A 576,716-nucleotide genomic window follows, 5' to 3' on the forward strand; every position below is an offset into this window, starting at 1 on the left:
GAGGTGACTTAAGGGGAAAAAAGGCTTTAGTTTTTGTCTCTGTTTATGAAGGAGCACAGCGCACAATGAAGGCGAAGGTACAGCGGCAGGAGTATGAGGCTGGCCACTCTGCCATTAGGGAAGACAGGGACTAGCGTCATGTCGTAAAACCTCAAGACCAGCTTGTAGGGATTTCCTTCCTCCAGCGAGTGTCTACCTAATGTTCTTCTGCCTTCGAAAACAATGCCACTAGCTGAGACCAAGTGTTCAAACTCATGGACCTTTGGGAGATTTCACTTTCAAACCTCAGTAGCAAGGCTGTGGTCCCGCCTCCTTCTGCAGTTGCCTGTGATGCTGTGTAGATTGGGAGCAGGGGAGAAATAGGAGAGTTCTTCAAACTTGCTTTGCCCTTTCCCAAGTTATAATTCAGCTCCCGTGTCATCAGGGTTCTTTAGTCTTACGTTATTATTTTTCCCATCTCTTTATCTATCATCTCTTGGGTTTTGTGGATTTGTTTTTTCACCCATAGGGGAGATGGCTTCATTAAGCTAATTAAAAGGTCACTAGGGAAAAGTGTGGCAAAAAGGAAAGTCAATTGATCTTTTCTGAGTGGCTTGGGCTCTGGCACTTTGTTCTTCCTGTCTTCTGAGCTGCCCCTGGTCCATGCCTGTGGAGCAGTGGATTCAGGATGGAGAAGCAGCAACTAGATGCTGGTGCAAAGAAGCACAAACCTTCCTCCAGGGGCTGAGCCCAAGCTCAGAAAGCAAATCCCTAAGGCATCCTGCATATCCATCTTCCTTGAACTCCCAGCCCCATCCTCTGATATGCTGCAAGGATTACCATCCAAAGACTGTTGGTAGGTCTCAAAATGAACATGTTCTTGGCAATCTGCTGCTTGAGGACCTTGAGGACCAAGGTGCCACAGATTCCTTAGAAGGTGTCAGAACAGATCTCGCTTATGCCTAGCTCACATTCTTCTGTTACTGTTCACATATCTCTTGGTAGGGAAGATTGGGGCAGGTATTTGAGAACATGGAAAGTACTCTGGCTTCATAACAACTCAAGAGAGACTCTCCAACATAAGACCTTGCTTGTTGGATTCTTGATATGATGCTGAGCTAGTTCCAGCTGATTGTGAGTTGCATCATAGCATTTGAGAGGTTCTCAACTTAGAGCAGTTTGTAGTGTGACCTTATGCAAATAGACTCCTTTCCTGGATCTGCACAGAGGAAGGAGGTACAGTCTTTGCTGGAACGGAGGAGGAAGTGCAGTCTTTGCCCTGAGATAGCCAGAGGTATGTAGGGTAGGCAGAGGTTGCCCTGTGGTAGCATGAATGTTTTTCTTTCTTGCCTTGCTGAGGCTCCTCCTGGGAGCCAATGCCTACTCTTAGTCTTCCAATCTTTCTCAATTCCCTGTCCTTGGAGTACCAACTATCCAGCTTCTGAGGAGGGCGTTGTTGGAGTGCTTTTCCATGGGACAGACCAAGCCTGCCCTTTGTCTTTGCCAGGCTGCTGAAACAGCACTCCTCCCAGTTCTTTCTTTCTTTCTTTCTTTCTTTCTTTCTCTCTCTCTCTCTCTCTCTCTCTCTCTCTCTCTCTCTTTCCCCTCTTGTTTTTTTTTTCTTTCTTCAAGATAGGGTTTCTCTGTGTAACAGCTCTGGCTCTCCTGGAACTAACTCTTTAGACCAAGCTGTGCCAAACAAGATCCGCCTGCCTCTGCTTTCTGTGCCACCACCGCCTGACATTAATTTCTTAGAAGGTGAAATTCTAGGTCCTTGGCCTCACTTGGTAGTGTCTTTTTGAATTAGGAAGAATGGGAAAGGAGAGGGAAAGAGGCAAAGAGGAAAGGAGGGAGGAAGGAGAGAGTGAAGGGAAACAGGGAGAGGAAAAGACTTGAGTTGTAACTGTAAATTTCTGTGAGCCTTTAAAACAAGGATCCTAGACACTGGGCAGTACACTAGAATTGCTTTATTTTGGAGATTTAAGAGTCTCTTATTATGGATATTTAAAATTATACATAGAAGTTGAAAATCATTGCAATCAGCACCTCTATACTCACTAACCAGGTTCTGCCATCATTATCCTAGCATGTAATCATGCTAGGGCCTCTTCAACTGTCTGATCACACACCAAATCGACTTGGCCCTCACCCCAGACCACAGACCACAGACCACAGACCTGATAAATGGAAACTCTGGAGGCATACCCAAATCAACATTTTAACATACCCCCCAGCTGATTTCATTCCCCATTCAAATGCAAGTCACTCGAATGTTTTGGTGTGTTTCATGATAAGCTGGAGAAACTGGTATATTTCCATCTAAATACATCATTCAATAAATATTTATTGGCCACTTACCAGGTCTTGTATTTGTCAACAGGAATGAAGGCCAGAGGGAGGATGGAAGGTGAAAGAGGAGTGTTCCTGAGTTATTGTTCATGCACATGGTTAGAAGGGAACAAATGACACAGTGCAATTTTGACTATTATCAAGAGATTTCACACGTTTAGTCTAGTAGATTCATGAATGTGACAATTCAGAGACTGCTGGGTCTCTCATTCTTCCTGCTTTTCACTGAGAAGTAGCTTCATTGTTCTATCAAGGCAGGACTAGCACCGCAGAGTGATGTCCATGGTGCTGAATCCAGTGCCCGGTCAAATCCCTGCAATGGACACCCCAGCACAATACGATCCTAATTATTGGGTACACATTTGGGGTATCCAGGTAAGTTTTTATAAATAACCTTGTAATTTAAAAGTACACTTCTCTCAAGAGTCTATCTATCAACACAGATGGGGAGAGAGAGAGAGAGAGAGAGAGAGACTGCATTACCATCACCATGAGTCTGTTTATAAATTCAAATTTTTATCTCCTACCTCAGACCAACTGAATCAAAACCTCTGAAGCCTCAGCAGATGCCCTGGGTGATCTGGGTACTCAGTGTGGGAAACTGCATTGAGAGCCGTGGCTCTCTGTGATGCCTACACCCCTGAGTTACCTGGAGCCTTTGAAAATATTGAAACTTGGTCCCACCCGAGTCCTATATTTGAGGGAGAAGCTGTGGGAATGATAACAAGGCTTTGAGATGTTTCAAATATTTCAGAAATGATTCTAATGTCCAATACAATGCATAGGACCATGCCTGGGCACTGAAGCCTCTTAGAGATTCTACAGAAACTGATTGTGGGGGTGATCACCACACCCCCACAAGGATATTGCAAGGATGTGAAGTGTGAGTATTTGTGCAGTGACATAAACCAGTGGGGTGTTGTCATGATGAATTGCGTCTAATTAGATTAGTATCATCATATTACAACTCCCTGAGGAGGTCACAACATTTTTGGTTATCTTTATTTTTCCTCAATATATTCCTTTATTATGGAAGGGAAAATGCAGCTATGTGGAGCACAGGTTGGTTTGAATATGAACAGTGTGGGAGCTTCTCTAAGACATCTTGTAGAGGGATGGTGGAAAGCTGGTAACGTGCATCACCCCTGATCTCTGTGATTTAGAACATGTACAATCAGGGAGTTGGGGAGATGGCTCAGTCGGTAAAAATCCTGCTGTGCAAGCATAAGCATCTGAGTTCAGATCCCTAGCACCCATGTAGGAAAGCTGGGTCTGGTGGTGTGTTCCTATAACTCTAGTGCAAGGAAGCAGAGACAGGAGGATCCCTGGAGCTTGCTGACCAGCCAGTCGAGCTGAGTGGGAAAGAAACCAAGTTCACTGAGAGACAATGGACACATGCTGGAGGAAGATACCCAGCCCTGGCTTCTGGCTTCCACACATGGACGGTTACACATGTGTGTGGATGTGTGGCATGCCCCTCTTCTAGCTCACATTCCTTACTGTGTAAAATTAGATCTTCAGTGGGTCAAGCTAAAAGACATACAGATAACAAACATAAAATTACTGAACCCAAGGGTAGCTTTTCCTCTATGTATTAGTGATGCAGGTCGGCACACTGTAGCAGGCTGGTTTGGTTCTAGACAAACCCAAATGCCATGTGTCAACTAAGCATCCTAGTAGTGCTTCCAATAAACAAGTGTTCCTGGGAGTTGTAAATTCATTCGAGATTGTAGCATCTAAGGCCAGCCAGTGCATCATTTCCTAGTCCCTTCTCTGGGCTTTAAAAATGACCTAGATCAGAGGTCCTTTAGGTCATTTCAGATTATGTCTGTTTTAAATGACATTTTAGAAAGAGCTTGGATAGGAGGGGCCTATTGCTGGGAAGGCACAGGGGTGAAATGCTGTCCATTCATCTCATCTCTTTTCTCCTTCCATCCCAGAGATGCTTTAGAAAGTGCTTTAGAAAGTGGATGTCATTTAAAGAAGCTGAGACTTCAATCATAGCAGGGAGAGTGTTGGAAATTTTTTAAATAAACTCTTCTCATTTCTCTTTGAATAGATGCCAAAATATGACTCTTCATCCCAGTACAAAACTATCCTAGAGACATTTAGAACTCTTCCCTTCTGACATCTCTTCTAGAACCTGCACAAATAATGCTTCCTGCATTATTTACCACATTGAGTACCTAGAATAGCATCAGCTTGACAAATACAGGGTGCAGGGTGGGAGCCAGGGTGGAGGGGTGATTATCGACCACCATGGAATGGAAGCTCTTTCTTGAGGTGCTGTTCAAATGGGAAGGGATTTCACACCATTTCATGTTGGAGACTCTGGGTCAAGAGAGAAGAAGTTAGAGCCCCACCTTTGGTAAATGAAATATAATGGGGAGGAAAGAGGCAGAGGTAGCATAGTTAATGCACAAGGCTGGCTCCAAGCATCACTGTGAAAAAGAGAAAAAAATTCCAATTATCTTTCTCTCCATCCTTTGCTTTTATGACTCCTCTCCTCCAGGGTCAACACTGGGCTCTAGGTTTAAAAGAAAATTCAGGTGGCAGGACTCTTAGGTTTGTGTAATTTGTGTAAGTGGTGATTCTATATTTGCATGAACCCGAGAGTCAGTGCTTTCTTAAAATTTAAACTCTAAGTACCTTGCTCCTTATCTTACTCTAGTCCTGGCCCTGTTCCACCCATTCTAAATAGCTAATGTTTATACACTAGTGTCCAGCTAATGCCCTTTTGTTTCTTCCCTACCTTGTTACCAGGGAAACCATCTGATACATCAATCCATGCCAGTATTTGAGAGCATACTGTTCACTCTCAGGAATACCTGTGTGTTCAAACAGAATCTCTGGAAAGGCAGTACCTGCTCAAAACCAGCCCATTTTACCCTTGGTGATCTCTCCTTGCTCTACTAACCAGATGTGCTGCGTATGAAGAATTAACTAGGATGTCCTCAGGGAAGCCACAGGCTCCATCGGGTATACATCTGGATACCCCATAGTTTCTGCTTGGTTTATGCTCACTAAGAATTATTATGCTGAGAAGCCAAGTGGTGAAATTCAGGTGTGAATAATGCTGTACTGGGAGAACTGGTCTTTCTTGAGTTAGGGTGTGTGTAGGTATAAGCACAGCTCAAGACAGGAAAAGGGACTGTCAGAGATGCACCGTGGACAAGAGTAGAACATCCTTGTGAAAGATCACAGAACTTTCGCTGCAGATCGTGGGCTGCAGAGATGAGGGTATATGCATTCCAGCTAGATGGAAGAGAGTACATAGAGATGTGGACTAATAAGAGGTCGTAATTCACTATCAGAAAACTGAGTGGAATTAGTGAAAAGCAACACCAGAGAGAAATGCTAGATCAAATCACAAATGGTTCTGTGCCAGGCTCTGAATAACACTTAAGGACTTTTGCTATCTATGTGAGGCATGTTAGCATGCCTTAGCCCCAGCACTCAGGAGTCAGAAGCAGGTGGATATCTGTGAGTCTGAGACAAACCTGGTTTACACAGTGAGTTCCAAGCCAGACAGATTTATATAGTGAGACCTTGTTTCAAAAAAACAAAGAACACACAGATTTCATGAAGCAGAGGCTGATATGACTGGGCGGAGAATGTTTGAGGACACTGGAAAATGTTTACTTTACTATGTTTCTTTGAGTCCATTAGAGATCATTTTGCATTTCTGGGAGGAATGAATGCATCTTGAGTATCAGGCTCGAGAGAGCACAGCTCCTAAACAAAAGGATTGACTCACACTTTAGGATAAAATGGTAAAATGCTTAATTTCCTTCTAATAGCATAAAAATTAGGCTTTTGGGCTGTATTTATAAAAGGAGGTGCTGTTCACAGAATGAAGGCTTTTAAAGTTTTTCTTTTGAGACTTTATTTTTACATGTATTTCTGATTTGCCCACATGTATGTCTGCATTGCATGTATGCAGAGCCCTCTGAAACCCAAAGATGGCGTCAGATTCCTCTGGGATTGGATCTACAGGTGGTAGTGAGCCACCATGTGGGTGCTGGGAATTGAACCTGAGTTCTCTAGAAGAGCAGTGTTCTTAACCTCTGAGCATCGCTCCAACCCTGAAGGAAGGCCTTGATATTGTTGTCTAGTGTGGTACTTGGAACAATAGACTAAGACCCAGAAGAAGACCATAGGACAGGGGAAGCTGTGGATAATATCTATTATTAATGTTTGCTAATAAAGAATCTAAGAAGCCAGTTGACATTTTATCTTCATTCACAACAGCTCTCAGGGCAGTGGTTCTCAACCTTTCTAATGCTGTGACCCTTTAATACAGTTCCTCATCTTGTCATGATCATAGCTACTTTTCATTGCTACTTGATAACTGTAATTTTGTTACTATTATGAATCATAATCTAAGTATCTGTGTTTTCCAGTGGTCTTAGGCAATCCTTGTAAAAGGGTCAAGGGTCACAACCCATGAGTTGAGAACCAATGTCTTAGGAGAAAATGAGGCTAAGAACTTCCTCACCAAAGGTCAGCGAGCAGACTTCAGATTTAAGCTCAGTCTTTGAGGTCCTAAATAGCTATTTTCACAATTCTGAAAAATTCATGCATTTCCACTTCCTCCACCAAAGGTCAGCTCCTCTAGGATTTAAGCCTTGAGTTATTTCATGATGCTCTCATCTATCTGAGGCTGTAACTCCCAAAACCATCCAATTCACAATTCTCTGCCAAAATCAAGAGACCTACTTACCCATTCTTAATTCTGGGTCTCCCGTCTTTGAGCATCTGTTTATTTCCTGCTTGTCCCTCATTTTCATAATAAATGGGACAGAAGGAAGGGGCCCAGGTGTGTACAGAGAATGACCAGGAGTTGTTATATTTGGTGTTACAAATACTGCCTAGACATGCCGTGAGTAACAGCAAGGCAAGGAGTCCGAGCCCTACCATTGCTAGAATCCGTGTGTGGTTATTAATACTGCATGACTGGTACACTCATTACCTCAAAGTCTGAAGGATCTTGTTTCCAGGCAAGCCTCTGCTTTGCTCTTCTCCCCACGGAGACTTTTGCTTCCTGTGTCTGGAGGCTGCAGCTGGGAACGGAGGCTTGAGGCTTCATGGCAGCCCCATGGGATGTGTCTGGAAGCTTGCAGTTGGTGTGTCAGGGAAGAAAAGTCCTTTGTTAAGCTCATCCTGGCACTCGAGAGGCAGAGAGGAAGGCATCTGCCAAAACAGAGAATAACAATGACTCATTTCTGCAGTGACATGGCTGTCAAGAGTGTGTGCACCGAGCTCATTTCCTCAAGTCTTCATGGCACCCTGAGGATCGGGCAGAGCAGAGGGCACCTTGAGGAAACTGAGGCTGACCTCAGCAAAATGCCCTTCCAAGGCTGTATGAAAGATGTTGAGCCTGGGATAAAAACTCAGAGTCCTTACCACACAATCTGTGCATTTCTTGCCACATTGTCTCTAGAGAAGTCGCTACTGCCCTGTGTCTCTTAGAGAAGTCATAAGCGCCAACAGTTCTCACTCAACAGCAGAAGTCTTTTGGACTTGAAGAATATTGTTGTAGAGTCTCAACTATAAATGGCCATTTCTTTTCAAACATGGACCAGGTATACCTTGGTGCTAAGCTTTGCGATCTGGCTCTTGTGTCACTTCCTTCATGACACATTCTTTCTTGACCTTTATCTCCTCACTGTATTTGGTGGCTCCTTCACCCTTTGGTTCCCACAACATTCTCCCCATTGTACCACTTCCAACTTGTTTGTGTACTTGGTGCTTGTTTTCTGGGATACAACCACTAAACCACCAGCTCCTCTAGGTAGAGTCACAGTTGGTGTTTCTCCTCAGTGTCCCAAACAGTGCTGCGAACATGGTTGGTGGACAGTGCCATTGGGACAGAATGAAATTTAGCTGAATAGTAAAAATGACCCTACTCCTCAGGAGTCCTTGTCTCTGCTTGGAGTCAGTTCCGCTCACTCCTGCGAGACACTTTTGTGCCACCCACTCTCCACTCAAAAGGTTGGCTGCTTTTCAAGATCCTTCCCTGGTTCATTTGCATGTCAATCAGTGGGCACTGCCAATGTAGAATTCCCAACATGGAGAACCCTGTTGATATGGTGGTGAGGTGTGTTAATGAAGGAAGATGGGCAGTCCCACAGTTCATCCATTGCAATGCCGTGCAGGCAGCCGAAAGGTGGGTGGTGCCCTTGAGGTTAATCTCTCACCAGCAGGCACACGCATGGTGCTTCTATCAGAACAGGGTGTGTGTGTGTGTGTGTGTGTGTGTGTGTGTGTGTGTGTTTGTGTGCTTACACGTCTATGTCCTGAAATCCTGGAGCTTCTAGAATGAGAAGAAAACAGAGAAAGTAGGCTGAACCACACACGCTCTATTTACCCCCAGGGCCAGGGCATGAGAGGAAAGGTTGGAGAGGGGAAAAATCTAATATGCTGAAGTTGAAGCAAGTCTCCCTGGGCACCCACTCCTCTCTCTTCTTCAAGCCACAGCTGTGAAGACACTAGCGCTTTGGCCTGTTTGGAATTGAGTAAATGACCAGGTCAAATCACCATCAGGCTCCTGATTGAGACCAGTAGACATCTCCAGTGCACCCAGAATCACTGCCAAAGAGCAAGCTGGAGTGAATAGATTGAACAGACAAGCAAGGGCCGAAAAGAAACCCAGCCTTCCATTCAGCCCATGTATGTAGCATTCCAGACAGCTCTGAATTTCATCTCATCCTTTCTTACTCAGAGAGCAATGCAGATTAATGATAGTAGTAGGTTCTGCTCATTGACCACTCACTCTGTGATAGACAAAACGCCTTTGCCTGTTCTTTAAAACCCAATGCTCACCGCAAGTCACTGGTTATGGCGTTATTTTCCTATGTTAGAAATGAGGAACCAGTCTAAGAGAGATGAGGTCAGTGGCTGACATGTTGGGGTTTGAGTACCATCTGTTTAGCAACAGAAGATGGGCTTTGAATCTTTGCCTGAGACGTGAATGGTCTCTGGGGACGTCCCACCTCGGATTCCTGTCTCAGTACTTGCTAGCCGTGCAATTTGAAATCCCTTCTCCCTACCCTACACCACTCCACCCCCAAGTTCCATCTTCCTGATTTACAGAGCAGAAATTATAACCACTATTTTGAAAGATTGTTGGGAGTTGTGGTGGCTCGTTTTAACTGTCATCTTGATGTAATCTAGAGTCACCTGGAAGGAGTCTCAGTGAAGGGTTGTCTTGGTCAGGTTGGCCAGAGGGCGTGTCTGTGAGGATTGTCTTGGTTGTATTAACTGAGGTGGCAAGAACTGCTTACTCACCGTGGAGAGCACAGTTCCCTAGGCAGGAGGATCCTGAACTGTAGAGTGGAGGAAGTGACCTGATTACAAACGTGTGTGCAGCCCTTGCTCTCCGCTTCCCCAATACAGGTGTAATGTAGCAGTTGTCATGGGCTCCAATGCCATGACTCCCCACAATACTGGACTGGAACTGAAGGCTGTGGGTTAAAAAAAAAAATCCTTTCTTAAGTTGCTTTTTTTCCCCAGGGTATTTTATCACAGTAACCGGAACAAAAAGGGAGACAGAGATATTAAATGAGATACCTATGTATGCATGTATATGACAACTATATAGTAGATCTCAATGTGTGCTAAGAAAAACCAGGTGGCCTAAGGAGCTGATGGCTCAGTGAGTAAAGGGGGCTTATTGTATAAGTTTGAGACCTGATATCCAATGTCCAGAACTTAGGTAAAGCTGGTGGGGTAGCATTCGTCTATAACCCCAATGTTCCCATGGGGATGACCCTGAAGTTCATAGGTCAGCTAGTCTGACATATGCCGAGGTGACCAACAACAAAAAGAAAGGCCCTGTCTCAGATTGGGTAAAAGGTAGAGACCAATACCTGAGGTTATCCTTGGACTGTGCTACACACACACACACACACAAATGTGTGCATTGACATACATGGATACACACAATGCACACACACACACACACACACACACACACACACACACACAGAGACATAGAGAGAAACTACTCACAATTAAAATCCGGCAACTTTTAAAAAGTGGGCCAGCGAATAACCCACTTGCTTTCCTAAGCTGCTCTTGGGTCACCATTCTCTGCCCCTGGCCAGGTTCTGTAGCTTTTCCAGTCACTCTCAGATATTAGAAGTTTTACTTACAGGTATTAAAAAGGCCAGATGGATCTAAATCAATACTTTCATTTCACATCCAATTTAAGCTTTTCTCTTTCTTCCCAACTCAGATCCTACTGGTGCTCAGTTGCTGCTGTGGGGTGAACATGGTTGTTAATTTCTTTAAGCTCCCTTTCCATCCCATCTTGGCTACTGGCAAGTGCCCAGAGCTCCTGCAGGGCTGAGGTGGGAAAGAAACAAGTTCTCACCAGATGCCGAATTGCTGCCTTTTCTTCATGAACTGCTTTTGTGGGCTTTTAAAAGTTCTTCCTCATGTATTTCCAACACTGGGTCTCCGTATGACTTCTGATAATGGTCCCTGACTTTCCTCTTCAAGACTTCATCCCCAGCTTCTTTGATGATGTCACCTCACTCTCTTGGGCAGTCCTCAAGATAACATCCATGCAGCTCCCCCTCTGAAACCTGTTTATCCCAGGGAAAGAGATGGAGACACTTGGGGGCTGTGATCAGCCACAGCCTTCTGTTCTTCTGGTCCCGTGACCTCTCACTTCCTAGGCATGGCACACCTCCCGTGACTCTGTCTCTGCTTTGCTCCAATGCTGTAGAAAATGTCCTGCCTTCTTTACATCAATGTGCACTTTCTCTAAGACCAAAATAAGGACAGTGACCAGGACTTCTTAATGAGTGAACAAACCCCAGTGCTTCCCACTATGGAGCACAGGTTTGGTTAATCTCTGGCCCTTCTTTACAAGTGGGATCAAGGTGGCTACCAAGGTTAGGGTTGTGCATTGAATTTCCTTGTTTTCTACTATACCCTTCATATGGTGTACTTCTAAGCATACTTCTAAGCACCCTCTCTTTAAGTGTGGGTGCTTAGTCATTATTTTTCTCAGCTCAAATTGTGAAACAATAAAGATGTTCCGGTTTGGAGACATTACAGTAAGTACCCCTACCCCTCTGACCACAGTGACAGTGCACACAGTTTTAAAATCAAATCCTTGAGGGGCTGTAGAGATGGTTCAGTGGTTAAGAGTAGGTACTGCTCTTGCAGAGGACTGGAGTTCAGTTCCCAGGACCCACATCTGTGGCTCACAATCCCTGAAACTCCAGCTCCAGGAGATCCAGCACCTTCTGGGCTCTGTGGGAAACGGCATGTATGTGCACATACATACACACAGGCACACAGGAACATTTTTTTAATCTTTAAGAAAATAAAATGGACAAAATAGCATAATAGAAAGTAGGATTTATAATAAATAAACAAATATAGAGAGAGCAGCAAAGGCGACCTCAACTCACGTTGGATCTATGCATGATTTTCCATAAGCCACCATTTTCTAACCCTTTCCATGGTTTATCTGACCATTCCTTCCTACTTTCTAAATAGTTTACATGCATGATATTAAATTCTAAAATGTTGGCTCTTGGCTGTTTGTCTTCCTAATGGAGAAGAGGAATACTTAGATCCTTTGATGTCTTCTCTCCATCTTCCCCACCAGAAATATTACCTTTTTTCCTAGTCTATCTATTATTGTTACTATGTGAATGTTAACAGTTCAGCTACATTCCTCAAGGATTATTTTTTTTTCTTAAATGTCTTTTCTTTTCCTTTGGATCTATCTTTTCTGGTTTTGATTGTTTGTTTAGTGTGTAACATACAAACAGTTCATCTTCAGACTCCTCAACCAAACTATACAACTGTTCTCAGGAAAGATGCACACCTAAGACAGTGTCTGTCTTAGTAAGCTATTTCTAGGACAGGTTTTTACAAGATCCCTTATTCACTTTGTGTTCCTTGAACTCTTCTCTCTTGAGCCCAATACATGGACTTGACCTGTCTTCCCCTTATTATCACCCCAAGAAATCATATCTTCCAGCTATGTTAAATTTTTGTTTCTTAGATTGACAACTTTTCCTTTTTAGATTTATATTTTTATTATGCATTAATATTTTTTTTTACTTTGGTGGAACTTCTTATGAGGAGTTGGTGGTTGATGGATATTTAGATCTCACTGAAAATGTCAGAGTGTGAGAAAGTTTGGTTGTGTATTGAATTCTAAGTTCAGAGTAAATTCGTCCTCTCAGAGATTTAGTGGCATTGGTCTATTGTCTTTTAGCTCTGATAGTTCTGATCCAAATGTAATGTCATTTTGATATCTGATATTTAATGTATTTTCTCTTCTTTATTCATGTTCAAAACTTTACAATCATATCTTGATATGGGTTTTTATAAATAATTCAAACCAGAAAGATAACTCCACAGATAAAGGTATATACTATCCAACATGACAACCCAACTTTGACCCCTGAGACCTACAAGTTATCCTCTGATTTGAACACACATACTCTGGTTTGTGTATGTTTACCCACCCCCTGCAAAAGTAAATAAATAAATGTAAAACCATCACAGTGGACATACTTTGTGTTCCCTCATTTTTCCTTTGGAAATTTCCTTAGCTGGATACAGGACCCATAAATAACTTCTTTGATCAAAAAAAAAAAAAGATCTCATTACATTGTCTTCTTGTTACTATGTGATTTATTTCTCTTTTCCCTTCAATATTTTAAAATTTGTGCTTCTGTCATATTTCAACTTATATAAACATTCTTCTGTGCTACTTAACATTTTCATACTAGCCTTCTGTTTTGGAAAATTTTAGGTGTTTTTTTTTTTTCTGTTTTCTGCACTGTCCGTGTTTCCTTTAAGCTAATTGTCGGTGCTTATTTGACTCTATTTCCCATTGTCTAAAATCTTAGCTAACCTCAGTGTTTTAGTGAGGTGACTGAGTCCTGCTCTCAATTATGCCTAATGTTCCTAGACTCAAAAATCTTAAAGTTGTACTGAGAATGAACTTTACTCAAGACATGGGCAGAGTAGTGGAGGTAAAATTTCATGGTGTCAGAGACTGGACGTGGAGATGGGCTGTTGGGTTTCTTAGTCAGATTTTAAACTATCCCTCGGAAGCCTCTGGGAACCATCTTTTCTTTATTCTTTCTGTGAGTATGTGATGATGTCTTCAGAAAATACTGCCCTTTTGAACGGATCTAAATAACGTCAGGAAGCAGGAGTAAGGAAAATCCTATGCTCTGGGGGTAAGCCAGGGCTGGAGTGAGCCAGCAGCTTCTGAACCTCTGATCCTGAGTCTTGTCCGACTGATTTTCAGATACAAATATCTGTACTTGGGTATGTTTGACATGAGCACAAAAAACAGGAAGAAGTTAACGTCTACTTGCTCCCACTGATCACAGTTTTGCCCTGGAGAGAGCTGACTTGAATTGCTCAGGGACTGATGGGCACCGAGCAAGTCCCATAGTGTTGCTTCCCACGCCCGCCCCAGGGAAGCTATCGGGCAGTGATACAGACCCGAGGGGAGGTGCTGTGGTCTCGTGACTGCACAGACTTGTTTGGATCTCAGACCCAGTAAGCCAGGGCATTATGGGTGGTGATGAAGTGGTAAAAGGCCACTAAGTGGATCTGAAGTGATGCAGGGATAGGCCCTTAATGTAGGTGGAATCAGCTTGCCCCTCGTTTGCTTCCTTACCCAGCTAAGACTGAGATATGCCGTCTACATTCCAGGTTCTAAAATTTTGTGAATTTTTAGTTTGTTATGATCTTTGCTTTCGTGTTTGATTTCTTTTCTTTGTATGGGTGAATAAACGTGTGTGTGTGTGTGCGCACACACGTGTGCATGTATACATGTGTGTATATATTTGAATGCATGAGTGTCGGCACATGCTTGCTACAGTGTGTATGTGGAAATCCGATGATACCCTTAAGTGTGTGCCTTGCCTCCCACTACATTAGAGTCAGGATCTCTTGTTTCTTATTGTATGTGCCAGCCAGGCTAGTTGGCCCATGCGCTTCTGGGGATTCTCTTGTTTCAGCCTGCGGTCTCACTGTAGGAGTGCTGGGATGATGCAGGGATGCTCACTATCACATCCAAGCTTTATCTGGGCTCTGGGGACCCAAACTCAAGTCATTGTGCTTACACCACTAACACCGTACATCAGTCCTTTTTCTTCACCCTGGACTTCTATTTTAAAATTAATTTTCAGGGGACTTGAGGGAAGGTTCAAAGGTTAAAAGCACTGACTGCTCTTCCAAAGGTCCTGAGTTGAAGTCCCAGCAACCACATGGTGGTTGATAACCATCTATAATGAGATCTGGCACCCTCTACTGATGTGCAGGAAAACATGCAGGTAGAACATTGTATATATAATAAATAAATAAATAGTTAAAAAATTTTTCAGTCATTTTCGACATTTAAAAGTTTTTAGAGGAGGTGGATATAAGCTTATTCTTTCATGAAAGCCTATGTGGACATGTGCAATTTGAAAGTGTCTTATTATTGTATGCCAATTATGCATAATAGTCATTTTTATTATGATACTTCCACACATGTATATAATGCATTTCCATCATGCCACCCTTCTTGCCCTCTCCCCCTTTCCCCTATTGCTAACCCTCTTCCTGTTCTCATGTCTCAACTGTGTGTCACTGTGTCTAAAATCCTCAGGAAGAAGGTAGGGCTTGGTGAGGTCCTCCCTCTCTATGACAGGATGCTGACAGACACCATCTTGTATGGGTGATGATTTTTATGAGAACCATGGTTTTCTAAGTCCAACCTTCCATTAATTTTCATACCAAACATTTCATAGGTGTTGTGGCCTGAAAGGAGTCCCGTTTATCTATAGATGAATTTTTTTGTGACCTGTTCTGACAGAGACGACAAATGCTATTTCCTGTGTGGGGTGTAGGGGTCTAGAAGACATTCTGAGGTAGTGGCATCTTAGCTGGGACTCAAATTTACCAGCCATATCAGAGAAATGAGATGTGGAGCCAGACAAGGCTTCCCAGGAATAAGGTCCATGAGTAAAGACAGAGAAGAAGAGAGAACCAGTGTCTGTTCGAGACTGGTGAATAGCTGTGGTTGGATGGCATTGGGTGGGTGGGTGGGACATATGAAGCTCGAAAGATTATTCGAGGAGGCCTGGCAAAGCAGGGATGGCAATTGAGACTTAGTTTTCTACAAGGCAGTTATGAGAGCGAGCAGTGAGTGCAGCAGGTCCTCAGCACAGGTCCACATGTCAAAGGAGCTAATTCTGAAAGCTGAGAGCAACTTGAAGAATGTGGTAAGATATTGGAAAAAGAGTCAAGGAGCAGCTGGTTGGCAAGCCCAGATGGTCAGCTTCATATAGCTACCTTTCTTCTTGTCTTTCCAGCTCCACGGTAGAGGGGACTCTCAGTTGCTTGTGTCCAGGGCCCCGCCTCCCTGCTGCCATGATTCCTGGGTCTGGATCTACTACAATACCCCTTATAATATACTCTAAGTTTGAAGTTTGAAAGCTCCCTGTGTGCAGAGCATCTGTTTTATTAAACTCTGAGTCCCCTGAGGTCAGCACAGAGTCTCACCCATGGTAAATGCTTAATAACTGTTGAATGAATGGGCAAGTAAGCCTGGGGATTTAAGTGTGTTTGCTGACTCCCTGGTGACGCTCAACAGCCTGTGAGCAGGGGCAGGGCAAGCAGTCAGAGATGCTCCCCTCAGGAGTCACCAGAGTGGTTCCAAGTAGACCTGGTCTTAGGGGTCTAGTGTATCAACAGTGGCAGCATGGAAATAGATGCCATGGGACTGAGGCCAGCTCGGTGGAAACCCCTTTCGGACACAGACACTAGCTATAAGTATGTACCAGTGGCCTGTATGCCTCCCAAGAGGGTATTCATGTTCCTTGTATCACAAAGCTCATGACAACTATGGCAGAATGAAAGGACTATCTTGCCATACCCATGTTGTAGGAGAAATTGGGACTCTGGTCACACAAAATACTAAACCTAGACTCACAAACCTATAATCCAGCTTCATATTCAAGGCTGTTTCAATCTCATCACACGTATGCCCTCCAGATAAACATACATGCTCAGATGAGCACAGATGGGTCTTCACACACAGAAGTGCAAACAGACACATAAACCCCCAGACTGGAAACTTTAACAATTTATTTTATGCAGGTCTTCTAAAAAACCCATCTCTTAGGCTGTCAGAATACATGAGCTGCTGCAGGAGGAGGGACAGAACCAAAGAGTCTTCTTGACAGCTCCTATTAACTGAAATACGAGGCAAAAGAGAATGAAATAAAATTGGGAATGAGATGACAGGGTTTTCTATCTGACAGAAATGTTTGCCAGCCGTTGGCCCAATTGCTGCACATTCGTCACCCGCTGAGGCCAGCACAGCCCCTCTCTGGGTCCCTTCCTCACAGTCACTGAGGACACAATCTTTTCCGGAAGCAGATGTCCCTGCTTGGCCCTTCAGACCCACAGCTGTGCTGTGGATGAACTTGGGGCTCCAGATGTGTGTCTCCCAGCTCTTCACACTGAATTCCATTCCAGGGTGGTCTCCTTCCCAGGTCCTACTTCCTACTCAGCTTCACCTTCTATGTTCCGGGGCTTAGTTTCACATTTCCAGCAAGTTCTTCCATTCCAGAAAGTTCAATATTCAACGATGCCCTCTGCCAATCACCTGCACTTCCAAACTATCCCATATTACAGGCTCATCTCCTCTCCCATCAGGCCAGTTTCCAAGACTCACTTCCGAGAGATTTACACAAGTGTTCTTTGTCCTTCCCGTGCTTTGCTTCTCCTGCGCCCAACCCTAGCTTGTATGAAGTTTTCTGGGTTTTGTTAGCTTCCTTATCCCAAACCTATCTCTTTCCTTTCCCATAATCCTCTACCCACATGTGAGGGAAAGGCAGAAGTTTGCGAGGCCTGGGGTGTGAGGAGATGGAAGATCACTGAGAATGAGGACAGAGCCGAGGAAGTCAGCTCCTGCCTTGCAGGCATTTCTTTAGTTCCTTCAAACATCATTTCAGCCTGAGCAAATATGCCCAGTCCTCCCTTCTTCATCCCTAGCTGCTGAAGGAAGAGCCAAGAGATGCTGCCATTTCTTGCAGAATTGAGCTACGGGGATAGGGTTTCCCATATCTAGCTTCCCTCTCTAACTCACGCGCCCCCTTGACTTCTTATCCTCCTTCTTGGGTGACACTTCCATTCTGTGAGTTACCGACTTGACCATTGCATCCTTCATCTTCTTCTGTGTGTGAAAACACCGCTCTTTTCTCTTCTCCTCGCTCTCCTGCACACAACACTGGAAGGATTAGCTGTCGTGGAGTTGCTCTGTGACCTTGGGAAAGCCTAAGCCTCTGTGTTCTCAGCTAACCGGACAAGTGATTGTTGGCTGTGAGAGTCATTATGAAGGTAAGCCGAGAGAATGTGTGCAGTCCTCAGTGCATTGTACTGGGAGTAGCGGTCTGTCTTCATCTCATCCTCTGGGCTCCATGTTATCCCTGCCATGGCTAGCTCTGTACCTCAAGCCTAATTATGGTGACAGGAAGGATATGTGGCCATATCGTCAGCTATGGAGCATAGAAGGAAGTCTTTCTCTACTATGTGGCCCATACTGCCTTCCCTTTTTGGTTCTTCTCTGCCACCTCCATTGTCCCATCCAGGCTACCTTTCCTCACGCAAGCTGCATGTGGCAGAAATGGCTCCCAGTACATCTTCCCATTCTCCCGCAGTGCTGATACTGAAAGCCAGCTGATGCTCACTCTGGGTCTAACCTGAAGCCTGAGGCAGAGATGATCTGATTGGCATCTCATGGCCAGCCATCACTGACAGTCATTTGAAGATTGTCCATACTTCATGCTTTTATTCCACACAATATCCCAAATGGTTCCTCCATTTCCACTATTTTAGGGACCATATTAATGACTACTGAAAACAGTCCAGCTCAAGAGTTATAAACCTAATGGTTTATTCATGAATTCGTTGCCTTTGATCATAGAGACACAATTGTCTATGTCCATACAAAGCACATGATCTTCCTCTCACCTTTACCTCCAGTCACGTCTAGTCAGCTGGCATTCCTGTGCTCTGCACAGCAGGCTGAGTGCTCCGCTATCGTCCCTCATATCTCCCCCACTTCAGTCTCTATATCTAGTCCATTATCAAATATATGGATTTTCTTTCCTAAATCTCTCAGAATCATTCTTCTCTTCTTTATCTTCCTAAAACACCCCCACCCCAGTTAAAACTATTATCTTTCCTGGCTTATGATGGAGCTACTTAACCTGTCTGTTAAAAGACATGTTTGCCCTGTCTCTAACATTCTGGTCATTTTTACCCTCCCCCCACCCCTGCCCATTGGTTCAGGAGAAAACTTTTTTTTAAAAAAACTCACAACAACAAACACATTAAAATAACACAGCTGATAAAGCCATGTCATTGCCTAAAATTCCTTAATGAATTCCCCTTAAGTTAATGGAGTTCGAGATTCTTCCCGTCCTTCTTCACTAGCTAGCCTGCCTGTCCTTCTGGCCTCATCTTCTGGCACGCCTTTCCTTTCCCCACTCTGTCACGCTGCCTTGAGTCAAAGTCACATAGGACAGACTCAGCTGAAAGAAAGGTCAGGTCACGCACTCATGAAGTGTGCTACCAGGTTGCCAAGGGTTGGTGACATGCTGGTGATATGTGCTGGCTTTTCTCTGGCTGCCTTGCCTTCATATTCTTACCAGCAAGAAACTTCAAGTGTGAGGTCTCCAGAAAGGAAGAAACCCTTGCCCTTCCACCCCACCATCTCCACGCTCAGCTTGTCCTACTGATCCCAGGTGAAGTACCACGTTTTCAAGGGAAGATTTCTTTGTCAGGTCAACTTCATTAAGTACTCATCATCCCGTCATCCAGAAGACTCAATTGCCAGAGCTGAATTTTATCATTTTATCAAAATCTAATGAATGTCATTCTCTGAATACAGGATGTAGTTAGATGAAAAGTGATTGTATCTATTATTTTTTTATTGTATTCTCACTGGTTAGCGCTATGATTTGTATTACTAAGAGTTCAATAAATATTTGTTGTATGCATGACTGGTCCAGCCTGGATTAAATCCATGCCTGGTTCATCACCTGAGGCTATCGAGGTTAGGAACTAAAGGCAGGGGGTGGAGCCTACTCACTTTTCAGGGGCAACAGATACTGCCAAGAGCTGACCAACTATGTTGTAAATCAGACATGTGAGGGGCTTTGTATTTGTGACTCTGTGGATTCAGATGCACAAAGCAGCAAGTGTGGGGATACAGAGGATAGGATAAAGATTATACCATCAGAAGATGTTGGTCACACTTTAGTTCCCCTGATACAAAGAGGATGTATATATTCATTAAGCATATTTTTAATTTGTGGGCAGATCACAGTAGAAGTTGACAGTACCAGGATCACACAGGAGTTTGTTTGTTTGTTTTTTTTTTTTTTTTTTTTTTTTTTGGTATGTTCCACATCTGTCTCAGTTCAGGTTCTATTGCTGTGAGTGAAAAGTCACTATGACCACAGCAACTCTTATAAGAGGAAACATTTAATTGGACTGACTTATAGTTCAAAGGTTCAACCCATTGTCATCATGGCAGAGAGCATGAAGGCAGCAGATAGACATGGTGCTGGCTACATCTTGATCAGAAGGCAACAGGAAATGGATTGAAGCACTGGTGTGACTTGGGCATATATGAGACCTCAAACCCACTCCGACAGTGACATACTTTCTCCAACAAGGCCATACCTACTCCGACAAAACCACACCTCCTAATACTGTTATTACTCCCTGTGAGCTTATGGGAGCCAATTACATTCAAACTCCACAACATCTGACAGTTAAGGATATCTTCTTACTGTGGTCATCAACTCATTTTTTTCTTGGTTCTGAGAACCACCTATCTCTACCCAAAAACCTTCTCAATGAATGGAGTCCTATTGTCCTGCTAGGCCCCTCTTCTGAATCATGGAGACCAAGGTAAAATTGGTCCTGACTTCACCATCAGTCTGAAAGTCAGTGCTGCCGGAGCCTTGGCTGGCAGATTCTTCAGTAATCTGGGTAGAGGATGCTTTCCATTGGGGCCACCAACCAAAACTTGAAGTCTTCAGGAGGCAAGCAGGCAGGACTGATGAAGTGAGTTGGATAGGAATAGAGGAAGATGCAAAGGCAGGAAGGAGGAAGGAAATGGAAAGGTGTATTTATATCAAAGATCTGAGAGCAAGGTGCACTGATTCACACTCTCACTGACTGCTGGCCAAAGTGAATGTTTGGTTGGATAATTGATCTGCAGGTAAAAGAGGCTACCAGGTGAACATCATGGACCATAATGGTTTTACTTTTTGAGGCTACCTGGATCTTGATACCTTTGTGTGTGTGTGTGTGTGTGTGTGTGTGTGTGTGTGTGTGTGTGTGTGTGTGTGTTATTTGGAAATATTTTCCAAGTGTCTTCTCATTTAGAGCATACAGGAACCCGGAATCCACTCCTTTACCATTTTGCTCTTGGAAAGTGTTTCTTGGCCTGCTGCACTAAATATCTGAATGGGAATATCCTAAAGAGGGGTGGAGAGATGTCTAGAGACCCCTGTTCTCTGAGTTAACACAATTTCTAGGTAATTCTGTTGCACCCACGTTGACAGCCACAGAGACGGAACACTGATTGCCGGAGCATGCAGTGGTGTCCTCCGTAGGTTTAGGGGAGTTGGTCCGTCTGACATTTGGGGCTGAAGAGCTTTGTTCTAACGTACACTGAACACTGTGGGATGTTTATCAGGGTCCTTTATCATTGCCCACTGGGTGCTGGTCACGACCCTTGCCGTAGAATTACCAACATAGTTTGCAGAGCCTATCAGGCCCTGCAGGGCAAGCAAAGTCACCCAGAATGTAAGCCAACTAATGGAGAGGGTGCCATAGAGAAACCATAGCCAGGTAGAATAAGATTCATACCCAGGATAGCCCCCGGCTAACCAGGAAACTTTGGGGAAGCTACCGAGGCTTCCTGAGTTCAGATCCTCATCTGTCATTTGAAGAGAATGATAACACTGGCCCCAGTATGACTCCTGGGATTGCCTAAGGCCAGCATCCAGCAAGCACAATCATCGTCTTACCTCTTACGCTGGATAGTGCTCTGAAACAGTTGGATGGATGGAGACAGGGTTGACTGATGAAACGTCTTTTTAGGGGCAAAGTGAAGTCAAGACTTAATGGACGGAGTGTAGAGGCATCTGTGGCTTCACAGGGGACAATGGAGGCCAGAGTAAGGAGGCAAAGTTTAAGGAGGCCTCCCGTGTCCAACCTTCTTGTGTCTTCCTTCTGTCTATCCACATGGGTAGTCATGAGAAGCTCACTGCTTGTGTGTGCTCTGTAGACCCAGCACAGACCCAGCTTCTGGGACCAGCTCTCCCTCTCAGTGCTATCTAAGTTACTGGTAGGCCTGCTACCCTGAGCGCCCACCTGTGAGTTTCCTCTGTTCTATACTGCCCACCTGGAACCACACAGCTGTGGATCCCAGGGTTCCTAAAGCCTCTGGTCTCTCCTACCTTCAGCCTGTGGGACACAGGAAGGCTATTTTGGCCAAAGGATATTTTTAGCTGCTCCAGCCTCCTGAGGCCTATTTTTAGCATCCAGCTGAAGGCCAGGCAGCTTCTCTATGATCAGTGGGGAGGGGGTGATTGGATCCTGACTGGCACATTGTTGTGCCAGCCCAGCCAAGCTGGCACAGCGTCAGGCAGGATAATTACAGTAGTAAAATCTGCATCTCACAGCCTGAGCTTCACCAAGGCTATGGGGAGTCACCACTCGCAGGAGTTGATTTTCTCTGCTTGGGATTTAAAAGCTCTCTGGTTCCACAGTGTGCCATGGTATAGGGAATGAGGTATGGCTCTCAGACAATAGGAAATAGCCAAGGAGTGCATCAGGGAGACATAGAACCTGACAAAGAGTCCCAGGGAGCCCTGAGAAAGAAGCAAAAGCCCAGACAGCAGGAAGGGAGGCACAGCTAGGCACCAGATTGGAGGGGAGCCTGCGGGGACATGTGCAGACCAAAAGAGAACCGAGTCAGAGGACTGGCAAAGGGTGGAAAAAGATAACCCAGCCTGGCAACTAAGTTTAGGGAAGGCTTCCAGTATGTGGGACAAGACCCTGAATTTTTTCTGGAAATTGTCTTAAGGTTTCTTGTTTGCTTGTTTGTTTGTTCTTCAGCAGCTAGACTTGGTTGGTTCCCATTTTTAGAAAGTCAAAGTGAACACTGAGTAACTAGCCCAGGGTCCAAGGCCACTTCAGTGGTGGAGGATTCAGGCCACATCCAACCTCAGAGGCTGCACTCAGCCAACATGCTCAATGGGGTGGAACAGTGGCACACAAAAACCAGCAGAAGCAGGAAGCAGGACAATGGACGAGACACATCATAGCCACAGAGTCTGGGGGTGGGTCATTTGAGGCCAATACGCTCTCTCTTTCCCAGGGAAGACAGCTTAGAAATGGGGACCATTGATTGAGGTGTCAGTCCCGAATTATAGCATTTCCCCCAAACGTGTGTCATGCTGATAGGGTCCCTGTGTCACTGCAGAGGCGGCCTGACATGCTTCACGCTAGCAAGTCGAGTGATTGCAGCCCAGCTGTTTCTACTGTTTGGAAATACCATCTTCCACCATGTCATTAAGCTAATTGAACAGGCCAACTTAGGAAGGCAGGGGGACAGGGGGGCAGGTGATAATAGCTTTGGATTTGCTCACTGTCATTCACAGCCTGACCTAATTCTGCCCACTGCTCCTCTCTGGAACTGAGATGCAACCAACCCCAGCCAAGGCCACGGATGATAAACGCTCAGCAGGGGGAGGAATTGTTCTTGCTAATGGTTTTCACCTCTGAAGACCTCAGCCCCTGCTGGAGCTCCCAGTTCATCTCTCCACATTTGTTGAGGTTTCCACCAACACGGACAACACGAAAGCCATTTCCAACAACAAGGGTCTGTCTGTGTTGACAGTGAAGTGATCGTAAGTCATCTCTTGCTCCTAGTTCTGGTTCCTCTTGCTCCATGTAGCCATCTGTCTCTGTAAATCTCCCACAGGGGCCATGACTGCCTCAGCTGTGGGCACCCCTTGATTCTCTCTAGCATTCAGGAGAGGACTGTGGGATTTTATCACATGGTATCACCCACCTGAGCCAGAAGATATTGAAGGTTGGACAGGCAGAGAATGGAGTCGAGACTCTCTTTCAGTCTGGGCGTGTGTTGGGGGAGGGAAAATTGGCATTCAGTGCTGTCTCCTGGGACTCTTTGCCAACTCGCTTTTCCTTTTGAAAGGGTCAGATGCCTTCTAGGACACCTGTCCTTGGAGAGGTGACAGGGCCTGTGGGAAGGCAGGACAGAGAAGTCAGGGAAGTGTGTAGCTGTAACAATCTGGCTGTTGGGATGCTAAACCATTGTTGAAATAGGAGCGGCGGGGCTGCGTCCCTGGCACCCGGCCGCCCACATGGCTAGCTTAGCTTATGCCCCGAAATAATTACACGGAAACTGTAGTCTTTTAAACACCGCTTGGCCCATTATATCTAGCCTTTTTTCGGCTAACTCTCACACCTGGACTAGCCCATTTCTAATAATCTATGTAGCCCAAGAGCTGGCTTCCCAGGAATGATCTTAACCTGTGTCTGCCTGGAGTGGAAGAATCATGGCAACTCCCTGACTCAGCTTCTTTCTCCCAGCCTTTTGTTCTGTTTACTCCACCCACCTATGTTTTAACCTATGAGGGCCAAGCAGTTTCTTTATTGCTTAACCAATGAAATGAACAGATTGATATATGACACTCCCACATCAAGCCATGTCCATACTATCTGGGAAATAGATCATAAACCAGCTGATGGCACTGAGAGATGATGCCGGTGCTCAGCAATTAGGTCTGGGAACAGTGAAAAGCAGCTGAGGTTCCCAGCAGCTGCTGAGCAAGCCTTGTCTCTTTTCTCCAAAGCGGTCTAGCCTTGAAGGGGCACTGAAGCAGGTGCGGGATGGGGATACTGTCAGAGGGACCTACGACTAGTGGTCATCTTCAGGGAGGGTGGGGAGCACGGGTATGTGTCGTGTGTCTCACTGCGGAACAACTTGTGCACACAGCTCCCAACGCGGAGGCTCTTCTGGCTAGGAACTGATTTGGCAGTGACTGAGAGGGGTTGATTCTGGTTCCTGTGGTAAGACCTTTACTCGGTGACACCTGTGTCAGACAAAAGATCACACCAACAATTCTGAAAAATCAACCAATGAATAGGATGAGATTGAATTGATCTGATAGACGACTTACAGGATGAGCAGCCTTAGTTCAGGAATGAAAAGAAATGGGATTTCACATTGTTCAGAGACTGACTCACGTGTAGAGTTATAGCACTGGCTGGGAAATGTTTTGACTATTTCCTTTGCCCAATCATACACCCAAAGACTAGAAAGAGTTTCAAGGTCAAACTAGCAGACTGGTGGAGGGGTCTGTGAGGAACAGTGTGGACATAGAGAAAGGGGTGAGGCTCTAGGACAGCAAGGACATCATGGCCTGCCAAGGAGACTGCGGAGGGAGCAGACACTCAACACAGGTACCTCCTCTGCTTGCAGAGGGCAGAGCTGGACTGTTGGGACCCATGGATCTGTCAGTGATGGCAGCAGATAGTTGACCCCCAAGAACACTCTGAAATCTGGGAAAGAAAAGTTGCCTTTGCATCATGAAGAGCTTGGAACAATTAGAATGTTCCTGCCACAGTGAAGGAGGAAATGTGGAGAGGAGATAGTGGGAGAGTCTTAATTAATAGTTTCTTGTGGCTTATTCCTGCTTTGATCATGAGGCTGATATTTCCGCAGCCTATTACAAACTTCATTAAGTTTATTTGCCTGCCTGGCGCCTGCCCTTTCTCCTGTCCTGTCCTGTCAAAGATAATTGACTACAGAGCCTTGGCTAGTCCCTTATGAGCCCCCACCTGGAGCGTGGGCTGGTGGAGGACACCTGAAGGGAATCTGCAGTGCAGACCCAGGGGAAGTCAGATGGCAAGATAGTGCCCACTACCAGGACACCCACACAATAGAGCAGCACTTGCATACACCTGGAAGGGTTTCCCCAAAGTGAACCAGCAACCGCTGGGCAATGTGGGCATGAGGCTGCGCTCAGGCCAGTGAGGGCGATGGCATACACAGGTCATGACAATCACAGACTCCGCCATCCAAGGCATCAGGCATCCTCCCGCCACCTACCTGGAGCTCAAGTCCCTTCTGCACAGGCCAATGCTAGGATAATGCTTGCATTCCTCCTGAGATGGGGATCTCATTACTCCAGAGGCACGTTCTCCCACCCTTAGCTCTGACTGGGTGTCAAATCTGTTCCTTTTCACTTCTACCATATGGCCCGGTGCTCACACTCAAATCAGTAAGTTGAAAAAGAAAAACAATTTGCCTTTTGCAATCGTTGTCGTACATGTTAAGAAGGATTGTTTGCTACTAGTTTTCCCTTAAGTCTGGCAAACACACACACACACACACACTCACACACACACACACACACACACCCCTTGAATTCTTCTTCAGTCCTCCACTTAATATAACTTATAACTCTTTAAATGACAAACTATTCAAGTACGACTGGACCAGAGCGAGGTAGGGCTCCCATTTTTTTTTTTGTCTTAGACATTATGCTTCTAGTAATGCAGCCCAAATCACATCTGTTTTTGTGCCAGCCACGTTACTCTATTAACAAAACTTCTGAGATTTAAACATAGGCCAATAATAACCCTCTCCAAGGTGTGCTCATTCATAGAGTTATTGTAAGCAGTTCAATGGAATGGGTAATGACAGTATCGCCTAGGTGCTCCTAATGCATAAAGTAGAAGCTGATCAATTTAACTAAGGAATTGTGTCCACAAGATCTGTGTTTTTTTTCCAATAGTTTGAAATTATTTTAATTGGCCCTTAGTTATGTCCAAAAGAACTCTTTCAGAAATGGTCTAGATACGCTCAAACCAAGCACGTTTACAGGTAACTTGTTTACTGTTAAGACAACTACCCAAATAATAAGCTATTAAATGCTCATTAACATATAGTAATTGTGTAAAGAATAACTAAGTAATTAATTAACATTTAACGTAATTCATAGCAAATTAGATAGCAAGACATATTAAATGTCAATTAGCCATATTAGTTACTGACACCTAAGTGATTCAATATGCTAATGCTAATTAATGTCTTATTTCTTACAAGCTTAATGATGTAATGGAACTTATTTACATACTTAGAGAGTCTTAAAGTCACCAGACGGCCTGATCTAAGAGTGGCTGTCAGGATAGTGGTTTGGGAAAAGCCGTCAGGGGAAATTGATTAGTGTTTTCCTTGCAACCTTACAGCATTCGTCCTTACTGTAGAGGTAAGGGCTGGACACATGTCACATCTGAGCTGCACCCCACAGGAACTTGCCAAGAAAGGCAAAGGGACCACTCAGAAGACAGTATGGACCTCAGAAAACCTTAAAAAGTTTTACAGTGGGGACTGGTGGCTTGTGGTGTCCCAACGTAGCTAACCTCCTCCTTCTAGCTTCTCAGTTGTAATGGGACAGGAGAGGGCAGGTATGCCACACTCAATGAGAGTACCTACTTGCATTCTGTCCATACTGAGCCCCAGAAATATATAACTGATAAATGCTTTTGACTCTTGGCTCTGGGAAATAAAGTGCCTTACAGAGTAAGAAAAGCTTCTCAGTGAGCCAAGAGAGCAGTGTAGAATCTAAGAACATCACGCTTCACTGCTTTCACCACAATGGAAGTTATGTGGGCTGGTTTCTTCACTGACAGGTGGAAGTCTATCATAATCCCTACAGTGAGTGTGTGTGTTACTATCACCAATTACAGATAGTGGCACCGTCAGTCTTCGATTTGATAAAGTGTCCAAGGTTGTGAGTGAAGGAGGCTACCCTCAAAGAACTAAGATCTCACCGGCCTCAAAACACATATTCATTCATCCACCCATCCATCCATCAGTGCTTTGTACCAGCTACTAGTTATGCCCAGAGACACAATACAAACACAACCCCATTCCTTCCTTTACAGGGTCAAGGGATATCCTAACTGGAAGAAGAGTGCTTAGCTTTTGCTAGACAAAGGTCAATGCATGCACACGGGAGGAATGTTCCTCCCTGCCAAAGGTCAGGGGCCATTGAGGAATAATGGCGTGCAAGTTCTGAGCTGAACAGATATCAAGGAGGCAAAGAAAATATCGTTAATGTATTTTAGACAGAAGTACGAATCTGTACAACCGTTTAGTTGGGAGAACAAACAAGCGGTGATGTGGGCCGTGAAAGGTGAGGTTGGGAGGCGGGTGGGGACTTGGTTCTGAGCGGCATTGAAGGTCTCAATGAGAAGATCCTCTGTTAATGCCACCTGCCACAGTGTCCTTCAGCTTCTTGACTTGGGGCATAGGTGGTCAGGGTTATGGGAATTGATACAACAAACAGAAGAATTATCCCTGAGCTGTGAACTCTTCCTGTGGGGAAATGCCTTTAAGAAGCCTATTCATTGCAGCTGCCTAACACCATCACAGGGAAAGTGTAGGAAAAGACCAAAGGTATGGTGTACAAGAGCAGCAACCTAGCTTTGCCATCTTTGAACTATGGCACTGACCAAATTGCTTAGGCTCTTGCTTAACTGGAGAGGATACGGCAGGGTATTATAAAAGCAGGGCTGGTAAGATGGCTCAGTGGGTAAAGGCATTTACCTTGAAAGCAGAACTCAATCTTCAGACCCCACATAAAGGTGGAAGGAGAGAAACTACTGCATAAAGTCCTCTGACCTCCACATTTCCACCGTGACACATAGCCCCTCACTCTCCATTCTCTCCCTCATACACAAACATAATGGTGATAACGATGATTGATGGAGATGATGACGACTTTGGGAAGCATTAGAGCAGATGCATATGAGGGGCCAGGCACACACCAGTATATTGAGTCAATTTTCTTCTCACTGACTCTGAGAAATCACAACACATCAGCACTAGTGATGTCCACCAACTTAGCAGGAAAGCTACGCATCTGCATAGTCAAGTATTTAGAAGCAATAATAAATTTTCTACCAAACGGTTACTTGTATCCCATTCTTCAGGTGATCTGCCTTCTAGACACTAATGGTGCTGAAAGTGACCTCTAAATCATCTCTATCGGCAGTTGCTTCTTTCAAAGTTCCCTGGTTGAAATTGGACCAGGAGTCTGGGTGTGATCTGGGTAGTGGAGAGTACGCTGGGCCATCACACTCTTGGCTCTGACTCCATCATCTCATCAGGGCAGCCTCACCTTATTTCCCTTCTGATCAGCTGTGCTAACAGAGGGACATGTGGCATTGGCAGTCAGTAAGAACCTCCTCCCACCAGCCCAGCCTCTATGCCAGGCAAAAACTACCTAGTAAGCTGCTGATAGTGAGGAAAGAGCCGATGAGTACGGCTATAGCTATACCTCACAACAAGGTGCATTATTGGAAATGTGTGTGTATGTGTGTAATACAGGTTCATGTCTGTGTGTATGTGTGTAATACAGGTTCATGTCTGTGTGTATGTGTAGTATACAAGCACATGGATGACAGAGTATGACTTCAGGTGTCACACGGCAAGAGCCACTTTTTTTCTGAGATAGGGTATCCTGCTATGACCTAGGGACTAGATGAAACCAAATTGACTGATAAGTGGTCCCGAGGGGTTCTCTTGTCTCCTCCCCAGCACCAAGATTACAAGTATATGTCATCACACACAGGTTTATGTGGGTGCTGGAGATCCAACTCAGGTCCTCATGCTTGTGAGGTGGGCATTTTACAGACTGAACCATCTCCTCAGTCCATATTGTTGGGATTATACGCAAACATGGAGTCAGTACGGAGTGTGGAAAGAGAGCCAGTTGGATTCAGATGCTCTAAGATCTACTAGCAACCAAGCCACAGGAAATTCAATTAACATCGTTAATCCTTAAATGTGTCATCTATAAGATGGTTATAATAGGTTTGTTGTAAGAATTAAACAGTCTATAGATGGAAACAGTTGCCTATGTGGGTCCTCAAAAAATCCTTTGGTGCTAGGTGTGGTTGGACACACTGGTAATCCCAAATCTGTGTAGGGTAAGCTGGAAGATAAAATGTCTGAGGATAGCCTAGGTCATACGATGAGCTCTATCTTTCCCTGGACTTGACTTAGACTCCTGGGATATACAGATAAGACTTATTTTCTTCCAAAAAAAAAAAGGCTGATCATGTAAGAAAAGAAGCAGACTTAGTTTTAATGAAATCTACCCTATGTGGTGACAGAAGTGAGCATAGAAAACTGGGAACTTGGCTTCTAGTAGGTTCTCAGCAAGCATCTTATGAGTGCATGATTATTTTTCCATCAAGCCAGATATCCCAAAGCTAGTCCTTACGCATTTGACTTGGGAGAAATCTGATAGCGGGGCTTAACATTAATTTGGTTAAATTCACTTGTTTGGTTTTTACTACTATTCTATGCTCTCAGAATATTTTCAGGGTCTTTAGTCTATCAAATAACACGTTAGCTCTGTGTTTACTATTGAGTTCTTATGTCTATTCGTATTGTTAACTATGTAGTGCAGGGGACAGTTGTGGTAGCACATCCAACACATCCCTTTGGGGTGATCCTCTGTGCCTTTATTATCTGAGAATAAAGAAGGCATTGAAAAACTTTCCATTGGTCATGCCAGAAGCCCTTTAAGGAGCCCCAGCCTAGTGTGGGTCAGGCAGCCATGATGATGATGGCTCAGTCAGCATCCTAGTAGGCAGATGGGTCAGTAAAGCTAGACACACCACTGGAGATACACTACAGTCACCTGACAGGGCGTGTCTGCTCTCTGTCTCTTCCTGATCCACCTGCTACACTACTCAGAGGGATCAGTAATCAAGATGAACATTTCACTCACACAGTGCCTTTCTGGGGTGATTTTTTTTTGTGAAATATAAACCCAGGTTCATCTCCTTTGCTCAAAGCTGCACTGAAGATGGGCTCAAATGGCCCTCTGTGCTCACCTGAGTATAATGTACATTGTAATCCTTGTGTATCAGTGTTCTGCATTGATCCTACTGAGTTCAAAGGGTCTTGCAGAGGTCTAAGTTCAAGTAATTTGAGAATTTCCAGTTACTATCTTTGGGTTGCTCCACGGTCACTGAACAGTAAATGGTAGTGAAAATGTGTGTTTTTTTTCTTTCTCAGAGCACTCATGGTAAGTTTGGATGATTTTTCCTGTGAATTAGAATAGAGACTATGGGGGGGGGTGCTGAGGTCCAGACAAGATGACAAGTGGCTTTTTAAAACTCTCTCAGCTAAGAATAGATCTAACTCCTACCCAAGAGTTCCCATCTTTTGCAACTGGCTTTCAGTGTGCCATATATTCATAACGTGGGCTCACCTGGAAATGCTCAGGGGCTATTTTGGAGAGAGGTGGATGACACTGGGATATAAATGACGGGTCAGGGTATTTATTTATGGTCAAGGCATTTTCTGCTGTAGAACAATCCTCCTGTATATTGTGAATATATGTTGCTGTGCTTGGTTTACTAAACAAGATGGCTGGCAAATAGATGAACAGGATTAAGTTAGGTGGGCAAGGCAAACTGAGAATGGTGGGATGAAGAAGGGCAGAATCAGGGGATGCCAGCCAGCCACCCAGGATGCAGGACATGTAGAAAATGAGGTAACAAGCTACGAGTCACATAGCAAAGCATAGATAAGAAATATGGGCTAATTTAAGTGTAAGAGTTAGCTTAGCAACAAGCCCGAGTTATCGGCTGAGCATTTATAATTAATAGAAGCCCCTGAATGATTACTTGGGAGCAGGCAGTCAGGACAGGGAAACTTCACCTACAATTTTGAAAAGTAGAACTCCTGGAGAAATGTTACCACATGGGAATACATCTTTGTTTGTAAGATTTCAGACACTGTGCCAATTACTACTGGAAGTGCTACCAAGAAATGAATGCTTTACTGGCTGTAAAACCTCGCAGCACAGGGAACTGTCTTCTTCGGTTACCTGGAAGGCCAGTTCAAGATGTGGTAAATTCTAGGAAGTCCTGAAGAAATAGCCACAGGCAAGGTCTAGAGAACACCTTGGGAGATCAAGGATGCGGGGAAAGACATGTTTAGGAGGGATGGAGACCACCTACTGTGTGGTCTTCAAGAGGAATCACAGGTCACATCAGTTTTTAGCAAATATAAGCTAAACATGTCAACCTGTTCCATCTAGCTGTGATTCAGACATTTTAAGTAAGCCAGACATAAATAAATGATCCCTCTAAAGAACAGCAATTTTTGTAGTCTCTGTCTCATAATAGGAGGCCCCTTTTGGATCTTGAAGGCAGGCTTAGAGCTCAGTTTCTCTCCCACGGTAAAATATTATTACAGCCCAGGGATACTTCCAGTTTTGTGCCTGGAAACTGCTTTCATCCTATTTGTCCCATGGCTTCAATGTTAACAGTCACAGGGGGCAACTCTGGGGCAACTTGATATCACCTTCATCTAAGAAGCCCGAGTTCAGAGTCCATAAGCCCCAGACCAAGAGTGTTCAAAAGTTCAGACCCATTTGGAGGTTGCTCAGCAAAAATGGAACATGAAGAGAGAATGGGGGTAAAAAGAGCACAGGACAGAGCCCATGTCAATCCTTTAGAGCCAAGGGAATTAAATGGGGCATTATTTTCATATCTTCAGCCTGGTGAAAGCACCACAGGGACTCAGCTGAGGACAGATCGCTTGGAAACAGTTTCCCCTCTTTCCACCCCTCACACCTAAGAATCTCAACGATAGCTCTGGTTCCCTGAGAGGTGAGTCACTTCATATCATAATTCAACTGTTGATCTCCACATCATGTAGCTGACTTTCTCCCAGCAGGAATGTTTCTCACACCTTACAAATCATGCTTTTGGTGCACAGAGAAGCGGCTAAAGAGCACGAGCTTGTGTGTTCCCAGGCTTAAGCTTGCCTCTCGCATTTTTGCTGACTGGTGGAGACTGCGTCTTGCCCACCTTCCCCTCAATTTTCTAGCTCAGCTCTCCTGACTGCCTTGATGTGTGCGTTCGTTTCCCCATCACCTTCTGAAGAGTCCAAAATCACTGGGTGTTCCTGGTCAGCACCTCGGAGAGTTCCAAACCCATTAAAGCTTTTTAGATATCATCCACTTCTGGCTGGGTGGGTGTTCCTGCTTGAGGGTCAAGACTGGAATTTTTCTTGCTCTCCACCCACTTAGTCTATGGGACTCAGAAAGTACCATGATTTTAGGATTAAGGAAAGAATTTTCCTCCTGTTTTTCTTTTCTTTTCCTCTTCTCTCATGTTTGCTCTTACAGCTTTGCCTGCTTCAGTTTCTCTGATAAGTATGCAACTAGCTTCTCATGGGCCTTCACGCTTTGGATTAAACATTGTATATAAAATTCACTTGTTGTTGTTTTAAAGGAGATGGGGAATGTAGAAGGTGCAGTCGTGTCTTGAAATGAGAAAGCTCTCTCCAGGGATGGGACACACAGATGACTGACTCAGATTTATTACTTAAGGGCTCATTTGATCATATAGAAATGGTGCTCATAGTGCAGATGAAAATATGTAGGGCCTCCCAAATTGGGAATACATGCATGGGGTTATAAAGATGGCAAGACAGGAGGAGAGAACTCGCATGTGTGAAAGGCTGACTTCCAGGATCAGAACTGGTCCACTGCAAATGCCTTTGGGATGCAGGATAAGTAAAAAGGGATGGTGGGGAGGAAGGAAGTTGAGTGTGTGTTTGAACCCTGGAACCTGATGAAAAACTTGCTTAACCTGGCCTTCTACATATGCTCTTGACTTGCTATTCCCCCTATTCCTTCACAAAGACAATCTGAGAAAGATGTCATCCAACAGTTACTGACCAGTGAGTAGAGACAGATGAGGGATGGTTTTAGGATACATCAACCAAATGATGAGGATTCTTTTACTTTCATACATTGCAGTTTAGAAAACACTTTTGTGTTTGTTTTTGAGGCCTAGGATATATGTGACAGTCAGGGAAGTAACATGCATTCCCATTTCATGCATTAAAGCATGTGGTTCTTGACTGCTCACTACACCCAGGAGTCAGGGCTAGTGTTACTTTCCACAGAGCATGAAGGGTGACTCCTATAATAAAGGCTTATGAATATAGTATCCAGAAAAAGACTAAAAGTTGAAATTAAAAAATAAGAATGGAAACACAAAAAGATTTCTCATGTTCTTGTCATTAGTCTATCCTACTTAATGTCCTGCTTCCCACACTATCTGGTAGACTCACATCCCACACAGCATGCAGACTCAGGAAGATAGAGGGGTTTACCAAAAGGCACATGGCTAGCAGTGGCCTGGCGAGGCAGGATCTTTGTGCAATGGGTTTTCCACCCAACTATACCATTTCCTAAACAGTTAGGGACCACGTAGGACACAAGTCTGAATTCTGGCCAACTCTAGCTAGTGTGTCCATTCTTCATTCCTTCTTCTCTTGTCCACTGCTACCGCTGACCCAGTTGTCCATGGGTTTTGTGATGCTTTGAGCCCTTCCTAAGCTGCCCCAACTGGCCTCTCACCAGACTCTGGACCTGGTCCTGGCTCTCAGAGAACTCAGATCCGGGTGCTGGGATTAGGGCTTAGCCAGATGGCAGCCAGAGTCAGTGTTGAAATCTAAGTTTGGGTCTCAATAGGAATGCACTTCTGCCAACCCTGCCTCTCCTTCCACTGCAATTAAGCAGAAGGCCTCTTGCTTTCAGGACTCTACAGACACACAGCAGCCATCGCCAGAGATTTCTAAAGGGTTTTTATTTTGTTTATTTGTTTCTGATTGCCATTAGTGGGTTTTAAGACTCCAGATGTCTTTGGGGCTCAACCCTTGATTGCAAGTAGGAGCTAAGTAAAGGAGGCTGACTGCTTGGTAGGACAGGTGGCAATTAAGGATTAAGATGAGTAAATGGGAAGACAGACATCTCTTCTTGCCGGGACTAAATTAAACAGCTGCCTTGCCTAACAGCTCCTGTAGCATCCCAGAGAAGTCTGGGAGGAGTGGGGTAGATGGTGCTTTCTTAGTAGAACTTTAAAAAAGCAATTTCTAGCTAATCTCCAGATTTTCTAGGGAGGCAAGAATGATACACAGAGGTTGTAATTATTGTGTTCTTGTTTTCAATATTTTTTACTTTGACAGGTTATGTAAACATCTGGAACCGTATTCCCTCTCCTGAAAACTTGATATAATGATGATATGATCTCACAGAATGAAACTGTAAATTAAGCAAATGCTGCAAAGGTCTTGGAGCAGTGTCTGGAACACAGTAAATGCACAACAAAACTTCAGTCATTCTCATTATTATTTGCATATCTTGCCTTATTTACTTAGCTAGGGCTTTCAGAGCAGTAATTGGTGATGCAGATCACTTCAGAGATCCTTATATTATTTCTAAACAAATGGAGCTATGTGTATGGCATCAGCACCAAGTAAAAATGTAGAATGCACCAAGTATGATGTTAGCTATTATGTGAGACAAAAATTCATGTATTAAGAAAATATCCTGGACCAGGACTGAATGAGCATGTGATCAAACCGGACTCTGAAAGTGGCTGACAATGGGGGCTGACTGAGAAGCCATTGATAATGGAACTGGGACTTGTTTCTACTGCATGTACTGGCTTTTTGGGACCCTAGTCTATTTGGGTGTAAAGCTTCCTAGGCCTGGATGTAGGGGGGAGGGCCTTGGACTTCCCATAGGGCAGGGTTCCCTGCTCTCTCTTAAGGAGGGAAGAGGAGGAAGGAGGGGGAGTGGGGGAGCAGGAGGGGAATGGATGGAGGGGAAGAAGTGTAAATTTTTGAATGGAAAAAAAATTAAAAAAGAAAATATCCTCCTCTAAATGTTTTCTCAGAAGTTTAATATATATATATATATATATATACACATTATATATACATATGTATATATACCCCAAAAGAGATCTTGACTTATGGGTATCTATTAGGAACTGTCTTCTGATTGATCTATCAATGAATCATTCATGCTGTAAATTATCATAATGTAATTTTCAATATGCAACTCTACTTACATTTTTAAAGCAAGATTTGTTTTAGTCAAAATTTATCTAAAAACAATGTGATTCTAAATTTTATTGGTTTGCATTGTGTCTAGGAATTTTACTACTGTAGAATCACAGGTGGTGCCTGGCTGAGCTTTCCTCTGCGCTCATTATGGTTTGAAGGTGAAATGTCCCTCACAGGCTCATGGGTTCAATGCTCGGTCCTGACTAGTGTTTTTTTGGAACTCACTGGGGATATGCCATTGAAGGTTAAAGTTGATCCTGTCTGTGTTGAAACAGTTTCCTCTGCAAGCTCCTGTCTCCATGACCCCCTTTCTCATAACAGACTGAGAATCAATAAAAGCAAGGTCGGCAGGCTGGAAATTCTGAAACTGGGAGGCAAAGAGCCCCTTCTCTAGCTAGTTTCTTGCTGGTATTTAGTCACAGGAATAAGGGAAGTCATGCTTTCATCACTTTTCCTGCTGCTGTGCTAAATACCATGGCAAAACCAGCATAAGGAAGAGAGGTTTTGTCACCACAGGGGAGTCAAGGCAGCAGGAGCTTGGAGCAGCTGGTCACATGGCCTCTGCAGCCATGCAGAAGAACGCTGTGAGCATTTGTGCTCAGATGGTTCTTACTCGGTATAGGAAGAGAAGAAGAGAGGAAGGAAGGAAGGGAAGGAGGAGGAGAGGAGGAGAGGAGAAGAGAGGAGAGAGAGAATTGTGTTCTTTTTTAATTACAGTATTTGACCATACATTTAATTACAGTATTTGGTCGTACATTCTTGTACTTGTAAGCAATAAGAAGAGCTCATATTGGCTGCTTCTCTGTTTTTGCTGCTAGGACCCCTGAGTTCTATTACTCAGCTTCACAAATCTCTACAGGTCAGGTTCCCTTGGAACCAATCATTATGGAAATAGAAAGTTTCTGGCTTCTGGTGATTGAATGTTAGAATACAGATACTCTTTCTTCATGTAGGGGCATTTAGGTCATTGTCCACATTGATAATCAGCCAAGCTCTGTGACCATCACCAGCATCCTGGGCTGTAGATGGCAGTCACAAGTGATGCAGGTATCTATCTTACTAGGGCACTGCTGGTGACCCTTGCCTTTCCAAGTGATGTAAGTCATTAAGTGACTTCTGCAAAAATTTTCCTCTATCTTCTACATGCATGCCATAGTTCTCCCCCATCAACATACTAAGTAGAGATAATAAACTTACCTATGGAATGTGCTGGGGTAGGTGGCCTAGAGATTGAGGGAGTGGCCAACCAATGACTGGTCAATCCTAAAGCCCATGCCAGGAGAGTAAGCCAACTCCTGGAGACAGAGAACAGTTTCAGTGGCCATGATTTCCATGGGTGCTCTGTCCTGCTTTGGTGGTTTAGGGGCAGGGTAACTTGCTCAGTGATATGCTATAGTCAGACTTTCTTTGGACCCCAAGCTCCCTAATAACAACATGAAAACTTCTTATTAATTGTGAAAGCTTAGCCTTACCTTAGGCTTGTTCCCAACTAGCTCTTAAAACTTAAATTAACCAGTTTATATCAGTCTACATCCTGCTAAGTAACTTGTTACTTTTCCTCTGTACTATACTGGTGTGGGAAGTCATTCTATATATATGTTGCTTTTATTGGTTAATGAATAAAGCTGTTTTGGCCAGTGGTTTAGCAGAATAGAGCAAGGCAGGAATTTCAAGCAGATAGAGGAGAGAGTAGGCAGAGTCAGTGAGATGCCATGTAGTCGCCAGAGGAGAAAGACACAAGCTGCTAGCTGGAACCTTGATAGCAGGCCACGAGTCTCGTGGTAAAGTAAAAAATAATAGGAATGGGTTAATTTAAGATGTAAGAGCTAGCTAGAAATACGCTTAAGCTATTGGTCAAACAGTATTGCAATTAATATAGTTTCCGTGTGACTATTTTGGGTCTGAGCAGCCGGGAACGAGCTAACAGCCTTTATCAACACTGTATGTCCAACTTCCTCACAGTCTCACTGGCAAATTCCCACTTCTCTAATTCTTCCCCGAGTCTCTCTCACTCCCCGGAAGTCTGACCTATCCTCTCCTGCCTAGCTATTGGCTATTCAGCTCTCTATTAAATCAATCAGAAGGTGTTTTAGGCAGGTGAGATAAAGCATAGACATCCTCACACAGTGTGATCAAATATCCCACAACCATATGCAGTGAAGGCACACAGAGTTTATAATGCCCCACTGCATACCAAGGCAGAAGAGAAGCAGCAGCAACCAGATGAGGCCCCTCTGCCTCCCCTTTTAAGTTTATTCTTCTTTCATGCAATACATCCCTACTGAAGCCCCCCTTTCCTCCACTCCTCCCAGTTGCCTCCCACAACTCCCCTCTCCTCCAGATTCACTGCTCCTCCATTTCTCTTCAGAAAAGAACAGGCCTCCCAGGGACATCAACCAAACTGGGTATAACAAGATGCAATAAGATTAGCCACAAACCATGGCTATCATGGCTAGGTAGTCAACCCAGTAGCAGGGAAAGGGTCCCAAGCAGCTCTGGCCCTTTAGGTGGCAGTGGTCTTTCTTTCTTAATTCAGACTTACTGTGTAGTTGAGGATGACCTCGAACTCCCGATCTTCCTTTCTTTGTCTCCACAGACTGGCAGTATAGGCAGGCACTGCTGATCCTGGCTGTGGCTGTATTTTTGACACTATATTGATTTTTTCATTGTCCTGGATGGCTAGACAACTCTCTCCTGCCCTGTGTTTCACAGATTTGACTGTTGATAGACTGAGACTGGGAAATCTCAGTGTGTCCTCTGCTTCTGTAGCTCTCCAGAAAGACCTATGAGGAAGACAGTCTGGGCCCTGGATGGATGACCCCTAAAGGATCTGATTGCCCTTGCTTTGCTCTTGATGAAGAGAGATAATGTGTGTTAGCTGCACTGAACGACCATAATATTTGACTTCATTAGAATCTTACCACAAATTCGCCTCCATCCTGGGGTTCTAATGATGGGGAAGAGCCATTGCCAACCTGGAACCAATGTGAACTATTTTGATTCTCATTGAAGATGAGGCAAGCGGCTGGTGTCAGCGGAGTGGCCTCACAGAAAGTCCAGTCTCATAAACAAAGTCTCTACAATTCAGTCTCATGATCTCATGGTGTCTTACCGCATCAGCCAGATGCAAAAGTTGACTTGCTCCTGAGAATTACTCACCTCCCTCCTGAGAACCCCAATAAAAGGAAGTCACTTTGTTTTCCATATGCTGTCTCTTTTCTTGAGAGGTGATTTCCTGATTAGAGGATTCTTTCCTTCTACACCCTTGAGGACTCAGAGCCCAAGAAGGGATACAGTAGCAGGAAAGAGCTTGCAGGTCAACCTGAGTGAGTGGCCCAGGGATCTGCATGGGGTGGAGTGGGTTTGTCCTTCTCAATCCCAGATCTAAGAGAGACCTAATGGGAGACGGAATTTTGGATGCTCTCTTTCAAGTGGTACTCTCTCCAAAATGATGGGAACCTAGCTTTAGCCTCAACAGACATCAAAGACAGAAATCAAATGAGTTGTGTGTTGTTTCCATAATGACATTAGCATCTAAGCTGTACACTAGGAGCTGAGGAGACACTGATGTCCCCGAGATATGCTGCCAGGTTCAGAACTGAACAAACAGAAGCATGCTGATGGGTTAGGCCAAGTTTAGCTGAATAGATCTTAATGAGAAAACCCTGCAATTGTGACTAAACAGTGCTGAGTGGGTTCCCTGTCTGCTCTTCTTACGCTGGGAGGCCTCAGACCGGATCCCAAGCTCTAATACATTCAGTTTCTTTATCTGCAAAATGGGGGGAACTCTGCTTGCCTCACAGGGTTGTGAAAGTAAAATGAGATGGGCTTTGTGAGCAGGCCTCTGCAAATGCTAACACTTCACAAATAGAAGCTATTTTTGGTTAAAAAGAAATATTAGACTGTAGCTTTGTTTGCTGGATTTCTCGCACTTCTTCTGATCCCAGTGACTTAGGGCAAATCTCTCAGCCCTAACGTCAAATGTCAGAAAAGGTCCCCACTGTGCTTTGTGAATTGCAAAACAAATCCTTCTTCAAGTGAAAGAGTCTCTCTCTCTCTTTCCACACACATGCACGCACGCGCGCACACACACAGAAAGAGAGTGAGCAGTGATAGCTACAATTGATATGTATACAATGATTTTTGAAGTTTGATTGTACAGATGGTTACACAACCATGTGAACAAGATGAAAAACTAGTGGAGTGGAATGTGCACATTAAATGAGTAAAATCTGTGTTGTGCAAACTGTGTCTCAGTACAGCTGTTCATTTAAATGAGTGAATTAGGAAATATTAAAATCTACTTTCTGTATGCGCCCTTTCATGCATCTCCCCAGATCCTGAGGGATGCTCCTAGCTAGATACATGTTTCTTCAGGTAAAGAAAATAGAGCCCGGATTCTCCAAAGATATATATCAATGGAAGAGATTATATATATTTATGCATATATAAATATATAATATATAGTGACACCATATTATATACTACCTATATCACATAGCAAACATTTTTATTTTATTTTTATTAAGAATTTAATACATGTATACAATAAAATTTGATCATATCATAACTGCCTCCGGTTTCCCTCTTCCAACTATTCCTGTATTTCTCCAACTTATTTCCCTCCGAACTTCACAGTCTTTTTTTTTGTGTGTGTATTTTGTTTTGTTTTTTTGTAGCCCACTAAGTCCAATTAGTGCTGCCCATATGTGCACAGTTGTGAGGCCATCCCCTGGAGCATGGCAAACCTACCCATGGGAATACCTTCAAGAAAGAATGGTTCTCAATCCCCTAAAAGCTTTCAACTGCCAAGGTGTAGGGCCTGGAGATCATCTCCTCCATCTGTACCAGGAGTTTGATTGTCTCGATCATGTGCAGGTCTGATGTAGGTAACCACGGCTACCGTGAGTTCATGCCCATGACAGCTGTGTCATGCTCAGCAGACAGCATTTCAGAGCAATCTTCCCCATCCGCTGGCTCGCACATCCTTTTTGTTTCCTTTTCCCAGATGTTCCCCTTGGCTGGGAACGACTGATAAAGATACTCTATTTAGGGCTTTGCACTCTTTTTTTTTTTTTTTTTTTGCAGAAAAATACTCTCTTTTTGCAGAACTTTGGCCAATTACGCATCTCTGTATTGACTACTGCTCACTGTAAAACAAGACAAAACAAAACAAAAGCTGCTATAAATTGTGGCTGAGAAGAGCCCAGGTCTATGCATACAGACATAAATATTTAGAAAACGATTTGATGGTTAATCCTGATTGTTAGCTTGTTCTGTGAGATGCTCAGGATGTTAGTGAAACACACTGCTGGATGTGTTTGCAAAGGGCATCTCCAGAGGTGACTGGAATGGGGGACAGGAACCAAAAAGGAAGGCTTACCCTGCAAGGTGGCACTGTCAAATGGATTAGAGACCTAAAGAGACCTATAGCAGTGAAGGGAAGCCAGTCAGCATGTGCTAGTTCTTCCTGGACAAATGTGTCTATGGCTCCTGCCATCACTGATAGGCATCAGCCTCCAGCCTCTGCACCTGAACTCGCACAGATGATTCTCCAAGGAAGAATCAGAGACCTTTGGCCTTAGACAAGGACTACACCATTGTCCTTCATTGTTCTGAGAATTCTAGCTCATTTGACTTCAAATACATACGTATGCATGCATACGTAAGGAGACAGACACATTCTGAGGAATTGGCTCATGCAGCTGTGAGGGTCCCACTGTGTTAGGGAAGCCTCGCATCCCAGAAGGTAGTGTTTTTACTACCTCGAGTCATAGTTGAGCACTAACGTAGACGACCCTCGGGAAACTCATGACACAGAGCAAGTCTTAGTCCCCAGAGGCCTCCTCTGGGATGGCTTGTTCCTATTGGTGGTGGTCGTCAGAGGGTGGCATATGGGGCTGAATAAATCCAGGAAACTTCCTGGAGAAAGTGGCCTTTGAAACTTACGAAGAGTAGGTAGATTAGGTGGTAAGGACTCTACTTCACGGCAGCTATGATTCAGAGATCAGGACTGGGAGAGGAGCCAAGAAATCACTTGTTTACCCCTCTACTGCTTATGGATTCTTCTGTTCCATTATATGTATAACATAAACTTGAAATAGATCAAATAGTTAGAAGCTGGTATTTACATCCCAAGCTGTTACATAATAGGCTTCCAAAGTACTTTGATATCCTGTATTTTAGAAAAATCCAATCCTCACAGCAACGTTTTCAAGTGGCGTCTTCGCTTGCGTCTCCCAGGAAGCTGAGTCTAAGGTAATCGCTTATGCAATGTTAATTTATTAGGGCATGCGAGCCCAAGGAACAGAGGTAAGGGGAGATGGGAGGAAGCCAAGGCTCCAATATATGGATGAATTATCGCGTTGACTGCTGCTGTATGACTGATTGCTTGATTTCCTCGTGTCAACCTCTAAGAGGCTATATAAATTACCTCTCATAACGGTCCATCCGAGAGGAAACAAGAAATGATTTATCCACAGCCAAATGTTGGCCCTTTAGAATGTTGACACCCTCACATCTGGGGGATTACAAACGTGTGGATATGAAGCAGGAAATCCACACCCAGACCCCAGCACCGTTGCCTAGGGGACAACAGGGAAACTGTTGAAAGGCAGGGTGATCTGGGCACAGGAACAAATCAAGGCTCTGTAAGACTGTCTGCTGCTACAATCAAAGTCACCCCGAGCTCAGACACGGTTGTTGAATAGGATATCTAAAGCTGAGACAGGAATCAGACCCAAGAGCACCCCAGTAGAGAATGAAAGGTATCTGGAACAGTTCACCCTTGTAGTCTTGTGCTCCTGATGACATCTGACACCTAGTTTCCATTTGAAGCCTCCATGTGTGTGAGAACAAAATGAGCTCAACCCCCGTCCCCCTCCTGCAGAGGAATGAGGTACCAGTTCAGTCGCAGAGTGTTTTTCAAGATGCTTGCCAGGAGCAAGCTCTGCAGAGTGATAGTTGGGGAGATAAACTGTATTCCCCATTGTTAGTTACAGCCCCAAACCACAACAGACATGCATGAGGTCCCTTTGGTGTCTGTTCTTTCTGGACTCCTCTCACAACTTGGCCAACTCTTTAGCTGGTCTGGACTGCTTGACAGTTGGGACACCCAATTTTGTCCCCAAGAAGTCTTAGCTATGGCTTCTACAAATTTTCCACTATTACTAACCACAGAAACACCTGCAATCTTCTAGTAAAAGATCCCGGGGTTTCAATGTCTCTCCCACACCAGTTTCAAGTTTGGTGTGGAATTTGCAATATTTTCCTTTTTTGGTTCTTTTTATTGAGCTATATAATTTTCTCTACTTCCTTCTCTTCCTCTCCCCTCCCCTTCTACCCTCTCCCATGATTCCCAAGCTCCCAATTTACTCAGGAGATCTTGTCTTTTTCTGCTTTTCGTGTAGATTAGATCCATGTATGTCTCTCTTAGGGTCCTCTTTGTTGTGTAGGTTCTCTGGGATTGTGAATTGTAGGCTGGTTTTTCTTTGCTTTGTGTCTAAAACCCACTTATGAGTGAGTACATATGATAGTTGTCTTTTTGGGTCAGGGTTACCTCACTCAATATGATGTTTTCTAGATCCCATCCATTTGCCTGACATTTCAAGATGTCATTATTTTTTTCCCGCTGTGCAGTACTCCATTGTGTAAATGTACCACATTTTTCTTATCCATTCTTCAGTCAAGGGGCATTTAGGTTCTGGCTATGACAAACAATGGTGCTATGAACAAATTACTAAAGGTGTATACGAGTTGTAGGAGTTCCTTGGTAGAATTTTTGGGGTCACTTATGGGGATCTACAATATTTTAAGAAAGAAACACTACATGTTACTTAATAGGACTTCTGACAAAGCTGAACAGACTCAGAGAAGGACACTGGAGTGAGAAAGGTCCCGTCCTGCTTATGTTTCCAAATGTTCTGGCTCCTGGGCCACAGCACTGGGCAATGACTTCTGCTTCATTCTTTTGAAGAGGTTACTCTGAGCTCTGCAATGTTGCCCCCAGACTAGAATTGTAGATGGGGTTTTAGCACCTTATTCCTTCAGTCTATTAGACCAGCAGTTTGCCAGGTGGGATAATGACACTCATAATAAGAATAAGGAATCCCGTGCCTATGTGTCCATTGTCACATCCCCTTGCCGAAAAAGAAGTCATCTGATCTTGTGTGGGTTACCAGATTGGTAAATGAAGCCAGCCCTGGATCAGGACGAACTGATGGAAATAAAGGATTTCTGGCCTCCTGTTGAGTCTCTTTGATGCACAAAACCATGAGCAAGAGAGAGCACACGGAAGCCTGCTTCTAAGTTTGATGGGTGGGCATCTTTCTTTCATCCATGACTTCATTCATGCTCCCATGTTCGTGTTCTTCATGGGCTCATTGTGCTAGGACAGGAGTGACCCAAGAGAGGCTCAGGAGCACCCCAGGATGAGGGACTTTTACTGCAACACATAGAGCGTTCTCACCCCCTCGGCTTCTGTCCTCCAACTTTTCAGTCATACTCCCTTCAACCCCAGACTACTCAGCTGGGCCACCCACCAATCCTAAGGAGCTCTGTGCTGTACCCACAAAAGCTCAGTCCCAAGGTGCTGTTTTAGTTTATTGGTAATCCAAAGTCCCGAGCACTAAGAGTCTGAATTCTGGGAGAGAGAGTTTGTCGTAGACACGTGAAATGGGTGGCTGGGTTACATGTGACATGGGATTCATTTGTGTATTGTGAGCTAACGTGGGCCTGACTCTAAAACTATGGCTTCTCGTCAGTAGTCGGTTGTTGCTGTGCTCATCAGACTTTAGGATTTGCTGGGTCTGGTAGTAATCAGGTAGGGGCAGCTCAGGTGACATTAATCATTTGTTCTCTGTGCTCAGACATATCTGGCTCCTACTAGGGAACCAAGTAGCAGATCCAGGAACTATTTTCAAAAGGAAATGACTTCTCTCTTACAAAAAGTTCTATCCCCTTTCCAGAACCTTGGGTTCTGCACTTCAACTCAACAATTAAGATTTCCAATAGGAGCAACCTTACCCACTGGGTCATCTCAAACACCTCCAGATGCTGAGTCACGCATCCCCAGCAGCAGGTAGGTGCTAGTGCAGAGTTCCTTATTGCTCATAGCCCTATTTGAAGTTGGCTATGAGTCATTCAATTTTTTTTGGCATATTAATATGCCTTAGTGAGATATAGTCTACACCAAAGTCCCAAATCTGCCATCACTATGTAGTAGCAGGTTCACACAGCAATTTGTCCTTTACATTAAAGATAGTATCTAGTAAACATCAAACCATAGAACCCCTAAAATGTCACCAGTGTGTGAGATTCCTGGATCTGTTTATGCCTCCTCTCTCACACTGTAGCATGCAAATGTTTTCAGGGCATCTAGATTGCTTGTCACCCTCTGTGTACTGAGTGCAGTCATGGTCTCTGCTGGTTGGTTTGCAGATGGTACAAACTAGAGACACCTGGGAAGAGGACACCTCAATGGAGGAATTGCCTCCATCAGATTGGCCTATGAGCATGTTTGTAAAGACGTTTTCTTGATTGATGATTGATATGGGAGGGCCCAGACCACCATGTGTGGTGTCATCCCTGGGCAGATCATCCTGGCTTATATAAGAAGGCAGGTGAGTAAGCTAACATATGAGCAAGCAGCATCCCCCTGTGGTTTTCACTTCAATTCCTGCCTCCCCGTTCCAGCCCTGAGTTCCTGCCTTGAATTTCCTCCAGGATGGACTGTAACCTGTACGGCATAAACCCTTTTCTTCCCCAAGTTGCTTTTGGTCCATGCTTTCTTACAACAACAGAAAGGTAACTAGAATGGTGAGATCTCACTTGTAGTACATAATGGTATTCTGCAGAAATCTAATATGGTAAAGGTCTCCATATTATGATGAAGAAGAAGGAAGTTAGCATTTCCCTGGAGAATGACAATGAACGTATATTGCTGTCTCTGCCATATTCAGGTAACTACATTGATCTTATTGATGGGGGTTGAGAGCTATGTCCTCAAAAGCTGAATAGTGACATCTCAAATGTCATTAATTTATCTTCATTAAGATATCATATCCACCACAACTATAATTAGGACTACTTCCTTAAATTTATGGTAGGCTAGATATAGTGCCTAAATGCATTTTTGTTTATTCTATTTAAATGAAATGAAGATGAGAACATTTAACTGAATAAGACTTTGACAGTTGTACTAACCTTTGATCTTTCCCAGACTGTGTTTCTGATTCCTACTTTGGTAAGTGTAGAGAGTAGGAAGTTGATCAATTTCAGAGTCTTCCACTTGGCTATTACTAGCTTTGTGACCCTTATTTCACAGGTCAGAGAACCAAAGTGAGAATTCTGCTAACTACATCTGTCTGAATTACATATACTTGGAGACCAGGGCTGTGATGATGGATCATGCCTGCAGAGTCAATGGACTAACTGCGGATGGGCTAGGGGCAGGATTCTACTCATAAACATAAAGTAATTCTCTAACCTATGATGGCATTGTAGGACGTGAGTGAGAACTCATGTCACGCTGTCAGAACCTGTGCCCAGTAGTTACTGAAAAGTCAAGGTATCCTACTGACTAGACAGTGGCAAACGGTCATGTGCTCCTATTGGGAAGGACCAGAAGAATGTTTGGCATGTGTCATTGCTGTAATATTTTGGGTCTTTCCTGGAGACCCAGTTTTCTCTTAAGCTGGTGGCCTCTGGAACTATTTGATCCCTGAGATTAGTGAAATAAATGAGTGACTGACTAAATAAAAAATATACACTTTAACAGATAAATAGCTCTATATGTGCATGAATTTTATACATGTATATGTATATAAATCTGAGAAGCACACACTATCTATGGTAAATAACTGTGTATAAGTATATGTATATAAAGGTGAGGAACAGCAGATGATTCTAGGGTCATCATGGGATGTTAGCCGCTATCCAGGGTGCTGACAATGCACATCCTCCCCACATCTACATTCAGTAGAGTCAGACTGGTAGCTGGAAAACGGCTATGGTGGAGGTACTTATATTGTGGGGATTGGAAAATGTCCATAAAGAAGGATTGTCTTTTCACTTGAGGATGGTTGTTAATCACTTACCAGCATGTTACCACAGAGAACCCTCGTATGCAAGACACATTGGATTCTACCCTTGCTCTACGTCACAGTGACCATAACTGCCATGTTTCTGCTAAGTAAGTGCAGGCCCCAAGTGCTGCCTTTCTTCAGTCTTATCAAAGTCACTGCTGCCAGGAATGCTAATCCCACAAACAGTTTCAACTTAAGGAGGAAAGCCATCATTTAGCTTCTCAAGGTGACTAGCGCTTCCCTTATCTAGATGTCCCTCAGTGCTCCATTGCAGAAAATCCTGGAAGATCTGGGTGGTTAATGAGCTCTCAGATCTCACCTCGCACATCATGCTAACATTCTTGCTTTCTTGAGCCTTCTGATTTCTTCTCTGATACCAAAAGGAGTCCCCCAAGTCTTCATTCTCTTTCCTAGGGCCAATGCCCTGACACGCTCTAATGACATTGTATGTTCTCTTGTAAGAATATAGGTGAAATCACCTACATTAAGCAGTATTTCTTATCTGGGTTTCAATTTGACTCCTACTCCGCCAAAGACTCACTACTTAGGTTACTCTAGTTCTTGAGCACAGAGAATCTACAAATCATTCAGCACGCAACTTTTTTTCCTGAACCAAGAACTACATTTCCATGTTTGTGGTAGACTGAGATCTTATGAACTTATGGAGGCATAATGAATGGCAGCCGATATTGAAGAGAACAGTCATTATTTTGTTAGAAACCTGCCTCACTTGCAGTTTACATAGCTCTCAGGCAAGAGGAAATATTTTCTACCAACAAGAGGAAATAATTTTTTTCCAACTTGCAGATAAACCTAAGAGTTCTAAATTCGTAGGCTTATCCACCCGAATGCTCCCACTCTGGGTTTCATAATTCCTGTCTTTTCCTAGCTGAGCTTCAACTCAAATGTATGACAGTAGGGGTTGTGGACAGCATCTTCTTGGCAGATAGAGCATCCTTGTGATTAGATTCTGGGCTTGATTTTCAGCACCGTGTGTCCTGCAGCTTTCGGAAATAAAAGTCTCTGTAAAGCTCCCATAGAGAGTCTCTAACATTTACATTTTTCTTTGGTTTGGCAGATAACTTTCCTAAGCCTTTAGTTAAGGCTTCCGATGTGGCTAACAAACTCCAACTCATTCCCTATTATCACCGATACCACAATACTTCTCAAGTATCATAGCTATTGCATATTCCAATACGTCTTCCTGTACTTCATTTCAAGTCACCAGGTATTTATATGTTCAGACTTTAGACCTGAGATGTATATGCTACAGACTGTCACTACCCTCCTCATGGTTATCAATGGAGTCCTTATTGCTCCCAGAGAATAAATACTCCACTTCAAAATCTCATCCGAAAGTCTACCTTCTCGGTCACTCCTGAGATAACTGTGTTGATCTGTGTTCCTAACAGAACAGACTGATAAAAAGATGCACAAGCTTTTAATTTAGTTTAGTTTTTTTTAAAATTCATCCCCAGGACCAAAATGATCAAGAGGGAAGCAGGGAAGAACAGCGAGCTCCTCTACTGTGAGGATGTGTTATGAACTGGTAGCTGGCAAAATGTGACGGATTACCTAGATTCTCAAGACGATCTTTAAGAAGCCATGCAAACTGTAATTAGCAAACTCCACCCAGGAAATGAACTACTGAAGAATTATCTATGGATTTTGTTTTGTGGTGGTCAAAGTTTTGCCCCAAGGACTATTACCTCCATTACATTTTGGGGTTGTCTTTGCGTAAACAAGGACCAGAAAGATGTCCCATCCTCCCCATCAACAAGTAACCCTTGAGCTAGGAGACAGGAGTTGTACAACAGAGTTAAGAGAAAATGCACTGTTATCATAATGTCACTATGCAACATTTAGAGCCTACATAAACCCGAAAGCTTCAATGACAAATGGGATACGAGACAAGTGAAATCATAGGACCCAAAGGGGCACATGAATATCTGATACAAGGACACAGAACTATAAGATCCTCAGGGGGAAGAAGCCATGTCTTACTCATTTTAGGAGCCCTGCCATTATTCTTAGTACATAGCTGTACAATCAGTAAGTCTGTAAGTATCAATTGAATGAGCCACATTATTTTACCCACTTTAGAGATGCAGGGGGAAAACGTCATTGATTGTACCAATGACATCTAAATGCAACACCCTCAGTAAGTAGAAGACCAGAAGCTGGGACTCCTGTTAGCTATGCTGAAGATTACTAACTCTCAGTCACTTTCTTGATACATACAGCCGTGTGTGTGTGTGTGTGTGTGTGTGTGTGTGTGTGTGTGTGCGTGTGTGTGTTTGGGGATGTGAGTTAAAATCTATGTGGTCTTCTTCCAGAACTTGGTTTAGAAAGCAATAGAAGGTCAGTAGGCAACCACACCTTGTTCCACATATTTTTCTGAATACCAGACTGTCCCAAACAAAGGGACTGATAATGAACATCACCTGAGTCTCTGTATGCCAACAAAATCCTTGATCTGGCTGTGTCTCCTTCAAACAGGATAGAATACAGAGTTCCTGAGGGCTGACTCTGCACTTCTTGTACCCTTCAAATACCTATTTGGCCTCTTTTTCCTCGCTGTAAGAGGGCAGAAGCACAGGCTCCTCCCCCTTTCTGCTTCCTAGCCTTGGGAACATTAATCATCAACCTTTCTCGAGACCTGGCAGCGAAGACGCAGCGTCTAACTTCTTAATAAACTCATACTGTCATTGAAGATGACAGATGAGTCTGGCAAAGCTTGGAGCATCCCAACTTCCCAGCTCACCAAGAGCAGGGAAGAATCCAGCAAGGAATAAGAGGAGGAATTACCCTCTGGGCCAAGACCCCATGGGTGGGGCAGGAGAGTCAGCTGCCTTCTCTACTCCTCTCCTCCTATCTGCTCTCTCCATGACGTCTTCACCATGTTTACTGCAGAGCCAGATGGTTCAGCTGTCCTTTCTCCTAACAATGCAATTTGGTGTGTGGAATGTGGTGTCTAACACTTTCCTTATAGTGAGTGACAGGTAGGCAGTGCTTTCTGAGTTAGATGCTACAGCCCCATAGGTGGAAACAAAGTTTTCATATCTTTACCCCTCTTCCCTCCTGAGCTAGGAGGATGGACAGGCTCCTGCTCAGATACCTGCAAACTCTTTGGGTGCAGCTTTCCTGCATGTTTGCCCACTCCCTGGCCTTTCCTGTCATCAGGGTCTTACTCTGCTCTCCTGCTGGCTCCATGGTCTTTGTTTTCTCCAGAGAAAGAATTCGGACAAGAGACGCAGAGCACAGCATAGAAGACAGGGTGGCTTTATTACGGAGGAAAGAGAAGTGATCATGGCCAATGGCTAAAGGAACCACTGCTTCAACTCCATCTTAAACAGGTTTTAGGCTGTTCCTGAAGTTTGTAGAACAGACATATTCCCTTAAAGTGTGTTTTCCTGCCCAGTTGATTGACAGGCCCAAACCCATTGGGTTACTATAAAGGAAGGGGGCAATGGCATATCTTTTTTCTCAACCAGGGAATCTTCAGCCAGGCTGTCATCTTATTGTCTTCTTGGTAGTTGAAAATGTCATGTCTCCACCCAGAACCAGCATGCATTTCAGATCCTGTTTTGTAGACCAGTACTTCAAGCCCTGGAGTTTCCTCCCTCTCCTTCCACAGGGCTGATTAACAGGGAGGGGTCCGTTCCCAGTGCTTTTTAAACCTGATCAATCTCTCTTGACAGCCAGGCTAGTTACACTTTGGGCTTTCACTCGAAAGATCACGTTGAGCCACTGGGAGTCTGTACCTGTCACTACTGAATTACCTGGGAAGCCAACTGCTGTTTATAGCACCCAACCCCCAAATCCCTGCCAGCAAGTAACTAGTCTTAACTTCTGTCCACAGACAATTTCAAAGGGCACAGCATTGGGCTGAGCGCTTTGTGGAAATCATCTCCCTTCACCAGTCCCAGCAGTCTTATCAGATAGGTTGTTTCTGGCGGTCACTAGCAGAATCTGTAGCCCAGGTTGTTTCTAGCGGTCACTGGTGGAGTCTGCAGCCAGGAGAAGCTGAATGATTTGTTCAGCAACACAATGAGTGACTTCCAGGCAAAGTCAAACTCAACTACACGTCTGCAGATTCTAAACCCCACTCTCATCATTTAATGCAAACAAGTGAATGATGGGCTCTGTGCTAGGAAATTCCACATCTGTGCAACACACATCCTAATTCAAGGAAAGAAAAGGGAAATCCTGACCTGTCAGCAATGGGCAGACCTGAGATTTAAACTTATTTGACTGTCAAATCCTTCTGTCTTTCCTCCTTTCCTTCTCTCCCTCCCATCCTTCCTTCTCCACTCCGTTTCTCAGTCTGTCTGTCTGTCTCTGTTTCTTTCCCAATTCATCCTGCACTTTTTTCAGCCAAGGTTAGACTTTTATCTTAGTGTTCCTAACAGATAATTTATGCAGTGTGTCTAGCTCGGTATTTGGCACTTGGAAGGGAATTGGATCACGTGACTCCCCACTCCCTTCAGCCTCAAGACAAGCTTCTTGTTTTTTTTTTATTTTTTATTTTTATTTTGATCCTTGCTTTCCTGGTAGGAATAAAAGGGACAGCTTTTATTTTTCCAGCCACACGGTGGAAAGAGGTGTTGTCTCTTAAAGATGGTGACATTTCCCCTGTTTGGAGAGCTGTGCCCTATAGAGGGTCTCGCCGTCCCCTTGAGGGCTGCTGGGGTGGGGGGGAAGGTTTGCAGACACCACGTCAGTGGGCTGGCTCCTTTCTGGCAGAAGTAATGAAAGCAAAAATTTGCAAGATCTCCTCATACAGGCTTTGTTTTTCCCCTTTTTTCTTGTTTTGCAAAGAAAGGTCCCTGCTGGCCTTTTAAGTCCAAGGAAAACTTAACAAACACTTTCTGCAAAACCCCCTTGCTTTTTACTTTGCATCAAATAACCTCCGCAACTCAGGAGCTTTGCGCTCCAATCCTTGCAAAGGAGGAGCGAAGAAGCAGGATATTGAGTCTCATTAAGTTTCTTTGCTATGTCAGTCCTTCTTCCCAGAGGGGGATGTAATGCTCACTTCATAAATACTCAGCCCGTGCACAAGTTGGCAGCTCCTTGCTCTCAACTTTACATTCTTGGCTAAGAGTGTGTTCCTGGGGATTTTGAGAAAGCCTCCCCAAATACCTGCTTTCTGACTTTCTCGGAGCTTTGCTAGAGATAGGGTGAGGTTGTGGCTGCTCTGAAGTCAACTTCTCCTTGCTAATGAAGCTCCTAGCTTAGTGCTCTTCCCTAGCTCTCTTGAGGGGGTGGCCAGCTCCCAGCTTTGCATCACCTCCTTTCTCCTGAGCTTATTCTCCTTTTCTGTAGGACTTTGCCCCTGCGAGGAATGATGGTAACTGACCTTGGCCTTGGTCCTTTTTGGGTCTCCTGCCCAGTGCAGGCTAACAGAGTTTTTCTCTTTGTGTGTGTGTGTATGTGTGCACGTGTGCGCGCGCGCACCACACACACATGACCAAAAGTCAACCTCAGATGTCTTTCCTTATGTACTTACTGTTCACCTGGTTTGCTTGTTTTCTTTTATTGTTTTGAGATTATAATACAAACACACCATTTTCCCTTTGCTTCTCTCATGGCCCGGAGCTTGCCAAATAGGCGAGGCTGTCTAGCCAGTGAGTCAAAGGGCTCTGCTTGTTTCTGTCCCGCTGAGTTCTCTGATGCTTTATGTAGATTCTGGGGATTCAACTTAGGCCTTCATTCTTGCACAGCAAGAACTTTACCAACCCAGCTTCAGAAGATCTGAACTTGCTGTCTAACTGACTATGTCATCTCCCCGGATCTGCCCTGAGAAACTTTATTGAGCACAGACGGAAGTCTTTTCTAGGGTGGGCCTCTTGAGTTTTGATATTGATCTGTTTTGGTGAATTTTATGACACAGAGTGTTGAAACCTGATGATGGGGGGGGGTCCTCTCTAGAATAATCAACTAAATACCTTGTATAATTTAGCTACCATTCTAAGTGATTTTCTTATTTGATGCTATAATAAGCCCAGGTGTGAGAACAGCCCCCGTTAGGACAAGGAGACTGAGGCTTGGAAGTCAGATCACTTTCCCAGCAAGTGGGAAAACAAGAAGTGGTAGAGCCAGGACTGTACGCCTCTCTCTCACACCCTGACTTTCAAGTTCTCTGGGATTATGTTGAACCCGGGCTCAGAGGAAGACATAACTAGTGTACTTTGCCTGGCATTTAGGTACTTGTGTAAGTGCTTGTCCACTCCTTTCTTAGCAACCTCAGTTCCTCACTCCCCATTGTGAAGATTCTCTTCTGTATTCTCCATCCTAAGTTCACTGGACAGCTGGAGCTGCCAGAGTCAAACCCTAGTATCTGAGCTTGGCCACGCATCTCAACAAGCCAATTAAACAGGCAAGCAAGAGCACATGGCAGAGAAAAGGGATTTATTTCATGTGACGACACTGGGAAGAGGAACGAAGAGGTTTAGTGACCCCCCCCCCCCAGGCTGTCTTTTGGATCCTGACATAGGTTTAGGTTTCAGCAGAGGCAAACAGTATTAATAATCAAACAGTCCTGGTCAAGGTCTGGTCCTCCTCATCACTGAAATATCATTGACTCAGGCCCTAATTCTCATCTGTGCTGTGAATTGATTTGCTGTGAATTTTTTATCTAGAGGCAAGCTTCCTCTCTGACTGGTGCCAGGGCTCCAGCATTTCCTTGTTTAGCATGGGATTTCTGGGGAGAGTTTCTTTGTGGTCTCTCAGCTCAACTGTCTGATAGACAAAGGGATGGATGCAAGTATCTATGTGAGGACATCTTTGCTCCTGCAAGAACAATGACTATACCGTTCCCCTGTGTCGTTCATAGTCATGTGTCCGCTGCCTCTTTCCTTGACTGCCTGCTCCTCTTCATCTGTTCTCATTGAAACATCACCTCACTTTTCCCCAAAAACAGGTCCCAATTTATCTACCCCAAGACAATTTTCTGCTCATCCTTTCCTGCTTATTTTCCTCACTCAGATTTATCTGTGACTGATTTGGGAAGCGGATAGCAAGGTGGATGGGAAAGCAACAGAAATTCTGGTCCTGAAGATCATCCTCCAGAGAGACTCTTGACCCAGGGTGGCGCATCCCCTCTAAAGTCCCAGGCATTTTTCCTCTACTACTTCATTCACTTATTTTATGAGTATGATCCATCCTCATGTGTAACACTGAATTAAGATTGCAGAAGTCCTAGTTGATATGACATAACACTTTCTCTTGACATACTTGCAGAAGTTGGTCTGGTGGTACCCACACATCCCAGAGACAGGAAGCAAGTTGCATCATCTTAGTGCTTAACATGTTGCTATAGGAGACATTGCCTTGGTTAGTAACAGGGAAACCAGGTCAAATGTCAGAGGTCACATTTGAGTCTGACTCTGAAGGGTGTTTTTATTTTGAAGATAAGCTTTCCAAAACCTGAAAATGACAGCATAGAAGAAATAGTTCTGATTATATAAAACAACCTGGGGGAGGTGAACCTGAGAAATAGGATATAAATATAAACTGAGGTCAACACAGAAAACCAATTTCATATTAGAGAGAACACTTAAAAATGAATCGTAAGGGCTCAGTGGTACAGTACTTACTTAGCATGCGCAAGACCCTACATCTGATTTCCAGCTTGTCTCTTTGTTACCCCACCCCCCACATAAAGAAATCATAATATTAGAGAGTAGCTCATCTAAATTCTATAGTGTATGTGATTAATCATTTGAAGGTTCTTAAGGTGGAGAAAGAAATTACCAAAAGAAACTGAAATAGTCAGGCAAAGAAGTTGGGTAACTTCTCCACAGGGCAACATGCTTAGGAAGAACTGTAAGGTACGGAATAGGGTCCAAACAAAGACCATGGCAGTGGTAATGGACAGGGAAGCACAGCCATGAAAAACACTTCGTTGGCAAGTTAAATGGGACTTGTCATTTGACTGTGTATAACGAGAGGGAGGGAGGATAAAGCTAGGGCATCATACATAGGGAAGTCAGAGGAAATGGAGGTCTTGGTAGAATGGAGGGTGGTAGAAAGAAGAGATGACAAGGGCAGTCGGGACCTGCAGGGTCTGAAACGCTTAAAGAGCCTCCAGCAGATTTGTTGATAGTTTTTAATTGCTGGATTTGAAATCTGTGATTTTTCACATTCTGGGCAAGCACTGAGCTGCATTGTCAGCCTATATTACTTTTTATACTGTTACTCACAGTGTTCCCAAAGATTCAGAAAGAAAATCCTTCCAAGCTTCTCTCTACCCTTTCATTAATTAAATCCCAAGTTCCTGCTCCTTCTCCAGAAAAGTTTAGACCTGGGAGCATCTGTTTGCCTTCCTATTGATACTGATGACCTTGATCTTAACATGAATGAGAGCACTGCTTTCTTCTCTGAGTTGTTGTCCTTTATTAAAGTCAGCAAGGTATTGATTTTCTGAGCATGCTCGGTTGGGAATTCCTCTCTAACAAATGTTCATCCTTGCCCAGCATCACTCACTCCAAGATGGTTCCTACATGTGGAGGCCCTCTATGCTTTGGGCACATTGAGAAGCGTGTCAGTGATTCATCAAGGAATTGAAGACAACCAAGATTGGAAGGGGAAGGCTAAGAGAGGAAAACCTGCTGATTTTCCTTCTCAACAGTAATGACGAACAGTCCAGAGATACTCATCATTTACCAAGAATACTCACTTGATTCTCACTCTAGGAGGGGAAAAACCAGTTTGGTACAAAAGCATTTACTGAGCATTTTCTAGGGGCCAGACAGAGGTTTGGGGGATATGGAGATTAATAAAACAAAGCCCTGATCTCTAAAGACAAATAATGCAACAAAAACGTAGGCCCCTAGGAAATACATAACATAGTCCAAATATGTGTAAGGCTTAGGACTTGAGCGAAGCCTCCTCTCTGACACAAGAAGAGAGTCCACAGAGTATGGGCTGCTCTGTAGAATTTGGAAAAAAATGAAATGGAAATGAGATGGAGGCCATTCTAAGCAGAGGATGCATGGGGCGGGGGGGAACTTAAGTATGATGCCTTCATGGGATACAAGAAGTCCTGTTGGCCAAAGAGGAGTGGAGGTAGGTACTTTAGGCTGGGGAGAAGGTTCTGGTGATCTCTGGAAGAGATAGGCAGGGGCTATCCGTGATTCCACCAAAGATCATGTTGGTCACACTAAATGACTTTCTCCTTTATTTGGTAGGTTTAGGACATCCAACAAAAAATCCTATAGAAAGAATTTAACTTTTATAGGAAAAAAAAAGGCACAAGTTTAGTTTTGGAAATTGTAACCTTAAACTTCCAGGTACACCTAGCTTTTTGAGACTGAAACATGATACTGTCATCTACAAAATTTACATTTGAAGACCATGCAATTGAGTTTTTTAAAAAATTGTGTAATGTTTTAAGTATGATTTTGTTTCATGCTGTATTCATAGCTACCCTTGACCACAAAGGGCTGCATGTGATTACAGACCACAGACTGGACATGCTTGATTGTAGATATGCCCAAATTCAACTCTTCAAAATAGATATATGAGATTGGAACTTGGGGAAGGTTTGGGGAGGAGAGACACAGGCAAGAACCATCACTTGGTGGTAGTGGTTGAACCAAAATAAAGGACAACACCCACCACCCCAAGGCAATGTGTAGAGTCAGTGACAGAGCTCTAGACAACAACTTAGGGACCATCAACATTCACTGGGTGAGGAGAAAAAGGGAAGCTCAGGTGAGAGATAGACAAGGAATGTCCAGAATATTCCAGAGTCTATATTCCAGGGTCTATAGCACGAATAATAAGAACCCAGAGACAGATACTGGGGTTTAACCTGAAGATCAGAAAAGCAAAGCAGCCAGCCACTGGCTCTTATCTCTTTCTCAGACCAAAAATGGGTGAGATACTGTCTCCATGAATCCTGAAGACTCCACCCTCCACCCTCCACTTCCTGTCTCTTCTCACTTATATTCCTCTCTCTGCCCCACCATATCACTCCTATCCCCACCTCCCTAGAGCTGGGATTAAAGGTGTGTGATCCCACGTGTTGGGATCACTTTTGTGTGAAATCTATTTCTCTTTTGGGCAGATTCAGTCTTGTGTAACCCAGGTTAGACTGGAAATAAATAGGGAAGACAGAGGAAATGGAGGTCTTGGTAGAATGGAGGGTGGGAGAAAGAAGAGATGACAAGGGCAGTCGGGACCTGCAGGGTCTGAAACGCTTAAAGAGCCTCCAGCAGATTTGTTGATAGTTTTTTAATTGCTGGATTTGAAATCTGTGACTTTTCACATTCTGGGCAAGCACTGAGCTGCATTGTCAGCCTACATTACTTTTTATACTGTTACTCACAGTGTTCCCAAAGATTCAGAAAGAAAATCCTTTCCAAGCTTCTCTCTACCCTTTCATTAATTAAATCCCAAGTTCCTGCTCCTTCTCCCGAGATTAAAGGTGTATGCCACCACTCCCTGACCTGTATGGCTGACTAGTATAGCTGCTTTGTTCTCTGATCTTCATGCAAGCTTTATTTATAAAAACAGAAATATTATCCCACTATAAGGGTCAAAAGAGTGAAGGTACATTTTCAGGAGACGTGGTCATTAAAGCCAAATGTAGGGGAGACAAGTAAACTTATGGATTGGAAAGGGTCCTGTAGCCTAAGCAAATAGAAGAATCTATTATTACAGGTGACATAAGAAGGAGGAATGTCTGGTCCCTGAGGAGGTGAGAGGGTGTAGGTGAGGTTAGCCTTGGGTAGGAGAGGGAGTAGGTGAGGTTAGCTTTGGGTAGGAGAGGGAGTAGGTGAGGGTAGCCTTAGGTAGGAGAAAGGCAGCTTTTCTTCCAAGGGAGTAGAGAAAGGGCAAGACCACTGACAGGGCAACCATTATGAGCGTGGGGGAAGGAGGAGGGAAGGAAATGAAATCGATCTGAGGCTAACATGAGTTAATTGTGGGAAATCACATTATAGCGCTTTGACCCAGCATTATTGTGATGGATATTGCTATATACAACAAAAGCATTCCAAACCCTGGCTGGGGGCCCACATCTATGACAATGCCAAATTCTGTGGTCAAAGACTGGATAATTCTTGGAGGTGGTGTGAGGAGTCACTGCCAGTAATGGAAAGTGCTTCAGAAGGGAAGCACAAATGGCTTTGGAACGGAAGCTGGTGTTGTAATTGCCATGTTGAGAGTGTTCCCTAACTCATATGCCCGATTGTCCTCCCATCTCCTGCCCAGCTTGCTTAAAAATAAACACCGGTTAAATGCACAACTGGAAAGGCAAATTTGGCAAACTGGCATTTCATGGCTGGATAATTGAAAGTGTACCATGCATGCGGCATAGTTAAACCCTGGTTTTAATAGTTCTGTTCTTAGTGGGAGCCCTGCGTGTAGATCAAGTCTAGGGTTGAAAACTGAGGAATGAATTAGAAGAAACACTGAAGGGTTTTTCAGAGCCTGTCAGTTTCCCACCCAGAGTTAGAAGGTTTCTGTGTCCTTTTGCAAAACACACCAGTTCTGCGCAGACGCCGTTAGATTAACTCCACCACCCTCACCCTTCCTTTATGTTTTCCTCCTTTCTTGGCAGCTAGATCTTTTTTTCTTCTTTGTACACATCACCTCTTGATCTCTATCCTTCACCTGCTATGAAAACTTGCCATCAGCACAGGAACACAATTTATATTAGTCCCCTACCCCTTAATGTAAATCTAAGAAATGCTGTTTACTTCTCAAGGGTTACACAAAGATTTTCCCTTTGAATTCCCTTAGAGGCTTTGCTCCCTTTGGAAAGGGGTTGGGCATTAAGAAGCAGGAGTGAGCCAGTCTGAGAGACTGATACTCTTCTTAGTACACAGGAATGTCCTCTGAGAAGGGTGGTGCCTGGCTTCTGCTGGAACTGTGGCTTTTGTCTGTGATGGGACAAATGAGGCTCACTGGAGTCACTACTGTCCCAGGCATAAGTGATGAACACCCAGCCTCTAGGAATGCAGGTCCATCTTCCATACAGCTCTCTTCCTAACCACTATTGTCTGCTGAAAGCAAACATCAAGGCATTGCAGTGACATCCCAGAGACAGCCTTTGAGAAGCTCCCTCTTTTGCATTTTGCTAGTTTTCTATTTTTTATGTCTTTGCTTGTATAAATTGAATAGAAACAGTATAAACACTTGGATAAAGAAAATTGTGAGTAGGAATGCAGTCTTATTTTATTGCCTTCTTCCAAACCCTAGTGGTTTTCCTTACTCCTTCATTGAGGCCAGTGGCTGTGGCTCTTTAATTGAACATGAACATAGCTAGATGCTTGCAGCTGAGGGCTTGAGTCAGTGGTTTTGTGCAAACTATTTCATTTAAGCCTCATCTTCAGGCAAACAACTGCATTTTGGGAAAGTCCTGTTTCTCTAACCTTGTTCTAAGCATTCTTCTATGTCCAAGGATGAAAAATCTAATCTGACAGTATGTGGATTATTTATACGGATAAAATCCCACCAGGCTTCTCATGATGTACTACAAGCACTTGCTATTCTGCTCCTCTAGTCCCAGGAAAACCAATTGGAGCTGACATAGTAATCAGTTCCCCCTGGGAACATGGCTCCTTTAAAAACGTTCAGTTTCCAGTAGAAAAGACCATGGAGCCACAGATCCATCATCTGAGAAGCTGTGACTCCGCAGGCCTAGGTCAAATATCAAAATAAGTCTCTGTCACAGACCACGGCTAGACTGGAGCTGTAGTCCACTCTCAAGTCGTATGTCTGCCTTTGTCTTTGGAGGGAACATTAGCATCAAGGAAGCCAAGAATGATGGAGAGCCTGTACCCAAAAGTGGGCCTTGGGGGAAAAAAACCTCATATAGAAAGCAAAATTTTTGGAATATTTTTCCTGATTATGAAAGTAATATAAATCCACTGAGGAAATTTGAAAAATAAAAGCTTAGAGAAGAAAATTAAAATTACTCATCATTTCATCTAGCCCTGTCATTTTTTTAGTTCTTTGCATATTATTTTACAAACTGTAATTATAGCACATATGCAATTTTGTGTCTTGAGTTTTGTACTTTATGTTGCATTATGAATGTAACAAGTTTGACTAAATGACACAAACACATTGGGGTAGAGACATTCACTTTTACAATGATTGTGGATATTGTCATTGCCTTGCTTCTTGCTATGGCAAATGTCTGACAAGAGTGACCTAAGGGAGGAAGGATTCATTTTGGCTCACAGATTCAGGGGTTTAACCCATGGTTGTCTGGTCCCATGCACTTGGGCAGAATGTCACAGCAGTGGAAACACAGCAAAGGATCTTCTCAATCCACATGGCAGACAGGAAGCAGGGAGATAGGGTACAGGATGGGACCAGGGCATGATAGAGCTGCAAAGATGAGCCTCCAGCTAAGACCCTCCCCCTTTCCACCACCTCCCAATAAGGGTATCATACTCTGACTCTCTCAAGGGATTGATCCATCCATTAGGTCTGAACCCTCATGATCTACTCATCTCTGGAAACATCTTTGCACCTGTGCTCTGCTAATCTCCTCGCCTTGCCTTAGTCCAATCAAGCTGACAGTTGAGAAGGCCCACTGAATGTGTCAGATCTTCTCTCACTGGGGAAAAGACATTCCTGAGGATGTCTCAGTCTGCTTCTTTATCTTCCCAGTCTCATCAGGCTGAATGTTTATTAAATGCCATATTTAAAAAAATTAATCTTATGTGTAATTGACTTAAAGATTTCCTACACCAATGGGAGTGGCTTGACTCGCATCTCAAAATGGAAAATAAATATGAGTCAGAGGCATCGTCCACCATCTCTCTTCCTCACATAGCCCCTGCCTCTTAATTGTCCTCATCCCCCAAAAAGGGAAAAAAAGATAACAAACACCACCACCAAAACCCTACTGAATGCAGCAATCTAGCTCTTAGTCATAGGGTCTGTACCAATGGGTAAGGGACCAAACAAATCTTGCTGATGAAGGGACCAGACCAATCCTTTCCTGTTTGTATCCAGTTTCAGCATCCCTGCCATGCTCGTATTCCCTCCATGATTTTCCTGTGTCAGCAGCGAACGCAGGAAATATCTCACGGTACTCAGAGAAGTTCTCCTTTGGTTAGGCCACAATACCCCCTGCCACAGATATGATTCACTTCCTCAAGTTCTTCCTCCATAGAAAGGAATAGAGTAGATAAACTTCCTTCACAAATACTATTTTCCCTTTAAAAGAAGGGTCGCTTTGTTTTTCTCTTTTTTATATATCTGTAATAAAGAACTAACAAGTCAATTCGACTTTTGCCAACTCCATTAGTATTATGAAGTCCCAAGATTAGGTATCTTATCGCCTTTAAACCTAACCACTGAGATATTTAATCCCTTAGTCTCGGCAGCTCCGTGTCTCTGATGTAATATGTACTGCTTCCCAAGGACAAAAGTCCCAATCACAAAGGCACTGCATAATGATCTTCGCATGATTCATTCACTAAACAACCATTTTGAGCTCCTTGTAGTATGTGTCAGAAGGCCTTCTTCAACCAATGAATTTTTTGGTCATGGTGGAAAGCAGTGACTTCTGAGACTTGCTGTGTACCCACAGTGGCCCAGTGAAAACAAAGAGGGTTAGCTTCCAACATAAGGGAATAAGTCTTTTAGATACCAGCATTTGCTGCCCCAGGTCCCAGGGATAGAGTTACCACAAGGTGCACTGGGGAAATTCCAGGGCTTCTAGCATTATCTCTGTGTCTTTCCGTCAGAAAGCAGTGCCCTCTCCAAGGTGCTGAAAAAGCCGACCTCTTTTTGCACGGAGCCTGGATTTGGTCATCTCTGGATCTTCTGAACCATCAACCGTACAGAGCTGTCCTCTTCTGATCGTCACTTAATTAACAAGTAGAGCTGGGTCCACATATCTCTTACTCTCGTCCTGCCTCCAGAATAAAGTGGCATTTAGCTGGAGAATAGCCTTCATGTTATCTGCTAAGTTGTTGGCCTTCCTGAGGGTAGGGAAGTGGGAAAAGCCTTTGAGATCTAAATCTTTGAAATCGCTGATTGAAATTGAATATGGTACTCATGTGGCAGGGGTGGAATTTGTTTTATCTGCTCTAGGTAATCTTTTCCTCATATTTATCCAACGTTTACTGGCAAACAGCCAGGTTTGGGCAAGCATCAGATACTACAGTAGTTAAAAACTAGAATCTGTAATCCAATAGCCTCGGGTTCACATTTTTTTATCCGCCATGAGTTTATTTAATGGAATTGCTGTCCTGGCATCCATTTTGAGGATGTACATAAGTTATCTGAAACAAATAACACCCTGTCACCATTGGCCTAGTTAAAACTTTCCTCTCTGTGTGATTGTTTGCTGTATGGCCTATTTATATCTTCAGTTCAATGGCTCCAAATTCAACAGTGCTACCAGTATGCTTCTTAGCAGGCAACCTAATGGTCAAAATGCAATCTAATGGCCAAAACCAGAATCATAGGTCCCCGCCTGTGTGTCTGTGCACGTGTGTTAGTTCACACATATGCATGCATGTACTTGTGTGCCTGTCTGTATTTTCAATTAGATGATTTACAACCCCCATGGATAATAAAATAATAAAAATCTGAGGTAATACCATGGTCCCCTGTCTTTCTCATTCTGTCACTTCTGACATTCCATCACCACCAACTTTGCCAGTTAGCAACTTTAATCCCGGGAACCTTTCTTCTGTTTCTTACACAATAGTTCTTTGTCCTCCTTGAGCCTTGGAGAGGCTTGAGTGAGATAAACATTATGTTCATGTATGTATGACAGGCTTCCCTGATGATCAGCTACATCAGTTCTTTGTCATAGAAACTTGAAGAACAAATTTTAAAAAAGAAACCATAACAATAAAAATCAAATACTATCACTCTGTGTATCACACAGGATTAGATGTATCTCCAAGCAAACGTAAAACAAACTTTCATGAGCAAACAGAGGCTAATCATTCCTCATATAAATGAGGCAACAGAAGGCTGTTGTGCCTCAACTGAGAACCTCTGCTCCTTCATCTTCCTAGGTTGCTTTTCTATTATGTAGAGTTTTCCCTTCTGGGTTCCAAAATCAACACTGGAGGTCCAGGCTTCATGAATATGTTTCAGTTGAAGAAGAACAGCCAGGAGCATGGTAGATGAATCTGTACTTTAAAAATCAACCAACCAACCAACCAATCAATCAATCAAAAAAAAAAAAAACTCAACAGTGTTCAAGGAGATTCCCAAGAAACGTCAACTCATGTCTTACTAAGTTACATCATGTTGTCAAAATGGTATGAAAGGCTATTTTTAGTTTTATAATCTCTAGTAAGGGAGAGACTAATTGTAAACCTTGCATTATCTACATGACTTGACCTAAAGAAACATTCCTTTTCATGCATCTGTAAAATGGGGATGTTGATGCAAAGATTAATTGAGATGATGTGTAATAGCTACTTATTACAGTGCCTCACAAGCTTTTTAAAAATCAGGAGCTTGGAGAAGTAGAAAAAGACAAGATCTCCTGAGTAAATTGGGAGCATGGGGACCTTAGGAGAGGGCTGAAAGGGAGAGGAGAGGCAGAGAGGGGAGCAGAGAAAAATGTAGAACTTAATAAAAATCAATTTTAAAAAAATCAGGAGCTGGAAAGACTGCTCTGAGGTTAGGAATGCTTATAGCTCTTGTAGAGGAAGTGTTTGGTTCCTAGCATCCTAATGATGGCTCACAACCATCTATAACTCTCTTTCCAAGGGATCCAATACCCTCTTCTGGCCTCTGTGGACACCAGGCATAGACACAGTATGCATACACACATGGAGTCAAACATTCATACATGTAAAATTAAAAGAAATAAACCTTAAAAGAAAATCAGTGTGTGAGGCCAACTTACATAGCTATGGAGGGAAAGATAGATGATTTAGAACAGGGCTAAGGACTCATAGTTGCTCATATATTGGGTTATGGTGAGGTTGAAACTAAGCTCTTCACCTAAGAGATCATAGAATACCAGCTATTGGGCAATGTGTCTAGCATGGTCATCAGCTCTTCACCTAAGAGATCATAGACTACCAGCTATTGGGCAATGTGTCTAACATGGTCATCAGCTCTTCACCTAAGAGATCATAGACTACCAGCTATTGGGCAATGTGTCTAACATGGTCATCAGCTCTTCACCTAAGAGATCATAGACTACCAGCTATTGGGCAATGTGTCTAGCATGGTCATCAGCTCTTCACCTAAGAGATCATAGACTACCAGCTATTGGGCAATGTGTCTAACATGGTCATCAGCTCTTCACCTAAGAGATCATAGACTACCAGCTATTGGGCAATGTGTCTAGCATGGTCATCAGCTCTTCACCTAAGAGATCATAGACTACCAGCTATTGGGTAATGTGTCTAACATGGTCACCTAGGAGTTAGGACAGCAGTGTGACTTGCTTGGCTCAACTGGTGATATCACCTGGGCTGAGGTTGCCTTCCAGATTCCAGTATAGCCAAAGTAATCATTTCCCCAGTGTGAGCTATGCATCCTGCTATATTTTAAGCTTTGGGTGAGGGATGTGAGTGGGTTTTCAGGGCCACAAAGCCCCTCACCCACCGCAGATACCTGGAGGCCTTGCGGCAGGTGGCAGGGAAGTTCTTATGGGACTGAATATTGACAGAGACTCTTCTGCCCTCTTTGAAGATGCATCTCCTCAGAGAGAGCCTTGCCTGAGCTTCCAGTGAAGATGAGGTTGGGGGAGAGGGGGAAGAAATGAAAAGCGAGGGAGAGAGCGAAGCCCGGCAAGGAGAAAAATCGATGGCTCATTGCAGACAGGTGGGAGCTGTGGTTGTGATGAATATTTACCGTGCAGCGGTCTAATGATTTTAGAAATGGTTTTTTTTTTGACTGTACTGAGCGCTTGTGGGATTGTTTTTCAAGAAATAAAATACATTAAAGCTCAGTCATTAAGAGCTTAAAGGAGGAGGGAGTGCAGGCTCCAAGCCCATTAGCACACCCTGTAGTTAAGTAAGGGCCTCGTTCCTAATGCATTTTTAATTTATTCTGTTTTGTAAAATAAAACTTTAAATGGCTTCTTGTACCATCACATTTGCAGGCAGCTCCCCGGCCTGTCCCCAGTCACTGAGTACTGCTGGTTTGCAAGGTGGTCCCAGCAGACGCGTGGTTCAAGTGCTCTCCCGCTTTGGCCTCCTGGCCACTCTTCCCTATGTGACTGTTTATAGAAACAGAGTGAGGTTAGCAGGGGCAGCCTCATCACTGCTGGGATTGTCCTTGAGTGGGAAGGGAAGGGTTTTAAAGCACAGGATTTACCTTATCAATACCCGGGAGACTCGGGTGGGGCTGTGTGGCTTCTGGCAACAGGTACATTCGCTCCTCCAACGCCCTCCTCAGCCACCGAAGAAAGCTCTGGGTTTTAAATTATTACCATACAATGAGAGTTTGGGCTTGGGAAGGCTAAGTGCACTGGTCAAACACAAATAACAAGTAAGAGCTCACCTGGGTCATCTGATTCCAGAGCTAGGCTATGCTGAGGCAGCAGAAGGGTTAATAAGTTTACCATCAAAGGATGCTTCTGAGGTGGGTTTGAGAGGAGACCTAAGGCTTGCATTGACCCCTGCGGGAGACAAGGAAGCTACTTCTCCAACATGATTCTTTCTAAGAGGACATGGGCCTTTCTCTCTCTCCTTCATTCCTTCTATGCATCTACTCTTTCTTCCTTCAAATCTCTGCCCACCTATCTCTTACCCAGAGAGGTCTTCCCCAGCCAGCCTGCAAAGGATCCTCCTCCCACTCCAGCACAAGGAGATGGTAGCCCCGCCCTGTTTCTGTTTCTTGCACAATGTGTCCCTGGGAGATCTGCTGTTTACCTCTTCCCTCATTTCTTTTTGCTGCCCCTCACTGGACTGTAGAGTCTGTAAGCAAGTCTGTCTAAGTGAGTGTCCAGACTATGTAAATGCTCACTTAACAACTGTTGAGTGAATAAGAGAGCTTCTAACTCGGGGGCCCATCTCTCACAATTAGCTTCTGGCCATTTGTGGGTGAGAATGAATAAATCATTGCCACCTTAAGGTTTCCTAAGAGTGAACCCCTTTAAACAGATTCATAGATTCTCTCAATCTGCAAGATGCCTCCGAGATTAGCCAACACTAGTGCAACACATTAAAAATAATTAAGAAACCCAGAGTGATTTTTTTATCTCAAAGACACAAAACTTATCAGCGAAACACCCCCTTATAGTCTGGTTCTCCTGCAAGGTGTCACTGGGGGTGGCTGCTGAATCTCTGGGGGCATGTGGACCACTCTCAGAGATCTGTACACCCTCTGCTCCTTAAGGAAAGCCTGTGTCAGGTTGACAGTTATTGGGGGGGGGGCAGTGAGGGGCTAAGATCCTGCTGAAGCTGGCAGAGATACCAGCAGTACGTTCTTATCCTCTGTCTTTGCTTGCCCACACCATCCAACAGCCTCGATGCCTGGTTCTAGCTGTGAGGAAGCTGCTCTCTTGGTATGATTTCTGGGGCTCTGGGAAGGAAGGGTCCCTTCTATCATACTGATTTTATCCCCCCGGGAAATCCAAAGTTCCTCTAATAGAACGTGACGCCTGCCCCAAACATTGAGAGAGAGAGAGGATTGTGTGTGTGTGTGTGTGTGTGTGTGTGTGTGTGTGTGTGTGTAAATACAGGATAAATGGCTAGCCATGGATCCTGTAGGGCTCCTTAGGCTAGATGAGCATGTTTGTATATTTGTGGTGAAGGCAGAAGAAACATCTCTCCCTACAACCTCAGCTCATGACAGCTCTCCAGCACTTCCTCTTCCACAGTTAGAATCTGCTGCCGTATTCAGGTGCCACTTAGGGGCACACAAGAGACATCTGACTGTCCCCAGAGAAGCCACTTCCCCGCAAAAAGACTCCTAGACTTACAGTGAACTCAGAGGAAGAAATGCATGCATATTTGTTAAGTACCAAACATTGTATTGGCTACTTTCTCATATGTCTTCAGCCACAAAAAAAAAAAAACAAACAAAAACAAAAACAAAATGAAACAAAACAAAAAAAAAACAGAGGAGATTATTCTAATGAGAAGATGAGAGGTTCTAGGCATTGACTAGCACATGTGATAGTGGGGTACACAGACTCAGCCAGTCAGGCCCCTCTGACTCTCAGGCACGGGGTTCCGGCTGCTTCTTTAATCAGACTGACCCTGAAGACTGAACAAGCGATGCTGAGGCCAAGCCAGGCACGATGACTTCATCAGAGGCTTTGCCTCTAAGGAGGCGGCTCCCCCTATAGAAGACTCTCTGGAAGTCACCCCAGGGTGCAGTCCTCAAAGAGCCCATCTGTGGGTCATAAGGAGGAACACCCACAAGAAAATGCTGAGAGTCAAAAGTCATGAGCATCCTGGGTCTGTTGCTGTCACAGTGATCCATGAGGCCAGCTCTGGACACAGCATCCTGCCTCCTGCTCTGGGAAGATGCATAGTAATTGGTCAGAGTACCAGCCTAACTTAATTGCTGGTTTTAATCTTCTTTACTGGGGGGAAAACAGTGTGCAGACTCTCTGAGTTTCTTGGCTCCACACCAGGGTATAAATATTGGTCTTAACTGGGACCTGGGAGCTTTCTCTTCTTCCACGGCCACCTAGAATTTCTCCAGGGCTAATGTAAGAAGTGTCCCTCTCACCTTTCCTAAAGAAATCTTTTCTATCCCTCTCCGTTGGCCTCTCCCTCCCCTCCTCTGGTATTTTTCAGCTTGGATCACACTTTATTTTCAAGATACCAATGCCAACAGTCAGTTTTCTATTTCCATGGCAACTTGCTGCATACAAGTTTGTTGATAAAATAACTTACAAGTGCCTGATGTTGATGGGATCTGGGCTGGGAATTGGCTCGACTAGCAGTGAGCTGGGAGCACAGACTCAGGAGGCTAGCCTGTGGCTTCAGTTGTTTTGCAAGAAGTGGAAAAACCACACATTTGAGAAAACAAAGGTTATAGAGGAGACAACTGTAGTAAGTAAAGGGTGCTGGATATCGGTGAGTAAGAAATGGTCGGAGGCAGGCGTAATGAGAAGACAGGACTTGGTTGAATCAAAAGGAAGGTCCTGAGTGAGCCCAGCCCCAGTTGGGAACTCACATCAGGTGAATCAGCTGGCCCGAGTATCTGCCTCTGAGGAGCCTCACCTGTCACTCAGCAGTTAGCCAAGATCGCCCGAGGGAGCGCTGGGGAGAGAGGTCTTGGGATCACAAGAAGTGAGTTGCTCTAGTGACCTCCCTTTTCAGTGTGAGAGAACAAAGACCCATCAAGAAGTGATTTGTATTCATAGAACTACACAGTGGCCAAGATGGAGCCTGGGTTTCTGAACTTTAAATTTAGTATTCTTCCATTTATTGAAGCTATTTATCCATCTTTCTACTCACCCATGCATCCATCCACCTAGCATCCATTATCCTTTCCCTGAGATTAAAGAATTTGAGCCTAATACACTTTCTAGATGATGGTGATTATTATTTTCAGGAGTGGTGGGTGGTGGTGGTGGTCTGTGTGCCTCTCTGTGTGTTTCTGTGTGTATATGTCAACACACTTGGACACCAGAGGTCAGCATCAAGTGTCTTTCTCTATTTCTCTCTCTCTCTCTCTCTCTCTCTCTTTTCGTGGACAGGGTCTCTCATTGAACTTGAAGTCCATTATTTTGGCTGGTCTGACTAGATAGTGAGCTCGAAGGATGTGTCTACCTCCTCAAACCCAGCATTGAGGTTACAGATGTATGTCACGGTGCCCTACTTTTGTGTAGGGGCTAGGCAGACGTCTGAACTCTGGTCCTCAGGCTTGCATGTCAAGCACTTTATTGACTGTGCCATCTCCTCTGCCCCAAATTACTTTTGTAATCTCGACTGTTATCTGATACAGTCCCAGAGCGCCTCCCAAAGACCTTCTTTCCATCAGTTGACAAACAGATAAACAAAACAAAACATGGTAAACATAAAATGAAGTAGCAATTTTATCAAGGGATAAAATAAAAATGCATGTTATAGTGTAGGTGAATCTTGAAAACAGACAAAGTGAAAGAAGGGAACATAAAACATCACAAACTGTATGATTTCATGATATATGTGAACTGTTTAGAACAGGTAGACCCAGAGAAGGAAAACAGATTAGTGGATCCCCAGGGATGCAGGAGGGAGTGGGGAGAAACCGTTCAGTGGGTACAGAGTTTATTTTGGGGATAATGGAAGATGTTTTGGAACTTGACATAGACCGTGCTGCATATAACATTCATCCTTCGAAAATAGGGTTTTCGATTAACACGGACTAGGCTGGAATAATCCCACCATGCACCAGTCTACAGCCGAGAGCTTCTGTGGGACGCCTCCAGACCCAAAAAAAGCAGTTCCAGGACAGGCTCCCTATAGAAAGGTCACCCTGCCACCAAGAGGGCCTGTCCCTGAAGATCCAGGGCCCCAGATTCCTAGAGGACAGGGTGTGGTGGACTCCTCCCTGTGAGCTCAGAGCCTCCTACACAGCTTTTCCAGGGGTGAGGCTCCAGTAAGTTCTCAAGGAGAGGAGAGGCTACAGGCCTTGCATTCCAGCAGAAATCTGAATGTTAAAGCTCTCCACAGCTTCGCTTGCCGTCACTGTTTTTAATAGATTTTTATCCCTTTGCATTCAATTATTATCATTGTCACCAGCACATGGGGGAAGCTTCAACGTGCTTGTGAAAAATGTCAAGTATATTAGACACTCACCCGAAGCTTAGTTAATCCTGTTGTTTTGTTTTCTACTCCCCCTTACACACACACACACACACACACACACACACACACACACACACACTCACGCGTTTGTCTTATTTAATTTTTTGGTGACGTGTTCATGGCTAGCCTCAACATATTGGATCATTTTTCTCCCCCTGGTTTTAAAATACTTAAATGAATTCTACAGAGACTCATAGTTGGGGTGAGTGCAAGAGAGGGCGATGGTCCCCTGAAGTTGGAGGAGATGGGGTGCCTGCTGGTTCTCACAGGCTACCATCTGCTGGGCCTGCCCCTGGGGAAAACACGTCTCTTCACTTAATCAATATGAACGGCAGGGATCCTGGCTTTAGAACTTGGATTTCCATTTTCTTTTTGTTGGTGTGGTGGGGGACGATTGCTTTTCTCTCTGACAAACAGGTTTCCTCTGGAGAGTTCCAGTATGCATTATTTTGGCCTCCAAAGAGGCTCCGTGCTTGCATTCCCTTTGTGTGGTAGCTTCTTCACTGTGCTTGTCTCTCCAGTAGATGTTTGTTTGTTTGTTTAAAGTCCCATCAAGAGTCAAGAGACTCAAAGAATGCTGTCTTCCTGCTTTGACTCAGCTGTCAGAGGGAGCATCCAATACTCCTGCCTCTTGGTATTATCTTTTTCTCATGTTTTCAAGTTTTTACTTGCAATTTTTGCTCTCACATTATAAAATCCATTTGGTTGGATTAAAGTAAAATCTAGCCTGAATTTTTTTTTACTGTGACTGCAGATATTTTTATATTAATATTTTTCTTCCTGTTTAATGAACAGTCATTCTTTAGGCTCGTTGGTGACTGTCCCTTATCACTTCATCCCCAGTCTCGGAAGATGATTTCACGGGGAACGGAAGTCAAGTCCTTCTCCTGGTACACTGATGGTATCATTCCATTATTTTTTGGCTTCCTTTACTGCTGCTGAAAAGCCGGTTGTTGGCCTAATTACCACTCCTTTGAATATAATCTGTCATTTCGCTCTGTATTTAAGAGAATGTTTCTTATGTCCGTGCATGTGAGTCAGACTAGGATTTTTACAAAATGAAAACCGGTGTCATTGTCATCAAGATTCTTTAAAATAAAAGTGAAGGCCCCTCCTTCATCACCACGCACTCCTCCAAAGGCAAGGCCTATTTTTATATTTGTCTTTACAGAAGAGTTTTACCATTTCCAACCTAGTAGGATGGATTTTTGTTGTCCTTTGTTTCTTTTTTCTTTTCTTTCTTTCTTTTTTTATTTTGTCTTTTCACTTTGTAGATCTGCTCTGCTCTCTCTAGGTGGGGAATTCACTTCACAATACCCTGCCCAGCATTGCACGCGACTCCAGAAAATGAACTGGATGTCCATTCACAGCGGTGAGAAATTCTCAAGCCATGCCTTGTTTCTTCTTTTCTCATCATTCCAATTGTTAAATTTTCTTACCACATCCTTACAGTTCCTCCTTTATTCTATACTGTTTATCTTTTCCCCTTGGTCATATTTTGGAATTTTCTTTCAAATCAGGTTCTTCCTTCTGCTGTATTAACTCGCCTGTTTACCCATTTATTGGCTCATCAGCTACTTTCCTCACTGAAGTTCTATTTATTTGGTAATTTTGTAGTCTTTTTTTCTCCACTCACTATTGTGAAGTTCTTTGTTATGTGTGGAAGCATCTAAACACTCATGTTCTGTGTCTGAAATGTTTGGGCTCTGATTTTGCTACCTTTTATTTTTGCTGAATTTCACTTACAACAGGTTGGCACCTTATATGCCTTGAGACTTTCCATGATAATTTCATGCTCTTTGAAATTTCATCTAAGGAAATCAGCAGAGGCCTCCGGAGAAACTGCATTTCTTTTCCAGAGAAAATTTGTATCGGTTTCTGCCAGGTGTTTGGAAGTTATAGCAATCCAAGGCCATGTGCAATTAAACTGTTTGCCTGATGATTTAGGCCACAGACTCAAAACAGTTAGGAATCTTAGTGAAAAATATTGCTGTCTTTCCAACACCGAGCTAAGATTTACAACTTTCCTATTGTCCCCTTCTGTACGGATTTGTTTTTTAATACAAATTTAATCTTTTAGATTTTAAATTTAATGGAAGTTTAAAGATGAGATCAGACTCTTCTATACCCCCCACTTAGTTCCTCTCTTCCTAACATCTTACATCCGTTTGAGACCTTTGTCACAATTAAGGACCACTATGATAGATTAGTATTACCTAATGCCTATAATTTACTCTGATTTCTTCAATTTATACTGGTCATTGCACATGTGTATGTAGGAGCATATGAAGTAGTAAGGGCAGCGGGGCTGCGTCCCCAACACCCCAGCCGCCTGCCCGGCTAGCTTATGCCCCAAAATAATTACACAGACACTGTATTCTTTTAAGCACTGCTTGGCCCATTCTCTTCTAGGCTAATTCTCACATATTAATTTAGCCCATTTCTAATCATCTGTGTGTAGCACCCCAAGGTGCGCTTACCGGGAAGATTCTAGCCTATGTCCATCCTGGGTCGGAGCTTCATCCCGGGAGCAGGGCATGGCGTCTCTCTCAGGCGTATGCTCCCGAGAGGAGAGCTGTGGCATCTCTGACCTCACTTCCTCTTCCTCCCAGCGTTCTGTCCTGTTTTCTCCTCCCACCTATCCTCTAACCAATAAAATGGGCCAGGGCAGTTCCTTTATTAGCCAATGACCTTCCTCCATCATTTCCCCTTTTTCGGTTTAAACAAAAAAAAAAGGCTTTAACTTTAACATAGCAAAATTACATATAACAAAACAGTTATCAAGTAAAAGTTACAATAATCTTTATCATAACTAAGGAAAACTATAACTATAACTAACTATTCTTAACTCCATCAAAGACTCCAGAAAGATATATTACCTAAGTAAACAAGAACTAAGAAACTTCAAACTCTAGAAATGACAAAGACATCTCGCTGCCTGGACAGTCACCCAAAGTTCTTTTGTACCGTTGGGGCATCCATCTTCAGCCTTCAGGCCCATGGTATCCAGCAGACATTTCCATAAAGCAGGAAAATTCTCAGTCAGTTCAGTCACTTTCTGCTGTGTCCTGCAGAATGTCTCGCAGACTCTTTCATGAATCAGGAACCCCGAAAGATCATCTCACCTTAGGCAAGTTCAGTAGTCCTCTCTCTGCGGGTTCTCTGTGTCCAGTTTATGCAGTAGTCCAGGCAAGAGCAGTTTCTTGCCCAAATGCCTATCAAACTCCATCAGGTGCCTCTTCGATGCCCATCTTCCTCTTGAAGTAGATTGGTGCTGCCAGGAGCAGAGTGTCTCATTGTCATGAAAAGTCCTCAGTTATTAAAACATTAAATGTCCTATTCTGTAATCTTTGAAAGACATGAAGAATGTCTATCTAAAATATATCTCTATATATCTAGAAAATCTAACTAACATGACTACAATGATTATCCATTAACAACCTATATTTCTTAATTATACAGTACATATTTAAATGAACTACACAATCACAATACCTTAACCAAAATCAGAAACACTTATATATATAACAAAATTGACCTTAAATCTCTATCAATAAAGCAAAATCTATACTAATGCAAATTATTCATACCTATATCAAGCATACACATGTTTGCCATTGGTATCACTCACAGTGCGGCAGACAGAACCAAGGGCCATGCTAGGCAAACACTCTACCACCGAGTCACACCGCTAGTCCTACCGTAATCATCTGGAAGGATATTGGTGAGATATTTCATAGTGTTCCTTTAGTGGGATTCACCCTACATTTTCCTCGTGAGTAAACTGGAATGGGTTTGGGAATGAGAGCACAGACAACCATGTTTTGAATCCAGTCTTTCACTGAGCTATGGCTCCTTCATTTCCTCAGCTTTATGCAATGTGTAGTATTGACTTCCTCACGATGAGTGAACTGAGACTGTATTTCCTGGTTTGAACTGCTACCCAGCAAGATAGGAGCTTCCAGACCCCGGGTCTCACAGACCTGCCAAGGGCCAAAGCTGACTGAGGGTCTCATCTCCCTCCCAGGTTTGGCTTCCTCTTTGTGTTTGGTCTTTAGGACCCTTGCTTACTTCCTCACTCAGCGATATATACAGGAAGGTGTTCTTGTATAATTCATCCACCTTTCTGTGTTGTTTTCATGAGGATGGTTATTCAGGGGAGCCTACTGCAGAAAAGAGAGCTCTGGGAGGGGTTCTGGCCTCTCTCAAAACTGCAGCCCTTGCTTCACGATGTTTGTTCTGTGAATTGTGTGGAGCACTTATGAAACTGAGCATTTGTTAGGCACTCAGGGAACACGTGCTTTGCTGTCTTTGTGCCTTTAGCTTGCAGAGACTAGCAGGGAAACCGCGTGCTCTGGAACTGCTCAGCAGGGAGGCTGAAGGACAGTGTGGCTGGGGCCTGAGAGTGGGGCAGAGAATACTGAGTGCTGACTCCAGAGCAGAGACAGGGATCAAGCCAGGGCTGCCTGGAGGTTACAGTAAAAACGGTGCAATTTCATCCTAAGAGCACCGAGGGCCACTGAAAGTCTCTTTTGAATCAGAAGTATGGAGGTAATTTATGGGTTTTTTAAAAGGTTCCCTGCAGGTGTTAGCAAGAATACGTTGGAGCTGGGGTTGAAAGACACATACGCAGGCTGCTGCCACAGTTGGGTTGGTAAGCAGAGATGGGAAGCAGCGAGAAATAGGGAGGAGGCAGATGGACAGGAGAGGGTGATGCTTTGGATGTGGGGAATGCAGGATGGAGTTGGATATGGTACCCATCTCTGGAGGGAACAACTGAAGGAAGAGTAAATAGTGCCTCCGAATGGAACCTGAAAGAGAGGTCACGGGGCTGTAGTGGAAGGCCATGAGTTAAGCTTATACAACCATTTAAAGACTTCTCTGAGGTACGCCAAAGGTACTGTCATGAAGGCCGGAGTCCCGAGCTCAAAGATGAGGGCTTAACTGCAGACATGGACATTTCCTTAGACAGAGAGAGAAATGGGGAGATGGGCTTGTGTGTATAAGAAACAGGCACGGGAGAGGCGAGGTTATTCCTCACCCAAGAGGGGTCATTGTGTGACTCCTTTTGTGATCCCTCCAAAAGAAAGTGTTTTAGGGCCTGGAATGTCTTAACACGGGTCTCAGCAGGACTTACAAAGCCCTTTCTGGGAAATGTTATTATTGGAAGCTGGCCTTTTCCTGCCTGCTCAACAGCACTCCCCACCTGACTCTCTGCTGCTTTCACAATATTCCTGTTGCTCACCATAACCATTCTAAGAGTGCCTTAGAACCCGCGCCTTCTGGAATTAAGTCCTCAGCAGAGTACACAATTTTCTCAGACAGGGTCATGAAACCAGAATCCAAGGCCAAACCTTGTGGCCTCTCTCCAGTACCTCAGAGCACCCAGGCATTTGTTTCAGTAGTAAGGCAAGTGCTGGTTGCTGAGTTCAGATACCTGGTTCTCCTAGGGAACTCTGGAGAATTGCTGCGGAGTGGGTAGGATGGCACCTGACATTGCCAACATCTGAGTAAGGTAGGCTACGAGGAAGACACCCTGGGCTGAGCCTAGGAAGGAAGGGTTTGTATCTGTAGGACATGAACAATGGGGATGGAGAGGAAGTGGGATGGGATGGGGGGTGCACAGATCGGCTTCTGAGTCACCAAACCTCCATTAGAGTAGCTGACAATCTCAGACTTTTACTCAATGTGCTCCCTTTGTCTTTTATGTGGGATCAGGAAGTCTTTTAGATGACTGTTTAATCTTGGAAAGTAGCTGAAATCGTTTCATGTGTTGTCTCTTCCAAGGGTAGTTGCATTTAAGAGAGTGACTTGCCTGGGGTGAACGCTGGGTGGGTTTTAAAGACATTCGTACCGGAAGATGAAAGGGGACAGAAAGGCCAGCAGGGTCTCCTTAACATGTTCTGGCTTGATATTTCTTATGCCCCAAAAGGGGTTGCAGGGGTTTCAGGGTGTCCTGCCCTCTGATCAATAGCTCCTCATTTAGGCAGACTTCTTACCTAAGACAGTCATAGAATAAGTTTCACAAGCCTCCTGCTACAGGAAGAGCTGACCACGGTGCTAGACACTCTGCTCTGAAATCTAGAGCCATCTCTCATGTAGGGTGTGCACTCCATAGGCTGCCCCTGCTTTATGACTGAGCACAGCAGGGGTTCAGCACCTGCGACCCCCTTATCAACCAGTGTGGCTCAAGCGTTCCTCAGTACCTTTGTCAAGCCTCCAGTGCTTGACAATCTAGGATAAATTCCACCCACCCTTCTCCCTCTCTCACTTGGTATTAGATTTCTGTCATGGTCTGACAGCTCTCAAAGCCTCCTTAACTCCTCTAACCATAACTACCATTTTCCTTTTGCATAACCATTTCCCCTGACAAATGCCTTCACATTTAACCCACACTTCTATGTCCCTTTGCTGTTACTATTGTATGCTTAAATCTACCTTCTTTGGCTGTGCTTGGGCATCACCCTTTAACATCTGGACCTAAGGAAGGGTCTGGCCAAGGATAAGAATGTTTTCTCGTGTGTTGGTAGGACTCTTCGGGGAAGGAAAGACCCAGCAGAAAAAAAGCTTGTCTAGCTCATCCAGACCTCCACTCACTGCCATTGATGCCACTGATGGACATTTTAATTTAAGTAGCTAAGAAATACTTGAAGGAGGAGGGGGAGAAAGAGGAAATGAGCAAGAAAGCAGGAAGGAAAAATGAAGGAAGGAAGGAAGGAAGGAAGGAAGGAAGGAAGGAGAGAAAGGATAAGATAGACAAGCCTGGGCCTGGAGAGGTAGCTCACTGGTTAAGAGCACTGACTGTTCTTTTAAAGGATCCAGGTTCAATTCCCAGCACCCACATGGCAGCTCATAACTGTCTGTAATTCCAGTTTCATGAGACTTGACACTGATGTCAAAACACCAATGTAAATAAAATAATAAATAAATTGGGGGGGGGGAGACAGGCAAGCATTGTGGTTTGTGCTTGTAATCCTAACACTCAGGAGACTGAGATGGGAGAGTAATGTCTGAGACGCCTGGACTGTATCATGAGTTCCAGACTGAGGCTTGGCTTCAGGGAGACCTGTCTCAGATGAGGAGGCGGAGGAAGAGGAGGAAGAGAAAGTGGAGGACAAGGAGGAGGAAAGAAACACAAACTTTTATTATAGCACAAAATACCCTCAAAACCCAAAGATAAACCAAGCATAGTTTTGGCTGGCTAGGTAAGGTATTTAAGACATGATGGGAAGGGCGATAAGGAAGAAAGTAATTCTAAGAATTGTGTGCGTTAAAAGCCCTCCGTGTGACACCAATATATCTTATAGTTGGCAGTCATGTGAGAACTATCCTGTTTTTACTTCTCAGTCTTTCCAGAGAAGCCTGTTCTGATTCTGGGGAAGCCTAAGGTGAGTCTTGAAGCTGTCAGAAGCTGGGTGCACGGGAGACACAAGGCCTTCTGGAAAGGAAGCCAGGGCACAGCGAGCTTGTGAGCCTGGGGCAGCCCTGAACGCAGTCAGCAGCACCAGCAGCCAGCCTCGGTCTCCTGTGTTGTGTGGAGCAGTAGCCCCAGCGTGAGATGCAAGGACTCAGCCAGAAGCTTTCTGCTGCTCAAGGTCTCCGGGATCTTCTAACTCAGAATAGTCCAGGCTGCCTCCAACAGTCCTGATCTGCGCTGTGTGCAACATGGCAAGCTCCCACTTGGAAATCTGGGCCACATCTGGTCCTTCACTTAGGATCAGCACAACAATTCCTGTGGGGTGACCCACAGCAGAGGAAGTGAGAGGGACAGATAGAAGCCTGCCACCCAAAATCTCCCTGCAAGGTCTCTGTGGATTCACGTCTGCTGGAACGCCTCTTCATTCCAAATTTCCAAAAGCAAGAAAACTCAACTAGTTTATTAACTGGGTTTCCTTTCTTCCTTTCAGCTTTGCACTGTAATTAATTGTCTGGTGGGTCCTTGGATGGGAATGACATTCAGATCCATTAAACTAATGAATTGTTGTTTGCAAGCGATACAGTTGCCTCTAACGAGTGGCTCCTAATAGTCTCTTACAATGGACATTTGAGTCTTCGGCAGGGAAGGCAATGCTGACAGCCTTCCTTTTCTGTTTTGTTTTGTTTCTAGAATCTCCCTGGCTCTGGACCAAAGCTCAGGAAGCTGCTGACAGTCTGGCAATGGGCAACTGTTTGAAAGTCTGCCCTTCAGCTAGCGCCATGAACTCAGGCCGGAGGACTCGGGGAAGCACAGCCCACCCTTACCCGAAGCACCATGGAGGTGCAGAGGGTGCTTACTGCTTGTGCTTCTAAATGTGGAAATTTCATCAAGACTTAAGGACAAGAACCAATTACTTTACAAAATCAGACTGCTCTACAAAGTCACACAGAAACCTGATTGTGTTCAGGGGGAGAGAAAGGCAGATTCTGTCAAATTGGATTTAAAATATATTAGACGTGCTAAGTATTTGAGGGAACCCTAGGGCGATTGCTGAGTGGGAATCTTACAGAGAGAAAAATGCCTGCCTGAAAATTCTGCTCGGTTCATACATCCATTCCCTTCATCAGAAAGCAGAGGCATTGTGTGCCCAGCAGTGCTCCCGTGATGAGTGATAAGAAGACAAACAGCAGGCAAGACTCTCCTCTCTCTCTCTCCTCTCCCCTCCCCCACCCCCGCTGTGCATGTATGTATGTGTGTAGCTAGGGATCCAACTCTGTGAGAAGCAAGCATTTCGTCCCTGCACTACAACTCCAGCGCAGAGACAAAGAAACAAGCCACCTGCTGTGCTTTTTGTAGGTAGGGACTGTGCTAAGAACTAGGCAGGGCCTGACCTGGATGCCTGCATTCATACCAGGCATCTGCGCCTACCAGAAGTGAGAAGAGCCACTCCTTCAAGCTCACCCAGTCCTGTCCAATATGACGATAATAATTTCCTCACCTCTCAGGGCCTGCTGCTGAGCTGCGTCTCTCTCATTCCGCTGACATCCTTCCCACCCTACCCCTTCACCCTGCCGCACCTTCCTGATAACAATGGTGGAGACCACTCACAGAGAGGGGGGACTGGGAAGGCCCTGGTGGAAGAGTAGAGACCACTTTGGTAATGTGGAATGGAAAGCTATTCTAAGCGCAGGGAGCAGGAAGAGCTAGGCCCCCTTTCATCCCTAGAGGAGACGAGTGTTTACTGTCCTCATCTGCTTCTTATGCCCTTCTTCCTGTAGCTTCCAACCTGTGGCTCCAGGGACGTCATGTGTCTCTAAGGCCGATTGTCCATGGCCGTGGAGGAAGCATGCAAAGCTGAATTACAGCTGGTGCAGGAGAGGCGGCCGCTTTGCATATGTCAGCCTTACATGCCCGGGGAGGTGGCGATGTTAAGCTGTAACAACAGCGCTCCATGCCACCAGGCAGCAAATGGATTTGGGTTCCGCTTTAATTTCCAGCAAACGGCCATGCCTACGCCGCATCCATCAGCAGGAACCGATTCAGCTGCTGAATTAACAGCCTCCGTTAATGGCTGCCTCGCTGCTTATCACACCTCGCTTTGATTAAATTGTTATATAAAGAGATGTTTTGGTAATAAATATCTGCCGGGAAATTCAATCATGTCCTGGGACCACCACGGCTGAATCATGATTCTTTTCAACAAATGAAAGTTTCATAGGCACCGGCAAGGCAGACTTGGGGGCAGAAGGAGAAAGAGTAGCAATGGAAATAGCAACAATAGACAGGAGGCTCCAGGCCTAGAGGACGGGTGTTGCTTTGAATGAGGATGGCCCCCATGGGCTCTGAAGCGGAATGGTAGGATCTGAAGATGTGGTCTTCCTTGCTGGAGGAAGTGTGTCTGTCACTGGTGGCTGTCTTTGAGGTTTCAAAAACTACAAACTATTCCCAGTTTGCTCTCCGTGTCCCCATCGTGTTTTGAGACGTGAGCTCTGAGCTGTTTCTTCCACCATAATTTCTTGCCATGATGAACTATCCACCTGGAACCATAGGCCTAACATGGTCCGTCTTCTATAAGTTGCCTTGGTCATGGTGTTTTATCACAGCAATAGAAAAGTAAGACACCAAGGTACAAGTCAGAGAGCCCACCATGGTTTCAGGGCCTCATTCCTGGGTCTTTAGGGAAGGCATCCTCTCTTTTGGGAAGAGAGAAAGACCAGAACCTCTAACCCTGTGCTCTCTTCACCTTGGCCAAGCAGCTCTGGGATATCCAGAAGGAAGGAATGTAGTACTAATTGCTTGTGGGGTTTTAAGAGCTCTCCACGCACATACTGCTCCCCTGCTCCAGATCATCTTCTAGGTACTTTCTGTATCTTGAGCCACGCGATTCACACAAAAGAACCGGTGAGGTTGCCACTGTCATCTCTGTTTTAGACACGTGCAAAGAGGGCAGCAGACAGAAGTGAAGTAGGTTGACCAATTGACACGGCTAAGAGAGTGGCAAAGCCAGGGTTTGCCTCTAGGGTTTGGCTTCAGAGTCCTTCTCAGAACCTCCGCCTGACAGCACCAAGCTTAGGAGCTGGCAAACACTTCCCATCAACTGCCTACTCCACCGTGAGCTAAATCTGTTACAGAGTATTGGAACTGGAAGATAATTAGATGTGGGGCTTGCCTCAAAGGAAATTGTGATATAATTGGGGCAAGAGAAACACCTGCAAAATGGCTCAAAAGTAATAAAAACGGGCCACAAACAAAGCAACTATATATATATTGCCTTTGATCTCAGCAAACAGAGCTACCGTTCCCTCTACCCTTGGCCTTAATGACTAAGCAGAACAACTTTGTGGTTAGAACTGAAAGGTGGGGGTAGGTGAATGTCACATCAACTGTGATCAGAACAGAGGCGCAGCTAATCCAGGGTGGCTTCCTGGGAGCGGTGACTTTGTCAAACCCTGAAGACAGAACCTATTTGATAGGAAGCAGAGGAAGGGAAGACAGGTCATTGTCACAGCCCGGTCTTTCTAGGAGCCATGGGGAGGGAGCTAGAGATCAGGCACCCTGAGGTGATCCCTGGCGTGGCGGAGGCTCCACTGACAGAGTGTGACAAGGCTAGAGAAGGGACCTCCACAAACTGCTCTTTGGAACTGGCTGTAATAGAGCATCAAGTTGGTATGTGCACATGTGGACTCGAAGCTGAATAGCTCTTTGACTCAGTGTGAATAGCTCTTTGCCTTCAGAATGGGGAGAGGAAGAGATGAATAAACCTTCCAAGAAACTAATTAACCCACAGACAGTTTATGCTGTTGTTCTAATACAGACAGAACTCGATAATGGACACAAGGTTCAGAGACAGCGCATCAGGATACAAAGTAGACCAGGTTAATCAGTTTTCTCTGGTATATAATGAAGCTGTTTCATTTTATTTTGGTTTATATCATATGGGGCTCCCAAGGCTCAGTGAGTACAAGGATGGCATCTTGCCAGAGAGAGAGAGAGAGAGCTGGAAACAAGAGTCTTGCCCCCACACCTTGTCTTCATTACAGCCCATAGTAAAACATGTGTCATGGGAAAGGGGGAGTGGGGTGGGCTTACATTGCCTTCAAAGGGCAACGAGAACCTCAGGCTGAAGCAGAATCTATGGCCTTGCATACCAATCAGCAGGGAAGACGAGGATTTGCTTTGTCATTAAATCATAACCTTGCTGCACATAGTGTCCCCCTCAGATGCCCTGACTCAAACACCAAGGCCATTGTGGATTCTCGGAGCTTGCAAACAGACATGATTTTCCTTCAGGATAGACTGTTGAGGTCCAGAGCTTGGAGTCATGCTGCTGTCTCCCGTCCATGGCTCTCGTGTTGGGCCAGCTCCATATATCCACTCTCTGCTCCATCCCTACTGTGCATCTCAACAAGCCTTCCTGGGCCTGCCCCTCCTAGCCTGCTGCCACCTTATGGCGCCTGTCAACTCCCTGGATGCAAGCCTCAGTTTCCTTGTTTAGCAAATGCAGAAAGTCCTGCTTCCCAGGTTGTTGAAGAAGACCATTGGAGAAAGCGTAGCGAGCTTTATAGGGAATACATGGGAGTACTCAGGAAAGATCTAAGAATTGAGATAATGACCATGTCACTCCTAGATAGATCCTACAGATCCACCGAGGCCAGCTGCCTAACTGTTTTTCCAAACGCCCACTTATCTTGTTCATGCCTAACTAGTCACATCCCTTTCTTTTCTTTTAAAAAATATTTTATTTATTTTTATGTGCATTGGTATTTTGCCTACACGTATGTCAGGGTGAGGGTACCAGATTCCTTGGAACTAGAGTCACAGGCTCTGTGAACTGCCATGTGGGTATTGGTACTTGAACCCAGGTCCTCTGGAAGAGCAGCCAGTGAATGCTCTTAAACACTGAGCCATCTTTCCAGCCTTCACCTGTCTTTCTGCATGCTTGTTGAAACAAGTCCAGAGTCCCCAGTCTGGAACTCAAAACCCCCTTCTAAGGAAATAAACCTTATTTCCTCTTACTATTTGGATTTGGAATGTTCCCCAAAGATTCACATATTGAATATTTGGTCCTCGGTGTAATAATGTTAGGAGATGAGGCTTTTGGAAGAAGAGTGTGGATCCCAAGGATTCTGACATCTTTAGCGGATTAACCCATGCACGGATTCATAGTCGGATGGACTATTCCAAGGTGATGGGAACTTAGAAGGCAAGACCTAGTTGAAAGAAATGGGTCCTTGGGGCCATGCTCTGGTGACTCCATCTTCTCCTGGCTCTTTCTTCCCTCTCTTTCTTTGCTTCCTAGAGGTCATGAAGGAGCAGTCTCGTGGATTCATATTGTCATCACCATGGTATGCTGCCTTTCCTCAGGCCCTAAGCAACAGTGCCAACAAACCACAGGCTTTTGAAAGCTCTGAAACAATGCAACAGAACAAGCCATTGTTTCTATAAGTTGGTTTTCTTTCCTTACTTTCTTCTTTATTTAGAAAACGGACTAACATCTGACAGCCTCATCTGTCATGACCAAAAGTTGAGGCTGCTGTACCTATCTGTCTGACCATTTTGCTAGTATCTCTTCTGCCAACATATTCTTACATCATAAAAGAGGTAGTCACCATGTAGACACTTGATCTTTGTTGACAATTATAATGACAAAAATAGAAAACGGTTGACTTTTGCATTTGACAGAAACGTCCTTAAATGTGTGACCTACCTGAAGCTGGTTTCAGGATGACATTGAATACCTACTAATCTATACTCAAAAGGTTCTGGGCTTTGGGACAGGCCTGTAAAAAAGATGTTTTGGGGTTGGTAGCCCTTCCCCTGTATTTCACTACATTTTCAAAGCAGGGAACCATCTACTGGTCCCTTGGGTTTGGCTCGTCCTGCTTGCTCACACAAAACACAGATGCCAAGACACAAATGGTTGCACAAAGGGTCCAAGTGCACACAGTTAATGTGGCATAAATTGCTCCATGGAGATATGTAGATTTTGTGTGGCCTGTCCTATCAGGCAGGATTACAACTCCTTGAAGCTTTGAATCTATTCCCCTTCACAGGCCACTGGACAGCTTGCAATGAAACACACGGTTGCCTTTTGTTTGCCTTGATGCCTTGGCCCTTATCCCCAGTGTGGCCATTCGAGCTGTGTTCCTTTCAGCTCAGACCCCTCCCTTTGTCCTCTTTTCCAGTCTCTTTCCCCCAGGTCTCTAGCTGCTTCATTCTGTCACCACCAGTATTCAGGGTCATGAAGGATCAGGGACTGGCACACTCCTAGCCTTTCTAGCTCTACCTGACAGTACTAATTCAGTAACAAGGGAATTGCCCATGGGACAGCTACACCTTTGGTAATCCAGGGAGAAGGTGCTAGAATGAAGGGCAGCAGTCTGGTCCTAAGGTGACTGGTCTCCACTCACTTTTTAACTTGCCAGTGGGAGACACAGGGTCCTGAAGGGAGCAGCCCAGTAGTAGTGCCCTGCTGGGTCCCCGTAGCACCTTGAAAACAGCCCAGCATGGTGTCTCCTATATGGAACACAGCCAAGATGACAAGGTGGTGCCTGCCCTAGCCAAACAGATGGGGGTGACCTTAGGCCCACTTCTCTGAATGTAAAGTTGAGAGTATCACTTCTCAAGGCCACTACGAGGAAAGGCATGTGAAGAACTAGCATCTGAACCCAGTCAGCACCCAGAACTGTTTGCTCCTACCTCCCACGGTCCTTGCCTTGCCCCTGCCATTGGATTGTTGTGAGGATCAAACAGGCATTCTCCAAACTACAAGGGATATGTAAGTGGTCATTGTTCCATTAGAACAGCAGTTGCGCATTTGCTGTGAAAGCCTAGAAACCTGCAAACAAGGGTTTTCTTGAAAGGTCAAGAACTATGGGCTCTAGAGACCGAGGAATGCAGGCTAAGGCTAGGGTGCTTGGGTAGTGTGGATGAGAGCCCCAGCATAGACGAACAAGCCACAGCTGGCTCTGCTGTAACAAGCAGGATATGGGCTGAAGAAAACCCATCTGAAATGTGCACAACACGGCAGATTTAAAGAAACAAACGACTCAAGGCTTGTTCCGAGGGGTGAGGATGTTGCTGAGTGGTAGATGGTTTACCACCATGCTCGAGGCCCTAGGTTTGGTCCCTAGTACTAGAGGAAGAACAAAATATTTCCTGAGAACACAGGGTCATGCAAGAAAAGATTTCTGCAGAAGCAGCCTGGGGAATTTTCTGAGGAGCCTTTCTTAACCTCAGTTCTACTGACATTAGGAACTCTCTCATTCCTTGTCAGGGAGTCCTGGGTATTGTAAGATGTTCAGCAGGATGCCCCACTTCTACTCACTACAGCCAGCAGTACCACCCCAGATAGCGGCATCATCCCAAAGCCTGTCCAGACGTTGCCTTGAGGTGCACAATCTCCTATTGCATTAATCCCTCCAGAGACAGAGAAGAGAGGCCAGAAGAGGATGCCTCTGGATGCAGACCCATCTCTGGATGCAGAGATAGTGCTTCAGCAGCCATTAGCAGGCAAAATGCTTTTAAATAAGCAAATTTTAATTTAGACCTAAATCTCCATTATTGCCTGAGGCTGGAGGAAAATTGGTGACCATTTAAAATTATTAATTGGAGCCTGCTGCAAATCAGTGGAGGGTGAAAAGCAGAAAGCGCCTGGATGATGAACACAGGGCAAGATGAGGGAGGGGGAGAGGGCAGGGAAACAGCTGGTACAAACGGACTGAGGAGAGACCTCCTGGCTGGGAACAGGGAGTCCTGCCAGGGGACCTGGAGGTCATGTCACTGGGGGAGAGCCTGGTAGCATACGGCCTGCAAAAGAAACTGAGATCCCAGGGTTTGGAAACAAAGCCTAGCAATCGGGAGCTGAACTGAAACTCAGTTCCATGGGGGAACATGAGATGTCAGATGAGGTGAGCTCCCCAGAAAGGAAGGGGTGAGTCCCAAGTCCAGCAGGTGTATTCCTAAAGCACCAAACAGCTGCCTGCTGTACTTCTCCAAGGCAGTTTTGGTGCACGAACCCATTCTTCCCTCTTAGGCTGAGTAAAAGGTAATAGTGTAGGTTGAAGGTCTGCATTGCCTTCAAGGTAAGCTCTGGCAGCGGCCTTAGTAGCTTGTCGGATGTGGAGGAAGCCAGTGGGGACTTGAGAGAGAGGCTCTGACAGAGGTGGCAATGGGCTTTGGAGATAGCAGCGGGGCTACATCTGAGAAAGAAGAGGCTGAGTAGGCTCTTCTGGATAAATGGTATGAGTTGAGGTGAACCCAGAGTGGAGAGGCAGGACTCTGGGGGCCTGCACGGAGGGTATCATAGGCACTTGAGGAAGGCATCATTGTTGGGAGGGACTGTGGTCTCAGGTTTGCTGTGTGCCCACCACTGGATTGCTAATAAATCAGTTTCTCTTTTTTTAGAGTTTCTTTCAGGGACACTTGGGGTCAAGAACAGACAGTTTAATTGGCCAAGCTACAACACAACACACCCTCCATCCCCTGCTCCACTCGTTGGCCCTGGCCTCTGACCCCTGAATGCCTGGAAAGGGAGGAAAGGGGGAGCAGTGTGAACCCTGTTTTCTGGGCTTCAGGAGAGGGAGACAAAAGCTCACCTTCCATCCCTCAGGCAGGGTGGTTATAACAGCATCCGAAACAGAGCAGGCTCAGGTAGGCATTCAAGGGTCCCAACCCCGCACCAAGGGTGGCTGGCACAATGCACGTTGCTCTGTGAATGCAAAGTTAAATGGGGATTATCACTGGGTATAGCTTGGGCTGGACGGAGGACCCCCAAGGACTTCCTGAGGCCTGTCAGGAAGAGGATCATTGCTGCGAGCCTCACCACCATCCCATTGCAGCCTCTACCATACTCTCTCTGACCTTATTTCCCTTTGACAAGGCGTGCACGGTCTTCAATAATGCAGGCCCCACCTAACACAGAAGAGGCCTGTCGCCCAAAAATAACTTGAAAAGCAGACAGAGGGAAGCAGATAAGCATTCAAAATCATTTATTTATAGCACAGAACACAAAGCGTCAAAGAGACTACAGGCAAGCCACAGTCACAGCACCCTTCGGGGGGCAGTGGGGAGCCCCTCCCACCTGCCGAGCTGTCTCAATAGTGTGCTTCCAGATATGACCTGCCCAGGGTGGGCCTACAGAGAAGGAGGGGATGTGGCAAGGCGCAAGGGAAAGAGAGGTCAAGAAGGGGAAAAGGGCCAAGATCTCAGTTGAGTATTAGATTTAAAAGCTTTAGCAAGGGTTTGGGAGACTAAAGACTTCTTCACTGAAAGGGTTACACAGTAGCTGGGGACCCTGTAGGACATACTGCTAGAATGCTTGCACGGGCTTGGAGGTGTGGGCGGGTCAGCATTTTCCACTCCTAGTTATTGCTAAGAAAAATCAATCACACTGACTTGTGTCCCATTCCTTCTGGGGGAAAGACAGGAGCCCTGTCTCTGCCTTCTTCCTCCTTAGCAGCTCCTGTCCTGCCCATGGTCGAGAAGTCTGTCCACAGCTAGATAGAACACTGTGCACCAGAAAACTTCTAAATCCCCTGCCAGCCTGAGATTCCAGAATCTTCTAGCACTAGATCTAACCTTTAGAGAAAAACAAAACAAAAAGATCAAAAAGTGTGTTGCATAAACAATTATTTTCTGAAGAACAAAAGGGATGATGAGAAGTCAGAGAATTTCAGGCTTTTAGAGAGAAATTACTTCTGCAAAAATTGCAACAATAAAAGTACTTTTAAAACTCTGTGTGTTTTGTTACTGAAAGCCAAAAATAATATTCTGGCTGATCAAAACTGACAACACCAACCTCAAACATCACTGAATACTGAAAACATGTACAGCCAGATCCAAATTAACAAGATTCTATCTAGACCATCAAAGTATATGGCAGCTTGGCTCCTAGTCACAGATGGTCAGTTGCAAGGCCAGTAAATCCTCAGCCAGCCAAGGCAGAAGAGGCATGCCCTTCGGCACCGATGCCATCCCTTATCCAGTACAATCGACCCTGACGGCAGCTGAGGTGATGAAACCAATGGTGGTTTGTAGAGGCAAATTGTAATTCCTAGTTGACCAACCATGTGACATGCAGGACAGTGCATGAACACAGGCAAAATGGGAGGCCCTGGAATCTGCAAGGGTAAACACGAAACATTTGTGCCATCGTTTGCCTGCTGCCAATTCTGTGCAAGTGCTTGTGTGCTTTGGTCTTAGCCAGGAAAACAAACTGAGCAGACGACAGAACCTTATTCTCTGGCAGCTCACCAGATCTGGTAGTACATACTTGTAATCCTGGCATTTGGAAGGTTGAGGCAGGAGGATTGAGAGTAGGACACTAACCTCGGCTACACAGTGAGATGTTATCTCCAAAAAAAATTTATTTGTTTTTAAAATGGAGCACCAATTCCCCTGAGAAAGAGAGTTGTTTTCTTTCCATAAGATTTGTAAAAAACCAGTTTGTTTTGCAATAAGATGAATGCCCTGCAGAGTTATCAGAATGAAGAATCCCTGTGCCACACTCCCCCACCCAGACATCCTGACTGTTGAGTCACTGTGTTTGCTCTGAGGATCAGCAGTCTCTTTCCGAGGCACTCGAAACTGAGCTGCAGGCTTCAGGTCCTCCATGTTTGCCCAGAACAAGAGGCTTCTGCACATCACCGCCCTATGTCGGTAGCCTTCAGAAAGGGAGCGCTGGTCCAGTAGCATTGCAGCATCCATTTTCAGCTGGTGACAACCACAGAAGGGAGACGTTTACAAATGAGGTTTGCTTTGGCTCAGAACTTCAGTGGAAGGTCAGTGGACTACATCTGGAGATGGCCTGTTTTCTGGCAGAGGCAGGAGGCCATGCAGAGAATTTCATGGTGAGATGCAAAGTCTGGAAATGTAAATTATTCCTGGCCTTTCTCTTTTCTTATATAGCTAGTAATACTCAATTATGGGGTCCTTATTGAATTCTAATCACCTGCTCAAAGCCTCACACCTAAAATACCACCATCATATTAAGTCTCTACCCTCTCCATACCTCATAATGGAGATTATGTATCAGGACATGGACCCTTAAGGGACAAGCATGAACCATGTCCAACCTCCACGCAATCCCATAAACTCCCTTCATAACTGACTCTCTCCCTTGGGACCCAAGATGCCATCAGGGATGCTTTCCCCTGGGTATGATGTCACTGGAGCCTCCCCTATCAGAAGGTTTCCCAGTCATCTTCACGTAATCACCATTCTCAAGAACACAGGCCCTACCTTCTCTGTGGTGCCCCTCCACGTAGGTGGGCTGATAGAGACAGATTAGAGTTTCTTGGCAGAAACCTGGGTGATTCCCCGGTCACATTACTAAGTTCTCTAGCAGGAAGTCACCCCATTAGTATTATATGATGCTTAGCCTCCATGGCTGATTCTTTTCTGGATCAGATATTCCCATGATGGTACTAACTCATGAGTCTCTATTTCCAGGATCCTATCCTTATTTATTTGGTGTCATGCTCCAACATTTGAAATTATTTGATTTTAATTTGTGTGTGTGTGCACACATACACACATATGCGCGTGTGTGTTGGGAGTGAGTGTGCTTGTACATATGAGTGTAGCCTGTTCAAGTGGAGAACGCTGACCACCCTGGAGCTAGAATTGTAAGCAGCTATGAACCATTCAACACAGGTACTGGGAACTGAACCACAGCAACCATGAAAGACTAATAGATGCTCTTAACTGCTGAGCCATCTTCCCAGCCCCTGATGTCATATTTTGAAAGAGCTCTCTCAAATTTAATATTCTTATCAGTGTGAGGCCCCGAGATTCCTATTTTGTTCACCAAGTTGTATCTGATACTATTATTATTTATTTTCATGCTCAGATAATCTTTCATCTTCCCCATCCCAGCCTGAAATCAATCTTTTCTGTAAGGAGTACCGGCTTCTTCTAATGATGAGTGAACTTTGAAAAGCGCATCTGAACTATGATGTACTCATGGTTGCTGTGGTGTCATGCTATGCTGGTTACTTTAATCTGGGAAGAGAGAGCTTCAACTGAGCAATTGTCTCTCTCAAATTGACCTTTAGGAAACTCTTTGGGTGACATTTTCATTACTAATGACTGATGGGGAAGACCCAGCCCAGAGGGTGGGTGATACTTTAGGTTGTATAATAAAGCAAAATGAGTAACCCTGGAAGCAAGTCAGTAAACATGATTTCTGCTTTGGTTCTTACCCTACTTGTGTTCCTGCCTTGGTTCCTTCAGTGCCAGTCTGTGGCTGGGACATGGAAGTCAAATAAGCCCTTTCTTCCACTAGGTTGGTTTAGTCTGTGTTCTATCCCAGCAATAGAAACCTAACTAAGATACATGGCATCTAGACACATTCAGTAGGTAGAGCTAGGAAGCATATGTATGTATATATGTACATACACATTCATACTATTTATGTGTGTGTGTGGGGGGGGGGGAATCACAATGATTCCTTAAATTGCAATCCTATATTTTTGAGACTCTCCTCTTGTTGGGATCCTCTCCGAAAGTGAGGAAGTTGATTCTCACATGAAGAAGGACGCTTAAAAGAAATCCCACCCCCACTCAGAATTGAGAATAATAGAGGGTTGTTTATTTAGGGATAGACTCTGCTGGAACAGGGAACAGCAACCGAATCCCTCAGCTGGAAAAGAGTCCAGACACGCACTTTACGTCGGCATATATAGTATAAGAGGCCACACCCAAGTGGGCGGGTAACTTAAAGGGTACTGGCAGTAGGAATCCCTACAGCACTCACTATCATGAATAAATATACTTGTTTGCCCAATTCATTTACTCATCCCATCTCTCAAGCATGGTGACCTCTGCTTCTATCCTTACCTTACACTTTGGGTACCAGAGGGGCTCTGCCTAGCCTGTCTTTTGTGCTCTTGTCTCCTTGTTTCCCTGCTATTAACTGTTCTGGTCTGAGAAAGGAAGATGGGGATTAAGTTTACTCCCAAGCCTTATGTCCTTTCCTGTTTCCAGTGCCCCTTTGTACATGTTATACCGTCTACTCATACTGCAGAGATGAGGACAGACAAAGGGGGAAATCACGAAAATGAAATGGTTCACTTAGTGTTACACAAAACAGGACCTCTGATTTGCAAACTAAGACTCATTGCACAACAGCATAGCAGAGCATTCTGCACCATGGGGCACAGCCTGTGTGCCCTCTTGTTCTAGTGCACGTGACAAAGATTGGTATCTTCCACTTCTTTCTTCCATACGACCTGTCCATTGTGGGTCATCTAGAATACTGAGGTCGTACAGTGTGCACAAGCATAACAATCAGAAGGGAAAGGAGAGCTCATCACGATGAAACACTCTAAGATGGCCCTCAATGAATTATGCATTTGCCTAAACACCTCGCCTTGAAAGCAAGCGAGACCTACGATTTGCTCCTATCCAACAGGAAGCGGCAAATAATGGATGTCATTCCCATAATAGCTTCACCATGTGATGTGAAATTGGAATAGCAAACTGGAGCGAGCCTACAGCTCTTCCCGAGGAAGGAAGCTGCCCTCTTCTAAGAACCTGGAACCCATGGGGCATATGGCAGGGAAGTGAGACTGCCACAGGTAGGCATAGCAGGACGATGAGAGTGGAAGGGCTTTGGTATTACATTCGTGGGACGTGAAATCTGCTACGTGAGCTTGGAAGACGAGCCTGGTCTCTGGGAGGAACACAGCCCCACCAGACACTTCACTGAAAGCCAGAGACTCTAAGCAGAGGGTCCACTTACCAGGGTCTGGGTTCTCTACCAAAGACACTGAGCTCATAAGCGAGCACTTGCCACGCCATTAGGGTTGACACCATTTGAGGCCACTTATCATGCACAACCACTTCTTTTTGGGTACTAAAGATAAGATGCAATCACCTGTTGAGGTTATGTAGATGTATGTGTGCGTTGTAGAAATATGTTTCAAATGTATCTGCTAAATGAGAATATTCATTCATTGATGATGCGTGTCAATAAAGCGCTAGGAAACAAAAACATCTAGATTTTATAGTACAGTCATTCACTAGTGCTTGTCACAGGTAGCCCCTCCATTAAAGGGGTAGAATGGTGTAATAGTTCAGAGGATGGATTGTGGGGATGGATGCCCAGGTTTAAATCCCCACTCAACTACTTTTTGATTGTATTACAGTTATCTATTGTAACACAGAAAGTTATCCTAAGACATAATGGCACTGAATACTTTTTAACAAGGTTGCTATTCTGCTCAGGCAGGTGTTGGTCCAGGTCACCCAGGCACCTCAGCGCTCTTTCACACGCTGTCTTCCTCTTGACACGTGATATGCTTGGGCTCCGCACAGTGTGGTGGTCTCCAAGGGGGTTAGGATTCTAACATGGCAGCTGGCTTCTGCGAGGGAAGACAGATTGCGTAGCATCTCCTACAACTCATGCAATTCATCAAAGCCAATTAGGAGTGCGGCAGGATAGCCTCCGCTCATTTCCACTGAGTGAGTGGTAAAAGGCGCAGCGCCATCTTTAACCCGCCACGGTTTGGTTAAACAAGTTATTTCCGAGAACTAATGGCACTTTCGACTTCGCGGAGTCGTTGTGATGATTACATGACTGCATGTGAGAAAGCTGCTTATTATGGTGCCTGAACACAGTCGCCATTATGTAAGTACTTATTATGTCACTAGACTTAAATGAAAGTGTTATTCCCACTCTGAGCTGTCAGCTCCTGGGGAGCATGTATTATGCTTAATACATCTTTGTCCTTCACAATTCTGACACTTCAGATATGTGAGCTTAAGTGATATGAAATTGGACAATATTTGACCCTTTTTTTTGTCACAAAAAGATTGCTACTTCATGTGGCTCAACCTAATAGAATGTGTTTAATGGGTGCTTATTGTACACATGCTAACAACTTGATTTTTATTTAAAATTTTTGCATAAGCAACTGAGTTAACCAACAGCAGCCTTTGGAAAGACAGCCTCATGCAGCCAACAGTCTCCTTTTTGAGAGATGATAGACAGTCCAAGCTCAGTGTGTTCAAAATGTAACTCTCAGCACCAGTCACTATCACATGCTCCCTTTTCGCCTAATTTTCATCAATTCATGAAAAGGCATCCTTATTAAGGTTTTGAAAAGTGGAGATATTCCATGAGTTTCCACTTCCTCCCAGGAAATACACAATTAAGTCTCCTTGGGCTTCACTAGAGGGATTCTTCCAATAAGCTTCCACAGGTCCACTCTGATCCCATCTCTTACCTCATCTCCTTAATGCTCTCCCAGTTCCATGTCTGCCACCAAACTCTAGCCTCTAGTCTTCAGTCAAGTTATTGAGAAAGTGAGAATCGGGTCTTGGCAGTCTCTCTAGGGACATGGTGCCCCTGCTTCTTCGAGCTCACGGCCTACCTTCTCCTCTCATCTGCTCTTCCACCACTCTGACGCCTTGCTATTCCATAACTAAGCTCCAGTGTTTCCTAGAATACTCTTTTAGCTACAGGGACTATGAAGAAAATAACAATAACAAGAAGAGCAAAAGGGAAGGCAGCATTCGATGCAAAGCTAAGCAAATTCACGGTTCCCCTTGTACTGTTATGAGAAAGCCAATATCCTAGACTCAGTTGGTTTTAGGAAGATGTATTTGCAAAAGCACTGTTTGGTCTATCCTTCCTCCCAATTTAAACATTTCCTCTGGGAGGGGAGAGGAAAGCTTAAGAGGCCCAAGACACTTATAGCCTCAGTGGTTCTTTATCCATTCTTTGGTTGGGGGACATCTAGGTTGTTTCCAGGTTCCAGCTATTACAAATATTGCTGCTAAACATAGTTGAACAAATGTCCTAGTAGTATGATTGGGCATCCTTTGGGTATATGCCCAAGAGTGGTATTGCTGGGTCCTGAGGTAGGATGTTCCCAGTTTTCTGAGAAACCACCATACTGATTTCCAGAGGTTGTACAAGTTTGCATTCCCACCAGCAATGGAGGAGTATTCCCCTCACTCCACATCCTCCCAGCATAAGCTATCATTGGTGTTTTTGATCTTAATCATTCTGACAGGAGTAAGATGGTATCTCAGAGTTGTTTTGATTTGCAGTTCCATGATGGCTAAGGATGTAGAACATTTCCTTAAGTGTCTTTTGGCCATTTGAGATTCTTCTGTTGAGAATTTTCTGTTTAGTTCTATACCCCGTTTTTAAATTAGATTATTTGGAATTTTAATGTCTAATTTCTTGAGTTCTTTATATATTTTGCCGATCAGTCCTCTGTCTTATGTGGAGTTGGTGAAGATCTTTTCCCATTCAGTAGGCTGCCTTTTTGTCTTATTGACTGTGTCCTTTGCTTTACAGAAGCTTCTCAGTTTCATGAGGTCCCATTTATTTATTGTTGCTCTCAGTGTCAGTGCTACTGGTATTATATTTAGGAAGTGGTCTCCTGTGCCCATGCATTGAAGGCTACTTGCCACTTTCTCTTCTATCCAATTCAGTGTGATCAGATTTATATTGAGGTCTTTAATCCATTTGGACATGAGTTTTGTGCATAGGGATAAATATAGATCTATTTGCATTCTTCTACATATTGATATCCAGTTATGCCAGCACCATTTGTTGAATTTGCTTTCTTTTGTTCCATTGTATAATTTTAGCTTCTTTGTCAAAAATCAGGTGTTCATAGGTATGTGGATTAATATTCAGGTCTTCAGTTTGATTCCATTGATCAACCTGTCTGTTTTTATGCCAATACCAAGCTGTTTTCATTACTGTAGTTCTATAATAGAGCTTGATGTCAGGTATGGTGAGGCCTCCAGAAGTTCCTTTATTGTACAGGACTGTTCTGGCTATCTTGGGTTTTTTGTTTTTCCATATAAAGTTGAGTATTGTTCTTTCAAGGTCTGTGAAGAATTGTATTGAGATTTTGATGGGGATTGCATTGAATCTGCAGATTGCTTTTGATAGGATTGCCATTTTTATTATGTTGTTCCTACCTATCTAAGAGCATGGGAGATCCTTCCATTTTCTGGCATCGTCTTCAATTTCTTTCTTCAAAGACTTAAAGTTCTCATCATGCAAGTTTTCACTTGTTTGGTTAGAGTTATCCCAAGGTATTTTATGTTATTTGTGGCTATTGTGAAGGGTGATGTTTCTCTCATTTCTTTCTCAGTTTCTTTTAGAAGATATTTTTTTAGTTGATCTTGTATCCCGCCATATTACTGAAGGTACTTATCAGAAAATGTGGTACATTTACACAATGGAGTACTACTCAGCAGTAAAAAGTAATGACATCTTGAAATTTGCATGCAAGTGAATGGAACTTAAAAGAATCTTGAGTTTGATGAATTTGGTATGTATTCAGTCATAAGTGGATACTAGCTGTAAAGCAAAGGATAATGAGCCTATAGTCCATGACCCTAGAGAAGCTAAGGAACAAGGTGAACCCTAAGTAAAACATATATAGAACCACCTGAAAGGAAGACACAAACAAGACCGCCTGACAAAATTGGGAGCATGGGGGTGGGAGGAGAAAGGAGGGCAGTAGGGGAAGAGGAGGGAGAGGAGAACTTGAGGGAATGGGATAGTCAAGATGGAGGAAGGACAGAAATGAGAGCAAGGAAAGAGATGTCTTATTAAGGGCACCATACGGGACTAGAAAAAAACCTGACACTAGAGAAATTCCCAGGATTCCACAAGGATGACCCCAGCTAAGATGCTAAGCAATAGAGGAGAAGGTGCCTGAACTGGCCTTGCCCTGTAGTCAGATTGATGAATATCTTAAATGTCACCATAGAACCTTCATCTAGCAACTGATGGAAACAGAGGCAGAGACCCGCAGCGGAGCACTGGGCTGAGCTTCCAAAGTCCAGTTGAAGAGTGGGATAAGTAAGAATATGAGCAAAGAGGCCAAGACCATGATGTGGGCACCCACTGAAACAGTTTACCTGAGCTAATGAGAGCTCACCAACTCCAGCCGGACAAGGAAGGTACCAACATAAGACCAAACTAGACCCTCTAAATGTGGGTGATGTAGGACCCAGCCATGACAAGCTCAATAGAGGCCTGGGTCTCAGTAGTTTTCCCTAAGGCAATACCTGGTTGCAAGAAAGACCATAAACTGAGACTACCCAGGCACCATCCAGAAATAGATCATCCAAAGGAGATTACTAACCTTCCAACCATTGTAGATTAGATCACCTGCCAGCACACACCCATCACTTTTCACCAGGACACTCCTAGACAAATGTCAGCCAATCAAGGGTTCTAAACCTTAGCAATCCCTTCCCCACCTTTGCTACTATAAAAACCCAACTCAGTCCAGGAGTTGGAGTTCAAGTCTCCAATATGTTGGCTACATGGAGAAACCGAGTTTGCAAACTTGTGTAAGAAAAAAGGCTCTTTGCTTTTACATACAGAACTTGGTCTCCTGGTTGGTTTTGGGGGAGACTCCATGATCTGGGCATAACAGGTGACAGTTGTATGGCTGGGACAGAGTGAGGGGCCACTGGCAGCGGCACCAGGATTTATCCCTACTGCTTGTACTGGCTTTTGGGGAACCTATTCTCTTAGGATGGATACCTTGTTCAGCCTAGATATAGTAGGAAGGGCCTTGGACCTTCCTTCCCCCAAAGCAATGTGCCTTACCTTCTCTGTGGATGGGGGTAGGGGAGGAAGGTGGAGAAAATGGGAGGGGGAGGGAGTGGGAAATGAGATTGGTATGTAAAATGAAATAAATTAAAAAAAAAAACTCAGTGGTTCGCAAAGCTTACAAGACTCATGAGGCCCCTCCATGAGCTTGTGTGGCTACTAAACACATTTTGAGGGAAGGACTCTTGAGTGCTGTGACTGCACAGAAGCTGCAAGGGGACTCCAGGGAAGCAGCTTCTGGGAGACACAACTCCTGCTGGGCCGGGTCTTTCAGGGAGGCACCTGCCTAAGAACCATTCATGCAAGTAGCTTCAATAAACTCACCAAGATGGATGGAATTGTTTCTTTGGTCTGTTTTCCTCCTGCATCTGGAGTAAATAAGCATTTCTGTGTCTCCCAGGGAAAGTAATGTAATAAACAGTGTGCAGACCTGACTAGAGCAAGGGACTTTGGGAAAATATTGCTTAGGGATATAGAGATAGTCATTTCTATAAAAGCATTATACATGAATCTATACATGCCGGTGTATCCAATGCTGCTCTGACCATTTTCGCATCTGTGGACATCTAAGAGGATATTTGGTGTACGTGTTTAGAGAACTGAAGCCAAGCATGTTGTTGTATGCCTGTAATCCCAGCAGTCGGGAGCCTGAAGGAGGGGAATCGTGAGTTCCAGGCCAGCCTAGGCTACTCAGTGAGGAGGGAGAGAGAGAGAGAGAGAGAGAGAGAGAGAGAGAGAGAGAGAGGGAGGGAGGGGGAGGAGAGGGAGAGGGAGAGAGGGATAGAGAGAGACAGAGAGAGAGAAAGAGAGACAGAGAGAGAGACAGAGAGAGAGACAGAGAGAGAGAGAGAGAGAGAGAGAGAGAGGGAGAGGGAGGGGGAAGAAAACTATTGTAAATAAAAAGCAAAAGTCTTCCTTCTTCTGTCCTTGGGACCTTCTGTGGCCGTGGTCAATATTTTGTTGCAATAACTAGTACATGAGAGGGTGAAAGTTGCCCTGCAGTTTCCTTCTTGGTTACTTAGAGATTATGATCCCATCATCAGAGATTCTTCTCCAATACTTTGCTCAGCCTTCCTTCCCTCCTTCTGCAGATTCTCACCCTATAGAACTCTCCCATGTGCAGAAAAGTCCATGGTCCATCCCCCAACCTACCCTACCCTACACTGTACTTCTTGAGCTGAAGTGGCTCTGAGTCTGGAGACTAGCAAGCCATTGAGGGGTGTCCCACACCGGAGGCCATGCCCTATGGTTGTAAGGCAGCTGTGGTGAGCAGAAAGGCGCCAGGAACATGGATGGCAATTCTGCCTTCTGTCTAAGGAGCCTTTCTCTAAAGAATGTCTTTCAAGTCAGAAGAGTGATGCCCCCTGTCAGGCTGGCAACATCCTTGTCTTCTCACCCACAGAACAACAAATTAAACACACCCAAGCATGCTCCTGTACAATTATATAATACTAGAGAAAACAGAGAACACAAGACATTCTATTAAAAACCCTTGGTTTTGCTGACTGTTCTATGTTCTCTGTTCTATTAGGGACAGGAAGAGAGGGAAGCTGTTGCAGTCCCTTGGACTCACACTGAGTCTCACTGCACAGGCAGCATTCATTCACCCACAGAGATAAGGCGACTTCTCCGGCTGCTGGGTCCAGAAGAGCGAAGAAGGCCAGACTGCCTGGAAATAGGCATGCTTGGGGAGAATGATAATAGTTGTAATGACAGTGTTTATTGAGCTTCTAAAATGTCCCAGGCATACGAATATCAATGTGCTTTGCTTGTGTAAAGCCATTTAGTCTTCAAAATGACATAATAAAAAGTAGATGCTTCTTTCCCATTTTGCAGATGAGAAGACTGAGAAACTGGGGCTATAGCAAACTTGACTCCATGACACTTCCTCTTCCCCAGTGGATAAAAATGGAAAACAAAGGTGGGCTTGACTAGAACACCAAAATTGGCTTTACTCAGACAGGCAAGGGGAATCCAAGGAGTAGAGAAGATTGCTCAGGCCCCAAGGACTTTCTTCCAGGACTTTCTTTTCCCTGATTCTTCTAACAAGGCAAATACATACTTGCCATGATCGCGGGTGATGGCCCGCTATGTGGGATTCATTTTCTGACTCTGTAGTTCTGAATTATCCTTTTGAAAAACTACCCATTCTTTCTTAAAGAAGAAACACATTTGCTCAGTTTTATTCCCTGTCTTTGGATAGCACACAGAAGCCACTTAGAGCTTAATATTAACACTGTACATCAATGTCTGCTGGGCTCTAAGTGGCGCGTGTCACACTGCAGCCATCTGAAAACTGAATAAATGAGCCCAGCTCCTTTAAGCAGCGGAGTGGGAAAGCTCAGAGACAAGTCCTGTTCTGCACAGAATCCCTGTGGGAGGTCAAGTCTCACAATGGTCTATTCATAGGGATGGCAGAGACCCACCCCTGGCACCTCTGCAGTTTGGCAAAAACCGTTCTGTGTCTCAGTTAATACCAAATATATGCTAATGACCCCCAACACTTACCCTGAACACCAAAGGGAGGTTTCATGAATCTTTAAGTCAACTCAGGTCCTAGACCATGAAGCCATCTGCCCCAGACCATGTCCTTTTCTTGCTCATTGCATCAGCTCCCCTCCTTCCCCTCTTCCTCTTTCTCTTCCTTTCTTTTCTCTCTTTCCTGTGCCTGGATTCCCAAGACTCCTTCTCGCTTATCTGCCTAGCTCTTCCCTCACGGCCCCTCAATTCCTGCTCATCTGTCACTCTCCTCAGAGGATGGCCTTGCGTGGATGTCCTCTTCTTTCTCCTTCTGGGGCCACTTTTTTTGTTGCTTCTCTCGTGTGCTTCCAGGAATTCTCTGATCTCCATCTCCCACCTCCTCATGGAAGCACTGGGATTACTGATGCACATGCCACATCTGATCTTCACGTGGGCTCTGGGAATTCAAACTCGGATCTTCACAGTTGGACAGCAAGCTCTTTCACCCACCCAGCCATCTCCTAGTGCATCTGTCCTTTACATGAAAATCAGGACTCACCAGATGCCTCAGCTGGAAATAAAGACAAGGGTTGTTTGGTCCAACCTGTGTCACTTTGACCTTGGGGACTTTGTCACCCAAGTTGTTAAACAGTGCTGACCTCAAGGGAGTATCTCTCTGGGGGATCAGCACAGTTGCTGTTGGACCACCCCCACAGTGATCAACACACCAGCTGGAAACTCATTTCTCCATGCTCCCGAGCCCTGCAGTTCCTCTTACAAGGGCTTCGCAGAGAAAGGTTCAAGTGCAGACAAGGAGCTGTAACTTCATACCATTTGAGACAATAGCCTTCCACTGTTCCTCTAACAAAAGCCCTACAGAGATGTCTACAAACCTCCCAGAGTTGTCCTGACATCTTCACTCAGCATAGGTTTGAACAGGTGGCAAAGGAGGAGCTAGCTGGACCGGAGGAGCAGAATGTAGAGGCAACTTTATAGAGAGAGAAAGAGGCATCTCCTGACATCCACCGCAAACTCCTCAGTCTTCCCAAGTGGGCCCTTCCCTCAGCTCCCTGTAGACCTGGGTAGACCTCCAGACTCAATGATTGTTGAGTTCAGGCTGTGTCCTGCTTTAGGTTACTCTATATTCTATATATTGGTTTCTCAGGCTGGGCATTGACTTGATTAGCTGCAGCTTACGACCCCATTGGCAGGGGCAGGGGATTCTGTCCCTAGGCACCATCTCTCTGACATCACCCATGCAGTGCAGATTGATAAGTGACTTATTTCTGAAAGTAGGAAGTGTGCCACCCTATAAATTTAGTGGGGCAAATTGAAACTATAGGGTCACATGAGCATATTAAAATCAAATCAGGAAGCCAGACTCAAGAATGTATTAAACGTGGCAGACCATAGAAAGGCTGTGACTCTCACTTAGGTTTATAAAGCACAGCAGCTGGGACAGGCCTACAACAGCCTATCGTCTGATACTGGTATGAGCAGAAAGGACCAACAGGCAAAGAACCCTCAGATGTCCCTAGGGCTTCGGCTTGGCTCAGTCCCCTGCTGTTGAGATAGCCTAGTCAGATACCACTGCCTCACCTACTTGCCCGCCTGGACCTGAACCAGCTGTCTCCTCCTCCAATCTGTTTTTGCTCTCTTGTCTCTGCAGCTGGCAGGATCTTTGCTCTCAACTTTGACTTTCCTGAAGCTTGATCTCTACAGCGATAGCTTCTTCTCTGTGGCTGCTTTGGGTTTCCCTGTTTCATCAATACAGATCCTCATTTGCCTTAGCCAGATTACCAATAAAAGAGAGATTATCTGGCAAATGGATGTTGTTTAAATGACTATACCATGTGAATTTATCGTTATTCAGTAAAATCCGATGTTGTGGAAAGATACAGCATGCTCGTTGAGTCAAAGAACCTAAGAACCCTTCAAGCTCATCTTGGGGGTCCTGGCGTGAGGTTATGTTTAAATAGAAGGCAAGATGCATGCATAACTGGTCCCAACCATCAACATTGTTTTGGCCCCAGTCTCTCCTGCAAGGTACTCCCTAATCTGTGACAGCTCTCCAAAACACCTTCCCTGCTCCATCTTGAAAAAGGTCATTTAGGGCAAAACCTGGAAATTTGGGCCTGGGTTCTATCATCTTTTTGTCATGGAACCAAAGACAGCAAAACTTGTCCAGCTATTTCATGTTACATTCCCATGGAGTTTATCTCAGGATCTAGTTGGGCACTCATGACCTAAAAGAAAGATGCCTGCATGTGAGGCAGCACCTAAGTAAACACACAAAATATACAGACTGTTTGCCAAAGATTCTGTAGGTAGTTGGAAGGTGAAGGAAGAGGGACATGACAGTAGCAAGGCACTAGAGAAGCCAGGGGAGAGGGACTCACCTCATCTCACTCCACACTGCCAGATGGGGACCAAAAACAGTTTCTGCACACCCACCCCTCCCCACCATGCTGTCTGTGAAAGGGAGATAGCTGGATTAGCCTTGAGTTTTCATCCAGTCCCTCACTTGAATGTCAAGGAAGGAGGGCAAGCTATCCCTTTGAGACCTGGCTCTTGTATAAGCTAGGGTACATGTTAACAGGAGACTAAAGATCTAATTAGATCCAAGTTGTAGCTTATCATTCTTTTCATTTTTGATTTTACCTCTATTTAAGTGTGGTCTGCATGCACATGTTTGCACACGCATACATGTGCCCACAGAGGGCAGAAGAGAACATCAGATGTATTGGAGCTGGAGTCAAAGGCGGTTGTAAGTGACTGATACGTGTTCTGAAACTCTGCTGCTCTATGTGTTGTGTGGGAGGTCCTTCTGTCTATGTGTTGCTTTTATTGGTTAATGAATAAAGAAACTGCTTTGTCCTATAGCAAGCAGAACTTAGCTAAGTAGGGAAAACTAAACTGAATGCTGGGAGAAAGAAGGCAGAGTGAGAGAGAAGCCATGTAGCCCTGCCAGAGATAGATGCCGGAGGGAACTTTATCTGGTAAGCCACAGTCACATGACAATACACAGATTAAGATTAATAGAAATGGTTTAAATTAAGATATATGAGTTAGCCAGAAATTTGCTTAAGCTATTGAACAAACAGTATTGCAAATAATATGGTTCCTGTGTGATTATTTTGGGACTGAGCAGCTGGGAACAAACAAGTGGCCTCCTACTACATATGTGAGCAGCAAGTACTTTTAAAAAAAAATAAAGGAAGAATATCCTTTGTAAGTCTTTTTTCTTAAAGTTCCTTCTGTTTTAATATTTATTTTTTCTGATTTTTAATTGTTTTTTATTGAGCTATACATTTTTGTCTGATCCCTTCCCTTTCTCTCCTTCTACATTCTCCTGTGATCCCCGCTGCTCCAAACTTACACAGGAGATCTTGTCTTTTACTCTTTCCTATGCAGATCTATACATGTCTCTCTTAGGATCCTCTTTGTTGCATAGGTTCTCTGTGATTGTGATTTGTAGGTTGGTTTTTCTTTGCTTTATGTCTAAAGGCCACTTATGAATGAGTATAAATTATATTTGACTTTCGGGTACTGGGTTACCTCACTCATTATGGTACTTTCTAGATTCATCCATTTGCCTGCAAGTTTCAAGATGTCATTATTTTTTACTGCTGAGAAGTACTCCGTTGTGTAAATGTACTTTTTCATTATCCATTCTTCAGTCAGGGAGCATCTAGGTTGTTTCCAGGTTCTGGCTATTACAAATAATGCTGCTATGAACATAGTTGAGCACATGTCCTTGTGGTATGATTGAGCATCCTTTGGGTATATACCCCAATGTGATACTGCTGGGTCTTGCAGTAGATTGTTTCCTAATTTTCTGAGAAATTGCTATACTGATTTCCAAGGCATCTGTACAAGTTTGCACTCTTACTAGCATTGGAGGCATGTTCTCCTTACTCTACATTCTCCCCAGTATAAGCTGTCATCAGTGTTTTTGATCTTGGCTATTCTTACAGGTGTAAGACGAAATCTCAGAGTTGTTTTGATATGTATTTCTCTGATGACTAAGGGTGTCGAGCATTTCCTTAAGTGTCTTTTAGTCATTTGAAATTCATCTGTCAAGAATTCTCTGTTTAGGTCCGTACCCCATTTTTTAAATTGGATTATTTGTTCTTTTGATGTCAAGTTTCTTGAGTTTTTTATATTTGGAGATCAGTCCTCTGTCTAATGTAGGTTGGTGATGATCTTTTCCCATTCTGTAGGCTGCCATTTTGACTTGTTGACCATGTCCTTTGCTTTACAGAAGCTTCTCAGTTTCAGGAGGTCCCATTTGTTAATTGTTGCTCTCAGTGTCTGTGCTACTGGGGTTATATTTAGGAAGTGGTCTCCTGTGACAATGCATTCAAGTTTACTTCCCACTTTCTCTTTACTGTGACTGATTTTATGTTGAGGTCTTTGATCCATTTGGAGTTGAGTTTTGTGCATGGGGATAGGTATGGTTCTATTTGCATTCTTCTACATGTTGATATCCAGTTATGCCAGCACCATTTGTTGAATATATTTTCTTTTTCAATTTTATGTCTTTAGCATTTTGTCAAAAATCAGGTGTATGGGTTGATACTTGGGTCTTTGATTTGATTCCCTTGGGCCTTGTGTTTGTTTTTATGCCAATACCAGGCTGTTTTCATTCCTGCAGCTCTATAGTAGAGTTTGAAGTGAGGGATGGTGATCCTTCAGAAGTTCCTTTATTGTACAAGATTATTTTGGCTTTCCTGGGTTTTTTATTTTTTCTGTATGAAGTTGAGTATTGTTCTTTCCATGTCTGTGAAGAATTTTGCTGGAATTTTGATGGGCATTCCATTGAATATGTAGATTGCTTTTGGTAAGATTGTCTTTTTACTATGTTAATTCTACCTACCCAAGAGCATGGAAGGTCTTTCCAATTTTTGGTGTCTTCTTCAATTCTTTCTTCAAGATTTAAAGTTCTTGTTATACAGGTCTTTCACTTGTTTTGGGTTAGAGTTACCCCAAGATACTTTATGTTATTTCTGGGTATTGTGAAGGATGATGCTTCTCTGATTTTTTCCCTCATCCCATTTATCTTCTGTATAAAGAAGGGCTATCAATTATTTTTTTTAGTTAATCATTTATATGGCCACATTACTGAAGGTGTTTGTGAGTTTGAGGAGTTCCCTGGTAGAGTTTTGCGGTCACTTATGTATACTATTATATCTTCAGCAAATACTGAAAGTTTGATTTTTTTCCAATGTGTATCTCCTTGATCTCCTTTTCTTGTCTTATTGCTCTAGTGAGAACTTCAAGTACTAAATTGAATAGTATGGAGAGAGTGTGTAAGCAGAGATTGCTTGTTCATTTCCTGGCCACTCATATCTGAATAATCAGACAGAAACTATATTAATTACAAAACTGTTTGGCCCAATGTCTCAGACATATTCCTAGCTAAATTTTATATCTTAAATTAACACATTTTTATTAATCTATATATTGCCATGAGGCTGTGGCTTACCAGTAAACGTTCTGGGGTGTCTGTCTCCTTCGGCACCTACATGGCATCTCCTTGACTCTGCTTACTCTCTCCCTATATCTCTGTTCAGATTTCCTGCCTTGTTTTATTCTGCCCTTTATAGGCTGAAGCAGCTTTATTCATCAATCAATAAAGCAACACATATACAGAAGGTCATCCCACATCATTAGTGGACAACCTTGTCTTGTTCCTGATTTCAGTGGGATAGCTTTGAGTTTGTCTCCGTTTAGTTTGATGTTGGCTGTTGACTTGCGAACATAAATCACTTTTATCACTTGAACCATCTCTCTATCCCCTCTTTAGTGTTTTGGTGCTTATTTAAGTGGTCTCTCTCTCTCTCTCTCTCTCTCTCTCTCTCTCTGTGTGTGTGTGTGTCTGTGTGTCTGTGTGTCTGTGTGTAATATTTGTGGAGACTAACCTCTCATGCAGGTATATCAGGATGACTTAAGCTGTTCCAGGAATACAAATGTTTACCATGTAACCCTGACAGTCTAGTCTGGTCTCCTCATCTGCTGGAGTCCAACCCCAAGACAGCCTCTGCTTTAATCCTGCAGAGGTCTATGGCTTCACAGGTCTACAGCTGCATGGGTCTATGTGCTGCATAGATATACACAGGTCTATGTGCTTCACAGATCTATGAATGCACAGGTCTATGGCTGCACAGGTCTATGGCTTCACAGGTCTATGAATGCACAGGTCTATGGCTGCACAGGTCTATGCACTGCATGGGTCTATGTGCTGCATAACTCTATGGATGCACAAGTTATGGTTGCACATATCTATGTCTTCACAGGTTTATGTGCTGCATGGGTCTATGTGCTGCACAGGTCAATGGCTGCACAGGTCTATTCACTGCACAGGTCTATTCACTGCACAGGTCTATGTGCCCCCTGCCTGCAGTCTTCCCCTTAGTACATCATCCGACCCACTCCTCTGAAGGTTCTAAGGTGAACTAGGATCTGGAGAGTAACAGGGAGACTCCCCAGGGCATTTGTGAATGCAGATTTAGAGAGAGATCAGGTATGCCACAGAAGGAGACAGGAGGAAGATGGCCGAGAGCTCCTATGCTGGGCTTTGCCCTTTCCTTATCAGCTTTGAAGGGAGAAGAAGAAAAGAGGATTTTCTCCGCCCTCCTTTTTTCCAATAAGCACTGGAAGAATGACGACTTTGAGAATAATCCTTATTGACTCCATCTGTCAGAGAGAGAGAGAGAGAGAGAGAGAGAGAGAGAGAGAGAGAGAGAGAGATCTCAGAGCCTTGGCTCTCCAGTCCTCTTAGAACCAGTGGGTCTTCCCTTCCAGCTAATCTTGCAGAAACCATGGCCTCCACACTACCAGGCCTCTAAGTTACAGGAAGGACTGGAGCCATCATGCAGGGCCAGGCTAAGGGCAGTGAGTTGGAGGGATGCCCAGGGCCCTTTTGTCTTCTTTCCATCTTGGCTGGAGGCCAGCGATGAGGCTAGTGAAGATGAGAACTTGAAAGAAAGCCTTGGAGCCTGAGCGCTTCAAACAATCGCTGAAAAAGGAAAGCACAGCTTTCATTTTTCCTCCAAATTAGGGGGTTTCTTTGTACTTTTGCATCTATTCTTAGCTCTAGAAACCTAAAATAATTTTGGACAAGATGCAGAAGTGAGCATGAGCTCTTCTGAAACCAAGAGGACAAACACCTCCAGAGGCAGAGCCACCCTGCCCCAAGGTCATGCTCAGTTGCGAGGTCCCATTCTGATGAACTGTGGAGGCACGAAAGAGTACCACACCCCAGACACCGCAACTCTACATCGGTTCTTTCTCCCCAGAGCCTCCAGTGGCTCATGCAAGGTTGCCAGCAATACTGTATGGAAGATGAACTTCCCTCTCCCTTACTATAACCCATTATCCTGCCTCCTTCCCCTCCCTTCCACCTGTGTGGCTTCTAAGAGTCCTCTTCAGCACACCCCGCTTCTTGACACTATCTCAGACTTAGCTTTCCTGAGAGCTTCTCCACTCACCCGAGAGAGAGTCAGGATTTGCAGAACTCAAAGAAGGAATGAAACAACACTGTGCGACCTCTAGGGACCACAGCAAGAAGAGAAGGAGTATTGTGGGGTCATATGTGGGGTGGTTATGGCATTCTCTAAGTGGTAGTGGGGGGACAGAGCCAAACTCTGCCATCCACAGCCTGGGGAGTTTCCGTTCACCTGAGAGACTTCACCCTGAAGAATTATCTTTTACTGGAGGGACTTCCTCTCAGATAAAACTAAACCCTTGATCCAGAAGAATTTCTCTGTCATAGAAGAATTTCAGTCAAAGTCAGGGGAAAGCAAAGTTAGAGAGTTTATGAAATATTTAGACTCATATATGAAAAGTGTAGTACAAGGCAATGTGAGCTTTTGAGTCAGAGGGGCACGTGGGTGTCTTCACAGATATAAGTATGTGTGTATGCACACACACACACATATCCTGTGACTTTCCAAGGTTTATTTCTCAAAGAATGCAATTCATAATAAGACTTAAAGATTAAGTACAGCTTAAAACTGAAATACAGTTTGTAAGTTAAGTAGAAATACGTGAGCTGGTTTACCTATTTTTCTTATCTTAAGGAGTTTCTTTTCTCTATGAATCTGTAAAGTGCATTTGTGAGGTACACTGTTTAAACTGAAGGGTAAGAGAAGAGGGCTGTCATGAATAGACTCACGGCTACTTCTTGGTTCCAAGCAACTGAGGCTCACGTGTTTGTCAGCATCTTTGTTTAAGATGGCCGTAGGAGAACATGAGTTCTCTCTGTAGGCAAGTCTGGCTCTTTCAGTTGTGTTAAAATTTCTTGACTCACACTCAGCAAGGAAGGCACACTGGATTCTTGTGTTGAGGTGATCCTTCTCCTTTTCATATCCTTTACTCTGCCTTTCTACTCTGCTTTCCAGGAAGTCGAAACAGTGAAAAGATATTAAAGGGTCTGAAACCCTCATGGTGTTCATCTAAAGTGAATGTAAGCACAGATGTAACGTTGAAGGTTCTCCCAGCAGAGATAATCTTTGAATACAGATCTAAAAATGAATTGGTTATTTCTAAGAAGAAATGTAGAGGTGGGAGACTCCTAGTCCAAGAAGAGACAAAGTTCTGAAGTGACAAAGGATCCATTGCAGCTCAGGGGTGGGTTTCATCTAAGAGAATGCAAAAGCACAAAGTAAGTTGCAACCAAGACTCCTGGCTCTTGCTGCTGCTGCTGCTGCTGCTGCTGCAGCCGCTGGTGGTAGTGATAGTGGTGGTGGTGTGTGTGTTTTCTGAGAGGAAAACTCAAGATCAGTGTTGGAATGGGTTTGAACAGAAGACTACTTGGAGGATCCAGCAGGAGCCTGAGAGAATTATACAAGATGAGACTGTACAACAGCAAGCAAGCATAGCAACAAACAATGACAAGGGGCCTGCACAGTGAGCCAGCTTGAAGAATATTTTGCAGAACTTGAAAAGAAACTGGCTGGCTGGGACTGAAGATAGAAATGAAAACGAATGTCCTTTTTCCTCCTGGTTTGTATAACTTGTTGGCTAATGATACCAAAGAGAGGCACAGAAAGGGAAGTAAGTTTGTGTGTTAAAGGGGAAGAAAGAGAAGATGGCTCCCTGTTGTGGCAGTGAGAGGGGATTCAGAATGGAAGGGATGGGTGGAAATAAAGATATGATGCTCCTTCTTTTATTGGTGGTCCATGAGGTCAGGAGAGCAAGGGGGACAGCTCAGGATAGAAGCCAGTGTCTGCTGAAGATGGATGGGTCTACAGAGCCACCAAAGAAAAAGGAATGGCCATTAGAAGTACTGCTGCTCAGAGAAGCTGGGGTAGTGGGTGGGGGCACCTGGAAAAAGGAAACATGAAGAGTCAAGCTCAGTTGTCACAGTTGAGAGTAGAACACGGAAGGCAAGATGCTGAGATAGTCAGAGTGTGTAGGAGTCTGTGGTGGTTGATGACTTTGGCCTAGGCAGCTGCAGTGTCTGGGAGATGGGGAGGTAAAAAATGATTGAGGGCTGAAAAGAAGGTAGGAAGTGGAAGAAGCTAGATAAATTAATCCTCTGATTTAACATTTGCTAAATCATGTCCTGTATGTTGGCTATTTTCACCCTTATAAACTCACAATAACTGAATTCTCACAATAACTGTAAAGCTGGTGGGAAGCTCACCAAAACGACCTCCACTCCCGCTTCAGGTCAGAGAGGGGAAGGATCTTGTTTTGTGTCTCTGAGTTTTAATGTCGCTGTAGAGCTGAGATTCAAATATCTGAAGTCCTGGCTCTCAATCCCGTGCTCTTTTCACCTTCCCATGCCCCCTTTGTTTTGAAAACCAAATGACTCTTTTGAAACAAAGGAGAAGAAACAAGAGAAGAAGGAGATGAGTTGGTGGTCTAAGAGGAAAGCTAGGTCAAAAAACATTTTATCTCCAGAGCTTCCTGTGAGGACAACCAAAGCTGTTAGGGATAATATAAGAAGATTGACTTCCTCTCTCCCCCCTCCTCCCTCTACCTACTGCTGCCTTCCTCTCCTCCCTTCCATTCCTGTGTATTATAATACATATTCTACTACTTAAACTTTTTGCAGCTAATTCTGATTGTTAGGATATTTAACATGTCTACAGGCTTTTGGGATAGGGGTGGGGAAAAGGCAAATGTGAGTGACAGCTCCAGAGGCTGGAGGAAGGGGAGTCAAGTACATGGGGATGAACAGAGAAGAAAGTCAGGACCAACGTTTCTCTCACCTGGTAGTAGGGAGAGATAGTGAGGAATGCAGAAATGTGCTTGGAGGCCTTGGTCTCAAAAGCAGGAGGCAAAATCTCCTGCAGAGTCTTAGCAAATATGTTTGTTTGGAAGGGAAGTCTCAGCCGGAGTTTCCTGGAAGATAAATGTACTCCATCTCTCCTGCTCCTTGCACGCCTGCCATTAGCTTCGTCTGTTCATCTGTAATCGTTTAGCTCCAAGTTCAATATGAATTCATAGGGCCCTCTGTCTCCCAGTTCTTAAATTTCAGAAGAAATTTAATGGAATCTAATTGGTTCCCAGTTTGAGACAGATACCATTTCTGGTCTGATCAGCTATGGCCAGGTTTGGGCTAGGCAAAATCCAAGAAAAGTGCTGAGTTCAAGGTGATGGAGGATAGCCATGGCAATAAAAGATTTCGAGCCAGAAAAGAGTGTCAAAAGAGAAAATGTGGAAGATTTGAAAGTCTCCAAAAGTAGTGTTAAGCCGCCAAGAGCCGCAGAAAAGACTTTATTCACACCCAACTCATCAGCCTGGATGTGGGGTTGCCTCTCTAGCAACTTTCAAAAGAGCGAGGGCAGAAGTCTTTGTTTTTTATTTTTCCATGCTCAGTGAAAATGAGAATGATGATTGGAATGCCGTAGGAAGGCAGGGAAAGTCAGCGGCAGGGTACCTGGAGTGGACTGTGTGTCATGCATGGCTGGGTAGGAAGGGATGAAGGATGGATGAACTGAGGCACTAGGGAGGAGTCCGTTCACATCACTGAGAGTAAAGAACAGGCCTGAGGAGCATGGGGAGAGGGTCATGAGGCCACCCCGCCTTTGCTTGCCCTCAGGGATCCTGTGGCGGCTCCATGCAGTCATCCTTCATCACAGGGTCTCTCCATGATAGACAAGAGGCCGGTTTGCTGGGTCTTCCTCCTCCCTTGACTAGTACAATTGACTCAACACATGAAGGCTTCCTGCAGACCTTGATAACCACGAGCACAAGGAGTGAGAAACAAGATCATTATTGCATCGCAATACCGTGACAAGAGCTTGAGACAATCCGTCACCCAGAATCAGCCCTTTCCCTGCCCTCATCAGCTCAGGGGACATTTACACATTTTCATGTTTGATGTCCCAGCTGTCTTAAGAAGCCAATCTCCTCCTCACATTCTCCATTCAGCTGATGCTGATGGCTCAGGCAGTCCCTCAGAGGCTTAGAGGTGGGTGAGCAGGAGTTCCATCCCAGTTGGAGGGTGGGTTTTTAAAGCAGAAGGAATCCTGGATTGGGGTTCCCTGCGACTTCTTACTGGCCTTTGAGAGGCCAGGCTGAGTTGCATGACCAATTGTGCAACTTAGTTCTCTGGCGATGGGGATCGGAAAGGTCGATATTCTCCCCTCGAAGACTCCAAGAACCCTGACGGGAGCCTGTGTCTGGTGCCTTCTCCTACATCTTCAGAGGGGGGCTTGGTGTGACTGTTGAACTCATATAAAAGCATGGCACCTTGGACTAGGAACAATCTACGCCGAAGCACAGGAACAGACTGAAGGAGAATCCCTGTGTTCCCTCTGTCTCTTGATGTCAGGCCGAGGAATCTGCTAGAAGCTGCTTCAAAGAGGAAGGAGCCTGCTTTCAGACTAGGACTGAGGGGCAGTGCATAGTTGTAAACTCCTTGTCACTGGTCCTTAAGACCCTCTGTGCCTCAGCCTAGTCAGTTCTTTCTTAGAAGTTATACTTTCATAAGAAGTATTATTTCAGCGGGCTGTGATGGCACATGCCATTCATCCCAGCACTCAGGAGGCAGAGAAAGGCAGATCTCCGTGAGTTCAAAGCCAGCCTGGTCTAAAAACTGAGTTTCAGGACAGCCAAGGCTGTTATATAGAGAAACTCTGTCCCATAAAAAGAGAAAAAAAATATTATTTCTTAGAGTTAAATATGGGGGAATGGCCCTCTTTGGGAAGACTGTTTCTTATAGGTCCTCTAGCTTTCTCCATCCACTCATTCACTCAGTACCATGACTGGGAACATTGTCTGTGCTAAGCACTGTTCAGAACCTTAAGAAAGCAGCCAGGAACAAAGGAAAAAGGAGTGTTGTCTGCATGGAATTCTCAGTAAGAACTTGACTATTGTTTAACTACAGAATTAGAAACTCACTCAATACTTGATAAAATAATAGCGACAGTTTGGTTGGAGTGTGGCAGGCATAACTTTCAGTGGCCAAGGACAAGAAATACCAGCTGGGCGGTGGTGGCACACACCTTTAATCCCAGCACTCCAGAGGCAGAGGCAAGCAGATCTTTGTGAGTTCAAGGCCAGCCTGGTCTACAAGAGCTAGTTCCAGGACAGGCTCCAAAACTACATAATCCCCAGAAATGGCTAACACAGGGCCTGCATGCTCACACCACAAGGTTTCTCTCGAGTTCCACAGGGGTGGATGATGTCTCCCCTCATCTCTCTGCGGAACCTCCACATGGTCCCTTCTCTCTGTAGAACTCATGCTCTTCTCCTAACCTGGTCTTGCTGGGTCCGTGGTTCTAGAAGCCCAAACAAACCCCTGTAGGATCTGTCTTGTCTTGATATTCAGTTCCTTGTATCCAACTGTCCATCCTGGTGAAATATGACCTAAGGCAGTGGTTCTCAATTCTTTAATAAGTTCCTCATGTTGTGGTAGCCACCCAACCATAAAATTATTTTTGTTACTATTTCATAACTGTAATTTTACTACTGTATTGTAAGGCAAATATCTGTGTTTTCTAGTAGTCTTAGGTGACCCCTGTGAAAGGGTCATTCAGGCCCCAAAGAGATCTCAACCCATGGGTTGAGAAACACTGGTAAGGCATCACAGCCTAGTGATGGCAAGGGATTCTGGAGCAATAAGGTAGCAGTAGAAGATGGGGGAAATGATTAGCAGTTTCTCTCCATCTCTCCACTTGAGGATGGGTAGCAATCATGAAGGGCTCTCTGGAGACCCATTCTCTCCTCTTGCCCCACAGAGGGAAGTTGCATTGATAAGGAAACCTGCTGAGGCAGGGCCAGGACTGATCCTCATGCCTCATTTTAGCACAGGAATTGTTCCCTGGTTGAGGAGAAGCACTGATGAATGCGGAGTGAGGATGCTCTCATCCTTCATTCTATTGCTGCTGAATTAGCAGCAGAAGACATCATGTTTTATTATAACTTCATAATAATTACAGTTATTACTGAATTCATGTATATAGAAAAGGCAGAAATCCCATCACTGGATTAATGTGTGAGACCCTTCAATGGGATTTATTGAGTAATAAGTGAACTGCAAGCACTTGGCATGTGGCAGAAGCCTTTACCCAACACAAGCCTCAAGGAGCTATTGTGAACGGCAAATAACTCAGTTCTGGAGGGAGCACATCTTCTCTTAAACTTTCTCTTCCTCCAGGCGGTCTGCCCCACTTCAGAGGTTGTGTTCACAACTTTCCTCTTCCCTTCAGACCAGAGCTCACACCCGCACGCTCCTAGTGTGTAGCAGAGGTCACAAATGTCTCCCAGAATGTTGAGATAAATCTTTCCCGTTTGCATGGAGCTTTATGGTTTTCCAAACATGATTACAAACACGACCTTTCTGTTTGAAAGGTCAAGCAGAAAAAACTTATAAAATAGAGATATATGAGCATTAGGGCCATCAAGAGACTTAGAGTCTCTCTCTCTCTCTCTCTCTCTCTCTCTTTCGTGTGTGTGTGTGTGTGTGTGTGTGTGTGTGTGTGTGTGTGTACTCATGTGTTGGGGCATGTAGTAAACCAATGCAATGCAAAAGTTCAGGCATTTCCCAGAAGTTAATGAATCATCTGTTACCTATAGTCACATGCAGCTGAATCCTGTCTATTGGTGTCCGCTGGCCGTGGATCTAGAAATGAGTGGCAAAGGATGGGCAAAGTGGAGTGAAGTGGGAGAACAGATAGAAGATTATGGAAGACAGCCCCCCTCAGTGGGTTCAGGACACTAACGCTGAGATCCTGAATATCCAAATATGTGTGTTCCAGGTTAGTGTGAAACTCATTGATAAGGGGATCCCAACAAAGAGAGAAAGCCAATTCCTCTTCCAAAGAGTGTGACTTTTCTCCTCAGTACCTTTGGGGATCTGACCTGTGTGCCAGCCCTTTCAGGACCAGAACTCAGCTTCTCCATGGGAGCCCACATAGTTTGGCATCTCTCTTGGTAGAAATACCCCTTCTTACCTCAAACTTTCTTCCACGTGGATTCTTTTTTCATTGGGTTTCAAATCCTCAAAGCCTTCTGAATTCAAAAGATTGGCTAGACTCTGTTGGTGTAACTTTGGTCTCAGAATTCCTTTTTAGTGCTGGAGAGATGGCTTCACAGTAAAAAGGGCTTGCTAGTGTTGTATTCCCAGCACCCAAGTTGGGGAGCTCACAACCATAACTTTAACTCCAGTTATAGAGGATCTGATGCCCTCTTCTGTTGTCTTCGGATACTGCATCTGCATGTGTAAGCACACACTCAGACACACGTGTATATACACACTGTGAAAAATATGAATAAAAATAAAATATCCAAAAATGGAGCTTCTTTTCTGATTTACCATTCCAGATGGACAAAGAGAATGCTTCACATCACATGAGCTGGAGCATCCCATCTCTTCAGAGTTCAGGGCACCAGACAGTGGCAGAAGGAAGCCACAGAACCTGTTCTGTCACCACCATGTTCATTGTGGCAACTGGGATTCATGGTATTGACTGGAAGATAATTTCTATTATAGTCATCTCATTTCTGGGATCTAAGTTATTAGAAGGTGAATGAGGGAAGGATTCCATGACTACAGTATACAGACAGAAATCATGCAATGGCCTCTAGCTCCTTCCAGGTCACTCTTCTAGAGCGCTGGGAGGCAGCCAAGAGTGTCTGGTTTTTACTGAGAGACCCAACTCTCATTGATCTACAATACTTTAATCCACTGGGATCAACTCAGAAAAGCACTGCATGGTAGATGTTTATAAAGCCTGTTGCTGGGAGTGTCAATAGCTTTGTTTGAGGAGGGACTTATTGTTGTGGTTATCGTATATGTCCACACAGCTAGATTAAAGGATACCCTGATATTAAATTAGCACTTAGTTATGTCTCTGAGGGTGTTGGGGGTGAGATAAATATTCAAACGGGTGGGCTGAATAAAATAAACTTTTCTTCCCAAGGTTGAGTGAGCCTCATCCAATTCATTGGAAGTCCAAAGTCAGTAAAAAAGGAGGAACAATAGGGGTGCTGTGGGAAGTGGTCTATACTCTGTCATTTGTATTATTTTAATAAAACGCTGATTGACTAGTAGCCAGGTGAGAAGTCGAGGTGGAGTGATGAGAATAGGAGAATTCTGGGAAGAGGAAATAGTCAGTCTGCAGTCATCACCCCGACACAGAGGAAGCCAGATAAAAGGTACCAAGCCATGTGGCTAACACAGGTAAGAATTATAGGTTAAGATATAAGAATTAATTAATAAGAATAGGTCAACCAGTTTATAATTAATGTAGACCTCTGTGTATTTCTTTTGGACTGAAGGTCTGTGGAAACCGGGTGGGACAGAAACCTCTGGCAGCATAGGGGAAATTGTTTGTTTGTTGCTTATTGTCAGTTGTGATATTGGTCTTCTCTGGTACTCAGCCTGGAAATCTGATCACATAATCAGATCTTCTGGTTGTCAAGCCTTGAGACTGGGATGAAGCTATGCCTCCAGCACTTCTGATTCTCCAACCAGTTGCTAGAAGGCAGTAGCACTTCTCAAGCTCCAGAACCACAGGAGCCCAGACTTTGATTCTCTTTTCAGAGATGTTCTGTTGGTTCTGGACCTCAGGAGACTCCCAAGGCTGCTGTGGTGATGGTAGAATTGTAGAAACACTTACTAGGTGTCTGCTTCTACCAAGCACTCTACTAAACATGGCATGAAAGTTGCTTTAACTGCAGGGGACCAAAGCAAGAGTCTTCAGAGTTCTGGTATTGTTTCTTTCTTATTCTGGTTGCTGGTTGAGGACAGCATTCAATTTGTGAAAATTAATTCAACACTTCTTAGGACATGAGGCTTTTCTCACTGCATATATTATTTTGGAAAAAAAAGTTTGGAGAAAGTTACCTTATGTAATCCTCACCAGCATTCACAAGGCAGATTCGCTGTCTTCATTTTACAAATGATGACAGCGATGTACAGAAAGGTTAATGAACTTGGCCCAAGCCACGTAGTTACAGAGACCCAGCACAGCAACGTTAGGCTCCAGCTGAGTTTTTCCTGGCTGGAAAGCAGTTCTTCTCTCCACATTCATGCCCTCTCTCCCCACCCCCACCACTACACAGGAACCGTGGCCTTCAGACACCCTCTTGTCCTCAGCCTCCCCAGGCCTGATGCATGGTCCAGGAGTATGAAAACCCAAGTTCTGTCTCGGAACCCACACAAAAAGTTAGGCTTGGTGGTTAGCACTTGCAATTCAAATGTTGGGGAGGTTGAGGTAGGTAAGTCCCTGGGGTTCACTGGCTAGTCAGCTTAGCCTACTTAGTGAGTCCTCAAACCAACTAGAGATGGTCTCTCTTAAAAAGAATAAAGATAGATGGCTTCTGGAGAACAACAGTTGAAGCTCACCTCCACCCTTCATACAAGTGTGCATACATATGTGCACACTCACACAAACACACACTCACACACGCACACATGTATAAGTACGTACACATACAACCACTCCCAAACTGGAAGACATAGAGGGAGTGAGAAGGGAAGACAGAGTAGCTACAATGGTTAAGAAGCTCTGACCTGTGCTCAAAAAAGCATTCGGTCTGCCGGGAAAGGTAGTCACAGAGCAGTAACAGGAGACTGCATGCTATGTGGGTTAGCACAGACACCAGCAGGCAAGGTTTCCCTTGGTCTCTGAGTATGAGGCTGCTATGAAGAGGAACTGCTTTGCATGCCCTCTAGTGGATGGAGGTCAAATCTGGGGCTAGGTATCTTTTTAACTACTTCCTGGGGGTTATGAAAGGGCTGGCGCCAAGGTGGTGGATGGGCTCCGTATCCCCAATGACATCGGAGGGTGGTGTGACCAGATTAATTAGGTTTTATTAATAGGCAAGCACTTCATGAATTGTAATTAAGTAGATGTGCATCTGGTGGCCCTGATGACCAAGGGTGGGAAGAGGGCTCTGGCGAGCCCTGGAGCCTCATTCAATGTGAATGCCTTGGCACAGGTCACAGAGCAAACTCGTCCACATGCCGTTGTTAAGTAGCCTGCCCGAGCATCAAGGGGTCTAAAGCCCTGATTTATTCAGGAAATAAGCCTGGAGCCTACTAGATACTGTGTTCTGTGGGTGGAACACAATTGTGGGTGAAGATGTAGAGGGCAGGAGGAGTTCAGTATCCAGATCTTTCCAGAAACAAGAAGGCCATGAGGTACCGCGGTCCAGACAGAGACTTGGCAGAGACCAGCAGATGTAAAACTCCTCTCTCCCTCCCTTTCTCCCTCCCTCCCTCCCTCCCTCCCTCCCTCCCTCCCTCCTCCTCCTCTCTCTCTCTCTGTCTCTCTCTCCCTCCCTCCCTCTCTCTCTCTCTCTCTCTCTCACCTCTTCCTTCCTCCCTCCCTCTCTCTCTGTCTCTCTCTATCTCTCTCTCTGTCTCTCTCTTTCTCTCGTCTCTCCCTCCCTCCTTCCCTCCTCTCTCTCTCTCTCTCTCTCTCTCTCTCTCTCTCTCGTCTCTGTCTCTCCTTTTGAACAAGGCAAAAGTCTTTGTGTACCAAGAGGCCACAGGCGCTGCCCTGGCATGCAGCCGAGGAGGCAAGAACAGACTTGGCTGGAGCTGGGCCCAAACCCCACACAGGGTGCAGCCTGGGAGATGGAGAAGACAGGTCGCTCGGCTGGGAGGGAGCCTGGAAGCAAGTGTTTAGACAAGAGGAGAAGGCATATTTAGCTTATGGAAAAACAGAGTGCAGAATGATAAAGTGGATGATGGAAAAAGAGGTCTGAACAATGACATCGGCCCCCGTTGCTTGCATTTCTGAGAGCATGAGGGATTCGAAGGATAAACTTCCATCTAAACCCATCCTGACTTTCCATTTGATCTCTGGGAAATATCCCAGAAACACGTTTTGCATTTTAGAATCTTAGATTGTTTTAAGTTTGCCCTCATGCTGCCTTGCAACTGCGTGTTCCTGTGTATCCTACGACACAGCCTGCCAGAGGACACTGGAATGTTCTATGTATCTTCTCTAGCGTTTTATTATGAAAAGCCCTTTCACCTCTCCGTCAATGCAGCCTGCTCATCCCCTAACCTCAGTTTTCATGAAAGCCCCTCAGGGAAGCCTTCCTGGCACCAGACAGAACCATCCATAGCATAGTTTCTGCGTTTGGGGTTGTAATGGGGAAGTAGAGTCAAAGGCCCCAGCCAGGGTCTCTCTGGGCAGAAAGTCTAACAAAGGCTCTCAACCTCAGTTTTCTTGACTTCAGGATAGGGAAGAAGACAGCTCCTTCTTCAAAGAGTTGTGAACTGTAAGGTCCATGTCCACTACAAGCCTGTTGAGGACTCTATATTCCTTGATTATAAGTCCTGATGTGACAGGAGGTGGCAGGTGCGGTTGGTGGCCCTCGCTGCTTAGCAGGGTGAATTGGTGAATGAACAAGGCAGACGAGGGATGCTTTGACTCAGCTGGTTACACTGGCAGTTTATTTTCTTTCACGGGATCTCAGGGGCTCGTGTCTTGGCCAAGTAGTCACCCCGGGTACAGAGAAAGTGAAATGAAATATTTGGGGTGGCATAGTCATGTATGCCAACCTCAAAGGCCTGTGTGTTTTAATTAGTTTAATTAATGACGGCACCAACTGGCTCATTACCTGGTGGAATTAATGGGGATCATTTGTCTCCCCAAAGCAGCCGCTTGGTGCCACAGAGGCTGCTGTGGAGAGGAGAAGAGAGGGCACGTTCCCTGCCCTCGCTCGTTTCTTGACTCCCAGCCTGATCCACGGGCTCCCCAGACAGCTCCCTCCTGCCTCTTCCTCCCTACAGCTTCCTCCCAAGTCGCAGCTTTTGCTTCAGTTCAGAGCTCAGTTTCACTTGCTTTGCTTCGGGCCAAACATTTCATACCTAAGTACAAATGTGCGCAAGCATTTTAATAAACAACAGATACAACTCCAGGCAGAGTGGGGTGTGCCTGTAATCTGTAATCTCAGCACTTGGGAGGCAGAGGCTTGAGGAGCGAGAGGTCAAGGTCATCGTTCGTTACACAGCCAGTGTAGCAAGTTCAAGGCTAACCTGAGACAACAGGAGATCCTATCTCAAAGAAAAATGCCCCACATGATGATGGTGACGGCAGCAGCTGCTGCAGAACCCTCCATCTGTCCTTTGAATATTCTCCTCCCCTGATATGTGACCAAGTCCACACCAGCCTCATCCTCATCTTGTGCCATCAGAGCCTTACAGCCCTCTGGGAGCTCTCTGGAAACTGTCTTAAGAGGAGCCAGTCTCTTGCCTCAAAGGCCAATTTAGGGATAAGTTTGAGGCAAAGCGATTAAGCTGTGAAGTCAGATTCCACTTTGAGACACAGGGGCTGTCTCTTTCCCTCCATCTGATGCCTCGGTGCCAAGCTCTTCTCCCTGTCAGCTGGGAAGAATCGCCTTCTGTGGCCAACGCTGAATCCTCCCTTCCTTATCTGGGAGCAGAATCAGAGCATGCTCAGGAAGGACCCGTGTCCTTTCTGAGAATCCCAGAACACACATTCTGGGTGAAAGAAAATTCTGCCTGGAATCCTTAGGCCCCTGGAGCTCACAGCTGTGTGCAGCCGTTTGTGGGAAGACACTGAAACTCTCGACCCCCCTTAAGGGAATGTGATGGCCAGATAGGAGCAAGGACTCCTGTGGGAGGGAATCAGACCTAAATCTCCCCACAGAAATCCTCCACTGGCCCTGCATACTTCCAGCAGTGAATGGCTGGCCACCCAGAAGGCAATGCCTACCACAGAGCGTGAATGAGCCAGAAGCTGTGATGATATAATGATGGGATATACTGTCTGACATATTCTAGTCACATTTACAGCCTGCTGGTGTTGCTTGTGTTGCTTTATGGGTGGGTTCCTTTGTGTGTGTGTGTTTGTGTGTGTGTGTGTGTGTATTGTGGATTTACTCATGAATATATGTTTTATGGCATAAAGGCATGGCTCTGTTTCTATGTCCCAGTGTGTCTCTGCCCAGGACTGGGTGTCTCTGGGAATGGGTGAGTGCCCATGGCTACTATAAACCTCTCCCTGTGGGTGGTTGCCTTGATCTCTGGGTAGAAGTGTGACGATTTTGATTAATCACTCCACGTATGAGAGACTGTAAGGAAACAAAATACCTCATGAGTTCAGAATAGATCTCCCACTCTCCTTCAGTGAGAGCTTGAACACTCACTGTCTAGTCCACAATCACTCCACAGAGCCGTGGTTCAAGAGCGGGGCCCATCACAAGCAATGTCGTGAGGGAACCACCAGGCCATGAGTGTGCGTGCTTATGATGGGTTCTGCAAAGGTACACTGTGGTGCTTATTAGAGCAGAAGCTGTCCCCATGGACAGTTTTATGCATGAGTGACAGTGGAAAGCCTGGGGCCTATAAGGTCCAGAAGCAGCTTTGAGAAAAGGAAGAGGCAAGGGGTGTGTGTGTGTGTGTGTGTGTGAGAGAGAGAGAGAGAGAGAGAGAGAGATAGAGAGAGAGAGAGAGAGAACACTCATTGCCCAACTCCCAACTCTAAGGACCCAATTTTCTGTTTCTTCCAAGACATCCCAGTGGGCCACGCACATGGAATCCAATGGGGGATTTGTCCTGCAGATGGGTTACAAAGACAGTGGTAGACACCAGGCCTGTTTTCCGTCCTTGCTTGCCAACAGCCCAGCTCCCGTGCTGAGCCAGTGTTGCAACAGCAGGTTCTTTGTTAGTACATTTCTCTGACTGGAGGCTTGGGCTTCATTCCCAGTGGCTCTGGTCTCCAGGGATGGAAGCACAGCTAGAAGCAAGCCTTTTCCCCTTGCAAGGTTACAGCGACTCGTTAGGAAAAAGTTCAGCCACTGGATGGGAAAAGAAATCGAATGGAAAGGAAGACGAAAACAAAACAAAGAAGAAAAATCAAAACTGACTTTCGCTTTGGAAAGGCCAGCTGTTTCACCACGCGAAGCCGGTACTCATGCTCAGCAGTCTCTCTCTCGATCAATTGGACACTGATCGCCTCATAAAGCGGTGTTGAGGCAGCAGGGGCCAGCGGAGAAGCCGCTGGAGGGAGCTTTGCCTACCACACCAGTGCAGATCTCTGCAGGACACAGCTGCTAGCTGAGTCTCACACTGCCTGCCTCTGCCTGTTACACTGTTCTCTCATTGCCTCAGGAACCAGAGGATACCAGCTCCTCACTCCAGGGGATGCAACCTAGAGATAATGTGATATCCTCACCATAGGCAGTATGTGCCCTTGCTGTCAAATGCCCACCCCAGTCTTCCAAGGCCACTATACGTCAGTGACACAATTGGTTCCCAGAAAGAGTTGAAATTCCAGAGAGAAAACCGGGGTATCTTATCAATTGGAGTCTCTTGCAGAGCTGAGGGAGGGAGAAGTTGGAGAGTAGGGGGAGGGAGCACTGACCTTCCTTCCAGAACCCTCTGTGCACATGCTCAGCCTGCAAGGGATTCATCTGGTATCCTCAGATGAACAACTCTGACATTTGCTGCCAGCATGAGCCATAAGGCATGGGGCAGAACGGTCCACAGGCTCTGGGGTATGAGGGCCAGGAAAGGGGGATGGCGACACCTTCAAAGAGTGGAAGATGCTGTTAGCACGTCAGTCCAATTATGGTAATGTGCTGGAGTAATTGGCCCTCCAAGGGCGCAGGGGCTGCACATGAGTACAGTAATTGCAGGTTCACTTGGCTCTGCATTCTTTATCCCACTTTGGTGACTAATTATTAGTATTTAGCAAGTGGATATTGTCATCTTTGGAGCAGGTGCAGCTGTGGCACAGGCACTAGAGCTGGGGCCAGCTAAAGGTCAGCTTCTGCTTGGGGATAATTAATTTTTCTTTTGCAGATCTCAAATTCACCGCAAGCTTGTCTCTGCTGTTTTGCTTCTAAGCCAACAAACAAACAAACCCAAGGCAGGGGAATGAACCTTGCAGTTTATTTCGATGCCCTTTCCATTAAAAGGCCAGAATCAACAAATAGCTGGAAACAACTGGAGGGGGACCATTTGTGTACCTCTATTCTTTCTAAGGAGAGAGTCAGAGCTGATTCTAGAAAGATATACATGAACAGGGAAGTTAAATGGCCAGGGGTCACCATCAACAGATGAGTAATTTCCTTGAGCTCATGACATCTTATTTAGTTATTATAACTCTCTATCAGGCACCAGGACATCCTGTTTATGAAAAGGACTATTGGGGATTGGATAACGGATCCGTGAGCAAAGTGTTTGCTGGACAAGCATGAGGACTTGAGTGCATATCCGCAGCACCCATATATAAAGGGCTGAGCTCACCAATGTGTGCCCGTGACCCCACCGACTACTGGGAAAGTAGAGAGAGAAGGATCCAGGGGATCACTGGCCAATCAGGTTAGCCAATCCATGGACTTCAAGTTTGGTGAGACACCCTGTTCCAAAGATAAGGTGGAGAGTAATAGAGCAAGATACCCTATGTAGACCTCTGGCCTCCACATGCAAACCCCGGTGGGTGCACCTGCACATGCACATACATGCACACACACGTATGCAACACAGTCACACTTGTACACACACATATACACCCCATACATGCATACTATAATAAAATAGGATTAATGTTGGGGGGACTGGCGACAGCAAATTGCTACTGAATTACTACTGTATATCAGATCCTGTGTTGACGAACACCCCTACTTCACCCATACAGTAGCTCTAAACCATAGGTTATTTTATTATTCTTATTTCATAGTTGAGAAGTGGAGGCTCTAAGAATTTAAATGTCTCTTAAACCTCACCCCTGGGCTAGAAGATGTCCACCAGCACCCCTTATTCAACTGTCATGTTATACTTAGCCTCTAACCTGCTGGGGAGGCTGTTACTAACTTTCCTTTATAGAAGATCTTTATCTACACCAGCAGAGCCTTCTGGTATACCTCAGGAAGCTCAGAGTCTAAGAATGTAAGCATCATCCTAAGGGCATGATGCCTGACAGAATTAATCAGTATGGAAATAGGAAAAGAAATTGCTATAATTCGATCTGAAGCATTCCCCAACAGCCAATGTGTTAAAAGTGAAGTCCCCAACTTGGCACTGTTGAGAGTGGTAGGACCTGTAGAAGATGGGACCTAATAGGAGGCATGGCCATTAGGATGTCTTTGGAATGGTTTAAGAACCTTTACTCCTTCATTTCCTGGTAGCTATCAGGTAAGAAGCTGCATTCTATGTGTGCGTCTATCATTTGACGTGGTTGTCCCAGCTACAGGCCCCAAAGCAGTGAGACCGACTTAGCATGGATGGAAACCTCCCAACCATGAGCCCAAACAAAACTTTGCTCTTTTTAGTTGTCTTAAGTATTTTGTTATAGTAATCAAAAACTTACTTAGCAAACATGGTAATGGTGTAGGAGTTCCTTCTGTTTGTTTGTTGCTTTCATTGGTTAATGAATAAAGAAACTGCCTTGGCCTTTTGATAGGGCAGAACTTAGGTAGGCTGGGAAAACAGAACTGAATGCTAGGAGGAAGAAGGGCAGAGTCAGAGAAGCCATGGATCCTCTGACTGAGACAGATGCTGGTTAGAATCTTTTCCAGTAAGCCACTGCCACGTGGCGATATACAAATTAATAAAAATGGGTTAAATCAATATGTGAGAGTTAGCCAATAAGAGACAAGAGCAAATGGGCCAAGAAGTGTTTTAATTAATATGGCTTCTGTGTGCTTATTTCGGGGCTAAGCTAGCTGGGTGGCCGGGACCAAGAAGCTGGTCCTCCACCCTACAACACATGGCCCTGCCTCTTTACAGAAGCTCTTTCCTTGTCTCAGTTGCCTCACAGCCTGTTGGTACTCAGCTGGAGTCCCACTCGTCTTTATGAACTTTCTTGCATTTTTCTCTGTTTATATCTATTTGACTCACCAACAAAGAGCCAACCATACTTAAGTCACTGAGATAGCTACATGTGCTTTTAGCTCTGCCCCAATGACTCCCAGTTGAAACAAAGCCGGGGGGTGGTAGTGATGGGATGGGCAAGGCTCTCCCTTTTTTAGTTGGGTTGGCACAGGAAGGTCCCTGCTTTCAGGTTAGCTAAGTAAACAGAGGATATTTTTGGAAAGTTTCCTACGATCCACCTGCCTTGTTAAATGGAATCTATCATGGCGTATCATTTTGGAGGATGGTTGATGAGACAAAAGAGAGAAGTGAGTAGGCAGGACTGGAAGGTGGGTGGTCTTTTCAGAGTTCAGATCTGTGTCCAGGGCTTATTGTTATGGTGGGGCCACAATATTTCCTTCTGAGACTCCTGCTGCAGCCTACATATTGATGTAGCCAAACGAATTTCCCTCTTTGCAACCTGACCTCCTTCTTACTATGAAATGATCTCATTTCAAGGCTAACCACAAGAGGCTTGGCTGGGCACCGGGCATGCCGTATGCCTGGCATTTGCAAATCTTCATGCAAAGTGCAAGTTTTTTTTTTTTAAGACAGTAAATAATCCTGCCCAGAGAAAGCTTGGAAAGGTCTGCTCTGAGCCATAAGGTGAACAGAGAAGCAATCTCTCTGCCTACCCTCACAACCATTATCTGCTGCTCTTCTCCAAAGCAAAGGCTTAAGTCGCTTTTAATTTTAGATCAGGAACAATCTGATTTGGGGCCAAGGTCTTTCTTCACTGTCCTTCAAAATGTATTAAGCTGTGGTGTTTTTCCACCTCCAGTCGGCTCTGTTTTGGTTTCTTGAATGCCAATAGCTGAAGATCCACCAAGAATTCTGCCTACTGCCAGGATATGCAGTACGATTACACTTCAGTAAAGATTTAACCCCTCCCTCCTCCCCCGCCACAGGAGCAGCAGGAGTGGGAGTTGTGTATGACCTTCCTGGGATCCAGGATTAGCGTACTTCTAACCTCCTTGAGATAAGGTACTGAAGCCTATGTGGCTGCCCCTATGAATGACCAGAGACTAAGCCAATAGACAAAGCTTTCAGAGTTCAAGCCACTACTCCCCATGTCTTTTAGCTTCCCCTCTGGCTTTCCTCCCTAATCCCTGTTACACAGAAAACAGCTAGCCCCCTGTAGATCACGCAGCCCATGATTAGCATAAACACATTTCCAGGCTCCTGCAGCATCAGCAGACCCCCAAAGCATGTATATAACTCCTCCCAGGCAAAAGGACTAGATTGTGGGACAGATGTCCAACATGACTTCATTTCTGATTCTGTAGGATTTTGTAGACAGGAGCCTGGCTGTTCTCTCGGCTTTATTTGTAACACTCCAACTGGGTACCCTGGGATTTATTCCTCTCTGGAAGCTCTACTGGGATAGATGTGCAAACACACCGGGAGTGAGCCCAGGAGAACGCCTGTGACTAAGCAGGCTCTACCTTGCTATACACAACATCGAGGCTCTGGTCTGATTCCTTCCAAATCTTCCCCATCCTGGGAACCAATCTGAGTCTTGGCTTTGGCTTACTTTAGACTCCTGTTGAACGCTGTACTTCCTAGGTCTGGTTCCATCTGTGACCATGGCATCCTGTGTCACATGACCTGGGAATCCTTGTGGCCTTCTCACACTGGATGTAGTCCTCTGATAAAAAACCTTTTTGGAATAAGATGCCTCAAGATGGGAGCAACTTCAGAAAATGTCCTGTTTCTGACTCCCCACCAGCCTCTCCCCCCAGGCTCCTGACAACCAAGAACAGGATAGGGGAGTGGACATGAACTGGAGGGTAGAGATGGAAAGGCCTTAACTCTGTGCAGTGCAGTCCCTTTGGGATTCCAGGCCCTGAAAAAGAGCCTAAAAAATGTAACAAAACATTTATGTTTTTCCCTTCCTTCAGACACAGCCTTTCTTGAGAACATCTGACAAGGTTGCCGGTGAACATGCATACCCAGTGAGCAGCCTACCGGGCTGGCATAGTGCCCAGAAGAGCAACGGTGGCAGCATCAGCCATGGAGGGTACAGCCTTCCTTTACGGAAGCAAGGCGCTGCTCCTTCACTATGCAGCCCACTGGAGGGACAAGAAAGAAATGTCATGAATCCGTCTGAGTGTCGTAGGTGCCACGTTTGCCTTGCTGAACTCGGTCCAGATAGGAGAGCAGCTTCGCAAAACATCTGACTATGTTTCAAGCTTGAGTCAGTGTAACTGCGTCTTGGAGGGAGGGATGTAGTAACCCACATGATTCAAAGAAACAGCATAAGATTTGGACCAGAGGACATCTCCATGGCAGTCTTGGTACCAGCCTCTCCCCCGAGGGAGACACTGTTGGGGGAGAGACAAGGTACTGTTTTCTCAGTCCTGATGCTCATTTGAACTGACACGTCATCCCACATACGGCCCTGCCTCTTTTCCCTCATCAGACTTCATTAGACTCAACACGGAGGAGTGGAAAGGGCACTGGGACAAACACACACACACACACACACACACACACACACACACACACACGGTAGGAAGTCTGTACTCCATCCCTAAACAGCTGTCTGTGGCCGATGTGATGCACTCCTCGGCTCCCCTGGACTAGAGAGCCTGTTCTTTATATGGTTCTGTGCCTTATATGCTCTTTATACAGCCCTTGTGCCCAACTCCTAGCTTCTAAGTTGCCTCTCAAGAATTCTCAACTTCTCTGAAATATCTTTTCTGTCTAGAATCTTGGTTAGGGTATTCAATTACTCTTTTTGTTTTTGTAGGTGGGGGGGATAGGACAGGCTCATGTAGACCCAGGCAGGCCCTTCTAAACTTGCTATGTAGCTTGAATTCTTTATCCTCCTGCCTCCACCTCCCACGTGCTGGGACTATAGGTGTACACTGTCGTGCCTGGCTTAGGTGACCGAGAATTAAACTCTGGGTTTGTGTGCACTAGGCTGACACGCTGCCATCTTAGCTGCAGCCCACTTCTGTGTTAGGGTACTTTCCAGAAAGTATTTATTGCTTGTGTGTGTGTGTGTGTGTGTGTGTGTGTGTGTGACACACGTGTGCATATGCCCAAGAAGGCCAGAGTGGTTACAGGTGAGGACTATGAATTCAATTCAACTCAGGTCCTCTGGAAGAGCAGCAAGTGCTCTTAGCCGCTGAGCCATCTCTCCAGCCCCAAGTAGGACATTTAAATGTCAGTTCTCTCCCAACCACATAGCACTTTCTTGACATTTGTGAAGGATTTTAGTCCATTCCTTTTCTTCTTGGGTATGAGCTTCCAAAGTCCCATGACACACTTTTACACTCTCTACCTTTGCCTCCTCTTGTTACTGGGTGTTGGCCCTCAGGCCTCACACAAGGTGAGCATTCTGCCTCTGAGCCAGGTGCCCACCTGGAAGTTACCTTTGAACTCAGTCTTCCTGCCTCAGTCTCCTGAGGAACTAGGTTTACGGATCCATATTTTTCCTCTCTCTCTCTCTCTCTCTCTCTCTCTCTCTCTCTCTCTCTCTCTCTTTATTTGGTGTATTAAGTTTTTGTTATATAGCCCAGGCTGACCTCAAGATCACCTCTTCCTTTTGCCATACCTTCTTACCTTCCTCCGGCACTGGGATTACCAACACATACCAGTGAAGTCAGAACCCTCTCTACTTCTTTTATTTTCTTGGACCAAAATTCATTCACTCACCAAATATTTAGTGTGCTTTTTAGTGGCTGCCCGTGTAGTAGTCAGCTATTTTTGTAACAATGCTCCATAAGAAACTACCCCCAAATTAACAGTGTGCATCAACAGCAAATGTTTGTTTTTATTGCCCAGAAAGTAACAGGCTGGCTGCATTGGAGCTTCTCCAACTTCCATGACTGGGCTTAAGTCTGCTTCTCAGTTCTTCACTGTGGTCCCAGGAAGTAGAAACTAGCCATGCAGGAGGTTCTTGTAATGGAGAGAAGCAGGATCGAGAAATCCCATGAAGCCATGCAAGTCTGAAAGCCTGGGGTCAAATGCAGTAATTCCACTTATACTAACTAACATCTTAGTCAAAGCAAGCCATAGGGCAGGGCAGAAAAGCAGCGAGGCCACAGCACTGGCCTCACCAGGAAGCCGTGCCGCCCTGGAAGTAAAGAGGGTGGCGAATCAGAAGCGATGCTGAGCGGTTTCTACCAAACTGCAAATAAGCATGCAAACAAGCAACCCGCTCCCGTGACAAGCTGGGGAAAGAAATATAAAGGAAACCAAGAACACGAGGGATCCATGTTAGAGTGGATGTCCTGAGTGGTCCTTTATCCAAAGTAGTACCTCTTCAGCTGGGATTTGAGGGATAAAAAATGGAGCCAGGTATACAGATAAAGGGCCAAGTGTTTTCCAGCTAGTGGGGGTGGTTTGTCCCAAGGCCCTGAGGAAATAACAAGCCTGATGAGACTGGATTGATCCAGTGTGCCTAGAGAGCAGAAAGAAGGATGAAGCAGAAGATGGCCACAGGGGTCCAGTCTTACAGGACCCCAATTTGCTACTGTCCTTCAGATTTACCAACTTTTTCAATTATGTTCAAACTTTGCCCCCACACATACGCACTTCCTTCTTGAAGCCTCTTTACGCTAATGTGTTGTAGCCACTTATATATTGCTAAACAAGCATAAAGAGGGAGGGGGAAAGAGAAACGGAGAAGGAAGAAGTTTGAGAGGAGGGGGAGGGAGGGAGGCAAACCGAGAGGAGGGAGAGAGGGAGGAAGGAGATTGAGAGGAGGGGGAAAGGGAGGAAGGGAGAGAGAGACTGAGACTCTAGGCCAGGATTCTTCAGCCTGGGGAGCTGAGAGGTTTCTGCCCTGATCAAACAATAGTGGTTTTCTTTTCTTTTTTTTTTTCATTATTTTTATTTATTTATTTATTTGTTTATTTATTTATTAAAGATTTCTGCCTGCTCCCCGCCACCGCCTCCCATTTCCCTCCCCCTCCCCCGATCAAGTCCCCCTCCCTCAGCAGCTCGAAGAGCAATCAGGGTTCCCTAAGGCCAGCTGGCCTGGGTCTAAAAAAGCATGGGATAAAACCAGACTTGCTGAACATAGCGGACAATGAGGACTACTGAGAACTCAAGAACAATGGCAATGGGTTTTTGATCCTACTGCACGTACTGGCTTTGGGAGAGCCTAGGCATTTGGATGCTTACCTTACTAAACCTGGATGGAGGTGGGTGGTCCTTGGACAACAGTGGTTTTCTGTTGGGAATCAGCCTAAAACATAGACCTGCACCTGATCAGGTTCGGAGCAGGCAGTTTTGCATGTGTGTGGAGGTGGGTGGAGTGTATGCACACATTGTCTAAATTCTGTTACTCTAGAAAACCCCGACTAAGACAGGGAGAATTGCATCACAGCAACGGGAAAGGACTCTAAGACAGGAACAGCAGCTCTCCTTTCTCTATAGCCAGGGCTAGTGGGAAAATGGGTTCAGGTGACCAGATTGATTGCCCTTGAGGTCTTCTTACACCTTACTGCCCTCAAGGAAGAAGCCAGCTGCTGTGAGGGTCTTCAGCAACAGGAGGGGAAAAGAGGCCACAGCGGGTCTGGACTTCCAGGTGGAGCTGAGAGCCACTCTGTGAATGAGAACCGTGGGAATGAGAGGTCTTGTTTCCATGGATGTAAAAAGCTCGGGGGGCCTCGAACTGCATCCGTATTTTAAAAGTCAAGCTCCAGGGTAAGCGTGCGTGTTCTTTTATCTCCCAGTACCACAGGAAGGCGTGCTCGTATCTCGTCAACCGTTGGTTGGCCCTTGTGCTTCTGTTTTCACGCAGTATGAGGGTTACATTTAGGGATGTCGTTTTCATTCAAGGGACTTGCAATATTTTCTTATTCTGTTTATTTCCCCTTCCCATAACTTCTCAGACTAGCAGAGTAGAGTAATTTGCAACAAAAGTAGCTGGTATCTCAAGTCTTGTATTTCAAACCACACATTCCTTCCCCTTTTCCTTGAGGCGCCTCCTCCTCCCACTGACCTTAGATAAACAGGCTTCATCTGACTGACAATTGCTTTGGAAAGGAGCAGTTTATACCTAAAAGAAAGAGCTTAGTAATTGCTGTCTGCTAAAGGAGTAAATACATCTACAAAACTTGAGCTTGTACACAAAGGTAGAACTCAGGGCATTTCAGCTACTCAACACTATGATGGCTTTAGTAATTGAACAGTTCGGTTTACTAGACATTTCTCAAGTGTGTGATTGTTCTATGCCCGGAACAGTTGTAGGTGCTTGGGAACAAAACATAGAAAATTAGTCCTTAACCTTAAAGGTTAATTTAGCATCCTTGCAGGTAAAGACAGTTGTAGTGGTCATAGACTCATGTGTTTGAATCCTTGGTTCTCAGTAGGTGGAACTGTTTGGGAAGGATTAGGAGGTGTGGCCTCGTTGGAGGAGGCATGTTATGAGAGTGGGTTTCAAAAGCCTCCTGCCATCTGCAATGTGCCCTCTGCTTCCCACTTGCCAACCAAAATGGGAGCCCTCAGCCGTTCCTGCTGCTGTGTTTTTTGCTGCGACGTCATGGGCTCTAACCCTCTGAAACTGCAAAGCCAACCGAATAGTTTCCTTTATGAGTTGCCTTGGTCACAGCATTTTATCACAGCAACAGAAAGGTAAGCAATGTCAGAGAGACAGGTGAGCTGCGTAGAATGCTGGGAGATGGTGAGTGCAGAGGGTGAAGAAAAGAGAAAAACAGCTAGTAATATAATAACCAGACTATTCCTGGGTCAGACCCCAAGGAAAAGGTGTGATTTGAAAGGGGTAGCTGCCAGTGTAGTGGCAATAGAAAGGACCTATGTGGCATGTAGTTCACTAAGAATGGTATCTTAGTCTATTTGGGCTGCTAGAACAGCTAGTCATAGTCTGAGAGGCTTATAGCAGTAGAAATTCATTTGTCATAGCTCTGGAAAACTCAAGATCAAAGCCCCAGCAGTGCCAGTGTCTGGTTGAGGATCCACTTCCTGATATCCAGACGTTATCTTTTGGCCCTATCATGACCAAAGATGATTTCTGGGACTTTATGTGTAAGGACATTAATTCCATTGACAAGGGCTGTATGCTCATGACCTTTTCACCTCCTCAACCTCTACGTTCAAATAGCATCACAGTAAGGACTACATTTCAACATGAGTTTTTAGGGGGCACACAGACATTCCAGCTATGGCAAAAGGGCTGGTGTGGAGGAAGTAGAGAAGGTGAGGCAGGAGAAGACACATCCTTCAGCATCTCTGGAGGATTGCTTCCAAGAACCCCCATGGTGTCCAAACCACTTGGTGTTCAAGACTCTTAGAGAATGGGACTAAGATATCCTATCTAGGTTATTTTCATACCTGTTGCAATGCAAATGCTGTGTAAATAATTGCTATGCTGTACAGTTCAGGAGAAAGTGGTAAGGAGAAGTCTGTACAGGTTCACAACAGGTGTAGCTTCTTTTTTTTCATTCAAATATTTTCTAACCATGCTTTATTAATCAGAAGGTAGGCTGCAGTGGGTCACAGACAAGAAGATCTAAGGATTAACAAAAAGCCAGGAGCAGGGATAAATGCCTGGTTTAGGAACAGGAGTAAATGCCCAATTATGGAGGGTCTTCCTCTGCAGGCCTTCCTTAGAAATGCAAGCTAATCATTTGGTTGGTATTCACACTCAAGTTTGAGGTGCAGCTCGAAGAGAGGGTCATAGGTTATAATATTTGTTACAGTCACAGTCACAGTAAAGCTCAGGCAACCCTGACTGAAAGTGTGGGAGAAACAGGTGGAAAAAGGAAGTCAATGATTCTCAGAGGAACTTAAGTATCAGGAAAGAGAAATAACAGGTTCACACCTTCAAAAAATGGAGAGAAGGCAGGGGATAGTTAGCTCAGGCTGGCCTCAAACTTACTACACAGTTGAGGGTAATAATGAACGTCTTATCCTCCAATTTCCTCTTCCCAAGTGCTGGGTTTACAGGCATGTGCTGCTTCTACCCACCCACAATCCAGATTTAACTGGTGCTGGGGATTGAGCTCAGAGCTCCATGCATGCTAGATAAGCATTCTACCAACTGAGCTTTGTCCCTAGCTCAGAACTTTGATTTTAGAATAGCAAATCTGAGAACAGAAATAAAGGGAAAACAAGTTAAAGATAATAAATCAAGGGGCTGGAGAGATGGCTCAGTGGTTAAGAGTCCTGACTGTTCTTCTAAAGGGCCTGGGTTCAATTCTGGGTATCCATGTGGCAGCTTACAACTGTCTGTAATCTACCTCTGGGGGATCTGACACCCTCATACAGACAAACATGCCAGCAGAACAAAGTAAAAATAAATAAATCATTTAAAAAACATAATAAATCCATGCAGATGGCATTTCAAAGTTTATTGTTAATTATTAGTGTGTGTGTTAGATTGAACCCAGGGCTACGTGCAAGCTAAGTAGATGCTTTGATGGCAAGCTGCATCCCCAGACCCTGCCCCACCTTGCTTGCTACCTCTCCCCCCCCCCTTTTTGATCTTTACTTTGAAATAAGCTATCACTAAGTTGCTCAGGCTGGCCTCAAACACTCTATGTAGTCTGGTCTGGCCTTGAACTTGAGACTTTCTTGCCTTAGCCTCCTTACTATATGAGATTACAGATGGCAACTAACATATTCAACTTAAAGTTTAATTTCTTAAAGAAGTCTCTTTCATATCTCAACATCATGTTTAGTATTCTATCAATTATTGAACTTTTATTTAAGGAGGAAAAGAAAATAATGTAGGCACAGCATCAAGAGCACACACCAGACTTCTGGACTCTTACCTATACTTTAGGCCCCTTGGGGAAGGTTCTGGAGTGTCTGGGTCTCAGTGTTCTTCTCTGTGAAATGAAAGAAAACCAGAGGACAGGGTTACAAGTTCTCTTTTGGATTTTGGAGTTTGTGTGGCATTTCAGTGAGTAGTTCCTTCTCCCAGAGGACACGTAAAGTCAAGATGGAGAACATGAGCAAGCTGCTCATCAAGCCATCCATGGCTCCTGATGGTGAGTGGAGTTGGGGACCCTCGAGAACGCGACTCTCAACCTGAGTTTGTTTCATGACAAGGAACAGCCCACTCAGAGGACAAAGGGGATCAGACCCAGACCCTGTCAAGCTCTATTTTTTCCTTGGTCTGACATCTCTGTGACACCATGTAGAGGTCTTGTCATGTCATTCAGCTTCCCTTGAACATTTTCGATCCCGTGTCCTTTCAGCTGTTCCTGGCCATGTCCTGGGGTTGCGGGTGGTGGTGGTACAGATGAGAACAGAATCCAAGGCGGTGTCTGCCTGGTGACATTCACAGTCTAATGGGGAAAATAGGCATTAAACAACAGCTATGAATGATTTATTATAAAGCCGTGAGCATGCCAAGTGCTGCGGAAAGAAATACCAAGGACTGCCGTGACGCTTACCAGAGGAGCTTAATTTAGTCCCTCAGACTGAAGAAGTGATATTTCAACTGACCCCTCAAAGAGGAGTTACAGTGAGATGGAGAGAGACGAACATTCTGGATCAGGATGCAGCTAGGGGAGGGCCTCCTCTCGGATCCGTCCTTTCCCTGTGCTGCCACACTGCCGGAGACTTCAGATGGCAAGTGGCATTTAGGGCGTGGTGTTCAGCTGTTCCTAGTTAACAGACACTGGTTATATTCAAATGGCACAGTAAATAACCACATCCTCTCATCCACTATGTGTGTCTGCCCTAAGAGAACTTGGTTTCCAGCAGAAGGTATGGGCACACACACACACATGCACACATGCATGCATGCGCACGCACGCACACACACACACACATGAGAAGTATGACATGATAAAGATGGAAAAGGAAAGGCAGGAAATGGGTATAAGAACCTGCAAAGGAAAGTGTCAAAAGAAACCACCACCAAGGAGACCTTAATGTCTCAAACTTTATTCTTAATAAGCCCTTTCCCTCTCCTCTCAGCTCCATGCCAGCATCCTCTACATCTGACATCTGACTCACACGCATGTCCCGCCATGGCCATGTGCACTCCGTGCTATCGCCCAATTCCTTTGTGCTCTGTATCCAGAGCAGAACTGGGATCGTGCAAAGCCCCTTCCTAGCCATGCTGAGGGCTTAGACAGAGCCCGGGGAGACTATCTCCCTGGCGATCAGCACCCTGCAATGTTGTTTTCATATCCCTTTCCTATTGTTGATTCTACTGATCACTGATAACACAGCTATGCTCATGGGGGAATTACAGAGCAGAGATTTCCTGGACGGATTCACAACAATGTGAACTTGAAACCTAGCATGTGACTTCGAATACCAGAAAAACTACAAAAACCTCACATGAAAAGAATTAGACCTCTCCTTCATCCTCCTGCTCTGAAAATACCTAGATCTGTCCCAGGTGAGCAGAATGCGCTCTCTATGCTGTTCCTGGGCTCTCAAGCAGGGTTATGGCGGGAGATCTCTCGTGGCCATGACTGTGTGCAGACATCCATCAGCTATGGGGACTGTGTACGCAGGCATCCATCAGCTATAGGGACTGTGTACGCAGGCATCCATCAGCTATAGGGACTGTGTATGCAGGCATCCATCAATGCATTGGCTGCAACTATGAGCACCTTTGCTCTTGATCAGTCTTGTTTTGTTTTAATCTTCCAGTATGGTTTTCTTGCTAGAGAGGTAAGGTCAGTCCTTTGCCATACACCCAAAGAAACAGCCATTTGATCATCCTGTGACCTCTTGGGCATGTTGCCCAAGGTGTAGTTGTACACTGACCTGTTCATCTGGGTCTCAGCACTCCAATAGCAAACAAAGTAGGCTAGTTAAAGAGCTACTGGTTTGCTGACACAGAGAGGGCCACTCAGGGTCACAGTCATTGGCGGAGTCATTCCTGAGAGGTGATGGAAGGGTGTCAGAGTGAGCCCACCCACTCTGCAGGGAAGCCATTAATACCTGGGCCACAGATGGAGCCCAGAGCAGAGGCAAGGAATTTCAATAGTCTGCTCTTCGATTTAAATCAAAGAGAACAAAAATTAGCAGCTTGGGAGCCTAGGGTGGCTACGTGGTCTCCTCCTTCCTGTGCTCCGTAAGAGCCCCCATTTTGGGTAACCACAGAATGCCTATGAAACAGGGGTTTGGGAAGGAGAGAGCAGCTGCCAGAGGTGTCAATAAGCCAATTTGTGGCTTGTTAGAGTGTTACACTTGTTTATCGGCTTTTAACGAGACAAGACATTGATGTTAACACAGTGGGAGGGAAGTGGTCTGGACCAATAGTATCTCTCGCTGAAAATTAATTTAGACCCTCTTCTCTTTGTGTCAGAAATGGTAGAGCTAATTCATTACCAAAGTGTTGAAATGCCACTGAAAATGAGCTTGGGTAATAGGGGCAAGTCATCAGCAACTGAACAAAATCCCAATTTAGCTTTCTTTTGGTAACCTCTAGCAAATGAGACACTGTGAAATGATATGCTTCATGGCAGGGAAAAGAGCATCAAGGATTTGTTTAATCTGGGGGATGGGAGGATTGCAGGGTTGGGAATGGGGCAGGGTCATGTGCAGATCTTTGGAAACCCTCAGAGCTGCTGCTGATAGCCCATTGCTGGTAGCCCAGTTCTCAGCCATGCCCACTGATGGAATTCAACAACTTGTGCTCAGAACCTGTTAGCCGGAAGTGTCCGGGGGCCTGGTAAGGCCTCGCTCTTTTATTAGAATTCTGTGAAATCTCGGTCTGGATCATTTACAAGAGATCTCGGCTCCATGCGCTGGTCTTGAGTTGGGGTTGGGCATGCCATTACTCATCTCTCTGCTTCATGCCTCTCATTTAGCAGTAATGCGGGTCACGTGACCCCCGAGTTGTAGCGTCTGTCTCCTATTTATTTGCTCTATGCTGTGTGCTCCTCTGGCTGCTCTGTTTTCCCCGGGAAATTTCAGACATGGAAACCACAGCTTCTGAGGACCCAACTTTAACAAAATGGAAAGAATCATTCAGCTCAGTGCAGACTCTGCCTTGCTGTTCGCTGTGGAGGCATGTGCTGCAGGAAGGACGGGTCGGAGTCATGAGGTCAGCTTAGCCTGGACGACTGAGTCTCTTTTGGAGGGCCCTGTATATTTCCTCCATCCCAATGAGGGGTTTTAAGAGCTCTGTTAAAGCCTCAGGGGAGGGGGGCATGACCGTGACAGCGTTCTGAATGTCGAGTCTGTGTCATTAGCTCACGACTCTTCTACCCTCTCTCTGCGCCACTTGCTGCAGCTGTTTCCACTCAATTGCAGCGTTCCCTCTAGGTGATTGCGGGTGAGGCTCGTGAGATTCACAGGGAACTTCACAGTCTCACAAGGCTAGGGAAACTTGCATGACTTTCAGGCTTCCCCCTGGGATTAGGGGTCCCTACCCCAGGCTTTGAAAGAAGAATGAAGTTTCTTGGCAGGGGAGACTCTTTGGTTGTGTAGCTGCTTGGAAGTTGCATGAGGAAGGTCAGGAATGCAGAATTCCTGAGCTGTTAGCCACGCTGGGGTAAAACCCCAGGATTTTCAGGGATGCAGCTGCTGGGGTCATTCGGGCTTCTGTCACTAAACCCAACAAGCCTATTGGTTTGCCACATTGGACTTAGGTTGAACAGTTACTTTGGTTGGTCATTGTCTTCTTCATCTGGAGTCGATAGAATTAGACTCCTCAGAAGGTCACTCCATACGTTCAGGTCTTCCCATAAATGAATGGAGTACCCCTCTCCACTCCTTAGCTTAGTTTGGGGTCACGTGGAAGTGCAGTAGTTCTGAGCCTAGGTTGTAAGAGGCACTGCATGCTTCTGCTCACCAGCAGGTCGGGACAGGAGGGACATGGCGCAGAAGCTGGCCAAGCTCCATTGACCGCAGGTGACCCTCAGAGCTGCAAGCTGAATAAAGGCTTTCCCTGTATGCCGCTGACCTCTGGGGTGGTCTGAGTTGCAGCAAAAGCAAATGATAAAGTTTCCTTCGCACAAGGGAAGAGATTCTTACACGCAAGTAGATCAATTGGAAGGAATTATCTAACAATAAGAGTCAGGTATGTTTTCTGGCTGGGGCTGCCCTCTTACAGTAACCTGGGTGGCTGCTGTGTTACCAAGGCCTCTTTCTCTGCTCGGCCACAAAGGCTGCTGGTTAAATCTGTTTCACACACACAGATGGCCTGGTAGAACATTCCCCTCCCCTTCTGAAGTCTAGCCTCATTTGTCTTCATTCTCTTATGACCTCAAAAAAAAAAAAAAAAACTTGACCTCATATCTGTTAGAGACTCCTCCTAGATTAAAAAAATAATAATAACAATTACATATAGCACACGTGAGTGCAGATGCCCATGGAAGCCAGAAGAGGGTGTTGAATCCATGGAGCTGGAGCTATAGGTCCCTTGTGCTGCATGACAGAATGCAGGGAATCAAACTCTGGTCTGCAGCAAGAGCAGTGGGTACCCTTAACCACTAAGCTGTCTCTCCTGTCCCCAGGGATTTGTTCTGAACAACAGTTTCCAAACATCTGTAAGATTTTTTTTCCCACTCATGATAGAAAGACGGGCTTCCAAATTAAAAGTTACAAGATCCAAAAGGAGGAGCATGGGAGAATCTTTGTGAATGGGCGGCCAGCAGTTTCAGACATCCTCCCCTCCCACACCTTCCAGCCACCAGACAGGACTGAGAACCCAGGCAGCATCCCCTTGGCCCGGAAGGGTGATATGTCTTTGACAAAGCTTTCATAATGTGAGCACAGGTCCGCACAGTTTGAATGTGAGCTGCTTGGGATAAATGCCTCCATTATTCACCTTCCTGCTCGTGAAAGGCAGCCATGCCTACGTTTTCAATAAGCACCGTTGGCATGCAGCACGCAGCCCCCTCTTTCCTGCCGCTTGTGGAAGCGGCCTCTCCCTGGCCAGGCTCCCTGCTGCCAATGTGTGATTACAGGATTAGAAAGGTGATGGAAATAGTAATCATGCCTGTTTTCAGACAGAGCTTTCCCTCGAGGGACCTCGAATGGCTGTGTTCTTATTCATACCTGCGAGGAAAGAAAACCTAGGGGGCACTGCCATAGATGGGCAAATAAGGCTGCAGAAAGGGCGACAGAGCCAGCTGCTGCTGACCCTCCAAAAGACTGTGTCAAGGCAGAGTTTAGGGCCTACAAACAGTCAATGCTCCAGGCTATACAAACTGGGCTTGGGGTTGAGACATTACCCATTGTGATGGGGGAGCAGCTTTGGGGCAAAGTCAGCAGCAGTGTGCATCTGAGCAGGCAAATGAACTGGCGAACAAACTACAGGAGGTGGACAGCCATCCTGTCTTGCAGTTGACATTCAAAGAGGTCCAACAGAAGATCTCTAGATGTTGAGCGGAACAGAGAAAGGGAGACCTAGAAATAAACAGAGCACAATGGCTCAGGAAGGAGAGGTTTTGGCTAGGACTGGAATCCTCAGAAAGTAAGGACTCTGAAAAACAAGGTAGGTCCAGGCTCAGACAAGCCAAGAGGTAAGGAGGGTAATCAAGGGAGTCCAGCATGCTCACCGAACCAGGAAAATGTCCTACTGGAGCTTCATTAAAGGCCAGAGCAGGTCCTGATCAATTGAGTCACCAAAACTAGACTAGCCTGATTCTATGGAAACTAGTCTCATTCTATGGAAAGAAAGGCTGCTTCCAGCATCAAGAGAAAGGCCTATTATTCTGCTGGGGAATGGTGAGGGAGGAGAAGTAGCAGCACAAAGGCCATCTAAGTGTAGGCTTTTGGAGGTCATGGGGACTTCACATTAGTCCCAGCTAGAACGATGCCTTCTATGCAAAACATCAGATATCAGGGCTGTAGTCTTGGATCCAGTCCACCCTGTTTCACCATGGATCTTAAGCTAGAAGCCTACATTGGTTGCGCCTCAGTTGCGCCTCAGTTCCTTCATCCCCAGAAGAGACTAGAAACCACCTAACTACTTCCTTCCCTTCATTGCTATGGGGACAACATGAAATAACACACTCAGTCACTTCAGAAAAAGAGAACTACAACGCTTAGCCACTATTACTCGTGTGCTACAGCAGCATGTCTCTACAGTAGTTTCCCAAGGCTGGCTAGCTTAAGGATCATCTAGCCCTTGTTCCTGAGGCCCTTATACTACCCTCCTAGTAAGGACCTCTGTGATATCAGAAAGAGACATATAGACAGAGCAGTATGTTTTTGTTGTTATTGTTTTACTCTTTGCTTTTTTAAGGGTCCACTACCCAGCTCCCAAATTAATACATAGGGACTTATTCTTACTTATGAATGCCCAGCCTTAGCTTGTCTTGTTTCTAGCCAGCTGTTCTTAAATTATCCTGTCTGCCTTTTGCCTCTGGGCTTTTACCTTTCTCTAGTCTATATATCTTCTTTTACTTCTTACTCTGTTGCTGGCTGTATGGCTGGGTGGCTGGGCCCCTGGTGTCCTCCTCTCCTTCTCCTTTTTTTACTCCTCCCTCTTTTCTTCTATTTATTGTCTCTGCCTGGCAGCCCCACCTATCCTTTCTCCTGCCTTGCTATTGGCTGTTCAGCTCTTTATTAGACCAATCAGGTGTTATAGACAGTCAAAGTAGCACAGCTTCACAGAGTTAAACAAATGCAACATAAAAGAATGCAGCAAATCTTTGCATCATTACGCAAAAGAGCCACCGCATAAACACACATAACACATCTTAAAATAATATTGCACATCACAGAGCCATGCCTGTGGAACTGGTGAGGAGCTGTAGTCATCTGCTCACTATTCTTATGTTAGCTGTGGACAACAATGTACATGTGATGTGATCCGTCTGTCGTCATACTGCTAGTTAATCGCAGATCCAGAAAACTGTGTCAGGTACACAAGAACTCAGTACACCATTACGGTGCTTACCACCTCCCCCCACCAACACCATTGTCCAGCTCCGATGTACTTCCACTGAGTAATTCAATTTTCTACCTATGAAGAATGTTTTGAAATGGGAAATAGTGAGAGGGAAGTCATGGGTAATATTTAAAAGGGCATTTTTTTAGATGATCTAATGACACTTAAATCCCTCTTCCTTTGGGAGCCTCTGCTAAGTACCCATCCCAGACTGCCATTGTACCTCATCTCTCATCCAAATTCCACCATGTTATGAGTAAATTGCTTCCTTCCTTGCCTCTCTCATCTTCCAGAATACAGGTTTGCTTTCATGTAAGGGAATATGTTTATTTTTCAAAATTCAGTTCACATTGCAAAACATTGTATGTGAAGCCATACATTTTCTTATAATCTAGAAGTCTAGCCCAGATTGCTTTGAGCCCATTTCTTAGAAATTGTTAAACAAACAAACAAACAAAACCATTGATTCTAGCTAGGCATGGTGGTGTACCTTTAATACCAGTACTTGGGAAGCAGAAGCAGAGGCAGGTGGATCTCTGTGAGTTTGAAGCCATCCTGATATAGATATTGAATTTTAGGTCAGTCAGAAATACATAGTAAGACACCGTCTAAAACAAAACAACAAAAGCACTAATTCTTATACCGGTTGTGTTTTGGATTTTGTTTTGCTTTGTTAGATATAGGAACTCACTTTGTAGCCCAGGTTGTTCTTGAACTCATGGCAATCCTGCTGGGTCAGGAGTCTCTGAAGTGTTGGGATTATAGCTGTGAACCACTATGCTGTAGATGGAAACTGCACTTTTGTTTCCAGTCATCCAGATCCAAATAATCACACAAAACTATATTAATTATAACACTGGCTAATGGCTCAGGCATATTTCTACCTAGCTCTTATATATTCAAATAACCTATTTCCATTAATCTGTGTATTGTCATGAGGCTGTAGCTCACCAGTAAGATTCCAATGTCTTTCTCTTAGGGCAGCTACATGGCTTCTCTCTAACTCTACCTTCTTTCCTCCTATTTCTCTGCTTGGATTTTCTGCTTTGCTATATTCTGCCCTGCCATAGGCCAAAGCAGTTTCTTTATTAACCGATGGTAATAAAACATATTCACAGCATCCAGAGGGGATCCCACGTCACTATGCTCAGCTCCAGGTATTTTATTTAGGGTCTACACAACTGGTCAAGTTGCTTGCCCTCTTGCAGTTTCAGATTTACCAATTCTAAAAAGTGGGAGGGGCTACCTGTGAGACACTGGTTTTCGATAGTTAATAAAATTCCCTGTGGAAAAACCATTGACCAAACAATTCCTCTTGTAGAGAGTCATTTTGTGATGCACTCACAAATAACCTGTAGCTATTCATAATGGCTTTATTTGTGAAAGCTAATGATTGGAAACATTGTAAGTAAGCTTGTTAAATAAACTGCTTTTTATAACGCAATCTAAGGCATCCACCAAAGCAATAGTGTAAGTACATGTATTCTGAAACAGCGCAAACACCAAAATATATTAAGTGGGAAAAAAGTACAAGGTGTGTAATACTGGATAAAGCAAGCTTTCTCTCCATGTCAGCAATGGAGAATGTATGTGTGTGTTTACATAAGATAACTCCAGTTCACTCTGGGAGTTGGTGACATTTGATTGAGCCATGTGCAAATAAAGGATATATTTTCAAAGACTGCCAAAGCAAAGGAGGGAGAATTGAAACACCGCCCACCCACTTGTGTTCTGTAAGAAGCATCTGGGATTATCCCTGTGGTCAGTAGCATGGGCGGTACCAGTGGGGGCTACTGCAGCTCTCAGGTCTTCATTTGCTTCTTCTTCTGAGCTGGAACGGAGTAACTTGGCTATCTATTGAGATTTGGTCTTGATCATCCATAGCAAATTCATATCCCGGCTGTCCAGCAATGTTTGAATAAAGTATTTCCACTCTCCATTACCAGAGCTCTCTAATGAGGTGTGGAAGAGAGCAACGCTCTGCCCATGAGAGCCTGGCACTTGAGTCTAGAAGGATCCTCATTGTGCCTGGGCTCAGTTCCACCTCCTGCAGAGTTCAGTCTCCCTGTCTACTAGTGGACAGCCCACTTGACTTTAGAGCCTCAGTCTTTCCAATGATTGTGATGACTAGGGGCCCAGGTAGAACCCAGGAAGTACTGCTTCTAAAGCAGGAAATACGGTCTCCAGAGCTGGCAGTTTCCTCTGTATCCTTTACTGCTTTGCTGGTTCTTTCTAACATTTTATTGCTTTTGTTACAGTTAAGGAGGAGATTCAGCCCCAGGGAAAAGAACAACGAGCTACTGACCAGGACATCAGAGCTAGCTATGTTACTAGGAACTGACCACCAGATTAAACAGAAAGCAAAGTGGGAAAAACTGTTGATTGGAAATCGCTGCCCCATAGATGCTGAAATCATACCGTTAGTTATATAAGTTTTAAGCATGGTTATCAACATGTAGGTCATCTCTTTAAATTGAAAAACCTTTGGAATAAGAAGCCTAAAAGACCATTTATTCATCTGTTCAAGATTATTGAATGTTTATTCACTCCAAACACTTTACCTAGTATCTAAGCATACAAGCAAATAAGATTATCACTGATTTTAATAGGAAATAGTAAGCATAGTAATATATTTAATAGCAAATACAGCAACAGCAGTGGCTAGCACTAGATGTTTATTTATGTGGTAGGAAGATTTCTAAGCGTTTTGTGTGCCTCTTCATTGAATTAATTTAATAACTATGTGACGGATGTCATCTCTATTTTTTGGAATGAGGCAACAGGCACAGCGATGGTAGGAAATTCACCCAAGGTCTCATAGCAGGCAAGCAGGTTAGCTGAAATGTAAACTTCACATCCAAACAGACATTTTTCTAAGAAGTAGCAGTAGCCAGGGGTTGTGATACTAGATGCTGGCTCTCTGTGGGTGTAGAGAGAAGATAAATGGTTTGGTGGTCCTTCAGGATAATTCTTCTCTAGGTTACATTGGGAAGAGCTCATATCTGCATAAGAATTTGAAGAAACAAAAGATATCGATCAATTGAAGGGGAAATTGCTGGGGGATCAATAAGGGTGGCTGGGGTAACCATGAAACAGAAAGGTCAAGCCAGGACAAGGACCTGGTGGTCGGTGCTATGAAGAAAGAAAATTTTATCCAAAAATAACATGCTGGGTCTCAGACATTCCAGCTACCTGGGGAAACTAAAGAACTGAATCTGTCATTCGCAGCAGTGGAACAAATTAACAAGGAAGGACAGAGTGACAGAAAGAATCCAACTACACGAGTTGTCAGCCAAGGAGAGCCTTCAAATACTGAATCACACTTCTACGTCAAGCGCAGCCAAGCTGGGTGGAACTGACCTGAGAACATGTGGCATAGAGCTTGGCTGAGTGTCCCGAAACTCAGCCTAAGTAGCTTGGAGATGGGTTCACTTGTAGACAGCCCAACACATGAATTCAGGCTGGTCAGGGGGCACTTTGCAAAGTCAGTGGCCCTCGTTTGAGGAGTATGAAAGGAGGAGGACGGGATGGGCTTTAGTCTGCTCTAGAAGAAAATGAAGTCTGTTTTTTCCTTCCTGATTAGCATTTTTATTGCATCCTTCCTATTTGTTCTGCCTGCTCATAATTAAATACTGCCCATGGTGTCTCGTCTATTTTGGTAATGTGCTCTTGGACACCAATGGATTGGATTTAGATTTGTTTTATGGGCTTCCTCCACTGGTACAGAGTAAACTTAGGGTCTCCATGGCAAGGTGGGCTGGATAGGAAAGGGAGACTAGCACTGGGATCAGGAGCCTCCTTACCCTACTGCTGGGGTCCGAACTGGTAGCTTGGATGAAAAATAGAAAAAGTGTGTGTTCTTCCTGTCTCCAGAGCAACTTCTATTCGTGATGGTATGAAGGCACAAGGTAGCTCCCTCTGTGCTGAGGGTAAGGTTGAGGCCCAGAGGCTAACAGTGACCCTCAAAGGTTGAAAGACAGAGCTGAGGAAAAGTGACGAGATTCTTCTGGATGAAGACACCAGACATTGGCCAAACAAAGTCTGATGCTTGTTCCAGTCGCCATACTTTTTGCCCTCTACACGTAACCTAAAGTCACTTCTATGTAGTCAAGGCCACCTGCCTTGGGCCATCATATTCCTTTGCCCTTCCATTCCCGTGCCAAGCCTCCAGCATCTTCTCTCTTCCTCTTCCTCCTGTTCTTGGTAGCACCCATTCTATTTCCAGGGAGTCGGCTCACATACTCCACCTCTATTCTTTACACAAAGCCCATCTTCCTCCTCTCATCAGGTCAAACTTGAGTCATGATAAGAAGGGATGCATTAGATAGCTGGACCTTATTGAGTATAGGTTTGGCCATCTAGATCAGCAGCTCACAAAGTATGATTCCTACAACCTCCGCAGCAACTTGGCATTTGCTAGACATGCAAATTCCTGGGCTCTACGTAGTGGGGACAGGGTCCTGCCATTCGGTCTTAACCAGGCACCAGGGTTTCTAGGCACTCTCACTTCTGAGAGCCACCTCTTCTTACCGTTTTCCCACAACCTTCCCTCCGTAGCATCTTTACTGAAATCACATCCCCTGTGGACCAGTCTTCTCCCACTGACCCCAGACTCCAGGCTGCTCCACCGTCTGCTGGAAAGACCACTGTCTGAAGAGCTGTCTTTGTCTACTCTGGCATCTGTGACCCTTCTTCCTGGGAGTGCGGCTGTCTCCCACAGTTCCAGCTCTCGCCTCTATTCTGATGATCTCCGTGTGTTTAATCCCTGTCCCCAGTTCTATAAATTCACTCTGACTGCCTATCAGGTACTTGACTTTGAATATTCTAGACAGCTCATCCACATTTTCCAAACAGAACTCCCCAAGTTCACGTCTGAGGTTCCTAATTTCACTTCATTTCCCATTCTGCTTTGCACGGTTCCTCCTCCTGTGTGGTCCAGTGACCACAGTTTCTGCTGCTACCCATCCTTAGGTGGGCTTCCTTCCTCGGTGGCTCGGCAGCTCCAGCTTAGGCTGCGCATCCCTTACTTCTACCCTCTCTGCTCAGCACTGCCAGCATTGTTGTACAAATGCACAGTTCTTTCACAGAAGGGTCTCTGGCCTCTTGCAGTACAGACCCCCAAAGAACTTCCCACCATTTGCTTCCCTGACTGGCTGGCTCCTGTCACTCTCCTTGCTCAGTCTTCTCTATCTCCGCCGGTCATGGTCACACTTCTGAGTACTCGTTGACATCCTTGTCTGCACAAAATGACTTTGGTCTCAGAGTGCCTCCCCACATCACCCGTCTAAGTCAGCAAGTCTTGCCTTATGTGCATCCTCCCCTGATGTCTCTCCCCTCTTCCCCCGGTGCTGGGTTTCCAGAGCACATGGCCCTTGCCAGAGTTCTAGTATGCATCTCTTTGTACCAGTCATTTGCCATCCTCCTCAACTGTGGCTTCTCAGCCCTTAGTGTGACTGCTGACACATGGCTGGAGCTACATACACGCTTGGTTGCTGGTTTCATTCGGTGATGACACAAGGCTCAGCTCTTGCACCGCTGCAAGGCTGGTGAAAGAATCCGCCCATCGCAAGCCCTCAGGCTCCACGACTTTGTCTCCCACCCTTGCTGCTAGTCTTTGTGTGTTGGTTTCACCTGCTCTAGTGTTGACAGTAGAAGGAACGACTCGGAGTCACTACTCAAGACCCTGGACTGACAGCCCAGCCCACCGCTTAGATTTGAGACTCTCTGCTCCTTCTTTCAGGTTTTCAGCAGCCGGGGTTTCCTGATAAATCTCCCTTATGCAGAGAAAATGGGGAAAGGCAGTGCCCCACAACCCCTAGCCTCCTTATCCGTTCCTGCCTCTGGCTGGTCATTCTCTTGAATCTCAGAGCAGTAGCCACATGGCAATACAGGATTTGGGAGTGCTTCCTGCAGTTCTGGATGCTGAGGTATGAAACCTCCGCAGCCAGCGACAAGCAGCCGTGCCTGAATAGCTCTCAGGGAGTGTTTGGTGACCAACAGAATGTAAGATGCTCTCAAAGTGTTTTCCACTGTTGCTGGCCATGCTTTTCTACACAGAAAGGAATGAAGCACAGCAGAAAGGAACATGGAGAGACATGGAAAGAACATTTCTCCACAATTTTCTGTTCACCTCCAAGAAGGACCTCTAGATCAGAAAAAAAAACACAGGGGTCCCCAAAGTGCCAATTCCTCCTGTGTCTTGCTATTAGCCCTAGGCTGTACCCTTCCAAGTTGCAGGCAGACAGAGGTAGACAAACTAGCTTAGAGACACCTCTAAGTGAATTCAATTACCATAGCAACCAAAACTACCAGCATGGAGATTCGGCTCTAGACAGCAGCAATCCTGGCATCCCAAAGAAGCAGTCAGTCAAAGGCCACTGCTGGGAGACCAGGGGGTAAGGGAGGGCAGAGGCACCTCCTAATTCACTTAGGATTGAGGGGTTGTGCAGAGCTCTTATTAGCCAGAGAGAGCATCTGCTTTCCCTACCCTACGTGGACCTAGAGCAACGAGCACATGCTGGCCTCTTGTTTCCAGGTGTCCTTCCGAGGGTGGGCAGGAGATCAGCCTTCCTACTGCACTTCTCTGAAGTGTAGAACTTCAGAGTCAGAGCTCCCTGACTGGGAGATGGCTCAGCTGGCAAACGTGCTTGTTGCCAAGCCTGCCAGACTGAGTTTGATCTCCAGAACCATTGTGGTGGAAGGAGAGCACCCAGACAGAGAGGAGAGAAGGCGGAGGAGAGGAAGACAGAGACCCGGGCAGAGTGGTGACGGTCAGGGTAGGGTCTGCCAATCTCACACATCCTCAGGCTCTGTGACTTTGACTTTCACCCTTGCTGTTCATCTTACACATCTACTTCCCTACAAGTGGTCTTCTAACCATCACACATGTGCAATAGTGCGTGCGCACACACACACACACACACACACACACACACACACACACACACACACACCCCAAATAAATACTTTTAAAGTAATTGAAAAAATGAACAGGAGCAGGCACTCAGAAATCAGATTCCAGCGTTTTAAGCCCAGCCCTTGTAAGGGGTCATGCGCAAACCGCTCAGCCCTTCTGCATCTGCTTGGCTCATCTGATTTATGGGCACGACTGCACCTGCTTCATAGAAGTGTTGGCACAACTGAGAAACCTAGAACGCAGAGAAAAGACCTTAGTGCTGTGTGGTTCATGACGAACAGCAGCTAAGAGTTTGTCATTGCACCCGTCATTGCTATTGTTAATGTCCCCACAGGGATGATGATTCCAGGCTCTAGGTCCTCCTGTCCCACAGATGCTTCCCAGAGATGGCAAGTTGGTTCACAGCAGGTAATTCCTTCCTTCCCTGGAAGCCAGCTAGAAACCAGAGGGCTGCAAAGGACTCTCTGGAGGCCTGATCTGAGTGTGTCACCTATGGTCACTCTGAGAAGTTTCTGTGAGGGCAGATCCCAGAAGATTGGAGGCTTCATTCATTTGCTTCTGTCTCCATAAATGTGTTAAACAAGTGCTGGACTCTAAGGCCATTGGGTTAGGGTAGTGGTTCTCAACCTATGGGTCACCTAAGATCCTGGAAAGCACAGATATTTACATTATGATTCATAACAGCAGGAAAATTACAGTTATGAAGTAGCAAACAAAAGGATTTTGTGGATGGGGGGGGTGGGGTCACTACAACATGAGAAACTACATTAAAGGGTTGTAGCATCAGGAAGGTTGAGAACCATTGGGCTAGAGGCTTGGTCCCCAGCAAGCCCGTTTAAGGGTGTGATGGGACCTTAAAGGGGCAAGTTCTAGAGGGGGGAGGTCTGGTTTACAGAAGTACACCCTTGAAGGTGGGAGTGGGACCGCCCCTTCCTTTGTTGACTGACCATGAAATAAGCAGGTTTTTCTCTGGCACAGCGTGCTGCCTCTCCAGAGGTCCAAACACAGCTGGACCAGCCATCTGCAACTGTGAGCCGAAGGAAGCGTTTCCTCATTCTAAGTTAATCGTCCCGAGCCCTTGCTATGTAATGGAAAGCTGACTGGCACGAGCCTGTGGTCACTACAGTACGAAGGAGCTGCTGCGTTTGACGAAAGCCAACGCTTCCTCAGTAAAGAGGAAAGCTAATAAAGAGCAGTCTCGGAGAAACAAAGGCCTGCTCATGAGAATGGAAGGTGAAGGTGGGTGCCACCTTTGTGCCCTTGTCTCCCGTGTGCCCCAATTTTATTTCCCATGTGGTGTGCGAACATCAGGAGGGCAAAGGTGATTCTCTTCAATAAAGCAACGGCCGTTGATGGTGTCTTGTGTCCTCCTCTGGGACATGTGCTCTTTCATTCCCTCAACAATTTTCTTTTAATCGTGGCGATGAACCAGACCTTCTGTCAGCTGCTGAGAACTGCAAGACAAATACAATTTGGGGAGTTCAGCCCGGCAGCCAAGAAGACCTCAGACTCTGAGTTCTCAGAGAAACCTGATGTGGTACCATTTGGTAGGGGAGAGTGTAGTCAAGTTGAATGAGGGCAGAACAATTAATTCCATACTGGGCAATGGGGCCAGGCATCCTATGTCTGGCTCTGGAATATAGTTCTGCCCACCGGAGAACTGAGATGGGGGAGTGCAGGCGAGAACAGCAGGTACAAAGAGAAAGTGTGAAAGGCCTGTTGTGCAGAATAAGAAGAGGTGTCTAGGGAGGGAAAGGAATAGGCGTGCGCATTGCGTATGTGTGTGTACCCGCGTGCAAGTGCATTTGAGGGGATACTGGAGAGGATAGAAGACGGGCAAGGGATGAGATCCAAGAGTTAATCTCTCTTTTTATCTCTCAAGCAATCAGCAGTTCTCTAAGCCCTAGATAGTATGGCCGGCATTGCTGGGATTTGTACAGCTTTATTTTAAAAAATTCTGTCTCCTGAAAGCAAGAGAGCTGTTGGGCTTGTTTTGGGTTAAGCCCGGCCCTTTTCTGAAGGTTTGCTTCGCTCTTGGGGCTTAACTGTCCCCAGCTGACGGCTTTTTCTAGCCCAGCTTTAATAATCCTGCTGGACAGCACTTAAGAGAGAGCTCCGACCTCCTTCCTCCCTAAAGGGTCCCTAACTACTCCACCCGTCTACACTCTCCCCACTCCCACCTTGCCAGCCCTCATGCCTGAGACCAGCAGCAGCATCTTCCCAGACAGCAGAGGCCCGACCTGGGCCCTTCTGTGCTCTTCCACATCCAGCCAATCAGAGTCCTGATTTCTTTTACCGCTAACCTATTTCTTGCATGCTTCACTTGTCCGTCCACACTAGTCGAGGCCCTTACCAGTGCTCCTCTGCAATGCTGCAAGTCTGCTAATTGGTCCCCCTGCTTCCTATCTAGTCCTCCTCAAATCCACCCTCCACACTACTGTGTCAGAGTGGGCTTGCAATCACAGATCTAATTGTATTATGCATTTGCCCTAAGCCCAGGGTAGTTCCCTGTGACCGGCAGGATGGCATCCAGTTCTTCCATTTGTCACCAGAGATCTTCGTTGACGGACTGACCGTCTTGCTAGTCTTTGCCATATTGTGCCCTGCTTCATTCCTCGGTGTCTGCTCTGCTAGTGTTCACATCATCCCAAGTACCACCCCCTTTCCGGACTCAGCTAAAGTGTCATCTCTTCCAGGGTAGCTTTCACTCAGGGTGGGCCACAAGCTGCCCTGGAGTCTAGGCTTACCGTAGAGCACACGTACTAGCTCTGTTACTACTACCAACATTCCTGTGTGAGGCTTATTTCTGGTTCCTCCTACGAATAAGTGTACTCCATTCGATTGTTTCAACTATTTGTAAAGCAGGGGCTGGAAGTTGGTAAAGTGCATAAGGACATGAGTTTGAATCCACAGCACCCACATAAAAGTTGGGCACAAGGGTGCACATTTGTATCACCAGTGCTGGGGGACAGAGGGCAAAGACAGGGCAAAAAAAATGTATTGGCCAGCCAACCTAGTCAAACTGATGAGCTCAAAGTTGAGTGAGAAACCCTGTCTCAAGGTGGAAACTGATCCAAGAATATACATTAAATCAGCCTCTGGCCTCCACACATGTGCAGACACACACACACATGCATGCACACACACCCAAATATGCATACACACACCTAGCTTCTCTACACCCTCAATCTTCACTGACCTTCCAGTGAGGTTTTTGGTAAACCTGCACATTAGATCAGAGTGCAGACTTACACCCGACTCTCTTTTTGCCATGAGTTTTGTTCCAACAGGGCAGATCCTCCTGGTTCCCTCACTAGCATACTCCTAGCAGTTAGGAGACATTCAATAAGGAAATGTTAGATAAATGGATGAATTGTTCAGTTTTTAACCTTTAGTTATTTTGAGGGGGCACATACCACAGCGAGCATGTGGAGGTCAGGGGAGAGTTTTGTGGAGTAAATTCTCTCCTACCAATTGTGTTTCCTGTTTTTGAGCTCAGGTAGCCATACACTTGGCAGCAAGTGTCTTTACCCACTGAGCCTTCTTACTGGCCTCAATTATTTATTTATTATTATTTTTTATTGTGTTTTTTTTTGAGACAGAATTTCTCTGTGTAGCTTTGGAGCCTGTACTGGAACTCACATTGTAGACCAGGCTGGCCTTGAACTCACAGAGATCTGCCTATTTCACAAGTGCTGGGATTAAATGCGAGCGCCACTACTACTCCGCTGGCCTCAATTATTTAATAAGTGCTTTTCTGAACTAATACGAATGAACAAAGACTCATTAGGTATTCCTTCACATTAAATATGTATTGCGTTCCAGGTTTATTAGTTAAGGATCCCTAGATTATATTATATATAAAGGGGATTTATAAAGATGGCTTACAGGCCAGGTCCAGCTAGTCTAACAATGGCTGTCTACCAACAGAAGGTCCAAGAATCCAGCAGTTGTTCATCCCATGAGGCTGGAAGTCTCAGCTGGTCCTGAGTACATGATGAAATCCCAAAGCAGGCGCCAATGAAGGAAATGATTTTCCACTGAGATCAAGAGAAAGCAGGCAGAGAGCCAACTTCCTTCTCCCATGTCCTTAAACAGGCTTCCAGCAGAAAGTGTGACCCAGATTAAAGGGGGATCTTGCCAACTCAAAAAATCTGGATTAAAAGTGGGTCTTCTCACACGGAACGATTTCATTAAGAACAATCCTTCACAGGTGTACCCAGCCACTTGGGTTTTAGTTCATTTCAAATGTGGTCAGGTTGGTAACCAAGAAGAGCCATGACAACAGGCCTCCTGACAGAGCACCCGTGGCACCTGCAGGGTGACATGGGAAGGGAAAGAAAGCTTCCAGGATAATGGCACCCAGTGGGACTTCCCATGCTCCCTTCCTCATCATCATCCCACTCGGCTGCCATTCACCAATGAGGATGCCAGATATTTCATTTTTTGCCCACATCTGGAACACATGGGAACCAGTGCACAGTGAACCCATGTTTGCAAAATGGACTTGAGCATTGCTTGAGAAGCCAGGAGCTTCGGGGACAGCAGCCTGCCTGGGAGGGAAGGGAAGAGGCTCCAGGGATCCTCCAGGGATCTTCACCCTCATAATACAGGGCAGCAATGTTCTGTCTAGCCACTTTGAGCTTGCGGCTGCTTGCTGTTGTTTTCCTTACACCAAGGCAGGCCATCTCCTTTCTTTATGACTCCGAGTTTGATTTAGCACACACACTTAAAAAGTGGAAGAACAACTTCTTAAATTTGCAGTAAATGTATTGTTCAATAGATTTGATTTATTAGTTGGGAGCCATAGAAGAGCAGCCGTTGGCGATTTATTGTGTTGTCTCAGGAACCGGAGTAGCTGTCTGGATCTGCTTAGGTTCCCATGAAAAACACCCATGAAAGAAAAGACTCTCAGATCATTGGCACCAGTGGGATTGTAACTGCCTTACTTTATTCTGTATGCCATGTGTTGGCAATGGAAGGAGATAGGAAGATTGAAGCCCATGGTAAAATGATTCTTGTTTCTACATGGTTGGTTGGTTGGGGCCAAGAAACAGAGTGGTTTCCAGTCATCCCAACTTGTAAGAGATAGATTCCACTTGTCTCTGTAGTGACTCTGCAGAGAAATTAAGTAGATGGAGTGTGTGTGTGTGTGTGTGTGTGTGTGTGTGTGTAGTGATGGGAGGGTGAATCAAGGCTTATACTTTAGGAGGATTCAAAAGGACCTTCTACAAGACAGTTTTCTTTCCATTCCTGCCCTGAGTACACTGTTCTTCTCTCTGGATGATTGGAAAGTATGGAGAAGTTCTTTGCAGGGAGGAGTGGGGAAGTCTGCAAATGACCTCCATTTAAGTGTTAGATAAGCGGGGGAGGGGGGGGTGGAGGAGGGGAAGAAGGGCAAAATTGCTCCAGAGGGAAGAGCCTGCATGAACCCCCAACAGCTGAAGTGAGAAAAAAAGTGATGTTTAGCACCTGTATGGGGCAAAGGCGGATGTCTTAGTTCGACTTTCTATTGCTGAGAAGAAATACCATGACCATGGCAATTCTTATATGGAAAACATTTAATTCATTCTGGCTTAGTTTCAAAGGTTTAGTCCATTATCTTCATGGCAACATGCAGACAGACGTGGTACTGGAGAAGGAGCTGAAAGTCCTATATCTTGATCTGCACACAGCAGGAAGTGAACTGAGTGCCACACTGTGGATAGCTTGAGCATAGGAGACCTCAAAGCCCCCCTCCACAGTGACACACTTCCTCCAAAATACCACACCTCCCAATAGTGTCACCCTTTATGGGGACCATTTTCTTTCAAACCACCACAGTGGGAACGAGGTACTTGCCCTGCTCCCAGAAGACACCATCCACGCCATGTGGGCTGTCTAGGACTCACTCTGCTTGAGGGAGTTGTATCTAAAGTTTGTTACTGGTTAATTCGGAAAACACAAGCCTATAGCCAGAAGAGTCACTGGGAAAGGTGAGAACAAAGGCCCAAGAGGCAGAGGAGAGGGCTTTACACATGAGATGACCTCACTAAGGGCTTTGGAGAGCAGAGACCATGGCTTCTCCCAGCGTTTCCGTGGGTTCTTGGGAAGGGAAGAGGGTGGATGCGGGTCTTCATAAAACAGCACTGCCTAGGTTAACATTCTATGGTGGTGGAAAAGTTTCTATCTGCTCTATCCAGTGCAGTAACCATGAACTCCACTTGGTGATTTAATACTTGAAGCATGACTCGAACAGTTAAAAAACAAGGCATTTAATTTAAAAATTAATTCAAATAGTCCCATCATACCAGGAAACACAAATATAAGATGTGAGATTCTTGAACGAGGTTCCACCAGATGCTGAGGATGTAGCAGAGTCTTAGAAGAGATTCATATTTGTTGTGCCTAAAAGCAGTGACGTGCAGGGAAGTCTAGGCAGAGGCATAATCAGACTTAGGGCTTATAGCTTCTGTAGAGCACTGTACTGATAAGGGTAGACATGTTATTCCAATGTGCAGCACCCACATTCCAACAGTTCCCATGACAGTTTATGTTGTTGCTCATTTCACAGGCCACAGAAGGCTAGGAAGGGTCTCTCTATGTTCCACACAGTCACCTAGGAATCCAAGCTCCTTTCCTCTTGTGGCTGGGCCTTCATTACATCCTCTGAAACCCTGTTTAGCCACTGGATCAAGATAAAGATAGAGTGTACACAGGGTCACCCTGGGAGTTTTGTGGAGACTGGCCAGTGTTACCTTGACCAAAACTTGGTCACATGGCCAAAACTGACTTCAAAGGACCCTGGAAATGAAACAATCCATCAGTGTCTATTGAAAATAAACAGTTTAATTGGCAGCTGCTACAGATATTCTGTGTGGCTTCTTGTCTCAGTTTTCTGTGAAATAGAAGTAAAGTTAGATTTGAAAAAAGCTAAGGGAAGTAACACATCTGAAATATAAAGAGCTGTTTTGGTTGATTTTTGTTTCTGTTTTGTCTCTTTGCTTTGTTTTGTCAACTTGACAAAAGAGTTGTTAAAAGAGTTATCTGAGAAGAGGGAATCTCAACTGAGAAAATGCCTCCATAAGATTGGCCTCTATGGAAGCCTGTAGGACCTTTGACTGATGTAGGAGGGCCCAGTCTATTATGAATAATGCTATTCCTGGGCTGGTGGTCCTAGGGTCTACAAGAAAGCAGGCTGAGCAAGTTATGGTGAGCAAGTCAGTACGCAGCACCCCTCCATGGCCTCTGCTTCAGTTCCTGCCTCCAGGTTCCTGTCTTGAGTTCCATGCTAACTTTGCTCTGCAATGGTGGGACCTGAGAGCTGTAAGCTGGAACAAACCCTTTCCTCTCTGAGATGTTTTTGGTCCTGGTGTGCTTCACAGTAATAGGCGTCCTAACCAAGACGGGAGCCCCGCTGTGCTCTGAACTGACTCCAGCCTCTTAGCTTGGGCCTCATCACAGCACACCTACTGATGCCAAGATGCTTACACATGGAGATATCATTGGCAAGCATAAGTGTGTGTCCCTTTCACCCAAAGGACAGAAGAGAACTTTAGACATAATGCAGGAAATTTCAGAGCTTTCCCAAGACCATATCTGGTACACAAAGATACAAGTATCAGGTGTTCTCAGTTTCACGGAAAAGAGGCAAGAAGGATGTCTCCTCTGAAAAGGTGGCTTTTGTTGACCATGATATCATATGACACCTGGAATGTGCCTTGAAATTGTGGAATAGAGGTTTTAGGACACAGATGAGCATGCTGGGTCATGAGTTGCTAATGTTCAATGCTAAAATGAGGGGTCATGGAGTGGATCATACAATTTTATCATATATAAAGATTCAAAATGTTTTGAAAAGTTTTGAGAACCCATCTTAACAACGGTTTTGCAGAGAATTAAAAGCCTAAGACCTTGGAGTATAGACATGGGAGCTGGCCTGTCTCTGTTTACACAAGAGCAATGAATGAGTTTGTAGCCGAGTCTCCGACAAACTCATGGAGGCAGCCAACTCAGGCTTTAAGCTCTGGAGAGCAAACATTTAGTTGTAAGTATCACAGATGTGTAGACGGGAAGGGGTTGGATTCTTATGAAATGTGTCTGTTTGTGTGCCAAAGGAAGTAGGTGGATAAAAATGGTGAACAAATCCCTTTAGAGAAACAGCCCACCTCATGATATATAATCACATCATTTGGTTCAGTGAACAGAAATCTGTGGAGTTAAGAAACAGCTCCTGGGCTCCTCAAGTTTTCTTTCATTACTTTGGTGAATGCTAGAAATCTCATTGACTCTCCTTGATTGCCTTGGCTCATGCTCTGTCCCATTTACACGTGAAAACTGTTTCACTGGACACGGCAGTCACTTGTATGTTAGTCTAAATGATTTATCAGTTCTTACTGGCGAGGAGGGGGTGGGTAGAAATGGAGCCCTTGAAGAGCTGGATAAATGACTCAGTTGGTAAGAGCATTCATTGCACAATCATAATCATGCACAACCTGAATTCAGACCGCAGAATGCACGTAGAAAGTGGGGTGTGTCTGTGCCAGTCAGTAACCCTAGTGTGGTAGAGATGGAGATAGGAGGACCGCTGGTACTTGCTGGTTGCCAGCTCCAGGTTCAGTAAGACCCTATCTCAGAGGAATAGGCAGACAGCGATAGAGCAGAACATCCCACATCCTTCTCTGGCCAAACACACATGCATGCATAGGTGCACACATCCACACATGTGCACAGATATACATACACACACACACACACACACACACACACACACACACACACACACGGAAAATAAAAGGAAAGATAGCCAATGGGATAGCTCAACAGATAAAGGTACTTGTCACCAAGTCTGGTGACCTGAGTTCAGTCCTGCAGTCCCACATAGTGGAAGGAGAGATCCACTTCCCTCAAGCTGTCCTCTAACCTTGAGTATGTTCACACACACATAAACTATATAAATTGTAAATAAATAATTATAATAAATTTTTAAAAAAGAAAACAGCCCTTAAAGTGTACGGTTGCAGAAACAGGGTACCAGAGAATAGAAAGAGGTGGCAATGGCAGAAATGTCTAGGGGGTAGACTCTGATTTCACACATCCTGAGGTGCAGGTGCACACTCATCAAAGAGCTTGGTGACCTGCCTGAGTTCATACACACTGTCTGGGGAGCTCTACCGAATATTTTAAGGATCTGGTTTTGGACTCATCTAGACTCAGCGACAATGCCCTAACAGTTAACATTTTTATTTGTAATTGAATGTGAGGCATGTTTTCATAATTTGACACCATCCTTATGGGCCCTGTGGAATAATGCCATCATCAGAACCCTTTCGGGCAAGGGGGGTAATCCTTAGAGAAGTGAAGTGGCTTGCCTAAAGTCACCCAGCCAGTAAATGTCAGAGTCAAACTTTGAAACCAGGTCCGTCCAGGGAGACTGCTCTCCCCACTAAGCTTCCACTATCGGGACTTGTTGCTATGGTTCTCGCATAAGGCTATACTGCAAATCCAGCAGCCTTTGGTCTTGGCGTCTTTAAGCCATGCTTGTCTTTATGGCCGCAGCTGCAAATAATCAGGGACATTGCAATTGGCTGTGTCCTGGCTGTTCCCAAGGAGGTGATGTTCTAAGGATGTGATTCACTTCTTGCCAGGGTGGGAAGAAAGGAGCCCCCACACACCAATCTGGCTGAACACTGGCCTGTCTGCACAGGCAGAACCAGTTGACTCTCATGTTGTAGCCTTTCCCTGGAAGGGGGTACCATGGGGCTCTTTTTATCTAGGATTGGCCCAAAAATATTACCCTTGTTCTTTTTCTCTGCCCACTCCCATTATGTCCTCCTCGTGTTCTTGATTGAGATCTATCAGAAAGGGACCAGGAGACTGACCAGATGGCAAACTTGTGCCATTTTCCATCACTATAATCAAGGGAACCACAGGACTCACTGTTAGAACAAACCATAATCCAGATGCACTGAGTAGCTCCCTAGAGCCACACAGTGTCAGGAATCAGTTGGCTGACACATAGTCCCTGCCTTCCAGCACACAAAGGCTAGAACGAGACACCTCTGTGCAGACAGCTAAGCCCACACAGGTAGAAAGAACCATGGTTGGGGTACACCCTAAGGGGGAATAGTTAGTTTATCTGGGATACAGGAAAGATTTTTTACCAAAACTTAGCACATGAACCTTGTGCTGGGTATTTAAGGTTTGAGTCTGCTAAGAAGAGAGTGATCGGTAGCTACTCCCTCGGAATTGAGACCAAGATTCTCTCCTGGAAGGAAAAGAGAGACTCCTAGGAATAAGCAAGTTAATGAGCTTAAAAATGTGGAAAACACAGAGACTTGCAGAGTCGCAATCATATATACCCTGAATCCCACCACACCCCATCAACCCCAAGGTTGCAAAAGCAGTAAATGCTTCCTCAGAGAGGAAGTTGTCTGGTAGAGCTGGCTTCAAGTTGGGCAAAGACCTCTAAGGATGCAGGGTTCCCAAGTCCTCTCCCCGCCAGCTGGGTTAGCCTTCCTGGCAATCAGCTCCTTTGCATTACCCATGCTCCTGTATATAATGGCAATAAACTCACCGCTTTGCCAACTGCACTTGAGTGGAATCAATCGTTGGTCAGTCACCAGTCCCCTGGCTGGGGTGAATGAACATTTGGTCACTTCTCCCCTCAATGTGAGAACAGACAGAAAACAGTGGTGGGCATTTCTGGAGGATGTGGCAGCATGTACAAGGGCTTGAAGGTGTGACGGGACAAGATGCCATCAGAAAGATGGCATAAGAACAGTGTAAGTGGAGGTCAGGAAGGACTGGAAGTGAGAGAGAGGGCACTGATGGTGACAGTCCAACAGGAGAGGGTAGTGAGATGTAGCAAAGAGGCAGGGTGGTCAAGGATGGAACCAGGGTGAGCTTGGAAAGGATCCTCGGCATGAGAATGAACTTAAACAAGTCTGTATAAACGCTCCCTGGAAAAGGACAGACAGAGAACCAAGGAAGAGTAAGAAATCATCCTGGAGACATGCAGGAGGAGGCACCTGGAGCAAAGAACAGCTCGGTTGGTAAGGTGCTTGCCACACAAGCATGAGGACCTGAGTTTACTATCTGATGCCCCCATAAAAAGCCAGGTGCAGTAGTGTGTGCTTACCATCCCCTCTGGGGAGGTGAAGATAGGAGGATCCCTGGGGCTTGTTGACCAAACATCCTAGCCTAATTGGTGAGCCCCAAGTTCTAATTATGAGGCCTGTCTCAAAGAATGAGGTGACTGCTATAGAAGCCCCTCCCGCCCATCATCTTCCTTCATGCATCTATCAGTGGTGATGTCTACCATGAGGGCATAGAAGACACAGCCAGTAGCCAGTATGGGGCCGTTCCCCAGATCAAAGTTGACATGCAGAGCTAGATGCAGTGGTCTAAGTGAAAATACTCACCAATAGACATATATGTTTGCATACTTGGTCCCCAGTTGGTGAAACTATTTGGGAAGAATTAGGAAATGTGGTCTTGTTACAGGTGTGTCCTGGGGAGGGGTAGGTTTGGAGATTTCAAAAGTCCGCATGATTCCCAGCTCTCCCCCTGCCCCCAACGCCACCACCCTGCTTTGTGCTTGTGGATCAAATGTAAACCCTCAGTTTCTGCTCTAGCACCACGCTTACCTGTCTGCTGCCATGCTCCCCACCATGGTAGCCATGGACCATAACCCTCTGAAACCATGAGCCCCAAAGTAAATGTTTTCTTCGCTAAGTTGCCTTGATCATGGTGTTTTATCACAGCATTAGAAAGGTAACTAAGACACCGCATATACTCCAAGATTTGCAGGGTAGTACTGGATCCCTCAGAGAGCCTATGTTGCTTACAGCCCCTCTTCCTGCTTATGGTCTACTGTGTCCCTCCTCGTATGCTCATATTCTTTTGAACTGAGAGAAACGGACTCCAAGAGTTAATTCATCAGTTCCTCTGCCCAGTGGTGAGATGGGCGTGGGGGTGAGAGGCAGGGATAGGACCAAAGAAAGTGACACCAAGAACTAGGGGCTACCCGTTGAGCACTCCCTTTGCAGTTTCATTCCATGGAACGCAGCTGTACATATGGGTAAGGCAGGGAGGTGGGAGCATGTGGACAAACGGGTCTTGGAACTCCTTCTTCCTGCATAAAACTGGCCCCTAGGACACTGGCCTGGCAATCCTCTTTCTTTTCCCTGTCCGTCCAACCCTGCCTCTGTTCTTTTATGGTCTTCTGGAGATTAGGGACTCAGCTATGCCAGTGAGGTAAATTTGACACAGTCGGCTGTGGCCTGAAATCTGTATTGTCATGTGCACATTGACTTAATGTATATGCACGCACACCCGCACACGCACACAATCTGGCAGTTATAACTCCTTCCCTAGACAGATTTCTCTGTACTTCCTATCTTGAACAACCACCAACTGCCCAAATTTCATGCATTGTTCTAAGTATGTTCGCTATGATATTTACTGAAGTGCCACAATTCTATCATTAGACATTGTAGAATCGAGAAAAAAAAAAAACCCAAGGCACAGAGAGGTCAAGCATGCTCCCTAGGGTCCCACGGCTAGGTAACAACAGAGGCAGGTTCAAACCTAATCACCATGACCTCAAAGTCTATTTTCTTTTTCCTTCAAGGCTCACCGCACTCTGACAGGTATAAAGGTTGCAACCCTCAGAAGAGTCCCAACTCCAAAATGCTTGCCCAGCATGGGACAAACAGCCAAAGTAGGACAGGAACAAGGAGTGGGGGGGGGGGGGGTGAGAGTGACCCTTCAGGAAGCTCACGCAAGCTTCAAAGAGCAAGTTTGAGTACAAAGTGCTGCACAGACAATAACAGCCTGGCATGTCAGCAAAGACAAAGCTGACTTTGAGCAATGCTGCTCCTTCCTCTAACAGACCCCAGGATGACAAGCTCTGCAAACAGTGGCCAGAGCCTCGGGACTAGTGAAGAATCCTCCTGTGTGCAGGAAAGGATACAGACACACACACACATACGTGCACGTGTGTGCACGCACACACACACACTCAGAGTCTTCTATAGGAACACTATCCTTAAATAGAAAGGATAACCTGAAATACACCCTGAGCTTGCAGGGCATTCACACACACACACACACACACACACGCACGCACGCACGCACGCACACACACACGCACATGCACACGCACACTCACTGGGGCCAGAGTGACTGAACCAACACTTCAGCAGAGCCAGTGGTGAGAGGAGGAAACCTAGTGCCCTGGCAGCTCCTGACTTTCAGTTCCTATTTAAAATGTCTGAATTGGGAGCATCGACAAGCTCCCAAATTAGCTTTTTAAATAGAAGCCGAGAGTTAAAGGAAAAGCGGCCGTGTCATGGGGGAAAAGCAAATGAAAAATCCCGGCCAGGCTGGGCCAGAGGCAGAGGGGGGAAGGAACCAACAGACATGGCTGAGGAGATTCCAGTAAGAGATGGAGGGCGGGTACCCAAAGTCTCCTGGACAATGTCTCTTCCGTCAGTGTCTCAGATCCAGCACCTCCTTTCTCCTCTACTTGTTCCATTTTCCTCAGCATCTGTAAACAAAACCCACACTGGCTTGAACTAGAAATCCAAGCCTCCCTTACTTTTTTGCCAGTTATTGGTGACAAAAAGAGCAGTTCACAGACACTTCTTAGACTACCAGGTAGGAGCATCTGAGAGACAGGATTGGAGAAGGTGGGGCAGGGTGTCCAGTGAGTGTCCTGGCTTCAATTAGGGTTTCCAAAACCCCGGAGGGCACATGTTGTCTCATTAATAGATCACTCCAAGAGTCTACTGCTGTTCCTAGGTAACCATTTGTTCCCTGACAGTTTGGAAGACTTGACTCCAAAACTACCTTCCCACTGCAGAACAACTGCAGGAATGTAAAGGAAATCCTAACCTAGGCAGAAATAAAATTTTGAATTTCCACTGTCGGGCAGAAGGTGGAAAACCAAAGGAAAGTGTGCCTGTTGGACCAGACCATTTCAGGGACAAAGTACATTCCCTCAGGGGTCACAGCAACTATTAAAAAATAACAAATTAAAAAAGCAAAAACAAAACCCAACATCAAAACCTCTTCCCCAAGGAGAAGAGGGAGGGAGAATCCCTGCCAGGGCCTTCCCTGAATTCTTCCTGGGTTGGCCAGGGAGTGGCACTGTTGTTAATCATTATTACTGTATGCAAATTAGTATGCAAATCCCCCAGGGTTCTAGGACTCTTGGCAAATGCTAATGGGGTCCACGCCCACCTCCTGAAGGGCCAATTGTGCACCTTTCAGACTGACAACTTGAGGAAGCTTTGGTTAGAGTAAATGAGCCTATGAGAAGCTCCGAGCTACCAGAGGCCCAGAGTAGCTGACACCTCAAAAACTACTCTTCACCCTGTACTTCTGGAGCGGGCTCGGTTTGCCACAAGTCAGAACCGCTACTCTGGACTCAGGAAGGTCTTTTTCCAGCCACAGTGAAAGGCATGCCCTGCCAAGTCCACTGTCACCCTCGCCGCGCATTTCGCATTTCTCTCCATTTGTGTCTCAGCATACACCTCTCCACACTTCAGAACTGCGATCCCCCAAGCCAGAGCGTTCCGGTCCCTGCAGAGGCACAAAGCTGCCTGCTTCGCGATCTCCAGGCCCGGAATTCCCAGCACCCAGGCCAGAGACACCCGGAAAGCCAGTTGGCTCAGCTGCCGGGGCAGCACTACAGCCGTACCGCCCCGGTGACCAGGGGACTACTGGCTGGACACTACGCCCCATGGGCGACCGTCAGTCTCCCACTCCCCATCCTGGGTCGAAGTATTAAGCAATAGGGATCTTTGGGTTTCTGGAAAGGTCCGAAGGCCTGGGCCCGTACTGGGAAGATAGGGAAGTGAGAGTTAACATTCCCAAATCCTCGATCTTAATTCTGAACAACCGTGGTGAAGGACTGGAGCAAATCCGGACCATGACCTCTCACTCCTGTAGGAAAGCGGCTCAGGCAGTTAGACACCCCTGAGACCTTTCCAGCTTTGGCACAAGCAGCTGACAGTTCAGGGTCAGCTTGGAAGCTTGCGCGGAGACAGGCAGAGCCTCACTAGATGACCAAGGAGAGGAGTTGCTCTGCCGCGTGGACAGTGAATGGGAAACGGACATCCAGTTAAGTGTACACACCCCATGCGCACACATGCCGGTGCTCCCTACCTCTTTCCAAGTCCCCAGCCACACACGCCCCCGAACTCATGATCACGCCGCGCCCGGCTCCTCCCCCACTCCCAAGCCAAGCTCACCTTGCCACGCTCGCCCCATGCCCACCCTCGCCGGCACACGCGCTCACACCCGAGTCGGCGGCACACTCCACCACCACCTCCAGGCACACCCTAAGATTCCTCCACTCTCCTGAGAAGACGCACCAGGCTCTGCCTAGTCTCCCCGCCCCCCCTCCCTCTACACCCCCCACTCACGCGCGCGCCCCTCTACACACACACACACACACACACACACACACACACACCCTCGCGCAGAGTCACTCCCCCTCGCACGCCCTCGCCCTGGGCACCCTCCCGCGACGAGGCTCCCGCGTCCTCCTCCTCGCTCCCTGCGCTGCCTGGTGGCTCTGCGCTCTCGGGCCCGGCCTGGGGCCGCTCGACCCGTGGGGGATCGGTGGGGAGCGGAGGGCGCAGCCTCGCCGCCTCCCCCGGACTCTCCTCTCCGCCCCGCCCGCGCCGCGCCCCCCACCGCCTCCTCGGGAGAGGGACCTCGGGAGAGGCAGCCCCGTGGCCGGCCCGGCTCCTCTCCGCGCGGCACCGGCAGCAGCAGCGGCGGGGGCAGGGAACAAGCGAACCGGAGCTCACGAGCCCGAGAGCGGAGCGGCTAGGCGGGGAGGGGACGCGCTGCCGAGCTGGGGCTGGAGCGGCGGTGGCGGCGGCGACAGCGGGGGAAGGACGGCCCCCCGGACGGACCGACACACGAACCGACCGAGTGAGGGAGGAACGTGCGAGACTTCGCCGGCGAGGAGGAGCCGCCCGAGCGGCGGCTGCTGGGCGCTTCCCCGCGCTGCTGGGCGCTCTGTGCCTCGGCGGCCCCCGGCCGCAGCTTCCTCGCGCGCGCGGGGCGCGGGGCCTGGGGCTGGCTTTGGCGAAGGTAAGAGGGAAGCGACCGAGCCTTCTGGAGCCAGCAAGTGCGAGGAGCGCTGCTCCCACGCCTGTTGCTCCAGCTGCCCACGCGGCACCCTCCCACTCCCGCGCCCGGGTGGGTGGGCGCTGGGTCTCCGGAAGGATTGGGGGTGGGGCCGTGGCCGTGGGGGAGCAGGCAGCGAGCCTGGGGGCGTCGGTTCCCTTGGCTGCGGAGCCACCTCTGGGCACCCAGGCTCTGAGAGGTTTGGGGGTGGGAGTGTGAACCTCTGCCCTCTTGCCATTGGCCTGCCTTCCCTTGCCGGGTGCCAGAAGCAGCGCCCCGGGATCTGTCTGCAGGTGGCGACGGTTTGCTCCGTCCCTGCTCTTTGTGAGCCAAGGAGAGAAATGGCTGAGAGTGGAAGCTGGGAGCCGTTTGGGGCGCTTCGCAAAGTTCGCCAGCCCAGCGAGTCTGTGGTGCGCCTGCCAGAGGCTGGGGGCTGGTCCAGCTGGTCGTGCCTGTCACATCTTCCACCCTGTGGGCCCTAGGAAAGGTCTCTGAAGTGTTATGAACGGCCCCAGAGAAGGGGTTTCAAAGACTCTTTTGCTTTACAAGGTGTTTACACAGGGGATGGGCAGAGAAGTTACCTAGAATCAACTAAATTCCTGCACTTGCTTAGTGCTGGCATTTTATTCGGCCTACGGTATTCTTCTTTCATTCAGGGCAGCCTTGATAAGACAGCAACAGGCTGAGGTTCCAGACCTGAAATCAAGGCAAAGAGAAGTCTCCGTGTATTTGACGTGCCTCTGAACTTTCACAGGGGGATAGACACAATGCAATCCGTAATCAGGTTTTACAGAGTGGCCATGCATGTATGAATCGATGCATTACTTACTCTTACTTCAAGGGAGCCTGAATGTTTATCTCGGGGAAAGGGGCTTCTGGGTGTTCGTTCAGTGCAAAGCATGTGTAAGGCCCATGTGGACACATACTGGCCCGCAGAAAGGAGTTGATGTGTTTATTTTTTCCGTGGTGCGTCTTGAATGCTACAAGACTCCAGAGGAGGAAGGATTAGCAGCTTGCTCCCTTTTGCTGTTGAGAAGGCTGAAAACCAAAAGAGTTCAGGGGAAACTGCCCTGACCATCCTAGGAGTGGCACTGTGGAGAAGGCTATCTGTGTGTCCCAGGCCTGTGCCGCAAGGATCTCCAGCTTGGTTCCCCCACCCATTTCATACCTAACAAAATCCCACCAACAGACGCAGGGCAGACTCCCTGGGAGCGTCAACCGGTCCCTCAGACCAGCTCCAGTTTCTGGAGGCTCTCTCCTGAGGTCATTGAAGGGCAGATCTTGGTGGTGTGACATTTTTGCCATTTTTTTATCTGTGCTCAGACCCCAGGAAGAGAGGTCTGTCCCCTTTTGATTCTCTGCCTCCAAAACCAAAGCTGTTTATCAGGGCAGCTGACTTTTTAAAGCAAGAGAAAGTGGTTTCTTTTTCCAAGATTTTCCCGCGATCGTCATTTCTGAGTTTTCCTGGTTGTAATCTCCCTCCTGCATTTCTCCCTTACCCCACTGCTGAGTCTTTCCCACTGTCAAACTCTTTTGCCACAAACAAAAATAGCTTCAGAGTTTTTATTTGTAAGGCATCCACGTCCTAGTAAAACGGTGGTATGGGAGGTGTGTGCAGTGCCATTGGCTGGAAATGGGGCCGCACTGTAGTGCCTGTTGCAGGGTCCATATCCAGGCAAGCTCCAAGTGGCGCTGGCACTGTTAGCGGTGAGTGTTGCATCGACAGCCTTCAGAAGTCCTGTTTGAGCCAGGTCATCCCTACAGGGTTGTGTGGTGGGTGTGGCTGGTATGGGCTTGGGCATGGTGTCTGGTGGGATGATTGTCCTCTTCCAGACTCAGACGTGTACCGTATATGACCATGCGCACGCACATATGAAGGCACATAGAAAGTGGCAAAAGGGTAATTGCTATTTTCTTGGTACTTTTAACCAGAAGGATGGGTTCTGAGTCTCTGGAGACAGTCTGGCACTTGCATGACCTTCTTGAGAAAGGTGGTTCTGGATTATTATACAGGGTAAAAGTTCACCCTTGGGACAAGAGACTTTAGGATAGATAGGGAGGGGATTAGCGTTGCCTTTCTCTGAGCTTTCGGTTATCCATCAGAAAGCAGTTTGTGTATTACTCATGGCCTTGGAAAAGAAGAGTTGACTCAGTGAAGAGGGTGAGGGGAAGGAGCTCAGCTCACAGAAGCAGGCAGCTGGTACTGGGACTCCAGAATCCCAGGGGCAGCACTGTGAGACTAGAAGGAGGGGTCATTGTCCTTTCAGGGCCATGTGTCTGGCTAACAAGATTCTCCAGGGTACCTCCTGAATCAGCAATCTCTTAATCTTTGCCATTTGAAACCCTGCCAGGGCCCATCTCTTTGATAAGGCAGGGATGTTAGGGGTCATGAGTCAAGGGGCCAGCAAGAACCTGAAGCCTTAGCCCTCTTTCCTTCCGAGGAGGGTGAGGGGATTTCTGTGGGCAGACTAGGCCTTGGATTGCCTTGGGTTCCAAGTGATGCAGGTTGTGTGTCCTGTTCTGGGCATCAGCCTCATCAGGAATTCCCAGAACTCCCTCTGCTGAGATGAGGCTCAGGCTAATTGCATCCCCACAGCAACCAAGCCAGATGCTCTACTTCCCGCTCTGCATGGGCAGCCATCATGAGGCAGGCTCAGAGAGACAGGAGATGGAGCGTCTGTGTCCTGGATCCAGGAGAGTCATTTGAATCAAAAGGTCCTCCTTCATTTTCTCTTTAGGCTCTCGTGTTACAGACGAAGATTCTGCAACCCAGAAAGTTAACGGTGGCTTGCTTTCAAAAGTTAAGGGTAGTACTAAAACAGACGGAAAGGTCCCTTGGAGCCTGCGCTCTCAGCTGCCTGCTTCTTCTAAGGGAGCATTAGGATCGGGCTGTACCTAGTTCAGGGAATCCATTTGACAGGGAGCCAGACAATGGTCTGGTTTGAAAACCGTCCAACCCTATATATATTAACTTAACCACTTGGAAGGAAACTTCTGAGGCTTTGACATTTTTTTTTCCTGTCACCAATAGGCAAAAACATCATGGGGTTTTTGTGGGAGTAAACTAAACGTTGTATGATGTGGAAAGGTGCCTTGGATAGTGCCCAGAACTTTGCTGGTGCTCAGGAAACTTGACCTGAGTCAGAATCAGAACTATCTATAACTAATGTTTAGCTTATGTTCGTTTCCCAGGCCCTCACCCCTTGGAAACCTAGCTAAGTATACACTGGGGAGGGGGGGCAGGGGTCTCTCCTGGTCCAAAGAAAACACAGTTCATTGTTAGGGTGAATGCTTTGAAGACAACTATGCAATGCAGAGTGTGTTTCTGAATCGTCTCTCAGTGGTGTGTGGATTACCTGCTGTCACGGATGAATGACCTCCTCTCTCCTCCGTTCTCTCAGTTCCTATAATCAAGGGCTCATCAGGACCGTGCTGTTTTTCTATCCTCTAAGCAGTGACATCTATAGGAAACAGCATTGTCATTCTCTTTGTCTTCTGCAGCATCTAAACAACCTTTCAGGAAGAGAGGCACTTACGAAGATCCCCCTTCCCTTAGCATGTAGGTGGGGAAACTGAGGCAGAAATCAACTCCTCAAGGACACTTATCTAACCTACAGTGAGTCTGCAGACACTTAATTCTCAGGATTTCAATTCGGCTCTGTCTTCAGAGTTTACTGTTTAGAAAGAGAACAGCCACCCTTGACAGCCTCAGGAAACAGCAGCAAGGCATAGAGTTAAACAGAGAGCGCAAGCAGCATCTGCCAAATAGCGGTCCTGGCTCGGGTACCTGCTCAAGCACTGCATGCACTATTGCCACTTGCTGGGCTAGATGGAAAGCCTTTGCCCTGAAAGATCTTTGTGGGTCCCAGGGAATGTCCTGCCTAGAGTGACTCCCAACCAGTTCTGACTATTTATTAATCATTTAGGAAGTCACAGTCACTCCTTAGCTCTCATTTCCCTTATGTGTAAGATGAGGACTACAGGGGTTGTTTTGGTGACTTGATGGAAACCGTCTATGGATGCATAAGGTACGGAGCCTGGTGTGGTCAGTGCTCAGTCATCCATTCAAGGTCAAATCCTGGACCTGTGTTTCAGGGTTGTCAGAATGCTAGGTATCAATAGGCCTTAGATTTTCTTATTCATGAAATGCTAGACACCATAGACTCTTCTGACTGGGGTTGCTTTGAGGATGAAATGAGATGGCATGGGAGACAGTGCAATACCTTGCATCGAGTATCTGGCCATTTCTTACTGTTGATGCCACTACTGTTAATGAAAGGATATAAAGCACCTGAAATCCAAGCTTGGCGTGGCAGGTGCTTGAGCAGAGAGGCAGAGTGCAGAGAGCCTAAAGGAAGGAGAGTCTTGGGAGAAGAGGAAGCATCACCAAGAAGGAGAACAGGTAGGATTTTAATGAGCAAGGCAAGTGGAGGGACAGGGGAGATACTCCAGAGACAGACATCCAGTGTTTGTTTGTGAGCCCGTCTCTGCTCTTGTTGTTGGAGGCTAGGGAGGTACCTGGACTGCCTAGCTGATATGTTAAGCTGGGTCCCTGTATGAAGATGCTGGAATGTCAGGCCAAGGAGTTAGAGTTTTATTTCACAGGCTACAGAGTGAAGCCCAATCAGAAACTTGCTTTAAGGAGATTGCTCTGAGTAGAATGAATTCCAAGGAAAAGGGGGGAATCTAGGAATGGGGAGAGTGAGACCAGAATGCCAGCAGCAGGGAGGACCCAGGGAGCCAGTCTTTCATGGTGTTTCATTATTTGGCAATCCTTGGAATGGAGTACAAAAAACATGGTCAGGTGGTGGCTGGTGGTGGCACACGCCTTTAATCCCAGCACTCAGGAGGCAGAGGCAGGTGGATCTCTGTAAGTTCAAGGCCAGCCTTGTCTACAGAGCGAGTTCCAGGACAGCCAGGGTTCCACAGAGAAACCTTGTCTTGAAAAACAAAAACTAAAACAAACCATGGCCAGGGTAAGTGGCCTAGGGTGAGGGATGCTGTGGGCAGGAGGTGAAAAGCAGCATTCAGGATGGAGAGAGTATAAGCTTTTCTGTCTCAGAGGCATCTGGGTAGGAAAGACCAGTAGCAGCTCAGGAGCAAAAGCACCATTAGAGCCTGGAGAAGCCGGCGAAGTGGCATTCCTGGAGAGAGGAAGGCCAAAGTTCATCACCAGTCTGTGTAATAAGTCACCCAACTCCAAAACCAGGCCCACAAACAACGCCACAGACTCCCAAAGTCACCTCTACCTCATTTATTTCAATACAGAAATAAACCAAGTGCGTTCTGGAGAATCCAAATAACTGAGCTAGGATTTGGCTCTGCGCGGTGCGTGGTGCGATCAGTTTAGGATTAGTGGAGTTGAGTGTGCCAACCCCAAACAATTTCCCGTCACTGTTACGTGTGTTTCTGTGTCACCACATGGCTTCCCACAGATGGTATACATTTGGGGATTGCAGAGTCATTTCACTATCATCTTTAAAAAGCCAAATCTGGGAAGGTAAATCTGCTTCCCCAAGCCGAATATAGTTCTCCGTGCCATTGTTCCCTCCATCCTCACAGGTGATGGGGAATGTGGTGCAGAGAGCTGCGCATGAAGGGCAAGGGTGCCCAGCCCTGAAGACGCTCGGAAGGGTGCGGTAGAGGACAGGTGAGAGAGCCTGGCATGGGATGGTGTGTTGTTATATAATGGGGAACTCTGGGTTCTGGGCAGATGGAGACAGGAGGCGAGGGAGCTAGGGAAGGCAGTGAGCGTGGCTCAGCTTGCTTTGGGGTGGGAGAGGGACAGTGTGGAAGTCAGGTGGACCAAGAACCCAAGAATGCCTTCATTTGGTTGAGAGAGAGAGAGAGACCCCGTACAACCTCACAACCGTTCTCTGTCTGTTCATCATGCTTCTGGCGGCTGCAATTGGACAGTAGGTTGCTAGGGCAAGGATCCAGGCCAAGCATCCTCAAGAGTAAGTAGCAATTTGCCAGTGAAAGCTTTCTCCAAGGGAGTCAGGGGGGAGAACTTCACTGGGCTCTTGGCTTGCTGGGGTCTCCCACCTTGACAGAATTTTCTAAACCCAGCCTCAGTCTCCTTCCCACCAGGGAGAAATAGAAAGGATGTGTTTACTTGATCTCCTTCATTGGCACCCCGATTTCTGATTACCCCGGTGGATGAAGAGTGAAATAAAAATTAGCATGTTTATCCCACTTTTAAATTCGTTTAATGAGAACTCATTTACCCTCTCCCAATTTAAATTCGCAATAACACCCATAACCTTTCAGAGCTAATTATTACCCATCTTCCCAGATCTTCCTGTTCAAGGCTTTCCTTCCCAGTACTCCTGGAGCCCCCCAGCCCAGCTTGACACTTTATCAGTCAGCTGCCTCTGATGAACTGGCCCTTTGCACAGCCCCTGTGAGGTACTATCCTTGCATCACTATCAGAGCTCCCTATTTGGGTGCTTTCAGTTTTATCTTGCCTTGGAGACTTGCTGTTTCACTCAGTGACCCTCCCCTTGTCGCATCCTCCAACAATCAAAGGAGACTCAGCCGTTTCTCTGATCTTTCCTATCCCCCAGGGGTCACGGAACTAACTTCAAGCTGGTGTGCACAGTGTCTGAGCAGCTACCAGCCCAAAAGCTGGAGTCACCATGGCGGCGGGAGTTGCAGCCTGGCTGCCTTTTGCCCGGGCTGCAGCCATTGGGTGGATGCCAGTGGCCAATTGCCCCATGCCCCTCGCTCCAGCAGACAAGAACAAGCGGCAAGACGAGCTAATCGTCCTCAACGTGAGCGGAAGACGGTTCCAGACCTGGAGGACCACTCTGGAGCGCTACCCCGACACCCTGCTGGGTAGCACAGAGAAAGAGTTCTTCTTCAATGAGGACACCAAGGAGTACTTCTTTGACCGCGACCCGGAAGTGTTCCGCTGCGTGCTCAACTTCTACCGCACTGGGAAACTGCACTACCCGCGCTACGAGTGTATCTCTGCCTACGACGATGAGTTGGCCTTCTATGGCATCCTCCCTGAGATCATTGGAGACTGCTGCTACGAGGAGTACAAAGACCGCAAGCGGGAGAACGCGGAGCGGCTCATGGACGACAATGACTCTGAGAATAACCAGGAGTCCATGCCCTCGCTCAGCTTCCGCCAGACCATGTGGCGGGCATTCGAGAACCCACACACCAGCACCCTGGCCCTGGTCTTCTACTACGTGACTGGTTTCTTCATTGCCGTCTCAGTCATCACCAACGTGGTGGAGACGGTGCCGTGTGGCACGGTGCCAGGGAGCAAGGAGCTGCCATGTGGAGAGCGCTACTCGGTAGCCTTCTTCTGCCTGGACACTGCCTGCGTCATGATCTTCACCGTGGAGTACCTCCTCCGGCTTTTCGCGGCGCCCAGTCGATACCGTTTCATTCGCAGTGTGATGAGCATCATCGACGTGGTGGCCATCATGCCCTATTACATCGGCCTGGTCATGACCGACAATGAGGATGTATCCGGGGCCTTCGTCACGCTCCGGGTCTTCCGTGTCTTCAGGATCTTCAAGTTCTCCCGACACTCCCAGGGCCTACGGATCCTGGGCTACACCCTGAAGAGCTGTGCCTCGGAACTGGGCTTTCTCCTCTTCTCCCTCACCATGGCCATAATCATCTTTGCCACTGTGATGTTTTATGCCGAGAAGGGCTCCTCTGCCAGCAAATTCACAAGTATCCCTGCATCTTTCTGGTACACCATCGTCACCATGACTACACTGGGGTAAGTCGGTGTCACTGGCCTGGATCAGGTGTCACTTCACCTGGCTAGGGTGAAGTTGGATTGGTTTGATCACAAAGCTTTAGGTGGTGTATTACGATTGAGGGGAGGAGGTTTGGAGACAAAAGTCCTTCACTCAACTCTTGGAAGCCAAGGGAGTGGAACAGTCAGAAAAGAAACGAGTGATTTGTTTGTGGGTAGTAACTTGCTCTGAATTGATTCTCTTGGGGCAGGGGTGAGGCATGTGTTTTATAAAACATGGGAAATTAAGTCACTATATCTTTCCTCAAGCAGTGTGGTGTGTGTGATGGCAGGGTGGAGTGTCTCGAAGAACTGTGCAGGGAAGGAAGACAGAGCAAGCGGGTGGTGGGGCAGAAGGCTGGGAGAAGTTGGGTGAATGGTACGCAATCTGCACATGCAGATCCCTTCCTGCATTTCTCCTTGGTAGCGTAGTTGCAAGCCGCTTTCTCTTCTTTCTGCTGCCACAGACACTCATGGGTTCGGTCGCTCTTATTAAAATTTCTCCCCATGACCCTGATTTGGGTATTTTTTTGCAGAGCAAGGCACCACTTTCTTTTTTTTTTTCTCACTAACGGAGGAGCAGGCTTGTTTTATCAACTGGAGTCAGAGGGGGAATGACCCCGCCTACTTGTGTGCCTGTGAAACAGTCTCAATGGGTCACGTGGCCAGGCAGCACTATCTTCAGAGGGAGAGACAAGTGCTCGGTGCAGTGCCATCTCAGGCGACATTTCCCTTCCAGATCTCTGAGCCCTCCACTCCACTGAGGTCACAAAAATACATTTATGGTGCTGGTGTGTGAAGCTTTCCATTAGACAAAGGGGTCCCAGGAAGGAGATTAAAGCCTTCATCCTAACAGGATTAGAGAAAAATAAAGGCAGCTTTATGGAGACATAGATTTCAGAGGGGTTCTGCCTCAGCCTCGGAGACTAATAAAAAATCCCTCCACAATTCATACACTGGCTCTAGATTTGCTTAGAAAAGGAAGCATTATATTGCTGGTGGAGAATTCATGAAGCTTTTTATTTGGTCTTTGACAATTCAGTTGGTGGCATTCTGGTAATTCAATTTTTTCCCCCTAGCTGAAACCCTGTTGTGGTGGCATAGGTTTATTCCATAGTGCTGCATGTGCTCATTGGGACCAGCTGAGCAGGTGATTGGACCTTCTAAAGTGATTGCATTTGTCGTCCTGCCACAGGAGAGGAGCAGGGAGGAGCGAGGGATGTCACCGTCCATTTGTGAATGCCATGTTTGATCCAGGCATTCATTCCCTTACCTCTGTCTGTCAAAAGAAAACTATACAGCCATTCTTCTCAACACCACACACACACACACACACACACACACACAAACAACACTCACACCGTACATCATACATACACAGGTGAACACCTGCCCACAAATGTGCTCATCAAATAACTAGCTGCCCACCAGAGTGAATGTCTGACTCAGACTGTACCTTTCTTGGATCAAATGGCAGATGTGAGCTTTGGGCACCATGAGGTATTCGGGATAAAGTGACCTGGGGACTTGGCTTCATGTTTGTCTCTTCTAGGCAGACCCTAGCCATCCTTCACCTTCCTAAAGAAACCCAGGTATCTCATCCCAACCCTCAAGCATGATCCTGATGGGGATCCGTGACTCCCCAGTTGCCTCTTGATGGGACTCGTGACCCCAAAGGGAGGAACTTGTATTGCGATACATACCAGGCAGATTGATGGGTGTCAGAATTAAAATGGGATCAATAGGAGCGCCACTGGCCATCTGCCCATTACTTTTTATTAGTAGTATAATAGCATCTGGGTGTCTACTGCGTGTCAGCAGTGTGCCGAGCTCTTCGCATATATTATCTTTAAGTTCTCTCAGCAGCCTTGCAAAGTAGGAGAAGTTCTGTACTCTTTAAAGATACAGAAGGTGAGGCTCAGAGGGATTCAGTAAATTTCCCAGAGTCACAGCTGAACTTCAAATACCGCAATACACCTTCAACGTCCTTTCTCCTTGTCCCACGTCCCACTGCCCCCACTCTGTCGTGGCCTCCAGTAGAAGCCAGACCTGGGGCTTATTACTTTTTTAGATGACCTTCGAATGTGATATTCCCTTCTGTCACGTGACTGGTCAAGAAAGCATCCTCTTGGTGAGTATTATGTGTCAGGCACTATCCTGGGCACGCAGAGACTTTACACATCACACATTTCCTTCTAGACTGACCAGAAGACTGCATCAGAGATCAATGGCTGTTTTCATAGCTAAACTTGGGATTTTACTGCTAGTTTTACTGTGCGGTAGAGCAGGGTGCGGGAAGACTGCAGGAGAAGGCACGTGAGGAGGAAAAGACTCTGCCCACACTGGGCACAGGTGTGGCTCCCTTGCGGGCCCTGAACCTCCTCACTCCACCCCCAGTGATGAACAGGCTTGGCTCTCGGTCCCAATACATTGAAATGTCTAGCTTCCGAAAGGCGACTAAACGGGCCAGAAAGGAAGCCTTTAGTCTTCTCTTTCTTCTATGCAGACAAGATACAAGACAGCAGTCTCGTTTCCTTCCTTCCACTCTGACCGTAGCTCTGTGCTAGATCAAGCTACTTGACCTGACCTGACTTTGACCTGAGCTGGCAGTTGGCACCAATACCTGGCTCGTTTGTTTAGCTCTACATAGCAGGTGCTTGGCAAAATGCATTTTAATGGAGGGGTCAGTGTAAATGGGGCACCTTCCTCATTTACTTGGCCTGATATTGTTCTCAGTCTCTTCTAGATGTATCTGTCCTTTCTTGAGGGTAAATTGAAGGTTTGAGCCTGCAGCCTTGCAGCAACTCCAGCCCTGGATGCTGTGTCTCAGCTCTGCTGCTCCGGGAGAGAGGAGAGCAGACTTGACTGATCTGTCCACTGAGATGCTACAGGACCACATGGAGCTTCTTGCCCTTACTAGGGGACTTTCTGGCTCAACGCTGGAAAGTTTCCCCTCTCTCCTGGCTGGCTTCCTTCCAAACCACATTCACTGGCTAGTTTTAGTCCTGATCGACCATTGAAGGAAGTTTTTTTTTTCCTCTATGTTGAATTTGAGCTCCATGTGACCAGGAAGGATGAAGGACCAGCTCTGCAGTGGTCCAGTTGCTTCCAGGAGCTCCCAGCACATACCCACCACGCCTGTGGCTCCCCTTGCCCTTCACCTCCCTGAGCTCCCATCTCTAATCAACGATACTATCTTCAGCTCCTTCTCAAATCAGTGCCAGCCAACATGCTGAGCACCAATACAAGCGAAAGTATCTGCTTTGCCAGGCTCCGGTTGCCGTCCCTGCCTGCTTCCCACTACCTCTCTCAGGTATCAGTAGACGTCCCCCAGGGAAGGATCTCCTGAAGCCAATTATCACCATTTATTTAATATTTCAAAATACTTTATGCACACAAGAACAAATGACAGCCCAAATTATCACCCAGGCTTGAAGATGTCTTTCCTTGGCAGGCTCCTGTGCCGGTAGGAAAGACCCCTGAGCTGTGCCCAGGTTTCCCTTCTGCTCCCTTGACAGTTGAGATCCCAAATGCACCATTCAAGGATTAATTTCCGTGTTCATAATTGATGCTATAAATAAAACAAATCCCCAATTATCTCAGTTAATAGAGGAAAGGGATAACGTGGAACTCCCAATATTAAATAAGACCAACATAACTAGTTTGGGAATGTATTATATGAGGTGAGTTATGTCAAAGCAAATTTCCCTTCTTAATTTCGCTTGGCTTTGCTTAGCACTGTGGCTGACCTGGAGCAAGTCCTGAGTAGGTCCTTGAGGCAGCTCAGGTTAGGATGTGGGGAAAAAGAGAAGCTGGGAGCCTTTTGGGTGTGCATTCTCAAAAGCTGGGGGTGGTGCTGACTTCAGGACATCTGGAGTGGACTGCTCTTGGACTTCTTAAAGAGGGGAATTGGGCCTGGGGAAGGTGGGGGAAGGTATGCAGCAGCCTGCTCCTGACTTACATAATTGTCATCGGCAACCTGTCTGTCACCCCGTGCTCTGAGATGAGAGCATTTCTGACAGTGTCCAAAAATCACTTTAACAAAAGCAGAATTGATTGTTTTTTGTTTTGTTTTGTTTTGTTTTTACTTCTTCCAATCGTGAAGCAGTCTCCAGGTGATTTGTGGTTCCCTTTAAAACCTTATCCTGGAGGGCGGCTGTCTGAGGTCCCAGGAGGCAGGAAGACTCGGGAAGTCAGGGATGGAGAGAGAACACTGTGGGTAGGGGTTCTGGGTCAGGCTCTCCAGTGCCAGAAATGGAGCTTGTCTGAGATGTGTTTTTATGAACTCTTCCATTTTCAGTGTTCTGTCTGTACTTCCACAGGGACCATCATACCTCAGTCTAGATACTGTGTGGGGTGGAGCCCTGACCCCAGGACTGCTCACAGAACATTCTGAGAATGAGTGACCTTTGGGTTGTTTGTTTGTTTTTGTTTCTTGGCATTTCTTAACTGATAGTTCCCTGGTGCTGAAACTCCCAAGAGAGGATACAAACTTACATCTCAACAAGGAGTCTTTGGTTCTTTCCATGTCTGTGGATGCTTCCTGTGCGTTGCCAACTCTGAGAATACACAACAAGCGCTATGATTGCATTCCATCCCAGTGTGAATGTGCAAGATAAATCAAACAAGATGCATCTCTCTTCTTCAGGACAATCTTCCAAAAGTAAAGCTCCACTGTTTTCTCTAAGAAGCCTTCCTAGCTATTGAAGATCTGGGGTTCCTCTTGCCTCCTGTGACAGTCCCAGTGTCCTACCCTCTGCCACCACCTCCTGGTGTCCTACCCTGTCACCTCCTCCCCTCACAGCCCTGGTGTCCTGGTGTCCTACCCTGTCACCTCCTCCCATCACAGCCCTGGTGTCCTACCCTGTCACCTCCTCCTCCCCTCACAGTCCTGGTGTCCTACCCTGTCACCTCCTCCTCCCCTCACAGCCCTGGTGTCCTGCCCTGTCACCTCCTCCCCTCACAGCCCTGGTGTCCTACCCTGTCACCTCCTCCTCCTCCCCTCACAGCCCTGGTGTCCTACCCTGTCACCTCCTCCTCCCCTCACAGCCCTGGTGTCCTACCCTGTCACCTCCTCCTCCCCTCACAGCCCTGGTGTCCTACCCTGTCACCTCCTCCTCCTCCCCTCACAGCCCTGGTGTCCTACCCTGTCACCTCCTCCTCATCCCATCTCAGCCCTGGTGCCCTACCCTGTCACCTCCTCCTCCTCCCATCTCAGCCCTGGTGTCCTACCCTGTCACCTCCTCCTCCCCTCACAGCCCTGGTGTCCTACCCTGTCACCTGCTCCTCCCCTCACAGCCCTGGTGTCCTACCCTGTCACCTCCTCCTCCCCTCACAGCCCTGGTGTCCTACCCTGTCACCTCCTCCCCTCACAGCCCTGGTGTCCTACCCTGTCACCTCCTCCTCCTCCCATCTCAGCCCTGGTGTCCTACCCTGTCACCTCCTCCCCTCACAGCCCTGGTCTCCTACCCTGTCACCTCCTCCTCCTCCCATCTCAGCCCTGGTGTCCTACCCTGTCACCTCCTCCTCCCCTCACAGCCCTGGTGTCCTACCCTGTCACCTCCTCCTCCCCTCACAGCCCTGGTGTCCTACCCTGTCACCTCCTCCCCTCACAGCCCTGGTGTCCTACCCTGTCACCTCCTCCCCTCACAGCCCTGGTGTCCTACCCTGTCACCTCCTCCCCTCACAGCCCTGGTGTCCTACCCTGTCACCTCCTCCCCTCACAGCCCTGGTGTCCTACCCTGTCACCTCCTCCTCCTCCCCTCACAGCCCTGGTGTCCTACCCTGTCACCTCCTCCCCTCACAGCCCTGGTGTCCTACCCTGTCACCTCCTCCCCTCACAGCCCTGGTGTCCTACCCTGTCACCTCCTCCTCCTCCCCTCACAGCCCTGGTGTCCTACCCTGTCACCTCCTCCTCCCCTCACAGCCCTGGTGCCCTACCCTGTCACCTCCTCCTCCTCCCCTCACAGCCCTGGTGTCCTACCCTGTCACCTCCTCCTCCTCCCCTCACAGCCCTGGTGTCCTACCCTGTCACCTCCTCCTCCCCTCACAGCCCTGGTGTCCTACCCTGTCACCTCCTCCCCTCACAGCCCTGGTGTCCTACCCTGTCACCTCCTCCTCCTCCCCTCACAGCCCTGGTGTCCTACCCTGTCACCTCCTCCCCTCACAGCCCTGGTGCCCTACCCTGTCACCTCCTCCTCCTCCCATCTCAGCCCTGGTGCCCTACCCTGTCACCTCCTCCTCCTCCCCTCACAGCCCTGGTGTCCTGCCCTGTCACCTCCTCCCCTCACAGCCCTGGTGTCCTACCCTGTCACCTCCTCCCCTCACAGCCCTGGTGTCCTACCCTGCCATCATTTTCTTGACTTTGTTTCTGCCTTTCCCCCCTAGATTGTGAAGTCTTGAAGTGCATATCTTCAAAGATCACAGGGCGTGATAGTGTAGTGAGCATCCATCCCGATCGTTTGACTAGACAGATTTGTGCTTTGGCTTCCCCAGCTTCAACTTCCCCATTGACAAACCACTTCTGGCCATGTGAGAACCAAACACAGGCCTCTCCAGATATCACCCATGCTGTCACGTCAGGCAGGATGTTTGTGGGCAGAGCAGACAGAGAGAACAAACACTCAATGAAACTTCAGCTTTGGGAGGGCTGAGACTTCTTGCAAAGAGTGTTTGCCGTGAGCCCTTAAATAATATTTGGCTACTTAACTATGGTCACCTTGAGACACCGCAGGGCTAGGGAGGAACATAAAGGGAACCCTAGGTAAGTTCCTACCCAACACTGTTCCCATCATGCCTCTGTTTATTCCCCCAAATACTTATTAAGTTCTAGGCACTAGAATTCAACAGTAAAGAAACCATTCTGTGCAGCTTGCATTCTAATGGGAAGGGCAATACAGTAAGTAGATAAACAAACAAACGCACACTATTAGGATCCACAGAAGAATAAAACATGGCAGGACACGTAGGGAGTGCTGGGTGGACTTACTCTCCAGCAGCCAGATCCCTGGGAAACTGAGCAGAGGCTTAAAATGCTTGAGGGACTTCCTGTTCAGAGCCATGGTGGTATGGTGGTCACATGCAGCATGCTTGAAGGATTCTCCCATTAACTTTCTGATCTCCTGCCCCCCTCCCTGCAGAAGCTCTATTAGGAATTTCCTTGCTATCCCAGGAATAGCATATTAATGACCCTTCTACCTGACGACTTTTGCATGTATTGTTCCTTCTGACTGGAACGCTCTTCTCTATATTGTCCATATCCCTTCAGGTCTCTGCTCAGCATCTGTGAGGCCTTCTTGATCCCTTAACATAAAATAGCATGGGAATAATCCAGGCCACGGATGGTGGTGGCATCATGGGTGAATGCAGCAGAGATCAAGGACTGAAAGATCCTTGTCTATTTAGAGGCGGAGGGCCGGAACATTAGCTCACTGGCTGCTGTGCAACCATGGAGCTTGAGTTCAGAGCCCCAGAACCTGCGTAAAAACTAGGCACAGTGGCACACTTATGCCCCAGCACGGAGCGGGAGGGGAGTGTGAAGACAGGTAGATCCCTGTAAACTCATTGGACAGTCAACAGAGTTGGGTTGAGGCACTTGAGGTAAGAAACTCCATCTTAAAAAGTAAAGATGGAGGGAGATCGAGGAAAGGTCCTGAAGTTGACCGCTGTTTTCTACTCTCTCTTACACACACACACACACACACACACACACACACACACACGCATGCACGTGTGTGTGTGTGTATCTACTTATATGCACTAACAAGTAGACTGCCCCCCCCCCACAAGCACACTTTAAAAGTAGAAACATCAGGAAGTTTCTCAGGAAGTATTCAATAGCCCTTTTCCCATTAAGCCAGCTGAAAAGTTACAGCAGATTAAGCCATGAAGATCTTCCATACCCTTGGGGGAAGCATTTGGCAAGAAGAGGCTTGTAGGGAGATTCAAAGCCCGGGGCAGCTAAGACATCAGCTGGGAACCAGCAAGCCTAGAGCGCCAACTTGGAGTCGCAACATCAGAAAGAGGTATAGTGCAGGCTGGCGGCAGGGTGGAAAACTGGATGGAGCTCACCCTTTCTCCTGCTCAGGCTATAGTGTGAAGTGTGTGATCAGCTGGCCTGTGCTTACACCATCATGAGGGGCCAGCCATGGCTCTGACATGGAGGCCTTTATGAGACTGAACTGCAGAAAAGGTTGACGCGCAGGGATGATGCTTGAGTCACTCAGGTGCCTCATACGGTGGGGGGTGTGGTGGAGAGGTCTTGCCCCGCCTTTGCTTTCTGAGCTGGCAATTCAGATCACCTCAGTTTTTGGAAAAGAGTTTCCACGCTGGTGTTCATTTCACAGCCTCCCTTCCGGGATGTCTGGAAATCAATCCCAACCTCTCTCTGCTCAGCTTTGTTTGTGCTTCTTTCTTTAAACACACCAGTAAACACTAACTAACATGATTCTTTCCAAGGAACCACAATTATTCTGCCTTGAAATACTGTAAACAAAAAGCAGAGGGCCCTCCTGCTCCCTCCTCAGCCAGGGGAGAGCCCCTCATCGGCGGCCTGAATGTGTTCAGTTCTCACACCCAGGAAGGTGTCCTGGGGTGTGCACGGCTCCAGACCACACCCCACAAGGGCTGGGTGTTCTGAGTCAAGGACTCAAGTAAAATAACCTTCCGCCATCTTTGGGCACATGAGCCTGCATACAACTAGCCATTTCTAGGACCCTAACACTGGAATACCCGTTCACAAAGATTCTTCTTTCGGTGATGTTCAAGTCCCAGTTTTTCTTCCGGGAAGTAGCAGACCCCCAGAGATCTCCTTTGGAAAGAGTGCGTACTGTTGACCTCAGACTAGCTTCTAGAAAAGATTCGTTTTGAGAAAGGAGTTCCTCCTATGTTTGGGGGTATCCGCTCTACTGACTCCATGTTTGGTTTCCTGTTTGTCCGTCCTGCTTCCTTCAGAGCACACCAATCCAAATGGCAGGCGTGTGGGAAGGTGGGACTGCGTGGGAAGAAAGCCCAGCCTTGGCAGACCATGACTGGGCACAAGAAGATTGCACTTAACTCATGTAATCATATTCTGGGTGCCAGGACTTGAATGAGTGTCATTAAACTGAATCAGAAAAATCGTTTTAATATAAGTGCCACCTCACATGCAAGCTAGTTGATGGAGAGATGGATGAGGCCGGGGACGCCTCCTTTGTAATGTGATGCTGTAAAACCCATCACCTTCATTACTTCCCACCAAACCAACGCATCATAATGCCCGTGAGTGGCAGAACAGCTTGAATTTAATATACAGAAAGTCCAATCAAACAATGAATGGATGGAACTATATAAAGAAACCATTTTCTGGGAGGCTGGCTCCATTCTCTGGGATTCAGCTCTCTGACACATGAAATGCGCATCAATTTTCACCAACTAATGCAGCTGCCGAAATCGCCACATGCGATATTTGTTTGCTTCAGAAGTGGCAAAGGGGACCTTTCCCTCCTACGTTAACTGGCTATCGATGCAAAATTGCAAATCTCATTTTCTTGGATTTGCATCCAGTGGCTCCTAGTGGCACAGCAAGGTGCCTTGCAATGGCAGTAAAAGTAGAAGCACGATCCTGCCTCCATCCGGGAACCTTATCACCCTCAGTAGCACCTCATCATTTTTGAACGATTGGACAGTCACCAGAGTGAGCATGGTAAGAGGCTAGGTAGGAGTCTATCCGTTTAGCAGTCATTGTAGAGAAAGGGGCACATCTTTCATATCTTTGAGGCATGTTGCCACACTGTGAATATCTGTGACATTGCTGTGATGGCCACAGTTGTTTGGACAAATGTTTTATTCTCCATTGGGTTTCTCCTCCCACCATGGCCCTGCGCTTTGTCTTCCATCCTCTCTCCCAACCAGTTATTGAGCGATTACAAACAGAAATATCAATAGATCAGTCAAACAGAAGAAATGAAAACTGGCTGCACAACAATCATACAATACTGTCAAAGGCTGCTAGAAAATAATTTTTTTTTCCTTCTGGCATGAGATCCTTTTCAAAGTTCTTTTTCCAATGACGTGAATGGCAGAGAGCAAACCATAATGATAGGCTTATGGCCTCTAAGCATCATCATGAGTTTACTTTCACTACTCTCTGGACATGTGTATGTTGGCAGTGGGAGAATCATAGAAGAGTTAAACTAACCAGTATCAAAACCGTACATATCATAAATCTCATTTGATTCAGTAAGCATTATTGAATACCCAGTATTTGCAAGGTAAAGTATCAGGAAATATTGGAGATATAAAAATAAACAAGAGAGCTCAGAGGTACAGTGTTCACCTAGTATGTGCAAGGTCCATGGTTCAGTTCCCAGTACTGCTAAATTGAATGGGATAGGAGAGAGGGAAAAGGGAGGAAGGGAGAGAGGAAAGGAGAGAGAGGAAGGGAGGGAGAGAGAGAAGGAAGGAAAGGGAGGAGAGAGGAGAGGAGAGGAGAGAGATCTTGAGAAGTCTATGATATTGCAGGGGATGTGAGTATGTTCACAAGAGTGTACAGGGAAGAAAGCCATGATCTGAAAAGACCTGGTGTGTATTGGAGAATAAATATTTAATATTTGCTGAGAAATGAATGTTTGGCCTCACAGAAGAGGTGACATTTTTAGCCGGACCAACAACGGCAAATAGGATTTTAATAAGTGTGAATGGGAGACCCAAGTAAATCATGAAAGGGCATGTGCATGGGAACAAACTACTGTTTGTTGGTGTTTAGGATAGACAAACAGGAAAATGCTTTACAATAGGTAGGAACAAAAGGTTTGTTAGAGACTCAGAGGACCCAAAATAGGAGGGCAAGGAGCTCATTTGGTAGGCATTAGGAGCCACGCAGGATGTTCTGGGCACATTGATGAAGCAGTGCCGGTTCCTGGATGAATGTTAGAAGACATCTTAGATGCAAGATGGCCATCCGTGGAGCGATCAAGTGAGAGATAAAGGAGGCCTGACCTGCGACAGCTACAGAAGAACTAGAGGATCAGATGGAAACACTGCCAGGAGCGGTCTGAAGGATCTCTGGACGCAAGACTGGCTAATAACAAACATGAAGCTGCAGATAGTAGAGAAGGAACAGGTTGGTGAGAACTCACGAGGGACGAACCATGGCCTTGGTTTTGGATCTGTGTTGCTTGCTAATAAGTCCCGAAGGTCTCTGGATAGAAATGGCTCTAGGGAGAACAAAGGCTGAGAGTAGTTTTTCAAATCCTTAGTTGAAGTGAGAAAACTGGAAGAGACGATTGAAGGGGAAATGAAGGCTGAGCCAAGGAAGGAACCTTGAGGAATTCTTCTTGTCCTGTGTCTTACTTGGGTGCTCAGTCCCATCAGGTACATTATCACCATTTGTAAATAACTTTGTTAAAGCTTCTGTCTAGTCTGTCTTCCTGGCCTAAGAAAGTTCACTTTCATACTGTGTTTCTGCTGTAACTAAAAGGGAAGACTGGTTCGCTGAGTAAAACAAAGTTTTATTTTTTAGTGTCCTACAATGATAAGTAAAAAACAGCACCCACCAGGGAAATGTTTGTTTATGGGTTTTGCAATAGCAAATAAATGTCTGCCCTTATGTTGCCATGTGGATAGGAGATAGGATTGAAATGGTCACAGAGAGAACAAGACCATCTCCGCCGGGCTCAGGGTGATGCTGATGTAGAGTGGCCCAGCTTTCCTGGTCTTCTGCAGTGTCAGACTCAGCAACCAAGTTTCAAGAATTTGAGACATCTCTTCTCCCACTTGATTTATTCTTCCCCTTGGGAGAAAATGTTACCTGCACCTACTGTGTCACTAGAGCTATCCTCTGACATGACCGTAGTTTGGGCCTTTGGAAAGCGACTAGGGAACACGATGCTTTGATTATTCAGTAAACATCCCTCATAGCAAACAAGACACAACTCAAGTCGTATTAGGAACTTCAAAGAGAGAGGAGAAGTACGGCTCAAACGCCTGTGAGGTGGGTGTTTGGTCACACGAGAAGGCCATGACAGTGTGCCCAAGCTCCCACACTGCAGCCACACTGAGGGTTTTTGGTGCCATTTGAGTTCACTGGGCTTCTAATGACCTACGGCCCAGTAACAGATATCTGTGCTCACAGAGCTGTATTCCAGGCCTTGGAAAGGCAAGGGACATGAGTGAGAGGAAGGGGACAGTGAAGGTAGCATGTTAATGGGGACTCTGGAGAGGCTATGGCATTTCAGCTAGACCTTGAAAAACACTGGTGTAAGATGAAATACGTTGGTTTGACCATTTATATAACAGCTATAGTGAGACTGCCATGCATCCTACCTGGAAGTGAGGAAGAATTTGTAGACAGAACAGAAAAATCCTTAGAATTGGCATCCTAGTAGGAACTAATAATAAACAAATAAATGTTCAAAATAAGAATGAAATATTGAAGTAAAAGCTATAAAGACACTGAACCTCATAGAAGAAAAAGTGGAAAGTACACTTGAAAGCATTGGCATAGGAGACCACTTCCTCAATATAACCCTAGTTAGCATAGACACTGAGAGCAACAATTAATAAATGGGACCTCCTGAAACTGAGAAGCTTCTGTAAAGCAGACAACATGGTCAACAAGACAAAAAGACAGACTACAGAATGTGAAAAGATCTTCACCAACCCCACATCAGACAGAGGTCTGATCTCCAAAATGTATAAAGAACTCAAGAAATTGGTCATAAAAAACTCCCAAATAATCCAATAAAAAATGGGGCACAGACCTAAACAGAGAACTCTCAACAGAGGAATCTAAAATGGCTGAAAGACACCTAAGGAAATGTTCAACATCATTAGTCGTCAAAGACATGCAAATCATTCCATTTTACACCTGTAAGAATGGCCAACATCAAAAACACTGATGAGGATGTAGGGTAAAGGGAACACTCCTCCGTTGCTGGTGGGAGTGCAAACTGGTACAGCCCCTTTGGATATCTGTATGGTGATTTCTCAGAAAATTAGGAAACAACCTTCCTCAAGACCCAGCAATACCACTTTTGGGTATATATCCAAAGGATGCTCCATCATACAACAAGGACATGTGCTCAACTATGTTCATAGCAGCATTATTTGTCATAAGCAGAACCTGGAAACAACCTGAATGCCCCTTGACGGAAGAATGGATAAGGGAAATGTGGTACATTTATACAATGGAGTACTACACAGCAGAAAAAAATCTCGAAATTTGAGGGCCAATGGATCCATCTAGGAAAAAAACCATCCTCAGTGAGGTGACCTAGACTCAGAAAGACAAATATAATATATACTCAGTCATAAGTGGCTTTTAGACATAAAGCAAAGAAAAATCAGCCTACAATTCACAATCCCAGAGAACCTAGACAACAAAGAGAAGCCTAAGAGAGACATACGTGGATCTAATCTACATGGGAAGTAGAAAAAGACAAGATCTCCTGAGTAAATTGGGAGCATGGGGATCATGGGAGAGGATAGAAGAGGAGGGGGAGGAAAGGAGGGGAGTGGAGAAAAATATATAGCTCAATGAAAACAATTTAAAAGGCTATAAAAAAGGATAAAGCTGGGAAGGAAGAGAGAGGGGAGGCCTGCTGTGCAGGGAAGCCTGAGAGGTCTCAGAACAGAGAGGCAAAGGGGACAGCAGCTGCTCCTGGTTTCCTGGGTGAAGGCCCCCACTCGGGTCCTTCAGCTGGTTAGGAGTCCAGCAGTTGGTTAGGACTCGGAGAGTGGCGGTGTCCAGGGTGCAGCGATGACTGAAGAGCTGTGATTGAGCCTATTTAGGGCCATAATTCAACAGCGCAGAAGTGACTGTTTGCCATCTGTGCTGAAGACTGAATGAGTCGAAATAGGTTCACCCTGACGGTGAGGGATGACTGTCATTACCCTTAACAACAGTAGCTGATGACGCTCAGCTTCAACAATGGCCTAGGCCTAAGCTCAGTGCAGGCTGTTTAAATCCTCCCATTTGCCTGAGGAAAGAGGTTTCACGATTGCACCTGGCTTGTAGTTAAGTCTTGAGGACAGAGTTGAAGAGTTCAGGTTTCGTGTACAAAAGATGAGAGGGAGGGATGAGCACAGAGTGTAGCAAAGGAAATGTCCAAGGTCGGGGGAGCATGCCAATGGCCCTAGGCATGTGGGAGTTAGGCTTGCCGGGGCTCATGGAGACACGGACACTGGTGGCAAATGGGTGGCAAAGGAAGGAATACAGCGAAGACAGAGGTGGGAGCTTTCAAAATATTGCAAACTCTCCCTTCCCCCAAAACAAATATGAGAGGAATATCCGTACTACGCAAATATCTTTGATAATAACTTTGTCAAGATCTCAGACTATTTCCTTCCCTGGGGAATTTCTGATCCCATGTTGCCTTGTTGTTTGGTACCCCTTACCGTTCCAAAGGCCTTCTAGCTGGCCCACCCAGTCCACTGAAGGCGTCATAGCTCTGCTTAGTTTTGAATTGTGGGACACTGGCACATTAGATAAGACACTGTGCTCTTAACTGGCCCTAGGTCTAGGTTTTCCACACCCCTTAGGAACTGGCCCTTTGTAGTGATCCTTGGCTACTTTTACTTCCAGAAAGATGGGGCTGGGGAGTAGAGGAGCCCCCTGGGGGATGTAACTCCTGAGGTGTCACGGCCAACGCTGGACCCTCCTTGAGGAAGCCTTGTGCCTAGTGCGGATGGATCTTTCTTCAGGATAGCCTCGTTCCCACTCGGCTGTTGTCTTCAGCAGTGTGGCTAGCCATATGCCTCTTCTGTGCCATTCCTCCATAGAAAGATGAGAAAGGTCAATACACAGTATGTGAGCCTAGGGTGTTTCTAACTTCCTTCTCAGCCCCCCTCTCTTCTTCCTGCAAAAACTACTAGGAGTTCCCCAAGATTTCTGACCCAGAGAAAATGTGTGTGCTTGTCTTCTGAGCTATAGCTCTCTTGGTTTTACCTCCAGCCCCGTCTCCCCCTTCAGCAGAAATTTGTTTCAAGCGAGCAAAGGCTGTGGTGTCAGTTAATAAAATATTCTCCTGCAGCTGGACTGGCACGTTCAGAGCTTGGGCAGAGTTTAGAGAGAGATTAAGAAGCTAAATGCCCACTCCCCTTTCCCCACCCCACACCGTGCCTGACTTCCGAATATCTCCATGTAAGGGCAACTTCTCATCTGAGGAGGAGAGGCGGCAGAGTCCACACTCAACCTGAGCTGGCTTATGTGGATTGGCCAAGTCCTGTAGCTGGGGTGGGGCTCTAAGGGACTGTGGAAAGGCCCCCAGATTAGAAACCAGGGGAGGTGGGTGTAGGACTAGCTTTGGGGAGTCGTGTGACCTTGGGAAGGTTAGCTCTCCTCTCCGGTCAGTAGTGTCTTCTTCTGAACGGTGAGAGGTTTGCACTGGGTGAGTTCTCAGTTTCTAGCCAGCTACTAGAAAGCCCTGAGCCTTTTCTGCATCCAAGGAAAAAGGCTCGTTAGCCGGGTAGCCTGGGTTCTCCACAGCTGGAAGCACTGGCCTTTAAATGGTCAGGTGCTTGGCAACCTTCCCATTTCCATTTCTTTTTCTCTAAAAAGGCAGAAGTTAAGAGTCCTTGACCAAAGTGCCCATAAGCAATGCAAGTCCACAGGGAGGCCTGGCAGGCCTTGCTTGGAGATCCCCATGCTAGGAAGGCGTCAGGAACTTGGTGCTAAGCAGGTAGGTTACAGTCAAGGTCAATGGCTATTGATGCCCCAGGGCAGAGGACCTACTGGGGAAAAAAGCAAGGAGTTGCAAATCCAGCTCCATGGGATGACCGATATGACCAAGTGAGTGGCAGCATCAAATATCAACCCCGGGAGCAAGGGCCTTTTAAAGGGTGAGGTCGGATAGGCATTCAAGCCTATGAATATTAAACTCAGAGAGTCTAGCTCACTATCTCTCTTCAGCACTGAACTCATCCACCCCAGCAGATGGCATCAGGTCTGCCTACATGGTTCTGGGCATGGGAAGCTGCCCCTGTTTGCTGTAACCCATTTCTTTGGAGGGAGAGTCAGTGATTACAGGCCTTTTTATATAGAACCGGTTCTCCTCCTTTAATCCAGAAGGACAAGGGCTTTGGGGAGCCAGAAAATAGTTCTGGAAGGCAGGGATAATTCTGATCACAGAAGTCACTTGGAGACTCAGAGATCTGTTCTGGGACAGACTTAGTGTGACTGGGTCCCACTGGGGAGTGTGTGGAGGCTTCTAGGGTGAACTTTCACCCGGGATCCTTGCTAGATATATGGGATAAGCAATCAAGAACCTGTGTGCTATGGCTGGCTGACTTCTGAGGGTGACTAGATGCACCCACTTCCACAGTCTTCCACTACTCACTCTATAAACACCTCTATCTCTTCCATGCCCTACCCTCATCACCAACTTATTTTTTGCATACTGTTATCCTGATGATCTGTGAATGGCCCTTCCTTTTTGTGCTTCCCTTATTTCATTACAAGAGCTTCCCACAGGAGCTCGGGGGAATCTATAGGATGCTATATGCATCTATATATAGCGTAAGCAGCATGACTTAAACCTTAGTTTAAGTAGTTTGAATGAAACCAACCATTAAATGATCACAGAGGACTGGGGAGACAGCAATCTTGTAGTCTCCCTTGGGGCTGTAAGCATCCCATTGACTTTCTTTTCAGTACAGGGAGATGATGAAAGCCAAATTGGCCAAGGTGGTGACAGTGAAGGGGAAACATGGTAGACATGGGTCTCTCTCTCTCTCTCTCTCTCTCTCTCTCTCTCTCTCTCTCTGATCCAAAAACCTGAATTAAGCAGTTCCTGCTTTCAAGCAGCTCTGACTCCTCAGCCTGAGAGGCTCTGGTCCTGCACCCCAGTTGTCTTTTTGGATGGGAGCAGGTTCTCTGTGCTGCTTTGGAGCCTATCCTGAAACTAGCAATTGTAGACCAGGCTGGCCTCGAACTCAGACATCCATCTGCCTCTGCCTCCTGAGTGCTGAGATTAAAGGCGTGCGCCGCCACCACCACCCTGCACTCCAACTCTAAGCAGAGCTCCCAGCATGTGTAAGGAGCTCAGTGGATAGCCACTGACTCACTGTAGCCTCATTGTAACCACGTGATCAGCAATGGTCTGATAAACACACTGAGCATAGAACTTTAAGCCAAGCAAGATCAGACAGTGAACCCAAGTTCAGGGGCTGTGCATTTTTCAGAGCGTGAAGTCGAGGAGGAGCTGCGCATCCAGACAGGGTGATGCCAAGGGATCTTTAGATTCACTCCACTCTGAGGAATCACAAAGAGATAGAGAGAGCCCATGAATTTGGCTGGAAAGGTGGTTTTGTAGAGCTGAAAAGGAATGGTAATCCAGGCAGAAAGTGAAAACTGGATGGGAGAGAGAAATGGGTACCATGTTTACAGGTGTGTGTGTGTGTGTGTGTGTGTGCGCGCACACACACACACACGTGCATGTACACGAGAAGGCCTCCCAGCTATGAGGGTGCCAGATAAGGTAGAGAAAATTCTTGGGTAACCTGGGCTATCATCCAAAGTGGACATTGTTTTCTTTTTGCCATCAGGAGTCCCTCTGTTCTTGGGACTTCAAAGAGGTGACCCTTTTCCTGTTCCTCACCCAGGGCTTCATCCTCTGGTTCTTAGATGAAATGAACCCCCATATACCTCCTTTTGTCACAGCGTGGCTCTGTGCCTGGAGAATCCAGAAAAGATTGTCGGGTGGCAAGAGAGATTGACTGTTTCTTGAATTTTCAGTCCTATTTATGAAAACCCCGAGTGCTAGGCTGGGTAGGCTGGGGCAACAGTCTCCAACCGCTGCTGGAGCTCCAGTGTGCTCTGGTGACAAATACTTCTGCCATGTGGCTGTGCATTCTGAGCTTACACAGTGATGAACAGCTCTCAGGTCTGGTCACCAGGCACAGAAGATGACCAAGATGACCTGGAGAAAACGTCACGTCGGCCAAGGAAGGAGGTGCAAAGCAAGGAAACAGCTAGCCCCCCAATACTCGAGTACCACAGGAGTCCTTTCTCCCGATGGAGCCTGCCTTGGTTAGAAGGCTGATGCCCCTCCTTCCCTAATTTCCAAAGAGCCATCGTCAGTCCTGGCTCCATCCTTATCCCTGCATCTCCCTCTTAGAAACAGCAAGCATTCTGAAAATATCACTTTAATTCTGCTTAAAAACCCACCCACCCCCAATTTGTGTCACCTTCTCAAATCAACTTTAGTGGAATTTTCCCCATAGAACCGTGTTTCCCAGTATGGTTACCTGGCTTTGCCTTCAATCTTGCTCTTAACCTGAGGCCACCCAGGCCTTTGAGGCAGGAAGGCACTGTCAAGGGCTATGTTTTCACCCCCTTGGCCACCTTGGAAGCTGAGAGGTCCTGTGTCTCTCCCATACCTGTATCTCTATCCCTACTGTGTGTTGTGGCCCACAAGTTGGGCGTTGCTTCCGTATACTGAGCTTTGTCTGTCTGAGGGATCATTTCACCCACCTGCTCTCAGGGTCCCAACTGGGAGATCCACAGTGAAAATCTGCTTTGGCGCAGCCCTGTGTGCAAGGCAGGCAGGTCCCGGAGCCTAATCCTGTGACCCAAGAGGATTCTTGGCCCCTCTCCCCTCCCTGCTGGGCCCTGGCTAGTATCCCAGGCATCTCTATTGGTGTGTAAGTGTTCATTTCTCTCCTGAACAGCAATAGAGTTATAACCAGAGGCAGTTTAAAGATACCGACTGTGGGTAGCATTAGGAATATCCAGGATAGGGTCACATTCTCTCTCTTTTTCCTGTGAGCACTGAGATGGTGATTCTAGGAGGATAACAAGCTTATTCCAAGAGCAGCCAAGGCTACGCATTGGTAGTAAATCTTTCAAAGAAGAATAAACCATATGTGTGTGATGCTTCCACAGTGGGCGAGCAAAGCCACCCGCCTGGGCTCATCTCAGCCCCGGAAAGCTGCCTAGAAGATATTTGCAATGATTACTGTTGGTTGTTACCTTGACAGGGTCTAGCATGCCCTAGACGACAAATCTCTGAGCACATCTAGGAGGGAGTTTCTAAATTGGGTTGAAACTGCACTAAATGTGGTTGGTTCCATTCTATAGAGGTGGTGGTGTACCATATCCTATGGAGGTGGTGGTGGTATACCAGATTGTATAGAAGGAGAAAGAAAGCTTAACACCAGCGGTCATTTTTTTCTGCTTCTTGACTGCAGATGCAATGTGACCAGCCATATCATGCTCATGCTTCCCTGCCATGATAGACTCTTGAACTGTGAGCCAAAATAATCCTTTCCTCCGTTTAGTTTCTTCCTGTCAGGGATTTGGACATAGCAGAGAAAAAAGTAGCAGATATAATCATTCACAACTTTTGTTTGTGGAGCTCCCGTCTCTGTCAGAGCAGCTCCCCTGATCTCCAGCTTCCGTCTTTCATGACAGCACCGTTTCTGTGCCTCTTCAACCCTACCGGAGCTGGTGATGTGACAGCCAGCGTGCTTCCTCTGCATGTGAACTCCCCGGCAGTTGGCAATAGTAGGGCTGTTTGTCGGAGTAGTAATAGGAAAACCCCTATATGGCAGACCTCGCAGTGTTCACTATTAACTCACTGTCATGCAGCCCCATCAAGAGGCATTGCTGTCTCTGCCTTATGGCTGAAAAGACTGGGGCACGGAGAGATTAAGTGACTTCTCTGAGATCACACAAGTTCTCAGTGGTGAGGCAAGGTTTGAAACTCGGGCTTTCTGCCTTTGTGGCCTTGGGACCACTACACCAGACTGCACTCCCATGGTCACAGTACCATAAAGGAGAGCAGAGCTTCTTTTCTGGCACCTTCATCCGCTCCGTTGTGAGAACCTGAATCAGCTAGCTCTTACCTCACAGGTCATCGCCCTTAGTATGCAGTGACTTCAACTTTAAACACTGATTGCTTCTCATGATTCTATGATTTGAGTGAACAGCATAGTTGCCCTGTGGTGTCCTAAGGATGGTCCAGCATAGGCTTACTCACAGTTCTGGCAACAGATGAGTGAGCACCTGAGGCATCTGGGATGGATGGCTTAGCTCTGGTCCTGTATCACCCAGGAGAGCTGAGAAGGGTAGAGCCCTCCATTGATGGTCGTGGCAAAGTTCCCCGTCACTGCACCAAAGGTCTAACTCTTGGTGCACAAGTTCTTTTCAAGCTTCTACTCTATCGATTTCGCTAACGTGTAGTGGCCAAGTCTCCATTCAAAGGACAGAGAAATCAATCACACCTTTTGACAGAAGGAGGTGTGATGTCACATCGCACAGGGGTGAGGAATGTTGGTGGCCATTTTTGTGACCTGTCACAGCTGATAAAGGCTTCCCATGAACCTCATGGATTGAATTTCATAGTGGGAAACAGCAGGGAGGAATGACAGGATCGGGGGGGGGTCTACATGGGAAAAGGCCAAGTGTTTCCACCGAGGCCCACAAGCCCACATACATGTGGTATTTCCATCCCTAAATGTGAATATATATCAGCCATGATGTGACTCCTTTGGTTGGGACTGGGAATACAGTGAATGTCCAGAGAACAGATTCTCCTCTCTGCCCTAAGCCAGGGGGTGAGGAGCCATGGATTTACCTGATACTGATTTTATGATTGTACCTCAACCATACCTTATGTTTCTAGCTGGCCTAGCTTCTCACAAGGGGCCTTAGTTACTGGCAAGGGCAGATTGGTAAGACATGCCTGAGGGCCACCACAGCTCTGCTCTGTCACCTTTCTACTGTGTGACCAGGCAGAAATCAATGTGGGAACCTCATTTTGTTTTTCCCTCTAACAAATGAAGATTGTCATTGGGATTAAAATAATGATGTTTATTAAGTGCCTAATCTGGAGACCGGCAGTAGTATGTGCTCAACATCAGCCATCCCTGGGGCTTGGGTAAGCTCTGCTGCCCTTGTCCATGGGTGGCAATGGCCAGATGAACAGAGTTGTCACTGGTAAATAACTCTTGGCTCACCCAGAATGCCAGATGGCATGCCAGCAACTCGGGCCAAGGAAACACACACAGGGCAAAAGCTATGGGGAGAAGAGAAATGGCACCAGAGCCACCCAAAGGCTCTACGGGCATCGTTCTCACAGCCTGGTGAGATCTGGTTGGGTCCCGTCATACACGTGAAGAAGGTGAGGGGTAGCCGTCAGAAAGCACCCCAATCAGACTAGACCCCAGAACAATCCACTTCATGGAGGATGACCTTAACATCCTCTTTTCCCACATCCATCCTCTCTCAGGTTCCCAGCCTGTTCCTATACCACATACACATCTTCAGCACAGGGAGAAGGAGAGATTTAGACAGTAGGAAGGGAGGCAAAAAGGGAAGGCATTTAGTAAATGCTGGCAGCTGCCAGGGATGTGATAGGACTCACAGAACAGCCTGTGCCCCTTCACTAAACAGGGGTCACTTAGCCTTCAGACACCAGGGAACCAAAGAAAGGACCAGTCCTTATCAGACAGGTCTCCATCCTTCCCTTGAGTAGAGCTGCCTAGAATAAGCAAGGAAACAATTATTTATCGGGGATGAGTTGGGCAGGGAACTAGACATACTCAACAAAGACCAGGAAGCATTATGCCAACTAGGTCTGTTGAGGGTGACGGGGCTTCTCAGAGCACAATAGCCTTGCTGGCGCCAATGCTTGCTTTGTGAGGGACGACCGAAGACACACACTGCATTTCTGATGAGCACAGGTGGACAGGCCCTCTCTAGACAGCCAGAATCCTGGCCTTCAGCCCCTGGTGGCTGACCAGGAAAAAGCAAAGGAGGCCAGACTATAGCCCAGGTTCCTGAATAGAGAGAACTTTGCCCCTGAACTGTACCGCCAAAACTCTTTCCAAGGTGTGAGGTTAGCAAGGCTGCCCCTAACCAGGTCCACCGCCTACTGTGTAGTCTAGGAGAGGAGAAGGGGTAAGGCTGCCCTTGAAAAGAGGGGGCTTCCCTGGAGAGGGAATCTGGCATTTGAATGGGGTTCCCCCACCACTTGCTAACCTCACTCACTGCCAAGGCCCCAGGCTCCCCTTGGGCTTCTAATTAAGAACTAGAAAGAGGAGTGCTGAAGAAAGTGCTCTGGAAACAGTCTGTTCTGTTCTCTCTCCATCCCTGGGGACTCATACTCATTCCCATCGTAATAGGAGGGTGGAGGTTGGGAGAATGAGTCTCTAAAATCAAAGTAATGTCTAGAGCTCATCCGACTTCCCCCCTCTCAGCCTGTATTCCCATGTTCTCCATCCACCTCACCACTGTCCCAGACTTCCGAAGAATGGCCCAAGTGTTCTGCTCTTGCCTACTTCCTAGCTCGAAGAGAGCTTCACAGGCCATGCTCCTAGTGACCCTTGACTTGAGGCTATTGTGGAGAAAGAGGCAGAGGGCATTTGACCTTATCTGGTCTTTTATTTATATAGTGCCTCTACCCTCGGATGGACTCTGCGTCTGGAGGGTGACTAAGGGCTATGACATGTCCTCAGGGTTGCTCCGTGGGGCTTTATCCTGCAGTCTGAGACTGGTGATTAGCTCTCTTAATGAGAAAGGATCATCAGCTCTAGACCATATTCTCTGGCCTTGAAATTTCAAGCCCCAAGTATTTAGCAGGGCCCTGGAGGGCTTATCCGGGGTCTTCTGTAAAGCCAGCTCAGACAGACACAAAGTGTCTGGCTATGGAGTGCTTGAAGTAGAAAAAGGAGAAATTACTAGGGCTTTGAGATCATTTGTGAAGCTTTTATGCCTCGGGCATCTGAGGAAGGTCTTGTGCCATCAATCTACTGCGTACCTACTGTGTGCCTCTCTGCACCCAGCATGGACAGCCCAATGTGTCTGTTGGTACAGTTGCTGGTCTCTTGAGTTCCATCTCCCTCCCAGAAGTAGGCAGGAAGAGAATGCCATGTCTGATCTCTGCTGGCTTTTGGAAGCAGGAGCCAATGAGCCCTGCCAGTGTCTTCAGCTGAGATCATAGGAACCTTTGGGAGCTTCCCACTCCTGGAACTCCTGAGAGAGGCCCTTGCCTATCTGAGAGTGGGAAGTGATGGGGGGTGAGATGCCTGGGGCAACAGGGAGCAGCAAGACCCCAGTTAATGAGCAGGGGAGCTTTGGCCTCAGGGTACCCAGTGTGGAGCATTTAAACAACAGAAGAAACGACTGCCTGCTTCGCTGTTTGTAGTCTTTATTCATCCTTGGAAGGAAATATCCATCTTTGAGTAATTACAGCAAGAATGCTGAGGATTTTATGTAGAGTTTAGAGGGAGCTGATAGGTGTGGGAAAGTGCTTCTGGAGGTATGGGGCACTCTGTCCACTCAAATGCACACTCAGTAACCACAGCTTGAACACTACTGGACATTCTCTCTCTCTCTCTCTCTCTCTCTCTCTCTCTCTCTCTCTCTCTCTCTCTGTGTGTGTGTGTGTGTGTGTGTGTGTGTGTGTTTTCTTTCTCCTGTATGCATCTGTCATTGAGTGATAAAATAGAACATGATGAGTGTCATTCTAAAGCAATTACAAGCAAGATACGTAATGGCAGAGCTGGAGAACACGGCATATGGCCTCCGGCAGCCTCTGTGTAAAAACTGATTGGGAGGTTTTGTTTCCCTACTTCTACCCCAGAAAACCAGATCGGCTTCAAACTGAGGGAAAGAAGACCACCAGATCCCAACACACCCACTGGGCGGGTGTTGAGGACTCCTGGGCTGTTGGACACTATTGTCAACCAGGATGGATGCCAGGTGCAGGGTCTTACCAGCTACAGAGGGGTGAAAGATGGGGAGCAATAGGCATACCCATGAAGAAACAAAGCTAGGTAGTTCAAGTCAAGCATTTGGGGGTCTTTGGGGATCACAGAGAATGGAGGCTAAATGCTATGTGCTTTTATTTCATCCATTTTGATTCTACTTAATGTCTCCATTTCCTCCCTCTGGCTCCAGACACTTCCTCCCCCCTCCCTAGTTCTCTGGCAGTTTCTCTGCTCTTTTCATATATCAAAGAGCTAAGGGAAGCTCTCAGTCTGTTGATGACCAACTTTTCCTCCTCTTGCTGGGGAATGGCCCCGTTTCTGAGAGCCTGTAAATGGGACCAGAGTGATATCTTAGTTGAACTTTATCTCAGGGCTTCACCGAGGACTGGGAACGTTTCCTGAGCAGATCAGCCACGGGTGTGGCAAGGGTGGGCACAGCTGGTCAGGGAGGCTGCCCTTTATACACTAAGTTAGGATCTTTACTCTGTTCCAGGTTTCCTCAGCCCATTTCACTCCACCACCCCCATGCCTGCAGTGTGTGGGTATGTGGACATGCACACCTGTATCTTTCTATGCATACATGCTCGTGGTCTGGGGACAGCGTATCTTCAGGTTGCCAAGCCAATGGCAAGAGTCCATAGAGGATCAAGGTTCCTTTACTGTATCTTCTGGAAGGATACTTTGATTTGCAAGACAGTGGAGAATTGAAGTCTTCTCTGCTGGGAGCTCCCCAAGTCTGACCTCAACTATGAGAACTCTCTTCTGCCCCTTTCTCTACTTCAACATGTCCTAAGAGAGGCTTGCAAACTCCTATTGGGAAGAGTCAAAGCGTAAATCTTTTTAGGCTCCGTGGGTTCGGTATTCTTTTCCAACTACTTGGGCTTTGCTGTGGTGGGTACAAAAGCAGCCACAGACGCCAGGAGAAGGAACAAGCATGGGTATTTTCAGAGGGAGCAGATTTGGCCATGGTTTGCCCTCTAGAGAAGAGAGCTAGTACCTGGCTTCATGCTGCTGTGTGGTGACAGGGGTTGGATCGTGAGAAGCCCGGCAGCTCCAGAGCAGATCCCAGATGGCTGCCCTACAACTGCTTCATCACAGCCCTAGGATGGAGCGGACAAAGCAGAGCCAAGAGAATCGTCTGGGCTAAGCAGCACCTTGTGTGTGTTTGGTGGCTATTAGTAGAGATGGCATTGCACGGAATTGGGAAGTAGCCTCGAGGCAAAAACCACGTTGCCTTCTGGGGAGCAACTGCATGGTGTCTAGTAGAGGAGAAGGGAGCTATTCCACCTGGTGCTTTTAAAAGCTGAGTTTGTAACTGTGCTGCACAGAGGAGTCATAATCAATGTGCTTTGCTGTGGTTGCTTCCTCTTATCCATTATGGCGACCACAGGCCTTAAGGGCCCCAGGTCCCTCCTGTCCTATCCTATTACAGTACGGCTAAACTATATTGGTTATACTTCTGTTAAGGATGAGGAAGAGAAGAAGACAACCCTAGTTGTGAGTTAGTTTCCTCTCTAGAGACTTGTAAGCAGGAGCTTCACCTATTTGGGCCTCAGTTTCCCTATAGCAAGGTGCCTGAGCACAGTAGAGAGAGGCAGGGATGTTTTCAGAGAAGGGGGCAGATTGATCCTGGGATGGGTTAGTTGGAAGGAATGTGCTGACCTCAAGCCTGGTCTTGGGCTAGACCTGCCCTTGAAACCAGGAATGCTGCACGGCGGGAGGAGAAAAGTAGGACTCGTGAGCTCAGGCCAGGTTGGAAAGGCTCCCAGTGGGGGCTGAGCTCACAGCCCAGACCCTCCAATCAATAGGGCATGGCTATTTATAGCATCAGCCTGAGAGAAACTTAATTATGATCAAAAGGAGCTATTTAATACCGTGCTTGCCGAAGACGCAACCTCTTGTCAGAGGAAATTAATCAGCACCAGCCGCTGCTGTGGGCTCCTGCCCCCTCAGGTTCCGAACTCGGGAGGCACCTGACAGATCACTATGACGTCATCCACACTCCAGCAAAGTCATCTCACACCCGTGGTCCCCCCGGGACTCCAGACATCTGGGGATGATGGAGACAAAGTGAGGGTCGGGGAGTGGGGAGATCTTCCTTCATTTCAAGGCCTGCCCCTTTCCTAGCTGTTCCCAGATATGCACCCTCTTTCCCTCCATTCTCTTCTCTCCTTTCCTGAGGGGTTAGGGACCCACCCTACAAGTTTGGTGCCCTGGCTCAGCTCTGTGAGACACTCCTGGCTAGGTAGGTTTACACTGCAGTCTCCTCATCTGCAGGTCAGAGATAATAATAGCACCTTTCCTGTTGGGTGGTGATGAGTTATCATAGTTGCTGTGTGAACTGTATCTGACACATACTAAACATTTTAAACCACCAGAAAACTCTGGCTGATATTCTCACCACATTACTTCAGCTGTCTGGGTGTCTGCTACCTCTGCCGCCTCAGCCAGATCATGAGCCTCGAGGAAGTAGGGACAGGGCCCATCTCAATGCCTACTGTAGTGTTGGTCATGTAGAGGGTATTTAAGATGTGTTGGCTGCTCAGTTCATTTCATTTAAAGTAAAGGTCGTCCCTATCTTATCGATTCAACTCATTAATTTATTATAGGAACTGTTTTTGAATCCTCAAAACCTTTGCACTAGACATTAAAGATATTAAAACCATTAAGTACAGATGAGCCTTGTATTCAAAGCTGCATGGCACTCACTGAGCCCAACATGTGTGTAAATGGATCATTATAGGGCAATAATAGGACCGTGGCCAACCTCTAGCAGAAACATAGGGGTCACAGAAAGCCTCTTGGTGTCGACGCCCCAGGATAGACTTGAATAATTATAAGTGATAGTGGGGAACATGGAGGCAGAAGAAAAAGTGTGTGCAAAGAAAGGCCTAGATTAATGGAGGCTGGTCCATAAATTATTGGTGATCATTTTGGCTAGACTCTTAGAACAGCGCCAAGGTCAGCATGAGACAACTCTGGCTGGGCTGTCATCAAAGGCAAACTTGGGGGTACAAAGCAGTGAGAGAGAAGGGGGATCCCTGTTACTGTCACTCTGCATAAGTGCTTGGCTCCAAGAACATGAACCAATATCCTCCCTAGAGACACTAAAGGAATTTCCCCAAATGACAGACTTGGATTTTGGAAACCCAGTGGAGAGAGGCAGCATTCTGATCAGAGACTTCTGCAGGAGCCAGGTGTCTGTTTGCCGTAAGCACGGACAGCAAATCTCACTTGTGGAATAACTGACCTGTGAGAAACCACACAGAAACAACTAGAACACAGCCTGGAGCAGGAACCCGAGTTTGACACACAGGCCGAACTAAACAGGCATGATGACCCAGGACATCAGAGAGCATCTTCATTTTTATCTCCCACGGGCTCCAAGCCAAGTTTGCTGCCCTGGAGGAAATCTGAGCCAATCTCATGGCTCTTCTGGACACGTATAGGCAGCCCAGGCAATCTCAGCTCTGTGCATCAAGCTCCGAAACCACAGCTTTAACCACCACTTAATGGGACCTACTGCCCGTTCCCCAGTTCTGCTTAGGGTGGGCCAAAAATGCCTCCCTTTTTTCTTCCCCCGGGTGTTGGTTCAGATCCCACAGGGAAGCAGCTGGAAGCTAGGTCCTTAGGGGGGGGGCAATTTGCAAAGAACTAGAACCTACAAAAGAGAACTACATGAATGAGCCACCTGAGGGAGCTGCCATCTCTGGGAGAGAGACACAGAAACCCACGGTGACCCACTGGGTCCTGGGCAGAGAGAATGCTTCTGTCTCTTTGTCCACGGTACCTTGTTGGAGGGCAAAGGAGCCCCTATGTGCTATGGGCATGGCAGAAAGTGATGGTGGAGAGGTGAGCTGGAGGGCCAGAAGATTCTCCACTGCAGCTCTTCGCCTCTCTCGCTTGCATGACTTCCCCATGAGCCACCACCCAGCCCTCAAACTTGCTCCTTCCCCAAGACACACGTTCAGTTCTTTGGAGACCCTTGTCCATGTTTTCACCTTGAGGCTTTGTCATCTTTTCCACGTGAGTGTTCAGCCTGCATCTCTGCCCTAAGCCTTGGGGTTTCCTTCCAGACATGCACCTCTGAGATGGGACCTCACTCAGTTCCATAGGCAGCACTCCCTCTGCCTGGAAACATGGAGTATTTGCATGCCCCTTTCCCCTGCTGACTTAGTGGCCTGTGAGCACAGCTTTCCCGTCTGTATCTGGGCACGAGGAAGGTCCCACCAGCTTTCCGTTTCTCCCCATGCAGTCCCAGAGGCTTTTTCAGCCCCCAATTCTTGCCTTAATTGGCAGTCACGGTAACTCCTCCAACTAACTTCTTTCAACCTCCGGCAACCTTTTTGTTCATTGGTCCCTCAGTGGACTGGAGTGAGCAGACAGCTCAGATCATCTGAAGTTGAAGAAGGTGGTTTGTAGTTCTTGATGCACGGCCTTGTCTGAAACCCAGGTTTTAAAATCCTGGCATAAATTTGTGGTGCTGAGTAACTTTAAATTTTTTTCATTTTCTCTATTACTACGGGAAGTAGCATGTGTGTGTGTGTGTCATAGCACACGTGTGAAGGTCAGACGACAGCTCTGAGAAGTCACCTCTCTGCTCCTACTGTGGGTCCCTCAAATCAAACTCAGGCTTTCAAGTTTGTGCAGTTTACGCCTTCACGTCTCAATGGCATCTCCTCGGCTTTTGCAAAGATTTAGTGAATTTGTTCATTGAAAACATTTAGAATCGTGATGAGAATATATTGCGGTAAATGTCCAGCAAAATGCAGTTGATAGCACTGTTGTGTTCTTTTTCATCTGATTGAGAAAAGCTTGTGGGGAGGGTCGCCTGCAAAGTGAAGATGTGGGAAAGGGAAGAAGAGTCCCCACACCCACCCCGTCTCTCTGGCTTTAAAAATCCAGTGTGGGTAGCTAGGCTGTGCTGGCTGGTCCCTTTGTCAAGAGAAGGTAGAAGTTTCTGGGTTTCTCATACTTAGGATTGCACTCCCCTTTATATGTCAGTGGGAGGAGCCAAGAGGGCACACCCTCCTTTTCCAGTAGCCTCTTCCCCTCATCCAGGTATCAACTCTGGGCACCTGAGCAGGATAAGATGGGTCCATATCGGGGTTGCCCTGCTTCAATCTCAAGAGTCCTTTCTACCTTCTCAGACTCTGCCCAGGAGTGAGACTGCAGAACCCACCTGTGTGGAGAGAATGGAATAAATGAGAACCCTTTTGAAGACAACTCTCCCAACCCCTACAGCCATGCTCAGTACCTCTGCAGGGTCCAGGGACTACAGGGTCTAGGCTGAGAGCAATTCTTATCTCACTGAGATGCTAGAGCCCAGCAGCGGACTCTAGACCTTTTGCAAGGAGGTTGTGTCCTGTCAGTGGGTCAGACTAGTCCCTAGGCTAAGATGCAGGTGTGTTTGGCTGATTGCAGCCCCTGCTGAGTGGCGCTTTGTCAGAGATATCCTCCAGGACCCTTCTGGCTCCTTGCTTTTATTCTGTTCCTGGACCTGGCTCCTTGCTGTCTTTCTGGAGGGACTTTGCTCTTGACCAGCATTTCTTTCACTCTCCTTATTGTGCTTCTTTTGCTTGCCCACCTTTGTGGTCCCTGGAGCTTCAGATGCCTTCTCCTAGAGAGGCCTTCCTTTCTACCCATCTATAGCCATTCAGCCCTAGCCCTGTTCTCCTCTCCACACGTGCTGCCACTGCCTCCTGACCCGTTCCTTGCCTCCTCCCTCCCTTTTTGAGAATGGGATCTTTGCAAGTGCAAGCGACCTTGTTTTGCTCAACGGTCTGTCTCCTTCAGCACCATGGCCAGTTCCTGCCACATAAAAGATGCTCAGCAAATGTTTGGTGAATGTTCTGTGTCTCCTTCCTTCTAGGTACCCACACTTGAGGTGTTCAACACAGGTGCTAACTTTGGCTTACCCATCCAACCCCCACATACATATGTCTCCCCACCTGGTGATGTAAGTTCCCAACTCTAGGTAAATTCATATGCAGATGTCCGGAGAGCGCAGAGTGAGCTGGCATAGGGGCAGGGTGGTAGAGAGAATGTATATGTGTATATAGTGTAGACTCAGGCCCATCTGACCCTGGTTCACTTTGGGCCACTCACCAGCTGTGACCTTAAGCCTGTGGGTGCAGACAAGAGATGTATGCAAAAATCCAATGCACCAACCCTGGAACCAGATCAACCATTCGCCCCTTTGGGATGAGGGTCTGTGAGTTATCAGTGCACCTCCCCTACCAGGCTAGACACCCAGATAGAAACCAAGAGGTACTTGCTGTGGTTTTCTAGCGATGTTGGAATGTCAGCTTAGGCTCCATGGAAAGGATCCCAGTGATAGCAAAGGCTTTACTTCTTTCTTCGGTCTTCACTGTGTATGACTGCCCTCTCACCTCTGCTCTTGCTCTTCCTCCTATTCTTGCTTTTCCTTTCCCTTCTCATCGGATACCCCTCTCATTTCTTCCCCCATTTCCCTTTCCTTCTTCACACTCCCATGGCCCCTCACTGCCTTTCTGTGCTGCACATAGTCAGTTGCTCACTGCTGTGGACAGAAGGTATCAACCAGGTGTGGTCAGGAAACTTTACTCAGGCACCATCTGCAGATGGGCTGAGCCAGGCCCCAGAGAGGAGCAGCAGAGCTCCTGACCAAGAAAGGAGGAATAGAATGCATATGTTCCGTGAGTCAGTTTGGCCCTCTAGGGAGACAATCTGGACAGCTGGCATAGAAACTCCCTCTAGGCCTGGGGCAGGGTGGGAAGATAGAAGCAGAAGGGCCCCAGAAGGTTCTGAAGTAGGGAGGAGATAAATGCTGCCCTTAAGTGTGGACAGAGTCCTGAGCGCCTCCAGACAAGTCCCCAGGCTTCTGCTTCCCTGTGTACCTCAGGAGGCTGGCTCCCTGCCCTGTGAGTCACAGGCTCAGCGGGGAGTGATCTATTTGCTGCTAAGCACTCAGCTGTGGCTGCTTTTCCAGGAGCTAGAGCCATTTACAGATGGGAACAGCGCTCATCTCTGGCAGGGGAGTCCCAAGCCCAGCACCAGCTCAGTGCCTTGAAATAGAGCTTCCTGTAGGGGCCAGGCAGACATGGAGCCCAGCTGAGACCTTCCACATGATCGCAGCCAGCCGGTTCTGTTTTTCCGGTGGGCCTGGTGAGGGAAGTTGCCCAAAGCACCAGGTGAGTAAATCATCTTGCTTTGGTCACTTTGTGCTTCAGGGCACACTGGGAACCCACCAAGCATCTGTGAGAGGCACAAGTCGTGTCTGAACTGGTTCTTAGAGATCAAGCCATCACCTTCTGCCATTCCTTACATCTTCCTGTCTCCTGATTCCCTTTCAGCATGCATAAACATAGTGTTCCCAGTGAAGAAATATCATTGCACCCCACACAAGGGTCACACAGCAAAACAAAATAACATAACAAATAAAGAAGCAATCCCATAATTATCATATGAACATAAGATTTTGTGTTCTTTTGATGATTCTTAAGCGCCCGGCCTACCAAGTTATTTGTTAGCACAAGAATATATAAAGCCCCTCCCACCTCAGCATCTTCTTGGAGGAAGAAAAGTCCCCATGATGAGTGTCTTACTCCTGTCAGCTCCTCAGATCGGCAGCTGTTCTGCTTCAAAAATACAGGCTCTTCTATGTCTGAAAAATGCCTGTTAGTCTCCGGTCTCAGGAGTACTAGTGGTGTGATGTAGGAGAAGTCATTTAATCTAAGTCTGAATTTCTTCATTCATAATACAGGAAAAGAACAGAAACAGTTGTCATGGGACCTCAGTGAACGTTCATTGAGATAATGTTTGAAAAAGTATAATATGAACTTCGAAGTGCTGTGCAGATATTTTATTTAATTATTTAACTCACTTCTGAGAAGTCCTTGCCCTAAGTACTTTGAATGCAAGTGGATTAAACTCTCCAATCAAAAGCCATAGAGTGGGCTAGTAGATACTGAAAGCAAAACCCAACTGTGCGCTGCCTACAAGACTCACTTTACCTTAAAGGAACTGAAAGCGATACTCCACACAGCCAGAAACTGACATAGAGAATGGTCCTGATGCTCCCACCGTGACTTGCTTAGCCCAGCTGAGCTTATGACCCACACTGTCCTTCCTTGCATATTTGTTATGCCTTGTTCATTGGGGGAATGCGTGAGTCTGAGTGAGAACGGAATAGCTGTCTCCTTGACCTGCTCCAGTGCAATCTGTGGTAGGGTGGCGTGTGAGGACAAGAAACATCTCTGGCTGGATATAGCAAAGCCCTTTGCAAACACAAAGAGCAACATAACCTTCAGAGTTATTATGGCTGGATATTTAATAATAATCTGCCTGTCTCTGGGGGAGTATTTCAAATAGGATGTGCTGTCTCCATACAATGAGGTTAAAGGAAACAGGAATGTACCACCCGTGGGGGTGTGGAGGCTTGGGGAAGGTCCATCAGGTCCTGAGGCCTGGAGACCCTGAACTGTCTTCCCCAAAAGCCTAGCTCGCTACCTTGCTGCTACCTGTAGCCCAGACCGCATCTTCCCTATCATGACCACTTAATAAGTACCATTCCAGGCACCATTTTGTTCCCAGCTTTTGCTCAGTGCCGGATCACTGCTCCGTTCAGTTCCCGTCTAAAGCACATCTCCTCTCTGTACACACACACACACACACACACACACACACACACACACGGCAGTGGAAACTGTATCCCCTGGTGAATCCACTACACTGAGAGCATAGGTCTGCCACAGCCTGTATCACAGTCTGCTCTTCGTACATCATACATGACTTTATGTGAGCTAACAGAAATAACAGCTCTAGTTTCTTGAGTTTCACCAGATGCTGGGCTGGAGGGCTGTGTGCATAGAAACACATTCGATCCCAAGAGCCCCAGTGAGTGGGTAATGTTCTCTTTTCTCAGCCCAAACTGTCCGTGGTCACAAAGTGACGTAGTGGAACCAGGGCCAGAACCCAGCCCATTAGGTACCAAAGCCCAGGTTCCTTATACCACGTGTTCAATGTAGAGAGAGGCTGAAGTGGGTTTGATGCACAGTGCTTGGGAAGACCTCCTTGCTGTAGGTATGAGTCAGTGGCATGGTTTCCTTGCCTGGGTCATGGCCCAGGACCTTATTCTAGGTTCTTTCTTGGTAGTTTCTGGTACCTCTTGAGCTCCTAAGCTAAAGTAAGATCCCTGGAACCTCATAGCTCTGAGAAGTGGAAACGGACAAAGTTGAGAGACTTGACCAAGACCTGAATCTGTTATTTCCATATAAATGGCTGCCCTTGGTAGCCCAGAGCACCCGTGCTTTGTATGATTATTATTTTCCTTCCACAGGGGTGTGCAGGGTCAGTCTCTGGGTGGGCTGTTGTGGCTCTAAAGTTAGTAACCCCACCTAGCTTTCTTCTTTCGACTAATGCCAATGGAGACCTAGTGCGTGCCACGCACTATTCTTCTAACCCTGGGACCCAGCCCAGGTACCCCGGGTACACAGTGTTGAGTAGCGGAGTTGAACACGTAGAGGGTGACGGCCAGGGCTGCCGAGGTTGGCACTGCCAGTCAAGCCCAGCTTCTGCCGTGGTAACGGCTGAAATACCCATATTTCTTTTCCCTCCCTCCCCTCCCACTGTAATCATCCCCAGGGAACGTATTCACATGCTTGAGAAGGAACATTTACTGGCTTCCCTGTATATGCCAGGCACCATGGGGGACGCACAAACAGCAACGAGCCCACGTCGTGGCAATAGGGGATTGTGGGACACTGTAAGCTGATCCTCTGTCATCAGATCCACTTTGGATAGACGCACACACACACATGCACACGCAAGCACACACGCTGGCCAGAAGGCTAAGCCTAGAAGGGAATGCTGAGGCTCTCTCCAGGCCCAGGCAGAGTCATCTGGCTCTATCTTCACAAAGCCTCTGTTGTTTCGCTGAAGAGTGTCGGGGCCCCTGAGAAAGGGCCTACTAAGCCATGTTCCCACGGTAGCAACCAAGAGCACCCTTTGACTGTATGATTGCGCCCGATGTTTTCACTAACTCAGAGCAGGTCTGCAAGCTGAGCGTTGTGCAGCCCCGGCTAGCTCCGTACACTTCTGAGTGTTCCTTCTGCCACTCTGGAGGCTCCCACTCTGTTGCTCTTCCTCTGTCAGGTGGAATGCTAAGAGTGACCCAGGGATCCAACCTCCTTCCTCCTCCCCTGTGATCTCCCTGCCATTGCCCCTGCTTGATTGGATTTTTTTTTAAATGTAGCTTCCCCTCCTCTTTTGTATTTACATAATAATAAGTCTAATAAATAGTTGTCCAGAAGATGGATGAGGTGCTGTCTCTCTGTTTTCCTGACAGATTGAGCCCCTTATGAAACTCTCCAAAGCAGAGGCTTTGCTGCGCTAATGGAAGGTAATCACTGAGAAACCTAGCTGCCTGGTTCTTGGCGTGACTGCAAGGAGCACGCAGCTTGCTCCTGGATTTGGGTTCTAGTCACACCGTTCTTGAGCTTCAGTTTGTTCCTCTGGGAAGTGGGTCGAATGATGGCTGCCCACCAGCATCAAGAGTTTGGGGAGCCTGCAAGAAAATGCTTTGTCAGCTAATTGCAGTGAGGACATGTGGAAGACCCCTGCTTTCCTCAGAGTCTTCCCAAATATTGCCCTGTCTGGGTAACGCATGGGAGGCATGAGCAGGCAACAGGCTGTAGGCTATAACTCCTCTCCAGGGAGACAGCAGGTCTTCCGGAAGCACCAAGAAACGCAAGTTCTAGCCTCCCCTTGGCTCCTTGCTTGCCCTTTGTGGGCCTACGACTTTCCCTATAAAATGAGAACATGCCATAAGCCACTGCCTTAGTGTTCTCCACTCTGATGGATAAGACAGATGTATTGGTGTCAAGATTGTCATCCGTGGCCAGTTCAAGCTGTGCAGGGTGCTCACAGTAGACAGAACTAGGTGGGAACATGAAAGCTGAAAGGCCTTTGCTCTGTAACTTGTTTTGCTTGCAGGGTCCCCTGGCTGCCTCTGAGCTCACGCTAAAGCATAGATTTTTTAAAAAAAATATTCCCTTCTAAGGAACAGTTTTCCTTCAGTCTTCCTGAAATGTCACCTGCTCTGGCCAGACACTCACATCCACACCTGGTACCTCTGCTTCCCTGCTCATAACTCACTCCTCCGGAAGTCCTGTACTCGTGGGTTGTGGTACCAGTTCTTCAGTCGGGTGCAAGGTCAGTGGTTAAGTTCCTTTGCCAGCATGGTGCCATAAAGAAGGCAGGAAATTCCAAGTTCTGTCCCTTCCTACCTAGCTTTGACCAAGCCATTTAATCAGGGTCAGCACAGGAGATCAATTTCTTCCTGATTTTTAATACAGCCTCCTCCTTCCTTCTGCTACACATGTATCACCTTGCATCTTAGTTTTGGGTTCTCTGAAAACAGAACCAAGAGCAGTATGGGTAGTTCCCCACAGCAGGCACCAGACTGGCAGGGATAAAGGTGGAGGTCATGATAGTTTAGTGAGCTATTCGTCTTGCCAGGTAGAGTGGATCAACCCCATGGGCACCTCTGAGAAACCATGTTGCATGAACCAAAGCGTATGGAACTTAGAGCATTGGACTCCTATCTCCGTTGGCTGTCCATAGTGTATGAGGAAGCACCAGACAGGGGAACAAACAAAAAGTATCCCAGGTCCCCACTGGTATGGACTCAGGGTTGATTTCAGCACTGCATCAAGTCTGTACCATGGGGTGTGCAGTGTGGTCCTCATTGTCAGCCACACCATTTGACTCTCTGCTAGATGCATTTTTCTCTTTTCTTTTTTTTATATATTTGACTTTTATTATTTTTTTATTATTTTATTTTTAATAGTATTAGTTATCACACATGCTAGGCAAGTACCAGGGATTGAACCCACGACCTTGAGGATGCTAGGTAAGCTCTCTACCACTAACCTGCATCCCCAAGCCCTAGATATGTTCCTTATTTATTTACTTCATAGTTTTTACTCATGTTCACTGCATACAGACCTGAGCCTTTTCAGCGCAGGGTTCATCTGTTCGCTCTATACTGTTCTTAGAAGAGCACCTGGTACATGACTGAGAGTAACATCTGCTTTTGAATGAATGTGCAGATTCAAAGAAAAAAATGCATATCAAATTCTCAGTACAGATAAGATGTACAAAGGGCCCAAAGAGCACTGTTTCCGTTATTCAATTACGTGGACACAGCTCCTGTCCACTTGGGTCCAGGTGGCCAAAGGGCTGAAGCATTTTTCTCACAGCCCAGACCCCCATGGCAGAGTAAACAGAGCCACAGAAGTCCCCATGAGTGATCTGATGACTTCTGGCAGTAGGTTGAAGCTCCGGGTGTGGAGGGCCTTCCATCCTCATCACCCCTGAGAAGCTGAGTGGTGAGGCCTCTGTCACCACACCTTGGGGAACCTTTGTCCTTGCTAATTGTGTGTGAGAGGAAAGCAGCTTCCTAGGTCAGAGGCAATTTCTGCTCTTCTCTTGGAAACTCAAAAGACCAGATTCCATCCAGGAGTGGGGAGGCAGGGTGCCTAGAGGTTGCCTTTCAGGAGTCAAGGCAGTGAGGGTCCGCGGGTCACCTCCCCAGGGCCCAGGGCTGCTGGAGCAGGCCTGCCCCTGGCTGCCTGTCATCTGCTGGGGATTGTGGTGCCATTTGTTCTAATTCTTGTTGGCATTTCATTTCACACACTATTAAATGAACCTCTCCAGAAGGGATGAAAGAAAAGTTTGCTTTGGCGAGAGAGGGAAAGTAATGTGTACTCTGGGGTAAAACAAGGCCCTGATTTATTGCTGTGAGGAAAACCCCAGTAGATACGGTGCCAGCCTCCAGACCCCAGGGCTCTGGGCTGGGGATCTGAGCCTGGGCTCTTCCTGGTTCTATTTCACTTGAGGACCTGCTTAGCCCTACAGGGAGGAGGAAGGAACTGAGGGGGACTCCAGCCTAAAAGGGGGACCCTACCAGCAGGGAAATCCCCCTAGACTGATGGGAGCCTGAGCAGACCCCCCAGCAGGGCTGTAGGCTTTCCAGGGCTAGAGCTGGTGAAAGGGAAAAAGAAAATGTTAGGTTTTATGTGAGAGGCTGGATGGCAGCTCTGTGCAGGCCCTGGTCTGCTTTAGTTAACCCTGAAGATGCTGCAGAGTCTGGGCAGAGCAGAACACCTGTCTGCCCGCTGCTCTCCCTCCTTCTCTTCCTCATGCCTCCTTGCTTGTTTTGGGGAGGTCTTCATAGAGTACCTACTGTGTGCCTGCTACCTGGAACCTGGAGCTGAGGGTAGCAGTGGCAAAACTGTTTCAAATCCTGCTCTTGAGAGGGCCTTGTGCTCAGAAGGGGACCCGAAGTCGGACAGCAGAGATGCCAGGGTGCCGATGTGGGGTGGGTCCTTGAAGGGAAAGTAGGCAAAAGCCTGGCTCTCAACCCTGGGGGTTCTGATGTCACTGATTAGGAATGTGGTTGCCTAGCTCTTCTTAGCTCTCAGGTGATCTTAATGGGCTCAAGCTTACAGGGTTCCTCAGGTGTCTCAGAGGGAATGGAATCATGGCTGGGACCTTATTGGGGGGAAGGTAGGAGGAAGCATGTCTTGCTTGAGATTAAGAACTAGACTTTGCAAGGTTTAGTGGTTCTCTGTACATCCCCAGAGGGCCTTGCTCAAATACACATTCTGGCTTGATCCAGTAGGCCTGAGCAAGGCCTGCAGTTCTTCTGACAAGTCCCCAGCCTTGCTAGTTCTGCTGCTCTGGAGACATTGTCTGTGCAGTCATAACCTAGAGAATGATCAGGAATGACCTGCTTCCCACATCGTGTGGCTGGTCCCCTTTTTATCAAGGCACACTGCATCTGTCTATCTGCCTCTCCTCTCGTACAGATGTTAGCTATGTCCTTCCTCTGGTTAGGACCCATTGGTGCCTCATGTCACCTGACAGAGGGGCGGAAGTTCTAGCTGGGGCATTTCCCTCTTCATCCCTTCAATTATTGGTGTTGCCCTCTTCCTAACTGCCCAGTGCCTGCGGTCTTCCCACTGTCCCTCTTGCCAGCGGAGTGTGCTAACCCAGAGCCTTGGTACGCATGCTGCTTTTACATTTCTGGTTAGAAGTACACTATTCAAAGCAGTCCGCACACTGTGGGAACTTTCCCCACTCCCCGTTACTGTCCATTCATCCCCTTCCCCTGTGCTACCTCCATCTCTCTCATTGCTATCAGATATGCGCCCCTCCTATTGGATGTCTAGTCCCCCGTGTGCTAAAAATGCAGGGACTTTTTCTTTTGTTTTTGTTGGATCTTGACTCCCAGCTAGAAACATTATTTGTTAAATGCCTAACTAAGTAGGTTCCATGTTCTCGAGCAAACTAGGCTAGTATCTGGCAGCAGATGGGCATCCAGTACATGTTAAATGAGCGAGTGGATGGACTAATAGATGGAGGAGTGTGTTCCTGATGTAGCTCAGACACTGGCCTCAAACAGATCTCTTATCTTTACTCAGGGCCAATGTTTTTGTCTATAGCATGGAAGGCTTCATTTGATGACTTCCAAGGTTTGTCCCTCGCTGGAAGTTCAGGATTCTGCTTTTATGAGGTTTTGAGTCAGTGTGCCTTGTCTGGTTGCAGTGAATTGTCTTCAGGGAAGAGAGCTGACAGATTAAGAGAACGGGTCAGGTCAGACTAAAGGAGTTTGGACTTCAGCTTCGTTCCAAAGGCAGCAAGGAGCCACTGAAGTTTGCTGAGCAGGAGAGTCGCCTGATCAGTGTGACACTGCAGAGACTGACTCAGCAGGGCAGGATGCGAGGTAGGGAGAGGACTCCACCTCTGCCCAGCCCTCCATCTGGCTGCTCTACCTAATTGTTTACAGATCCTCCCGTGGCACAGAGGGTTCCATCTATGCAGCCGGCATCCCTGCATCCTAGCAACGTCAATCACTTTGGGCCAGGCCTCTCTTGCCCTTCCCCAAGGAGTCTGCTGACCCCCACTGACCCAGTGAATGAAAAAGTGCTGGAGCTGGTTGTCTGTTTCAGGACTGGAATGTATGCAAACCTTCCTGAGGAAGAGGGGAGTTACTGTCTGTTTCCAGGAAGGGAATGTCCTGAGCCTCTGAGAACTCAGACTCTAGTCACCATGTCCCTGGTGTTCTCAACACTCCCCTCCCCAACACACCATTTTCTTCCCTCCCAGAAACCTACTTCTCTCTTGCTCCTCTGTTCAGCACAGGAGAATCCAGAGTACTCCTCCCCTCCCCCATGCAAGCCAGGTCAGCACCTGCCTCTTGACTGTTGCTTGAGTATTGTTTCTACTGGCTCCTGCCTTCTAATTTACTCCATTGTCATCCTCCAGGCAACAGTATGCCCCAGCCTTCCAACAGGTCTTCCACCCTCCAGTCTCTCCCCATCCATCCATCTCCTGAGTCGCTTCAAGAATCACTCATTAGCCATTCACTCATTCAACATCTCCCAAGTGACTCATGTGTACTGGGAGCTGTGCAAGGCACCGGGGAGGTGGCAATAAGCAGGAAAGCCCGCGGTGTCTGGTGGAGAAGTCGGTGCTCCCCCGTCCTCCTGACAGCATTAGGATTCCGGGTGGCACCAGAAGCACTAAGTTATGAGTAGAGGGCAGATGGAGAGCTTTGAGAGCAGTCTCTGACGTCATCAAAAGAGAATGGGAAAAGGTCTCTGAGTAAATAAGCCATATTGTAGGGTTCAGGAGCTTGCAGCCACCCTTATTCTCTCAGTGAAGCTGAGATGCTAGGGGAGGTGGCCAGGCGCTCCTTTATTTTCTGGCCTGGCTCCCCACCCTGGCCTCAGCTTCCTCTTGCCCGACCACATGCCTTGATGACACCAAGCATCTCCTTGTACACAGCATGGTTGCTTTTGCTGTTGCCTCTACCTGGAATACCATTCTAGCCTTCCTCCCATGAGCACAACACAGCACGCTGTCTCTTAAGTCCCAGCCCCCTCTTTCAGGAATCCCACCTGCTCCTCCACACAGCAATGGGGTCACCCCAGTGTGTTCCCTGTTAGCTTCTTCTACTGAACCCTACCTGCTGCCTAGGCACTCTCTGCTTGCCTATACTGACTTATCTCAGAGACTAGGGAAATATAAATGTGCTAGGCCAGGTTTAACCAGGACCAGCCTCTTCAGCAGGCTCTGGCCACAGCCTGAAAGATCTCCGAGAGCACCCTGGTGTTAAACACTTTCTTAGCTCTTCACCGAAACCTAAAGCAATACTGTAGAAAGACACAGAGGGGCAATCTGTGTGTGCCTGCGAGAGAGAATGTGTGTGCGCTTATATGTATGAGTGTGTGTGTGTGATCAGCAAATCCAGAGGAAGCCCGAAAAGCACAGTTTATCAGCATGATATGTTTCTATGTTTTCTGCATGAATTATACAGAGCAGGCCTGTGCTGTGCATTTTGCTATTTTTATAAGTCAGTCTTGCAGAGTTTATTTTTCTTGAGCTCATTTGTTGGGATAATGACATGTTGTCTGAAAACGTGGATAATTGAAAGGTTGTTAGGGATGGGGATTGGGACCACCCTGGGAACTAGAGTGAGCAGGGATTCCAGTTGGACACTCACACCCTTTGAGCCTCCAGTCCCTCTCCCTCACACCTCCACGGGGCATGCTAGCTCATTACTTGCTGCAAAGAGGCAGTCCCCCTCTGCTGCTAACACTGGACGAGCAAATGCCCCTGGGGATTGAGCACCCTAGCCACACGTATTCAGCAAAGGATAGAGGCTGCCGCCATACCCATCATTACTATCATTACGGTTGTTGCCATTTTAATTATTTAATATTTTGTTATTATTGTCATTGAGTGTGTCACCAAAAACCCCAAAATTTGCATCTCCCAAGGGAGAAGGACAGGTTTTTCTCTCTCGGAGCAATTACAACCAAATAAGGATAAGATATTAAAATGATTTCATTTATGTAGATATTGTTCTGTGTTAATGAGTAAAAACAGGCAATTCAATTATTTGGGAGTAAAAGAAGCAAGTGGTTGAACAAATAACCCAAAAGCCAAGAGCGCCGGCAATGAAATCGATTCAGAAAGCTGTCTGCAATCAAACCGGAGAGCATGAGGTGAGTCTGACTGGGCCAATTTAAGGCTTTGGCTGATGAAGTATCAGAAGGACCTTGCAGTGAAGTGTTGAATAAATTAAAGGCCCCAATGGCATGAACTGTGTTGGTTGCACATCTATGGAAAGTCTTTCTTGTTAATTTGAGAAGCTACTTAAAAGCATAGGGCTTGAATTTCCCTGCAAGCTCCATGCTTATGTATAGATGGATGGGTTTGGCTGTCAGTCTGGCAACCTCCAGCAATACCCACGCTCCTCCTTTAAGACTCAAGACAAGGGAACAGAGAGTAAGCAGTTGACCTGGAGAGATAAACAGATAATAATTTTTATGCAGCTGAGTCACTGAGCATCAAGCATGTGTCAAGCTTGAGATCCCTTCAGTAGCCCTCATATCAACAGAAGATACGTTCTAAGGCCAACTGTGGCCCAAGCCAAGGGGACCAATGAACTCTGTATATGCTGTGTTATCTCATGCGTACATACTTGTGATAACATTTTCATTTACAAATCAGACATACTAAGAGGCTAATAATAATTATTAATAAAATATAGCAGTTGCAACAATATAATAGCATTTATGTGAATATGAGCTCTCTCAAAATATTTGACTGCACGATCGTTACCTTCATGAGATGAAATTGTGTCTGTATGATGAGCTGAATTGTGGCAGGCCATTTCCTTTATTAACTTGATTGGATCAGAAATGTCTAGGGCATTAGCGAGGTACCGCTTTGGATGTATTTGTGATAGTATTTTAATGTGGGTGGTACCACCCCCAGGTCCAGGTCCTGAAATGAATGAAAAGGGGGAAAGGAGAAAGCCACCTGAGCACCAGTGTTATCCTTTTGCGACCTGTCAAGATGTGAAAAGCAGCCTCTCGGTCCCGCTGCCATGCTTCCTTCTGAATGACGGAATGTAGCCTCTAACTGTAAGCGCAGATAAACTCCCCCCACACCTTGTGTTGCCTTCTGCCATCTGCTTGGTCACAGCAAGGAGTAAAGTAACGAATGTAGAATTTTAAGTGTTCAGCTACTCCATAAAGGCTCCTTGAAAACAAGAACCGCAATATGTTGTCAGCCAATCTGGTAGAATAAGGGACTAAAAGGCTGTCTATAATCATATACTGTTCACGGGGATGACTCCTGCCCAGGGTGGGATGACGTAAGACTCACTAAGCCACTCAGAATGCCGTGTAATTTAAACCTTAGGGCTCATTACATTTGGGCTGTGATTGACCCTATGCAACAGAAAGCACAGGTGTGAGACCTCACATTCAGGAAGGCTACCAGAAATGTGTGGACTTGTTTAATAGCTGCAGCAGCCCCATGAACTAATTGTACTGTAACAATCTGGATGTTGTCACACAACTGAGACCAACAGAAGAGCACACTGTTCCAAATGCATCCAACTGGTAGACCACCAAACCAGGGTCCAGGTGCAAATTCTAGAGATTAGACCATCACCCCACTGTCTACATCATTACCGTCGTCATCCACACACACAGAAGTAAACACACATGTATGCATATGCATACACACACACTTACACATTTCTTTATCTGACTTTTGAGAACATTCAGAAATTGGGCAGGATGGTGGTCTGATATTATTTACAAATTTGGATTAACTTAGACAATTGGGCATTCACCTGAGCTTCTGAGGTTTACTTGCCTGGCTGTGGTCCTGGCTGTGGTCAGTCTCTTCCTTCTGCAGTAACCCTGATCCCAGTGCCCTGGGATCAGGCAAGGACTTTGGAGGAACTTGACATCTAATTTGCTAAGGCTTCTGACTGCGCTGTACCTTTGACTTTGGTGACCCATCAATCTAGAGAGCAGTTAGCTGAGCTGGGGAAGTAAACTCCTTGGGTGGACTTTACCACTGAAGCTTGTACCCTTGGAGTACAAGTTTGAAGCTCCTTGGGGAGCTGAGTCAGGAAAACAGCCTCCTGTGGCCCTAGCAATACATTCAAATTGTCCTATCCTTCATAGGCCAATTATGGGAAGAGAAACAGGATACTGCGGAGAATGGCTGTGGTTATGGTTCTCGCCAGGATAAAGACAATACTCACCTGCAGGGAAAACAGTCCACTAGAGCTCAGAGCATCAACAATAGCACAGTGCCCAGAGCTGTGGAGCACATGTGGGCACCGGTAAGAGGTCCTTACTCTGTTGTCCTCTGCCTTGGCCTGGGCCACCCCAGGTAGCTAGAAGACATGTCTCCATCCAACCCGACCCCTTGTCCAGCTCACAAGCCCAAGGTAACCTTGACTTCTCCAGAAGCATGGTCTCCCTCCCACTCGGCTTCGGCTCTGATTCTGTCAGTTCTCCGCTGTCCTGGAAGGCTGTTTCATATTGTGCTAAGTCCCAGGCAGCTTCCCATACACCCAGGGGCATGGAGGCCGAGAAAATAAAAATTCATCTTAGTAGCTGCCTTCAGAGATGTATAATCAAGAGGATAAATCTGCCTCTAAAAACCATAAAACACATTGTAAACATGAGAGAAAAACAGAAAGGAATTTGGTCAATCTACGGGGCTATAGTGACAGAGATAAATGTGAGTTGACTGTGTATTTTAGGGCTGGGTTCCACAGCCCTGGGTGGTCAGGGCAGCTGCCTCTTGTCACACAGAAGGAAGAGCAATATTCCAGTCCTCATGCCCCATTAGTGCCAGTTGCTCTAGGCACCTTCTCTCTCCATGGAGTTACCAGACAAATTGTACTTCTGTGACTTAGTTTCCTAACCTGTGATGCAAGAATGTGCCTACGGATTAAGGTGACAAATGAGATTAAATAAACTCTCTGACATATAGTCAGTACTTCCCAAGTCTCAAGTCTGTTCTGAGTGCAGCAACCTACGCAAGTGTGTATTTAGGTCTCATTTCCTTGAACACAGGAGAGCTACTGACAGTGGAGAGGAAGATGAGGTAGGAGATGCCTGGATGATGTACTTGAGTAGATCCAGAGTTAAGCGTTGTGTGTAGTCACACTGGCTTAGTTCTGTTTCTTTGTTGGAAGGGGGTTCCATTAGCGTTGACCCTATCCACGGATAGGGGAGATGGAGGCAGAGGCTAAAAAACAGGGTCAGTGCTTTACAGTTCAAGTACATGGCCAATCTAAGTAGTTATAGCCGGACTCCGCTATATCTTCTTTGGAAAAATAAATAGAAAAGACAAAACGGGGAGAAGGAAGGAAGGAATTTCTAGAGGCCTGAAGGACTAGGGAATGGAAAGTTATTGTTCTGCTCCTGCCTCCTCCCTGAGGGTCTTCAGGTGGGTAGCAACCCAGGGGAGCACACTTCCAGGTGTGCCATAGCAACCGAGCCGTTCTTCCATCCATTGGCTCCTCTCTCAGGTGCGACACTTTCCTTGGGGATAGCCCGGGTCTCTCACGCTAGTGTTCGAGGCAAAGTGCAGTCAGGTTCAGCCCAGAAGGTTCCCATTCGGGACTGAGGATTCCTCTGGGTGAATGGTACAGTCTTTTCCATGCTCTGCTCCCATGACCTGCGAAGGCCCTGAAGCCACATCTAATGGTCCTGGGAACCACATCCGATCTTATTCAAGCCTATACTGAGACACAGTGACTCCATTAACATATCATATTTCTTCTCCTCCCCTTCATTGCCCACATGATGAAGCTTGATAGTTAAGCCTGTAATTCCAGCACTTGGGGGGAAGAGGCAGGAAGATTGAGAGTTCAAGACTGTCCCTCAGCTACAGAGCTAGTTAGAGGCCAGCCTGGGCTACTTGAGACTTTGCTACAATAAACAAATAAAAACAAACAAATAAAACTAAAGAAAAGAAAGGAAAAGTTAAATAACCAGTTACATGTCACCTTAGCAGAGAGAAGCCTGACCCTGCTTTTTCTGATGTGGGTCTAGCTCTAGGTTTACTGAAAAGGGGGTGGGGGTGGAGCTCAGTCTGATGGAAGCCTGGCAGGTTTTTGATTCATTTTGACTCATTAGCGGGAGAGGCTGTCCAGCCACCAGGTCTTTACCTAGACCCTTTGAGGAAACACTCCTCAGCCCTAGCTACGGAGTGCCATTGTGGTGCCCTGGGAGGTGAGAGCCCCCTTTGCCTCTGGGGCATCTAGAGCAGCAAGCTGGGGAGCAGAGAGCCATGAGACCCTTTTCCAAGGTCCCCTTCAGCCACAGGATTCACAGACTACTCACGTGGGGAGGCTTTCTGGTTGTTGTCACCTTTGTTTGCAGGTTACTTGGCTACAAGTACAAAGTCCAGGCCCAGTACAACTTACTGCTTTAAACAAAGAGCCCCATCCAGCAAATTGCATTAAATCACCGGGCTTTGTCCGCATTCCGACACCCTTTCTAAATCTGCCTATCTAATTAGCTTCTTCTCAGAACCCCAAATATGATTAAATCTGTATTAAAAATATCTGTGCGGTGTAGGATCAGACACACCTGAGCATTTTCTAAATTTAGCAGAAGGACAATAGGCTCTGGGTGACTTTAATTGGGTGCGTGATTGCTGCGGGAGCACATTTTAATTTGGATTTCCAGTGTGTTTCTCGGTCTCTTGTCTTTAAGTTTGTAGCCGAGGAAGGGGGAGCCTAGCAGCCGGGCCGTTCATAAGGATCTTTCCTCAGAGCTGAATGAACAACGCACTGTGGCCATCCAGGGGAGGAGGAGACAGCTGCTTATTTGTTCTCTCCCCTCGGCTCATAACTCCTGCACTCTGCTTTGACAGATACCGAGGCTGAGGCTGGGTAGAAACGGGAAAAGCAGCTAACGGACCCTTGCAGGGTCTCCTGTCACCTGCTTTCCTTGGGAGTCCCCAGTAGTTCTCTCTGGTTTCAATGCTTGGGAGGAAGCTTTGCTCAGAGGGGTGTGCGGCTGTTGGGACAGGTGGAGAAAAGGAACCAGGAACTTCATCTCCCAAGCTCTGGTGGGTCCCTGGCTGAACCATGAAACGGTGCCGTTCTAGAACAACTTAACGACATCCCTACAGGAGGCACAAGGCAGGCTTCTGTCACCGGGCTTGGATAACTTCCCTGATTGTACCTGTCACCTTCCATCAGGAGGGAAAAAGACTGTGTGAGTCGCAGGTGGGAACCGTGGTATGGTCAATCTGTGGTAGGAAGCCTAGAGATATTTTCTGTGGGGTTGAAGAGCAGGGCTTGCCCCACCCAAGGACCAGAGATGGGACCGGATGAGCAAGTCTGGGCACTGGGGGCTGCTGTGAGAATGCATGGTTTCCCTTCAGGGTGCTCAACATCCTGCTGGAATTATTACACCAGGTGCTTGCAACTGATTTTCAATTTGCAAAGCAAAACAAATTTGCATTAATCAGAAAAATCCGCAGGAAAGACTGTTTAGATTGTAATGCAGCTGCCAGAGCCATTTGGATTCCAGGTTTGCAGGAGGCTCTATTAACCCTGATGCCATTGCAGGCTTGTTACCACCCTCTCCAAACAGGCACGTCGGAGGGGCACAGATGTCCTTCCTGGTTCCAGTCTGCGTGGCCTTTTCCTCCAGAATACTGGAGAACAGGAGGTGGGGCCATAGGAGATGATTTCCTCACGCTGTGACACCATCCCAAGGAAGGGCTGTGTAGGCAGTGATGTGAGGTTTACGCAGGGCTGTCCCAATGTCCGAGGTCCAAGACACCTAGGGTCATCGTCTGTGGGTTAAACTCAGATCCTCTGCTGTGAACTCAGCTCCCATTGCCGCTTTTCCTCCAGGGCTGGTAGCTGTCTGCACATTGCTTGCTTCTGGCAGGTGGAGATCTGTCTTAGCCTGGGCTTATGCAAAGGCAACAGGTGAGGATGGTGGTTCTGAGCCAACTGTAGCCTCTTCTGAAGCCTTGCAGGGGTGTGTTCTGTAGTTAAGTCCTCTGCTTTGGTCAAAATTCATTGCAATGCTTTCTTTCCATCAGGCAGAAGAGCGAGCGCCCTGGGCTGTGCTCTGTGCTCAGCAGGCCTGTGAGAAGGGTTCTTGTAGACTTACTTCTGAGTGGAGGACCTCCATCCAGTGGAGGCTTCTAGAGACTGGGCTTCATAGAGAGGAGTTGTTTCAGTGCCTGTCTCCTGATGTGCAATGGCTATGCCCTCACACAACAGGTGTTTGGTGGGCACCATTCTAATCCCTTGGTACTAGAGTAATGAGCGCGGTAGAATGAACTCCCTCCCCGACTGGAACCCATATGATAGTGGAGGTTGATGTTCTAGAGATAGACAGGCAAGAAAAATGTCAAGGGGAAATAGGATTATGTAATGTGCAATTCCCTTTGTGTCCCTGTGGTAAAAAGCAAAGAAAAACAGCTTCACAGAAGAGTGTTTTATTTTATTTGGGCTCACAACAGCAGAGGGTTCTCAAGGTCACTTGGTCACATGGTGACGGGAGCATGTGGTAGGAGTTGGGCATTCTGTACCTTGTGACAGACAGAAAAGGACCAGAACAAGAGAAATGCTTTAAAAGCAAGGCCTAGGGACCTACTTCCTCCAACCCAGGCCCACCTTTTGCAAGCCTGCTAGCTCCCCACGGTTTAGGCACATTTTGAGTCTATCCGTGAACTAAACCATGGATTCGGTTAGAGTCTTCATGATCTAGAAACATCCTCCCAGACACACCCAGAGGTATGCTTTGTTAATCTGCTAGGGGATTCTCAGTCAATTGGGTTGACAGTGAAGATTAATCATCACCCTAGAGAAGACTGCTGGGGTAGTGTTGTTAAAGGGAGGGCAGGCAGGGGGAAAATAGCCAAGGCAGGGGGAGTTGTCCTACCGCAGGAGAAAAAGCCACTGCCGCAGGCGAACAGTGATCTCATGGAAAAGAATGACTGAGCAACCCATTTACCAAGAAAGAGAAACCTTCCAGATAGAGAGAGAACAGCCCTGGAAGCAGGAGCAAGCCAGATTCTTCACATCCAGGAGGTGAGGAAAGCAGGACTGGTCCCATTGGGGCCTCCGAGGCCACCGTATGCTGCCCCGTGAGTTGCAGCAGCCTTCCTGTCACACCGTCTATGGCACACTCGTCCCGTGGGCTCTCAGCTCATATCCGTATCTTTGGGGCCTAGCTCAACGCTGGCCTATAGTAAGGATGAGAGACTGCTTGCTGCATGAATGGAGGGAGGGGAGGAGAAGGAAGAAGCTGGGGCTTGTGGTCCTTATGTGTAATTCTGCTCTCAGGAGGTTGATGTGGGAAGACTGTGGCCAGCTTGGGCTACACAGTGAGTTTCAGGCCTGTCTGGACTGTAGAATAAAACTCTGTCTCTAATTAATTCTGCCATTCACGGTTCATCCTCAGGTCTACCTCACGGGTCTACCTCAGGGCTCTCCCTCTCTGTGTACAGAGAAGTCATAAGTGCCCTTTGACCTAGAAAGGAGTCAGTGACACAAGAGGACACTGGTTAGCAGTCACTTTCCTGACCCCGTTCCTGGTGAATAGTGGCTGTTGTCAAAAGAGGGAGGTGTATGCACTTGGAGATTTCTAAAAAGTGCATGATAAAATGATGGGCTGTGTTCATGAGTTTTCCCATTGTTGCAACTACATACTTGACAAAGGCGACTTCAGGAGTAGTGGATTTATTCTGGCTGCCGATACAGCGCATCATGGCAGAGAAGGCATGGCAGTAGGAACAGGAGGCGGCTTAGTCTGTAGTAAGGAAACAGAGAAGGGAATGCTGACACTCAGCTCCCTCCTTCTTATTCAGCCCAAGACCTTCCACATTTAGGGTGAGATTCTGACCTTAGTTAACCCAATCTAGAAACTCCCTCACAAGCCTGCCCTGCTGTTAGTGTCCTGGGTGGTTCTGTATCCTGTCAATCAGACAGCATCAACCATTATAGCGCCCATAGCGGAGCCCAGGTTTCAACTGAGAACTGTACGAAGATAGGCTTCTGCGGTTCAGCTGAGCCTTGTGTTTGTCTGCAGATCCCTGGAGAGCCACCTGCATGGAAGGACCCCTTGGCAGGTTAAGTTCAACACCCAGAAGGCAGTGTGGCAAGGAGTCCTAAGTTAGATCCAGGATGAATCCCAACCCAAACTGAAATGCCCTTGCTCCTCCATGTTGCTAAGTCTAAGGACAGGCAAGCAAAGGAAGTCCCTTCCATTTCCTGATACCCAGTGCTGGAACCAGAGACAGAGGGCCTGTTACTTCTTCCAGAAACTCTCATTCCACCCTGGCTCTTTTCCCTACAGTGACCAGCGCTGGCTATGCCCAAAGCTTTAAACGAGGTAGCAAAGCTCTGGAGAAGTTTTGATCTTTGGGCTCTGCACTCTTTGAGTATTTGCATTTTTCTGCTTAGCCCAGAAAAGGATGTGTAAGGCCGTCCTTGCCAGCAGGTGGTATCAAGAAAGATCATCCTGAAACCTGGCCTAAGGGAGCAGGCTCTGGGGCCAGGTACATTGGGTCTTGGATCATGTCCTGACGTGGCCGGTGGTGTCACTCTGGGCATGTCCTTTCACCACTCTGAACCTTCCATCCTTGCCTGGGAAATGGAGAGGTGATGATAATTTCTCTGGTTCCCTCTTAGAAGTATAGTGAAGAGTAAGTGGGAAAAAAAATCAAGATAAGGCACTTAGCGTGATGATCGACCCATGCTAAGTGCTTCCTAAGTGATTCCTGCCTTTCAGGGAAGATAACAGAAGGAATGAAGAGAAATGCATGTTTAGGAAAGAAAGGACAGCCCAGGGAGGGACCAGAGTCCAGGCATCATCCCAAAGGATGCTTCCTTCGAAAGCAGGTCAGCGGCAAGAAGTAGTGCAAACCCACTGCAATTGTTGGCCAGGCTGACGATCCAGCCCAGGATGCGGATTGCCTACATCAGCCTGAGTATCGAGCAGGAGTTCAGGGATGCTGCTTCTGCCTTGGGGCATTCTGAAGGCTTCTCCCAGAATTCTGGAGGGAAAGTCAAATGTCAGGAGATGAGGCTTCCTATGGGACTGTCCCTGCCTGGCTGGCAAGGTGGGGGCAAGCTGTGTCCCCATTGAAACCTCACACTTGCCCTCTGGAGATTGGGAAGAGTGGCCTGGCTAGCCTCCTGGTTCCTGCTCTCCACACCAGGACTCACCTTATACCCTCCCATCAGGTTCAGGGCTCCTAAGCCTTTGAATTTGAACCCTAAACCTGCCAGGGCCTGACTGAGTGACCGTGTGTCATTAATTAACCACTGTATCTCATAGGTCTCACCTTTACTGATAAGATGGCCATAAAGCTCAAATATACAGTGTGCATAATACCATGCAGTACACAAGCCCAGTCAATTGTGGGGATTACTACTGCTGCCGCTCGTGGTACTGCGCCCATAAACCTCCAAAGAATGAGAACGGTGTGACCCACCCCAATGTCCCCAACTCAGCTGAGGGAGCTGTTCTGCTAAAGAGCATAGTGAGGAATCACCTACTAATCATCTGGTACAGAACTTAAATAAGTTTGCCAGAGTTACCCCAGTACATCCTTAATGGAATGCGTAATCGTTTCAGAGATGCACAGTAATTAGGCATAAATGGTAAGCGAGGCATGTAAATGAAAATAATTAGTATATGTAATAATTAGGAAAAGAAGGCATTTTTGAGATCAGTGGAGAGGAAGGGAGATGCTAAGACTGGGAAATGAGATAGATAGGGTAGGGGGAAGGAAGGCTAGCGTGCCTCCGGAAACCCCTCCTTTACTACACAGGGAAGGGCAGGTCCGTTTTCCAAGTGACATCATGGCTGGAGCTTACCCCAGCTTACCACGTCCAGAAACTACTTGGACACACATTCCTAAAACACTGGGCTGTGATGTGAAAGGGAACATGGCCAGCTGTCCACGGAAGCACCAAAGTGCTACGATAGGAAGGCACTTTCCCCTCCGAGGACAGCCGACTAACGGGGCCTGGCATGTTGTCGTCCTCAGCACATCTGTGTGGAGTGACTGTACAGGATGGGTGGGAGAGCCTCGGGGGACGGAGAAGAGAAGAAGCTGGTGGAGGCACCTTCGGGAGGATGGAGAACAAGGAGGCTAACAAAGGAGGTTCTGGAGCCAAGCTCCTGGTCTGGCTGCCAGCTGATTAGCAGTTCATGCCTCGGCTTGCTGCCCCGTGAACTGGAAATTACCAGGTTTGGATGGGGACTCAAAGAGCTAATATAGTTGACGTGCATAAAGTGCTCTGCCCGGGGCCAGGCACTCAGTCAGCGCTAAATAAGCCTCTCATTAGCCCTTCATGTAACCTCTTCTGTAAACTTCTGGTACCTTTTGAAACCTAATCATGTTTCTCCAAAGCCTCACAGTGAAGGAGCGGGCAGATGGGGAGAATGACAGAGAGCATGGTGGGAGTCCGGGCAGAGAGGGGAGCCTGGAGCTCTGATGCTTCCCATTCCTTCCTTCCTTCCTTCTCCTATGTTTACTTTGCACCTTCTGTGTTAGGCTGTTCTAGGAGCTGGGGATTTAGCAGTGACCGACATAAGCCAGCTCCTGCCTTCTTGGAATGTGTGGCATAGTTGGGGGACATGGTTAATAAGACATTTTGCCAGCTGCTGGCAAGTGCTATGAAGAAGAAAAGATGAGTGGGGAGAAAAGAAATGAGTGTCTAGGCCTGGGGAGGGAGAGCCATACTGGCAGATCATAGACTGCACATCTGTGCAGATGTGTGGGTGCTTCAAGGCTGTTCTCTGACAGTGTTCTAAGCCGCAGGCCTGCAGAATCTGCCGTCTCCTCGCTGCCCACTGGGCTTGCTCAGGGAATGTGTTAGGCTTCAGATGTTCCCATTGCTTCCCAGGTGGGAAGACAGGTGTGAGATGGCCTGCCAGGGCCACCTAACCAGAGACCTGGTATCAGATCATGAGAAAGGCCCCTACTACATGCTTGTAGAATGATCACCACTAATGTCCTGTGGATGTTTATCAGTCAAAGATACTGCACTGAGCGTATTATTTTTGTGTTTTTGCCTTTTTTAAATTAATCTTTAGTGTGAACTATGGGTCTCATTATGATGTTTTCACACACACCGTCACTGTATTCTGCAAGTATTTCCCTACTACTCAGGCCCATCCCTCCTCCCCCCTCACTGCCCCCTTCCTTCTCCTCAACAATTCCCCTTCTGCTCCCTTGTCACATGCCCATACCAAATCCATATTCGCATGAGATGCATTATCCTCCACCATGGCCCTCTCTTGTTCCCTTTACTTCCTTTTGGACTCCTTCCTCCCCCTCCAGAGTCCTCCTACTTTCATTAAACACACGCACATACACGCACAAATCCATACACACATGCTCATGCACACACACACACGTATACATACAAATTTATATACATTTTTAAATCCAGATTCTGTCTATGAGGGAAAACAGTATTTGTATTTATCTTTCTGAGACTGTTTTATTTCCCTTTAGGTGGTGATCTCTAGTACCATCCATTTTTCCTGTAAGTGACATTATTTTATCTTTATAGCTGAATATTGTGAAATAGAGCACATTTTCTTTACCCATTCATCTGCTGAACAGCATCTAGGTTGGTCCCCTGTCTTTGCTATTGTGAATAGTAAGTTGGAACCCTTGTACAATGCTGGTAGGAATATAACTTAGTGCATACACTGTGGAAATCACCATAGACGTTCTTCAAGAAACTAAAAGGGGGGGCATATGATCCAGCAATACCATTCCTGGGTCCATACCTACAGAGATAATTGCATATTTTAACCCCTTTAATATTTTTTATTTGGTTTTGATTTTTTAGAGTTAGAGTCTTATCACACTGTGACCCAGGCTATCCTGAAATTCACTACGTAGCCCAGGCTGACCTCAACCTTGTAGCAGTCCTCCAGAGTGCTAGGATTGCAGACCTGAGCCAGCCTCCAGTTTGCCCCTTTAGACAGATCTTCTTATCCTACTTGCAAAACATCATCCAGCTATATGAAACTCAGGCCCCCTGGAGGGCCCTGAAGGTCATACAGTTAGAGCCATGTCTGCCAGCTTTTGACCCCAGCGCCTTTCCTATTAGTCACTACAGTTTTTGCCTGTCTGTGACATTAAATAAAGAATTCCAGAGAATGCAATGTGCTTAGAAGCACCATGTTACATTCCAATTCCTAGGGCTTAGACTCTGACCTAGGGCCTACTACTGGGTTACCCTGAACCAGCCCCATCACCAGCCCATAATGCAATAGTAAAAGGGCTGTGAGGATCAGATGAACTAAAGCGTCCAGCTCGTAGTGGAGTGTGTGATATAGTGTGAGCTGTAAGTCAGCCTCTGCCCCTTCCATTCAACAACCAGAGCATGAGCCAGCTGCCTGGGTCAAAGGTGACCTCCTCCCCTAGAGGAACTGGTCGGTCTCGGACATTAGGCAAGAGACCTTGGCTTGCTATAAGTCTTGATTGGCATGTCTCATGGAAACTCGCACTGGGGAGTGCCCACACAAGGGGCTGTTCCTGCAGCAGCAAAAGCATGGAGAGCTATGCAAAGGGACTGCAGCAGGTTTACCCCTTTCTTGTCTTGCCTGGATCCCTGTCATTCATCTAAGCACAGAGGTCAAAGGGGTATTTGAGGAGAGGATGAAGCATCACCCACCCTCTGAATCTGGGTGGTCATGGGTGGTCCGTGAGATAGAGATAAGATTGCCTTCACCTGGCTTGGCTCCGTGGACCTGTCTCTCAGAAGTGTTCCCTGGCAGAGTGGTGACATATGCAGGGAGGACAGGGCTGTCAGGCAGGAGGATGCTCTTGTCCCTCTCAGGGTCATAGCCAGAAGCAGAATGTGTTCCCCTCCAGGGAAATTAAAGAATCCAGTGCAAAGGAGGCTGAGCCTGGAGGACAGGTCAGGATGTGATTTCTTAAGTGTTCTGTGCCCTGAAAGAGCTCAGAGTGACAACAGCCAGACCTTGGCTCTTCCCAGACCAAGGCCATCCAGAGCCACCTTTGTTCTGGCTCTGAAGTCTGACAAAGTCCTGGTTGGAGTGAATTTCCTAAGCACTGAGCCCCTTGACCATTCTGTTGAGGTGGCTCTGTCCTACCTTGTCCTTGGGTAGCACTGAGACATCCCCCCACACACACACTTCTAACCTGTGGTTTGGCTTCCTATACCCACGTGGACAACCATGAAAGAAAACTTCAGGACCTTGAGCACAAAGGAAGAAATCCTCTTGGGCAATCTGATGAAGCTGCCTCTGCTACCTGAATCTGCAGACATGTTTTCCAGAAACATCCATGTTCTTTAAGCACAGTACTAGCATACACTGCTGAAACTATTTTATTTATGTATCTAGGATATTTCCTTCCAGACTGTGGACTCCTTGGAAGAAGGTGTTCACTGTAACTCCCTCTCAGATGCAACCTTCCTCTCCGTGCCTGGAACACAGGTTCTTGGTAAGCCTTTGCCAGGTGGGGTATGACCAGGGACAGAGAGAAGGATGGGAGTGCTATGCCCAACCCTCAGTAGCCAGTGCCAACACAGGCCATCTGCTCGCAACTGATCATGGACCAAGAACAGCCTGATGCAGATTGCACTGGTGAGCCTTGCCCCAGGGCACAGTAAGGGGGTCAGGTCAGGAATTCTGCCAGTCATTGGGTCATTGTCCTCTGACTGTCAGACGTCCCACACCTTCACAAAGAAAAAAAAGGCTTGTGACTCCAGGAGGCTGGTCAAGTAAGGGGGCTGTCACTTGCTGCACAGGATAGAGGCCCCGAGATATGCAAAATAAGGTCATAGGCCTGGATGGCTCTAATATGCAAACATGTGTGGCCTCCCTAGCTGATAGCATAGAAATAAATCACCAAGATGCTACCTTGGATGACATAGAAATAAATCACCAAGATGTTACCTTGGATGATAGAATGGCAGAAGTTAGGACTTGGAAAATGGGAGTGAGAAGATCACATGTGCACTTGGGTGGGATTCCTGTCTGAGCACCATGGTAGGCAGGGTCCATAACAAGCTCCTAAGTCCTGGACCTCCCATAGGACACTGCGCAAAGCAAGCCAGAAAAGCAGACGTGATTACCATGAAGGGGGACACAGAATGAAGACTGTGGCCACCTGTAGTAGGTCTTGGACTTCCAGTCTTGGGCAATAATGAGAAGCCAGGAGAGCCCTCTGCCACGTATCACTGGCATTAATGCAGGCTGTAGGCTGGTCTGCCCTGTGAACTGTTCCCACTCCATTCTGCGCACTGATCTCAAGACAAGGCAGGACTGTGGAGGCAGAGAAAATGGAAGAATGTCATATGCCTCATGAGGTGATTGAGCTGAAAGAACCCCTAGGGATCATAAGCCCCAGCCCCTTTGTTTTCCCAATGTAGAACCTGCTGTTGCAAGATCAGACATTTGCCTGTGGTTACACAGCTAAAGACAGAGCCAGGAAGGATCACGTCTCATGCCTAGAATACCAGTGTTCAGTGGAGCCTACAGTGATGATCAGCCCTGAGTATATAAGCCTGGACTATCCCCAAACATTAGCCTTAAGAGCTGGGCTGTTGGGCCAGCAGAGGACTTCAGGGATGTAAACATCGATTCTCACAACTACCATACAAAGCCGGAACTCATCGGTAGATGAAGAGTCATGGTGCAGAGAGGTTAAGGAACTTGTCCAAAGCCATCCAGCTACTAGTTACTAGACACAAAACTCCAACCCAGATCTGTCCTTAGAGCCCAGCAAGGTTTCAGCATGCTTCCTGTAAGCCAATCACTGTTCTGAGCTCCTGCATGTGTTAATGTAACTCTCTCAACATGAAACAAATGCTATCATGTGTAAAAGAAACACGTTAGGCACAGGGAGGTTGGGTATCTTTCCCAAAGTTCTAAATTGACTGTGGAGCAGAGGGCAGACTTAAACCTCAATTCTCGGAACAGAAGAACTCACTGTTAATTCTGGAGTACACTTGGTGAGCAGTTGTTGGATGAATGCATGGATGGAGGCAGAGACGGATGCAGGGATGGATGGAGAGATGAACAACGTCATCAGTGCTGCCAGTGCACAGTGGTCTGCTGGGTAGCTGAGTCCCTCCATCCCTGACACCAGCATGTGGCCTTTCCTTGTGCACAAACTGAATCTGCTAGCTGTGCCAGACCTGGCTGGAATCTCAATGTACTCTAGGATTCTAGGCAACCCATCTCATTGCCTCCCTCCTGTCCTTCCTCCTGCTGCTGTACTCCTACCCCGCTCCCTGCTCATGAATTAGAGATGCCGAAGGAGGTCGAGATTCACAATGGAGACACTTCCTTAATGCTCGTCTTGGATGAATCAGGGCTGCCTGGGAGCATTTCTGGGCTTTAAGGCAACAAATGGTTGGAGCCGGTGAAACCTCAGAGTGAGTTTCCGGGTGCCTGAGAACCCGTGGCAGAGGCAGAAACTGAGGGATTTTTACCATTGTTGTGCATGTGCCTGTTGCATAGGCACCGCGTGGTGTCACTCACCCCGCGACCCTGATATCATAGCGTTAGACATTCACAGATGTTGGCAGGAACTCAGTGCCTTAGGTTAGCCTGCCATCTCCCAACAGTTCGAGGAGGGTAGGGCCAAGGCCTTTCACTTCCAAGACAAGGAGGGAAAGTTAGCTATAAAAAGAATCAGGGGCCTTCCAAAGGCCAGCGGGAAACACGGCTGATAGTATCAGAGAGGGAACACTCCACCAGAAAAGCGGGAACCTGTCCGTTGAGTTCCTCCTCTATGAACTAAATAGTAACCTTGAGCTAGTTGCTCCCCAACTCTGGGCCTTAGTCAAGCAAGAAATTGAGACCTAGATGATTTCTGACTTAAGATCTAGCAAAGGAAAGTAGAATTCAGAGACCTGAATTTGAATCGCAGCCTTGCTTTATACAGTCAGCTTGGGCCTGAACAGCATCCTATCCGGTCCAAGTTCAAACTGAGAAAGTAGAGGATGCTACTCTGAATATTTGGGTTTTGTTGTTATTTGGTTGGTTATTGTTTTGAGAAAGAGATCTCACACTGCAGCTCAGGTAGGCCTTGAACTCATAGTGGTCCTCCTGCCTCTACCTCCCAAGTGCTCTACCACACAAGAGTGTGCCACATTCTGAATGTTTGAAAGAGAAGAAACTTAATCCAGAGAGTTGGTGACTGGGCATTGGAAACAGTGCTGGGTCGGGGACAGGAAGAGTAACAGGAGGTTAAAAGGAAGCCGTGGCTCCCAGGAAAAAGCTGCATCAGGGCCCCACTTTCCCCCAGGGCCTGTATCTCCCAGAGAAGCATGAAGCATAGGGGGCCCCTCTAAAGCAGACACATAGAGGGAGTCAGAGCCCCTGGCCTCTTCCTTCCAATCTTGTCCAGTGTCTCCCATTCTGGCTCTAGCTGGATGCCAGCTGATGCAGCAGAGGGGCCTCAGAAGGCTCACCCTATCTACCTGCTTCCTCCCCTGTGGAATGGGGACAGAAGCATCACCCCATCTTCCTGCTATAAGCATTACAAACACAGACATGAAGTCCTGCTGTGATGTTACCCATGGAGCAATGGTCACTGCTCAGTTAGGCCAACTTTGGTGGTTCTGTGGCCATGTGGGAAATGCTTCTGCTGGGAGCACAGGTCTGTGCTCGCACAACCAAGGAGGAGAGCAAGAGTGGAGAAGGCCCTTCCACTGCTCCACAGCCAACACACGAAACTAAGCAGTAGATGCCGTACTCAGCCCTGGGGACAGGGGTGAAGACGGTTAAGACGGTGGCAGACAATAGACTGGATGATAATTTTTGCAGTAGAATGGTTTTTTTTAAAACAATTACAAAATAATTTGTAAAATTGAAAGTGTGTACAAAGAGACCCAGTTGACCGACTGTTTCATTGTATTTCCTTCTCTTCCTCCCCCTCATGCAGTAGGTGTTTCCTGTGGCCCCAAATTTCCTACCCATTCCCCTGACTCTGGCTTAGGCAGCTCTGAGCACCCAGGGTGACTTTGCCCTGAATGTTTTTACACCTTCTTCCAGTCACAAGTATTCCATCCATCCCTCTGTTCTTGGACTCCCCAGCCTACTCTGTGCCCTGCATGGCCTCCTTGGTGCTCCCTCCTGACCTGCTGACCTTAGCTAATGGGAGCAAGGCAAGAGAGAGGCTAGGTCTGTGTGCCCCTCTGTGCCTTGCCTCTGGGAATGGCTGCGATGAATGCTCCAGCCAGGCCACTCCTTTTCCCATTCCCTTTCCACTTCCACAGGCCTATGAGTGGTCACTATCCAGCACTCCTTTCCCCTGCAGGCCTCCACACCTCATCCCAGTCCCTCTATCCAGGCTTCAACTCTATAAATAGCCCTCTCAACACAGCACCTGATGGAGGGTGCTGTAGCTGGGTAGAGAGAGTCCAGGACCCGTATGCCACGTTGTGGGAGAAGTGGAATCTAGCTATGCTTCTCAGCTAGGACTGCCTCACTTGCATGGTGACTATAAACTGCTTTCCTCAGTTAGTTTGCTGCGTTCATGGTAAGAATAACATAATATGTTTGTAGAGATAAGAACACCTCCTTTGTGGGCTCATTACAGAGGCTGAATAGCAAACAAATGAGACAACTCGTAAGAGTCACTTAGCAAAGTGGCTGGGATGTTCATCATCTTGCTTCAGGAATTCCTGTGCAGGGTGTGCTACCCAACATGGAGTTAGTTACACAGTCGGCTTCCTACTAGGTGCGGGAGATGGGGCTAAACAGTTAAGATAGGGTGGACATTTATTTGGGCCCCCTTCCTCTAGGGACTTAAAGCACAGTTGAGCCAAAATAAAGGGGATTATGGTTAGTGTCTTATTCTAGTCGAAAGAAGAACCAGCGCGGCGAGGTAGCCCTGCTCTAGTCATGAAAGAAGAAACCGGTTGCTTGGTGATATGAGACGCAGCTCCTGGGGAGTTGGACGTGGCTAGACTCCGTTGGACAGTCAGGATTTGAATATTACATGGGGGAGGACATGCTGGGTGGGACAAGGAAGGAAGTAGAAATGGCTGCAGTGGCTTTAGTACCCAGGTTTGACTAACCCTGGGGATGGGTATGAGACCACAGCTTCCCCTCCAACTCCTGCCTGGGCTGGGGTGTTCCGCAGCAAGAGCTGGTTTCGGGAACTGGGGAGGGAAGAGGAGGCAGCACTCCACCAGAGAGGCTCCAGCCTGCCAAGCAAGCTGGTACTGGAATTATTTGCACTCCATATGCCAATTTGCTTTGTCATTGCCTGGCTATTTTTAGAAGCCTCTGGCGTATCTAGGAAACCAGAATCTGTTGACTGTGTTTCTTCGGGGCGAGGAGTGTGATTATTTCTCAGAGATGCTGGAGGAACGTGCGAGGTCGAGCTGTGGGGAACCAACCTCTTCCCCTTGGGTCAGAGCTGCTGTCCCGTCCTCCCCAGGGGCTCATTTCTGACCTGTTTGCTGTGAGTCCATGGTCTGAGTGAACACGGGCAGGGGTTGGGAGCCTTCATTTGGCCGATAGTCAGAGAGTTCAGGCAGGTTCCCCTCTTATATCCCCCTCCCTGCATCCCAGGACATCAGGTAGAGTTTGCTCCAGGAGCCTCAGGGCTATCCTTGGCTCATTTTTCCCCCAAGAAAAAGTAGAGATCAGAGAGAGGGGTCATGACTGGTGGAGTCAGGTGTTTTCAGGTCCATGGCCTCTTACTCAGGGAATTGAAATAAACACCCAGATTAGTGAAAGTAACAAGAGAACTTTATTTAAAGCTAAGCAATAAAAAATGATCAGGGTGCACTGCAAGGCAGCAGCAGCCATGTGAGTGAAGATACTCAGGGCCTCGGATGGTTGTTTGTGGATTCCCTTTATGGTGGTCAAGAGGAGGCGGAGCCTGACGACAACGAGAGCAATGCTCTGTTTTGATTTTAGAAGGTCATATCATCATTCTTCTACTAGGCATGACCATTCCCATAAGGAATCTGATTTTAATCATACGCTGCCCAATTATGCATAGGCATGAGATAGTAAATCAGGGGTTCTCCCTAAAGGTCACTTGAGGACACAGTTTTGCCTTATAGTACCTATATCCCAAACCGATTCAGACTGGATTGGCCCTCTTATCCTGGGGATGTGGTGTCTTGTGAATATGTTTGGAAAGAAACTGTCCCAAGTTCGGTGGTCATTAAGAAGAGAGATGTGTTCTATTAATCAGAAGGGGTACACCAATAGCCTGGTGTAGATGGCACTGGAGGGGTGTATGTGCATAGCCCATGCAAGTAAAGGTAGAGTGTCAAATGCTTCATTAGATGGGGTGTACATCGCTTAATTCAAGAAGATCCCCAGGTTACTACACTATTCCCTGTGCTTGCTTTGGGTTTTAGATAATTCTGAGTGCAAAAACTTATCTAGGTAAGAACGTGAAAGTTCATGTTCCTTCCATCCTATTGAGGCTCTCCCCATTCATACCCTCAGAGTTGTCTCAGAGGCAAGGAAGCATTTCCTCTCAGCCCTCCCTTTAGCCAGAACAGGCTCACATAACATGATCTCTGTTCTGTCCCCATTTGAATCAGAAGCAGAACATCTGCTGAATAGGTATCAGGTGTCAGGAGCTATTCTAGGCACTTGCAGCCCAGTCCTCATAATGCAATCTCTATAGTTTTCCCTGCTCTCAGGGGCTTGCACGGATGAACAGGAAGTCTGCTAATAGAGACAGTGTGTTTCTTCTACATTGCTAGCCCAGTGCTTTCCATTTCCTTTTCTTGCCTTATTACGTTGGCTGCAACGGTTTCAGCACAGCGTGGAATAGGTGGTGAACAGACATGGCGAAAGCAGATGCTCTTTGTCTTCACCTCTAAGTGTGGTGCTAGATGGAGGGTTTCGTAGAGCCTATTTTCTAGTTGATAAAATTTGCTAATGTCTATTGTAGTTTTTGGTCATAAATGAGTATAGGATTTTGCTGAAAGATTTGCCACACCTACTGAAATGAGCATATTTGGGCTTCTTTTTTATCCACTAACAAAATGAACTACACCGAGGAATTTATAGGGAATTGGTATTATTTCATCTCTAAATAACTGGTAGAGTTGTTTAATGAAATAATTTGTACCTGAATTTGTGGAAAGGATGTAAATTAGACATATGATTTATTCAATAAAAATATAGGGTCTTCTACTTATTTATTTTATTTTTGGTTTGGTTTGGTTTTTTGAGACAGGGTTTCCCTGTTTAGCTCTGCCTGTCCTGGAACTAGCTCTGTAGACCAGGCTGGCCTCGAACTCACAGAGATCTGCCTGCGTCTACCTCCCAAGTTCTGGGATTAAAGGTGTGCACCACCACTGCCTGGCTTATCTGTTCATCTACGAATGAGTTTTGGTAGTGCTGTATGTAATGTCTTTCAAGAAATTTTATCTACATTTTCAGATTTGTTGATATGAAGTTATTTTTTTACAATACCCAGCTTTTGTTTTGTTTTAGGATTTATTTTCACTTGTGTGTGTTGGTGTGTATGTCGTGCGTATGCAGGTGGGAAGGTGTCAAATCCACTGGAGCTGGAGTCGCAGGTGGCTGTGATCTGTTCTATATAGGTGCGGGAACCAAATTCAAGTCCTCTTGAAGAGCAGCAAGTGCTCTTCATGCTTGAGTCATCTCTCCAGCCCCATTTTTAATTAACATCTATTTATTTATTTGTGTGTGTGTGTTTCTATGTGGAGGGGGCACATGTGCTACAGTGCCTGCATAGAGTTCAGAAAACAACTTGTAGGAGCCAGTTTCTCCTCCCACTCTGTGGGACTTAGGATTCCAATCAGCTGCATCTTTACCCACTGAACCATCTCACTGGGCTGCACGGACCCTTGTCAAGGATGCAGAAGCTATAGTGAAATATAGCAGGACTTCCTGTTCATCTTTATAAGGAAAACTTTTTGGTCATATTTGTCTTTGCATTTCTGTTTTCTGTTTCCCTGTCTTTATTATTTCTTTTTTGCTGGTACTTTGGTTTTAGTTATCTTTTCCTAGTTTCTTAAGGTAGAGGCTTAAATCATTGATTTTAAGTCCTTTTTCATAGCACAATTATCTCCTGTCTTGAATTAATCCCTAACTGCTGCTTTAGCTGTTGTTGAGGAGTAAAATCTCATGCCCTGTGTTCATTTTTCCCAGTTCCAAATTTTTTCATTTTTCTTTTGATTTTTTTTTTGATTCATGAGAAGTGCCTTATTTATTCTGCTAATATCTGACTACTTATTTCTTGCTGATGTTTTTATGGTTGAAGGAAAGACTTTGTAGTTTTTATTCCATTTTTAGAACTTGACTGGTCTTATAGCCTACTCTGTGGCCTGTCTAGGGCAATGATTTCACACACATGCACCTGTGGATTGTGCAGTTTAGGGGTAGAGTCCTAACCTAACTTCAGATGGTGGATGGGATTGTTCGAATCTTCCACATCTTGCTGATTTACACTCTTCTTTCTCTGTCTTTGGCTGAGGGGAGACTGTCTAACTCTAGTGATGGTTTGTTCATTTCTCCTCCATTTCTATCAGTTTAGGCTTCATGTGATTTGAAGTCATATTATAGGTGCATATGCAGTTAGTATTGTTACATTCTCTTGATAGAGTGACCTGGTTTTTAAATCATAACAATATTCCTCTATACCTCTGATAATAGTTCTTGTTCTAACATCTGTCTGATATTGGATCTCTAGTTTTATTTTGATCGATGTTCTTGTATCTTTTCCTGTCCATTGAACTTATTGATATCTTTGTTTCAAGTATTTTTCTTTTTTGTTAAGCTTTTTAAAAATTGCTTTTATTGAGCTATATATTTTTCTCCGCTCCCCTCCCTTCCTCTCCCTTCCCCTTCTGCCCTCTCCCAGTGTCCCCATGGTTCTAATTTACTCAGGAGATCTTGTCCTTTTCTACTTTCCATGTAGATTAGATCCATGTATGTTTCTCTTAGGGTCCTCTTTGTTGTCTAGATTCTTTGAGATTGTGAATTATAGGCTGGTTTTTCTTTGCTTTATGTATAAAAGCACATTATGACTGGGTACATATGATAATTGTCTTTCTGGTTCTGGGTTACCTCACTCTATATGATGTTATCTAGATCGATCCATTTGCCGCAGATTTCAAGATTTTTTTTTCTGCTGTGTAGTACTCCATTGTGTAAATGTAACACATTTTCCTTATCCAGGGGCATTCAGGTTGTTTCCAGGTTCTGGCTATGACAAACAATGCTGCTATGAACATAGTTGAGTGCATGTCCTTGTGGCATGATTGAGCATCCTTTGGGTATATACCCAAAAATGGTATTACTGGGTATTTTTGTTTGTTTGTTTTGTTTTTCGAGACAGGGTTTCTCTGTGACTTTCGAGCCTGTCTTGCAACTAGCTCTTGTAGACCAGGCTGGCCTCGAACTCACAGAGATCTGCCTGCCTCTGCCTCCCGAGTGCTGGGATTAAAGGCGTGCGCCACCACCACCGCCAGGTCTATTGCTGGGTATTGACGTAGGCTGTTTCCTAATTTTCTGAGAAATTGCCCTACTGATATCCAAAGGGATTTTACCAGTTTGCACTCCCACCAGCAATGGAGGAGTGTTCCCTATTCCCCACATCCTCTCCAGCATAAGCTGTCATCAGTGTTTTTGATCTTGGCCATTCTTACAAGTGTAAGATGGAATCTCAGAGTTGTTTTGATTTGCATTTCTCTGATGACTAAGGATATTGAACATTTCCTTAAGTGTCTTTCAGCCATTTTAGGTTCCTCTGTTTAGGTCTGCACCCCATTTTTTATTGGATTATTTGTTCCTTTGATGTCAAGTTTCTTGAGTTCTTTGTATATTTTGGAGATCACCCCTCTGTTCGATGTGGGGTTGGGGAATATCCTTTCCCATTCTGTAGGCTGCCATTTTGTCTTATTGACCATGCCTTTGCTTTATAGAAGCTTCTCAATTTCAGAATGTCCCATTTATTGTTTCTCTCAGTGTCTGTGCTACTGGGGTTATATTTAGGAAGTAGACTCCTGTGCCAATTTGTCAAGTGTACTTCCCACTTTCTCTTCTGTGAGGTTTAGGGTGGTTGGTTTTATGTTAAGGTCTTTAATCCATTAGGACGTGAGTTTTGTGCATGGTGATAGATATGGATCTATTTTCATTCTTCTATATGTTAAAATCTAGTTATGCCAGCACCATTTGTTGAATATGCTTTCTTTTTTCTATTTTATATTTTTTGCTTCTTTGTCAAAAATCAGATATTTGTAGGTGTGTATATTGATATCTGGGTCTTTGATTTGGTTCCATTGATCCTCCTGTCTGTTTTTATGCCAATACCAGGCAGTTTTCAGTACTGTGGCTCTGTAGTGGAGTTTGAAGTCAGGGATTGTGATGCTTCCAGAAGTTTCTTTACTATACAGGATTTTTTGGCTATCCTGGATTTTTTGCTTTTCCGTATGTTGAGTATTATTCTTTTGAGATCTGTGAAGAATTTTGCTGGGCATTTCATTGAATCTGTAGGTTGCTTTTGGTAAGATTGCCATTTTATTATGTTAATTCTACCTACCCAAGAGTATAAAAGATCTTTCCATTTTCTGGTGTCTTCTTCAATTTCTTTCTTCAAAGATTTAAAGTTCTTGTCATACAAGTCTTCCACTTGTTTGGTTAGAGTTACTCTGAGATATTTTATGCTATTTGTGTCTATTGGAAAGAGTGATGTTTCTCTGATTTCTTTTTCAGCCCATTTATCATCTGTGTAAAAAAGGGCTACAGATATTTTTGAGTTCGTCTTGTATCCTGTTACGTTACTGAAGGTATTTATGAGTTGTAGAAGTTCCTTGGTAGAATTTTTGGGATCACTTATGTAAACAATCACATCATCAGCAAACAGTGAGAGTTTGACCTCTTCTTTTTTAGTTTGTATCCCCTTGATCTCCATTTGTTGTCTCATTGCTCTAGCTAGAACCTCAAGGACTGTATTTAATAGACATGGGGAGAGTGGACAACCTTGTCTTGCTCCTGATTTCAGTGGGATCACTTTGAGTTTCTCTCCATTTAGTTTGATGTTAGCTGTTGGCTTTCTGTATATTGCCTTTATTATGTTTAGCTATGTTCCTTGTATCCCTTTCAAGCATTTTTCTTATAGATAGCATGCAGTTGGGTCTTGCTTTTGATCATCCAATATGATAACCTCCTCTGAATTTTAAATTGAAATTTTAGACCATTTATATTTAATGAAATATTGACTTAGATTAGTTTAACTCTAATGTCTTGCTATTTACTTTCTATTTGTTTTATGTTATTTAGTTCTTGATTTCCTTTTTACATATTGGATATTCTATTTAATCACATTGTTGGTATGTTAGCTGTGTCTTTTCACTTTGTTTTTAAGTTCTGTTCTGTGATTTCCAATATACCTAACAACATACCAGCATCTATCTTCATATATTAAAATATTTTGTGTGAATTATAAAAGATCTTACAACTACATATTCTGTTTTGTACCTTTTTTATTTTGTGATATAGTCATGTTTTTACTAAGTCTCATAAATCTTACAATACAATAAAAACTTTCCTCTCTAAATAGACAACATTTCAAAGAAAATTATAAAATGAATGAAAATGTATTTCGATTTATCCACATATCTTTTATTCCCGGTGATTTCCATTCCATTGAAAAGATGCAAATTTCTAACTTGTATCATTTTCTTTTTCCCTGGAGAACTTCCTTTAGTTTCTTATTGGCAAATCTAGTGGTGACAAATTACCTCAGCTTTCATATGAAGGGGTATTTGTTTTTCTTCTGAATTTACTTTTCCTGGATATAGAATTCTAGGTTGCCAGGTCTTCCCATTAGTCTTTAAAGATATAATTGTCTTCTGTCTTGCATACTTTATGGTAATGAAGTCTTCCACCTTGCCTTTGTTCCTTTATATACTCCATGTATTTATAATGCCCCTTTCCCACTGACCAATTTTAAGAATTTTCTCTTTATTACTATTTTTTGGTGCTCTGATTATAATATGCCTTTGTGTGGTTTGCTTTTTCTTTGCCTTGAATAATCAGTAAATTTCCTGAATGAGTGGATTTGTAGATTTTGCCAATTATAATCATTTCTTCATTTTTTCCCTTTGTTTCCTTTCTGCCTAGGATCCCACTTGCATGCATATTAGATTATTTGTTATTTTCCTAGGTTACTGATGCGATCTATGTTTCTTTTTATTCTTCTACTCTTTGCTTCCTTTTGGATTTTTTTAACATTTCTGTTTCTTCACACTTGCTAATTCTTCTGGTGTGTCTGATCTGCTGTCTCATTTTTACAGTTTTTCTTTCCAGCTACTATATTTTTGATTCCTATATATTCATTGGGTTTTTTTTCTTTTTGATGTGTGTATGTATATATGTGGTATATATCTGTGTGTGTACATGTGCATGTGGGCACACACGCATGTGTATAAACATGAAGATCAATGTTGATGTCAGGTGTCCTCCTCAACCACTCTCCAGCTTATTCTTTGTGACAAGGTCTCTCACTAAACCTGTAGCTAGACTAGCTGGCCAGTGAGTGCCAGAAAGATTCATTTTAAACTCCAGCACTGAAGTTATGGTCTCATATCACTGGTCCAGCTTCTGCGTGTATCCTGGGGATCTGAACACAGGTCTCCATGCTTTCATGAAAAGCACTTAACCAACTGAGCCACCTTCCCTACCACCTAGGTAGGGAAGGGTGTGTTTTTCTATCTTCCGTTTTTTTTTGTTTGTTTGTTTGTTTTTTGTTTTTTTAAATTTATTTATTTATTAAAGATTTCTGTCTCTTCCCCGCCACCGCCTCCCATTTCCTTCCCCCTCCCCCAATTAAGTCCCCCCCCCTCCTCAGCCCGAAAAGCAATCAGGGTTCCCTGTCCTGTGGGAAGTCCAAAGAACCCCCACCTCCATCCAGGTCTAGAAAGTTGAGCATCCAAACTGCCTAGGCTCCCACAAAGCCAGTGCGTGCAGTAGGATCAGAAACCCATTGCCATTGTTCTTGAGTTCTCAGTAGTCCTCATTGTCCGCTATGTTCAGAGAGTCCGGTTTTATCCCAGGCTTTTCCAGACCCACGCCAGCTGGCCTTGGCGAGTTCCCAGTAGAACATCCCCATTGTCTCAGTGTGTGGGTGCACCCCTTGCGGTCCTGAGTTCCCTGCTCGTGCTCTCTCTCCTTCTGCTCCTGATTTGGACCTTGAGGTTTATGTCCGGTGCTCCAATGTGGGTCTCTGTCTCTGTCTCCTTTCATCGCCTGCTGAAGGTTAATATTCAGGAGGATGCCTATATGTTTTTCTTTGGGTTCTCCTTATTTAGCTTCTCTAGGATCCCTAATTATAGGCTCAATGTCCTTGGTTTATGGCTAGAAACCAAATATGAGTGAGTACATCACATGTTCCTCTTTTCGGGTCTGGCTTACCTCACTCAGGATAGTGTTTTCTATTTCCATCCATTTGTATGCAAAATTCAAGAAGCCCTTGTTTTTTACTGCTGAGTAGTACTCTAATATGTCTATATTCCATACTTTCTTCATCCATTCTTCCATTGAAGGGCATCTAGGTTGTTTCCAGGTTCTGGCTATCACAAACAATGCTGCTATGAACATCGTAGAGCATATACTTTTGTTGTATGATAAGGCCTCTCTTGGGTATATTCCCAAGAGTGGTATTGCTGGGTCCAGGGGTAAGTTGATCCCGAATTTCCTGAGAAACCGCCACACTGCTTTCCAAAGTGGTTGCACAAGTTTGCATTCCCACCAGCAATGGATGAGTGTACCCCTTTCTCCACAACCTCTCCAGCAAAGGCTATCATTGATGTTTTTTTATTTTAGCCATTCTGACAGGTGTAATGTGGTATCTTAAAGTTGTCTTGATTTGCATTTCCCTGATCGCTAAGGAAGTTGAGCATGACCTTAAGTGTCTTTTGGCCATTTGAAATTCTTCTGTTGAGAATTCTCTGTTCAGCTCAATGCCTCATTTTATAATTAGGTTGATTAGCCTTTTACGGTCTAGTTTCTTGAGATCTTTATATATTTTGGAGATCGGACCTTTGTCAGTTGCGGGGTTGGTGAAGATCTTCTCCCAGTTAGTGGGTTGCCTTTGTGTCTTAGCGACAGTGTCCTTTGCTTTACAGAGGCTTCTCAGTCTCAGGAGGTCCCATTTATTCAATGAGGTCCTTAATGTCTGTGCTGCTGGGGTTATACGTAGGAAGTGGTCTCCTGTGCCCATGTGTTGTAGAGTACTTCCCACTTTCTCTTCTATCAGGTTCAGTGTGTTCGGACTGATATTGAGGTCTTTAATCCATTTGGACTTGAGTTTTGTGCATGGTGATAGATATGGATCTATTTTCATTCTTCTACAGGTTGACATCCAATTTTTTTTTTATTTTTTTTTTTATTTTTAACTTTTTATAACAGATACTTTAATTGTTTATTTTAAAATTTTATCGCATTTATTGCTGTATGTAGAACTTTTACATAAGGATATTGGTGTATAAGTATATATTATGTGTTGAGCATATGCTCCTCCATGGCCCTGCCCCATCTTTCGCTGTCTCTTTCCTCCCCTTCCTTTGCTCTCCAAATTAGCTTTGCTTCTAGTTTCACTGTCATCGTACATCACACACATATAAATCTTACTCTCTCTATATCTATCTATCTATCTATCTATCTATCTCTATATCTATGTCTATGTGTGTGTGTATTTTTTTTTCTTTAAATTTATTTATTTATTAAGGATTTCTGCCTCGTCCCCACAACCGCTTCCCATTTCCCTCCCCCATTTTGCCAGCACAATTTGTTGCAGATGCTCTCTTTTTTCCATTTTATACTTTTAGCTCCTTTATCAAAAATCAGGTGTTCATAGGTTTGTGGGTTAATGTCAGGGTCTTCTATTCGATTCCATTGGTCGACTTCTCTGTTTTTATGCCAATACCAAGCTGTTCCTCTGTAGTAGAGTTTGAAGTCAGGGATGGTAATGCCTCCAGACGCTCCTTTGTTGTATAAGATTGTTTTGGCTATCCTGGGTTTTTTGTTTTTCCATATAAAGTTGATTATTGTCTTCTCCAGATCTGTGAAGAATTTTGATGGGATTTTGATGGGGATTGCATTGAATCTATAGATTGCTTTTGGTAGAATTGCCATTTTTACTATGTTGATCCTCCCAATCCAGGAGCAAGGGAGATCCTTCCATTTTCTGGTGTCCTCTTCAATTTCTTTCTTCAAAGACTTAAAGTTCTTGTCAAATAGATCTTTCATATCCTTGGTCAGAGTTACCCCAAGATATTTTATGCTATTTGGGGCTATCGTGAAAGGTGATGCTTCTCTAATTTCCCTCTCTGTTTCCTTATCCTTAGTGTATAGGAAGGCCACTGAATTTTGGAGTTGATCTTGTATCCTGCCACATTACTAAAGGTGTTTTTCAGCTGTAGGAGTTCTTTGGTAGAGTTTTTGGGGTCGCTTATGTATACTATCATATCATCTGCAAATTACGAGAGCTTAACTTCTTCTCCTCCGATACGAATCCCCTTGATCCCCTTATGTTGTCTTATTGCTATTGCTAGAACTTCAAGCACTATATTGAAGAGGTATGGAGAGAGTGGACAGCTTTGTCGTGTTCCTGATTTTAGTGGGATGGCTTTGAGTTTTTCTCCATTTAATTTAATGTTAGCTGTCGGCTTGTTGTAAATAGCTTTTATTATATTTAGGTATGACCCTTGTATCCCTAATCTCTCCAAGACTTTTATCATAAAGGGGTGTTGAATTTTGTCGAATGCTTTTTCAGCATCTAATGAAATGATCATATGGTTTTTTTCTTTCAGTTTATTTATATGGTGGATTACATTGATAGATTTTTGTATGTTGAACCAGCCCTGCATCTCTGGGATGAAGCCTACTTAATCATGATGGATAATTTTTCTAATGTGTTCTTGGATTCGGTTTGCCATAATTTAATGAAAATTTTTGCGTCGATATTCATGAGTGAGATAGGCCTGTAATTCTCTTTCTTGGTTGGGTCTTTGTGTGGTTTTGGTATCAGGGTAATTGTAGCTTCATAAAAGGAATTTGGCAATGACTCTTCTGTTTCTATAGTGTGAAATATATTAAGGAGTATAGGTATTAGCTCTTCTTGGAAGTTCTGGTAGAATTCTGCATTGAAACCATCTGGTCCTGGGCTTTTTTTGGAAGGGAGATTTTTGATAACGGTTTCTAGTTCTTCGCGACTAACAGGTCTATTTAGATCGTTCACCTGGTCTTGGTTTAGCTTTGGTATGTGGTACTTATCTAAAAAAATGTCCATTTCTTTTGCATTTTCTAGTTTTGTGGCATACAGGCTTTTGTAGTAAGATCTAATGAGTCTCTGAATTTCCTCTGTGTCTGTGATTATGTCCCCCTTTTCATTTCTGATCTTATTTATTTGCGTGTTCTCTCTCTGTCGTTTAATTAGTTTGGATAGGGGTTTGTCGATCTTGTTGATTTTCTCCAAGAACCAACTTTTTGTTTCATTGATTCTTTGGACTGTTTTCTGTGTTTCTCTTTTGTTGATTTCCGCCCTCAGTTTGATTATTTCCAGTCTTCTACTCCTCCTGGGTGCGTCTGCTTCTTTTTGTTCTAAAGCTTTCAGGTGTGCTGTTAAGTCTCCGATGTGTCTATCTTCTGTTTTTATTTCCATCATGTCCATGTTTTTCTCTAATTCTTGAGCACTCGGGTTATATTTGTTATAGGCATTTTTAGATTCTCCAGTGCCGTCATCTCTGTCATACCTGGGTCATTTTTAGTGGATTGATTTTTTTTTCTTCAGCTTACTGGTCAGTTTTTTTCTTTTATTCTTTTTTCTTTCTTTCTTTTTTATTTTTTTACACACTTGTTTGTTTGTGTGGTGTTTTGGTTTGATTTGTCATGCTAGCTGGCCTCAAACCCACTAGGTAGTACAGGCTAACATCTAATTATCCCCAGGCCTCAGCCTCCAGTTGTTGACATGAAGGATACACACCACCATGCCTGTAGTTTTTTTCATTATATGCTAGAATGTGAACTTGTTTTGTTGAATGTTGGTCTCCACTTCCTTATTTCCTTAAAGGACATCATTATTATCTTTTGAGGCACACATAACTAAGATCAGTTTGATACTTTTAAAACCTAACTAGGGAATCTAGTGTCTTCCCTGTTTGAGGCTCCTTTAGTCCTATTCCATATAGTGGCCATTCTGTGTTGTTTTCTGTTGCTGTGAGAAACACTATAGCCAAAGACAACTTGGGGAAGAGGGGATTTATTTCATATTATAGTGGGTGGAAGTCAAGGCTGGAACTCAAAGCAGAAGTTTGAAGCAGAGCCCATGGAGAGATGCTGCTCACTGGCCTGCTTTCAATTGCAAACTCAGCTTCTTGTCTTATACAGCCCAGGTCCTACCTGCCCAGAAATGATAGCACGCACAGTGGGATCAGAAACGTGTCCCACAGGGATCCCACAGTCTGAGAGGCAATTCTTTAGTCAAATGTGCTGAGGTGTGTCGAGTTGACAACCAAAACTATCTCAAGTGTAACTTTCTGGATGTTCTTTGATGCTTTGAAAACTGACGGTGAGGCTCAGCCATTCTGGCTCTGGGGTCATGAACTTCCCAGCCGCGGTTCAGCTGGAGATTGTCCTGCTTCTTCAGTGGGTCTTTCTCCAGCTTGGCGGAGTTTCACTCCATGTGTGTTCCGAAGATGTACGCTGAGAGAACACTTTCAGATCTCCAGAGCACATGTTGGCATTCCTCTTTGAGCACTCCGGCATTCTCGTCTTCTTGAACTCCAAAAATCCTGAGCTGTGTTTGTTTGGGTTCTCTTTCTTTGTGCTGAGCCTAGAAATTGGGTAATGGCAGGAAAATGGGGGAAATTGCTCTTCATTGTTTGAAAATGTCTCTCTCGTCTACTCCATATGATAGTTGTTTAAAGACGAGAAGGTAAACTCAGCCCTCATCATGGTATTGCGGTAGCATGTACTTTCGTTTCTCCTTATTGTAGGATTGAAGAAACCAAGGCCCAGAGAGCTGAAGTAATTTTCCCAAAATGACACTCTTCATAAATGGTAGAGTTCTTATTTGAGCCCTGGTCAGCCATCTTCACTAAATTGTCACCTCCTCAAGGTCAAGGACCTTGCTTGTCTTGGCACAGGGAAGTGGTACGAAGTAACTGTTGAATGGATAAATAAATGATCGACCTAAGACTGAAGGAAACCCTTCCCAGGAAGGAGAAAAGATGCAGCCTTTCTTACCCTATACCCAGGTTGTGGTTAGGTTTACGTGGTCCGATCAGAATGCCTGGGCTGATTAACAAGCCCTGGAGGCTCCGAGCTGCAGCAAATATTTCTCAACTTCCTCCTCCATCCACCTTGTAGACACCCCTGTGTGTAAGCAGCAGCTGCTGCTGCTTTCGAATACCAAATCTGCTGTCTGGCTCCCACACTGAAACATATCATTTTAATCATGTTCTTTCAAGCCAGGAAGCCAATTTGCATTACAAAAGTCAAATTCCTTTCCCTGGTGGCAGCCATGCAAAAGGCCTGGCTTCCTTTTCACTTTTGCCCCGGGTGTAAGTTCTAGACATGCTTGAGCTTACCTTGGTCCAAGCCAGCGCCACCTTACAGAGCACACAGGCTCCCCACCCTCCCTACTTCCTACCCTGCATTCTTCAGGATGAAGGAGGAAAGGAAGCCAGAATCCTTTCCCAATGTTCTTATTCTGAACCACAGATCTATTTCAGATGATGCCAGAGCAATTGATTGAAAATTATATGCCCATTTTCCCATCTGCATAATTTTGCATATTTATTTAATGGTCAAGTAAACTCATTTGGAGTCCCTCATTGCTTCTCTTTCCCTCCTACTATTGACTTATCTCCTAGGTCTGGCTCAGCTCTTGTGGTCTCTGTTCTTACAAGGGAAACAGGCACCTCCCAGGAGGCCTCTAGAAGCAACCCTGGTCCAACATCCCAGAGTTCAGCTCTTTGTCCTGTGACCCGAAGATGTACGGGTCAGCTGAGATCTGAGCCAGACTAAATGATTGAAAAAAGTGGAGGGTGAGGCTGGGCCTGCTTCTCAAGAAGATTTCAAGTAGACAGGTTGTCTGGCCACCCTGCAGACAAGTGTGTCCCTGGGGACGAAGCTGCTGTCACTGTGGGTAATTGGATTCCTGCTCCCCAGCAGGACAGGCACTGGTAACCTTTAGGATTAATTACTCCAGTCGACCTTAGCCGCCTGATCTGGCTGGCTGTCTTCCCTGTTCTTGATCAGAATGCCCCAGGGGCTCAGCGGTGAGCCCGAGAGATGCTCGCATGAAGTCTGCTTGAAGATGATGCTGTGCCTAGCTCTGAAGCTCATTTCGCCCACTGGCCTTCCTGAGGCAATTAAAGGGACTATTACGCAGTAAGGTAGAATGAAGTCAGCAGCTATCCTAAGAAGGAATGTCAAGCTTCCACCCCCACCTCCCCAATCCAACCCCCATGTGCTCAGAGGAGGTGCCAGGGGCTATGTTTCTTACATAGGTGGCTGAGTTCGGGAGTCTCTTGCAGTGAAAATCGATAGCTGGCTCCTAGGCCACCAGGAGTTCACGCCCACTGTGTTCATTCCCCAGAGCACAGATTTGAAATAGGGAGTTGTGGAGCCAGTGCCAGAGTAGCGAGCCAAGAGCACTGAGATCCGAGGCCAGGTATAACAGTGGTGGCTGAAATCCGTCAAGTGCTTATTAGGAGCAGGCACCTAGCCTGCCATTACCTCATTCCAGCCTCCCAACAGGCCTGTAAAGGGCATGCTGCGACAACCCGCATGTCCTAAAGGAGAAAACAAAAACAAACTGAGCACCGTTGCCAGTCAAGACCGGAAAGCCGCTCATGCAGGGTATTCAAAGCACAGCGTGTCTGTCACCAGGCCTCCTGACTCTGGGAGATCCTGCAATGAGACTTTTCCATTGGGAGCCACGGGTTCAGGAAAAAAGCAGGGACAGTGGTGGTGCTGGGTTCTGTAACCTTTGGCACAGAAAACAACTCACGCCTCTCATGCGTTGTGAATCCTGAGACAGTCCAAGCATTAAGGGACCTGTGCTCTCCAACTGACCACTTTCTCTGTCTTCCTCCTCAAGCAGATTAATAATCTGTCAGTCAGCAAATTCATTTTGACATCAAGTGTCCTTCTGTCTTCATCCCTCAGTTTAATTGGGAGGGGCGCCAACATTTTGCCCATCACCAGGGCCCTCCTACACCACCCTCTTTTCCATCCGGCCTCCACAGTTGGCAGTGAGCAGTGTATCACGAAAAGACTTTCCTGGAAAGCCTGATTGGCCACTCATTTGTTTCCGCTGCCACCTCCCCAACCCCCAGATGGCAATGGGCGTTTCCATGACAACGTAATGGGAAGCAATCACACCTATTGTGGGGCAGGACTGTTGACTTGCATGAAAGAGCGTGTGTGGGGCTGAGGAGAAGAGAGAAACATAGACCTTCTTGTGCCCAGGAAGAAAGGATGCTAATTCTGAATTGAGACTCTGCCTTTGGGATTCTAAACGCCACCCATGCCGATGGAAACCTCATCACTGGCCAGCTCACAGTTTTCTCCTACTGTCAGAGAAAAAGAGAGCGTGTGCACATAAGGGGCAGAGGAAGAAGAGAAAAGGCACAGGACCTGGAGTTTACACTTATTTTAACCTAAAACTTACTCTGTCGAGAAGCTCCCTGTTGCTTAGGGATTTTCTAAAAACCATTACTTTATTCTTATATCTTCTCCCATCCGTTTATCTACATGTATCTGTCCCCAACATCAGGATGGCTAGTAGACCTGATGGGGAGGGCTCCCCATAGAATGTACTAGAAGAGAATTCTGATCTCTCTCTCTCTCTCTCTCTCTCTCTCTCTCTCTGTCTCTGTCTCTCTCTCTCTCTCTCTCTCTCTCTCTCTCTTTCCCCCTCATGTCTATGTTTGGTGTGTGCATGTGTTATGAATATTTGCACACCTGTACATGTGTACTCCTATCAATGTTGAGTGTCTTCCTCTATCCATCTCTTAGTTTTAGACAGAGGGTCTCTCACTGACCTGGTGCTTGATTAGATGATTGGCCAGCAAACTCCAGGAATCCACTTGGCTATGTCCTCCCACCCCCATTATTAGAGTTACGGATGTATGCCACTGTGCCTGGATTTTCATGGGTACCAGGGATCTCCCCAACCCTGCTTTCTTTATTTTTGAAGAGGGAAAAAAAAGGAATGAAATGAACTCAAAGAATGACTCAAAAGAAGTAAATTGAGTTATATTGGAAGGTGTCACTGGCTCCCAAGGATAGAACTCAGGTGGGTGAGTGGGGGAAGCAGGGAAGAGAGAAGAAAGCAGGATGGGGTGGGACTGGGTCCACACCACACTTGCAATTACAGCTCTGACCCCACCGTTCCCACCGTTAAGAATAACAGCGCCAAGCCCAGTGAAATGGTAAAGCAGGTACAATCACTTAGCTCTAAGCTTGACAACTTACGTAGTCCCATCCCCAGAACTCACCCAGTAAAGGACAGAGCTGACCCCCGGAAAGTCTCCTCTCACTCTCACAGGTACACCACGGCACATGTGCACGGCACTCCGCCATTCACACACTAAAGAAATCATATTAGAGACAAACGTGAGAAGGCAGCAGCGGCAGACAGACCCCCAGACTCTGCTGCCTCACAGTAGCCTGCAAGTGTCCAAGAGGGCACTTCACCCAATTTCTGTTTGCCTCCATCTTTGCCAGAGGAGAACTGAGAAGAAGTAAGCTTGCTCAGACTAGTGTTGACTGTTAGTCTTATTGTGCCCCATGAGCCCCCCTCCCCCCGCTAAGCCTTGATTTCCCCGCCGATGAAATGGGAAACATATTTACCCCAAAAGCAGTTTCTTTGAGAACAAAATTCACTAACATTTAGTGGGAAGGTCTTGCTTGCCTCAGACATATAATAGATGTTAGATGTCAATCAGATAGCTCTCAAACGCCCGTACTTTTGTCCCTGTGTGTCTTTAAAATGCCTCTGACAAGCAATCCTTCATATCCTCTTCTCGGATTATTAAATATTTGCAGAATGCTGAACTGTGGGCTGGGTGTTGTGGGGAGGCAGCAGTGCAGAAAGGATGTCCTGCCTCAAGACGCATCCCAGGTCACCTAGAAAAGCACCATGCAAGCAACAACTCTGTCCGGGCTGTGAAATGCAGGAGCTCCTGTTCTGCACACAGCTGGTCCAGAGAAACTGCTTTCCGTGTATTAGTTGAAGAAATGGCGTTTGGATTTCAAGATAATGATGCACAAAGACACAATTATATTCTGGAGACATGACAGGAGCAGGAAGAACTTGGCTTTGAGCTTTTGAATGGTAGACAGAACACCAGCAAGCTGGTTGCCTTCTGCAGGCTGCTGCTTCCTCTCAGGATCCATAGCTATCCCTCTGGTCTACTGGCTTGCTGTAAGGCCCTTGAGTGGGTCAGGAATGCAGATATCGACCGGTGGTATTTGCCTCTGGCTCAAGTGGCTGAGGTCAAAATGTCAGTTAGAGCTGTAACCATCTAAAGGCTTGACTCGTGTGGTTCTTAAGTAACGTCAGTCCTTCACCATGTGGCCTGCTTCTTGACAGGGGGCTGGCAGGTGATTCCAGAGCAACTGATCTGAGAGAGAGAGAGAGAGAGAGAGAGAGAGAGAGAGAGAGAAAGAGAGAGAGAGAGCAGCCCCCATCCCTAGTATGGATGCCATAGTCTTCTTATAACCACCAAAGTGAGGTGCCAACATTTCTGCCAAATTCACCTAGTGAGAAGCCAACAAGACCAGTCCCCATACAGAGACAGTGCCCTGGCTGTAAATACCCAGAGACCACAGGGCACCTGGTGATGAGGCTTTGCCCCTGCCCCATCATTTTGCCCATGTCTAGAAAAAGCATTGGCTTCTCATTCCTCTAAAGACAACCGCTAGGACTCTCCGCCCGCAGCTCTGTGGCCAGCTGTCTCCTTGTTCGTTCATAGATCTTTATTGCGCACTTGTGCCCCATGAAGTACCGCGGGTAGCTGGATAAATAATTGCATTTGGGGGACAGGAGCCCAGAATGAGAAGACACAGGGCAAGAGGCCAGAGATGTTACCCACTGAGTGAATTCCCAGGCTGAGGACAAAGAGATGTCAGTCAGCAGCAAGCGTGGATGTTCTAGCTAGTGGGGAGAGGGAAAGCAAGACGTGGGGAGAAAGAAAGAATGGGGGACAGATCCGAAGCTGATGGAAGTGGCGTGGCAGTTACCCGAGCAGGATGAGGGTGCTGCACAGGTGAATGGGACTCAGGAAAAAAATAGCCCTCAACACAATTTGGACTGAGGCTGAGCGCGCCTCTCTAAGGTTTAGGAGGAAGCCAGGTTTGAACATCTGCAGAGCCTGGAGAGAGAAGCAGGTCAGGACCAGTACACCAGTACACACAGGGTTAGTGTGATAGTGATGGTTCTGCTTAGTTTTTAATTTTACAGTAATCTGCTAGGCGCACACACCACAGGCGAATGTCCAAGTGTCAGCAACTGATACTACAGCAAAGGGCAGGAGAGCCAAGGGAATAGAAACCCTCCTTTGGCAAGGTCAAGACCACAGCTTCCTTTTCATTGCTGTTGCTTTGGGGTTTGTTTTTTGTGCTTGTTTGTTTCAAGACAGGGTTTCTCTGTGTAGCCCCTGACTGTGCTAGAACTCACTCTATAGACCAGGCTGGCCTTGAACTCAGAGATCTGCCTGCCTCTGCCTCCTGAGCACTGTGATTAAAGGTGTGTGCCACCACCCCTAGACCACAGCTCCTTAAGCTTTGACTCACATTGTCTTTTTACCCAAGAACTTTGTATTTAACCCCAAGTATACAAATATATAAAATAGACAGGCAAATCAAACATTTAAAAATAATAAACCATGAATTTACTTTAAAATAATTCATAGGTAAAATGCATCATATATATGTAAGTTTAACACTTACTAAAGACAAAAACAAATTGGCACACTAATGAAACATATGTGTCTATTTTTACATAAGGTATGAATGTTTAGTATCAGACTGAAGGGCATAGAGAGTCTTCCATGGTTTTAGGGATTGGTAGCTATCTTTATTTTGTTTTTTAAATATGTGCTTATCTTTTTGTTGGTTCATGCACTTGACTTCAGTACCCTCAGAAGGTCAGAAGAGGGTATCAGATCCCATGGAGCTGAGGTTACAGACAGCTGTGACCTCCTGGCACTGGGGCAGGGAATCAGATACACTGCGAGACCAGTATGAACTCTTAAACGCTTGGCCATCTCCAGCCCTGGATATGTTGACCTTATAATTATCAGCACTGACAATATGTTTACATAAATATGCAATACAAAATAGCAGAAGTATCTTTAGCACTTGTTACAGAAATTGTTGGGCAGTCTATCCTAATTTCAAGCCAAAATTGAGTTTTATAAAACTCAAGTCAGCAGCTCAAACAAGTTTTAAAAAGTTTAAATGTATTTTTATTGTTACATGTCAAAGGAAAATTTTAGAACCTTTAAATTTATCATTTTTGTGGTGTGTGTGTGTGTGTGGTGTGTACGCAGGCGTTCATACCACACTCACTGTATGTGTGGAAGTCAGAAGACAATTTTGTGGGACCATTTCTCTCTATCCTTCTTTACAAGGATTCTAGGAATTGAACCCAGGTTACCAGTCTTGCCTGACAAGCACCTCTACTGGCTGAGCTATCTTGCTGGCCCATTAAACAGCAATCTTTAAAATCAAACAGTCTAACACAATATAATCCAAAAACATAATAATTCCAAACATGCACTCTGAGGAATGACAATAAAAAAAAGCATCAAAAGTTTTTATTTTCTGTAAGTAAACCATTACCCTTCTATAAAAGCATAAAACTACGTGTGTGCAGTAAAAACAACACGAGTCATAACATGCTGTCGTCTGAAATCTGAGCTGAGGTTTTTTTACACCATGTTGCATGATTTGCACATTGTGTTCAGAACCAAGGCTGCAGTGAAGCCACACAATGCCACGTTGGCAGGTGATGCCAGAACTATCCCAGATCTGTCACAAATTGGATTCAGAAATAATTTGGGAGCATTGCTTGTTCAGAAACTTTTTACCATTACCAATTTTTTTCACACATTGAGTTAGGAAACTCTCCTATGGATTCACATGCCAGCTTAAGAGTTTGGTGTTTGGACAATTGTCGCATTATCATTCATTATTATCATTATCACCATTGTGTGTGTGTGTGTGTGCGCGCGCGTGTGCGTGTGTGTGCGTGCGTGTGTGTGTATGTGTGTGCGTGTGTGTGTATGTGTGTGCGTGTGTGCGTGTGTGTATGTGTGTGTATGTGTGTGTGTGCGTGTGCGTGTGTATATGTGTGTATGTGTGTGTATGTGTGTGTGTATGTGTGTGTATGTGTGTGTATGTGTGTGTGTATGTGTGTGTATGTGTGTGTATGTGTGTATGTGTGTGTATGTGTGTGTGCGTGTGCGTGTGTATGTGTGTGTATGTGTGTGTATGTGTGTGTGTATGTGTGTGTATGTGTGTGTATGTGTGTGTGTATGTGTGTGTATGTGTGTATGTGTGTGTATGTGTGTATGTGTGTGTATGTGTGTGTATGTGTGTGTATGTGTGTGTGTATGTGTGTGTATGTGTGTGTATGTGTGTGTGTATGTGTGTGTATATATGTGTGTATGTGTGTGTGTATGTGTGTGTATGTGTGTGTGTATTTGTGTGTGTATGTGTGTGCGTGTGTGTGTATGTGCGTATGTGTGTGTGTGCGTGTGCGTATGTGTGTGTGTGTGCGTGTGTGTGTATGTGTGTGTGCGTGTGTGTATGTGTGTGTGTATGTGTGCGTGTGTGTGTATGTGTGCGTGTATGTGTGTGTATGTGTGTGTGCGTGTGTGTGTGTGTATGTGCGTGTGTGTGTGTGTGTGTGTGTGTGTGTGTGTGTGTGTGCCGGTGCACAGGAGTGTTTAGATGTGACAATATGTAGATGGAGGCTATAGATCAATCTCCAGTGAGGTTACAGTGTGTTGTGCTTCCCCCCCCCCCCCCCCGGCCCCCGAGATAGGGTTCCTCGCTAGCCTGGAGCTCTCTAAGTAGTCTAGGCTGACTAGCCAGAGAGCCCCAGAGATCAACCTGTCCCTGCCTGGCTTTTTTAAGTGGGTTCTGAGGATGGGACTCAATCTCTCTACTTACAAGGCCCGCACTTGACTGATGGAGCCATCTCCTCAGCCCCCAAGTTCTGATTTGAATGGGCTCCAGAACGCAAGCCAGGTATTGCCAGGCAAGATGCACCATCCCCTAGAAGGAAAATGTACTCATAGTCACAGATGCTGATTCCACAAGCTGGGAGTCAGAAGGTTTGATGGAGATGCTCTGTGCCCATACTGACCTTAAATAGGGAGTTCGCCTCCATGTTTCATAGTCTGTTGGTTCTTCTTCAGACTTAAGGGTCTAGGGAAGGTTAATGAGCGCACTCCCCCAAGCCCTTGCTTGAGTGCATGGCTCTGTGGCTTCTCCTGAACCTACATCCCAAGAACACAGAGCAATAAAGAGGACCGGGCTTTGAAATACACACCCCCCACCACCACCACTTCAGCACCTGGGTGGTGATTGCTGACAACTCGCTCCTGCTGTTAGAGCTGAGGGTCTCAACTGCAAACACTGCACTTGAGAATTACCCTAGGATAGCCCACACACATACACACTGCCGTCTCTCCTTAGACGGGTCTTTCCCAAGTTGACCTCATCTTGCAGTCCTGTTTCCTCAGCCTCCTGAATGCTTGGATTGCAGGCATGTGCTACCATGCCCAGCTACCCAGAAACCTTCGAAAGTCAGCAGCTGAGGCTTCCTCCCAAAGGATGATTTGATTCTGTTTCTCAGGGAGCCGGGGTGGGGGCTGGATGGGGCTCAGCCTCATTGTTTCTTTGAACAAACCAAGGGACCCAGAGCCCTGCTGAGTGGGAGACCCACCTGTGTCTCTCCAGAACAATGGCAGTTGTTCAGGAGTTGCCCGAGGAAAGGCTGTCTACCACAGTCACCTGATAGAGCCATCATCTCTGACTCACTCTGGTTCAGAGTAAAGCCCAGGGACCTGCACCTAAGACTCCCTAGCTAGCCGGATGCTACAGGTTTGTGTTCATTGCCCAGCAGGGGAGCTAGAAAACTCAACACCCTTCTGTCACTGGGGTCCTTTGGGAAGGCAATGGACCCCTCTCATTATTTAGGCTAGAATCATAGCGGTTACTCACAGGTGATGGCTGAGGCGTTGGTACAAACGGTTTCTTTGTTTTGCTCACTGCCTGAGTGTTCTGGGTGTGTGTCTCCCATCAATGCATTCTGCTCTGGTCTCTTTGGTGGGGCACAGTATACAGGGCACAGCCCTGTGTAGTCACAGATGCCCCATCAAAGGGTGTGCGTGGAGATAATGAAGACCTGGGCCTGCTCTGGAGTGTGCCTCAGAAATCCACTCAAAGAACAAAACCACGCAGTTTCTAAATCAGTCATTTGGGCTGGTTCAGCATGAAAGGCTCTGATGAGCGGGGACTGATTCATCCCTGCTTGGTGTTCTGAAGAACCCTGAGAATGCCGTGGACTTCCGGTGTGAATAACATAGCTTCCCCCACAGTTGCCAGCAAGGCCACCCCTGAAGTCACACTGCAGAATGACTTGGTGTGGCTGTGGTAGAGACACAGGACCCCTGTTTGTCTAGCTGGAAGCCTGTGAAGTTGGTAGCTCAATGTGTCCTGAGTCAGCCTCACACAGCCAAGCCTCTGTCTTCTCCCTCGCTCTGCTTTTGCAAGGTCGCCATGGTGACTTCCTGTCCTCAGTATGTCAGGGTCTATCAGAGCCAATCGGCAGCGGCAGGTGCAGATAAGGGTCTCTAAGCAGGAGTGGCTGTCGTGCACCCTGCCACCGCCAAACACAGCATTGATTCTCTCCCGTGCCAGTGCCCATGAGGACGAGGGAGGCTGGGGGAGGAGGGAGCCCTTTCTATATTTAGCTCCCTCACTGGGTTCATCCCAGTGGACGCTTAGAAAGAGGCTGACTTCCAGCCGTGAGAAGGTTTAACATCCCTGAATTAGGCACAGCCTACAGAGGGCTGCGGTTTGCCCATTGAGAGGGTTAAAAGAGGTGTATATGAAGAAAGCAAGGGCATGAGAACAACCAGAGGAACTGCCCCTAAAAGCTCCTCCCCCACCTCAGAATCCACACTGCTGGACTTGGAAGGAGGCTCTGGGGGGAGAAGGGGCAGCAGAGAGGGCTCAGGGCCTGAGCATGGAGAAACCCAGGAGGGGCTGCTTAGGGGTGAGTTTGGTTCCTGAAGCACTGCCCCCAGTGGAGGCAGAGCTGGGGGCAATTGAGCATTTGCCCTCCGGTCCTAGTAATGACCCTCAGGGAGATCCCAACTTCGGGAGAGCAGGGCAGACTTGAGTGGTTGGAAATTGAGGTTAATGGCCAACCAGCCTGAAAGTTGTGCTCTGAATGCCCCACTTCACACCCTCCAAAGACACATGAAAAGGGTTTAGCACACCAGAGTCAGTAAATTGTTTATTTGCCTGAATTCACCAGGTAATTGCATGTCCCTCTGCTTGCTTCTGCTGTCTGCACTGGGCTTTCTAGAGAGATAAGCAAAGGCGAAATGAGGGTTCTGGTCTCCTGAGGCTCTTAAGCTCTCAGTAACAGAGCAAGGGAAGCAAAAGGATGGGCCAAGACAGAGGCTCATGCAAATGAGAGTGATGGGAACTGGAGGAGGGATGGAAAGAGGAGCTTCCAATGGGTCTGTCTAGGGCATGTAGTGTCTCCAACAGGCCTGGCATTCTGCTGGGATATCGACAATGTCAGGTGAAGGGTTCTGAGCACGTAAGACTTGTCCATGGTGGCAAGTGACCTGTACTTTCAAGAACAAGCAGTTCCGTGTGTGTGTGTGTGTGTGTGTGTGTGTGTGTGTGTGTGTGTGTGAGAGAGAGAGTGTGTTAATTGTATATCCATAGGTTTCAATGTATGCAAATATGTATTGTTAGTGATACTTATTGAATGTCCACTGTTCCATCGCTCCACTGTGTTGAAGATTGGCAGGGAAATATATGAAGGTAGCAATCATATTATTTACTAAACATCTGTACTATATTAGACGCATGACTTTCAGCACATCTAATTGACACCACACAACAACCTCAAGGTGTACGCTGTTATCTCTACTTGACCACTGGAAAAACTAAGGGTCAGACAGGTTAAACTTGCCCAAGGGCATAGAAGACAGAGAGGAGCTAGTGCCGCTCAGATTTGAATATAAAAGATACCCTGGCTCCAAAGCTCCAAACCACTGACTGCCATGCCAGAGAGCTGTGAGCACACAGGACAGGCACATTCTCACACTGCTGTGCCCACCAAACCATGAGCAGGTGGGAGTGGGAGTGGAATCTACTGGTCTCTACCCAGGAAGGCGCTGTCAAAGGCAGCATCCTGCCAAGAGCTGCGAGGGAGATGCTGGAGCCCTGTCTTACCCACACTTCCTGTCTTCCTTCTCATCCATGCTTTCCTTTATCCCAGGACAGCTCCTCTTCCTCCAAACTTCTCCCCATTACCACAGCCTCCTTTCCCTGAGAACCGCTGGTTTCAAGTGTCCTGTTAAGTCCCTTGCCCCTCACCTGCTCCTTCCTCCACCCCTCCAGCCCCTGAATGCTACATTCTTGAATTTCAGTATATAGCGCTCCATATGTTATCTCCCCAAAGACCAGGGCCCAGGTTGAGATTGGCTTCCTCGCCTTATCAGTTTGAGCCCTGGCCTATCTTGGGGTGCTGGCCAGACTCTGAGAGCAGGTTCCCACTGCCCCTCTATTCTCCTATGGCCCCTGCATGAGACTGGGCTAAGGGAGAGGCTGTATCTTGCTCCTGTGCTTTAGTCCAAGCACACTGGCCAGGCTGGGATACGCTGTCTTATTTGGCTTTGTTGCTGTCTGATAGAGTAGTTTTTGGTTCCTCCACTGTTCCTGATACAAAATAAAGCTGTACCTTCATTCAGATCTCCCCAAGCTCTTGTGGGAGTGTAAGTCAATAAACTCAGCACTCAGGAGGTTGCAGAGGAGGATCAGGAGTTCACAACCACCCTTGGCTGCATAGAGAGTGAAGCCAGTCTGAGCTCAGGCCATGCCTCAAAAAGCCTACTCAAACCAAAAACACATGCTAAGTTCCCTTCTTATCAGATCTGAGTGGATATCCAGATGCTTCCAGATTATTTAAGACTCTGGAGTGTATGGGGGACCATGGGGATGCTGTTTTCAGAGACTGGCCACGAGGGCTCATATAACATGTCAGGTTCTCCAGCCTCGAATCAGGTGAAGACTAAGATTTTGGGACTCCGTGTCCCTCCCTTCTTCCACCCTTTTCTCGGATATTTTGAAGATGAGGCTCCTGGCTCAGCACAGAGGTAGTATCCTAAACTTGATGCTCTGCTGTCACGTTCATTGTCCTGACCTATGGCTCATCTCTCATCTTGAAGCAGCAGCTCCACAAATTCACTGAATTTATCTTGGGGTCCCTATTGCCCAGTTAGGGACCTTCTGCATGTAGCAAGGACACTAGGAATATTGCTGAAGGAATAAATGAAATGCCTTGGTCTCAGAATGCAGGCCTGGTTTTCTGTTACAGATGGAAACTTATGCTAATAAGTGTTGATCTTGCCTCAAACTACAAATCAAGCCTTTCGGAAGGGCAGCTGATCTCGCCGTGTGTTGCATAGAATATCATCAATTCTGGGCACACAAGACTTGCTCAATAGAAGCTTGTTAAAATAAATGGAATAGAATACAACATATCACCCTTTGGACTCTGGGGGCAACTAGATACTTAGGGGCAAGTGGCCATTTAGCGCTAAGCACCTGACTTTCTATTGGCTCTGGGAACCGATCTGGCTGAGCCATGGGATTTTGCTCCTGGATAATAGCTAACAGTAACTGCTTTATACTGGATGTCTAATATGTGACATTGCTGTGACAAGTGCTTTACTTCCCTCATCTCATTTAATCCCAATAACAATCCTTCTACATTCTCTTACTCATCCAGCCAGCCGGTATTTCCTGAGCATTCGGTGTTTGCCAGGCACTGGGCATTTGGTGGTGTACGAGATAAACAGTTTTGTTCTCCTTGTTGTACAGATGAGAAAATAGACTCGGGGACTCAGTAACCCGCCTGCAAACTTGTAAGAGGCAAGACTATATCTATGGCCAGGCAGAAGAGCAGATGCCAGTAGTCCCAGCTGCTCACATGGCTGAGGCAGGAAGAGTACTGAAATCCAGGAGAGCAAGGCAGCCTGGGCAACAAAGGAAGATTTGAGTAGAAAATAAGATGGAGGAGGGGACGTCTACATGGTTTTCTCCTCCACATGATCTGTGCCGTTTGTAAGTTTGTGGCCGTTTTGGGAGACGGAGATTGCAGTTTGGCTCCTCTAGGCTTTAGCAGGACTTTGTGTGATAGGTGTTTGGCAGGGAACCACACCTGTCACCAGTCCCTGAAGTGATTTCCCTGCATTCTGGAAGGTGATACAAGCTACGCTGCTATACCCTGCCTGGGGCACAGCATCATGGGTGCCTCCAAGACAGAAAAGAGAAAGCTGTTTTTTGCCAGACACTACCCAATAAAGTGAAAGAGGGAGGGAAGACTTGGCAAGTCTGCAGAGAGGGGCACAGCACCCTCTGAGTGCTATACCACTAGCACCCTCCGAGATCTCTTCAGAGCATAACATGGATGCTGCGGTCCTCCCCCAAGAGCTCACATGGAAATTTCAGACTGCTGCCTTGGAGCATCACCCTCCCCTGCCAGCCATGGGGCAAACCATACCCAAGTACTATGGCATGTACACACACACACACTCACACACACATACACACGTCAATATGTATCTGGGAAATTCAAAGCAACTTTCCAGGTTTGACTCCTAAGGGAGTCTGGGAGGCAGCTTGTGGGATTCAATCTCTTTTGTGTTAGATCCATTGTAGTTGGCCTCGCCTCGCAAGCATGAACTCATAGAACTCGTGTCTGTATTGTGGTCAGTGTGATTGGTGCTTGGCCTTTCTGCAGACACATCCTTGTTGTCACCTAGAATGGGATGCATAATACCAGGGATGCCCCACCTCCCCAACCCAGCCTGAGCTCCAGGCTGAGAAGCAGAACTGTTTCCAGACTCTTCAAGCAGAAGGATGAGAAGCAGAGGGTGGATGGGGCTACCCTGCTAGAGGGTACTGTGGACTGAGCGTCAGTCCTTTTCTGTTCCTCACACTGAACCACCCACGGGATCAGGATTCTAGCCGCATTTCGTAGTGGAGGCACTCTAGGCTCGGGAGACTATTGTGGCAACAGTGACAAACGGGCAACTGGGCGAATGAGCCAGGAGACTGCATGAACTTTAATAGTGATCACCATGCTCATGATAAAGCCACTCTGGGGCTAGTTGTGGGCTAGATGTTCTTTCTTTAGGGGTGAGAACAGAGCCACAGTCACTAAGGATGGGAGGCCTGGCAGAGATTAGACAGCTCCTACCACAGTTGTGAAAGGGATGGGCCTGGATAATGTCACCCTGTCCTTTGCGCTCATATGACAGTCAGCCTCACTGTTGACAGGGAAAAGACCATTTGAGAGGGTGCTGATCCCTCACAAAGCTTAGTCTATAATGAGGGAGACAAAGGGGCTGCCACGTTAGGCTGGTTATGTAACAGAGAGCTGAAGCCGCCATGATTGTAGGAGTGTCCCTACCCAGACTCCTGCTCCCCAGCTTGCTAATGAACTCCATAACCTCAGCCTTTTCCAGGAAAGTGTCTAGGGTCTCCTCTTTCTTTTCCCTCATTGTGCTCCCCTGTCCATCTCCCTTGGACCTCAGCTCCTACCTGGCGAGACCTTTACTTTGTCATTTGTTAAACAGCAACAAGAACCCAGACTTAGCCGGGCAGTGGTGGCGCACACCTTTAATCCGGGCACTCGGGAGGCAGAGGCAGGCCAGCCTGGTCTACAAGAGCTAGTTCCGGGACCGGCACCAAACCAAAGCTACAGAGAAACCCTGTCTCGAAAAAAAAAAAAAAAACCCAAAAAATAAATAAATAAATAACCCAGACTTACTGCCACGGTGCTGACCCACTGGTGTTTTCACGACCTCATGCTTACATCTTATGCCAACCCCAGGACCTGAAAACAACAGATCCATCCTGGCCCTCAGTAAGCCCTCAAGGTAGATGGCCCTGTGCCTCCAGTGGTAATCTTGGGCATCACTGTCCTGAGATGACTGGAGCAGCCACAGGTGTCATGTGTGCCAGGATCTCAGAGGTGTAGCCTTGGAGGTATGATGAGCAGCTTGAGATCGGTCGCCCCTGGCAGGTAGTCCCCAGAGGGCCCCTGCAACAGCTGGCTAGACAGGCAGTCCTGGGAGGGCACCTCCAACAGCTGACTGAACTTCGCAAATTCGGTTTTGTTTCCCACTCTGCTCTGATAAAGACAAGGGAAGACTAAGATGATGAGTTGGAAGAAATAGAGGCCTTCGCTCTCTAAGTCCCCCATTCATCGTCACCACCTCAGGGAGGGCCATCATGGTCCCTACTTGACAGACAAGGCCAATGAGAGGATCCATAGCTTGCCAAAGCTAGGATACAAACCCGGCAGTCCAGTTTCACCCAGTGTTCTTGTAAGAACACTCTGAGTTACTATTCTTGTTGCTGACAAGAAGAGGCTAATGAAGAAGCATTTGTTTTGGCTCAGGGCTCAAGAGATGTGGTCCATCATGACAGTAAGGCAAGCACTGAGTGGGAACCCACTAGATCATAGCTTAGTCAACCCCAAAGCAGAGGAAGTGGAGTTCCAGTACTCAGCTGACTTTCCCCTTTTCTCTTTCTTGCCAGTCGGGCCCTGGCCCATGGGATGATAGTGACACTCACATTCAGGGCAGTCCTTCAATGAATCCTTTTAGAAACATCCTCAACAATACTCCTGAAGTCAGGCCTCACTAATGGCCTGGCTGTTTCTTAATGAAATCAAGTTAGTGATCAAAACTGATGATCGCAAGTATCTGTAGACTGATGAGGCTAGATAGCAAGACATGTTGTATTTGAAGATGGAAGACCTCTGACATCCCAACCTATTTGGTGATCTAAGGCATTTTTTTTAAATAAAAGGTATATCCTCCTTTACAGTGAGAAAATATTTAACCAGCCTTCGGATTCCTTATGGAGAGAGGATACTGGGTGTGTTTCTCTGTGCACAGATTGTCTAGACTCTTCCTGTATCTCAGTTGTGATATATTGACCCCTCCACCTTTGACGTTTCAGCTCTGCATCCCAGACCTGTTCAGCTATCCGTTCCAAACCTGAATGCATCCCTAGTCCTTCACAGTCACACACAGAGCCACACGCTCCCCAGCCACTGCTCCTAGATAGCCTTATGTTTGCATTGGCACTTGACATCCACCTGCTCCATATACTCATATAAGGCCTGAGTGCCCACACAGAAGTGCAAGCATCTAAACATTCAGGTCCCTTCAGAACAGTAAGAAGAGGCCACAGAACTAGAGACAGTCGAGAAGATGCTCAGGTTCGAGGCCCAGGAGCCTGGTCAAGGCCTAGGGGAGTGAAATTTTTTTCTGAGAGCTGAGACAGGACCCAGAACTAACTCTCTTCACTATTCTGTAAGAACCACCAGGCAGAAAAGCAGAAGCCGGGGCCTTCTGTGAGGTGTCGGGCAACTCTCACCAAAAATGTCCCAAACACTGACCTAATGCTGGTGAGGACTTAAGTCTCTTGTAGTTACTGGGCAGGGCAGATGCTGGTAGATGCTGGTGCATGTCCTTTATTAACCAGCAAAAGTCGAATGTCGTTGTGCGCATGCCTCTTTTCTAAGCACAGGGATACAATGGACAGGATACTTCCTGTTGCCTCAAGGGCCTTGCAGTCTGGTGTAGAGTTGAGGCAGTAGTAGCAGCTTCTTTAGCCCAGAACTTGAACCACTTATATGTGTTGGTGGATTTGGTCCTAGTTATAAACCATAAGGAAAACATTAATAGTATCAATAATGCTATGTTAATAGTATAGGTGGTATTTTGAGGCACAGAGAGGTTAAGTGACGTGTCTGAAGTTTTATAGATCATAAATAAAGGGCCAGCATTAGAATCCAAACAACGATTCTCACATTCTCACAAGCCACACAATGTAAGCCAATATTTGATGGCAGAACTCAGGGAAGATCTCGCCTCCCTTTTTGGCACAATGCTTCAAAGGTTACGGAGCCTTTAAACATACTTTCTTAAGCTCACTTGAGCCCACCAGCCGTCCTCTGAAGCTGAACTCATGATTCCCATTTTAGAGAGGAAATGGATGTAGAAGTTTTAAGTAAAATGCTGTCTTCTAGATAGCTAGTAAATACCAAAGATGGGACTCCAGCCAAGCTGTAAGGTCCAGATGGTGCCATGCTCTCTGTCAGAATCAGGCCCACTCATTCTTTCTGGGCCTCAGAAGGACCATGCCTGCTCTCTTTTGACCTCTTATTTATGCGCTGTGAACTATGCACTATAGCGTTAAGTGAGGGTTTTTCAAACCCAGTTTTATTTTGTATCCATCCACTACATTCCTAACTTCTGAGCCCTTTTCCCTGCTGCAGGGCGATCACACCTCCTTCCCTGTGCCAAGGGAGGGACTCAAGCCATGCGCTGAATGTGTCCCACAGTGAGCAGCCCTCTAGCCATTAAATATCCTCCTCGGGATTTCTGAAAGTGATTTCGCCCGAGAGTGGGGACAGCAGGGTGGCTTCCTGTACTCTTCCTCCCTGGCATTTGACCAAGCTTTCTTTGAAGAAATGCTTTTGCACACCGGATGTGGCAACAGATCCTGGACTCTCCTCACTCCAGGAGCTCTCAGGAGGCATGGTGTGCCAGGCCTTCACACTGAGCCTGGGAAGGAGCTTGTACCATTCACAGCTTCCGGGCCACCCACTGGGTCCCAGGCTATCCCCAGGGAAGCAAAGGAAGCCTTGGAGAGCAGATGGAGAAGAGCCTCTCAGCAGCCCCCCCCCCCCCCATGCCAAATAACCCACTATGGTCACTGACGTAGGAAACATGCCAGGGTTGATATCAAGGCCCAAGAGCTAGAATCCAGCTCCCCAGGGAAAGGGAAATGAAAAATAAGACTAAACTGTCCTCCCACACGGCTGTCATTAAAACAGTGCTCGGTATGTCACAGATATTTTTGCTTCGTCTCCAAATAATTTGTTCTTCCAACTTAAATTTTTTTTAATTTAATTTCTATTGCTTCTTCCTCCACCTCCCCATTTATTCTATAGGGCCAAGGAGACTGTGGTGTGTATTCCATGTCCCGAGGGCCTCCCCTGAGCGTCAAAACTTATGCAGTCCCCACCCCCAGGCTGCTTTTCCCATGAGGCTGAGTCCTCTGTCCTCCCCTTCCTGCCCTGTCTCCTCCTCCCGCATCTTCCTCCTGTTCCTCTCTGTTCCCCTCTCTTCTCTCTATCCTCCTTTATTCCTCTTCCTTTTCCATAACTCTTTTACTTTACCCTTTTCTTCCTTTCTCCCCCTCTCTTCTGATTTTATTCCTCCCCTCCCTCTTCCTTAATCTCTTCTCTGTTTCTTCCCTCTCCCTTCTAATTTCTTCATCCTTGTTCCTCCTTTCCATTTTTCTCCTCCTTTTCATTGCCCTCCCTCCTCTTCTTCCTTTGCTTTTTAAAAATTGCATTGTGTGTGTGCATGCGTGTGTGTGTGTGTGTGTGTGTGTGCATATGTGCATGTGTGCATGTAGTGGTCAGAAGACAAGTTATGGGAGTCAGTTTTCTCCTTCCACCTTGTGAGTCCCAGGAATTGAACTCAGGTCATCCTCAGTCTTGGCAGCAAGTGTCTTTACCCTCCTCTTCCTTTTTTTTTCCTCCTGGTCTTAGGAAGAAAGTCTGTCAGCATTTACCAGGTACCAGCTACTGTCTTAGCTACAGTGACACTGAGTTCCTTTTTTTAACAAGGGGCACATGCACACGCACACACACACACACGCACACTCAATGCACATGACTGAGTAGCTTCAAGCCAAGTGCCAAGAAAGAGATGAACCTGTGTAGAGTGGGAAGCAAGGCAGCTTTAGCCAGAACTATGAAGCAAGACCTCTGAGGAAGGACTGGCAGAAAGTCAGTAGCAGTGGAAAGTTGGGGAGCTAGCCCTCCAGATGGAAAGGGAGCACTCCACACAGTGAGATACCCACCTTGGGAGTGAGCTGACATGCCTGTGAAAATAGGGAGGTCTCTCTGCTGCAGAGAGAGTGAGAGGAGCAGGGAAGAAGCTGCTGACAACAGGAGAAGCCAACCAGACAACAGGGCCTCCTGCTACCCACAGGCCCACCAAGGGTATGTGTGAGCTGTCATGACATTGGCTGGAAGGCTTCAAGTTGGGCAATTTGACCAGGTTTGTGTGTGAAAAGCCCACTACAGCTGATGAGTGCAAATTGACTCTTGGAGAGCCAGAAGGGTCGGAAGACCCAGCTGCAGCTGCCTGTCTTGTTCAGTACCGCTTCCCTCATGCCCAGGATAGTGGAGGCACTCATAATTCTTTTCTAAGTGCAGAACTCCCACCTCTAACCAGGTATGAATTGCTGCTGGAGGCTCCATGGCCCTTCCCTAAGAGGCACTTGTACAGAGGTCTGAAGACAGGGTCTCAGAAAGTTGGCAGACAGTTCAGGACAAAGCTACTATGTGGTAGGTCCATCAAGAGCCCAAACAGAGAGAGAATCAGGGCCCAGATAAGCTTTCTGAACAGAACCAGAGTAAGCTGAAGATTCTGTCTGCCAAGGATTTGCCCACGTGGTTCCTCCACCTATTACACTGATTCCACCCCTCATCTCACTTGATCATGGCTGGAATGTTCTTCAATCCCAGATTCTCTCTGTTGCGAAGTTTGACCCAGTCCATATGCCCCAGCTTGTGAGACCCCGGCCTTTCTTTCTTTTAAGGCTTTTTCACACAGCTTTTAAATTGTCTTGTACATTTTTTTTTTTACCTCATACACACTTCCTCCCTAGGAAGCTGGCTGAGGGAAGACAAAGGTGGCATCTGATTCATCCCTCAGCTCCCCGGAATGTAACGCAGTTCCTGGAACATAGATGCTCAAAAAGTATTTGTGCCAGTGAAGAGGAAGCTTGTCACTCCAGTGGGCAAGGAGACAGACCCTCCCCACAGCTATGAATGCACTGCTCATCCAGCAATTGTGTATTGAGGACTTGCTATGTACCAGGCATTATACCAGGCTCTTGGAGGCACAACTGTCAGCAAGACAGACAGGTCCCTGCACGTACAGAGCTTCTGCAGTGATAAGGGGCCAGACAAAGCCCCACAAGTAAGCTAGTAAACCAAATGGCAATCAATATAGTAAAGCGAGGGCCCGAGCATGTTGAGGTGGCATACTGATGAGTCTCCTGAGAAGACATTGATGGGGATGCCCTAAAGGACATGCAGGAGCCACATGGAGCTTCTGTGCCATGGAGCTCACCCCTCCAGCAAGATAGCCCATTCAGTGGGTCCCCATCTCCCTTCTGTATCAATGAGCCTCTTTAAAGGACTGATGCCCTTAGTACTCAATGCTTCCGTCCTTCTCCTACATCAAATGCAGTCCCTTTACTCCCCTTCTCCACCACAGACTTTTCCCCCTTCTTTGTTTCTCTTGACCGCCAAACCTCTTTGAAAGAACGGTCGGACTCATCTGCTCAGATTCTCCTCTTTTGTCTGTTTCACCTGGTAAACATATATTGTGTCACCCTGTGTGTGGCCCTTTACGAACACTGCTAAGCGGTTTCATCACCCCTCTGTGAAGTAGGAGGTCTCGGATTAGGAAACAGAACAAAGAATGGCTAAATAACCTAGCAATAGACACAGCACTCGCTCGCTCGTGTCAAAGTGCCGAGGCAAGCTGGGCCCGCTCCTGAACTCTCCAGTGTAACTTTTCAGTTCCCGGCTCCCCAGATCAGGGCTTCAGATGCAGCGCTTTCCTGAGGTTTCTCTCTGTGAGCAATCAGGTCCTCGAGGGTGTGGGCCCTGCAGTCGTGTTTCATCCCTTATGTTCCCTGATATATCTCAGCAGTACTTAAGCCATCTCCCTGGCCCTTCCTTCCTCCTTAATGCTCTCTCTTCTCCAGGCTATGGGGTAGCATGTTGTCCTCATCCCCCTGCCTCATTGTTTGCTCCCCACCAATGGCTTGCTAACTTCTCTTTTTCTCTACCCAGGGACCTGGAGGAGCCTGAGCCTTTGCTCCAGCAGCGCCCACTACTCAGTCATCCCTTCTAGTCCTTTGGCTTGGGATACTCCAGCCACTGAAATGTTGGCAGGTTCAGGCCCACTGAGGAAAGAGAGCAGTCTGTCACTGGGGTGGTCACAGCGGTGCAGAACAGTTGGACTCTTGGTGACAGTCAGGCAGCAGAGAAAGGGCTATGCCATGGTCACCCAGGATTTTCTTTCTGCCTTTTAAGTCACTCTGGGAGCCCAGCGCAAGAGTTAGTGCTGCCCACAGTCAGGTGGGTTCTCCCTCCACAGGTAAACCGTTCAGAAAATGCTCTCGCAGGCACACCCAAAGCTGGGCTCTATTCATGCGCTGTATTTCTTAATCCAATCAAGCTGTCAACAAAAATTTATCACCACAGCCTTTCTTTCCCAAACTTGACACTTACCGAAACTATCTGAGCTCTTAGCATCTCTATTTAGGGATCTGGTAAATGTCTCAAACTGAACTTGTGCTCTCTGCCCCGCCCCCACTATGCTTCCTGCTCCTCTCATTTATCTCCTGAATGGAAAACTCCATGTGCTTAGGTAGACAAGCCGAAAGTCCTGGAGTCATCCTTGGCTGGTCTGCTATCTGGCCCTCCATTTCCAACCTCTCAGAAACGTTGTTTTCCTTCTTTCTGGGCACATGCAAAACCTAACCATGTTTCTCTTCCCTGTTCCTACCACACTGGTGAAAACCACTGTCATTGCTGTATCACTGTATGACCACTGCATTCTTCCCCGCCACCGCCACCACCACCGCCACCACCACCGCCACCACCACTGGCATCCTGGACACCTTCCCTACTCATCACAGCAGCCAATGTAGCCATTTCCAAATTTAAATAAGAGAGTATCCCTATGTTCAGGTACAGGGATGAAGTTGTCACCATCTTTGCAGTGTCCCTAACATCCTCCATGATGTGACTCCCGTGGCCTCTCTAAATTCATCTCCTGGAGCACTTTTTTGGGTGCATCTGCCTCCATACTTTTTAGGTAGTCATGTCCTCATTAACAGTGATGTGTGTGCTTCGTGGCCTGGCCCAGGGAAGAGCAGCAGCATGCCGAAACATGACCCAAAAACCCAGCCCAGCCACCATATTAAACCCAGACAAATCCATCACATCCCCTGACATAAAGAGCCCTGATCTAAAGAGGTCCCAGTGAACAGCTGACCTCTGCCTCCCTCCAGCTTTCCTGCAAACACATCCAAAGAGAAGTTCTGCATCAGCAAAGCTGCCATCTGTGAGTGACAGGACACCAAGCTGCAATGGCCACCTTTAGCGGGCTGCAGGGCTTCTGTCCTCTGGGTCTCCACCTCACCAGACCCAGGGTTCAGCTTTTTTTCTCTTCTCTCAGAACTCGTTACCACCCCCTTGTTCCTTTCAAGCCTCCCTTCTCTTCATGCTGTAAAGAGGGTCCAGCCCCCATGTCTTTGGCTTCTCCACATCTGTGTCCCCTCATTGTCTGTGCTTCCCTGCACACTCACTGTCTGTTTGTCTGCCTCCTCTACAAACCCTGTTCCTCATCTTCGTCTTTCACCCGCATCCAGTTCTTTTTCACAAGCTGCCTTTTCCATTCTCTTCCCGTTTCACTCCTTCCTCTTCTGTCCCTACCCTACCACCCCTGCTCTGGTGTCTGTTCTTGGCCTCTGGCCTTTGAAATCAATGATTCAGGTCCTCTGGCAGGTTTCTGAAAAGCCTTGCGCTTCTTCCTTCCCACCCCACAGGTTTTACTCTGTTCATGACTCTCTAATCGGGGGCCAGCCCATTGCCAGTCCTGCCCTCCTAGCTCCTTGCCTTTACTATGGTGAATTCAAGAAATACTCTTGTCCCTCCAGTCAGGATGACCTTGATCTAGGCCCACTGTGTTGACTTTTCTGGTGGCCTGTGGTCTCATCACTAGGGTGGGGATTTTCCCCCTGCTGTTAAGACTGACCTGCTCTTGGGTCTGCAATGCCATTGTTCTTCAAGGCTTTCTGCCAACTCCCTAAGTCCCCTGCATAAATGGTTTTCTAAGAGTCCATCCACATGACACCTTCCCATGTCCTTCCAAATGATGCCCCAGAGCACTTCCGTCTCATATGGAAGCCCTGGGTACCATCTTTTCTCTTTTACAGCCAGTGTGTCAGGCAGCTTTGTAAGACATGGTTCATCTCTTTCTCTTCAGTCAGTTTTGAAATCTGGCTTGCTTGCTGCCTCTTCCTTTTCCAGAGCCGTGAGTTTCCACAATGCCACAGCAGAGGAAAGAGGGCTTCTTCGCTGCTGTTTAGTTTTGGAGTCTGGTTAGCTTAGCAGTGCCTGGCAGTGCTGTAGGCTGCTGAGCAGGTCTGTCTGGACCCTCACATGTGGCTAGGAAGAATGACCTGTTTTCCGCCTTCGTCCGGATTCATCGTTCTCTCTATGATGCCCACTGACTGTACTGTCATTCTTCCCTGCCATCTCTGGGAAAACTTCTCCTGTCCCTTCATACTTCCAGCCCTGCCAGAGTGATAATTTCTTACACGGACACTGATGAGTTAAATGGGATTGTGCTGAAGAAGGGGCCTTAGAAACCGGAAAGCATGGTATGTAGCAGTTGCCCTAAGGGGTGGTAGGAGATACGTCCTAAAAACCCTTCATGGAAGCCTGAAGCCGGAGATGGTTCCAGCCCTGTACACAGTATTTTTCCCATAAATATACACATAGGTTTTGTGCCTTTTTCATCTTAACTAAGCAGCACCGAGGCTGCAACTTTTGCAGTTTGAGGTGCGACTGCAAGACTAGCATAAATCTCGTTTTCCTTCTTCATAATTTCACAGATGGAAAATTTTGTTCTCACCACCGATCTTAGCAGTCTCAGTGTGCAGTTCTTTCTCTTTCCTTATTAAAGAGAGAGCGTTTAACTTGAGGGAACAGCTTTGCATTGACCTTTCAGTGTATTTGGACTGCTGGTGTTAATAATTTTACACTTTGGTCGTTACGTATAGTGTGAGTTCCTGAAGCACAAGCACTGCGGTAGCAATTCTCTCTAGTAGCTGAGACAGCCACTGAGTGAGTAACGGGGAGGGGGGTAGCATATACAGCATGGATACACGTCACAAAAGGATGGTTTGCATCCCGGCAGGATTAGAGTGGTGTGCCGGTTAGTTTTGTGTCAACTTAACACAAGCTAGAGCTATCTGAAAGGAGGGAACCTCCACTGAGAATAATGTATCCATAAGATCCAGCCATAAGACTTTTTTTGGGGGGGGGCAGGGTTTCTCTGTGTAACCCTGGCCTTCTTAGAACTCACTCTGTAGACCAGGCTGGTTTTGAACTCAGAGATCTACCTGCTCTGCTTCCCAAATGCTGGGATTCAATGGGGGAGGCCCAGCCCATTGTGCGTGGTGCCATCCCTGGGCTGATGGTCCTGGGTTCTATAAGAAAGCAGACTGAGCTAGTCATGAGGAGCAAGCCAGTAAGTGGCATCCTTCCATGGTCTCTGCATCGGCCCCTGCCTCCAGGTTCTTGCCCTGTCTTTAGTTTCTGCCCTGACTTCCCTCAGTGATGAACAGTGATGTGGAAACACAAGCCAAATAAACTCTTTCCACTCCAGGTTGCTTTTGGTCATGGTGTTTCACCACAGCAATAGTAACCCTGACTCTTATTTTATCATACTACTCAGAGCGATGTGCAATTTTAAATTGGTAGATTAATTTATTTCTAGAATAGTCCATGTGTATTTTTGGACCCAGATTGACTATAGCTAACTAAAGTTACAAAACAGAAGACAGCGTAAGAAGGGATACCTCTTCACGGTGGCTTAAATGTGCTCTCGTAAGCCAACTGTCTAGGCCTGCGTGGTGTTTCGAGTTGGCTTATCCTTCACTGATGTTTTACTAATCTGCACTCAGAACAATTTTATTTCCTGACGGCTGTGAGCAGGCGCATGCTTGCTCCCCTCCCGGCTCTCTCACAGGCCTGGAGCTTAGCTTTCTGGAGGGCTCTGCATTAAGGGTGAAACATGGGTCTCCTGCTCTCTGCAGGGATTTCCTCCCGTTGCTGTGGCCCAGCATGGTTGACATCTCAGTTGAACGGTGCTCATCTTGGATGCCACAGCACCTTTACACAATAGGCTTAGTGGTACACACTAGGTGTATTGGGGGTCACAGCTGTCAATGATTTGCTTATTGTGTCACCCCCAGCACGTTGACTGAACCCCCCTATTTTCCATCTTGTTAAAATGACAATGAAGAGTGTTGTGAAAAGCCAGGAAGATAATGGGTAAAGTGTGTATTCCGTGCCTAGGATGTAGGTACTCAGTAAGTGTAACTATTTTAGTATTACCTCACAAGGCAGCCTCTGCATGGCTCTGAGCTGAAACTGGCCTCCCAGTAAATTGAAGAGGGCCTGTTTCTGCAGTGTGGAGCCACACGGAAGTCTCTAATCCCTCTTGCACAAACCCTTCAAATGTCCAGAGACAGCTTTCATGTCCCCTCTGTGTCTTCCTCCACAGAAGTGTCTTCAGTTTCCTCCCCTGGTCCTCATATTTCCCACGGTTTCCAGACCCTTTGTCATCTAGGTCACTGCCTTTTGTGAACATTTGTCAATGCCTCTCCAAAAATACAGCCGGCAGAACGGAAGGCAAGGCTTTGAATTTGGTCTCACCTGCCCAGAGGACAATGGGACAGTGACCTTGATCTGGATCCCGGGAAAAGGCAAAGCTCTCATTAGCGTGTGCCAGTGGGTCTCTCTGTTGAATGGGGGCTTAATGGTCTGCAACCAACTGAAAGGTTTTCCTATGACCCCGCCAAGACTGTTCCCGTCATACTTGCCAAGCTAACTTTTCCATGGCTGCAGTATTGGTGAGCATGTGTTCAGCTGCGCTCTATTAATTTTGACTATGAGTTGAGATCTCTTTTTAATCTCAGTGCACAAGCAGATCAATACATTTCCATGTTCAAAAATCAAAAAGATATAAAGGCAGACAATGCGAAGTCCCCCACAACATCTTGTTCCAGTCTGTCTGGTATTCCCTCCTACCACCTTGGCCATGATTACAACATTCTTAGTTTCCGATGTATCCTCTGGAGTCTCCTTTTATAGATATAAAAGCACACCAATATTAGGCCCTATCTTTCACGTCTGTTTTACGGAACTGGTAGCATAGGATACATACAGCCCTGAATTTCGTGGTGGTGAGCAAGATTTCACCAAACAATACCTGAGGTCCCTTTGACTCTTCCTTCTTTTATCTGACATAGTTGCATGTTTCCCAGTCTTGTGACACTTGTATATATTGTAAGCATGCCATCAATGTCTTTCTCCAAATGTTTATAGAAATGTTTAGAAAGCTGGGGATCTCTCACCATGGGCTCATCCCAGGCTTGGGTTATCATTTATCTGCAAACCCACTCTGAGGTGCATAGGATCCTGTCGTTCACTGGTACAACAATCAGGCTTGTTTTTAGTTCACGTCTCTCCTTATTCCCTGAGTAGAGCAAACATCCATCTAATATCTCATTGAAGAACTAGCTTCCTACCTGGGTGTGGTAGCACACACCTTTAATTCCAGTACTCCAGAGGCAGGCAGAGCTCTATGAATTCAAGGCCAGTGAGATCCAGGATATCCAGGGCTTCAGAAAGAGACCCCATTTAAAAGAGGGGAGGGAAAAGAAAGAAAGAGAGCGAGAAGGAGAGAGAGAGAGAGAGAAGAGAAAAGAAACGACAGCTTCTTGGGGTTGAGGAAATGACTCACTCAGTGAAGTTCTCCGCATGCAAGCATGAGGACCTGAGTTCAATCCCCAACCCCCATATAAAACCTGAAACATTGGCCTGAACCTATGATGCCAATACTGGGGAAGCAGAGACAGGAAGATGCATGGCACTCATTAGTAAGACAGCACAACAGAATCAGCAAGTTTGGGTTGTGTGAGAGAATCTATCCTAAAGATAAGGTAGAAAATGGTCGGAGAGCATGCCTGTTGTCATCCTTTAGCCTTTGCACACATGCACACCTGTGTCCGCGCGCATGCGCGCGCACACACACACATGCATACATGAATATGTGCAAACACACCCATGCACAGAACTATCTATCAGTTTAAAGCAAAGGTTGTCAGCTAGTAAAGTTTTCTTTTCTCCTAAAGGACATAGGGCAGTGCCTGGAGACATTTTTGGTTGTCAGCTGACAAGGTTTGGAGGAAACTACAGGGCAAGGCCAGGGTATTGCTACATATTTTACAAAGAACAAGGTTGCCCACTGTCCCACATGTACACACCAAGGAATCTCCAGTCTCAGTGTCTTTAGTGCCAAGATTAAGAAGTCTTGGCTTGGAAAAAATTACCAAAATTAATTTTGAATTAGAAGATTAATGTCACTTAGCCTTGATAAATCCATGTTGGTCTTTATAATCATTACTTTCAAAAGATAGGCCAACATCCAATTGAGTTTTAGCAAAAGAGTATCCTCCAATTAAATTCGAACAGCATAGGGCCAGGCATATAACTGCACAGCAGAGACTTTACACACAATGCACAAGGGCTTAGGCAGAATCCCCAACATAAAAAAAGAAAATCAACTAACTAACTAAGCCAGAACATCATCTAGACTTGTGTATACCTCTCCTCTCTTGGGAAACAGCTCCCCCATGGATACCCTTCTCACAGGGATGCCTCGTGTCTGTGGTGACAGCTTCAGTTTGGGCTCCTTTCTCACCACTGCCCCCAACTCCAGCCAGAAATGACATCGAATTCATGGAGAGTTGGGAAGTCATGGGGAGATGCTAGTAACGAGGGAGTAGGTGTCGGGAAGGAGGCTCTTGTTCAGACTTTGTAAATGGCTGTTTCTCATCTAAGTGACTGTCCCTGATGTAACATCTCAAAAGCCTTGGCAGGGCTGTGGAAATAGCTCAACTGATAAAGTACTTGCCTGAGAGGATCTGAGTTTGATCCACAGAATGCACATTAAAAAAAAAAAGCCAGATGCCGTGGCATATGCTTGTAATCCCAGCTCCAGGGAAGCCGAGAAAGGCAGATTCCCAGGCCTTGCTAGCCAAACAGTCCAGCCTAACCATCGAGTTCCAGGTCAAATGAGAGACCCTGTCGCAAAAACCAAAGTAGATGGCACCTTAGAAATGACACTTCGGGTTGACCTGTGGCCTCTACATGTACCGGTATGCATAGGTGTACCCCCACACAAGTGCATGTCCCCTCCCCCCACAAAATACCTTGACAAACAAAGGAGGTGGAGAACATCCTACGCTTTCTTGAGAAAGCGTTGAAATATTCAAGAAAGATCCACTGGTAGCCAGCACATCCCACAGAGCCCTGGCTCCCTAAGGAGGACATGGTCATCATGCTCCCATCCAGGAATGCCTGTCTCCATAGCCACAGAGCTCCTATGCCATCCATACATTATTAGGGTCTCACCCATTCAGGGAGAAATAGAGCATTGACCAAGCTGTTGAAGAGCCTCCAAGAGGCAGCCTTTAGAGTAGGACAAGCTTGAATACAGGAAAGATCTGCATCAAAATCCTACAGACCTGTTAAAACTAACGTAACAAGGTCTAATTCTTTTTTTTTTTTTTTTTTGGTTTTTCGAGACAGGGTTTCTCTGTGGCTTTGGAGCCTGTCCTGGAACTAGCTCTGTAGACCAGGCTGGTCTCGAACTCACAGAGATCCGCCTGCCTCTGCCTCCCGAGTGCTGGGATTAAAGGCGTGCGCCACCATCGCCCGGCAAGGTCTAATTCTTAATGCCTTCAAGGACCTGCTTTTCCTCCAGAAGGACAGAGATAGCAATACCTACCTCCCAGCTTCAAAGGCAGAAAGAATAGGCGTCCTCCATGAATGACTTAGGCATGCAGTCTAACAATACTGAAATTACTGAGTGCTCACGGGAGGTATTAGATGCACCCTCTTCTAACCCTAAATACAACCCCAAACAAAGGACCAAGGATGTATAAAAGGTCATTGGTGTGACTGAAGATGCTTTGAAAGCACTGCACTTGCGTTCATCAAAGGACACAGCTTTGAATTTCCATTCTGCCACTCACTGGCTGTGCACACAGACTTTCCTTCAATTCTCTTACTTCTCTGTTTTCTTAGCTCTAAAATGGGGATAACGCTACCTATGCAAAAAATAAAGATCAAATAAACATTTATTGAGCCCTTGGTTGTATCCTGCCAAGGAGGCAGGCTTTTTGTCATAAATGGCATCTGAAATGGGCCCTGAAGGCTGAGAGGTTGTGAAAACGGAAGCAAAAGAGAAGACACACACACACACACACACACACACACACACACACACACCCCAAGGAGGGAGGAGCTGGAAAAGCCTAGACTGTCCTGAATACCAGTAGGACTGTCCAGGAGGTTCAAGAGTAAACATGAGCAGCAGACAGATCAGAGTAATCTAACGTCTCCAAGTTTCAACTCTTTCATCTATAAAAGAAGAAGGAGAAGGAAAAGGAGGAGAAGCAGCAGAAGCAGCAGCTGCTACAGAGTGAAAAGAAACAAAGAGGTCGTCTTTGACAGCTTAACTCCGTGGTTAAGGTTCCCTGCAAGTGGTTAATGTCCTGAGATGCAGCAGCAGTAGATGCTTGTCTCACGCATTTCGAGACCCCAGATTCCCTTCCTAATACTGCTAGAAAACACACCGAAGACAAACAGTGTGGTACCCAGAGTCCCAAGGTTGAGAAGGGCCAGTTCTCCAGGGCTTTGTGTGCCAGGCCAAGGAAGAGGGCGATAGTTTGGGCCGTGAGAAGCTTTGACTTGCGTTTGAGAAAAGGCGCATGAATTAAACTGTTACAGGTTAGCTTTAGGTACCTCTAAGAGGTAGGCTGTCAAGGAAGGCCACAGAGAGAGGCAGGGAGCCCAGCCAGCCTAGAAAATGGTGCCAAGTTTGGTTTTCACCATGTTTTCGTTAGAGACACTGAAGCAAGCAACAGAGACTTAGCAAAACCCCAGGCCCACAGCTGGCTATACCAAGGTCCTAGGGGAGAGTGTGGGGCTCTCGCCCCCCCCCCCCCCCGCTGTTGGACTCTCTTCTGCACCCTCTTCTAGCCTCCCTGTGACAGCTGCGGTGCCCACCCCCAGTCCCTGTTTGGAGCTGTGATTAATACAGGTTTAAAATAATCTTTGTCTTCTCCCTTTGTCCGCCCCCAGTGCAGCCGCTGCTCTCCTCCCATCCCCCACATCCTTACCCTCTGCTGAATTAGCCACACCCCACAAAACAGCCTGGGTGCTACTTTAGCCTGCAGCCAGTTCCCTCCACATGCATCCAGACTAGAAGCCGATGACAGAGTTGCCCTTCCAGGTCTTTTCCTGGTCTCCAAAGCTCCACAGTAGTCTCTTCCTAAGAGCTTTGGGTGCAGAGCAGGGGGACACCAGCAGTACATTCTGCTCATCTCAGATGATGACCTTGAAAAGCGCCTGGCCCTGGATGGACATCCTCACTGGGTGCAGGAAATGTTAGCTCACCCCACTGTGGCGTCGTAGTCAGTAATTCCTGCCTTACATAGGACTCTATACCTCAGTTCCTCCATCCATCCTCTGATTTTGTTTTTCCTTTCTTTCTTTCTTAAAGAAAAAATTGTTTTCCCTTCGCTGCTAGTAGTTCCAAGCTGAGGGTGTAAGAAAGGCCACCCCATGAAACAGAAGAAGAAAGCTAAAGTGAAGTGACTTTCAGAAACTGTGCAGGAGTCCACCAGATCTAGCAACCTGTGCCGAGTAGCTAGCAGCCAGCAGTCAGCCTCTCCTGGAGAGATCACCCACCTCTTCCCCACAAAGCCTCTGGGCCTCAACATCCTGCATCCGCCTAGGTACCATGGCACTTTCTTTCTCTCCCAGGAGTAAACCTGATAATTAGCAGACAGTTGCCCCTTAGAGCCACGTGACTGGGTGAAATACATGCTTTCATATGACTCCCATGTGTGTTTATACTCATGGATGGTCATGCAGGCATGGCAAAGAGAAGTCATCATAAGATGGAGTAGAGGGTATGGACCATCAAGCTATGGGTTGCTAAAAGTTGAAGAGACACAAAGGTCTTTTTTTTCACCCCTTTTGTTTTTACAAAGAATGAAACTGAGGTACAGAGAGCAGGGAGCACTCAGAGTCATCAGGAAACTGAGGTACAGAGAGCAGGGAGCACTCAGAGTCATCAGGAAACTGAGGTACAGAGAGCAGGGAGCACTCAGAGTCATCAGGAAACTGAAGTACAGAGAGCAGGGAGCACTCAGAGTCATCAGGAAACTGAAGCACAGAGAGCAGGGAGCACTCAGAGTAATCAGGAAACTGAGGTACAGAGAACAGGGAGCACTCAGAGCCATCAGGAAACTGAAGTACAGAGAGCAGGGAGCACTCAGAGTAATCAGGAAACTGAGGTAGAGAGAATGGGGAGCACTCAGAGTCATCAGGAAACTGAAGTACAGAGAGCAGGGAGCACTCAGAGCCATCAGGAAACTGAGATATAGAGAGCAGGGAGCACTCAGAGCCATCAGGAAACTGAGGTACAGAGAGCAGGGAGCACTCAGAGCCATCAGGAAACTGAGGTACAGAGAGCAGGGAGCACTCAGAGTCATCAGGAAACTAAGGTACAGAGAGCAGGGAGCACTCAGAGTCATCAGGAAACTGAAGTACAGAGAGCAGGGAGCACTCAGAGTCATCAGGAAACTGAGGTACAGAGAGCAGGGAGCACTCAGAGTCATCAGGAAACTGAGGTACAGAGAGCAGGGAGCACTCAGAGTCATCAGGAAACTGAGGTACAGAGAACAGGGAGCACTCAGAGCCATCAGCCTTAGAATGATGGGCCAATTTTCAAGGCCTTGCTCTCCACCCTGCCCTAGAGACTGTCCAGGGATCCTGCTGTGCCATCTGAGGTCTAAAAGTTGCTGCTATCACCTGTCTCTTGCAGTGACATTGGAGGTGACACAGCATAGAGAATAGGTTTTCCCATACACAGTGGCCAGAGACAGAGGGTTGGGGAAAGATGAAGTGCTGGAGAAACAAGCCCTGACTTAGAACCCAAGAAGCCAGATATTCGGGTGAAGTGAGGTGCAGACAACTGGCAGGGACTTGTGCCCACCCGGACCTGGATAGGTGATCACTTGACGTCAGGCTGAACTGGGCACCCAACAACTTAAAAGCCACCTCTCTGCTCTGGTGGGTGAGAGAGAGCCGAGGAGCTTGGGTTTGTATCAGCCAGGCTGATGAATGTTCAGTTAATCCTGAATTGCTTGCTTGGGATTTGAAAAAAAAAAAAAAAAAAAAAAAAAACCAAAAAAAAAAAAACAACCTGGAGATGGGGGAAGATGGGAGAAATGTGTCCCTTTGGGTAGAAAGGAGACTGAGTGTGTTTGATGGCCTGGATGGAGTCAGGCTAAATATTTAATGTTCTTGACAGAGACCTGGAGGAGTCTGTCCCCTTCTCTAAACAGTAACACGCCAGGCTCCCAGGCTGGGAGACAGAGGAGCTGGCAGCTGCGTCCCTGGGAACTGTTTCCAGCTGCTGCTTGGAGAAAGCAGGAGGCCACTCTGGGGAATGTGACAGGGACATGGCAGTGAAGGAATGATGCAGACTGAGGTTGAGGCGGCGCAGGGGGCCGGGACAGAACGAGAACGTTCTTTATTAAAAAAAAAAAAAAAAAAAAGCAGTTCATTCTTTACATTTGGAATAAAAACCTGTTGTAATTACCTAGCAGTGGGAAGGCAATTTCCAGGCAGCTTTATTGTTCTGCTCCCCAACCAAATGTGCAAGGAAACATCCACCAGGGACAAGCGAGAGCGAAGGCACACCACAGTAACTATGATATTTAAATGTTTCCACAGTAGAAATTTCAATAAGGCTTAAATGAACCATAAGTTGATTTCTCTCTGGATTATTCTTTTCTTCCTCTTCCTTCATTACTTAAGACATTGTGCTCCGAAGCTATACTCGTATGGCCCTAGCAGTGCTGTCCCAGCGGGAAGCATTATCGGCTGCCGTTCAGAGTTACCTCTGTCTTAGTCCAGGCCCCAAGGAATGCGCGCTCCTGACACCCGCCTGAGCCATCAGCTGGGTCACCTGAGGTTTCAGGGCTCTTACCTCATATCCCAAAGGTGTCATGTGTAGGTTCACCCTGCATGGTTGCACATCCCTAGACCCTTGCCTTCCACACAAGACAACTTCAAGACAAGAAAGGATCCAGTTTGAAGTCTTGGGCCATCGGGGCCAGTCAAGTGTGGCAGCTGGGAGTGTGGCGGTGAGGTGAGGCTGAAATCAAAATGTTTAGACTTCTCTTTGTCATCACCATCAGGAGGGGTAGACTATTCCATCAATCTATGAATCTCCAATAGCAGTAGCACTAAGGGCAGCTAAAATAGTTATAGTGCTTCTCTAGCCCCTCCCCCCCCCCCGCCCATGCACGCTCACACAGATAAAATTTATTCCCACCACAGTCCTGGTGGTGATCACTACAATCCCATTTTCAGATGAGTCAACGAAAGCAAAGCACTTCAGTCTCTACCCCAAGCTCTTCCAGGCAGTGTTGGGAGTGGGAATGATCCCAGATCCTATTGTGAAGCCCTGCTCTTTACCTGCCTCAAGTCACTACCCCAGGAATACTGAACCCTTAGAAATCATGCATTTGAAGTGTGGATGAGCTAACAGCAGAATAGGTATGAAGGAAACAGGGACTTCCTTGAGGACTGTGCTGACTAATTTTATGCCATCTGGACACAAGATAAAATCATTTTGGAAGAGGGACCCTTACTTGAGAAAATGTCCCCATCAGATTGGTCCATGCATTGTCTCGATTAGTGACTGATATGAAAGGGCCCAGCTCACTGTGTGCAGTGCCAACACTGGGCTGGTGGTCCTGGCCACTATAAACAAGTAGGCTGAGCAAGCCATGAGGAACAACATGAGGAACAAACAGTAACAGTGTTCCCTGGTGGCCTCTCTTGGAGTCCCTGTTTCTTGATTCCCTTGCCTGTCCTGACTTTCCTCAGTGATGGAGCATTACTGGAGAGCTGTGTGCTGAATTAAACCCTTAACTTCCCAAGCTGCTTTTTGGTCATGGTGTTTTATCACAGCAACAGAAACATGAAGACGGGAACCTTGAAGAAATTCAGAGACAGCATACTTGGATGAGAGGCCAGAGGCTGCTCATGACAGTCCCTTGAATTCACCCACTGTCTTCCTCCAGACACTGCATGCATCTGGTCACCCAGTAAGTTCCTCTCTGCAAGGCCGAGATAAGTCATGTTCAGCTGATCACACCTTGTGGTTCTTTAGAACAGGCAGAGCCGGGGAAGAATGAAGAGCCCTGAGCATGGCTTTTCATTTCAGGCTTTGAAAAACAGGCCATATCTATGAATGTTTGGCCTGAGAAATGCCTTCATGCTGAGTTTTCTGTTCAAGGCTATATTTCAGGGTCATTTAAGTAATCTCTGGAAGCTGAAAGGCTTGAATATGAATGCATTGACGCAGAACATTTGACTACATGCAGAAACCCAGCCACTGAGCTCTGGCCAGGTCTCCACCAGCAAATACTTGTAGTGCGGGTATTACTCATATTCTCCAGATAAATAGAACCAAAGGCAACTAGGTAGGTAGAAGAATGGATGGATGGATGGATTGGTAGGTGTGTGGATGGATGAATGGATGATAGATGGATGGGTGAATGAGAGATAGATAGATAGATAGATAGATAGATAGATAGATAGATTGATTTGGGTGTGTGGATGTGTGGATGGATGATGGATGGATGGATGGATGGATGGGAGATGGATGGGTAGATAAATAGATCAATAGATAGCTAGATAACAGATTATGAGGAATTTTTTCTTATAATTATAATGAATCAGAACTCTCATCACCTGAAGTCATCCAGCTAGCGATCTGGGAGAGCTGGTGCATGGTTCTAGGCCTACAGTTAGCAGAAGAAAACCTAAAAGCTAATTACACAGCTAGGTTTCAAAACCTGGACAAGACCCATAGCTTAGCTTAGAACTGTCAGGCAGGAAGATGTCCTCCCGTCCTGGTTTGTTTCTGCTTCTATGATAAAAAACCATGACCAAGAGCAGCGTGGGAAGAAAAGGGCTTATTTCATTTTCTGCTTTAGAGCCCATCGCTGAGAAGCCAAGGGCAGGAACTATAAAAGCAGAGACCATAGGAGACTGATTACTGGCTTTCTCTCGATGGCTTGCTCTGCTTGCTTTTCTGTATATCCCAGGATCATTTGCCTACAGGTGACACAATCCACAATAGATTGGCCCTCCCCACATCAATCATTAATCAAGAAAATGTCTCACAGACATATCCACAGACCAATCTGAGGGAGACAATTTCTCAATTAAGGTTCTGTCTTCCCAAGAAACACTAGTTTGTGTTAAATTGACAAAAACTAACCTGTGTACCCTCTGATTGGAAGGACAGTCTTTTTTTTTTTAATCTTACTTGGACCTTCAAAGGAGTGGATGAGCACCACCTACACAGGGGAAGGCCATCTTCTCAGGCTGCTGCTAATTCAGATGTTGGTCTCATCTAGAAACATCCTCAAAGACAGACTAGAGTAATAGTAGCCCAGAGACCTGGGAACCAATGGCCCAGTCGAGTTGGCATAGAAAGTTAACCACCACATTGCTCCTGTCTGGGTGCAGCCAACTCAATATTCTCTGTCCTCGGCCCATCAGCTTTGGTTCTAAGGGCTAAGAACATAGGGAGGGTGGTTACAGCATCGCATTAGCCCCACTAATGAGCCCTTTCCTTCGGTTCCCCACAGCTGTTGGCTTCCGCAGACAGCTGTGCAGGTTAAAGGCAGTGGGAGTGCTTCTCCCCAGTGCCCACCCTGTCCTTTGCCTCCCCAGAAGGAGCTGTTGTTACTGAGGGGAGTACGGCAGAGAAGGTGACCACGGGCAGGCGACTATGCACTTGGGCTCCCCTGGTCCTTATTCTTGGCCCAGCGCTACGCCCCGGGAGGGAAGGAGGCTGGTGTAGAAGCAGAGTCTCCCACTTCTCCTCTCCCCTGTGCACAGGAGTCACTGAGCTCCTGCCGACTAGAAGCCTGTGTCTTATTAGGCGTAATAAGGCCATATTGTGGCCGGCAGGAGGGGAGCGCATTTCACACTTCAAGAAACGGGATTCTGCAGAGAGACAGGAAGGGGTTCCGAGTCCATGCTTCTCTGCCCACTCATCTGCAGGTTGGTGATGGCAACCAGCTAGGGGAGATAAGTGCAGACTTTCTTTCTATCCAGCAACCTGGGTGGCACAGCCCTGGGGCTCTGAGAGGGATGGCTGTCCTGGGCACACGTCATCCCTCTCTACCAACTGCCTGACCTTGAGCGAGGTGCTTAGCTTTTCCATGTCACGTGATGCTTGTTTGGAAAAATGAAAACACAGCACCCACCTCCAAAGGATAATTTTCATGAGGATTCGACGAGTTAATATATATGGAATGGGTGCCAGAGTGCTTGACCCCTGGGGCGGGGGCTGATAAATGCTGGCAGTTATGACTCCACTCGGTTTTGTACTGGTGGAATATCTGTAACACACTGGAAGCTGTGGACTAGTTTCACTAGCATCTAAGGACTGAATGCGTGTTCTGGAATGGATTCCTTTCGGCAGGAAGACATGGATTCTTCCTCCACATCCATTATACATAGGATGCTGGTGTTCAAGTACCATGAGCTTGGTGGTTTGGGAGGACTACAGAAGACCCTCCATCATCACACCTGTCTCTGGACGTGGATAACTGAAGCAACACCTGTGGATCCTCGAGGCATACGATGGAAACTGTCTGTTCCAGCCCCACAAACCCTGCACTGTCTTCCTTGGGCTCCTTTGCTGGTTATGAACAGAGAAAACGAGCCTCCTCCCCTCTTAGAGGCAACTCAGTATGCCCTCTTTTGGTCTCTCCATCTTTAAGGTCCTACATCCTTTCTTGAATGTTCACATGTTAGCATACATAAACTAAGAGTGTTGAGGGAAATGGTTTAATGGAGTTCCAAGCATTTCTGTATGTAGGAGAACTTGAACGTAAACATATTTCTTACTAACTTCACTGTAAATCAGTGATACTCAAACAAACTTTTAATATCTGGGCTTACTGATACAGGCCTGTGGTTGCAGCTACTCAAGAAGCTGAGGCAGGAGAATCTCAAGTTCAAGGGCTGCTGGAACAACAGAGTAATCTTAAGGCCAACCTGGGCAATGGAGTGAGACCTGGCTCAAAACTTAGAGTGACGAGAAGGGAGGAGATCTATCTCGTAGTGGAGCTGGCACTTACCACATGCAGAGCCTGTGTTCAGTCCCTTGTACAAAAGAAAGGAGAGAAAAATATCCTAAGTGCCTCGCATAGTACATGGCACTTATTGGGGGTGCAATATGAGTCGTTTTTGTTTGCTTTTTCCTCTTTTAATCAACCAGTATACCTCGTTCTCTGAAATAGAGGGAATCTTGGAGTCATGACTTTGAGGACAGGATCCCGACTAAACATTGTTACATCCCCCGGAGCGTTTAGCTCGGTGCCCAGCACATGGCAGGTGCTCTTCTAAATGAGTCTGAATGAATGAGTGTGTGAATGAATGAATGAGCGAGCAAATGATGGAACTCTGAGACAGGGTCTCGATCAGTCCCTCTGTGTGTGGAGCTATTCATACTCCACTTGAAGATAGAAAGTTGATCCCTGGAGCCAGACTTCGCAGGAGAAAGACCAGAGATTCAATTGGACGTCCTAAGCCCCCACCCCTTGTCCCCTCCATTCTAGACAAGTACCATAGTCCATCTCCTCCTCCCATCTGCTCCCTGTAGCTTTCTTCTGCTTTTCCCCCCAGCCCCCGACTCCTCTGTTTTAGGAGTGCCTGGGCAGAAGGCAGAGAGCAAAATCAGAGTCTTTCTCTACTCCCTAGTTGGTCTGAAAATAGTAACTAATTCAAAAATCACTTTTCTTTAGCCTCAGAATAGGTGCCATGAGTGTTTAGAAGTGAATTGAGCCTGCGTAGTTTTATTTTGCTTGGGCTAGGATTTAAAATCCACTCACAATTACTGACTTCTAAGCAGCGGGAAGAAGAGATGTCAGTCGATGTGGGGGATTTCATGAGATGTAAAATTCTCCCCTGAAGAGGGCCTAGGAAGTGGATGAGCCACACACACACACCACACGCACTCAGGCCAGGTCCAGAGCAGCCATCTAGCTGCAATGAATATTTCATAAGCACTCAGGAAATCCGTGTGGTTTGGTTGCTTTGGGCTGCTGCCCACCCAAGCCCGTGGATTTGTCCTGTATCACTTACTCACCAGAGGCATTTAGAATTGAGGATGAACTCTATTGAGAGGGTTGTTTTGCAGGTGAAGTTGACAGGTAAAAGATTTTGCCCATGGGTAATGTGTAAGTTGAAGAGGTGGTCCAGGAGCCTGGTGCACCCCAAAATTGCAGCTTAGTGCTCTTAGCCCCTGGACCATAAGCTTGGCCCAAGAAGGTAGCAAGCATTTGCCAGCTTCTGTACTAGGTTAATAGTGTCTTTTCTAAAACTGTGTGCGGCTCCCCTTCCCACCATCTCTGGTACCTGCAACCCTGAACTTAGAAGCCCAATAGCAGACAAGCTCAATGGCCTTGCTTTTCCGCTGCCTCCAAGAACATCCATCAGCTGCAATTTCATGTTGAATGGGGCTGTGAGGAACTTCAAGGCCGAGATTATTACATTTTGTACATTACACTTCTGCCAGAGAGCTAAAAATACCCTCCTGGTGGTTGCTAAGTGCAGGTCTAATGGTTTTCCTTAGAGGAAAGAATGGAATTTTAGTTTCTCTGAATCTGGAAGCCCTGTGTCCAGGGAAATGAAGATAAGGAAATTGCCAGGGAAGGTTAGGGTGCATCCTTGGGGATGGGGGTAGGGCCTGAGGGACAACCCCAGAATTCATTTTTCCCAGGTGTCAGGAAGCATCTCCAGGGACCATTGTCCTCAGAGGGCCTGGGTCCCTGAAGGCACATGGAGGGAGCTGTAACTGTCACAAAGAATGTCCCTGATCAGCAGGCTCCCTCCCCATAGAGCGGATGGTCTGAACTTCCATTTTGGAAGCCTCTCTTTCACTTGTGTGGGATATCAGTTCACAAAGCAGCTGCCACAGCCGGGGTAATTTAAGGGAAGTACAGTGAGTGAGGGACAGTCTGGAGGGTCCTGGGGAGATTCACCTGCCTTCCTAGAGACACGAAGATCTAGAATGTCTCTTACGCAGTAAATTCAACACAGATTTCCTAAGCGGATAGCCACCCCCACACTGCCTGCTTCCTCGCAGCTGCCCCAGCCTTCTCTCTGACTACAAACACAAACGTTTGATTTATTATTGAACCAATACATCAGAACTCCCAAGTCTGAGTAGGAAGCTTGCCGTCCTCTGAGCGGTCCTCTTGGGAATGCACGTGTTCTGGCCGTTGCCATCCTCTGGAACAGCTTCACGCCCTTTCTTTGTAAAAAAATGTCTAGTCCTCAGGTCACTGCAGCCCACATTGCCCCTCTGGAACCAGAATGTCTCACTGGGACGTTTGATTCGTTTGCTGGAGACTGTTGCCATGGTTTCATCCTCCTGATTACCTTGGACATTGACATGCATGTGAATTTGCTTTGCCTGGCACAGGGCAATGAGTGGCCCCGAGACTAGCTGACGATTGGTTAAGTGGCAGGCTACACTAGCCTGGAGCAAGGTGTGTAAGGCAGAGTTTTAGCATCTGCACAAAGGACAGGTCTTGGGGGCTAGTGGGATTTGCTGGGCACATATGGCTCTCAGTGAAAGCCAGGCTGTGAGCCAAGGGCTCAGAAAAAAGAAGGGGTACACATGTCACTGCTTGGGGGTGCTTGTAGTTTGTCTTGTTCAGAGAAGCACTGATGAACCCACCCCCTGCTCAGGTCATGCTCTCAGATACAAAGTTCACCCCAAACTCCTGGAGGAAAGAAAAGCATATGCAAAGAAGTAGAAAACCAATCCGAGACATCATTCTGCACTCACTATACTTGGCTCGGAAGACTTTCTGAAAAATCAACTCTGCCGTCCTGAGGTGAAGATAGGACCTCTCGGTGGCCCAGGTACACTTCAAAGAATGGACACCAAGCTCCACGGGAGATTTTGAAAACACAGAAAGAAGTTCCAGGAGTATCTCAGGCTAGGTTACCAAGCAATCCCAAGGCAGCCATTTGGAAAGAACAACACTGGTGTAGGGTGCCTATTCTAGGTGTTTATTAGAACAGCCTGCCAGGAGATGTGGCTCCTTCTCATTGGAAGAACCAGGCAAGCAGTGGGAACGATTAATGCAAAACGGTAGCTAATCAGAAAGCTCAGCGCTGTCTGGCTGTGGTAGGAAATGTGGGCATTGTACATACCTTACAGCATGTTTGCCTTCCTAATTATGTTTTGCCTCCACTGCTATGGAAATGAACTGCCCGTCTGGGAGCGCACACCAATTAATGGCTGGGTCAGGCTTCTTGGAAGGTTTTGGAGTCTGTGGAGCAATGGGAAAAAATCTCCTGGGATTGAACATTTTTCTACAGACAGCTTACCCAGTGTGTAACCCATCTAGGTCAGATGGAGAGTTGGCTGCAATCAGATTCATTAGCAGCCCAAGAATTAAACTACCCCCATCTCCACCCCTGCTGGGTCATTCTCCATTCCCCTCCTGTTTCTGCCAGATATTTCATGAATCTTGAGTACCAGAGGCTGCCAAGCAGGCAGCTTTGCTTCGGTGGCAAGGGGGCTGGCTAATCTATATTCACATATTAACCATACTTCCTAGTGAATTTCAATAACTTGAAAATGGGCATTTAGCAGCTGGGGAAGAGAAGGCATGTTAAGTGCTCGGAACAAGTCTATAATAAACATCTGCTTGGGAGAGACCCTCTCTAGCCAGATGCCCTGGGCTTGACTGGAGCCCTGGGTTGGGGCAGCAGCCGCATAGTAAAATACACTTAGCCTGCCTCTCCAGGTCCAGCGGACAGCCCCAATGTCCACGTGGAATGGCTCGGGCCAAAGCAAGCACTCTCTTATTCATAAAACTGAATTTTCAAGGCAGACCTCCCCCTGCCTGCTACCCCAAATGAAGCCACTAGCTTAAGGCTTTTTTCTCTTGAAGTCCTCAGCCTGTCCCGTCATACTGTGGGTATATTATGCCCTGTGTCCACCGCTGAGGGTTTGTGTATGTCCTGCTAAGCAGGAGTCGTGAGGATGACATTACCACATCTGACCTTGCTAAGATGGGTGTTGTTGGGAACCAGTCTATTCTTGTCTGAGGCAGAGCACCCCTCCACCACACACACATACACACACACACACACACACACACACACACACACACACACACCATGCATACCTTCTGGCAGAGTGCAGAGACCACAAAGCACAGTCCTGAACACCCCATAAGGAGGCCTGGATCAGGAGTGATGGCCCAAAACTTTCCATTTCTTACAGGGGTTGCGGGACGTATTAGCCAGATACTAGGAGGCAAACTGTTCTCCTGGCTGACTCTAGAAAACACAAGTACACCAAAAAATCAGAGGTGAGCACAGGTCCAGGCTGCAAAACCCAGAATGGTAAAGAGATAGCATCAGAGCAAGAACAGTGCCGGTCTATACCTGACTCAGGGTGTGATGGTGGATGAATTATATGTAGATGAGGGGCTTCAGAGTATTAGATCTCTCCCTCAATCTCTAGGATGTCTCCCTTCCGGAGCTGGTAATGTTCTCTGGGGGTGCACAGGAACGGACAGCTGGTATTAGGAGCCTAAAGCAGAGCTCAGAACAGCTTTCTCTCCCGTGGCCCCTCTTCTTAGAATCCAAGCTCTAAGTTCTCTGGCTTGATTTTCTGGTACCAAAATCTCTTGTTTCTCATTAGCACTCATTATCTTTCCATTAGCTCACTCTAAAATTTTAATGCCCTGTCTCCTCTCACCCCCTAAGACAAGCATCAGTATCCCATGACTGCCTTGCTTTCCTTCCCCTGCAGATTCTGGCCATGATGTCATGAAGCCTGCCACACCCAGCATGCTTCCTAAGTCAGTGTAGACGTGAGATGTAAAATGTAGAGATGGTGAGGTTTGCAAGTCAAACACACTGAGAAAACATGGCATTTAATGAAAGTAAACAGGTTTCTACAGTGTAGGACTTCCATGTCTTTAATATGCTAATCCCGGCTCCTAGAAGAGGAAATGACAAATTTACTTAACCCCAAGCCCTTCTCCTCCACCTCTCACAGGACTGGGGCTCTGCTGAGCTCTCCCAGGAAATGTGCATCTTCCTTTCTTGTTTTCTGCAGGGCCCTGGCTCCCTTCTCTGTACAGTGGGGATGATAAGGCCAAGTCAATGTGTGATGTTTAGAATATGCTAGCACTCCAGTGAGCCCCCAATACAAGGCTTGGTAGTTATTCATTAATTTATTGGCTGTTTTCCATCTGGTTTTGGCCGGCTCCCCTCCGCTGAACTTGCTCTCTGGTCACTCCTGGCCACAGCCCGGCCCCAGATCCTTTTCCTCTTCTCAGGCTCTGCTCCTTAGCTGCCCTCACCCTTGCCTTTCCCTTGGCCTTGGCATCTCCTTTCCTCTACGTTAATAATTTTTATTTGAGCCAGCAGATGTTCCTTGGTTACTTTTCCTCTTTCATTGGAAATCACATCCTACTTCAGAGTTTTGCCTGCCGCGGTAATGAAGGCAGGCAGGTGCCCTCTCGCAGAATCCAGGCTGTCTTTTGTCAACACTGTGTTGGATATATTACAGTCCTGACATTTGGGGTGTCCAGAACTGGACTCCCAGCTCTGTCCCTTTAATCTTGTCCTTGGCATCCTCTCCATCGCCAGAACTTAGTTCCTCCATGCTGTCTGACAGGCCCTGCCAGTTGTCTTTCCAGACTCTGAGCTCAGTCTCCTCATCTGCATTTCTCTGCCTCTTTCACAGTTTTCTCTTCAATACTCTTCATTGTCGTGACCATCATCACCACTTCTAGTTGGTATTCCTGCTCCCTGCTCCTAACCCATTTTCTGCTGTGCTTCTAGAAAACGTTTCCCAAAGGCAACGCTCTCATGTCGTATCCTGAGTGAAATTTTCGATGGCTCTCTACGACCTAGAGGACAAAGTTGTGACTTGAGTCTATCTTTGGTACAGCCCAGGTGCGCTCTCTCTCTCTCTCTCTCTCTCTCTCTCTCTCTCTCTCTCATCTCAGCTCTCAAAGCTTCTCTTCACAAGCTCTTCTTTGCTTTACTCATGGGGTTTCACAGCGGTCCCCACACTTGCTCTACAAGTCCCTCACGACTACAGTCGCTTGCTGTCTTTGGGGAGTCACAAAATTGCTCCCGCTGAGAGCCGCCGGGTCCTCTCCCCTTGCCTCCCACTGAACGCGCAGTTAAGTGTGTCTCTGCAACATCACTTCTGGAGCTCAGAATCCTTGAAGCACTGGATCCATGGCTGACTAATCGCTGCTCCCATCTGCATTTTTCACAGAAGAGTAACTCGATAGATGTTCACTAAGTGATGAATGTATGAATTGGTGATGGGATGGATGAATGGGTGGTTGGACGGAAGCCACCTCTCTATTCTTTTTGTGTCTCTTTTTTTTTTTCCATTCACTAAGAATCTTGTGCACTGACCTAGACAAGAGACCCTGTAACATCCTGCTCGTTGGCGTATGTGCTTACTGTATTTCATCTTGCTCTCAGTGGCCTCTGTCTAGCCCACATCAAGGCTCTGGGAAAGCATCACAGCTAATGACTTTCCAAGCTGTGTCCTTTTCTGAGGCCTGATGGCCATGTCTTCAGAATGGTACCCGCATCAGCCAACCCTCTCGCTGAAACCATAAGCCATGACTATCCCTTGAAATTCCCTTCAGTACCAAAGTCTTTGGAGTCTGACCTTGAACTCAGGCTGATTTTATCTCTAGGGCAGTGTGACTCTGATGTCCAGCATCAATGTAAGCCAGCCAGACTAGCAGCTCAGGATCCCAGTGCCTGGGGACCCTTCATTTGTATTCGTCGTCTGCACATTTTCAGTGAAGACCTGTGATCTGCCGGGGAAACTGTAGTTGTTTGTTTGTAAAGAGTAGGTTGGTGTCAGGGGACAGTGGAGTTTGGGGTGTGAAATAATACAAGTGACTACTGGCTCTTACCTGATGAGGTTTGAAGTGTCCACAGCTACTGAGATCTAAGTAAAGAAGACCCTGGTGGTTGAGAAAACAGACTCTGGAAACCAGCTTCTTCATCCAGGTACCAGAGTAGCCAGAGGGTAGTCAGGTCAGAAAAGCCACCTGGGTATTTCAAACAGAGGAGACTGAACACAGGACTTGGTCCTCTGCCCAGTGGAAGCCTTGAGAGGCCACACACACACACACACACACACACACACACACACACACAAAAAAAAAAAAAAAAACACCTCAGGAAGCAGTCACCATCTCTAAGGCTGACAAGACAAAAGTAAGTGTAGCCAGAGTTCAGGAGGCTGGTGTTCCTATTTAGGGGTGGAGGACTACCGCTGGCACCCCAGGGGCCAGTTCTGGAGTGATGCCTGAGGCAGTTACTGGAAGCAAAGGCTGTATTTTGAGCTATGCTGACAGCAACAGGAAACAAGAGAAAAAAGAAGTCTCTGTACCCTTCTGTTTCGAGCCTCTTTGAGATACCTGTTAGTGCCCCATAGAAGTCAGTCGTCAAGGAAATCCAGGGTCTCATCTCAGAACAGGGACAGAGGATGACCAGGGCAAGAGCAAGCAGTGAATGGCTGCCACCAAGACGGGCTAGCTCTGTGACTCTGGTAAGATGTCTGTCTCCTCCATCAGTCTCTCATCTTGACAATGGGGAAAAGCTTGTGCTTGCTTTATAGGTCTTGATTTGCTGATGCATGGGAAACACTTGGGAGAATTCTCAGCTCACACCAAAGCCCAATCACTTGGTCTGTTGTTCTTGTGTTAGCATCTACCAGAGTTACTCTCTTTGCTCTTCATCTCACTCTTCCAACAAAATGTGTAAGCTAAGCGTGGGAGCGTGTGTTTATAATCTGATCACCCTGGAAGCTGAAGAGTTCGAGACCAGCCTGAGATGGTGAGAGTACAGAATACAGTCTTTTGCTTGACATATATTGTTTTGGTTCCTAATTCTGGGTGTATATATGTCTTCTATGTGTGCATTCTTTTGGAAGACAATTTTACAGACACACACACACATGAGTGAGTACCAGCACTTACAGTTTCATGTTCAACTTTGCAGATTTTTGTGGTCTTAACTGTAAAAGCAGGCTAATGATACTCTAAAATATGCTTAGATGAGGTGCTACACATGACCCTGCCTGGTCCAGGTCTGAATGTGATGGGTATTCTCCATGTTGCTCTCTCTCTCCCTCCCTCCTTCCCTTCCCTCCTCCTCCTTCCCTTCCCTTCCCCCTCCTCTCCCCTCCCAGACTGAGTACAGCTACTTGGAGCTCAGAGCTCTGAACCCCTGCCATGCCTCTGACAGTCTGCCCAGTGCTGTCTGTGAGCTGGGTCTCCCAGAGCCGATAGACTACACACAGAAATGGGAGAGAAGCAGGAGAAGGACAAGACGAGGGTCAGCACAGTCTGAGCTCTAGTCCCAGTTCTGCTTGCCGACCCCTCCCTGTTGACCATGTTTACCTTTTCTCTTAGCTCATGTATTTCCAGTCTGTAAATGGGAACTAGAGATATCCCGGAAGCATATGTGAGCTAGTCCATATATACTGTGGTCCATACCCCAGTTGTTTCACCGCCCTGGGGGTGGTGGGTTTGAGAGAGAGTCAGCGACACTGGCAAAATCAAAGTGTTGGGCTGTGGAGAGATGTGGAGTGCAGCTTGGATAGAGCCTCTATCTCAGGTTTCTGGAGGCCCAGAGACTGGCGTGGAAGCCTAGGAGTTCTTCTGCCTGATTAAAAACAACCCATATGTTCTCTATGTATATCTCTCTGTCTCATGAGATAACTTGAAAGGTTCTGAAGTCCAAAAAGTCCACTGTTACATTCTTATTTATTTATTTTTATGCAAGTGTAGGGTGTGTGAATGTAGGGGCAGGTGCCACGGCCAGCACATGGAGGTCAAAGGGCAGCTCGGTAAAGTCCGCTCTCTCCTTCAGCCTCTGTGTGCATTCTGGGATTGACCTTAAATTGTCAAGCTTGTGCCTAAGCAAGCACTTGCCAGATGAGCTGTCTCCCCAGCCCTGGAGCAGATATTTTTTTAAAATGGAAGTTCGGATACAGCAAAGGAAAGGAGATTCAGGCTTTAGTCAGATACTGCTGTTGATGTTCCTGCTGGGGGTGAGTCTGGAGTGGATGGATGGAAAATGGAAGTACCGCTAAGAACTGGGGAGTACGGGCTTTGGAAACAAGACTTCCAAGTTCAAAGCCTGACTTGCCACTTTGCCCTCTTGGATGCCCCTGGGGGGAAACACTTCCATTCCTGGCCTTGGTGTTTTCCACTATAGAATGGGGATGATGTTTCAAAGAGCTGTTGTGCAGTTTAAAGAAAATGTATGCACAGAGCACTTTAGCAGTGTTTGGCAAATAGTAAGTGCTTAATAAATGGGAGCTATTATAGTCAGCTGCTTAAAATAATAATAGCAACCACTTATGGAGTGTGGAGGGTGCCAGGCACTCTGCTAAGTGCTTCGCCGGCTTTATTTCATTGAAATCGGAGAACTCAATGAGGCAGATGTGAGGATTATCCCCTGCTTGACAGATGAGGCAGTGGCTTTAAGCAGCTTCTTCAAGGTCAGTCAGCCAGTTTGTGTGGGGGGAGTAGCCACAGCTGGAACTGGGGGTTTGTCTGATGCCAAAGCCCGCGCTGCATGCTCAGACATCCTAACTTACACAGAGCCAGGCGCTTGCCACTGTGCTGAGGAGGGCTTCTGCCAATGGACCTAGAAGCTTCCTAGCCACTTCTGTCAAGGAAGCTGCCATGCTTCCTCTAACAATTCCTTCTAGGAGTTTTTTAAGCCTTCCTTCTTAGACATGTGGATCACCTTCAGAAAGGGAAAGGCTATCTATGTCTTGTGGACAAGCACAGCATCCCCATCCCTCCCCCACCTCCACTGTATGAGAGAAAGTGATTATCTGGAGTGAACCTGAGGTTGTCTGCCTTCCAACTTCACAGTCTCACTCCAGCATGACCCAGGATGGCGGTGCTCCGCAATATTCAGGAAATATGTCAAATATATTGATCTTAGGAATCCAAGCAGGTTTTCTGTCTTCAGTAGCTCCTGATTAAATATTCTTCTGTTTCGATTGATAAATGTATAATGAGTTCCCTGTCTGGCTCCAGGATCAGGACCAAGCTACGACCATGCCCTAACACAATGCATTTCCCTAGGGTGTGCAGCTCAGCGGTAGAAACATCGAAAGCAGCCTGTTTTCAGCCGAGGGCCCACTATGATCCAGTCATTGCTCTAGGCATATCTTACTTGTAGTAACTCATCTACAACTATGATGATTTCTAAAGATTAAAAAAATAAAAAAAAAACAAAAACAGAGGCACAGAAAGGTTAGGCGTCTCAGTCAATATACTAAGTGTCAGAGCAGGACACAAAAAGAATATGTTTTAGCTCCTATACATAGGATCCCTTCTACAGTATATATTTAAAAAGCTTTCAGTGCTTCCAAAAAGGCCTCTTTGGGAGACCACATCTTATAACCCAATGTTGTAGCATGCTGACTGGTTATACAGTACTTCTATGGGAATAGCCATTAAATTCTACTCCGGAATCAAATAAGAAAGCCAGTATTGTTACATTAGAGTCACATCATGGTTTTGACCCCAAATAGCACCATCGCTTGTCTGCTCATTTATTATATGTGTGCCAGGCAGTGGTGGGGTGGGGGTGGGGGGTTAGGGGTGCTTGCATGCATATGTACACAAAATAAAATGGTGTCTGTTCAGTTCTACTGGGAACCTAAAACTGCACTAAAAAAGAAGGTGCCCTAAGAACATTCATGCTAAATACTAAAATTATTTAAGATTTTATTTTAAAAATAACATGTAGGCACAAAATGAAGACTCTTCACAAGCAAATACACACAAACAAGTGTATTTAAGGAAACAATGCAGAGTAGCCTAACTTGTTTTTAACAATAGCAACATAATTGGGTTGGGTTCAACTGCTGGAATCGCCACTATGAAGATTTCTCTTTTATGCAGATCATTTTATGTTCTTTTATCAAATAATAGGATATGTAATAGCACCTAAAATTCCCAAAACTCTATCACCTATTACCAGTCTACACCTGCAGCATTGTGGAACACATTTCTTAGGAGATCTCCCAGAGTGTGGTGGCTTATGACTGTAATTCCCGTGTTCAAGAGGCTGACCTAGTAGGAGGATCATGAGTTTGAGGCCAGCCTGGGACAGGTAGAATGACCTGTATTCTGAAAAGAGATAGGAGGGAGGAGAGAGAGAAAGGTTAAAATGGAAGAGTAAATGGGAAACAAGAGAATGGGTGGTGAATATGAGAGTGTATATATTAAAATTTCTTCATGAAATCTGTTCTTATGTACAATTAATAGACACCAAAAAGAGTAACAGTGCTAAAACAAAAACTGAGTCCCACTAGCTCACTGCATAGCCCTCACTTCTTTGGTTGCCGTCTGACTATAACCAGAGACAAGCTCTCCCCTGTCTTCCTTTCCTGTTTTCAAGGCCCTCACAAGTTGAAGCCTCTGCCCACTTCTGTACTGCACTTAGAATAACTGAAGGTAAAGCCTGTGGAAGCTCTCTGAACCGTTGAATTAGAAAGTTACGGTCTGGTTGGATGAGATACGGAAAGGCAGTAGCAGAAACTGGCACACCTGAGTCCTCAGTGACTCTAACAGGGGAACACACAGGTTTAAATGTCCCGCCTCCACCTGGTTTCGGAGTCAGAGTTCAGCACCATGGCCAGAGACACTTTCTGACTGGAGGTTTTGCTTGCTGAATCTCTGCCGGTGCCTGTGCGCTCCTATTCCAGGGTCTCCAGCACCCCAAACAATGTCCATTTCTGGTGTCTTTATCTCCCCTGCATTAATCTCCACCCACTACCTCCTCTCTACCCCCTATCAGCATTTACATATTACTAGGAAGGGGGAAAAAAAGGAAGGGAGGGAATAATTTGAAAGCTGTTCACACTAACCTCGATCAAGAAAGAAAGTCTTGTGATTTCTTGGCTCTAGAACTCTCCTCCTGAGAAGTACTGAAGGCTGTCCCACAAAGAATACCCTCTGGGGCACTGCTCCACCATTCCCAAAATGGCTTCTCCAATCTTGATGTACTGTTTCCCAACTCTTCTCAGTGAGTGCCACAGGGGGCTGAGAGAAAAGCGTGTGGTGTCTCCCACATGGCATCATCTGTCCTCACCACCCTGGCCCTCACCCAGGCCATACTTGTTATGGCAAATCCTGCTCTCCTCTTCCATTCTTCCTAGTGGTTAGGACTCCCCAGTCATCTCACTGCTCAAGGCATCTCTCAAATCCTCCAGGATTCCATTCTCTCCTCCTTGCCTCCCTCCCATCCCAGTTATCGAATCCAGCCAGCTGCCGCCTCCATCTCTCTCAGATTTGTTCCCCGTCCATCCCACTGCCTCTTTGGGAATCACTGTCATCACTTTTCCTCTGAATTATTTTTGTTGTCTTTCAAGACAGCCTCCCCACTTCCTGCCTCATTCACTTACTACTCCAACCTCCGCTGCCCTACTGAAATCCTTTAAATATCCCCTCATTGCATGCATGATCAAGTTCAGACTCTCTACCATGACCTCCCTGAGTCCACTGAGCCCTGCCTTTCCAACGTCCTTGACACCTTCTTGTCCTTACAGTCCTGCTGCAGCAAGTGACTCTACTTGCAAAAGCATGGTGCTGTCGGATGCCTCTGTGGCTCTGCAAATGATATCCCTGATTCTAGGGTGTGTCCCCCTCACCCTTGCTATCCCAGGATACCTGAGACCCATTTGTCCTCCAAGACTCTGAATAAGAGTCTTCTCTTTGGTGAAGCCTCAGTTCTCCTAGATTCCTCTATAGCACCACCTTGATGATTGGTTTAAATTCTCCCCCCTTGAGACCATGAGTCCATTTTCTTGTTCTTTATCTTCCAAACAAATTAGGTTAGTAATTGTCCAACATATAATTGATACAGAAAAGAGAAATAACTGATAGAAGAATGAACTTCTAATTAGGAAGTCTTAGTGGCCTTGACTATCTCACCTGTCTTTTCTGAAATTTAATGCCATTGGAGATAAAATGGAGATAATGATGCCTACATTGCAGAGTGGGCTGGGGGTTTTATGGAGCAAATACATAAGGCCCCTAGCCTGTCCAGTCCATTGTAGTAACACATTCAATCAAAGTGTTTTCCTTGCCTTCCCACTTCCTTTTCTCTGTTGTACTTAGTCTCATTCCTAGTCTAATCAAAATGGGCAAAAAAAAAAAAAAAATCTTTCTCACACCTCAGCCTCCTCGTCTCCCAAGGTCAGCCAGCCCCTGCTCTGTGTTTACCTGAGGTTAACTGAGGGCTGACTCTATACTGGACACTTTTTCAAATGTTGTAATGACTTTCACAGAATCCTGTGAGGATCCATTGGTCCTGTCCATGCTTTGGAGGTAAGACCAGAGACAACAATGACCAAGGTCTTATGACTCAAAAGTAGAATAAGGGCTAAAGTCAGTACAGGGAGCTGAAGACCGTGGTGCAGGTCTTCTCAGTGCTGATTAGGGCTACCAAGAGAGGGTGTCACTCCGCAGCCACAGAGGAGCCTAGCTCACTGCTTCAGAGACTTGACAAAACATTTCCAGATGCACCCAGCCAGAATTCAGAGTAAACTCGCATGGCCGGCCCTATTGCTCAGAGGTTTCTCATTGGAAAACCGTTCACTGCTCGTTGGTAAATCTTGTTAGAGAGTAGAGGGTCTCCATATTCCCCAAGGATCTGGGCACTGTCCGTCAATCAGGGTCCATTCATCTGGATTTTATAAAGTTGTATTAGAACACGGCCATGTCAGCTCATGTGTGCATTATGTGTGGTATCCTTTGTGCTAAGTTAGCTGTGACAGAGACACTGAGACCTGCAAGCCTCAGATATCCCTGTCAGGCCCTTTATAGAGAAAGGTTGTTCATGCTTCAGTGCGTTCAGTCAGCACCCCACTGTCTAGCAGACTGGGCAAACCCAGTGATCTCAGCTATCTGGACAGAGTGTCCAGTCAGCCCAGAGAACGAACACCGACAAAAGCCCCGAGGCTTAAGGACATGCCCCCACTTCTCTCAGGAGCTTGCTACTAAGCTCTGTGGGGAGTCTTCAGGTTGGGCTCCCTCCCCTGGTTTAGGGGTCTCTGGCAGACTCACACCACAGGGGTCCCAGTGGACTGTCAGGGCAATGCAGTCAAGACAGATTCCCTGAGTCTCGGAGGCTCTTGGAGACTGCCCCCTGATGAATGGCAGGAGGAAGAATTTCTCCCTTGGCATCTAATCTGCACTGGGGAAATCAATTGCTCTTGTCACTGGTGTCTGCCCTGGCCCTGCAGAGCCCTCTTTCCTGCTGAGCCTGCCCTGCACCCCGTGCCTCCACCACCAGCCTGGTGATGCAACCTCAGGATGAGGAGGGGAGGGTGAGGGAGGGGCAGAGGACCAGGGAGTCTGTCTGCTCCTAGCAGGTCCCCTCCTACCACTGGCTGTCCTCTGTGAACAGAGAGCAGGGCCTGCAGTGACCCTGAGGCAAGTCTGCGACCCTCACTTTCTTATATGCAAGATGAGGTTTGGAAAGTGATCTACAGCTCTCTGGAAAGACTACTCATCCAGTATCCAAAGCTGGGAGTGGAGATGGAAAGGGAGAAGGTTGCTAAGGTCAACGTCTCACCTAATGCTGCTCTGACCTACTTGGGTCCCTGTCCTGGAGCTGGATCAGCAATCGAGGTCATGCTGCAGACACAGGACACTCATCCTATGACCTCTGATATCCACCTCATACCTCCTACTCACCCCCACTTCCTATCCCTGGCCTTCTCAGAGGTACTTCCACTAACTATCATCTCAGAGCTGGTAGGGCTGTCTCAAGACACCCTGAGCAAGTGACAGGTGCTAGGATACCTCTGGTAGACAGGCCTCACTTGAAAGAGGACTTTCTTGCTGGGAGCTCAACCTTCCCAGTGACGTCCCTTTTGCCATTCAGGATGTACACTGGCTAAGATGGGCTCATAGATCTCTCTCTCTCTCTCTCTCTCTCTCTCTCTCTCTCTCTCTCTCTCTCTCCTCTCCCCCTCTCCCCCTTTCCCCCTCTCCCTCCCTCAGGATTGAAGGGTTTGTCCTCAATTCACAGCCAACACCTAGTCAATCCTGGGAGCCTTCATGGAAGGGGTGGTGTTTGAGGAGTTACCTGAATGACAAAGGAGAGCTGTTTGTTGCTCCAAGGACAGATCGGGGATCACCTCCCTGCTGAGGCAGACATCCTTGCAAGCTCATCTTGGGCGCTAAACTGGATCTGTCACTGCGATTTCACAGCAGTCACTCAGGAACAGAGAGAGCTGAGGAGGGAACTCAAGTAGGCCGTATGCATTAGCAGTGGCATTTGTACTTCTGGATCCAAGGGGAGAAGTTGGGCACTGTGGCCTCTTCCCCAAGACTTTGTGAGATTGATTTCAGTGTTTCCATCCCAGGTAGAGCTGTCTGCCCATGGCCCAGTTTTCACTGGCCACGTAACAAGTATTAAATCAGGCATCAATGCAGTTAGAAGCAGGTCAGGCAGACCTGGGGACAAATCCCAGTTTTTATTCATTGTGTGGCCTTGTTTATATTGATTTTCTTATGTGGCCTCATTCTCCCTGAACATCTATTTATCTGTTAGATGGAACCATTAGCTAGTTGGTAAGAATTGTTTGTGACTGAAATGAGACAATGAGTGTAAGTTATCCTTTAGAATGCTAGCCCTAAACAGATGCTCAATAAATTCATTTTTACAAGACGAGGGTCTCGTATAGTCCAGGCTGGCTTCAAATCCACTATGTAGTCAGGATGACTCTTAATTTTTGATCTTCCTGACTCTTCCAAGTGTGGGTAGTATAGACGTTTGCTACCATGCCCAATTGAGACTATGCCGGGAATTGAACCTAGGATTTCTTCCATGCTAGGTAAGTAGTCTATCAAATGAGCTTCAGCAGCAGCATAGCACCAAATATCCCTAAGTATCCATCATATCCCAGGCACTGCTCTGATAGCCTTTGCCTGAGATAGTAGACCTTGTGTCATATCAGAATACCATCAGTGAGGTCCTCTCCTTGGGGTTGCCCCTTCTTGTCCTGGGAGCGCAGGTTCTCCTTCTCAAAGGTGCCGGGGTAGAGCCAAGTAGGTCCCTGACACTGCTGCCCTGACAACCTGGGCTATGGAGTTTCCACAGTTCTTACCTGGCCTTGGGGGTCAGGGAGTAAACGCCTAGCTGACAGAGCCCTCTGCAGTCATTCCATACACCCTTCTCCTTTCTGTCATCACCAGCCCCAACCCTCCCTAGATGGTTAAGACCTCTCTTCTTCCTAAATGAAGATGTTGCCAGGCTTTGGTGACCCAAGGAGCTTCTTACAGGCATCCAGCACAGGACCTCAGGAGAAAAACTTGAGAACTTAAGAAGGGTAAGAATATGGGACCCAAGCAGAGAGTTCTTGAAGCATAAGCCTAGATCATGGCATTGTTCATCATAGAACATAGCATCATTCATCATAGAGCATAGCATTGTTCCATCATAAGCATAGCATCATCCCATTATAGAACATAGCATTGTTCCACCATAGAGTATAGCATCATTCCATCACAGAACATAGCATCATTCCATCACAGAACATAGCATCATTCCATCGCAGAACATAGCATCATTCCATCAGAGCATAGCATCATTCCATCACAGAACATAGCATCCTTCCATCATAGAACATAGCATCATTCCATCACAGAACATAGCATCATTCCATCGCAGAACATAGCATCATTCCATCACAGAACATAATCATTCCATCACAGAACATAGCATCATTCCATCATAGAACATAGCATCATTCCATCAGAGCATAGCATCATTCCATCACAGAACATAATCATTCCATCACAGAACATAGCATCATTCCATCACAGAACATAATCATTCCATCACAGAACATAATCATTCCATCACGGAACATAGCATCATTCCATCACAGAACATAGCATCATTCCATCAGAGCATAGCATCATTCCATCACAGAACATAGCATCCTTCCATCACAGAACATAATCATTCCATCACAGAACATAGCATCATTCCATCACAGAACATAATCATTCCATCACAGAACATAATCATTCCATCATGGAACATAGCATCATTCCATCACAGAACATAGCATCATTCCATCAGAGCATAGCATCATTCCATCACAGAACATAGCATCATTCCATCACAGAACATAGCATCATTCCATCACAGAACATAACATCATTCCATCATAGAACATAGCATCATTCCATCACAGAACATAGCATCAGTCCATCACAGAACATAGCATCCTTCCATCACAGAACATAGCATCATTCCATCACAGAACATAGCATCCTTCCATCACAGAACATAGCATCATTCCATCACAGAACATAGTATCATTCCATCACAGAACATAGCATCCTTCCATCACAGAACATAGCATCATTCCATCACAGAACATAGCATCATTCCATCACAGAACATAATCATTCCATCACGGAACATAGCATCATTCCATCACAGAACATAGCATCATTCCATCAGAGCATAGCATCATTCCATCACAGAACATAGCATCATTCCATCACAGAACATAGCATCATTCCATCACAGAACATAACATCATTCCATCATAGAACATAGCATCATTCCATCACAGAACATAGCATCAGTCCATCACAGAACATAGCATCCTTCCATCACAGAACATAGCATCATTCCATCACGGAACATAGCATCCTTCCATCACAGAACATAGCATCATTCCATCACAGAACATAGTATCATTCCATCACAGAACATAGCATCCTTCCATCACAGAACATAGCATCATTCCATCACAGAACATAGCATCATTCCATCACAGAACATAGCATCGTTCCATCACAGAACATAGCATCATTCCATCATAGAACATAGCATTGTTCCTTCATAGAGCATAGCATCATTCTACAGTAGGGCATAGGAGAACCTTGGAGTCTTTCTAAAGGCAATGGGAAACAAGCACTTTTAAGTAGGGACAGATATGAATAAATCAGCTTTTCTGAAAGACTATTTTTAATGCTGTGTGTTGAAAGGACAGGAGTCATAAGGAAGAAGAGAGACCAGTGAGAGGCTGTTGCTCTGGTTGTCACAGAATGTGATGTAATCATTAAGATAACCTCTGAAGGAAGTTAGAGGAGGAAGTACAAAGTACTGGAGTAGAGTGTTCTCATGAGGACAAGCTGTAAGGCTTGAGGGGTTTCCTGTGATGCTGGGATTTTCAGTGTCAAGTCAACAGCCTTTTCCACCAGCCATAGAGGACAACGTATAGGGCCCATAGTACTTTCAGAGCCCATAAAAATGCTTTAATATCACAAGAAAATGTGACTAGGAAATGAATGCCTATATGCATAGCAGTTACCTAAATTGTTCTAGTATTAATAAAAACTTGGTAGTAAGAAATCAAGATCAAAACTTGATAAAAAGCCTAGGCAGTTTGGATGCTCACCTTACTAGACCTGGATGGAGGTGGGTGGTCCTTGGACTTCCCACAGGTCAGGGAACCCTGATTGCTCTTCAAGCTGATGAGGGATGGGGACTTGATGGGGGAGGGGGAGTGAAATGGGAGGCGGTGGTGGGGAGGAGGCAGAAATCTTTAATAAATAAATAAATTTTAAAAAACTTGATAAAAATCCAAGGAACAGCAGAGGGCCAGTCGCCTGACCCTACTCTCCATGTTTTCCTCATCCAAAATGACTTGGAAATCTAGCCCCTCCAGTCCCTCAGTCTCTCTTTCTGTCCTTCTCATCAAACTTCCCCAGTCCTCTAACATCTATATGGTTAATCTTGGTCAGCCAGTCGGCCACTTTGTCCTTGACTCAAGGTGGCTTTATTGGCACAAGAGGACTGGAAATGCAAGCAGTTCTCCCACAACATATATGGAATTTTTGTTGCTGTGTGACTTTTTGGGTTTATGTTTGTTTGGTTTGATTTTTGTTTTGCCTTAAACTCCTGAGTTCAAGCAATCTTCTTACTTTGGCTTCCTGAAAAGCTCCTGGGGCTATAGGCATATACCAGTGTCAGTCATGAAAAAAGCATATTGAACTAGCCAAGATTATTCTTGTCTTTATACAAATGTCCCTTGGGAAATGACGAGGTGACCTAGGAAACTGGCAGGAGAGACTCTGAGTGTAGCTCTTCTGTAGAACACATGCTTATCAGTCCTCAGCATCCAACATGAAGGAAAAGGAAGAGAAAGGGGAGGATTGATGGATGAATGGAATCAACAGGTATTCCAGTGGTAGGACTGATAGACTGTAGGGCTGCTTCACAATAAACCTTGGAATAAGAAGGATGGAGGGAGGAGGAGTATGTGTAACAGCTCATTCACTTGGTCAGCGTGTGTGTGAAGATTCCTTTTAGTGGGATGCAGAATGTTGTCATCCATAGCCTTGGACATGTCATGTCTCCCTGTCAAGCATCCCTTTCCTCATCTCCAGAATGGGGCCATTTAAAACTCTCAGAGGATTATTGTAACAATCAAAAGAAGTTTTCTTCAGGACCAAAGTAGAAGAACCTTGCTCATAATGCTCATCAGCATGAGTTGAACCTCGCCAACAGCCCAGTGTCATTCATTCACACTTAGTCGCTTGCTGTGGGAGCCCATCCCCTATGGAACTTGTGTGCTAGTGGAAGGTGCACCATTCAGGAATGAAAACTGTGTGACACCAGAGTTCCCATGTGCCCAGCACAAGTCATATGAAAAGGCAGAGGTTTGCAGAGGGACTCTTCAGAAATATGGTCAGCCAAGGAAGGTAGCCAGGGTGGCTTTCCAGAGAAGGAGGTATGCCGATGAATATTCTGTTACCCTGAGTACAGTGGCAAGAAGACAGCTGATGCTCTCTAGAGACCCCAGCAAGCTGCTCTCCGAGACAGCAGTTCCCACATTGCTCCCAGAGGCTTGCCAGTATCTCTCCTGCCCCAATGCCAGTGATGAAGCATTTGTTTTTCTTCTGCTGTACTGCTGTCGAAGGAGCTTCTGGAGCTGGTCCCAAAGATATCCTCTCTGTCTGTTCATACGACTCCCGTCCTGTTCCCCCAAAATCAGTAAAATAGAACCCATGTGTCCAGTGAGCAGGTGCAGAATTGTCAAGTTTCCCTCCATCCTTGACTGCCCACGGCAAACCTACGCCCAGGGCTGTGCCCACAGACTGCCTCCCTCCCCCACCTTAGGGATCGTAGAGCCTGGAGCATCTGTAGAATGGGTTGGCAGTTGTAGACACCATTAAAGTCATGTGTAACTTCCCAAAAGAAACATATGAGAAGTGGTTTGTAAACTGTTAAGACTTCATACAGATGTTCCTTCGCCGTTTGAAATGAGTCAAGAAGGTGCCAGTACTCACTCAGGAGCAAAGCAGAAAGAGAGGATGAAAGGAGGACCGATGGCCACAGAGCACCTCCAGGGACTGTGGACTGTACAGAAAGACAGTGTGTCACCGCTCATGAATAAGCATGAGCCGCCCTTGACTCCTGACAGCCTTGATTGTTCTCCAGTTAACAAGGTAGCTAGCAGCTGCTGGTTTCCTCAGGCTGGAGGGGCCCTCCCCTTTCTTCCTGCCCTTCTCAGCTGCCTGCCCAGGGTGCAGGGCATGGAATACTGCAGAGTGGGCCACCAGGCAGCCCCTAGCTCCTTCTTCTTCCTTTGGCATCCAGCAGTGCAGTCGCTTGAGGCACGGAGCCAGCGCAGGAAGCTGAGACTGGCTGAGTGCTGGGGAGCTTTGCGATTGGCAGGTGGGACTGGCAGCCTGCTTCCTGGAGCAGACCCCAGGCTGGGCAGAGGCTTAGCATTCATCATGGGGAGGAGATGAGTGGCTGAGGGGAGACAACAGGCAGCAATCCTGGGATTGGAAGGGATGCCAAGATCACCAGGAGACCTCCAGCTGCCGTTGAGATTCGGGTTTTACTACAGCTGTGACACACTCTGCATCGTGATGGGGGTTTGCATGCTTATTGTCTTGTGGGTTCAACACAGCAGTCCTGTGCATTCATAGCTACCAGTGTCAACACTGCCACCAGCCCTAAAGCTGAACGACTTGACCAGGTTCATGAGAGGTGAATGTCTGAGGCTTTGCACACAGAGAACCTGTGTGCTCCTTGGACTGGAACGTCAGGCTGCTGGCCACACCGCAGTCAGTGCCCCCACAGTGTCTTCACCCTCTCATTTCCCACCGCACGGCAGGTACAGACTAGGAACGTGACTTCCATGTTGTGCATCACAGAAGACTTCCAGACAGGGGTCACAGTGGTCCCCGGCCAGCTCCACATCATCCCTCTCCACCTGGCTTCTGGTGGAGTCTGGCCTATGAGCAAACCCATCAAGCGTGTGGAGGGAGGCCAGGCATGGTGGCGCACACCTTTCATTCCCTAGCACTCAGGAGGCAGAGGCAGGCAGGTATCTCTGAGTTTGAAGCCAACCTGATCTACATAGCGAGTTCCAAGAGATCTGAAACTACATAGGCTGTGTCTCCAAAAAAAATCAAAAATAGAATTTGGAGGAAAGAAAGAAATGGAATGAGGCAGGAGGATTGCCTCAGTTGCCTCCCCATGGTTACCTTAGCTAACGAGGCTCTTGCCAGCCTCTGAAGACCATGGCTGCTCAAGAGGGCACCTTCCACCCGATTCTATTTCCCTCCACTCAACATTTAGCCTATAGTTGTAACAGCTGCTCTTTCAGCCCCCCCCCCCCTTTTTTTTGAGGATTTTGCCCACATCTCTGCACACAGGCTCTAGAGAAGCCTCTCCTTAACCTTGATCAAGCCGCCTCAGTCTGGGGTGATGGGCATAGAATGGGGAGCTATGGAAAGGGTCCAAGGTGAGAGAGTGTGTTCTCCTAGACTCATATGAAGAGAATGTCACCAACTTCAATTCATTCCCTAAGACCACCCCCTTCCCATCATTCAAGTCCCAGAAGCTCCTTGAAAATCCAACGCCTAGCTCCCGCTCTCTGCCTTTCCATCCCAGCCTGGGATGCGGTCCTTAGCATCACACACACACACTCGGTTGAGGAGGACCATTGAGATGTGACCAAGGTGTGAAAAGTAATTATAGAAGGGATATTAGCAATTAGCATCACCCTTGGGTTTCACTTGCTGGAACATGCCTCCTTGTCCATAGAGCCTGGAGTTTGGGGTTGAGGTTAGTATTTAGATAGCAGTGGCCATGCAGGGCCACTGCAGGATCAGGAGTAGCCTAGGCCTTGGCATCAGGGGTTTGGGGAGGCCACATCCTAAACTGAGGCCCTCTGCAGGACATAAGCCAACCTTGGTGTAGAAACCTCACGGCCTCGTATTTCAACACAACCATACTTTTGCCACGCTCGAGGACCCTTCGAACAATATTCAGTTCAGCAGGTATCTAGGGTGCATCTATCTAATGCCTGGAGTTATAATAGTGAGCAAAATATAAATGAGTCACTTGTCTGGCAACCATTATATCTGAAGAAGTACCAAACGCCATACCCTGTCATACTCTTTAGATACAATCCCTGTAACCCTCAGAAGGAGGAAGAGGAGGAGGAAGAGGGAGGAAGAGGAGGAGAAGTGGTGATGATGATTTCTTTGATAAGAAGTCTAGGTTTGTTCAAGTTAACCATCCCATCATTCACTCGCAAATATTTGGGGGGCATTGTCAGGCACTGTCCTTCATGCTAGATCAGCAGTGAACAAAACAAACAAAAAAAAATAGCCCTATCCCTTCCTGGAATTGAGCTTACTGTGGATGGGAAAACATAAATGGTAAAATGAATAGCAAACGAGGAGATTGCGTGTTAGTTAGCTTTTAATTACTGTGATACATACCCAAGAGAAAGTTTAAAAGAGGAACGAGTAGGCAGAGCATCCTGGTGGAGCTAGCGAGCCCTCCCCCACCTTTAACAGTCCCACCGCATCGTATCCATCAGTAGGTTAACTCATGGGTGGTGTTGGAGCCCTCCTCTTTTAATGATCTCTGAAAACACCCTCACAGACACACCAGAAGTGTGTTTTACTAATCTGGGCGGTTCGCGATTCAATCAAGATTAACTATCACAGGTGGTAAGTGTGGGAGACATAGAAAGCAGTTGCATGCAGTGCCAGGATTGGGATGTCAAGACACACCCTCAGCAAGGTGGCGTTGGTGAAAAGATGAGAATCAAGGGAGGATGGGACCAGAGAAGCGAGGCAAGCTTCAAATCCCACCTGGTTCTGGAGCTGGGTTCCCACTCCCCACATGTTGCTGTCTCCAGACCTTAACAGAGGGTCTGAACCTACCTGTTCCATTCAAATACGAGAGTTCACTTAATCCCCCTGTCAGAACAGCCCTGAAGGCAGGTTTTGTTATCACGATTTCCCAGAGAGAGAAGATGAAATGGCTTACCCAGAGTGCTAATCCTGGAAATGCAAGCCTGAGGTTTACCACCCAAGGCGGCAAAGCATGAAGGAAAGACACTGGGCTGCCTGTTTGGCCGCCTGGCACAACTTCCTGACCCTTGAATTCCCCATCTGAAAAACACATTTAATATTTTCGTCTATAGATGTGGGCGGTCCTTGGACTTCCCACAGGTCAGGGAACCCTGATTGCTCTTCGAGCTGATGAGGGAGGGGGACTTGATCGGGGGAGGGGGAGGGAAATGGGAGGCGGTGGCCAGGAGGAGGCAGAAATCCTTAATAAATAAATTAATTAAAAAAATATTTTCGTCTACCTCCTAGCGTTGCTGAATTACTGCGGATTTGTAGGTACTGCCTAATAGCATGCCAGGCTCCCTGCATTTAGGCCTTTTAAATTTGTTAACTTTTATTTATTTATTTTTTGAGTTTGTGTATTCTAGGCTGTCCACAAATTGGCTATGTAGCTAAGGATGACCTTGAGTTTATGACTCTCCTGCCTCCACTCCCCCCAGTGCTTAGGTCACAGACCTACAGGCATGTGCGACCACATCTTGGTTATGCATGACTGTGGCCCCAGTCCGAGGTTTTGTACACACTAAGCAAGCACTCTCCACCGGAGAGCTACATCCTCAACCCTTGGCTGGCCATTACTGTCCTAAAAGCAATGCTGTACTTTTCAAATGACCCTGGAAGACCCTGTGCTCGGTATTTGGGAGTAGATGGAAGATGCCCTGGGGGAACAGAGGCCTGGAAATGGAGGCCTCGCCCCTCAGCACAAAGCTGGCAAGGCAGGTAGGTTCACCTGCGGGACAATGGGATGTGTGAGTGCTGCTTAAACCAAGGGGTGAGACTTCCTGATTGTAATTACCCTGAGTTGAGGTTATGACTCCAGCAATTTTATTCTTCTTTTGGAAGCACTGGCTCATTTTTTATGCATGCGCGGGGCCTAATTGCATCCAGAGAACGCTCCCTGCCTGTTGGTCTGGAGGTGCACCGTATGCGATTAACCCACTGCAGCTGCGCTCCCCTCTGGCTGGATTATGGATTCCATTTCAGTTCGGCTCTCAGGCACGAGTTCCACAATTTATATTTATTAACACGATCGCCTTTTAAACAGGGTGCTGAGGGCAGAGTTCAGCACCGTGCAGGCATCCTTCTGGGCCAGGCACATGCAGACAGCACCGTCAGCCAAGTTTGTATAGCTCAGGCTCTGTCCAGAAAGGACGCCCATCCTGCTAGGCAGGTCTCTAAGCTCGTCCCACAGAGAACTCTGGGCTTCCTTGAAGATAGTGGGGATCTTTTCCCTGACTCCTGCCATCCGTTGTTCCTGAACTCCCTAGATGGTGCAGCCCTGACTGAATCGTGGCCTCACAAACGTTCCTTCAAATCCTGACAGCCACTGACCATCTGGGTCCTCTCGCCAGAAACTGCTGCCTTCCAGCGCCTGCAATGGGGACTGAGACACAGTGGGCATCTGATTAATATCAAGCAAGGGATGCTTAGGAATCCATCAGTCTTCCGAAGTAGGCACCTGCACCTGTGACCCACATATTCCATGACCTCCACAAATAGTCACTTGCCCGCACAGTGGCAGCTGCAGAGATTGATGGGTCAAGTGCTCCTTGAGCTTAATAACAGGAGCAAGCAGAAGCCAGCAGGAGCCAACCCCAGAGCCAGTCATCTTTGCCAACTTTCCCGGCACTCTGCTTTTCTCAGTGAGGGGGGAGCAGTGACTCCAGCATGGCTCTTGGGAGAACCCAGAGCCCTGGCACTCCCATTCCAGGGTCCCCATCCACCTGCGAGTCACTCCTGGCCTCAGAATCACACCCCTCTTGGTAGCCGTCCGTTCCACTTGCAGGCCCCGAGCACCTGCGTCCTGCCAGATATTCCGCTAGGTTCGGGATATGAAGAAGAAGGAGAATCATGCTTGGTCCCCTGGGAGCTTATGTCTAGTGCGAGAGACAGAGCTGTAGACAATTGGCTGTGGTTCAGTGGAATAAACACCCTTAATGCCTCATGTTTACAAAGGCTTGAGCACAGAGGAGGGAGGGACTAAATCCACCAGGGGGGGATCACTGAGATCTTCACTGAGTTCCAATGACTTTAGGAGGAGACTGGGAGCAATGACACCTCGAACCCCCACAGGTGCATTAGACCGAACCAATCTGAGAAGATGCATAGTGCTTAGCCACAGAGAACCTGCAAACTGGGCAGAAGATTCCCTGTGTGCCTGTTTGTTCAATAAACAGCTACTGAACACTTACTGAACGACAGGTGCTGTGCTAGACTCAGGAGATACAAAGATGATCAGACACATCGCTACCCTGTGTGAGTGAGGAATCAGACAAATGTAACCCATTATGAGCCAGAAGATGTCCATCTTCATGGGAAAAGCCTTTGCACGATACAAAGAGAAAGGAATTATTACAGGGATGGAGAGCTAAGAGCTCGGGGCAAACAAGTGAGGGAGCACTATGGCCAGGATGGGTTTTAAAGCATGATCAGGAGTTTCCAGATAAAGTGTTTGGGGAGGGGGGGGGGGTAAAGTAGAGGCCATAAGCTTAGTGGGAGTGATTAGGTGGACGTTTACAATTGAGTAATATAGGAACTCAATGGTGATATAAATGAGAGACATGTAAGGTATCCCAGTGATGGATATGAACCCCCTAAGCCCTGAATCACCACTATGAAGAATGAACCCTACAGAAGGTTTCTCTGTGTATGAGACACACTGGCTTGGGTCTAATGTCAAGGTGCATGGGCCATTTGGACTAGGAGCCAGACCCCAGCAACGCCATCACTCTTCCAAGCCCTGGACCACTTCCAGCACTTCAACAAACAGGAGAAAAAAACCACCTGATCCACCGTGTTCTCCCCAGTGGCCCCAGACTCTGACTCAGCCTTGTCAACATACTGTAAAAGTCCTCTTAGCACACCTCTCTTGGAGTCTTCCATTGCATCCAAGCTGCAACCAGCCAACCAGACTCCGTATCCTGAGCTCCCGGGAGAGATTGTGGTGAAGCCTAGCTGAGTGGAGGGCAGAGCAGAAATGGTCCTCCACGCCTTGGCCGTTGATAAGAGAAGGAAGGTTAGCTGGCTTTGGGCACGCTCCAAAGGGAGAGAAGGCCTATGGATTAGCTCTGAGAGTCCCCAGATGGTGTCACAGCCTCCAGGCATTCCTAAGGGAGCAGAAGCTCTCGGGAGATGTGTGCCCAAGCATGCTGGAACAAGGGGTGGGGAATCGGGTGCTGTCTGCCAGGTTATTTAGTCACTAATGATGTTGCTATTCTTAGGTACTCAGGCAATTTGGGCTTCTCTAATCAAGGGAGCAGAGAGCAGGCCAACTGAGAGAGCCAGAAGATTTGAAATTCTCCTCAGGCCCTGCTAGAAGTAGACCAAGAGGATAGCTTTCATGAGTAGGGGTTGGTTGGATAAGAGCCCAACGTTCTCTGTGTCTACACAGAAGAGGGCAGGAGTTGCAGGGGCTAAGATGCAGCAGGAAGGAATGCAATAATGTGTCTGCTAGGTTTGGGGCCCTCCAGCTGGTTCCACTGGAAAGAAAATAGATTATCCTTTGCCTTAAGAGGGAATTGCATGGAAGACATGAAGGGCCCAAGTCAAGAACACTATAGCTCAAATCAGGAGTCCTGTCATAATAAAGCTGGAGCACAAGGTGGGGACTTAGGTTTCTAAAGAAGGGACCTAAGATGGACAGATGGACAGAGAAGTGTAGCCACAGAGGAAACTAAGCAAGGAACCAAGTTGTAAGGAGAAGGCAAGAAATGGCATCCGAGTATCAGTTAGGAAAGGTCCAAGATGGTTATGGCCTTTGTCATTTGGGCTGGGTTTAGAGTCACCTAGGAGATGCACCTCTGGGCACCGTCACTGAGGAGAGAAGATATGCTCTGTATGCTTCCCCTGCCGTGCCTTTCCCCCACAGTATGCCCTCTTACACCATGAGCCAGAACAACCTCCCTTCCCTTAACTTTCCTCTGCCAGGTACTTTGTCACAGCAGTGAGGAAGGTACTCAGAGGTATTCTCCTGCCTCCACAGGCAGCCATGCAGCTTCCTGCCACCTCTTTTCTGGATGGTACACAGCAGCCTGGAGGCTGTGCTCCAAGGAACTTGACTTTGGACCTGGGAATGCCCAGGTGAGAAGGAAGCTGGAATATTCTCTCTCCTCACTCTTCCTCCCCAACTGCTGTGAACAATTAAGCCCCGGACAGCCATTAGGTAGTGCTGAAGGGCCTGTATTGATTAAGGATAATTATGTTTACTCTTTAGCAGTGTGAAGCGGGGCAGGAATTTTTTTTTTGTTAATTTGCAGCTGTTCAGCCTCAGAAAAGGGGACCGATATTCCAGTCTCAGCTACATGCCCCACAACAGGAGCCCACATACATGTACACACTTGCCACACACACATGGTCCTTATCGCTCAGTTACTGTGAAAGCTCAGGTAAGGCCCCAGCACCCCGGACAGCTTCTACTCCAGAGGAGAACATGGAAATGTTGAAACTTTGTCTTGGCTACCATTATCTTAGGGGCACAAGAAAAGCCCAAGTGGCCACAACACACACACACACACACACACACACACACACACACACACACACTGGCAAATATACTCTCATTCTTCTTTCTCCCCAATAGATTTTTAAAACCTAAAATCTAGGAGGAATGGTTTTTTTCTGTCGCTGTGTACAAACCCCAGTCCTGTGGGAAAGGCCCAAGCCCTCCACCCTAGTGTAGACAATCCTCCCAGACAGCTCTACCTCCTGCCAACTCTCCTGATGTTCTGTTTGGGTCAGGCAGAAGCACCCTTTTCCAGTTGTCATTCGCAACCACCTTCCTCCGCTCTAGGCAGGCCCTGGGCTCAGGCCAAGATGTAAAGTACCCTCAGTGTAGGAAGGGAGGCCAACTGGGCACACCCAGGCATCTTCCAGGCTAGAGAACTTGTGCTCAGGCCTCCGCCAATCACATAGGGCAAGACGCTTCCCTAGGATTCTGTTTCCCAGCTATGAAATGAAAGTGATTAGAAAGCCCACCTGACGGAACTGCTGTGGCCGGTGACATGTGTGTCACATGTGGAGAGTGCTCAGCCAGGCCCAGAATGGTGCAAGTGAGTGCTCAGCATGAATGCTAGTGACTGCATGAGTGGTGACTGCACCCCTGGAGAGACTGTGCGGACTGGCTTACGCTGTCCTCTAAGGGACCCTGCAAGCAAAAGCAGGCAAGAAGAGGCTACCTAGTAAGCTGAGCTCGAACCCCAGCAGTCTGGGACCTTAGTCCTTGTACTTGACACCATTGCCAGTCTGTTCCTAGCTCCCAGCTCGGTACCCCATGGAGTAACATCGACCACCATTCTTTATCAGTACTGGCAGCATTGGACACCATGGGTTACAGAAGAAACGTACCTTACATAACCCGGGGAACGCTCTGAAGAGAGAATAAATAGGCTAGTTCTGAGTGTGGGAACTGTGTGGTCAGGAGCCCAGGGGTGAAAGACCACAGCATGTTGGGAAGACAGTGAATATTTCAAATAAGGGCATGGTAGGGAGACTGGCTCTACCCTAGCCTGCCTAGGACTGTTCTGGTTTATTATTTCTTGGCCCAACTTCATTATAAATTGTCCCCTATTCGCTCCCAGATGGTCCCAGTTAGAACGATAAATTATATGGTCACTATAATTTTATATACTTGTAGGTGGGGGAGAGAACAGAGAACATGTTTTTACAAATTGGGACTTGCTACCACACCTAAAGACTGACTTTATACCAAAGGAGATGGGGACCCAGTAAGGAATGTCTAAAGAAGGTTCAGCCTTGGCATCCATTATCAGTTGATAGCAGAGGCTGGAGTCAAGGGGAAGAAGCACTGGGGAGCTGCAACCCTTACATTGTAGGTGGAGCAGAGGAACACACCATGTGATTTGGAAGGCAGGGGAACCAAGAGAGAATTACTTCCTAAGAGTTATGAGACGATTGAATTTCAGCCTGGGTGGAGGATGGTTCTCAACAGTGTTGGATGTTGCAGGGAGCTGCGCTGCATTGCTCTGGAGTGGGGAGGTTCTCAACAGTGTCCAGTGCTGCAGGTAACTGCGGCTGCATTGCTCTGGAGGAAGGTTCTCAACAGTGTCCAATATTGCAGGGAGCTGCAGCTGCATTGCTCTGGAGGGCAGAGGGAACTGTGACTGCATTGCTCTTCAAAAACTGAAGAGCCCCTGCTGGATTTCACAGCAGAGGCTCTCCTCAGCCTGGATAGACACATTTCATTGTAGACGTTGTGCTGAGCACAGCAAAGCAGGAAGCCACTGTTTTCTCTGGAGAGAAAAGATCTTCTGCTTGAAGTGAATATGTGGAAATGAGGAGGGCTGAGGAGAAAGGTCCCCTCCTGAAAATCTGTGTGAGAATGATGACTGTTTCAGTCAGAAGACAGTAGAGAGCCAGGGGCTCTGCTGTTAGACCAGCCCGCCGGGATACTAGGTGCAAGGTTCAGAACAGAGTGAGATGAAATGTCATGACTTGCGGTGGTTCAGAAGTTGATAAAGATGGAGACCAAAAGTAAGATGGAAGAGGTGTGGGCCTAGCATCCAAGAAGCATGATTTTTCTTCTCGTTTGACACAAAAGGATAATTCTGGAGGAGCACTGGCTAGAGGAGAGGGACCGCCTCTTTGAAAGTGAGCTTCCATTTTTGCAAGGCGTACCAGACACAATGCCTCGGAGGTCTGTGTCTGTGTCCCGCTTGTCCTTGTGTGGCTTCCTCACCCACCCACTCGTGTGCCTGACTGTAACTGGCTGAGTGGTGGAAAGAGCGAGCGAATGAATGAGGCTGTTGCTCCTACCTGAGAGGCACCTCCTCCCTGTGAGCCTGTGCTTCCTGCATGGCGTGGAGCCCTTCTCATCCCTCTGGTGTGCTCACCTCAACGCTGCTGTGTGCGCCTCTGCTCTTCTCAGAAGACACAGGAGGGACGAAAGACAAACAGGCCTAAAAGTCATGTTTGCTATGACTCCTTAAATGTACCAAAATCTCAGGGAATGTGAAGCCTGCTCCCAACAGAGCTGCATTTCCAGAACCTATCTGTGCCAGCCTGGAGTGGTTTAGACATTGTTTAGAAACCCTGCGTCCCAGTCTTAGTCAGTGTTCTGTTGCTGTGAAGAGACACCATGGCCACAGCAACTCTTACAAAGGAAAGCATTTCACTGGGGCTTGCTTACAGTTTCAGAGGCATAGTCTATTTTCAGCTTGTTGGGGGGTTATGACGGCATGCGGGCAGCCATGGTGCTGGAGGAGCTGAGAGTTCTACATGTGGATCCTCAGGCAGCAGGAAGAGAGACACTGGGCTTGGCTTGAACAGCTGCAACCTCAAAGCCCACCTCCAGTGAAACACTTCCTCCAACAAGACCACACCTACTCTACTCCAACAAAGCCACACTTCGTAATCCCTGTCAAGTAGCTCCACTCCATAATGGCCAAGCATCCAAATATATGAGCCTACAGGGGCCATTTCTATTCAGACTACCACACTTGGGGTTCCAGTCCTTTCCCCGTCCACAGAAGTCTTTACCTGAGAGTTTGCTTCCTGTCACCTATAGTCATCCTTGATCTGAATGTATTAATTGGAAAATTCTAGAAATAGATAGTTCATAAGTTTACATTGTGAATTGCACTTTAAAATCTGAGTAGCATGTTGGTATTTCCTTCTATGCCAATCCATCCCACTCGGGACCCGAATTGTGTCTTTGTTCGGTAATCCTACCTGGTGTGCACTTCTTACTACCTTGACCGCTGAGTAGGTGTCTCCGTCACCAGAGGAATTGCTGTAGTGGCATCTCCATCATCAGAGGAACTGCTGGAGGGTGGCAGTCTTGAGTTCAAGTACTTTAATAATTGTCCCCAAACCCAAGAACAGTGGCACGAAGGAGACTCCAGGGCATAAAGTGGAGAAGGACAGATGAATTCTGGTGCTGCATATAACACTGTGGGGCATATAGGAAAAACACATGATGTATAGAAGGCTGGCATTGTCTACAAATGCTGGCATTCACCAAGGGATTGCTTCACGAAGACAAGGTTACCTCTAAAATGGCATAGCAAAGGGTCTCCAGAGGAACAGTGACACCACAGGGAGGGGAGCCGTGAAGCCCTAATTTTAGAGGTTTAGACTATGAATATACACATATACATATGTGTGTATGTATATTCATATGTGAGCATCTGTGTGTGGATGCCAGAGGTCCATGTTGGGTGTCTCCTCCCTCTCTCTCTCTCTCTCTACCTTATTTTTTTAAGACAGTCTCTCACTGCAACCATAGCTCACCAGTCTGGTTAGCCTGACTAGCAAGCTTGCCGTCTACCTTCCTGCACTCCCCAGCTCCATTCCCAGGCTTCTGTGCTAGGGTTATAGACCCATGCTGCTGGGCCTGGCTATTGTATGGGTACTGGGCGTCTGAAGTCAGGTCACAGCAACCACCTTGCCAGCTGAGCCTTCTCCCCATGCCAGTTCTAGTTTATCATCATCATCATTATCATAATTGGTATTATTATTATTGTTATTAGTACTGCTGCTGCTAGTGGGGGGCTCCGTGTGTGTGTGTGTGTGTGTGTGTGTGTGTGTGTGTGTGTCAGAGGATGCTTGCAGGAGTTAGTTTGATCCTCCCCCCGATGTGAGTTCCAGGGTTGGAACTGAGGTCTTGGTGACAAGTGCCTTTACCTTCTTGCCATCTCCCCACCTTGGTTTTAATTTCTTGATGAAGCTAATCATGTCCTTTTCACTTTGTTCTTCCTTACTTCCAAGTCTAGCACCATTGGCTTCATCATCTAACACTGAAACGCAGGGCAGAGGGGGCCTTTCTGGCTCCCATTACCAAACAAAACAGGACTCGGAAGGAGGACCATAGCTTGTGTGTTCCCAGAGGCCATCCAGGTTTCCCCAAGGGAGCAGAAACAGATGGGCTTTATTTTTAGATTCCCTGTGGGCCCCTGAGCCCTGCCCCACTTTCTGAAACAGAGCTCGGGGCCCAAGCCATCTGGCCCTACTGCCAGAATCGGCCAGACGAGTGTGGCCCTTGCCACGTCCACATTTCAGGTCCAGCAGTGGCACTGGAGTCGATGAGAATGCACTCCTGCTGTCCTATGCTCAGGTCTTTAGCTGAATGGAGTTCTTGCATTGTACCCCAAACTCTAGGGCTTCTGACTCCACAGCCTGCTTCAAACCTCGCCCCTCCCTACACCATCTCTGAGCTCCATTTGAGCTTTCCCACATTTCTGAGATGGAATCTACAACTCAGAGAGTGAACAGCCATAAAAGCAAGAAAGAGGGTCCCAGCTGAATGCTAGGCAGGGCATCAGTCTTTCATCTGCTTACAAAGAGGGCAACTCATGCCTTTGAATATGAATACTGGAAATGAACATGGTCTCATCTTTGTTCTCAAGATGCTGTACATGCCATTGTCATCTGTTTCACAACTGATCTCAAGGGCTGCCGTGAATCAATGGCCAAACCAGAGGAGGTGGTGAGTGGGACCAAAGAGTTAAGACTTTTTTCTTCCAGAGTGGAAACTCCAAGCTGGCAGTTTCTCCTTTTTTTCCCCTCTCTGCCAGTGCCCCTTGGTTCATCCTATGCTTGCCACATGCATGAAACTGACCTGGGAGGGCATCCGCCCAACACACATCATTCTACAGATGGAAGTGGGTACCAGTCACCTTGGCAGCGAGCTGCTGCATTCGCTGGCTGCTTCGTGGAACCCCATCTCTCCTGGGAATCATTTTCTGCTTTTCTTATTAGTAACCTAGACTTAGCCTGGACCTGAAATCTTTTTATCCAGTTCCTTCAGACCCAGATGGGTCTTTTGCAGTCTGAATACCATTAACTGGCTTTTTTTTCCCTCACGACCTTTTTTGTACCTCCCTGTGAACAGTGGCATTTGGTTTTCCATTCTTAGACTCCAACATCTATCAAGAGTTATTCCTGTGACTATAGGGACACTAACATGGAGAAACTGGTTGAAAGGGTCGCCCAGACTGCTTGGAGAGTAGAGAAGCGAGGACTATTTGGAGTACAGTTCTAATATGGCCTCCCCATGGGCACTTCTGCCAGGCCTCCTGTGAGTCCCGTGGGCGCCGTGAATACCCAGCTTATCAGGATTAGCCCTGGCTCCAGAACACCTGGGCTCTTCCTGGCCAGTGTTTGGGGCCCAGACTGCTGCCCATATGGCCTCTCAGATGCTCTGCTTCCCAGCTGCCCTTCCTCTCACCAGGATCTGTCTCTGCACTGCAAAGCACCGGGTATGCCTTGGCCTAAAGGCAGGGGCTGAGCATCAGCGACTCTTGGAAACAGTATATCTGGGTGAAGAGTTCTCCCGGGCCTCCTGAACCTATGTTTTTAGGGTGCCTGGACAAAGCCTCCTACCACTCTGACTTCTTTAGGATATGCTTATAGATTCTCTTTTTTGTCTTGCAGAGCTCTAATAAAGAAGATAGTGAAATAAGGCTTCAGAATGATACACTCAAAAGGGGTCTAGGCCCTGGAGGGGGCAGGCAGGCAGGGCAAGGAGCGCATCACTGCATTTGACACAACATGAAGGCAGCTCTTGATTTGCTTGTCCAAAGCTGCATGCACACTGATTCTACTGAAAAAGGTTTTTAAAGATAATTTTTATTTATGTGTGTGGTGGGGAGGCTGCTCTCAGAGGCCAGAAGAAAGCTTTGTATCCTCTGGAGCTTGAGTTCTAAGAACTCATGAGCAACCCGGGGTGGGTGCTGGGATTCAAATTTGGTTCCTCTGAGAGGACAGCAAGTGTTCTTAACTGCTGAGCCATCTCTCCAGCCTCCTGAAAGAAAGTGACTAGAAACTGTGCCTAGGAAGGCACAGGCAGTAGACGGTGGAGAGTTGGGAGAAGGTGCCTCCTCTGACATCTGATATTTTGTCTTCCTACTCATAAACAAAGAGGAAGCAAGAGAACTTGCAACTTTGTAGACTCTTTGTAGACACTCCTGCCTGGGGGCAGAACTGAGGCCCAGAGTATAGAGTACATAAATTCCCCGGGCATAGGGAGAGACTCTCCAGGAAGCAGCAAATGTGGTCTGGGAGCCGGGGAGCCTGGGAGTGGGTGGCCCACAGGAGAGGACCTGAGGGAGGTGTGCTGTACGCTGCTCACCAAGCCAGACCTGGGAGCAACACCAAGCTGCAGAATGGCAGGAACAGAGAGCAGGGCTGGAGCTGGGGCCTGATTAGAAACCCGCACACAGGAGTCTGCTAAAAGCAGAAGAACTAATGAATTTTTAACTTGGTCCACTAATAACCTTTTTTCCTTGAGAGGTAGAACAGACAAATAGGGGAACCAGGAGAACCAAGTCTAGACGTCAGTGGGAGTCACAAGAAGAATAACTTGTTAAGGGTGGGGCTCTCTTAAGAAGCAGCACGCACAGGGCCTGCTCCCGTCTGCACCGGGTCCTCTGCATATATGTCATGGCTTCCCATTTAGTGTCGTTATGGGATTTCTAAGTGTGCAAATAGTGGGCCTCTGATTCTTGGGCCTTCTCTTGAGCTCTTTTCCTTCTGTTTGCTTGTCGTGTCCAACTCTGACATGATAGGTTTTGTTCTACCTTATTATACTATGTTTTATATTCTATTATCTCTTAGAAGCCTGTTCTTTTCTAATAAGACACAGAAAGGGAATGGATCTGGAGGAAGGGGGAACTGGGGAGGAGCTGGGAGGAGTAAGAGGGAGGAGATATCGCAATCAGGATGTATTATGTGAGAAAAGAATCTATTTTCAATAAAAGCGGGGGAAGGGAGAATGCTGTCTCTCCAAGAGCAAGGCTACTGTCTGTTTTGTTTTGTTCACCCTGCCTGCAACTGCCCCTGGCCATTGTGGTTGCTGAATTGTTTGTGCAATGAACAAAAAAGTATAGGGCTAGGGACCCAGAGTAGGTGGTCATGTCATCCCGGCATGGCCACAAGCCATGGCAGGTCACCCCAAGTGCCTCAGATGTGAGCCAGAGCCCACATGAAGGGAGAATCAAGAGGCACAGTGCAGCAGGAAGTGGTCCCATCCCATACCAGGCGCCAGAGGGGGCAGGACTCAGGTGGATGAGAGGAGAAAGAAATGAAATGTCTGTTGCACAGTCACAAACAGTCCATGTTAGAGAAAAAGACTTTGGAAGAAATGCCATACATTTTTCTATGGGGCAAGGAGAGTGGATAATAAACCGCTTTGAGAATCTAATAAAATCTGTAGTTCCTTTCTTCCATAAATGCCACACATACCACACTTTACATCTGTACAGTGTTTTCCCTATAATTTAGAAAACATTGATGGATCTTGTGTTGAGATCTACTGTAGAGTTGAGATTGTAACTCAGTGGCAGAACGCTTACCGAGCATGCACGAGTACCTGGGTTTGAGCCTAGGTGTAAGTAAATAAGTAAGTAAGAAGGAAGGACATTTCTAATACAAAAGAACCAATGTAGGTTTAAAGAACTCCTCTAGGAGTTCCTGCATAGAGAGCGTACAGGCCATATCAAGAGGCAGGCAGACATCATACTCTGCCAGAATCTTCTTGTTGGGGCGTGACAAACCCCAGTGTTGGTGTTCCTCCAAAAGGTATATACTAAAGCTTGATCCCCAGCACTATACTGTTAAAGGGGTGGGGGCTGTTGCATACCTGTACTCTTTGCATTGGGGAGGGTGAGGCAGGAGGATCAAGAGTTCAAAGACAGCCAGAACTGTATAGCAAGACCTTGTCTCAAAGAGAGAGAGGTGGCTACAGGCACCTTAGAAGATGATTAGGTCCTGAGGGCGGGATCCTCACGAATAACATTAGTGCCTTTATATATCAGTGCATTTATGGAAAGGACCCATGGTCCTCCTACCATATGAGGACGCGACAGGAAGACACTGAGGAACAGACCTTCGACAAACGCCGCGTCTGCCAACACTTTGATCTTGGAGTTTTCAGCCTCTATAAATGGGACAGATAAATGGTTTTTTTTTATAAGCCTCTTAGTTTATAGCATTTTGTTACAATAGCCTCAGATATGTAGAATAAAGTATCAATTTTTTTCTGGGAAAAAAGGCACTTTTATATTTCCATACTGACTTTCAGTTATTAAGACAGGGTCTTGCTGTATAGCTCTGGCTAGCCTCAAACTTGTGATCTGCCTGCCTCGGCCTCCCAAGTGCTAGAATTTCAGGTGTTTCCCTCTGTGCTCTGCTGTCTCTGTAGCTGTTATTACTAAGAAACCCACCAGATTTGAATCGCGCAAAGGTTCAGTTTCCTTGTCTGTAAAATAGGGAGGATATCTATCATAACTGGTTATTATTTTTAAAAAAAAATGGAATACTTCATGTCAAATGCTTGGCCCGGTGCCTGGCACATTTGAGCCAACATGTTTTAACCATCATTATTAAGATTATTATCATTTCCTGCTGATAATGCCCTCGCTCTCCTCCGCTGACTGTTAAACCCTTAAATAAAGGTTAGCCTTTATGTGGTTTGTTATTTTTAAGTAACGCCTCAAGCAGGAAAAATGAAAAAGGCAAAGGACTGCTCCTTGGAGATGATGATGTAATATTAGCTTTGTACAAAGGAGTAGCTAACAAAGGGAGTGAGGATGGAGCTGAAGGGCAGGGGAGGAACATGGCCCCTGCACCCGGGAGGGGAACTTTGCCTCTGGGAAGGAGTGAGGACCACGGAAAGGCCTGCCCCTTGCTTTGTTTCTGTCTTCCCATCAGTAAGTGCAGATCTAGCATCCATCCGTGAGGTCAGACTCTAGACCTGGGCCCTTGAAGTTGTGACACTGAAAAGATTTATAGGTGAGCAGCTAACACCTTGCTGGCCATCACTGAGACACCACAAGGGACATAGAAGGTTCCCAGAGGACGGTCCCGAAGGGTCTGCACTGACCACACTGATGTCAACCTGACAACACTCTAAAAACAATGGCATCGCAAATAGATAGAGACTTTAGATGCAAGAGACATGACACTTGGATTATCTGAGGGTCCCCTGGCAGTAGGACCAGGATTTATCTCTGGTGCATGAGTTAGCTTATTGGAGCCCACTCCCAATTGTGGGATGCCATGCTCAGCCTTAATGCAGTGGGGAGGGGCTTGGTCCTGCCCCAACTTAATGTGCCAGACTTTGTTGACTCCCCATCAGAGCCCTTACCCGCTGGGAGGAGTAGATGGGGAGTGGCCTGGAAGGGAGGAAAGGGAGGTGGGAGGAAGAACTGTGATTAGAATGAAAAATAAAGAAAAAATTTAAAAAGAAAAAAAGAGAGAGAGTGATGTCATACCCAGAAGCCAGTAGGAGATTACCAATTAAACTGAGTAAAATCAAAAACGATTCCCTTTTCTTAGTATAGTGAGTTGTTTTTTTTTTCTTCTAGAATATCAAGGAAGTACCATTGGCATATAGTTTATTTCAGAAAAATAATGAAGTCATTCCTTATCGCCTTAGGCTTACTAAAGAAATGTGACATGGACAACAATAAAATTGTGACTTCAGTAATGCCCCCCGCCGAAGGTCCAGGTGTTCTCCCCAAGTGTCAAGAGGATCCTGGCACTTGATCATAGCCAAATGGCCAGAAGCCATATCAAGAGAATCTCTGAGCAGGTGGCATGCGCACAGGTCTCCAGGTTTGACTTTCTCCATGTGTTTGTAAGTGACAGCAGGCAGGCTTGTCAACACAGTTACCACATACCTGGGTAGGTGAAATTACTAGATGGGGGCAGTGCCAGGGTTCCAACAAGTCTCCAGCACCTGAAACGGTGGGTTCGTGCTGAGGAAATGTAATGGAGGTGGGCAGAAGAATAACAGGTACTTTGTGTAGATGCTCTTTCGAGAGGGCTGAGCGCTCGCCTCATTCCTTAAGTGTGTCTGCTCCTGGCCACATTCTTTCCATGTCGGCTCCACAGTGGAGAAACCTAGCAAGCACTGCAAGGGGAGTGGGATCCCATCCTCAGACAAGACAGGTGGGTGGATGGACCCTTGGTACAGCACCTCTGTTGTCTGCCAGGGGAGTGGGATCCCATCCTCAGACAAGATAGGTGAGTGGATGGACCCTTGGTACAGCACCTCTGTTGTCTGCCAGGGGAGTGGGATCCCATCCTCAGACAAGACAGGTGGGTGGATGGACCCTTGTTACAGCACCTTTGTTGTCCCCCACACCAAACCCGGTCTCACTGTGAGGAAAAGCATGAGACAAATGCCAGTAAAGGAACGCTCTTCAGAATACCTGACTAGGAAGCTTCAGAACTGGCCAAGTTATCAAAAACAAAGAAAGTCTAAGAAACAGACACGGACCAGAAGAACCTAAATACAACTGAAAGAAAAAAAAAAAACAGGACCCTAGGGACAGATGCGGTCCTAGGCAAAGCTAAGGAAACCTGAATATATAACAGGCTTTGAGTACTCAAATATCAATATTTGTTGCCTAATAATGAAACTATTAGACACTATAATGTCAATAAATGTAATAATCGGGGTGTCTGTGGGTATATAGGAACTCCATACCAGTTTCATGATTCCTCTGTGACCATAAAGCCATTATAAGATATTTTATAAACTATAATAGACCTAATGTATAAATTCCTGCATTAAGTACAAAAAATATTTTGTGTTTGGTGAGGACATCTACTCTAAGCTTAGCCGATGGGAAAGATACCTAAAATATTTTGCTGTTTGCCTGGCTCTGGCCGTGTGGTTGTTACAAAGTTTGAGCCAACATACAATAATGCCTATGTGTCCAGACCCGTGGGATCCAAATGCAGTTGTCACGTGCTATCTGTGTGATCTGGTCAAGACCCCTAGTCTCTTTGGTGGCCATTCCCTCATCTGCAGACTAGGCTAGAGATAGAACTATCCCATAAGGTAGAGCAAGACCCTGGCCTGAAACAACTGCTCAGTAAGTAGGTCTCTCTCTACACATAGCAGAGGTCTGACCAAGGCAGGGGAGGGCCTGCATCTTATTCTTTGGAGCAAGCATCATCTCAAGGGGTGGTTAGTATCTCAGAGAGAATGCTGAAAAATCAAAATCTTCACCCTGAAGAATTGACTGAGGGAGGTACCACTTCAAAGGGCCTAGCAGGAGTCAGCAGATGAAAAGTGACATTCTTGGTTATTTAGAGACACCCTGAGTACGTCCCTGGACATAAGCCTGTCTAGACCTTTGCTTGCCGTGACAAAGTACCAGACATACACACTTTAGGGAAGAATTATTCATCTTGGCTCACAGTTTCAGAGGTTTCCATCTATGCTTGATTGACTTCATTGCTATTGGCCCAAGGTGAAGCTGAGCATCATTGTGTGTGGTAGAGCAAAGCAGACGATCTAGTGGCAGACAGGAAATGGAGTCAAAGCAAGGAACCTCAGGAAAGATTTGCCTTCCAAAGACATGCATCCAGTGACTTACTACCTCCAGCTGGGCCCCACGTCCTGATGTCTCCTTCAGCAGATGAGCCTGAGGGAGGCACTTCCTACTCAAACTATAATATCCTCAGAAACATACAAGGATACTTTCTGGTCAGTTTCTGCAGAGTGCCTAGAGGGTGGATGTGAGAAATGGGGAAGTGAGCTGAATAAAGACAGCTAAGATGAACAAACATGCCGTTACTAAAACCAGACATTAACTCTGTGCCAGGGCAGGATGGTGGGGAGACAGTGCAACATTTGGGGGAGCCTTTTTAAACTTCAAAGCAATCCAGGGCAAGTCAAGGACACGGGCTTTTCTTTAAGGATGAAGAATGATTCCAAGAGAAGTGTGACTGGACGGTGGAGAGGAGACAGTTCTTGAAAACAAGGGTAGGATGTTGGAAATTTTACCTAGGTTCATCCCATCTGTAAATTCACCCTCCCAGGGTTGTTGGAGGATCATGTCCACGAAGTCCAGCACTCTGGAAACGTGCTCCGTGATCGCGGCTGTTGTAATCTGCCTGGCTAGTTAGTAGCAATGAGAAACCGTGAGCTTCTGAGAAGCCCAATCCGTTGGTCTGTAGGTGACATGGTCACTCCCCTTGGAAGCTTCTGGAGCTCAGAGAAGAAAATCCCATTCTCCCAGATGAAAACACAGACTAAAATAGAGTTCAGGTCTACAGAAGGAAGGCAGGGAATGGCAATCCATCGCCTTCCAGAAGCACTTGACATCAAACTCTTGCCGACTGCTGAGATTCTGGGTGAAAAGAGCCAAAAGAGGGAAACTGGGCTGGTAGTTACAAAACTACCCTATGGTCAGGGAGGTAGGGAGCCTTGAGAAGGCAAAGGATCCAAGATGGCTGCACAGTCCCAGAGGCGGCAAGATGGCTGGGGCATGGCAGAGGGAGAGCAGCGAGGTACTCCTTCAGGACTCTTGCTCATCTTTCATGGGTCTTGGATGAGACAAAGTCTCTGTTATGTATCCTGATGATGAATATGAACCTCAACATCATTCGGAGCTTAAAGTTCCCATGTTATGCTAAAATCTCCAGTCCACGGAGACTTCTAACGGATGGAGCCACATGCCTAGGAGAAAAAACTAACAGCTATGTATTCAAAATTTTACAGTCTGGAGTTACAATAGACAGTGACAGATGGGTCTGGATTTACATAAAATGACACAGACACTGGTTTTCTGAGTGTTTGTTGGTGAAATCAACAGTAACTAAAATGGATCCCTCACCCACTCACACACACACACACACACACACACACACACACACACACACACAAGCATTCCACACAGCAGAGGCTCCCAGCAGAAGCCAGCAGAGAGATCAGAAACTGTTTCCAGGTCAGAAGTTCAACCCTCATTAGGTGTGGTCCCTTTCCCTTCTAGTTCCTGCCCTGCTGTCATGACCTCACGTGCTGGAGGATGATTAGCCTTGAGTCCCTTAGAGAAACAGCTTTGAGCTTGACTCTTACACGAACCAAGCATCCTTTGAGCCTCAAATACCCAGAGTACTGCCTGTCTTTCCAGTTTGGCCTGAACCCAGTAAATACAAATAGCTTGGTTGATCTGTACTCAGAATTAGAGCCCCCAATTTTAAGAAGGATATTGGCAGTCTGAAGAATCTCCAAGGATGTGTCAACTGGTTACTTGAAGCCTAGACTGTATCCTGCTGAGAAAGGGGAGAGTCATTACACACATGCAGGGTTGCCATAGAAAAGACACAATAAAACTCGGCTGCATTTTTGCACAGCTCTAGGGACACACCTGACGGGGTGGGGAGGGAATGAAGAAAAGACAAACACATGGGCATACAGAAGTCGGGATCAGGTAGAGTGAGTTTTCTATTGGAGGAACCACAGCATCCTGGAAGCTCAAGATGTTTACTACATACAGGGTTATTGTATATAGGTAAACAAGGAGGTGAGGCATTATACACAAATAAACAAAGAGTCAGGGCTGTTCTACACAGCTGAACAAGGAGGCAGTTTTAGCTAATCTTAGTAGGAGCAGTCTGTAAGGGAGCAGCAGTCTTCACGCCAGAAACATAGAGGGGAGTGGGTCCATGGTGAACATCGTCTATGCACAGTATCCGCGTGAGAAGCAGAGGAATGCTTTGCCATTCCACTGAGCCTCACTCTGGGGCGAGGAAGGGGCTTCACCACTTTCTCATGGGTCTGGGGCTATGGTCCGTGATATGACTGAGCCCATGTCAGTAACACACGTTCATTCGGGGCTCGGGGCTTCCTACAAAACTCCTCTGGATATCTTCAGGAAACTGTTAAAGTTAGAACCCAGATACACGAATTTTAAAAAGGTTGTTTGAGCTCAGTGCTAAAGCCGATTCTCAGTTGGTGTCTCTAATATGCTGGTTGCATGGAAAAGTAATTACCTGGTCTCTTTATTGTTGCGGGGTTCAGAGAGAGATGCCTGCTGCTGTGGTTGCTGTCGGGGAGCTCCTCCTTGGATGGAGAATGGAACTGGGAGGTCTCAAGGTTTCTTTCTAGACCTTGCATGATATAGGTTCACGTTCTGTAAGTAGAGCACGCAGAGAGTCGGGATTATAGTTTAATCAGAAAGGACTAATACAGACACGCACAACTGGGAGAAATTCAGAAGCTTCCAGTGTTTGAGTCTGGGGTTTGCGGACTTTTTTTCTTAAATAAATATGAGTCTGAATGAAAGAAAATAGAAGTGTGAGTCCCAGTTCAGACGTGGCTTCTGCTTTCATGTTTAAAAACCTCTTCCCATTATAGAACGGCAGTTTAAACCCCAGTGGCCCTCTCTCATGGGAAGCTTTCATGTCTGTTTTGGGTGTGTACTGTCCTTTTCCTGAGTACCTCTCCACCCCTCATGCCTTGCTTAAATAAGTATTAAAATGGTTTCTTAAACCTGGCTCTAGAAAAATTTCCAGGAATCCACAAGGATGACCCCAGCTAAGACCCTAAGCAATAGAGGAGAAGGTGCCCGAACTGGCCTTGCCCTGTAGTCAGAATGATGATTATCTTAAATATCACCATAGAACCATTGTCCAACAACAGATGGAAACAGAGACAGAGACCCACATCGGAGCACTGAACTGAGCTCCCAAGGTTCAGTTGAAGAGTAGAAGGAATGAAAATATGAGCAAAGAGGTCAAGACCACGAAGGGTTCATCCACTGAAACAGTTTACCTGAGCTAACAGGAGCTTACCAACTCCAGCTGGACTGAGAAGGAACAAGCACAGGACCAAACTAGTCCCTCTGAATGTGGCTGACTGTTGTGTGGCTGGGGCAGACGGAGGGGCCACTGGCAGTGGCACTGGGATTTTTATCTGCTGCATGTCCTGGCTTTTTGGGATCCTATTCTCTTTGGATGTATACCTTGCTCAGCCTAGATATAGTAGGGAGAGCCTTGGACTTTTCACAAAGCAAAGTGCCTTACCCTCTCTTAGGAGCAGAGGGAGATGGAGTGGGAGGGTTTGTGGAGGGAATGGGAGGGGGGGACTGAGTGGGAATTTGGATTGGTATTTTAAAAAAAGAACTAATAAATAAAATTCTTTCTTAGTAAATTACATATTTTGTTTAAAAAGAGAAACAATAATTCCAGTGGGCATCCGTAGCTACTTTCATTCCCTATATCCTCTTTCCCAACTTTAAGCTGATCACAAGAGCAGGGGGAGAGATGGGTGTCGAGACCTAACCCTTTCTGTGGGTCAAATCCTTTGTCTGATCCCATCCAAATCCACAGGGTAGGCATATGGGTGCATCTCAGTGGCCATGTTAAAAGCCCTGCTTCTTAGTGTACCAAGTGCACATCCATACCTGGATGGATAACTGAACTTTCTGCCCCCAGCAATTGTCCATCCCAACCCTGGACAATTCAGCTCTCTCCCAGAACAGTACCGGTTCAGCGCCACTTCTTGTGGTACCTTCTTTTTCAATCTGTTTGCTCAGATGATTTGATTCTATCTGACAACTGTCAATCACTGCTGACCACTGTCATCCTTCCTTAATACAACCTGCGTATCGCGCATTAGCTCTGTCTTTGGGGAGATACACCCCAGTTAAGAGCTCAAGAAAGGGAGGCTGGAGAGATGGTTCAGCTGTTAAGAGCACTGACTGCTCTTCCAGTAGGACCTGGGTTCCTGTCCCAGCACCCATATGGCAGCTCAAAACATGTAACTGCAGGCCCAGGGGATCAAAGACCCTCGTTAAGCCTCCTCGGGCACCAAGCACACATGTGATGCATTGACATACATGTGGGCAAAACACTCGTCCACATAGAATAAAATAAAACGAAAAGAAAGAAACTAAGAAAAGAAGTGATATTAAGAGACCCTATTTTAGACTTCTTGGCCTTCGTGTACAAACAGCAGAAGGCGGAGTAATTGTGCCAGAACTCAGCACCGCTGTGACTTGGACAGCGTCCCCCTTAATTTGTTCTTCTACTCATCCAACAAATTCAGACTGGCTTGCTGTTCTTGCTCTGACCTGCCTAGATTTCTTATTTTGAGCTTGATTCCTACAGAAGCAAACCTTGTTACCAGCTTGAAGTATAATTTCGAGCAAGCCACCTCTCCTTCCTGGCCATCAGCTTCCTTATCACTAAGCCTTCGCCTGCCCCATGGGCCACGTCAGGAAAGGCCGTTCATTAAAGATACACTGGTTGCTGACAAAACAGGTACAAGGGTGCCAGGCTGCTTGCACGCCAGGGAAAGGTCTGCACTAATCATCCCACAGTCTTAAAAAGCTTCCAGCATCTGTCAAGATCCAAGTGTAAGCTGGGCACTATAATTGGGCCCTTAGTATCTCCAGCAAGTTTGCTTGACACCTCTGCAGAGCAGTGGATGGATTAGACATGGTGTCAAGCGGTGAGCCTGTTAATGTGCAAAGCAGAGAGGTGTCAAAGCTGGCAAAAAGCAAAGCCTCCAGCTCTTCTCCATCTCCATAAAAACAAGTGAATGTGGCTGCTCGGCTGTCACTGGAAATCAGGGACCAAGGCCAGCATGGCAATACTGCCAATGTATGGTCCTACCGTCTTCCTGGCTCCCTCCCTACTTGCCTCCCACCTGCCCCTGAAGCTTTAATTACCTCCCAGGCCCAAGAGGATACCCGCTTGCTGGTGGTAAGCCAGAGGAGGGAGGAGAGATGGCTCCCTTGGAAATACAGAAGCCTGTGACCATGGGGAACTGAGTGCCTGTCTCTAGTTATAAAGGCATCTTGGTGGGAAGATTTACCAAAGATATATTTATTCCATTAGAGCTACGCCTCCCTTCGGCCTCGTTATCCCCAGTACCAAATCGATCACTCTGCCATTGCATTCTGGGGGGATGTAGACATACTCCATCTGGAATGGAGCTGGGTGTTTAGTAAGATGCCCCCTCCATTGCTCTTCCCTGGCCTTGGAAATAGTTCCAGCTGTCTACTCATGTGGGGGAACTGTGGGTGGTGATCTTTCCAGGACAGAGGAAAAGAATGGAGAGAATGAAGAAATACTTGAGTAGATTATATTAATAATAGAAACGATTGGATAAGTACACTGATGGTTATCAAAGATGACCTGAGGGTTTGAGATATGGCTCACAAGTTAAGAGTACTTGTTGTCCTTGCAAAGGACCCAAGTTTGATTCCCAGAACCCATGTGATTGCATACAACCATTTATAACTCCAGTCCTGGGGATCCAACACCGTCTTCTGTCTGCAGTGGACGCCAGGCACACATGAGATATAGACATACATGTAGGTAAAGCACTCACACACACACACAAATAAAATTAAAAAAAAATATCTTTAAGGATGACTTGGGTTGACAAAATCCTCCTTTGAAAGTTCTGGTAATTAGTATCCAGAAAGGGACAAAAGAAAAGTTGCCAGATCAGGCCCACACTGTCATGGGATAGTCCAGGCTTGTTTAAAACTCTGCCCTCTGGTGCCTATGTTGATCTGGCTCATGGCTGGAGTTCTGTACCTCTGCTTGGGAAAGTTTCTTGTCCGGCCTTCTGGTAGAACTTGCAGACTCTATGTCTTCAGTTTTCTGAATGTTTCCATAGAAGATCCAGGCCAGCAATGCAGGGATCAGGATGACGACTGAATGGAAAGAAAAGTCCAGTTAGGGTGGTGCTGGGAGACCTGGAGAGGAGCTCAGGTAGAGCTCTTCCCTACAGTAAGGAGGTCTCGGGTTTAATCCCTAACACTGCCACAGCAAAAGGTGCGATTAGGAAGTCTCCTCCCAGCTCTCTGTGCCCATCCATGGAGTTGGGCACAACTCTGTGCCCTATTCTAGGCATATAAAGTAGACATTCTTGTTGTTGTGTAGATGTGTGTGTGTCAGGAGGTATGTGTATGCACATGTGTGCACAGGCATGAGGAAGAGGCCAGAGCCCACTGGTCTTTCACTAAGGTGTGGGCTCACCAGTTAGGTGAGATGGAATGGCTGGGAAGCCCCAAAGACAGCTTGTCTACCTCCCACTCTTCACTGCTGGCAATGCAAGCACACGCTACTCCATGCATTGTTTGAGTGCTGGAGTTCGAACCCTCTGATCTATCCCCATAGGCCAGGAAGGGGATAACTGTGTGTTCAGAAGATTGCAGCCTCTTACTTAACAGTCTCAGAAATCCCAGTGTTGGCCATGAGAATTCCATTGCCTTGGTCTTATAAATTGGGATTTCTGGGATACATTGGACTTGGGGAGTCTTTATATTTTGACAACTCCCCAAGTGGGTCTCCTAGATAGATAAAATAGATAAAGTAAAATTTAAGACACATATACACTTTAAGATACATGTGACTGTGTTCCCCAAACCATAAAAAAATAAGAATAGCATTGTTTCACATTTTAAAAAAATCTCTTTCATCTCCTATTCAATAGAAGACAACTGGATTCCACATCTGCATTTTGGCTTTTGTTATCTGTGCTTTGGGTTGAAACAGACGAAATAAGCACAGTTTCAGACAGCAGAGTCCAACCTAGAATTGGGCAGCCAAGGTTCCCAGGACCCACTATGGAGGAGGCACCTCTCTTTACAGTCATGCAGTGAAGGGCTCTCTTGTTTGTCTCACTTGAGTCTTTTAGTCCCGTCACGTAGATATGTGATTGGAAAGCCACTAGTGTTTTACCAGCCTTGTTAGGTAGTGCTGGCCACTCTCTTTCAATACCACACCGAGATGCAAAGTGTAGGGTTAGCACTACTGTGAAATCACACTGTATCCTTCTCCTCCTCTTCTTCCCCCTCCTCCTCTTCTATCTCCTTCTCCTCTTCCTCCTCCTCTTCTGCCTCCTCTTCTGCCTCCTCCTCCCCTTCTTCTTTTGGTTGTCCTGGAACTCGCTCTGTAGACCAGGCTGGCCTCAAACTCCAAGATCTGCCTGCCTCTGCCTCCCTAGTGCTAGGATCAAAGGCATATGCCGCCACTGCCTAGCCCAATACTTTTCATATCATTTATTTTAAAATCTATTGACTTTCTTGCATCTTGAATGAATCTTTTACTTATGTTTATGGACCCAGTTAGGGAGCCCTGGAATCCCCAGAAATCTAAAAATCATACTTTAGCCACGGTTGACCTCCTTGCTTTGGGAACTGCAAGGAGGTTTGAGCTAACATATAAGCCAAGCAAGAGGAATGAATGAATACCAGAGGCCAAAGAATTGCCCTGGGGTCCGAGTTGGGTAAATCTTCAATGCTGCACCAAGAAACCAGCTTTGACCTTCAAGGGGAAGCAGAGAAAAGGCTTAGTCAGGAAATGATGGGCTTGGGCTTGCGTGTTTAGAGCCATTTGTCTGCTCAACTGATATTTATTGAGATCCTCAGATCCTAAGCCATGGGGAGGACAGTGGGCATAGGTGGTTTCTGTTTTTGTGGAACTTGCAGGCCAATGAGGAATTGGGTAATATAGAGATATAGATAGACTCCCTGTGACATGGAAGAATGAACCAGAGTACAGTCAGACCTGGAGGAATAGGGCTAAGGCAGTTGTCACATGGAAAAGACCATGGTAACTAGGGAAAGGGCGGGGAAGAGAGAGTAGTGGAGAGCAGTGGTAAATAGGAGCCACAATGAGTTAATAGCCAATGTCACTGTGGGAATATCAAAGATGATACCGAACTTCTCGTTGTTCTCTGATATGGGATACCCATGAGGAGAAATGGTTTGGGGAGGACATGATGATGTATTAAATGTGAGGTGTTTGAAGGGGTGAATGTTGTGGGAGTTTGATTCATTTGGGGTGACTAGCCCTATGGGCGTGGTTTTCCACAGCATCCATAGGTTTCACACTTTAGGGGAGGACATGACAACATATTAAACGTGAGTTATTTGAAGGAGCAGGCCATGCCACCGGAGATATTCTGTGGGTCAATGAGTTATGTGGACCTGACTCTGAAAGTAGCAGATAGACTGGAGAATGAGATGGGAAGGTGCTCACAGGAGCCAAGACATCAACATCTAGCCACCCATTTCTGCCACCCTCCCTGAACTGCAGTGTGTCTAAAACCAGAGTTGGTATCATCTCCCATCTTTAAGGATAGTTCTCCATTTCCGCTATTGATAACCCAGTAACTCTCTGCCGTTAGAACCGATGGCCCACAGTTCACCAAGGAGGTCCCCTGCCACGCCACCCCTGCTGCCATGGCCAGCTCTCCCTTTCTCTGCCCTCTGCATCTAGAGGATGCTGGCTCACTTCTCCGCCTGTCCTCTCTGCCTGGAATATTCATTCATGCGTCACTATTGTGGCAGCATAAGGGCCTTGTTTGCTCAGAGGATTATTTCTCATTCTGCAAGATCTGGCCGTGTATCTGCCCATTTCCTTTTAGATTTTCTCTCGGCCACACATCGTGAGATAATCAGACATCATCTTATCTTCTTGCTTCATTTTTGTCTCTTGTTTTATTTGGGTTTTGAGGCAGGCTTTCATGTAGTCTTGGTTAGCCTTGAACTCCCTACCTAGCCACAGTGACCTAGAACTCGTGATCCTCCTGCCCTCACCTCCCAAGTGGATATGTCACCATGTTCAGTCTACAGTCAGTCCTTGTAGAATTTAGGTGATGTCACATGAAGTCTCAGAACAATGTACTGCAACCATTTACTCTCAGAACTTTCTCTTTTGACTCCGTGAAGCCGCATACATGACAGCAGAAAACTGGTAGAATTATCTTTGCACCCCTGGGTTCTGGAGTGATTATAGAATGAATGCTAAGTCCTCAACCAAATGGGTTCAATGAGAAAAGAAGAGAAACAAAGCCAGGGTTCGGAAAGTAACTCTGCCCAGCCAACCTACCTCTCCTTGGGGTCAATGGGAGTCTAAGCTTGGAGTCAGCCAGACCCCAGAGGATTGTGGGCATCATGAGACTTGAACGCATAGAGAAGGTAGTGACTTGACTCTAGGTGCCTTGTTTGCTTAGAGCAAAAGTCCAGCAGAGTCCAGTACCTCTGGTGGCCAATAAATGACAACAAAGAGCAAGATTACCTGTCTAGACAAGAGGCAGTGTGCCAAGCAGGGCTGGTAGCTGGGCCCTCTCCACACCTTGGATTGAATGTATCTTCCCCAAATTTCATGCACTGAAAACTTAACCCCAAAATTCATGTTGATGATATTTGAAACTGAGGCCTTGGTAGGTAATTGGGGTTAAGTAGTATCATAAGGGTGGGGCCCCTATGACAGCATCAGTGGCTTTATAAGAAGACAACCTTGATGGCATGGGTGCAGGAGAGCTGGTGAGCTGACCAACTCAGCTACCTTCCAGGCTCAGATCCAGGGCTTTGAGTTAGCCCCGCCCAACATCTTCCCCGTCTATGAACTGCTGGAGCATGTAAAGAGGCTGGGCCTGCAAATACATTGCTGCAGGATCTCCATGACTCAGGGTAACAGCAGGATACCTGAGAGTCTCTATGAGGGCCCAGTATTGATGGTGTAGTAGGAGCAAAAGGCCTTGGACCAGACTAACAACTCATTGCAATGAACATTTGCAAGTAAAGCTGTTTGGGCTAAAGGGTATAATGTGTGACACACTGCAACTTCCAGTTCCACTACAACTAAGAAATGTGTAATGGAGAGGCAGGAAGGATGGAGGCGTTGAATGGTACATGCACAGTAGGCTGTGATGGAGAGGCAGGAAGGATGAGGAGCTGAATGGTACATGCACAGTAGGCTTTGGCTGATAGAGGGGTTGGTGAGATGGTGTTTTGGGTTTTTGTTTGTTGATTGGTTTGTTTTTCTTCTTTTCTAATTTTTATTTTTTATTTTCTTTGTGGGGGGGTTACAAGGGTAGAGGGTGGTTATGTAAGGACTGGGAAATGAGTGGGATTGGGGTGCATGATATGAAATTTCCAAACATTCAGTAAAAAATTATATGAAGAAGAAGACAATAAAGACATCAATGATGATGGTGGACGACAAGACGACCGGCTCAAGCCAGCTCTGCCCCACCATGTGCTTCCCTGTGTCATGTATGACAAAGCAACATGGTTCTCAGCAGATGTTAGCACCTTGACATTGGACTGCCCAGTCCCTAAAACTATAAGAAACAGAGTCCTTTGCTTTGTGTGTGGCTCACACTATGGGGTTCTATTACAGCAACACCAAACAGACTAAGATCCTGGGCTTGTGGTTCATAGCAGGCCCTGAGCTCACTGAAGGAACACTGAAAACAGGCCTGCTCTGAATGGTTCTTCCTGGCTCAGGGGAGTACTGGGCCTTCTCCATCAAAATACCCAGCAGCCTTCAGCCAGAGGGGATCGTTGTGGCAGCAGCTGGCAATGCCTGAGCTCACAGATGGCATTTGTTTTCTAAGGGGACAGTGAGGGAGCTGGCCTCTGTAGGACAGGCAGTTCATATTGGTGACTATTGACAGATGGAGCTGAATAATCTAAACACACTTTTTTCATCCATTCAAACAAGAGGAGTAGCAAGCCAAAAACAAAGGCAGAAACTTGGGGGCATTAGACAGTTATTCTAAGACAGCCACAGGTGGGCAGAAGTGAAGACTGGGTCCTGCCTCTGTTTGTAAACCTTAGGGAGAGTGTGGCTGTGAAGCCCTGGGTGTGAAGAACCAAATTTTCATCACATCCTGCTGCTACCTCTGGGAGCCAAACCAGTGTAGATGGAGCTTGAACTCTGGGAAAGAGGCTTCCCACTACCAACATGCCCTGTGATAGGCTGCTTGGACCAAGGGGTGATCCTGCAACTCTGAAATACTATTGTCAGAGACCCTGAGCAGAAGGAAGCCCCCTGCACCTTCCCTCCTGTGCCTTCAGAAATCTGCAGCCAGTCCCAAGTGTATCAGTGGGGGGAAACAGAACAGGACAGCCTAGAGCCATTAATCTCTTCTTACTTGTCTTCTGTGCCGGGTTCCAGAAAAAGTGACTCAAAGTTTTCTCCTACTAGGTTCTCTAGGGATCCATTTCTTCTTCTCTGCTCAGTCCTGGACAGTCCTCCTGAGGTCTCAGAACAGAGGAGAGAGGGTACTGAATAAAGCCAGCATTTCTTACCAGAGAAAAGCAGAGGAAAGTGGCTGCGATGGATATCCATTTAGAGTCTCTGCCTCTCTTAGCCTGGAAGTCCTCGGGTATACAATGGGTGTAATAATAGTAGGCGCCTCGTGATAGTGAAAGTGCACAGAAGATCATGCACAGACGTTCTAGATGGGTTCAAGGTCATTGTTGCTACCACTGTTATCTGTCTCCTTCCTTCACTGGCCTTAGAAACCCCAATGCTTGGGGCTGGAGAGATGGCTCAGTGATTAAGAGCACCTGCTGCTCTTCCAGAGGTCCTGAGTTCAATTCCCAGCAACCATATTGTGGATCACAACCATCTGTGATGAGATCTGACGCCGTCTTCTGGCATGTGGTCATACATGCAGGCAGAATGTTGTGTACATAATAAATAAATTTTAAAAAGAAAAGAAACCCCAATGCTTAACTAGCAAGGTAGGCAGGTATTAGACTCATGTCTAGGAGCTGGGAATGTAGCACAATTAATAAAATGCTTGCCTCACATGCAGAGTCCTGGATTTGTTCCCAAGTGCTGTATAAACCCCCTGGGATAGCACTTGGGAGGTGAGAGCAGAGGATCAGAAGTTTAAGGTCATCCTAGGCTACATTGTAAGTGTGAGGCCAGCCTGAGCTATCCGAGATCCTATCTCAAAATAAACTAATCAATTTAATTTAATAAAATCTCTGCCTGCCCAAAGGTGGTGGTACACTCCTTTAATTGCAGCACTCAGTGGGCAGAGGCAGACAAACCTCTGAGTTTAAGGCCAGTCTGATCTAGAGAGTGAGATCCAAGACAGCCAGGGCTACACATCGAAACCTCAAAACAAAACAACAAAAAGGAAACAAATAAACAAACAAAATTCTGCCTGTTTGGTGTCCTGGCATTGTGGGTCCCTCGTAATAACTGTGACATCTAGGCAAGATAAGTTCTTCAGAGTGAACCTGCCAAAAGTCCAGGATTAAGTGCAGGGTCGCAGAATGTGGGGTGCTTGCTGGGCTCCTCCTTCAGGCCAGCACCTTCTGCCATCTCCTTTCTCTTGGGCTTTTCCTACAGCCAGCTTCAGCTTTCACTCACTCCAGAAGTTCAAGCTGTCATGCGCAGACCAATGGTTAGCATATTTAAAGCATCCTGACCATGAGCTGTTGTCAGGCTGTCCGTTATTGCTATTCTCGGAAGTTCACGTCACTCATAACTAAGGATTCCGATCTGAGGTGACACTGTCCCGTGAAAACCCTGAATGAACTCTTCCGCCTTGGAAACCTTCCAGAGGCTATGAATTCATCAACGTAATAAATACTTCCAAGTGACCTTCTGACCCGAGCATTAACAACAGAGAGAGGAAAAGCCCTGACCCCATGGGAAGGCCTGGAGTGTCTCCTTGTGTCTGTGTCAGGTAGCGGGACTGTGTGCCGGCGAAGGGGAACGTGTGGAGGAGAGCAGATCCAGATCCCCGACCTAGGAGCCCAGTTCCCTGGCAGCAGATTCTCAAAGGAATCATAGCTCACAAGGAATGAGAGGTTCTAAAAGCAGAATGATAGTGATGAAAATCACATCTCATTCCAACCAAGTAAAAGGGTCATCTAAACAAATCAATATGGCCGCCTGGGAAACTTCTGAAAAACCTTAGGTTTTCAAAATCAGCTGGGAAAATACACTTACACCAAATACTGGGAAAATGGCTGATATCTTTAGCATATAGTGAATGCAAATCAACAATAAAACCCCAAAGGCACAATAAAAGAGCTAGAAGTGCATGACCGTTCACTCGAGAAGAAATAGCCCTGGCTTCCCAGGAGATGAACTACCTTCAATCTTATCAGTCAGAATTAAAACTCAAACAACTAAACAGCTATGTTTGTCTTATAAATAACAACAATTTCAACTTTGATTTGTTTTCACAAGCACCCAATGCTGGTAAGAGTGAAGCTGAATAGTCTTATTCAGAGACTGCAGAGGGGCATGGCACCCGGGGGAGTCGCTTCTTGGATCTCTCCTGAGGAACCACTGCTAGCTCAGGAACACTGTTGTTGTTAGTGATGTTATTTGTACAAGCAAAATTAGAGGCGGCCTTGGAAAGTAATGCTTATGATGCTTCCATGGTGGTGTGGAAAGGAGAAGGAGACAAAACTGTACCCCTTCGCCTCTATGATGTTTAGGAAGCAGTAAGACTGGAAGGAAGCAGCATTGACGATGGTCTCTTAGGTGGTGGAGCAATGGATGCTTTGTGTAGTTCTTTTTGTGTCTCTGCTTGGTGAGCATATTTTATGCAGTGAGAACACATTACTGCTTTGGGGAAATAAACTACTGATCAAAAACACTGGAGGAATGAGAAAGGTCCAAAAAGGACGCACAGAAATGACAGACAAGTCCAGCAGACAAGGTGTGCTGGCGAGGCTGGGGGTGGGGGAAGTGTTATGCTCTGATCAGGGCTTGCTATAGCATCAAGCAGGTCTGTGCCATCACTCACAACATGAGGAACTTACCTCAGGTTCTCCCCAGAAGTGGGAACAGTGGCAGGAATGAGTGCTGGATGGGTGCTGCCCAAGATACATGGCCAGAGTTTAGCAGAAATCTAAGCACGGAAGGCCACCACCATTGGCCATTGTGCTGGAACATGAGAAAACTCTTGGACCTCAGACTTGGGTTCCAAAAATCCCTAGGCAGCAGTAACTATCCTAATGGTCCTATTGCTTGCTAAAGTGTGGACCCTGGAACATCACTGACTTAAATGATGTTTGAGGTAATTGAGTTGTGATGGTGATTTGAATAAGCATGGAACTGGTGTTTGAACTTTTCCTTGAGTGTCTGTCTTCAGTCTTTCGGATGAGGCCAAAGATAAAGTCTTAATTTGATGTCCTGTGTCTAACTCCTCTTTAACCTTCTGTTCTCTCTGTCCCTGATGAAGCAGGAGCCAGCCTTAGCCAACCTCAGGACCTCAGCAGACAGCAGAATGAGGCTAGACTTTCAGAATGTACGTTGATATAGATTCATAAAGCCTACCAGGGAAGCAAAGGGAAAGAATAGCTGAAGGCTGGTGAACACTGGATATTTGGAACACAAAGATCAGGAAGGCAGGTGGCAGGCTGTGAGTCACCCACCTGGCTAAGGCCAGATCATGCCTGCTTGCCCTGCTTCAGCTAACGCTCTGTCCCCGGCTCTAGCCTCTAAGCTTCTCCCCCAGATCAGTGCTTCTTCACCTCCCTCCAGATCGGTGCTTAGTTCCATCTTGTTCCTTCCTGTCATCATTATTTCTTGTTGGGTTTGTTGTTTATGGTTGTGTGGGCTTTTCCCCTGGCCTCAGAGAGGGCATGAGAGTATGCTATCAGCATAACTAAAAATGTTTTTCGTTTGCCTCTGCAGTTTCCCCAAGCCTCAGCTTTTCCTAAAAAGCCAGGACCCTCCGCGTCCTTCCCTGGGGGCTTCCAATTCAAGCAGTTTTGTTCTCAGGTTTTTGCTTTTCCAATGTGAACTTGTCAGAGCCCCCCAGTGTAGCCACATTAGTGTCTCCAGATGCCTTCTGATTGGGGTCATTTGTGCTTGTGTCGTCAGAATTTCCCCTAACAGTCTGTGGTCTGAGCTCATCCTTCAACTCAGCCCAGGCTGCTAACTAGCTGGGGACCTCACAGAAGCTACTCAACCATGCTGAGTAGCTGCAGCCCTGTCCTACTTAGCTCGGAGGCTTGCAGCGAGGACCGCATAAGCAGGTAGTCACAAAAAAAATAAATAAATAAACCTTTACCTGACAATAAAATGTTATTCCGCTCTCGTTTTTTTTTTTTCTTTTTTACTTTTCCTGTTCAAGGAGAATGCTCTTCAAATTGGGATGGCCAAAGCAGGAATCACCAGAGAGAAGCAGCTCAAAATAGGAGCAAAGGTAGCCAGCACTTTGCCCTTTAAAGAACTCCACCCCTGGGTGCTTTAGAACCAGAGCTGGTCTGTGAGGCTGTGATGTAATTGTTGGGCTATATTTTATTTGGAACCTGAGTAGTTTCAATAGAAAGAAAGCAGGAGGGATGGTGAGGACTACTGTCACACGTAAGAAACTGGGAAGGGGGCTGGAGAGATGGCTCAAAGGTTAAAAGCATTGACTACCCTTCCGAAGGTCCTGACCAGCAACCACATGGTGGCTCACAACCATCTGTAATCAGATCTGGTACCATCTTCTGGCCTGCAGGCATACATGGAGGCTGAACACTGTGTACATAATAAATAAATCTTTAAAAAAAGAGAGAAAAGAAAAGAAACTGGGAAGGTTAGAAAAGTCCCAAATGATGGCATCCACCCCTCTGCAGGCTTATGGGGATTCTGCCAGGGGCGTCATGAAGAAGAGGGCCTTTCTAGACTCAACACAGCTTTCCTGTCCCTGGGACATGCAACAGGACCCTTGGGGAAAGCTCTCTCTAGCAGACCAGAGGCGAGTGTTTGATCCAGATTGGCCTCCATAGTTACAGGCGCTGTGGCCTTGGGGGATGTGACTTGCCATTTGGATTTACACTATGAAAGTGACACCTCCCTCATAGGCTTGCTTTCAGAGTTTAGATGCGTGACACAAATTTCTTAGTGCGAGGTGTGTACTCTAAAGATGACTGTCCTTGGCTCTGTCCACTGACCACATCCCTGGGGATGAGTATTAAAGGCTACTTTCAAAATACCAAACACAAACCTACCACGTGATCCAGCAATTCTAGTTCCTTGGTATATATCCAAAGAATTGAAAAGCAATATTTACTCACTCATGGTCATGGCATTTGTCACAAGAGCCAGAAGATGGAAGCAGCCCAAGTATCCATCCATGGTGAATAGATAAACAGAAGATGGTATATCCATACAATAGATTATGACTCAGCTTCAAACGCGGGGAGGATCCTGACACACACTACAACATAGGTAAACCTGGAGGCTCACCAAAGGCAGAAGGCTCTCCTCCATCCCACAGCGTTCCCTGATCTGATTCTCTGAGTGTGTGAAGAGAGTTTGCAGGTCTCTCCAGAAAGCAATGAGAAGAGTGAGAATAGAAACCCCCCACCCCAGAGAGGACATTTATTTCCTAGGACTAGGGTACCAAAGTGCCACAAACTGGGTGGCTAAGAACAACAAAAACATACTGTCGTAGTACTAGAGGCGTGGGAGTCCGGGATCAAGATATTTGCAGATGCTAGCTGGGCCTCCTGTCTATGCTTTAGAAGACTGGGAAGACCCTGTTCCCTGTCTTACTCCTGGTTAATGGCAGTGGCCAGCAGGTCTTGACTTGTGAACGCATCCCTCCCATCTGTGCCTCCATCTCCAAACCACATCTCTGGGTGTGTAGATCCATCTGTTTCTTTCCTTTGAAGGGCACTAGTATGGACATCATCATCATCATCATCACCATCATCACCACCACCACCATCAGCAGCAGCAGCAGCAGCCACTAGTTATTGGATTCGTTCCCACCTTGTCCCACCGTGTCCTCATCTTGACTTCCTTACAATCACAGCAACACTGTTCCAAATAAGATCTCACTGACCAGGGCCATGGCAGAGGTAGAAGGTAGAGCTTGTATATTTTTTAACAGGACATAGCTCAGGCAATGGAGCTTCCAAACGTGAAGACAATGTAGTAAAGAAGACCGCAAGACTTTGCAGCCGGATGGAGTTAGACTTTTAACCTCTCTAGAACCTACAGCTGATAGATGGGGTAACTGAGACCAGGCAGAAAGCATGCAAAAGTAACAGACGCATAGGAGGCAACCAGAAAGTAGTAGCTAATATTGTTTTCACTGTGGTGATGATGGTGATGATGATTGTTTGTTAGCTGGATGCTAAGGCACAAGAAAGCGGTGTGGCCTAGGAGGCCTACGAGCCAAGTCCTTTGGGTGAGATCATGCCAGGTTGTGGGAAACGGGATCCAGTTTAACGGAAGAGATGATGGGGTAAGCTTAGTGGAAAAGATGCAGATATTTCTGACAGTAGAACCAGCTGAGGAGGAAATTCCAGGGAGCAGGAGCCACACAAACAAGGCAAGCCTTGGCAGCAAGAAGGCATAGTGCAGCGTGGAGTGGAGCTCTTTGCTCCATTTGGCTGGAACTCTGGGAAATGAATAAAAAGTAATGGTGATTGAGGTCATAAAGGAATGCTTGGACCACAGAGCACAAGGAGTTTGCATTTAATTCATAGGCAGTGGGGGAGCCAATGAATGCTTTTGTGAAGGAATGATACAATTAACCCCCAAGCTGTAGGAAATTAATCTGACCACGGTGTGCAGGATCAGAGAGCTCTGCAGACTCTAGAACAGAGTGTGATGAAGGCCCAGGTCCAAGAAGGCTCACTGAGGTGAGAACTCTCCTGGTCAAAGACTAGGGGTGGGTTATAGAAAATGTGTGACCGAGCTGATCATCCTGGGTGCCCTATGCACCCTCTTTGGTCTGGCTATCATAGATGGAAGAGAGCAGGGCATGCTGGAATTCAGTACCCCTCTCCTCCAGACTCAGGAGAGAAAACTCCACTCATGAGATGCTCTCACAGGATGGCCTGGGACATGATGGGGGTGTCATACTTCCTTCCTCTGCCCCTTTGGGAGATAGGAATGTTCCAGATCCCTAGGCTTTGGGGAAATAAATGAAAGTTAGGGCCTGGTCAGGCTGCTCAGCAGTCTTGATTGTTCTGCATTAACTTTCACCTCCATCTTCCGTTAGAATTCTGTGAATATTTATGAGCGGGATCTTCCTTAATGAGGAGGGGAGCCAAAACATTAATGAGCTTTCTTTCCTAGTTGGGCTTGAGCTGTCTTCCCACCCTCCCCCCCTTAATTCAGACTTCTAATTTGAATTCCAGCTATGCTTTTTCGTTCCTGGTTCCTCTTCCTCGAGGGTGAGAAGGGCCATTGAAACTTTTCAGTGCCACGTCCAGGGAGAATCAAGCTCACAGTGCAGAAGCTGAGGCAGTCGACATTCATGGCTCAGAAGGCCCTGTGCATGCGTGCATGCATGTGTGCGTGCGTGTGAAGTAAGGCCCGGCTGAGCTCAAATGTGAAGGAACTACGGCTCTGTGAGAAGCTTGCGAGAAGTCCAGCCCTCACTGGTTCTTAGCTAGGAGACAAGTGTTCTATATGTTTTAGGCATCAACTGGGTCCTATGCCTTTAGGTTCACCTCCAGGAATTCTCTAGAACAGGACAGAATCCTAGGTTTGTACTCTTGTTAGTATGAACTGAGCTGTGTCTCCTCCAAGGGACAAGTGCCAACATGACCCTCTGGCCCTGCGGAGAAGGTAGAGAGCCTTGTGGAGGCTAGAGCCAAGCTTCACATAAGGATGGGCAACAGAGGGAACAACAGGACATAAACCATTGTGTCCATGGTCCATTGGGATGCTTGGAGACTCAACAGTCCTCTCACACATGCTTTCCCCCCAAGGATGCAGAATCGCGAAGGGGCTGCCAAGAAACATGGCAATTGCAAAGTTGATAAATCAGTAAGAAAAAAACCAAGCAAGCCCCCAGAAAGGTAGAAGTCTGTCCCCTTCCTGGCAAACCACAGGTTCTCAGTTGCATCTTCCAAGCCGACCACAGACATGAAGGACCTTGCAGCCTTCATCCTATAACTCCCAGCTGCTCTTGGCCTGCCTCCCTCTCTCTCTCTCTCTCTCTCTCTCTCTCTCTCTCTCTCTCTCTCTGATCAAGCACTGATCATGCTGCAGTTGAGTGCACTTTAGTTCGAAGCCAGTAGAAATTTGTTCTCAAGGACTCCTGCAGAGAAGGAGATGCATAACTAGGCCTCAAGTGGATAGGTCCACTTCCATACTCCTGGCCCTGATCCTCCTCCCCCTATCCATGGACCACCTTCACCCCAGGTGGGAGAGAAGGAAAGCAGCCATCCACTGCCTTGTTTGCACAAGCTCCTTTTTCCCAGAACCTACTAACCCAAGGAAGAGGCCCATGAAGCCCCGCCCAGGATCCTGGCTGGTGAGACAGTCATCTCCTAATAATGTGTGTATGTGTGCATGCATCTGTGTCTGTGTGTGCACACATACATGTGTGCACATGTCTGCAAGAACAGCTCACATCTGGCATTAGGCTGAACAGGCAGCCTCAAACTGCTTAGCAGATGCTAGAGAACTAGCGACAATGAAGAAAACTAGGGGCTCGGCGGTATAAAAACCGAACTAACCACAGCTCTTTCTGGGAGTGCTCCGCTATTTATGTCCGGTCATATATCCACAGCGGCTGCTTCGTACGTCCCTGACAGGCTGGGTAATTTCTGTTGTAGACTCGACTCAATCACATCATTAAGTTCTGTATTCGTGTACCCAGCTTTCTCTTGCTGAGAGACCTGCTCCCAACTTTTTCCACAGATGTTAGTTTTATTAGACATGGAAGCATGATGTTCTTTTGTTAAAAAAAAATATTAATGGGGAAAAAAATCAAAAATAAAAGACAATTGGGTGGAAACTACAGAGTGGTCACCCACAGCCAGCCACTGTCAACATCATTGGGTTATTTTCTTCTTCAGTCATTTTCCTTTGTGGGACTTAATTAGCTCAGTCCCTACACTAAGGCATTTGGGTCACTACCAAGCTTGTGCTACAATGGACAAGGCTGTGGTGAACGCTTCCATGCTTTTACTTCTGAATGACACTTGGGTAAAATTATTGGGTCATTTTGGTCTTGGGCAATTTCAGACCTCTTAATGAATATTGTCGAATGCCTTTCCCAAGGAGCTATGCCAATTGGCATTGAGTGAGGATGCCCATTTCCCTGCCTCTTACCAGGGCTATTCATGTTCTCGTTCTTTCCTCCCCCTCCTCTTTCATGCTAATTTTAGATAATCTGATGGGCTGAAATGACAGTGGCTACATTTTATTTTCAGCACATGTGGAGGTTAGCTGTGTTTCAGTGTGTTTATTGATTAGTTGTAAAGTTCGCGGCATTCAGGTCACTTGCTGGTGAAGGTGTGTGTGTGTGTGCGGAGCTTGTTTGGTCTGTGTGCAACTATGCAGACACCTGTCAGGGATTCTGGCTGCTGTGGACGAGTCTGTGGCGTGTAAATAGGGAAGGACACAGGCTGCATGGTCCCTCAGGCTCCACGTTCCCACGTCAGTAGCTATATAACTGTACAAGTTGTTTCTGCTTGTGTTCAAATCTCTGCTTTCTTGCCTGTGCATCATACCTAGGACACAGAATTATAGAAAATACGTCTTTAATCCCAGGATTTAGGAGTCAGAAAGACAGTTCTCAGTGCAAGGCCCCATGCTGGGGAGAGGGGTGCTCAACTGGTATTATTCACACAATGGGTATCCCCACAGCCGACCTCATCTTCCCCCCAGATTACTCTTCAGGATCCTCAGTAGCTGCTGGTGGGAGACAAGGTGCAGGATAAGGAGAAAAGTTTGTCGCAGGGTAGGGGTGCATCTAGGACAAACCAGAAATTCCTTCCAAACTTCTATTCTTGTCCCTTCTGAGGAGTGGTACTTAGGGGCTACTGTGTGTTGATGGAAGCCAGAGCTAGACAATGAAGTGGTAAACTCAGATTTTATTCAAGACGATTGACACAGGAGGAAGGGAGATTCAGGACTGAGACAGGCTCCATTTGAATACAGCAAAGATAACCGAGAATTCATAGCCTGGGGGAATGGGACTTGGTAGATGAAAACTTATGAAGAGGAAGCCTCTGGAGCAAGATGGAGTCTGACGAAGCCAGGCTGTCGGGATTCTTGCTGGAGGTACGCCGGGGTGATCCGGAGGATGAGGAACTGATTGGAAAGTGAGGGTACCAGACACTAATTTACTAGGACTTTTAGTAGAATTGGGCCATGCAGAGACAGACATAGACGCTTAAAACTGGAGACCTAGCTGGGCAGGTGAGTCAGAGGAGTCCCACTGGTGTGGTTTGAATGTGAACTCTCCCCACAGGTTCATGTGTCTGAACACTTGGTCTCCTACAGTGGCACTATCTTAGAAAGCTGTGGAACCGCTGGGGGTGGATATGTGCTAGAGAAAGTGGGTCACTAAGGGTCAGACTTTGAGGTTTCGATCCTGCTCTGATTTCCTCTCCCATCTCTGCTCTCTGTTTCCATAAATTGTGAGGTCACAAGCCCCAGCCGTATGCTTCTGCCACTGTGAAGCCATCTGCCACTATAATGGACTGTCCCCTCATGTAATGGACTATGGTCCTCTCTAACCACAAGCCAAATAAATCTTTCTCGCTTCAAATTGTTTCCTCTGAGTATTTGGTGATGGTGCCGAGAAAAGTAGCCAATACACTGAGTAAAGTTTGGTCAAGGAAAGCTTGTCATGTGGAGAGTAATGACCGATGGAGCCCAAGAGAGAGGCAACAGGAAGGGGAGGAGGGGAGGAGGGAGCGGAAATGGGAACAACATGGATGTGAACTTCCAAGGAGACCAACTGACTGGTCCTTTCAGAGATGGAGGTGCCACACAGAGAGGAGGGCACAGTGTTTCCAGGTACCCACTGACACAGCCGCATGTCCATTCTCTGCCACTTCTCCTCCCTTGGCCTTTCTGCCTTGGCTAGTACATTGAGAGAGCTACCTGTTCCTCACTGATGCTAAACTGGTGAAATGTCTCCTGGGCATTCTTTGGTGTTCCAGTCACAAAGCTATCCCAGGAGTGGAGGTGCAAATATTGCTGGACATAATGGTATAGCTTGATAGAGATGTTCATGCTTGGGACCTCCCTCATATGGCCCAGCAGACACACCCTGGGGTCTAAGACAAAGAACATGAGCAAGCGTGTGTCCTGAACAGCAAAGCTGAAGGCTGTGAAGATGTTCCAACATCAAGAAAGTTGGTCACCATCTTGGCTGCAGAGCTTGTCCCCACCTTCATCCCCACCCAGTAGGGCCCTGGATGAAACACAAGCCTCAATATCAGCATCGCTTCTCTGACAGTAACTCCAAGCTCATAAGTAAAGCAGATCTTTATCCAGCAATTGGGGCTTCTGTAGTAATGAAGTCTCCGCTTGGAGCATTTGTTAAAACCAGATTCATCTGAGTGATAAGAAAATAAGAGGATGACAGAGGCAGCGCGATTACTCGTCTCCCTGCTAATTCTTTGATGCAGCGTGTGTTCAGCAAGCACCTGCTGTTTGCAGAGCTCCCGCTGGGTTGCATCCGCTCACTTCTGCTCAGGTCTCCGCACCAGGTCGTGTGCATCACACCGGATGCACTGTTTGTTTGGGTTTTGTTTGTTTGTTTTGTTTGTTGTTCTGAGTTTTTGTTTTTTGTTTTGTTTTGTTTTTGTCTTCTTACCAGTGCATTGGATTATCTGTTTTTTTTTCCTTTCTTTTTTTTAATTGATTTTTATTGAGCTCTACATTTTTCTCTGCTCCTCTCCTAGCCTCTTCCCTCCCCTTCAGCCCTCTCCCAAGGTCTCCATGCTCCCAATTTACTCAGGAGATCTTGTCTTTCTCTACTTCCCATGTAGATTAGATCCATGTATGTCTCTCTTAGGGTCCTCATTATTGTCTAGGTTCTCTGGGATTGTGATTTGTAGGCTGGTTTTCTGTTTTAGTCACCGAAGTCTGATAGGTGTGCTCCCCCATCAGAAATGTTGGCTTCTGACTCTTGCTAGGTTTTGAGAGTGACTGGGGCTCCCCGTGTAATGCCACTGGAACTCATTCCCCATGGCCTCTCCCCACTGTCCCCCTTTGTGCTCTTCTCCACACAATGACTGGATTCTCAGAAGCCTGCAGTTTTTTTTGACTCAAATGGGGCATCAGGTCCCACACTCACTTTAGACCAGGATGAGCTTCCCGCCTCTACTGTGCTTTCCCAGGCGGCCCCAGCAATCTGTGGGCCTTTTCCCCCTCCAGGTCTTACTGCAGCTCATTGCTGCATTTATTGTGAAACTTCCCCCGACCACATGGTAATGCATCTGTTTACATGGTAATCTGCAGTGTTCTATACTAAGCCCCAGGTCTTACTGCTTTTCATCCTTTGGGGCCCTGTGTCTGTGTAATCTGTATATATTACAGATATAAATATCCTCCCATGTCTGATGGTGTCGTGTTGTCCGTTCCACTACTTACTTTTGTTCCTGGAGACCTACCCAAGGTCAATCATAACTGCTCTTCCTTTAGTGAGTGACAGACACTTCCAGAACATCCCAGAAACGCTCAGAAAAAGCACTTGCATGTCATGTGTTGGGGGGCTAGGGCCCCTCAACCAAGGCATGCATTACATATGAAGTACTTAGATAGCACATGCCTGATCAAGAACGGATGCTCGTTGAATGGATACCTTGATAAAGTCAAGGCAACTGAATGCCTGAGCCTCAGTTTCCTGGCCTAAGTATTGAAGAAGGAATTTGGCCACCACAGGATTCTTGTGGGAATGACTAGCAGCCATGAATGAGGTGGCATAGCTGCTCACATGTTATATGGTCAGTGCCAGCGTAACCCACTCAAGACCCTTGACCCAGATAGAGAGCCAGCATCCGATGCCCAGGCCGAGCTCTAATACAGGCATGAGCAACATAGACCCCTTGGCTCCACAGTGCCTAAGCAAACCTGGGATGGCACAAGCCTCGGTCAGTTCTCAGCTGCAGACAGCCGCCTCTGCTGACCCAGATGTTCTGGAGTTCTGCCACACGAGCTGTGCTGTGCACAGGGTCAGAAGGCTCTAACTTAGAACACCAGACGGGCCCATACACGGGAGGGGCAACTCCAAGCTCACAAGCCAGTGCTCAGCCTCTTCGTTGCCATGGCTCCTTGCTGACTCCTCATGTATTTTTTAGGAATGAGTAATTTCCTAAAGGGAAATTAAATTGGATTGTGCATTAATTTAAGCGACTGGAGGCCGATGCCCCTCCCCATCAGAACTATTGGCTTCTGATCCTTGCAAGGGTCTAAGAGTGACCCAGGGCTTTTGGAAGCCCACTGTGACCCCCTTCCCCAGAGCCCCACCCCAGTGACCCGTGGGAGCTCCTCTTCACATATAACTGAATTTTCAGAAGCCTGTAGTTTCTCTGCTTAAAAAAAAATGTGCAGGCCCTAAACACAGATAAACCCTCCCTGTCTCTACTGGTTTCTGATGGCCGCTTGTACCTTAGTGGGATAAAGGGCAGAAGAAGCTGGGAAGGTATCCTTCTGGACGCCCCAAGAGTGGAGCAAACAAAACATAAACGCTGGAACTTCAGGTATGTGTGCATCAGGGCCTGTGTGCGCTGCTGCTCCCCTCCCTGCCCAGCTGCCAGGGGCTATGCGGCAAGGACTTGGGCTCACTGTTCCTGTGAAGCAGGGCCTGGCTTAAGGCCTTTCCCTTCTGTTGATAAACAAGGAGACTCTGTGGAGTTCTGATTTCACCATCTGTGAACTGGGATCATAGACGAGAAGATCCTCCTTCACTAGGTCCTCGTGTAGGTTCAAATCTGAAGTTCCTTCGGAGGAGATACTTAGCAGTGTCCCACATGAATTAACACTCACAAAATGTCCGCGGCCCTTATTTTCATTGTTGAATACTTTGTGGAAAGGACTTTGCCCTGCACCTATGCCTTCTTACTGCTCCATGTTTGGTGGTGGTGGGTGCCCAGAGATGCCCCCACACCCACCCCATACTCTGTGTTTCCCGTAACCCTGAGCGCATAGTGTAGCACACAGAGGTCATGCCACAAAGGGGAAAGTCCACTGAGTGGAGGATCCTCGGGGTGTGAGGGACAGTTCCGCTAGCATCCCCCACAGAGGCGGGGAGCTGGCTATGGCTGGGTCTCCCCTCCTTGCAGTCATTCTGATGCAGAGTTGCGCAGGCCCTTTTCTCCACCACCAAGGCTGTTAAGCACTGAGCACTGAGCAGGGCCACCCAGCTCATCCCAGCTTCGCCCGGTGGTCTTCACTCTAACCGGGGATATGTTGGCCCCAATTTCCACATGACTGAGCTTAAAGCTCTGGATAGTCTTGCCCTGTGCTGCTTGATCTGAGACAGGGTCTCAGAACTCTGTAGCTCTGGCCTGGAACTAGCACACAGTCTAATCCTCCTGCCTCTGCCTCCTGCGTGCTAGGATTACGGCGAGAGCTCTCCCCTGTTCTGGCCCTCTGCACCACTTGGGATCTTCAGAACACTTCTGTGTAGGGCTTGGGAAGTAGGCAGGTGGGGAGGAAGGAAAAGACATGTCTGTGCCTGACTTCTGGGTCTCAAGATCTCAAAGAAAAATGCTAATATCACTCACCTAGTTCCGGTGAGTACCATTCTGCCGAGGAAGTTTAAAATAGAACTCTAGTCATACCTAATGGAACCAATAGATTTTTAAATATAATTAAGCTTCAGCCTTACGCAGCCGAGTCTGGCTGGAGGTGCTAATGGAAGCGGATGAGCCTGAAAGAACATTTGACTCTGGAATTCAGTGACATGGGGGCCCAGCAACCCATACTCAAACCTTGCGTGAGGACTGGCCCTCCCATCTTTCCTCTCCCCATTCATTGACCAATCTGGCCCACAGAACCCAGAGCTCAGGGGTGGAAGGAATGGATATTTCAGATAGTCTATGGCAGGCATTATCAGGATTTCCTAGATTTGAGTAGCCAGCAAGCAGTAAAAATATATCGACTTTCATATTGACGTATTTGTGGTTCTGTGTAAATTTCTTAGCCTTTCCTACTCCGTTTGAGCCTCACCGGCATCAGCTGGGCGGTGTGTGCTGAACATCTAGCCCCCAGCAGGCACATTTCCCCCCTTTATATGCATGAGTCATCCTTTTCCTGTAGCTAGATGATGCGGGAATCGCCTGACCTAATGATCAGACACGGAGCTCAAGGTGCTGCGGCGGGAGGTGACCTGCTGATACCTCCCACCTAGCCTGCATAGTGACAAACAAGACCTTCTTGTTTCCACGGCCCCATCCCTGTCTCCCTCACTCATGGATCATACAGATGCAATCTGATAAAAGGAAATATTGACCTCGGTGACGGAAAGGTGTCACACCAGCTGGTGCGTGTCGGCCTGCCTGAGGCCCTGTAGCTGGAGAGGGTGACAGGCAGAGGCCAGAGGGAGCTTACATCCTGAGACCAATTATTTCAGCCCTTCGTTATTGGCTCGCTGCCTCTTCCAGCTGCCACAGACCCTTACAACGAGGCCACCAATTTGTTGGACCCCAAGGAGAGTTCCTGCTCTTTGCATGCACACACACAGGCAAACAACCACAGACCAACTGTGGAAGAGATAAGGCCATCAAGGTTTGCACTTATTTTAAGCCGCCTTTGCTGTTATTAAAGCCTTCGGCTGACAGCTCTTTGGGCTCTCAGGGGCTTGCCTGCATCCCTGTTCTCCACAGAGTTGCCTAGAAGGAACGCTGGGTTTTCTTTCGCTCCAGGGCCAGACAGAAGCATTTTCCACCTCCCTAGGTTCAGTAATTGGCTATGGATTCTCACTGAGAAGAAAAGGGATAGTTCTCAGACACCTGCTGTTTCTATAGTTGGGGTGGGAGCTTGGGGGGAAAGCCAGGACCAGTGAGTCTACACCCAGTGTAGCCTTTTAGGTGCAGTCGCTGGGCACACAAATGGGCAGAGCAGCTGAGCACATTCTTCCTCAGCTCCATAGGTTCTAGGGTAATCAGAGGCCTGTCCTTCCAAGGCGGTGTCCTGCATAAGGGACCCGCCCTCTTCCATGAGCAAAAGGCCTATTCAATGGGTCTAGGAACTAGAACAGACTAAATAGTCACTAAGTCCAGAACCTAACCTGGCTTTAGACCAGAAAAAAATAAAAGCCATAAGGAATGCAAGATACAACCACTCCCCCAGCTTATTCCAAATGGAGCTACAAATAGATTGGGAAAACCTTCATATGCTGACCTCCATCCTCTCCCACTTCCCGGTCACGGGCAAACAAGAGCTGCAGCAGGTCATCCATCTTTGACCTCATAATATCCTGTCTGCCCCGGGTGATGCTGGACCAGGAAGCTGCTTCTTGCTTGAAATTTCCTGCTCTGCTTTTGGACACCAGAAGGGAACTAAAAAACCATTCGCCTAGCTCAGAAACCAGTCCATAAATGGACGGAGTTCTAGAGTAAGCTGGGAGAAGGCAAGAGCCATCAAGGTTGCCTGTGTCGTCTTGCAGCTGATGTATCGTCCCTGGTCCAGAGCCTGAGGGCGTGCTGGAGACCCTACATCCTCATCAGTTTTCAGTCTCTAGTACTGGTGCTCAGTCCAGTGCCTGACACACACCATGGATCACACAAAGGTCATTGATTAATGCCATTTTACCCTTGGTAATATGAATGGGTCTGCGTATGTGCATGGGTATACACACACACACACACACACACATACACACACACACACACACACACACACACTGGAAATACGGCATAATTTTTCCAGTTCTAAGAAATTTGTTGTTGTTGTTGTTGTAGAAGTGGCACTGGTTAAAATGGAGTGTTGGACTCTGTAGGTCTTTGGGGCTCTACAAAGCACAGCTGCCTCCATTGATCTTTGTAACCTGCCCAGAACAACACCCCTGGGCTCCTCACACTCCTAGAGCAGTCCAGCCTTTTGCCCCCCTCAGCACTTCCATCAATCTTGTCTAAGTCACCAGAGCCCACTGACAAGCTTTCAAGGTTCTTCTTAGGGCTCATCCTTCTTCCTTATTCTTTGGAGCCTATGAAGAGTGACAGCCCATCCGCCCTGGTCTGCTCAGGGCTCGCAGGTGACCCAGATTGGAGGTAGAAATGTTGTTAGTTGGTACACCTTTATCCCAATCGCTCCGATGCTTGAGAGTGATTCAACTCGATGCCAAAATCAGCGCACAGAATGAGCCACCTGAGCCTCCAAGTCCCTGGATGACTGAAGGCTCTAGAACAGAGGTATACATGTCCGTGTGGACAGTTCCGCTTGTCTTATTAGTGGCAGTCTCCAGTATCTCTCACTAACTTTGTTCATCAGCGTTTCCAGATTGAGCCAAGATGGCAGTCTCTGAGGAAAGAGAAAAGAAAGAGTGTGTGTACACATTCCATGCTTATTCTGAACCCTGGAACATTTGTGGTTGTCCTTAGCAGGTCCCCTGTGCAACATTCATCACAGGAAGCAGGCCACACTAGAAATTCACCTGACCCTTTGTGCTTGTATTCATCTGTCACCAGAGCTCGGGACAGGAACTGGACTCTTTTTGTGGAATGGGAAACATTTGACCAAGAGCCTTAAGTTTTGGGAGTGATTTAAGCTCTTCCACTAATTGATCTCAATAGAAAAACCAAGTACAGAGGTGCTGAGGAAATTCAGAATGATAGAATGATCAGTAAATGATTCTGAAAAGGTTTCCTGAGATAAGATTCTTTTTACAACCCGAAAGGAGGAAAGAGACATGCCATTTATTGACTTCTACATGCTAAGCTTTGTACAAGGACATGTATGTTCCTCTGCATACTGTTTCTAGATAGTTCCTTTAACCCAAAGTATACCAATTTCCTCATAAGGTACATTTAATTAACATGCATACACAATTTCAATTATTGTGCTGTTTAAATTCTAATATTTCTGTTTGAAATTGTTTTCCAAAATTGTCAAGTCACTTTTTAGTTTCCATTCCCAGCAAGTTTTTCAAGCTTTTATTTATTTGATTGTAAGCATAGTCTTCCAAGTTTGCCCATATTCCAGTTATTCGTGGGTCCCTTTATTATAACTTCACCTGACTCTCGCTTGTGGTGCCTTTGTCCTGTGTGTACACAGATATATGTGTTCTGTGCTAGTGAGTGTGTATACAGATACATGTGTTCTGTGCTAGTGAGTGTGTACACAGATACATGTGTTCTGTGCTAGTGAGTGTGTACACAGATATATGTGTTCTGTGCTAGTGAGTGTGTACACAGATACATGTGTTCTGTGCTAGTGAGTGTGTACACAGATACATGTGTTCTGTGCTAGTGAGTGTGTACACAGATACATGTGTTCTGTGCTAGTGAGTGTGTACACAGGTATATGTGTTCTGTGCTAGTGAGTGTGTACACAGATATATGTGTTCTGTGCTAGTGAGTGTGTACACAGATATATGTGTTCTGTGCTAGTGAGTGTGTACACAGACATATGTGTTCTGTGCTAGTGAGTGTGTACACAGATATATGTGTTCTGTGCTAGTGAGTGTGTACACAGGTATATGTGTTCTGTGCTAGTGAGTGTGTTTGGAAACTGTTGGAACGAATCACCAGTAGTGAAATAAGTGTTCTTTCTCTAGAAAGGTCTTTGGTTTTCTGCTTGCAGACATGTGAGAGGGCTCACAGTCCAGGACCACTTTAATTCAACTCAAAGCTGTAAGTCCAGCAAAGGAGGAGATTTGCTTTCGGCTTCGGACCTCAAATGAAGCCTTTTAGTACTCCACCTTTGCCTGGCTGGAGAGGATGCATTCAGGCTGCTAACCCTGAGCAGGAAAGCGGAATCTGCAAAATTTCACTTTTCTTTTTTTTGTCCCTGTTACTTCTGAACTAATTGTGTTACTAAAAGGCAAGAGTGGTGCTAAGTCCTGGGTTTATCCACTTTCTCTCTTCTTCAGAGAATATGGCCCACTAGTTTCTACTGCTTTGCTTCCTCTGTTGGTTTCACTCTCTGTGTATTTCCTTCAGATTTTAAAATTATCTTTGGCAGATGAGTTTACTCAAAAGAGTTTACTGATGCCCTTTTTTTCACTTTTCTTTCAACTATCTGAGGTGAGGACATAGTATTGTTTCCCTTTCACATATGAGAGAGTTAAAGTGAAAATTTTTACCCAAGCCAAATTGTCCCCAAGGAGAAGACCTGAGTTGAGTCAAGGTTATTCTAAATCCAAATCCCATAATTTTCTCATTACACTATTCATGGGCATGGAAAAGAGTAAGGTACTATTTACCACAGAAGTGTCTACAAAGAGGTGGATAAGAGAGCTGGACCAGGAGCGCCACTGGCAGGGGTGTCCTGTGAGCAGATCTTCCCATGGAAGTGGTGAAGCAGGAAGTAGACCCCCTATTCTGGGATGGAGGGTCTCTGGAACGACCTGTGACAGTCCTCAGTTGACTCTGTTCTTACATCCCGTCTGGATCTGGGGAGCACCCCGGAAGGTGGAAGCCCGTGTCAGCCAGTGCTTCCACACAGCAAAGGTGATAGATAGTTGGGAGATAACTAGATTGCTACTGACTAGAAGGACATCAAAGGAAGGCCAGACTGAAGATCTGGGGTTCAGCCCAATAGCTGCCACTCATTCCTCTCTCCTTCAGGTTCTGTTGTCCCGTCCTATTGTTGCTAACATAAAATGACCCAGCAGCCTCTTCAGCACACCTTGGTCCCAGACTTCCGCAGAGTTTATGAAAATATAAATGCATTCTGCAGTTATGTTTCCTTCCACAAGCAAGTTGCTGCCTTTTACTTAGCAGCAGGTGAATTCTCTGCAGGTACTTCCTCTGAGCCAAGCCAAGGGCAACATCTTGCTCTCCACAACCCTGCCCTCCCTTCCACATCTCTCCTCTTCACAGCCCTACCATCCTCAGTGCATCCCTGCCTCCCCTACTCACACCCCTTACCCTCCTCTCCACCTACCTGGCCTCCTCTCTATCTCCATCCCTAGTCTACTTTCCACACTGCTACCTCCACCTCCGCAGCCCTCTTTCCTCCCAACCTTCCTCTCCCGCTCCCTGCCCTCATCTCTCTGTTTCTTCATTCCCACATCGCTACCCCTGTTTTTCAAGGAAAGTGTTAATAGTTTAAGGTCTCTGTAGAGCCAAGCTCCTTAAAAGGAGTTGATTTATGTCCTTTGAGGACCCAGAGGTATTTCTACCATTCATTTCCAAACCATCCTTGCAGAAGGTGAATTAAAACAGACTGAGTATGTGTTGGTCTGTTAGAAAGCAAGAAAGACTGAGGAGGAGAGAAGGTGGCTTAAGCAGGGCTAAAAGGACAAGAAACAGGCTGGGCTGAAGCTCTTTGGCAAGCCTTGGAAGAGTTGTTTCCCAGTGTCCCCATGTGCCCCTGTCCAGAACTGGACTAAGATGTATGCATTGTCTTCTTGCAGGTTTTCTTACTCTTTTTATTTCACGGCCGGAGCTGATGTTCCATCGAGATTAATAGTCGATTGAGTCATTTGAAAAGGACCCTCTGACAAACAGAAAGCACATAAATAAGCTCTTGTCTGCCAGCCTCATCTGGCCTCCCTGCCATGCTACCAGCCCTGCTCTGTAGCCAAAAACACCAGTGCCCTTTATTTGATCTATGCATCACTGTCATCCTGCAACATTCTGGAAGGATCTGCCATGTCCACTGCAGCCAAGTGCACTGGTCCTTGAGGGGGCCAAATGGGTTGTGGGATGGGGGTCATCTTCTGGGAGCTGGAGACGCATGCTGTCTTCTGATCTGATTGTGGCCCCCCTCCCTCATTGAACACTGGTCCATGGACTCTGAGTCAGACTGCCTGGGCTCAGATCTCAGCACACTGGCTGATGAGCTATATAATTTGGTGCTTATTAGCTAACCTCTCCCCGCCTTGGTTTCCTAGTCTGTAGAATTAGGATAATCACAGAACCCATTTCCAGGACTTGTTAGGAGATTTAAATGAGCTAATGCAAAATACCAGGACCAGTGCCCGTCCCATAGTAAATCTTTGTTTATACATAGTGTTTAGTAATATTCTCCCCCAGGACCAGCACAAAGCTACCCCACCATCTCCTGATCTCCCTCAGGGGCTACAGATGTAGTTTCTATGGAAACTACAGTCAGGCCTGTGAGGAAAGTCATGAGGGGCTCCAAGACTGACCCTATCCTCTCTTTCTTGAAGGTTGCAGCCACTTCAGGCCCACAACACAGAAGTTTAATCAAAAGACAGGGAGTGAAGGTATTAGAAAGAGGGAAGGTCAGAGAAAGAAACTCCACCACAGTTAAATCTGTGTGGGGGCACATCAGATATAGGGGAGGCTGGGAGACCAGCCCCTTGCCAGCCCTGAAGCACTCCCCAAGACCTTGCCTGCATTAGAGTCTAATTAAATACTGATCAACCAGTGGAGAGGCTCTGATTACCCAGGAAACAAGGGAGTCATGCACACTGCAGTACCCCCATCTCACTAGGGGAGCCAGAGAGGAGCTGGGTGGAGTAAGAGTGGAAGAGTAAAATACCAAGGACAATGAGACTAAAGATCTTGTCGTCAAAGAGAAAGAGCTGAGTGCCGTCCATCAAGTGTTCTTGAAACCAGCTCTATTGTCCAGAAAGGGATGGAAGGCATAGCCCTGCCCTCAGAAGTAATTCAATGGCAAGAAAGTAACACATGAATTCAGAAAGTTACAGAGCAACAAGGGGCTTGCTTCCCTCCCTCCCTCCCTTCCTCCCTCCCTCCCTCCCTCCCTTCCTCCCTACCTTCCACCCTTCCCTCCCTCCTTTCCTCCCTCTCTCCCCCCTCCCTCTTTTCCTCCCTCTCTCCCTCCCTTCCTCCTTTCTTCCTTCCCTCCTTCCCTCCCTGCCTCCTGTTTTGTTTTACTGAGATGGAATCTCACTGCATAGACGTCCAACTCCAGACTCCGCTGCTTCAAGCTCCCGAGTTGTGTGACTGCAGGTGGACACCAGCACTCGTGACTTGAGGGGCTGTTTCTCCTGTGTGCACGCTGCCTTGGGAGTCCAAACACCAGGGGGAAAGGGGCTGACGACTCCTCTCTTAATTTTGGGTTTGACTTTGTATTGTGGGAAAGTCGGAGGATGTAAGGATGTACACGGAGAGGAGGTGACCCTCCCGACCCTACCACCTGCCTGCCCCCCAGTGTTGCCCTTTCTCACCTGGAGTATTTTAAGTGAATTTCAGATAAGTGCCATTTCACCCGTGAATATTGAGCTCGTACGGAACATGATATTTTCTTCTGCTTATGCAGTAGCTCTACCTGTAGGTCATGCCTTTTTTATTATTATTAATTTTCTTGTTAGTGTACAAAGAAATTGGTTTAGCTGTGACATTTCCACACACACACATCATTACACCTGTTCCTGTTTGCCTCCCTCACTAACGTCTCCCGTACCTCTCTGCATCTTGCTGCTTTCCTTGCTTCTCCTACATCATTCTCCCTTCTGCTTCCCTGCCACATTGTTCCCCCTGCTCCCTCAGACCTCTTCCTTTTCCTCTCTCAGTCCCCTTTCTACTTCCATTTAATATATACATAAATACACATGCATATACACAGATGAATATATGATTTTTAAATCGAGATTCTGTATATAAAAGAAATGTGATACTTGTTTTTCTGGATCTGGCTTATTTTACTTAACAAAATAATTTCGAGCGCTATCAATATTACTGCAAACGTCATAATGGCTTTCTTTATGGCCGAATAAAATTCCTTTGTGTATCTGTACCACATTCTCTTTATCTGCTCATCTGTGGATGGGCATCTAGGCTTGCTCTATATCCTGGCTGTTGTGAGCAGCGCTGACATAAGCATATGTGTGTGCAAGTCTATCTGCAATGTGCTGACTTAGAACCCCTCGGTTTGTGCCCAGGGATGGTATCTATCAGTGGGTCCTATGGTGCCTCCAGTTTTAATTTTAATAAAATACTAATTTCCATAGTGGCTTCACCAATCTGCATTCCCGCCAGCTTTAATAAGCGCTCCTCTCTCCCCACATCCTTATCAGCAGTTGCTTTCTTGATGGCGGCCGCTCTAATTGGGAGGGGGTGAAATTTCAGCGCAGTTTCTTGTTTGTTTGGGTTTTCCTAAGCAGCCTTAATTTGCATTTTTCGTGATAGTGAAGGATATCGAACTCTTTTTCAAATATTTATTAGCCATTTGTTTTTCTTCCTCTAAAAGCTATTAAGTCATGAACCCATTTATTGATTTGTATTTAATTTTTAGATTTCTTTATAGATTCTAAATATTAACACCCCCTCATCAAATATATAGCTGACAGTTATTTTCTTCTACTCAAGGTATCTTTTAACTCTGGCCTATTGTGTGTGTGTGTGAGAGAGAGAGAGAGAGAGAGAGAGAGAGAGAGAGAGACAGAGAGAGAGAGACAGAGAGAGAGAGACAGAGAGAGAGAGAGAGAGAGAGAGAGACAGAGAGAGAGAATGTTAGAGGGTTTTCCTGAAGAGATGAGAAAAATCTCTCACACACACACACACACACAGAGAGAGAGAGAGAGAGAGAGAGAGAGAGAGAGAGAGAGAGAGAGAGACAGACAGACAGACAGAGGCAGAGACAGAGGAAGCATCCCCAAGGACTCCTGGTCTCTTCAGGAGCTGTTCAGATATCAGGTCTGACAGTGTGGGCAGGACCAGTGTGGACATGGGGAGCCGAGAGGTGGGGACTGAAAAAGAACCAGAGAAGCATCCATTTAGTCATAAATTTTATGATGAAACTTGACAGTGGCCAGCACTGGGGTGAGCACTAGAGAAGCAGAGAAGACCAGGGAGTCCAAAGTCCCTGCTGTCACTAGTTTGCTTTTGGGGGGCAAGCAGGAGGACAAGGTGGAATTAGAAGAATGCTAAACTCTGGGATGTCACACAAATCTTCTCCTCAGAACCAGAGAAGGGTGAGAAACAGGGAAGAGAAGCAAAGGCCCAGAGACCAGAGACTAAGGTCAAGAGATAGAAGAAACCCCTCTCCCATCTCCTACTCCTGCCTCAATCTCCTTACCCCTGCATGGCCCCATATGGCTTCAGACAGGCCAGTCCTCATATGTAGCTCCATCTCCACCTTCCAAAGACAAAAGGATTTAAAAAAATAATACTTTGGGGAGGGATGGAGACCCAAATGAATTTACTGAGGTAAATCAAACCAAGCCCAGAAGCACTGAGCCCCAGGGCTGCTAGCTTGTAAGACGTGAAAGAACTCCTCTGAATCTCCTGCTACTCTCTGGAAACATTAAATTGGCCTCGGGCTCCGGAGCAGATTAAAGCACCTGAGATGATGTTAGAAGTAATCGTTAACAATTTGGGGGAGCCAGAAATTTAATCCCGTTAAAAGTTCAAGAAAAACCTTGTCTCAGAAGTGTAGACTGGGTTTAGCCCTCCACCATAAAATGTCCTTTAAAGAGCTGGCCATGCACGTGCCGACCAAGCGCTGGAGCAACACAGGGCTGTGGAGCCCTCTTCTGGCGACGGCATCGCACTGTGCCAGGTCTGCCCTGGTGGAGCGCACTTCTGGTAGCGAGGAAAGCAGGACCCAAGCACCCCTCAAATGCTCCAATGAGGTCTGTGGACGCTGCTGAAGCTTAGAGACCATGGATGCCCTCAAGTCACACAGCTAGAGGCTTGCATGTGGCCTCTGACTCCAGAGCTAAGAGCTGCGGGAAACAGGGGACTGGCAACCAGGAAACAGCCGCAGGCTGCTCGTGCCAAAAGAGATGAGGAGTCAGGCTATGTCTGAGGAGCTTAGAGAACTGTCATGTTGGGAGAGGGACAGACGTGCTCTGGAGTTCCCAAAGGCAGAACAGGAACCAGGAACTCACAGGTGTAAGGTAAAGAGGAACCGACAGCAAGGGCAGCCTAGCCGTGACCCGGACTGCTGCTTCGTGCAGGCTCACTAGAAGCTGTCTTTCACTTCCCAGCTCAGAAAATGCCATGAGGCTTGACTTGCATTAAAAAAAAAAAAAAAAAAAAAAAAAAAACTAAAACTGTGAGGAAACTGTTCTTCATTTTTCAGATTAAGTAAATGAGACCAGGAAGCCTGTGACTGCTGGAAGTCTGTCAGCTGGAGAGAAAGAGAGAGACAGAGAATTGACTTCAACACAGGCCTATCTAACTCTGGTCCACGAGGAGGGCAGGAGAGGATAGAGAGAGAGGCTAGGGAGGGTGGCCTGCCAGGCCTGTAAGTCTAAATAGCAGGAGTTGGAGAACTGGGCCTCAGAAGATGGGGATCAGAGAAGAGGGGAAAAGAGAACCCCCAAGAAGGCCGAAGGTGGTCTCGGAGTAGCTCAGAGCAGAGGAAAGGAATGCAGACAGGCTGTTAAAGCCTGGGCAGGGAGAAGCACAGTGCACGCAGAGTGCGCTACCTGATGGCCTTGTGCAGGTCAGACGTCAATTGCTGAGCACTTTGACTTGATCCTTCTCATCCCAGCATCTTGCCCATTTTTGCCTTCCTCTACCCATTTCAGCTGGACTCGCAGGAAACAATCAGAGGTGTGCTAGCAGAGGCGAGACTGGAGCTCAGAGAAGATCCACACCAACAAACAGCACCTAAGCCATCACTCAGGCTTACCGCCTGTCTAGCCCAGCATCTGCAGTCTCGTTCACTCTCACCCCAACAAGCTTGAACCTCAGTGCTCCACCCCTGAGAGTCACTGCTGTCTGACCTCGGCCCCATCGTCCCCATCTGTATCACATGCCCACCGTCCTTTTAACCAAAGGCTTGCTGCCCCGGTGCTTGCTCCACTGTGGAGACATGGTAGCACATCCATTTCTGAGATGCTTGCTGGCCCTGGGTGGCAGAAGGCCGAGCATCTGACCCAGCGAAAGGGCGTCTGTGATGCCCATATGGAGAAAGAGGAGCAGATGGTACGTGCCTGTGGGACAAGGTCTCTAAGGGAGCGCTGTGATTTGACCAGACGTACCACTCCTCGCGGCTCTTCTGGGTCAACCCCTTCTCTCAGAAGTGTGAGAAGATACTGGTGAAAAGTTTCCTAGGACTTGAGGTTGGGGAGGATAAACTGAGCCAGGTAGTTTCCACAAAAGTATGCCCATCCAGATTGGATATGTGGACATGCCAATGTGGCTCAACCCCACTTGCCCTGCATCTATCCTGATGAGCCCAGCAGGAGCTGAAGGGGTTCGTAGCCTCTGAGATTTCAGCGCGTCCTCCTATTACCTCTTCCTCCAAGTACAAATGTCTCTGACAACACAGTCAAAGCAAACACAGCCAAGGCAGGGAACAACTGACTAGACACTTAAGGGTCATCATTTTAAGCCAATCCCAGCTTCCACCTCGATGTCCTCTCATTGAGAGAAGACCAGTAGTGAACTTGCTTGACTGTGTCTCTTCGCGGTTTCTATCCACAGATGATGGATGGCACTTGCTATTCCATCTCTATCTAGTTTTCATATGGTCTGCTGCCTGATCCTCATCTCTCCTGGTCCATGTCAGTATGCTCTCCAGGGGCCCCGAAGAGACTGGATTTCAGCTCTGCCATGTGGCCACCACAATTGCCACACTCAGGGACAAGGTTAGCCCAGGTACACACATACACACACACACGCACGCACACACACACACACACACACACACACACACACTGATCTTTACTGTTCTCCTACTAGCCACAGTAGGAATGAACTCGGGTCGTAGAAGAACTAGGTTGGGAAGCGAAGCTCTCCTGTAGAAGACCCCAGCCAAGATAGCCAGTTGGTATATAGTGTTATACTTCTAGAACTTTGGACTGATTCTTTTTCACATTTTCCTAGATGGTCCTCTCAGGTTGGTTGGTTGGTTGGTTGGTTGGTTGGTTGGTTGAAGCTCAGAAAGAATTCATTAGAATTTCAAAGCCCCCAGAAGAGGCAAGCTATAAATCTCAGCAGCTGTCTGGCCCATGAGAATGGGGAAAGGTTGTATTGTCTGAGTTAAGCCAGCATGGAGGTCAGCCATGTGGAGGCAGGCAGCCACGTGGTCCAGGGGAGGGGCTATAAACAAAGAGTAAAGGCTGGGTGTCAGAAAAAGTATGTAGGCTCTGGTCAGCACCTGAAAGAAAGAGACAGAACAGGAAAAAAAAGAAAAGAAAAAGGGAAAGTTGTACCTTTCTGTGTGAGGTGGGCCTACCCAACAGAACCTAGCAGCATTTTTAGGAAACATTGCCCTAGGAGACTGGAATCCTGATCGAGAAAAGTGTGTTATCTCATTCAAGGACCTGTCATCTCTTTACTGCGGCTCAAGGCCAGCACCCCTTCCTTAAGGGTGGTCCCTGAACCAGGTCCCTTGAGCCGCTCATCCAGAATGTTAAGCAGGTTCTTACTCTTGACCAGAATTTTCCATGCCATTCTCCACCCTGAAGCGGTGATGGCCTGAAATTCGGGAACAGAGATAGTCTATTTCACATGGCCTTTGGCGTATGGTCAGTGAGCAGTAGCTAAGAAGCCAGAGCTCCCCTGTGACATTGCTGCCTAGAGAAGCAAGCAGTTTTCTGGAAGTGCTGGTTTGGGTCCCTGCCCTGAGCTGCCCATCTTTGTGACTCCAGCTTTGATTTTGCTACAGAGAACATTTCAATATCTACTCTGTATCAATAATACTAGTATCAGAAACTCTGGACAGGGGTGTCTGAAGGTCTGGATGGGCTGTGTGAGGGCCTGGATGGGGTGTCTGAGGGCCTGGATGGGGTGTCTGAGGGCCTGGACGGGGGTGTCTGAAGGGCTGGAAGGGTATGTGAATCTACTTCTTTCTGTTAGCCCTCATTCATGGCTGCTTGTGTCCTTCCCTGTGGCTTTGTTTTCTTGGTGTGTGGGAATTCTGGAGGCCCAGGTTAAAGAGTCTACCTGTGGGCAGAATTTAAATATGGTGTACCATCTGGGAGCCATTCAGCCCACTCCCAGGACTGAACTTGGTTTTCCGTCATCCTTTGTTGCTGTTGGTCCAGAAACAAACCACAAATCACTGAGCTCTTGCTGGCATGTGCCTCAGAGCAGCTGTGCTCTCTGCTCCCTGCTCGCTCCTCCAGCTGTGAGTCTGCCTTGTGATTGGTTCCTTTTTATTGGAGTAAGAGATTTTTCTCTACTTCAAATGGACCATGCATCTCATCAAAAAGTATATCCAGGGGCTGGAGAGGTAACTGAGAAGTTAGGAGTGCTTACTGTGTTTGCAGAGGACTCAGTCTCAATTGCCAGCACCGGGCAGCTCACCACCACTCCAACTCCAAGGGATCCAACACTCTTTAGACCTTCTTGGCACCAGCAAGTATATGGTGTACATAAATACATGTAGACACACACATACACATAAATATAAGTAAATAAATAAATAGAGCTTTATTTAAATATATTTAGGAGCTAGACATCCTATAGCAAGAGAGCCTTCTGGAGACCTAGTTGGCCAAAGGGAAATTCCACTGAAAAATACACTTATAGTTTCTTCATTCAGCAAATATCTTGAGTGTCTGTCTTGTGCTAGGTACACTTGTACATATTTCTGCCTTCCTGAAGCTTGCAGTCTTGTTTAAGTCAGTCCCAAGGTCATGGAAGCACACAATAGGAAAAGCTTGCTTTATCTCTCCTGCACTTGTGAACGGTTGGATCCTTACTGTGCACGGTGCAACATAATGGGCACCAGGGATCCAGAAATACATAGTCCCGCCCTCAGGCTGCTCCTAACCAATGAGGAAAATTGACATTTTGTGACGTCTCTTAGGGCATAATGGAGTGAATGCCCGGATGGGTGTGGAAGACAGGAACAACTGCTATGTTGACTGTCAAGTCAAGGAGAGCCCGAGGAGGTGACATTTGAGCAACATCTGGAAATACAAGTGGGAGCTGCCAGAGCAGAGCCTTCTCAGAGGAGAGAAGGACTTGGAGGGAGGTTAGAGGTCATGGAGAGGCCTGCAGCATTTGGGAGCACAGATTTTCCAGTGTGGCAGAAGCATGAGCAGTAAGAGAAAGGGAGAGAAGGGAGATGTTTTGTGTGTCTGTATATCTGTCTGTGTTGATTGTGCCATTTATGTTTATTTGTGGATGTGTCTGTATTTGTGTGTGTATTATGTGTGTGTGTGTATACGTCTATTTGTGTGTGTGTGTGTGTGTGTGTGTGTGCATTAAGTGCTGTCGGCAGCAAATCACTCTGGACCATCTGTCAGGCTCTCCTCTAACTTGGGAATTTTCTTAGTTTCCTCATTTGTACAGTGACTTACGTGGCCAGAAGCTAATGGCTCTAGACCCTGCCCTCTGACATTCTGAGTCCAGAGATGTGTGGCCTATGGGGAAAACATGGTTCAGAGCTGTGTGGTTCCCAAATCACCAATATTCTTGTCACCTAGGAACCTCAAGTGCAGGTTCTCCAGTGCTCCCCCAGATCTCCAGAATCAGAGGTCAGTGACTGGCCTAGCTTCACTATGACTTCTGGTTCTTCTGGTACTAAAGTCTGAAACCTTGGGCTGAGGTGTCAGCTTTGTTACTCAGCATGGCTTTTGAGACAGCAAAGTAAGATCATCGCCATAGCTTAAGAATGTCGCCCATCTCTTGCCATGAGCCTGCATCTATGACTGGTGGTAAACCCTGCCTGGCAACACTAGTACAGCACACGGCCCAGAAATTCACACAGCCCCTTCTCTGTGGTCTGTGTGGATTGGCCTGGAACTTCCTCCTCTGCACTGAAGAGCTTTCCACTGGGCTGCTTGGCTCCGCCCTTGCCATCTCCTCTTCCTCTCTCTAGGCTATCCTTTCTTCTTGGCTGCATCCTCCTTTCCTACAGGAAAGGACAAGGGTGCCCTGAAGTCAGCCAGTTGTGGTGACCCCAAGTGTGTTAACTGATCTTCAGTTAACTCACTTCAGAAGAAAGGCTGCTGAGGACTAAATGGCCCACACTGATGCCCCATGAAAACGGATCATCCCTGGGTAAAATGGCACATGCCTATAATCCCAGCGCTTGGGAGATGGAGGCAGGAGGGTCAAGAATTTAAGGCAAGTCTCAGCTCCGTCATGAGTTCAGGCCAGTTTGGGCTATACAATACCCTATCTCAAAATAAAAACCTGAAACAAAAATATAAATGAAACAAACACACACACAAAAATTCACTGAGCCCTTGTTGCTGTGGTCCCTCTCTGAGTCTCAGCTCTCCGCTGGGGCTCTACCCCAGGTGGGCATTAGCACTACAGATGCAGCCCAATTTCTCTGCTCCTTATTGGAGCAGGGACCCAGTTAGCGGATGAGCACCAAAGGGCATCTCCCTTTGGATATATGAGCAGCAAGGTGTGCTTTTAGCTGAGGGAGCATTTGCTTCATTTTCCAGGCCCCTCAGGAGTACCTTCTAAAACATTTTCCCCTTACTCACTGCCTTGTTGGCCCCTCAGGACCATAGCTTTGCAGGGATGAGCAATTGTGCACAGGGACTCTGCAGTCAAAAAGAGACCCTTGGGATTCCTTCTGATTTCTTCATCTGTAACACGAGGATAATAATGTATCTCCTTCTTAGGGTTGTCGGGAGGAACAAATAGAGTGATGTGTGCCGTGCCCTATTTAACTCCACACATCTCAGCGACACAGCTTCACAGAAGGGGGTTTGGGCTTGGAAAGAGACTTCAGCAATGTTTATCAAGAGAAAGCAGCCCAGGCTCATGTTTTTGGTGTGTTTATTGTCCTCTGGGGTCATCCACCATAGCATTGTCCGTTAGCCCTGCACTCGGAGGAAGCCAAGAGGTCTGAAGTGGCCAGGGTTCACCATGGTGGCCCGTCCAGCCCTCACAACTCTTTTCCTGGCCCCACCCAAAGAGGAAGACCACGTCATTGCTTCCCAGAGAAGAAGGTGGCCTCGGAAACAGGTGTGGCAGCACAGTCAAGACTTGTTCCTTATAAAAATTCATTAGGGCTGTGTCTCCTTGATTGAGCTCCTACAGAGGGGTACCAAAGGAACAGCGCCCTCCATCCAGTAACAGGGGACCCCCCCCCAGATGGTTCTCTGGCCCTACCTGCGATGCAGGCAGAAGCAGCTGGGAGCTCAGCCGCACTTATCTCCTGACACCTGGAGGAGGAAATGAAGGCGCAATTAACTGTACAAGGCAGGTGGTTTGTGCAGCTTAAGTTCAGATAAAAAGTTTAATTATCCCTAAGCCCTAATACAAATTAATTAGCCTCCCCGTATTAGGGAGGTAAGCCTCCCTGCTCTTGCCTCAGCCCAGACCTCACTGTGGATTACTGAGGACATGCTGAAGGGGGCGGGGCAGGAAACAGAGAGCAGTGGGTCCTGGATGCTCACGTGGGCAGCACAGACAGGCGGCCCCATGCTAGAGGGTCTAGGTGGAAGCCCAAGTCCTGTGCCTAGAACGCTGCCTTTGTCTTACGTTTTATTTATGCTTGTTTATTTATTGGGAACCAGGGCACACATGTCAGGGGACAACTTGATGGAACCATTTTTTTCCCTCTTACCACGTGAATTGAACTCAGGGCGTCAGGCTTGGCAGTGAGCACCTTGACCCTCTGACCCATATCACCTGCCCCAGGAAAGGCTTTCGTACCCCTATAGTACCCACCTGCGTAACCAGGTTGGTGTTAGGGTGAGCTTGGAATGCAGATGAAGCTCTGGGGCTCCATGGTTTTCCAGACTCTGACTTTTCCAACTCTTTTTCCATAGCCCTCTCTTTTGAAATTCCACAGAGAGAGGAGGCCGCGTGTTTCCACTGGGACTCAGAGAACTGTTACCAACTGCCTCCCTCCATGTCTGACACATCTGCCCAGGTGGACACTTGCCCCTGGCCACCATGGTCATCACCACACCCATGGGCTGTTAAGTGACAGGCATGCCGCCTCTGCATCGCCATCACACGCGGTCTTTACACGTTGCCTGCGCGTTCCACAAACATTTCCTGAAACACTGTGAGCAGAGGGAATGGCATCCTTAGATCTGCATCTTAAGCACATGCATCTTTATGTCTCAAAGGAGAAAGGAAGTAGACATAAGAAGTCATGTTCACAGGCCTTTGCAGAAGTTCATTCTAAAAATAACAGTGACCTGAGTTCTTGACAAATACCCGTGAAGACCAAGCACTTTCACAAATAGAAACTCATTTACTCCACCGTTCTAGAAATGCCAGGAAGCCAGGGAAAGGGAAGGCAAGCAATATGCCCAAAGCCACCAGCTAGTGGCAAGCCAGGAGCTGGGCCCTCAGCAGGCAGGCTGGCACTCAGGACCCAGGCATTACACCATGCTACTACTACTGGGGACATGAAGAGAGAAGAGAAGCCATTTCCAGCTGAGTCCTTAGAGCTCTCTTCCTGGGCCATCGTCTCCCCCAAACTCACTTCCTCCTTTTTTTCTTCTTCTACCTAGAGGAGCAGAAAGAGAGAGGAAAGCTATGGGATATAGTACAGGTCTAACCCCAGCAATCTACCTCTAGCTACTCAACTGACTTGGAGTATGGTCTTGTCCTCTTTAGACTTCGGCTTCTCATCCCTGCCTGAGATCAATGGGTTCCCATGAGCCCCGCAGGTCCAGATAAAGTTCTCACCCAGCACATCTTTCATTTCACCCCTTCCCCCCATAAATCTCCTCCCCAGTCCCACTCCTTCGGGCAAAATGTTCCCATCGTTAACATGGAAGATTCCCATGAAGCTCTCCAGCCTAGCCTCCTCTGTGTTGGATTCGGTTAGGCAGTCCTCCTATAGGAATGTAAGGTGCCTGGCCTGTAACACAACCTGGAGATGCAGTGGTGTGCCTCTGGGGTGGAGGAGAGTCACTTCTCTGGACCACCGTCCTGGGGTCTGTTCTGTCAGTCCAGCCTAAGATGGCATTAGGAGTTCAGAAGCTATTACATTGATGGGGGTGCTGAAGTTAAATTCCATAGTGATTGCTTTTTAAAGATAGATAGATAGATGATAGATAGATAGATAGATAGATGATAGATGATAGATAGATAGATAGATAGATAGATAGATAGGTAGATTCTCGTTAGCTATGTAAGTCATTGATTATTTGAACCAAATTCTGATGGTATCATTTATCTTCGTTGAAATTAATCTGGCTGATTTCACCCATGATTACAGCCTGTTAAAATCCCTTTGACTCCTAAAGACTCTATTGCCCAGTAACTCTGTCATTTAGAAATTTGAAAACCTTAAGGACAATCAGTAGTGGCAGCCTCCCCATCATCATCATTACTGGATCCAAACGAAAGAAGAGTAAACAAAACTGCTAGTGAGCTGGATGGGCGTGGGCGGGGGCACGGATAGAACAACCGAGACGTGGGAAAGTCAAGGGGTCAGCTGGCCCTCAGTAACAGCTAGCACTCAGCTCAGATGCCACCATAGCCCACCTTGGCTCTCTTTCCGTGTTTCAGCCCTTTCCCTTCCTAACAGCAAAGTCATGTTTTCCCCATTGCAGAAAACACAGCTGCCAATAGCTCTGGAGACTGGCTTTTCAAAGCTTCAAATTCTTTAAAAGAAGATTGATTTGGTCCCAAAGGTATATTCTGTACAGTCCAAGAATGATCTACAATAGCCGTGCTCTGGGTTTTGAATGAGTGGGTTTATGAGTCTGTCGCAAGCAAAAGGAAAAGGAGTAAATAGCAAGGAACAGACAGGTTGAAACAGCTGAGAGATGGCAAAACAACGTCAAATCGACTGAGAGAGCAAACAGTAGGTAAAAGGATCAAATCATGGGCTTACAAACATCCAGCAGAAATTGACCAGGAAGCCCTGTTGAGGCAGCCAGCTGGAGTTCTCAATCGAGAGAGTCCTGGAAAGAACAGTGTCCCCTCAGGTGAGGCTTCCAAGTAGAAGAGCAAATAGCAACAGAGCATCATCACATCGAGGCCTTACCCTCATCCAGGAGAAACAGACCGGGGAAACTGAGGCAGTCTGCTGGAGTTCCTGGGTGAGACAGCCTTGGGTGGAAAGGTGCCAGCATCAGAAGCCATCAGGAAAATGCAAACCAAACAGCACTGAGATACCACTTTAAACTCACTACAGAAGCCATCATGGCAAAGACAAAAAATAGCAAGTGTTATCTTAGATAAAGACACATCAGACCCCATATTCATCACTGATGGGGTTGCAAAATATTATTCTGTGCAAAACAGCCTGGCTGTACCTCACACTGATAAACATTACCATGTGACCCCTAGCTCATGAGAACACAGTCATATAAAGTTAATACACACTTGTTCACCTATTATGAAGAAGCAGCTTCCATAATAGGTAAAACGTGGAAACAACCCCATTGCCTGTCAGCTGATAAATCAGTTAACAAAATGTGACCTGGGGGCTGGAGAGATGGCTCAGCGGTTAAGAGCACTGACTGTTCTTCCAGAGGTCCTGAGTTCAATTCCCAGCAACCACATGGTGGCCCACAACCACCTATAATGAGATCTGGTGCCCTCTTCTGGCCTACAGGCAGGATACTGTATAAATAAATAAATCTTTAAAAGAATAAAAAAAAAATGTGACCTATCCTCACACGTGAATGTGATTGAGACATAAGAAGGAGTGAGGAGGTTTTGATACATGCTAGCCTGTGGTTGAGTCTTGAACATGCTGAGTAAAAAGAAGTCAGACATAAAGACCACAAGTTCTGTGGTTCATGGGTAAAACATCCAAAAGAGGGAAAGCTTCAGAGAAACAGCATCAGTGGGCTGTGGGTGGTCTCAGACTGCTAATGAATGTGTGGTTTGGGTGGGTTTTATTAAAGATATCCCATGGGTGGGATACAGCTCAATGGTAGGACATTTGTGTAGCATGCAGGAAGCCATGGGTTCATTCTCCAACAAGTACACACACACACACACACACACACACACACACACACACACTCAACCAGAACTAAAAAGAAAAAAGAAGATGAAAAATGGAAGGAGGGAGAGAAAGAGGAAGAAGGAAAGGAATGAAAATACTCTCAGGCTGGGGCTTCAGGCATAGCTCAGTGGTAGTGCGCTCCCTTCGGATGTGTAGCCCCGGATTTGTTTCCTGGAAGAAACAAGCAATTACCCTGGGTGGTAGAAGCACAACTGGGCAACTCCACTAGAAGCTGGTGGAACATACTGCTTGGTGTGGTAACTGTATCTCAATAAAGTGGCCAGAGACAAATCCAGGGTGGACACTCACTGACTCAGCTTAGGGAAGATGCCTTATTTTGAACTTGCTAGGACCCGAGGAAATGAGAGCAGTGTGGTCAGTGTGTGGTTGGCAACTTTTCTAGACCGAGCTCATATCATATTGGTGAGGGAGGGGCACAGGGTAGACGCTGAAGAGAAAAGCAAGACCCCCACACTATAGACAGTCTACAATCACCCAGGCATGAAACTAAACACTTTTGTGAATTATCATCACAGTTCTGGGGATATGAAGCCCATTCTATAGGTGGTATAGGCTCAGATTAAATATTGTCCAGGGTCATTTAACTAGTCAGTGAATCATAATGGCCCAGGTATAAACCCAGGTCTGATTCCAGCTCTTCTCTCAATTATTAGGCCATGGCTGCCTCCCTCTGGCTTTATACAAGTTGCTGAAAAATTCTGGAATATACCACTGGAGACTTAACTTTAGATCCCTTCTTAAGTTCATTGGTATTTACTCCTTCAGTAAAGGGGACCCTGCTAGCAGAGCTGTGTGCTTCCTTTGCTGGCACAGGATCACTGTATCTTGAAAAAGTGCCAGAAGACTAGCGATGGTCACTCAGCCCCTCCTACCCACTCCTCCATCCAACTGCTTCCTGTAGCTAGTCAAGGACATGAAGAACTGGGGCAAGAAGGCATCCTGCAAAGCCTTGACAATGGGCCTCTAGCCACCCCCGATCTGCCAGCCGGTTAACCTCACTCTCAAAACAAGAAATAAGGTTAAGTTGGCAAGATGTGTGCATAACAAACCAAACACGGCTTATTTTCCAAGCGTTCGCAAGCTGTCCGCTTAATAATCTGCTTTTGAATTCTGCCAGCAAGCTGATGGCAGAAGTGATGGATGCCAAGCCCACTGGTCTGTGGTTTCTCACTTTAAAAATACCAGCAAAGCCATCTAGCCTCTAGCCTCGCGGTGTTTCTCTGCTGCGCTGTGATCAGAGATCACAGAGAGTGGTTCTGCACTTCTACTTGGACTCCCTCCCATCTCCTGGCAGGGGCCTTGTGCACCTCTGATGGGAATTCACGAGGTCCAGTCAGGCACTTACCCACTCTCCCTCCTAGATTCCACGCTCCAGACCCTTCTAATCTGCATCAGTACCAGCCTTCACCAGATGATGCCTGCAGAAAAGCTAGCGAGGTTAATGTTCAGAAGCGAGATGCTAACATCGGTTACCTCTGTTACTTTCTTTTCATAAAGGAACCTGAGGCCCCAAGTAACAACCTTCCAAGGTCACACAGCTATTTAATGGTGGTCTCGGAGAGTCTTGAACCCAGATCATCTTAGTAAAAAATACCCAAGCTCTCAGCCTCCCCACTTTTGTGAGTGTCAAGACTGAAGAGGCAAATGCGGTCACAAAAGAACCAGGTCCTAATGGTGGTGTGTGCCTGGGAAGCTTAAATCGGAACCTGGGGCCCTGAACCGTGAGAAAAACAGTTCTCAGAGCCTGCTTCATAAGGTTTTGGGGAACTTACATGGAGTTGTTCATTTATTTATTCATTCATGCAGCATTTTCCCTGTTCACAGTCTTCAAGTATTCAGGTAAGAACCTTAGGCTTCCAATGTGGCTAACCTGTCTCCCTCCACATCCTCCATGCAAACCCAGGACTCCTGAGTCCCCTCAGAATCAGTACCTTTAAGTGTCATCTCTTTAGTAGCCGAGATTCCTGGGCATGCTAAGGCTGTTTCTGCTGCAGACACAAAGGGCTCATGGCTTTGGCCAACAGTGTTATCAGAGTTCTTTCCTCCATAAGGCCTTTAAGTTATCTCAGTAAAGAGGAGACCAAAGATAACTGCTGTGGGGAGCATCTTACTGACTGCAGGAAGGAGGCTTGGGCCAGGCTGTTCAGGGCTGAGCAAGGGCCGGGCCACATTGGTCCCAAGGGCAGCTGCCGGCATGTGAAGCACATGAGAGAGTTCCAAACTGAGAAGAGCCCAGCATTATTCCAAAGAGGCTAAAGGGGTTGAGTGTCAGAGACCATATGCATCCCTGAGACAGTCAGTGGGAAGAAAGGAGATAAACTCAAGGGGGACAGGCTTCATCCCAGCTAAGAAACAACCAAGCCATGCAAGGTCCTCAGGCCTCACTTCACGCATGTGTACAACAGGGCACAGAACCTGAAGTTTCGAGAACTTGTAGGCTTGTGCCAGGTAAACCCCTAAGAGCTTTGTAAGTTACAGTCTTCACGTGAACAGCTGAGCTCTGGTATCTTCGTTATTGTACGTGAGCGCCTGGTGCTCTTCTGCATCATGCTCACCTATGGCTCTTTGTGTGCTTGGATGCCGATCCAAACCCCTCACCACCACATACTGGACGCTGAAGGCTATGTCCTGCCTGTCGCCTTAGCCTACTGTTATAACTCTCTCCCTCTCCGTGTGCAGCCCTACTGGCCCCTTGACAATTTCTAGAATGAGTTGTTTGTATTACCAAAGCCTCTCTGCTTTCCTTCTGCTGGGTTCACCCAGGCTCAGGTGTTCTGTGTGGCCGGAAGTTACACCTCATTTCTCATCTCAGGCCTTTCCCAACCACAGCGTTAACCTTTTATCTCTTCGCTGAAGCAGCCATGTGCCAAAGAGTTGTTATGTTTCTAGTAAATATTTTAATTCTTTGAGAATTTCATACAATGTATTTTGATCATATTTACCCAAATCCACCTTGTCTAAGTTAAAGCTCCTATTGATGTGATACAACACTATGATCAAAAGCAACTTGGGGAAGAAAGGCGTAGTTTCAGCTCACAACCCACAGATCACACTCCATCCCAGAAGGAAGACAGGACAGAAACGCATGACAGGAACCTGAAGACAGGAACTGAAGCCAAAGCCATGGAGGAACAGCGCTTCCTGGCCTGTTCTTTCTGGCTTGCTCAGCCTGCTTTCTTACACAGCTCAGGGCCTCCTGCCCAGGTTGGCATAGCTAAAGTAGGCTGACGCCTCCCTCATTAATCTCTAATCAACAAAGCACTGGACAGACTTGCCTATATCTACTTTCTCAATTGACTTTAGCTTGTGTCAAGTTGACATAAAACTAACCAGCACAATCTCCACCTTCCTACTTGCCCCAACACCCCCTCCCTCCTTTTTCTGGTTGGTGCTAATTTAATAATTCATCAACTCCAATTTTTGCTGTCCATATATTTCTGGGTGGGGGGACACCCACTGGACTGTGGTTGACTTACCAGGAACCATATCTTCAAAGAAAATTGACTGTCCCTCCCCCCCGCAAAGTCATGAGATGTCCGTATCTCCTCAGTTAGGGGTGGGAACTCATGAACCCCTTCTCACACCATGCTCAAATGTTGACTAGTTTGGTCTTGTGGAGGCCACCACAGCCTCCGTGAGCTCATGAGTGCCGCCATTCTGTGGTGGCCAAAAACAGTCTTTGCTTCAGGCTTCCGCAGACTCTGGGTCTTAGGATCTTCTTGTCCCCTCATCCACGATGGCTGCTGAGCCTTGAGAAGGAAATATAATACAGGCGCTTCATGGATGACTGAGCACTCCACAGCCACTCATTCTCTGAACTTTGACCTCTTCTGAGTTTCTGCATTAACCACCGTCTACTCACAAAGAAACTTCCCTGATGTTGTCTGAGGGGCTTTACCTATAACCTATAAGAGATCTAAATTTAGAGAGCAGTTTGATACCATGTCCATCTGGAGAAATAATAGCAGTAAGTTCACACCTCTGGCCTCAGAGCTCCTCAGCCATGAGTTCTTGGCCAGATTTATTGTATCAGGCATGTGTTTTCCAATGTGTGCTGTCTGTATCCACATAGGGGTGTGGGACCACCCCTGGATTGTAGTTGACCTACCAGGAGCCATATCTTCACAGAAAACTGACTGTCCTTCCCTACCAAAAGCCATCAAATGTCTATCGCTTCTCATTTAGGGGTGGGGACTCCCGTAGATCAGGCCTTAACCGCAAACAAAAGTTCTCGGTTACCCCCATAACATGCATTCTGCTTTGTCATCCATGGGCATAGGATGACATGCCATGCTGGCCATTATTACAATTCACAGAGTTCACAGCTGAGTAAAACTGTTGCTGACTCCCCGCCCCACCCCAGAAGCCCACATAGCGCTTTTGAGTGCTGGGAAAGCTGGCCAGCAGGAAGGAAGCTTGCTGGTCAGTACCCACTTGACTTCTTCACACCCTATGACCAATGAGTGCCTTGTCTTCAGCAAGAATCTTACTGAGATCTGGTGGTCAGTCAAGAGCAATGGCAATTGGCTGTGTTGTTTCAGGGGGTCTCCAGGACACCCTTGACTGACAACTCAAGGGGGAGGTGTCCTATACTAGGTATTTTATTTGGCAACATATAGCTTCTGGGAGGAGCATTAATCTTATACAGATAACTGCAGTTAAACTTGTTTGTGTAATTATATCATATATATGAAATTTATAAATGAGGAGGTTGCCACGTTCCTTCTTCAAACATCTTTGGAGTTGGCCATCCCTCCCCCACCCCCTTGCCCTACATCCCTCTTCCCACGGAAACCCCTCTCCCTGTCATTCCCCTTTCCCCTTCACGGCACCTATGGTGCGCTCTCCTCCCTCCCTTAAGATCGTTCTTCCCCCTCCCCACCAATGGTCCCTTTCTGGTTTTCTGGATTCTCCCGATACTCCAAACTAAACACCGATCTAAGACTTGATGCTAAAACCCACATATGAGTGATAACTTGTGATGTTGGTCTTTCGTGGTCTGCTTATCATTTTACCACCAAATGTTTTCAAGTCATCGTTTACCCATGTGTGGCCTTCCCTATAGAAACCTGGCTCCATGAACATACAGGTTTGGCCTCTTGCTCAGAGACTGTATCACTGACCTCTGTAGATGCTGTGAAATATTGGTAAGTGAATGAATGTGTGTGAGAGTGTATGATTGGCTGGGAAGCCTAGCTTGTTTCCCAAATGGCCCCTTACATCCTCTCTTTCCCCCTTCCCCTCTCCCTCTCTCTTACAGGTATGGAGACATGGTGCCTAAGACAATCGCAGGGAAGATATTTGGCTCCATCTGTTCCCTGAGTGGTGTCCTGGTCATTGCTCTGCCAGTCCCTGTGATAGTCTCCAACTTTAGCAGGATCTACCACCAGAACCAGAGAGCAGATAAACGCAGGGCACAGAAGGTAAGCCTTAGAAACAGGGTTGGGGGGGGGGGGGGGCGCTAGAGAGATGGCTCAGTGGTTAAGAGCACTGGATGCTCTTCCAGAGGACCCAGGTTCAAATCCCAGTACCCACATGGCAGCTCAAAACTGTCTGTAATTCCAATTTCAGGGGACCTGAAACTTCCATGGCAAAACACTAATATACATAAAATTAAAAAAAAAAACAGGGTTGGGGGAGGGAGGAGCAGGAAGAGCGGGGTCTCGGGTAGGCTTGTCAGTCCTAAATTCTTTGGAGGATTCCTGCAAGTCTCCCTCTGGCTTGGAGAGATAAGGCAACTTCATGTCCCCTCCTACTCACCAGTGTCCTCAGTTCCAGCCCCAGGCTATTGCTTCGGAATGCAGCAAACCCTCACTATTGACACATAACTGGATTGTCCTTTTAAGGAATCTATTGAACTGACCCATAGCTCAATGTCTACATGCCCAGTCATGGCCACCAAATAGCTTCTGGCTCCTCTGTTTCCCATCCCAGGAAACTAAATGTCATTTTCGTATCCTGTTGAGGGGCAATACATGTGCAAAAATACATGTGCAGAAAAGAGAAATGCATGCCGTGACAGGAGAGCATTTCATGGCCACTGCGTTCTCTGTCAAGTAGCACAGTAAATGGTAGTAAGCACCGGGTGCCATGTAAAGTTACAGAACTCAACCGATGGCTGGAGAGTCAGTACCAGGCCTGGGGAAAGTTCTCGGTTCTGCCATGTCTGTACTTTGGATGAGAGATAAGTAAAATATTTTCTGCCAGTACAGAGCAAGATGTCTACAGGCGGGTGTACTCAGAAGCCTTGTTTGCACTTGGCCTTCCGGCTTCTCTCTAGGACATTACAGCCATACCACCAAACCCATGGCATCTTCCAGAGATTTTCCTGCAAAGGACTTTTGCCAGGGTCCTATAGTATTAACATTTGCATCGCTATGACAAATGCCTGTCATTTATAATGAAAATTAATTATTTTGACTCACAGTTTCAGAAGAATTAGTCTGCCTGCTTGGCCCCCAAACATCATGGCAGCAGAGGAGCACATGATGGAGATTGCCCTTCACTCTTGGTGGATGGGTGGCTGAAAGGGAGGAAATGCCAGCACTCAGCTGTCTTTTTGGTTTTTCACCTGAGCCCACAGCCCACAGTACCGCTCATACTGAAGTGGGTCTTCCTCAGTTAATTCTCTATGAAAGCCGTCACAGACATTCCGAGAGTGTGTGTGTGTGTGTCTCACCAGTCTCCTGGGTGATTCTAAATTTGATCAAGTTGGCAAAGACAAGAAGAGAAAGGATGTGGGGGGGGGGGGCTCTACTTCCCTTTTGATCTGGGCTGAAATGGTCCCCTTATTGTCTCAGGCTCTGGGGTCATGATCAGAGTCTCTGGGTACAAAGAACAGAAAGGCACCTTGTTGGAAGATTAGCTTAGACAGGACAACAACTTTGCTCTCTGTGTTTTATTCTTTCTTCCATCCCGTCACGTCTCAGACATTTATGTAAGCGCCTTCCCTGTGACAGGCCCTGCAGCTAGATTACTTACTTCCACTTGCAAGGATAACCCCTGGGTAGCAGGGCCTAGCACTGGGCAAAGCCCTCTAGAACCCCAGAATTGGTCTGTAGGTACTGACTATAACAAAGCCACACATTTAAGCTAACTCTAAAACAATGGTTGCATAACAATTTACATAGAACAGTAAATAATATAATCAAATACTAAGCCTACTTGGTCCCTGTATCCCAAATATGACCTCTGTGTGTCCTTGTGTCACCTCCTCCTTACCTTCCTGTTTCCACATACCTGTGCCTGGTCGGTGATGTCACCATCCTGACGTCCTCATCGCCTACGGCACACATCTTCCATCTCCTCACCCAAGGTCAAGGTCTCCCCGCTCCCAGACACTCCAGAAATGGAAGTCTTATCTCTCCCTGCTCAAGTCAGCTGGCAAAGGGGAACAATGACTAAATTCATCACGCAGTTCTAAATAAAGAGGCAGAGGAAAAACTGGGCTCTCATATCCAAACTCTGAGGTCCTGAGGTCCAGGAATTCCTGCGGCACACTCCGCCCTCACAGCTTTTAAAAGTGGGCAAGCACAAACTCGGGCTTTTTGCAGAGCTGGTAGGGTTCTCAGAAGTGCCCGGCTCAACGGTGACAGCCCCTCCCGAGGTAGCTATGCTCTGCAGCTACCTTCTCCTTCCTAGCCACACCATTCCCACTTCTCAGCGAAGCCTACCTGCAAAGACTTAACAGTGAGTGTTTCCCACAGAGAGTTTAAAGCTTATTGTGTGCGGATTAATATCCAGAAGGACCAATTCTGGCTTTGTCCTCTCTCTGAGCTACTCAGGATGAGCCCTGCCCAACCCCTTTCTCTCTCCTTTGAAATAAGTAAATATTTACAATGTTTTCCCTAGCCTGGATACTGTTTCTCCTCAAGGTTACACCACTCTGTCTCTTTCACCTTGGGCTTCCTGTGAGAGGAAAAAACCAATACTTTCTGTTTCCAGCACTCAGTCTGTCACGGTGAGCCAAGGCAGGGCAGGCCCAGGGGACTTGGTGAAAGTGGAGAGACTGAACAGGGAGGAGGTCAGGAGGCTAATGATAGCCCTCAGCTCTGACCACGCTTCTGATAGCTTCTTGGGCAGAAGAGTAGGCTCCAGAGAAGGTGCCTTGTGATTAAAAGCTCCAAAAGAAATTTGCATCACATCTACCTGTGGGGACTGTCTTCCCTAGGCCAAGAGAACCAGAGATAAGTCAAGGTTGTCTAGCAGAGGCACATGGGACAGAGCAGGAGAAGGCACCGCCTGTCCCAGCTCCACCCACTTTTTGGTTTCAAGGGAGATTGTTTTAGTTTTGCTTACATATTTATTTTTGTTGTGCTGGGGATGAAGCCTAGGGCCCTTGTGCGTGGTTGGTAAGCAAAAATACTCTATCCCTTAACTACACCCCCTGTGCTATATCCTTTGTTTTTAGTAGAACATTTTATTGGAATAATTATAGATTATGTAGTTGCACATGTAGTTCCAAAAAGATAGAGCCTGTTTGTACTCTGCCCAGTTTGATCTAATGGTAACATTTTAGAGAACCGTACAGTGCTCAGAGTATATGCCTCTCACCCATCTTCCCCAGTGTGTGTATGTGCATGCATGTGTGCGTGTGCATGTGTGCATGTGTAGGTGTGTGTGTGTGTGTGTGTGTGTGTTACAGTTTCCTCACCCATGTAGGTTCCTACAGATCCAGCAGCTTCATGGCTGCCAGACTAGCCAGTGCCCACAAGAGAACCCTTGTGGCTTTTATAACTATGCTCCTGCTATACTTCTACCGGGTCCCTTACTCCTAGGAACTATTCCTCTGATTTCCACTTATAAAATGGTTTCCTCTCTAAACTTACATAAATGCACTCATGCAGCTGGTAACCTTTGAGAGCTGGTCTTTTTCATCTATGTAATCCCCAAAGACTCATTCAAATTATATCACTCGTTTCTTATACCAGGCCTAGTGATGCAGGTCTGTGATCCCAGATACTTAGGAGGCTGAAAGAGGAGAATCCTAAGTTCCAGGTCAGCCTGGGCTACAGCATCATCCAAAGCCAGCCTAGGTAACTAATTAAGATTCTGTCTCAAAAAAAAAATGTAAAAGCCCATTCACTTTTCTCACTCAGCCGTGTTCTGTTGGATGTTTGCCTGCTGAAGAGCTTCTGGGATAGAAATGGTTTCCAGCTATTACAAATAAGCATTCTCGTGTATGGGTTTTCATCAACATAAATCTTAACTGTCTCTCTGATGAATGTCTAAGTGTACAACTGCCTGTGTTTCCTTTTCTCCCTTGTCTTCCTTCTGCCTCTTTCAGGGCAAGAGATGCAAAGACTCATGTCCAGGCCGTCCTTGCCAGCTGCCAGCTAGGAGTCCCAGTAGTGCCAGGTTCCTCAGGGGTCCCCAAATGATCTTGACCAGTAATGGTGGCGGGCCATGTCCCAAGCTCACAGTGTTGTACTAGAACTCTCCTCCAACCCCAAAGCTCCACTTACACCTGTTGAAGATGCAGGTTCCTGGGCTTTGCCCTTCAAGTTTAAAGGAGGTGAACTCAAGGAGGAAGGAAGGAGAAAGACGCTGTGAAAGCGGTGTTTGACTTCCTCGTTGGAAGACGTGATCTGAACCCTTTCTAATCCTTTCTCTCACCCTGGCTGAGTGACTCTCCTTATTTTAAATCAATTCATTAATAATTGTTCGGCCTTTGAAACAGCCTAGATGAACTCTCCAGTCTCTTACCGTTCACAGTATCCTTATGGTTGTGGAGGAGAGTGGAAGCTGAGCAGTCCACACAAGGACCAAGCCCATTACAAGGGCTTTACAAGCATAGATGCCCAGCTAAGCATGCTTGGCATACCTTCTTTGGCTAGCACAGTCTTTGCTTGAATTCTTGTTTGAGGCAGAGCATGCACTGGATGCTGGCAATAAAAGAATGTGCATAAGACCCAGGCCCTGACCCTCAGGAGCACAAAACCAAGCACAGAACGCCATCAGGTTTCACACACTGGCAGGTTCTCCCAACCTTCCTCAAACCTCTGTTTCCCGTTTGGGAATGATTAAACGATACGCTGTGTTTGATGTGACAATCCCCTACCTTAATAGAATCCAGAGTGAGATAAGATTAAAAGAAGTGTCTCAGAGGGGAACAGGGGAAACTTTCATCTCCAGAAAGTAATAAAGACAGACCCCACATATGAGAAAGGTCCGCCTCTAAGTGGCAATCGGATTACATAAGGCTGTAATGAGCTTGACACAATTGGATTTCCATATGCAGCTCTCAACGCCCAGCCTTCTCCCAAAGCGACAGCAGCCAAGTCATGAACTGGGAGGGACTCACTTGACTGTAAACATCTGGCCATGGGGGAGAGGGGGTGGCTGCAGCAGGACTGCTGGCCAGATTCATCCTAGACATGGAATGAATGAATGAATTTTGCTCAGAGACAGGGAGGGTGCAGGGTTGACTTGCAGGCCTTGCTGTCTCATGTCTTCCTCTTCATCCTCTCCACCTAGAAGAGCAGCCATCCCTGGACTTACTGGAAGACCTTCCAACTCCAGTTCTAGCCTCTGTCCCCCATTTAAAGACCAGGGGAAAGAGTTTAATTGCGCTGCAAGGAGATACTGGTGGGTCGGGGAGTTCTCGGGAAACAAGGAACATAACGTAGCCTTTATGATCCTCTTGACAGTCCATGGCCTCTTAGCAGATGAACCAACCCACGCAGGATAGCTGGGAGAGGATAACAAGAAATGAAAATTGCCACAATTTCCCAGAACCTATCGGTCAGGGTCCAGGTTCAAGTTACAAGTCACTGTACCCAGAGGCAGGAAGAGAATCCTACACTTCAGACTGCAACTATGAATCTCAGGGACTCTTCTGCTTGAAAATAGCGTGGAACTGGTTCTGGATCTGTAGAGCCCAGGCTATGTACTCTAAGCCCACAGGGCTTTTTTTTTTTTAAATGGCTAGCATATATCAGATGGCCATTCCCTCAGCATGCAAGTAAGATGAGCTTGGCCCAAGATGCTGTGCAGCCCCCTGAAATGATATTTCATTTGTGTTTTAATAAATAAAGCTTGCCTGAAGATCAAAGAGTAAAACAGACCCACTGGTCAGCCTTACGGACCAGGCAGTTAAGAGGTGTTGGTGGTGCCACTGCTCCCTTTGCTTTCTCTCGTAACTAACTGTTCTGTAGGAACCTATAGCACATGGAGAACCAACCACCCTGGAACCCAGGAGGGACTGAGAGCAGTTAGCACACGCTGTCCTCTAGGAACCCTACAGTCCTTAGAGATAAGAAGTAATGCTCATGCCATCATGCAATACCGAGTGGAAAATGCCTGAAAAGCTTCAGGAGAAAGAACTTGAAAATGTGGTATTTTTTTCAGCAGGACTCCACCCAGGCTGAAGATTTGTGAAGATTCCTAGAGCCCTGACCATGGTTAAACTGCAATAGTGGGCGCACAGGTCTCAGATCCATTCCGAGGTCTAGATACAGAGATGCATCAGGCTAAGACGGGGAGCTTTTTTTTCCTTTCTCACAGGATGCTAGGGAAAGCAGCCTCAGTGGGGCAGCTGTTGTCACTGGTTCCTCCAGGCTTCCTCTTCTTGTATCTTACTGCTTTTCTTATTGTCTGCCCATCACAGAAGGCCCGCCTTGCCAGGATCCGTGTGGCCAAAACAGGAAGTTCCAATGCCTACCTGCACAGCAAGCGCAATGGGCTCCTCAATGAAGCCCTGGAGCTGACGGTAAGTGTCCAAAAGACAGGGCAGAGGAGATAAACTAGAAATGGGCTTCTCTGCTCATCCACTCCCCCAGAAAGTGCCAGTTTAGACTCTGACAGAAACATGTCTCCAGGGTTCCCACAAACATAGTGCTCTCAAAGAATTACCACTGCTGCCCATAATCCAGCTGCTGCAAAGGGCCCCAGACCCAGGCCAGCAGGTTTTATGGTGGCCCTAAGATTTGGCTTATCAAAAGTTTTCTCCTGCCCTCCTACCTTCTGTGAAGAAACAAAGAGGCTGAAGAGAGAGGAAGACACCAGCTTTATTCTTAGCCCTTCTTTCTGTCTCCCTAGGGCACCCCAGAAGAGGAGCACATGGGCAAGACCACCTCGCTCATTGAGAGCCAGCACCACCACTTGCTGCACTGCCTGGAAAAGACCACTGTGAGTGCCAGCCTCCTGCCCCCTCCTGCTTCACCCCTGACCTCCCAAGGCTGTACTCGCTTTGCTGTCCTAGGCCAGATAGTCAGTCTGTCCCCTTCCAGTGATCTGTAATCACCCCAGGGGGTGGGGCAAAGAGTGAGAGATCAGCTGTGTCCTGCAGCTCTAGAGAAGAGGCCACTGCCATAGGCTTCCCATCCCCCCACCACCAACAGCAGCACGTGTCTTAACAACTAAGAGTTTTGGTTTTCATTCTCAGTTCTGATGGGCACCACCCAACAAGATTCAGGCTGAATTTACACAGGACAGTAGAGAAGAGGGAAGATTTTTGTTCCACCCCTGTAGCTAGGTTGAGGCGATCCGTGGGTCCCCTTGCGAGTGTATGAATGAAGGATGCAGTATACATATTCTTTAGCCAAGGGCTTATCAGTCCCAGTCCCACTTAGTAACCTTGCACTTTGGCAGGGAGTTCAGATTGTGAAAGGCTGATTGCTAAAGGAGATCATAGCGGAGGGCGCCACAGCTGGAATGGGAATGATGCTTGTGCCTTACTGACAGCCTGAAAGGAAGGGGCAGTAGGGCCAACCCTGAACCCTTGGCAGAAGTGCCAGGAATCCTAGGGTGGGAGAAGTCAGAACAGAAATGCTAAAGTGAGCCTATTCCCTGATCCTTTCCAGAAGTTTCCTACTCAAAGAGCCTAGGGTCAGGGCTCGTCCTACCTTTGAAAGGAGCTTCCTGGTTCCTAGTAGCCCATAACCTGACCTCCCAGATGCTAGATTCCTCTTACTCTGGGCCAAAAGTGGACCCCATGGATGACCATGGAAACCCAGTGACATCTTCTAAATGAAAAAGTGCTCTGCAAGCCCAGGTCCTAGCAACTATGATCAAAAACCACGGATGCATATCTCCCAAGGTTCTCCCAAGGACACCGAGCTTGCCAGCGGGATGACAGGGCCAGGCCCCACTGCCCTTCCCAAGTTGCATGTGCTGGGTGGAATGTGTACACTGAAAGGACATAGGTGGAAACACTGGGATTTGAAGGGCTGGAATGTTGGCACTGGGGGACTGAGAGACGGAATGCTGGCATTAAAGGGGTGGAATGCTGAATCCGAGGGAATGTTGGATTGATTATAGGGACGAGATGTTGGAATGCTGGATTTGGGGAAAGGAATGTGGGACCCAGGGGTGGAATGTTGGGATAGGAAAGGAGGAATGTTGGTATGGAAAGAATGTCTGTTGGGTTAAGCAGTCTCCTGTTGGAACCAAGGGATGAAATGTTGGGACAATGGGAAGCAGAATGCTGGGAATGAGAGCTGGAATGTTGACTTCGGAGGGTGGAACACTGGGGTTGAGGAACTGAATGTCCAAACTGGAATGCTGGAATGTACAATCAATGGTGTTTCTATCTTCTGTTGGCATGTTGTCCTGTAGGGGTTATCCTATCTTGTGGATGATCCCCTGTTATCTGTACGAACCTCCACCATCAAGGTATCACTTTATAAATTCAATTGTTCTCTCTGAATCTTGAGTCTGTGGATCTACTCTGCTCACCCCTAGTCTGGTTTCTGCATGTGCTTCTGAACCTCCTCCCTGGGCTTTTGCTGTCTCTGCTGCCACACCCAGTACCAGCTCAGGCTTCCAGTATTTCTGTACCCACACTACCCAATTTCCTTTCCTATTCTTTCCTTGGACACCCCCAGAGGGTTAGAGGGGGGCAGTGGAACTCCAAGGTCAGTTTCCTCTAGAATGCCCGAATGCCACGCATCTCTCTGCTACCTCCTCGATTTCCTGGGAACTCTGGAATTGACTGCCAGGGGACATTCTCTGAAATCTGTCCTTACACTTCTCTTGCCCCTCACACTGCCAGTGCCACAGGGTTCTGGGCACTTTGGTCAAGCAGCCATTTTTCCATTGTTTGGGGTTTAGCTATAGGCCAAACCTCATGGCCCTCAGATCCGAAACCGTTAATATTCTTTCCCTAGCTTACATTTGACCTAGGGAATTCTGAACTGCCAGGTAGTTAAGGATCCATATGCTATAATCAGGCCAAAAGAAGACAAAATTAGAAGAAATCTTATCCTTAGCAGCTTGGCCCCTTTGCGATCAAGAGCAATGCTCTCCCAATTCTGTGATGGTCCAAACTTTTACAAACTTTTGTCAAGCCTGTAAGAGTCATCAGGTGTGCAAAGCTTCAGAGCTTACTAAGAAAAATTTGACTCTAGCTCTGATGATGCCACTCAGACCCTCCATGTTCTCTGTGTCCCTTCTGCTCAACCTGTAGATGGAGCACATGATTTAACAACCAAGTCCCTGCCAGGGAGGCCAATTTGATTCTTTTGACGTTGACACCTGTGGAAATGAAACCCCTCTCAAACATTTACCTGTAATCCAGGCATTTGGGGGTCCTCCATTAAAGGCCCCAAACAGACAGGCTGGGGCTCCCCCACTTCTGCTTTTTCACGTCTTCTCCTTCCTCCCACAGAACCACGAGTTTATCGACGAGCAGATGTTTGAGCAGAACTGCATGGAGAGCTCGATGCAGAACTACCCGTCCACCAGAAGCCCTTCTCTCTCCAGCCACTCCGGCCTCACCACCACCTGCTGCTCCCGGCGCAGTAAGAAGACCACACACCTGCCCAACTCCAACCTGCCGGCCACTCGCCTGCGCAGCATGCAAGAACTCAGCACGATCCACATTCAGGGCAGCGAGCAACCCTCCCTCACCACCAGGTGGGTGGCTCCTAATCCCGCCAGCCCCAAGGTCTTGCGTCATTTGCTTTCCAGAATTAAACAATCTCTGAAAGCTTCAGGGATCCCCGCTAGGGGTCCCCCTTATCCACTGCATGGGGCCCCTCTGCTCTCCTCCCCCACCTTCCTTCTCATGCTCTGAAGTTAATCCAAGGGTCTTCATGGGATATTAGACGGTACTGTTGCAGTTTAGCTCAAAGGTGGCTTTAGGTAGTTGGGGGGAACTCAAAAAGAACCCAAAAATTGAAAAGATGGACTATGATCATTTTCCTAAGAAAATACTTTCCCCAACTGTGTTACATATATGGCTTATCCCAGGTGGACTTTTCCTCGTCTCTGTTTATGGTTAAGCCATTTCCTGTTATTCTTTTAAAAAGTATTTATTTATTTTATATGCATTGATATTTTGCCTGCATGTATGTCTGTGTGAGGGTGTCAGATCTTGGAGTTACAGACAGTTGTGAGCTGCCATATGGGTGCTGGGAATTGAACCTGGGTCCTTTGGAAGAGCAGCCAGTGCAGTATTAACCACTGAGCCACCTCTCCAGCCCCCTCCTGTTATTCTTGATAAATTGCAGAAAATTCAGGGAAAGCAACTGTTGTAACATCACAAGTGATAAGCCCCTGGGGGCTGGGAAGAAGTACTACTATCTGATCACTTAGTGATTGTTAATAGTGATTAGGGTGATAATTATAAGCTGATTGTTAAAGGGAGACATACAGGGCCCTAGTGTTCCTTGACAGAGCATAGAGCAAAAACAATGCAGGGGGTCAAGGAAGATTTGGGGCGCCCCCTAGCAGGAACCACCACCAACTCCCTCTTTTCTATCCCAGTCGTTCCAGCCTTAATTTGAAAGCAGACGATGGACTGAGACCAAACTGCAAAACATCCCAGATTACCACGGCCATCATCAGCATCCCCACGCCCCCGGCTCTAACCCCAGAGGGAGAAAGTCGGCCCCCTCCTGCCAGCCCAGGACCCAACACGAACATTCCTTCCATAGCCAGCAACGTTGTCAAGGTCTCTGCCTTGTAAAAACACTGGACAGAGGGCCCGAGGGGTTAGTGGGGAGTAAAGGGGGCTGGCATGTTAGTGGGTGGTCACTGAGACCACTCCCTCCCCCTTTCCCACTATTTCTGCCTGCCCTGTTACACCCCTAGCACCGAGACTTGTGCGTGGAAGGGAAAGGAAGCAGCAAAGGGGACCTGAGGCTCCCGCTGCTGGTGTGGGCATAGCCCTGTGACATCGCATCTTGCTGGGGCCTGAGGAAGGGAGGGGGTGGGTAGGGAATAGGCCATTAGGGGGTGTAGGCCGCTTGCCTGGACAGGGCCTGGTAGGGGCACCTCAGACCAAATAACAGTTGTTTCTGAAGACCCCAGTGAGGAAAACACAAGACCAAGGGCGGCCCAGAGGCCGAGTCGTCACATGCAAACAGGAAGAAAATATAACACTGTGTACTCAGCACCTTTTTCAAGGATCTTAATGGATAATATTTATTCATGGGAAAAGGTGGAAAACAAAATCAATGGATTTTTGTGAAATGTTTTTCTCCATGGACCCAACACCTTTAAACCAAAACGATGCATTTTGTGAGGTTGGTTTTTATTTTTCTCCTTTTATAGCAAAAGCTTTTAGAGGCTCAAAGTCAGTTATTGCTGAGTTCCCTCCCCAGTCCCAGGAGGAGTGAGGTCACCATTGCTGGGCCTTCACTGCCCAGCCGACCTACACAGAGCTGTCCAGCAACCACACAGCAACCCTTCTGCTCCGTCCATCCGTCTCCTTTGTCTCTGTACCTATCTGCTTCACCTTGGCTGTTTCTGTGTCCACCCATCTGTCTCACCGTGGACAGTAAAGCCTTCTCTGTCACTGCCAAGTACTGCAGACCTGCGCCTGGGAGTCAGGCCGAGCAAATGCAAATACGGAAAGGAAAGGAAGCCAAGTAGGGGGGAGCTGAAGGGAGAGGTAAGTCTACCTTATGAACAGAGGTGCTTCCCTTGTGGTTGGAACCACTTGTCTTTGCAGTTTGGGGGCAGGGGGTGGGGGTTATGGTCACGTGTATCACACTGGGTCTTGAAAATGGAAACAGCAACTTCAGAAAGCAGTCGTTTCTGCTATACCCTGGTGAAGACAGAAGCACCAAGGCTCCCAGCTGCCAGAGCTCCAGGGCACCTTGTTACGTAGGTACGTTGCCCTCCTTTAGGGTCCACCGAAAAGCCCATGCAAGCTGCCGAGAGGCTCCGCAAGCATCCTCAAGTAAGGACGATGGACTTACCGCCTGAGGCAGTGCCTAGATGAAGGGCGTGAAGGGTAAAGTAAGCGTATGTGCCTCCTGAGGGATGTTTCAAAGCAAGAAAGCAAGCAAGAGGCTCCAGATGACTCTTTCCTGGTCTGAGAGGCCCTGAGGTCCGAGTCGTCTTCGGGCATCATCTCTGAAGACAGCCCAAGTGGGAACACTGATGACCTCCATAAGAGAGTGGGGATTACTTCTTGAAAATGTCGAAAATATGTTTGCTCAAGTTATTTATATGGTAGTGGGCCTGGGAACAGTATTTCTGGAATCTCCCTAATTATTTTCACCACTTAGAGTGGAGCAGGTGAGCCTCGGGTTAGTGACAAGGGCCCCTTCCTGCCCTCCCAACCCCAACTATTTTCCTGCGATCTCTGAAGCCTGGGATCTGAGACACATGAGCTGCTTAGGAACTTCTTGTTCATTCTCCAGTTCACAGATGAGCTGTTTATTAGCAAGTCAAAACTCTCTCTGCCCAGTACAGCTGTCGAGATGAGTTTTACTAGCCAAGGGTCTGAAAGCACCCGGGGGGCTTCTATGGCCTCAGCTCCAGTGACCCTGTACACAGAGGAGTCCGGGTGTTTTGAGGTGGTACCAAACAAGAAAGTGGTCAGAAAGGCGAAAGAAAAGTGCCCTTCTCTCCATCTCCATCTCCCCGTCCCATCTTCAGTGGCTCCTGCCAGTCCTTTCTCTAGATCTCGCCTCAGGATCTCCCCTTATCATGGAATGGAGCTATCCTCGCAATCCAGTAATTCCATCAGCCAAGGCAGAGAGCCAAGCTGGACCCAGTTTTGGCAGATACGCAAAGAACTAGAAAGGGATCTTCATTTTGAGTGAATGGACCATGGGACAAAGGAATGTCTAGGTGCACACAACATCCGAGTGGGATAAGGATACAGTTTAAAAGGAACACTGATGTTTCCACATGCAAGCCACCGTTCTATTTAAGAGCAAGTCATTGCAGGGCTTAGGATGACAACTCAACCAAGGATCTACTTGTCACTTGAACAGTGCACCAACATAGCACGTTATGGTTCTCATGAAAAAAATATATTTTAAAAACCGTGTCCCCCAAAATTCCATTTTTATTGACTTGAGCGAACTGAATGTTTGTGTTGCTTCTATTTCATTTCCAAAGCCCATATCATGCCAGTTCCCCCTGCCCCCCCCCCCAAAAAAAATCATTAGACCATCTTCATTCTCCTTCCCCCATTGCAGTCTTGGCAGGGAGTAAGGGACCCAGCTCACCAGTGTTCAAAGGTATCAACCCAGGAAAACAGCTCACAGCCATGTATCTCCTAAAAGGTATTTGTGATCAAGTACAAGGGCAAAAGTGTGCTGGATCAGTTTAGTAAGTCTGGCTCACCAGCTAGTAAGCGAATAACCAGAATTATCAGAATCTTCTAGAGACCAATAGCTTTCTGGTGCAAATGACTCCTGGTGCACAAACCATGTTAAAATAACCGAAAATTCCCCAAACCACCACTCTATTCAATCCTGCTTAGCACTGGGGGAGAGGGTATCAAACAGACAAACATAAAAAGCCTAAGACTACATTCAAATAATAAATGGGAATACCTTGGAAAATGTAATATTGGGTACACCAGACCTAGGAAGATTAAACAATCGCTAATTCATTTTACAGTGTAAAAAGCTGAGGCCCAGAGAACTTGACTCACTTAAGGTAATGTAGTCATTTAAGGATAGAGTAGGGACCAGAGCACAAGACCCTTGGCCACTAGTCTAATGTGCTTTTGTTTTGTTTTGGGTTGTTGTTGTTGTTGTTGTTGTTTTAACACACCCTTTGCCTCGCGGAGTTGATATGTTGAGGAAGGTTCATCAAAGATGCCATGACATAACTAGAGTCACTCCTGTGTAAATGTCAACACGTGACTAGCTAATACAAATTAGAGACATCAAAGCTACCGTTTCTTGGGTAGAGCAAGCCACAGGTGAAAAGGGAAGTCCGAGATTTTTCAGGCAAATGCTCGATTTTTCTCAATGAAGAGGAAGCTTGGACAATGACCTTTCAAAGCACACCTTTCCATCACTTCTCGCGGCATCTGTGAAGGTAGTCAACCTAGGAAATCCTTGATTTCAGAGAAAGAAATGGACACAAAACTGAATGACTCCTCCTAGGTTTCATGGCAAGTCAGTGGCAGAATGATGATGGTCCAGGACTCAGGCATCATGTCCTGGAGGTGTCTTCTATACCCCGCTCCATGGCTCTAAGGTTTGCTCATATTTTTAAAAGCTGGGTTTCAAGGGTGATGATTAGGGGAGCCATTCCTGAAGTCGCAGGACCTCCTGAAACAGACCATTATTTCTTCCTAATGCCCATTTTTCCTAAGTAGTCTCAAGCTCAGGACTAATTGTACAGAACCCCTTTCAAAAGACCAGTAGATATTCTTAACAACTGAACATTATTAGTCTACGACCACATCATTTGATCGGATGTTAATGGGGACAGCAAATGATCCGTGGTTCACAAAAGCCACATACAGAACTGCTGAGGATGTTATACAGTTGGCTTCTCTTCCCTGCAGTTCGGGATCAAGTCATTTTCTTATCAGAATGCCGGTTGGAAAAGTACCTGGGAGCTTTATATGCCTAGATCGTTTTCCTTGTCTTTTTAAAAATAGCAGTAGTGATTGAAATTGAGCTAGCATTAGATTTGAAATTATTAATGGATTCTAGTGATTCAGGCTCCCTCACTTCAATTACTAGGTAACTAAGTAAGGCAGAAGGATCCCAATACCATTCACTGGGAGTAATAGCTTCCCTTTCATGCTAGTTGGCATGGTAACCATCGTACGAGGAACATGAGACTTTTATTTTTTCCTCTAATTTCCTAATGAATTCTCATCACTTGCAAAGCTTTAAAATGGAACAAAGGAAAAACAATGTCGTGACCCATGACACATGGAGCCCAAACAGCATCATGAAAAGCATCAGAACCAAGGCAAAGTGGCTTTGAAAAAGGAAATGGCTTTTTAAAGGGGTTCCTTATGGGTCTTGTTTTTTATTCAGGATATTCTGTGTTTTCTCATCAAATGTGGGAATGCCATTTCTCTTAGCAGGTTACTTAGACTATACTGGCTGATGACACATGGCCAGTGCAGGGCCCTGACCCAAGTCCTGGGGGACTCCTTGGACCAAGGGACTATTTTACAAGCCAGGGAGGTGGGAGGGGTGGTATATTTTTGATAACCAGACATTCCAATGTTTTCCTTAGAAGTCATGAGCTCCCATTAATGTTCTCGTGAGCAACATCAAGTGTGTTCTTTTCTATTTTCGTATAATTACTGGGCTTTGCTTAACAACATCACAATGGCAAAGAAATATACTGTACAAAACTGCAGGAAGACAAATGTGAAGACTTTCTGTGGGGGAAAAAAAAGCTCTTAAGTTTCTTGTCTTCTTTTGAAATCGTAGTGCATATGTTATAACATGTATATCATTTACAGTATCGAGTCCTGTGCCACGGCTGTACCTGATGTATCCAATCTGGATTAAACAAACTATGTGCCACAAGCCTTGGAGTGGGGCAGTTTCTTTTAAAACCAGTTCTTTCTATTCCAAAACCACAGCCTTCCATCAGGAAGCTTTCTATCCTGCTAGAGCAATGACATAATCTTCCGGGTAAAGGCCTTGTCTAACCTGCCCTGTCTCCTTCTTCATAAGCAATTCCACTGCTTCCCGGAGCTTGCCTGTCTACATGCACTAGGCAGGTTCTGTTTTAACAGTGGATCACTGGATTGAATTTGTCTATCGCTCTCTTAAGGGCCAATTACTAAACAAAAATCTGTCTTTATACATCAACATTGGTTCTACTGAGGCCTCCTCTGATATCTGCTCCACCGAGACCAAGGTCTGAAATAAACCACATACGTGCGTGACACACACACACTCAACAGTAAATGTTATAGAGAATAAAAGTCTCGACAGGCAAGAGGAGCACAGCTAGATTTGTCACATACTGTGACTTCACATCTGTCACTTTTTACTTCTTCCTTTCAGTTCCTTTCTTGACTTTAAAGGGGGTGTGGGCAGGATTAAGTACCCCTTAAGATCTAACCTTAACAATTCTGTTCGTGTGAGAGAAACATTTTCATGGTCTGACATGCAGCAGCACAAATTTAAATCCTTCTCATTCTCCAAAACCACCAGATCCCAACCACTGAAAACAGTGAAAGAAAGGGGAAGCATACACAGTATGTTCTCAAGTCCAGGTCAAGTACGGAATTCACTGTCAGCACTGCTGCTCACATCCTTTCTACCCACTAGGTGTCACTAAAGACCCACAGCTCAAATAATCCTGACGAAAACTGCAAAGTACCTGCACTCCAACTCTGCCTGCATTCAGTTTTCTTTTTCATTACTAAACAGTGTGTGACGCCTTTGCGGGTTTGATGCTGAGCTTTGATTCCCAGATTTACAACGTAAAAGGAGAGAACTGACTCCTGGTATCTTCTGACCTCCACCCAGGTACCATGACATGCAGGAGTACACACACACAAAAAAATGTAATAAAATTGTTTTCTCACTATGTAGTTCTGTTAGACCAGGCTGGCCTCGAACTCAGAGACCCACCTGCACCTGCATCCTGAGTGTTGGGATTAAAGGTGTGTCCAACTATGCCCAGCTCCTAATAAAACTTTTAAAGCACTAAATGTCAAGTCGTACATATACACTTGTTCAAAAGATACAAAACAAACAAACGCATTTTGCCTTAAGACAAGATCTTTGTGATGGGCATGTCAACAATAGCCATGAAAAAATGTAAATTATTTTACATTTCAAGGGAAATGGGAAAAGCCCTCAAAAATTTCTGTTCTGAATCATTCCTTCTCTTCGTCATGACCCACAGTACAATCATTCTTCAATTACTTTGATGTTCTGGGACTGAAATTTACCTTAAAGACACATGCTCTTATAAATAAAGAAGTAATTTGCATTCTTAGAATTATCCAAAGCGGAGGGTTGGAGAGATGGCTCAGTGGTTAAAAGCACAAGACCGAAGTTTTGTTCCCAGCTGTTGACAGAGGTTTCTGTCTCACCTGGTCCCGCAGCCATTCAGTCACACAGAAACATACAGAGGTCTACATTAATCATAAACTTGTTGGCCTATTAGCTCAGGCTTCTTATTAACTAATTCTTACATCTTAAATTTGCCCATTATTCTTGTCTATATTAGCCACGTGTCATGGTACCTTTTATTAGCGAGGCATTCTCATCTTGCTCCCTGTGTCTGGCTTCCTCTGTCACAACTGCAGACTCTTTCTTCTTCCCAAAGCCCTCTTGTTCTCACCACCCCATCTATACCTCCTGCCTGGCTACTGGCCAATCAGCATTTTATTAAAATAATACAAGTGACAGGATAAAAGACCACTGCCCCCACACACACAGCAAGCCACGCACAGGGGGTGGCAGATGTCCTTCCACTTTCACCTCTGCACTACCACTACCTGTAATGGAAACAGCTCCAACTTCCCCAGTTCCAGCCCATGGATACAAAGTCCTTCAGCGCCTCATGAAGATGCATATGCTCGCTTTCAAAGTGCCCCAAGTTTCTCAAGTTTTAATTCATATACTTGCTATTGGATTTGGGAGTGTTTTTGTTTTGTTTTGTTTTCCATCAGCTCTCTCTCCACCCTGTGAAGCTTGACTCGGGCATTCAGTGTTCAACATTTACAGAGACCCTAAGGAAACCTGCTCTGGATGACGTAAGAATGCATATGAATCCTGACTAACTAAAGGAATTCTGTATCAAAAAAAAAAAAAAAGCAAACACAAAACAAACCTGGAGAGAATACAATTAATTTCAAGACTAATGGGTAGCCTCATCCCTAATTAAGATGCAGCAGTATTCTAATTAATCCCCTAGCAATGACAAACAATGAAGTTGGCTCTGTTGTGGCGGGGGAGGGTAGAAAGAGGTGAGTTCAATTACATAGTACTGACAGGATCTTATTTAAGTGTGTAATTAAAATCTCTACAACTTAGTAATATATTGAACCTAACCTAGGTTTGCTAAATTATTTCATCTAACTTCACAATACATGTATAGTATTGATTTTTCGGTATACGACTGACCATGCCAAATCACAGAAATCCAAGCTAAACGCTTTAAGACTAAATGCTAGGGACGTTTCACATGAAATGACAATGGCTGTGTGTTTGCTGACAACATTAGAATAAAGGGTCTACACTGCTAAGTATGTACACAGAGAAGAACTTTGCTATTTTAAAGTAATTTCTCAATACATAAGGGATTCTATCACCTAAATCCAGTTCACAAGATCCCCGACCCCAAAGTTTAGTGATAAAAAGAATGCTTAGCCTCTAAGTGCTATAACTTTCCTAATCATAACTTAGAGAGCTCGGAAAAATGATAGCTCCTCTTAGATCCTAGCATTCAAGGAAAAAATTCTTTGGCACAGATTAAGGAGAATAGAACATAGTATGGAAAGAGTCAGAACAGAATGGACTTGTCTTCTATCACACACTGAGCACTAAGAGCTAGGCCTTTCCATTAGCCTACCCGCAGAACTAGTAGGTCCCATCTATGCAACTCACAGCAAGTCTCAACCTGCACTTAAGAGGGCCTACGAGTCCTTTGCAATTTCGTTCACAATCCCACTTACGGAATGAGAAATTTTCCTGGGTCAGCCTATCCATGGCTTCTAAGAGATTCATTTAGAACCCAAGAAGCACTGAGGATAAGCTGCCCCGTGAGCAGAAGGTAGCCACAGATGACACTGCCCTACTTAACACAGTGAGATGTGGGCAACCTTCAGCTTCTTCAGGAGGATGAACAGAAAAGCATCCACAACATTGACCTAAATCTGTTTTCACAGCTAGCGGAAACTACCACGGGAAGCAGAGGGCACTGAAAGATTCCTTCCTGCCTAAACCTCAAAGATCTACATGATCAGATTCCCATGAGAATACAGTAATACAGAAATGTAGTGCAATCCTTTTGTAAGGAACTCCACAGAAAAACATTATATTCAAATTTTAACTATTTTTATTTAAGGAGTGCCATATACATCACCTTTTAAAATGTTTCTTTTGGGAACAGCCTACATGAAGTGGCACCTTGGGGGTCTTTGGATCCAAGTTCTAAAAATTCTCTTGCAAATCTGATGAAATTGGAAAAAAAAGAATATTCCTGGACCAAGTCAAAATAATCTGAAAAATAGCTGTGCCCCAGTAGAAAGCCTCAAAGTCCTCTCAAGTTCCTCCAAAATGCCACCATCCCCCACTTACTCCAGGTGAAGAGTGCACATCCATTACTGCTGACAGTCTATGGTCATCACTGGTTACTGCGCATCATTTCTTGGAGATACACTGTATTCATCTGGTAGGCAGCCATCCAACTGGGATGTCTCTGAGCATTCCAATAGTACGAGTGGGAAGCAACAGCATAATATTCTTGCCACGCCCTGTAATATGCCCTCCAGTACTCCTCATAATCCTGGTAGGTATCGGAGAAACTCGCATCTGTTTCCCTCTGACAGTCATACCAAGCCTCCTCCTGGGGTTCTGTCTGGGCTCGGTAAGAGGAGCGCCGTGGTGGATTTCTCCGACTCTGCTTAGATCCCTGGCTAGTTCCTTCTTTATGCCTTGCCTTCACTGGGGTTTCAGGAGACTCCTGACACTCCACTTGACTTGGGGCATCATTTCCACTCACAACCTGTTCCAAAGGGAGCGGTCTGCCCACAGGTGTACATTCGGAGTCTTTCAACTGAGTGTCAGAAGAGCCTTCCAAATACGACTTAGTGCCCTTGCTCTGGGAAGAAGTCCTTGAACTGCAAGAATCGCTCTCACTCTCTGAGTCCCCAGACTGGCTACTACTTGCCAGTATCTGTGCTCTATCTTCAGAGATGCGATTTCGCACAAAACCATTGTGAGGATTCACAGTCTGAGCCCCAGGCCCCGTGTAGTGCCGGATAATTTCCACAGGCTTCTCTAACCCCTCTTTGATGTAGTGCTCGTAATCCTCTACCAGTTCCGCAAAAGTCAAAGTACACGGCTGATGAACTTTGAAGGAAGAGAGACAAGGGATTTTGGGGAGGGGCCCAGATGAGGCTTCTTTGGCCTGCTGCTGGCTGCTACTAGAGAAGTCCTCAGCAGCGGTCTGATCAGAACTCTTCACTTGCTCTTCCGGTTGTGTGTTACAGCCCAACTCTTCCGGTGGAGCAGCCTTTTCTATGATCCCACACTCTGAGGGGCTTTTCACAGGAGGTTTCTGTTTGCTACTATGCTTTGATTTGGCTGAGAGTGTAGACACAGAAGTATTTCTAGGGGAAGGCATTTGGTTACCAGGAATTCTTTGAGTCTGGAAGGCTCTCTCTGGTTTCTGAACTTGCTTTTGGGGAGTCTGGGTAGGTAGACTTGGTACGCTGCGTGTATGCAGTGCAGCTTTGACCTCCACATCACAGTCCAAGCATTCTTCCATCAGGCCAGCAGGAACGGGGTCTATACAAGGAAGAATACATATTAAAATTCTCAGCCCAGGTATGGTGGTGCACACCTTTAATCCCAGCACCCCTGAGGATAGAGGCAGATGGATCTCTGTGAATTAGATGCCAGCCTGGTCTACACATCACGTATCAGGCCAGACAGGGCTACATAGTGAAGCACTGCCTCAAAAATAAAACTGCAGAGCCTATAGCTTTGGGTCTAATACAGTAGTAGAATACTCCTCATGTCCCAAGTAGTTACTTTACTTACCTTCTCTACTTATCAGCTATTAACATTTTTACTTAACCTACATTTTAAAGTATGCCTAAATGTCCTAATCTACAAGAAACAAATTAAAAACAGCATGTACTCACAGGCCTGTGGTGAGAATTAAATGAATTAACATGCACACAGAAGACTATGTGCTATTATTTTTATAAGCCTACCATCACTACAACTGTAAAAACGTCAAAACTTTTGATTCACAAGGAAGCCAGGCATGGTGGTGCACGATTTTAACCCCAGGCACACAACTTTAATCCTAGCAATTCAGATGCAGAGGCAAGCAGTCCAACCTGGTCTACATAGTGAGTTTCAGGACAGAAAGAACTACAAAGAGACTCTGTCTCAAAATAAATTAACTAATTAAAAACAAACAAAAGAATGTCAAAAGGAAATGCACACACCTGGTAAAGGGAGAAGGTTGATGTTACATTTCTGGGCAATTTTCATCATCATGTTTTCTTCTTCCCCCCTAGAGCAGTAGGTCACTGTCAGTCCCAAGGTCCCTAAGAATATGGAGTAACATGGAAACTCATTTCCACAGAAGCAGCAGTCCAAAGACCTTTCATATCAGACTTTTTGTGAAAGCACTCAACTTCCTTTTTCCTTACCAAAGCGGCCAGCTCTGCCAATCCGATGCATGTATGTCTCCCAGTCTAACGGCACATCCAGATTTACTACCAGATTCACCTTCTCAGCATCAATCCCACGGGAAGTCTTGAAGACAATTGTTTGTAATAATTATAGCATGGCTACCAGTGTATGCTCTTCTGGTATAACCAAAAGTCAGATTTAAAACAGGCAAATATTTAGCATTGAGAGGAAAAAAATCTATTTCCAATGACTAAGTAGGCCTAAACCATTTCAAAAATAATTTTAAATCAAACATTAAAGTTATTTTTAAGAAAGTACTTTCCCCAGAACTGGAAAGATAATTTATATCTCTGGCACCTGCTAGATGTATGAAATAGGACAGCAATCTAATAACACCACACTCCAAGATGAACAATCAGCCAAAGCTAGCAGGAGCCGTACCAAATCTGTAGAAATGAGGACTCTGCAATGAAACTGCTTCAGTTTAGCCATAGCATCAAGGCGCTGGTTCTGGTTCATGTTACCTAGAAAGACCCAAAAAAATTCTTAACACCTAAGCATGTCAGGTATGACAGCACACAGCTGCCATCTGTCATCCTAGTACTCAGAGGTTGCGGAAAAAAGCCAGAGTTCAAGGCCAGCCTAGACTCCATAAGATCCCATTTCAAAAACAGCAACAAAAACTTAAGCTAAGATACATTAGCTTAAGTATCAAATCCACAATAAGCAAGGATCATAACTCTCAATCGTAATGTTTTAAAAGAAATAACCAAGTTAATTGTATCCTGTTTACAAATATGAGTGCTAAAATCTAAACTCAGTATTTTCAAAATATGCTTTAGGCAATCAATTTGAAATTCAAGAATCAATTTTAAATGGTGATATTACTAAGTCTAACAAATAGTTCTCAGGAAAAAAGTTCTTACCAACTGTTTACAAATCTTGTTTTAAGGGGGCTGGAGAGATGGCTCAGCGCTTAAGAGCACTGCCTGCTCTTCCAGAGGTCCCAAGTTCAATTCCCAGCAACCATATGGTGGCTCACAGTCAACTGGAATAAGATCTAGTGCCCTCTTCTGGCCTGCAGGCACACATGCAGACAGAACACTGTATACATAATGGATAAATAAATCTTTTTAAAAAAGGAAACAAATCTTGTTTTAAGAGTCTCTATATGCCTGTGTCTATGTGTCTGACTATATACAGTTGCATGTGCCTATACATTCAGAGTCCAGGAGAGGGCATCAGATACCTAGGAGCAAAAACACCCACCTGGTTTGATATGTGGGTGCTGGGGTCCAAAGTCCTGTGCAATCACTGAGTTCTTTCTACAGCCTACAAATCTGGTTTTCAATGTGACCCAGGGTTCAACTATCAGCCTACTAAGAAATTAATCTCCCTAGTACCTCATACTGAGTATGTTCCAGCTAATAAGAATTACACTACATACAAAACTGAAGATAAAAATCAAAAATTTCTTTTAAGTCTTTCCTACTAATCCAGCAATTAACTCTGTGGATGAAGTGAGTGACTTCTGCCTTCCATCGCCCATTAAAGTCAATTCAGCAGCTGGAGGTATAGCTCCAAAGGAGAGTACTTACCAGGCATATGAAAGGCCAAGGTAGGGCAGCAGAGAAGATAACTCAGCTAGTCTTAGCATGCTTTTCTATGACAGGGTCTTGCTATGCCACCCACACTGGTCTTAAGTTAACATAGTCAAATATGGCCTCAGGCCCATGACCTTTCCACTCCCGCCTCTAGAGTAAATGCAAAATCATACCCTGCTTAAATTTTAGCATTTTAATAATGGATTATTAAAGTATTTAAGAAAATTTAAGTATCTCTGATCACCGATTTTCTAAATTGTTACTACAGACCAAGTTATTCCTTTAAAAAAATTTAATTTAATTAAAAAAATTCCAGGAGACTGATTATCAAATTCCAATGAAGAATAAGCCCAAATTTCCTTTATTATGAGTGCAGTCTCGCACTCGTGAAACAATTCAAGAAGTGATCTTTTTCTCCCTTGATGTGGAAGGCTTCAAGGCAACACATTAAACAAAGACAAAGCTGGACTTGCCTGAAATGCATTCCGTAGGAAAACCTTTAGAAGAAAGGATATCAGCCAAATGCTGAGCTCTACAAAAGAAAAAGATTTACAACTTTCAACTATTGCCTCATGCCTATTCTTTGTTTTTTAAAATTCCCTGGATTAAGTTATTACCTGCTGTGCAAATTAGAAAACACCAAGGCTTGATTAAATGGGATTCTACTAAAAAGTTCCTGTAAATGCTGACTCTTTTCCTCAAAAATCTTATGAGCCAAAGGGTAAGAATTGACCACGTGGTAGTACTGCTTCAAACCTACAAAGAAGTCAAAAGTCCCCAGTTAAAACAAGCACATCTGGTGACTTCTAATGGCAACTATGACGCAGTCACAGTCAGACAAGGGAAGCCCCACAATGTCACAGACTAGCACTAACTGAAACCTATACATACCTATGAGGCTTGGATCACTGGGATTCAACCTTACAAATGTGGGATCTCTCATATACCTTGTCAAAGCATTAGCCAAAAATTCAGGATAAGTAGCAGATACTGCCAACATCTGTTTACTAGCAGGTAAAGAAGAGTAAATCCAACTGTAAAATACAAGAAAACATAGACAATGAAAACTATGCAGACAGCAAACACTACCTGGAAAAGTTAAAGACACATTTAGACACAACATTTTTATAATCAAGTTAGTTCTCTTACTTTATTTGCTCCTGGAAACTGCCTTCTTCTAAAAGCTTATCTGCTTCATCAAGAATAAAGAGACGGATACTGCCCGGATTCAGGTAGTCAAGTTCTATGAGCTGTTTAATTCTACCTATATGCCAGGAAAACAACAAAACCTGAAATATTCATGACATATCAAATCTGTTCAAACCTCAAGAATGCTTTACAGTATTTATCCACAGGTTACACTGAAGAATCTTCTCAGTGTGCATTCACATACTAACTCACAATCTTAGTACTCTTAAATTCTCATCCTGCCTGAATCCATTCTTTACCCCGCTCTCACTTCTCATTCCTAATAAATATGGAAAACGAACATCACTGTTATCAAGACTTGAATGCAAAGGCACTGAATTCTACATTGAGTGATTTATGAGCAAATCACCAGAGAAAACAACAAAAGTCTCAATCCATGACTTAGACAGGCTTCCTGAAAGTCATGTCATATGTCAGAAGCCTGTCCCACATATTCTCAAACACGCTTCAGGACGGAGATGAACAGATTCTGATGATAATCTGGCCATGCGTCTCACTGGTCTAACGCTCTTCATTTCCAGTGAAAGTAATTATTGCCATCATCAAAGACTCCCATTTAACTATGGTCACAGTCAATGCTCCACTCCTCAAGAACTTCAGCTACAGACAGATATTAACAACTTACCAGGAGAGCCAACAGCAATATGACACTTTTTAAGTCTGGTTCTGTCTTGCGATAACGGGGTCCCTCCAATAAAGACGTGACATTCTAACCCTTCCATTTTTATTCCAATGGCTGTGATAACAGAATGTATCTGAACAGCAATTTCTCTTGTAGGAGCCAATATCAAAATCTAAAACAAATTGTAAAATATTACAAGCCAGAGGAACACACGAGTGATACATTCATTGCATGCTGTGCTACTTTTCATTTTAAAAGAGAAGCTTCAAGACCAAAAAAACAACAAAAAACCAGCAATCCATTTATTTACTCAATTAATTATTAAGAACCTACTGCATGGGAGAAAACATACAAGTTGTGAAAGAATTGCTCTCCTGGCACTCTTCATATAAACAAGAAACATATATTTGTAATAACAAGTAATAAAAAGTATTCTTTTAAAAAAATTCAAATAGTGCCAGGCAGTGGTAGCGCACACCTTTAATCCCAGCACTCGGGAGGCAGAGGTAGACTGATCTCTGTGAGTTCGAGGCCAGCCTGGTCTACAAGAGCTAATTCTAGGTCAGGTGCCAAAGCTACAGAGAAACCCTGTCTCAAATGAACCAAAAACAAAACAAAACAAAAAACCAAAAAAACAAAACCTAGGTTTAGAATTTGGTCTGCTGCCAAGTATTTCAAGTCAAAACTCTCAAATACACCCTAATCTACAAATAGACTAGCCACTGTCCTTAAGAAGTATATTCAATAACTCCTAGAATTTGGTGGATACAGAACTACAGAACTCAAATAGGTTCCTAGATGACAAATACAAGGATTCTGGGTTTAAAAAAACAAAACAAAACAAAACAGCACTTTTAAAGATTCATCTTCATGGCAGCCACTTTTTTAAAAAATATTTATTTATTTATTTATTTATTTATTTATTATGTATACAGTGTTCTCAGTATTCTGTCTGCATGTATGCCTGCAGGCCAGAAGAGGACACCAGATCTCATTACAGATGGTTGTGAGCCACTATGTGGTTGCTGGAATTGAACTCTGGACCTTTGGAAGAGCAGCCAGTGCTCTTAACCACTGAGCCATCTCTCCAGCCTGGCAGCCACTTCTTGAACTTGAAATAAAGTCAACCACAACTACTACACTCCAGAAGATGGTGGGAGGATCATATCCAATTGACTGTTTAATTCCCGGTGCCTAATGTAGTATTTATATGTAATACTGGCTGAACAAATCTTTTTGAAGAATGATCTCCCAAACCCAAATTTCCTACTAATTTGAGTAGGACAATCTTTTTTTGGTTTGGTTTTGTTTTTTGAAGCAGAGTTTCTCTGTAGCTTGGGAGCCTGTCCTGGAACTAGCTCTTGTAGACCAGGCTGGCCTCAAACTCACAGAGATCCGCCTGCCTCTGTCTCCCGAGTGCTGGGATTAAAGGTGTGCACCACCACCACCCGGCTGACCATAGGACAATCTTAAAACCAATCCAAAACAACCTAAAATTGGAAAATTGGGAGATCAATACACGCACACAAAAGACTTTAAGAACCACTGGGCAGGGGTAGGGGTGTGTCCTGGAGGCAAGCACACGGTGGCTCACCATTATCTATAATGGGATCTGGTGCCTTCCTCTGGCATGCAGGTGTACTTGCAGACAGAGCAATCATAACATTTTTAGAAAAGAAAGAAAAAAGAACCACCTGAAGCCTGGCGGTGATGGCATACACCTTTAATCCTAGGAACTGGGAGACAGAGACGGGCAAATCTCTTGTTAGTTCGAGGCCAACCTGTCTACACAGCAGGTTCTAGGTCAGCCAAGGCTACAAAGAGAAACCCTGTCTCAAAAAAAAAAAAAAAGCACAACCACACAAAATTTGCCATAGCATATTAAATAAACCAAAACTTTTACCTTCTAGGTCTAACCCCAGTTTATCAAGTGAAAGTTTTTAATTGCGTAATGATTTTAGTTGACAAATGTTCAAGAAGTTATTATAGAAAATTCCAACTTTAAAAAATTAATAATGATATTCTTGGCCACAACTCAACGATCTTATTACCATCTAGTTTACTTCTGTAATTTTCAAATGGTTGGTTTTCATTCATCAAACTCACCATCTGTGTGGAGTCAGTAGTTTTTCCTAAGTCTAGCTAGAGTCCACGTGCCTACCCACCCCCTCTGGATCCTCTGTATTAAACTCACCTGAGTACTATAGTTTTCAAGAATAAGGGAGTCTAGAGCAATGGTGGAGAATACACAAGTTTTCCCAGTGCCAGACTTGGCTTGAACAATTAAATCTGAGGAAGAAACAAAATACTTATCATTAGCTAGATTCACTGAAGAAACTAGAGATTAATATGAGATCAGAGAATGACCAGGCTCTCTCCTAAGACCACCTAGGTGTCACGAGTACTTTTAGTTGACTCTCAAACGCGCACATAGCGTGCTTGATCCCTGACTCAACCAGAGCCATTTCTCCAGCCCCTTGGTCCCCGAATCTCTCTACCGATGACCGTCTCCAACGTGGACTCGATGCTACAAAGTCTTAACCATCTTCAAACTCCATCGCGAGCCCAGAGCCTCGCCGAGCCCCGCCACGGCGTCTCCCCGGAGTTCTCCCGGCTGACCCCGGTCCTCACCGAGCCCGCAGCGCCCCAGCGGGATGGCCTTGAGTTGCACGGGAGACGGCCTCTCGAAGCCGGCCGCCCGCAGCCCATCCAGCACGGGCCGCGACAGCAACAACGACTCGAAATCCGCCGGCTCCGCCAGCACCACGTCCCCTGTACGCGTCCGCGGCCCGCCGATGTCGTGAGCGGTCCGCAAGCTCCACGGGGAGCTGGGGGTTGGCTCCGCAGCCGGGACCGGCACGGCCACACAATCCGCCGCCATAGCTGACTCCGCGGTTGCCAGGGCCGCCGGGGCTTCAAATGCCGCCGCCATGGTAGCCGCGCCTCCAGATCTCGCGATAGTTAGAGTTGAGGCGGGGCTCCTGGGAGCGAGAAGAGAAAAAACTTTATTGTCAGTATCCTGGAGAAGACACGGACACACTTGGCCTGGAAGTGGAGGGGACGAACGGAAGTCGGAGGCTGACGTTCTGGAGTGGAGTGGGGTGCGGGGGAAAATGTAGCCGGGGGAAGAGGCGGGAAGAGCGGAGGAAGATGAAGCTACCCGTGTTGCCGCCTGCGGCCTGCAGAGGGCGTCGCGTGCCCGCGGTGGGCACCGCCCGCCTCCCGCGACTCTGCTCCGGAATCGGGCGCCCACGGCGCGCTTTGTGACGCAGCCCTCGCGTCGGTCTCGGTCTCGGCTGAGCCGCGCGGGTCTCGTTCGCCCGTGGCCACGCCGAAGCCTTCGCTTTCTCACCCTTTCGCATTGCCCCTCAGTGCTCCCAGACAGCGCCCCCGAACCCAGCCAGACGGGGTTTACCACGCTAGGCAGCCCTGTCGCTTCGGCTCCCCAGCCCCCTAGCACAGTGCGGGCGCGGGACGGGAGCCTAACTGGACGGCCAGTTCCCAGGCTCTGCTTGAGAACTCTCTCTAAAGTCCTGGCCAACAGACGTCTCGGGTTCAGCGCATTTTTTGTGTGCCCTTGCTGATCTCGGGTGGGCAACTAGCACACCACTTCTCCTTCCTCTAGACCCGCCCACATGACACCTGTTTAAGAGGTCTTTCTTGAAATCGTGAGTCACCACCATCCTGTCTACTCCTGGCCTTTCCCATTATTCTTATCACTACCCCCCTTGTTTGACTTTTGGTTTGAGTAGCTTAGTTGGTTGGGTTTTGTTGTTGTTGTTGTTGTTGTTACTGTTGTTTTGTTTTGCTTTTAAGACAAAGTCTTCCTATGCAGCTCAGGCTGGCCTCAAAATCCTCCTGCCTCAGCTTCCCAGATACTGAGATATGACAGGTGTGTGCCACACCACACGTGGTCACTCTTCATGATACAACTACCCAAAATGTTTATTGTCTCCCTCACTTACCCTGAAGACGGGAACGAACCTATTCTGACTTGTTCTCTTTTGGCCTGGTAGGAAAAAAAAAAATCTGACACATTAAACAATATTACCTTCCTCTCTCGAAATGTTCACACAGACCTGCGCAGTTTTGTCTCCTAGCCAATTCTAAATCTCAAGTTGACAAGACTTATCACAAATCTCATTTGTCCTTAAGTTAATTCTGGTCTTGTTTCCCATACATGCATTGATGTCCCCACATCCCAATTGTGTAGAAATATCTTTGGCCAGGAAATTTCACTAGAAGAGGTTCGGAAGATGGATGCTGTCTGCTTACTAATTTACAAAACACAAAGCAAGAACCTACTATCCATAAGAAAGAAGAGGAACTAATAAGGGACTAAGGATCACAGTTAATAAGGAACCAATGTGGAATTAAAGATCGCAGGCTTCCTCTTAGTTGCCCACATCTTTCATCCATTAATCCACAAATTACAAATCTGAGAATTCCTTTTTTATTATTTGGTTTTTCAAGACAGGGTTTCTCTGTAGCTTTGGAGCCCATTTTAGAACTAGTTCTTATAGACCAGGCTGGCCTCGAACTCACAGAGATCCGCCTGCGTCTGCCTCCTGAGGAGGATTCTTTTTTGCTTTGCTCTCGCCCTCTTTCTAACATTTTACTGGCAGATAATGTCTCCAAATACCTCTTCCACTCCTTTTTAATTTATTTCTACTCTGGATCTTTTGGTTGTCCTAACTATTGCAGCCTTCCCTACTAGCTTCCCCGTCCAGAATCTTCTCTGTGCAGACCATGCACCCCACAGGCATCGGAATGGCTTCCTTTGTCTGCTTTTCTGTTTCCCAAGGGTTGAAACAGCAACTTTGCTTACAAACCCTTTATTATTTAAGCGCACTTCCAGTCAAGAGTGACTCATTCCTCACTTCTTCCTTCCTTTCCTAGTTTCTTCTCCTGTTCCTGTGACAAAATACTTGGACAAAAGCAACTTAAGGAAAAAGGGTTTTCTTTTGTTTTTCTGAACTGCAGTTCGAGATACAGTCCATTATGCTGGGAACCTCAAGGCAGAAGGAGCTTGAAGCAGCTGGCCAGGGTACATGGCGTTCAAGAAACAGGGAGCAATGAATGCTTGCTAGTGAGAAGCAACTTTCTCCACTTTATGCATGCCAGGAACCCTGCCCAGAGAATTGTAGTAATAGGAGAAGCTGGCTGCTTCCCGCCACCCGGCTATCTTTATACCCAAAATAATTACACGGAAACTGTATTCTTTTAAACACTGCCTGGCCCATTAGTTCCAGCCTCTTACTGGCTAGCTCTTACATATTGACCTAACCCATTTCTAATATCCCTGTAACACCACAAGGTGTCTTACCAGGGAGGATCTTAACCTGCGTCTGTGTCCGGTAGGAGAATCATGGCGACTCCTTGACTCAGCTTCTTTATCCCAGCATTCTGTTCTGTTTACTCCGCCTACCTAATTTTATGTCCTATTAAAGGGCCAAGGCAGTCTCTTTATTTAACCAATGAAATTAACACAAGCCAGAAGACTCTCCCCCATCATTTCCCCTTTTTCTGTTTAAACAAAAAAGAAAGGCTTTCATTTTAACATAGTAAGATTACATATAACAAAACAGTTATCAAGCAAGAATTACAGTTACAATATTTATATCTATTTTATCTTTTATCATAACTAAGGAAAACTATAACTAACTGTTCTTCAACTCCATCAAAGACTCCAGAAGGATATAATATTACCTAAGCAAACAAGAAATCCAAAGCTCTAGAAATGACAGAGACATCTCGCTGCCTGTACAGTCACCCAAAGTTCCTCTGTACCGTTGGGGCATCCATCTTTAGCCTTCAGGCCCATAGTATCCAGCAGACATTTCCATGAAGCAGGAAATTTTAAAGACAGTTCAGTCACTATCTGCTGTGTCCTGCAGAATGTCTCACAGACTCTTTCATGAGTCATGAACCCCAAAAGACTGTCTCACGTTTAGGCAAGTTTAGCAGTCCTCTCTCTGCGGGTTCTCTGTGTCCATTTTATGCAACAGTCCAGGCAAGAGCAGTTTCTTGCCCAAATGGCTATCAAACTCCATAACGATCCTCTTCGATGCCCATCTTCCTCTTGAAGTAGATTGGTGCCGCCAGGAGCAGACATGTCTCATTGTCATGAAAAGTCCTAAGTTATTAAAATATTTTAAATGCCATATTCTGCAGCCTTTGAGAGATATGAAGAATGCCTATCTGAAATATATCTCTATATATCTAGAAAATCTAACATGACTACAAGCTTTACTATCATCGATGATTATCCATTAGCAACCTATATTTCCTAATTATACATTACATTTTAAATGAACTACACAATCACAATACCTTAATCAATATCAGAAATACATATACATATAACAAAATTGACCTTAAAATCCATACCAATGTAAATTATTTATATCTATATCATATCCCCCTTTAAATGTAAAAGAACATTTATAAACAATATTTTGGGGACATGGGCGCAGTTTTTTCTCTCCAAACTGGGTGGCGGGACACAGCCCCGCTGCTCCTATTTCAACAGAGAATGGTCCCACCCACAGTAAGATGGGTCTTCCCACAGCAATTCACCTAAAGGGTCATCACCCAGGGCTCAAAGGCACACCCTCAGGTCATCCTAGATCCTGTCAAGATGACAGCTAATACTGATCATTACATGTCCTTTCCTTTTTTGAGGTGTTTGCCTGTTCATGTTCATACCATGTAAGCCCATATTTCTACATGGTGTGACAGCCAAGTTCTCTGGCCATGGTGGATATCCCAAGCAGTCACGTCTCCTGCCAGACAGGCCATCACTACCTAACAAAAGGTCAGGATGTGGTTTTGCTTCTTTCTCTGTAATTTGGAGGATGCCTGATAGAGATGTTAATTCAAGCCTACGTGACAGCTAGCATACACAGCAGACAGAGCAGACAGGTAGTTGTGGACCTGAAGAAAAGCCATTCACCTGGTTACCTAGGAGACAGAATGCTAATGTATTTCCCCTAAGTTAAGTTTTGGTGTAAAGACAGTTTGGAGAATAAACGAGAGGAATTCTTCGGGATATCAAGAGGAATCGCTGAGAATCTCCCTCCCGATGAAACCTTATGAGTCGTGTCTTTAGTCCCGTCTCCTCACGCTGGTCCAGAGAAAGATAGTTTATGTTGGGGTCTGGTAGAGAAATAATTTATGGTCCAGGCTAGCACCGGATTCTGACAATATCATCATGAGAAACCAATGCTTTTCTAAAGTAGGTGGAAAGATAAAATGTGGGGTTTACAGTGGGATAGTAAGCAACCTTATTATAAAGGAAGACAGACACTACAAAATGGAAGAACCTTAAGGACCTTATGCCAAGTGAAGAAGTCAATCAGAGAAGGACAACTACCGTATTCTTCCATTATGTGAGCCGGCGGAGTGAATCCAACTCACAGATGTAGAAAATATAATGGTTGTTAGCCAGAGTAGGGAGATGAGCAAGAGAGAGCTGTTATTTAGTGGATGTAGAGTTTGGGATTTGGGGGACAAACAAGTGTGGGAGACCCTGTTTCACATCAACATAACTCCACTTAACACTTGAACTGTACACAGAAAAAGCACCAAGATACTAAACTTGGTAAGTGTACTGACCACAAGGTTTTATTTTTTTTAAAATATTTATTTATTTTTTATGTATACAATATTCTGTCTGCAGGCCAGAAGAGGGCACCAGACCTCATTACAGATGGTTGTGAGCCACCATGTGGTTGCTGGGATTTGAACTCAGGACCTTTGGAAGAACAAGCAATGCTCTTAACCGCTGAGCCATCTCTCCAGCCCCACCACAAGGTTTTAAAATCATAACTTTTAAAAAGTTTCTACCGCTATGGAAGATGGCTCCTCAGGTAAAGGTGCTTGCTTCCAAGCCTGACCACTTGAGTTCCAGCCATGGATCCACATGGTGGAGGGAGAGAACTGACTCCTGCAAGTTCTCTATGACCTCCACATGCATGCTGTCATGTGCACATACCCATACCATACACATGCATGCTGTCATGTGCACATACCCACACCATACACATGCATGCTGTCATGTGCACATACCCACACCATACACGTGCATGCTGTCATGTGCACATACCCACACCATACACATGCATGCTGTCATGTGCACATACGCACACCATACACATGCATGCTGTCATATGCACATACCCACACCATACACATGCATACTCAACTTTTTATTCTACCATTACAGAATATCCAGTATTCTGATTTTTAAATGTATAATGAAAAATAGCCAAAAGAATTCATACTATATTAATAAAGGCATTTGCCCTTATGAAATGGGAGGAGAGGATTCAAGTACTCACTTTGTCCATTTTGATATTTGTTAGGCATTTTCAGAAGACATTTTGAATGTAGTTTTTAAAAACAATAAAAAGGAGGTTAACTGGCATTAAATCAGTTAATGCAGCTGGATAAGGCAGTTTGTGCTGTTTAGTCCAGTGCTTGAGAAGCTGAGGCTGGGGGATCAGCACAAGTTTAAGGCCAACCTAGGGTACATAGTGAGTACCAGCCTGGGCCACAGAGTAAATACATGTCTGGAAACAATCACTGATAACGTCTTTAAAAGGATCACTGATTTTGTCTTCAGGTATTCTATCTGTGCTCTGTGCTTCAGGACTGCAATTCCAGAAATAAAAACAGGAAAAACAGGATCCTATAAACGTGGGCCTCAAAGTTCTTCTTGGATGCTCTCTAGATGAACAGAGAAGCAAAGCAAACAGAAGAGCGATAGCACTGCCTTTAATCTTGATGATGATGGAGGACGGTTGTGATAGTGAAGAATGAGATGAGTGTGGTGATGGTGACAATGGGGCTCAGTTCATATTCTTATGGGAAATCACATCACATGAGATGGATACTGCCTTCTCCATTTCACAGTTAAAGAAGGCAAGACACGTAACCAGCTGCAATGCCTATGAAGCACAGCAGTATTATGGCAAAATATCCATAGAGGCAACGAGTGGCTCTCACATTGGTGGTAGCTAACAGCACTCAACAGCAGCAAAATCACACCCCATGTTAGAAACCTAGCCCAGCTTCCTGGGACTAATGCGGTCATGGATCATAGACGAGAATCTGTTGCTACCACTTTGTTAGACCAGCCTAACTCCCAATTACATTTTAAATAGTATTCTTAAACTTGCAGGTAAGGGTAGCTACCACTCCTCATCAAAGAAGCTTCTCTTAGCCAGACAGTGGTGGCTCACACCTTTAATCCCCACACTCGAAAGGCAGAGGTAGGTGGATCTCTAAGTTCAAGGCCAGTGTGATCTTGAGAGGGAATTCCAAGATGGTCAGAGCTACACAGAGAAATCCTGTCTCAAAAAAACAAAAGAGGGGGAGGAAGCTTCTCTTGGCAGCAAATGGAGTTTATGGTGGAAAACACAGCTGAACACAATGTAGAGATCAGTGGAAACCCATACAGCGCAGGTCCTGCATCTATGGCTTGGGGAACATCATGGAAGAGGAAACAAAAAGATCGTAAGAACCAGCATGTCAGGAAGTCTGCTCTGAAACAGTATCTTCTAGAAATGGGCTGCATAAACAAGACCAGACAATCCGCCAGTATCAACAGACATGCTAACACAGAACTGGGGCTATCTCATGGGTCCCATCCCTAGAAAAAGAACTGCTGAGAGAGGGAGAATTAGCCTCTTCCAGGGATGAGCCCCTTCACTGGGAATCCAACACAAAGTGGTCAGCCCTGAAGCCATATCCTCACAAACAATAAAAACAGACTCAGCAACTTGTATTTAATGTATTTGTGCATGTGTGTGTGTGTATACACATGTGTGAGTGTCTAACAATAATAAAAAGAGGCTATCAATTTAAGAGTGGGAGGTGTGGAAGGAGCTTGAGGGAAGGGACTTGGGAGGGGCTAGAGGATAAAAAGGGAAGGGGAAGTGACATAATTCTATTTTAGTTAAAACTATTTTGTAAAAAGGGAGGTAGACAACTGAGATGACATCATTCCAAGTCCACATAACGATATCCGGGAGCCTCTTTCCTGAAGGCTCTTCCTAAGATTTACAGGAGCCCTGAAATTACCTCCTCAGCTACGGAAAGGAAGTGACTGGGTAGAACAGAACAGTCTGGGCCAAGGATGGCTTCCAGTAGAAGGAATGGACTTCAGAGGCCTGTGCCCAGTGATGGCTCATAGACAACCACGAGCCGAGAGAAGTCCTCAGCAGCCAGGTAAAACATGCCCAGCCCTCCAGTAGTCTCGGGAATGTCATCGGGGACGGAGGGAAGACTCCAAGCAGGCCTAAGGTTACTAGAACTGTAATAGATTTGTGACCAAGAGTGCTCAGAGTGAAAATCCCCACAGTGTGCTCCACGCAAGGAGTGGAAATCAGTGGGGAGACCAAAAGGTGACATTAGCAAAAAACTTTTAAGGTCGTTTGGGTCCAGTTTCAGATTCTGCTCCTTTTGGTTCCCTTTAACCCGCGCCCCAGACTTCACACTGGGAGCAGTCCCAGGCCTGCTCCTAGCTTCTTCCATTTGTTTACATTTCTGGGTCTCCCAGTAAATAAACTATCAGCCTCTCAAGGGATTCTGTCGCTTTAGGCTACCTATCCCAGCGCCAGGTTTGGTGGACCTAGGAACTACTGAACCGGTGGCACTTTGCTGCTGAAATCTCTCTGCTGGGCCTTGTACCCACAGCAGCGGTTCTGTAAACTCATGCCTACCCCTGTCAAAGAAGCTCACTTTCCCCCCTAAGAGACCACTTTTCCTAAAGAAAGTAACATTTTACACTTTGTAGGCATTCTGTTAGGACATTTGTTGTGTATGATGTTTTGCAGATACAAATATTGTGTAGTTCTGCTCTTGGGATCAAATTGTGTTACTTATAGCTAAATCCACAAAATATTTTCCCTCGGGGGCTGAACTTGCAGCAACCATTGTGTCTTAAATATGGACTGGGGTTGGGCGCTGTAAGACAGAGGACAAAGTCAAGTGATCATTTGATTAGCAGACTATTTGTGAGGGCAGTGACTGTTATTGGGTGGACAGTGTCAGCCTTATGGCCTCTGGCAAGGTCACACCAAGGATCCAGCCTTCGGAAGCCACCTCCTCTGGTCAAACCAAAATCCTTAATTTCTCCTGAACTGCAAAGTCTCTGGTACTTTTTTCATGCCACGCCCGTAAAGACTTTGCAGGACGGGCAGTGATGAAGCACTTGGGAGGCAGAGGCAGGCAGATCTCTGTGAGTTCAAGGCCAGCCTGGGCTACAAGAGCTAGTTCCAGGACAGGCTCCAAAGCTACAGAGAAACCCTGTCTTAAAAAACGAAACAAAACAAAACAAAAGACTTTGCAGGAACCCAGAGAGAGAGATTCCTGTGAACTGAAGAAATAAGAGTTAGGCCCAGATGGGTGTAGAGGTTCACAGGGATTACTTCTAAGCTAAGGAAGAGGCTAAAAGGATCTCACTCATTGGAAAAAAAAAAAAAAACAAGGCTTGTGTCTTCAGGCTTCCCCTGCATTTGAGGATCACTGGGGAAGGTGACAAGCAGAGAAGAAAACAAATATTGCAATCCCTTTTTTCTCATTTGACCCTCAAGACAACAGCAGCGTATTTAGATTAATCCACCCATATTTCTTCATTCATCCATATAAATCTTCTGAACACCCCCTACAAAGTACTCAAATGTTGAAGATGTAAAAATAGTACAAAACAATTAGGGTAGTCACCAATCTGATTACAGGGGAAGGTCAGGTCAGGTATCTCTCCATTATTGCTAGGAGTCTTAGCTGGGGTCATCCTTATGGGTTCCTGGGAGTTTTTCTGGCAACAGGTTTCTCCCTAACCTCATAATGGCCCCCTGTATCAAGATATCTCTTTTATTATTCTTGCCTTTGTTCCACTCCCAACTTGACCATCCTGATTCCTCATGTTCTCATCCCCGGTCCCCTTTCCTCTACTCTCCAACCTCAAGTTAACAAGGTCATCTCACCTATCTTCTCTTCCCAGGGAGATCCATGCATCCCTCTTAGGATCCTTCTTGTTACCTTGCTTCTCTGGAGCTGTGAACGGAAGTCTGCTTATCTTTTGCTTTACATCTAATATTCACTTAGGCGTGAGTACACACTGTGTTTGTCTTTTTGGGTCTTATTGCCTCACTCAGGATAGTTTTTTTCTAGTTCCATCTATTTGTCTGCAAATTTCATGCCACTCTTTTTACCCCCATTGAGTAAAACTCAATTGTGTAGATATACCACATTTTCTTTATCCATTCTTCAGTTGAGGGGCATCTAGGTTGTTTCCAAGTTCTGGCCATTATGAATAATACTTCTATGAACATAGTTGATCAAGTGTTCTTGTGGTATAATTTAGCATCCTTTGATGCCCAAGAGTAGTATCTCTGGGTCTTGAGGTAGATTCATTCCCAATTTTCTGAGAAAACTGCCATACTGCTTTCCAAAGTGGCTGTACAAGTTTGCATTCCCAAGCCTTTAATTCCAGCACTTGTGAGGCAGAGACAGGCAGATCTTTGTGAAGTCGAGGCCAGCCTGGTCTAAAAGAGCTAGTTCCGGGACAGGCTCCAAAGCTACAGAGAAACCCTGTCTCGAAAAAAAAAAAAATAGTTGGCCTTCCCAGCAGTGGAGGAGTGTTCCTCTTACTCCACATCCTTTCCAACATAGGCTGTCATTAGCATTTTTGATCTTAGCCATTCTCACAGGTGTAAGATGGTATCTCAGAGTTCTTTTGATTTGCATTTCCCTGATAGCTAAGGATGTTGAACAACTCTTTAAGTGTATCTCAGTCATTCGAAATTCTTCTGTTGAGAATTCTTTGTTTAAATCTGTAGCCCATTTTTGAATGGGATTATTTGGTATTTTGGTTCTAGTTTCTTGAGTTCGTTATATATTTTGGAGATCAGTCCTTTTCCCATGCTGAAGGCTGCTGTATTGTCTTATGGACTGTGTCCTTTGCCTCGGTGTCTGTGTTGTTGGTGCCTTCATCCAAGAACTGTTGGAAGCAGATGCAGAGATCCACAGTCAAGCACTGGGCCAAGCTCTGGGAGTCTAATTGAAGAGAGGGAGGAGGGGTTATAAGGCCTAGGGGAGTCAAGATCATCACAGAGAAACCCACAGAAACAGCTGACCTGAGCTTGGAGGAGCTCTTGGACTCCGGATCAACAGCTAGGAAGTAGACATGGGACCAGCATAGGCCCTCTGCATGTGTGTGACAGTTGTGTAGCTTGGTCTTCTGTAGGGCCCCTAGCCCTGGGACCAGGACCTGTTCCCTGGCACATGAGCTGGCTCTTTGAAACCTATTCCCTAAGGTGGGATGCCTTGCCCAGCCTTAATGCAAAGGGGAGGAGCCTGGTCCTGCCTCAATTTGATATATATCATGCTTTGTTGACTCCCATGGGAGGCCTTACTCATTCTGAATGGAGACAGAGAAGTGAATGGGGTGGCGGGGGGGGGGGGGGAGTAGGAGGGAGGTGGTCAGGGGATGGGAGGAGAGGAGGGAAGGGAAACTGTGGTTGGCATGTAAAATAAATAAAAAGTAGAAGAAAACAATAGAAGTCACTGACCTCAAGCACAAAAAAGTGGCCTCTTTCAGTATAAAGCACAGAGTACTCTGGACGTCAAGGATATCCCGCTAATGCAGATGTGAAGAATTAGGAAAGACCTAGGGGTCAAAGTTAGGACTGATTGAAAATGAGACCCCAAGTTAGAAATTTAGTTCTCTGGGAAGTTCATTTTGCCCTAATGGAGAAGTCTGGGGTAAAAGTGACACAGTAGCTTAAGACCACAAGTTCACATGCTCCAGAGCTTCCATCCTGCTAACCAAATGGTTGCTCTAGCTCCAACCATCGCGTCTTCATTCCAGACATTAGGATGAAGGAAGTGTCAACACAGAAATAGGAAGAGCAGAGGTCATCACGCCAGGTGCCCCCTTGCATTGTTTGTTTTGTTTTATGATTATGATTGTTCTGTTTGCATGTGTGTGGATGTGCCTTGTGTGTCCATAGTCCTGGAACTGGAGTTACTGTGGTTGTGAACCACCATGGTGGTGCTGGGACTCGAATCTAGGGCCTTTGCAAGAACAAGTGCTTTTAACTGCTGAGCCATTTCTCTAGCCCCAGAAACCCTCCTTTTAAAAAGAATGTTCTCAAAAAGCAGCTACACTCCTACATGGCATTTCACTAATCAGAACTTAACCCGCAGAGTCCTGCCTATCTTTAAGGAAATCTGGAAACTCTGTCTGTATGAATCGGTTCTTTCCCTTCATCTCGTGGGTCCTGGAAATTGGATTCAGATCATCAGCCTTGGCAGCAAGCACCTTTACTAACTGAGCCATCTTGCTAGGTCCATTGGAAGTATACTTATTCTTCTAAACAACAGATGCTCATTTAACTTGAACTACAGGCTACCAAAGGAGGTCTATTACTACAGAAGGAGGAGGGAATTACAGATGACACAATTAAAAGGCTTCCATATCTTCCCAGAGTTAGTGAAATATTAAAAAACTCTGGAGGCTGCATAGAAGTTGTTGCTCTTATCGCAGAAAGAGAAACCAGAGGCCTTAAGATGCAGAAGACCACAGCACATTTCTTTCTATTTTTTTTTTTTTTTTTTTTTTGTGAATGGCTATTTGCCTGCATGAGTGTCTGTGAAATAGTTTGTGTTCCTGGTGCCCAAGGAGCCAGAAAAGAGTGTCAGATACCCAGGAACTGGAGTCACAGATGACTGTGAGCTGTTGTGTGGGTTCTGGGAATCGAATCTGTCGGCATTTTAACCACTGAGCCATCTCTCCAGATGCCATAGCACATTCTAGAACTTCTTAGAATGAAAGTGGAGGGAGAGTGTTGGCTGCTTTTCTCATTGCTGTGGCAAAACCCCTGACAGAAGCGGCTTCCATGAGGAGAGATTTATCTGGTTCGTAAATTCGGCGGGTGCCACCCGTCGTGGCCCAGAAAGCATGCAGATGGAATGGCTGGAACAGGGCGGTCTGTGGCGTCGGGAGCTGTTGCTGCACGGTTGGTTCACACCTTGGCAAATCAGAAAGCAGACAGTAGGACCCAAAGGAGGACTGAGCCGTAATCCTCAAGGCCCACTCTCAGTGGCCTATATCCTTATCCAGTCTTCATGTCCTCCACCTCCCCAAAACTGCACCACACGCTGGGGACCAGAAACACATGAGCCTACTGAGGACATTTCCCAGTCAAACTCTAACAGAGTGAGCTTTGAGGAGGCAAGAGAGATAAGCTGGAGGCCAGGCTTCGTGACCCACAGAGACTTTCAAGAGCAATGGGAAACAGCCGCTGCCCTCTGATAACTCCTCAGAAGAGAACCTGTTCAGGGTTCCAGAGCTCCTGAAGCCAACCAGAGCCCAGACTCCTACCTCTTCTGCCTGTCCTAAAAGAGCTGGCAGCCCAGCTGGGAAAAAGCCATCAAGTATGAGCTATGCAAGCAGCCCAAGCTGGTGTAACATCCTGAGCGGTACTGACATTTTTCAGGTCCTTCCTTGCTCAAAGTGGGGTTGTCATGTGGGAGTGAGAAGTTCTGGGAAACTGAGGGAAACAGCTTTGGGGATTCAGAGAGCAGCAGCTCTCTTTCTTCTCCGTTCTTCTCATCCTTACACCAAGTCAAAGTGCTTTAAAGGGTGCCTGAAACCCAGAGGAAAACTGCACGCTGGATGTCTTCCTTCCCCGAGCCCAGCACTCAGGGGGCAGTGTCAGTACCTGGAGCTGAAACTGGTGTCCCCGGGAGAAGTGAGGCTGATATTCTCTACTGCTCGTCCAGGATGCCGCTTCTCCCTGCAACTCCTCAGGCAGTGGGGGCGGCAGGAGACCTTAGCAGGCAGACAATTCTCAGGAAGCTATTCTGGGTGATAGAACAGTCTGTGAAGGGGCGTGGAAGCATCAGGAACTTTAGAAGCTTAGAGAAGGTAAGTCCTCCAGTGTGAACGGAGGCTGGGATGGCAGCCGTTCCGGGAAATGAGGCTAGAGGGATGTATTATTGGCTCCAGGTTAAGGAATGCCTCGTTTGTCACCGCGAGGAATATACAATGAGCTTGTCATGCTCTTTCAAAGAGGGCCGTGTTATATAACAGTGAAGAGAAACACGGTTGGAAATAGAAATGGGACTCGATTCGCCGGAAGCTGGAGGAGCTAGAACTTAATTTGCAAACCTGGGCGCATCGCTAAGCTTCATATCTACTGAGGCAGATGATGGCAAGGCGCTCTTTGCACCCGGCTTGCAGACCTGCCCGCTCCTGGGTCTTGCTTTCTCAGCTCCAGCACTGGCTGTATGCTGCTCACCCTGAACCTCCGCTGGCTTCTGTCCCCAGACTTTCCCACTTCCTCTGTCCATTCTCCAGTTCATGCGCAGTAAAGGAACACAACCTTGCCTCAAATTTATCAGTGCGTTGTCCTGACACCCGACTCAATCCTGATTGTCCTTTCCTAACGAGGAAAATAACCTTTTTTACAAATGTCCCACGACCATATCAATGGACTTTTCAGTACTTCCTCAGAATGGAACTGGGTATGGGCGATCTGCACCAGACGTCTAAGCCCCTGCAGTTTGAACAAGCACCTCTGGCTACGAGAATCTGCAGGGCTGGCTTTGGGATCAGAGCCCTAGGCCGTCCTCCCACGTATACTCTGACCAGATTCCCCTCTGCTCAGGGCCTGAGTTGATTGATTGCCCCATTTAACACCACTGCCCCAATCTTTAGAGAGGAAGGCGGTGTGTTTGCTCTTCTTCTGAGAAAGGGGCCCAATTCATTCTTGTCCAAGCAGGATAATAAATAACCTGTCCCTTTTGGCAGGGAGTTTATTAGAGACTGACGGGACATTTAACAATAACCGGGGGCCTGTGATTTATTAGGTAGGGAGATTTGTGGTGTCTCTAAAGCCGGGGATGTGGAATTTAATTGATAAAGCGGCTGTCACCCTCTATGAAATGTGCTCAATTGAATATGCATCGGAAGGGATTCTCCCTGGAACTGTCAGGAAGCCTTTCTACTGATCATAGTTGCCTCCTAGGCATGGCGAGGTCTGCTGGATATCGGAGTGAGAGATAAGTGGCTCAGAGGGGACCCTGGAGAGGGCCCAAAGACTGGTGTACCCGTCGGTTGCTGGGCCTATGGAAGAGTATGACACAGATGAGCAAAGGAAAAGGGATTTCACGATCCTCGGTGAAGACTCCGCTCAAGAGCCCTTTGCTTTTCTTCTATGAGCTGCTCAAGAGAGCGAGAGGCCCTTAGCACCTACAGCCTAGAAAGAGGGAGAAATGAAAGGGTTACAAGTCATGAAAGATTCACTGTGGAATTCTAAACTTTCTGGACCTTCTTTGCCTGGCCCTCCAGCCACTACCACCATCACCAGCACACACCCCCCCCCCCCCCACACACACACACCAGCATGACCACTACCACCACACCACTTACTTCACACTCAAGTATTTCTGGAAGCCCTAGCAGCAGCTCCTGCTGTCACTCCTACTTTCTCGCAAAGAACAGAGCCACGGAAACCAGGATGGATGGAGCCTCACCTTGCTCCTGCCATTGTCTTCCACCCTCAGAGGTCCCAGAATCCAGGCTGAGAGCCTGGACACAAATGCTTGCGCTGGGGTGGGGTGAGGTAGAGCACCCAGCCACCTACCCACCCTTCCACCTCTGCCTGCCCACTGTCAGGGAGACGTTTCCATCAGAGAAGGCAGAGCTCTGTCCTTAGGCCGCCCTGAGCCTTTGCAAGGCAGCGCCACTCACGGTTTGCTCTCTCCCCACCCTCTGGGTTTCTGCTCAGCCTTAAACAAGGCCATGTAAGGCGCGGAGAGGGGCTTTCTGCGGCCAGAGCCTGTTTGCCTCCTCTGATCCTCCCGCATCTATTCTTAGGTCCCAGGAGATTGGTCTGCCCCCTTGCTCCCTCGAGGGAAAGGGGGAGGGGGGAGGCAATAGCCAGAAAGGAAATAATTGTCACTGTCTAATCTGAGCCTCGGTGGTGACACTGAGGGACCTCTGAGTGGGATAGATACAGCAACTGACTTGATCAAATCAATCCTCTCCTGCAACCTTGTTAAATTAAACTGACAGCTCCGAGAAGAGGAGGGAGGCGGCAGGATCATCGCCTCTGCTGGGGTGGGGAGGGCGCTGGTAAGAAGATCAGACAGAGGCAGAGCATCAGCCGGTCCTTTCCCTTATTTGCTGACTGTAGGGAGGTGATGGGATTTGTGGCTGTGCCCTGCTGAAGGATCTGTCTGAGCCCAGGATGTGGAAACTGATGCAGAGGCAGACTGCTGCCTCCCAGGAAGCCTGGCAAATTCCCCTGGCACTGAGGCCTCATGCACATTTAGAACGCATCTTGTGACATTTCTAAGGGCCTTCGTGTACTTTCCCTCCATGACAGGCAAGAAGTAATAGGAGGGCTAGCTTCACGCCATTGCTAAAGAAACTGAGGCAGTAAAGACTAGGGAGCTGACCTACAGTCAATCCAGGAACCCAGACTTCTTGCTTCCTAGTCCTGGCACACACCGCCTCTAGCTTTGCACCATATGGCAGGATTTCCTAGGATTTAGTCCCTAGAGATTGGCCTTTTCTTCCACCCACTAGAATGTAAGCTGCGCAGCCTGCATACCGGGCAGGAAAATGCCAATTCCCAAATGGCCTTGCGCAGCCTACCTGCAAAACACATGGCTAGTTTCCAAAGATCAGGAGGCCATTCCAACATGCTCCTGTCCCTTGCCCACTCGCCCAAGCCCTTCCGCGTCATTTCCACTCACTCTAATTGTAATTAAGGGCAGGAGGCAAGGTGGGAAGATATTGTTAGCAGCCCCAGCAAACGGCGAGAGTAGGCGGACAACACCGATACCCCGCTGGCTTCCTCACCTGTCACCCAGTTCCTCACCTGCCAAAGCTCATTTTCCACTCGCCAGGAGGTGTGAGCTCCTTGGGTATCTGAGCCACGCATACGCTCTCACGCATGCAGCATGCACAGGGACAGAGCACCACTGTGAGCAGAGTCATTCCTCACCCGCATGCCCTGGTTCTCACGTCAGGTACACACCAATGACGCTGTTGACACATGGCCCCTCTCAATCTCTTCTTCAGTAGGGAACACACGGGGCTGGGGATTCTGCCAAAGATGGCAAACACCAATCAGTGGGCACAGCTGGGATCTTGTCACACCTTGTCTCCCAGGCACGCTCATTACACACCCCAGGCTGCAGGCTAGTTAACGAGCAGCCTGCAGACAGAGCGGAGGGGGCAGATGTGCTCAGAGAAGAGGTCCTAGGTTGTTTTCTGTTGCTGTGATAAAAAAAAAAAAAAATCACAACCAAAAGCACCTCAGGAGGAAAGAATGTATTTATTTGACTCTCAGTTTGCATCCCTTCATAGAAGGAAGTCAGGGCAGAAACGCAAGGCAGGAACCTAGAGGCAGGAATGGAAGCAGAGGCCACAGAGGAACACGGCTTACTGGCTTGCTCTTCATGGCTTGCTCAGCCTTCTTGCTTATACAGCCCAGGACCACCTGCCCTGGGGTGTCATGGTCCACAGTGGCCTAGGCCCTCCCACATCAGCCATTAATAGAGTAAATGCCTCACAGATTTACCTACAGGCCAGTCTCATGAGGACATTTTCTCAACTGAAGTTTCCTTTTTCCCAGAGGACCTAAGCTTGTGTCAAGTTAAAAAAACAAACAAACAAACAAACAAAAAACTTACCACCACAGAAGACAAACAACTGGAAACGTCATCAAGGGGAGTGTGTGTGTGTGCCATGGCAGGCCTACATTGACCTCATTCCCCACGTCACCACTCATGCCCTGGAAAAGGCTAACAGTACACAGACAGGATACTAGACAAATACCACTGGCCTTTTAAACTCCGCCTTAGTGTTATGACTGGCTACACTCAACCCCAGCATCTCCAGTATAGCTGAAAACATTGACTAGGGCACTTCTAAGGAAAGGATTTGGATTCCTTTAGAACAGTGGTTCTCAACCTTCTAATGCTGTGACCCTTTAATACAGGGCCTCTTATTGTGGTGACCCCCAATCGTAAAAGTATTCTCATTGGTATTTCATAACTGTAAGTTTGCTACTGTTATGACTTGTAATGTAAATATCTGATATGCGACCTCCCAGGGGGTCTTGACCCACAGGTTGTGAATAGCTACTCTAGAGGGGAGACGGAAGGGAAGGAGGTCTTGTCTGGGGGGGGTCAGTGGTTGCAGTCCATTGGGCATGATCTCTATGCTAATTCTATCATTAGCATCTTGGTAACCTCGGGCAGGTCACAACACTCTGTACTTTGCTTTCCTGGCTTGTAAAATAATAATACACTTAGGCAGGAAATTCAGACTGTTAAGAGTGTTTAAACCTGTAGCAATCATAGAGCACAAGCCTGAAACCCAAAGACGTTATCTTATTGGTTCAAGGCCACACAATGAACAGAATGACTGAGAGGGTAGATTCTGAAGTGATGGTGGGTGGATCTAGCATCCCCTGCCGCAGGTGTCTCTGTCTCATGTTTTCCCTCTCTCCTCTGAAGAAAGGAAAACTGAAGATCCACATCCCTAGTTTCAAAAAAATAAATAAATATGGGCCTGATATGAGGGAGGCTCCGTGCATGCCATGTCAGGACTCTTTCCATTGGCAGACTAGAGATTCAAGTTTTGGTTATCATCTTTTCCAGCCTTCCCATGGAGTTACAAGCCTTGATTTTCCTACAAGGTCCTCTGTGGCTCCAAAATCCTATGTTGTACATCAGAAATCTCAAATGCAAGTTGTTTTCAAAACTCTTCACGCAGAGACCCGAAAGACCATTTGGGGGAATTCATTACTCACCCTCCATTGCCTCCTTCATTTTCTACGGATGATGATTCACGGGGGAATGATCACAGCAAAGGAAGCCTGCCCGATGCTGGGGAGGAGGAGGCCGTCAAACTCCCCAGCGTTCAACTCCTGTGTGTGCTCAGCTCCAGTGCTTTGGTGTGCACAGCCATTTGTAAAGTGTGACGCGATTTCTTGGCCGCCTGCCTTTCCTATCTGGGAACCCGAGTCTCTTGGTACAGACCATTGCTGATGGTAGTCACTGGAGACTCAGAAGAGAGTTCTGCCTGTCAGCTGTCATCCTTGGCTCTGCTTCCTTTCAGGGTGTCCTGGTTGAAATCTCTACTCCGCTCCAAGTTGACAAGTGATTAGCGCTTGCTCAGTTCCTTGGCCCCTACAAAATACCAGAAGAGACTGAGGAGCCAGCCTGGTAGAGGCCAAACTTGAGAACTGACCTCATTTTCTGCTTACCTCACAGCCTCAGGAGGAGCAGATAGCCTCCCTTAATCACTTGCTAACAAGTCTCTCCCTGACAGGCTGGCAACCCCTGGTGCTTGCTTACAGCTGGTGGAAGGGGCCAAGTAGTAGGTAGGAAAATAGCTTTTACCCTGAGTTCCAGGGCCTGCTAAGATTACAGAGAAGCCAGTGCTGTGCCTCTAGAGAGGCAGACATTGTAGAATGTCCTCAGGAGGGTCCAGGAAGCAAGCCGCTAGCCTTCTTGGTACAATAGACATCTACCAGCATTGGTTTGCACAAATACCATAAGTATTTCCCTTAACCAACATGCCTCATTTTCTCTAACATTCTTCAGGTATTCTTTGTAGTTGGGATTCTGACAACAAAAAAGTTTACAAAATGGAAATATTTGTTCCCTAAGGAGTGAAGAAACCACAGTTTAGGCGCTGTAAGCACCAAGCCCACAGCTACCAGTAATTCCAGATCATGACAATCAGCCCGCAGATTAAACATGTGTTATTTACACTAACTTATTTTTTACATTCCCAATGAGCTAAGCATGATGGTAATCTCAACATTTTAGAGGCAGAGGCAGGAGGATTGTTGCCTGGGCTATGTAAGGAATCCTACCAGGGCAACAAAACAAGATTCTCTCTCAAATAATGATAATAATAATAACAACAACAATAAAACTCACTGAATTGTTGAGGTAAGAGAGCTGGGAAGCCATGTATACATGCTTATTCAAAATGCTACCTTTTCTTCCTCCAACACCTCCCTTCCATTCCTCTCCCATAAGAATTAGCACCTGCATGACTGATCTCCCGATCTTAAAGTCAAGTAGCCGTGAGGAATCTAAAGTATGGATATGGTGATGTCTATCAGTACCAGGGGATCAGCCATGAAAGTTCCATGGACAAGGACCTACCAGGACTATCTCCTTGAGTGGGTCTCACCATTTTAGTGAAGTGCTACCTTAGGGCACACCCTTTATTTCTTCTGTGTAGCTGTAGGTGCAGGGTACGACTTTCTGCCCGTCACTAGAGAGAACGGATTACTGTCCTCTGCTTCCTGGCTGGTATGCAGTGTGACTAGCTGCCCCATGCTCCCACCCTCATGCCTTTCTACGTTCAAAATATGAAGATAAACGAACTCAGTCTTCCATTACACAAGTAAATAATGGCAAACAAGGAGAACAGTATCAACTTACAGAGCGCTAGGACTGGAGAGATGGCTCAGCAGTTAAGAGTGATGGCTGTTCTTCTTCATGTCAAACTTCTGAGCCCCTGTAACCTTAGCTTTGGGATATCTGAAGACTCTGAATTCCTCAGGCACATACTCACGCACAGACACACTCAAATAATAAACACAATAAACCAAATCTTTAAAGTGTTCTCATGGAGCTTTATGTCCAGTGCCTTTGAATCTTCTACCAAGCCATAAAGCCCCTTTTATTCAAACTCAGAGTGATGTTTTATTCTAAATCCAAGAGGCTTCCCCACTGTAGAAGCTGCTTCACTCCCTTTGACCTTCCTGGCAACAAGAGGCCAGCCCTTCATCTCCAGTCAACAGAGGAAGATGTCATGCTAGCCAGGAGTTAACCTCTTCCAAGAAGAGTGAAGTCTCTGTCTAGCCTACCCCTCCCCAGTGTGTTCAAACAGACCCCGGGTAGTTGTTCTGGAGTGGTATCTGAACACATTCCAACAACACATGTTTATCTCTAAGGTCAGCCTTTCCTGTTGATGCTCCAGAGGCCTATAAGGGGGGGAGGGGACTAATGGTCTCTGCAGCCACAGGAGGTGAGGAATGAGGGCAACAGGAACACAGCTCCACCCTTTGGGAGGATGCTATTATGCTGAAGTTTCTAGAACATGTGTGGCCATGTATCTCCCAGCTCTTCTGTCGCCGATGGAAATGAGAAGTTGGGAACCACCTCCTCCATAGCTAAGCCAGGACTTGACGGGTGGGAACCTTTCAGGTGGGGCCACAGGATCTGAAGCCAGGAGGATGGCAGGATTTCCATTGTTTAGTGCAGGATGAGCTCTGTTGGGGCACAGCTGGCTCTACCTCTCCCTTGATGCTCATCTATAGGTGCCAGGACCTTTAGGCTCTGGCAGTGGGAGCAAGAGGGCTACCCTCCCTCACTAATCTGAGTGCAAATCCCAAGTGATTGACACTTTTGGACCCAATTCCAGGAGGTGCACCCCCACCTTCAGGAAATCTACAGACCACTTATCCCCACTAGCAAATGCTCACATGCTTCCTGAGACTTCCATTTCAGCTCTAGATGTCTTTAAGAAGGATGCCGACAGCCGGTCTCAAAACCTCTGATCCCTTTATATTTAAGAGAGCCACATTTTCTCTCTAGACTGAGTTTCAGGAGGTGGGAGGGTGTAGGCTGAACCATCTGATTCCTCTTCAGCAAAACTGAATCATGTCCCCCAGCCCCCGTCCTCAGGCCAGGGATATTTACCCATGTTTATATAACCATGGCAACAGGCTTTATTCTCTATCTCTTAGACCCTTAAAAAGGGAAGAAATAGAAAATCAGTTCATTTCCCTGCTATGGCTTCCTGCTCTGCCCCAAGAAGAGCTAGTTTCTCAGAAACAAGGGAAGAAGAAGCGACCGAGAGAAAAAGAGAGAAGAGGAGAGAGGGGGCACGCCCATACTCTTGAATAACACGAACCTCAGTTTTGCAATGGCCCAACATCATGGAAGGGCTTCAGAGTTTGATTGTACTTGTGTTCCAAAGTCCCCAGGAGCCATGGAGCAACCCATGCATCTCTGATTCATCTGAAGTCCTCGTGTGGTATCTGTACGGAGGATGGTTATCAGTTATCTTTCTGCCATCTCCATCTGCAGAGTGGATGGAGTGCGTGCAGACCTTGCTAACAGTGTATTCTCCGTCTGCCCAATGGGGCAATCACTCTTATGTCTTGGCTACTTCACAGGTGGCCATAGAAGGGAGTTTTGTGGAGCTGGAGAGATGACTCAGGGATTAAGAGTGTTTGCTGCTCCTCTAGAAGTCCAAGATTCTATTTCTAGCCCTGAGAGAGGGTGGATCACAGTCACCTGTAAACACCAACTTCGGGGTGGGGGATCTGGGCCTTCTGTTGGCTTCTGGGGACACCTACACATGCGAGTCCCACATAAATAATAACAAATCTTTAAAAAGGAAGAGAAGTTTGTAAGGAGTGTGGCATGTTAGACTCACAGAGGTGTTAAGCAGGTGATAAGCAGGAGAAATGGGTACCCAGTAAAAGGAAAGCACATGTTGCCAATACTGTAGCCCCAAGAGGACTAGGTCCTTGTCAAGAGACCAGACGGCTTCGCCTGGCATTTCAAGCACAGCCAGTATCCTAAATTCTGAGGGAGGTTCATGCCCAGGCTTCAGGGATGGAGAAAACCACAGATCTGCAAATGTTTACGGAGCTCCTTACAACAGGCTGCTGTTCTGCAGGCTGGAGGTCTAAGCTGGCAAAAAAAAAAAAAAAAAAAAAGAGGCCTTTGGAGTGGGAGACCTGCCTTCACTCCCAGAATGGTCGGGGTGGAGGAGAAAATGCATACCAGAACGTTCCTTTCTGACCCACGGGGGGCAGACTCATGGACCCATCAAGACAGAGATGGGAATCCCATTTTAGGTTCCCCCTGGCACAGGAAACTCTTGAATAGATTTTTCAGCACCTTTCTGTCTAATCTTTTGAGTGATATGTCACTCTGAAGAGGAGTTCGAAGGGAGGCCGGGAGTGAGGTCACAGTCACCGGGTTCTGCACCTACCCCTCAACTTTCTGCAGATATGATCTTGACTGACCCCTAAGGAACGCCAGCAGTGTCTGCCTTCTCCCTTGGCACCTTCTCTTGCGTCCTTTTGGTTCTGTCCCATGCAGACCACCAAAATCTTGCCAGGAGCAAACTTTCCCCTATTAATTATCTTGTAACAACGCATAGCTAATTGCCCTAATTACTCTCGGCCTCTGCCACACCACTGTTGGCTTTTGCTCACCAAGAGCAACTCAAGTTGGGCAAGCGGCCCGGAGGCCTGCTTAGGGAGTCCCGAGTTGGGCTAGCCCGCAGAAGCATCTTGTCTGCTGTGCCCCAACTCCACCGCTTGGGTTCAGTAGGAGTTGGTGCATCTTGGGGAGATTCCTGTCGACTACAATCAGAGCATTTTTAAGTCCTCCCCTCCTCTAGTTCAAGAAGGTCAGCAGGTTCAAGCAGGCCCCATCGCCACATATTTTTATCTTTCCATTTACACTCACTTTTTAAAATGACGACCCTTGCATTTATTTGTTTCATACTTTCTTCTCTCCCCACGATAAAAGTTCTGGAAGGCTGAGACTTTGTCTCTCTTATTCAGTATCTCCAGGTCTACCACTTTGCGGTGGGCACAGCAGACCCCCACATGAGCTGACACCTAGCGAAAGCCCCTTCCTTCCCCCGGCGAAGAGAGTGGGGAGGAGATGAAGTGGCACGGCGCTTCCAAGGCTCTCTTGAGAAAGAAAAGGCTTCTGAGGGACTTCAGAGGGGCAGCAAAGGGGAACTGTTTCTTCTAGAAACAGAGTTCAATTAAGATTAAACACTGGGACCCTTCTCCCCGAGCCAGATACCGAGTTCTCACCCCTAAAACTCCGTTCTTCCTTTCTAATAGATTAAGACTTCACTGGGGGGGCGTTGACAGTCTGAGGTTCCACCTCCTGACAGAGCCCAGAACCCAACCTCCTTGGGTCCCCAGTAGTTGCTGCTGGCCACGGCAAGGCCGGCGACAGACCTACTCAGGTCGCCCAGCCCGCGCCCCTCAGGCAGCTCTTCTCATTGGTCGAAGACACCCCTTCTGATTTCTCATTGGCTGCTGCACTTTTCCTCCACCCCCAACCCGGACCGCGAGCGGCAGCGGCTGGGGACGTCGCTCTAAGTCCCCACGCTGTAGCAGAGGCTTCGCTCTGCGCGGCCAGGGACGAGGAGCGCACTGAGAACTCTACTTTCTCGTGAGCCCGAGCCCAGCAAATGGGCGAATGAGGAAGGGGAGCAGGGACATGGATTGCTATCTGCGTCGCCTCAAACAGGAGCTGGTAAGAACCGAGCAGGAGCTGGGGGACAGGGAGGGCTCCCCACCCAGACCTAGGTACCTGGCGTTGGCCCCAAGCTCCATGCACCAGAGAGGCGCGGAGAGGAGAGGAGAGGAGATGCCAACTGGTAGGTAGATGCTATAAGGCCGTCGCTCAGAGGCAAGAAACTTTGGCAAAGATTTCTGATGAGATATGAACAAGTAACAAGGAGTGAGGGCAGCTAGCCAGGCTGAAATATGACAGAACAACCGAAGAAGAAAAGAGGGGCACACCCAGAGAGGACCGGCACACATATGGAGTAAGGCTCAAGTGCCCAGAGTTGCAGGAGCGACAGGCATGCAGCGGGCCCTGGTGCTCGGGTGCTGGACTCTTGCAGCGCGCGGACAGATCCCTGTCCTGGGCAGGAGGTCAGGCTGGACTGCTCGCTCGCTCGTGGGGAGCTGGCACCGCCCGGGGCCCCCAGCTCTCCTGGGCTTGGCAGAGCTGGCGCGGCTGCGGGGGCAGGCTTGGCCGGCTGTCTGCCCGGGCTTGTCTGCCAGCAGGGAGGGGGGTGGCAGCTGTAATGACGGGGGAGGAGGGGCGCTGCCTGGCAGATCGCAAGCGGGAGTTGTGGAAGCCCGGCCAGATGTCAGGTCTGGGCTTGGGGAGTGTGCGGGGCCCCGGGGTACTGAGAGTGAGTATGCTACCCAGGGGAGGGGGAGTGAATCACCGAAGAGGGAGAAATGACTGCTAAGGCTGTGTTGGGGAGGTCAGGTTGAGTATGATTTCATGCACGCGCGCGCGCCTTCTCTCACGCTCCCCCCCCCCCCCCCCCCTCACCTTTAGTGTTCCTTTACCACCGGGATTCAGGCATCGCATCTCGTCTCTGGACTTCCCTTCTTCATCTAGACTCTCTTTGCTCCCTCCTCTCACTCCAGCTCTTCAGGTCTCTTTCATTTTGTCTCTCACAGCTGTGGGCTCCCCTGTCTCATTTTGCTACCCTCTTCTTACTTCGTTTCAGAGCCAGGTCACTAGGTATCCAACAGCAGACTTGAATCCAGAGAGCTCAGGCCTCTTAGGATCCTAGAAGTCCCTTCCCATTTGTGTCTGTAGAGGCCCCACTCTGCCTGCCTGGCAGTGTGTTAGGGGCAGGCTTTGGTGGTAGAAGGGTAGAGGAAAGGGGCTGAAGTAGCAGGTGTTCTTATTGATGCTCCCTGACCAAGATGCCCTGGCACTAGTCAGTCCTGTCTGTCCCAGTCCATGCGTCTGTCTTCTCAGATTGCTGTTCACTCCCTTAGTTCTTCCTCCGGAACCCTTTCTGTGATGACCCTCAGATGAGAAAATTACTGCCTCCCCGGAAATATTTCTTTGGTGAGAGACAAAGTGTCCTGTGATGCTCTTCGAAACCTGTACTGTGTACCTTATCCTTTTTCACATGCTGGTCACGCTAGTTCAGGATGGTGGCCCTGGCCCATAAATATCCTGTGTTCATGCTCCCACTTCATGTGGCCAGTACCAGAAAGAAAGACCAAGATCATTACAGACAATGGTGAGGATCAAAGCCCGTGCTGAGAAAAGAATCTAATAGGATCCTCTTTGTGCCAGGAACCTGGGACCACGCCACCTACATGAGCATCTATAGAGAGGGTTTGTGGGTGTTCCTGGCATGGGAATGAATTTTCTAAATCTTCACTGATTTGCATTTTTTTTTTTTACATCACTCTAGGTGGGAGGTGGTGAGGGGAGGAAGACAGTCTGTGGATGTCAAAAGAATTTAAAAAAGAAAGGAAGGAAGCAAGGATGAGGAAGGAAGGAAGAAATCTGCACTGAGCTGAGCTCCCAGATTTTGATCTGCAAACCCTCCACCAAGGCCTTGAGCCCCTGTGCCTGGGAGAAGGAAAGAGAAAGGCTAAAGTCACCCTGCTCCCCATCGGTTTTCATTTGGCCTTTTGTCTGAGCATCTCCAGCCTTTGACTGTCTTGGAGAGGAAGCCAACTGCCTGGCCCTGGGCCCAGAATGACACTCAGATGGGGGAGTTCTTCATCCCCATGGTACTCTGCTCCTTCCTTAGTGCCAGCTTACTGAAGAAGAGTCCTAGCGAGCAAGCGATAGGCAGAGCTTTTGGAGTCCCATTCCCTCCCAGACACCTTCCCTCGGGGTTTAAGTAGCAAGTCAGAATCTCTGTGCCTGGGTACTGAGCAATTGGAGCAAAGAGGAAAGCAAAGTGCTAGCCTGGGCCCACCCTGAGCTGTCTTCCTCCAGGGACTGTAGGGATTGAATTCCATGGCCGTGTTGGGGATATGGAACTTTGGGCTCCTTTAAACCCTAGGGCTGTATTGGAGTAAGCATAACCTACAGGCAGTTTATATTGTGAGTGGGGGCTTTTGCCCTGTGGCTGTTTCACTCCAGGTGGGATCCCCTGTCCTATCCAAAAGGATTGTATATTTCCAGGTTCTGGCCCAGGAATGCCTCATGTAATTCAGATTAAGATCTACATTTGCTTGTTTTGTTAAATTCCCTTCAGGAACATTCTGTAGACACTGGAGGGATACGGCTGTTGCAGAAGGCAACCTTAGCAGGTTGTGAAATTGTCTTTGTCCAGGGTGTTCTGTGTTCCCCATTTTTATCCAGTTCCTTCCTTGGCACCGAAAACACAGCCAAGGAAAGTTGTTCCTGAAGTATGGCATAGCCAAAGCTTCAAATTTCCTGAAGCAAAAAAACTTGCATTGTAAAAATGCAGGAGGCAGAGAGTTCAGAGACCCTGGCGCAATTAAGTTGATAGCTAGAGTATTGGCCCTTTCTCCCTGCCTGGAACGGGAGGAGGGTCGGGTTTCAGGAATGAAACGTGGCTGAAAAAGTAGCAACAGCTGACACACTTCTTAATGGGTGGGGGGGGGGGGGCTACAATGTCCAGCACTTCCCTTCCCCTCCAGCTGCCAAAGCGGGGCCTGCCTGAACATAGGCCTTGAGACCAGCTGTTCTTTACCACAGCTCTCTTGTGGGGTTCCAATGAGTGTGAAGACACAGACACACAAGGAGAGCAGACAGAGGACGCTCCCAGCACACTTTCTTGTGAGTTCAGGTCAATTCTGAACAAACCAAATGCATAAAATTTGAGTGATCAGAGCTCCTGAAAGTCCAGCCAGACTGGGGAGGCTTCCTGGAGGATGGAGATGTGTTGGGAAGACACTATGAAAGGCTGGTCCTAGTTCAGCCCTGGGGAAGCAACCAAGGGGCTTCTCTTTCAGAGACTGGAGAAAGTCCATTCAGGGAGCTTGCATTCATTCCCAGAAGGCAGCTCCGTAGTCACTAGTGGCTCTAAGTTCTGGATGTCCTAGCACAGGACTAAGGAATAGGGCCTAAAGACAAACTAAAGAGAAGGAAGGGCGTGGGAAAGTTACCATTGGAGCTCTTGAGTCTTGAGCAAAACAGCAAATTTCTTTAGAACAAAGAAAAGCTTCTGCAGAAACATCTCGTTCTCTGTGTGTATAGCCCACCCCCTTTTTTCTCCCCAGGGGAAGACAGAAAACTTCTGGGTCAGCTGGTCTGGGATCAGCTGGGACACATGATTCAGGGTCAGGTCAACTTGAACCCAAAGCTTGGCCCTGTCTGGCTCTGGCACACTAGTTGCTTTTCCCATCATTAGAATGAGTTGTTAAAAATACCTCTTTCTCCCCCTCCCCCCAAATCCTACTTCATATAGCAACTGTGAAGATTAAGTGACAATATAAGGAAAATCTGGCCATGGACTTGAGTGTGTCCTGCTCTTAGCCTTCCAAGGACAGGACGTGCCACCAGACCCAGTCTGGGATAAACTGGATGTCGGCCTCGTCTGAAGGGTCAGACAGGTTTGCTGAGTTCATACTGGTTCAAGGCACCAACGAGACACAGTACTGTGGATACAAATCAAAAGAGATCCAGATTTTGTCTTCAGGGAAGGTATAATTACAGTTTAATAGAAAAAGATAACATATATTGATGTTAAAATGCCAGGGTTGGTGTTATGACTCAGTATAAAACACTTGCCTAGCACATAGGACATCCTATGTTCAATTTTTGGTACTGATATAGTGAAATGCATGACACTGTCCAACTGTTAAAGCAACCTAATACGTTGTAATTTTACTATTGTCATATCTCTCTCTCTCTCTCTCTCTCTCTCTCTCTCTCTTTCTCTCTGTATATGTTTGTGTGTGTGTGTGGGGGGGGGTTATGTGCATGTGCAAGTACATGCAGACTATTTTTAGACAGGGTCTCACCACCTAAACTTACCTAGCCTGGCTGAATAGCAGGTGTGAGCCACTCTACCCAGATTTATTTTCATTTCTAAAACAAGAAAACAGAGACCCGAGAAGGTTAGGTCCTGGGCCAAGGTCATAGAGATGATAAGCGGTGAGGGTTGGATTCAGACCTAGACAGATGACTACAGAGCCGCTGCTGCTGCCTGCTCAGTGGGATGTACAAGGATGTGTAGAAATGGGGATTATATGTTCTATAAGGGCATATGTTCAGTGCTCTCAGTAAGGAGAAGCAACATGAGATGCAAACGTCCTATTGTGGAGAGACATATGTAGGGCCTTGAGCGAGTGATAGGGACACACACAGGGGTAAGCAGCATTCCAGGACATAATGAAACATCGGCAGATGACGCAGACGCTGAAGTCGTGTGGATGTTTGAAGACACAGACTGGACCATAGGCTATATGCAGGGAAATAGTGGTGACAAACCAAAATAGAGGCCTTGAGTGTCTTGTTAAGGACTGGCGTTTTCCTCTGTGCCCTGGAGAGGAGCATGGTCAGGAGTATTTCCTGAGACCTAGGACGACATATGAGAGGGGAGGGAGCAAATGAGGAAGGAACATGACTTAGAAGAGGCCGGGCAAGAGAATACGGTGCTGTGAACCAGGAAGGAGAGAAGCAGGGAACTTCTCCAGGTTCTTTAGGTGACTGCAGGTGAGAGGGGCTAAAGCTGGGAGAGAGAAGAGGGCTGACTGAGGCTGAGAGACCAGCCTTCCAGAGCAGGAAAAAGTTGGCCTCTCTCCCCTCTGCCTCTTGGCTGACCATGTGACCCCGAGAAGTGGTTCACTTGGGAAAGTGGGCTCATCATTTCTCACCCTTCACTTCCTCGTCTCTTTACCCTCCTCCCTCCGGCAGCTCTTGGCAGAGTTTCGGTGTTACCTTCCTGTTGAAAGTTCTAGCCAAGAGTCAAGAAGGTCCCTATTCACTGAGCTGGAGAATGGGTGGCTTGGCAAAGTGGGGCTTTTCCCATTTCCGGCCCAGAGCCTTCTTCTAGCTTCCCCAGGGGTTGAAAGGAACTGTGTAGGGATTCTGTGAGTAATGGGGTGGGGAAGAGAGGCAGGGCACACTGCCAAGTCCATGGGCAAAGCCGAGCCTGTGTCAAAGGATTCCGGCTGAGCTCCGAGAGGGCGTGAGATGGACGGAAGGAGGGCACAGCTGCAGGATCAGTCAGGGGCCCAAGGCAGGACTTGGGAAGGGAGCCGAGGATGTTGGCATCTCCTTCGGCCTCCTCTCCACCCCCACCCCAAACGGCCCAGCCAGTGCTGATGGGAGGGTCTGTCCATAGATTGCAGACCCCAAACTCCTTCGTGCTCCGTGACTCAAGATGGTGGAACCTGTGGCCCAATGGCTTTCTCTTAGGAACCCTTAGTGAGAAGGAACAGGACTGGGGTTGGAGGACCTCAGGCCATGGTTTCCCGCTCTTTCTCCTCTTCTGATGGGAGCTCTTTCTTCCACCTCCTATTGGCTGGCCTGGCTGCTCATAGCACTCCAGGAAGCTAAGTAGTCTATAATGGCGAGGAGGCCCACGGGCCTAGAGGAAGGGGGCCGCCTTGGGCTCCCAGTTCTCCCACCAAACAGCCTTTGAACAGGAATCGTGGTGCCTACATACTTACAGCTCCCATCTGTTGATGGCGTGTGCTATACTTTTCATGTAAATTCCTTTATAAACACATAAGTTAGAATAAATAATAAATAGGAATGTAAATCATATGAAGATACAGTGAAGAGAGTGAAGGCCTGGAAAAGGATGTTTGAGTAACAGTGGCTCTAGAAAAGAGGATCTGGGGGGATCTCTAGCTTCCTGTTCTATCAAGTGGGGTCTCTTCCCCCTTCAGCCAGCCACCCAGAACAATAGTGGGGCTCAGTAATGAAAAAAAAGGTGTACACCTCACACAGAAGGGTTGACATTGCACAAGTTCACAACCTAAAGAAATGGGTGAATCTGCCTAGTGACAAGTGACAAGTTTATCAGTTAGGACCCCATTAGGGTCCCCAAACTTTAGTGTGGGACTCTTGACCACACCAGGAAGGCCAGAGTAGATGGCAGCTAGAAAGACTAAAATCTGATATGCAGAAAATGTATAAGATAAAAGTCTGAATCCTAGGCAAGGCTGGAGGTAAGTCATGGACTGGGGATGACAAGAAGCCAAAGATGGGGTGAGGAGACCTTTCGAGCCTTTATCAAAACCGTTTCACTGGGGTATGCTTCAGGACTTTGTGTTTGATGGTATATAGCTGGGGGTGTGGTTGGGTCATTTCTACTCAGATGAGAACCGATCAGATCTTGATAGTATGTCTCCAGTTGACCCCAAGATCAAGGAGGGCAAGACTTGATCCTTGCAGGAGGAATGGCTCTGAAATACTAAGATGCTCTAGCATGAAGTCTGGTACTCAGAGTTATTTATCTCTGGCTGTCTAAGCTAACCCCACTCCTTTGCTTTCACTGCACACTGCTCCCCTTCCTCCCACTTTGGTCCTAAGACAAGAGAAGCCCTGGGATCCCAGATGGTCCCACGCTCTGAGTAAAGAGAGCAGTGCAATCTCTGGCTCTTTCTTCATGGATGACATCATCCCCTTGGGGTTGGTGGGAAAGGCTGTCCTTTTGGCTCCCCTCACAGTTGTGGCTCGGAGGATGCTCCTGTTTCCACTGCCCCTGGCCCTCCCAGCTTCCCATAGCTTCCTTCTGTTCTCATTCCTCTCACAACTGCCTTCCCTTCAGTGTCAGCATGTCCTCTGCCTGAGACAGGGCTCCTGGAAGTCAGTGTGAGGGGTCAGGAGGAAGCCGGGGATTCCCCTTCCTCCATTCCTCTGCCTGAGTAAAGTTGGGTTGGAGAATAAGGAGCTGGACAAAAGAGGAGCTCTCCTTGGTCAGACCATACATGATGCATGGAATCCTGCCACGACGTGTGAAGATTCACCAAGGAAGAAATATTTTGAAAACACATTGGAAGTCTTAACAGCCAGCTTGCACTTGGTGCTTTCTTTCCGCCCTGTAGATAAAACCATTACCTCATCAAATCTGCACAGTGATATTGAGGCAGGGACTCTTACTCCTGTTCTAAAGAATGGAGCTGTAGAGCTGACAATGAACTTCGGTTATTATAGAGTTCCTGCCTATGACAAAGCCCCGGATTTGATTCCCAGTACTGCATACAACTGGGCATGGAAGACAAACCTATAGTCCCAGCACTTGGGAGCCAGAGTATAAGATTTTCAAGATCACCTCCAGGGGATGAGAAATTGAGCTGGGTGTGATAACTCATCCCTAGAATGTCAATACTTGGGAGCTGAGGGAGGAGAATTTTGAGTTTGAAGCAGGGATGGACTGTGTAGTAAGATTCTGTCTAAGAAAACAGAACAAATCAATAAACACAACAAGACCTCACAGAAAATTTAAAATACAGCTACTAACGGCAGACCTGGGATTTGAACCCTGTTCCTTTAGTTTCTAAACCCCAAGTTCTGAACTAATACAGAATATTTTCAATAAGGACACAATTTCAGTTCTTGTCTTCTTTAAAAAAAAGAGCCTCTGTCTTACAGACAACCCCGAATTTATACATTCCCACCCACATTCAATCGCGCTGGAAACCTACAAAATGTCAGCATTATTTCTTATGGATTTTTCCACATTGGAAGACTGAATGGGGTCATTTCATTCCTCCCACTACCTCTGGCCTGACTGTATTCCTCCTTCTGGAAGAAAGCCTGCCAACTTAGACTCCTTGTTGCTTGGTAAATCAAAACCTCGAGAAATGGCCCTGTCTCTCTCTCCCTGCCTAGCAAGAGACTTCAGGTAGCAAACAGTTCAGAGGGATGATATGGGGAGGGGAGCCAGTAGTTTCCACCCATGGTTTATGAGTGTCATGCGAAGTAGCAGGTAGGTTCTGGGGTAAAGTGATGTGCAGGTCTCAGGCTCTACTTTTACTCAGTAGATACTCCATAAATATTTCACGGGCAACTGAGCATTTTTTTTTTTTTTGGTTTTTCGAGACAGGGTTTCTCTGTGGCTTTGGAGTCTGTCCTGGAACTAGCTCTGTAGACCAGGCTGGTCTCGAACTCACAGAGATCCGCCTGCCTCTGCCTCCCGAGTGCCACCATCGCCCAGCGCAACTGAGCATTTAAACCATGGAAGACATGGGCCCCGTACAGAAGTAGGACTTTGGGGATACATACGTCAAGGATCTGAGAGGAAGCCCTAACAGGAACATAGTGGGAACATCTATGGGACGCGGATTCATCACGGGTCTTTTGTTTGTTTGTTTTTGTTTTTGTTTTGTTTTGTTTTTCAAGACAGAGTTTCTCTGTAGCTTTGGAGCCTGTCCTGGAACTAGCTCTTGTAGACCAGGCTGGCCTTGAACTCACAGAGAACCCCCCAGTCTCTACCTCCCGAGTGCTGGGATTAAAGGCGTGTGCCACCACCGCCCGGCTCCACCACATGTCTTGATTACAGGTCACAATAGTTTGGAGACTCATAATTGAGTTTCGGCAATAGAAAGCCTCTGAGTGCGGTGATGGGATGGAGATGGGCATCTAGAGGAGTGGCCGGGTACTCATGGGTCTGGTGCCCTGGAGGCAAGTGCGGGACTACCTTAGATGGGAACAGAGTGACTGAATAGATGTTCCAGGTGACGGGAGTAGATCAGAGAGTGGGGCGAAGAGGGCAATTGGAGGGCAAGGCAATTTGTCAGGAAGGGGCTGAGTGCGTTTGCGTCCCAGAATCTCCAGTTCCATTCAGAGCTATACCAATAGCAGCTGAGCATCTCTGAAAGGAAGGGGTCAGGACAAGGGCCACCAAGGACAGGGACAGCTACTGCATGTGTCTCCTGCCGCCACTGCACCACCACTCCTGCCACTCAAATGGCACATATGTGCCCCAGCCAATCCCAGGGCTGTTGGGCTGTGCTGTTTGTTGCCCCGTCTCAGGAAAGTGCATAAAGCAAGGGCAATCTCTGCAGCCCAGCAAAGGCCTCCTGGCCCTCAGGGGCTGACAGTCCTCTACTGACCTTTATTGCTGCTGGTTCAAGGGAGCTTGAGCAGATCTCTCCCCACCAGGCTAGGGATGGCAGGAGGTTGACCCAGAAGCCACAGAGGGATAGTTGGCAGCCCATTCTCCAGGGCCTCTGTGTCCCCCACGATTTTAGTTCCCCGCCCCCACTCCTTGGCCTTAGCTCTGGGCATTAAGACAAGCCCGGGAGGTAAGATGATCCCATGGGTCTGGGGGGGGGGGCGGGGGGTGTGCTTAAAAACAGATGGTTCCCGAACAGAGGCTCGCTGTGAGTAACTTGATCAGGATGTGGGGAGGGAGCTGGCAGGCCCAAGGCAGCTTGGGCACAGCGGCTAGGAACTGGCTAGGAACTTCGTGAATGTTATCAGGGCAGTCTTTCCTCCCCAGGCTCCAAGTAGAGCCCTCACCCAAGTCAGTTAGCCCCTGAGCCCCTTCCAGATGGTACCTAGGACATGGGGCTGGGGGAACTGGCCCCAGAATCCCTGCTTCTGGCAGGACTAGGACAGAACCAGCAAGGCGGAGAAGGCAGGAAGAATGCTAGATCCCAGCATGAGGGAACAGGTGCTTGGGGAGGGGGGTGGGGCAGGGCTGGCCAGGGGCTTCTGGCACAAAGGAGTTCTCTGGCATCTCTCTCCCGACCAGTCATATGTGAAGAACAGTCAGAAGAAGCCCCCAGGCGTACGCTTTCTCTCTTATTCCTACTGCTCTATAGAGGCCAGAGTAGCCTTCAAGTCTGGCCTGGTTGCCCAGCCATCTGCAGGCAATAGTTGCTAACTTGAGTCCTGGCTCTAAGAGCTGCATGGCCTTTGGTCCCTTGCTTCCCTCCTGCCCCAGCTTACTCATTTGCTGAAGTGAGAAGAGCAGCCCTCCAGAGTTTATAGAAATTGAATGAGATGAGATACCTACTGTATGTAGCATGATTCCCAGTACATAGTAAATGTTCTTAGATGCTTATTGCCACCATTATCCACCAAGAAACAACAACATAGGACAAGAGTGGTTATTATAATTTTTAAAAGAATTATGTTTTGATGTGCATGGGTATTTTGCCTGAATGTTTCGTCTATACCTTACATGTGTGTAGTGCCTGAGGAAGCCAGAAGAGGGCATCAGAGCCCCCTGGAAGTGGAGTTTCCTATGGTTGTGAGCTGCCACGTGGGTGTTGGGAATTGAACCTGGGTCCTCTGGAAGAGCAGTAAGTGCCCTTAAGCTCTGAGCCATCTCTCCTGCCTCACTACTACCACTTTGTAAACCCCCAGACTAAACTCGGCTCCATCCTTTACTATCCAATCACATATGGGACTTAGTTATCTTATCTATCAGATGGAAGCAATAGTCACAATCTCAAAGAGCAGGTAGAAGGATTACATAGAGTAATTTATTAATATAAGCTGATATATACATACACATATGCATCTTTATGTATATGTACACACACACACACACACACACACACACTAGGCAACTAACCAACCAAACACATAAAATGCCAGTCTACAAATTCTGTTTGTTTGTTTGTTTGATTGTGATTGATTGGTTGATTGATTGAGACAGAGTCTCACTCTATAGCTCAGTTTTGTCTGGAATTTACTATATATCCCAGGCTATCTTTAATCTCACAGTATTTCTGCTTCAACTCCTACATGCTGTAATTCAAAGCTAGTGCTGGGAATACAAGTCTGGGCTACCATGGGCGGATGTTCTCTCTCTCTCTCTCTCTCTCTCTCTCTCTCTCTCTCTCTGTGTGTGTGTGTGTGTTCAGAGCGGTAATGAAGTCGATACTTCTTTATCATGTATTAGGATTTGTATTGGATAGGTTTTCCATCTGTAGGATAGCATAGGTTCTGAGCACTTTGACGTAGACCAAGCTGTGATGTTTGATGGCCTAAGTGCATTGAATGCATTTTCAACTTAATGATAATTTCAGTGTAATGTGGATTTAGCAAGTGGCAGAACATTGAAGCAGTTTTTAGGACAGTGCCTGTCTTGGTTAATTCACTGACGGCTAATCCTGTTTCTCTTTACCAGGCGTAGCAGTGTTCAGATTCCTGCTCTCACGACACAGGTCTGCCCTACAGCAGGTTGAGGCTCAAGGCTGAGGGGTAACCCTCTCTGAAGCCCTAGCATTCACTGGCCCTATGTTTTCTCTTTATGCAGATGTCCATGAAAGAGGTGGGGGATGGCTTACAGGATCAGATGAACTGCATGATGGGCGCACTGCAAGAACTGAAGCTCCTCCAGGTGCAGACAGCATTGGAACAGCTGGAGATATCTGGAGGCGCGCCGGCCTTCAGCTGCTCCGAGAGCTTACAGAAACAGCCCGAGTGCCCTCGCTGGCAGGGTAGGGAAAGTCCTACCAGATCTGTGGCCTGTCCTTCCTCCAGCCAGCCTTCTTTTGACAGCAGCCCCAAGTTTCCACGCCAAAGGACTGTCTGTGAGGAGGATCTAGCGGTCCTTCCCAAGACACAGCTGCCTGAGCACGAAAGCGGTACCCAACGGGGGCTGGAGTGGGTGGAACCAGATGACTGGACCTCTACATTGATGTCGCGGGGCAGAAATCGGCAGCCTCTGGTATTAGGGGACAATGTTTTTGCAGACCTGGTGGGCAACTGGCTAGACTTACCAGAACTGGAAAAGGGCGGGGAGAAGAGTGAAACTGGGGACCCCAGTGAGTCCAAAGGAGAAAAAAGCCAGTCCCGGGAACTGGGTCGCAAGTTTGCCCTCACAGCTAACATTTTTAGGAAGTTCTTGCGCAGCGTGCGGCCTGATAGAGACAGGCTGCTCAAGGAGAAGCCAGGCTGGATGACACCCATGGTCTCAGAAGCACGAGCAGGGCGCTCACAGAAAGTCAAGAAGAGGAGCCTTTCCAAGGGTTCCGGGCGGTTCCCATTCTCAAGCACGGGAGAGTCCAGACACATTGAAACCCCTGCCACAAGCAGCCCCAAGGCCTTAGAACCCTCCCGTGGGGGCTTTGACATTAACACAGCTGTCTGGGTCTGAATTCGAGAGATGCTGGCTGAACCTAAAAGGCGGTCTCATAACTGGGCCCTGGGGGAAGAGGGAGGGCAAATGGCGTGGTCTTCAGGCCAGACGCAAGTTCTCATTCTCAGAAAGAAAGGAAAGCAGAGTTCTTAGTCAGGCCTCACCAGAACAGTGAGGAGAGGCTGTCACCGGGCAGGCTGAGGTAAGGTGTGTGTGTGTGTGTGTGTGTGTGTGTGTGTGTGTGTGTTATTCTTTTGAGGCTGGATGTGGCAGAAGTTGGGAGAGGCAGGGGAGGAGTCCAAGCCAAGCGTGCATTCCTCTATTGCCTTCCCAAGACCTCAGTTGAACAGTCTATGTGGAAAAAGTCCTTTGAGCCCTCTGGTTTCCCAGAGGAATTCCCAAGAAAAGACTTGTCTCGGAAGTCTCCAACCATTTTGATGATCTTCCTTGACAAGGCACTGCTACTGGAGCACCAGAGAGAGGGAAAGCCCTACACACAGTCCTTCCTTCTTAGTAACAAGATTTCAACCCATAGCTGGGTGCTGGGGCAAAGGACATGTGGTGTGTGTGTGTGTGTGTGTGTGTGTGGTGTGTGTGTGTGTGTGTGTGTGTGTGTGTGTGTGTGTGTGTGGTGAGGAAGCCTGAGATGCTCTTGCATCTCTAAAGTGCAGATGGGGAGCAGTGGGGTGCCTTCACTCAGGTGCTGTCCCATGAATCCAAGTGGGCACGCCCACTTCCCAGATGAAGCAGCAGTCTCCGGAGGTGTCCAAGAACACACTCACGGCTGGTAGGGGGCCAAAAAGGTCAGCGCAACCTCAGGGTTATTGCTGGACTCTGGAGTCACACACTGCCTGGCCCAGCAGGGAGTCCCCATCCTGATCCCTGTTGCAGTGAGTAGATGGTTGGGGTGAGCCCAAAAACAACACTCGTGTTAAAAAAATTTCTAGTTCATATCTCACACCCAGAGAATAGAACGAATCCTGACCTCATCTACCCTCATCACCCTGGAAATCAACGGGGTACCCTCAGGGTGGCGTTGACGCCAGGCACACTGTGTAGTGAGCCAGAAAGCAAGCGTGGGCCCACCTTGGTCCATAGAGGCGCCATGTTGCCCCCCCCCCCCTTGGCCAAGAGAGAACAAAGTAGGTCCCTGTTCAAGCCCAGCCACCCTGGAGGGCGGCTCAGCTCTTCCCTCCCTCCTTCCCTCCCGCAGACCCAGCTCAGCTTGATGGGGTGTGACAACTGCAATTAGAGGCAGGCCGCCTGCTGCCCCTAGAGCATTAGGAGCAAATTGGAGAAGAAAAATAACAAGAGAAGCTCTTCTGCCTGCAGCCGGCCCTGAGGGACTTAGTGGAGGAAGGGGGAGCTCAAGCTAGAACTGGGTGTGGGGAGGTAACAGCAGCTATGGGGTAGGTCACCTGCAAGTTTACACACAGTCAAATGACAGAGGGTCATTTTTTTTTAAAGTGGGGAAAGGCTTTTTTATTTTTATATTTGATCTGTCACTTTTTGCCAGGCAATGTGCCCAACTCTTTCAGACCTAGAATGACCTGGGATTATTTTTCCGATAAATCAATGGGTCAAAGAGTCATGGCATACAAGCTGCCCAGATCAGGCTGCTCACAAAGGAAAGCAGCTCCCAGTTTGGATCCCTGGGCACTGGCCGATCTACCTTGGCCAGGAATTTGTCAGCTGGGCTCACTCTTTCTGGCCAAGTAGGTCCTCGTCCATCCTGCCTCCTCTGAATTTAATGGTGGCTGTCTTTGGTGCCTGCAGCAATGTGTGTAAAGAAGGAACGTGTAAAAAACTTACGCCGATTCCTGTAGGGTGGAACACTCAAGAAATCATTCAAATCGTGGACTATGATGGTATTGGAAGCCAAATCGCTTCTTCATCATCAACATACAACTCATTTGTTTTGTGGACTAGTGGTAGTTAACATCGTCTAAATCCACTAACACGACAGTCTCCTCTCCTGCCCCGGCACTGTGAGCCTAGCCAGAAGAGAGTCAAGGGACCCAAACAAAACAATTAGGAAGTCATTTTGGCTTCCAGGATAATTCACAGGTGCCGGGCACCTTTGCCGTTATTTCTCTTATTTCCTTTGTGTCACGCCCAGGAAATGGTTGTTCATTTTACCTGAACAGAGGCTCAGCGAAGTTAACTCCTTCAAGGTCACCCGGTACAAAGCGGGGATGGAAACAGTTTGCAATTGACTTTCAATCTTGTGTTCCTGCTACCTGGCAAACTGTCCGTATCTGCTCCCCAGCCAGCTCAAGAATAACAATATTTGTCCAATGAGATTGTTCTCATCTCTCTATGATTGACAAGTGTCCTGTCCATTATCTATTGAGGAATATCTATTGGAGGAATTTGCCTGGGTCTCAAAGGGGCTGATACAATGACTATGTTACGCTTTGCTGATGAAAGCTTTTGGAAACCCAACCTCATGTAATTTTGACTTTTTTGTCCGCATTCTTGGCTCCTGCTGAGGCACTGCCAGAGACTGCTCCACTGAAGTGGAGTCAGGGTGACTGGTGATGCCTCGGGTCTTAATGATGCAGAGCACGGGGCAATGTGTACGTGAAGATGGTGAAAACGCAGGCAGAGAAACTAACAGCTTAATTCTGCCTCTTGGGCTCACTTTATGGTTAATTAGGACACACAGATGATCTGGAAGCTTACTTAATACCCTCCTCGGCATGAAGGCCTGCCCCACATCTGGCCTAATTTCTTGGCAGGTACCGAGGGCTTCTGGTTGGGCTAGGCATATTCTCAGGGCCCCACCTGCCTCTCTGTGGTCAGTCTGTAGATATTCTCCAGCCACAGCACCCACGGGAGATCCCTTCAACTGCTAGGCATGGCTGGTAGAACCTGCTGGATCTCTCTTCTTCCTCTTTGCAGGCCACAGAGCTGAAAACACTTTCTTCTCTCCTCCAGGCACTTCTTCAGCCTGCCCTCAGGGTGATCTCTAACCTAAATTGATCTTGAGGAACAGACACTTGACTCACCCATTCCCTAGAGGCTCCATAGGAGAGGGTCCTGTCTTTCTCAAGTCACCCCAATGTTCTCTGCAGGGTAAAATCAAGAGTGCAGCCTGTTTGGGGGAGCTGCGCCTGTCAGCAGCTTCTCTGGAGAAGCATCCATTCACCTCAGGTGATCTCTCCAATCAGGGCAGTGAGGTGTTTCTGCCGGCACCACACGTTTCTCTGAATTCCTGATCTGGAGTCAAAAAGATAGGAACCCAGACCCAGGCCTATCATGGTGTGAGCCTGAGCATGATTCCTGGCCTACAGGAGGCTCCTCCGCTCTCATGTGAAGCAGGGATGAAGCAGGACCCCTGTCAGGTGCAAAGCACAAAGGACTGGGGTGGAGTCCACTGCTCCCAACACGTAACTTCTACAGAAATGGCACTCGCCACCCATTCCCTGCCTAATCACAGACCCCAAGGGACAATGCTGAAAATAAACGTGCTTTCTCCAAGCCCTGGTGTTCCGCTAAAAAAGTGCACCGTGACTCTCATTTTATCACGGGATTGTGGCAAGGATCAGAGGTATGTGGATGTGGTTTTGTCCACTACAGATGTTGCGCACCTGGGTTGTTTTGCCAAATGTTACACTCATACTTTTTGTCAAGTGGGGAGGATAGCACCCTGGGCCAGGCTAGGAAGGTGCTTGGGATCCCCCACTACCTAAGAACCTGCCCTAGGGACATACCCAATGTCTTATATACCCAATCCTCCCCCTCTGGGACCTCAGTTGCAGGTCAGGGATGGAGAGAGGCAATTTCTGCTGACCAGCTGTTTCTCCTTAGTGGCCAGAGTTCCTTCTCTGCTAGGTCACACCGCCCCTTTTCTCTAGGCACCCTGGGGGCCGTCCCTAAGAGTCATGGTTTCCCCCATGAAGCCTGAATTTGACAGGACCTACTCCTCGCCCTTCCTGTGACCTTTTCCCTCCACCAGTCCTAGCACATCCCTTCCATCCGCCTCCTCCAAGCCCAGTGCACACCCATGCAAGCCACCACCAAGGAATCATCTTTGTCCCTGAGACAAAGTCCTCATTCTTACATTCCAGTCCCCCGCTGGAGTCCTCTCTCCCTCAGTGCTCCCTGAAAGCCCCTCTGTGTTGGTCACAGGCCACAGGTCAGTGTGCCCATAGCTGGGGCAAGTCTCTCACAGGAGACCTTGGCAATTACTAGGTTTTTTTTCCTCTGCATCTCCTCAAGCAGGATCCCTGACTGAACTTCACCCTGTCCAGGGACAGCAGGAATCAGTGTTCTACAACTCTGCTTAGTTTTAACTCTCTCTCTCCCTAATATTGCACCTTCTCCTCTCTAGCCTTCTGGCCAGACAGGGTGGTTTGGGCACCCATTTGGAAGCTGCATTACATGCAGCTGGTTCAAATGGGGGAAGCTGTCCTCATCGAAGTATGGTCCAGGGTTTGTAAGGACAGCAATGGGATGTAGGAGCTGTTTGTGACTTCATCCCAGTCTGCCTGTCCCAAGTGTCAGAGGCCCAACCTTGCTCAAGCAGGCTCCAACTGGCTTGCTGGCCCTTATTCCTGGAACTTTTCACCCTCTTTACCCACCATGAAGATGCTCCTTTAGTGCTCCAAGCCTAGGTCTGACTGTGCCGTCCTGAGTCCAGTTCCTGCCCAGACTGCCTTTTACTTTTCTCGGCTTGAAAGCCACCACGGAACCCTCCCTTAGGCCTTGTCTGTTGTCTTGGCTTAAACCCAATACTTACTCAGCTTGGTGAGTAACTTCTGTGTGAGCTTTCCTTCTCCTCCAGACCTCTGAGCACCTCCAAGGTAATGACTACTCAGTATTTCTGCTCCCAGTACTGAGCCCGGGCTGCTGGGCATGATTTCCACTCCCCCCCCCCCCCCCCCAACACCAGTTTATCTTGCTTAGCGACAGCCAGTGGCCAAGCTTTTCTTAGCTCACCCCCTCCTATTCTATTTTTCACAGCTTCAAAGTTCATTCCGTAGGAAAGAGGGGAGTCGTGACCAATTATTGTCAGAGCAGGAAACTTCAGTGGCCCCCCACCCAAGCTGTTGTGCAGTCCCGTCCCTGGTCCACCGCTTGACTTCTCAAACTCTATTTTAATTCTGGCTGGCTGTGGAGTGTCACCCCATCTTTGTTGTCTTGCTGTCACTGGGCTGCTCAGGTCTTTCAGATGATCACAGCCACCTCTCTCTCAGCTGCCACTGAAGAAGCCACCTTTGTCCCAGCCCCCACATTTTCTCCCTTTCTGGCCTGGCCTCTTTTCTCCAGCCTTCTTGACCTGGGTCACCTCCATGGATATCCTTTTTACCAACATCTGGTCCCAGACCTTCCTACCTCAGGATGTTTTCCTAAATTGCTATGCTCTAATGGGGACACCAAGTCTGCTAGATCCTCCTCCTCTTATTGTAACTACCAAGGGAGGGAAGGGGTGGGCAGGGTAGGAGGGAAGGAAATTGAGGCTGGGTGGTCAGCGCCTTCTCTATTCTAGTTCCGCTTCTGGCCGCACTCCAGGCATTGTCTCCCCATCAGGTGCAAAAGGTGTACAGGCTCTTGTGTGGAAGTTGTGGGAGAGTGCTGGACACCAGGAACTTAGGAAGGTGGTGTATGTTTGTGTGTGTGCTGGGGATGGACTCCCTGGCCTTGCTTATGCTAGATCCACACTCTACTACTGAGCCACCTCCTTCCGAACCCTGAATCAAGCACTTGGAAGAAAAGCAACAAAGTTTCTTCTAAATTAGGCAAGCATAGCAGAACCCCTGCCTATCATCAGTTTCCTGGGCATCTCCGACCACAGCCGTGGCCAAATCACACCCACCAGTGGACTAAGGACCTAGCTCATCATCACACAGCCCTAAGCCAAACTGAGGGAAATAACTGTTCAGACCCTTTGCCGAGGTTCAAGCATCTGCCAAGGAAACTCAGACTCCAGAAAATGGTTAAGATTTTCATCAGTGGATCCAGGGGCCCAAAGACTCCAATGCTTCTGGTGTAGGCTTTAGAACACTGCTGGGAGTATAGGGATCAAGTAGTGTCTTCAAGCTTCTCTGTTAGCATTACACAGTTCACAAAGGACAGGAGACCTACTTTGCAAACTGGGAAGGCTAAATGCCTAGCACTCCCTTATTCCAGACTTTGCTTCAAATTACAGCCCACTGAGCTGGAGAGGAAAATCTCAGTCATGCTTAGGCAAGTTGGGCCAGGAGCTACATTAATAACTGTGGCCTATAGGCTTCACACCCAAGGGAAGGGCCCGACAATGAGAAAGCTGGCACTTACCGGACAGGACTAAAAACTGACACAGCACAACCCAGGGGCAGATGGGCTGCTGCCTCATCTATGGTATAAAGACAGAGAGGGAACCGAGTAAGGCATGGCAGAGATAGTAGTTACCAAATGTGAGAAGAACCAACCATGTCAGATAACACGGAAGTAAGAGCAAAAGCTTTTCATGATCCTTTCTAATATCCTTGTGGGCCAGTGTCAGGAACTGATGGTTCATAAAGAACTGATAAATGTAATTTGCATGGGAGTTTTGTCTGCATGTATGTTTGTTCACCACATGTATGCAGTGCCCATGGAACCAGAAAAGGGGTTGGTACCCTGAAACTAGAGTTATACAGCTGTGAGCTACCATTTGGTTTCTGGGACCTCTTCAGGAACAGGTGCTCTTAACTGCTGAGCCATCTCTCCAGCCCCCAACAGTATTCTTGATGACAGACTATTGATTCTATGCTGTGCCTTTTACTAAAATCCTTCCCAGACTACTGATTTCCATATTCAACTCAGCCAATCCTATTATCTACAGTTCTCCTCCCACCACACAGACCTCTTCATTAGTCTTCCAACATGGCCAGGATATGCCAGAGTAAGGTACTCGTCCTTACCCTTTCCCCGTGAAGACCTTCTTTCTCCCAGGCAGTTGGCATGGGCTCACATTTTCAGTGTTTCCTCACATAACCAACACAGGGACAAATAAACCTTTCACCCACTCATTCCTGTTGTCCTTTATACCATATAATTTTTTTCTTTTTTTACAGCATCCATCATAATAAACACGCAGGGGTTTTAACAGTTTTATTTATTTACATAAAGTATGTGCACCATATGTGTACATGCACAAGTGCCCCTGCATATGTCTGTGAAAGCCAGAGGTCAATGTTGAGTCTGCTCTCGCACTCTTTACTTTAAAGTGGGGTCTCTATGCTTGGCAGGAGCTCATTTTTGGCTGGACTTGATGGCCAGTCAGTTCCTGGGACCATCTTTTTTCACTTGCCAGTGTTGGGACCACAAGAATTAGTTAGCCCCGCCTTTTAGATGGGTGTGTGAGTACTAGGGATCTGAACTCAAGCTCTTATATTTACACAGAAAACACTTGGGGTACCTACTCACTCATCTCCCCAACAATCTTTTGCCATTTTCTAACGATTAAAAGTCTACAAGGGAAGGAATGTGGGTATGTTTGATTCATTGTTGTATCCCATGCATTCAGAGCAGTACTGGTGTAGAGTACAAACAACAGAAACTGTTAGGCCCACAACGTTCATGCATTGTTCTGCTTTGTAGGCCCTTCAACTTTATTTTTTTCTTTCTTTTTTTTTTTTTTTCGAGACAGGGTTTCTCTGTAGTTTTGGAGCCTGTCCTGGAACTAGCTCTTGTAGACCAGGCTGGTCTCGAACTCACAGAGATCCGCCTGCCTCTGCCTCCCAAGTGCTGGGATTAAAGGCGTGCGCCACCACCGCCCGGCTTGGCCCTTCAACTTTAGTGTAAGAACTTGAACATGGATAGGATTAAAGAAAATCATTGAAAACAGCAGTTCAAAGCAAGAAGCACACAACAGTTTAAAGTGGGAAGGTTTATTAAAGTTTTACTTTCTGGGAACAGCCAATCACTTCCATAAGCAATTAGCAGTTGGGCCTAGAACTAACTATCCTTGTCTGCTTCTTAACAAGCCCAAAGCACTTGCAATTTCTAAGTTTCTTTCGAAGGCTGTTAATGCCTAGAAAACAGAATCCATGTTGCCTTCCCCACAAAAGAAGTAGGCGTCCAGTTCAAAGCCTCTAGCTGTTCTTAAAGGAACATTTAAACATGAGATAGTTAAAAGGACTGCACAGTCAACGAATCCACGATGAAACTGCAGGAAGAGAAACCCAAGATGAACCTAACAGCTGCCCTGTATTTGCAAGAGTATTTGTGTTTATATTCTAAGCAGCTAATAGCTGGGTCATCAAGACCTCTCAATGCTCACATTCTTTGGCTTCTCACAAGACAGGCTCTTTGCAGACCCTAGAAGAACATGCAGACCAACCTGTCCTTTGATGTTTGGTGTGGACTCAGTGGGTCTACATTACTATATATTTAGCACCTTAATTAAGCACAAGACTCAAATAAAAGTATATTTTGAAAATTATCTTTTCTCCTCCAATTATGAGACGATTCCTTCATATGCTGGTTTCAACACATAATTTGTAAGAGCATATTTTGTTTTCTAGCATCCTGTGAGTAATGGTCAGGGAGAAAAACATAACACTCATTAATTCTCGTTCTGCCCCTTAGTTCCTACACCAAAACTCAAACATAAGACTGGCAAATATTTGTTGACCTGTGAGGGCACACAGGGAAGCTATTTTAAAGTGGTCAGACCTAAGACATGCAGACTATTCTATTACCATTCGAATGAGGAGAAAAATGACGCCAAATCACTTGTTTCAATGAAGTGAATATCAAAATAACAGCGTTTTCTCTATGTAATTAATATTACCAAGTACATTACAATGTCAAAGAAGGGAACTGTCCTATTGAGGAGTAAAACATGGCCTCTGATGACAACAGAGTTCAGGGCTGTGGAGGGACAGCAGTTACATACCAATAGCTACTGTTTCTCCAAACATAAAAAAAACTCAAGTGGCCACTCTTCACTAAATTAATGGTATCCCTACCCCTTCCCCCCATATTCTGTGTATCTTTCTCTCTTGAGGGAGTGCTTCCATGCCTCTTTGTAAGGAAGTTCTTTGTAGGAAATACTTTTGATACAATGCTGGTAGAAAGAAGCATCATCTGATACTGAAGCGCCCCCTAGTGGAGGATAAGATGATATTCTAATATTTACTGTTAATTCTAAAACTATATTGAAGGCATTAAGTCATTAAAGTTGCTTGTGGTCTAGTTGGGGAAAAAGATAAACAACCAATTATAGCATCAAGCTTCCTTTAAATGAATGTTTTCCACACACCTAAAGCTATTAGATCTGAAACAGCCACAAACACTACTATGGAATTCATTCATGGATATGCGTCATGATATTCAAATTACTACCTAGAGACTCTTGATTTCTTGGCTACAAAAATGTATCTTGTCTTTGGGCACCCCTTCCAGAACCAAGGAGTTCACAAAAACACACTATAAAAAGACAACTCTTTCTCTTAACAGGGCACCTTTCTGACTTGCTCAGCAAGTACAGATTTCCCTTAGATAACACTGCATTCCTGACTCCACTGGTGCTGCTTTGAATACCTGATTGCCGAAAAAGGGCATTTTTCTTGAATTTACCTTAACCCAAGTGGCAACCGTCAGAGGTGACAAAGGAAGCTGATAAAAAAAAAAATCAGTTCATGCTACTGCTAAGACTTCAATTTAATGTAACAAATACCTACAGAATCCATTTGACATAGGACAGACATTTTGCTGGTTTGTGAGGTCTATCTGTCCATGATTTTAAGTCCAAAAAAATGTGTGACAAGTATTTCAAAACATAATGACTTCAAAGGTCCTTAAAATATGGTATGCCTCTCTAATTGGGCACACAGTGACATGTATCTGTAGTCCTAGTTACTTGAGATGCTAAGGCAGGAGGATCACCTGAACTTGGAAGCCAGCATGGGTAGCACAGTAAGACCTCATTTAAAAAACAAACACAAAGAGACAATCAAGCAGAGTCCAGCTTTTCTCACTGGGACAAACTGGCCCTATCCTTCCACTTGCATTTTACTTTAAGGTTTTACCCCTCAGTCACAGACATGCATAACTGCATCAAGAGAAGGGAAGTGTTAAGTAGCTAAGTTTATTAGAATATCAAAAGAATACAATTTCCAATTGTTCAAACAGTATTTTTTGACATTTCTTCAGGTTGGTCAGAGCTTACATTTGAAAGCTGACTTAGTTTACTGAAGGGCTGGACACATACCTGGCAATCTCAGCAAGGCATGAAAACCTCTTCACAACTAGCTGCAATGAGACCGTATCTAGATCCCTGAGCAAAGATTGACTTTCTAGGACTGGTCTCCTTGATTTTCGGGGACAAGGCACAGGGTTTCCTAAGCTTGCAATCTGCTTTCTTCTCCAGTATGCACCTGGCCAACAAGCCATTTGCTTTCCCTTTCTCCATGGAGAACACAACAGTTATCACCCTGGGTCCACGGCCTACATAAGCCCCACCTTTATAAAATGAAAGTGAGAATGAAAAGAAAAGCACCTAAATACAGCTGGCTAAAACTGTGATGTAGCTCTCCTCATGTCACTCCTGCTAGCTGATCATATAGTCAAGTCACGCATCCCTTTTTGTGTTCTGAGTTGTAACCATTTCCTTCATATTCTTCCATCTATCAGAAAGCAAGTTTGAAAATGTTCACATAACACTTCATTGGTGAACTCACTCACACCAACAAATTAACAATGGCAAGGGTTCCCTGGATGAAATTACAAGCTGTGCAGGATTTGCAATAGTCAAAGTCAAACCCTGATACAGTATTAAACTTATCTTTTTACATATAAAAATAATACAGAGTGGGATATTTTATTCAATAAGATACAATCTTTAAGGTCAAGAGAGAATTTACAAAACTATTCTATGTCACCTGGTGTATTTTACTGTATAGTAGAATAAATATATCTAGAGCAGGAAGTGCGAGGTGTGTTCCTAGAGAAATCACCGATCAGTGTGGTTTAAAGCCAAGGGCTCTGCTGACTCCAGGCAGAAGGGAGCTACTGCTGCATTTTAGACAATGTGGTCACTATAAAATAAAGACAGATCTATAAACAATAACGAAAAGACACAAACCAAATGAAAATGTACTAAAATTTAATCATCCATAAAAGCTGTAATTTAATCTGACAGTAAAACACAAGAAGCAATATTAGAGTTGGTTTAGTATATTATATATTTTAGCTTTGAAAGCCATAGAAATCAGTTATCCCAGTTTTTTCCTATAAAAGACCCATTTTTCCAAAGCATTATGCACAAACAATTTTAATTAGAATATGACAGATGATATTTCATAATTTTTAAATATAAAATGAAGTCAATGACTCAAAAAAGTTATCTGCTGCAATGAGTTTGAGAGGATATTTCATAATCTATATCATTATGGATATAAAGTATGATGGTTCAACTTTTTAGTGCTTGATAGGGAGGAGTCATGATAAAAAGGCCGATATGAAATCATCTGATTATAGTAGTAACATCTAACATTTGAAATGCATCCATGCTCTTCTGTATAACTGCATTAGAGTCAAGTATCTTATTTCACATCTGTTATAACTGCTATTGCAAAGGAGAAATACTATGTCTTATTTCCAGGAGATATACACAGAGCAACTTTTTCTCCAGGGAACTTGTGCAAACCAATATAAGATCTAAATTCTTCACATAATATATAAAACAGGAGAAGCCTCTTCAGATTTAGTTTTTGAAGTCTGGAATGCTGGCACTTTCCAATTAGGCAACAGTTCTTCATTTCTGTAATCTGCAACATTGAACAGACACAAACACACATAGAGTTCTCTCGCTGTCAGAAGGTGGCAGTTAATAAACATATCTAATAACACACAAAGGATGACATCTATTGATCATTACTAAGGAACTAAATTATACCAAGCTACTTCAGTAGAAGAGCTATTTACCTTCCCATTAAACATGTTCAAAAATAAGCCAAGTTTGGCAGCATGAGGACCAGGAGTCCCAAGTATGACCTTGATTACAGTTTGGAATACTTGAGACTATCTCAAAAGTTCAAAATCAAATATAGAAGACTGAGTTCACAAACAGCTTTTAGTAATCAATTTTTGTTTGTCCCTGGTTTTACTACACTTGGTATTTCACATCTTATCTAATATAATACCCTGCCTATAAAGAGGCAGACAGCAATATTTCATTTGTATCCCATTATCTTTAAGTTCAATATTTGTCTGAACTCTAGGAAATTCTATATTCAGCCATTTCCTGGTTCTCTATTAGGTACTATCATTTCTAACACAGCTGACAAGAGACAAGGCAGAAAGAACCCAGACTCAAAGGCAAAGAATCAGCAGGTCCTACTACTCAGTAGAAGCTAATTAGTTTAGAAAGTGAACTCCGGATGATTTCTCTAAGGTCTTTAAAATTGGAATACTTAAGAGGTTTACATGTTTTAATACAATTCTACTTAAAGGCTATAGACATATAAGCTGCCCCCAAGGTTCAGCTACTCTTACTAAAACATTGTAATTGTTATTTAAACCTACCCTGTTATCTTAGAACAGCTCTAGTCTTGTTATGTTGGCCAGGATGGCCTCAAACTCCTGTGCTGAAGCAATCCTTCTGCCTTAGTCTGAATAGCTGGGACTACAGGCATGTGCTCCCACACTAAGCTTTAGCACTTCAAAAAATACAGGTGTAACATGGCATTGCAAATCACAATAAACACACTGCAAGGCATTCTGATTGATAAGGCCTCTATCATTGTACACCTACAAGATCTCAGGAGACTACATTTTAAGTTGAATTACGTACAAGTCTAAGGATTAATACAAGCAATATGAACGGCTTATTGCCAGATCTAGGCAAGCTTTCCTTCTCTAAGGTAAACTGTATAAATGCATTTTAAAATCATAATAGGTCAAGTGGTATCTTTTTCTTTGAGCTAAAGGAACATTTTCTGAGAAGGCAAAGTTAAAACTCAGATTTGCGAAGATAATAGTGTCAATACGCCAGTCAACTATAAAAGAGTTAACAATACATTACCAACTTGGGTCCTCATGTACCTTTTCTTAAACACACACAAACACCAACAATAATAACTGTCAGGAAACTAATGATTTAAAGTGTTTTAATAAATCAGTTTCAGGAAAAGTCACTTAGCTCTTCAGAAAAAGAAACCATTTGGCTAGAAGCTGACCTTCCAAGTTTGACCACCTAAGACAATCTATGCTTTTCCTCCTGTCTATTTGTCCATTCTAAAGGGTTGAAGTTACTCAATTCTTTTCTCTAAGAGATACCTACTCATCCCTATCTCTAAGGAGCACAGATTAACTCATCAGGAGCTCAGAAAGCAGTAATCTACTAAATGGGCCCCAGAGATCGACAGTAGTTAATGTCGTCAACTCTCAAGTGAGCAGAATTTATGTTCCTCCTCTAACTCCATCAATTTATTCATATTCACATAATTAGCCTCAGACTACACCATACATCTGCTTCAGGAAAGCATTCTGTTTGGTTTAATAGCTGACAAAGAAGAAACATCAGGGGATTTTAAAATGTAATTAAAGGAAAACAACTAACGGTTTCACAGGGCCTGGCAGCGCAAATGCCGCTATAAATTTCTTTCCAGTGGGTCCACTGAATGAAAGCAGAATGCTACCTGAAGTCACCTACCACTTGATGCAGACTGGTGTGACATTTGTTAGAGCAGCCACTCTTGAGGAGAGCTGACAAGCAGAACTACATATGCTACCATACATCACACAGAATGGCTCAGGTTTAAGAAGTCTGAAAATACCAATACTTGAGAGGATATGGAACTCATGAATTGCTGCTGCATGTACCCTGGTACAATCACTTAAAATATCCACATATATAGCATATGACTGGCCATTATATTTCTAGACATGTGTATGTGCATAAGTCATGCACAGAGCTGCAAACTATCCATATATTTTGTTTGTTTTAAGCCAGGGTCTCAAGCAGCCCTGGCCGTTCTGACTTTGCTATTAAAGGGAAGCTGGCTTTGAACTTCTAATCTTCCTGCCCTGTTCTTTTTCTGGGATAATAGCTGTGGGCTGCCAGGCTGGGTTCAGTATTATCCATCTTAATTCCCCAAAAGTCCCCCAATAGCAGAATACCCATTAGTCAGATAATAAATTAAGTATTGTCATATAATAAAAATTAACTACTGACACATGTAACATGGACACTTCTAAACACACAACTCTAGCCTGGCGGTGGTAGAACACGCCTTTAATCCCAGCACTGGGAAGACAGAGACAGGAGGATCTCCAAGAGTTCAATGCCAACTTGGTCTACAAAGTGAGTTCCAGGACAGTCTCCAAAACTACAGAGAAACCCTGTCTCAAAAAAACAAAAAACCCAAACCAACCGACCAACCAACCAAAACAAACAAACAAAAACAACAACAACAAAAAAAACACCCCAAACCAACCAAACAAAAAAACCCCATAGCTCTGGGTAATAGATGGCAGATACAACACACCATATGTTTTTGCTAATGCTAAGCTCAAAGAGGAGCAAACAGAAATGCTAACACTAGGTAAGTGCTCTACCTGGCCTCTTTCACTAGTTCTCAAACACCCACTTGTTAGCAGGTGTTGACAACATGGTGATGAGCAAATCACACACGGTCCTCACTCAGAGTTTAGACACTCCTGGGGAGGAGGCAGATTATCCAACAGATACAGGTGTCTGTCTCATGTATAAGCAACAGAAGCTCAGAAACACTGAGAGTCAGTAAAATGATTAGAGTTGGGAGAAACGAGGAAGGGTTTACTCTGCTTAAGCATCTTACCTGGCTCAGAGCTGCTGCTGACTTCAAGTCTAGAGCAGCAGACATGATTTCTTTTTAGGCTTCTTCTTTTCCACTGGTGTTTTTCTATTTATCTGTCTGACCAGGTCATAAAATATCTAGGTAAAAACAACAATAAAAAGTACTGATGGCTTGTTTCACAAAATCATTTTGAAAGTATTAAGTATTACTTTCCCATTGGATCTGAACTTTACTGATTTCTTTTGAAGTTTCTTAGCTCCCCAAGCTAACTCTCAGAGTAAAGCAGGCCCTACCTATCCATAATGGATATGTACTTGCTTAGACAGCCAGTAGTCAAAAGAGAAAAAAAAAAACACCCAAAAAATTAGAAGAGAAAGGTAGCAAACACTTAAAAGCTATAATAATAACAACAGCACCAGAGAGCTTCTGTACATTCTTCCTATATCCGAGTAATAACTATGAACCATATGATAGTGGCATATATCCTTAAAGGGCTAAGCATGTATCTCCCAGAACAATATACTCTTTTGTTTTTCAAGACAAGGTTTTTGTGTGTAGCCCTGGCTGTCTTGGAACTCATGCTATAGACCAGACTGGCCTCAAACTCTGAGCGATTCACCTGTCTCTGCCTCCCAAGTGTTGGAATCAAAGGTGTGAGCCACTTCACCCAGCAAGAGTACACTCTTATATAATCTTAGCATAATGCTGATCCTAACAAGACATTTAAACATCAATACATTTTTTTTGTAGTATCTTCAGTGTAAATTCAAATTTTGTCAATTATCTCAATGAGGCCCTAAAAAGTTACTTTCCTCTTGGGCAGAAATCTACCAGGAGCCACACTGCATTTTTGCTTCTTGATAATGTAGCACTCGTCTGTCTGTCTGTTATTATTTCCTTATTGTGTGAGATGGGTTCATTTCAAGCCCATGGTGGCTTCAAACTCACTGATTAGTCAAGGCTGGCTTTAAAATCCTGACCCTCCTGCCTCCATCTCCCAAGTGCTGGGGTTATAGACAATACTACCTCAAGAACTGCTTTCATTCTTTTAAAATTGGGAACAACTGGGAATTTGTCTTCCAGGGTTTTGTCATTTTTGAAAAAGTTTAATAAATGTATAGAATTTCCCTTAATTTGCATTTGATGACGGCGATGTATATTTTAGGCTGGGACAGGAAAAAGCATGTGTCTGTTCAGATAACACAAGATCAGGTACATGGTATGTCCACCCCTTAAGGATTTGTATTTTAAAGTAGTGCCTCACTATTCAGCCCTGGATAGCCTGAAACTCACTTTGAAGATCAGGCTGGCCCTGAACTCAAGAGGTTCATTTACCTCTGCCGCCTGAGTGCTGGGATTAAAAGTGTGCACCTCCACAGTCAAAGCAAACAAGACAACAACATAACAGACAGGAAAAGTCCACTAATCCTTGATTTGAAGGCACAAAGAGTATAGTAATAATCTTGGAGATTCATCTTTGGAAGAGTAAAAAATCATCAAGGACAAAAACATAATACTTCTTATTTCATAAGAGTGGGTTATTATGTTACCAGTCCATCCCTATTGTGTTCCTTAAAGCCAACCCTGCAAGAGTTATTCAGATGATGATGGTGAGGGCCTTCATTTTCATCTCAGGCCATTAGCGGGTGCTGTGGGACTACAGTCGTTTATCCTGTCATTTGTATTATTTTTAATAAAATGCTGATTGGCCAGTAGCCAGGCAGGAAGTATAGGTGGGATGACCAGGCAGAAGTAGAGGAGGGGCAATGAGAATGCTGGGAAGAGGGAAGTGGAAATGCAGCCCACAGTATGACCCAGTCACAGAGGAAGCAAGATGTGACTGCCTCGCCGAAAAAGGTACCAAGCCATATGGCTATCACAGACAAGAATTATGGGCTAATATAAGTTATAAGAATTAGTTAAGAAGAAGAGCCTGAGATACTGTGTCAATCAGTTTATAATTAATGTTGACCTCTGTGTGATTTCTTTGAGACTTAACAACGGCAGGAACTGGGCAAGACAGAAAGCTCAGTCAACAGTGAGTGTCTGCATTATTATAGCAAAGAACCAGACTCAGCTGACATGGTCTTTAACACGTTGGCATAATTAACATAATAAAACTACAAATAAACAAAACAGCATGGAAGGCAAGTTTCCTGACTTTACTTTTATTTTGCAGTGTTGGGAACTGAACTCAGGTCTTGCTCATACAGGCAAATGCTCTATAGCTGAGTTTTGCTTTAGCTGTATGATCTTAATAGTTCTGGTTTTGTTCAAGAATGTCCTTAAAATATTTTTAGTGATTTTTTATTTCATATTTATGTATCTGTGTGGGTATCTGAGGAGTCCAGAAGTGTTAAATCAACTGCAGCTGGACTTAAAGGAGGTTGTGAACTGTGGGTACTGAACCTGAACTCATGGCCTTTCATAGAGTCCTATGAGCTCTTAACCACGGAGCAACCTCTACAGCCTGAGAATGCCTTTAATTGAAGGAAACACACACTAAAATATAAAAGAGTAAAGAAAAGTAATTTCTATAAATATGTGGCAAAATGTTAACTAGTGAATTTAAGTGAAGAATAAGCAGGCTATTTTTCTTGTTCTTAGATTAAGTAAAGTTCAAAAGCAAGAGATTTTAACATCAGTGACTTATATTTATTTCCTTTGCTATAGTGGGAAATTAAACCCAGGGCCTTTGTATGTTAGGCAAGTCCTCCACCACTGAGCTATAGTCTAGCCTGTGTATTTTTAAAAAGATGACATGCTACATTTCTTTAAGATGATAATCATGTTACTTTTTCAAATGACTCAGAGATTACAAGACTAAGCTGTTGAAAAGAAAAAAAAAGAACAGATTCATTACAAAGCTATAAATAAATATATTATTTTCTGTTTGTCCTATCCATCTAAATCCCATTTTCTAAAAATACTCTACTCTCTATAATCTTGTTTCTAAGAGAAGGTTAAAACTACAGCACTTATAAGGAAAATGGTAGCTATTACCACCACTCTGAAGCCTTTAAGAACTTAATGTATATGAGTCAGGAAAAAGTTCTCATTAGTACCCAAGGGTTAACATGCAAGCTATGATACAGAATAACAAAAAGATAAACCAGAACAGTAAATTAATGAGACACAGACGCAGTTCCTATTTCAGTTTTTTCATACCAGTCAATGTCCAGTTTCTGGCACACATTATAGAGACAGGTAACTGACTGTTTGTAGTATTATTCTAAATTATTTCTTTGGAAAATATTGCCTACCTCACAGCAGCAGAAGGTTCAATGATGAGGGCAAGTTCGAACTATAATATTTGGTTAGAAATGCTGAAAGTCCCCAGCCTAGGTTCTTCCTCATCTCTCTGAACTATAGAAAAATCTAGAGGGAACACAGAATAGAGTTTCTCAACCCCTCTCCCATTCCTAATTGGGATGTCTTTATTCCAATCATTACTCCAGTCTTAGCACAAAAAAAAAAAAAAGAAAGAAAGAAAGAAAGAAAGAAAGAAATTTGGTGCTAAGACTGAGGTAATTCCAGTGCATCATTTGCTACTTGCAGAATATAGAGAATCAGAGGGCTCTGGCCAAGCACAGTATTCTTGTCTGTTTGCAAATTTAAAGTCAAGAGCTGAATCTTGTGGAATGATTATTCCTCTATTTTCATGCATTCAGAAACCACACAAGCATTTACAGCACAAACTGTCTGAACAACTGTAAACTATCCAAGAAATTCTGCAGCTGAATTTTTAGGCTATGAAGAGTAAAATCTTTAAAGAAATGAAACACTTCAAATTATATGCTCTTGTCTAGCATGCAGCCTGTGTGGTCTTACTATAAAATGACTATGACATTTTATATTGTTTTCTAAACCCCTATGTGAACTTTAGCAAGACTGCTGTGAAAAAGTCAACTCTGCTGCATTAGAAACTGCAATCAAGGGAGCTCTAATAGCCTGTGTAGGTGTCCATAATCATGTAATGATTAAAGAGGTAGACTACCTACTTCCTCCCTACTAAACTCTGGCTCCTACAGGAAGAGGTCTTGTGTGGTGGACTCTGGTCCAACTCAGCCGCAGCATACTTGCGAACTTCATAGATGGGACAGCAGTGACGGTGATGGAAACAGTAAGGAACCAGATTCCAAAGGCCAACCATATTACAGAAGGTGACATTGTACCACAATTCTACTATGCAAGAGCACTCACCAACTGTAATGTATTCTTCATTAAAATATTATTTGTTCATCTTAGTTAGGGTACAGGCTGGTCTAGAACTCATTCTCCTGCCTTGGCCTCCACCGTGCTGAGATTACAAGTATATCCACCATACCTGGGCTCCTTTTCTTGCTCCCTTATTCTCTCAAATAATTCTATACTAAACAATAAGTTTTTATTAGAGCTACATTTTAAAAAACAACCTCTAGGAAATTCTAATTCCACAACAAAGAAGGATGAATGGCTGGCTGGCTATCAATTTCTTCTCATTCACCTAGCACTGGATAACAAATAACTCATGGAAGCCCTCAGCAGGACTCGTTCCCCAACTAGGATGTAAACTTCTTAAGGGTAGAAATAGTTCTGCCTGGATTACTGCCACCTGGGTGCAGAATAAAGTACCAGGCATACAACAGGTACTCAATATGTTTGCCAGAGAAATGGAATTAACAGATTTTTTTTTTAATTTGTTAAAAGTGGTTTCATCTAAAAAAAAAAAAGCTTTAGCATTTTCTATTATTTGTAAAAAACAGAATCTGTAGTAAGTTGGTTTTTTTTCCTTGCCAGATGTTTAAAATAATTTAGCCATCTTAAAAGTCCAATAATAGTCTACAAGCATAGCCATGAAAAATGACTTACAGATTAGAGGCCAGAGAGGAACAGTGAGTGAAACCCCAGCCATGATGACCTAACCCACTCATTCTCACCTCTGTCTAGTTACCTAAGATACTTCCTTGGGCCAGAGAAGGGCAAGAGCCTTACTCTGCCTCTCTGCCCTCATTTCTTTCCTTTTTCAAAGGCTTTTGACAAAATTCCAAAAGCAAAAGGAATGTCATCGGTTTACCTGATTGGTGGTAGCAATTTGGGAACTGCACTAAAATTTTAGGGGCCCAGTCAACTATGGCTCTTTAAAATGAGGCACATATAGCCTATCTGAAAAGCTTTCTGTCCCACAGTTAATATCTTAAGCTAGTGGGTGGAGTGCTTAAATCAGCTGTGTGCATCTGGACTATCAGCCTGAAAGGAATGAATGGTTTGAATTATATGTCCATTCATATACAACCCCACAATTTTAGGCATGCATCAAAAGTGAAACGAATAAAAAAGAATTCTATGATAGTATTAAATATAACAAAAGACCATTATAATAGCACCTTAATTTTTTTGTTTTTTCCTATTGGACTCTACCACCTATGTGCTATATTTAACTGGATAAGTAACTATTACAGAGATAATTATGTTTTCTTAAAAATTCTGGCTGTGGAAAATAAAAAGAGACTTGTTTGGATTGTCTAGTAGTTGTAGGTTACCTCATTAACGTTGATCTTTGACTTTGCAGAAGATTCTAAAAAGGCACAGTTACACCACTGTCTTGCTAAATTCTGGCCTTGTTCTTTGCCAACTACCCGCTCATCTTCAAGGTCACATTTATTGCCAACCAAAATCATTGGAACCTGCAGGAAGGGAAAAAAAAAAAAAAACCAAATGAATTACATACTCGTTACTTATCCTCTTCTGACAAGTAAGCAATTACCTGCTAACAACAGAAGCATATCAGTCTACAACTGTATGCTCTACCAAGTGCTTTAAAAAGGGTGCTGTGTGTTGTGGTTGTTTGGAAGAAGAAATGGAGTGGGGGAGGAAAGGAAGGAAGGAAGTCTATTTTGGAAGAACTCCTACTAGATTCATATACCAAATTATTTTAAAGGAAATGATCCCATTTTTTCTTAATTTCAATTTTTTATATGAATGTTGTGAACAATACTCATGTGTGGTACCTAGGGAGGCCAAAAGAGCTACAGATGGTTGTAAGCTGCCATGTGGATGTTGAGGATTGACCTCTGATCCTCTGGAAAAGTGTCAAGTACTTTAATCATTGAGCCATCTCTCCATCCCTTAATGATTCTAAAATTCTCATGTGGATTAATTACTACAAAGAGCTGAATTTCAAGTAGAAAATTCTGAAGGAAAAGGAATTCCCTATAATACAGGAAACACTATATTCATTTACCCTAAGTGGTTTAAATGTTTCATCTCCCAGGTCTAATAAATGCCAAAAAATAGTGACATTATTAGCAGCTTCTATATCTAATTACTAGCTTTCTCTGTCTAATATTAGACTTAAAGACTGTAAGTGAAACAGTAAGGAGGATTAAGAATAAAAATAGGAGCTGGAGAGATGGCTCAGTGGTCAAGAGCACCTGCTGCTCTTTCAGAGTGAGCTCAGTTCCCAACACTCATGTCAGGTAACTCACAATCACCTGTAACCCCAGCTCTAGGGAATCAATGTCCTCTTCTAGCCTCACCACATGGAATACACAGACACACATACATTAAAAAAAAAAAAGTCACTAAGCAGCTGTGTCTTCCCTTTTACTCTACACCACAGATGCTTGACTATCCTGAAACACAACATCCACTTTCACAGCTAACACACTGTGTGAGGCTCCTCAGCTAAAAGTTCAGAGAACAAAGTCAGGAGGTTGTAAGACAACAGCACTACACAAAAGAAAGAATGTATGAGACAAGATGAACCTTCCGCCCCAAATAGGTTCAATAGTCTAGGAACCTTCACTCAAAGTTTGTCCTTTACTGGCAGAATAAAGGGGATTAACATTCCCGGAACTCACGAACTCACTAACTATTCATTAAGGACATTCTGCCTATCTACAACGGTATTAAGTTTAAGGTCCTGAGCAGATGAATAGTTCCCATCAGAACACACAAAACCAGAAAGGTCTATCTGAAAATTTCTATCCTAGCTATATAATTGAAAAGGAACTTTTCTATAACCTCAAACTGATGGAAACGTGTAAAATATATTTCATATTTTACAAAAGATAAGAAAAGGGTGTATGCTACCAACAAATGTGGTGCATGTCTATAAACCCAGTACTGAGAAGGAGGGAGCGGGACTGTCATGAGGCACGCCCTTAATCCCATCACTCAGGAGGCAGAGGCAGACTCCCGTGGGTTTGAAACTAGTCTGGTCTACAGAGTGAGTTCGAGGACAGCCAGGGCTACAGAGACACCTTGTCTCAAAAAACCACCCCCCAACACAAAAAAAGAAGATCGAGATAGGAAGGTTAGGTGCCCAAAGCTAGCCTGGGTGTGCGTGCGCACGCGCGTGTGTGTGTGTGTGTGTACATACAGCAAGATAATGTGTTAAAACAAACAAAAAAAAAACCCAAAGAATATTTGTATGATAGAATATTAGAAAAAGGAACATTAATTATGGTTCTGTGAACACTACTTCTCACATTCAAAGCTCAACTTGAGTCCCACTTCTTCCTACTTCTGTGAAGTTTTCTGACTCATCTTTCCTGTGCTTTTTATCCACATGGCAATGCTCACTTTGCCATACACACCTCATATTCTATACATCTCAGCATATGATTTGTAGGTTAATTTTGAAAGTCAAAATTTATTTCAGAGCCTGTTTTTGGCATGTTAGAGACTTTCCAAACCTTATACTGATGGGAAAGCAGACACTTTTCCTTTGACTATGGAGAGATGGCAATATGTCTTAGAGAGAAAAATACTCACATCTTCTGTGTCTTTAACCCGTAAAATCTGTTCTCTCAAGTCCTGTAGGTCATTAAACGTAGACTGAGCTGTGATTGAATAGACTAGTGCAAACCCTTGGCCATTCTTCATATACAAATCCCTCATTGCTGTAAATTGTTCCTGTGGTATAAAAAAAGATCCAGTTATAAATATAATGCAGCTTTTTGATGGATGCTGGAATTATTTTAAACAGAATAAATCTCAAGTAAGGACATACATTTTAAATTATATATTGTCATAAGATTTCATACTAGTTTCTAGAAACTGAGATGAAAGTTTGTGTTTGTTGACACAATTCCTTTAATATACAAACCTTAACTGTTTTTGTTTGGAAGATTTATAATACTCAAGTAGAAACATTCCAAAATGCAGATCTGGTACTGAATTATAAACATCCAACTATCTTTCTATTGATTTTTATCATCTTGACAATCAGTGCATTACCAACCCTAGATTAGACTCTTGAAAAGAACTTTTTCATATATTTTTTATTTCCCTGCTTGCTGCATTTCAAATTCTTAGAAAAGATCTGAGGATGGTACAGTGACTATTTTCTTAGAAAAGATCTGAGGATAGTACAGTGACTATTTTCTTCAGACTCACTAGCCATTAACACTGGTCACACAGCTACAGTCTCACTAAATTAAATTAAAATGACTTTTGCTTGCTTAAAACATACTTTCTTGTCTTTGGAGAATCATTATTGTATTTTATAATTATAGATAATAATACAGAACAGAATCTTATCTAAAAAGTCTTGGATTTTATTTGCAGTATTAAAGAAGTCACAAAAAGCAGAATATTAAAAACAATTTTTTTAACCGCTTTATCATTAAACATACAAATCCATAAAGCTTCATAAACTTTTTGCTTCTTTGGCTTGCTGATTCCCATTGTCAAACCTCAATTTTTGTCTACTATATCAGAGTAGTTCTAGATGCTCCAGCCTGTCCATTGTACTCCATTTGTACTGCAGGATGTCAGCTGTGCTAACCCTCACCCACATCCTTAACCTTCAAGTTTAGTATTTTGGCGTATTTTTCTGGATTTTTCATTTATAAACTTCAAACACAATTCAATTATGATATGTAAGCATCAATCACATCACAAAACAACTTTATATATCCAAGAAAATTTATAAAACCTTACATTTAGAGAATTAAGAATCGGAAATAACCACTTTACACAGAGAATTACTTAAGATAGCAAAACCTGCTCACACACTAAAACTTGTTACATGAAAAGGAAAGACTCCTTACTGTTCCTGCAGTATCCAGGATTTCCAGCATACATTGTTGGCAATCTACTTCAACTTGCTGTGGGGGAGCAAAGAAGGAAAAAAAAAAAACAACAAAAAAGTAACATCAACATGTTTTTCCTTTTTTTTTTTTTGTTTTCTTTTTCGAGACAGGGTTTCTCTGTGGCTTTGGAGCCTGTCCTGGAACTAGCTCTTGTAGACCAGGCTGGTCTCGAACTCACAGAGATCCGCCTGCCTCTGCCTCCCGAGTGCTGGGATTAAAGGCGTGCGCCACCACCGCCCAGCCATGTTTTCCCTTTTACCTCTTCAAAATACTTATTAACAACTACCAAGTGTTCTTCTACTTAGTACCACAATAAAGACAGGGAGGGTCTCTGAGCACACCAGCATCACTCCAAAGGCAGGGTGGTTAAAGTGAGCGTGGGTATTTTCTGACTGCTATAATGATGCTCATTTGTTCTTATTGGATGGCAAAAAAAAAAAAAAAAAAAGGCCAGGTTTTGTAAATTAAGAAAAATGGTACATATAGTTCTAATAGAAAAAAAATTCTAACCAAATGAAAATGATGGCATATATATGATACATGGTTGTGACAGATTTATTTATGAGATCTATATATGATTGTCATGGAGAGCTAAGAATTAAAGAACCCAAGCTGGGTATGGTAGTGCTTACCTATAATCTCAGTACTGGGAGGCTAGACAGAAGATTTTGAGTTTAAGGCCCTATGGGTGACGCAAAGAGACACCATCTCCAAGCAAAGGTGTCAGGCTTCATTGTACTATCTTAAATGGGTAACATTGAATAAAAAAAGATTTTGAGGAACAGGAATTTGGCCAACTTACTATATCTAAGCTGTTAAAAATTTTGCTAAAATATTCACAAAATTTGCAACATAAGGAAAACTCAGAAGCATTAAAATAGATAGCAATGAACTACTTATCCCTTAAGAATGTATGTATCCCTTAAGACTTTTAGGGCTCTCTAGGGAAAAAAAAACTGTAGAACATGAAATATAAATATACTAATTCCATTTTTCCAGACTTCTAAAAAAAAGATTGGCCTAAAGAAAATATCAGTTAGCAACTCTGTGGAAAATTATTATAGAAGGGACTAAGAAAATTAGTTCTTTAGCATGTTAGGGACAGATCTTGCTTAAAGACTTAACTAGCAATTTATTTGGGAGAAACTTGAGAAGAGCAGCAACACCATCTCCTACAAATAAAAACATCGCCCTACAAGCTCTTCTGACCCTCGCCTCCCTGTCAGAGAGATGAGGAGGAATGCCTCTGGTGGGGCCACAAACTCATGACCCCACTCCATCTGGGGCAAACAGTTAAGAGGAAAATCTGTGCCAGAGCCTTCAGAAAATATGGAAACTAGAGCACGGCTGTGTTAATTTGGAAGAAAATGAAATCACTCAGCTAATATTTCCTGAAAACCTTAATTCAACAAACGTTATAGTACTATGAAAGACAGATTCTAAAAACAGATATTTAACAGACCAAGCTTGCCTCTCTGCTGAAATGAAAGGATTAGTCTTTGGAGTGAGAGCCTTGGCTCTTTTATGGTATTCTGCCATATGACTCACACCTGGATACGTGGAAAATAAACTCATGAAAGTTTCTGATGGTTCTATCTAGTCTTAGAACCTATTTTTGTCAAGACCAACTATTTTGCTTCTTTTAAAAATAGATTACTCTTTCCTTTTCTTTTTCTTTTTTTAAAGATAGGGGTCTTTGTAGACTAGTTTGGCCTTGAACTTGCAGAGATCTCCCTGCCTCTGTTTTCTGGGTGCTGGGATTAAATGTGTATACACCATGCCTGGTCAACTTCTTTAGGAGAAGTTTGGGGTTCACCACAAAATAAGGGAAGAGAGACCCACATTATTTGTGCCTACACCATGTACAGCTGCCGTCTCTCTCTTACCAATAGGCTGCAGCGAAGTGAAAATTTGGCACAATCAATGAAGCTCCAATGCCACAATGTCACCAGCAAAGTCCACAGTTTGCATTGTCCCTTCCCATACATGCTCCACAGATTCTGGAAACACGACAGCTACTCCCACTGTGTTATTATGAACTATTAGCCAGGCATGGTGGCTCACACCTTTAACTCCAGCACTTAGGAGGCAGAGGCAGGTGGACTTCTGTGGATTCCAGGCTAGTCTGTTCTACAGAGTAGTTTCCAGGACAGCAAGGGCTATATAGAGAAACCCTACCTTGAGAAACGGAAACAAAAAAGAATGAAGAGAGAAGAAAGAAAAAGAAAGGAAGGGAGGGAGGGAGGGAGGGAGGGGGAAAAGAATGAGGGAGGGAGGGAGGGAGGGAGGGAGGGAGGAAGGATGGATTTTTAAGCAGCAGCAGTAGCAGCAGCAGATAAAATGCTCTAAGCACGTTCATTGAGGAATGCTTTATTCAGGTGAAACTTCTAAAAACAGACACAGCAGATTTGCCATTTCTCAAAATGTCTTTAAGCAACACCATGCACCAAGTCTGAAAGCTGTGAGGCCCACTCGTAAATGCACACACTGTTTCACATTTTACCTTTCTGTAGGAATCTTCTATCGTTGGGTCATATTTTTCAACAAAAATTCCCTGAACAAACTGAACTGTCTGAGAGGAGAAAACAAACAAACTAGAGTTAAAGACTTGAAAGGAAAATCAAATGTTCCTAAGTGTTACTTATTACTTAACCTTACAAACTTTAAAGAATAAATGAAATTGTGTTGAAATTCTGAATAAACACAAATGCTAAGCATTAGTATTACTTTTCAATAAGAATGCATACAAAACTAAAAAGAAATTTATTACAAAAAGATGGCCATGTCAAAAACTTAAAATACATCTGCTACATTGCTAAACATGATTATATTATACCTTAACAAGATTCTAGTTCATTAAAAATGAAACTATTCAAATGTAACTTCTTGTCTAAAAAGAGACAAACAAAGGTTCTAAATGTTTGTATCTTTTAAACTATAAGGAAAAACAGGAAATTTAGTGTTACTAAACATGTTTGTTTCAATTTTAGACTGTAATCACACTTAAGTTACATTTTTACCCCAGAAATACTTTTCCAATTTGCCAGCTGAACTTACAATACATCATCTTTCTGATTCCTAAGCCTTACTCTTTCCAGTGGAAAACACTACCTAGTCACAGGTAACAGACTACGCTAAGATACAGAAGAAAAAGATAACTAGGTAGTGTGTATATCTGAATATGGTTTCAGGAATCCACTGAGGGCCTTGGGACAGAATGACAGGGAGAACGCTGTGCTTTTATCTGCAGTATACTGAATGGACATGTCTGAACGTATACTAAAAAGAACATTTATCAATTATTAAATTAATGGCAAGTATAGATGATAATTCTGAGAAGGTCCCCCCCCCCCCCCCAAGACAGGGTTTCTCTGTGTTAACAGTCCTGCAGTCCTGGAATTCTTTTTGTAGAAGACCAGGTTGGCCATGAACTCACAGAGATCCACCTGCCTCTGTCTCCCAAGTGCTGGGATTAAAGGCATGTGCCACCATCGCTTGGCCTCTAGGAAGTCTTAAAGCAGGGTCTGGAATATTCCTACTTATAAACAAAGGCAAATATACAGACTAAGGTCATCTACACTTAAATTATTTAAAGGAACTTAAGCATATAATCACAGTAGAACTTTAGGTGTCCTACTCTCTTCTTCATTATCACAGCCCTAATCCAAGCACACATAAGCAAGCTAGGGTGCTTAACAACCTCCCAACTTTCTCCCACTCTTCTAAACTACACAGTATAAAGTCCACTTGTTAAATAAAACATTTATCTAATTCACTGAGTGTTAATTCCTTCAAGACATTCTATGTCTTACTGTTCTTGGACCTTACTTACAAGCTCTTACATAGTAATCTTTAAGTCAGCTGGACTTTACCCCGTCATCTCATGCTGGCTATTCTGGCCTTTCTCGAAGTTGTCAAGGCTCAGGTCCACTTGTCTGTCACTCCCTTAAAATTCTGAATTTTTGTTTGAGAGCACCAAGTAGTTTTGTTTAATTGGTATTATTACATCTTCCCTTCTGCTACACAGTAAGCTCCATGAAAGACTTTTTATTTGCTGTTGTGACCCCAGAGGCTGGATGGTACCTCATATAAAACAAAAAGTAGGTTTTATTCCATGCATGCTTGGAGTCAGGCAAAGGAGAACAATCTGTAACACTCTTCCCCAGTAGAACTTAAACTTCCCTGACAATAAAAATTATATTTCACTTTGACTCACAAATACTAGTGGCCAATAAGTAGCTGGCAGACAACAGAGTAGGTGAGTGACTAAACAGTATAGAGCTACACATTTTTGGCTACAGACAGCAGGTTTATAAAGAATAATGTTTTCCTTTTCCTTAGTGACTAGCAGGATGAGAACAAGCCAATGCCCACATCCTGGGTGTTGATACTGATTAGTTATATCTGGGTGGCTAACTTACCAGAGCAGACTTCCCCACGCCTCCTGAACCAAGGACCACTAGCTTGTACTCACGCATGATGTGCTCTGTTTAAATACTGACAACCTGAAAAACAAAAAAATAAAAATAAAAATTCACAAACATACAAAACAACTTAAGACTGTAACATCAAATATAGGGTTTTGCTTAAAAGATTTTCCCTTGACGTCATCTAGCCAGAGCACTAGGGTTACTGAGCAAAAATCAAATAGTTTTCAATAATAGATTTATAGGACCAGTGCCAGACATTTTAATTTACTGAAGATGACCTCCTACTAGGTATCAATCATCAAGTCTAATATAGTTTACATTTTATCTATTTACTCAAAGGGAGAAAACTGTTTTTTTAAATTTAAATTTCATTTTTTATGTGCAAGAGTATTCTGATTGCTTGCATGTCTGTGCACTGCATGTGTGCCCGAGACCCGTGGAGGCTAGACGAGAGCACCAGATCCCCTGGAACTGAAGTTATTAATGGTTGTAAGCCACCATGTAGGTGCTGTCAATCAAACCTGAGTTATCTACAAGAACAGCCAGTGCTCTTAACCTCTGAGCCATCTTTCCAGTCCTGACACAGTGATCTCTTTAATATTATTATGGCTTTGTTTATATTATATAACATATACTGAGGAAAGGAGATTAGTTAGGAAGCCACGTCTGTAGTTCAGTGAGAACTGATGGAGACCTGTATAGTCACACTATACACTGAGAAGGGAGCAGTGCTTTCTGAAGGCATGGAACTCTAACTGATCAGAGATAATAGTTGGGAGAAAAAAGAAAGGCAAGCATAACTTCTAATTATCTAGCTTGAGCAAAAAAGTGGCTGATAGGACACCTGCAACTGAAGCAGGAACATTTCCTGGAGAAATTCCGTGTGAGAGTCCTGTGGAAAAGTATGTAATAGAATTTGATGGCTAGTTTTGAAACTCAAGTTTGGAAGGGACTAGAAAGACAGTAGCAATTAGAACCACAGCAGCAGATGAAATCAACACACCCAGTGAAAAGAGAAGAACGCTAAGAAGGAAGCTTGAAAATTAACTCCAAGTTCTCACGGAGACAGAAGGGAAAGGGGGAGGTGTGCTAAGTCTGTGCTTGACAAACTTATGTGGGCATCCTAAGCACATATTAGATAGTGCTCTCATTTACCTGAGAACAATGCTGATGGCTAAATACAGAGCATGTGTTTCCTGCACCAAGACGGTTCTATCCTTATCCAAGCCTCTTAGGGACTGCTATCATTATGACAATGTGTGAACTCACTAGTTCTCACGGGGTAATCACAATACAGCAACAGTGAGCTTGCTTATATTTCTCAAATGCCTCCAGATTTTCTAGGGAAACAGGAATTAGGGAAAGAATTCAGAGATGATCAAATTACTTGAGGGAACTCTCCAATAACAGAATATTTAGCTTCTGTTAACAAAATGGTTAAGATATCCAACTTTCAAAGCCATTTTTCACATACAGAATACTGGTTGTAGATATACATATCTACACATCCATAGAAATAATAAAACAGCTTGTCCAACAAGTACACACATACAAATTATCAGTAAGAGTAATTGGAGTTAACATTTTCCTTCTAAAGGGAGAGTTACTTCTAACACATCACTGCCAAGGAAGAAAACCACTATATTCTTCCAAGAAAACTCTATGTCTTTTTATGGAAATCTCTGCACTTCCAACAAGCACCAGAAAATGTCTTACTTTGGCTAAGACTACTGACAAATACAGAGGACAGGATAAACATGGCACTCTGTTTAAGTTTTAAGTCAATCTCGACTCCTTAACATTATGGTTCAAGTTCTAAATTTTTTTTCATTCTTCCTTTGGCAAAACTAGTCTTAGAAAATAGCATAACTTGGTTGTCAAAGCAAATAAATCCTAAATTTTATTTTCTACATTTTAAAAATACACAAACTGAAGAACTTTAAGACAAAAGTTTTCCCTGAAAATAGAACCTAAAATATAAATTCACTAAAGAAAATCAAGTATTTGGACGAGTTGAGAAATTTTAAGACACTTGAGCTAAACTTTAATAGTAGGGACCCCAAAGGTGCTCTCCTAGAAATGGCTTTCTATATTTAACCTTATTCATTTATTCATTCGTAGACAGTCTCATTATGCAGCCCAGGATGACATGATCTAGACTATGTAGATAAGGTTGGCCTCTGACACAGAGATCTACCTGCCTCTGCCTCTGGAGTGCTGGGATTAAAAGTGTGTGCCACTTTTTATTAAGACTGAGCAAAGCAACCCAGTATGAGGAATAGGGTCCCAAAAGTCAGTAAAGTGTCGGGGACAGCCCCTGCTACACAACTGTCACATATATGCCCAGGGCCTAGGTCTTAACACAAGGCGAGGTACTTAGTCTTACTACAATTTGATATGCCATGTATTGTCAATATCCATGGAAGGCCTGCCCTTTTCCGAACAGAAACGGAGGAGTGGATGGGAGAGGCAGGGGGAAGTGGGCAGAAAAGACTGGGGGGACAGGAGAGGGAAAACTACGATTGGGAAGTAAAATGAATGAATGAATAAGGAAATAATTGCAAAAAAAGTGTGTGCCACACCATATCCCACCCCATGGTTCAATGTTTGCAGATATCAACACTATTATTTGTTTGTTTGTTTATTTATTTATTTTTGAGACAGGGTTTCTCCATTACATAGCACTGGCTATCCTGGAACTCATTATGTATACCAGGCTGGCCTCACCTGCCTCTCTCTCCCGAGTGCTAGGATAAAGACACGCACCACAACACCTGAGTCAGTATTTTAAAACTAGCAAGTGGGGCAGCGGCTGGAGCTTATTGGTTGAACATGGCATGCAACTCTGGGCTAGATTCTCAGCACTGCCAAACAAAACAGGATAAGCAACTCTGACAAGTGGCCACAGGATGTTTTAGGGAGGGAAAATGCATACAGAAACCAGAACAAGATTTAACTTTCTAAAACAACCATTTTAATAGTGCAATATAGCAAAAACTCCAGTTTTCTGATATGAAACTGTATAATAACTATGTCACTGAAAGCATTCACCTTGAACCCTCTTTTCTCGTAGTTCCTAATATTCTCTAGACTAGGATACTTGGGGAAGGGAGTACATACACAGAAACTGAGGAGAAAAGGAAAGGGACCTTGTGGTGTATGGGATGGATTGGTGAGCACTTCTCAGGCTCACCACGCACCATGCATGCTCACCATGCACCAAAATCCACAAATTTTCAAGTTCCTTATATGCCACAACATCTGCATGACTACATACATCTTCTTATATACTTTAAACCATTTCTAGATTACTTGTGACCCCTGACAAAATGCGAATGTATGTAAGTTGTTACCATCATGTGTTATTCGATACAAGATAAAAATGCACAATCTCAGTACAAATGCTATTTTTTTCTAAAATATTTTATTCATGATTAGTTGAAATCACTAATACAGAATCTAAGGATAATTCATGTCAACTGTATTTCATCAGACTATATGACCTAAAACACAAAACATTTATTATATAGCACCTTAAAAGAAAAGATTACCAATCCTTGCTTCAGTTTACCAGAGGAAATATTAATATATCCAGAGGACTGGACAAGAAAAGGGTAAAAAATATCAGAACAGAATATAAAAGAAAAAAAATTAATTGCAATGATTACTGTCTACCATGCTGTGTTACACACTTTATATGCTACTATTTTTAATTCCCACAACAGTCTTTATATTCTCATTTATCCTCGTTTTTAAAAAAGATTTTTTATTTTATGTATAAAGGTGTTTTGGCTATATATATATCTGTGCACCATATGCATGCAGTATCCAAGAAAACCAGGAGAGGGCAGTGGATCCCCTGGAACAGGATTATAGACAGGCGTAGTACCATTTTTATAGGTGAGTCAGAGAGGCTAACACTAAGTAAGCTCCTCAGAGATGAAGTGCTGACTTCATTTAGATGAGAAAGGGCAACCACAAATCAGAAAAACTATTTGAGACAAAAAAATTAAGATTATAACAAAATCTAAAGAAAACAGGTAAGAGACCCTGTGGGAGGCTGTAAAATAAATGTTTAAAGACCTTTCCAGGTTATAATGTTTATATAAAAGATATAAAACATGATTATATAAAAAGTTGATAGATGGTGTGAAGAGGAAAGCAAGGTTAAAATAAGAGTCAATTACTGAGTTTATATACCGAGCCCAGAGTGTAGAAGGACAGAGATAGGGAATACACAGTATGAGTATGCTACGATTCGAATATCTGCCAAACTCATGTGCTGAAAATGTAATCCTCAAAGTCATATCTTTATTTGAGAAGTGGGACTGAATCAAAGGACTTCAATCATTAACAAAGAATTACCGGGTTGTCTGAGGATTGAGCATTTTCCTTTGCTTTAGAAAAGAATTTTTCTCTATACATAGAAAAATTTCAAGTCTAAACAACTGGAAAACTTAAAGCCAACAAACTAGATGAAAACACTTTCACAATAAGTAGGAAAGGTGCTAAGGAATGGCTCAGGGATAAAGTGTGTGCTGCACAAGCATAGATTCCCAGCATACAAATAAAAAGTCAAATGTGGTGTCTTGGGTCTGGTGGTGAGTACTTCTAACTCCAGCACTAGTGAGGTGGGGATAGGCAGAAGGAGAGCTGGGGTGGGGTGAGAGGCAACCAGTTTTACAAAAACAGTGAATTCAGGTTCAGTGGAAAACTATGTCGCCTCTAAATAAGGTGGAGAACAACAAATGGATATCTGACATCAACCTCTAACACTAAACATATATAAGACACACACACACACACACGTAGGAAGGCCAAAAAAAAATTCATTCAACTAGATTCAGAAACTAAAAAAATCAACATTAGGTCTAAATTGGGTCCCCAAAATGGCAGTGCTGATGACAATGTCTTAAATAGAAGGACTCCGACCCAGTGGACAGAAGGATTGTTATACTAGGTAAACAGAAGTTTAAAGTAAGCACTCAGGAAATCTCTGTATGGCAGATTTCTATTTACCAGGAAACCACTACCTCCCTTATCTACCCACAATGGTCAACTACCTCAGACAGAGCATCTCTAAAGTCTGCATCAGCTCCAAGAGCCCCCTTCCCCGCTGATTATCATTTAAAATCTGCTTGCTTTCTAGTAAACCACTGTCCTCTATTCTTGGACGCAGACTGGCAGTTGTCCCCATTATTAAACTTTTCTTTCTACCCACAGAATAGTCCAGTTTGGTGGTTTCACTGTATCCTCACTTAACAACAATAACAGAGTGTTAAACAAAGGTATTAGGAACAAGGCAAAGACGGTCAGCAGTTACAACACAACGAAAAGAAACCCTAACTCCAATTCTGCAAACTACATATGGTGGACATTTATTTTATGAGACGTCAATGTGGACAAATACAACTCTTAGAAAATAATGTACTTAATTTAGATGTGGCAAACGTACAAAGAGCTGGGGGTTTTTGTCTCTTCTGGCTTCAAATATTAAAATTAAAATATAAGAACTTAAAAAAAAACTATTATGTATACAAAATTCTGTCTGCATGTATACCTGCCCGCCAGAAGAAGGCACCAGATTTCACAGATGGTTGTGAGCCACCATGTGGTTGCTGGGAATTGAACTCAGGACCTCTGGAAGAGCAGCCAGTGCTCTTAACCTCTGAGCCATCTCTCCAGCCCATAAGAACTTCTTTAGTGACAAGCCAACAAAACCAGCACTAGGCAGGGTCATGAAGCCTCCTGTTGTAAGAAGAGCGGGCTACGTCCCGCTGCCAGGCTGGCTTATGCCCGAAATAATCACACAGAGATCTGTATTAATTAAATTGTTGCCTGGCCAATTAGCTCTAGCCTCTTGTTAGCTAACTCTCACATCTTCATTTAACCTATTTTTAATAATCTGTATGTCACCACCAGGCTGTGGCTTACCAGGAAAGATTCAGCATGTCTGACCTGGCAGCTTCATGACAGGTGGCTCTCTGCCTGCCTTCTTCCTCCCAGAATTCTGTTCTGTCTACTCCACCCACCTAAGAGAAGCCCTATCAAACCTTATTCAACCAATAAAATCAACACAAATACAGAAGGATCTCCTCCACCAGCCTCCTCTGATCTCTACTTCACACAATACTCAACTCCATTTCTGGGCAGCTGAGCGGTTAGAGGTTTATTCCATTGTTCTGGGTCTTATAGTGGCCACTAGCTAGTTTCGGTTCTGACCACTGTTATAAATAAAGCAAAGAGAATTCCTCCTCCATTTCTATACTGCAAACATTTGAGAAGGTTTTTTATTTCCTTCTCAGTCTCTATATGTATTCCTCTGCAGTAAGAAGTCTTTTTATCATGTTTTAAAACCGTTTCTGTTCTGTTACTGCTCTGGTCTCTTCTGGAAAAGCTTTAGTCCCTTACTCTTTAATATATACTTGGTACTTGGGCTGCAGCTTGGTGGCAAGGTCATTTGCATACCCTGGCAGTGTGCAAACAAAAATCAAACCAACAACAAAACCATCATATGGTCACTTAGTACTAGGAGGTACTGTCTTTAAAAAAAAAAAAAAACGTGGTCACTATTACCTTAACCTACAATTAAATTATTTGAGTATTTTCCTCTATAGTTCCTTTTTTGTTTGTTTGTTTTTCAAGACAAGGTTTCTCTGTATAGCTTTGGAACTTGTCCTGGCACTAGCTCTGTAGACCAGGCTGGCCTCAAACTCACAGAGATCCGCCTGCCTTTGCCTCCCAAGTGCTGGGATTAAAGGTGTGTGCCACCACTGCCCAGCTTCCTCTATATTTCTAAGAGTAATACTGTTGCCTCTTCATTTTTGGTTTTAGATGTCATGGTAAGAGCACTTACCATCCAAAATGCCTGGGCACTGAGGTGCCTCAGACTCTGAACTTGTGGAATTTGAAGCTCTGCTATTCAGTCCTCCTAAAGACACTGGCTCAGTACACTTACATCTTTTTTTTTAAAGTTTTTTTAAAATATTTATTTATTTATTATGTATACAATATTCTGTCTGTGTGCATGTCTGCAGGCCGGAAGAGGGCACCAGACCTCTTTACAGATGGTTGTGAGCCACCATGTGGTTGCTGGGAATTGAACTCAGGACCTTTGGAAGAGCAGGCAATGCTCTTAACCACTGAGCCATCTCTCCAGCCCCTACACTTACATCTTATGTAAGCTTTTTAGTTGAGGGGAAAGTAGAGATTGTTAGGCTGGTGACTGTGTCTAGTTTTTGTTTGTTTGTTTGCTTGCTTGCTTTTGCTGTTTTTAAGGGAAAATACTTAACTATAACTGTTCTTAGTGTCATTACTTTTTGGCACTGGTATACAACTCTTAGCACTTTCCACTGATCTTTCGGTTCAAAGCATTTCTCTGCATTTTCCTTATATACATGTTAACTAGAAACACAAATTATACTGTTTTTAAAAACCATTTATGTCATCTAACTAAATCTTTGTCAAAATCTTTAACAGAGGTTGGGAATAGTGCCACACACCTTTTAGTACCAGAACTTAGACGGCAGAGGAAGGTGGATGGGAGACCGTTTGGCCTACACAGCTAGTCCCAGGCCAGCCAAGGCTACATAGTGAGATTCTATCAAACAGATAAACATATACCACCACTTGAATGACAGTTTATTAAATAAATCCTTGGAATCTAAATATTCAAATAAAAGAGTTTCAAAGGTAACAGTAAAATTTCTGTTGTTTGATAAGTGGTTTTGAAAGTTTTAGCATACTATCGTAACAATAAAATAATCTATCATTGAACTTATTCACTGACCAAAAATGTTATTGTGTGCCATTTTTTGGTTGTCAATTAATTGGTCTGTAATCAACTAAGAGACATGCCCCTGGATAGGTTAAGGGTAATTGTCCGGAAGGGTAAGGATAGTCCCCACCAGCAGAGGCTCAGGTAAAACATTCAGAAACTGTTGCTCTTTGTCTGCTTGCCTTTGCCCCTTGCTGGATGGTGCTGCAGCTGCCATCTTCCACTGCCATCAGAGCTCAGCCTCTGGGACTTCTCCATGGTTCTCCAAGAATCTTTCAGGCCTTCAGTGTCAAGTCAGTCAGCTGAGACATCCACTCTTGTAGTCTGAACAGCTGGGCTCTCAGCCTCTCCAGTATGTAGACAGACATTGTTGGACTACACACCATGTGTCATGTAAACCAATCTAACCATCTCTTTGATAATATATATCCACTCTATTGATTTTGTTCCCCTAGAGTACCCTACTACAATCTCAATCTCTGTCATATTTTTGGTGTTTTCTGTTTCTTCTTTTTTTGGTAACCCACTGAGTTTAATTAGGACTGGCTGCATGGCACAGGAGAGGGGTTATTTAAAGAAACATGAGTAAGTTTTCAGTTTTCATGAAGAAAACTCCCCCTGCCTCAGCAACTATGAACTGTCAATATTGTTCATGACTATTTTTGGGTTTTGATACAAGGCCTTGTTCTGTAGTATAGGCTAGCCTAGAAATCACAGCAATCCTTCTGCACCAGTACCTAAATGCTGTGACTATAGGTATGTACCACAATGTTTGGCCCCCCTCTAATAATGTTTCCTTCATCAGGTTACTTAATCTCTAAACTCTACTGTCAGTAATCTTCCTTTGGGATATACAAATACTCGGTTCCAGTTGGTTTTTAAAAGTTACATTGCTCTCCATTACCACCAATCTTGAAAGATATTTTAGCTTTGTTTGTTTTTAGAGGTTTCTCTGTGTTACAGCTCTAGCTGTCCTGGAATTAGCTTTGTAGACCAGGATGGCCCCAAACTCACATAGCACCTGTCTCTGCCTCCCAAGTGCTGGGATTAAAGGCCTGTGCCACAGCCTGGTGAAATTTTAGCTTTAATAGCTGTTACTTTCAGTACACTGTAGTTAGTGAGTCTATTGTATTGGTTTCTATTTTCCTTTCACTAACTCAGCTGTTATAATGGCAAATCTTTTCAAAGTAATTTGTTTTCCCCCTCTGGCTATTTTGATTGTGGTTTTAACTGAGCTGTTTAGGCTTAGATTTCTATTTAGCTTGCTTAGGATCTAATGTCTTCAACTGGTGTCTTTCTGCTGTTTTGGAAATATTCAACCTTGATCTCCTTAAATATTATCCTGTTTGATTTTCCCTCATATCTGGAATTCTGGTCAGACAACTGCTAAATCTCTTCCTGTATTAGGATGTAGATTAAGCTGCTATAAACAAAATTCACACCTCCCCCACCCCATTCATACAGTCTAGGGCTTCCCCGGCAGTTAGTTTAGTAATATGCAAGGCAAACTATTCAATCTGACTCTGCCATTCTTAAAGCATTACCTTCTATACAGCCTCACTCCCCCCCCCCCCCCAAATAGCTCATTCACCACACTACATCCCTGTCAGTCCATCGGACAGAAGACAAGGAAAGAGAGATCATACTTTTCCTCCTTATGCATGACCTAGAAGTTGCACAATTTTCCACTTACATCCCAAATTGCTAAGAGTTTATCACAAGGACAGAGTTCACTTGTTGGAAGGCAATGGAATGGAAGTGTTAGCTGGGCAGCAAAGCATTCAACTAGACATCCTTTCATTACTCACAGGGCAAAGGTTATCAGGAAAATAACACTTTGTCATAATTTTCAAGTCGTCTTTTCTTTCGCATTTTTATCTCTGTCTCTTTTAGTTAATCTGTTTTCCAGATTATCCCATTGTTCACTAGTTCTCTATCACAACTCGCCTATTTAAATTTATTTATACAAATACATACATTACAAATGTATTTGTAAACATATATATTTAGTTTTTAGATATTTTTCCCTTCAAAGCTAAAGACAATACTTTATCATCTCATTTTTTTTTTTCTCCTGAGATAGGGTTTCTCTGTGGAGCCCTAGCTGTCCTGGAACTAGCTCCATAGACCATGTTGGCCTTGAACTAACTCACAGAGACCTGGGATTAAAGGTGTGTGCCACCACCACCCGGTGTCATTTTTTTTTTTCTTAAGTAGCACAGTGAAACAGTTAAAAGCCTGAATACAAGATCCACAGTGGTTATTACTAACCCTGACCATGTTACTTCCTCATTCCATGCTTCAGTTAGGTGGTCCTTGTTTCATAGTTTAGAACTGATTGAATTAATCTGTACCAGAGATTAAAATATTGGGAATTTCACAGAAGTTCTAAAACGCTAAGTATCATGTTATCATTCTGATATTTTAATTTAAATTTTCCTAAACATGCTGTCCCACATATAATAATGATAAAGTATGAACTCCATGAGGGATTTAATCTGCTGCTGTGTGTGGTTTGGTCCTTACTTTCAATCTCTCTTTTTCTTCTTTTCTTTTTTTGAGATAAGGTTCATCTGTGTAACAGTCCTGGCTGTCCTAGAACTCAATCTGTAGACCAGGCTGGCCTTGACCTCAGAAATCCACCTGTCTCTTCCTCCCAAATTCTGAGATTAAAGGTGTGAGCCACCACCATCTAGCTATTTTTTCTTTTTAAACTGAGTAATTTTTTTTTAAACCATGACATGTGTTTGCTTCTGTGAAGGGGCTACCTCTGGCCAGAATTACTGTAAACCATATTCTCATCTTGGAACTATATACAAACTGACTTAGAGATGCAAATCTCAGAGACTGAGTTCTAACTATAAACTGCTCCCCTCCCCACCTCTACGACCAGTTCCACTTAATTTCCTGTAGTTGTCCCAGGTTGGGGTCATATTAGACACACAATGGGTTGTTTCCAAATAGGCTGAGTTGTCCACCTTCCAGAACATCTCCAAGACAATGTAATCAGCCCCAAAAGTTCATGACAAAAGTTTGCCTCATGACAAAAACAGGTCGTGGCAGTTGTTCTAGTTTCTACTTCTTACAGAGCATGACCTCTAAAACACCCACTCTGGGGCTGGGACATTAGCTCCATGATGGAATGCTTTCATAGCTATGTATGCCCAGATCAAGGACCAATCTGTAGCCCACAAGAAAAAAAAAAAATATATATATATATATATATACACACACACACACGTATATATACATATATGTGTATAGATGTGTGTGTGTATCTTACCATGGTCACTGTCTTAGTTAGAACTGTCTGTAGTGATATTTAATTTGTATTTTAATAAAGCTTGACTGAAGATCAGAATGCAAAGCTAAGCCACTAGAGCCCAAGGAGTGGTGCACTACCTCTAATCCCAGAACTCGGGAGAGAGAGGCAGACAGATCTCTGTGAGTTCAAGGCTATCATGGGCTATACAAAATCACTCCAGGAATAGGTCCACGTGGTGGTGGCTCATACCTTTAATCCCAGTGTTTGGGAGTTACACACCTTTAATCCCAGCACTAGGAAGGTAGAGACACGAAGATATGACTGGGCAAAGAGAGGAACATAAAGGGGAAGAAACAGGAACTCATTGGTGTGTAGAGCCTGAGGATTTGTGGACATAGGATCTTGTCCATTCGGCCTGAAGATTTGGTGGAGGTAAAAGGTATCTCTAGTGGATGGCTGCTTCCCGATCTTCATCTTGAACCCCTATATCTGGTCTCTGGGTTTCTTATTACTTATGCTACATCTGTCAACTTGACATAGCCTACAGTCACATGAGAGGAAAGCCTCCACTAAGGATAAGCATGAGCCTGTGAGCAATGCAGCCATATTCCGTGTTAAAAAGTCTCATTTATTAAGCTGAGCGGTGATGGCACAAGCCTTTAATCCTAGCAGGCGGACCTCTGTGAGTTCAAGGCCAACCTGGTCTACAAGAGCTAGTTCCAGGATAGACTCCAAAGCTACAGAGAAACCCTGTCTTGAAAAATCAAAAAAAGTCATTTATTAATAATGCAGTAGTTTAAACTGTACTAGGTGATTTAGGTCACACATTACATCATTAAATCATTAGAATGAGCTGTTTCTAGAAACAAAAATACTTTAAAATGAAAATCTCAAATGTACTTTTTACATTAAATCAAATTACTAATCACAAGTAAAACATACCTTTCATATTGAAATGATTTAATATCATCCAGAAGGGAAGATCTTTGTTAAAGTGCCCAAGACTGTAACTTTTCCTTCTCAATGTCTAGTACTGGGAATGCCTCTAATTAACAGAGGGAGAACAGTACTACATCCAAAAATATACTGTACTCTGTCTTTGGGGACAACATGTGCTCTTGGATCCGTGAGCTATCAAAACCCTGTATCCTGTTTAGCAACATAGGAAATCATCCCAAATCATAATGGTTTACTGATGGACATGGAGACGGGGCACAGACAAACAAGGTGTTTATAAATAGGCTCAAGAAAAACCCGTGTGTGTGTGTGTGTGTGTGTGTGTGTGTGTGTTTGTGTGTAAGAGCATATGCATATGCACACAACACAGGGCAATGCTGGATATCCACTGCTTCTACCTTATTTTCTGAGACAGGGTCTCTCTCTCTGAACTGGAGCTCACTGGTTAGGTAAGACTAGCTGGCCAATGAACTCTAGAGATCCTGTTTCTGATTCCCCTGTAGGATTACAGGTATATACCAGCCTAGCTTTTTCTCTGGGTTCTGGGGATCCAAATTCAGGTCCTCATTACTATAAGGCAGATACTGATTGGGCCACTTTCACAGTCCTCAATCTAAAAAAAATTTAATACTTGCAAAGCTGACTAAAACATTTTTTTTTTTTACTTTAAAAGATATACTTGACCAAGTAAACTAAATTCTGCTAAGCGCAGCTAAATATGTCCAATTCTGGAATCCACTGGCAGATATTCTTCCATAAATGGGAGCATTTACTCTAATTTTGTTTCTTAGTGTGACTGCCAAATAAGCTACATATTTTTAATCTTAAAATGAAGAAGCCTGAGTTTGGAGTCATTTGGGGAGGGATCACTGTCACAAAGTTTCTAATAGATTTGTCTATTTTATTTTATTTTTTGAAGCAGATCCTAACTGACCCTGGGTCTCTTGAGTGCTAGAATTACATGCACGAAGTACCTCACCCAGCAATATATTTATTTTTCTAGTAGACTACTTCATTTCTTCTATCCAGCTGAAATGTTGTGTGACCTTGAAAAGGAAAGTGAAACCAGGTGACCAGCAGCAACTGAGCTTTATGTAGCATTCTGCCATTTACAAAGCTTTTATGTAATCAAAAAACTTAAAACATATGGGGGCTGGAGAGATGGCTCAGTGGTTAAGAGCATTGCCTGCTCTTCCAAAGGTCCTGAGTTCAATTCCCGGCAACCACATGGTGGCTCACAGCCATCTGTAATGAGGTCTGGTGCCCTCTTCCGGCCTGGCCTGCAGACACGCACACAGACAGAATATTGTATACATAATAAATAAATAAATATTTAAAAAAAAAAAAAAAAAAAAAAACTTAAAACATATTATTGTCCCATTGTAAAGGGAAACCATAAAAGGGTTTTGTTGGGTTAAATGATTTAGGCATAAAATAACTAGGAAGTCATATCCAAACCTGTTTCTAATGTTTAAATGACATTTGCTTTTCAATATATTATGCTTTATTATATAATAACAACAACCAATAATTAATTCCAGCAAACATTTCCTGAGTGCTTAGTATAGATAATTCATAATAAGGGAACTGAGGACATAGCTTAGTGGCAATATATCTGATTAGTGTAGGCAAGGCCATTGGTTCAACCCTCAGAATCACCTGGAAAGGAGGAAATCACGAGCTTAGGAGGTAGAAGCTAATTAATAAATAATATGCACAAGAGTGCATATCTAGGAAGAAAAGCCATGATTCAAACTCAAGCAATTTGATTTCAGAGTTCATTTGTTAACACGCCAACTTGCCTCTACGCATTTGCACGTGTTCATAAACTTGTATTTATGCATTTGGAAAGAGACTGAGGAGTGGAGACATTTAAAGGGTCTGTATCATTGTGTCTTGTATGTATCACTTGAATGGCAGGAGAGGAAGGATGTATAGGTGGACAAGTAGAATAAATGTGAAATTTCAAGAGAAATTTCGTTAAGCAGATTCAAGAGACTTGGAGTAAGCTACTGAGCTGTGCTGAGTAAGGGGAGGAATAACCACATGGGGCTTTTTTCTTAAACATTTATTTTATTTATAAATACATATGTGTGTCTGTATGAGTGTATGGCATGTTGTGTGCTGGTGTCTACAGAAGCCAGAAGAGAATGTCAGATCCTCTGAAGCTGGAGTCATAGGAGTTTATAAGACACCACATGTGGGTGCTGGGCCCTGAACTCCAGTTCTCTGCAAGAGCAGCAAGCATGATTGATGGCTTGGCCATCTCTCCAGTCCCACACAGGATGTTTCTAACAGCGGTTATCAAGTTACTGTGGTCTATCTATGATATCCTAAGAACCTGGAACATTTGTATCACAAGGGCACAGTTTTATAGCAGGAATCCAAGAAGAAAAAAAAAGAGCCATATAAGCACCATGTAGGAACAGAGGAACGAGAAACTGGAGACCGGCAGGAAGGCAAGGAAACAGAATTTTTTTTAAGCTGCCTACTAATAATATATTTTAGCTTTTAGCAGCTTCACGGTCAATATCCCACCCCACCCCCCATTGCTCCAAACAATACTTGGGAATGGTAGATGTTCAACAAATCTTTATTGTATGAGATCATTAAGGCTGGATTCAAAGCTAGACTTTGACAAACACTAATGTCTATCCCTTTTCTATTGAGTTCCTAGTTCAATAACCTTTAGAATTGGGTGAGAATGGAGTTGTGAATTGAGATAATGGTTAATCTTTTATCAGTTCAGCAGTATAGGGGTGAACAACAAATAAAATAATATATACATAAATCAGCAACACTATCAATTAGGAGGCAGCTTAAGGGAACATACTGATTCTTTAACCTTGAATTGAAAGGTTCAGAATTGGTCTTGACTGAGGAAGCTGAAAAGTAGAAGGCCCTCTTCTGCCATAACATGGAGGGCGGCAAAGGAAGTGGCAACACAACCCAGAAGGCGTGGGAGCAAGTTTTCTTACAGCTGAAAGGACAGACTGCTTGCAGGCTGACTTGGCTGGCCTGATCCCCTTGTCTCCACATGTGAGTGTGGAACCACAACATCTTTAGGATATGGAGGAGCTTATTCTGCCAGCTGGAGTTAATAAAAGCCAGGGCAGATTTGGATTAACTTTCTTTTCCATTGGAAAATGTCATATGGAAGGGACAACACTGGAGGAAAGGAATGGTCTTCAGCTAGGACTGAAGGAAAACCAAACAGGCCAGGTTAATGCCAAAGTGAATATGACAACCGGGTAAGGGGCACTTTAGGGTATTCTCTAAGTTCTCTGAGAATCCTCAACTATACATGTGATATTATTGTTGAGAAACTGTGTGGTACAAAAGATAATCTCAACACAGTAGCAGTTGGAAATATGGCAGACATGTATAAAAGTACAGGGAGTCTTCTATGGTAGTATAATGTGGTGTGGTAAGACCAACACTTACCAGCCTCAGTGTACTGTATAACAATGAGAACCTATACCAAGAGTCAATCTAAAGACTCTCAAATGGAGCACTTCAGTAGTCATCTTGTACCTACAAATATTCTGGACAAGTCAAGATGCTGGTTTGTTGTGCTGAAGATCACACTGGTTAGGCAGGACTGCACTCCTTGCCCCCAGTGCGTTGTAGCCACTGAGTATGTGTTTTCTTCTCCTTTGGACATGACCTCACACCTGTTCTCTCTCCTACCCACTAAAATGGAAAACACCCACTCTTCCCAGAACTCAGGTCATACTTCCTGTCAACACTTTATCACTATACTTGGCTTAACAATCTGAAACCGCGATGTTGTTTCGCATTCCAAATAGAGGGTGAAAACAAAGCCAAAGTCTACTTCTAATGTAAAAGTTGAGGATGTCCTATAAAGCCATTACATAAGAATAGAGATGTTATTTTGTGCTACATGTTAACAAATATACAGCTTTCTAGGATGCATACTGAAGATCTACACTGCATAAGACATTCTATTTTCTCATAGAGGAATCAAAAGACTATATAAAATTGAAAAGCTCATTCTGATAATTAGGAGATATAAATTGCTGATTATAGATATTTATAAATATATTTCATTGAGTATTTACTGCCTCAACATTCTTTTTACACGGCCATTAACCCAAGTAGACTAAGTAACCTATGAAAACTGACACCTATATTACTGTAACTAACTGCCATTTGACTATAATATATCAAATCTTTCCCGTGCGGGTTTGAATTAAAGTGGCCATTGTGTGCTCTTATGTTTGAACACTGGGTCCCCAGTTGGTAGAACTGTTTGGGAAGGATTAGGTATGTTACAGGGTCAAACTGTGAGGCTTCAAAAGCCTCTTACTAACCCTAGTGTACTCTTTGTCTCTTGCTGTTTGAGCTGTGAGCTCTCAGCTGCTGCTCTAACCACCATACCTGCTGCTTGGCACCACATTGCTCTGCCATGGCAGACTCTAAGCTATAAGCACAATTAAATGCTTTCTTTTCTTTCCTTTTTTTTTTTTCTTTTTCCCAAGACAGGGTTTCTCTGTAGCTTTGGAGCCTGTCCTGGAACTAGCTCTTGTAGACCGGGCTGGCCTCGCACTCACAAAGTAAATGCTTTCTTTTATAGGTTACTTTGGTCATGGTATTTTATCACAGCAAAAGAAAAGTGACTAAGACACAGCAAAAGAAAAGTAACTAAGACACCCCCTCAAGCCTATTCTCCACCAGGAAGCTAGGATGATTTTCACAAATGACAAATTGGTCACATTAGTAAATACCTCCTTGTTATCCACCCCCAAGTGAGTAAAATATTTTATTAGTGACTATCATTATCCTTAAAATAAAGAATGAAATACTAATAAGACCTAAGAAGTCTATATAATTTGACCGCTAAACCCCATGCTAAATTTGTCCTACAATGTGCCCCTTTCAGTTCTCAACTGTCCATCCTAATTGCTTTCTTTCATTTTCTTCAGTGTGCCATGCTCTCCTCTGCCAGAGACAAGTCTTCAGGGGAAGAGTTTTAGTGAGGAGAATGGGGATATGCATGATCAGAGCCCTGTTTCAAACCCTAATACTGTAAACAAACAGTTTGGTGAATAATGAAGCAGCAAATGGGGAAAGAAGTTCATGGAGTATATGCCTTAAATTTTCAAAAGTAGCATTTGATTGACTAAAGGCTAGGGCAGATTAAAGAACACAGGTATGCCAAAAGAACAGGGTGGCAAAGCCTTGAGAAGACTGGTAACTTCCATGAGAACAAGGAGGGCCCTAGCACTGGAGAGCAATGGAGGTTAATTAGTAGGAGATCTGACGCAGAGCTAAATTCAGCCTACTGGTCATGGTAAGGACTTTGGCTACTAACTTGGCATGAGACAGGAAGCCACTGGATGACTCTGAACAGAGGATGACAAGCTTCCTCCAGCTATGAAAGAGATAAAGGGCAAAGGCAGGAAGAACAATGAAGGCAACCACAACCACCCAAGACAACACGGACCAAAGCAGCTGCAGTGGAGGTGGTAAGAATTAGTTTCCAAATATAGTTGAAGACGAGGCCAAGCAAGAGAGGAGCTCGGGGTGTGTGTGTGTGTGGGGGGGGGGATTTCTAAAACAAAAACAAAACACCAAAAAAATCTGTGGATACTCAAACTGCAAGCAAAAGAAACAAAGAGAAAAAATGGTCAAATAAGCCAGAGGAAGGAGGAGCTAGGATAAGAATTACATCAGACTTCCCTTCCAACCTGTCAAGAGTAGAAAGTGAAATGCTTAAATCATTCAAGCCACAATTCTGCATCTAGGTCATTTATCCTTCAAAATGAGGGAGAATCTAAAAACAAAAACTGAAGGAATTTGTCACCAATATGCTTACCTTGCAAGAACTATGAAATTCTTCAGAAATGACAATGGTTTAAATCATAAACTTCATCTTTACTTTCCTTGGCTTATGGAATTGCATTCGCTAGAAGTGAATATCTAATACCAAAACGTATAGAACAAGGAGACCAGAAACAAATCTCCCACATTTGCTTATAATCACAGCACTGCACTGATGGCAGCATCAGGGACTAACAGATCTAGCCGGCAAAGGCAGGAAGGACAGAGGTGACTGACATTTAAAGACCATTCTAACCAACAACAGGATATACAGTATTCATCAGAGGATATAAAACAATTACCAACACAGGGCACACTCTAAACTATAAATATAAATCTCAATAAATGTAAAGGAATTTAAATCCTACAAAATGCCCTTTATTTTCATCAAACTGTTGTGCTCTGTTGTGGCCCCTGGACTGCCCTCTGCTCTTCATCATCATCTTCCATCCTTTTATTTTACTTCATGGTTTCCTGGACTCCTCTCTGTAACTGATCCTAATGAAGAATAGTTAACATCCCCATTTCTTTTTGTAAGATGGTGCTTTTTGTAAGAAACAAAAGCTGTTATGACCTAGTCTGGTTTCTTTTATTGCTTGACTATGTCAATGCTAAAAGTATAACTTCCAAAAATTGATTTAATAGTTTATAAACTGTATCAGAATGGAGTGGGAAGGAATGTATATTTAAATGTTCTAGTTTAAGTAGCATTTCTAAAAGGATCAATACTTAAATTTGTTTTCTTTTTCTATAATATAAAAATGTCACCACTGAATTATGTCACTAAGACATGATAGTCACACATATAGCAATTTTCTTCTTTCATCACATAAAAAGTACTAATAAAATAGTCTTATAAGGCAAGGAACCAATAGTTAACGGCTTATATCCTGTATCAACTCTATACTTTCAAATAAGTGAACTGTAGAAAAATCAATGTATTTGAGTATATAACAAGTCTTTATGTTCATTACCTTACATAACTTCATTTTAATTATTATCTTCTCAGTACTAGAGGATACGATTTTTATTCTGGTAAGAAACTGTACCTAGTGTGTACACAATAAAAAATATCGTCATGTAAAGAATATTTTCTACCTGATGGAATCAAATTTAGAATCACATAAAAAGATATGAGAATTTCCAAATATTTGGAAACAATGTATTTCTAATAACCCAAAGTTTAAAGAAGAAACTAAAAGAAGCTAGTATTTTGTTGTTGTTATATGATTTTTTTATGTAGCTCTGGCTGGACTGGAACTCACTATGTAGTCTAGATTGGCATCAAATGTGCAGCGATCCTTCTGCTCTAGTGCCTCCCGAGTGCTGAGACTGGAGGCATGCACCACCACATCGGGACAGAACTTGACACTCTTAGCAGAGTGAAAATGAATATACGAACTAAATGTACAGAATAAGGATCCCAGAAACAAATCTTCACAAACACAGTCAAATATGTTTTATAGGAAATAGGCACATCCAGTCAGGAAAGAAAAATCTTTTCTTTTCAGTAAATTTGCTATGAAACTGATGTCCACATGCAAAAGAATGAAGCTGAACACTGATCCTATTCTGTACATTAAAACTGACTAAATGGGATCATCCTCTAAGTGACTTTAACTAAAGCTGCCCAGAAGAAAGCACAGAGGGAAAGCCATATGACACTGGGGTTAGCAACAACTTTGGAGGTATGACACTTGAAACACAACCACTAAAAGGAAAAAAAAGATTAATTGGAGATCAAAATTCAAAATTTTTATGCATTAAAGACACACCAAAAGGACCTCTGAGATGGCTCAGAGGGTAAAGGTTCTTGCCACCAATTCCGACAGAGTTCAATTCTCAGAACCCTTTCCATTTTTGTTTCCCGTTTCATATCACCTGAATCCTGCTATTCTCCTCTCAAGTATTCCCTCCATGGTCCTTTTACACTCTCCTGGTTTCTGTGATTATTCCATATTCTGTGCTCACATCTGAGGATTTGGAGCTAAGAACCACAGATGAGCAGGGCAGTGGTGGCACAGGTCTTTAATTCCAGCAATTTAAAGGCAGAGACAGGCAGGTCTTTATGAGTTCAAGGCCAGCCTGGTCTACAGAGCTAGTTCCAGGACAGCTAGGGGTCTTACACACAGAGAAACCCTGTCTTGAAAAACAAAACAAAAGAACCACAGATGAGAGAGAACATGTAGCATTTGTGTTTCTGGGTTAGACTCCTATAATTTTTTTCTAGGTCCATCCACTTACCTGGAAATTTGATGACTCCATTTTTCTTTATAGCTAAATATTATTCTGTTGTGTATATGTGCCACACTTTCATTATACACTCATCTACTGAAGGACAGTTAGGTTGTTTCCATTTTCGAGTTATTGTGAATAAGGCAGCAGTGAATACTGCTGAGCAAGTAGCTTGGAAGAAGGATGTTGAGTTCTTTGGGCACCTGCCAAAAAGGGGCATAGCTGGGCCAAATTATTTATTTATTTTAGGTTTTTGAGGATTCTCCACACTGACTTCCAGAGTGGCTATACCAATTTGCATTCCCACCAATGGTGAATGAGGGTTTCCCTTTCCCCACACCCTCACCAGCATTTGATGTCAGTTGTTTTGCTGACCTTAGTAGTTAATCTGCCTGGAGTGTTTTGATTTGTATTTCCCTAAGTGCTAAAGATATAAGTATCTCTTCTTGTGGTGCTTCTTAGCCATCTTTATCTCTTCTTTTGAGGAACTTTGCTTCGATTCCTGGTGCAGAAGAGTTGTCTATATGCTGTCAATTATGTTTTAAATAAATGCTGATTGGCCAGTAGCCAGGCAGGAAGTATAGGTGGAACAACCAAACAGGAAGTAGAGGTGGGTCAATGAGAATAGGAGAATTCTGGAAAGGAGGAAGCCCATTCCTCCACACTCCCGTCCAGACACTGAAGAAGCAGGATGTGATCTACCCTGCTGAAAAAGGTACTGAGCCATGTGGCTAACATAGATAAGAATAATGGGTTAATATAAGTTATAAGAGTTAATAAGAAGCCTGAGCTAATGGACCAATCAGTTTATAACTTATGTAGACTTCTGTGCAATTTCTTTAGTATTTACCAGCTGTGGGAACTAGGCAGGACAGAAACCCCAACAAGCAGGCCCCCATGTTACAGATTTCCAGCCACTTTTTAACTGGGTCATTTATTTCCTTAGACTCTTTTTGAGTCTTTGTATATTGTATATTCTGGATAAGACACACTACATACTTTGGACATAGGACTTGGATTATCTGAGTTGGATCTAACCCAAAAGCCTCTTTACTACAGTCTAGCTTCCAGACCAGAAAATATTATAAAATTTGCCAAGGAAGGGAAGCAATTAAGGGTTCTACCCAGCTGTGGCACCTGTGAATCACAACAATAACTAGCATGGCAAGGTGCAATAAATGGCACTCATATTTTGGTGGTAACCAACTGCTAATTGGACTTAAGATCAATTCAACAGGAGGAAAATCATGCCTTGTACTAATAACCTAGCCAACTTCACAGAGTTAGTGAAGCCGTGGATCTTAGAAGAAAATCTACTATCACCATTTTGCTACAGTAGCATAATTCCTAACTACATGCTAGGTCTTTCCTATACACACACAAACAAGTGTAGCTATCACCCCTCATCAAACAGCTTCTTCTTATAGAAAATGGAGACCCCTGAAGAAAACTACAATTGAACACAATGCAGTGATCCATGGATTATAAGCTCAGTCCCAATGTATGTGTGTGTATGTTATATATGTAACACAGCTCCTGCATCTATGGTTCAGTAAACATCACAGAAGAGGGAGCAGAAAGATTATAAAAGCCAGAATGCTAGGAAGCCAATGTAAAACAGTCTCCTTTGAAAACAGTTGAATAAATAAGAACAGAACAATGACAACAGCAACAGACATACAATACTGAAAGGTAAAGATCTTGGAGTCCCCACCCTTATGGACAAAAAACTATAGGCAATGACTGTTGAGGGAGGGAATGAACAGGTTTACCAATGTTTACATACACATACACACTTTACATAGTATCTTTTATGATGTAAAATTTTATTTAGAATCAATTAATTAACTGTTAAACATATATAAGTTGAAAAACTTCTGAATCAAATATTTCTGAATTTTAAAGCCACAAGTATTGTGAGAATTATATCAATACATTGTGACAGAACTTACTACCCGTTTTTCTTCCTTGGTATACAGTCAAAACAAAAAGGGGAATGTGGTAGTTTTGGGGGCAGAGATATTACTCGATATAATACTATAATGTGGGTACACTGTCATTTACACATTTGCTCAAACCCATTGAGAAAGGGTGCCAATCTGCTCATCTGCCAGACAAGTGACTGACTCTCCTGGGAAACTGTTGAGAATGGAGAAGAGGTGCAACCAGGATGTGGGATCTTGAACTGTAGGCTGTACTGTACGCTCAGTTTTCTTGTGAACCTAAAAACTGTTCTACAAAGATTAGACTGTTAACAACAGCAGAAAAATACTTCTGGCAAATGTGAAAGAGCCAACAATTTCAGCTTCTCTGGACATGAAAAGTAGGTTACACAGCAAGAAGTGACTATACACAGAAGCTCTGTGATACTTGAGTGAAAACTAAGAGATGGCAGAATTAGCTTGCTACTCTGGAGAAGCTGCTGAACGTCATTCTCAGTGACGCTATCTGTTCTGCCTTTCACAGAACTCTGAAGATCCAATGAGACATACCATTACTCATATACAAAGCAGAAAGAATTGTAAACCAAGACCAAACTTTTATAATTAAAGTAAGTATAAACAAGAATCCCCTGGGTCTTCATAGTCATAACAATTGTTTTTCCTAACAGCCCTAATGTCACTGGTTTCCAAGATTCTTTAAATATTAAATTGCCTACTAAAACTTATGAAAACCAATCAATCATCTTATATACAAAATCAGAATCAGTGGTAAAGTTCTGATCATCAATAGCAAAATAAAGGGACTTTATACAGACCACATTTTATTTGCATGATTCTAAAATGGCACTATTATCAATCCTATCAACTTTCTAATTGACTCATAGAAAATTGTTCATATTTGGAGGATGGTATGTAATATCTTTTTTTCTTTTTGAGTGCTGGGATTAAAGGCGTGTGCCACTACCACCTGGCTGGCATGTGATATTTCAACTATCTCTTCAAATGTTTATTATTTCTGTAATAAGAACATTTAAATCCCCTTATTTAGCTTTTTTTTAAAACACATGGTCATTATCTACTGTCTAGGATACCTGAGCTTCCTGTTTAGCTGTAACTTTGTATCATTAACCTCCCATACTCTGACCTTCTCTATGCTTCACTCCTCCAGTCTCTGGGAAACCACCACTTAATTCTCTGCCTCTAATAAACCAACTTGATTATATTCATGTGTGGATAAGAAAATGCAGTACTTGTTTGCCCAAGAATGACTTATTTCTCTTACCATAAGAACTGCCAATTCAGAGACAGAGTCCATAGCTCAGTTAGTAAAGCGCTTGATCTGCAAGCACACGGACCTGAGTTTAAGCTGCTCCATAACCCATAAACTCAAAAAGCTGCCACAACAACAAAAACCAACCACCAGCATGTGTGGTGACATTGGGGTGGGGGAGGGTGGCTCACACACACAGATCCAGCAGTAGGGAAGCAGAGACAGAGTCCTGAGGCTAACCTCATGGTGAGTTCCACCCAGTGAATAACACTGCCTGAAGGAAAAAGGGTGGACCGCAGCCCAAGAAAACCACTAGAGGTGGTCCTCTAGTCTCCACATACAGGCACACACGGAAGGAATACCTGTTCTACCAATGCCACAAGTAACAACACTGCATCCTGTTAATGACATTCTTCATATCTTACAGCTAAAACAAAAGAGGTCAGAAGAAGGTGTCAATTCCCTGGACTGGAGGTAAATGATTGTGAGCTATCATGTGGTGGTAGGAAGTGAATCTGGGTCCTCTGGAAGAGTAGCCAATACTCTTAAGCACTGAACCACCTCTCCAGTTCCTAATTCTAGAAACTTCCATCTTAACGAACTATACCTTTCTTTCATCTGAAAAAAATATTAGATAGTAGCCTGGGAATTTAGTTTGGTTGTAGGATGCCTGGCCTAGCATGTGTAAGGCCCTATATCCAATTCCCAGAATGGTGGGATTGGTGAAAATTAGATAAGGTAATAGAACACAAAACCTTGTATTTGACAACCAGTGTGTTGAAAGGCAGTGCCCAAGGGTCACAGACATGCGAACAGTGGGACAGTCAGATGGCTTAGCAGGTGAAAACATTTGTCACCAAGGCTTGAACCTGAATTCCATCCTGGGACCCTGAGAACTGACTCCAGCGACTTGCCCTGACCGTCACAGAGCATGTACACACAAAACACAATAAATAAAGATAAAAAATATTTTTTAAAAACATGCAAACAATGAAGGACACTAAAACTAGCAAATAAATAGCTCATAAAAGTAATAAAAATTATAAATGGTCATAATTATGAAAAAATCAAATATCATTTTGGCTGCTTAAAAGAAGTATCATGCATTTTAAAAGCATAAAAATGTGATATATGAGAATAAACCCTAATTAACCAAGATTATTTTCACATTAAATGATAAAGTTTAAGCACACAAGTATAAGCTCTACTAAATGGAAACTATAATAGATGAGTAGTGACACTGTTATAATACACATCTTAAAGAATGACAAAGGAATTTATATGGAAACTCAGTTCTGAACACTAAGTATAACATCTATTTAATAAAGAGCAAATTCTTAACACGGTATGAACGAGAAAGACTAACAATGATATGTACAATATACACACACATTGATAAGGAAAAATTTCTCAGTATTCAAACCAATTTGTCTTAATTAAAAGTATCAAAATAATAACATATGCAAATTGTAAAACTTTAAAAATGTTTTGTACAAACACATGATGAAATGATCATCACTGAATGTGTGCCTGAGCCTATACTTGATTTTTCATAAACAAGTTGCTACACTATTGTCATTGTAAACTACTTATTGATATAAATAAATCAGCAGTAAGAGGTATTCAGTCAATGAGGAAGTGCTAAATTATCTATAAGAATATGAACAGCTTGCTTAGAAGCCTAGATTTGACTGAAAATATTAACTGGGAAAAAGCGTTTATAGTTAAGTTTAAAAAAAACCCTACCTGAATACAAAGAGACACTTTAAGAGTCATTCAAAGTTTTAAGGGTTAGGATTCAAACAAAGAAATCAAAATTAAATATTTTTGTTAGAAGCCATAATACGAGCATTTAACAGATTCTAACAGTACCATATACTGGTAAGAAGCAGTAACTGCAGTATTAGTTCTCATCAATCTGTAAGGCACTGTGAGTAGTTAGATTATTATTTTCATTATACATGAGTTAATGAAATTAACTAATTTGTCCAAAGTGAGCAGACATAAAATGCAAAATTGTGATTATAATCCAGCCTGCTTGGTTTTAGCATCTGTGTGATTAACTTCAGTATCATACTGTTTTATCAGCCACCTTGTCTATCTAATTTGCACTACACAAATGGTGTTGATTTTCCTTAAAAATTAATGTATAGTATTATATTAGCTTAGGGCAGTGATATGAGAAATTAAATCACCAGGTGGCCTCATTGTGAAAACATTATAGTGCACTAACACATGCCTAGATGACATAGCCCTCTGCACATTTTAACTAAGTGGTGGTGATGGTGTGTGCATGTCTTTGTGTGGCATTATTTATTGTTTCTGGGACTATGATGAACAAAATAACAAATAAAACCAAGCAAAAGATAAAATAAATCAAGAATTAAGGTTAGCATGAGGTCTATAGGGCAGTCACTGGTATAACATGGCACCTTCTTTTACAGTAAACAAACATAATTTAAGTAGGAAGAGCACAGACAGAAGTTGGAGATTCAACCTTGTCTTTGAATGGAAATATAAACAGAATGCTAAAGCTCAACATTGCTAGTTCTCACATCAAACTTCTGAGAATATAGTGTAAGACGCATACACTATGCCAGCCGATCACTTATGGTTGTTATCCAAGTCTTACGTACTACATCTGCTGAAGCATTACGTAGTAGCTGTGCCATAATTTTCTAAGACTGACAAGGGGTTTACACAGCATTGCCACAAACATGTGAGCAAACAGCAGAGTTACAGTGTTATGGTTATATTACTTGGTAATAGGAATCTCTCCACTCTAGTTGTATAATAATCTAAGGAGACCACTGTCAAATATGTGAACTATCATTGATTACAAAGTCATTATCTAGTACCTGACTACATTATAAAATGTAACTAAGCCAATACTGGAATAAACAAGCAAGTTTGCAATGGTACATATCTTAAAGAATTATAAAGACTTCTATATGTAGAACTTGCTAAAGAGAACCATAGTACCATGAACTTAATGACTACCTCACCCTTGACCAACAAGCCATCTGTCCAGCCCCAAGGTGAGTTTTTCTATAATGAACCCAATTAACCTACTCAATTCCAAGAAAATCTGGTAGTCTTGGTAACAATCCTGTCTGATTTGAGATACTGAATATTATGTATTATATATGTATTACAAGCATCCTTTATCCTAGGTGTGAATATACTGGAAACACTAAGAGCAACATTTGAAAAATCTCATTCTTTAAAAATATAGCAAACTCATTACATAATGGCGAGCCTCAAATTCTCATTTCTCTTGCCCCGCCCCTCTTTGGTATAAGAATTCTTTATTTGAAAGTTCTTCTTTAATTATATTTTTATTATTTAAAATAATTTTCAACTTTATTTACCATTATTCTTTCCCCTCAAGTCCTCCAAATCTTCTCCCCCTCTCTACCCACCCAATTTTAAGGTTTTTTTTCCTCAAAAAACAAAAACCCTGATACAACAACAAAACCAAGAAAAGAAAAAACACCATCCAAAATGAAATTTAACAAAAAACACCAAACTGTAACCAAATAAAAGCAGCAAGTTCAAACACATGCACTCACACCAAAACAAAAACAAACAACAACAACGAAACCCTGTAGAGTCCATTATATATTGATCAACTACTCCTGAAATGAGGCCTGCCCTGAGTGGTTGCTATGTCCAGGGTCATTCCATTGAAGGAAACTGATTTTCCCTCTCCCAGCAGATATAAAAGATAATTCAGCTATTAACCTTTACTTTAGTGGCTGGGTTTCCTTATTCACTCAATAATTTACTTTTTAAAAAATATAACTAAATAAAATGTAATAAAATAAAATAAAAACCACCACATTGAAGTCAGACAAGACAGACCAAAAGACATAAGAAAAAAGTCCAAGAGAGGGCACAAGAATTAGAGACCCACTTGTTCACACATTCCATAATCCCAAAAAACACTAAACTGGAATCGATAATATAAGCACAGAGAACTTGGTGAAAACCCATGCAGTACCTGTGCAAGCTGCTTCAGTCTCTGTGAGTTCACGATAGCTTTGCTCATGTTTATTTAGTGGACCGTGTTTTCTTGGTGCCCTCCATCCTCTTGAATCTTACAGTCTTTCTGCCTCCTCTTCCACATTGTTCTCTGAGTAAGGGATTTGATAGAGACCTCTCATTTAGAGATGAGTGTTCCAAGGTCTCCACTCTCTGCATAACGTCTAGTTGTGGGTCTCTATATTGGTTCCCAGCTGCTTCAGTAGAAAGCTTCTCTGATGGCCGTGTCTCTTGAGTGCTGGGATTACAGTTGTGTGCTACTGAGCTAAGCTAGAAAGCACACTTGAGGGTGTCCTTTGAAAGAAGTCCACAGGCTGGGCATGGCAGCACACACCTTTAGTATCAGTATTTAGGACCAGGTGGATTTCTAGAGTTCAAGGTCTACCTTATCTATATAAGCAGAGCCAGTCTAAAAAAACAAAAAACAAGTGTGTGTGTGTAATTACTAATAGTATTAGAATTAGCATTCAAAAATTTTAAAAATGGAACAAGCAGTTGAGTTTATATAGGAGAAATGGCTCTGAGAGAAATGAGTGTATTTCTAAAAACTAAGAGCATTTTTATTTTAAAAGCTAAAATATAATTCTTTTAAAATGTTTACTATTTTCCCATAAAGAAATCTGCTTGAATGTAGCAAATTACTAATTAGATTAAGATTGTATAAAGAATCAAATATTAAGTCACAATTATCACCTAAGATAATTCTATTATGGTATTGGTCAAACTCTAAACTTCAAGAAAGCACAGAAATACCCAAAGGCAATACATCCATAACTCTATAAATAAGCAGAAAGAAAACAATATAAGATATTTAAAATAAACACATCACCAGAAACTGGGGTGGGGGAATATATCTATCTTTAAACAAAATGAATTGCAAAACATGGTAAAAACCTAATTATTCAATCAATAAATATTAAAAGGTATAATAAGATAGTATGCTGTGGTTTTGGGTAGTCTTTTTATTTACTGTGCTTACAAGTACTTTATAGTACAGATAATAAATGCAATGATAGCTTTAGGCACTAAAAAGCTATCAAATACATGTATTATTCTAGTCTGGTTAAAATATATATACTTGCCTTTAAAAAACAGTTTTTAAAATTACAGCCAAAATTAATCTGTACATGAAAATTATACACAAAATATTTTCTATCTCCTTATTTAAAGAACTACAAAACTATTGCAATTAAAATCTGGTGCCAACACACACACAAAAAAACATAATCAATAATGAGCATACAAAGCACTTCCAATTCTTAAATGGTCCTGCATCTCTTTCACAAACAGGAATTTATAAGACAGAAACAAGTAAACAAGAAGGTAGGACTCAAAGGATCCTTCAACACTTCAACAAAAAAAGGGACACACTGCTTTAAAGAGTGAGGCAGGATTAGTAGTATAAAATATGACCAGCATACATTCAATAAACAAGCACCTACTCAGAGTGAAGTTATAGTCTACTTTTCTGTTTCAAGAACATGGCTATATAAAACGATGTTAGAATATACATAAGAAACTGCTGGACTGGGTGGTGGCACACGCCCTTAATTCTAGCACTGGGGAGGCAGAGGTAGGCAAACTTCTGTGAGTTGGAGGCCAGCTTGGTCTACAGAATGAGTTCCAGACTGCCAGAGCTACACAAACCATCTCAAAAAACCGAGAGAGAGAGAGAGAGAGAGAGAGAGAGAGAGAGAGAGAGAGAGAGAAACTGTTGGACAAAAACTTTAATTTGACTTTCTAAGCCATATTTACCAAAAATATTAAAATAAATAATTCATATTTTTTGAAACTATCCTGAGGAAGTAACTTGGGTTGGATGAGGGGGTGGAAATCAACCAGAATATTCATTGAGTAACTTTTAAAAAAAGCTACAGAGCATCATTTAAATAGCAATTTTGCACCTGTTATTTGTCTACTAAAAACAAAGTTAATATTTATTTGACATGAAAAGAGAAATATGAAATAATATATATCTGATTTGGATTCTGTTAAAAAAAATGAACTACATCATATACCTTTGAGAAAACTGTACACCAAAATATTAACAGGCTAGAAGGTGAAATTAAAGGTTTTGTTTGTTTGTTTTCTTTTAGCTCATTGAATCCATTCTTCGTGACAGAAAATTTAGTTCTTTGAGGCAAAAAATAAACCCTACTTTTCCGTATAAAGCACAGATACATACAAAAGAAGTAAATGTTCTCTGTGTCTGCTTCGCTGGTTATGTTTTTTGCTTCTCTTCTTTCCCTAACAATAAAGGACTTAGTGCATGAACCACAAGTACTTAACGATACAGGGACCAAACCCAGGACTTAGTGCATGGACCACAGGTATGCTACACTGAGACACAGCTCCAGCAACACTTTATTTCTCAAAATAAATTTGGTAAAACTTGAGTTTGAGCTGCATCCGTGTACATTTAATGAATTTAAAAGGTAAAAATGAGTAGAATATATAATTTATTATTGAATGCAAAATGTCCACTTTTATTTCTACAGCTTCAAAAATAAAATACAACCTACTTGGAAAAGTGCACGTCTCTTCAGATATGGTGGCTTGTGTTTATAATCACAACTACTTAGGAGGCTGAGTCAGAAAATTATAGGTCAAAGCAACACAATGAAAATCAATCTCCACCCCTCCCCCCCCACACACACTCTCTCTCAATACCATCAAGCACACACACTCAATTTTAAAACTAAAATCATGGAGAGAAAAAAAAAATGAAAAAGTTTTACAACCATCAGAGGAGCACCAGGAAGAGTCAAACATAGCTGGCTTTCCTGGCTCTACTCCAGATCTTATTCAGTGTATGAGTACTACACACAAATCCAACACTGCCTATATTGTGTTACAAATTTTCCATGTTAAATATTTTAGTTCAAAAATGTTAAGATATAAATGCCAAAGATACATTTTCTGCGTTAAAAGCCTGCCTAAATGTAACTGCTAACTAATGGGGACTGCCTGGGGACAGTGCAATTGGCAAAGTGCTTGCCTTGTAAGCATGAGGAACTAAACTCAGGTTCACAGTATGCACGCAAAAGTTGGACACACACAGCAGCCAGCATCTGTAATTCCAGCACAGCACTGTGGGAGTAGGAAGAGAAGGGTAGATTCCTGAAACTCACTGGCTTGACTGGCTGGTTCAATCTGTGAACTCTAGGTTCAATGAAGAGATACTTTTGAGAGCAAATGAGGGCAACATCTGTTGTTGACCTCTGACCTCCATGCATGTGTACACATACGATTCCGTCTCTCAAGACCTTTTACTTCAGTGTTTGAGAGTCGTGAATGCCAACTTTTGGGCAATATAGCAGCAGCCATAAAGTTTAAGTGCTTTTTGTATGCCAGGCATTCTTACTTAAATTTCAAACATGCCTAAAGTATAGATATCATTCTTTTTCCGTTTCAGATGAGAAAACTGAAAAATAGGGTTATAAAGTACCTACCAAGTACTATATGCAAAGTTTTGCAAAATACTCTTTCTGTTGGTCACAATGCACCATCCGATGACTCAGAGTGAGGCTCATGTGAAGTCAAGTTCTGGAGCTAACAGTTACTTATAGAGCGGTGAGAATCACTGTAACGGGGGCAACTAGAAGGACGAAAGTGTCCAAGCATGCTATCGTAAGACTTCAGACCTGTCCCAGTTTTCTCATTCCTCGTATTCACAAACTAGCAAGTTACTCTGCTCATTTAGTTTTATCGCAAATCTCATTATTCTACTTCAAATATTATATCTATTAAATTATGTACAGTGTTTAACTCATGTTATCTGAGAATATTCATCTTTAAAGATTTATTAATTTCATACTCTATAAAGATTCATACTAGAGCTTTTATTTTTCTGAATATACAATATATGAACAATGTACAAAGCTCCTAAAATAAAAGGTTGAAAGAATGTGTGAGCCAGAGATGGTAGGGTGCATCTGGAGGTTAAGGTAGAAGGACTTCCAGCTCAGGGCCACTGTGGGCTACAGAATGAGATCCTGTATCAAAATAAATGCTGTTTATAATCCCATGATTTAGAGGTAATAATTTAGGGCCTTTTATTATTTCTTTGAATGCTATACCCTACACTAATACATATTTTGCAAAATATGGCAGTGAAAACCCTAACAGAACATCTTTCTTCCCTTAACAACAGAGACTTTTTATGGCTTACTGTCTACAAAACACAGTGGCTTATGTGACTAAAAACTAATTTAATATATTGTGAAAATTAACCATAGGATGGAAGGGAAGGGATGATGGTTCTTCATATAAAGATAGTTCTTTTACAGATATTTGATTATTATTTTTTTAAATAACTAACTTTTTTCCTGTTTAAGTACTTTCAAAAATATTTATCTGACCATCTTCTTTCTGCATGTCAGCACAAAGGGGATACAAGCAATAGTCATGAAAGTACTATGTATGCTAAAGAAAGGTCTAAAGAGTGAAAACTCACTATAAGACACAAACTTAGCCCAGCATACGTAAACCTAAATAAAGCCAGCTAGGAACAATGAAGCAATGACTCTTTGTAGCCATTCTCTAAGGCCTACTATTTCTTATATACACATGTAAGCAGATGGCACTGAGTGGTGACACAAACTCAAGCTTGTTCTATTGATGACAGCAGTCCAAGTCTAAAGCACAAAGAGAACAATAGGAAAACTACATCTTCTAAAACTGTACTTACCCACTGCTCCAAATGCAGGCTGGGTAGGGGAAGAGAGTGGACAGAAGGAGGTGGGGGAGAGAGGGATGAGGGAGAGAGAGAAAGAGATTGATTTTATTTCATGTGTATATGCATCTGTGGCATGTACACGTGTGTACTGATACCCGCAGAAGTCAAAAGAGGGTGTCAGAACTCTTACAACTAGAATTACAGAGCTATAGTCCAGAGAGTGATGGCCACCAAAATTGGTAATGTGTATGAGTTCCCAGGTGGTACTGGTTTTGAAGGCATCAAGGGGTCATGGAGAGCAGCTTTATTTGTTAGATCATAAACAAAATATCACCACATTTCTCCTTTTCTGTCTAATATAAAAAAGGTTATAACTAATATAAGAAAAACTAAGTATAATAACTTAAGTATAATACAATATATACAGGCAATAAGTACATCAACAATGTCTAGCCCATTTGCATTTGATAAAGTTGGAGAAAATACTCCATTGTCTATCCTATCTTGGTGAATCAAAAGGTTGTACCTATTTCACTTTTTGTTCTAATGTGCATTATCAAATTATCTTTTAATATCTCTCAATCTTACATTTTACACTCTTTAGTGGGAAGCCACAGGTGAAGGTGACGCTTCAGTTGCAGTAGAAGTCTCAGAATGGTGAGCCCCACAGAGAGAAGTTGAGGTTTGGTACCATACAGCAGGCTTAGAGTCCTGACGAGATCACAGGAGGGGCTACTGATGAAGTACAGTTCAGTTGTAGGGAAGATTCTAGTATCTGGGAGATCCCAGTACCATGGGACCATGACCAAACACAGCAGGAGTCTTGGAGAGGACCTGGCCTTTAATCCTAAGAAACAAGCTGTGTGTGCTGCACAGGAGGGTGGAGTCAAAGAAGTGGTCCAAGCCCTTTGGAGTCCAGAGGATCATGAGTACAACCCAGATGTGAAGTACTGAACTTTTTACACTGTTGAAGTTTGGTTCTACTTTGATTTGATTGTGACAGTGCCTTGGTTCTTCCCCCATGAAGTAGGAAGCATGCAACTTATTTTTGATTTTACAAGAGCCCAGATTAACAAGACTTTAGAATTTTAAAGGCACAATAATCTGACAGAGACTTAGGAATCTGAGAGAAAGTGGATACTTTAGAGGTTTGGATATTTTAGAGATGCTCTAATATTTCTGAGAGGGTTGGAACTTTAAAAGACTGCATACTTTAAAGACAACTTTTAATGTGAACTCTTAAAAGATTGCAGGACTTTCAAAAATTGAAATGTTTTATATTTGTAGTAATAAGATGAGCTCCTAGAAAACAAGAAAGGAAAGCTTACGAGGTTTTTTAAAGACTTATTTATTAATTATGTATACTAAGGCACATAAAAATAAAATATTAAAAAAATAATATACAATAGCTTGCCTATAAACATACATACATACATACATATATCTTAAAACATACACACACATCTGGGGAGGGGGTATTGCTTTTATTTCTGAAGACAGAATGTCTTCTATGTAGCTAGATAGCAATGGCTGATCTAGAACTCATTATGTAAACTATAATTACCTTGAATTCAGGAGATCCTCCTGAATCTGACTCCCAAGTGCTGAGATTATCAAAAACATACTATTTTATTAGGTTTTTGCAATACTTAAAGTAATTTATTCTGATCTCTGTAGACCCATGGAAAAATAGTGATGATGTATTCAAAAAAGTGATGTATTCTACGGGGTGGGGAGAGGGCTCAGTTGAGTAAGTGAGACGACCTAAGTTAAGCCTCAAAAACACACATAAAGCTATCCTGGCCAAGGGTCTCTGTCCCTATGGAGGGAGACAGGAGAATCCTCAAAGGCAAATCACAGGCCAGCTAGCCTGACATACACAATGACAAACAAGAGAGCCCTATCTCAAAACAAGGTGGAATGTGAAGACCAACACCACCTTCACACATGAGCCACTGCTTCATTTGCCAGTGCTTGTACATGGGTAAACACACGGAGCGGGGGTGTAAAAAAACAAAACTACTGTTGACCCTACAGATTTGGTTTTCAGCTAGTTTTCTTAGTAACCCTGCCTTCAAATCCAAGAGTTATAGGTATTTATCCACACGGGAAGGTGGTGAAGAGTGCCTTCCCTTCCTATCTATCACAAAATCCAAACCATTTCCCATAATCCAGTGTGATTTGTTCCTCACTCATTTGCTTTGAAATTTTGGCATACAGAGGTTAGAGTGTGATTTCACATACTTCATGTCACCTCATGTAAGAATCAGATAAATAGCCGGGCAGTGGTGGCACACACCTTTAATCCCAGCACTTGGGAGGCAGAAGCAGGCAAATCTCTGTGAGTTTAAAGTCAGCCTGGTCTATAGAGCTGGTTACAGAACAGCTAGGACTGTTACACAGAGAAACTCTGTCTCAAAAACAAAAAAAAAAAAAAAGAAAGAAAGAAAGAAAAAAAGGAAATTAAAGGAAGAAGAAAGAATGAGAGTACTTAAAGTAATACTCTTTCTAAAGGTCTTTCTCTCAACTTCCCTTTGTTGTTGCTCTTTGACTGCCTTCAAATTCTTTTTTTTTAAAAAGATTTATTTATTACGTATACAATGTGCCTCCTGCATGTACACCTCCATGAACATTCTAAATGTTGTCTATCACTGATTCTGCTGGACAAGCTTGCGTCTGTGTTCAAGTGTGGTTGCTTGTGTTCCTCCAACTCACCACAGCACTTTATTTTTGAGACAGAACCTCACTCTGCAGTCTAGGCTGCTCTAGAACTCATTTAGTCCAAACTGGCCTTGAACTCGAGATCCTTCCACTTGGGCTTCTGGGTGCGCCATGTCTGCCCTGCTGTTTTCCAGGGTTACAACATAAGATCCATGAAGACAGGTGCTACCTATTTAGTTTGTCTTTGTAACCTCAGCACTAGCATGTTCCTAGTTTGCAAAATGGAGGATGCATGGGTGGGACACAGGTGGATAGATGGATAGAAAACTCAGAAGCATATAGGAACAAGGAGGAAAATGTAGAGGGAAAAACTGGCTTGGGAAAACAATGTTGCGCAGGGTCATATCTTAAAGAAGTGATGATAAATTCCTGAAAAAAAAATCCACAAACAAAAATTGTATCATAGAGGGAGTAGAACCAGACAAGCCCTGAAGGGTGTTGCTTCGGTCATATCCCTCACCTCCACTGTTCCCAAAGCTTCTAGGGCAACAAGGCAGGAAGGCTGTGGGAGCCACCCCTTTACTGTCTTAGATTGCTCTGTGACTTTATGGGACCCAACCCACACAGGTATACCACATGCATGCAGTGCCCACAAAGGCCAGAATACGGTGTCGAGTTCCCTGGAACTAGAGTTAAGCAATATGAGTTGCCATGTGTGTACTGGGTACCAAACCTGGGCCCTCTACAAAAGCAGCCAGTACTTAGTCACTAAATATCTCCCCAGCCAAATATATTTTCCTTTCAATAAATGAAATGCTGTTGTCAAGTACTAGTCCTCATATTAAAAATTCTTACATCCACAATCAGGTTTTCCCTTCTCAACCCAGCATTCAATGACTCAAAAAGAAAAAAAAATCTAATCCCAAATAAGCCTTATTTCATACTAAAGTTCATACCTCTATCAAATTAATAATCCTGTCGTCCATCTTCTGAACCTCCTAACACAAAGAATGTCTAAGGCTTTCTTCTCAAATCACTGTGCACTCATTACTAATTTAGTACATCAGTTCTACATTAGTTCATGAGGTTACAAAAGTGAGGTACTTCATCAGGCGATGAAAGGAGACAGAGACAGAGACCCACATTGGAGCACCGGACAGAAATCTCAAGGTCCAAATCAGGAGCAGAAGGAGAGAGAACACGAGCATGAGCATGGAACTCAGGACCACGAGGAGTGCACCCACACACTGAGACAATGGGGATGTTCTATCGGGAACTCACCAAGGCCAGCTGGCCTGGGTTTGAAAAAGCCTGGGATAAAACCGGACTCGCTGAACATAGCGGACAATGAGGACTACTGAGAACTCAAGAACAATGGCAATGGGTTTTTGATCCTACTGCACGTACTGGCTTTGGGGGAGCCTAGGCAGTCTGGATGCTCACCTTACTAGACCTGGATGGAGGTGGGTGGTCCTTGGACTTCCCACAGGGCAGGGAACCCTGATTGCTCTTTGGGCTGACAAGGGAGGGGGACTTGATTGGGGGAGGGGGAGGGAAATGGGAGGCGGTGGTGGGTAAGAAACAGAAATCTTTAATAAATAAATAAACGGAAAAAAAAGTGAGGTACTCCCCTTTGCAAAAGAACTAACAAAAATAGTTAGCTATTTAATAAATGTCTATTATAACCCAAGCAGTCTTAACATTTTATTTCGAATCTTTCAACAAACTTATGATGTAGGTAGTACTATTATTATTCTTTTTTGTTTGTTTGTTTGTTTTTGTTTTTCGAGACAGGGTTTCTCTGTGGCTTTGGAGCCTGTCCTGGAACTAGCTCTGTAGACCAGGCTGGTCTCGAACTCACAGAGATCCACCTGCCTCTGCCTCTCGAGTGCTGGGATTAAAGGCGTGCGCCACCATCGCCCGGCAACTATTATTATTCTTTAAAAATAAGAAACCAATGTTTAGAAATACCAAATCATCAAGTTAATAAGTTGTACTGAGTAATCAAACCATGTACTCAGTAAGTGGTGAAGCAAGGTGGTGGCGCATGCTTTTAATCCCAGCACTCATGAGGCAGAGGCAGGCGGATCTCTATGAATTCGAGGCCAGCCTGGTCTACAAGAGCTAGTTCCAGGACAACCTCCAAAGTTACAGAGAAACCCTGCCTCCAAAAATAAAATATTTTTTAAAAAACTCATTGCAACTAACTTTTTCAAAAGAACTATTAAGTTTCCATGCATACACAATAAAGTTGTTCCACATTCTTAGTAAAATGATATCTGTAGATAACCACAAAGACCCTAACCGGGATTTATCCCACCAACAAGAACTATAAAAACTAACTTGTTATATGTCACTGAAGGTGTAGCAAGACACTCATACAGGGCAACTACTCTCTGAGCCTGAGATCCCATTTCTGGGAACCCAGCCTAAAGCAAAAGGAGGAAGGAAAAGACAAAAACAGATGCAATCAAAGATAAATGTACAAAAATGTCTCTCCTTTAATTAAGTTAATAGTATCGTAAAGATCAACCTTAAAGCTCTAAACCAAGGGACCAATATCCCACATAGACAGGAAAAGTCATACCTAAATAATATAAAGCACAATTCTAATGTTTCTAAAAATAAAAGTCTGTATACAAAAAGACCTGGAAAATACAAACTGAAACATTACTGGTAGTCTTCTCTGTGTAACTGGATCACCAATAATGCAAGATTTCTTTCCAATTATGTTCTTTTCAAAATTTCCAACAATGTAATATTGATCTCTCTCTCACACACACACACACACACACACACTCTCACACACACACACACGGGGAGGGAATTTCATATCCACTGATAACAATCCTGAAGGTAAAAATGGCAGATTAATTGGAATAGGAACTACATTTCTCAGGACAAAGAAACATCAGCCTTGTTTTGTTACCAGGTTCTATTATGTTCATGTTTACTTTTAGACTATATAAAGGATGTTGTCCAAAACTCAACAGTATTTATGAAGCTGCACAAGGCCTACCATTTAATGGACAGTCAAAATCCCAAAAGAAAGCACCACAGTTAAGCAGATTTTCTATGCATAGATTTAAAGTAAAGTCAAATTAATTCTAACTCACAATGTGCAAAAACAGAAAAACCAGAATAACTATCCTCATTTTGCAAACTAAAGGCAGTATTGTTTCTTATAAGCATGTCAGTCAGGTCTGAGGGAGAAACTTGAAAATAAAACTGGCCAGCTCCTGGTGCTCACTAAGAACGTAAACTGCTGCACTCTGTCCAGCCACACATCCAACCTAAGTAGACATTTTAGTGGCATAGGATGATTTTAATCAATATAGGAAAAAAATAATTTGAAAAAATCTGTTCTACAAAAACAAGAAAACCCTAAACCTTGATGTTAAACATAAAATTAAAATGGCTATCTTAACAAGGAAACAACCCCAGTACAATGTAGGTTTCTGTGTGGGTGTCTGTGTGTGTGTATATATATGTGTGTGTGCACACGCATGAGGGGTGTATGTGTTAAGGACTGAGCTAGATCACAGTCTGTATTTTATATTACTATATTTTTGACAACTAAGGAACAGTATTTATGAAGCTGCACAGACCTACCATTTAATGGACAACCAAGTACTAAAAAGCTGTTAGAAAACAAATATACAGAAATAGCTCACTAGTAAGAAGAATTTAACCTAAAAAATTTACTTATATTTTTAATCCACTATGAAAATACATAGATTACTAGACTATAAACTCCTGGTTTAAAAAACACTACACATTTACATGTGTTCAGCAAAGAGTTTAATTTTGACTCAAACAACTCAGCTGATGAGATGGTTAAGCAGATAAAGGTACTTGAGGAGTTTGATCCCTGAGAATCACGTGGTGGAAGGTGAGAACCAACTCCTACAAGTTGTCCTCTGACCTCCACACATGCATCATGGCATATGCATAACACACATGAGGTCACAAATATAGATAATAAAACATTCCAGGGGCTGGTGATAGCTGAGAGGTTAAGAACACTGACTGCCCTCCCAGAGAGCCTGGGTTCAGCTCCTAGCACCCATGTGGTGGGTATTAATCACCCATCACTCCAATTCCAGGGGACCTGACAACCTCTTCTAGCTTACTACACCTGACATCCGTCTGGAGTATAGACATACATGCAGGCAAAACACTCATAAACATAAAGTAAGATACATTTTTAAAAAGTTAATTTAAAACATCGGTTCAATGGCCAAATGGGTCTGTTAATGTAAGTATACAATACTTTTATATTCAAACTAGAAGGATAGTTCCAAACATATCCAGTAATTTTACATGTAAAATTAGTAAAAAATGTCAACTATTAAAACAATTACGTTGCATAATAACATTGACCTGTCTGGAACAGAATGAATTTTATTTATAAATGAATTTAAAAATATTACAAGAAATACAGTGCCAATGCTATTGTGGTTTTGTTCAACAGCTGCATCATTTCTCTAACTTCTACAGTGTTGCTTTGAAAGCTAAAGCACAATCTTATCCTGAGCAAAATTATTTTTTTCACATGTACAGTAAGTTGGTATAAAACAGTAACGCAAAAAAAAAAAAAATCACGAATAAGGGACAGAACACGGCTCTTCCAGAGAGCCCAGGTTCAATTCCTAGCACCTACATGATGGCTCACAACCAACTACAACTCCAGTCCCGGGGAGAGACACCTCTCTGACTCCCTTGGGAATCAGGCACACACACATGGTTCACAACATACACTGAGGCAAAATAACACACATACATAATTTTTTTTTTTTTTTGATTTTCGAGACAGGGTTTCTCTGTAGCTTTTTGGTTCCTGTCCTGGAACTAGCTCTTCTAGACCAGACTGGCCTTGAACTCACCAAGATCCGCCTGCCTCTGCCTCCAGAGTGCTGGGACTAAAGGCGTGTGCCACCACCGCCCGGCACACAAAAAATTTTAAAGACTGATAAGAAACATGTTTGATACATACATGTGAATTCAAAGTGAGTTAGCAAAAGTGCTAACTAATTCAAAAGCATCTTTTACTAGTTATCTGTACTTTAATATACTCAGGAAGTGTCTAAATTTTATTATGTCCTGAAACCAAACATATGACTTATACACTTTAAGTTTTGTTAATTTTGCTACCTCACAATTTGAATCACTCCCTATCAATGTGATCTAAATAAGCTAGAGATACAAAACTGCCAAAATTAAATTCTTTCAGATTTATCTATGATAAATTTGCATGCCCTAAATAAGTTAGGGACTCTTTTTTTTTTTTTTTTTTTTGGTTTTTCGAGACAGGGTTTCTCTGTGGCTTTGGAGCCTGTCCTGGACTAGCTCTTGTAGACCAGGCTGGTCTCGAACTCACAGAGATCCGCCTGCCTCTGCCTCCCGAGTGCTGGGATTAAAGGCGTGCGCCACCATTGCCTGGCTAAGTTAAGGACTCTTAAAAAGCCATTCCTTTGTACAACAATTCAAATTTACTTCCTAAAACAAGCTATTTTCCCAGGTGTGCATCAGGTACTTCTGAAAATAATACTAAAAGGACTATTTTTATTCCTTTTATAAAAGTACACCATTTCTTGTTTCAGTTTTACCTTAAATAATCACACGACTTCCCCTTTTCCACTGGCGCAGGTACGGGCGCACTATGTGTCCGCCCCTCGCTCAGAAAGGCCTATTTTCAGCAGAAATGAGAGCATGGCACAGTTCTTTGCTGAACTGCTTTGCTGATCATAATAACGAAGAAAGTTAACATTACAGGCTCAGTTCTCATCAGGATCATTTAACTTGGGAAATAAATTTGCCAGTCATCTCAAAATCAAATGCTCAGGGAGGGAGGCCATAATCACTCACTACAAACCCATAACTAATACTACCAAAAAAAAAAACACCCTCAAAATGTGAATTATCTAAAGTGTATGGAGTATTAAAAGGTACATAAAATTATTACTTGTGATCACCACACAAAGGATGCTTCAAGTTCCTCTCATTAACATATGAAAGCTTAAATATTTCTATTTAATGCTAGTATTTTCTACAAGATAAAAAGTACATTAAGTAATATAGTAATTCCATGACATTGAAATGTGCATAAAATACTTGAACTATGCAGTACCTTTTCATAAATGATTAACTTAATTTGAAAAAGAAAACATTGGAAGGAAGGAAGTTTATGTTCACAATTTAAATGTACCACAATAATAAATATAAATGCTTTATACAAATTATTCATATTGATATCTAAAACAAGAGCTGTTTGGCGTCAGGAGCCTTGACAACTGAGCTTTGGTGAACACCCCCTGGCTCTCTAGCACATGCCACAGTGCTAGGTGCTTCCTGGGGACTCAGCTGTTCTTCCTCCCTTACAGATGTCACAGCTTTGTCAGACCAAGTCAAGCCATCTAGATCCCAGAGCCACAAATGCTGAACAAAGTCTTGGTGGTATAATTTTCTATGAAAACAGTGATATCATCCTCTTGTTAAACCTAAACAAAATGTCAACGAGTCAAAGTTGACCTTGCATAACAAAACAGTCTATTTTCTGAATAACAGCACACTACAATTTAAAAATTCAATTGCTCTTAACTAAGAACTACTTGGTGTAACTTATTGTCAAACATGTAAGATTCTAAAATATCATTAAAACATAAATAACAGAGGTCAAAAACTCCTTATGAACAACTAAGTGCTTATTTTGTAGGAGACTATCAACTTCCACTAGCAAAGTTCACAGCCACAGAAAACACTGGCAACACTCACAGTCATTTCACTATTAGATTTTTATGAAACACAGCAGAATCTAAAAACTCCCTGAGAGCAAAGGCCCTCTAATTTACCTGTATCCCTAACAATTAGCACTGGGTAGTTAAAAGCTGAAGAGTGAGGTGAGCTAAATTCAACCTGTCTAAAAGATCTCATTTGGCGACCAAAACAACTGCTTGTGTTAAGAACACCCAATGAAAACAAGAAATTGTCATAAAACTTACACTCAACAACCATGGCTGTTGAAACTAGGATAACCAACTCTTTAAAGGCAATTTAGACATATACCAGATAAGTCTATTCATATATTTTGATCCTTTTAGAAATACATCACAAGGAAATATTCCAAAAGGAAAAAAAAATTGCTTGGACTGCTGTAAAATTTCACTGCTATCTTAATGGAGACGGGAAGATACCTACATGCCCAACAGAAAGATGATGGATTGTTTTAAATGGTTAAAAGGTTGAAATGAAGACATAAGGGCAGGATGTAGCTTGGTTATTGAGCACTTACTTAACAAGTATAAGGACCTGGGTTCAATCCCTGCATGTTTTTCTTGATTTTCCCCAACTCAAGCAGACTTCCATACAATAGAGAGAATGATGTTTACAAAATTAGGTCAGATCAGGTCTCTCTTCTACTCCAAGGGTTCCCCATCTCATTCAAAGTAAAATCCAAAAGATTTACTATGGGATCCAAGATTTTAAAAGGGCTGCCGCAGTTACTTCTCTAATCTCAAGGCCTCTTTCTCTCCCTGTTTACTGTTCTTAGACCACACTCGCCTCCTAGCTGTTCTCAGAAAGGTCATGTATACTCTGGAGTCTTTGCACTAGAAGGCCTCTCTTCCTGTGATCTTTTTTAACACAAGGGAACACACACCCCGCACTTCCTTTCAGATCTCTGCTCAAGTCTCAGGTCTTCCCTGGCAGTGTTTTTCTCCAGTCCTCACCGGTCCTCACTCTTCCACACAGCTCTATCACCTAACACTCTACATTTACTTGGTCATGGTCTATCCCTCATGACCGAAGGGATGACAGCAAGAACTTTTTTATCCATACAGTATACCTGCTTACTGAATTAATATTGCAGGTCTTCAGAATTAACTACATGAAAACCATGTATACGAGCAAGCTTGAAAGAAAGAGAAACCATTTGGTTTTAAAATTCTCATATTACTAAAAAGTACACTGTACAAGTAAAAGCCTGATTATTTATGCTTATAATTTTAAGGGGCCAAAAGATACTAGGGAGTATTGGTTTTAAAATGACTTCTGGCTAGGGCTGGGAACACAGCTCAGTAGTAAAGTGCTTGCCAAATAACTATGCTTGAGATTCCAGGTTAGACTCCCAGCACTACAAACAAAATGACTGCTAACAGAACTGGGTTTGATCCCCAGCACCACATAAACCAGGCATGGAAGCAAACACCTATCCAAGCACTCTGGAAGAGGCAAGAAAATCACAAGTTCAAGGTCTTCCTCAGCAATATTGAGCTATACATGAAACCTGTTTGAGGAGTAGTAGTTACTGAGAATTTCCCCCATAAAATTGTAAGAACAATCACTCTTAAACCTTATTCCCAGATCCCCAGAATTTAAGGTCAAGACACAATCACATCCAAAGGCCACCAAAAAAGTGTGCACTTTTAAAAAGTTCTAACGAGAAACTGAATATCTGGGACTTCAGTTCACTTTTAAAATAAATATAACTTATTTTAAAAATACTGGTGAATTTAGAGGAGTCCAGACACTGAATGCAAAATTTTGCGCAAAAATGTCTATTTTGTTTTTCCTGGGCAAAGAAAGAGTTCATATATTTCACCATAGTCTCAAAAGTATCAGCGGCCTGGAAAAGATTATGAATGACATTTCTATAGAATGGAAGTGAAATGCAAACATTTAACTGAAAGGTACCTCTCAAAAAGACATGAGATGTACGTAAATCAGGCACGGAACCGAACCGCTCAATTCAGTCAACAAATTTCGGAACACATCTAGTCGCTGATAATGAACACAATCATCCCAGAATTTGAAGAGGCAAGGAAGCTGAACGAGAGTCACTGAAACACCACACTAAAAAAAGAATATTCAACAATATACATTTAATTCTGAAACAAAGTATTACATAAAAGCATAAAGACAGACAGGAGTCTGGGGCCTGATCGAGCACTTACTGTATCAAAGTGTTGCAGAAATCAGTTACATCAAACGAAAAGAGAAACTACTCAGAGGCATACCCACCCCCACACATTCTGACAGGAAACTGTAAAGAAAGTTTCCAAATCCTGTTTCCAGCATGATCTCTGGTAACAGGCTGCTTTGGAAGGCAAACTACCCTGGTTCATTTTGAGGGTCGACACTCCGACTCTACTGAAAACAGAACGGATCTTCTGTCATCCAAGAAGCAGAAAACGGTGGCTGGTACCTGTAACGCTTGGCCCATTAACCTCCTGCCCTTTTATTCCATTTCTTACACAGTACTTCCTTCAAAGCAGCGACAAAATGATTTTCCCTTCCCAACGTTCCTCAACGCTGGCTCTTTTTCCAAGGGATCAAAGGTTCCCTAAACTCTGGTTTTCCATCCTGTGAGGAAATCTCGGGGTTTTTTTGGTTTTTTGTTTTTTTAGGCACAAGTGTTCTGTCTCGCTCTTCTCCTTACAACAACAACAGCAAATTACACAATTCAGCAAAAGCCACTGTCCTTAACTTTCTGAGTGAGGAGACAAGTCACAATCCCACCACCCCGACACTCCTCACACACCCTCGACGGAAGGAAGACAAGAATCACACCGTGGCCTCTACGATGACAAAATTCAAGGGAGGCAGCAGAAACCAGAGCGGAGAGCAACGCTGCAAAAGCGAACACATGGCAAGCCGCAGAAGACAGAGGGCAGGGAGGGCGGGAACCCGGCTGGCGGCGGACTGGGACGCGGAGGTGTCAGCGCTCGGCGGCAGGGGCAAAGGCCGCACGGAGGGCACTGCACTTCCCCGGTCCCGGGGACAACACCTCGGAGCGGGCGCGGACACGCGTCCCCTCCCGCGGCCCGCCCCTTGCGCCCGGTCCGCAGGCCCAGCCGGGCCGCCTCGGTCCGCGGGCGTGGCTGGCTCCGGCCTCCAGCCGCGGCCCCTCCCGCCCGCCAGGCCCCCGGCCACCGCCCCGGACTCGCGGGCGGCTGTGAAGAGGCCACCGAGGTGCGGCCAGCCGGCGCCCCCCCATTCGTGCCCCGCACTCACCCCGCGGCCCGGCGCCTCCTCCACCTCCTCCTCCCTCCTCTCGGCCGCGGCTCGGGCTCGGGCTCTGCGCGGCGGCGGCGGCAGGAGCAGCGGCCTCGGGAGCGGCGGCGGCGGCGCCTCCGGAACGCGCACGCACGCAGCACGCAGGCCCCGCCCCCAAGTCCGTGCTCCGCCTTCCCGGCCGCGTTTTCCCGAGTCTATTTAAAGGAGCCGTGCTTCAAAGGGTGGGAACTGTGGAGGAATAGTGTACTGAAGGGAATTGGGGCCTCGCCTTAGGGGAGGTGGTTAAGTCCAAAATTGAAATGAGGAAGGACGAAAAAATTCAGAGAGAGGAGAATTTTAAGGGATTGCAATCACTTGACAGTTACTAGTTGAGCACCAAATAGGGGTCTGTTGCTGTTCTAGGAGTATTTAGGGAAAATCACTTTCTAGAGCTTTCATTCTTCTGAGCTAGGAGAGGCAACACGAACAATAAGCAAGTAGCAAAAATCGCAGGTCACCAGAGAGAGCTTTGCACACCTTTGCTCATGCTGTGAAGAAACAAGTCTAGCAAATCCAGGGGCTGGATGAGAGGAACAGCCCTTCCAGGATGAGAGAAAATCAGCCATAAACCCAGAGGTGGAGATGTGTCCGCCATATTGTATGAATGGCAAAAGGCAAGTGGAAGGATGGATGGACAAGGTCTATATCCAAAGAGCAGAGCATTGAGACTCTTAGACGTGTGCGAGATTGGCCAGAACCTGTGGAGCCTGTGGACTATTGTAATGGCAACAGGAAGCCCTGAGGAGAGGGTGGGCCCAGAAACGACTGTATCTAGTTCACATTTTCAGAGGTTAGCATTATGAAGGGTGTGGTGGCTCACTCCTGTAATCCCAGTATTGGGAAGACTGGAGCAGGTGGATTGCCACAAATTTGAGGTTTAGCCTGGACTCCGCAGTGTGTTCCAGGCCCTTTGGGGACTAGAGTGAGTCTCGGTGTGTGTGTGTGTGTGTGTGTGTGTGTGTGTGTACCGCACAATAGAAGCACAAATGTGGGGGGGAGCGTAGTAAGTGACTGTTGGTGTCAGAGTGGCAATAGAGTGAAGGGTGTTCCTTTATTTTAGATTTTGTTTATTTTTGCTTTCTTAAATACATTTGAATTATGTTGGAGTTGGGCTTGAGAAGGCAGTGGGAGGAACAAAAAGATTGTGGATGACTCTTAGATTCAGGGGCTGTTGGCTGGTATCATTTAGTGGGAGAGAAGATACGGTAAGAGCCAATCAAAGGGAGGAATCAGGATTTCTATTTTAGGGGTCTGGAGAAAGCTCAGTGATGCCGGGCTCTTGTTCCTCTTGCAGAAGTTAGTCCGGGCTGGGTTCCCAGCACCCATATGGCTGCTAACAACAGGCTATAACTCTAGTTCCAGGGGATTCGATGTCCTCTTCTGTTCTCTGTAGGCACTGCATGCTTGTGGTACACATACCTACCTATATACAGGCAAAACACCCATATACATAAAATAAAAATAAATAAAACTTATAAAAACTTCCATCTTGCCTGTTTTCCATCCAAGTGGATGTACTGAATAAACAGTGGGAGTTATGACTCTGGAGATATAAACTTGAGGTATACCAAGACATAGAGCCTCAGGTTTGCATAAACTCCCTTAGGGGAGGGCTTGTAGCTGGAAGAGAGGACCAAGAGACACTGCAGAAGTGGAGGTTAAAGAGACACGGAGCTAGCAGTCAGGTTAGAGGAACACCAGGAAAGGAAGGAAGCTGGTACAGAATCATATTAGGAAGGAAGGCATAGTTAGTCCCATTGCCTACTGCGGAAATAGCTAAGGAGACACCCGAGTCACCCTGACCTGCACATGCTCACCCCCACCACCCTGACCTGCACATGCTCACCCCCACCACCCTGACCTGCACATGCTCACCCCCACCACCCTGACTTGCACGTGCTCCACAAGCTCTGCCACTGGGTCACATCCCTAGTCAAGAGTTAGGAGTTTACCCATTGACTGAGTCTGGCCTGATGAAGGTTGCTGAGGGCTTGAGGAAAACCCTCTCAGTGTGATCATATGGGAACTTTTCTGCCTAGGCCTTTCTGTGAGAGTGGGAGGCAAGGAAGACAGAGCTCTTGGAGAGGTTGTTGAGCCTAGCAACTGAGAAACAGGCAGCAGCAGGAAGGGGAAGGGGATCCAAGGAGGCTGTCTTAAAGTGGAGCTGCTCCCTTGTGGTGTTGGGGTGGTCTTTAGAAAAGTAAAGTTACAGTACAGAAGAGACGAGAGGAGACAGCTAGAGAAAGACAGGAACTCAGAAGCAATGGGTCCTAGCACAGCGCTGAAGGAGCTGTCTGTGGACAGGAGCAAGGACAGTACGGTCAATATGCCGCAAAAGCACAGAACACCGGTGCAGATGTAGGTTAGCATGGATGAATATTTGTGGTGAGCACAGGTCACTGCAGAGCAGAGGGGACCAGTGAGAGCTAAAGTCTAGTGCTTGTTTTGCCCACCAAGCTGAGTACCCAGCACTCAATTCAGTTTTGGGGAAAGGGCACTTTTCTAATTGTTCTCCCTTAGGAGTGGTACCTTTTGTCAGTCCTCCACGCAACACACACGCATACCTACCCACTCCTCACATGCACATTTTCCCAGTTTGCACTAAGTGTTGTCTGTGTTGGCTGCTGACGGATGGCTGAATGAGGTAAGAGCTGGTGTGTGTGCCTTTCTGTTACTCCTCTCTCTTAAGTTGGTGGCCATATGTCTAGATCGAGGTCACTCAAAAAGGCACCCTCCATTGCTGATGAAAGACACTGAGAGAGAGATGAAGGGTAGGTAAGAGAGTGGTTGAGAGACTCTGAAACCTAACTTGAGAAAGAAAGGAGGTCAAGTAAAAAAGCAGTGACCCCTGTGGGAAGGAATCTTTCCAGAGGAAGCAATCGAATAAGTGAGGGTGAGGGGACTTTCCTAGATCAAGCAGAAGTGAGCGAGGCAACCGGGGGAAAGGAAGTATGACGTGTCTATGAAGAGGGTTCAGACCAGCACAGAAAAGCTTCAGTAATGGCACAGTCTTCGGCCTCCTGTCCTCGTCGTAGGGTGTGTCAGACACTGACCTGATAGGGCTGAGGAATGGACCTCACACTCATAAGCATCGGAAGCACCACAGTCCTGGGAGACAATGAGCACAGGGAGGAATAAGCCAGCCCGATCCACCGGGGCTCCCATACAAAGCTTTGGGAGTCCCACTGGACACTTAACATTCCTTGCACCTAGGGCTCATTTATTGTCCCTAGAGTCTGACAGATGTGAAGTATCTGGTAGGTCCACCTGTCTTCCCATTGGCTACTCCTTTCACCACCTTCCTCAGTCACCAAGACTCAAGCCTTGGTATCCTCTAATCCCTCGTCTTTATCTTTATGCCAATCACCCTCAAAGCAATCTGCACTGTCCAATAGAATGCTATGCCAGGATGGAAATTACTCTTCTGTCTTGATAGCAATGTTATTTATATTTAATTTTATTTTTTGCTGCTGTTGTTTTGTTTTGAAACAAGATCTTGTTTTTCAGCTCTAGCTGGCTTGGTACTTGCTGTGTAGTCCAGGCTAGCCCCAAACTTAGGGAAGTCATTCTGCCTCCCCCTCCCAAGGGCTGGGTTTACAGGCTTGGGTCTTCACTCCTGACCTACACTGTTCTTTATCTGCATAATCCTCAGTAGCGACTAAATACTTAAAATGTGACCATGTGACTGGGGAGCTGTACTTTAAATCTGACTTAAATTTAATTAGATTTATATTTATATAGCTGCATATGGCTAGAGGCTGCTATATTGCTCAGCCCAGGAATAGATACTTCCTAGCCCGTAGCTCTCCCATCTGCCAGCTCTCTCTAACTCCATCACCATCACCCTTGATTGGATATTGATCACCTCTGCTCTAGATTCTTGTTGTGTGTACTCTCTTTTTGGTCTCCTGCTCAATTGTTTTCCTTCCGGTCTTGTTTTCTTACAGAAACATCGTCCCAAGTAATAGTCAAATCATGACCCACACTCCATTTTAAAAGCTTTCATTAGTTCAACACTAAATTAAGTACAAACTACGCAGTCCAACACTCAGTAAGTCATACATCTCCAGCGTTTTTACCCACTTCACTATTACATGTGTTGTGAGCTATTTGCTATAATTCCTCCTAACTTTTCAACCGTATCTCTGCCGATTTCAGGTGCTTCCCAACCCTTGTACCAGCCCTAAGTCTGTCTCACACTGCAGCTCCTAACTGAAGGACTTTTCTTACCTAGGAAGTTTCTCTGTCCTTTTCAGTTTGTATCTCACTATGGCATCTGGAGCTGCCTTGGGGTATATTTTGCATTTTTCTTTTCTTTTCTTTGTCTTGCTACTGAATATCACTCTGTTGAGTAAAGTTAGTATTCACGGCAGTGTGAGTCTTGCATCTTGTGGAATGAAGTACAGCTCAAACAGCCATTGAGTGCGTTACATGCTTTCCTGAAACATGAATAATTGCACCCCCTTCTAGCTCCGCCAGTAATGCCACAACTCTCAGAGAGGATGTCTTTACACCCTAAGTGAATTTGGCAGAATGAAATTATTTGTTTTTCATGTTATTACTGGCTGAGAAGTTCTTTCAAATGCTTCCCAAACCTAGCATGCTTTTACAATGCAGTTATAGCTTGTAACCCTAGAGAGCCTGATTATGCTGAGACCTGGCAGGACCAGTGTAGCTTTGTTGAGGACCAACTTATGGCAAAGGCCTTTAAGAAGCATGGAGACTGTGCTACACACAGATCACCAGAAAGGGCCTTTCATCTTCTGCGTGTTTACAAAGTGTTTTTACAGCTTGAACTCTCAGAAACAAGAGCAGAATTGCATATGTTCAGGAGTATTTCTTGCACTTTTTCTGGTTCTGTGTTGGATTTTAAACAACTGAAAAGTCAGTATAATACTTTACTAAGTAAATTGTTCTGGACTTTGGATCAAACTAATGACTAGGTGTATAGCAGGGAAGTACTATACCACTGACATGTCCCCAGCCCCAGGTTAACTTTTATAGACAAAATGTTGTCCACACATATAAGACCTCATCCATATCCACTCATTTACCCTAAACTGAGGAGTGTGTTTGCTATGGACTTGTGCTTATTGCCAAGAATATAAGGATATGGTACTGATACTCAAAAATTATGACCTGGCATTGGTAGGCTATAACTAATTTAATCCGATGATTAACCATATCAAATAGATAGTTTTGTGTTCATTTTCCAAATGGAAAAATTTGTTCAGAGGGATTGAGTGAATTGCCAAGATGTGTAGAGTGAGTTATTTTAACAAGACCTGAAGCTTAAGCCATCGAAACCCTGGTGACTAAAAATGTAAATTCCCTAAAGGAATCAACTTGATCTGTTTAGTTCATTTCCGTTTTCTCAGTAAATATTCAAGGAGTGGGAGGGATGACTCCTCGGTTTACAGCATTTATTGCTCTTACAGAGGAACTGGGTTTAATTCCCAGCACCCAAATAGCACTTCCCAACCATCTGTTGCTCCATCCAGCTCCAAGGGATCTGATACCCTCTTCTGTTCTCCATGGGTACCAGGCACGCACAGGGTGTACATACACACATGCAGACAAAACACTCATGCACATAAAATAATCTAATTTTAAAAACTCAAGACCATATATTCATATATGGAGAAAAAGGGGGAGACTATAAGCCAGCTAATAGACTACTCAGGGGACAATTTTGATTGCGTGATAATAATTGTAAATATATTCACACACTTAATATGTGTTCCACAGATTGTTACTCATCCACAAACTGTTTATCGTTAGTGAGCCTTGATTAATTTTTGTGTAAAGAAATGAGTAAGCATTTAGAATCCTTTATCATCAATGCGACACAGCTGTGACATGCAAGCAAGTGGTCCGTGGGCCTCTGTGGTTGAACCTGGCCACAAATCAATTCAGGTGTTGTCCAGCTCACGCCGTGAGTCACAAGGGGGAAGGCTGTATTCCAGTCACAGTATCTAATTTTTAATCTTACCCAGGCCATTCACCGCCCACCTGCTCCTCCCCTGGAGAATGGGTCGTGCCTTGGAAGGACAAGTCAGCAACACACGGGGGTTCTAAAAACTGCTTCTTCACTGCAGAAGCTGTAGCTACGGCTCTTCTGCTACTGAAGCATCCTTGAGCAGTAATTACGTATGTGGTTCCTGGAAAAAGGTGACACAGGTTTAAATGCAGTCTGTCATGGACCAGCTGTATGGCTTTGGGCAGGTGGCTTAGCCTCGTAAAAACTCAGTTCACAATTTCACAGGGCCTTAGTAAAAACTGAGATATGCAAAACACCTTTTCGATAAAATCTAAGAGAAATGTCTTTTTTTCTTTCTTTTTCTTTTTTTTTTTTTTTTAAAGACAGTATCTCTATTATGTAGTCCTGGCTGTCCTGGAACTTGCTGTGTAGACCAGGCTGGCCTGAAATACCCGAGTACTGGGATTAAAGGTGAGTGCCACCACATCTGGCTTAAAAACTAAGAGAAACATATAAAGTTCTGTTCATAGAAAATTACATATAATGACAAAATGTCATTTTTATGTCATAACACATATTATCATTGATATTTCATTTTGATGTCATAAAAATTCATGCCATTTGACAAAAGATTTTTAAAATCTTCACATTAAAGGTAATTCTATAAACATCCAGGCTTGGGCATAAGCATTCTTCTCAGTCATCCGCACTATCTTTCACATAAACTTTATTGTAAAAATCTTGCAAGCAAGTAACAGCAACAACAACAACAAAAGTCACACACTGAAACTATCCAGCCCCAAAGTCTGTACGTTGAGATGTATAGCTTTGTAGTCACATTATTCAAGGATAATAAAAATAAATTACTTTCACAGTCTCTTGTGGGTTTTTTTCCCTTTTCAGAGTACATTGTGTGTGATCTCGAAGGGCAAAGCATTTGACTTCTGGGTGGCTATTAAGAGCAGGCTATTCTCAAGCCGAATGTGGTGACATACACCCCTAATCACGGTCCTGGAGATTAGACAGGAGAAATAAGCAGTTCTAAATCATCCTTAGCTCCATGCAACTGTGCAGCTAGTCTGGGCTGCATGAAAGTCTGCTTAAAATAATATAAAATAAATAAACCTTTCACAGTAGTAGTCAGAAGCTTTGTTGCACAGACTTTTATGTGAAATAGAGCTAAATAAATAATAACAGTGCCTGTTTCTTCAGCTGCTTTATCTGGGTGATGTCAGAAGGCAGGAAGGCAGGTGCATGATGTACAGAATGATAGGCATACACAGGCAAGTCAGAGCCCTTCATTGGGCTGGGATATAGCTCAAGCATTGTGCAAAACTTGTGTTCTATCCCCAGCACTGAAAAATAAAGTGTTGCTTGTTCGGTGGCATATATTTTCCCTATTGATATACTTTCAGCAACAGATTTCTACATACAAGATCCTTTCCCCTGTGCTTCAGCCTATTGGGTCATTTGCATTTCCTCCAGTGAACCTGGTTACCTGGTAAGAAACAGCTACAGAGCCATGGTGTTCTGAGCTCCTAGGAGTCAAGGATTCTAGGAACATGGAGGTTAGTGCTGAGTGCCCGCAGGCAGGATACAGCTGGCCACTGGGGAGATAGTCCAGTGCAGGCAGGGGGGCAGAGTGTGCCAGGAGTCAGCAAAGCCTCCCTTATCAGGAGACACAAGCTTGCACTATCAGGGAACAGACAGTCACCAGGCCAACCCAACGCTCCAGAAATGGAGGGAAACGGAATCCAAAAGGGTCTGCCTAGCTTCATGGAAGTACCTAGCATTATTTATTCTGTAGCAAAATGCAGGCACATGCAAAGGACCGATTAGTCTATCCCAATCAGATGAACTTACAGTGGGCAGGAGACTGGGGGTAAGGTTGGTAGATACACAAAGAAAAGCGTAATATGCCTGGTTAAAGTTCCATTTCTGGAAAAGTGAATATACTTTTTGTACAAATGCATTTCATGTCATGCTTAAGATTTCTTTTTCAAATCTGAAATTCAATTATAACTAGGTATTTTGTCTGTAAATCTGAAGGGTGGTTAACCATGCAACATCTGGACTGTGAGTTCAAATTCTGTCATTTATTAGCCGCGTGACCTTGAACAGATTATTTAATCTTTCTGAGCTTCAGTTTCTCTACATATAAATTGTGGATAAAATTGATCTTACAGAGTTGTTAATAAGACTAAATAATGACCATATTAACCTGAGAACAGATACATAATTAATGTCCAAAGATATTAGCTTCTCTTACAGAAAATGTAAATGTTTTGGTAATCAAACTACCTTTTAAAACTTGGATTTATATTCCACATACCTTTTAAAAGATCTGAATGAAAGGCTTTTTCCCCTCATGATTGCATGGTGCTTTCAACTAAACTAATACAAATTTTAGATTCACTATCATTATCCAGAAGGAACACACAGCCAATATCTAATAGTATCAATATGCTTCCTAGTTCTCCCTTGATATTTAATGACTGAGCTCAGTTTTAAAGGTGTTCTATGCTTCAAATCTCAAGCAAGAGATCTGGTTAAATATTTGTGAAATATTCCTAAAGTGTTTACAAGATGGAAGTCTTAAGTCAGAGGGCTGGGGACATAGCTCAGTAGTACTGTGCTTGCTTGTCTAACGTGTGTAAGACCTTGGTTTCATCCCTAGAAAAGGAAAAGGAAGGAAGGAAGGAAGGAAGGAAGAAAGGAAGGAAGGAAAAGGAAAAAAGAAAGGAAGGAAGAAAGAAAGAAAGAGAGGGGAGGAAGGGAAGGAAGAAGAAAAAGAGAAAGAAAGGCAAAATAAGTAAAAAAAATTAAAAGAAGAAAAGAAAGAGAGGTACTAGTGACCGTTCTTGTGTGGAGACACTGCTGTAGGATTTGTACTTTTCAAATCATTTAAAAAGTACCAACTTGAGCAGAACACCCCAGTTCTTGCTTATAGAATTCTATTAGCACACAAAATATTACACTAGAAATAGCTGTAGGTTTAGACTCTAAAAACCTGGTTTTCTTACTCAGGGTCAGTCAACTGTATGCTTCTGTATATTTGCTTCCTGGTATGTAAGAATAACAATGTTTGCCTCGAAGAATCAATAAGAGTCTATCATTTCAGACACTATAGTATTGGGTATAGAGTTAGCACTCAATAAATGCTTGTTAGAATCAGTCTATTGATTCCTAGAAAGATGCCAGACAGTCTTTAAAGAAAGATTCAAGGAGTTTAGGAGATGTCTCAGTCAGTGACATGCTTACCACACCAGCAGGAGAATCTGAGTTCAACCCATAGAACCCATGGATTCTAAGTGCTGCAGATGTGAAGACAGGTAGTTCCCTAAGGCTAGTCAGCCTAGTCTAACCAAGGATCCCAAGGTGTCAATAAGAAACTCCATTTCAAAAAAACAAGGTGGAGGGCTCCTAAGGAATAGCACCAGACTTTTACTTCATGCACTCCAGCACATGTGTACCTGTGCACATTTAGGGATATGTGTGTGCGAGCACACACACATACATACACATGAAGGAGCCTGGAGCTCACTGCTTTATATGGCTAAGCTGAAACTCCCTACTCTGTACATGTCTAATTATGGATGAGGACCAGTAACTTGTAAACAATGATACAACCTAAGGGGAATGCAAGGAAGGACTCCATCCATATTCTTCATCTTCAGTACTTGTGTGTGTGTGTGTGTGTGTGTGTGTGTGTCTATGTGTGTGTGTGCAAACATATGTGTTGAGGCAGCAGCACGGGGAGATGGTAGTGGAATAGAGTTAGGATGTAAGATCTGAAAAGGGGATAAAAACTGTCCTTTTGACAGCATGTTAAGCCAGACACTAAACTTGCAAATAGAATCCAGAAAGTGGAAAACGCAGCCAGTAAACTTATGATGTTAATTTTGAGCTGAAAAAAGCATATCTCAAATTCAAACCAGATTCAGAATTTTTTTCAGAGTTTCTACTGATTGTGCTTCTTTTTTTGATTATGCTTCTTATAGATTAATTAAGATCGAATATACTAGAAAGAGAAATAAAGAAAATAGAGAATTCATGAGGTATTAACGTCAAAGAATGCAGAGCTCTGCGTTTGTATTTGCTGCTAACAAATGAGGCTCACACAGCAGAGTATACTATGTTCTAAGGAGAAGGGAGTGTGTGAAGGGTTTACCAAGAGGGTTGGGTCATTTTGAGTTGGGAGGTCATAAGGATTGCTTGGAATTTCAGGGCATTGCAGGGATGGTGGACTAGAGGCGCAGAGCTGGTAGCTGTGGAATGAACTGGAGGACAATTCTGAAAGTTGATGAGTCAGCACCTGTACATTGTGTCGCAGCTGTGCATGCATTCATACGTCATGGGAACGCTATGCTACATAGAGCATAGTGCTGGCAGGCATTCTAGGGGGAAAGCAACCTGCGTGAGTCAGGAGAAAGACGGAAGAGAAGGGTAGAAGAAAGGATCAGTGACTAGAAGCTTAAGAAATAGTGAGTAGTTTCAACAAATTGTCTGTGTGTGTGTGTGTGTGTGCAAGCGTGTGCGTGCGTGTGCATATGTACTCATGTACCAGAGTGTGCAGAGGTTAACCTCAAGTGTCACTTCTCGATGTCTGCATTGTTGGAGGCAGGGTCTCTGTTGTTTGCAGTCGCTTGGGCCAGGCTAGCTGGACATGAGCTTCAGGGATTCTACTATTCCGCCTCTCAGCTCATCGTGGAAGCTTTGCGGTTATACATGTATGCTGTCGCATAGTTTTGAATGAAAGTTCAGCTTTACATAGCTTTGGGAGAATCACACAGGTCCTTGAGCTTAATCCCTAGGCACTTTAACCCCTGTGCCATCTCCCCAGCCTGGGATTAGTGTTTGCATTCAATAAAAAGGAATAAGGGCCAAATTCTCCAACAGAAACTAAAATTTGAATTTGCTATTAGAGAGAAAGCTGTTTTAATGACAATGATGATGATGATGATGTTCTAGGTACACATAGGATGCAATTAAAGGCCTGGTTTGGGTTTTGAATATAGTCAGAAGCAGAGGTGATGCATGTCTCAAGTTTTCCCCTTGCCTCCTGCAACCTAGGCATGTGGTGTAAAGGGGAAAAGCCAGGGTGTGCATATCTCTCACAGACCTCTGAAACAGATAATGTTCTCCCTCGGGTTGCAGGGTTTCTCAGTTCCCCCCTTTCAGCCCCTCAAGAACTGTAACTGCCAAAATAGATGAGCACAATTGCAGCCCGTGTAAGTATCTTACTAATGCTCATTTGCTGACTGCAATGATTTCCAGAACCCCTTCTTGATCTTACTGTCAGCTCAGGTTCACTAGGGAAAGAGTCTGTAAGTGAGGTGTCAGAGGGCAGCTCCTCCATGAGGCATTGATAGGGAAATGAATTCAAAGGAATTCTGTGGATCCTTTTAAGACCTTAGTTCTCTAATGCCCGTAATCCCCAAATGCTAGGTGTTGGATGTCCTGATGAGCTGGCTCTGGAAAATACCAGCACTGTAAATAATACCCCTGAGTAGCCTTCCTTTCTCAAAGTTTCACGGCTTCCTCCAATCTGCCTGAGAAGGAAAATTCACATCTCCCAGCTGTTACACTAAAACTATTGGCAGCCAGAAAAGTGAAAACAGGGCCTGGTCTTAACTTATCACAACACACAGATTTTTTTTTTAACACATCAGGGTAATAATAACAACACAATATTGCCGCCTGATAATCTCTCCTGTACCTAATACGAGTATCAGGGACAGAACACGGCTGGCCCTCCAGACCCTATGTGTGCCCGGAGACACAGCCTTTGCTGGAGATGTGGAGAGGAGGTGGTGTGACTGGGCTGTGCAGAGCCAAGATGCAATGCAAAGCGGTTGGGTAGATGTAATTCTCTGATAAGCAAGAACAGAAGCCATTTCCAGGTTCGGTGATAGAAGTGTTTCCACAGCTGTTTGTTGCCAGAGGAAAACAGCATTCCCCTCAGTCTGGAATATGACAAGAGCTCAGTCTTTTCACAGAGGTGGAGCCAGGCTTAGTTCTGGTTGTTTGTTGTCTTGTTTTGTTTTTGTTTTCAAGACAGTTTTCACTATAGCCCAAGCTTGCGACTGCCAATAGTTCTTTTATCTCAGGCTCTCAAGTGCTAGGATTCCAGGCACAGACCAATCGTGCCTGACTGGAAAAGTTTCTCTGTCTTCAGACAGCACCACACTTCAAAGGTCCTGAGTCTGGGGTTGCGGATGTAATTCAGTTGCTAGAGTGTTTGCCTAGCATGTACAAAACCCTGGGCTTAATCCCCGGCATTGCATAAAAACAGGTGTGGGGGTGCATACCTGTAATCCTGGCAGATTCAGGAATCCAAGGTTATCCCTGCCTAAATAGTGAATTCGAGGCCAAGTTGGACTACACAAAACTTTATCTTTTTAAACCCAAACCAAAATGATCTGAGGCCATAGAAGTTAAATCTAGTCCAAAAATAAAATATAAAATAAAATAAAAAATACTGAAGAACAATTATCAAAGAGTCTTCGTTAAATACAAAGATACAGGGTTTCATTTCATGGCAGCCCACTTCCCCAGCTGCTCCCCTGCCTCTTCATCATAGCTTCCAAGTTGGGAAGGGTAGGATCAGTCCTGGCTGCTTCCAGGGCAGCTGTTTGGTGGCACTAAGCACTCAGCTCGCCCATGGTGATGACAGTGACATCATCACAGAGGGCAGCATCCATCAGATGTGCCCTCCTGCTGCTCTCCTCCCTTCAGAAGCCTTTCATTCGAGTTTCTAAGTTTTGAGATAATGGGAGGTTAATGGAGATTATTTTGATTTCCTCTTACCAATCAAAGCTTTTGTATCTGGATCCTGCTGCCCCAGCCGGGCTGTCTAAACAAACATATTCAGAGCAAGCAGAGGCTGGGCCCGGATACATCAGTTCCACCTTAGAAGGCAACATCTAATTTGCTTTGGCCTATGATATGTTTGTATCCCTGGCCATTTTGATAAGTACTTTGGGTTCTTCTCTCGTCACTCAATAAACATATATAAGAGGGAAGGAGATGTAGCTCAGTGGTAGACTGCATGCCTGGCACAAACAGGGGCCTGGAGTTTAATCACCAGCACCAGAAAGAATCCTGTCTGAGACATACATGAGGTCTGTTTTGCATTTCTTTGTATCAGTCTGTGAGGTAAATTGGCCTTTAGGGATTTTTAACTTGCCCAAATCATTGACAAAACACAAAATTGTGAAACTCCACCATCCTCAGAAGACTGTGTCCTCATAAAAACAGGGCTTGGGCCTCACTTTCTTGGCTACTAGCAATTAGGACCATTCAGACAAATCCTAAATCCTGTTAGCCTCTTCAGTTTTGTGGTCAGTAATTGCTTTCTGGCAGGATGCCATGTCGCTCTTCTGTGTGCATCAGAGAGGAATTATTGTGACTGGGCTTGAACTCTGAGCAGTAGATCCGCACCTTGCACCTGAGCCAAGGGCAGTCCAGTCATACAGAGCCAGAGAGGCAGAGTGGAGCCATAGAAATGGAGATGAACACTATCTTGAGGGCCCCAAAGAGTCAACAGACCTAGATGCTTTGAAATACCTTGATGTCACTTTAGATAAAGAGCCTAAGACTGACTTTTGCCCTCATTTGGTTTTATGAGCTAGAGTCTCATGAAGCCCAGACTTGGTCTTAAATCTGCTTCTCAAGTTCTGGGATTACATACGTGCACTACCACGCCCGGGCCGAGACGGCCTTAACTCATGGTTATGAGGATTAATTCAGAAGACGGAAAAGTTGCCTCCAAATACTTGGTGACATAGTTGTCAATAGTTGATGCTATTTAGAAGAATAAGGAAAATGGGTACCAAGTGTTATGGAATATTAGCTTAAGATGTGTTACATTTGTTTATGCTTGGAACATTTGTTTAATGATGAAAGATGTGTTGCATTCCTTTGTATGCATTTGTTTAACTCTGTGAAGCTGTGATTCTTTGCCTGTCTAAAACACCTGATGGTCTAATAAAGAGCTGAACGGTCACCAGGAGTATGAGGGCCTGCCAGGCAGAGAGACTAAATAGAAGAACAAAGAAAAAGAAGGAGCAAGGAAAGAGAAGGGGGATACCAGGGGCCAGCCACCCAGCCATATAGTCAGTCATGGAGTAAGAAGGAAAGAAAGATCTATAGACTAAAGCCAGATAAAAGCCCAGAGGTAAACCATAGTTAAAGAGAAATGGGACAATTTAAGTTAGAAAAGCTGGCTAGAAACAAGCCAAGTAGCCAAGTTAAGGCTGGGCATTCATAAGAAAGAATAAGTCTTTATGTATTTATTTGGGAACTGGGTAGCAGGCCTTCAAAGAATTAAAAAAAAAAAATACATCCAAGGAAGACCACAGTGGGTGGGAAGTGGGTAAAGCTTTGAAAGTACTGTCAAAGATTTCAAACCCCAAACGTCAAGAGATGAGAACTCGTTTGTGTTGAACAATTTGGATGATGGTGATGTTTTGTTTTTGTTTCTAAAGGGTGTAATCTGAACTCTGGACATTCTACTAAAATTAATTCCTAGTATAAGCAGAGTATTCCAGCAACCTCCCTTTAAGAATTTGAACCGAAGGATGGCAGCAAGTGGGGTTGGGGGTGGGGGCAAGGAGCAGTGACAAGGTGTGAACAAGGCAGAGGCTTTAGGCTGACAAGAAGCAGTTGCCAGACTTCAAAGCTCGCGACAAGACTGACAGCACTGAGGATCTGCACAGGGACTTGGCTGCCAGCCCTTCTGATGGTCACAGATAGGCCGGCTTTCTTGCAGAACGCTGCGCACATCCTGGGCCGCCTTCGTGGGTATGTGGATGCTGACGGTGCAGGTGGATTCATCTCCACAGCAGCCCCAGGCTCCTCCTGCCGTACCCACTTCCTCTTTTTCAAACTGCTTCTCCTCAGTGAGGGGGAAGGGTGGGGGTGGGGAATGGGGGGGCCCATTCCAGTGGCTTTGGGGATGCGAGTGAATCGTTGCAAAGTGCTCCTTTTATGCTTTCAAGCTTATCTCAAGAGAGATAAAGAGTAGGGACCTAGTGTAAACAGATGCCTGCACCCACTTTAAGAGAGTCTGAATTGAAGCTCTGTACACAAGCATGACCTGGAGGCAAAGACCACTTCCAGGGGTCGAGTTGAGCAGGAGTCTGCCGACACACAATCACGCTGTTTTGCTCTTTTTTTTTTTAAACAAACAAACAAACAGAACATAGATAATGTCCCCTTGATTAGCCCTGTACCCTGTGATTTTTAGATCACCATCCTGAGCAGCCCAAGTGTTTGTATTCTCAGATGTTCATGCCCCAAACTTGGAGGAGAACAAGTGAGATTATTTTTATAAAGGAGAAGGTAACAATGGCACTCTACCTAACATTTCTACCTGAACAAAAATGGAAGCTTAACTTTTAAGGTATAGATACACTCTGTTGATACTCTGCTGCACCCCAGAATGCCCTGCTGAGCTCCTCAGCCTTGACCTAACTTGGGATCTTTCTACTCAGAACAGTAAACAGTATTTAATTTACACGACACCGTGAAGTTGGTCAGTTCACTCAAACATGGCCACAACTGGGCAGTGGTCACAGTTCCCTTTTGCTGTCATTCCTCTTCCCACGTGCTGGGAAGGACAGACAGGCAAGACTGGGCTTCAGGGGTCTGGACCAACTCTAGGAAGCCAGTCTCCAGCCCAGCTGTCGTCTGTGGGAAGTGGCTCTTGGTTGAGCAGCGGTACTTTCCAGTGTCAGCACTTGCGTCGAGTCAGCAGCTCAGACTCTGCTCTGAGGGGCCCCATGTCTTCAGCCTCCTCAGCCTGTCTTTCATCTTGGGAAAATGCTCGCGCGCCGGTGTAAAGAGCTCAGGCGGGAGGGAGGATGAGGCCTCAGTGAAACAGATGGTTGGGTACTTGAACAGCAATCTAGAGCAGGAAGGGGAAGACTCTTAACTGAGTTGACAAATGGGAGGTAACTGGGTTAGAAGTCATATTTATTTTTTGTTTTGTTTTGCATTTTTTTCAAGACAGGGTTTCTCTGTTGCTTTGGAGCCTGTGTTGGATCTCACTCTGTAGACCAGGCTGGCCTCGGATTCACAGAAATCTGCCTGTCTCTGCCTCCTGAATGCTGGGATTAAAGGCATGTGCCACCATCACTCGGCCTCATCTTTGTTCTTTTAACTCTGACAGAGACCTGACATGGCTTACACTATGATCTCCCTTAGTAAAAGGCCTTTACTGTGCCATCATGACCCAACTCATTTGTCCTGCCCCGTACATGTTGGACACACCTTTTCCACTTTGGAAGAGTGTGTATTGGGGCAGATCTTCTTGAAGCCTTATTTCTGTCTTAGAAAGAGAGAGACAGAGAACACCTGTATTCCAGGCAGACACAGTAGCTAAATAATTCCAAGGCAGTTGGACTTGGATTTTCTGAAGTAGGGAAAGAATGAGTTATATTGGCTAGGTAGAAAAGGTGAGACCGCTAAGTTCCTTGTCCCTTCCCCCTCCTTCTCATGATCTCTTGCCTCAGAAGGAGGAGACTGAATGGGCAGTGAGTGCCCCTCACTCAGCACAGTCTAACCTGGCATCTCCTCAGCAGGGTGATGGGGAGGAGGAAGAGACAACTGGCATTTACCTAGTGCTAACTCAAATTGCTTAAGCACTTACGCTTTATCTAAATAATTGTGTTGAATACTTTGATACAAACCCCTACTGGGTCAGCATTGTTATTTCCATTTTAAAAGAGAACTCTATTAAATGCCTGTAGGTAGCTAGTAAGTTATGAAGTCAAACTTTAAAGCCCAAGGCTTCCTGACTCCACTTGATTTCCAGTTGTCCTGCTGAATGAATGAAGACGAGCTGGATCCTGAAGTCTGTCCACGGGTGAAGGCTGTGAGTGAGTGCTGTCCTGTTCATTATGCACCAGGCCTGCCTTGATGTCAGGGAGGCAAGGAACGCTGCATTCAAGTTCTGGCTGGCTGAGGAAGCTGATGATTTGAATGCATGCCTTTCACCTGCAAAGTGTGAAGGTCTAGTCCTGGCATGCAAAGGTGGAGGAACCTGTGAAGGGAACATGCTATGACTTGTTTGTTGAAAATTTAGTTATTCTTAATGACTTGTCAGTAAATTTAAGAAGGCCTTAATGATGGTGGGGCACACCTTTAGTCCCAACACTCGGGAGGCAGAGGCAGGCGCATCTCTGTGAGTTCAGAGTCAGCCTGGTCTACAAGAGCTAGTTCCAGGACAGGCTCCAAAGCTGCAGAGAAACCCTGTCTTGAAAAACAAAAAACAAACAAACAAAAAAAACCCAAAGAAAACAAAAAGCCTTAAATCATACCATTCTTACTCTTGTCATAAAAAGAATAAAACTGCTGAATTAATAAAAGACTGATCGTCTGCCGGGCATTATTCTTTATGTTTTTAAGGGTCATTCAGAGCTGCGATGATCCTGTGCAGAAGATATTTTACAGCTGAAAGCCCAGGTAAAAAGCACACACAGAAACTTGCCCAAGGTGACACAGGAAGGAAGTGACAACAGGACCTGCACTTCCAGTTTTGGACTCTTGCCCCCTGTTCTGCTACCCTCCAATGGGGAAGATCAGACAGAGAGGCAGGAAGGTCTGTTTCTATATTTGTAAAAACTCTTCTTTCCTCTCTTTCCATTCATAGAGTAATAGCAACCTTTTGCAGTACTGAGCCATACTAACTTCAAGACAAGTCTACAGACGATCACTCTTGAGTCCTTCATCATGTCTCCTTGTCTCTCTCTTTCCTTCTCAGCCTGTCTCTAGCATCCTCCTCAGCCCTTGGGAGTGAGGGGTGACTCTGGACTGAGACCTCTTTTCCCAATAGTAGAATAGTCAATGCCTGAACACGGGGCACAGGAACTAGACATAGAAGACCGTGCTATCACCGTTGGCCTCACCAGGGAGAGACAAGACAAGTCATTCATACTGAGCACTGTGAGGGCGATGAGTGCGTTGGTCCCCCCACCCCACCCCCTCACCGCAGGGTTTCTCTGTGTATCCCTGGCTGTCACGGAACTCAGAGAGATCCACCTGCCTCTGCCTCCCGAGTGCTGGGATGAAAGTCCTGCTCCACCACCGCCTGACTCAAGTGAGTTCTTACGTTGTCTAAAAATAAGCACGTGGACCTCACTGGAGATGGACTGAGCCCTTAGAGAGGCCTAACGCTGGCACCTGCTCCCCCATCATGGAGCTGGAGAGAGACAAGCCTCAGCGGCTTGGTTTGACCTGAGCAACTGAAACTTGCATCTGCTCTACTTTCGTCTGCAGACAGGGCTTGCAAAATTACTCATTCTGCCCAGATGTGTAAAGAAAACAGTTTCCTTTTCTTCTAAATCACTATGATGTCCCTTATAAACCCTCACCCAATGAGTAGCAAGGGGGAAAAGGCTAATTTCAGCTCCATGGGGTTTCAAACTTAGTCTGTTTCAGCTATTTGAACAATGCCTTTTGACTTCTGTGTCTTGGAGATAAGGTAAAGTCCTTCCGATTCTCCCATTCTGCTTGCTCCTTCCTAAGTGGTACCCACTGTTCTGAGGTCACCTCCCCCACAACTCTGCCCTCATAAACATGGCAGTGTGGGGCTAGAACAGAGTGGTCTCCTAGCAAAGGAATCCAACAGAGTGGGGCAAGAGTGGGGTGTTGTCAGTGTACTTCAATCCCGTGGGTAGAAACCTGAATGAAGGTGACATCAGAGACACAGGCCTCCCTAGTTGGCATGTGGCCATCCCCTACTTCTTTTCTTAGCGGCAGTTGGAGAGGAGGTCTACTGGCTTCTGGCCCCGGCAGAGGATATTCTTTTGATACCAGAGAAACCAAAGGACTCATTTGTGAACTTGAAACAAGTATTGAGGATCCCCCCTTTTTTATTTTTTTTTCCTGCAGTAGAGGATCTCCTCCAGGTCAGGCTTTCAAGGGGAAGTGGGCTAGAGGAACTCAGAAAGCAATGAAAATACTATGTTTGGTGAATATTGTCCCCACGATGTCAAGGTAGCCTTGGGATGATTGAATGGCTTGCTGACGTGTGTGTGTGTGTGTGTGTGTGTGTGTGTGTGTGTGTAGTAGTAGTAGTAGTAGTAGTAGTAGTAGTAGTAGTAGTAGTAGAATATGCTTCAAAATTCTCAAAGGGAAATGTAGTGTGCAAAGACAAGGGCTCTGCTGTTTCCTTTTGTTTTACACAATTTTTGTACTAACACAGTTTCCCTATCCTTAAAATGGTATAACCGCAGTCCGCACCTCGCTGCACAGTTCCGAAGAATAAGGCCATTACCATACATCCACAACTTAAGACTTTTGCCTGTCTTGACAGAAGCACTCAAACAGTGTAACTATTTGGATTCTAAAACTGAATACCATAAAAAAGTTGAATATAGTATACTTCAAACCTCAGAAACGTGTATGATGCCGAAGAGAGTGAGCTTACAAAATAACTGAAGTTATGTAAGCCCACGCGAGTTATGTGTCCGCTGTGAGCCTTTCTGAAAAAGCTAGAGCATGCGTCATAGGATAGGTGTGTATGATGGTAACTCTTCCTTGTCAGCCTGACTGGAGTGTTAGAATCACCCAGGAGACACACATCTAGTACTTCCTATGGGGGTGTTTCAAGAGAGGCTTAACTGGGTTTGGGCAGTGCCATCTCGTGGACTGGAGTCCTGAGTTGACTAAGGGAAGACGGAAGGAAAGTTAAGCAGCAGCTTGCCTCTCTGCTCCTTGCCTGTGGGTGCAATGTAACCAGCTCCCATCAGCAGACCTTCACCACCACGATGGCTGAGAACCAAAATTCCTTCCTTCCTTAAGCTGCTTCCAACAGGTATTTTTTTTTCACAACAAATGTAACTTGTACACTATAAGAAGCAAATTGCACGCTGTCTATAGAGCATTTAGCGAAGAGTGATGCCCAGCTGAGGCTTGGTGCTCTTCCTCTGTCAGCAGTGTGCTGTCTTCTTACTAATGGCTGTTAGGTTATCAGCCAGAGATCTTGAGATTTTGTTACTGCCACAGTATCCTATAGCAGAAGTTCGGTAAAGATCTAAAGATTGTGTAACAGATTCAAATGAATCCCCAAAGCTCAGGGCTCCAAGCTATAACTTTTTCTCTATTGAATGCTGCCGGTTGGAGGACAGACAACAATTCACACCCCTTCAGCAAGCACTTCAGCCATTTTCGGCACATCTCCCTACAACCTTGTTTCTTCATTAAAATTACCCCAGGGCCTGTTGGAAGCATTTGTGTTTGCTTCAGTCGCATTGCTCAACCCACACTTGGAGAGAAAAGTGTTTGCATAAATACAAGCAGATGAATTTTTTAAATATCACTTTTTCTCTCCCGGCACTCTGTGAGGGAAATGAGCAAATATAAACAGACAAGTACGGCTCTAGAAAGATAGCAGATGGGCGTCTGTGGGACCTGGACTTTCCTGGACTTTCCACATCTGGGAGCTGGAGGATTATGACAAAATTCCACTCGCAATATTCTTGCGTTTGATTTCTCAGCCACGATATTAATTGCTTAAAGGCTTGGCTTATTCCGCACTTTCAGCCCAGGTTTCCCCTTGGGGAAACCAGCAGGAAGTTGGAAGCGCTCTCTCTAAGAGGGAGTGCCTGCTTGAGTCTAGCATAAACTCAGTTTGATGCGGGAGTCATGGAAAAAAGAAAGGAGTTTATCTTCACCCCGTGCAAGAGCAAGGGAGAAAGAAGCCTTCGTTTCCTGTTTCAGATGGCTTCCTGCTTGTGTTCTAGAGTCTATAATGGATGCTAAGCATGGAAGCTGATTGCGCAGACTCCCTTACTTTCCTTGATTTGGGCCACTTTGGTTTAAGCCACACACCCCAGGAGATGTATTTATCCATGAAGGACTGATCATGAGCTTTTCTTAACACCAACCCGTGCCTCTGACCCAGATAATATTTTTAGTCATCCATACAACCAATTTCCTGAAGCATCTAGGTTCTAGACTAGTAATGTTCATCCCCTCTCCCAACTCATAGGTTGATACCTAGTCCCCATTGTTGATGGTATTGGCGGCAGGGCCTTTGGGAGGTAATTAGACCAGGTGCAGCCCTGATGAATGGCTTTAACGTCTTTATAAAAGAGGAGACGACAGGGCCAGTAAGATGGCTTACAGCTGCCAAAATGGATGACCTGCGTTTCATCCTGGGACCCACGTGGTCCAGGGAAAGAACCAACGCCCACCCACAAGTTGTTTTTGGACTTGCACATGCACACAGTGGCACATGCATGCATGGATGCCCACATGCACACAGAATAGACTAGATATCTCTCTTCTTCCTACCGTAGGAGCAATGAGAAGGCTGCTGTCTGCAAACCAGGAACCAGCTGGCGGGAGACAGAGTTTCTTGGTACCTTAATCTTGGATTTCTTAGCTTCCAGAATTGTGAGAGAGGAGTTCCCATTGGAGACGACCAGTCTATACTATAGCCATTACACACCATCCTATGAATTGAAATGTAACGATGGAGAAGACAAGCATGGTCCCTAACTCTTCCAAAACTGAACTCCAGTGGGAAAACAGCCACTCGTGTTATGAGCTAATGATTCATTTATAAACTGCAGCAGAAGCAATAGTTTCCATTACCATCAACCACAATATGTTCCAAGGACCAGTTTTTGAGTAAATGAGTGATAGATAGAAGCTGCCCTGTGGCTTCTTGTTACATCTTTTTGTTTATTATCTAGTTTTGTGGTGCTGGGAAGGAACCCAGGGCCTATACCTGCTACCCAGGCAAGCAAGGGCTCTAGCAAAATCCCAGCCCCGCCTTGCGGCCTCCTTTTCAGGTCTCCACAGGACAAAGGTTGTCCATGATTCATAGTTGACTTGGTTGACCTCTGTCTTCATGAGATGTCTTTAAAGTCCTCTCCGCAAGGGCTGGAGCGATGGCTCAGCTGTTAAGAGCACTGACTGCTTTTCCAGAGAACCTGTGCTCAATTCCCAGCAACCACATGGCAGCTCACAACTGTCTGTAACTCCAGTGCCAGGGAGCCTGACCCTCTTACACAGACATACACACAGGCAAAACATCAATGCACATGAAATAAAATAAATAAATTATTTTAAAAAGTTAAAAAAATAAAGTCCCTCCCCCAAAGTTTATAAACTGTGCTGCTTATTATGGCAATGCCTGTGTCTTGCATAAAGTGCCACCTTGAGTGAACAAGTATTAGTGAATTTCTTGAAGTTACATTGCTACTTATCTATAAAGTTTAACAAGGGAGGTACCACTATGTCATAGAAGGACCATAAGCTTTGAGGTCAGTCCTGGCTTCAAATCCTAACTCAAATATTTATTAGTCATGTGCTTTCCGACTAAATAATTTTTATTTTTCTGCTCTTTAATGACCTCATACGGAAAAAAATGCTTTATCTCTGGGATTCGGAGATTCTTATTTGAAACAGTCCTGAGAAGTGTTTAGCATAGAACACTATGATGGTTAATATTGACTGCCAACTTGATTGACTGTACCCTCAAACTGTGAACCCAAATACACCCCTCCTTCCTTGTTTTGGTCAGACATTTTCTTACGGCAATGAGAACAGTAACAAGTACACACTCGGGAGCTGTGCTCTGTATGACACCAAGTTCATCTTTAAAATAATTTACGACAACCATATAACTGGGAGTTCAGTGCTAATGAAAAGTTACATCCATAGCTGACTCTTCCCCTTCCTAATGGTGCCAAATTCTACCTACTTCTATCTGCCTTTACTGGAACTCGAAAGCATAACTCTCCTGCAAGTGCCTCAGCCAGGAAACCCCAAAGAAACGACACTCCAATAAGAAATCAGAATAAGCAAGTCTGGCCCTCAGCCTTGCCACGTCTGGCTTTTTACCTCTGCTTTATTATGTTTTTCAGAGTGGAATTGGTATATTTGTTTTCTTTAAGGTCCTTGAAAAATGTCGAGCTAGAGATCAGCTTTGTGGTCACAAATACAAGTGGGATACAAGCTGTGTGGCTGGCGCTGTTTTCTTAGGCAATGGCTGGCGCTGTTTTCTTAGGCAATTACTGTGTTCTCAGGAGGCACTAGATTCCTTCACCAATCTATCCTCAAGGTTCCTCTGCAACTCTTGCGTCACTGAAACAGATACTAGTAGGATTTGCCAAATAGCTGAATTGTGAAGATGATGTGAATTTTTTTTTTGAGTCTTCAAAGTTTGAACATCAAAGAAATCATACAACTTTTTAATCGGGAAATAAATTTAGTGTCTAAAACACAAAAGGTGATTAAGTTAAATATTGATTATTAGGTACCCAGTAACATCATAGGTGGTGGACCCGCAAAATGGCTTAGCAAGTAAAGATGCTTGTCACGCAAGCCTGGCAACCTGGGTTCAATTGCCAGAATCCACGCAAAGGTAGAAGGAGAGACTGATTCTACATAGTTGTCCTACAACCTCCACACATGTGCCATAGCATGCACCTACACATCATGCACACACAAAAGAATAATAATTAAAAGTAATAAAGCAATCATGACTGGATAAGTTTCCATATAACAGAGGAAAAACTGTGTATAATTTTGTATATTCAGAAGTAGTTTAACTGTGTTAAAAGACTAAATCTGTGCCCATGACAAGATTGGAAGAAAATACTCAAAAAAAAAAAAAAATGTTCGTGTGTGGCCAGGTGTGGTGGCACATGTATTTAATCCCATCAGACACAGGTGGATGCTTTTAGTTCAAGGCCAGCTGGTCTACCTAGCAAGTTCCAGGACAACCAAGGCTATGGAGCAAAACCTGGTTGAAAAAAAAAAATTGTATTTCTATTGCAAACGTATATTGTTTAGTCTTGAAAAGCATTTTTAAATCGAGACCTCAAAAATGAAAAATAGACTTCCTCAAGATGATTTTCATGAACCATTTATGGTATGCAAAAGAAAGCAGTTTTCAGGAACTGTATAGGAGCCGGAAAGCATGCCTTAGCCAGGTCTCGGGTCTGGGGTTTTTTTTGCAGGGAAGAGAGTTGTTTTCGCTCTCGCTGCCAAGTCATGTTGTCTTCTATCTTTTCCCACTCTCTGGTGAGATCAAGGTTTTTTCTTCCAAGTCATGGCATCTGGCTTTCTACTTATGCGGGCTAGGGGTGGGAGAACTCCAGGAGATAAGCCTTAGCCTGACACCAACCCTCCCGCGGCAGGGCAAGCCAAGCGGAACAGCACTGCTGGCTTAAAAGCCTGAATCAACTAACTTCGTCTCTTCTTTAAAGTTAGCCCTGAAGTTCCTGGTTTTGAGCTAAAGGAGAAGCAAAAAGCTGGTGATCAGACCCTATCTTCTCTGTGATCTTTCTCAGAGGACATTTAAGTTTTTTTTCAAAATTCTCCTTGTAGTAATATCACATTAACCGTCCTGCATGCATCTTAGTGCTTATTCCTTGCCTTGCATAGGTGCTTTTTTAGCTTTTGTCTGTCTTTTCCTGCCTACCTTCCTTCTTTTCTTTTTTCCTTCCTTCCTTTCATCCCTTCCTCTCTTCTTTCCTTCCTCCCTCCCTTCCTTGTCTTTTCTTCTCAGTTTAGGTCTTATAGAAGTACAGTGGCAGACGAGGCTGGTCTCCATGAAATCCAACTATTAGACAAATGCTAATGGCTTAGCCCACTCCACTCTTTTTACAGTTAGAAACACCAGGATGGATGCCCAGTAGGTTTTCAGGAAAGCAGGTCCTGCTGAGGCAGCACCCAGAAATGTCTCAGCAACTTCTTAGCTGTTTATCATGATGCTGAAATGGTCATCTCAACTGCTCTACTATACTCCAAGTTAAAGTTTTAGGCAAACAGTGAATTCTAAAAAGCTCAAATGGGCTCATGTGATGGCCCGACAGGTAAAAGCATTTTCTGCCTACCTTGTAGAACCCGAGTTCCATCCCCAGAACCCACATGGTAGAAGGAAAGGACTGTTGTAGAGTATTATTTTAAGATGTGTTACATTTGTTTATGCTGTGAACTTTTTTTATTTATACAAAGATGCACTGTATTCTTTTATGTTGTGTTTGTCTAACTCTGTGAAGTTGTGATTCTTTGCCTATCTAAAACTCCCTGACGGTATAATAAAGGGTTGAATGGCAAATAGTGAGGCAAGAGAAACGATAGGCAGGGCTGGCAGGCAGAGAGAAGAAAAAGGAGGAAAAATCTGGGAGGGAAAAGAAGGAAGAGCAAGGAAAGAAGGAGAGGAGGACATCAGGAGCCAGCCACCTAGCTACAGAGCAAGTCACAGAGTAAGAAGAAAGGTATACAGAAATAGAGAAAAGCAAAAGGTAGATGGACTAATTAAGTTAAAAACACTGGTAAGAAACAAGTCAAGGTAAGGCCAGACATTTATAAGAAAGAATAAGACTCCATAGTAATTGATTTGGGAGCTGGGTGGCAGACCCCTTCCCTCAAAAAAAGACAGAGTAAAAGGAGGCAAAGAGTAAAACAACCAACAACGTTTGGTGTTCCAACATGAGGCTGGAGTAGAAGAAAATCCAGCGACAGGGGACCAACTTCCAGAAGCTTTCCTCTGCCATTCACATATCTGCAATATCATCCGTGCATGCGTATACACACACACACACACACACACACACACACACACACACACACACACACATACAGGATACGATCATTTCTAAAAGCTCAGGAAACAAAACAGTACAAAGGAAACTTAAATTTGGTCCTAATCCTTGATACTGAGATATCATAAATCTAGAAATGGGCTGGCCTGGAGAAATACCATTTTGTATCCCGGCTTAGCAACCTTGCAGCAGCTTTGAGAATTCCTGACTCCGGGACTCAGAGCTTAGAAACAGAAGAGGGGGATCAGTGAAGTGTCTTGTCCAGCTGAGGTTTACTAGATAGCCCAGTATTAGCAGTTCCCAAGGGGCCCGGCTTAGCTTGAGTCAGCCAGGGTGTGACAGGCCACAGTGCTGATCTCACCTTTTCGAGCCAACCAAGTTCCCTGCCCCCTCTATCCCCCTCAGCCTTCTGTCATCCACCTCTACCGCCCCCACCCTTGCTGCTACCTCCTCTCTACTATTTACCCTCAACACAGGCAGCTGTGGAAGTTCTGTGACTCATTTATTACTTAGGTATTTTGGGTTCATTACTCTTCGGCCACTTTACTGAGAAGAGCCACTCCCAATGGTGCCAAAATAGAGAAGAGAGGAAGTAGGGCCAGCAGATGGGAGGGGGTGGGGCAGAGATCCAAGGACCGCTGTGGAAAAGTTCAGGGAGGGGCTGTTGTCAGTGCCAGAACTCCCGAGCAAGGCCACTCCAAAAGCAACAATGGAAAGGAAACAGGGCTTTGATTAAAACTTCATTGAGAGTCCTGGACGCACAGCCCCAAGTTCTCAACAACAGAGACGATGTGTTCAGGAATCCAGAGGAAGCGTCATTGCTCCTTGGGAATATTTTTGAGTAACCACACCCAGACAATGCTGACTTGGCCAAGAACAGGGTGGAAAGCACAATTACAGGACAGTTAAGCACAGCTTACAACACATTGATCGTTCACCTTATTCTTTGACTCCTGCTTCCAAAATACACATGTGCCTTTTGCACAATCATCTAGATTCAGTCTATGAACCACCTCTGGTATGGGGTGGCTGCTGTTCAGAACAGTCTGACGTTGCTCGTGTTATGAACATAGGCGTGTGTGGCACTGGGGTTACAGCTCAATAGGAGAGTGCTTGCCTACTATGCTTTAGGTTCAGTTCTTCAGCACCCACAAAGCAAACAAGACAGAGAGACCATGTGTCAGGTCCTCCAGAAGGATGGTGAGTATACATTTGAAAGGCTCCAGAATATTATTACAAATCGTTCTCCCTAGGAATGTGCCATGCCTGGTGCTTCTGCTGGTGTTGCAAACCTTTCTTGTGCTGGCTCCAGTTTCTTTGGAAAGAATATTTATTGAATTACTTACTGTTTGTGACATTTCTCATTCGATTGTAGTTTAAGGGCTTGTGAAATGAGCGCAAACCCACTGGGGGATATTCATTCCTTTCTAATTATGCATTCTTTTATCAGATAAATATTCTCTGAAATACCTAATGCTAGAGGCAGTTGTCTAGGTCCAGAGCTGCTGGGGCATGGGCTAGAGGCCACTTCTGAGAAGTGATTGCAGAATTCAATGGAACTCTTGAGTTCTGAGAAAAAGAAGCTATTGAATGCGATTCATGATGAATTTTGAGGTCATTTACATTGGACTTTTCCTTCCTTCTTATGAGGCTGGTATGTCCACGCTTTAGAGAACATATATAGCTGCTAAGAGCAATCACGTTACTGGAAACTGAGAAATACAGAACGGTGTGTGACTGAAGCCGTGCGTTTGATGAACTAGAAGAATGCAGGAGTTTGAGGACTCATGCCACTGTCACGGCCCTGGCAAAAAGACATTAGCATCATATAGATTACATCCTTTGGTCAATAAAAATAACAACACCATATATTTAGAAATGTAAAAAAAAAATCACTTTCAGATAGCTTTAGGAGAATAGCATGCCCTAGAGATAAGGAACAGTGGCAGACGGCTTGCTGAGCACCGTAAAACTCAAGGTTCAAACTCGGGAAAAGAAAATGAACTACAACACAAAACCAAAATACTGTGTTTTTTTTGTTTTTTGTTTTTTTTAAATTGTCTGTTCTGTTTTTAAGACAGGGCCTCACTATGTAGCCCTGACAGCCTGGAACTCCCTCCATAGACCAGGTTAGCCTCTGTCAAGGTCCACCTGACTTTACCAATAAAGCACAATTTTAAGTAACTCTAGGAATAATCGTAATTGACAAGTGAAAGAACAAATCGAAACCGAAGTTAGAAAATGTATACAGTGGTAAATAACAAATAAAGATCTGTTTTAAGGTTCTACCAGGAGAAATGCTTGTTTAGAAAATGAGAAACATCAGAAATTAAAGAGCTAAGTGCTGAGCTCAGGATATAGCGATAATAGCATACACAGAGGAAGACAGAAGAATGCAAATGATAGATAACAGAAATCAATAATATTCAATAAATTATAATAGAAAGGGTCAAGAAAAAGGCTGGCACACTGTAAAGACTAATAAAATTAAGAAGAATTAAAAGGGAAAATTCTTATATATGTAATAGAAATTATAAAATAAGAATGTCGTAAACGTCACACACGTAAATTTGAACACTTACGTGAAGTACCCAGTTCCGTAGAAAAATGTAACTTACCAGAATGGACTCAAGAAGAAATAGAAAATCTAATTCAAGAACTATAGCTATTTTTAAGCGGTTGTGCTGGTAACTTAACCTCTTACTACAAAACAAAATAAAATACAAGTAAAGCACACCAGGGCCCGAGGGTTTGTAAGGAAATGCAGCCAACTGCCTAAGAGCTCACCACAGTCTTGTAAAATCTAGCCCCGCACGTAGAAAATAAGGCACCGAAGAAAAGAAGCAAGAAAAAGAGCCACAACTTACTTTATGATGTTGGTAGAATCTTGGTCCCAAAGGAAAGAGAAGGGAAGAGAAATTATAGACTCAGTTGTAGAACCATTCCTGATTTAATACAGATGCTAAACTTTAGAAAAGTAAACTCGGCGGTGAATTCAAATTACCATTTGTTCAGACTTCTCTAGCACATAATTAGTACATTAGACAGCACATTAATTCACCAGTTCACCGCTCCATGCGAGGAGGAGGAAAAATGTCAAGCATTTCATTGTATGAAGAGGAAGCATTTTTTGCAATTCAGCTCACAGTAAATAGTATCAGCAAACTTAGAGAAGAAACTTTCTTAACTTGATAGGTGGTATACATTCATATACAATAGAATATATACGTATACTTGATAATGAAATATTTGTGAGACCATCCCTCATTATCTACTGGCTTACTCCTGGAGGTCAAAACAAGAACTGTATATGAAAAGAAATTAAGTGTGTAAGGATTTGAAAGGAATTAATAAATAATTGTATTCACAATCAATATGGTTATCTACCTAGGAAATTTAAGACAAACTACAAATTATTAGTAAGAGTTTATCAAAACCCATACATACAAAGTTAAAATGTAAATACTAGTTGTGTTCCGAAATAGTAGAAACCAATAATTGGAAACTGTAAGGTGTGTGTGCACATGTGCGTGTGTGTACACATATATGAATTTTTTACTAGCCATAGTGGCATAGACATTTAATCCTAGCACTTGGGAAGCAGTAGCAGGCAGACCTCTGTTGATTTCCAGGCCAGCCTGACTTACATAGTGAGTCCCAGGTCACCTAAAACCACACACTTAGACCCAGTTCCAAACCCCTCACTCCTGCAGAAAAACATGTTTCTAGGATCTGGAGAGATGGCTCAATAGTCAAGACACTCACTACCTTTGCAGAAGACCCAAGTTTGATTCCTAGCATCCATATCAGGTGGCTCATGACTGCCAGTAATGCCATCTCCAGGGGTTCTGATGTTTCTGGCTTCCTTGGGCTCCTGCACACACTTACACATACCCACTCCACACATACATACACAGAATTTAAAAGTTTTTTAATTATTAGAGATGTTTTCTAGCGAGTATGGCATCATATACTGGTGCCCTGGCACCAGAGAAACAAGAATCACAAGTTCAAGACCAGCCTGGATAACACACTGACACCCTATCTCAAAAAGCTCCCCAACAACAAACCTAAAAGGCATACTCATAGTGGTGAATTAAAATTAGAAGTAACTGGTCAAGAGTATTAAGAAGTGGCTATAAGCTAAACTAAAATATTCACATATCATTCTATACACCAGATTATTAAAACTAAGGAAGAAAACGTCTGAATATATGTGGGAGCTTATAGCTCTATGGGTCATTATTTACATCCCACTCCACTTCCTTTGGAATGTATTTGCCTAAGACCAGGAACCTCCTTTTATTCACATCTAACCTTCACACCACAGAAGAGTGCCTGGCACTGGGGGCAGTGCTGGCAGAAACTAGGAAAGTTTACAAAGCAGATAGAGCTCCCCATTGGCAGGAGTGTGAGTCTCCAAGAAAGCTGCAGGAAGCTTCTTTCACATCTGTGCCAGGGATCATGACCCAATACGTATACTGTGTCAAAACAGCAGCAAATAAAACCGGATAGATTATGTAGATCATGGAATATTCATATACTAGAGTAGTGTGTGTCAACTGGAAAGAGTGATGTAGAACTAAGGGTATCAACGTGAATAAGGATATTTTTCATTGTGCTTGAGAATTACATATTGTCTTTAAGAACTAAAATAGAGTCTGGGTGTAGTGGCACATATTTTTTATCCCAACACTGAGGAGGCAGAAGCAGGTGAACCCTCTGTGTTTGAGGCCAACCTGGTCTACAGAGCGAATTCCATGACAGTCAGGGCTATACGGAGAAGCCCTATCTCAAAAACAAACAAACAAAAGAATTCAAATAGTTAAAAAAAATAGCTTCAATATAAAATTAAAACTAATGATTTACAGTGACTTATTTTGGTCGTGCTGGGATTGAACCCGTGTCGTGCATGCACGGTAAACTACCACTCTGCTGCTGAGCTGCGTTCCTGGCCCAATTTGCCATGGTTTTTGATGCAGAAAAGTTAAAAATGAAACTGAATATGGTAAGAGGTACCAAATGGCATGTGAGTCTAGAGAAAGTAAAAATTGATCTGTGCAGAAGGAATAAGAGAAGTGCTAAGTCTCGAAGCTGGGCTTAAGTAGTTACACAGGTGGGCATGAAGCAAAGGGATTCTCCATGGAGTGAATGGAGGCGCAGGCAGAGGAAACAGTTCATTGCAGAGAGTAGAGCAGCTCTGGGAAAGCTGGGAAGTGCCTAGAAGCTCAGCTTCACTGGAATACGGCCCAGTACAGAGTATTGGTGAAAGGTAGGTTGGGATAACATCTTGGAGAAACCCAAATACATACTTAAGGTGAGAAAACAGCAGTGTACCTTAAGCCTGGAAACAACATTCTCTAGTTTCCTATAATTTTTAGAAAGATTACTCTAGAAGCCGTCTGGCCACCGGCATAGTGTGGCAGGTAGGTCAGAGAAAGAGCAATTAGCCGAGCACTATGATCCAAATGTCAGTGAACAAAGTCCTCAGCTTAAGTAGACACAACGAGAGTGGATCCAAAGATCTTAGGCCACAGACCCTGATACCCATGTACCTGACCAGAGATGCGGGGCACAGAGGAGTGAATCCAAGGGAATGGCTGCATTTCCAACTTGTCCCTTGTGTGGATGGTGGTGCTGAGCCCCTCGCATGAAGAGTAGCAGGGTGACAGGCAAAGATGATGCGTCTAACTTGAGACTTCTTGTCATCAATGTAGGAAGAGTTTTTGGTTGGGCATACAGGCTTGAAGCTGTAGGTGATAAGCAGAATTCGTTTATTTGATAGAAGATCACCAAAAAAAGCCTTTAAATTGACCAGGCAGTGCCAAAAGCTGAAAGCAGAGAGTCTTATCTGAGCAAGGAACAAAGCAGGGCTGGGAAGTCGGCTTGGTTGCTAAAGCGCCTGTCTCTCAAACATGAGGACATGAATTTGGTTCCTCAGAATGCGTGCAAAAAGCTGAAACCCCAGCACTGGTGGTGGGATTGTCTGACAGGGACAGGCAAAACCCTGAAGCTCACTTGTGAGCGAGCATAGCCTACTAAATGAGCTACATGTTAAGTGAAAGACCTTTTCTCGAAACATAAAGGGGGAGAATGACTGAGGAAATACAGCAGAGGTTTATCTCTGGCCTCCATTGCATCTGCACCTGAGTCTGTGCACACAGCCAACATAGCAGGCATATATAGCACACACACATGTGCGTGGGCACACGCGCGTGCGCGCACACACACACACACTCAAAACAGCAGAGAAATACAGGAAAAACGAAGAAAGAGCCAAAGGAAAGGAATGTCAAAGGGAAAGTTTGTAAAATTACTAAATACAACGGAGAGGTCAGGTCAGGGAAAGATACACCAGGCCTAGGTGACTTGTTACCTTGGAGGACAGCTTTGTCAGCAAAATGGGCACATTGACTTTTGAGTGAGTGGGAAGTGAACATGAAGACAGCAGTAAGAGACAGCAAAGTTGAAAGAGAAGCAGCTAGAGCCAGGAGAATAGAGGCCAACAGTTTTTATTTTTATTTATTTATTTATTTTTTGATGCAGGGTCTCTCTACATAGTCCTAACTGTTATGGAATTTGCTCTGTGTCCAGGCTAAGCTGGAACTCAGTGATCCACCCACCTCTGCCTCCTGAGTGCTGGGATTAAACGTGTGCGCCACCACCGCCCAGCTGCCGGTCATGTTTTTAATGAGAGTAGAAACGGGAATCTTTATGGACTCACGAAAAACACCAAGCAAAGGGGAAAGTTGGAGGAAAAGAGCCGAGGGGTGAGCTCACAGAGCGAGATCCTCTTGAGGCACAGGCACAGTTTAGGAGAGAAAAAGGAAAAAAGAATTTGATAGCATGGTTAGGTGCTGGCAGGGCAGTGGGGGGAGTCAACTGAGTGACTGTCATTTTCTCATGAAATAGGAAGTAAGTTGATTTTCTCAACTTGAAAGTGACAGTGTTGAGGGCTTGAGGCAAAGCAGAGGTGGCTAAGCTAGTTAGCATCTGGGAAGGGAGGCAGGAAGAGCAGTTTAGCAGCTGCTCCAGGGTTACCCAAAGATAGAGCCTGAGCAGTGGCATGGCCCTTGCCTGTATAATGCAGCTGTCAGCTGCGAAGGGTTGTAAAGGTCAAGGAAGAAGAGATCCGAGAACTGGACAAGTCAAGGCTACTGGTGGAAGCAAGTTATCTAAGGTTACACCGTCACCTACACAGACCTTAGAGTTTCACAGTCTGTTCAAGACGTGGAGGGAGAGATAAGTAAAACTGTGACCCAGATGGGGGTGAATAGGCCCCAGCTTGATCTGGTGACTTCAGGTTGGACGGCAATTTCCCATTGAAAAAGAGACTCTCATGGTGTGTTATCTCACATCTACAATCCCAGCACCCAGGAGGTCGATGGAGGACCACCACGAATTCCAGGGCAACTGCAGATTGAGAACCTGGAAAGCCAGGTGTGGTGATACACACCTTTGATCCCAGCACTCAGGAGGCAGAGGCAGGAAGATCTCTGTGAGTTCCAGGCCAGCCTGGTCTACAGAGCAAGTTCCCAACCAGTCAGAGCTTCAAAGAGAGATTGTGTTTAAAGGGGGATGGGATAGGGGTGGAGGACAGCAGGAGAAATGGCTCAGCAAGCCGGGCTATGGTGGCGCACGCCTTTAATCTCAGCACTCGGGAGGCAGAGGCAGGCGGATCTCTGTGAGTTCGAGACCAGCCTGGTCTACAGAGCTAGTTCCAGGACAGGCTCCAAAGCCACAGAGAAACCCTGTCTCGGGAAAAAAAAAAAAAACATAAAAACATAGTAGAGGGGTGCTTTTCAGAATTCCCCATCAATTGCTCCCTTGTTTGTTTGCCCACCCTTTCATTCAGCCCTTCAACAACCTGAAAATGCTTGCTGAAAACCTTTGCCAGAATGCCATTACGGATGGTGAATAAGACTTCGCTGTTCACCGCTTTTAAAATACACTTGCAACTCTCCCCACGTTGCTGTCCCCCACGTGCAACAACATCTCTGCAGCCAAACTGCTTATACAGACATCAGACTGCAGTCGTGACGTCATTGTCATGGTCTGCCCAGGCTTAAAGTTTAGTCATCGCCGTTCAGGCTGTCATGACTTCAGTCGAGTTAAGTACACTGTTGGTAATAACATGTTGGGCTGAGTTGCTATTTAAATTACAAGAAAAAATTGCACCATGCGTTGGCATTAAGAGGCAAAGTCACTGTGTTTGCTGAAGGCAAATAAATAATGGCATGTGGATTTGATGTTAATAAGGGAAATAATGATGGAAGACATGGTTAAAATTCTACAAATTATTATTTTTAAGCAAGAGCTAAATGTGTTAAGGGAACTGAAAAAGAAAGACACCCACAACTGAAATTGCGCTGTGCTTTGTTACCGAGATACACGCACACAATAATCTTCTAAGAAACACAAGGCGATTCAGTAGAGAGTGAGTGGGAAGAGCCGGCTCCTGTTTCAGAGCGTGGAGGTAGTGGGTGTGACAGACTCCGGGGTTATAGGTAAAGCATCAGGCCACAGTTTTATTGCTGGGGATTTTTCTTTGTTAGTGGTGCATAAAATCATAATGCACTTTATAATTAAAAATACCTTTAGAGAAAGTGTGACACAAAATTCATCCCCTTCACCTATCTAAACTTTTTCTCTTGGAGAAACATAGATAATCAGAACTCAAAGAACCAGCTTCTCCCATTAGAATATGAGGAAACTGAGTCCCGAGTGCTTCGTGGTTGGCATGAGGACACCCACTACTTGCTAAAGGCAGGAGGAGATTTAGTCACTACAGAGAAAATTGTTTTGCCTGTGGCAAAAATAGATAAAAATTACATCATGTCTTGGTGGCCTATACCTCCATTACAAACCCTATGATTGCTTTGCCCCCATCAGGGTGACGATAAACAGCTTCAGTAAGTACCTGTAACTATTAATCCTTAGCAACATGCTTCTGATTTAAGCTTGCCACCTCTATCTAATTCAACGCCCTAGTCACCAGCCTTGCTGGCTTTATAGTTTAAATATTTCATGTAGCACACTCTCTTGGTGTTCCTTTTTTGTTTCCCCCATGACATTTTAAAATCACGTGATGTAGTTTTAAAATAGCTATAGATAGCAATTTTTCATTTGATGTGATTTTTTTTTTCAATATCTAAAAAATGAAGTCTCTCACTGTCAGGCCTTCCCCTAGATCTCAGATAGGTAAGGAAAGCAGGTGTCCAGACTTGAAAGGAAAGGATTAAACCAAGACCAGACACAACATCCATCCCCCACAACTAATGAGGCCAGCATGGAGCAACTAGGAACAGACTTATCTCTCAGTACCCATCCCTTCTGGTCCACCCTGGCACGTATGCCATCTCTATTCACCCCTACTGCTTTCAATATTAGAAAGATAATATAGTGAAGAAGGGAAGAAGCTACTAGTTGCCTACTTTTCTAGGTTTTCATTGGGAAGTTGCAGAGTCTCGTGGGGACAGCAGTGTAGAAAGTCCCTGGAACTGGTGCCATCTGGGTGTTGGGAACTGAATGCGAGAGCTCTTACTGCTGAGCTGTCGGTCTTTCCAGATAAAGAGCTTTTCATGATCAACAAATAGCTCATCCTTTCAGTTCCAGGATTTGATCTGAATGAGACTCAAATTTGGTGTTAACCTCCTCGAGTCTAAGAGATACTACTTTTCCTTCTTTTATGATAGGATGGCATTCTGGTGATCCGCCATACCAGAATTAATCAGGAGTTAGTCATAAATGCTTCCCTATTCATCTATGACTTGCCCCAGAGGCATTAAAAACCATGAACCTTAGTTCATCTTTTTAAATGTATCGATTGAACATTAACTTAATTATTATTGTTGTTACTGTTATTTTGAGATAAGGTCTGCTGTAGCCCAGGCTGGCCTAGTACTCACACAGCAGGGGAGGATGACCTTTAGTTTCTCATCCTGTCTCCACCTCCTGAGTGACCACGCCTGCTTTAGGTGGTTCTGGGGATTGAACAAAGGGCTTTATGCATTCTGGGCAAGCCCTCTATAAACTAAGGTTACCACCAGTCTGATATCTTTTTAGCAAAATCTTGGGAATGGAACTCATTGACAAAGAGCTTGCCTAGTGTATGTGAAGCACTAAGTCAATTCAAAGTAATGAAAAAAAAATCTTTCTAATAATTTTTCTATGTTTTTTTCCTGGTACTCACATCCAGGGGGTCCTTGGGTGAGCTTGGCAAGCAAATTCCTGCTGCTAGCATTCCCAGCTTCTATGCACGGTTTCAGTTGCGTATCTTGTTTTGCTTACTCATTGTTATTATGCAACAGTTCCTTTGAAATTGTCATTATTATTGTGCATATGTGTGTATGATTGATACGTGTGGGTGCATTGCCATAGTTTGCATGCAAAGGTCAGGAACAACTTTGTACTCTTGGCTGTCTCCTTCCACCTTCGCTTAGATTCCAGGGATGAGACTCAGGTCACCAGGCTTTTGTGGCAAATATCTTTACACACCGAGCTGTCTATCCTGCTGGCCTTCTTTGTTTTCTTTTGTACCAACCCCCTCCTAAGTACAACCTATTAGAACCGGGAAAAGACTTCACTGTTAATGTAACTTTTTTTTTAAAACCCATTGACCTGTGATTATGAGTTTGTATTTATTTTTGCCACTTGCCTCAGTCTCCCAAACACTGGGATTATAGACAGGTATGTGCCACCAAGCCTGGTTTATAAATTTTAAAAATAAGCATAACAATTTACCCGTTACTTCCAGGGGTGGACTCCTTGTTCCAGAGAATAAATAATTGGGCATGGCTCCAGAAGCCAGGGAAGTAGCCTGCTGTTTTGTACTTTTCCAGGGCAGAGAGACTGCCGTGAGAGAAAGCAGGGCCTGTTAAGAGGTTTAGTACTGATCTGTGCCTGGTAAATGTTGCTCAGCTGCCGTGAAATGCCGGACTTCCGTAAGAAAAAAATATAGTACCGTGAAAACCCTTGTTTCCGGTCTTTCCAATTCAATCACATGCTCCACAGAGGTAGACTGACCTCTGGACCTTCAGGGGCCTGTCCTCCTCATGGAGTTATCACAGGATGCTGTGGGTGTATCTCAGAACAGCTGGGAGGCCTGGTCTTTACCTCTGTGGGAGTAATCCCCAAGGTTGGCACCCAGGAACTTCAAAAGGCAAACTGATCCTGAAGCTCTTAGGCCACAATTTTTAACACAGCTGTTAGAATGTACACCCTGTAAACAGGAAATGTCTTAGGAAACACAACTGAATACTTGTCGTTTTTATTTTTAAAGAACTATTAAGAAGTCTGCGCCGAGAGTGACATTTATCTGGCATTATCATTAACAAGCTGGAGCTTCTCCCTAGTGGCCCTGGTTTTGTGTTTTGGGCCGTTGTGTGTCTGTTGCTGCTCAACAGGCGCTTAAATATCTCCAAATTAATCTATAACTCATTTTATCTTGTAATATGAGTAGCTCAGACAAGGGAGTTGGTTAGTCACATAGCTCGTTTTTGCTGTCACTGAACAGGAAAAGATTTACTAAAGGTCGGACCGTTGTTTAGACACCTTGTTATGGGGTATTCACCAGAGAAGACTGCTCAGACGTGGGTTTAAGCAGATAGAAAATCTTTATTAGCCTGCAGGCAACTATCCTGGGTGTTTGGGATCCCAGTGTAGCGCTGAGCCTTTCTCAGGGTGAGTTTAAAAGCACAAATCCTTGTTCTGGGTTAATATACTGCAGTCAACAAGAACAGTTAGCCGGAAGCAGAACTGCAGAAGCTACAAAGCAAGGTTAGGGTCCCTCCCAAGCTGGTCCCAGTGCCCCCTTGGTTACCCGATTGACCCAGAGACATTTCCAGAACTATGGACTTTGATGGATTAGGTCTTTGTTTTTGTTTTGGCAAGTGGTAACTGTCTGTGTGCTGAGTTTTATGGCCTGGGTGGTACTTCCATCATGGAGTCAGTTGTGCTAAGGTCTGGGCCCTGCTACAACCTCTGTGCTTAGAACACAAGGAAAGAGGAAAATCATATAAAGCAGGACCTAGGAGGCTCCCACCAGTGGGCATCAGCCAAGGTCAGATAACTTCTGGAGAAGATTTAACTAGGCGTGACCATAAAACTTCTCACTCTTAGCTGGGTCTGGTGGTGCACATCTTTATTCCCAGCACTCGGAAGGCGGAAGCAGGCAGCGGATCTCTGTGAGTTCAAGGCCAGCCTGGTCTACAGAGTGAGTTCCAGGATAGCCAGGGTGGTTATACAGAGAAACCCTGTTTCAAATAAAACCAAAGCAAAACAAAACACCCCAAAACTTCTCCTTACCCAAGGGTCACCCTGCCTACCGTCTTTGACATGTGTGTGCCACCTGTTAGTCAGCCCCATCTCTAGGTCTTCGCAGGAGTTCTACATGTATCTGGTTTGGGCCATTTCCTCCTTTTCCTGCTTTTGGTTTGGCAAATTCCTGATCATCCTTGACTGGGCTCTCACTTGGTTAGTGTCTGAAAGCCTTGTACAGAGGTAAGAACTGGGATGTTGGGCCGAGCGAGATACAACTGTGTTCAAACTTCGTTCCATTTCACGCTAGATGAGTCACCTTGTGATAGTATAGTCTCTGAGTCAACTTGCTCCTCTGCAAAGGGAGCTAATGTCTTGGGCACTAGACTGTGGTTAATATTAAATCACACAACTATATAAAATACTTCTGTGAATTAAACACTCGGGCAATGTCTACGTCCTCCATGCACATCTTCCAACCTCTCCCTGGATTCTCTAGTGGCATCGTTTTAGCCAAAATTTAAAGAATGAGCTTGTGTCTTATCCACAGTGGGATACCTGTGGTTGTCTGTATAGGATTCACGTTCTTCTCCCTCTGCTTAAGGTACAGTTTCCCAATGAAAGAACATAGGATGGAGATCTGGGTAGATGTTTTGTATTGGGAGTGGTCAGTCAAATTTCTGCCCCTGAAGGGGTGAATTTGACTGTTGGAAAGTTGGGGCTGGGTAGTTAATAGGAGAAGTTGGTTGGGTCTTGACGATAATAGACTCTCCTAGAAGAGAGCTCACTAGGGCTGAAGAGCTGACTCATCAGGTAAAGGCACCTACTGCCTCATCTGATGCCCTGAATTCAATCCCAAGGACCCACAAGGTAGAGGGAAAGTGACTCTCAAAAATTATCTTCTGATCTGAGTGTACGCACACACGCACACACACACACGCACACACACACACGCACACACACACACACACAGACACATACACACTGAGTAAATAAACAAACAAGTAAGTGTTTTATTTTTTAAGTTACCTGATTAGTCTTAAAACCTCACCTGTGCAATACAGTAGCCACTTGTCACGGAGACTCACTCATAAGAACTTGGCTGGGGCTCCAAGTATAAAATGGAGCTTTTGGTTTGACTTGGTTTTAATTAAGTGCAATGACGAAGTAGAATGTTTTACTAGACTTAGTTCTAATTAATTAAAATAAAACATTAAGAAAACATGCCACTTTGAAGGCTTTGACATATTATTTATTTAATGTTATGGAAAACCTCTAAGTATATGGGGAACAACTGGGGTACATGAATGAGCCTACGTTTTCATGTGTGTGTGTGTGTGTGTGTGTGTGTGTGTATGAATGTGTGTGTGTGTGTGTGTGTATGTGTGTATGCTCACAAACAGGTGTAAACGACCCTTGTTTGACATTAGGATGTCTTCATCACTGCTTCTCCTCCTTACTTTTTGTAGACAGGTACTTACTGAACTGAAACTTGGTTTCCAATGAGCCCATGCACCCCCCGCCCCGTCTAGGTCACCCCCAGCACTGAGTTTGTGTGTGCATGCTGCCACACTTGGGTTTCACAGAGGTCCTGAGGACCCAAACTCAGCTCTTCATGTCTATGCCACAGTACTTTACCCACAGAGCCGTCTTTCCAGCTCAAATCTACATTTTCAACTGTACGCTACATAAGACTTAAAAGACCAGATAAAAATGGAGATGCGCATTCCTGGTGTCAAAAATGCTAGAAATACACAGCTCACACCAGAGCATCAAACTGCTTGTGAGTAAAAGACTGTGAGATACTGAATCAGTTTTTGAGGCAGGCTCTCAGATAGCCCAGGCTGGCCATGAACTCACTGTTCTACAGCAGGAGATGACCTTGAACTCCTTCCTGATCTTTTTGCCTCTACTCCCAAATATGGTGATTGCAGGTGTGTGCCACCCTACACTTCGCTGGCTTTTTTTTTGATGCTGAGAATTAGCATTTTGATTACATTAGATTAAGTACATTGTCAAAAGTAGTGTCAGCTGTTCATCTTTCTCCCTTTGTCTTTCAGCTTTCCTACCGTGTGGGATGCAAGACGTTTCATTAGTTTTTCATACTGATTACAATCTGAAATTAACATCTTTTGGTTCTATTGGACTTAACAAATTATAAAAATTAATATTGTTGGTTTGTGGGGGGTGGGGTGAGGCAGGGTTTCTTTGTGTAGTGTTGGCTGGCCTGGAACTCAATCTGTAGACCAGCTTGGCCTTGAACTCAAAAGAGATCCACCTGCCTCTGTCTCCCAAGTGCTGGGATTAAAGAAGTGGGCAACATCACCGAGCAATTAATTGTATCTAAAAGTCTTCTTGTTTTTTTTTTAATGATGATTACTAATTAATCATGTGGTAGACTACAGAAAAAGAGGTTCTGGTAGGAGACAGCCATGGGTCCCACTAAAGCAGGCATTCTGGCCATTTCACATAGTATGAATCCTGTTGGGAAACCATGATGGGGAATCTTGCCTGAGAAACCAAGTTACAGAGCCCAGCCTCAAACCCTGGTCTGTCCCAAACATGAACTCCGTCCTGGATGGAGAAATGCTGTCTTGAAACCTCACAGAGGCCCTTGAGGAGGCCGGAGTGGAATCTGAACTAGGCACAAGTATGGGTGGGTATGCCAAGTAACTGCTACCCTGTCCCCTTGATGTGTGAGCAGATCCCCACAGCAGACTCCCTGACCACTGGACTGTACAAACCAGGAGCCCCTCAGAGAAGCTTCCAGCAGTGTTCACCTGCTAAAAGACACCCCTAAGTGGCCAACCTATCTTCTATATCTTCACACTCCACTTACTGTGTCAGCGCCCACATTTTGTCTTAACCTAAGATTTCTTCTTGTAGAATAAGGTGTCTTGATCTCAACACTTAACACTTGGGCCACATTAACTCTTACATGTGAGGGTCTGGGGGTTTGTCCTGTGCACTGTGAGGCATTCCTAGAAGGTCTGCTCACTACTTACTAAATGCTTGGTAGCAGCTCCCCTGCCTAGCTGTGACAACCAGAGTGTTTCCTGACACAGCTCTCGCCTAAGATCTTTCTCCTTGCCCACTCCTTCTCTAACCTCTATATTTATTATTCTATATTCAGGCTCCCTTCCTTCATAAAAATAGGCTACTTTCTCCAGTCCTTAAAAATACAGCAAAATCAATTAACCACAAGAACCCTTCCTTCTTGGTCAAGTTTCCTAAAGAACTGCAGGCTAAATTGACTGTCACTTTCCATCCACTTTTGCAGGCATGCTCCCTCGCCCTCTTTGTAAAAGCCTTGAGTCTGTTCTCTCCGCCATGATCACCTGATTGGCCTCTAGCCATCCAACACTTGATGATGTCCAGGATGTCTGGCTTCATGGTTCTCCTTTCACTCTCCCTTGCAGAGGAAGTCTCTAGTAAGGTCGCTCTGTGTTCTTCTTCTTAAATTATGACATGCCCTATTTTCTTTTCTTCCTGGGGCATGGCCATTTATTTTCAGTGTTTCTGTTCCAGGGGAAGTATCAACCCCAAAGTTTCTAGTTCAAGCCCAGATTTCTCTCCTGAGTATTAAGTCTACACATTCACATGTATCTCTCACGTGATAATAAGTGCAAGAAACTTATTATTCCATATCCTTTTTATTTTTTTACTTTTTTGCAAAGGTCCACCTTTCCATGCTCCATATCAACTATTTCAGTGGTGCACACAGGCAGAGTGTCAAACTCTGGTGTTACAGATATGTGATACTTCAATAAAGATGTTCTTACATTACCTAGAAATACAGCCTCACAGTTCTGGGTACACATGAACCAGGTAACTTAGTGTTGGAGTAAATATGAAAACATCTATAATGAATCTTGCACACAGTAAGTACTCATAAGCTACATGAAGTAGGTTTGGTCTTTGTTCCTGACTCCTGTCACAGAGCTCCTACAACCCCTGGAATCTGCTAAGTGACCGGGTTCCCAGACCTATAGAATGCACTTACCTAAAGTAGATGCGTTGATACTCAATCAGCCCCTTTAAAGCCCCTGATTGTGTGTGGATGGGATGTTTTAGCATGGGCCTCCAGACAGCTTGGGAGGGGGCTAGACCCTAGAAAGACAGTGTGGTTAGAGGTTTGCCATTTTTGGCTCTACTCACCCTGCAGGGTCAGGGCTGGATATCAAGCACTGTGAAAACTGTGGAACAAGTTTCTCAACAGCTGACAGTAAGTGTTTCTGCGAGGGACCCAGGAAAACTGTGCACCCCACGCCCCTCAACACCCTTCCCCAGCTGCTCATCATCATATTGTAATAAACCGGCAAGTGGGTGTTCCTCTGAGTCACGCACCACCCTAGCAACTTAACTGAACTTAAGAAGGGCATTGAGGGAACCCTGGTTCATAGGTTGCTGCTTAGAAATATGGAAGGTTGGGACTTACGATCCACAGCTGAAGGGAGGGAGTTTGTGGGACCGAGCTCTTGGCCTATGGCAGAGTGTCAGAACTGAGTTGCTGAGTACCCAGGGGGCACCTGGTTGAGAACAGCTAGCTATGGGGAAGACTGCAGCCATGCTGGGTGCTCTGTGTGGAATAGGTGGGAAGAGAGAAGGAAATAAGGTTGGCCTTTTCACCTGACTCCATGTTAGTCTCTCCTAAAGGCACGACCCAGAACATTAAGAGCTGTGTTTTGGTAGTGAGATTATAAGTGATGTTGAGTGTGTTCTCTGCATTTTTCCTTTGAAAAGAAACTGTGCAACTAGAGATAAACATTTTATCAAAACACTTTTTTGCACATACACCTGACCACACCATTCCTTTTCTGCTGGCCGTTTGTTTACTTTCCTGGCCAAGTACAAACCTCTAAATGTGGCTTGTAAGATCCCTCACGAGTGACTTTTGTCTAGTTATGAAATATTTTTAATTTTTTGACTGTTTATTACTTGTATGAAATGCATTCTGATTACATGTTCTTGTGTCCTTCCCAGTCCTAACTGGTCTCTCCTAACTTTCATGGTGTGTGTGTGTGTGTGTGTGTGTGTGTGTGTGTGTGTACACGCAGGTGATCACAGATGTTGCGTGCTTGTCAGTGTAATCGCTACGTCATATCTAGAAGACAGCATTTTTAGTACTGTTTCCCATCTTCTGGTTCTTACATCTTTCCACCTTCTCTTCTGTAAGTTTCTCTGGGCCTTTAAGGGGGTGATGTAGATGTCCCAAATAGTGCACTCAGCAGTTCCTTATTCTCAGCACTTCAATGATTTATGAGTCTCTGTTTTGCCTGTCACCCAGCACTAAAAGAGGCTTCGCTGACCAAGGCCTGTACCAACCCATGGGTATAAGCATAAGTATTTAGAAGGCAGTTTAAGTACATGTCCACTTAGCAAAACATCAGTAGTAGACTCTTCCCTAAGCTATAGGCTTTTGAGCAGGGTTATAGTAAGAGGCATGTACTTCTTCCCTTGCAGTGATCCTCAGATCAGATCAGAAAGTGATTGGGTAGCCTCTCTTACACCAGTGAACGTATCTCGCCTGGCGGGTCCACAGCTGGGTTAGATCACTGCTAACTTTTCTCCACCAGCAGCTTAAGTGGCACCTTCCAGCCCTATGAATGCTATTCAGCAAGTGATGCTTCCAGTTCAGTTCCAGCTCCGTTCTTCTGTGCTCTGTATCTAAAGTGCATGTTGTCTTCAGCAGCCAGGGCTTACTGTTTAGTTCTGGTAGGAAACCAAGAGCAGCAGCAATAGCCAATGGTTTGCAGGGTTTGGGGAGTACTGTTAGGGGCTCTTTGACTAACAAAAAGTATTCCACACCTGGCAGATGTTGAAACCCTTCACTGCCTAGTGCTCACGCACCAGTTGGTCCACGTACATACGCTCCGGATTTCTGGCTAATTCTCACTTTTTTCAAAACTCAGCCCAAGCCTGTCCTCTCCAAACTCTGTTCTTATTGAAGTCTCCTAATCAAAAAGAGACATACTCTATGTCGTCTCCATTGCCCACTTCTGTATTTGCCAGAGCACCCGGGGCACCCGTATTTATTTGAATCACATTGTCTCCCTCTAAGAGACTATAAAATAATTAAGGGGAAGGACTATGTTCTAATGTGGCTTATAGGAGATCGATAATTGAGTTTTAACAGAAGACTGGGGAGTGTAGGTCAGGGTGGTGAGTTTGGCTGACATGCACAAGGCCCTAGGGTCAATCCCCCAGCATACAAAAATCAGTAAAATAAAATGAAACTTCAGGAGAAAAAGGAGTGGGTAAGATAGGCCCACAGTGCCATCTGCTCTCGGGAGACTGTCAACCACTTCCTGAACAAGACAGAAGAAACTATGATAAAGGTCAAGCGCTAGGCTAGTGTGGTAGCACAAGCCTGCAACTCTAGCACTTGGGAGGTGGATGGAGGAGGATCGGGAGTTCAAGGCCAGCCTGAGCTATATGAGACTCAAAAAGATAAAAACAAAAAATGCAGCCGATCAACCAAAAATCTCCACACACTTTCTATGTTTTAATCTTTTATTTGGTCCATGATTTATTTGAAAATGATTTTTGAGTTGTACTTTTATGTTTATTTTTTTATTAGTCCTTTGAAAGTTCCATCCAATGTGTTTTGACCGACACTCACCCCTTAATTCTTCCCAGATCTGACTCCCCTTCCCTCTCCACTTAACTCTGTGCACTTAACATAAATAAATAAACAAAGCAAACAAAAATAAAAACAAAAAACCCTCTAAGACCGATTTGTGCTGCCCAAATACTCTTGGATGTCTGGGCTTCCACTGGAGCATGGCTGACTTCCCAGCAACACTTAGATGAAACTGTTCTTCTCCCAGGAGCTGACAACTGCAAACAGATCCACGGCTAAGGGTAAGGTTGTGTGTTCAGTTCCTCTTTCCAAGCGGGGGTTTGGTCTGGCTTGCGCTTGCCTAGGGTTTGTGAACGCTGCGCCAACTGCTGTTAGTTCATGTGTACAGCTGCCCTGTTGTGTCCAGAAGACAATGTTTCCTGGTGGGCTTCACCACTTCTGGCTCTTACTCTTTCTCCTCCCTCTTCTGCAATGACCCCTGAGCCTTAGGAGACAAGACATACATACAATATGTATGCTGGCCATATTTTTTTTAATATGAGAAATTGAGGCCTCAGAGAGGGTAAGCAATTTGCCCGGGATGAAGCAGGTAGTAAGCTTTCAAAGTTAATGTAATTGACCCTGTCCATTGAATGAGCCCCTCAATTCTTGGGGGAAAATTTCCATCAGGGGTCAGGTCATTCTCACCACTCAGCACACAAGAAACCTCTGGGTCCTTATGAAGTGCCCAGTGAGGGGCTAATGGATGTTGGCATTCAGAGGCTGAGTTTTGGGCTATTTCTCCGGGTCCATCCTCCCACCTCCAAATCTAGAAAAACAGCCAAAATGCAAGGTTCCCCCAGTTGCTGGATCCACATCCGTTTGGCCTATGGATCTTCCTGACTTTTGGAAAATCTCACTGTTCTGTGGTCAGGTTCATAGAAGGGACTATTTTTTTTTCGGAGCACAGAGAGAGTCTTAATGGTGATGTGGGGCCTCTGGCGAAGATGTTAATCTCAGGTAACTTGAGGTCAAGCGCCCCTTGGCACTCTCTTCCCACAACCCTGACGGCAGACCCACAAGGAGGCCCTGGAGCTTCCTTAAGGACTTCGGGTTCTGATTGAGATCAGGTGGCCTCTCAGCTGGCACCAGCAGCCAGTATACTTTTCAAAGATAAGGAAACCAAATATTAGCTAGCAGGAGTGCAAACAGTGCCATAAATACACCCACACCGTCTTCTCCTCCCCTCTCCCAGCTGTGGAGAAGCAGCAACCTGTTACTGCTGTCCTGACTTGGGAAAATAAGACACTGAATAGAGCCTGGCTGAGAGACTCGTCTAGCCCAGGTGGGTTCTCCTACAGAGAAATGTTTCTTCATTCACCCTGGAACGGGGGTACATTCTTTGATTTCTTCATGACTCCCTCAAATAACCTCCCCCGTTTCAACACCTTAACTTGGCCTCGAATTATAAGCATACCACAATGGGGCTCGCAATCTCTAATCGCTGTTTATATGGCTATAGAATCCGGTTTAGCGAGTGTTTTCCAACCCCTTTGATGTTGGTTCTGTCTTGTGTATCAAACAATAGCTCGCCTTAACACTCCACATCCTGTATCTCCGGTGTTGCCTGGTGCGGTCCTCTGCCTAGTACCCTTGAATTCACTGGGAGCGTTTGAGAAGTGTAGCCTCTCGGACTCCACCTCAGATTCACTGAGTCAGTTCACATTTTAATGTGGTTCCAGGTGACTCATTTGCCATTTAAGATTTGAGGTGGCCAGGACCGGAATGGGACTAACAAATAAACAAGGTCTATGATCCTAAGTGTGCTAAATAGTAGGTAGGACTGGCTTGTCATCTTCTGTCCATCGAGGTTTTGGGTGTAGGTAATGCTACCACTCTCCTCTTTGCGAGTCCTTGTATACATTACACATGTATATATTATATACAATGGCACGCTCAGATATTTTCATTAGTAATAATAGTAAGTGTAAGAATGTAATGTTAGCATCCAGCTGCTGCCACTTGGCCACAATCCCGGCAGTGGTACTTTCTGAAACACAGATACACACAGGCACCCGACCGAGACATTGTGTGTGACTCTCTGGCTAACAGACTTCCTGTGCTGGAGGTTTCTCACCTAAGGAAGTGGGTTGACATCAAAAGGGGTACCAGTGGGCATACATCCTGCTTCCCAGCCCTTCCCTGCCTCCTGCCTGGGAAGCAGAGAGCCTGGCCACAGGCATGTACTGTGGAACCTTCCCATCCTCAGAAAGATAAAAGGAGAGTTCAGCTTTTGCCATGGGGTCCATGATTTCCTTTCTTCAGAGTCTCTGCCATACTGTTTCTGGTGCTGGGCCCTAGATCCTTGTTGTTTATCTGTCTGTTCAGGGTGTTAATATTTCTTTCTTTCTTTCTTTCTTTTTTTTTTTTTTTTTTGATTTTCGAGACAGGGTTTCTCTGTAGCTTTTGGTGCCTATCTTGTAGACCAATCTGGCCTTGAACTCACAGAGATCCACCTGCCTCTGCTTCCCGAGTGCTAGGATTAAAGACGTGCGCCACCACCACCCGGCTAATAATTTTTCTAATTAACCTCATACCCCCAAATTCATATCAGTATCTCCTTGATTCCTCTGTCTGAGACCTCTCACATACTAAGGAATTTGTGTGTATTGCTTTTAAATCTCCATTGTACCTGTGTTTGCCTAGTGTGCCATAACAAAATACTACAGGCAGGGAGTTTCAAGCAATATAAATGTCCCACAGTTTTGGTAGTTAGCTGGTCAAAATCAAAGTGTTGGCAGGTTTGTTTTCCCCTGAGGCTCCTCTCCTCTGTGAATTGCTGGTGGCCCTGTCCTCATGGAGTTCCTTTTTGTTGTTGTTTGGCTTTATTTTTGTTTAGTTTGGAGATCATGTCAAAGAGCCTAGTCTGGACATGAATTCACTATGTCACTAAGGATGACCTTACACTTCTGATCCTGCTGCCTCCACATGCGTAGTGCTGGGATTATAGGACGTGTAACCACTCCCAGTTTATATGGTGTTGGGGATCTAACCCAAGGTCTCATGGGGTTACAAGCATTCTACCAGCTGAGCTCTAGGCCTATCCCCTTGCTGTATTTCTTGCATGCTCTCTTGTCTTTTTGTGCACAAATCTAGTGCCTGTGTGTCCAGATTTCCTGTTCTTACAAAGATATTGCTGGTTAGGACTTCAGTCTATGATTGGAGTAGCGGGACAGGGGTCAGCTCAAGATCATTAGAAAGTGGCAAATTCTTACCTTAAAAGTGAAACAGGCTTAAAGGTGTTCCATAACAATTAATGTCATATAGCTGGGAGTCATAACGCCGGCGCTGGGAGTCCTTGTGTACTTGTGTATAATCTTGATGTGTGCTCCGCATTTATACAAGACTAAAGAATGGTGACTTCCGTTTTCACAAAATTTACACTTTTACAGACACTCTTTCATTTCGGAGTTCAGTTGCCTTCCCTCTCTTGCTGAAGAGATTTATTTTTGCCTAGTCATGCATTATTGATTGCCAAGTTCAAGAGAACACTATGGCAGAGTCATTACCTTCCAAATAAAACCAGGCTCTGAGTGCAGCTTTAGGGAAACTTACCCGAGGCTGCACTGCTTTTCTGCCAGTCTCAGCTGCTTCCAGTGGAATACATCTGAGCTTGCCTGCAACTGCCTTGGTTTCTTTTTAAAAGTTGCTACTTCAGCAAACCCACCTGCCCCAGGATAGTCAGTCCTGCTCCTTCCCGATGCTAAAACCTTGACAGGATAGGAGATGAGGAAGTAGCAGGCATCTGTCTACACCCAGGAGATGCTGTCTGGTGGTGCAAGCGGTCCTCTCTTGAGTTTGCCATCTCAAGGAAGACAGACCTGCAGTTCCTGAGAGCCCTTGCTGAGTGATGAAGGCGCTGCTGAGAAGTCCCCAAACCCTGCTTCACAACTGAGCTCTGAGCAAAGCCTGCTGACCCCTGGTGCTTTCCAGGTGCCGAGAATCTTGCTACAGTCGCTCTCTTCAGGGTACTCAGATGCATCTTCTGGCAAGTTCCAGCATATGGCAATCCCAGGGTTTCTGTCATGCAGACATACTGAGCACCACTGGATGCCAACTTTGTCATTGCCTCTGTTAGCTTTCAAGTCTCCTCTGAAGCAGGGAGGGAAAAGGCCTCGCTAGTCAGAGAACATCTTAATTAGCTAAAGCTATGGAAACCATCAAACAAAGACATTTAGCCCTTAACTCTGGTAGCAGTGGGGCACGCCATTAATCCTAGAACTCGGGAGGCAGAAGAGACAGGAAGATCTTTGAGCTCAAGGCCAACCTGGTTTACAGAGCAAGTTCAGAACAGTCAGGGATACAGAGAAACCTTGTTTCAAAAAACTAAAAACCATTAACCAAACAAACAAAAATGAAGAAATTTAGCTCTTTAATAGCAATGACAACAAACAGTCAAAACGTATACCATTTTATATATTCGATCAACAAAATTCAAGACTATGTATAGAGTTGGAGCTGTAAATTCTCCAGACAGAGGTACAAGGTTTCTCACAAAGTCAAAGGAAAAGGAGATTGCTTGGCCATGCTCGCCTTTCATCATGCTCCATTTTATTATGGTTATTTTCTTCTCATTCTGTAGCCCAGGCTAGCCTGAAACTTTACTTTGTAGCCTAGGCTGGCCTTGCAGTCATAGTGATTTTCCCATCTTAACTTAACTTTCCAAGTGTTGCCTGTCATGCTTCTTTTGTTTCTAGTGTCTTTTCCTCCAGGGGACAGTTGTCACGGTTTGTGCAGCCAAGGCTGGCCTTGAACTCTTGTTGCTCCTGCCTCTGACTCCCACATCGTAGGATTACACGTGTGTGCCACAAATCCTGGCTGTTTTTGTTTTAATTTGTAGTACTCATAGATACAAGACACTGTACCACTGAAATACAACTTAAAGTCAGGTGTGGTGGAGCATGCCTTTAATCCCAGCAGTCAGTAGGCAGGGGCAGGCAGATCTCTGTGAGTGTGAGGCCTGGTCTGTGGAGTGAAAGACTACTGCACAATAGATAGTTCCTCTTTAGTTAGGTCTCTATAGAAATGCCCTTACAGACAGGCCCCAGAGTGTGTCTCCTAGAATGTCAATCTAGTCAAGTTGACAATGAAGATGGACCCTCGCAACCATTCTTCCCTTCCTTTCAGGTGACTTGATTGCCCTTCCTCTCTGTACACATAATCCTTTGCTTGGAGCTCTTATTCATGAATTCATAATATAATTCTACACTCATATCTATCTCTTCGAAATGTAGGCTTTTTTTGTTTTGTTCTTTTAATTTTCTTTCGTTTCTTTTTCTGTTTTTATGAGATAGAGTCTTATACATAGCCCCAGGCTGGCCCAGAACTGAACTCATAATCCTCTTGTCTCTGCCCCACAAAAGTGCTGGGATTATAGGTGTGTACTGCAGCTGACAAAATAGTGGCTTTCTTCTTTTCTTTTCTTTTCTTTATTTTATTTTATTTTTTTAAAGATAGAGTCTGTCCATGAAGTCTTGACCGTCCTGGAAATCACTCTGTAGACCAGGTTGACCTTGAACTCACTGAGATCTGCCTGCCCAGGCCTCCCTAGTGCTGAGATTAAAGGCATTCACCACAACTTGCAGCTAGATTTCTTGATGGCAGCCACTCTGTAGTCTCATGTTTATAGCCCCAGTGACATGTTCCCAGCCTATTCTAGTTTGCTTTCTGTTGCAACGATAAAATACTGACCAAAACCAAGCTGGGGAGGAAAGGGTTTATTCGGTTTACAACTCCATGTCACGGCCCAACACTGAAGGAAGCCAGGGCAGAAGTTCAAGGCAGGAACCTTGAGGCCACAACTGAAGCCGAGACCATGGAGCAATGCTGCTTCCTGGTTATGCTCAGCTATTTTTCCTTTCCTAGACACCCCAGGCCCAGGTCCACTTGCCTAAGGGTTGTACTACTTACCATGGACTGGGCCCTTCTTCATTAATTAGCAATCTAGAAAATGCCCCACAATCGTGTCCACAGGCCAATTAGATGGAGGACATTTCTTAGTGGAGATCTTCTCGTCCCAAGGTTGCCTAGGCTTGTACAAGTTGACAAAAACTAATAAGGACACTGTCCATGTCCTATGACCTATGATACATGATACAGGTTTGATGGATGGATGGATGGGATAAGAAACAAAACAAAGCAAAACCACTAGTGATGCAGAGATAGAGGTACTACGAGGGCAATGGCACCCAAGACTCAGGGCCGCTCCTTTGTAAGGGGAGCAACCTATGAATTTATAACTTGGTATTCTCGTCCATAAAAAGCCACATACATTCCAGCACAGCAACACGGAGACTGGAGGATCTTGTATCCAGAGACAGCCTGAGCTATGCATTGAGATTATGTTAAAACACACACACACCATATACAGAGAGAGAGAGAGAGAGAGAGAGAGAGAGAGAGAGAGAGTCACAGACAGAAAGACACAGAGAAATAGGGAAAAACACACAGATATAATTTAGGCTATACAAAATCTGGGGTGCCCTGGATTTGCTAATTCTCTGTATACTTAATATTTCTTCCTTACTTATCCCTGAAGCCAGGAGAAAGAAGCACCTTAGCTACCTCTCTCCTGCCCTGACAGTTTTGGAGAGATGTGACCCACAGTTCAGCCACCCTTTGATCAAAGGAAATGAAAATGCTGGAGCTTGGTACCGGCAGCATGGACCGTATTGACTTCTATATTAAGGACAGCGAGATGCCCAGTCCAATGATCCCAGGGAGTGTTTCTTCCCATTCATTACCGATCACCATCTCTATAGAGAAGGAAGGTGTGGCCTTCAAGCACCCTGGGGTCCTTTAGGAGCTCAGTCATTTGCCTGGACCTACTGTTTGGAGGGCCGTTTGCTCCTGAGAGCCTGAGGCATTAGGGTCTTTAAGTTACTGTCCCCCCCCCCCCTCTTTTAGTTTGTTCTTCATTACTGTTTGGAGAGAAGCTAACCCGGCCTCATTAATATCTGTCGTCACTCTGCTTCTCCCTCCTCGTCCATCGCTCTACTGGTCCTCTTCATTTTTGTATGCGACACTAACTGCTGTTTTTCCTTCTGTTCTACTTGTCTTCAATAGAGATTCTATATGAGGGCCACACTGGCCTCTTTAAACAATTCCCGATGTCTGGGTGGCTTCCAAGGCTCCAGTCCTAGGTGACTTCCTGGTTATTCAGTTAAACCCAAGATGAAGCTCAGATTTTGCTCTGTTCTGTGGGAAGCCCTGTGCAAGCTCACCTTTCCTCCCTCCACTGGCCTCTCCTCACTTGTCCTCGGGATGCTCTGAGCTGGGTTCCTATTCTTCAAGGATGGTGCTGTCTGCCGTCTGCATAGTAAACAGCAAGGCATACAGGTTTCCATGTCCCCAGCTGTACCTTACATTGTCTGGCCAAGGGGCTGGAGAGATGGCTGAGGGTAAGAGCACTGGCTGCTCTTCCAGAGGTCCCGAGTTCGATTCCCAGCAACCACATGGTGGCTCACAACCATCTGTAATGAGACCTGGTGCCTTCCTTGCCAGCAGTACATTGTATGCTTAATAAATAAATAAATCTTTAAAAAAAAAGAAACATTGTCTGTCCGAATCAGTGCTGTCCACTAGAAATATGATATGAGCCATGTGCTCACTTCACTACAAATTGTCTAGTAGGGGCATTTTAATAAGTTAAAAGAGGGTAAACGTTGTAAAACAACAACTAAACCTCAGACATGGCAAAGGCAAAAGTGGATGAAGCCCTCCTGGTATTAGAGATTGTGCTGAATTTCTTCAGCCATTCTATTCACTTCTTCATCTTAATAACACTGCTGGACTATGGCCACCTTCTTTTTCCAATTTTAAAATATTTTATTTATTTATTTTAGAGGGAAAATATGTGGCAGTAAGAAAACCACGTGCCAAGGTCCGTTTTCTCCTTCCACCATCTGGTTGCCAACCTTCTTGATTATCAGATTTGGATGTCGCTTGCTCTGACACTCCCTGGCCTGTATCAAGCACCCTTGTCTTTCACCACAGCGTCCCGTGTTTAACCTGATCACATTACTTACTGCACTACGATGCAGCTGCCTGCTCGCTTGCCTTTGTTCCTTGTTAGACTCTGAGCTTCTTGACAATGAAGACTTTGTCTAATTCATTTCTGTATCATCAGCATTCAACAATTCAAGCCTAAAATATTTGCTTAGTTTGTTTGTTTGAAGGAGCTTGAAGGCCTAAACAACAGCCCTCTATGGCCCAATACAGCACTGCAGGATTGGCCCCTCACTCACCATGACCTCATCTCCGACCACACGCCTTTTTGTTCTCTGCCCCAAACACATTGGCCCCCTTTCGATTCTTTGAATAACTGAAGTCTGAGCTAACCTCAGGGCCTTTGCACTGTGTGCTTTTTTTCTGGAAAGCCCTTCCAGTGAGGGTCTGTTGGTATGGTGGGGTCTCTTATTGCCTCTGGCACCTCGTTAAAGCTTCCTTCATTGAAAGCTTTCTAAAGAAAACACCCATAACCAGTCACTTTCTAACTCTGTCACTATATTTTTATAAAGCATTTTTTTAACCATTTGGAGTGTTGTTTTGTTGATCTCATCTCCCCACTAGAATACAAGTTTCCCAAGAGAAAGCTCATCTATTGTGTTTGGTGACGTATTCTCCTCGTGTAGTGTCTGATATCTTGTAGATATATGCTCACACATACTGATTGACAGCAGGAAAATGTATCTAGAATAGTGGAGATATTCTCGGAACCTGATTCCAGCTTCCTTGTTTCTCTCATTTAAAGTTTCACAGTGTCCAAACAGCTAGAAAGATCTGAGTGTGTCTGATTCTCTGCCCCTTCAGCCAGGCTATGCCTGGTTCTCTAGAGAAGGGTTGTAGGGATGGAATGTGACCGCTACAAGCTTCCGTGGCGGTTGGTAAGGATGACCAGAGGGACGTGCAGGACTTCAGCAGGACTCACTGAACAAGAAGGGCAGGTAGGAGAGTCCTCATGCAGAGCAGCCGCACTGGAGTTGGCTCCCCCAGCCTTGACGAGCATTGGCACAGTGCAGAGAACACAGGAGAAGAGGGCCAGACTCTGTGTTGATCACTTGGGACAAGGGCAAGCGACTTCTTCAGTGCTCAGTGTTCTCTGCTAAGTAGAGACAATTCTATTCGCAGCACAGTGAAGACAGCCTGACTTGACGTAGTGAAAGCAATCTGTGAGCCACAGAGTGATTGACAGTTATGGGAAGCATATCCCATGAGTTCTCTTGTCTGCCCACCACACACCTTTAATTGTTGGCTTTATTGATTGCTTATAACTCAGGGCTCTGGTAAACTTTTATTTTGTTGTAGAACTCCAGCTCTTTCCTCCTCAATGCCCCTCAAAATTCAGAAAATCAAATGCCAACCTTCAGGAACCATCATAACTTGTGATCTCAGGAGCCATAACTCAGTGCTTCAATGACTACCGTGTGTCAATTGTTTCTTATATGGATATCTTTCCTACCCAGATTTAGACTGCTACATCATTTAGTTCTGTGTTTACAACTTTGTTTTTTTACTGGTGCTGTAGGACTTGAGTGAGGTTACTTAATCTCTTTCAGTGCTAATCCTCTCATCCCAGGTGTTGACATGGTAACATCTTTTGCATAGTGGAGGTGCGAGAATTAAAAGATGTACTTGATGCATCTAAAGTATTGACCTAGACCTAGCACACAGCAAGGCACTAATCAATGATTTTTTATTAACAAGAGCTATTAGCATAAAGCCAGGTGATGCTAGAATTGGATTTTCCTCAAATTCTTGAATGAGAAGTAGAAATAAAACTGAGAAAGCAGATCAACTCCAAGCTAAACCTGGCTTTAGTCAATGCAAACAGAAAGGTTTATGGCTTCCTGACCCAGGCAGAGACTTAAACAGCAATAAAAGGGCACTTTATTTTCTTGGTTTGACAAGTGATAAATCTCATTTGAGATAGGCTGTGGGTTTAGGTAGAGAGGGAATATTGCCAGCATTAGTCTCGAAATGTTGATGAGATGGTTGTGGGGCATAGTGATGGATGTAGCAATGTCACCTAGTCTCCAGTGGCATTTTTGAAAAGTTCCCTGGACACTTTTCAGAAATGGCTAAATTCGACCTAGTAGAGGACAGGTGCTCAGAGGTGACAACATTCATCTTCCTTCCGGACTAGCTGGAGATCCAGTGTGGGCTTGAAAGAGGTACACAAGTTGGAGCTAATTGGGTCAGGTGCCCCACGGCAGGATGAAAGGACTTGATGTGGGTTTGAGAGGATGCAGGGGAGTTGACATCCTCCTTGGTCTCCAAGGCAACCAACAGTGTCTCTCAGGTGAGTTGTAACTGTACCAAGGCCTCGTTTCATCTTGTCTGAACAACCCATTCTTTGCTTTTAAATGAGTACTAAGAACCCACTGTTTGGCTACCCTCAGTGTCCAAGGAATATGAAATAAGAAATGAAGCCAGCATCATCAGCCTCTGCCTTCACTCTCTTTGCTAGCTTTAAGGCTGATAGGACAAGGTGGGGCTACGGTGGGTGTGGAAGCCTCGTTTTTATGACGCCCACATAATAAAGTGTGGAGAGAGAGTGCTAGGCACCTTTGTCAGCCTCACCCCTCAAATTGTGGTCTTTGAATTTCCAGTACAAGGGCTGTTACCGAGAAACGCTGAATAAAAGGGTGTCTGTGATGACCAAGGCTGTTCTGAGGATTGATTGGGAACTTGGTGTTTGATGGGACAAAAAAATCTTAGTCTGAAATGAGGACAGTTGGCAGTATGTTTTAGCACAGTGGAAAAGCACTGTTTAGAGTCATAAGCATACACAAGAGTGGACCTGATCACCACCCAGGCTCCTAACATTTGAAGGCACCTTGTAAATCGATCTTTAAGATTTGAGGTGGGAGGTATTTATTCCTTGGAGGTCCTTCTGCTCTCATGAGTTCTTTCACACTTTTTCTCAATGCATTTGTGTTCATCCTGGAAATAACTGATATGTAGTTTTATTGTTTTACGCTTAGATAACTTGATTAGTGGGGAACTGATTTCAACACATTAGCGCATAATTGATGATGTGGTGTATGCTTAACATGCTTCAGTTTTTGTTAAGAGTAATCTACATGAGCAAAGACTATGTTTATATGCAATCAGTTTGAAGCCTGTGGTGTTGTTTGAATAATCCCTTATTGATATTTTGGATAGTTGTTATATCAATTAATGAAATTGGTATGCTAGAAACTGTTACTTCTATTTAATTTGTTATGCCATTCTGTATTTTTTAAAACTTTATATAGTTTACAGCAATGTTATTAGTTATATAAGACTTTAGATGTTTGTGTATCTTTAAGAAAAAGAGATGATGGTCATATAGTGCCCCATTTATTTTCATAATGGAGGGGTTCTCAACCTGTCAGTCGTGGCCCCTTTGGGGGTTGAGCAACCCTCTCACAGGGGTCACATAACAGATATTTATATTAGGATTCATAACAGTAGCAAAATTACAGTTATATAGTAGCAATTAAAATAATTTTATGGTTGAGGTCACCACAGCATGAGAACTGTATTAAAGGGCTGTAGCATCATGGAGGGTGAGAGCCATTGCCGTGAGTTTTTGTCAGATATTAATATAGGTAAACCAGCTTTCAGTGAGTACATTTCTCACTCTGTCTTCCTTCCTTCCTTCCTTCCTTCCTTCCTTCCTTCCTTTTCTTCCCTCCTTCCTTCCTTCCTTCCTCCACCCGCCCCCGCCCACTTTGGTAGTGCTGGCTATGAAACACAAAATCTCATACATTCTGGCCACATACTCTTCCACAGAGCTACACCCTCAGCTTTCTCTTTGCTTTTCACGTTCTAGTGTTTGTCTTGTAAATAGCAAAGAGAGTGGGCTTTTAATGTCCTTCAAGGAAATTCCTCCTGTATTGACATTCCCTGCCTTGCTTATAGTGTTTCATGCACGCTAGGCAAGCTCGGTATCACTGAGCTGCACCCCAGGTCCATATTCATTTTTAACCAAAAGAGTTTAGTCTGCTCACTGGAATTATTGCTTTATTTATTTATTTGGTAGGCTCTCACTCTGTAGCCCAGGGGACCTTGAACGTATGGCAATCCTCCTGCCTCAGTCTCCCAGGTGCTCAGATTACAGGCCTGAGTCACCCAACAGTCCAGTTTTTAGTTACTTGAAACTTTTCTCATTCCACGTTCATTTCTGTGAGATTGTTTTTTATGAGGCACATGTGAGGTAGGTTTGGTTTTGTCTTGGTCCTTTGAAGAACTTGCACTTCTCTGCTTTGCTTTTCCTTATGGTGCTGAGAAATCCCTGGCTGCCCAGCCCCCCTTCTCTAAGTGACAGTTTCACATCAACTGCTCTAGCATTTTCTCTTTGGAACATGGTTTTATGTAAATATGATATGTCTTGATATGAATTTCTTTTTATCAGAGACACGCTGCGGTTTCCCAAGTGAAATAGTTGTAGCTTATCATTTCTGGAAAATTCCTGAACATTTTTTTCTCCAATTTATTAAAAAAATGTACAGTAAAAGCTTTGCATTTTATGTAGTAAAAGTAAATGTAGGTTGATGTCCAAAAGGAAAAGAGAAAGAAAGAAAGCAAGAAAGAAAGAAAGAAAGGAGGAAGGAAGAAAGAAGGAAGGAAGGAAGAAAGGAAGAGAAGGGCTGGTAATGTTGCTGAGTGTTCTTCTTGGTATGCATGAGGCCGCAGTTCAATCCTCGGTACAGGCTAAAAAAAAAATTGTGATAAAAAAAATACAAACGACACCATGCACCATCCGCTGTTTTAGCTGTATTTAAGTATGAACCCATGCTCGTGAGTGTGTGTGTGTGTGTACATACTTATGCCACAGTATTGGTCAGACGTCACCTGTGGGAGTCAGTTCTCTTACTCTACCATGTGAACCTTAATCTGCTAAACCATCTTGCCAGCCTCAAATTCTGTGTAATTTCATGTGCTCTGTTTTTCTTTTTCCTTCCTTCCTTCCTTCCTTCCTTTCGTCCTTTGAGACAGGGCTTCTCTGTGTAGCTTTGAAGCCTGTCCTAGCACTCGCTCTAGACCAGGCTGGCCTCAAACTCACAGAAAGCCGCCTGCCTTTGCCTCCTGAGTGCTGGGATTAAAGGTGTGTGCCACCGCCTCCTGGCCAGCTCTGTTTTTCAATTTGCTGATCCATTCTCTGAATCAGTCCACTATATAACTTGCCCACGGAAGATGCAGACAGTGTTCAGGACTGACCCCCTAACCTTGCACTACCATTAGGATGCATTTCCAGCAGTGTCTCTGAGTTTTAAATTCAAGTAATATTTTTTTCATTTCTGTTGAGTTTTCTTACACACACACACACACATACACACACACACACACACACACACACACACACATATATTGGTTTTTCGAGACAGGGTTTCTCTGTAGCTTTGGTGCCTGTCCCGGAACTAGCTCTTATAGACCAGGCTGGCCTCGAACTCCCAGAGATCTGCCTGCTTCTGCCTCCCGAGTGCTGGGATTAAAGGTGTGCACCACTACCGCCCAGCTTCTTTCACATATATTTTGCAATTGTTGAGAGTCTCATTATTTTCTCATGCTTTTTAATTATTTCCCAGCTTATTTGGTATTCTATAGTCACTAATACCTACATTTATAGTCTTTGCAGGCCTATTGCTGTGATGTCTCTCCTCTCCATCTCCCTCAAAATATTTTCTTGGGATTGTGTGTGTGTGTGTGTGTGTGTGTGTGTGTGTGTGTGTGTGAGAGAGAGAGAGAGAGAGAGAGAGAGAGAGAGAGATATTGAGAGAAAAAATGAGAGATTGAGAGAGAGATTAAGAGTGATTGCGCGTGAGAGAGAGATAGAGAGAGAAAAAGAGATTGAGAGAGAGAGAGATTGAGAGTGATTGAGAGAGAGAGAGAGGTGGGGGGTAACATCCTTCAGTATTTTGTGGAAACCAACCTGGGGACACTTTTAACAGAATTCTTGGTCTGGGTGTTTAGAAGCATGAAAAAAAAAATATAGATTCAGGTTCCTATATCTTGCTTGTCAGAATCCTTTGCAGGTCCTGAATAAATGGTTGGGTCTTTAATCTTACTTTTGAACTTATGTGGATCTGCAAATACCCTATCTCCTGTTATAACAAAAAATCTAGATTACTGTGGACCAGAAAATATTCTAGAATAGACAGAAGTTTAGCATTTGACCTATTCTTCAGTCTTGTGTTATGGGCTCGTTTTCTGAGTTTTGAATATTTTCTTCATTTTTTTTTCAAGCAAAAGATGTGCGCATAGGTCTACCTGGTAATTTGAGACATTTATAAGAAAGGCATTTCTGACATGGAACTCTCTGACCCATATATGTTCACAGGCCCTCAGACCTCTGAATTCTGTAACATGTTGACTTAATATTCTGATATTTTATAAACATTGTTTTAATTATCTTAACAAGCGATTAAGATAAGCATTATTATTATCCCTGTTCCCATGTTAAAGACCAGAAAATGGAGGCATAAGAAAGCAGAGCAGTATGCCAGAGGTCGGGGTCCATTAGTGGCGAGTGTTTGAGTATGGAAACTCAGCGTCAGTATCCCCACACTTAAGTCCTCCCGGCAGGCACATTCCATTTCTGCTGGGTACCCAATATGTTCCCATTTTGTTTAAAACCAGAATAAGCAATTTGGGTATGGTAGACTAGGTTTGTAATCTCAGAGGCAGGGGCATTGTTGTGAGTTTGAATCCAGCCTGAGCTGCATGAGTAGCTCAGACCAGCCTGAGCTAAACACTGTGAGACCTTGCCTCAAAAAGCAAGCCAACACTGGGTGAGGGGGGTCGGGGTGAAGGGGATGTGTGGTCCTGCCTCAAGGAGGTGATGAGACAGACTTAGTTGACTTCCCAGGAAAGGCCTTACCCTCTCTAAAGAGAAGATGGGGAGTGGAGTGGGGTGAAGATGGGGGAAGTGGAAGGAGAGGAAGGAAGGGGAACTGGGGTTAGTATGTAAAAAAATTAAAAACTTAAAATTGTAAAAAATAAAAGCAAGTCAGCAAACACCCCCAAACAATCAAGCAAACAGCCTGGAATGGGAAGAGAACCCAGAACCTTGAGAATGCTCATCAAGCACTCTACTACCAAGCAGTACCTCTCTCCTATCCATGGTAGCATCTGTTTTTCCAGCGCTGGGGATGGGAGCCAGGACCTCACACACACTAAGTGTGCGCACTACTCATGAGCTCCACCTTCCAGACTTGGCATGCTTTTAACTTGCCTTAGTTCCATTTTAAGTTCTCCAGGCCAATGGTGGCCTTGAAAACAACCGCTTCAATACTAAGACCAATGCCAGAGAGGGAATAATGAATGCCATTGTTTGTCCTCAGCAGATCGCACTGGTAACTCTGGTAGCTCCCTAAAGGAACAGCTCAAATGGCAGGCTTTCTCTTGCCATGACTTCCCCACACTTGTCACCACTACCCAGGGTCATCTCTTGAGACAGACAAATTGTTGTAACGTTAAGACAATGGATGACAGTTGAGGAAACCAAGGTATTTAAACCAAATACCCTGGGAAGAAAGGCTGGGGTGAGATGCTTTAGGGAATAAATGTATAGCAGGAAATGCAGGTAGCATGGCAAACTGCTTGGCTGAGTGTTGAAGGCACAACTCAGTAAAGACACAGAAGTCCTCTGAAAAGACTGGGAGATTATCTTTTGTTCCGGGTGTTTGTGGAAATCTTCTTCCAACCATTACCTGACTACTAAGTTAACAAAGCAGAGACCTTAGTGTGTGCAGATGACAAGGTCAGTAAGGAAACATGCTACCAGTGTGGCACAGCCATAATGGGTATGGATCAGGGCAGCAGGCTTGGAATCCAGGACCTGTCCATGATGGGCAAGCATTCTATCACTGAACTACAGGTCCAGCTTCCCGACCCCACCTCTTCCGGACAGTATCATGAAGTATCCCATGCTGTTCCAAAAGTTCACTCTGTAGCCAAGGCGGGCCTGTGCTTGGTTTTAATTTTATAGAAGAAAATTGGGGGGTGGGTCCAGGCCTATAATCCCAATGCTCAAGAGGCTGAGGCATGAGGGTCAGGAGTGCAAAGCTATTGTGGACAACACTGTGAGACTATCTCTACACAAAAAAAGAAAGGAGTACGTTAACACGAGGGTTCCAGCATGGGCAGTTTAGAGAATCACTTTCTGACAGAGACGAGCAAGTTCAGAAAGGGAATCTTGACTTTGAAGGGCAAAGACGAGCAAGTTCAGAAAGGGAATCTTGACTTTGAAGGGCAAATGGCAAAACTGACTTGAAGCACACCAAGCTCAAACCGAAGACTGTGTTTGGCTGGGGCGTCTGATAGACGCCTCGTGACAATGCAGGGCTAGACCTAGAATTTGGACTTCTCCTTCACCTCGAGGCTGTGCCGCATCTTTTACTGAGATGGAACCCCTTTTCATTTCCCTAATGCACCAAGACATCAAGACTTGGTGTCTGGGAGTTTTAAGCAAAAGAAGGATGTGGCTCAGATAAGTTTGTTTCTCCATGGTGCCTGGGTCACCGAGTGGAAAACGGATGACGAGCTGTTTGTGGAGACTAGTAGTGGGGTGTGTTTCTGTTTCTGTGCTTTTCCTGTTGGCAGTGGCTCTCCGTGAAAACAAACGCATTCAGAGGAAAGTTTTTCTTTCGGGAAATCCCCCCAATCAGATTTTAGGATTAAAAAAACGCACCCACCTATATTTGAGTTCCCACGGAATCATTCTAGCTTCCTCTGGCTCCTGGGGGCATGGCTGTACAAACGGCATCTCACCGTTGGATCAAAGAACTCTCCCCCTAACTGTGTCTACAGGTAGACTTTAGTGTCAGTGTCTCACCACCTTCCAAATTTAGAGCTTTTACGTCTCCTCGTGAGGAAGTAGACCCGCAGTTACACAGCCACACCTGCCCTTCAGCAGGGCTGGAGTTCATACTAGACCAAATCCCCACAAAGCTCGTTTGTTTGAAACAAGAGTCTCACTACATAACCCAAGCCGTCCTTGAGCTTATGCCAATTCTCCTGCCTCAGCCTCCCAAGTGCTGGGATGGCAGGCCTGAGCCACCACCCTCACCCATGCAGTTTTACAGCGAAATGCATGGAGGATGTCCAGTAGCAAGGAGCTAAGACATCGGAGGAGTCCATACTGTTCTGTCTATGCAGGTCTGGTTAGCTCTCAGCATAATAGTTAGACCTTGTCCTCAGGGAATGAGACATTTAAAAGGATGTTCTCAGAGATGCTAAAAACCACGCAAGAAGATTGTTTATTCATTTATTATATATGGTTATGGAAAATATTCATGACAATTTTTAAATCTTAGGGAAAAGTCTAGAAGCAAACACGTGACCAGTATTGGTAAGTATTGTGTGTTGGAGAAAAGCTCCTGCCACAAGAGAAAAGGTACATACGTGACCATGTTATATCCGTCCAGATGTCCCCACCCTCACACAACTCTTGTGTCCCCCTCCCCCTGAACTCTCTCTCCCTCAACGCTCATCTTCCTCTCTGAACAACTGTTTGGTGCTCCACCCAGGAAACAGAGGCAGTGGCCAGCTGCCTGTTTCCACCCCTCAGCCAGGACAGCCTCCCACACTCATGGAAAAGAACCCTTCTTCAATTCTTTGTTCTTTCCCCAAGTAAAACAGCCCAAAGCGGCGCTTCTATTTAAAGAAAGGATGAGCGGTAGATGGACAGGTGTTCTTGTTGACACACACCTCCCAGAGTTGCCCATCTTGCTCTCTTTCCCAGACGCTTCTTTGGAAAGAAGTGGGCATTTTAAAATCTCTTTCACTTTTAACTTACCGCATTTTATCAGCAGTAAGTATGTTTATAAACACACAGTTTAGGTCTTTGTCTGTTTTTTATGGAGTCTTTCTGTGTAGCCTACGCTGGTCTCAAACTCAAAATCTTTCTGCCTTTACCCCCCTCCCCCCAGTGCTCCGGTTACAGGTGCAAACCACCCGGCCCAAACCATGTCCAGTTTTATGGTAGTCACACGGCTTCTTTAGTTGCTGTTTCTTTGGCTTTGGCGGCACCATTCTCTACTGCAGCCTTTCAGTTTCAGATCTTTAGTGGGTGCTCTCTCACCCGCCTGTCTGGGCTCTCTTCCATTCCTGTGATAGTGACCATCACATCCACGGGAGGAGTTTCCAAACTGACACAACTCCCAGAAGCGAAGGCTTCCTTTCCTGCCTTCCTGCCTGCCAAGCATCTGCACTCAGATGGCTCCTTCTTGGCATGCCATGGACTGCCTCCTCTGTGAACGCCTTACCCCTTGCCATCCAGCCTGCAAATCATCTGCTGACTCCGTTGCCCTCTTCACGGGATCGGTCAGGATTCTCTCGGGGGTTCTCGCTCGCAGGGGAGCTCAGATTCCTTATATGGAGGGACCTTGAGCTCATCACTTTCCTGCCTCAAGTTCTCCAGCGCTCTCAGAAGCGATTAATCAACCCCATTATAGTTCATATTCTCACTGAAATACCCCACACCAGCTAGTGAGTCCTCCTTCCCAACTTTACCTTCTATGGTAGAAGTCTGCAAGCTGTGCTTCCTGGGTCAGATCTGGCTTGCTTCCCATTTTTGAAAATAAAGCTGTATTGGAACATATCCATGTCCGTTCATATACATATTGTCCATGGCTGTTTTCATGCTACAGTCATAGTGGCGAACAGTTGCTATGGAGACCATCTGGCTCATGAGATCTCACAGGCTAGCTGTCTGTCTCTTTTTAGAAGAAGCTGCCCTTCCCTGGTCTCTAGACATTTGATCAAAGGTGTCACTCTTTTGCCACTGCCTGCTGGGCAGCAGTAGTGCCCCCTTTGCCACTGGAAAGAGGATTCTAGTGCCTTTGAATCTAGTGCAGCCAGAGAATAAATTAACCCCAAACCTTGTTGACAGAGCTCATGTCTCCTCAAGGTTTCGTATCCCTGGATTTCTGATGGATGTCAAATTTCCCCGTCAGGGTTAGATCAAAGTAGCCAAACCTCTTGAAATTTGATTTTATAGGATTTTGAGGCATGTTGCCTTTGTGTCTGGTGCTGCAGTGTGAGGTTTGAAGAGAAAGCAGTCCAGAAGAGAAGATGGGTGTAAGGTGGGGAAGGGAAACAGGTCCACACAAAACCGGATAGAGCCTCTTTTAGCATGTCACTGTCCCCAGTATGTGGCTGTGGTGTCCACAGGAGCTGAGCGATTGCCTGACTCTGATGGCAGGAAGGTCTGGAAGGAGGTGGGGCAGCTATAGGCTATGACCTATATATGCCAAGTGGAGAAACTAGCAAGTGTCAGCATCAGTGACTTAGTACTCCATCACCAACCTTCTCTGCACCAAGGCGTTATGGCTGCTGCTTCATCTCCACCTCCAAGGCTCCTGAAAAAAAGTTGCTTATGATGACAAAAGCCAGAGACACACAAGGGAAAATGTTCTGAGAAAAATTTACAATTTTGCTAACAATTGCATAATACCTTCTGGAGATAGTTCTGCATACCAATCATCCCAGCACCAAGAAGGTAGAGGCAGGGGCATTGCCACAAGTTCTAGACCAGGCTGGTCTACACAACATCAGGTCAGCTAGGGTTATAGAGTTGGAAACAAACAAACAAGCAGACAAATGAGAAAAAACACAACCACATTTTCAATGGTTAATTTTTATTTCATTTAATTGATTTTAAAGAATTTATTATAGTTTCTCTGTGTATGGGCACATCATGTGCATACCCGTGCACATACATGTAAGCTAGAAGCGGGTGTTGGGTGTCCTTTTTTCACTTCCCATCTGTTCTCTTGAACTTGGGGCTTGCGTTTTGTCTCCTAGGCTGAAAGCCTTTAAGGCCCAGTGACTCTCTTGTCCCAGCTCCCCTTGGTGCAAGCAGCATGCCTAACTCCAGCTTTTAGGATTAGGCAGCAGGTGCTTTTAACCACTGAGCCATATCTCCAGCCACTAAATTTTAATTGAGCTATTCTGAATTGTATTTGATAGAGTTCAGATATCTTGTTAGGTGAGTGCTTTTGTTTCTCTCTGTATTTGGCCACGGCCCATCTTTACCTCAGGGCATAGATATGGCCTCGGGGAGACCTTGTTAGCATCTGTGTGCTTCACTATTGGTCCTCCTTTCTATACCTGGGAAGAACCCCCCATGTGCACCCCCTTATCCTCCTCCCTCCCCCCCGCCACCTACACCATGCACCAACAACCAGTACACTCCGCCATTCACTGCTTCAGAATTAGTGTCGTGCTTGTGAGTGGAGCCTAGAAAGGGTAAGATGTTTCGCCTATTTCTGTAGTTCCTGGGTTTTAAAAATGATTGAATCTAAATCACATAAAACTTACCATTAGTCTTTTTCAAATATGCAATGCACCGATATTAAGTGCGTATTCACTGCGGGGGAATCATTATAACTATCTGTCATTGGATTTTGTTCATCTTCTCTAGCTTCAATTTTTTTAAATTTATTATGTATATAGTGTTCTGAGCACCAGATCTCATTATAGATGGGTGTGAGCCACCATGTGGTTGCTGGGAATTGAACTCAGGACCTCCAGAACAGCAGTCAGTTCTCCTAACCTCTGAGCCATCTCTCCAGCCCCCTAGCTGCAATTTTGTATCTATCAGGCAACAAGCCTCTTCTTTTCCTCTAGTCCCTTGAAGCCACCATCCTGCTTTTTATCCTAGGACTCAGGAGGCAAAGGCAGGTAGATTTTTGTGACTTCGAGGCCAGCCTGCTCTACAGAGTTCCAGGACTGATTGCATAGTTACTGGAAAATCCTGTCTTGAAAAAAAAAAAAAAAAGAAAAGAAAAAAAAAGACAGATTTGGTCACAGTTAGATAAATATACGTGGGCTTATGAGAGAATACAGAAAGCCATAGATTAAAAGAGTAAAGATAATTAAATATTAAAAAGTACTTGAGTAAGAAAAAAATAAGACACATAAAGATGGAAAATACACAGAGAGTCTGGATTATGTGTGGATTTTTTTTGGAAAAAATGTCTAATAATCTGTTCATCACCACAAGGTCGTGGCTTACCGGGAAAGATTCAGCATGTCTGACCCGGCATCTCCATGGTGGCTCTCTGACTCTGCTTTCTTCCTTCCAGAATTCAGTTCTGTCTACTGGCCTACCTGAGTTCTGCCCTGTCACCAGGCCAAAAGCAGTTTCTTTATTAACCAATGAAAGCAACACAAATACAGAAGGACCTCCTACACCATGTCATATTTAAAAAAAAAAAATCACTGCCGGTGGTGGTGGTGGCACACACCTTTAATCCCAGCACTCAGGAGGCAGAGGCAGGCAGATCTCTGTGAGTTCAAGGCCAACCTGGTCTACAAGAGCTAGTTCCAGGACAGGCTTCAAAGCTACAGAGAAACCCTGTCTCGAAAAACCAAAAAATAAAATAAAATCACTGACAAATTGAATGTCTGATGCTCTCCTTCTTTTCATCCAAGAGATGTTAAGTTTTAGCACTTCCTCTTCAGTCTTTAATCCATTCAAGTTAACTTTTGTTGAGAATATTCAGTGCTCCAGTATTGCTGGAAATTATTCCCCCTTTGTCTTTCAATGTCCTTGGTACCCTTGTTGACAATAAATTGACTGTGTACATGATAGCTTGCTTCTGGCCTCTCTGTTCTTCTCAGTGGTCTGTAAATCTGTCTTGATGCTATTGCCATGTTGTTCAGATGACTGCAGTTTTGCAGTAATATTTGAAATCAAGAACTGTGAAACTTGACTTTCTTTTTACCATTTAAGGTTGATTTTGGCTATTCAGGGTTACCATTTTTACATGGGTTTGTCTTTAGCTTTTAAAAATCAAATGAATATTAACTTTAATAGTAACAAGCTACTAAAAGGCAAATTTAACAGAAAGCTGTAGCCAAATGACTCCCCATGTTACCAAACCATAATTCTCCAATAGTTCCCACTCTGTACCAAATCAATCCTCCCCCACCTCCCACTGTGAAGTGATTCAAGCTCTCCACAGCTATCTTCTGCAGAGTTATTCTTCCTTGTCACACCCTTGCTTTCTAACCTTTTCACTGAGGCCTAGTCACTTTCAGATATTCTGACCATGGCTAGTTCTCTTCAGCATATCCTACGGGCCTGCGTCACCGGAGCCAACATGGCTAGTTCTCTCTGTATCACTGTGCCTTCGCTTCACTGTTCTCTCTGCCAAAAATGCTTCCCAGGTTTCCTCAGCCTCAAATTCTCCCTAGCTTTTTCTTTAGGAATTAGGTTATCATGCTGTGTGGATAATAAATATTATGTCGTAATTTACCAGTAGTTCTTCAAAGCCAGAAGCTAGAGTCTCTTATTTTTTTTCCAGTGTATAAATTTAGTCTATGGTATACAAACAACTTCTGTTAAACTCAACAGAACTAAAAGAGGTTGGAGTCACCCAGGAAAAGGCCTGCCTCTAAGAATGGATGTGGCTGCTATGGGCTAAAGGAAGGACAAGAGGGAGAGGCCTTGTGGTGCTCTGGGGATTGGGAACACTGGGACTCAGAATGCATGAATGCTTGCTACATAATAGCAGTGTCTGCTGACTTCTACAGAGGAGGCTTGGAACATTCCCCTCTTGCCAGGTCACCACACAGAACTTCTATTCAGAAAACCTATATAAAGTTCAAGGCCCTCCGAAGGCCACTGGGCAACCATCCAATCATTCTCTGGTATAGTAGCCTTCCCCTGGAGCAATGCCAGAGGCCCTGAAGACCTTTTGGTTCTCCAGCACATAGAGACAGTGGAGACATGGTTTACGCAATTTTAGTTCTTGAGACTGTAGCTATTATGATTGTTATGTGGGCGAAATAGTTTTAAATCCAAAGCAGACCCAATGGACTTGGTTCTTGGGACATCCAAGATGAAAACCAACACATGTAGAATATAGTGAGTGGTGGCAAGTGTTTAGCCCAAAGATGAGGGGAGTAGGCTGGCTCAGCAACCAGGATGAGAGAGAGATGTGTAGTTACATGTTGACAGAGGTTTTCTATTCTGCCCAGTCCCTCAGTCTGTAGTTTTGGAGCCTGTCCTGGAACTAGCTCTTATAGACCTGGCTGGCCTCGAACTCACAGAGATCCACCTGCCTCTGCCTCCCGAGTGCTGGGATTAAAGGCGTGTAACACCACCGCCTGGCTAACTAATTCTTACATTAACCCATAATTCTTGTTTGTGTTAGCTACGTGGCTTGGTACCTTTTATCAGCAAGGCATTCTCATCTTGCTTCTTCTGTGTCTGGGTGATGAGTGTAGACTCAGACTTTCCTTTTCCCAGAATTCTCCTGTTCTGGTCACCCCGCCTATACTTCCTGCCTGGCTACTGACCAATCAATGTTTTATTAAAGAAGTATGAGACAAATCTTTACAGGGTACAAGACCATTTTCCCAGAGCAGTCACAGGCCAGTAAGGGGTGTTTGCCAAGGTCGTGGTAACACAGAAGACACGCAGGCATACGTGGTGGCTTTCCCAGGACACTATTCCCCCCCACCCCACATGGCAAATGAGAGTCAGAATGATTCTGTTGTTCAGTGAAGTTGATATCACTTGTGTACATGGCAGGGTGTGCATGCGTGTGTGTGTGTGTGTGTGTGTGTGTGTGTGTGTGTGTGTGTGTGGTTTGTTTTTTAGCTGAGGACTTTTTTTTTACGCAATCTAGACAGGAGGTCTAGGATGTACTTCAAGGCAGGAAGAGATCTTTTTATATAAAAGAAGAGAGAAAGAGGAGGGGGAGAGACAGGGAGAGATGGAGGGAGGGGAATAGACAGGGAGAGAGAGTTATGTATCTCATGATGACCTTGAATGTCTTTAGTCAAGGATGACCTTGAACTTTTGATCTTCCTTCCTATACCTTTTATGTATTGCAATTCCAGCCTGTATTTCCGTGTAGGCGGCACTGTAGACCAAAGCAGAGCTTTATGCATGCTAGGCAAGCATTCTACCGGCTAAAATGTATTTCCAGCCCAGGGGGTGAATTTTTAATTGCCACTATTAACCTGGCATGTTCAGTTTTTGGCTCCACTCATTCTTTTTAAAAATTGAGAAAATGCCACAGGAACTAACAATGTTATCTAAAGTAGGATTTTGGTTTTTTTTGGGGGGGGGGTTAAAATTTAAGAATGCTTTAATATTTGTTTAAGGAAAATGATAGGACTGTTATAGTAGTAAGGGTACATGGTTGGAGGAATTCCCTTAAATAAATCATAAAGATAGGTTCTATTTTCACCCTGGTTATCACGGACCCACGTATCTCACGTCTCTTATTATATTGCCTTTTTTCCCTTAACATTTATGAATTCCAGGTCAGACATGTCTTCCTTAGTCATGGTAAAATAAAACTGATTTTCTTGTAAATCCTATTTTGGACAGTGTAAGTGCAGTTTTCCCCCTTTCTAATTCTTCAGAGTAACTCTCGACAAGAAGCCTGGCGTCCTCGGACTGTTTAAGAGTGCTCCCAGTGCTGCTGGGATTCTCAGCATCTTTGCCTTTGATTTCCCCCAGAGAGAAGTCTCCTGTTTAAACCCCTGCTCTGTGACCAGGCACGTATGTCACAATTGCTGTGGCCGTGCCAGCCTGCATCACAGGAGGACGCTTGGGTGTCAGCTTGCCTTCGGGTGCCAGGAGACCTTTGTGAGGAAAGTATGGTCCCCGAGTCCAACAGCTCAGAACCCAGGTAAGAAAGACCGTAAACCAAGACGCTCACAGCAAGGTAAGAGGTCTGGAAGTAGGAGTGACTGCTCAGAGTATGGGAAGCCATGACTCTGTGGTTGGAGAAAAGGAATTTTAAAGTGGGAGAGTGATGCCTGACCCTTGGCCTGGAAGAATTAGTGTGCCTCTACCAGGAAGTGTCAGGCGGTGCATCCGTAATCCCAGCACTGAAAGGCCAAGGCAGAGAGAATCATGAGTTCAAGTCTGTCCATCCTGGGCTTTTCAGAGCGGTGGGGTTGGGAAGAGAAAGAGAGAGGGGATGAATTATGGTAAAACAGGAGCTGGCTAGATGAATCAGGAGGTACAGGTGCTTGCTCCCAGGCCTGAGGACTTGAGTTCAATCCTGGAGAAACCATAGAGGAAGGAGAGACTGAACTCCCGCCTCACGGGCACTATGGCATGCCTGTGTGCACAAGTGCATACATACACACACACACACACACACACACACACACACACATACACACACACGTACACATGCACACACACACGCGCACACACACACACACACACACACGCGCACACACACACACACACACAAAACACAATAAGGAAAGAAATGTGATAAAATTTTGAAGGAGACAGTCTGAGCCTGGAGGATGAGAAGGGCTGACAGGTGTCTTAGTTGCTTTTCTGTTGCTCTACTGAAACACCATGGCCAAGGCTGTTTGGAAGGGTTTATTTGGACATAGAGTTCTAGAGGGATAAGGGCCTCTGGCCATCACGGTGGAGAAGCAAGGCAGCAGGCATGGCAGCGAGAACAGGAAACTGAGAGTGCTCATCTTGAGCTGCAGGCATGAAATGGAGAAAAAGAGCGCGCGAATTGGAAATGGTGGGTGTTTAAACTCTCTAGGCCTGCCTGTGGTGACTAACTTCCTCCAACAAGGCCACACCTCCCCAAACATCCTCACCACCCACCATCCTCCAAGGACAAAGTGATCTAATGTAGGAGCTTGCGTGGGACATTCTCATTCAAACCGCCAGGGAGGGGAAGTGAGGGGACTGTGTCTGGCCTGTGGGGGAAGAAAACTGTTGAGAGACTGGCCAAATACTAAGAGAAAGCCCACAGGCCCCACTGATGTTCTGAAAAGGGTGTCCTAATTCACTTTCTCCTGCTCTGATAAGACACTGATCAAAACCAACTTAGAGAGAAAGGGATTAATTTCATCTTAAAACTCCCAGCTCACAATCCATTACTTTGGGAAGCTATAGCAGAAACTCGGGGCAAGAACCTGGACACAGGAATGGAAGCGGAGGCCCTGGAGGAAGGCTGGGTACTCGGGTGCTTCCCATGGCTTGCTCAGATTGCTTTCTTATACAACCAGGGCCACCTGCCCAGGGGTGGTACCACCACCCACAATGATCTGGGCCCTCCCACATCAATCATGAATCAAGAACATGCCTCATAGACATGCCCACAGGATGATCTGATGGAAGCAATTCCTCACTTGTAATTCTCTATTCCTAGATATGTTGAGTTTTGTGTCAAGTTGACAAAAAATGAGCCACAGGGGTAGAACTGAAAAATGACTTCACTTTAAGTTCACTTTAAGAATTCAAACCCTAGTCACACACACACACACACACACACACACACACACACACACACACACAGTGCCAGGCTGAGAGATATGAGCCTGTGGATTCAAAGACGAAGAGATTAACCAGTCACTGTCGACTGTGCGGGGTAAAAGTGTTCTCCTTAAAAGTGTTCTCCTTTTCCCGAGCCCAGGACTTGGCACGCCCACTGAACAGCAAATGTTAATAAAGCCAACACGGAGTAAGCAGGGAGGGCAGGGGTGGGGCATATCTCATGGGTTCTTCTCAAAGTGCATCTTTGGCCTCAGTTTCCTCATCTGAAAGATGCCAGAGCTGACATGTGGCTGGCTAAGACTACTCTAGTGTTAGTAATCCGGAATCCAGTTCCTTTGCTGACCCTAAGCACGTCATTCTCCTAAAAGTAATCAAATAAACAGATAAACAAAGCTTTAAAAGCAGCCCCTCCCGGTCAGGTCTGGCTCTTGCCCCTGCATGAGTGGAGGAGACAGATGCGTGCAGCACGGAGTCTAAAGGACTCCAGCGCTGACAAGCTGTGTCTCCCTGGCGAAGAAGAGGATCCCATTGCCATAAATGGAAGTGGCGTTTGGAGTGCTGTTTTTGCCAGGTCTCCTGGACTTAAATGGAACTAAACGCTCTTGCAAAGATGGAGAGGAGAGTGAAGGAGAGGAGGGGGTTGTCTGGGCATGGGAGTTGGCTGCTAGCCCTTGCACTGGAGGTCCAAGTTCAAATATGCTCGCAAGCAAGCCTCCCTTAAGTTCTCTGCCCTCATACAATGAAGCCGTTGTATGGCCAGAGGCTGGAGCAGGCAGCTGGATTTCCAACAGCCAGTACCTTTTGGGCTCCCTTTTGAGTCTCCCTCTGTTGGAGACATACCTCACAGACACACAGACCTCTGGTATGGCACACCATAAGCTTGAGGAAGCAGGGGAGGTGCTGCTCCTGCGTGGGAGTGTCGGCTCTGTTAGCACACTGCTTCCAAAAGTGGCCGTGCCATAAGAGAATGAAGATGCTCAGTAGGCCAAGGAGCCATTGAACACTTTATCCCTCTTTTAAACATCTGCCCTGCCCCCAACAACCATTTTAGGTGACTGAATTCCTGGACTGCTTGGGTCCTTTTGCTATGTTATTTTAATTTTGTAAGCTCCCCCCACAGGAATGATTTGACTAGATGCCCATCTGATTTGCAAAGTCCAGAGGGATTTCTGTGCCTACTGCTTACGGGTTTAATCAGATGGTTCTTGAAATGGACCTGACCCTTTCATTGGGGACAATTTCTAAAGTGATAAATATTCTCCCCCACTAAACTTCTGAGCATA

General features: G+C 45.4%; 5 protein-coding genes and 1 long non-coding RNA gene across 9 annotated transcripts; 2 read left to right on the forward strand and 4 right to left on the reverse strand.

Annotated features, from left to right (window-relative positions):
• Positions 1 to 140,741: 140,741 nt before the first annotated feature.
• Positions 140,742 to 158,161, reverse strand: LOC121437753. Its single transcript, XR_005973011.1, has 3 exons — positions 158,112 to 158,161; positions 156,070 to 156,158; positions 140,742 to 140,753 (listed from the first exon to the last, which is right to left on the reverse strand). It is a non-coding gene; the product is annotated as an uncharacterized LOC121437753 (long non-coding RNA).
• A 1,970-nt stretch (positions 158,162 to 160,131) lies between these two features.
• On the forward strand, positions 160,132 to 383,863 carry LOC121437948 (potassium voltage-gated channel subfamily D member 3). 3 transcript variants are annotated; one of them, XM_041638093.1, is made up of 9 exons: positions 160,132 to 160,759; positions 166,358 to 166,445; positions 167,362 to 168,539; positions 368,436 to 368,598; positions 374,784 to 374,885; positions 375,215 to 375,304; positions 376,733 to 376,789; positions 377,784 to 378,031; positions 378,884 to 383,863. In XM_041638093.1, the coding sequence occupies exons 3-9, from the start codon at positions 167,434 to 167,436 to the stop codon at positions 379,083 to 379,085; spliced, it is 1,968 nt and encodes a 655-aa protein (XP_041494027.1). In that variant the 5' UTR covers positions 160,132 to 160,759; positions 166,358 to 166,445; positions 167,362 to 167,433; the 3' UTR covers positions 379,086 to 383,863. The 3 variants fall into 3 exon arrangements, with proteins under 3 accessions (XP_041494027.1, XP_041494030.1, XP_041494029.1); XM_041638096.1 differs by lacking the exon at positions 376,733 to 376,789; XM_041638095.1 differs by lacking the exon at positions 166,358 to 166,445.
• Positions 383,864 to 387,357: 3,494 nt separating this feature from the next.
• On the reverse strand, positions 387,358 to 396,060 carry LOC121437950 (probable ATP-dependent RNA helicase DDX20). The gene is made up of 11 exons (XM_041638098.1): positions 395,749 to 396,060; positions 395,312 to 395,406; positions 393,121 to 393,289; positions 392,436 to 392,550; positions 392,178 to 392,320; positions 391,904 to 392,042; positions 391,760 to 391,818; positions 390,124 to 390,206; positions 389,700 to 389,805; positions 389,493 to 389,594; positions 387,358 to 388,821 (listed from the first exon to the last, which is right to left on the reverse strand). Exons 1-11 carry the CDS (start codon positions 396,047 to 396,049, stop codon positions 387,656 to 387,658), a joined length of 2,478 nt encoding a protein of 825 aa, XP_041494032.1. The 5' UTR covers positions 396,050 to 396,060; the 3' UTR covers positions 387,358 to 387,655.
• A 23,248-nt stretch (positions 396,061 to 419,308) lies between these two features.
• Positions 419,309 to 435,229, forward strand: Inka2 (inka box actin regulator 2). The gene is made up of 2 exons (XM_041638280.1): positions 419,309 to 419,472; positions 430,913 to 435,229. Exons 1-2 carry the CDS (start codon positions 419,416 to 419,418, stop codon positions 431,753 to 431,755), a joined length of 900 nt encoding a protein of 299 aa, XP_041494214.1. The 5' UTR covers positions 419,309 to 419,415; the 3' UTR covers positions 431,756 to 435,229.
• A 7,571-nt stretch (positions 435,230 to 442,800) lies between these two features.
• On the reverse strand, positions 442,801 to 504,742 carry LOC121437958 (ras-related protein Rap-1A). Of its 2 annotated transcripts, none has more exons than XM_041638104.1 (8): positions 504,689 to 504,742; positions 459,995 to 460,078; positions 458,077 to 458,145; positions 455,532 to 455,588; positions 454,252 to 454,392; positions 452,016 to 452,159; positions 446,515 to 446,630; positions 442,801 to 443,481 (listed from the first exon to the last, which is right to left on the reverse strand). In XM_041638104.1, exons 2-7 carry the CDS (start codon positions 460,049 to 460,051, stop codon positions 446,544 to 446,546), a joined length of 555 nt encoding a protein of 184 aa, XP_041494038.1. In that variant the 5' UTR covers positions 460,052 to 460,078; positions 504,689 to 504,742; the 3' UTR covers positions 442,801 to 443,481; positions 446,515 to 446,543. The 2 variants fall into 2 exon arrangements, with proteins under 2 accessions (XP_041494038.1, XP_041494037.1); XM_041638103.1 differs by lacking the exon at positions 504,689 to 504,742 and adding an exon at positions 503,369 to 503,487.
• LOC121437817 lies at positions 503,372 to 505,325 on the reverse strand. Its single transcript, XM_041637873.1, has 3 exons — positions 505,208 to 505,325; positions 504,245 to 504,885; positions 503,372 to 503,527 (listed from the first exon to the last, which is right to left on the reverse strand). Exons 1-3 carry the CDS (start codon positions 505,323 to 505,325, stop codon positions 503,372 to 503,374), a joined length of 915 nt encoding a protein of 304 aa, XP_041493807.1.
• Between the last annotated feature and the right edge of the window lie 71,391 nt (positions 505,326 to 576,716).

Source organism: Microtus oregoni, unplaced genomic scaffold, assembly GCF_018167655.1.
Source record: "Microtus oregoni isolate MIOR12 unplaced genomic scaffold, Mior012 000054F_ref0000373, whole genome shotgun sequence".
Lineage (NCBI taxonomy): Eukaryota > Metazoa > Chordata > Mammalia > Rodentia > Cricetidae > Microtus > Microtus oregoni.

What these genes read in the sequence shown, in the direction of transcription:
- Inka2 (XM_041638280.1), top strand. Translation starts at nt 419,416, where the DNA reads ATGAGGAAGGGGAGCAGGGACATGGATTGCTATCTGCGTCGCCTCAAA. An exon ending in GTCGCCTCAAACAGGAGCTG is followed by an intron (nt 419,473 to 430,912) that starts GTAAGAACCGAG and finishes CTCTTTATGCAG; the next exon opens with ATGTCCATGAAAGAGGTGGG.
- LOC121437950 (XM_041638098.1), bottom strand. Translation starts at nt 396,049, where the DNA reads ATGGCGGCGGCATTTGAAGCCCCGGCGGCCCTGGCAACCGCGGAGTCA. An exon ending in TTTTCTAATTTGCACAGCAG is followed by an intron (nt 391,819 to 391,903) that starts GTAATAACTTAA and finishes TTTCTTTTGTAG; the next exon opens with AGCTCAGCATTTGGCTGATA. An exon ending in TGGCAGAGCTGGCCGCTTTG is followed by an intron (nt 389,595 to 389,699) that starts GTAAGGAAAAAG and finishes CCATATTCTTAG; the next exon opens with GGACCTTGGGACTGACAGTG.
- LOC121437948 (XM_041638093.1), top strand. Translation starts at nt 167,434, where the DNA reads ATGGCGGCGGGAGTTGCAGCCTGGCTGCCTTTTGCCCGGGCTGCAGCC. An exon ending in ACTGCCTGGAAAAGACCACT is followed by an intron (nt 375,305 to 376,732) that starts GTGAGTGCCAGC and finishes GTTGTCCTGTAG; the next exon opens with GGGTTATCCTATCTTGTGGA. An exon ending in CAACCCTCCCTCACCACCAG is followed by an intron (nt 378,032 to 378,883) that starts GTGGGTGGCTCC and finishes TTTCTATCCCAG; the next exon opens with TCGTTCCAGCCTTAATTTGA.
- LOC121437817 (XM_041637873.1), bottom strand. Translation starts at nt 505,325, where the DNA reads ATGGCGGACACATCTCCACCTCTGGGTTTATGGCTGATTTTCTCTCAT. An exon ending in TCTTCACAGCATGAGCAAAG is followed by an intron (nt 504,886 to 505,207) that starts GTGTGCAAAGCT and finishes TCCTTTAAATAG; the next exon opens with ACTCGGGAAAACGCGGCCGG. An exon ending in TTGTCATCGTAGAGGCCACG is followed by an intron (nt 503,528 to 504,244) that starts GTGTGATTCTTG and finishes TTCTTTTTTTAG; the next exon opens with TGTGGTGTTTCAGTGACTCT.
- LOC121437958 (XM_041638104.1), bottom strand. Translation starts at nt 460,051, where the DNA reads ATGCGTGAGTACAAGCTAGTGGTCCTTGGTTCAGGAGGCGTGGGGAAG. An exon ending in TAGAAGATTCCTACAGAAAG is followed by an intron (nt 455,589 to 458,076) that starts GTAAAATGTGAA and finishes GCTCCCCCACAG; the next exon opens with CAAGTTGAAGTAGATTGCCA. An exon ending in TCCTGGATACTGCAGGAACA is followed by an intron (nt 454,393 to 455,531) that starts GTAAGGAGTCTT and finishes TTTATACCACAG; the next exon opens with GAACAATTTACAGCAATGAG.